The following is a 495512-nucleotide window of genomic DNA, read 5'->3' as shown; positions in this document are numbered from 1 at the left end:
ACAATTTGTCTGATATATATATATATATATATATATATATATATATATATATATATATATATATAAGTGCTTTTTCCGTTATTGTTACATGCTGGAATTCTATGCAATACAGATTTGATTAGATAAAAAAATGATGATGGACACATGACCCAGGTGATTCTTCCCCAAACTGTTGGAAATATACTAGTTATAGGATGATTTTATAAGCTAACTTTTTCCAGCATGACAGTGGCCCTGTGCACATTGTGACCACCATGGGTTGCCAGGGTTTAAGTGGAGAACTCTTGTGTCCTGCCAAGGCCCCTGACCTCAATACCTTTGGGATGAACTAGAAGACTGACAGGCCCCTTCACCCAACATCAGTGCCTGACCTCACTAATGCTCTTGTGACTAATTGAACACAAACCCCCCCAAGCTGTGCTCAGAAATCTAGAGCGACGCTTTCCCAGAAGAGTGGAGGATATTATAACAGCAAAAGGGGGATTCAGTCTGGAATGGGATGTTGGGATGTGTGATGACCAGGTGTCCACAAACTTTTGGCACACTACAACCAAGCAGAAGATCAACATGCGTCAGTATCAGGTTTTGTTGAATGATACTTAGGATTGAATTGATGGCAGTGTACACTCACTGGTCACTTTATTATCTGTACACCTTGTCATTCACAGAGTTAACCATTCAGCTAATCATCTGACAGAATTACAATGCATACAGTCATGCAGATACAGGTCAAGATGTTCATTTAATATTCACATTAAACATCAGGAATGGGGTAAAAATGTGATCTCATTGACTTGGTTTTGATGTCAAACAGTCTGCTTTGAGTATTTCAGAAACTGTTCATTCTTACATATAACATTCTCTGAAGTGTCTCACACGAAAGAATGGTGGAAAAAGCAAAAATGTGGGCTTTCAGTTCCAATGAGTGATCATTTTTTGGACCATAATTCAAATAACTCACCACTCACACACCCTGATCACATGCAAATGACCTTTTCTCCTCCCCAGTTACCAAATCTGGATCCAGTTGCACACGTTGGGATGTGGTAGAATGGCATGAATGTGTAGCTGACACATTTGCAGCATTTCTGATGCAATCATGCCAACATGGCTCAGAATCTTGTGGAACCCTTTTCACAGAGAACTCAGTCTTTTCTGAGTGCAAAGGGATGTCCTACCCAGTATGCAGTTCCTATTAAAATGGCTAGGGTAAGTATATATATATATATATATATATATATATATATATATATATATATATATATATATATATATCTTCATGAAATTGAATGTGATATATTTCTCTTTTTTCAAAAAATCTCACTTAATATATCTTCTCCCTTTTGAATGTTCCACTCAAACTTTAGTTTTCCCTGGAGCAGCGGCTATAAAAATATATATTAGAATTATATTCTGCACTTCTAGCTTATACTAGGTCCTATTGGCAAATATGACTATTTGGACCAAAGGAAATAATAATAAACTAATGTGACTGCTTATGGACACTTAAGGATATTTTTTTATATATATATATATATATATTTATTATTATTATTATATTAGCTTTATCCTTGGGCCTAAATAAGCTGCAAAATCGCTGACATGCTGATGTTTGGGTTATTATTCGAATGTTTATGAGGTAATCTTGTAAAATCTGTAGCATTCTGGGTGGCCTTCTGCCCTGCGAAAGCTGCCCTTTGAATATTTGGATTTTCGAATTTATTTATATGTATTTGGGATGAATATGCATAATGGAAAAGAGAAGTCCTCAGTTGCACATCCTACTAACAGCAGGTCGTTCATTCTCCAGAACTGTGGTTGGTCTTCTCAGACACTGGCTGGCATACTGTAAAGCGCCAGCAGCTCTCAATTTAGTGGACAAACATTTAGCCAGCTTACCAAGTACATAGTGATTCTATTTTAGTCTGTGGCACCGTGAAAAATTATACATTTATTACGGAGAAGTGGTTATATATTATGGCACTTGTCAATCTGTTTTAAATAGACAAACTTATTTACAAACCAGTTTTTTATTTATAGCTCAGGCCAGGTTTTAAAAGGATATGCTGTCATTAATGCAACCATGTACATAAATCATAGCTCATAGGTAGATTTAGAATCTCCTCTCCTGATGTGTCTTTTTATTCAACACATTTCTTTACCCATCTGGTAGACATTACTTGCCGACATGCTCTAGACTGCACAGGTTGACGTTCCGGGTTAAACAAATCCAACCTGTGCACAGGCCAGATCAGCCAAACATGGCTGTGTTCCTACTGGCTACTGTGCAAATACTATATTTCCTTCTTTTTTTTTCTTTTTCCTTTTGTATATTAAAATATTTAATTTTGGGTGCCCTGTGGTAGACTTCCATGGTGTCTTCTAACCAGAATAAAGTGGTTCCTGAAGATGAGTGAATAATTTCGCTCTGGTCTCATATTGACATATTTAAACTCTTCAGCACTGCAGGGGTTGTTAGTGTAACAGAAAATAATACGTTAGTTACTAAGAAAGCAGTGAAGACTGTCGTTAAGTAATAAGAATGATCTATTTGTGCTCAGGTAATAAAACATGTGAACATCTTTTTTTTTTGTTTGCAACTTGTTAGGGAAAGTTAGGAATGTGTCTTTATCTCTCATTTCTGCTTCCTTTCTGCCTTTATCACACGACAATTGGAAGTGACAGCACAATTACCATATCATACACAATTGATCCTCATCCATATGGGTCAATTCCAACACAAGTGGGAGGGGAAGAATAAATAAATGGGGAAAAAAAACACTTGGCGATGGTTCAGTCGCCTTGACAGTGAGACACGTATGGTTGAGGGGAGAGAGCCGTTTTGGAGATTGCATTGCGGGTGTTCCCTTGATGTACTCTGACAGGAACCAGATTGGGAGCCGAACGCCGGCGTCTCTGCTTTTTCCTTTTTATTCGTCTGGCTCCGGCGGCTTTTTCCTGGCCCCGTCAGACCACAGAGTCTTAGGCTACTTATGGTGCTTGGTAGATTCACTGAAAATAACAAATACTGAAAGGAAAACAAAACCTAACCAATTTTAAAGCAGATGAGTGCAGCTTTTCTTTCACATTGTATGACAGAGAGAAGAAAGCTAAACAAAGGGTGAATAGTTATTTTATTTATTTGTGAAAACTTTTGGCTTTCCATTAGTCAGAAATCATGTTAAATTATGCATCATTTTAATTTTTTTTAATCTTGTTTCCATTGCCTTTAGTCATTTTTTCATGAATGTCAATAAAAAAATGTGTTGAATAACTGAAATGAGCCATTTTCACTTTATTTGATTAAATATGAGGCATTCTTCAATAAATATGTCATCCTATGTGGAATGACATTCTATGTCTTCTAAATATGCTGATTGTTTTATTGGAAGGCAATCTGTTAATGCTGTTTAAAACCACTTTTATTTGTTAATTGGGTTTTAACCTCCCATTACAGAAGCTTTGCATATGCATGCATTAATTAGGTTAAGAGCACTGAACTACAGTCTGCTCAATAAACTCATGATATCATTGATTCCTTCCTAGCAGAGGAGGTTAGTGGTTTAAACACTAATCCTTACTGTATAAAGTCAATCCAAACTCCTACATAAGGGTGATGAAGAGGCTGGTATTAGCACCCACACCGAGCGCTGGTTTATGTGGTGGGAAACAGGGCTTGTTCTGTGCCTAATCAGCTCTGTTTCACACTGTTGTCAGAGAGCTCGGCGTGCTCAGCTGCAGAAAGAAAAACGCCCCGGTCGTGGGTGGTTTAGCAGGGGCAGCAGACTGACAGAGTGCGCATTTCATAAGAAAGCAGCCACTTAATTCCAAACCATTCGTCAGATTAACTGATTTACATGAGGACAGCTATCATTTTGTGCACACACTGACAGTGATAAATGAGGTGTTTCACTTAATAGGTAATAAAAACAAATGAGCAGCCTCGTGTGAGAGGATGTTCTGCATTGAGCTTCTGGTTTCTGTCTTTATTGGGGCTTATAGTGCTGACTTCCATATGATTGTTTTATTAAGTCCAAAAATGTATCAAGGCATAATACAAAGATTATTGCATCAATGATAAATAATAGAAATATAATGTAAAAGCAGAGAATCATAAGTATAATATAAATTAAAAGTAAAAGTAAAATATAATATGAAATATAAAATATGATCAAAATATCTGAATAAAATTAGTGCAAAAGTCATTTACCATGTCTTGGTTACTCTGACATTTTAGGGATTTATTAAAAAAATGAAGATTATAGAAAAGTGACAGCATTACTACATTATTTTAACTTGTGCTTTCCTTTCCTACGAGTGCAGAATGTCCTTATAAAGGGCGTCAATGTTATTTTAACTAGTTCAATTCACCCCTTAGTCTCTGTAAGTCCCAGAGAGCTTATAAGTTCCCTCGAATAGCACAAGCAGCGCATGAAAAGTTTCCTCCACTGATTTAACGCAACAGTACCAGAGAACAAGTCCTCTCGTATTCTGCTCTTCGGTGTAGCAGAAGAGTTCAGCTGAGAAAATGATCACAGAATTTCTTAGAAAGACTTCTTCTAAACCACCTGTGCTCAAAGCAAGCAATAAACAATTACAGATCTTTCCACTACAAGGCCGTGCATTTTCTTTATTTAAATAAGATCTTTTAAAACTCACACTCCTACTTGCATTCCCATCTACTACAATTAACATTACTTTTCCTTCTATGCAATTTATAAATATTATGTTTATGCAAGCTTATGTGAAAGAGGTTCCCTAAAAACAAAGAAATAAGTACAGTGCTTGAACAAGCATATGGCTTAAAGTTTGTAGAAAGTATGAATATTAATCTGCTTCTGCTTCAAAGAAATCATCAAGCTGTTTATTTGGAAATTCTTTTAACTTGAATGTATTAAATATATTTGTTTCCCTTTTATGCTGGAGTTACAACAAAGGGCTTTGTCCCACACTGTACTAATTATCTTCATGTGTGATTTCTAGAGAATCTCAAACAATATCAGTGGATCTTGTGTAGGCTTGTCCCTGAAAGATGCCGCCATGTATAATGAGCTCAGCCGGGGTAGGAACATTTTGGGTTTCACATCAGTCCTAATAGATATTACACTGTTTTCAATGATATCCTCAAACAAAATAAAGTCTTTATTACTGGATACAAAAAAGATAAAAAATGAGCAAGTGTCGGAGGAGTCGGTGTGACTAAAGGGTTTCATTAATTAACCATCCAGGGATGAGTGATAATAAATGGGTTAAGGTGGTGTTTAGAAAACTACTGGCCTTCAGTCTTTTCCTCAGGAGCCTTTGTGTCTGTGCAGATCCTCTACACCCCCCTCTCCAAGTTAGAAGTAGTGGGGATTTTTTTCATGGCGTCATCATTTGCACACTTCTAACAGCAGATCTCTGGAATCAGGTCACATTTCTAGTGGTGTAAACTTTTCCTTACTTGATTACACTGAGTCATTCCAAGTTTGCGAAAAGGCAAAGAATTTCTGGGCCTGGAGCATGTAAGCATATGTTACCACCCATGTTAAATGAAACATTTCTTGAGTGTTTCCGCTAATAAGACTCTATTAGACTTTCCAGAAATAAGCATAAATTATTGATTTTTTTTTTGCTGAGTATATAAATAGCTAAAAATATCTAAAAGCTGGTGAAATTGCATTTGTAAGATTCTGATGGATCAGTGGTAAAAGATTTGGAGGTTTTGGAAGAATGTTCACACTCTCCAGTTGCCCCTGTAACTATAAATTATCATTACATTTGAAAATGTGGACTAAACATAAAAGAAAGGAGGACTCATTTGTAAACTTGAACACTTCATGGAAGAATAAAAGGCTGTGTTTGATATCCTTTTAAAATTTTGATACCGTTCTATTTCTAAATAGAAATAGATCTTTTTAAAGAAAGTCACCTCAGACTATTGTCTTTAAGCTATTGGCAGTTACCAAGTTGAATCCTACAGATCTTGCAGGCATTTTATTGTATATATGACTCTTAAGATTGGCTAGATATTTCATTACAAACTTTCTAGCTGTAATGAAATACCCCTAAATATCATCTAAACCATAGAATCCCCCCAACAGTAAATATAATAACTTTTAAATATACACACTGTCAATCGGTTGAATTAGGTGCCAACTCATTCAAAGATCCTTTGGTTTGAACATGTAAAAGGCATAAATTGCAAGGTTGTAAGAAACACCAGATGAAGCATTTCCTCAAAAGCAGGATCTGGAAGCTAGAGTGGGAGTTTTAACAGCTTGCACAGACTTTGTCCAGGTGGAAACATGTAGACACGTTCACAGATGGGATACAGATGCTTGCCCGGGTGCTAGCAAATCAATCTGTTGTAACTTCCTCTCTGCTTACCTGTGCATACTCAGCAGTGCTGAAGGTCATGAACATCTGGCTTTACCAGGCTAAGTCAAACATATATTAATAATGTCTGGAAAATGGTTTTATACTTTGTTTAAATCCATTCATTCATTCATCTTCAGTAACTGCTTTTTCCTTGTCAGGGTCACAGTGGTTCTGGAGCCTATGCCAGGAACACTGGGTTCGAGGCAGGAAAACATTCTGGATGGATGACAGTCCATCGTAGGACACCATGCACACATGCATTCACACACTCATTCACGTCTAGAGGCAGTTTAGCGCAGCCAAAATAAAGCAAAAAAAAAGTTATGCTTTTTGGAGGTGGAAGGAAACCTGGAACCAAGAATGTGGCAATGTGGCCTTATGCACGACAGTACCTTTACTCTGAAATTGTTACTGCAAGAAGAAAAGGGAAGATTTGGAGAAAAGCTTTATAGCAGGTTGTTGCTTTTTCATCCAAATGAGTCTGTCTACACTTTAAGTAAAAAAAAACAAAAAACTATTAAACTATTAAAAACTATTAAATATAAAAAAAGAGTAATATCAAGCCCTTTCAGTAACTAACTACTTTAAAATAATAAAAAAGAATATTAGTTATACACCATTATTTATCCAATTAATCTCTTACTTTATAACATTTCCTCAGAAACGTTACAAATCAAGCTACAACTGTTAAACTGAGCAATGCAAAACAACAGTGATTTAATATTTAATTACAATTTTTATTAAAAGAACAATCTATTCCAGTGGATTAAGAATGAGCAAGGTGAAGACAATAGTGGTCTTGTTTTTTTAGAAGTAAACAAGTGAAGTTGTGACTTAGAAGCACACTCATATAAAGGCTCCTAAGTCGTGCAACAGAAAAGCATTCAGTGTATCATCAGCAGATTGTAGGTCTGAATCATGACAGCGGCCTGGAGCCAGAGGAGAAAAACAGGCAGTGTTCTGTGGGAGAGATGGACGATATACACTGTCAATCACAGCAACACTAGTCAATCTAGGGGGTCTGTGAACTGTTGCCTGTGGACGAGTGTAGCTGGGACGTTCTTCAGTGTGTGTTATGCTGATATGTGATGCAGCATGTGTTCACCAACTCACTTCCTGCCTGGTAGAAGTTGTGAAATACTGCGGTATCATATGATAGTGGGTGGGAATTGGCAGATTACAAAAAAAACTGGTACGCTTTCTAACAAATTTCAAGAGCTCAGTTTAATACTTCTTCACTATATAAATAATAATAATAATAATAATAATAATAATTATTATTATTATTATTATTATTATTATTATTATTATTATTATTATTATTATTATTATTATTTTATTATTATTAGTAGTAGTAGTAGTAGTAGTAGTAGTAGTGTGTTGGTACACAGTTATAACAATATAATGCAATAGAATAGGATTTACTCAATCAAGTGCTGTTTTTTATACAGCTGTGTAATGAGAGTGAAAGTCATGAAATAAAGCAAATTTGCAGTGAGTTAAAGGGATTTACATTGTGAAAATGACTTCATGCAGCATTATTTTTGGCTCCATGCTGCACTCTTATTAGCTTCTTATGAATCCTTGTCATCTTCCTAATTTATATATCATATTAGTTTTATTTATTTAGTTATTTAACATATTTAATTGTCTCTTGCATTTACCTTATGTCACATTATATTCAATAGCAAAAACAGTTTTCAGTCAGTTTTTTGTCCACTGATTTATTTGGGAGGCTAAAATGGCATGTGCTTGGGTTTAATGGTGGTGGTCTAGTCACTATCGAACACCCGAACCTGGACACCTGAATGGCACAAAGATCATTTTAATCCGAGTTTATTCATATACAGTCATATTATATCACCAAATTCATCAGACACTATATTGTATTTATATGCTTTATTTTTTAACATGTCCATTAATCTTTCCTCAGTTCTGTACAGTAAATTCAATTTTATTTTACTTTTAAATTCCATTTTGACATTTAATTTTATTTTTACTCTTACCTGACTTCTTATAAAATCTTTTAAACTTCAATCACCAACTCTAGTTACAACCCTCTGTGAATATAAATAATTATAGTCAACAGAAATAAACAATCGATATTTGACCAGGGTAAAAAGCTCACCAGATCACATTTCTCTCCAATTATTTCTGTGGTACTTTTGTTACAGTACCTCAGCAGATTACTTCATTATCCTGTGACTTTTATGGTGGCCAGGCTACCACTTTAGAATCTCATCTTCATCCATAAGGAGCTGAAATATGTAGGAGCACTCCAAGCTGGATGAATAATGAGACAGGGGGGGCAGATCGCTCTCAAGCTCACCGCAGCCTGGCTTGTGGAATAGCCAGAGTAGCTCTGGCCTCTGTGATCTGTGGATGAGCTTTCTCTGTCAGCGGCAAAACCTCTCTGTCCTCCGGCATCCCATCAATCACTGCTGCAGGACCTCTCAGATCTCTGTACTAACCTCTCATTTGCTTGCTGGCTCTGTGTGCATGCTCACATGGGAATGTTTAGAAAAAAGTAAATGGGCCTTCTGTATATGAGAAGGGGGCTGCTGCTTTCACTGTTACACACTTATGTTTATTTAGGGTTATATTTTTAATATGGCCTTTAAAAATGGCCCCCAATGTAGTTGTGATGAATATTCAGTTTTGGTTCCATCTGAAATTTTAAATGCATTCAGAGACAAACCTTAAAGTAGCATCTAATTGGATTATTATATGCTTTACATTAATAGACTATGGCAGGTTTCTATTTTCATTACAAAAAGCAGGAAAATGAAATGGTTCACATGCACAGAGGGTTTTTTTTTGTATTACCAACATTCCAAATTGCAAAACTACATATCCCAGTTCTGGAAACAACAACTATAATCAAGGCACAAGGAAAACGCTGAGTCAACTTGGTCATCTTAACGTCACATGTTCAAATCAGAAGGAAAAAAGGAGTCAGATGAAGATCTGTTGCTTTTACTGTGTGAACTGTTATAGCCAGAGCAATGCTGACCTCATAACTAGCGCCTGTTTACTGGAAGTGTTGCTCAGTCTAGACAATAAAAACCTAAGAGGCAGCCGCTGGCCTCAACTCCTGCTCTGACCTCCAGCTCCCACTCACAGTGACTAAGAAGGCAGAGGTCAGAGCTCAGCTGTGTACTTTACTGTTTCTGTAGAAAATGTGACAGCTGGATATGACTCCTACTTTTCATTTGACAACCATGTGACCAAATAATCTGATATGCTGCTGACATGGCGCAGGAGATCATCGAGCAAGGATGACGAGATTAAGTCTCCGTTTTATGCAGTGAAGACGTATAAATAGCTACAACAGAGGCTGCTTTTTTTCTCATGCTTGCTGCGCAAATATATATCAGGTCCTATTCATAAATGCACAGACATGCAAGACCTGAGCGCATAATTTCAGTGTGCTGATGCTGTCAGAGAGGTGCGTGTCTCATCAGCAGTCACTGTTTGTGTCTTTGTGTGTGGTGTATAAACATGCACATGCGTGAGGACAACAGAGCTGAGTTACGTGAGTGTGTTTTTATTAGTGTCGATATGTATTTTTTTGCCTCTTACAGTGTACAGAAGCTTGCGGAGTGGAGGCTCAAAGAAGCCTCCCACATCAAATAGAGCCATTCTGCCATGATGCCACAAGATGGCTGACCCCCTCCTCTCTACTCAGGGTGTAATGACAGAGCTATCAAACAGTATTTATAATCATGCAGCGGCCCAGTTTTAAAGTGGTCAACACTAAAAGTATTGGAATTGTTCTGAGCAATTTGTGGTTGCAGCTATTTCTTGTAAAAGAGCCATGTATACAGTCAAATTGTAACAATTTTAGTGTATTTGGAAATGCAGAAGACCTTGAGTTTCAGGAAAAGTTCAGATGAGAATCATTTACAAAGTCATAGGTTCGATTTTTAATCCACTATTTTTAAATTTATCTTTAGTATAAAAATGATGTTGGGTTAATATCATATGATATAATCTTATAATTATAATTATATATGTGACATGGACATCAATAAAATCAAAGTAGATACAGCTTTATATAGTTGTTTTTTTTGGTGGAAAACATATTTCTCTTATATTTATGTAGTGGCTTATAAATATCTTGTTTCTAACATTAAAGCTTTTCGCCAAGAAAAATCTTACAGAACATACAGTGGGGGCCAAAGAGTCTGAGACTAAAGAGAAAATCTGCTATATATATATATATTTTTTTTTTTTTAAATTGTAAATAAACAGAAAGTAAATATTAAATATTTTTAAAAAAAAAGAAAGTAAATGTTTAATATCTTCAGAGATTTTATATTTAATATTTAATATTTATATACAATTCTGCTTTATTTCTAGGTCCCTGTTTAAATACAAATCTAATCCCTTCTACTGAAGATTTCATCTAAAATGGATCATAAATTTATGCACAAACTGGTGGAGTCCATGCAGCTCGAGTCACACTGTCATTAAACCAAAAAATAAAAATTCTAAAAATTCTAAAATTCATGTAAAGATTTCAAACATTCTACTTTCCACTCAATAAAATCATTTTTAATTCATTTAATTTTGTAATAAATTAGGAAGGGATGAATAAAAAAAGCATTTTCACTCAGACTTTTGGACCTGACTTTATGTTCATATTCAAATCAAGGTTTCAAAAATATATATATTTCTCATGATTTATCACAATAAGATCTTTATAAAAACACATTCCGATTCCCTGTATAATTTTGGGTTGTTAGTGGTTTTTAGCTTCCTAAAAGGCTCAAACTTTAGACAGTAAACTTTGTCTCCTAAGTGTGTAACAGCTGGTTTTGTATAGAAATCGCAGGTAAAGTTAAATTATTGGAAGTCTTTGCATGCATCTCAAACTCATATTACTTTTCAGATGTAATCTGCTGAATGTAGAAAGTCTGTGGATTTGCTTTAACCTTTCAGCATCAGCTTCATTAGCATCATTAGGTAATGATGTTATAAAGACATAATGCATGCTTTTTCACCAGATAGGGTATGAGATATTGAAGTTAATATGATCTTTGCTTGCAGGAATATTCCCATCATTAAGGAGCAGACTAATTTTGTTTGCCTGTTAGGGCAACAGCCACTATGATCTTGCTGGCACCTGTAGAAGCTCTTTCTTTTCCCTTTAAGCTGTGTCTTGCAGCTGGGACTTCTTCATCCTGTCCTGGACTCTGAAATGGCTTCTGTGGTTTAGATCTGCATCAAATCAGCAATGTGTCATGTAATAGAAACGCAAAGGTAGCATAGAGTGCTTTTTCAGCTTGGTGCTGGTTAAAATAATGTTTATGTCTCGGTGCCAAATCACCTTTTCCTCATATTTTGTGTGTGTGTTTACCAGGTTGTGCTATAATAATAGTGCTAGACTTCCTCAGTATCATAATGACGTCATATTCATAAGCCACATCAGCAATAAAGCAAGATCTCTAAATCTTTTGCTTTTTACTCGTATAAAATTATTGCATTTGTCTTACACAGTGCTTTATATTTCTTTCTCTTTTTTTTTTTTTGCATATCTAACAGACCAAACCGTTCAGACTTTTTCAGGAGACATCTTGTTGGAGAAATAAACCAAAACACAGAATCCCAGTGGAAAATAATGGAACGGTCTGAATGTGTGTACAGGAAGGAAACTGTCCACACTATTACTTCCTGTTTAACATCCTTGAATTATAAACGAATAAAAGCAGACCTAAACACTGACTTCTTATTTATGTTTCTTGCCCTGCCCTGTACTGTAGGAAGCTGACCGCTGCCAGAACTCCTGTAGATATTTGTCTAGTGTGCTCAGGAGGATGTTATCAACATGCATATGATAAAGGATAAATGATGTCTCAGGAGGTTTGCCCGGCAAATCCCTCACATGTGTGCAACATGGCTAAAAAAATACAACACTCTGAATAGTGCTTCATAAATCATTCACACAACACACACCCACCCACACACACACACACACACACACACACGCTACTCAACTCTTGGCATGTAATCAGACAGTCCTCTGGTGACTACTCGGACCTGTCACTCTAGAGGAGCGGGTAGGCCAAAAGCTAATTAATGAAACCATCGGATTTCTCCCCATGTAATGAACACACAGTCTGTGTAGCTTAGCCTTTCAGGGATTATTTTTCTTGGTCGCTGTAAGGCAGCACTCTTATGTGCATGTTCAGATATTTTTAATTAAACGATCTGTAACAGAACAAATTAAAACTTAAACAAGCATCGTGGTGCATTAACAATCCCTGGAATGTTTACACCATGAAATTTGGGGTTTGATGTGTTACTACAGAGTCTGATTTGTTTAACTTAAATTAGAGCTAACAACGCTTCTGTGCTCCGTTATATAGAAACCCAGAAATAAATCAAATTGAATCCTATCCTCCGAATTGCTGAACACATCTAACTTATGTACACTTTACAAGCACTGGGTTCTTACCTATTCCACCAGTTCACGCTATTATACGCTGTTATACTGTAATTAGCTTAATAGCGTTGTTGTGAGAACATACTGAATATGTACAATATTTAAAAACGCATATACAGCTTGTCAAGAAATATACAACTTTCTTTGTAATTTTCTTTTCGACTCTTCCCTGTGATTACACAATAGCAAGACAAACATCCGTGCACGGCTTACGCTTTATCCACAAGGGACAGAAAACAATTTTGAATCCCAAGTTTAAGACTCTGTTCTTTACATGTGAGGCAGGTGTAAATAAAGCCTTTGTTACCCCAGTGAAACAAGAAGGCAGCTTCCCAGCATGATCTTTAGTGCAGCCGTAAAAACAAACAAGCTGGAATACTGTGCAGAAAAGAAACCCAGGTACTGTAGGCCTACACCAGTGTGCTCTAATCCTCCTAAGACCTGTCAGCGTAATATAAAGGAACATGAGCGCTTGTTTGTGTAATGTATGTGAGAGATATAGTGTGTGCACCAGGGGTGGCACACTCAAAACCATAATCATTTTGTCAATGCTGTTCGCTGTGGACTTGAAAGGAAGAAGCGTGTGTTTTGTCTACATTGAAAGCATAAATCTAGTGAAATGTCCTGATAATCACTGTAAACCAAAAATATCATTAACTGTATCTTTTTGGGATACCTGTGTTGCAACATGAAAAGCGATAATTTAAGTAAAAGTGCCATCTTCGGAGCTGAAATGGAGGAGCTGGCCTTATTTTCAGTGACCTCCCACTGAAACTGTCTCCTTCCTGCAAGTCAGCACAACCAGAGCCATTGCACACACACAGCACAGCAACAACGTGAGGGTTCGCTGCATCAACTGTGAATGACGGCCTCTCGTCAGCTAACACCCATGCCGGCGCCATGAGCATACGCCAAGCCCTGCTGGAAAAAAAATTCACTGCTCTCTGGAGGGTCCTCACTTTTGCCTGTTCGCTCTTTTTCTGTCTATCTTGGGCTCGGTAAGAGGTCTGTGTTTTTAGGAAAATTCCTCTGGCACGACCCCGAAGGCCTAGCGTCTTCCACACGATCATTAGAAGCAGACCCCCGTCTTGTGTTTGTCCTACGCAAACAGTTCAGTTGCCACTTCATCCATCTCATTAGCCTACCACACTGCCCTGTAACAGGTTTTTTTTTTTTTTTTTTTACTGATTTTTCCCCCCCATTGCAATCACGTGGGTTTTATTTTGTGCACATGGATACGCCTACTGCATCTTTCCGAGCTGTGAGCCCCACTGACGGCCCGCGGTGCTTCAAATATTTATCACAAAATGTCTCAAGTGTTTGTAAACTGCTGTCATGTGTGTATGTATTGTGCTGCTGCCCCAAGTCGGTATGTGCAGACACACTTGCTTCTCACATAACTCATCTCTAAATGACATGAAAGCAAGTCGGGAAAATTGAAGCTGTGGACAAGGAAGGTTAGAGAGATAGTGTCATGTCTGAGCAATGTTGCCATCTTCTGGTCAGTCCGAGTGATTATAGACCTCAGAGATATTGTGAATAATAATAATAAATCACGGTAAGTAGCACTTGATAAATAAATGTAAAATTTATATAGTTCTGCATATGAAAATGTCCATTATTAAAAGTAAATAATATTAAATTGATGAATATAATATGATGTTGCCTAAGTTGTGGTATAAATACAAATAAATACTAATGACAAGTCTTTTCTGCTGGACAGATATTTGTTTGCAGTCTTTCCAGAATAATCCTCATCTCTGTTTACTGCTAAAGAATATCATAAGGCCAGTGTAACACACTGATTGTCTGTTCTTCTGATACAAACGTTATGCAACAAGTCCAGCTGATCACCAGAAGACTGGACACCACCTCAGACAAATAAGACAAATAAGTGAGCATGCAACTGTATCTGAAGGGGCAGCTGATGCAGAATCTACTGCCACTGTGTGTGTTATTGGAAATTACTCAACCCCTACATTTCATCTATTTTACACTTATCTAGCCACAAGCCTCGGAATCTTGAGGGTAGCAATAGGACTGATACAATGCCATTAGTGTGGCCTCTTTCTATGAAAGTTCACAGTTCTGCCAAGAAAGTAACAGACTCTCTAGGCCAAGCTATGATCTGGCTGACAAAACTACAAACTAGCACCAGATTTTAATTTATGCTTGAGAAGTCTGAAAGGTTTTAAACACATGCAAATGATCTTACTGTACTTGGATGTGTGGATGAAGCGATGTGCCAATGTGATGATTTTTTTCAACACAGTATGAGTCACATAAGACATCACGCATATGTGAAATGTGCATTCAGCTTCCCAGTGATGACAGATCCTTTATGTTGCTCCTCAATGCGTAAAATGCGCTAAATCAGTGTAAGTCAGTTCAGTCCAACATGCGAGGCATTTGGATTTCATAAATCGTTTACCTTGTGCCATCACGCTTTGGCATGGAAAAAGAACTGACAGCTTCAACTTTCTTGTTATTGCCAACACAAGAGAGCTCAGTTCTCTCTCAGCTGTGGCACATTTGGAAGCCTTGGAAGAGCAGCGGCAAGAAAAAAGGGAGGGGCTGCTTTAAATCAGTTCCACTCTCCTGTAAATTACAACCCTGCATTTTTAATTTCCTTTCCACATACAATGTTATTCATTGGAGTCCAAGCCAAACATGGACCTACAGCCATTGCGACTCGCGAGAACAAACCGTCCTCTTTTGCGCAGTCCGGAGCTGTCAAAAACATGATTAAATGCACACATTCCTTGTGTCCTGCTGAAGACTTTAGGAACAGTTGAACATAAAACAAAAGGATCTGTGGCTACAGAAAGGGACGTCAGGGCTTGAATGACAGGAAACTACCTATTTCAGAAAAAATTATATATGTTCTTATTTTAGTAAAGTTCATTTAGGTAATCATTGCACATATTCCTGCTAGCATTTGATCTTTAAAGTACACTTGCAGTGTTTTATTCATAAGCTGTCATACAGTGCTTAAGGGAATCTAAATTCTGTATCTTAATTCAATCTGAAAACTAAAACGTGCTTCATTAAATTATCATGAAATATGCCACAATAAATTTTCAGAACTAGGCGTTTAAATGAAAAGTCTCAGTCAGCGTTGGTTGCCATTTTCCAAATTTAAAAAAAGAGGCATTAAAAAAACACTAGACCACATAGTAATCCAATTTTTCTTTGACAGGTATTTGGATCTGTGAAACCATCAAGACACAACATTTCTATTATTCTACTCTAAAACCAAAAATTTAAGCTGACACCGAAATAAAAGTGTTTCCAAAACTTGAAAAACAAACAGTTTAAACCAACCTGTAAACAATTTTGGATGTCAGCACATTCCAACTCTCTATCTTCACTGACAGAGAATTAATTACGCAGTGCTTAACCTTCTCAGATATCTACAAATTGGAAGCTGGTTTGAGCAAAATCATCTGTCAAAGAAATAAATGTAAATGTACAAATGATATTCACGTTTGAGAGACAGATTATGTTATACCTCTCTATAATAACAACCTCTTCTTGTTTTGATAAGTTGATTTAGCCTTGGACATACTTTCCATCACTATCAGCGAGAAATTTTATGACTGCCTATTCCTACAAGGTTAGCAGAGTGAGTAGCATAGCAGCTACAGGGTCCTGAATTACATCCTTAGCTCACGTTACTGTGTGTAAAATCACTCACTGCGATCCAAATACATGAAGGTCGGTGGAATGTTTGAACTTATTTGATTCTCTCTCTCTCTCTATATATATTCTATTCTATACTATATATCTGCAGGGGTTGGACAAGACTGGCCAATATAGTGTTGCAAGATTCATTCCCATATATGTGCAGCCTCTTTCACATTCTATAAGAGCAGAGTGTAAAGGTTGAATTAGCAGAGCAATAGCACAGCTGCACATAAAATATTGCAATCTACACAACATAATGGGAGACGTATCAGAGTTCAAAAGAGGGCAAATTGTTGGTGTGTGTATTACTGGTGCAGCTGTGACCAGGACAAGTCTTTGTGGTGTGTCAAGAGTCACAGTATCCAGGGTAACGTCGGCATACCACCATGAAGGCTGAACCACATCCAACAGGAGTAACCGTCAACAGAAGATCGGCATTCCTCTATATAGTTTGTATACCTTGGAATACATGTCATTTTTCCAGGACCACAATGCAATTCATAACAGTACACGTGTATACATAAATTGCACAGCACAACGAAGTGCATGACCATAAACACACGAAACAATAAGCACAGGACACCAAAACAGTTCTGTGCAGGAAAGATATTGCACAATAGTCTATAAAAGATGCATACCTCCAAGGTGAATTCTCTCTTACTAACATAAGCCTCTTAATACAGTGACCCTGACCTGAATAAAGCGGATATTGAAGATGAATAGATGAATACTTATAAATGTAAAAAATTACTTATGTGAAAACTTTAACCTTCAAATTGTATTAAATATTTTTATTGTAATTTCGTTCTGTTATTAAGAACATCTCACTTTCAGAATTCAGAGACTGAAATGTCCACCAAATACAAATGCATATAATTTATGACCTGATCTGACTCAGAAATTAAAATATTACATTGTTAATTAGGGGGAAAATTGTCTATTCTGTCGTCATGTTTGAAAAATGAAAAGCCTAAAATAGGCTACAGATCTCAAGATACAATCTGACCAGCGAATATATCTGTCCTTTCATACTGCAAAGCCAATATTCAGTCCTGCCCCTAACCTACAGCTGTTATTATAGTTATTACAGCTAGTTATATAACTTATTCCACTTCTGTGTCCATTAGATATTCTTCTCAAATCATTCCTCATTGTTTAGCTGGTGATGTTTCCTCCTAAAGTGTGTCAACCTTCAATATCAGCATTGATTGTAAAGATCTGAGACAAGGCATTAAACAGGCATTACAGGCTCTCAGTTTGACATTATTCAATATATGTCAGTGTTTCTAACTAATGTGTTTCTAACACACTCTCTAAAAAGAGTATTTTGATGGAATGTGTGTTGGAGAACTCTATGAGCAATTATGCTGCAGGACATTTGCTTGACAAGACCAGTCTGAAGCTGTGAGTGAGAGATGGAATGATACAGCCTCTTTTTCAATCCAGGCAAATGCTGTACAGAAGAAGCACTGCACAAGTCATGGCCAGATGTTCCAACTCAGGGTTCTGCTTTATTTTGGCTTTACATTTCTGAACCACTGAACTGGCACACCGGTTTGGCAGCGACAGAACAGCTGAACTTCAAGGAGCTTGCTTGTGTGTTTAGAGCAAAACATAAGCGAGATACGCTTTTGACCTTTGCGTCAAATGTTATTGTCGGAGAAATAAATAAATTCTTAGTCATGTTGATTCGTTTGGACACATTAAAACATATTGCATAATTTAAAAAAAAGAAATTACAGGTCATTTTATGGAGACACAGTAAATCCTGGATAATATTATAATCAAATGAGTTCAAGTAGATGAATCCAAAGCAATCTTCTTCTCAAAATCAAAATAAACGAGTGACCATATCCTGCTTAAATATCAAGGACATTACAGTGTGGTGTGCAGGACTTGGTCATCATATTTTGGCTCATCTACAAGCATCACAATTTCAATAATCAGGTATGCACCACTGCATTCATAAACAGTCTGACTTTCCTCAGAAGACAGACATGTGACGCCAGACAGACGCACTCGCTACAACAGTCAAGAAAGTTTTAATGACCTGGAATGACAATGATGGAATAAATGTGTCTTCCAGTCTTTTCCGTATCCCATCGATAACCAGAAAGATTAAGCGTTTGATTGGTTTCCCGGGATATAAGATTTCCAGCAATTGTGGTTTCTTTTCTGAACAAAGTAACAATATTTTTAATAATCTTAAAAACCTTTCAGCATCATGTTAAGCTTTACTCGTGTAGGAGTCTGCCAAGGTCCCTGTGTAAACATGCAGACGTTGAGATGGGAAGCGGGGATGCATTTATGTGTTTTTGGTTTCTTGATTCATTGGAATACTTTGTCTAAGAGGCATGATTTTGGAGATTATAGATAGCGCATTGACAGAACATAACCCCATTTTTAGTCATTTGAATGATGGGTGGCTGACTCCAGCATTCCTGAAGAGTTCTGACTGACCAAAAAAAATTTTACCAGTCATTTCTCTGAGCATCACAAAAGCCACACTTGCCACATGATTGCTTTAACTTGCCAAGAAGGCAGATAGAAATAGAAAGGGATTTCGGGATGTCCCACGTGTGAGCCAAAATACTTGTAACCTTTGGCGGGTGGCTGGAAATTTCCTACAGCAAATATAATGTTGCATGCTAAATTCATCCAAATATTTCCTATAACTGAAGGCGAGAAGAGGAAATCAATGTTTGGCTTGTAAGCATGTCACGACTCAAAGACAAACAGGAAATGCAATTGCTAGTCATTTGAATAAACACACCCAATTTCACAGTAATTTCTATAAACCACAGGTAGTAAGTAGCCTAAATAACCACTTTCATGTGTCTGGCATAGTGCGAAGAAGCTTCTATGGGTTCATTACCATGAAATATTTCTAATATTCACAGCCAGAGAAAGTCCAGAAGAAAAAAAAAGCTCGAGAAATATTTGTGAAATACTGTTGTCATGACAACAAAAAATTCGAGTCTTACTATATTATAGCTTTAGATTTCAGTTTCACTGGAATGCAGTTTAAAATCTTAATAAGTAATATGCAAAAAGATTGTTGCATGAAATGTGTGACACTGAAGCAAACTGTTATGTAATAAGTTTTATTATTACACTCAAACACAATCCGAGTATGGCGTATCATCTTCGGAATTGCTTCTGAAAATTTTGTATTAAAGGGAACATACTGTAGTACGCTGACAAAATCGCTGAGCAGCTTGAATTGTGATAGCTCATTCAATCACTTTACTACCTGAGGAAGGCTACTGGGTTTTTCGGTTTTCTTGCAAGACCACCCATAATGGAGGGAGGAAAAACTAACAAGGCTCTAAGCCACAGATTTAAGATAATTTCAGCCTTTCCTCAATAAAAAAAAAAAATTCTGAGAAAAGACCATGCCCCCTTGTTATGTCCAAGTGACCCAGAGAAACGCAGAGAATTTGAAAAGCGTTCAAGTTTCCAAGACCATGAAATTTTGGAGCTAGATTCACAGAATGGTGTGGTTGCCTATTTCTGTGTAAACACACACACACACACACACACTTTCTATCTAGTGTTATTTATCAGCACACAAGCTTTCCATAGCTAAAGGAAATCATTGTAATCTACAATAATCCTTGTTTCTGTTCTCATCAGTAGTTGACCTTCAAAGGTTACCTTGGATTTTTTTTTTTTGAGGTGAACAACACACATATACCCTCCATCAAAAAAATCTAAGAGGAAGCAGTCTATATCTATTGATGAAAAAGATGTTTGTCATCTCCTTACAAATAATTAAAATGAAATTACTAGTGGCACAATAGATAACTGGCACAGAATTTGCATTTTAATAACAGACATACACCATATTATCAACCTAGGGATCTGGCCTATGCTAATTCTGCATGCATAGAACCCTAATCATGAGGATAATAATTCCTGTAAGTAAAAGTTGCCTCTGTAGAGCGAGTAACTGACAGGGTATAATCATTTTGTCAGCTCTGATGCATTGATATTTTCCCTTAAAGGTCACTTCAAGGTGCATCACCTTTGTGTCCTTAAATGATATGTCTTAGTGAATAATGAACACGTGAAAATTGTTCATTACACACTAGCTTGTTTTGCAAGTGTTTTATGAAAATCTACATTTATTTAGGAAATTGGGTCTAAGAACTTCTTTGTTGACAAAGCCCAACTGGGTTTGTCAGAACGACCCAATACTTAAACAAAACAATGCATATTCCAGGAGGTTAATTCTAGCTGGCTCTAGAAGCATAAAGAAACTTAGATATATCAATATAAATCACATACACTGATAAAACAGGGTAATTTTAGTAATTTTACTAAATAAACACTAGGTTGTCCATTGCTCAAAAAACATTTAGCCCAAACAATAGTAAAGCATTTATTCCTTTTAGATTGTACAGATATACAAATACTGGAGCACATCATCAGCTGCTGCTTTAAAGTTAGTAGAATACTATTGTTAGTGCCGTGTTCAGGCAGTAAAGTAGGTATCTGGTACCATATCCAGTGACATTAATAACATCAGGCACCTCAGACCTACCAAAAAACTACTTCACATTTGTCAGGAAAGGAGAGCAAGCTCAGATCCAGAAACAGTCATGGTCAGGGATCTGTGTGACAGCCCATAACTAGGAGCTGAATGCTGATCTAGGAAAGCAGCTGAGATTTCCAGATGAAATTATAGAGAGTATTACCAGACATTGTCCTTTTGTCAGAATCAACCATTTCACAGAAACACCAAAGATTTAAGTAGAAAAACGTGAGTCCTATTAAACCCCTGGTCCAACTTTTATTCATAAACTGCTTGGCGTTTTTTAATTCACAAATACCTCCATGTACTAATCCTTTTCTAATTAAAAAAGGGATTAAGAAGAGAAGATATAAATTATGATCAACAACATATTAGAGATATTTTTAATCTGTTTTCATATAAACACTTCTCTGATGCAGACATTTTGCATAAAAATATTTCTATCGAGATCATTTCAAACACAAGATCCATATAGTACTGAGAACCTAATACTATGAGAACACATTGGTGCTTAAAGGAGTAGTTTTTAACTGGATATAGTTTGACCTTCCTCAAGGTAAATTTTGGCAATTTCTTTTCCTCCTTTGCAAGCAATTGCTATAGAGTACCTCAAGGATCAACACTAGGGCCTGCATTTTTTTTTTCTTGTAGTTTTGTACATGCATGATTACAAGCAATCAAGCAGACAATAGGCTTGGATTCACCATTAGAATAATTATGAGTGTGGCTTTGAAATGTTCTCCTAATGGAAGGGAAAGTGGTGCTTTTAAGCAGGTGCCTGCTCTTAGTACTCTGGAGACTGTGGCATGGATATGACTCATGTGACCATAATGTGGCAGGCTCTCCAGTTCTTTGTTGTTAGAAAATTGTCAGTGTCTGTGTTTGGAAAGATGGTAAACAAATGCAGAAGATTCTAGGCAATGCCATTTGTTTTAGGCTTTGTATGACATAACTGCATTGAACTGTAATGCATTGTATGTAGATGTATTGTAATAAGTAATTACAGAACAGATTTAATCTACCACCTCTTTCCATTAAAGGATGCAGGGGAAGATTTTGTTTGTTTATAGACCTCTCCATGGACTTGCAGCCCTGTACCTCATTGAGTTGCTCGAGTTGGCCCTGTGTTTCTGAGGTCCTCAGGACTGATGTTCTGCTGTACACTACTCTGGGAGACGAAGCTCAAGGATGAACTTGCCTTTGCATAACAACCGTAGTGCAATGGATATGTGATCAGCTTCCACTGTTTATCATTTGTAAAATAAGACAGATATATAAACAATATGTTTTAAATGTAATAAAACCCTTAATATAACATTCCTTATCAAAGCATGACTTTGAAATATTTTTAAATGGGAATATCAATGAGTATCCGTCAAGGCACTAATGTTGATCTTGTACAAGGCCACTGATTTGTTCTTTCAGCTGTCATTTTCTAATGCCCTTAACAGTGTCTCCCTTTTAAATAAATGATGGCTGCAGCACTCATTACAATCAACAATGGAATAATTCACAAGGCAGTAGACCACTGCTTGATGAGTCATTGACTGAAATCCTCTGTTCATATTAGGGCTCATTCATACATTCATACTTAGGGCTCATACATGTGATGAGTGACAAAGGAGAGCATTTTCATCATTAGATCCTCTAAATGGACACTAGGACATTATTTGAATAAAGTCGGAGCACTGAAAATGATCACAAGCTTCCTCAGAAAGAGGTAAAAGACATATTGCTTTAGGATCCAGCATTATTTTATTTTCAATTTAAAATTTTACATTTTTCCTAAAATCATAAAGATGTTATTGGTTTTATCTTTTTAAAGATACCATAGGTAATATTTAGTGTCATGTAAACAGTACAACAGTTTACAGATGTCATTTATTATCACCTGGAAGACAGAGGATCCATTAAAGAGCCCATAATATTTGATACAGTACTCATGCAATGGTGCTATATTCACCTTCTTGAATGCAGATTAAGTTGAGGACACACCTGAGATTAGTTTTGGTGCATATGCACACTTTTTAAGTTTTGTTAAATGTGCTGTGTGAACAAGAGGCAAGTGATATATAGCAATATTTACTGATATTGACATGTTCCTCAATGGTAATTCAAACTTGAGCAATTTATATGGCCTCTGTATTGCTGTGGTCATGGGTAGTGACTCCTGCATTATGTTCAGCTTGATGATCAAATCTGAGAGCATGTCTGGTTCAAGATTTAAAAACAGCCTTCAGTGCTGATTACTTTTATCTTTCTGTTTCATAAGTTCAAATAGCTTTACCTCTTTGTTGCCATACTGTAGTAGCCCAGGTGAGTGCTTTGTCCATCAGAAGGTTAATGAACTGAGCCACCTTGTTGAACTCAGCAGGCCTCTCTTGACTAGATAAGTACAGGGTGCATTGTAGCAGAAAGCCCTTGCACTTTACTGGGTCCCCAGTGTACCTTGAGAACTGGAGCATGATGTAGAGGAGTGGCAGGTGGGTTACACAGACACAGTAGCCAGTTAGTAAGCTGGCTTAGGGTTGCATTGATTATCACCAACTCCTGCTGTTTTTCTGTGACAAAGCGACATTGAGCCACTAAACCCTGCTGTAGTGCAGGTAGACCTGCAGCATTCATGATTGTTGAAGTACAGCTGTTAGATTATTTAGACCCATGTAAAAAAATCCAAAATACAAGTCTGATTACCAAACAGACTTAACTGAAGAAGGTAAGAATCAAAGTACAAAAAAAAGTTGAGAAAAATAACAGTAGCACAGAATCATTTGACACAGTCAAAAATCAATCAACACAATACTCTGCACACACAATAACCACACTCACTGTACATCTTTGTGTGCATCTTTGTGTGCATACTGCACCGTCACTTTACTCCCTGATATTCCTGTACAACTGGACATTTATATTTGCCATATATATATATATATATATATATATATATATATATATATATATATATATATATATATATATATATAATGTATGCACACTGTACATATTGTATTTATTTATTGTCATAACATTTATGTTTGTCTTTTATATCTACATATGTATATATTGTATTTTTCTATATATTATAGATGTTTATACATATTATATTATATTATATTATATATTACATTATTATTTATATTTATGTACACATATATTTGTATATGCATACCCAATAACTATTGGTATTTCATAATTTAACATGTCTTTGATTTTTAGGATTGTTTCAAAATAGCTCACAATGTACCATATACAATATACCACAGACTAAAACAATTATAGTGTCAAAAGCAATTTTTGTTTCAACCACTAGTAGTATTGGGAAGCCCATAAACCAGTATCTGCTTTTCTACTGCATTTTCTTCTGTAAATAAAGCTTGTGTTATTTAAAGATTAGCAGTGAAATGGCATTAAACATCACCCCATGGATCTGAACCCCCAAGAAGCATCTACACAAGCTTGATATAAAATCAATCATATTAATACACAACTATATAAAGATCTTTATGCCCTTGCACAAGCTTTGTATCTTGTGAAACACCCTTTACCCTTTAAATAGGCATTTCTAATAGGAATGTTTATCTATCTCATGTAGCACCCATAGCTTACATTGCTTTAGTGGTGATGTTACAGTGATACAGGGTCATGGATGTGATGCAAATGTATCCTACTGTATCTCTGACACAATCCTGTTTAAAATATAATATGATGGTGTTTGCCAACATACAGTATACGCAGTATCATAAATAATGAACAGGATGTGCAAGACCTCGTAAGACCTGCTAGTTATTTCAGAACCTCCCACTGATAAGTATTTGCATTTCAAAGGCTTTACTACATTTCATGGCTATCACTCTCAGGACCCCAACCTCTTGTTTAAATGAGGAGCTGCAGCATGAACCTGTCTACAGGAAAGGAAGACCATCTGTGAAAGTTTTAAAACTGCAAAGGTTCAGAAGAGTGGGAAAATGTCAGTCCATTCTGAACGCAAGTAATGACCAGATTGTATGTTGTTAGTGACAGAAGATATTTACAGAGTTGGCCTTTTAATATAAACAAGACCTATTTATATAAAGTATATTAGATATATGATTAAGGGAACCAAGTGTTTTCTCTTCACCCCTGAATTTTCTTTTTCCTCTCTCTTCACCCCTGAACTCCATTTCTTTTTTCTCAGTGTTTTCTCTTTTCTCCTGAACTCCATTTCTTTTCATCAGTGAATTATTATACTCTTTACTTCAGAATTATTTTTTTTCAGTGTTTTCTTTTTTACCCCTGAACTAATTCTTTTTCCTCAGTGTTTTCTCTTTACCCCACATTTATTTTCTTCTCTTTACCCCTGAATTCTTTTTCTTCTCTTTACCCCTGAATTCTTTTTCCTTTTCCCTCAGTGTTTTTTCTTTACCCCTGAATTATTTTTCATTTTTTTCAGTGTTCTCTCTTTACCCCTTAATTCTTTTTCTTCTCTTTACCCCTGAATTCCTTTTCTTTTTCCTCAGTGTTTTCTCTTTATCCCTGAACTCTTTTTCTTTTTTCTCTCAATGTTTTATCTTTACCCCTGAATTATTTTTCTTTTTCCTCAGTGTTTTCTCTTTACCCCTGAATTTTTTTCTTTCTACCCCTTTGCTGCTCTGTCACCTGTCACAGCCTCCTATCCATGCACAGAGTGAGGCTCCCTGAGGGCTTATAAAGAGGCGTGTTCAGGTACAGCATATTTAGGCTGATTACATGTTCGAAGGTGTTGCGTGGCTTCCGGTGCCGGTTCCGTTATAAAAGCCTGTGTGGGTGGCTGCTGATTTGAATGAGAGTGCACGTGCAGAATTACTATACATCTTTGATAAGTCAATTATTTCCCTCTAATTAATGAACTAAAATGAATAAATGAGCCTCTATCATTTACAACTATAAGCAATTTATAACATATCTTAACATGATCACTCATAATTGGGAGCATTTAGCCCACAACCTACCATTGATCCTGCAGTGAAGCACCGTTTGGTGATTTTAAAACAGAACTTAAATCTGACATTGAGAGCATAACAATGGGCAATTTAAATCAGACATACCTTTATGTACATCACCTGTGGTTCATTACTAGCCTGCTAAAGAAATTGAACCAATAGGAACACACTCAGTAATAACAAATATTAACTAAACTAACTAAATTTGGTTAAAATTTTGCAATGATGGTTTGGGATCCATCATTTTCCTAATTAATACTTTCATTAATTTAAATAGTTTCAATAATTTCCTTTGAAACATACAGAAATGGAGACCTGCCAGCAGGAAAGCTCTCAATATTGTTTAAAGCATCTGCACATTTATATATACACATGGACAAAATTGTTAGAACCCTTCCATTAAAGAAAGAAAAAAACACAATGGTCACTGAAATAATTTAGAACAAAAGTAATAATAAATTAAATAAACTAATGAAACTGGACTGGACAAAAATGATGGTACCCCTAGAAAAGATTGGAAATGATTTGACCATAGGGACATGTTAAACTAAAGTGTGTCCTGTAATTAGCATCACAGGTATCTTTAAACTCAAAATCAGTCTGTCTGCCTGCCTGTTTAAAGGGTTAAAAGTAGTCACTGTGCTTTTTGGTATCATGGTGTGCATCACACTGAACATGGACTACAGAAAGAAGAAAAACATATAGACAAGCATGTTTAAGGTAAAGGCTATAAGACCATCCCCAAGCAGCTTGATGTTTCTGTGACTACAGTTGCATATATTATTCAGAATTTTAAGGTCCACGGGACTGTAGCCAGCCTCCCTGGACGTGGCCACAAGAGGAAAATTGATGACAAATTGAAGAGACAGATAATACAAATAGTATTTGTAGAGCCTGAAGAGCCCAGAACAACTTCCAAAGAGATTAGAGGTAAACTCCAAGGTCAAGGTACATCAGTGTCAGAGCATACCTTCTGTCGCTGTTTGAGCCACTGTGGACTTAATATAAGACGACCGAGGAGGACTCCACTGTTGAAAGCAAATCATAAAAAAGCAAGACTGGAATTTGCCAAAATGCATATTGACAAATCACAAAGCTTCTGGGAGAATGTCATTTAGACAGATAAGACAAAACTAGAGCGTTTTGGCACGTCACATCAGCTGTATGTTCACAGACACAAAACGAAGCATACAAAGAAAAGAACACTGTACCTACTGTGAAAGATGAAGGAGGCTCGGTTATGTTCTGGGGCTGCTTTGCTGCATCTGGCACAGGGAGTCTTGAATCTGTGCAGAGTACAATGAAATGTCAAGACAAAGGCTTTCTGGAGCAAAATGTGCTGCCCAGTACCAGAAGCTTGGTCTTGGTTGCATGTCATGGGTCCTCCAACAGTATAATGGCCCAAAGCATTCAGATAAATACACCCTTCAACCTTCTGTTAAACCACAATTCAAAATCAATGTCTGATTTTTATTAGTCAATTTTCATCCATCTATCCATCCATTTTCTATACCCGCTTTATTCCTAATTAGGGTCATGGGGGTCTGCTGGAGCCTATCCCAGCACACATTGGGCGAAAGGCAGGGGTACACCCTGGACAGATCGCCAGTCCATCACAGGGCCTAGTCAATTTTCAGTAAATTTTTATTACTTTTTTCAGTTTCAACTTATTTTAGTGACCATTGTGGGTTTTTCTTTCTTTAATGGAAGGGTATCGAAAAGGTTGTCCATGTAGCACCTAGATATCACAGAATTTCAGAGTAATATTATATTATTATAATAACACCCATTTGTAGACCTACAGATGTTTACATGCATGATTCAAAAAGGTTCTACTACAGTATGTCATTTAAAGGTAACGTCAGTAATCTCTTAGCATATTTACACAGTTTACATCTAGCTTCAATAGTGTTTTTTTTTTTACTAAATGTTGCTTGGTTTTTCCACACAGTCTATAGATTCTCTTTCGAAGTGCAAATAAGGAAGATTAATACAAGGAAGACTTTAATACAAGTGTGAGAGTGGTCATTATCTACCTACACACAAAGATTGTCCAAAGCCACCCATTCACCCAGGATGCTTTTAATCTATGACTCGGAGCACATCCCTCTGAATAGTAGTTGAAAAGTAGTAATATGAGGTCTTTTAATTTGTATAAAACAGACAAATTTGTTAGTAGTTAACGAGTCAGTGCTATTCTTTGCCCTACTGTTGATGAAATTGTTTAATTTAAAAAATTGTTCAATTGATTATTATTTAATAATTACTTTTTTAAATTCGTTCATGGACAACATGTCTATATTATATATGTATAATTAACACTACATTAATATTGGGTAGGGCCTCCTCTTACTCTCAAAGCGATCAATACTGGATTCTGCAAGATGTTGGAAACATTCCTTTGAGTTTCTGGTCCATGTTAACATGATTGCATCATGCAATATTCTTGCAGATTTTTCAGGTGCACTTTTCATGCTGTGAATCTTTCATTCTACGTCCAAAAGTATTCTCCTGGATTCAGATCCAGTGATTAGGAAGATCCCTGAAGAATATTAAACTAATTATCATGTTTGTGAAACTTTTAGATGACTGATTTGTTACTAATTATGTGCATGTCACTGAAGACAGCTTTCTGTTCCTGGCTGACTCAAAGTGGTCTTCTGCTGTTGAAACCCATTCACCTCATGGTTCAACGCGTTGGGCATTCGGAGATGCTTTTCTGCTCATCGCAGTTGTACATCTGGCCATCTTCAGTTGACCTTTCATCAACTTCTGTCCACAGAACTGCTGCTCACTGGATGTTTTTTTTTCCCTTTATTGTACCATTCTGAGTAAATTCTAGAGACTATGCATGAAAATCTCAGGAGATCAGCAGTTATAGAAATACTCAAACCAGCATATCTGACAACAACAATCACGCTAATGGCAAAATCACTGAGATCGCTTTTTTTTTCACCATTCACCATGGCTGATGTGAACATAGTCCTTATCTAATAAGAACCGACTTTCCCAAAAGACTCCCAAAATTCAAAACCCGTTCTTTGTATGTCAGTTGTGCAACACAATCTTATTACAGCCTTGAATTAAAAATGTGCTAAGTATAAAATCTGTTAAAGTGAAAAATAAAACATGTAAAATGGCGCGTCAAATGCTTTCTCATGTGCAGTATTGTGCTGCTCTGTCTACGCGTAACACACGCACATTTTTTCTTATTTTTCAGTACATCTCATACATGCATTATTGCATCAAATCGCAGTACAATCGCCCTGTCAAGTGCACATACACACACACACACACACACACAAACACACGCGAGAGCGCACACGTAAGGGCGCACGCTCGTGCGCACGCACACAAGCGCGCTGTACCCAATAAATCTGGCTCTAAATCGATGGCAGCGCATCTGGTGAGAAGACTCACTGGAGAATGTCTTAGAGACATATAGAGAATCATTGAAGAGTCGGCTCTTAACCTTCACCTGAAAGAGAGTCGACCTGTTCGCGAATGACACTATACTGGATAATTACGCAAATCTGCTCCTTCACTCCGTTTTACACTCTCTGGGAAAGCAAAAAAATTAATAAATCCAATTTCTAATGGATATCTATTCTTCCAAACTTTCTCCAGCGGTGGATTATGGAGCCGGGGCCTTTCTGCTGTTCATAGGTAAAATTTAATTTTAATAATTAATTAAAGTGTATATTGAATACATTACTGTCTGTTTATTTTAGTTTATTTTATTGCTGGAAGAATGCATTTTATTTTAATCACTGCGCCAATAATTTTTTTTTTTCAATAACCTGCATACTTGTAAAAAGTCTAAAAATCCTATTTTTCTGGGTTGCATCTGTTGAAATAGTGTTGAATAAAAAAACAAAACAACAAATAAATAAATTAATTAATTCACTGAGCACTTTATTACAAACACCTGTATACCTATTCATTCATTCAGGCATTATTTAATCAGCCAATCATGTGGCAGCATTGCAATTTATAAAATGATCCAAATTGGATAAAATGTTCATGTGGGGAAAATATAGAATCTCACTGATTTTGATTGTGCCTTGATTGTTTGTGCCAGACTGGCTGGTCCGAGTATTTCTATAACTGCTGTTCTCTTAAGATTTTCATGCAAAACAGTCACTAGAGTTTACTGCACTAAAGAAAAGGGGCCAGTTAGTGGCACGTCTAGGTGGAGATACCTTGATGAGAGATGACAACAAAGAATGACCAGATTGTACAATTGTGGTGAGCAGAAAAGCATCTCAGAATGCACAGCATGACAAACATTGAGGCAGAAAGGCTACAACAGCAGAAAACCATGCCAGGTTTCACTTCTGTCAGCCAATAACAGAAAGCTGAGGCTGCAGTGGACCTGGTCTGATGAGTCCTGATTTCTGCTGAGACACACAGGTCAGAATTTGGCACCAGAAGCTTAACCTGCCTTGTATCAACAGTTCAGGCTGGTGGAGGTGGTGTGATGGAGTGGGGAAGGATTTCTTGGCACACTTTGGGCTTGTTAATGTCAAACACTCATCACTTCAATGTCATAGCCTATTTGAGTATTGCTGCTGACCATGCGCCTCCCTTTATGGCCACAATTTACCATCTTCTAATCAATAATTCAGAATGATAACGTACCATGTCACAAAAGCTGGTTTCATAAGCATGACAATCATTTCAGTGTCTTTTCCAGTCACCAGATGTAAATCCAATAAAACATATCTGGGATGTAATAGAACGAGAGTATAGTGTTCATAATGAATTGCTCAGTCAGTGTATATTAAAGTGCTGCTGTGATACACACAACCATTTCAATTTCAAGATATATTGTGGAGAATGGGAGAGGGAAGGGGTATTATGGGGTATATAATATCTGTACATCAGAAATAACTTGTGAAATACTTGTTTCCAATGCAAATTCAGAGAAAACGAAGAAAAAATGCCTCCCTAGACAGTATGATGGATGATTTCACTAGATAAAAACAGTACCCTATGGCTTGATTTTCTTTGAGGTTAGGTCCTTATGAATGTCGTTCTGCTTGAACAAAATTTAAAGAAGAAGAAATCCTGCTATTAATCAAAGAAAAATGTATACCTTTGATATTGAGAAGCTTCATTTCCTATTCAGAGAAGAATGAATTTCATAATCATTTCATTAATTCCTTTAACAAAGCACATCCTACTGACAAGTACAAATGTTTTAGCAAGGTGAAATTATCTGACTGCACACAGTAGCTCCATAGTATTAAAATAACGTGTAAGTAGGCTTTACATGTTAATCAGACTTGACTCAGGAAGTCATTTTCCTGGTTCACACATCATCTGACTTTAACGGTGCATAATGACAAGATAAATTAATAAGAAAAGCACTCCATGACCCTTACTTTATTTGAAAAACTTTGTCTCTCATTACATCAGCATGCGGCTTCCTGCTTTAAACGAAACTCATTTGCTGTAATTGGTCCTCACTATCAACACAAGGGGTTAGGCGTAAAAAGACTGCTGCTGATGCCACTACAGTGGTGGGTTCACCAAAGGGCACATACTATAGAGTGCCCTAAATACCCCCTAAATAAGAAATAGCCCCATAGATCTTGCAGGCACATGCAGATGAGGTTCTGATTTGTGGTCTGATTTATAGCTAGTTATGGAGTTTGTATGTCTCACACTAGCCAGGTGTTACTAGGGAAACCATTGCAATACCCATTTGCTCTGGTAAGCCTCCAGCAATGACCTTTCTGCCTTTATGCATATGTTGATAAGTTACAGATGAATGAGCAGCAGGTCTCCCTTTTGTTTTCTCGTTTCTTGTTGTTTTTTTTTTATTATTAATCTAGGGCAAGTCTTTTTCATAACAAAAAAACTAGACACTTCATATTTATTCATCCTGAGATTGTATAATTTGAGTATGAACAATTTTGCTGTGGAGAGTTTAAATAACAAATAAGCTTGTGATGTGTTCAGGATTTGAGTTAGGAATATTGAATACATAGGACTGAACTTAATGACTAGCTTGTGCTTGATATTGAGCGAAAGAATCTTGTGAAAATGTGAAACAGTGTTTAGAATTTTGAGAACAATGTTGCTGGCTGAGATTAGCATACTGTATGCTTTGCTAATAGAAGGGTTGATGACAGGACACAGAATTTTATGTCCAAATAAATTGTTTGGCTTTTTATTTAAAAAGGATTACAATGCATAATAAGACATCTATATCAAATATCTCTTGTGTAATATCTTCAGATCCAATTTTGTTCAATGTATTTGCATTGTATTTCCTAGCCCTAAAAGTTTGAAGTCTATTAAAAGCTAAACACCTTTACCTGTATATGATGTTAATAAAATGTTGACCTAATTGGTTGATTTCTGAATTTTCTTAATATGCATTAATGTGTCTTCTGCACACATAATACTGTAATGTGTGGTTTTTATGTTTCATTATGCCGTAATTGCTTTTTACTGGTCACATTTAAGATATATTTTAGTATATTCAGTATATTTTAAATGAACTTTGTTGTGATTGGCTGCAAGATGAAAAACTTTGTCACATCAACCTTAATGGGTGGTCTAAACCTCTACTGATTAAATAGCAGTCATATAGTAAATGGGACTGACTATTAAGAATAATTAAAGGGTTATTTTTCAACTTAGTTTACATACAGTCCATGTCCAGGTAATCAAAATGCAATCCTTATCTGTCAAAGACACAGAACCAGCTTAGTTTAGTGTGTAGGCAATCATGAAACATTGTAAGCCATGGCTGGCTGAACCTTTCCAAGAGAATGACTGGTCATGAAAAGACACATAGAAAAACAAACATAAAAAAGGACTGATAAGAGTATAATAGAAAAGGCTGGGTGAATTGAGAGTCTGATTGCTGTACAATACAGAATGTTCAAGGATACAGAGGAAGAGGAGAGGAGGATTTTTGAGCTAAAAATGAAATGAAAAGTTCACCAAGTTCAAGCTACACAAGGTCATGGGACAAAATCTGTCCATATATTGTGGATAGGATGGGGTCCAACAGACAACTAGAGGCCGTCTAAAGGCTGTTTCAATGTTTTAGTAACTATAAATGGTAACAAGATCTTTATATATGTGGTCTATTTTTCTGGACGGTTTTTGTAGCCAATTTTGCTGTAATAAATGGAACCTTTGCTCTTTCTTTCCTTTGTGTCATATTTAGCTATTTTGTCCATTGTGGGGAATCTCCTGGTCCTTTTAATGGCATACAAGAGATCATCTCAGATGAAGCCCCCAGAGCTCCTCAGCGTGAATCTGGCAGTGACAGATCTTGGTGCAGCAGTCTCAATGTACCCTCTTTCTGTAGCCTCATCATGGAATCATTCCTGGTTAGGGGGTGATGCCACCTGTATTTACTACGGCTGGATGGGGTTCTTCTTTGGTGTAGCCAGTGTGGCGACCCTGACAGTCATGGCTATAGTGCGCTTCACTGCATCCACGACCCTACAGTCTCACCGTGAGTACTGCAGGAATCTATTCTTAAACTGGACTATGCAACTTGGAAATTTAGCTACTTTTTAATCAAGTGTATGAAATGCTACAATAGCTGAGTAACCAATTTGCATATTTTACTCTGAAGTACCACAAAATGTTGCTTATGGTAGGAGAGAAAATGAGATACATTACAACTCAAAATATCAGCTTAATGTGTGTTTATTTACCATTTTCGATCAGCTACCTAAAGCCTGATTTTCCATAGTTGGAAGAGGCTCATAGGGAGATGCTAGCTTCTTCCCAATGTTACTGTAATTTTATCCTCCATTAGCTGTATATCCCAGTTTGAATTAATACCAATAAAGATTACAAAATCTCAAAATAGGGCAGAAATCCAAAAGTTCAATACTGTACTCATTACTGTACTGTAATTTCTTAATATAGGGCATTTTTATTCTATAAAAACTCAAATTTGTTCAATATCAATTCAATATCAATTTTCAAACAAGATTTGCTTTCTGAAGACCAAAAGAAATGAGGTTGTAAAGGAAAATAAAAAAGGGAAGAAATAGGTAGATACAGATATGTGAAAAAATTAAATGAAAAGTTAACAGAAAGTGTCTTACCTATAAGTTAAAGGACAACATTATAAAGCATTGTAAATGTCTGCAGCTGCTTTTGAGAGAATTGTTTAATAAATACAGTATGTAGGTCCAAAACTTTCATTCTTTGTTGGTTCAAGATCTGGTCACAAAGAGCCATAATTACATACATACATACACCGATCAGTTATAACATTATGACCACCTGCCTAATATTGTGTTTGTCCCCCTTTTGCTGCTAAAACAGCCCTGACCCCCGTCGAGGCATGGCCTCCACTAGATCCCTGAAGGTGTGCTGTGTTATCTGGCACCAAGATGTTAACATACACATGGATGGCAGGACCCAAGGATTCCTAGCAGAACATTGCCCAAAGCATGAAACTGCCTCCGCCGGCTTGCCTTCTTCCCATAGTGCATCCTGGTGCCGTGTGTTCCCCTGGTAGGCACACACACCCGGCCATCCACGTGATGTTAAAGAAAACGTGATTCATCAAACCAGGCCACCTTCTTCTATTGATCCCTGGTCTAGTTCTGATGCTCAGGGGTCCACTGTTGGCGCGGTGCACAAGAGTCAGGATGCCAAATAGGCAGCATGTCCAACTCACTCAAATCCTTTTGCTTGTCCATTTTTCCTGCTTCTAACACATCAACTTTGAGGGAAAAAATGTTCACTTGCTGCCTAATATATCCCACCCACTAACAGGTGACATGATGAGGAGATAATCAGTGTTATTCACTTTACCTCTCAGTGCTCATAATGTTATGCCTGATCAGTGTAAATATGTACATACATACATACAGAATTCATATGTATTAAAAAAAACAAGACGTAAATAGCCTAAGAACAAAAAGAAGTAATTCAGAAGGAAAGTGACTTTGTATTTTTGACTCTTCATTCATTAGTCTATATTTTTTGTGTTTGTGTGTTTAGCGGAGATAATTAATAAAAGGACGGTGCAGGTGTTGTTGGCAGGCACGTGGCTGTATGCATTCTTATGGGCAATGTTTCCTTTGATCGGCTGGGGCGCGTATGGCCCCGAGCCCTTCGGCCTGTCCTGCACTCTGGCCTGGGCAGAAATGAAAGAACACAGCCCATCCTTTGTTATCAGCATGTTTACCATGAACCTGGCCATCCCAGCCATCATCATCATTTGCTGCTACTTTGGCATCACCCTCCGACTCCATTTCTCCTACAAGTCTCTACAGAATGGCAACATCATCCAGAACAAAGTTAAAATGCAGCGCCGGCTCATGTTGGTAAGTTATAAAGACACGTAAATCAGATAACTTATTTATAATTATATCTACACTCACCATCCACCTGCACATTCATGGAGTTAACTAATCAGACAATCATGTAGCAGCAGAGTAATAGAAGAATGGTGAAGATACAGGTCTGAGCTTCAGTAACTAGACATTGGGCTGGTTTAAAGATTTCATAATTTCAGAAGATCAGCAGTTTATGAAATACTTAAACCAGCCCATTTGATACCAAAATCAATGCCATGATCATTTTTTATTGCATTCTGATGTCTGATGTGAATATAAAGCTATTGGACTGTATCTGTATAAATTTATGTTGTATATATTGTGCTGCTGTCATATGACTGGCTGATTAGACAAATACATGACTGTGCAAGTGTATAGGTGTTCCTAATAAAGTGGACAGTGAGTGTATATTAGTTGAATTGGTATCTCATTGAAATATTGGTTGTAGCATTATGTATATATATGTAAAATATATAATTAATACTCAGTGCTGAGATCTATAGGTCTTTTAACAAATAATACTGTCACCTAAGGCGTGATATACATAAATCTGAATCACCTTTCAATAAAATGTTTAAAATTGTAGGATATCTACCTTATTTATCACCCTTGGTCTGTGAATTAAAAGTACTGTCATGATAAATATACTTTATATAAAGTAAATAAAATACCCCTCTTTAATATCTTTCTTGTAGATTGCGATTCTAATCAGCGCTGGTTTCATCGGTTGTTGGACTCCCTATGGGATCGTGAGCTTATGGTCGATCTACTCAACTTCCTCCATCACTCCTTTTGTCAGTATGTTGCCCTGCCTCTTTGCCAAGACTTCCACTGTGTACAACCCGCTAATCTATTACACCTTCAGCAAGCCATTTAAACAGGAGGTAAATCAGTTTCTTCAGGCATGCAATACATCCCAGGCATGCCGTGGCTCTAAGCCAAATAACCTCCCTGAGAATACAATCTACATGGTGTGTGAAGGAACCACAGTCAGAGAAGAGCTACAGATGGAGCAGCTGGTTCGAAAGCACGGAGACATATGCTGATACACAATTTATGCCTATGGAATATCAATAACTCTGGGATTTCTTTTTATTCATGTCTGCTTGTTTAACTTTTGGTTATATGATGTAAAACCTAACAGGGTAAAAGTTAAAGTTAACCTGATGCTCAATTAGCCATGATAAGTTGGCATTATTGGGCACACTAATTTGAATTAGTAGTAATTATTAGAAATTTACTACTACTAAAAATAATACTAATATTTGGGAATATGGGAGTGAAATATTTTAAATATAATTTATTCTGTTTATTTTCAAGAAAGGTGTTTCAGTGATAAAATGTTTCTTCTCATTTTGCATGATTTTGGATAACCTTATTGTATATTGCTTGATGGTCAATGATTTTGTCTTAAGACTGGATCCAAAAAAAAAAAAAAAAAGGAATTATGTAGCAGATGTATTGTGAAGTACAGGAGAACAAACGGGTTGATCAAGTGATCTGATTATTGGGTTTGTGTCTTTACTATTGTGGCAGCGTTGGCTTTTCACTGAGAGATATGCAAATATTGTAATTTATTTATTAGCTTGAATGTTTTAAATGGATCGGTTGTACTTTGACCAAACTTGTCGTTTTGTAGTTCTTTTAATATGGTTTACTTTGATAGAGCAAGAAATAAGCGGTGTCATTCCACACACTGGTCTATGTGCACACATTATTGTTCTAGTGTTCACAATGGGAGAAGTCTTTCTTTAACTTACCTGTTAAGCGAATACAGCCACTTTGTTGTCGTCAGTATGCTCGCCTTTTTTTTATTTCATTAAATTGGATATGTTATGCAGGTTACATAAAAACATCTACTGTGTACATTAGAGAAATAACAAAACAATCAGCTAGGCATACAATATGTACAAAAATTGTGCTTAATATTGTGTTAAATTGTTCCTACATTGTCAGTACTGTGTGCAAATATTTTCAGGTCAAAAAATGGTTCATGGCTCGCTCTCATACTTCGTAAGAACAGTCTTGTCTAGATATATTTGCAACATACTGAACATATTCTGCTTGATGCATCACCAGGAACGCTATTTGATAAACAGTAATTACAGTGGCTGAAATAACAGGCTTTATAACATAATCACTGTGAACTACATAAGAATTTGGAGCAGCCATACAAATTGCTTCATGAATAACAATGATCACCCTCCAGTGGTGCAATAATTGCAAAATTATTATTGATTGCAAAAGAGAGCAGCACAGTGTTCCTCTAGTCTGTGTAAATACTTCATTTTAGACTGAGAGTGCAAAGGAGACCACGATGATTCGTTTCCTAATCTCAGCTAACCTTTTTATCTGTTGATCAGTATGTATATTCATTTTCTTTTTCGCTTATTTTAGTGTAAAATCTATCCATTAGATGAAATGTGGAAATGTAAGAATTATTCACAGCAACATGCACGTTTTCTAGAGAATTTCACACGGCCATCCTGGCATTACTAAAGCTATTACAGACATTATAATTTGCCAGTTAGATAAACCCACGCAGCATCACTGTATGAACCCACATTGCTTCTTTACGTTGCTAATAACAAGTATAATTCCCCTAATTGCTGTAAGCATTCTGTTCTTAATACCTGGCATCAACAGGCTATTCAGAACTGTCCGCATAATAGATTCACCTTTGAAATTGATTGCATCTGACCATACTGAAGGTTAAAGCAATTTTGCTAACCTTCATTTCAGCGTCCTGAAAAGAATGGCATTCAAACAGCCCTATTGACGATTCCTCCTTATGCAGCAACATGCCGCTTCTACTACACACATACTCAGCGTAATAATTACTTTTACTAAGACCTCTGTCTATTCAAAAGATGTTATCAATGATGGATCAATAGCAAGAGAAATCCAAATGAAAGGTCTTCATTTTAACGACTGTTTCGTGTGAAAGTGAGATTAGAGCTAAGACCCAACTCCTTTTAGGTGGCTTAAAAGCTTATGCTGTCATTTTACTGTGTATTATTGATCTTCATGGGGGTGCAGTGGGGAGCATTACCACCTAACAGTGTAGGTAGACTGTGCAACACCATGCTGTTATCATACATCAATCAGCAGGGGGGGGAAACATTGGTGAAAATGTTGAGATGGACAAACAAGCCCTGGACGTGGGCAGATGCTTTGTTAACGGAAAGTTTAATATCTATACATTTCCTCTTGGTTATTCTGATCAGGCATATTCTCTCTCTCAGTCTCCCATCAAGCCTTCATTTCCTCAGAATCTGTTATGCAGCAATTTGAAATGATGTGGTTGGCTCGCTTCACATGCCTTAGAGGAAACGCGTGTTAACCTCTGACCTCCCAGGTTAGTAGCTGTCTTGTGATGAGGGAGAGCTACCTGGTGGGTGGGAAATGGCCATGATATGTCTGCGACTAAATTAGGAAGAAAATTGAGAGAAAATCAATGGGGAAAAAATTGAAAGAAAATCAATGGGGAAAAAATCAGATACTACATGTAGTATCTCTTCAGTTGTGTTCAGCTCGAGTGCACAAAGCCGTTAAAAAAGGAACTACCAAATACTAAGAAATGCTCAAATGCATAGAAATATTTTTAAGATCCTACTGTACTTTTTGCTCAAGATGCTGCTGATAATATCAGCTGTAATGAAAGCTTTTGTGTTAAATTGAAAGAGAAGGCCAAACAGAAGCATTTGCAGTAGTTTCTATTTCTATTCTGTTGAACCAGCGTTAATCTATTCATTGACAGAGACTTTAAAGCACTTTTGTACGTCGCTCTGGATAAGAGCGTCTGCCAAATGCCAGAAATGTAAATGTAAATGATTTTACACACACACAAAAAAAAAAAAAATCACATACAGTAGTTCGGAAAAGGAAGCAGCTATGAAGTTTGAGTGCACTTCAACAAAGTGAACACAAACACATTTTACTTTATTACTGGGTTTATGAAAGGGAAGTCAGATCACTATCTAATACTAATAAAAAAGATCTTTATGTGCACATCCTTTTCAATTCCAGGCAGAGGCAGGACATGACTAAGCTCAAACTCAGCAGCATCCATAAGGCACAGTTAGAATACCCAACTAGAACAAAATAACACTTTAAAGCTGCATTATTATACAGAACTATTTAATAGGCTCATCTTGAATCATTGTTGTATGAAGAATTGTCATATATTCAACATCCTGTTGTAAAATAATGCCATTTAACACAGAGGGTGATGAAATGGTACAATCCAGTGCCAACTGAATCCATTCAATTCATCTAGGAGACATTACAGAAGTCATAAATGATGTTTATGACCAAATATACAATATGACAATTGAATGAATGATGGCTTTCATGATCACTTCTTAATGATTCTTCTAAAGCTGGAATCAAGGATATTTTACATAATCATACTGTTAGTGTTGATACATTTTTTATTGTAATCTCTCAAGTAAAGAAGTGCTGGAACATAAAACAGTGACAGAGTAATGCTTAATAACCACATTCTCATCTCAACTTGATTGACTCAACCACCACCATAATAAGTGCACAGGGTATTGTTCAGTTCCAGTTACATAGCTTGCCGATTTTTCTCCAGACTCTTCTCTATGTTGTCGATGACCTCCACTGCGGCTTGTGGGATTCTGGTCCCGGGACCAAAAATACAGCTAACTCCACTCTCGTACAAAAACTCGTAGTCCTGCATGACATATGATACAAATATGGAGTTATTCATTTGAAATTAAGCAGGATAAGTACTAAGTATTCAGTTACAGTAGAAACTAGACATTATGCAATTATGCGCTATTAAACTTATACATGCTGCCCTTTTTGTTACACAATCCCAGTCACAAAATAACAGTGTGTTGGTACTCCAAATCATAATGACAGAAATGAGTAGAACCTCAAAATAAAACCTATTAAGTAAGGCATTGTGATAGATGTTAAATGAACACAAACCCTGAAAAAAACTGATCAATATATACCACCTGATGTGTTTATTACTGGCAGTATAGACAGTCATGTTTTACCTGTGGGGGGATGACTCCACCGCAGATGACCAGGATATCCGGACGGTTTAGACTGCGCAGCTCCTTAATGAGCTCGGGAACGAGGGTCTTGTGTCCGGCTGCGAGTGTGCTGACACCTACACAATGCACGTCTGCATCGACAGCCTGCTGAGCCACCTCTCGAGGTGTCTGTCATAGTGAAAATGACAGAAGACAGTGAGACAGGACACAGGCATCACTGAGATTTTGACTGACCTTCATTCACACATAGACTGGAAGCTCGATTTCTGATGGCGCAGACGTTTCAGAAAAAACCTCTTTTGCTCCCTTTCTCTATAGGTATCAACCGAAAAGATAGATAGATAAATATACAGCTAGACTAAGCTTAGCTATCCAGTAAAACCTATATACTATACATAAAGTCACTATTTCTTTAAATTAGGCTGTCACTGCAGATTTATCACCAAGACAAGGGCAGAAATTGAACTTACAGACATACTGTTTTTTAATAGTTTTATTCACATAAAATTAAGAATGATTAGTTTTACATAAACCTAACGAATGGTTTTCTACCAAACACATCAGAGTTAAAAGTTCAACAAACAAGAAGGTGTTATAAAAAATAAAAAAAGGGAATAACCTTAAATAACCTCTGGAAAGTTGCTAGCTTTTTGACTTGGATCTCTAAAAGTAGTATTACAGAACAAAAAACACTGATGGGACTCACAGAGGGACGTGTCTAAAGCACAGGGCTACACACACACACACACACAAGTGAATAAAAACTTCCGTTTTGCAGCAGCGATATCACTTTAATGATCACTTTAGTCCTGACAGAATCAGCCATTAAAGGCTATCTGAATATAGCAGAGAGTTTGCTTAGAGTCTTAAAATCTTTCAATTCAGTTACAGTTCACATGATTATTTTATTTGGTAAAGATCTTGACATTAATCAAGCCTGTCCCGGTCCACATGTCTGACTCCATTGCACTAGTGTAGGCAGCATTCAGCCTTTCTGGCAAGCTAAGTTGAAATATTTATTACACCTCACGTAACATAAGCAGCATTTTATGATGAACAGCCTACTTTATTACACAGCCTGTTAAATTTATTGTTCAACATGCAGATGTATCAAATCATGAGCTATATATCAAACAATACTATATACCTTACTGTTAAATCCTAGTATCTTTTTATTAACCTGACCATAGGTTAGCTGTTAAATAAATGTTAACACGAGGACTATCTGAGCTGAAAGAATAGAATTAATTCCTGGGGAAAGTGCCAGCTTATGAGGCAACATGTGTTTTGATCCAAGCCACAATGCAAAAATGTTCTGACACACATAAGAAACAAATCTTGGAAAGACACGGTCTTTATTGCAATATTTATCACCAGGCAGATTGATCGATATTACATCACTGAGTCCCTGTACTGATTTATTTTGTTCTATCTTAACAGGGGATTTTTTATCTTTTACAAAGGACCCCAGTAGGAAAAGCGTCCAACAGAAGAAAAAAACAATGCAGCATTTTGTGCTCAGTGCTGTCACAAAGCATAAAGATCTCAAAAATAAACTTAAAATAAAAACCCTTTAATATTGTTCTTTGATTATTATATAAAAACAGTAAACAAGTTCATATCAGAAATTAAAGTGAAGATTACCACAGCTGTGAGTTGTAAGATGTACATCAATCAGTCATAACATTATGACCACCTGCCTAATATTGTGTTTGTCCCCCTTTTGCTGCTTCAGCCCTGACCTGTCGAGGCATGGACTCCACTAGATCCCTAAAGGTGTGCTGTGGTATCTGGCACCAAGATATTAGCAGCAGATCCTTTAAGTCCTGTAGGACTTGAACGATACTTACAGGACTTAAAGGATACTTTTAAAGAATATTGACCACTGCAGACCGGGAACACCCCACAAGAGCTGCGGTTATGGAGATGCTCTGATCCAGGCGTCTAGCCATCACAATTTGGTCCTTGTCAAACTCACTCAAATCCTTACGCTTGTCCATTTTTCCTGCTTCTAACACATCAACTTTGAGGACAAAATGCTCACTTGCTGCCTAATATATCCCACCCACTAACAGGTGCCCTGATGAGGAGATAAACAGTGTTATTCACTTCACGGTCATAATGTTATGGCTGATCATTGTTAAACATCTTTAACAGTTTATTAACTAGGTTTTGAAGATTTGTGACTCACCTGAAAAAGTGGTCCAATATCCACATCAAAGCCCAAATCGGCGAATCCCGTGGCGATGACCTTTGCACCTCTGTCATGTCCATCCTGTCCCATTTTGGCAACCAGCAGACGAGGATTTCTGCCTTCATGCTTCTTAAACTGCACGACCCTGAAACATAAAACACAGGAGGATGCAAGACATCTCTCTTTCACACAAACACACACACACATTCTGAGAGAGGATTAGGAAAAGATTTTTTTTTTACCCAAGTGGTCAAGCAGTGCTTTTATAGGCAAAGTTCAAAAAGACAGTCAAACCCATTAGACCTGAGATTAAGAACACTTTAAAGTTGCCTGACCTCGGAGGCAGACTGACCTATAAAAGCAGCACTCTCTAAAGAATGAAATGTTGAAAAGTGGGGAATTACATTAATATAAAAAAAATTTTTAATCATCTTACCGACCATAAGCGTGGGTGATCTCCTCATGTTCACCAAACTCACTGCGGTATGCTCCACTCACCATACGTGTGCTGGCCTTGTGCTCCCCGAAAACGGCTTTCATGGCGTCCGTGATCTCACCCACAGAACACCTGAATGGAAAATTCACACTTAATCATGTAGTCAGAAAGCTACAATTTAGTACTCTATGGTAGTCAATAAGCCCAGCATTATATCTTAAAAGTACACCTCAACATACTCTAAACCTACGAAATAAGGTTATGTAGGATGATCTTAGAAACCTTTACAACTTCCAATAAAGAAAAATGACATTTTGAGATTTAACTGATTTAACATCTGAGATGTTGAAGGTTCTAATATTCTACATATGCTGTATCTTCTTCATTAAACATTTGAAGGCTCTGGCATGAAGGAGTTAGTGTTAAATCTACAATGAATACAGATGTTCATGAGTTGCTCAGGAGCTCCGGGTTACTGACTCAATATGACTATAGAAAGGACATTATTTATAATCACACACTTCTGTGTTCATAATAATTTATCACCCAAATGAGGATGGGTTCCCTTTTGAGGCTGATTCCTCTCAAGGTTTCTTCCTCATACCACCTCAGGAAGTTTTTTCCTTGCCATAGCCGCTCATTAGGGATAAATACAAATAAATATAAATATAAGTCTAATTACAATTACTAATCAGCACTTCATTTGCTTTCTAACTCTTAACATGACAGTTCTCTGACTAAGTGTCATTTACCTCCTCTAATAATTGGTAAGTTTAGATGAAGTTTTGAAGCCATTAAGCTTGTTGTTGTTGTTCTTTCGGCTGCTCCCTGTTCGGGGTCGCCACAGCGGATCATTTGGTCTGCATGCTTTGATTTGGCACATGTTTTACAATGGATGGCCTTCCTGACACTGTCCCACTTTATCCAGGCTTGGGACCTGGCACTCTTCAGTGGCTGGGTCAGCACCCTGCCCGGGAATCGAACCCTGACCGTGGAAATGAGAGTGCAGGATCCTGGACCACCAGGAGGCTCTAAAGCCCTTAAGCTTACGTCCTGATATTGTACACGAAGCTCAAAGAGTCTATGTCATAAAAAACAATTAAAAAAACAGACTAAAAACCTAAGTATAGACACTCCCTGAAAGGGTTTATTGAGACACAGCAGTGTTCAGAAAGTCTCTGAAATTCAGCGTGAATGTTGTGTTTTTTGATTTCACGGATACTTTAAATGCATGATGTTAAGCGATGTGTAAAAACTATGCAAAACTACATTTAGAAAACTGCTTATTAGTTGTTTTTATATTCACATGCATTTAGAGCCGCTCAACATTAACTTCACATTCTTTTAACAAAAATCCTTTTTTCAAGTCAACTTGTATCTCCTCAAAGTTCGGTCCAGCATGAAACACAGTCTACAGTGGGCTATGGTGAAAGGTCTTTTATTATAAACATGGCTGCCCTACAGCATCACTTAATTGTTGTCAAGAAAAGCTTATTTAAAGAACCTGACTCACCTTGCCCTAGCAGCCTCCACAGCCAGCTGCAGCAGATTCCCATCCCTGGTTTGAGCGCATTGCTGTATAGCATCCAGGCACCTTTTCGCCGCCTCGCCATCTCGGCTCTCCCTCACCTTTAAAAGAAGCACACAGGATTCTCATCACAGCTAGTTATAACTTATAACCCTGTTCCCACTGTGCCTGCTGGCATTTAAACAGTACTCGAGTAACACATTTTGAAATGTCACTAAGAATATGTCACGCCTAATGGACAAAGGTGTAGAGAAATCTGTTCCAAATTTAACATGAAGTTCATGTTAGCTCACTTCATGACTCACTTCACTTTGTGCACAGGGACATTGTCATGCTGGATCATGTTTAGGCCTCTTAGTTCCAGTAAAGGGAAATCTTAATGACACTTCATACAAAGACATTGTATACAATTGTGTGCTTCCAACATTGAGGCAACAGTAGGGGGAAAAAACACATGGATGTCATGCACAGGTGTCCACATGGAGATCTGACCATGTCCTGATTCTCTTGTTCTTGTGGCTCTTTTTAATAAACATTTAAAGTATACTAAAAGCCAACATGCAATTCCGATTTATTTTTAGATCTGACACCAAGTGCAGCAATCAGACATTTCTTCTGGACAGTGTTTCAGCCCTGACAGATGCGAGTCCATGCATGCTGTACAGTGCTGTAAGCTCAGAATTTCAGCACCTCATAGTAATGTACCATGGGTCAGTTACATTTTAAGTTTTGGATTGTTTGTGCAGGACAAATGAAATGAGGCAGTGTTTGACCACTGAACCTTCAGTATGACATACAATGGGATCCAAAAGTCTGAGACCCTGGATAAAAATGCTTCTTTATCGTATTCATTTCTAATTTAGTTCAACAACTTTCAGTATAAATTATATTACTGACAACAACTTGAATGAAAAGTAAAATGTTTGAAATATTAACATGAATCCTAGAGTTTCTTTGAATTTGGTACGTTCCCCCTTTTTTCCCTTTAATGACAGTGTGCACTGGACCCCACAAAACCTTATGATCCATTTCAGATCAGATTCATCCAGTGTCACCTGAGCACATGCTTCAGTAAAAGAGATTAGATATGAGGAAAATCTGTACACATCATTTAACAATGGTTAATTTCACTAATTACTTAATTAATTAATTCCTTATAATTAAAAAGGGACCTAGAAATAGTGTAGAATCTTATTAAATATTTGGCATTAACTTTATTTGTTTTAAATATTTCGAAACACTAAAAGCTTATATATATATATATATATATATATATATAACATCATATAATAAGCCAAGTCATTATTATTCCAAGTACAAAAAAAAACAAAAGTAGTATTTATTTAAAGGCTAAACTACCAGTTTATACAGTATATACACAGTACTTATATTGTGCACAGTCATGTGCCCCTCACAATAAATGTGCAGACCAAAATTATTATTCAATTAAATTATTCACTATTTTGAAATGACTGTCTGTATTTAAAATTAAGTCTAATTTTCTCTAATGGCAAGCTGTTTCACCTTTCCTGGCTTCAGATTTTTTTTAAAGCCATATTAGTCAAAGTGAACCTCAAAATGGCTACTTAGCTACTCCTTTCAGAGTTTTTCATCCCTTTGAGCACATATTCTTCTATATTCATAATGCCCAAAGAAAGGGAACTAACCTTCTGGAGCTTCTCAATCTGTTTTTGTCGCACGACGGTGTTATCGATGGCCAGAACCTCCACCGACTCTTCGCTCTCAAGACGATACTTGTTGACCCCAACAATGACCTCAGAGCCTGAATGACGAATAAGCACAGATTAGCAAGGAGGTTAGCTATACATCCCAAGGGCAAGAACATCACATTAGACAAAAAAAGAAAAAAGCAACACAGCCACTTATTCCTTTTCCCCTCAGAATGTTTAGTAGCCTCAACAGTAGAGTTAGTAGCTCTAACAGCAGATCTGAACTACAGCACAAAACATCCGAGCACAAGAGACTTCCCCAAAATTTGTCTTAAAGTCCTAAGAAAAGAAGAGCCAGTCAATAATTTCAGGAAAGACACTCCTGAACATGTGAGTCCAGGATGTTTATCACCACATAGTTTCTAAACCTCTTCAGCACCAAAGACTGCAATATGCTTCTACATTAATCCACATACCTTTAACACAAGCTGTGCATAATCATAAAGTCTGCTCGGTTTTTTAATCTTACACATGCAAATGGAGCTTTTACTGGCTTTGGATAAGTAATTCACCAGGCAGTGTATGCGTTATGCATTGTGGATACTGAATACAGAATTTACTATGTGATAGAATCCCTTGTGTGTCAGGAATACAAATGCTTTATTTTATTATTTAGAAAAGCAAAATATGAGAGGAAAAAGTGGGAAATAATTATTTGCGATCACGTTATGATCATTTCAAATTTAATTTGGTATATAATTCATAACCTGAGTAATAATGAGTAATTCATTCTCCATGTAGAACTCATTTCAAGCTGCAGGGACTGAACTGAACCCATGCTGCTCTCACAGACTTGCCCGGAGGTAACACAAACCACTTATCAAAATTATTATCAAAATAAGGCAGCTGACAGCATGAGTGAACATGAAAGCACGAAGCACATGATGTCCTGGAAAACCATGACAGATAGAGAGTTTTAAGATCAAGGCTTGGGCAGGCTTACATCAGGCTTTACCCAAAAATCTTGTTGGATATACGGTAATGTTGGCAGTTTGCAATAAGAGTAGAAATTCTGTTTGCAGAGAAGCAGCAACTGACCAAAAATAAATAAAAACAACAGCACAACAGCACACGTTATTAAAGGAGCGAAATGATGAACAATTCTTTGTGCTGTTATTTCTCTTGATAACCGAAGCGACTAGACTTGGAAGGTTTATTAATAAATGTAGATTGATTATTAAACATTATCTATACATTCAGAAATAATCCATCCATCCATCCATCCATTGTCTATACCCGCGTATTCCTAATTAGGGACACGGGGGTCTAGTGGAGCCTATCCCAGCGCAGCGCACACAGGGCGAAATGCAGGGGTGGACAGGTCGCCAGTCATTCAGAAATAATTATTAATAAAAACAAAGCACAAGCAACATCAATTTTCATCACTAGATCAGGCAACATGCTAAAACATGCTAACGTTTTTCTTGGTTTTCACACAGACTTGTTTACAGTCAGGTCAGCAGGTGTGTGACTGTAGAACTGCTTACTACACAGCCACTGCATTCAAACAGCACAAAGGGTCTCTCTAACTGTACACTGTAGCTATTGTGCCCCCTTGTGGTATTATGTAAACACTAATCATTCATAAAATCCTTGGAAGAACATCAATAGAGCTTTTCAAGCTAATACAGGAAATAGAACATGATTACACAGAAGCTTTGTAAAATGAATGAATAAAATGCTCATATTTACTCAAGAAGATGAACAAATAAATATCAATCTGGTGTAAACAGAGGCTATAGAATCACAGCCCATGCACAAAATCTCTAAATTAGCTTAAAGAAACAAGCAGAAGCTAGAAATGTAAGTACCTAAAACATGTGCTTTCGAATACATAGCATATAAAGCACCTCTCTTCTCCATTCAGCTACTCTTAAATAAAAAGCAGTTATGTTTCGGCTTTCTCATTCGGCGCTTTTACATATCCTGACCTGCTTTTGTAAATTTGTATACGTTTTTACCTGAATCGATACGAGCTTGTCTGCGTGCAGCACACTCCTCGATCCGGAGCTTCGGGATTCCCTCGGCCACCGCTCGAGCCATTCCTCCCATCTCCTCGATTTCATTGATGAACTGAGCAAAAAGAAAAAAACCAGGTCCTCAAAAAACAAGCTAAAAGGCTGTACAGGCTGTACTGCATTGTTTTATTCAGTCTTTAGCTCAGAGCCTGAAAACTGAAATTTAATGTGCACAACTGCATCTATGTTCTTTTAACAGTAACATTTACAGCATTTACTGTGCGGGCCTCATATTGCATTTCATGGAATAAGTAACCCATTAAGCAGGTAAGAAGGAAAATGTTCACCAGCTCTGTCTGCAATAATCTAAAATAAAAGAGAAAGATTAACCCCTTAAAGTTAATGCATAAAAATGCCTGAAGAAGGTAAACATTAGACACGAAGAATCAAAGTTTCCACTCAACCAACTGGAGAACCAAGTGAACAATTACTCTTCCTCCACCTACAAAAAGAAATCTTAAACAAGCTTCTTTGTCCCCAAAATCCACACAGAAGTGTCTGTAGCATGAGTTTAAAAGGACAGTGCACACCTAAAAGTATAACAGAGGCTGAATTTCTATAGACAAGGACAGGAAAAAGCATGCGCTGTTATCTTCCCAAGGGAAGCCTTCACCAAATATTACTAATACTAGTGTAAGGGTGGAAAAATCATCCCTACCTGCCTATGCTGAAGATATCCCCCTTTACATATGTTATCTCTTTATATGAAGAGTGTCAATAATTTTGGAATTGACTGCATATTATCATGCTTTGTAACCTTTATTAAAAGTGCTTCTCTTTCTTTCTGACCTTGAGAGCTGCATTGTACACGTCATTTGTAAGCGTCTCCATCATGTAGGAGCCTCCCCAGGGGTCGGCCACTTTCGGGATGCCAGACTCCTCCTGGATGATGATCTGGGTGTTGCGGGCGATACGGGCGCTCTTGACCGTTGGCAATCCCAGCGCCTCATCAAAAGAGTTGGTGTGCAGAGATTGTGTACCTCCAAACACAGCAGCCATGGCCTCGATCACTGTACGGACCACGTTGTTGTAGGGGTCCTGTTGAAATCACATCAAACAGAGGAACTTTACCTGTGGTCTTTAACACAACTGTGAAGCCTGTGTACCTGACCTCTGGGTATTGATGCTTAATTTCTGAAGTGAAATCTGGGCTGTGATGACAAAATGATAAGATGCTACATATGGTGTTACTCCTGTTATCTTGGAAGATTCATCGATCCATGTTCTGAACCATTTATCCTACACAAGGTCAAGGGGAAGCTGGACTCTATCTCAGGGCAGCACAACTCATTACAGGAATCACAGGGTACAATCTCTCACACACACATTCACACACCCATTCACACACTACAGACAATTTAGAGATGCCAATCAAACTACAATGCCTTTGGAGAGAGGGAGGAAACCGAAGTACCCAGAGGAAACCCCTGAAACACAGGGAGCACACAGGGCACAGGCGGGACTCGGGAAACCCCTAAACCTTGCGGTTCGATGCAAACTTGCTAAACACTAAGTCACTGCCCCCCCGCCAGAGGGATATTCAGTGCTGTTTATTTTGACCAAAGCTGAAATCCTAGAGTATTGAGTTAATATATCTGTCAGAACAAATTACACAGTTTAAACATTATACTTTCATAACTTTTATAACATTTATGTACTCAAAGGCAAAACACATTCACATGATTAAGATCTTGTGCACTCCAGTGTTCGGGAACCTCTTCTGCAGAACACTATTGATGCTATACCCTACATAGTGAGCATATATAGTGAATAGGAATTCATTTGAGATTTGAGCTTTAATAAGAAATAAGAAATAATAATTACTGTATGAAGACAAGTTGAATATAGATTATGACATGGATTTCAGGTAACATAAGTATATGATAAAAGTATGATGTTCCTCCTCTGTGGCAGTATAACTCATATTCTAATGCTTTCAAATATGTCAATCATTCAAAGACGTGAAATGGACGACACAATATAATTTAACAGCCTCTCTGGTTACAGACCTGCTCAGTCAGAGACCATCCTGATGTCTGACAGTGTGTCCTTAACAGTAGAGATTTGGAGTTCTTGGGCTGGAAGTTTTCTTTAATCAGCGTAGCCCAGAGACGCCGTGCGGCTCTCATCTTGGCGATCTCCATATAAAAGTTCATACCAATACCCCAGAAGAAAGACAACCTGGAAGACATAACCAGTGAGGTCAAAACACTTGCTAACTAAATATTATTAAAGAAATTGAAACCCTGCTGATTATGAACAGTATCAAAACTGAGTAACGTTACGTATCATTTTATTAAAATCTGTATTTATATACGAAATAAACGCAGCTGACTTAATTATGGGGAAAATTCTAATAAAATGGTCATCCTACAAAGACTGTGGTGCCATCCGGTGGTGCCAGGGCTGCCCTACACAACCGTTAATAAATCTCTTCTTTGTAAAGTCTGAAAATATACCTTATTAATTCAATTCAATTCATTTTTCTTTGTATAGCATTTTTAATTGTCACAAAGCAGCTTAATACAAATATATAAATTCAGATTATAAATATTAAATTGATTAGTTAATCCTTATTGACTATGCCAGGTGTGAACGTGGCAAGAAAGAGACGATATGAAGGACGAAACCTTGAGAGGACTCAGAATGGAGCCAGATAGCGTCATTATAAATCGTTTCTATTCCATAATTATATAAGTGAATGCTCAAAATATGCAACTATGTAACCAGGAAATTCATTATTATTCAAACAGGAAGTTTGTTGGAGGCTTGTTGCCAATTCAGTAAAGTGAAACCACAATTGAGATTGATAAACACACACACTTTTAATATGTAAGCAGACTTGTCTTGGATATACAATGAAGCTATATGAATGTCTTGAATGATGCAGTGTGTAAATCAGAATTTCTAGTGCAATACTCCATATACACTGAGCCAGAAGTGACAGCTGACCTGGGGGCAAATTCGTCGATGGTGAGGCCTGCCTTTAGGCCAGTTCTGCAGTACTCCAGCCCATTAGCAATGGTGTAGGCCAGCTCCAGGACAGCATCAGCCCCAGCTTCTTGTAAATGGTAGCCACTGATTGAGATGGAGTTAAACTTGGGCATGTTCTGTGGGACAAAGAAACAGTCACCAAGGAAAAGTCAGAAAAGTCAGTATTATCTAATCAGGCAACATGAATTAATGATTATTTTTATTGTCTAAATGATGCTGTATACTGTATTTCTGTATGTAAATTTGATTTATATATAGAATACTTTTCGACGTAAACAAAAATGTTTATAATTACATACATTAATTAGATTAACCTTTCGAATAATACTATTAATTATTTATTAATTATTAAAATATTAATTTTTGAGTTTCTTTCCCCATTAGTGAGTCAGATAAACCTTTTGGAATAATCACAAATCATTTTAAATTCATTAACCCTATTTTAGTCATTTCTTTTAACTCTTAATTACTGAGTAAAATATGAGAATTTATTAAGAACGTACTACTGAATTTCTGGATCTATAAGGAGTTTCTGTCTAATAATTACAGGAGTGATCATAAATGCATTAACATGTTTCTAGTCACACCTTCGAAGTGTAGGCAAATATGTCCGCTATGGCGTGCATGGAGGGCTCTGGAGGAAAGATGTACGTATTTCGGACCATGAACTCTTTGAGGATGTCGTTCTGGATGGTGCCGGTGAGTTTGGCCTTGTCCATGCCCTGCTCCTCCCCCGTCACTACAAACATGGCCAGGATGGGAATCACAGCGCCGTTCATGGTCATGGACACGGACATCTTCTCCAGAGGAATTCCATCAAACAGCATCTTCATGTCCTCCACTGTGTCGATTGCCACGCCGGCCATGCCCACATCGCCGTGAACTCTGGGATTGTCTGAATCATAGCCTCTGTGTGTGGGAAGGTCAAAGGCCACGGACAGGCCTTGCTGGCCCGCTGCGAGACAGAGGCAAAGAGTGGAGATGAACCAGTAAATCTATTTAATGATGGTTTAATAATGATGGTTCAATGAGTACCACAGTGGTAAATAGATAAACCAGCACATACACGACCTAATTATTCACAAAAGCACCAGGCTAAAACTTTTAAATACATATCACTCTACATACATATCTATCTAGTGAATGTTTAAGTGTAGAGAACATCTAAAAAGGAACACAACAGTAATAAACCAGGTACTATATTATAAGTACTAAAGTTTGGGAGTATGGTGTGTAAGATGTCAGTTGAGTTAAATTAAAACCTTTATTTTTTATTTTATTTATTTTTTATTTTGCATTGTTTATTATCTCCATTTCACTGAATGTAATTGTTTAAGTGATGCTAAAGACTCCAATAAAAAACAACTTTCCATCATTTCTCACACATTTAATGTTTTCTTCTCACTCTCTTTTACTTCATGTTGAAGGTGTCTGCATATCTTCACCTTAAACACAATACCTCTCAATGCCACATTAAATACAATTCTAAAAAAGTTACTTAAATTAACTGAATTAGAGAAAGTAATTATAAATAATTTCTGTTATTATGACCCTGTGTGTTCTAGCGCTTTTATGTGAATATAAGAGTCATGGACATCCTGCATGCTATAACAGGCATAAAGTGCATCCTAACAATCCCCTTTTAGTATTCCCTCTATTCTGGAATAGAAATGTTAAGTGCTGTAGTTATATTTGATAAATATTGTCCATGGCAGCTGTCTGTATAATACTACATGTTCAAATATCTACAAATTTTTAGTGCTAAGCCTCTTTATATGCATTAGTAATTTTTTATACATTTATCTGGCCACAAAGTTTCACCATATTTAAATCTGTTTGTTCATATACACCAATCAGGCAAAGCATTATGACCACCTGCCTAATATTGTGTTGGTCCCCCTTTTGCTGTCAATACAGTCCTGACCTGTCAAGCCATGGACTCCACTAGATCCCTGAAGGTGTGCTGTGGTAAGATGTTAGTAGTGGATCCTTTGAGTCCTGTAACTTGTGAGGTGGGGCCTCCATACTTACAGGACTTAAAGGAGACTTGTAATAGATACTGACCACTGCAGACCGGGAACACCCCACAAGAGCTGCAGTTTTGGAGATGCTCTGATCCAGTGGTCTAGCCATCACAATTTGGCCCTTGTCAAACTCGCTCAAATCCTTACACTTGTCCATTTTTCCTGCTTCTAACACATCAACTTTGAGGACAAAATGTTCACTTGCTGCCTAATATATCCCACCCACTAACAGGTGCCATGATGAGGAGATCATCAGTCTTATTCACCTCACCTCTCAGTGGTCATAATGTTATGCCTGATTGGTGTACACTTCTGGACACTTGTTTCAGATGAGAAAAACCTTTTTATTATTGTGAACTTTACAAATTATTCCAGAGATTTAACTGAACCATTAGTGCATAAGCGAAGGATTTCTTGAGAGTTTGCTACAAGAAAAGTCTTCTGACGATTTTTTTCTTCCACGGCTTACAAGGAAGCGATTTGTGGTTTTATTTAAACATGAAAAAGTCTCTTTAGAGACTGTACAAATTCGGACTTGTGAGATTACTGTGTAAATGTGATCAAATTTGAGCATATCAAAGTGTACAGAAGTTTGTTAATGAAGTATGCTAGATTAGGGTTAAATAATCAAACAAATTTTATTAAGAGAAATGTCTACCTTTGATATTGTCTCTGTAAAACTTGTTGCTCTCCTCCACTGTGCTGAAGCCAGCATACTGTCTAATGGTCCAGGGTCTGTATGTGTACATGGTAGGGTAAGGCCCTCTGGAGTAGGGGAATACACCAGGAAGCTCATCTGGAACCGTCGCCGTGTCAGCCCGAGTGTACACGGGTTTGATGGAGATGCCCTCAGGAGTGTGCCAGATCAAATCTTCTGGGTTTTTCCCTTTCAGCTGTTTCTTGGCCAGAGAGGCCCAAGCCTCGTGAAGCTCAACATCACCTTTGTGTGATATGGATGTGTGAAAGAGTCTGGAGCGGCACGGCTGATCCAGCACTGCAGGCGCAGAGCCGGACACGGCCAGCAGACGCTTAGCCGCCAGAGAGGCGCATGCTTTTCCTGCTGTCAACATGCTGTGTCTATGGACGCTGGCTTAGTCACTCATGACACACCTGAGGATGACAGTCAAATTGTTAAAATGATTGGTTAAATGTTTATATTAAATATATGTGATGTTTTTAAGACAGTTTAGTGTTAATGGTGTGCTGAGAATGTATTTAGACATAGAGGTTACATCTAATTGTTTAATGTATTGTGAAAAGACCCAAGGCCTACACTTCTAACACTTCCTACACACTAACTGCAATCTCTGCTACTTAAAACATGCCACACAGGTGCACACTGGATGCATGCAATTACTGAATCTAGCACATCTGTCCAGTTCATTAATAGTGTTTTGGCAGATGTGTGCAGCAAACATATAACAGCCTACAAATACATGCAACAGTCCTGATCAAGAGATGATCAGGAGATGAGTTTACAAAGCAAACTGCCATAACCAAGTTTATATAAACAACAATATATGCAAGTGGACACACAGCATCAGTTGTATGACTGACAATCTATTAAACGTATCTACTGGCAACTTCAGTGGAAGTCAAGTGCCATTTGATTTCCACTGAAATCGCTCATATCACTCAGTTGGTATCATCATTGGTTAGTCTCACTGAGAAGAGATATAATTCGTATCACTTGGCCACAGGACTAAGTGGATAGATGTCCAGCAGCTGTGTGAGATGTCATTAAGAGTCTATACAGTAGTGAGACGTTTTATTAAGAGTCTATACAGTAGTGAGACGTCTTGTTAAGGGTCTATACAGTAGTGAGACGTCATTAAGAGTCTATACAGTAGTGAGACGTCTTGTTAAGGGTCTATACAGTAGTGAGACGTCATTAAGAATCTATACAGTAGTGAGACGTCTTATTAAGGGTCTATACAGTAGTGAGACGTCATTAAGAGTCTATACAGTAGTGAGACGTTTTATTAAGAGTCTATACAGTAGTGAGACGTCTTGTTAAGGGTCTATACAGTAGTGAGACGTCATTAAGAGTCTATACAGTAGTGAGACGTCTTGTTAAGGGTCTATACAGTAGTGAGACGTCATTAAGAATCTATACAGTAGTGAGACGTCTTATTAAGGGTCTATACAGTAGTGAGACGTCTTATTAAGCGTCTATACAGTAGTGAGACGTCATTAAGAGTCTATACAGTAGTGAGACGTCATTAAGAGTCTATACAGTAGTGAGACGTCTTATTAAGAGTCTCTACAGTAGTGAGACGTCATTAAGAGTCTATACAGTAGTGAGACGTCATTAAGAGTCTATACAGTAGTGAGACGTCTTATTAAGAGTCTATACAGTAGTGAGACGTCTTATTAAGAGTCTATACAGTAGTGAGACGTCTTATTAAGAGTCTATACAGTAGTGAGATGTCATTAAGAGTCTATACAGTAGTGAGACGTCTTATTAAGGGTCTATACAGTAGTGAGACGTCTTATTAAGGGTCTATACAGTAGTGAGACGTCTTATTAAGAGTCTATACAGTAGTGAGACGTCATTAAGAGTCTATACAGTAGTGAGACGTCATTAAGAGTCTATACAGTAGTGAGATGTCATTAAGAGTCTATACAGTAGTGAGATGTTATTAAGAGTCTATACAGTAGTGAGACGTCTTATTAAGAGTCTATACAGTAGTGAGACGTCATTAAGAGTCTATACAGTAGTGAGACGTCATTAAGAGTCTATACAGTAGTGAGACGTCATTAAGAGTCTATACAGTAGTGAGACGTCTTATTAAGAGTCTATACAGTAGTGAGACGTCATTAAGAGTCTATACAGTAGTGAGACGTCATTAAGAGTCTATACAGTAGTGAGACGTCATTAAGAGTCTATACAGTAGTGAGATGTCATTAAGAGTCTATACAGTAGTGAGATGTCATTAAGAGTCTATACAGTAGTGAGATGTCATTAAGAGTCTATACAGTAGTGAGATGTTATTAAGAGTCTATACAGTAGTGAGATGTTATTAAGAGTCTATACAGTAGTGAGACGTTTTATTAAGAGTCTATACAGTAGTGAGACGTCTTATTAAGAGTCTATACAGTAGTGAGACGTCTTATTAAGAGTCTATACAGTAGTGAGATGTCATTAAGAGTCTATACAGTAGTGAGATGTCATTAAGAGTCTATACAGTAGTGAGATGTTATTAAGAGTCTATACAGTAGTGAGACGTCTTATTAAGAGTCTATACAGTAGTGAGATGTCATTAAGAGTCTATACAGTAGTGAGATGTCATTAAGAGTCTATACAGTAGTGAGACGTCTTATTAAGAGTCTATACAGTAGTGAGATGTCATTAAGAGTCTATACAGTAGTGAGATGTCATTAAGAGTCTATACAGTAGTGAGACGTCTTATTAAGAGTCTATACAGTAGTGAGATGTCATTAAGAGTCTATACAGTAGTGAGACGTCTTATTAAGAGTCTATACAGTAGTGAGACGTCATTAAGAGTCTATACAGTAGTGAGACGTCTTATTAAGAGTCTATACAGTAGTGAGACGTCATTAAGAGTCTATACAGTAGTGAGACGTCTTATTAAGAGTCTATACAGTAGTGAGATGTCATTAAGAGTCTATACAGTAGTGAGACGTCTTATTAAGGGTCTATACAGTAGTGAGACGTCTTATTAAGAGTCTATACAGTAGTGAGACGTCTTATTAAGAGTCTATACAGTAGTGAGACGTCTTAAGAGTCTATACAGTAGTGAGACGTCATTAAGAGTCTATACAGTAGTGAGACGTCATTAAGAGTCTATACAGTAGTGAGACGTCATTAAGAGTCTATACAGTAGTGAGACGTCTTATTAAGAGTCTATACAGTAGTGAGACGTCATTAAGAGTCTATACAGTAGTGAGACGTCATTAAGAGTCTATACAGTAGTGAGACGTCTTATTAAGAGTCTATACAGTAGTGAGACGTCATTAAGAGTCTATACAGTAGTGAGACGTCATTAAGAGTCTATACAGTAGTGAGATGTCATTAAGAGTCTATACAGTAGTGAGATGTCATTAAGAGTCTATACAGTAGTGAGATGTCATTAAGAGTCTATACAGTAGTGAGATGTTATTAAGAGTCTATACAGTAGTGAGATGTTATTAAGAGTCTATACAGTAGTGAGACGTTTTATTAAGAGTCTATACAGTAGTGAGACGTCTTATTAAGAGTCTATACAGTAGTGAGACGTCTTATTAAGAGTCTATACAGTAGTGAGATGTCATTAAGAGTCTATACAGTAGTGAGATGTCATTAAGAGTCTATACAGTAGTGAGATGTCATTAAGAGTCTATACAGTAGTGAGATGTTATTAAGAGTCTATACAGTAGTGAGACGTCTTATTAAGAGTCTATACAGTAGTGAGATGTCATTAAGAGTCTATACAGTAGTGAGACGTCATTAAGAGTCTATACAGTAGTGAGACGTCTTATTAAGCGTTTATAAACAAACAGTTTCTAAAGTAAAGCAGTTGAGTCAGGTGATACAGGTAGCAGCTCACCAGCGAACTACACAGCTCAGACATCACCACGATAATGTTTTATTTATTATACCGGTTATACCACTGACTGTTTAACTCAAAGCAGACTGCTGAAGGTGTTAAAAGCAGATAATAATAATAATAATAATAATAATAATAATAATGACGATGTTAACTGACCTTGTGCACGTCTGTTACGTTCCAAGCAGGCAGGCGGGAGCAGAGCGGTTCAGCCAATCACATTGAGCAACAACTTAAAACCGACAAATCAGAAACGTCCCAACGAAACGGCCCTAAATTGATATCGCCCAATTAGAGACGAGTTACCAGAAACACTTACCCGGATGTGCAACACAAAATGACACCCGCGAGTTTGGTGCTGCTAAATTTACGTTCCGCTTTTATCAGTTCCGTAGGTTCACACAGCGCCACAAGGTGGCGATACATAGTACACTATATTGCCAAAAGTTTTGGGACACCCCTCCAAATCATTGAATTTTCAGAGGTCCCCTCTGGCCCCTTAGTTCCAGTGAAAGGAACTCTTAATGCTTCAGCATAACAAAACATTTTGGATAATTTCATGTTCCCAACTTTGTGGGGACAGTTTGGGGATGACCCCTTCCTGTTCCAACATGACTGCACACTAGTGAACAATGCAAGGTCCATGGATGAGTGAGTTTGGTGTGGAGGAACTTGACTGGCCTGCACAGAGTCCTGACCTCAACCCGATAGAACACCTTTGGGATGAATTAGAGCGGAGACTGAGAGCCAGGCCAAAACTGGGACGTCTGCGTTTACATGCACATGAATGTAATATGGAGTTGTCCCACCCTTAACAGCTATAACAGCTTCACCTTTTCTAGGAAGGCTTTCCACAAGGTTTAGGAGTGTGTTTATGGGAATTTTTGACCATTCCTCTTGAAGCTCATTTGTGAGGTCAGGCACCGATGTTGGACAAGAAAGTCCAGCTCACAGTCTCTGCTCTAATTCATCCTTAGAAATTGTCCAAACTGTCTTGATATGCTGAAGCATTAAGAGTTCCTTTCACTGAAACTAAGGGGCCAAGCCCAACCCCTGAAAAACAATAGATAGACAGACAGATTAGATAGATAGATAGATAGATAGATAGATAGATAGATAGATAGATAGATAGATAGATAGATAGATAGATAGATAGATAGATAGATAGATAGATAGATAGATAGATCTACTTTATTCATCTCAATGGGAAATTTACAAGTAAAAGTACAAGTACTCAGGAATTTGGATATATTCTGAATAGTAAAACATTAGTGCCCACTACACAAAATGTAACAAGACATTGTACACTCTTAAGAAAAAAAGACTTGCTTCAAAGAGTTCCAAATATTATTATATTTATTAAGAGTCAGTTGATAAAATATTCAAAGAAGCAAAGCACTCCATAGTACAGTGTTCAGTTGGTTCCAGGCATAGGCAAGGGTTTGTGAACTCCTTTTATACTTGCAGCAAATTTTATAAGGGATACATATATAAAATATCACTAAGTACAGCAACATGATTATTGTTTCATATGTATTTAGCTGGACATAGTTATATCAAAAGTGGCAATGCAGATAGTGGTGGTTAATGCCCCTTAATATACAGAAGAGCAGAGCTGTCACTTCTATTACACCATGCTTCTGCTTCAAACACAGTAAGGCAGTGGTTCCAATCCAAATCTGAAAGTAATGTTATACTGATTTATTAATTCTATGTAATGTTCAAAAGAAAAATGAATAGGACATTGCTTATAAGCGAACTAGGGTTGTAGTGTTTCACATGTTTAAAATGAGCTAGGTCAAATATGCAGCACATCGCAGGCGACGAAGACGAGGATATTCCGAGTGTGTAGTTTGAGACCCTAAGGAAGCATTTCCATGATGGGGCAGAGGGTTAGAGTTTCTTCCTTCTGAAGAGGAGGATTCACTCCAGCTTTAGCAGCTCCACATCAAATATGAGTGTGGCGTTAGGAGGGATGACCCCAGGGTGCCCTGTGGCTCCGTATGCCATATCTGGAGTGCAGGTGATCTTCGCCCGCTGGCCTAGGCTCATCTGAGAAAGAAGTCAGAGGTTAATACAGAACGTTGAACACTGTCTGTTTGATACGATCACTTCATTTATATGAATAGCAAGGTAATGAGATACACACACACACACACACACACACAGATATTTTGCATTACCTGTGCAACACCTTCCTCCCAGCCTTTGATGACTTCCTGCCGTCCGATTTTGAATTTGAAGGGCTTGTTTCTGTCTCGTGAGGAGTCGAACTTTTTACCGTTCTGCAACATTCCTGCAGATATGCAACAGAATACTTAGCGATAAATATCATACATCACCAAATATTCAATTCAATTTTATTTGTATGGCACTTTTAACAATGGACATTGTCTCAAAGCAGCTTTACAGAACATAAGAAACATAGTAAGCAACCCTGAGGTAACTGTGGCAAGAAAAAACTCCCTTAGACGGTAAGAGGAAGAAACCTTGAGAGGAACCAGACTCACAAGGGAACCCTTCCTCATTTGGGTGACAGCGGAGAGTGTGATTATAAATTATTATAAACACCAGAGGATGTGATTATGAACAATGTCCTTTCTACAGTCATGTACAGTCAGTTGTGGGATGTAGATAACAGCATATGTAGAATGTTTGTGTGTGTATTAGTTAGGAGGTTGCTGTCATCCTTAAAGTCCACATATGGACGGCATCTTTGATTTGAAAGATGTACAATGTGAATAGATCGTTGCTTTAAATACAACATAAATAGCATTCTGTATATTATTTACATAAAATATGACAGGTTATTTGTAAGAACACAAAAGAAAACACTTAATCTTAATCGTATAAACAAAGTTGGGGGATTTCACAAAAAATAAAGCTGAACTTTTAGCGTTCCTATTGTGATAGCAAACATTTCCTTTAATATTACGTGAAACCGCGGTTATTCATCATTGTTTGCTTAACATACATGTGCCCTAAGCTGTTTCTCTGTAACCTTAAGACAAAAACAGGTCACAGAAGTGCAGTATATAAAAAGAGCTGTTAAACAAAATCTTTTGTTTTGTACTGAGGAAGCTGTCTAAGTGTCTTTTGTTCTCTTAAGTGTCTTGCTTGGAAACAATGCTGGTTTGCTCATACGGCCAACATCCATTTATTTTTTTTAGGGGTGAAATAAGAAACACATTCCACCGTGGAATATTGCTTTTCTCAGTTGCTTTTACCCCCTAAGTAAAGTGCATGAAATAAACTGACTCAGTGCATTTATCAAAATGACTAAAATACAAAGAATGAGCCAATAACACCCGACTGGCTCCAAGAAACTAAACACTGTCCGCTTATCTAAATCTCCAGAGGCCTTGAATCGCTCATGATCCGAATGAAAAAAAAAAAGAAAAAGAATGTGGAATGTGAAACCATGGCCTAATTCAGGAGATTATTTTTATTGGTTTTATGTAGGCCACCTTGTACCAGCATTTATATTACAAGGAACAGAACAGAGAGGCTGGAAAGCACAGGCAAAATACTGTACACGGTTCACATCTTGGGGTTCTGCTTGGTTTCGGTGAGTAGAAGGAAACCAGAGAACCCAGAGGAAGCCATCACAATCACCCGAGCTCAGGACTGAAACCCCCAAATCACAGGGAGAACATATAAACTCCACTTTAGGATTGCAGTGGTTCGAAAAGGCTTTCGAAAAGGTTGCATGAAAGAAATTTGCAATCTCACCAGACGTTATAATAAAACCAGTTTGGTTATTTAAGGAGACTGCATACAAGAAAAAGCCCCCAAACCCACGGAGTATAGTGGTGGATGATGAATGCTAGACAGGCATAATATTAGGACAAATGGCTAGTCTGTCCTTTTCGGAGAGAGCGGATAATGGTGGCAATTTGAAGCACGCACTGGATAACCCAGTAAAGAGCTCCTGTAATATAACTAAACTGCAGCGACCCCAAAATCTATGCTGCGCTGGTTCACTTTGCTGTTCTGCAGAAACTTAGTGAAGCGCCTTGTACAGTACTGCGTCTACTCTTTCACTCTATACTTAGAAAGATCTAGTGCTTCTAGGAAGACCACTTTGCCAAGATAGCTTCATACAGTCTGAGCGACTGAATAAGTCAGCGCCTGATTATATAGGTGTTTACCATCTGTTCATCTCATTAAAAGAAATTACGCTAGAGTGTCCTACTCTTGAGCAGCAAGAGTACAGCAAGATACAGCTGATCCTCAGAAGCTGCTTGAGAACCACTTACAGGTTTAGTTACTGAAATCTTCATCACTCATGAGACTCGCAAGAAAAACTGCTTTGTGACCCGAAGCTACTCCACACTCCTACAATCAGAATGCACACTTTAAAGCTGGTCTTTCCTCACTGTAAAAAATGCGTGGCCTCTCTTTACGCTAAACCTACAGAGCCACTTGAGCTTTGAGAGATGTCAGTGGTAGGTGGGAGGTCCGTGTGCACTGTGGCGCTATTTTTATTCCTGTTTACAGTATCTGTCCAGCAGAGCCAGCAGCCGGTCTTCCCAAACCATGTAACCAGATCACAGCATAGGCAAAGCTGTAAGACTAAACATAACACTAAAACAGACCAAATTTGCCCAAAAATCCAGTCAAGAGCAAAGGCTGTATGTACGTTTTAGAAATAAAATGCAAAATATCAATTAAATTAGGACTGTACAGAGAATAAAGACATGAAAATGTACAATGGAAGAAATCAGTTGCAATCAATTAAATTATTATAAATATATTAATATTATAATAAATAAATAAATAAATAAATAAATACAATCAAATTATACCCAAAATAACTTTTTTAATTATTAAAAAAAATAATTACAATTAAATTATACCCAAAATCAGCTTTGTCTTTAAATATACTGATTATGTGTTTGGTTCCTACAGCACTAACAAAGTTTCCTTATAATACAACATAACCAGATACAGAGACATCATGCAAAAAAAAAGCCTGCATGGGGCCTGTGCATTCTTAGTAATAATATTAATAGAGCTGACAGAGCCACAAGAGCACTGATGATTTCCTGAGCTCCCAAAATAAAGCACAGCGAGAGTGGGCTAATTGATTTGTTCTGCCTGACCGGGTTAGGGAAATGGAGGCGTGCACTGGGGCTGTCGAGGCCAAGGACTAATTTAGGAAGTGGCTAAAGATAAAAAAAACATCCTGTTTTACTTGGCTCGGGAATATCTGGGGAGAAAAGTTCAATGCTAAAAAGCAAATTGATACTTCTTCACGTGATTCTTCATGAATTTTGACGTTATCTCCCAAGATTTAGAATTGTGTAGTGTAACATCGTTGTTTTCTAACACATCAGAGTCACAAACTCACTAGATCTGTAAGCAGAAATGTGCTATCTTGGAGTTCAGGAAACATAAACGGGACACTCCCTGAGAATTCTGTACTAATGCTCTCCATTTGCACGGAATTAATGCACTCAGCTGTCTATGACGCCAGAGAGCCATTAAGTGGACAGCAGATTATTTGAATTAGACTGTGATATTATCATTTATACATTCTGTGTCAGGTTTAAGACTTTAACAGGTTTTGATACTTTAACATTAGGAGGTTTAAAACACAGCACTATATAATGTGAAATTTGTTAGCTCAGTATTAGATAGAGACTTTTCAATTGGCTGGACACAAGAAAGCAGCAGATTGCAGCAAATCTAATCACATACAATTTCAGAATATGCTAAATATTAAAAATAAATAAATAAATAAATAAAGGACAGGTTTTCTTTAATAACAGTTCATGTCTGGAAATTGGGCCAGTAGCTGATGACAGCATGGTGCAGGAGCATCAGAAACGGAGATTTCAGTCTGGTTTCAGCTCTCACCCCTTTCAGTCTTAGCTCTCACAATAGGGTCACAGCTGCACTGCAGACATCAACAAGCCAAAGCTGCAGTCTCTAATATAGAACTACATGACTGCATCAAGGAGGCATGCCACAGTGATGTATAGAAATGCAGGCAGTTTCACTTTTTGACTGATGCTGGTTGCAAAATGCAGGCAAAAGGAAAAGAGAAGTTGCTCTGTTGCAAATAATTCATGTGATAACCGGAAAGCAATTTCTGCAGCTGAATTCTGGCTAAAACAAACAATAACGCACATTTGGGCTTTGACTACAATTGTGTTTTTGTGCCTATAATATGCTTTAGGGAAATATAAATCTATTGCCCCGAACAATACAGCCTGTTTAACTGTGAAAATGGCAGCAGGCTGTATGATGAAATACCAGTACTGAGAGATATAGACATACACTATGTTGCCAAAAGTATTTGCTCACCTGCCTTGACTCACATATCAACTTAAGTGACATCCCATTACTAATCCATAGGGTTCAATATGACATCGGTCCACCCTTTGCAGCTATAACAGCTTCAACTCTTCTGGGAAGACTGTCCACAAGGTTTAGGAGTGTGTTTATGGGAATTTTTGACCATTCTTCCAGAAGCGCATTTGTGAGGTCACACACTGATGTTGGACGAGAAGGCCTGGCTCTCAGTCTCCGCTCTAATTCATCCCAAAGGTGTTCTATCGGGTTGAGGTCAGGACTCTGTGCAGGCCAGTCAAGTTCATCCACACCAGACTCTGTCATCCATGTCTTTATGTGGTGCACAGTCATGTTGGAAGAAGAAGGGGCCAGCTCCAAACTGTTGGGAGCATGGAATTGTCCAAAATGTCTTGGTATGCTGAAGCATTCAGAGTTCCTTTCACTGGAACTAAGGGGCCAAGCCCAGCTCCTGAAAAACAACCCCACACCATAATCCCCCCTCCACCAAACTTTACACTTGGCACAATGCAGTCAGACAAGTACCGTTCTCCTGGCAACCGCCAAACCCAGACTCGTCCATCAGATTGCCAGATGGAGAAGCGCGATTCGTCACTCCAGAGAACGCGTCTCCACTGCTCTAGAGTCCAGTGGCGGCGTGCTTTACACCACTGCATCCGACGCTTTGCATTGCACTTGGTGATGTATGGCTTGGATGCAGCTGCTCGGCCATGGAAACCCATTCCATGAAGCTCTCTGCGCACTGTTCTTGAGCTAATCTGAAGGCCACATGAAGTTTGGAGGTCTGTAGCGATTGACTCTGCAGAAAGTTGGCGACCTCTTCGCACTATGCGCCTCAGCATCCGCTGACCAGTTTACGTGGTTTACCACTTCGTGGCTGAGTTGCTGTCGTTCCCAAACACTTCCACGTTCTTATAATACAGCTGACAGTTGACTGTGGAATATTTAGGAGCAAGGAAATTTCACGACTGGATTTGTTGCACAGGTGGCATCCTATCACAGTTCCACGCTGTAAAAACAGTCTGCATGCCTAGGTGCTTGATTTTATACACCTGTGGCCATGGAAGTGATTGGAACACCTGATTCTGATTATTTGGATGGGTGAGCGAATACTTTTGGCAATATAGTGTAGATTAATGGTCTTATTTATTTATTTAGCAGTTCCTCTGAGACAGTCAATGTGTTGATGTCTTTCAGTGCAATAGGAGTAGATAAAGTGAATCATTTTTTCTTCTGTCGGAGTAAACAGATTTTAATAATAAACTTCTATCTTTACTTGTGATTTATGTACACTGAACAGCCATAACATTATGAGCACTGACAGGTGAAGTAAATAACAGTGATGATCTCCTCATCATGGCACCTGTTAGTGGGTGGGATATATTAGGCAGCAAGTCAACATTTTGTCCTCAAAGTTGATGTGTTAGGAGCAGGAAAAATGGACAAGTGTAAGGATTTGAGCGAGTTTGACAAGGCCAAATTGTGATGGCTAGACCACTGGATCAGAGCATCTCCAAAACTGCAGCTCTTGTGGGGTGTTCCCGGTCTGCAGTGGTCAGTATCTATTAAAAGTGGCCCAAGGAAGGGACAGTGGTGAATCAGCGACAGGGTCATGGGCGGCCAAGGCTCATTGATGCAACTGGGGAGTGAAGGCTGGACTGTGTGGTCTTATCCATCAGATGAGCTACAGTTGCTCAAACTGCTGAACAAGTTAATGCCGGTTCTGACAGAGAGGTTTTAGAATATTCAGTGCATCACAGTTTGTTGCGTATGGAGCTGCATAGCCGCAGACCAGTCAAGACGCCCATGCTGACCCCTGTGCACCACAGAAAGCACCAACGATGGGCACATGAGCATCAGAACTGGACCACAGAGCAACGGAAGAAGGTGGCCTGGTCTGATGAATCACGTTTTCTTTTACATCACGTTGATGGCCGGGTGCGCGTGCGCCGTTTACCTGGGAAACACATGGCACCAGGATGCACTATGGGAAGAAGACAGGCCGGTTGAGGCAGTGTCATGCTTTGGGCAATGTTCTGCTGGGAAAGACCTTGGGTCCTGCCATCCATGTGTATGTTACTTTGACACATACCACCTACCTAAGCAATGTTACAGACCATGTACACCCTTTCATGGAAACGGTATTTCCTAACGGGTGTGGCCTCTTTCAGCAGGATAATGTGCCTTGCTGCAAAGCAAAAATGGTTCAGGAATGGTTTGATGAGCACAACAATGAGTTTAAGGTGTTGACTTGGCCTCCAAATTTCTCAGATCTCAATCCAATCGAGCATCTGTGGGATGTGCTGAACAAACAAGTTTGATCCATGGAGGCCCCACCTTGCAACTTAAACAATCTGCTGCTAAAATCTTTGTGCCAGATACCACAGCACACCTTCAGGGACCGAGTGGAGTCCATGCCTCGATGGCTCAGGGCTGTTTTGGCAGCAAAAGGGGGACCAACACAATATTAGCCAGGTGGTCATAATGTTATGGCTGATCAGTGTATGCGCAAAAGAGAAATGTATTTCTGTTCTGGAAAACCTTTAGAGCTCATAATTCATTCAGTAGATGTCAATGTGAAGGGTTTTTCCGTCCACCAGACAAACAGTATCAAGTAGCCGGTGCTTGTTGCCAGAGTTCCTTGCCCATCATTTGTTGCCAATTTCTGAGACTGTACAGTTTCCATCAAAAACAATATGAGTAAGCCTCCCAAGTGGCGCAACTGTGAAGCATTTACAGCCAGAGAACAAACTCTGAGTGGAAGGGATGGCATACTCTCTCCTCTCTCAATCACAGTGACACTAGCCCAGGGTGACTATGAGCTCATGCATGTGGAAATGGGAATGGATAGCGCTTTCCCTTTGAGTGTGTTAAAGTCAGAGTGTTATACATCCATCCCAAAAACATGGTAGCTGCCTGATGATTGGGACGCCTAACTGATGGGTGGGAAGTGGGAAAGTTTGTTTTTTTGTTTGGTTTATAAGAAATGTGAACTGGACACTGGGTAAAATGATGAATTTATTTCTGAATCACATTGTATTTTTTAATGAGTGGGTTATACTTTTATGAAATTAAAGTTTCCCTAAACATGGTCTGTGCAGAGTGCTCCCCAAGTCTGCTTGGGGTTCCTCCAGGAGTTTTTGGTTTTTCACAAAAACTGTCATGTAGGTAAACTGGCTAAGATAAAAAACGCCCCTATGTGTAAAGGTGTTTGTGAATGTGTGTGGATCTCTGAGAAAAGCCTCCTGGGTGAAGCTCCATCAGGGGCATTAATACTGTCCAGAAATGAAAATAGTTAATTCATTTAACACTTTTCTTGGTCACTATATAATCCATAATGAGGTTCACATCATTATTTATCGTTCATTATTATTATTCTAATGGAAATAGTTGCAGGCGTGTTCAAATTAAGTGTTAATGTTTGTGATCATCGGATTACTCAGTGCTTAAGGTTCTGTCGTGACTGTGGGGTTGTGAATTCAGATCTCAGAGAGCCACTGTGCTGAGCACACTTACACAAGTCCATCAACAACAATACACAATAAAAACCGCTCTTAAAGCATTCTAAGCTTCTGAACAAAAAAATCACAGCATCTGCTTTGCATTAAATTGTATTCAGGAAGCAATAAGCTGATATTGTGCGTTAAACGTGCCTGCCATTTTATACTTTCCCATGGTTCATGAAAAGATTCATCTTTCAGTACAAATTAATTACTGGCCAGATTGTTTGCTTTGGGGAAAGAAAAAAAAAACAATAGGGACTGAGGAAAAGCTTGGTAGTGTGCGATAACAAAGTAACTGCAGTTTATTGCAGAGTTATCAAACAAATGCATTTAGATACACAAGGGGGGAAAGACGTTAAGCAAACTGAGCCAAAAAGTTGTTATCAACATCCTGTTTCCTGTCTGTGTAACCTGGGTGTCTAGGAGTTAGGACTCAGAGAAACATGGAAATTCCGAAAGCAGTGAGGGAAATAATAATTACCTATATAATGCACTACACAGGTCTGTCCCTTCTTTGGAAAGGTTCTCCCTGTAGAGACAAAAAAAAAGTGAATGAAAGTGTGAGTAAATAGCGCAGGAAATGAATGACATGATTAAAATTACAGTCTCGTGCTTCCTGTAGATCAGTCAACTGAGACAAAGGCCATTTCATCAGCATAGCACAGTACAGTAATGATACGTATTACAGTCTGGACAAGTACACTTAAGTATGCATGCATATGGCTGGTAATATCAAATGTACTGCCACCTGGTTACTCTGTGGGACAGAGAGGCATTCATGCTGCATGACTGCAGGCTTCAGGGAGGAGGGGGGAGGATTCGTGAGATAAGATTTCAGTTCAGTCCAGACCACAGCATGCTGAAGCAACCAGCTTGAGAGTAAATGAGATATTACCCGCTACTTCATAGATTCTACACTACTGACGTGTAGGTCTTAATGTTTCATAGTTCTTTTATATCACTTTGCTATTTTTCTGTTATCATCCCTTGACTTAATGGAAATTTTCATGTTTTTGGCCCAGTGATATGATTAAAGAAATGAGTCCATTTATGGCCTTACCTTCATCGTCATTTTAGGAATGTTGTAGTATGTGAATGTGTGTGATTACCAATAACCCAAGTTGTTGGGACAGTGAATAAACAGTTATTCTAAACATATTTGTGATTTTTATTTTTTAGTCAGAGACAGTTGTATTGCCATTCCATGTTGCTTTAGCAACAGCACAAGTTTTTCGTTCTTTTCTGTGTCAAAATTGTTGCCTGTGGTAATCCCACATATAGTTCAAGTCAGAAGAAAGAAACAAAAAATATAATCTCTATTAACACTACTAAATATGGCCATCTGTGTGTTTAAAACCTGTGTTTAAAATATTACCTTTTAAGTACACAATGTCACATATTCAAAAAGCATACTGTTGAATATTGGATCATATGATTACCATCATATTTTCGAACCGTTCTACTGGTATCATCTGGTAGATACTGGTAGATCGAACCGCTCTATAGTGTGTATGCATATGCAAACAGTGCATGCAAGATAGTTTTCGTACCCCTTTACTTTATCCTCATTTTATAACATCACAGCTTTCCTTTAGAATGATTACATTTATGTTTTTCATCATCTGCAAAAAAAAATACTCATATACAGTCATATACAGTTTTTGTACATAAACCTAAAATGCTGAAATATTACATTTACATAAGTATTAAGACCCACTCGAAATTAACACTGAACTCAACACAGGTGCTTTCCGATTCTATTAATCATCCTTGAAATATGTGTACAACTTGAATAAAGCTAACTAAAGCCACACATCTAACAGTCCATATCAGAACAAAAAATAAACTGAATTAATTATTTGTAGACCTCCAAGGCTTTGAATTTTTTCAAAGCAGACTTTTCTGCAGCTTTGGTGGACTGGAAGAACAAAGTGGCTTAAATCATTCCTAATTTAAGGATACTTCCTAGTATTGAGCAAGCAGAGGAAGGAGGCTTTGTTCATGCAGGTGACCAAGATCCTGAAGGTGACTTTGATGGATCACCAGGTCCTGATTGGAGAAATATACAACCATCTCCGACCAGACAAAAATGACTCCTCAGTTAAAGGCATACAACGCCATGCCTCAACTTTACCAAAAGTCATCTAAAGTACTCTCAGACCATAAGAAACGAGACTGGCCATTGAGACTGACAAACAAGGAAACTAAGCAGCACACCGAGGTGCAGTGGCAGCTCCATATCAAAACTGACTGAGCTTCACAGGTTCTGTAGAGAATTGAATGGGAGAAGCTTCCCATTTCCTGGTGTAACATCATACCCAATAAGACTGTAAATGCTGCCAAAGTGGCTGTAAATACTTGAGAAAATGTTAATTTTGATGTAAAGAATATGCAATCAATTTTAGAACTTGGTTGTCATGTAATAAAATGAGGAGTATTTTCTATATACATTGTACACAATGAGGGGTGACAAATTTATGGAAGTCTTAGTAAGGTGTTTAGCCACCACAAGTCCCCAGAACAGGTTTAATGCATCTTGGTATTGAGATATTCCCTTAATTTGGTGTTTTCAAGGTAGTGTTGGAGGGTGCTTTGAAAAATGCTGGTCAACGATCTATCATAGGTCAACAAAGTTGAGATCTGTTGACTAAGGCCAGCATACACCATGTTACACCATGTTCAGACTCATTACAACATTCCTTTGTGCCCTGTGGATTGTCATCCTGATAAGAGGCCAGTCCCATCAGGACAAAAATATTTCATCAAAGGTAAAGATGATCAGTCAGAATAACTGTATTGAATTATAGTAACACTTCGCCTAACACTGCCCACTATATCTTAACAGAGTCATAGTATTTTTTTTCCTTTTGCTTATGTTAATAACAAATAATTGTGGTTTTATTTTGTATCCAATTTTCAGACCCAAGTTCTGACAGCTGATACCAGGCACTGATCGACAATCGACTGACTCTGTAAACCTATGTTTCAGACAATGTGAAAAATCAAGGTCATGATATTGATGTGATTTAAGTAAAAAGCTTTGTTATGTTCTACATCTGCATGGTGTCAGCAAACATCACATACATTTACATTTCTGGCATTTGGCAGACATCCTTATTCAGAGCGAATTACAATTGATGTCATTTTATAGACCTGAGCAAATTAGGGTTAAGGGCCTTGCTCAGGGGCCCAGCAGTAGCAGATTGGTTGTGGATCTAGGATTCAAACTCAAAACCTTTTGCTCACTTTAACCACTAAGCTACCACATCCCCTAGCCCCCACTTCAGAAACAGCTCAGTCTAACTGGCTACCAGCTGCCATGTTTTGTTAAACTGGTAGACTATGTTTGCCGTATGGTACATTATATAACTGGCTCTGCCTGCGTTCTGGCAGCTGGTGGCCAGTGAGACCAAGCACAAGTTTCAGCAGGGAAAATATCCCCTTCCTGGGTTAAAGTGGGTGTGTTAGATGAGCTAAAATACTGTGAGAAAAACTGTTCAGGACAGAGGGTACTGTTCCAGGACCAGGCTTGTGAACCTGTCCCACAGTGTCAGGTATCAGTTCAGTATATCACTGGTGTGTGTTAACCAGAGTCAAAGTATAGTGATGAAACTGAGAGCAACAAGTGGTGGATTTGGAAAGGCTGTAGTGTGTGTAGCTGTGTGAAGAGGATCCGTTACATTCACGCGTTACATTCACTAGCGTCCCGTTACATCAAACATATCATGCTTTATATTTCACACACACCACTCTGTACTAGATAAATAAATAAATAAATAAATAAATGAATAAAACACAGTCAGACTCTTGTGTAACTGCAGGGTTGCGGATTAGCCCTGCAAAGCCCTGCTGTCTAGACCCGACCAGCCGGAGCCATAACCCGACATTACGACAGCATCGTATTTCTGCTTCAGTTAACGATCCATCATAATCCTTACAATCAAGCCAAATCAGTAAGCAATGGGAGAACGGAAGCAGATAACAGGAGAGGAACAACAGCAGTCTCTGCTTTCTATTTATTGTTAATGTGCCTCGTTAATTCTCTGGCTAGACTGAGCAAAGAAAATATATCCTGCCTTGTAACCCAATCTGGCTGGATGAAATGACTTCAACCCGGCTGTTATAATAGTCATCATTCATTCATGCATTTATTCATTCATTCAGCTTAGATTTAACTGTAAGTGAGCTATAGAAGTGCTACATAAGCAAAAGAATGGGAATGTCTTGCTGAACCCGGCTGTTGCTGTGAGAGCCAGGGGTAAGGGGGTAAGGCTGTCTGCTCGCTGCAGGGCGTCCGAAAGGGTTCAATTAAATATTTTATATAGTTATTATAGAGTCACTTACCGTCGCCTGGAGATATCGTTTCAACTTCTACACCCATGTCGATATACTCTGTTGGTTTGAGTGTAAATGAACAGCAGAGGAGAGCAGGTATGCTGGCTGCTGCTGCTGCTGCTGCTGGTGGTGGTGATGATGATGATGAGGGACGCGGTGTGGAGCTGCACTCCGCCCACTGGGGGCCGCACCGCGGGGAGAAACCAGCCTGCTGTCTGCTCCAGATAATAATAATAATAATAATAATAATAATAATAATGAGAGAGAACCACTGTACAGCCTGCTGTCCCTCACCTATTGATCCAACACTGTTATTTAAACAATATACCTATATTCTTTAGATTTTATGTTTTGTGTGTGTGTGGGTGTGTGTGTGTGTGTGTGGTGGGGGTAAGTTAGGTTAGGATTTTGTGTTGAAAGTTTGTATACACCGATCAGGCATAACATTATGACCGCCTGTCTAATATTGTGTTGTTCCCCGTCATGTACTGTGTATCCTGACACCTTTCTATGAGAACCAACATTAACTTTTTCAGCAGTTTGAGTAACAGTAGCTCGTCTGTTGGATCAGATCACACGGGCCAGCCTTTACTCCCCACGTGCATCAATGAGCCTTGGTCGCCCATCACAATCTGGCCCTTGTCAAACTCGCTCAAATCCTTACACTTGCCCATTTTTCCTGCTTCTAACACATCAACTGTGAGGATAAAATGTTGACTTGCTGCCTAATATATCCCACCCACTAACAGGTGCCATGATGAGGAGATCATCAGTCTTATTGTCAGTGTTCCTAATGTTATGCCTGAACGGTGTATACACTAGAGATATGGTGCCAGGCTGAAGGCAAAAAGTCTTTACAGGAGGTTAAAGTTAAATTTATGCTAGGAGTTATAGTAATTGTCTCAAGTGCTCTGGGTTTGATTTATAACTTATATTTTAACATATATTTTTTACTGTCTATAAGTGTGGATAGTATGCATAAAAGGTTTAAGTAAAAACAAACAAACAAAAATCAACTGGCTGAACTTTACTGAACTCGTTTTATTTAAACTTTATTTTCTTTAAAAAGCCAATAAATGAGTAAACAAATGAGGAAGCTCACAACAACAACAACAGTTATTATTATTATTGTTGTTGTTGTTGTTGTTGTTATTATTATTATTATAAAAAGAAGAATAGCAGTAATTGTAGAATATTTTAAACTGAAATTTCTGTAATCATAAGCAATCATAATCAAATGTATACGGAACATTTAGCAGCTTGTTTACACAGTAATATGTAAACAGTCGTTTAAGTGGGAAAAACACCAATACCCATAATGCTTTGCTCTGACTTTCCGTTTGTCCAATCCCTTAAATATGTCCGGGTGGAAACATTACACGAGTATAATACTGCTGGTATTTAAGTTGTCTTTTCTTTCAGCATAATGATGGTATGTTTTACTTTTATTACACACAGCCAGTGTATTGTAGCCTGTATGTTTTATAATATTGGAATTTAAATCAGATATTTTATTTCTAATTTCTAACAGCGTTGTTGTTTACACACATGCTTGTTAGCAACGCACCAGAGTAACGGAGAGTAGCTGGCAGGCTGGATTCAGGGTTTAGAACTAATAACTAGTTCAGGGTTTAGAACTAATAACTAGTTCAGGGTTTAGAACTAATAACTAGTTCAGTGTTTAGTACTAATAACTAGTTCAGTCTTTAGAACTAATAACTAGTTCAGGGTTTAGAACTAATAACTAGTTCAGTGTTTAGTACTAATAACTAGTTCAGTCTTTAGAACTAATAACTAGTTCAGGGTTTAGAACTAATAACTAGTTCAGGGTTTAGAACTAATAACTAGTTCAGGGTTTAGAACTAATAACTAGTTCAGTGTTTAGTACTAATAACTAGTTCAGTCTTTAGAACTAATAACTAGTTCAGTGTTTAGTACTAATAACTAGTTCAGTCTTTAGAACTAATAACTAGTTCAGGGTTTAGAACTAATAACTAGTTCAGTGTTTAGTACTAATAACTAGTTCAGTCTTTAGAACTAATAACTAGTTCAGGGTTTAGAACTAATAACTAGTTCAGTGTTTAGTACTAATAACTAGTTCAGTCTTTAGAACTAATAACTAGTTCAGTGTTTAGTACTAATAACTAGTTCAGTCTTTATAACTAATAACTAGTTCAGGGTTTAGAACTAATAACTAGTTCAGTGTTTAGTACTAATAACTAGTTCAGTGTTTAGTACTAATAACTGGTTCAATGTATAGTACTAATAACTAGTTCAGGGTTTAGAACTAATAACTAGTTCAGGGTTTAGAACTAATAACTAGTTCAGGGTTTAGAACTAATAACTAGTTCAGTGTTTAGTACTAATAAGTAGTTCAGGGTTTAGAACCAATAACTAGTTCAGTGTTTAGTACTGATAACTAGTTCAGGGTTTAGAACTAATAACTAGTTCAGGGTTTAGAACTAATAACTAGTTCAGTGTTAGTACTAATAAGTAGTTCAGGGTTTAGAACCAATAACTAGTTCAGTGTTTAGTACTGATAACTAGTTCAGGGTTTAGAACTAATAACTATTTCAGTGTTTAGTACTAATAACTAGTTCAATGTATAGTACTAATAACTAGTTCAGTGTTTAATACTAATAACTAGTTCAGTGTTTAGTACTAATAACTAGTTCAGTGTTTAAAACTAGTAACTAGTTCAGTGTTTAGAACTAATAACTAGTTCAGTGTTTAGTACTAATAACTAGTTCAATGTATAGTACTAATAAGTAGTTCAGGGTTTAGAACTAGTAACTAGTGTTTGTGTATTAAACTTATGTTTTGTAGTTTCACGGCTAAACGTAAGTTGCCTAAAATAAGAAACACAAAATTGTAAATTTAGAGTAGGTTAATCTTTCTTGAAACTAGTAATCTTCGGGGTCATGTCAGATTAATCAGGTCATCCTTGAGCAGGATTAGGGATTTCACATTTCAGTAGCCTAGGGGAAGAGGCTTTAAGTGAGTGTGAGTGTACACCATGCACAACCTTGCTGAGATCTCCATCAGTACTGTCTTGAATAAGTGTACGTTTTGATACATCAGAACTTTTCGTTGATCTTATTTGATTACAATTCTGTTCATCTGACAGAGGCAACAAACATGGAATTAGGAAAAGCTAAACTTCTGAGGACTGGACTCAATACTTTGCACCAAGCCATTCATCCTGTCCATGGGATAGCCTGGACAGATGGGAGGCAGGTTTGCCTCACCTCATTCTACTATGTCGCTGGTGAGCCTAAATTCGGGGACACTAATGTAATTGGACAGTTTGAACATGTCTTTGGACTTATCTGGGGACCTCTGTGTTGTTCTGGTTCTCCTGCTCTGCTGGCGGTGCAGCACAAGAAGCATGTGACGGTGTGGCAGCTTCAGCTAAGTGCCCTCGAGCAGAACAAGCTGCTCTGCACGCAGACATGTGAAATGAGTGAACCTTTCCCATTGCTGTCTCAGGGCTGTGTGTGGCACCCCAGACAAGACATCCTGGCGGTTTTGACTAAGCAGGATGCCTCTGTGCTGTTCTCTGTGCGTGTGGATAACCGGCGCGTGAAGGCAGACATCCGTGGCAGTGGTGTGATCCACTGTGCATGCTGGACTAAAGACGGAACCAGGCTGGTGGTTGCCATTGGTAGCGCTCTTCACTCCTATATATGGAACGACATCCAGAAAAGTCTGGTTGCGTGTACATTTTGCCCTGTTTTTGATGTTGGTGGTTATATCTGTGCCATTGAGTCTATAGATGAGGCTCAAGTGGCTGTTACAACAGAACTGCCTCTAGATAAAATCTGTGGGCTTAATGCAGGTATTGCCTTTGACGTGCCAAATGAATCGAAGCCATCATCATCATCTCATCAGTCTTCTGCTGTCATGTCGGAAGAAGATGTTTGCTCAGAATCTAGGAGAAGGTCTTTTGACTCAGAGCGTTCGCTACCTTTGACCTTCATTTCATCCTCTGGCCCCACTGACCTAACGCACATTCTGGCAAAACACAGAAAGTCAGACCCTAGCCCTTTGATCCACTTGAGGCGGCGAGATCATTTGACAGGATCAGGTCAAGACTCATCACATTTGATTTTGGTCAAGTACGAGCGAAAAGTTACGACCACCAGGAAAGTAAGCATCCCTGGAATTCTAGTTCCTGACATCATGGCCTTTGACCCACAAGGAAACACAGTTGCAGTGGCATCCAATACCTGCAACGTGGTGTTGGTGTACTCCATCATGGCATCCTCCATGCCCAACGTTCAACAGATCCACCTACAGAAGAACGAAAAACCTAAAGGCTTATGCTTTCTCAGCAGCAAGCAAATCCTAGTCATGCTTGGTCGACAGAGGAGCAACGACCCAGCCTTCCTTTCGTCTTCCAACACGGACAAATACGTCCTCAGGCTCGTAGCCCAGGAGCTAGTGTTTGACGAGGACACGACGTCCCCAGTTGTCCAGAAGCCAGAGTCTCCGAATGATCTTCATGAGCTTAGGCGTCATTCAGAAGCCTACGCAAAAGATTTTGCTGTGAAGGACCTTGTTCTTCCAGGAGGATCAGTAATCCTGTCATCAAATATCAGGAAGAAGCTAATTGAGGAAGTGTCTACTTCAGATGTGAGCTCAGTGGACTTCTCAGACAGAGCCACTTCCAGCACGTCCTCCATCACTTTGGAAAACTACGATATGGATCATGTCAATCGCATGACCATACTAGCAGCAGCAAGCCATGAAGCCACTCGACCGACTTCACCTCGATATGCAGTATCGGAAAAGCTGCTGTCTGATTCTCCTCTGCCGAAGAACAGCTGTCATGGTAAAGAGAACAACTCCGATCAACTCGCGCACAACATGGAGAGGATATTAGGCCGCTTTGCCGAGATGCAGCAGTGCCTCTCAGAAATCAAAGACTTCACCAAGAATGGGAAAAAGCTCATGAGCAGCTACCCACCTGCATGTGAGCCACAGTATGTCCATGTTACATGTCAGGTATGACAACAATGCAGTTATTTAGATTTTTCTTTATTATGGTTGAAATTCGAGATACATTTATATCACACTAAGGTTCATTACAACCTACTCTTCTGAAATATTACTTTCATAACACAGACAACCGACACTGTTGCTTACTGTAACAAAAAGCTATTTTTCAACTTGTTCTTGTTTTTCCCTTAATTGAAATGTATAATTGTAGCCTTCGTCTAAGCTGCTTGTTTATGTGATAACGTCTTCAGATATCAGGATGTGATTTGGTCATATCAGACAACCTTACCTGAAAATGTTCTAGAAAACAAATAACACATATCAGAGGAGTTACTGCTCAGCTCTGCTCAGTTATTGATTTCACATTAATTGCTATTAATTCAAAGAGCAATTTTATATTTACGCACCATTAGCACGGCCCTGCAGTTCTTTATTGTCTAAACTCAAGTCATATTGATTTGTTGACCTTGAGAAGACTATTCTGAAATGGTCACTTGAACTTAATCTGCTCGAAGCTGTCGGTTTATTAGAAACAACAAGCTCTAATTACAAGAATTCATCGTTAGATTTCACAATACAGTGAGTACTAGTTAAGTCGAGTTGACTCATTTTGCTTAACACTGTCACTGATGTAGTATAATACACAGCAGTTTATCAGGAATAACACATGGTCTCTTTACTCTTAGGCATTTCTCACATCTTGTGCACATGCAGCATACGAATCTATAGTAAGAAATCAACACTGAAGCATTTCTATATCTCTGCCCTCAGACGCAGCTGTCGGAGAACGTGTACACAGATGAAAGGAGGCTGGTGCTGTTGTGTGAAGGAAGACTCTGTCTCCGAGTCCTGCAGGAGCTCTTCAACCTGACTGTTATGGAGATGATGCAGGGTATGTTCTTGTAATCTCAGATACAAAGTCTTTCCAAGAAAGATTTCTTTAGAATCCCTTCTGGACCCTTCTATGCATTGTATAAAAATGAAGCCAGGAAATATCAAATAATTGGCAGTTATTTACTTAGACTGGTTACATGAGTTTGAAAATAATAAATATATGTAGACTTCATTTACAAGTGCATCTATACACAATTCATACTGGGGAATATTATACTCTAGTGTCTCTTGTATACTGTTGCATTGCTGTCTCATAGCTGTGTGTGTGTGAGAGAGAGAGAGCGTTTGTGTGTGTGTGTGTGTGTGTGTGTGTGAGAGAGAGAGAGCGTTTGTGTGTGTGTGAGAGAGAGAGAGCGTTTGTGTGTGTGTGTGAGGATGCATATGTATGTGCGAGTGTGTGTGTGTGTGAGCGTGCGAGTTTGTGTATTTGTGTGAGAGAGAGAGAGCGTTTGTGTGTGTGTGTGAGGATGCATATGTATGTGCGAGTGTGTGTGTGTGTGAGCGTGCGAGTTTGTGTATTTGTGTGAGAGTTCTTGTGTGTGTGTGTGTGTGAGCATGCGAGTGTGTGTTTGAACTGTGCCCTGAGGTGGACTGGCATCTCAAGAGATCTCAGTAAACTCTCCTGCCATGCCCCCAGTGTTAGTGGGGTAGGCTCTGACCAGGATACCAGGAGTGTGAGAGTGTGAATAGGTTTCAGGTACTTAATTGGCTGTGACGAAAATAGATAAGAGATTATGGACTTTAATCCAATTTAAGGTTTATGTCCAGTTATAGCCTCCCTTGTGAAGTGTGCACTTGGTGGGCCATCCTGTCCATCTGACCTTCTGATCAATCTACTATTTGTGCTGTGACCTCAAGGTATAGTGTAGAATGTATACACTATTAGGTCATAGTGTAGAACTGATGCACTATTAGGTAGTCCATAGTGTAGAATTAGTACATTATTAAGTCACAGTGCAGAATTAATTAATAACTGTGATGAATTAGTGCATTATTAGGTTAAAGTGGAGAATTAGTTCATAGCAATGTTATAGTGTAGAATGAATTCATTATTAGGTTACAGTGTAGAATTAGTACATTATTAGGTTATGGTGTAAAATTAGTAAATAACTGTGTTATGAATTAGTGCATTATTAGGTTACAGTGTAGAATTAGTACATTTTTAGGTTATAGTGTAGAATTAGTGCATTATTATGGTTGTAGTGTAGAATTAGTTCATAACCATGTTATAGTGTAGAACTAGTACATTATTAGGTCATAGTGAAGAATTAGTTCATAACTGTGCTGTAGTGTAGAATTAGTGCATTATTAGGCTATACTGTAGAATTAGTTCATAACCACGTTAGAGTGTAGAATTAGTGCATTATGAGGTCACAGTGTAGAATTAATTCATTATTAGGTTATAGTGTAGAATTAGTTCATAACTGTGCTGTGGTGTCGAATTAGCACACCATTGTGTTGTAGCGTAGAATTAGTGCATTATTACGGTTGTAGTGTAGAATTAGTTCATAACCATGTTATAGTGTAGAACTAGTACATTATTAGGTCATAGTGAAGAATTAGTTCATAACTGTGTTATAGTGTAGAATTAGTGCATTATTAGGCTATACTGTAGAATTAGTTCATAACCACGTTAGAGTGTGGAATTAGTGCATTATGAGGTCACAGTGTAGAATTAATTCATTATTAGGTTATAGTGTAGAATTAGTTCATAACTGTGCTGTGGTGTCGAATTAGCACACCATTGTGTTGTAGCGTAGAATTAGTGCATTATTACGGTTGTAGTGTAGAATTAGTTCATAACCATGTTATAGTGTAGAACTAGTACATTATTAGGTCATAGTGAAGAATTAGTTCATAACTGTGTTATAGTGTAGAATTAGTGCATTATTAGGCTATACTGTAGAATTAGTTCATAACCACGTTAGAGTGTGGAATTAGTGCATTATGAGGTCACAGTGTAGAATTAATTCATTATTAGGTTATAGTGTAGAATTAGTTCATAACTGTGCTGTGGTGTAGAATTAGCACACCATTGTGTTGTAGCGTAGAATTAGTGCATTATTACGGTTGTAGTGTAGAATTAGTTCATAACCATGTTATAGTGTAGAACTAGTACATTATTAGGTCATAGTGAAGAATTAGTTCATAACCGTGTTATAGTGTAGAATTAGTACATTAGGTTATACTGTAGAATTAGTTCATAACTGTGCTGTAGTGTAGAATTAGTACACTATTAGGTTATAGTGTAGAATTAGTGCATTATTACGTTTGTAGTGTAGAATTAGTTCATAACCACATTAGAGTGTAGAATTAGTGCATTATTAGGCCACAGTGTAGAATTAAATTCATTATTAGGTTATAGTGTAGAATTAAATTCATTATTAGGTTATAGTGTAGAATTAGTTTATAACTGTGTTGTAGCATAGAATTAATTCATTATTAGGTTACAGTGTAGAATTATTATTATTATGTTATACTGTAGAATTAGTACATTATTACGGTTGTTGTGTAGAATTAGTTCATAACCGTGTTATAGTGTAGAATTAATACATTATTATGTTATAGTGTAGAATTAGTTCATAACTGTGTTGTAATGTAAAATTAGTACACTATTAGGTTAGAGTGTAGAATTAGTGCATTATTACGGTTGTAGTGTAGAATTAGTTCATAACTGTTATAGTGTAGAATTAGTTTATAACCGTGTTATAGTGTAGAATTAGTGCATTATTAGGTTATAGTGTAGAACTAGTTCATAACCATGTTAGAGTGTAGAATTAGTATATTATGTTATAGTGGAGAATTAGTTCATAACAATGTTATAGCCTAGAATTAATTCATTATTAGGTTACAGTGTAGAATTAGTATTATGTTATAGTGTAGAATTAGTACATTATTAGGTTATAGTGTACAATTAGTACATTATTATGGTTGTAGTGTAGAATTTGTTCATAATGTTATAGTGTAGAATTAGAACATTATTAGCTTATATTGAAGAAATAATTCATTATTAGGTTATAGTGTAGAATTAGTTCATAACTGTGTTGTAGTGTAGAATTAGTACATTATTAGGTTATAGTGTACAATTAGTAGAATTATTGGGTTAAAATGTAGAATTAGTGCATTATTAAGTTATAGTGTAGATTTTTTAGTTTATTGTACAAATGACTGAATCTGTGTGTGTGTGTGTGTGTGTGTGTGTGTGTTTAGGTTTATCTGTGTGTTCTATACAAATGCTTGCCAAATAGTGGCTCATGTAGAATATTTAGGTGGAATATTTGATGACCTGGCGTTTCTGTGTATCTGTGCAGGGCCACTGTGGATTGTGTTGGTGGCCGATGCAGACGGATTTGTACCTCTCACCTTCAAGCACCAGGAGGAGCTCACGGTACGGAGTGCAAAGAGGAAGTGTCTCTTCAAGTCTGCCAGCGGGAGTAACGAGCAACCTCTTGAAAAATCAGCAAATATAGAACAGTGATTTTGTGCATCGTACCCTTCCCGGTCCACACACTCCCCTCTGCTACTGAACATCACAATGAAAAGACAATGCCTCATCATGAATGTTTACAGGCCACTAATGGCTATGTTCTATATAAATGAAGACCAGTTCTATTTTTATACATCATAGTGCCTGCTTTTATGGATTATTGTTGGTGTAAAGAAATGTCATGCATCTCAGGACAAAATCGATTGTTAACGAAAAAACTTTTTAATTGTAATGAATTTTGTTCAAATGTAACATTTCATATGAATTCTAATGTAAGTAGTAAGAACTGTTCCTTTGCCCCTCACTATAAACATATCTTTTCAAATGAGATGAGATGTAATGAAGTGGAAGAGCATATTTGACTCTAAATTTTGAAATATCTAATAGTTTTGGTTCAGGTTACAATTACAGTTTATGTAAATGTTTACTTTTATTACTATAAGCTCTCAAATGTGTCCTGTGAACCTTGAGCAGCTTCCGGGAAAAGAACTGTGAATGAAATCTAAGGTCCTTTAAATCAGACTATTTATTATTTTATTATCTGAACTTGAGGTATATTGGACTAATAAAGGGTTTTATAATATAGTGTGACACTGACAAAGCACCAATATATTGCTTTCAATAAAACTTAATCCAAATAATTAAATAATATCCATCTCAAAACACATAACACAAGCTGGTTTAGCTTCCAAAAATGAAAGAAAGAAACATACATTCATTAATATAAATTAGGTATATACTGTATATATGCTGATTATAATATCATGTAAAAAATAAAGAAACAAAATGAACTATTTTATATTATACTGAACACAGTGTAATGTACACTAACACATCTCATCCCAGGGCCAAGCTGGAATCTGAATCTGTGATGTGTAAAGGATCTATACACTGTTCAAGTCTTCTCTGAAGCAGCTGCAATTTGTAGTCTGGTTTCTATCAAGAAAAGAAACAACAAAGAGTGAAGTGAGTTGGAGCAGGATATCAGATGGAGATATTTAATGAGGTCGTAATAAAAGGACAATGCAAGCACAAATCTGCATATAGTCACCTAAGATCCTCCAGAGCAAGTTTGTTTCTCTGTCTCACGTCTTCACTGATGGGGTACAGCAGGAGGATGACGAGGCCTGTGATGATAAACGCCACCGGGGCCATGCCAATCAGGAGTTTCAGAGTGTACACTACTGCACTGGGCTGCCTACATGCTCCTGTGTCATAGCCTGCAAATCTACAGCATGGACAAGACAATAATTACTCATTGGAACAAATAAGGGAAAGACATTAGGGCTAAAATTCTATTCTAATAGATGCAGCCACTTATAATAAGCTTATTGCATAATTACAGAGGAGACAAAGGTAAATTATATATGTGCCTTGACGAAACTCACTCTAAACAGAGCGTGGACACTCCCAGAGAGATCCCTGCCGCGAACTTGGTGAAGAAAACATAGAAGGAGTAGAAGATCGCCTCGTGGCCCTTCGAGTTGCGGTTTGCCAGTCTGAAGTCATCCACGACGTCTGGCAGCATTGACCTGAACACAAATCCTGGTCCATCAATTCACATGTAAGGCATGCAATGGCATCAGTAAAGCTCATTTCTTTTTATAAGGGATCTTTTAAAAAGATAAACACACATTGCTGGATGGTTGTTTAAGAGATTACTCATCAGCCGAAAAGGAAGCGCCTGAACCCAGAATAAAAATGTTCCAAACAGAACCGGTGATTAAGGTAACTGTAAAGTAATTATGATGGAGTAGTGGGAGCAGCGATGGATTAGATCGATGATCGGAAACAAGAGGGCTTTCGTTTTGCTGCGTCTCATTTTACAGCTGGAAGTATTGCCCCTTCATCCACATGACATCATACAGACACAGGAGGTTATTTGAACAAACTGTGAGAAAGCGTTACCCCTCAGCTTGATTTGACATATTTTACAGGCTGCAAGTTGTATACTGTATATAACAGTGTACAGGGCAACTGAAATCTTGAATATCAATTCTACTGCATCATTATTTATTTAATATACTTCCTCCTGGCAGTCAGAACAGAACAGAACAGAACAGAACAGTTTACGTATTAAGGTTCGATTTTCTGCAGCCAAATGTAAACTGTTCTTCATGAATAAATAACTGCAAATGAATATCTATCTGTCTGTCTATCTGTCTGTCAGTCAGTCAATCAGTCTATCTATCAATTTATCCATTCAATAGCCAAACAGGAAAAAAGGAAATAAGTTAACATTTTGTCTGTCTATCTGTCTGTTTGTCTGTTGACTAGTCCAATAGTCTACCTGTTTGTCTGTCTGTCTTTCTTTTGATCTGTCTGTCTGTCTGCTCAATAGTCTACCTGTCTGTATAGCTATTGACTAGCCCAGTAGTCTCTCTGTCGGTCTGTCTTTCTGTCTGTCTGTCTGTCTGTCTGCCTATCTATTAACTAGCCCAATAGTCTAGCTCTCTATCTATTGATTATCCCAATAGTCTCTCTGTCTGTCTGTCTGTCTGTCTGTCTGTCATTCTATTAACTAGCCCAACAGTCTGTCTGTCTGTCTATTAACTAGCCCAATAGCCTCTCCATCTGTCTGTCTGTCTGTCTGTCTGTCTGTCTAATAACTAGCCCAATAGTCTAGCTCTCTATCTATTGACTATCCCAATAGTCTCTCTGTCTGTCTGTCTGTCCGTCTATCTATTAACTAGCCCAATAGTGTACCAGTCTAGCTGTGGACTAGCAAAGAAGTCTCTTTCTCTGTCTGTCTGTATCTCTATCTATTAACTAGTCTCTCTGTCTGTGTGTCTGTGTGTCTGTCTGTCAGACTGAAAGTCTGAATAGATTAAAAAAACACTCACCAGGGTAAAAGTAGTGAAGCAGCTACACTCAGTCCAGAAGACACAGCCACCACATAAGCCACCATCAAGTTTGGAACGAAAGCCAGCATCACAGTGAAGGGCATGATCCACTGCACACAAACCCCATCAAACTGCATCACACTGCATTATAAACAGTGCTGAAGTAATACTTGAGTAACCGAAGTTTGTATCTCTACTTTTTGGTCTGAAGTTAGACAATAATAAAAATTAGAAAATAATAAAAGCTAAATTTAAGTTGCTTGATAATTTGGGGCAAAATTCTAGGTTTCTCTGAGTTCGTTTTCCTTATGACTGACTGCTTAGCAGACTAGCTAGTTCTACTTTTATTTAAGTACAGTACATTTTCCACCACTGACTATGCATATAACATAACCCCACAGTTACACCATTGTGAAATAATGTGCATTATTTAATAGTAGTACAGCTTTATGTACAGTATATAACATGGTGGTATGTGTTGATAAAAGACTTGCATGGTCTATAGGTTAAAGGAGGCGATAGAGTAGGACTTACCGTAATTCCACAGAACGCTGCTGTCTTCTTGCCAAACCTCTGTAGGAACCACTGCCAGAAAGGGATGCTCAAGGCTGCAGACATCTGCAAAGTGGGTGAAAGAGATTTCTTAAAACAATATATAAGAGCTGTTTGAAGTGAAGAGCATGAAAGCAAAAGCAACAAAACTTACACCACTGCAAAAAAATACATCTGAGCAAGACAAAACATCTCGAATATGGGCAAGTTTATTATCTCATTTGTTTTAGTATGAAGTTATTATAATAAGATGATTTGATTTGGGTTTTTTTTTAAGTTTTTCAAGCTTTATATTATATTATTCTTTTGGAAGAATTTTGCTGCTTTCTAGAAATAAATGCTTTAAGGGTTTAAACAGTATCTGACAACAGAACAACAATAAAGCATGTCTAGAAACATATGGTTTAATATAACCACATGATATTTAGTTTATAACAATGTCATAATAAAACATATTAGGAACATTTGTTCATATTTAAGATATTTAAACTTAATATTAATTTTAATGCTAAATATTATTTTTGCTGTGAAAATCTCTTACATCACTTATACTTCATAATTGTCATGCCTTTATATGAGAAGTTTACAAGCTTTTGATATGAATGCACTTTACACTGGGTGTCATGCACACTCACCAGAATTGTTAGAACTATATTTTGAAAGTGGTCCCGAAGATCTACAGCGTACGTGCAGAACAGCACAAAGTTGCTCTGGATCAGCTGCAGAATGACAAGTCGACAATATAAATACAAATACTCCGTTTTGTTCTACCCAAATGATTAGAAATCTGCTCTAGTAGTTGCTGTGTGATTAAGCTAATCTGCTGGAGCTATGACTTCATTTAATGCAATATTTCAGCCATGAGAAGAATGCATGAAGAATGAGTGGCTATCATATGTCTCGGGGCAACACTGCAAAGATTTCACCCCCAGGCACTCTCCCTCACTCTTTGCTGATTGAATAAATATTGAATGTAAGCTCTTTACCTGGATGGCCACAGATATGAAGAGGAAAGCTGCTGTGAGGGAGAGATATGGCCCATGTCTCATCACCAGCACAAAGCCCTTATGGAAGGGAATGGGTTTCTCTGTCTTTAGTGCATAAGGATCTAAAATGAGAAATAGTGAAGCAAAAGATTTTCACTGAAGCCATGAATGATACATTATACAGCCAAAAGTTTGTGGACACCTAACTGTCAGATCCATATGTGATTGTCGAACATTCCATTCCAGATTTATTCCCCCTCTGCTGTTATAAAACGCTACAACAACCTACAGGTGTCCCAAATCACATACTTATGCACTATTCTATGCCATTTTGTAGTATAAATTGTGTGAGTAGTGTGCTGACACAGAAAATTCCAACAAGTACCCCTGGATGACGCACTTATTCAAACAAAATAATTGTGTTATTCATTGTATTCTGCTAAAGATAATGGAGTCACTTTAAGTGACAACCTTTGCCTTTGTCTTGAAAATGGCTTATACACTTCTAAAATTCATACACTAGACATTTACATTTCTCGCATCTTATCCAGAGCGACTTACAATTTATTTTATTTTATACAACTGAGCAATTAAGGGTTAATGATAATCCAGACAGTTGTGTGCTTTCAACATTTTTTGGGGGAAAAACACATATGGGGATGATGGTCAGGTGTCCACAAACATGAAGATTCCAGTCGAATGTCCGTAGCATTTTTTCTACCCCAGCATTGTTGAAATCTTAAATCTGTTTGTAGATGTTGAATAATTTTCCACAGGTTTATATAAACGTGCTCATCCTAATTCACTACTATTTTATATAATATTTATAAGTTTTGTCTAACTCTCATTCACAGGGATTTGAATGGTGGCAGATGCTCAAAAAAAGATAAAGAAAACTGTATAATTGTTGATATAAAGGGTCCTGTTAGGAGATGTTCATGGAAGGAACTCGCTGTTTATAGGAAATAACTTGCAGATGTTCCACAAGATTGTAAATCTCTACAATTAAAAAGAACAATGTGATGTTTCTTAGTAGAATTGCAGGCAATTTGCTGTCGTATAAGAGGAATAAATAAAATAATAATCTTTGGAATGCAATAACACCAGCCCTGCACTGATTATTTTCCAATAACAGCACATATACAACGAAAACATTTATCATATTTATACAGTCTGTCACATGGTAGCACACATAGCATATAGCACATGATAGCACACATCAATACATCACAATAAGGTGGTTAAATACATGCAATGCCACCATAACTCCACACTCACCATCTCTCTCTTTAACTCCCAGGAACATCACTACTGTACAGATAAGAAAGAGTGCCCCGATCACCCCTGCAGCAATCATGTACACTTCCTTCTGCAAAAACAAAAAAATACAAACACAAAGAAATAAGTGGTTTATTTTGTCATTTTAGAGTCACAGTGGATCAGGAGCCTGTCTCATGAAGACAGAGCATGAGTTGGACATACACCCTGAATAGGACACAATAGGAGTTTCCTATACTTATTCACACTCAGCATAGGCAGTTCACCTAAAGAACCCCAGAGGAAACCCACTTGGACACATGGAGAACAGGCAAAACTCCACAGCGACAGTAACTCCAGCTCACGGATGAACTAGGGACGTTGAAGCTCTGAGGAGACAATGTGCCACTGTGGCACTTCTAAAATACTTCATGCTAAAAAAGCTAAGGAAATAATGGCAATAAAATTTGTCTGAATATTTTTTTAAATGCAAATTATATTAAAAGGCATTGCTATTTCTTTTTTTCCCCCTCAGCTTTTAAAATATTACTGAAAACACTCAGAGAAAATATTATAAACGTAGATCATTAGTGTTTATGTTATTAATCTTTTACAACAACAAAAAGGGATTTGTCGAAGCAACATGTGCAATCTCTTTCAGCTAACACACATGTGCATCCTTCAGAGGAAAACTCAGGCTGCAGATGTTATGGGAGATGACCCAGTAGTTAGAAGAGGAAGAAAATGGGGTTAAATACAGCAATAGCTAAAAGTCTAACATGCATTTTTCTTGTGTTTGACCTGAAAATGTGTTTAAGCTGACTGATTTTTCATGCTAAATATTTTTTTAAGGTAAATTGGATCGTTTTTCAAGCATATGCATTACTCTGAGGTTTAATTGAATGCTTTTAAAAGTGAGAAATTCAGTTTCAATTCTGTTTAAGGACCTGAGAAAGACAAATACTAGACATGACAGCATGTATCTGTATGGCCTGGTGAAATCAGCAGTAGCACCCAAAAAAAACTGTGTCTTCCCCTTAAACAGGAACTGTTCTGCCCTAAACAAATCTCGAACTTGTTTGCTCTTTTTCCAGGCATGGCAGCAAAGTGCTTCATTACCAATCCAGATCAAACAGTGGCCAGATTTGGAGGATTTTGGCGGACGCACCCAAACAGCACACCACCCTCAGCCTGAGGAATGTGCAGAAACACGGTACTACAGTGGCATTGTGGAAGCAGAACTAACCACCTTGGCAGCATTTTCCCAAAAGCCACTTCACCCAGACCTGCTTTGAATAGCTGTGGCTCTTCGTGATGATGCATGATGGGTTTTTATCCCTGAAACCAGAAGCGGTTTGCTGGCCCACACTCACTTCCAGTATGACTGACTCTGGCTATGGAAGTGGGTGATATTCTGCTGTAAATATACATCAGCCACTAACTCGTTCATGCTTGTTGGCTCTGGGGTCTCTGTTGAGCATCGTGTTCTCAGCTGCAAGCCTGTAATGAGTGTAGGTATATGACTAGACAGTGAGCCCTCCACAGTCATACACGCTAATTTTATGCACGCTCATTTCCTTCACTCTTACAGTAAAGGTATTTCCACCCTTAATAACCATCTTCCATAGAGTACCACTTATCCTTCAGAGTCATGTGGAACCTGGAGTCTTTCCCAGGGGACTCGGGGACACCCTGAACAGGGTTCCAACCCATCACAGGGCACACACTGCAGATGATTCAGAGATGCTAATCAGTCTTCAACACATGTTTTTGGAGTGGGGATGAAACTGGAGTACATTGATAAAACTAAAGCACAGGGAGAACATTCAGTTTCTGCACACATGTGGTAGAGGAGGGAATTGACCCCCCAACCCTGGGGTTGTAAGGCAAGCATGCTAACCACTTAAGCACCATGTCCCCCCTCATCTGTATAATCTTCTAAAACGGTTCTACGGTTCGTATAGTTGCAATGCACTCTGGAATTTGGAGTCCAGCTTTTGCAGCCTCTCCTATGCATCACTTTTAGGATCTGACATTTAAAACCTGACTGTTATCGTTTAAGCTTTATTCAATTTATTTAATTTATTCAATTATACAGCAGACAGGCGCTAAAATCTCAGGAGAATAAAAATACAGCACCAAACAACAAATTATCGTCCGAAATACTAATACACCACAAATATTTCAATTTAAACGTGTTAATGTGTTAAAGAGAATCTTTTCTTTTAACCTTTAACTTAGGGATCAATAAAATCCATCCATCCATCAACATTATACTATTCAAAAGCTACATAAGTAAAAATAGAATAATCTATAAATAAATCTTTTTTAAAAATACCATATATTTCACATTCCCACGAGAGTGTATTTAATGTTGTTATACTTACTGCATGTGACAAGAAGTCCTGGGACTGCACCATGCTGCGGATGACCTCAGTTCCACTGCTATTTAGGTGACTAGCTGACATGTTGTTTTGAGGGCAGTGCTTTAGAGTATGTGCTCTGGCTACAATCTGGCCCTGGATGGCTGCACCAACCAGCGTCCCCAACACCTCCATGGTCATACCTGCAGCAGGGACACATAGAGGGATTAGTCCAGCTCTTAAAAGCATACAGGAAAGGGTGGAAATGATCCAACATTTTTTTATCTATTATGGTTAGATTTATTTGCATCTAGTACTGACTGTTATATATGTGATCTATTCCGTACAACATTCAATAGCGTCTTATTGTTGGGAAATGCTCCGATTAATCAAGCTAAATACAATATAAATATATAAAATTTTATCAAACAAAACAAAAATGGTTTATGGTACATCATGCAGGTAATGTATTGAGACCAGTGTTTTTGCATCTGTGAGCAAAAGTGCTCTTGTTGCTTTATATTAAGACGCTTTACCCTTTGCTGTGTTTATCCACTCAAGGAAAATATGTCTGGATATTTTTTTTTTTATTGACTATAAAAAATTTACCTAATGTCCTGTAAAACTGACCAAATATAACTTGAGATGGTAAAAGATAAACTTACGGTATGCTGTAGCTGAGTCTCTTTCCTGCTGGTCTGTGCTCAGAAACATGGTCAGTGCTGAGTAAGGCACATGGAAACACTATAAAAACCAGAGAAACCAATAAGAGAGAAATTACTCGTTACTGAGCCATACTTGTTTAAAAAAAGGCTCTTAAAGTATTCACAGTGAGTTATGCAGTCTATGGTCAAAGGGTAGATCACTATGGAAATACCAAGGGATAAGAATAGTAGAAGAAGGAAAGATCTATGCCAAGATGAATGTATGACAAGATGAATTATTAATAACAGTGAAGTATATGAGTTAATGAGCATACAGTTTCATTACAGAAAGAGCACAATAAAGCTAAGAGAAGAAATTATTAATAATCACTGTTACATCAAGGCAAGTAAAAGAAAAATGTTTATAGTAAACATTAAACATTATTAAACTTTAGCTATTCAAATACTGGATATAGATCAACATTTACAAATCTAAATGAAAACCTAAAAACTGGCTGTTTTTTGTTGATTTTTCTTGTTGTACTACAGTCGGAAAACCCCAAAGGCAGAGAACTCTCGACACGGTGTGTGAACTCTCTCTCTCTCTCTCTCTCTCTCTCTCTCGCTCGCTCTCTCTCTCTCTCTCTCTCTCTCTCTCTCTCTGTCTCTTTCTCGCTTTGTTCATAACACTAGAAATGTGTGTGTTTTTAATCCCACTCTCGCATTGAACATCTTTCTTTGTACACATTTTGTAACACATTTCTTTTTCCTATAATATAAACTAATGACTAGCCTACTTTAAACCAGGCAGTTAATAAAGACCACCCTGATGGCCTTTGTTTGAGTTTCATACTTGTGTCATTCACACTTGGGTCCACATTGCATGAAAAGTAAAAACCACTCACATGACGTGTTTGATGCTTCCCACAGGAGCCCTTTCCAAACAAAATGAATAAAGCTGCTATTCTGAATTTGTATTAATGTAGAAATGACATCTAAATCTGTTGATATTTGGTTGCAGCCTTACTAAAAACAATAGCTGGATTCATTGATACAAAGAGTATAGATCTAATGATGCCCTAATACAAACAATATTTTATGTAGCTCTGTGCTTTATGTAGCACCAGGGTCCTGGAGAAACTGATGATGATGGGAAATGAAAATAAAAGCTTCTTGGCTTGTACATATATATATATATATATATATATATATATATATATATATATATATATATATATATATATATATATATATATATATATATATATATGAAATCCCTTACTTTGTAATTTGCATTAAAAAAATCAGCTCAGCGCTGTGGTGCACCAGTGGACCAAACATCTACTAAAATAAATCTCTCCAGAGAGCCAGCCCAGCCCAGTCTTTGTTCTATTACAGTAACCAATGTCATTTGGCTCGGAAACCACAAGGTTTTCCATTTAGAATGCTACTTTTGACACATTTGGAGATGTTGTTTGCTTCAAAAGCAAACAGTCTGATTAAAAATAATGGAGTAATTAAAGGTGGGTGTGTTCCAGCGACTGGGTTCACTGCCAGTGATAGTGGACACACCAGCTGGTTCTCAGCCTTGCTCTTAAAGACAATGGAACGCACTAAAAGAGGAAACCAGCGTTTACCCTCTCTGGTGGTTTCTGGCTGCCCCTACCATGTACTTATCAAGGAGTTAAAATGACTTGTCATTATAGCGTGGGTTTGTGTGCCTGGAGCGGCTTCCCCATGTCAGTATATGCCGGTGTAATTGACTGAAAGCAAATTTGGCGAAGGACACAAACAATAAATTACGGAAATAAAAACTACGAACATCAAAGGGACAGACCTAGAGAGCAGCACACCCACTCTAGTTTCATTAAGGACGGATTTGTGTTGACCCATGCAAGGAATTTCACAGAAAAATTCCCAATGATCATTATGCGTTCAAATATTTGGTGTCCAAAGAGCTACAGGGCTTTAAGCTTTATTGATAAGCTATGGAATCTTAATCTTAATCACTTCTAAAATAAAAGTCACATTTCTAAATTGACCCTGAAAGTGGAACTATATTATTGTCTGCATTAACTGTGTTAATAGCTCATCTTGTAAGACCAGTACAGAGCCTTCTAAGCCAGCATCACATAACTGTAATTACTATATACACAGAAAATTCTTTGAACTAAATCTCACAAACTTCTTCTAAATAATAATAATAATAATAATAATAATAATAATAATAATAATAATAATAATATCTAACTCTCCATCAACTTTGTACTTTATTATCAGGAATCAATGTCCACATCATCAAAGTCCAAAGCATCTTGATCTGGAATGTCCTGCCATTCTTAATTGCCAAATATATCTTACCAAAGTTAAAGCACATTAAACAAAGACAGAAAAAGTACTATAAATAAGTGCAATAATCATATTAACTATGCAGTATAATAATATTCATTGTGGGATGCTTTGTGGAGCTAACTGCAGTATGATTCTGAGTCATAGCAGGAGACCAAAACTTACTGTGATGAGAGTTTGGTAGAGGCAGTAGAAGCCCAGATACCAGATGTACCTTTGATTGGTGAAAGGAGGAACAAACCACAAGTAGAAGTAGGACACTATGGTAAATGGTGTGCAGGCCACCATCCTAAAGAAAAAAAAGGAAAACATTATTAAGGAATCAAGAAACAAGTTCTACTCCCATTGGGAATTATTAAGTGGAAATTTCATATCTGAGTTCTATGACGCAAAAAGAACATAAAATCCAAATATTTGTAATCCTCTAAATCCTTGAAGTTAGCATTTTGGTTATTGCGGATGTCCTGTACAGCGGCAGCATTTCTGCAAGTGAAGCGTTTATCATAACCGCTGATCTGTTTATGCGTGCAAGAAATTTAGATTGTGTGGTGTCTGTTAGGATTCTTCTGTACACTGAAGTAATCCTGTAAAGCCACAGCAACATAGCCACATGTGCATTTGTTCAGCACAGTTATCATTTTGGGCGACATGCATTCTGCTGCATTTCAGTCTTTTTATATCTTACCGAAAAGCAGAAGGCTCAGTCATCTCAGCACAATTTACGAACTAAGGGACTCAGTGATGTTTGTGCTTATTCATTTCCACATAATATGGAAAGCCTTTCACATTTTATAATCCCTGGTAATGAAAGACATTATACCCTGGTGGAGTTCATTGACCTCTGCCCCATATCTAGGTTATTTACTGATAAACTGTGGGCAGGAACTATAGCTAAACACAGAAAGACAGGGACAAAGAACTGTGTCTAATGTGGACGAAGAATAGCCAATTCTAGCATAGTCCAGACCTCTGATTTGCAGAGTGAGCTAGCACCCTTGCTCACTCAGTGATTGTTTTTTCCCCACAAAGGACCAACAGTACAGAGTCATGGAGGGGGATTGGGGGGACTGGATGGTTCTGAATGTTGTGCAAGATGGCTAATGATGGATTGGCCTAGAAATATCCACTGTAAGTGAAAAGACACACCTACAGTGACACTCACAAACACAAGCACACACACCAGTGACTCAAACACAAGGTATCTGCAAGCACAGCTAGAATGTGTTTCTAGAAATCAGTGTGTCTGCTACATTGTCTGATCATACTGGATTCCTTTTAGGTTAGAGGGTGGGTGGTTGCTAATGTTGTCATTTTTAATGAAAGACCTGCTGTGTAATTAAAAAGCTTGGCAGGCATGCTTGTTAAAATCGTTAAAGTTTTAAGAACATCATGAAGTATGAGATGAAATGACAGCCATGTGTAATAAAAGAGCTGTCTAGACATAGCCCATATGAAGACATATCTGTTTTCACTGAGGAATGATCAAGATTTCAAAGAAACCATCATGCTAACTGTGAAATAACGTAGCCTGTGATGAAAGAACTGGTTCAGTTTCATTTCTCAGGCTGAAACTCAAGTTGGCGTTTCCTTTGACTGCAGGTGTGCAGGATTTTTTTTATTGTATTCCCACCCACTGAGCAATTTTGAACAATCCTACCTATTTCTGCAGTTATTTCTATTTCAACCCATATTTCCAGCATTATATCATTTATATTCTATACCACAGTGACCCTGACCATTGGGTAAAACAGATACTAAAGACATATGTATAAATGCATCAAACATGTCACACAGACCCTCATGAGCATGTACCACTCTTAATACACTTTCATGTCAATCAGCATGGCCTTTCTTTTCCCATGAGCTTCATATGTGTCTGCCCATTCCTACCCTCATAGAATAAATACAGTCTACTCTGAAATGATTCCGTGTGCACCATGAAATCCCAGCCCCAACACATGACATGTACTTATCTGATTACCAGTAGTTGGTGCCTTAGAGCCGGATCCTTATAAAATCTGGGGTGTTATCTAAACATTAGAGAGTGAAACATGCAATGCGTTATCTGCTGAGAGGGTCTGAGGTCCCAGTTGGGCAAGGCTGCCACATTCCATCAATGGACACAACTTCCTTTCAGACACATTGATGCCATCTTAGTGATATGGTAATGATATGGGAACTTCCTTTCAGGAACAGCAATTGGGGCCAAGAGATCGGTGTCAAAGAATAAACCAGCAGGGGACAGATGTTTAGGAATCCTACATCCAGTGCACTTTTCATACTGATCTCTGTTAGTCAGTACAACAATCACGTGAGGACTGTTCTAGAAGATGGAATGATCTCCCAAGTCCTGTGCTAGCTTTATAAAACATAAACAGAGGACAAAATATTTTATCTGATCTTTCAGATAAACACAAAATGAAATACACAATATGACCAAAAGTATGTGGACACCAGATTTAATACCTGTATGTGTTTGTTGCACATTCCCCTCTTTGCTGTTATAACAGCCTCCAGGCTTCACTGAAAGATTTTAGACTAGATTCTGAAACATGACTGTGGGGATTTTTTTCCCGGATTCATTCACAAAAGCATTAGTGAGGTCAGGCATTGATGTTGGGGTGAAAAGGCTTAATGCACAGTCGGCATTCCAGTTCATCCCAAAAGCATGCAGTGGGGTTGAGGTCAGGATTCTGTCCAAGCCAACTGAGGTTTTCCACACGAACCATGGAGCTCACTTTGTGCACAGGGACATTGTCATGCTGGAACATGGTTGGAGCCTTAGTTTTGGTGAAGGAAAATCTTAATGCCACAGCAGTCAAAGACATTCCAGTCAACTGCGTGCTTCCAACAGTTTAGGGAAGAGCCACATATGGATGTGATATGTAAGTGCCCACATATTTCTGACTATAAAGTGTATACTCTGATCAGATCTTGAGAAAGAATCTTCTACGCACCATGGCATGAGTCGGCCAATTTTGGTCCATCTGCTTTTAATGATGAAGAATCCCACAAGAGGATCAGTAACAGCACCCCAAGCTTTCCCAATGAACAGCACCAGGGAGGCTTGAAATGGGTTTATCTGGGGAAAAGAAGGACACACTTATTTCTAAGTTCACAAGGCAACAGAAAAGTTCAGAACATATCAGAGTGCCATAAAATCGGTGCAGTAGCCGAGGCTGAAGCTGTTCTAGATATTTTTAGATTTTACATGATAGAAGCTTTAATCAAATCTGTTGCATTAGTTATAAGATCATTTGTTAGAGTCACTTCTTTTCTATAACGGTGGAACACATTAATGTATTCATGTACACGTTACCTGTGCGACGTCTAGCAGAAATATCTGTAAGAAGAAAGCCGTCGCACTTCCTGCAACTTGATTAGGTGCACCTCCAATAGCGAAACACAGCTTGTTGCACACAGAGAGTTTCTGCTCCAGATGAGTCTGTAAACACAAAAACAGCACAAGGTATAAAATCATTTATTCATAATTACACAAATATTATGCTTCACATACATGTTGCATATTATGTCATGCAGCATGTAAAATTTATGGATTTAATTGCTGGATCAGGATGATACAGGATGTAACATATTTTCTATACATAGATAGATAGATTGATGGACTATATGGCCAAAGGTTTGTGGACACATCACCATCGTGTTCCTTTGTGGTCCTTCTGCAAACTGTTCCCACAAATTTTGGGAAGAGTTTTTTTAGTATAGTAATTTTGGAAAACACAATTGTATAGAATGTCTTTGTATGCTGTAACATTACAGTTTCCCTTACAGTTTGCCAATACCAATGGACTGAAGAATATCTGTGGGATGAACGGGAACCCTGACTGTCCCCCAGACCTCCTCACCTCCTCACCATCATTGCCTGATCTCACTAATGCTCTTGTGGTTGAATGAACACAAGATCCCAAAGCCATGCTCCAAAATCTAACCTTCCAAAAAGGGTAGTGGTTATTATAAGAGCAAAAAAGGGAATACATCTGGAATAAGATGTTCAAAAACATATATGGGTGTAATTGTCTGGTGTCCACAAACTTTTGGCCATATATTGTAGATTAAAAAACATTGATCTTCTTGTCACAGTAACAGAAGAACGCTCAGAATGAACAGACAGTCCTGTAGCTGCAGAATATGCATCGGTTGTTTTTAATATCTTTCCACACCTCAATAATATTCACATGTGGGAATGATAAAACAGTCTGCTTATATCAGAGCCCCATCTGTTTATATTCTATAGTCTATTCTAGAGCTCGAAGTTGGCGGTGTGTGATTACTGAAGTTATTTGTTGAACTAGTCTTTACAGTGACTGAAGATCTGGTTAAAAGGTCAGAGACCCCACCAAAATGCATGCATCTCTGAAACTCATTACCAAAGCTCTTGGGTGATATATATATATAACATATGGCTCTTTAATGTGGTCACTACACACTCGATCCCACTACTCACATTTTTCCAGTTCATGTGTGGGATGGGGTAGCAACCTTCTCATGAGCCAAAATCCTTCATGATGGCAAGAGTTTAAAATACCTGTCAATCACAGAGTGCCACTTCCCTTAGTACAAAGCGCCTGGGGTTTGACTGTGTGTGTGTGTGTGTGTGTGTGATTTTCCCACTGGCATTCATTCTTACACCCTGTCTCTGAATATCTTTAGATGGAAAAAAAAGTGTGTTTATAAGGGTGCATATGTGTATGTGACTATTGGATGTGATCTCTTGTAACACATTACAGTGCCATTGGTTTGGTGCTAACCACAGCTGGGAGAACCTTATATTTATTACTGTCTCCTTCTGATCCTGGAGACAGTCAGACAGCACATGAGAGAGCTGAAAATACTCCAGCAGCCAAGGACATCCTAAACCCTGTATTTCCACGTTTCACCCAACTCCTTCATCTGCTCAGTCGAAGCCGCTTTTTGGCTGTCGCCGTGCACATTTTCTCTCTCCAGGGCTGTGCCTGAAACAGGCAACAACAAAACAACCACAGAGGCCAAAGCCAATAGGCCTTCAAAAGATACTATAATTAACTGGCTGATTTTTTTCACTTTTCCTCTCTAGCTTTCTCTATCTTGAAAAAGCACATTGGTTTAAGAAGCACAATTACCAGGAGGTTGCTATGTAATTATTCAAACATGAAAATCAAGGATCAAATCAAGTGACTTTAAACTTTAAGTCATTTCCCGAGTGCAGAGGTTACATCTCTGCTGTGAGTGCTGTTGTTACGCAAACTTCAGACTAAACGTTTCTTACATTTTTCCTCTCTGATACTTCCTGTATTTTGAATAAATAAGAGGCCACACAATTTTATAGTAATTAACTTAGTAAGTAATCTATTTTACAGGGGAAAAAATCTATTTAATGAATATGACGTGCACGTAAAACCAAACAGCTGCCTTCTACAGCATGGGGCAAACGTAGAACTTTCACACAGACATAAACAGGAAATCATTCCGTGTTTAGGCACAAAATATCTGATTTCCTCATAGATAGTACACACTCATGAGTACATGAACAAAGAGAAAGCCAAGTGCAAAATGTTTAGTTAAACAAGGTACACAGCACTGTAAAATCCTCAAGCATGATCGGTAAGAAGGTATTGATTAATACTACTACTACTACTATTAATAATAATAATGATAATAATAATAATAATAATAATCTTACTGGTAAGAAGGTATTGATTAATACTACTACTACTATTATTATTAATCATAATAATAATAATAATAATAATAATAATAATAATAATAATAATAGCATGGCTCTGACAATAGTGCAAGCTTCATTAGATCACACATTTTTCTTAATATGTTCAGTGTAGTATGTTATTGTTTCTATGGTAACAGCTATTTACAGGATTGTGTATGGCTGAGCACATAATCTAAGGCTAACAACAAACCAATTTTAAAAAATACTGTCATTCATCATATAAAATCGTGTAGTCATTGATATGATGAAGCCTTATGCAAGGAGACGTTGAATTAATTTATATCGACAGACTGTTCAGCGTATCTGTTTTTCCATAATAGGAGTCTTTCAGGATAGAGAGCTTTCTCTGCTCTTTCTGGTTTCTTGCTCCCAGTAACGTCAAGAGAAATTAAATTCCTGGTGTAGGAATTGTTGTTTTTAGCTTTTAATATAAGTTTGGAGCAATAACTAATTTTTCTCACAGACGTTCCAGAGCATTGAATGTAAATGGTTAAGAAAATGTAATCACTGGCAAATCACAGTATATAGTTGGGATCTTCAGTTATTGGATAATTATCAACCTCAGAGTGGACGATTTTTATTTTCCTATCACAGCTTGTTTTATTCCTTATGTAATTCATCCACCATCAGCATTAGTTTTTTTTTTTGTGGCTTGCCAGTTGCTTAATATTGGCCTGCTGCAGGTCACATAACTGTTTGCACCACAGGCTACATGGCTTGTCATGAAAACAACATCTGCTGTCTTTCTGACAAATACAGAGGGATATTTCTGCTGTTTGGTTTGACAGCCCTACATAACAGTTCATCTGTCCTCACATAGTCAAAGAGTTTAATATATTCATTTGCCTTGTTGTGGGTTTAATCTGTAAACAGAAAACCAGCTCTAAGAAATCAATTTAATTACACAGAATCCATTTTTACCCTTTGCTCTGCATCCCCCAGCTGAGTTGTAAGCAGATTGTGTGTGGCACACAGACTGAGATGACATAATACAAGGGTGAAGGATTTATAACTGCTGGGATTTAGTAGTTTGTTTGTTTTTTTCATCAGGGTACAAGCGGATTGAATTTTCCATGAATTATCACAGCACATCCCTGATGGCACACTGAATCAGAACACAACTTTTTTTTGTATATTCAATACCGAGCACTGGAGCATGAAGCAAAACGACACAAACAGATTGATTTAACAGCACTGTTATGGCAGATGGCCTCATACAGAATGCAAAAATATCTTCTAGATATAATTATTTATGTCTATCATGTAAATACCTTGATTCTTTAATACACCAACCTGAAGCACATGAACCTCAGGAGAGCCAGGCTCAATTGATTTGACAGTATTGCAATTCATTAACGCATCACTTACACCCCTGTTCACACACTTCCTTTGACATCAGTCCCAGAGATTTAAACTCTCAGCATAATTCAATATCTCAACTGTGTCCTCTATCACGCTAGTCTACGTTTGGTCTATATTTAAACACGAGGGGTCTCTGTGTCTCACGTGACAAGAGCTGTGAGAACAAGAGATGCATTAGGGCTTTTTTCCCCCATATATTATTGACACACACAACTAGCATTTCACTGTGGCTACTCAATAAGGTGGTCACTCAAAGGGACAGTAGCATAGAAATGTTGACTGCTATTTCACTTGGCAGCTTATGCAGCATCACACGGTTTAGCGGTTTTACTCCACATCTGACGCTGGGAGATCTTGCTGGTGCAATACGGTTGTGCGTTGCCTTTACTTCTAAAATAACACAAACGGTTCATTTGGATGTAAAATTACTATGTTGTATTTTTGGAGATCGCTGCTGTTACTTGCCATTTGAGCAGTTCCCATGGTAGAAATGGGGTTTTTTTTTTCTTGCCTGAGAGAAGAGTTTATAATCTGATAACACTTGCAATTTAGAAAGTTGACAGTCTATGGATTTGTAAAGAAGATTGCATTGTGATTTCACAATGTAGCATTCAGTATTATTATGAAAATCGGAGTAAATACATTATTTGCCAGAATAAACTTATCACATATCATGCATTTGTTCTCTGTATTTTTTTGGAAGCTATTAATTAGCACCTGACTGATATAATCTTGACGTTAAACACGACAAACATGCAATTTACACGTCGCCGACTGAACTCATACTTTGTGATACACTTAAAGATATTCTTTAAAACTAGATACTACTTGCTTAAGAATGTCGTTCGTCTTTTCTATGTAACCACAAAGCATCTCCTTTCAGCGTGAGGCCATGCTGTACTGAAAACACATCAATAAGCACTGCATGCATTCCTTTCACTCATTAAAACATATCATTCAGCAAGCCATTAAACCCACCTGAGCAGAAATATTCGGCTCTGTGTCCATGACATTAAAAAAAGCAATCATATCTTTAGAATCTTGACCTCATATCCTGACTGGAACTGAACAATGGCGCATATTTGAACCAGATAAAGTAACAAATGAATCAGTTCATCTGTAGAGCAGTTTAGTAGAAGTGACATCTTACCTGTACTGAGACCTTGGTGAAAACAGGCTTGAGATTATTCAGCATTGGCTTGTCACCTGAGCTGGCTGGTGTCTTCCTCCCTTTAGCCATGACTATGAGAGTGACAGGCTGAGAGACAACAGAGTGTCGTTGGCTGAATTTACATTTTGCTCCTGTGGCACAGAGAAGCAAAAACATTACCTTCATGCAGTCTATCTCAACATTTAAACCATAGATGTTATAGTTTTCTTAACTAACAAAGCTCAGGTTTTTCACATATTTTCAGAGATCAACATTCAAACAAATACATGCACAGAAACTACGTAAAGTGTGGATTTTAAGTCAAATCCATAACACCTAAATAATTTTAGATGAAAAATCATAATACTTATCATGTGTTACCTTATGAACTATCTACCTCAGTCCATACTGAAAGGAATAATTTATTCCTTTAATCTTTATTCTGCATCTCACCTGATTGATGGAGTGACTTCATTCCACAGAGAGATGAGGAGACTGAATGAGAGGCTCGGGAAGCTGGAGCAACTGATCAAAGCTCTGAGAGAAAAGCACGCCTCCCAGTGGACGGACACACACACACACACACACACACGCACACACTTTTCATAGGAATGGGAGTTGCTTTTTAGTCATCACCTAGCCCTTCTCTCTCGCAATTTTTCAATATATAATAAAACTTGTTCATACAGTAGATACACTGTACATTCTGTTACACATTTGTTTGCCTTAGCTATATTTCAGAGAAAATTATTGATTTTATTCCAGTTATTTGTTTTAAAACTACCTCTTGGTTGATAATGGCTTTTTTTCACCTGCAGCCTTTTTCCAGAACTAGCCAAAGTTGGCATTAAAATGCACCTCTTGAAACCGTGACATTTGGCCACTGACATATGGACTCATATGGACAGGAAGCACTGCACTGGCTCTGTCCAAGATCCCCAAAACATCCTCTTAGAAACACATTCAACTAAAAGCTGTAAAATCTGTATATGTCTTATATATGTATTAAAGAATAAACCAGTAAATATAACTAATACTTGGCATAAAGCAAGCAAGCCAGTATTATGATTGGCGGATATTGCTAATAAGTAATGACTGCATATCATTACTATCGTGAAAAGAAATATTCAGTTTCTCACTTGGGATATAGTTGTATGGATTACAGATATCCTCGGTCTGGGAATTTATGAATTATTTATTGCATTGTCTACAACTGTATACACAGTTTACATTGTGTATACAGCTTTACAGCATGAAAATTTAATAAAAATTTAAAAAATTTGCTGATATTTCAAAGGCTGAAAGACATCCATCCATCCATCCATCCATTGTCTATACCAGCTTATTCCTAATTAGGGTCACGGGGTTCTGCGAAAGGCAGGGGTACACCCTGGACAGGTCGCCAGTCCATCGCAGGGCCACATATAGACAGACAACCACACACACTCACACTCACTCCTATGGGCAATTTAGAATTACCAATCAACCTGATGTACATGTTTTTGGACTGTGGGAGAAAACCAGAGTACCCGGAGTAAACCCACGCAGGCATGGGGAGAACATGCAGGCTGAAAGACATTAAGACTATAATTCAGCATGGTCTTGACTTACAAAAGATTTTGCTCTGAATATTAGCTTCTTTAAAGAAAGATAGCTGGCACTTGTCAATAGCGTAGGCAATATTTACCACCTTCAAGGAATCTTTAAAATACTGACCTGTAGCTCATGTTAAATGGACAAAGACATTCCAGCTCATTCGTAATCAACAGACATGTTTTTTCTGGGAAAATTAAAGGAATAGTGCACTATAGGAAACAGGTAGGGCTCAGTTGTTTAATGGGTTTATTGCAAGCAAAGCTCCAGTACAAAAGAACTTTTCACTCAGTTTAAAGTGCATGTACATGTCATCCACTTGCAAATAAATTCTTATATTTCATATAACAGCAAACCAGCAAATATTTTACCACACAAAAATAATACTATCGTTGTAGTACGACGAGCCTCAGTCAAATCTGTGATACACACAGAGAAGTGCATTAAGTACTTATTTTTAATCAATCACAGCACAGTCTCAGTCACATACTTATTGAATATTGATATCGAAGACGTGGCATGTGTGTACTGCATTGCATCAGAGGTGATCAAGGCATCCAACAAAAGGGAAGAACGAAGAATGACTGTCATTTATTTCGAACTTTACCTACTTAAATTCCATATTTATTGTGTTTATACTATGTGCAGCATTTACACATGACTATTAGACTACCTATACATGATTATTGCACTCTGGTTGAAGATCGCAAGGTGACAGTGAGGAGATTTCTTCTTCTATTCTTCACGGTGGAATTCGCTGGATTAATGCAAAGAGGTCTGCAGTTGTATAGATTTTGAAGCAGCTTTGTAAGGATTAAATACTGCAAGCTTTTGTGTTCTAGAAAATGTTCATAAAACTGTTCTCTATATACTTTAAGGTAACCGGTTAAGGTGACTTCGATCAAGAGTGACCAAAGGGTGCTTGTGTGCTGAGAGGCCGCTGGACGATAACAGCATTGGTCAGGTCAGCCTCCTCCAGGCTCAGATTCCCTTGCGTCAGCTCCCGAAAAGGTAGAGATGTGGTCAAGATGAACGCTGAGCTTGTTGTCTGGGCTTTCTCTACAAAGCCCTGAACATCGCTGATTCTGCAAAAATACAGATATATTATTTAAAAGTGCGCTTAGCCCACCATCATAACGAAGATTAAAATCAACCACCACAAAATCCGTAAGCTGGTTAAATTTGCAAGAGAGATAATGCTCCATTTGAGGGTGATGCTAATATTACATAAACATGTTTATTTCTATGACAGAAGAGCGGATTGGTGTGGAATTCCTACAGCATGTGATTAGCAACACACTCTGTGCTAGTTGCACTCACCGATGAGAAAGGTTAAACCTCTGCACTAGCCGCCGGCCATCTGCTAGCCATATCTGGAGACAAGTGATGGGCAATGCTTCATCCAGCTCCACTGGAGGGACTGGAGGGCCAGAGCAGTCTTCATGGATTGAACGAGACCTGACCACAACTCTAGGTGCCACGCTAGCCGAGAGATAAATGTACAGAATTCATAATTACCAAGAGAAAATTATTTTCCAAGTTCAGTATATTGGACTATGATCATCAGGTCTGAAACATGCTGTACCATTTTATGATAAGATCAGGAGAGCAGAATGAGGAAGCCATCTAGTGGATTCCTCCTGCACTAATAATGTTGATATGTGCAAAATGTACTACTGTTTAAACTCTTTTGTTTAAATTTAATGTAAAAACATTAACATTCTTTAAATGATCTGAGCAGAAAGAATATTTCTCCAGGACACGGGAAGAAAGACCAAATTTTGGTAACAACAGATCTCATTTGTCAAGCTGGATTCGAACTAATAGAATTTAATCTGTTTGTATTTGATTCCTTAACATACTCGGCATGAGTGAAAATCCTGTTCGTTCTGAAAAATATGTAACAAAAATGAGTCAACATATCCAGAAATTAATACAAATAAGTCAGTTCTGTGCCTATGACTTATTATTTTAATGCTGTTAACACTTTTAAGCCAAAAATAAGTGACCAATCTAATATGTCTCAATAGGCAACATGCTGTATACCCCAAGTGTACACCATCATCAGCAACATAGAATCAGAATCTTTGAATATGTCCTCCTGATTTTCTAACATGGAGAGTGCATATGTTGGAGAAAAAGCCAAAAAAGCATGAGAGGTGGAGAACCTGAGAGACTCCATGCTGACACTCACCAAGACACTTATAATTAAACATGGCAGTTTCCCAGTGCAATGTCCTTGGTGTTCTTAAAATCCTTGATACAGTGTAGTCATCGAGTAGTGGATTCTGTAATTTCTCTTTAGATTTTGTGCTTTTTAATTGCTGTTGCGCTGTTTAATAATAATATTTTATTGGCATATACACTATATTGCCAAAGGTTTTGGACGTCTGCCTTTACATGCACGTGAATGTAATATGGAGTTGGCCCACCCTCTTCTAGGAAGGCTTTCCACAAGGTTTAGGAGTGTGTTTATGGGAATTTTTGACCATTCCTCTAGAAGTGCATTTGTACGGTCAGGCACTGATGTTGAATATGAAGGCCTGGCTCACAGTTTCTGCTCTAATGCATCCCAAAGGTGTTCTCTCAGGTTGAGGTCAGGACTCTGTGAAATTCCTCCACACCAAACTCACTCATCCATGTCTTTATGGACCTTGCTTTGTGCACTGGTGTGCAGTCATGTTGGAACAGGGAGGGGTCATCCTCAAACTGTTCCCACAAAGTTAGGAGCATGAAATTGTCCAAAATGTCTTGGTATGCTGAAGCATATCACTGGAACTAAGGGGCCAAGGCCAACCCCTGAAAAACAACACCTGAATTCAATGAATTGGAGGGGTGTCCCACCCCTTAATAACTTACAAATCTAACCCTTAAATTTCTTTTCTTTTTCTTCTTTGTTCTCAAAATGCACTTTAACGTACCGTGAGCTTTACCTTTTATGGAGTTTTGTCAAAGTCACAAAATGCAAAAGCTCTATGCCATGAATGTGCTCTACACTTAGCTTTGCTGTGCACATGAATAGGATGCTACTGAACCCTGTAATCTGGCAGATTCCACATCACTTTAGTACATAAATTGATAAATGTGGCCCATTGTTGGACTCACAATACAATAACCAAGAGCAAGCCAACTCATCAGCATCTCATCCTACGTGAGCAATTTGTTGTAACTGGTGGGACTGTGAAACATCTCAGTGTAGATTAACTGAGTTTCTGGTGCTGGAGTAAAAAATTGGCTTATATAATTATTTTCACGAAACTTACTTTATAATTCATGTGTTTTCAGTACATTTATCTCATTTTATACAACTGAGCAATTCAGGGTTAAGAGCCTTGCTCAATGGACTAGCAGTGGCCACTTAACCACTAAGCTACCACTCAATAGAAGATTTCACTATTGCCATCAGATCAATGTGACAAGTCACATTCCTATTCCCACACTCATTAGACTAGTTGAAGGGCTTTCCCTTACCTGCCTAGTCTGTAGCCTCTACCACTAAAAGGCAGGAAGGTCTTCTTCTTTGGGACATACATTTCATCCTTCATGTCCTCAACACTGACCTCCAGCTCCTCCTCATCTGCTCTTCCCTCCAATTCCAATGGTAACTCCCTGCAAACAAATGTTCTTACTGAGAAAACAGAGGAAGAAACTTCACCATGCCTATGCAGTCTTTGCAGTGTTCTAGGATACATTTATAATCATCACACACAGTAGCGACAATACCTTACCCTCGTTTAAGAGCTTCAAGGAACTCCTGATTCTCCTCTGAGGTGTAGCTGCGCAAATCCTCATCATTCACAGTAAATCCATCTTTCCACAGTCTAACCACAATCTCCACCTGCATTAACAAAGGCAGCTGAGCAAAGCAGCCTGAAAATGCAGACACTGTAGAATGTGGCTTTGTGTTGACAACTTAGTCTGAGACGCAGTCATCACTCTACCTTCTTGCCACATGTGGGTACACTGCTGATCTTCTCCACCTCATCTAGAAGGTCCTCCACAGAGAAACTCGACCTTATGGGGGTCTCTTCTTCATCATCGTGATCATTTTGAGCACCGTCACACCTGAGAGCTCATTACATAATAATGGTAATGAGGGTACAATAATAAAGAACATCTTAGATCTACAATTAAACATTTGGACGGCATTTAAATCTATGGAAATCAAGCATAATAAGGCTCACCATGGGCCATCTTTGACACCTTCTCTTGAATCAGTGTCTTTCATAACGTCTTCTCTCTTGCATCTTAGAATACAACGAGAAAAAATAACACAACATAAAGCAACATATTACACTGTAAAGCTGAATGTTGCATGTCCTAACAACTTAGCAGGAACTTAAAATTATGAGCCATAGTGAGTGTCACAGCCTGCAATTAGGCATGGTGTCAGGCCTTGTTTTGACAACTAAATATCTCTGCACCTATCAGGTTACTGTGCAGAGGTTCATGACTGGCCAGTATACACCCCTCTACCCCGACACTCCTACACTCCACCCCCTCCCCTAACCAGTTAACCAGTTAGTCTCTGCCATTTGAAAATCGCATAACAATCAAAGCAAAACGACCTAAAAGCATAGACACTGTTCACTATATGACTTTTGTTATTAATAAATATTAGATGACCGTGCCTGCTCCGTGCACGCGGTTCAAATAAACAGAAGCCACAATGTTCAACACACCCGAATATAAACGCAAAACATGTCATGTTACTTAATGTCCAAAGACAGTGCGACAAAATTACGTAAAGAGCGCGTGAGAGAGAGAGAGAGAGAGAGAGAGCTCGTGAAGCCCACGGGAACACCATTATGCGTAATTCAGACACCGATCGTTTACAAACATCGAGTAATGGAGCGATCACTCACAAATCCGCACAAAAATATTCCGAAAAAGCGTTTGTGTATTATTACCAGTTTGCCATTCCAGACGATCACACGGAGAGAGCCCGGGGTTGCAAGCTTCTTTCAACACACACACACACACACACACACACACACACACACACACACACACACACACACACACACACTAGAAGATGCAGCAGCCATTCATGTGACGTAATACCGCGCGCACTGCCTCGGTCTGACGTAACGCTTATAAACGACAGCACTACGCGGGGGTTTAATAGATCCGTCGTGTACGGATATCAGTGGATTGTGAACAAAAAATAGACAGATTTTAAGAAAAACTAGGGTAAAGCATTCGTAGTCTAAGAATATTAAAATAACAATAGAAATAAATTAATTGATGGGCAAATATTTCAACAAACTGCTCTGTAATGGACTGAGGCACTATACAGGACACTATACTATACATTACCTTTATTTATCTGTTCTTTTATTTCTGTAAGTATTCATTTGTGTTCATTTTTTTTACATGCTTGATAGAGATGGGACACAGTCTAAACCACTGGTCCTTAGTGATACTACTGGGGGCTCTTACCATGGTTATATTAATAATAACCAATGTTATTTGCAAAATGCAGATATTATAAATGTTTATCACTTCCTGTTACACTACATGAAGAAATGTAAACACCTGATCATCACACATACATGTGGGTTTTCCCCCAGACTGCTGAAAGCACTCAGCTGTCAATGAGTGAGTGAATGTGAGTGCATAATGCACTGAGATGGACTGACATCTCATCCGGTGTGTATTCCAGCCTAGTTCCCAGTGTCCGTCTGGATCCGTTACCCTGACCAGGATAAAGTGGTTACTGGAGATAAATGTATGAACAAAGCGAAATCTTTCAGTGGCTTTACTCACAAAAAATTCTAAACCAAACCATGTGCTTGGCTCTAAAGCAGTTGGTCTACGATGAGTTTTAATTGAAGACCTCTGATTTAAGCAATGTATAAAAATGGAATCACTTCATACACACACACACAAATATATATATTAAATAATATAGGTTTGCAGCAAACTGGAATCAGCTTCTGACACTATTAATTATACACACATAGTTATCCAGACATCCATTTTCTATTCCACTTATCCTACACACAGTCGCAGGGATCCCAGGGGACTTGGGGCACAAGGCAGGGGACAACCTGGACATGGTGTCAACTAATTGTGGGCACACTCACACACAACGTACAGATAAAGATTATTCTTGGACTAAGGGCAGGACTCCAGGGTACCTGAAGAAAACTCCTGGAGCATGAGGAGAACGTGAAAACACGGGGCTGAGATGGAAATAAACCCCAACCCCAAAGGTGTGAGTCAAATGTGCTAAACTACCATATACTAAGACTCTAAATAATAAATATTCTCTTTATCTATTACTTGTATTAATCTTTTGTACTTTATTCAAAGGTACGTTGGCACTAGGTTTCTAAAAGGGTAACCCTGTGCTTTAGGGTCCTCCATACAATCTTTAATGATTTCCTTTAATGATGGTAGCTTAGTGGGTAAGGTGTTGGACTACTGATTGGAAGCTTGAAACCCAGGTCCACCAAGCTGGGCCCCTGAGCAAGGCCTTTAACCCTCAGTTGTATAAAATAAGATGGCAAAAAAAATCGTTTTGAAAAAAGGCAAGAAAAGACAATTAGTGATCTGATTTCTTACTGAAACAGAAATGTGTGAGTGTGGGAGTTAATTTAGTTGGAGGACTGGTGGAGGCGGAAGTGGCGTGCTGGCGGTGTTCCCTGGCCAACAGCAGAGGGAGAGAGTGAGCGAGAGAAATGGCGCCTCGGCACTCTAGCTGAGAGATAGTCAATACAGAGGGAACTGACAGAACCGAGAGGAAACAATACGGTAAAGAAAAAAAGATGGTGAACACAAGAAAAGGCACGCAGGTCCAGCCATGCAGTCCTGTCATCTCCGGGCGGACGAGGTCGTCTCTTAGGAACAACCCAAACTTGGAAGAACACAACCATGTAAGAGCCGGCTCGCTTTTCCTCACTGCCCGGCTGGTTAAGCCAGTTTGCTTATAGCGAGCTATGCTATGCTATGCTATGCTATACTATGCTAAGCTAAGCTACCCAGTTTGGCCTGAAGATTGATGTCCCTCATTGATAGCCAGCTAGCTTACCTCTTTTGTTCACGAGTGACACAGTTTGTTTTAAAACATTCTAGATTTGTGAGCGACGCGACATGTATTATTGTTGCCGGACAATTTTTTTCCCCCCAGTTAGGAAAAAAAACAAGAATAGAGTAGCTTACTAGCTTTACTAGTTTATTGCACTCAGTGCCCCCAAGTTCTCCCTTTGTGTTGCTGTTGTGCCTGAGAGGAACTAACGTTAGCTAGCCGCGCTAGTTAGCAACTTGAGCTTTTGTCACGGACTGAGGCACCTGACAGCGTACACATAAACACAACACGGTTCTCCTGGTTTGTCCTCGCTGCTATTCTGAACTATTTAGAAGAACATTTTCACACAAGAAACGGTGGAAGGGGAGCACAGTGGAGCCAGACCCCTGCTGGCTTAAAGCGGGCACTGTCCTTTATTTAGGAAGTGAACTTCGACAAGTTGAGCGGTGTTTAGTCCTGTTGTGTTGTGAACTTTGTGCATGAAGGGCTATGTTGTGTGTTTTGTTGGGTTTTTCCTTGAGTACTATGAGGTTTCAGTGGCTTCCACAGTGTAGAATATCACAGCAACATCCCTATGCCTTATATATATTTATATTTGTATATATGTATTGTAGCAGTCGGTGTTTTTCTACAAACATTTCCACACCTCTCTCTCTCTCTCTCTCTCTCTCTCTCTCTCTCTCTCTCTGCATGAGTTAGCTCTTTTTTTAATCCTTGTTTTTGTGCTTTTTTTTTTTTTTTTTTAAAGTTTAATTTGGTCAATCTGCTCAAAATTCCCCATCCTGACACATTGCATTGTTGCGATGCAAAATAGAGCACACAACAGCGCATGCGCAGGCCAAGCTGTCCGTGCTACACAAAAACATGTAAAAGAAACAAACAAAACATTTATTGTGAAAATGAACAATTTATCAGCTGGGTTTTTTTTAAGCAGTGGCCATATGAGGATTTTGCCTTGTAGTTTTCTTCAGAGGATGGATCAGGTGAATTTCCTGAATTATGTTAAGTCTGCTAAGCATCTTCATATGCATCAAAAACACCCCAGTGTTTCTTGAACCTGTCCCCCCCCCACCATCATCTTCTTTTCTTTTCTAATTGTTCATGCTACAAATCATTTCTGGATTTTCCGGGCTGAAGTTCACTTAGATGAGGCTGCAGCATTTAATCGTGCTAATTTGTTAACTTTCTTTATGTTCTGTCTGTGAATAACATGAGGTATTCAAGTGATCCTACAGGGGGAAAATTGTGACTTAAGTTATGATGGTACTGATGTCTTTAAAAGCTGCTGTGTTAAATGAAAAGAAGAGTAGTGAGCCATGGAAGCTCACATGATCGATAGAGTTCTTGATCTGGCTACTGATTGGCATGTCTGTCAATTTTTGCGTTGCTTTATTGACTCCTTTATGACTATAGCTCTTTACTAATTGAATTTCTGTTTATTAAGTAAGAGTTTCACTACAGAAAATGCATTTTTGTTATTTGTCATATTTATGCATTTCAGAAGGACTCCATCAGTAATATCAGCCCTGGTAGCCCTCGCTTGTCCCCTCCACCTAAGCGAAAACGCAGACACACGACGCCTAGCTCCAGTGACACTTCCCCAAGTCCCCAGAGTAAAGCTCAGAGAGTGACATGGAGCACATCCAAACACTGTACCAGGTGAGCCTATAAACCATGAGGTATATAAAATAGGCTGGGATTATTGGTTTTACAAGCTTGGGACTATTGTTGTTGTTGTTTTGGCTGCTCCCTGTTCAGGGTCGCCACAATGGATCATTTGGTCCTAATGTTTTGATATGGCACAGGTTTTACGTCTGATGCCCTTCCTGACACAACCCTTCCATTTTATCCGGGCTTGGGACCGGCACTGAGAGTTAACTCTGTAGTGGCTGGGTTAGCTCCCTCCCCAGGAATCGAACTCGAGAGCATGGGATCCTGCCGCTGGACCACCAGGAGGCTTTTGGTTTTACAAGCTTGAGACTATTGTGGATCTATTTAATTTGTTAACCAATCATACTGTCTTTATACTATTGACCTCTGGAACATGTTTTATTATCTGAATTAATACCTCAGAAGCTCATATAGTATCTATGGGTTTAATTTCATCGGAGTGCCCAGGCTTATTCTAATGTAAAAGTCATATCTGGAGGAGCAACTGTAATGGTTACTGGATTTAATAACCATTATTTCAATAACCATTCAATTAATTTCTAAGGTAGCAGCTTGGGCACAGGGACTTGTATTGTGGATGATATACATTACTGAAGTTTTAAAGGGTCATACGATTGATATTATCGAAAAACATTATCATTGATATGGTGAAGTAAGGAGGGGTGTCATTTAACATATAACACAACACAGCACCTTTTTTTTATCTCCTAATTCACTAAAACATAAATGAGTGGAAACTTACAGTAACAACAGTTAACTGATTGAAAGAAACCTGTTTATGTATCAGATAACAGTTTCAGATTGTTAAAAATAATTGAAGCACTAATACCTACAATGATAGTGGAATATCAGCAACTTGTACACAAATTTGTTCACCCCAAACACAGACAGCTGATTATTAAATTATTGTAGTATTTCACAGTTTAAATTGCATGAATATGGTTTGTTGATGTGTTTCAGGTTATCCACCGGTGCTTTGCAAAATGGGCACGGTAAGACGAGATTTTCTTATATCTTTTACCCTGTTTTTGTGCCCTGTATGTAGTTTAGTGAAGCAGATGAATTCCTACAGATGACTAATTGACTCTGTGCTTTTTATTGTTTCTCATTAATGTTTTGCATGTGTGGTGCACAATGAATGCAGTTTTGTCAAATGCTTGTAGGCCGAAGAACCCTGCGGGTAGATGACAGCACAGATGGGGATGATGCTCGCTTGAATGGCCATGTTGAGCTGAAGAGGAGCTGTCGCTCTAGGAAGAGCCGCTTTCAGCACCTCAACCAGAGCCTGCTGTTTGACCAACTGGTCAACAGGTAACATTAGTTTGAGCTAGTTAACTAATAGTTTGCATCCTAATTGTGTATGTGTACAAATGTGTAGAGCTGTTTGCAATGCATTTTTTCCCACTTAGTATAATTTTATTTTGTATTTTTTGAATTTTGTCATTTTACGTTTTTATTTGTTCGTTCGGTGGCTTCAAAAAAAGCTTAAGTATAATTCATCAGGCTAATAATTCTGTTTGAGGAGTGAAGAGCTGGTTTCAGATCAGCATGAAAATGTGTAACAACTAACATTAGGCCTTCATGATCGTGGCTAAAATAATCATTTGTTTTCTCAGTATTTGATATTCAGTGACTCATGTAAAAACACTGAATAAGTTTGGACAAGGTAAAAAAAAATAAAACCCCATAATGGTGATATAATTACAGATCCAGTCTGTTTGTATGGTTGAGTTAGTATAGTGCTCGTTTAAAAAGACAGATGGCTAGTCTCTATTGGAGATCTACTAGAGTTGGAATTGATGCCTGAGCTTTTTGGACAGTAATTGGCGAAGCTTGTGCATTACTACCAGATATCTCTTTGCCGAGAAAGATACAGTTGTAAAACTAGTGAGCACAATAAATTTTATGATGTTAGTTTGTATTTTTTTGCTTGTACATTTTGTTTAAATTAGTCTATTGTGTTTGAGTTGTTTGGGTGCTTGTGATTGACCATCATGACTGCCTCTTGACCATCTTTTCCCCTGTCAGCACGGCAGAGGCGGTGCTTCAGGAGATGGACAACATCAGCAACATACGACAAAATCGGGAAGTGGAGCGGCTCCGGATGTGGACAGACACAGAACTGGTGAGTGCTGGTACCATGTAAGGTTCCTAGTTTAGTTCTTTAACAGAAGTATCCATCTTATATTGCAAGGTTTCCACCAGGTTAAATGTGGTGGTTTGGTGACTTGATGGTTCTGTAGAGAATTGTTTCTTTTGTAATGTTTCAATCCAGTCTGTTTCTATTTGCGTTTCATTTGTCTGCCTTGGCTGATAGGAAAACATGGACATGTATTCACGTGTGAAAAGGCGGAAATCGATGAGGAGGAATACATTTGCAATGCAGACACACCATAAAGTCATCAGCAAATCTGAAGCTCCAGAAGAAGAGGGAAGGGAGGAAGAAGAAACTGATGGTATGCTAGCCTTTGACCTTTATTTCATAAACGCCATAAATGTTATCGTCCCTGTGCATTAAGCCAGCTGAACGTAACCGAGCTCAAACTTATGCTAGTGTTTCACATTGACTGTAACTTCATAAAAATAACAAGCCTCATCCATGAAACATGCATGTATCTTGATTTTAGTAGGAGCATTCATTTTAAATGTTTGTCCATTATCAAACCATTTCATTGTGCTTGTACATTTTGAGTGGGGAAAAACTCCTGCAATTGTAGGATTGCAATTGTTGTTTGACTGCTTTATCTGTCTTGAGCACATGCAATATGTGTGATATGAAATTTCTGCTCTGGTCCTTGACTGGGCATTGGCATACTGCACCAACGACTTCAGAAGTAGTGCTACCTTATACCCAGAAATAGCAAACTGTGCACTCTGTTCACTATGTAAACAAGCCATTGCCTATAAAAATCCATGTTGCTGAAGTTTCATACCCAGAATAGATGTTTTGGATTTACTGCATAACTAGCCTTAACATTGGCCAGTTTCTGCATATTTACAAATTCCTAATTTAAGTATCAGTTTGAAACTTTTACTTTCAGACATGTAATCTGTGTTGCAGAGTATTCTTACGGTCATGGGTAAAAAGCCCACATTTTCATTCAGAGCTTGCTTTATGTTTCTCTCTTTTTACTGGATTGTCACTGATTTTTGCAGAATCCCACGAGGAAGGAGATGACGATGAAAGGGAAGATGATGAAGATGATGAAGGAGATGAAGCAGAGGAAGTAGGAGAGGAGAATGATAGACCTTACAACCTCAGGCAGCGTAAAACTGTGCAGCGTTATGAGGCACCACCCATTGGTACTCATAAATTATTTGCCACTGTAAATGTATTTTGGAGAACTACATTATCAGTTTCATTATTCCTAATCACATGTGTCCACTTGTAGTGCCAGTGAACAGAAAACAAAGCAAGAACACAGTGTTTGACACACACAGATCCCCTGCAAGGAGAAGCCATATCAGGTGTGTGATGACCTCAGCTGTTAGCTTTCTGTAGCTTTAACATGGGTGTTTTCCACTGTAGCAACTGGTAGACCATGCCATTATGATAGTAAACAGATTCAGTGTTGATGACAAGTGATCTGTACAGTCTAATCTAACTCTTTTCATCTCTGCATGCTACAGTTCCTACTAAAAACCTGCTTCTTAATCACGTTTACCTGCTCATTTTTTCTGTTTTTTTCCCCTCAGAATAAAGAAGCATGCCATCCACAGTAGTGATACAACGTCTTCATCGGATGAGGAACGTTTTGAACGTAGAAAAAGTAAAAGTATGACACGTGCTCGGAACAGGTGACCTTAAACCTTGTATCGCTTGTTTTTTTGTTTTTTGTTTTTTTTTCCCTCTTTTAACGCCACACTAGTCTCTAACAGAATGAATTTTTTGTGGCAGGTGTCTACCTATGAATTTGCGAGCAGAAGACCTGGCCAGTGGTGTGCTTCGCGATCGGGTGAAAGTTGGTGCTAGTCTAGCTGATGTGGACCCCATGAATCTGGATACCTCTGTAAGTATTTGCTAGGGATACCACAATACTCAATATAATATTGAACCTTTCGGTACGACCTCCACGGTTCAATACGCGTATGTGAACCACGGTTTTTCGTTTTTTTCCTTAAAACAAGAATAACCATGCGTTTTATTACTGTCTGAAGCTCCTGTTTGTGTTTGCCTCTACTGTACGTCTACGCGCTGAGACACAGTGAGCGCATCCAATCAGTGAGCGCTAAAGTTAGGGGCGGTAACCATGCTTGTGATGCTGGTGTCAGATTTCACTCTAACCCTGGAGAGCGGTGAAGTGAGACAGAAATACATGGAAGCATCGCTGTCTTTCAGATCTGTGGTGTGGGAACATTTCGGGTTTGTTGTTGACTATGATGCCGATTAAACAAAAATCCTAAACAAAAAATGACTGTGTTTAAGCACTGTTACACACGAGTTACCCACTGACATGGAAATACTTCCAACATGACCACACATCTGCAGCTCCATCACCCAGATATCAGATATCTGGAAGCAGGATGGTAGAGTAGGTAACACAGGCATCCAAAAAACAACAGTCCCCTAGCTGATTCCTCCCAGCACTCAGACACAACTGGTTCCAAGAGACACAAAAAATAATTATATTATAACAATTGTTTAAGATTTGCAGCTGTTTTCTGTGATGTGGGCTTTCGGCAACTTATAAAAAGTGCTTGAACCGCGTTACACACTACCGACACGTCCTTTTTTCCTGACCTCTACGAAAAGACTGCAAAAAAATCAAAAACGCTTTGGCTAAAGCACAAAGCCTTGCTCTAATAACAGATAGTTGGACCTCGGGGGTAACAGAGAGTTATCTCGCCCTTACTGTTCATTACATAGCGGATTGGGGAAAAAAGAGCGCTGTACTCCAAACCTTACATCCGCTGTCTCCTGTAATAGTCATACAAGAGCTAATTTTTATATCTCACTATTTTCAGTACACTATGAATGTGTACAAGTTGATTTTTGCATTTAAGTAAAATAAAGAGAATTGCAACTAAAACCAGTTTTTTTTTCTTCTTAACATACACTATATTGCCAAAAGTATTTGCTCACCCATCCAAATAATCAGAATCAGGTGTTCCAATCACTTCCATGGCCACAGGTGTATAAAATCAAGCACCTAGGCATGCAGACTGTTTTTACAAACATTTGTGAAAGAATGGGTCGCTCTCAGGAGCTCAGTGAATTCCAGCGTGGAACTGTGATAGGATGCCACCTGTGCAACAAATCCAGTCGTGAAATTTCCTCACTCCTAAATATTCCACAGTCAACTGTCAGCTGTATTATAAGAACGTGGAAGTGTTTGGGAACGACAGCAACTCAGCCACGAAGTGGTAGGCCACGTAAACTGACGGAGCGGGGTCAGCGGATGCTGAGGCGCATAGTGCGAAGAGGTCACTAACTTTCTGCAGAGTCAATCGCTACAGACCTCCAAACTTCATGTGGCCTTCAGATTAGCTCAAGAACAGTGCGCAGAGAGCTTCATGGAATGGGTTTCCATGGCCGAGCAGCTGCATCCAAGCCACACATCACCAAGTGCAATGCAAAGCGTCGGATGCAGTGGTGTAAAGCATGCCGCCACTGGACTCTAGAGCAGTGGAGACGCGTTCTCTGGAGTGACGAATCGCGCTTCTCCATCTGGCAATCTGATGGACGAGTCTGGGTTTGGCGGTTGCCAGGAGAACGGTACTTGTCTGACTGCATTGTGCCAAGTGTACAGTTTGGTGGAGGGGGGGATTATGGTGTGGGGTTGTTTTTCAGGAGCTGGGCTTGGGCCCCTTAGTTCCAGTGAAAGGAACTCTGTATGCTTCAGCATACCAAGACATTTTGGACAATTCCATGCTCCCAACTTTGTGGGAACAGTTTGGAGCTGGCCCCTTCCTCTTCCAACATGACTGTGCACCAGTGCACAAAGCAAGTCCATAAAGACATGGATGACAGAGTCTGGTGTGGATGAACTTGACTGGCCTGCACAGAGTCCTGACCTCAACCCGATAGAACACCTTTGGGATGAATTAGAGCGGAGACTGAGAGCCAGGCCTTCTCGTCCAACATCAGTGTGTGACCTCACAAATGCGCTTCTGGAAGAATGGTCAAAAATAAACACACTCCTAAACCTTGTGGACAGCCTTCCCAGAAGAGTTGAAGCTGTTATAGCTGCAAAGGGTGGACTGACATCATATTGAACCCTATGGATTAGGAATGGGATGTCACTTAAGTTCATATGCGAGTCAAGGCAGGTGAGCGAATACTTTTGGCAATATAGTGTACTTACTATTCTTGTCACCTAAGCAAAGAAAAATGGAAAAAACCTTTAATTTGCCGAACCAAAAACCGTGGTACGTATTGAACTGTGGGTTAATTGTATTGTTGCATCCCTAGTATTTGCCATGATTTTTGATACACAGAGCAAAGGCAAAAGTGAGCACTTGTTAATAAATACTGTAGCATAGCTCGTAAATATGTGGTGGGAAAAAATGGCTATTTTTTTTTTAGTTTTTGAAACATGAATCCAGATGTTTTGTCACTGCACGTACATTAATTTCAGTTGAATACCTCTACTATAGAATGGAATAAATGAATACAAATTCAATCATTTAATTATAATACATTGAAGTAAATATTCTAAGATTTATGCAGCTGACCAAACTAGAAACTTTCCATTGTTTGCTTGGATTAACTATATTTTTGGCCATCCCTTTATAGGTGAAATTTGACAGTGTAGGAGGGCTTACTTCTCACATTAAGTCTCTCAAGGAGATGGTGGTCTTTCCTCTTCTCTACCCTGAAGTGTTTGAGAAGTTTAAGATCCAGCCTCCAAGGTAAGACTCTGAGAACGTATTTATACCTGTATTATAACAGACTCACAGATTAGCTTTGCCCAGGTCATCATTCTGAGCATTTTGACTAACTTGTTTTCCTCTGCTGCTCTAGGGGTTGCCTGTTCTATGGGCCTCCAGGGACAGGGAAGACTTTGGTGGCTCGGGCGCTGGCTAACGAGTGCAGTCAGGGTGACAAGAAAGTTTCCTTTTTTATGCGAAAGGGAGCTGACTGCCTCAGCAAATGGGTGGGAGAATCAGAACGACAGCTCCGCCTTCTCTTTGACCAGGTTACTCTTTTCAGCTTGTTTTGTGTCACTTGGAAGTAAATCTCAATCAAACGTAATCAAATGTCTTTGTATGTGTTGTTTGGGTGGGGGAGATAAACCAGTTATACTAAATGTCTGGGGTTTTGTCTATATGAACAACTCATTCAAAACAGAATTGTTATTGTTTATTGTACCAATTTGGTAATATTCTCTACAACTACTTGTAGGCATACCTCATGAGACCATCTATCATCTTTTTTGATGAGATTGATGGCCTTGCACCTGTTCGTTCTAGCAGGCAGGATCAGATTCACAGGTAATTTTATTTCTAAATCACCGTAGAGCTTATCAAAGTTTGCCTGTTGTGTTTGTAATGTTTTTTTTTACTATGCAATTATTTTAGCTCCATAGTTTCCACATTACTGGCTTTAATGGATGGTTTGGACAGTCGAGGGGAGATAGTGGTCATTGGTGCTACAAACAGACTTGACTCTATCGACCCTGCACTCAGGAGGCCTGGTCGATTTGACCGGGAATTTCTGTTCAACCTGCCAGATAAACAGGTGAATAAATTATTCCAGTGTGATTGCTTTATACGGGTCTCAGCATGTTGTACATGTTCTACATAAAGGTAGAAATAAAAATAATACATATTAATGGTATATTCGTGTATATGCTATTAGAGTCTCATTGACTTTAAAGGTCACTGACTGCCAAAATATATGGCAAGTCTTATGTTCTAAAACATTTCTACTGTATCATGTTCTAGAATGCTTTTATTTCTATTCAGACGCTTACTGTGTGTTTTTATCTGCAGGCTCGAAAGCACATTTTAGAAATTCACACCAGGGATTGGAACCCAAAGCTGTCAGATTCCTTTATGGATGAGTTGGCAGAAAAATGTGTCGGTAAGTGAGACACTAGTTAGCCTTTTAAAGATAAATGTTACAGCTGTTTGTTTTTTTGCATAAATGTTAATTATTCACTTATTTAAAAAAATATATAATGATAAAAAGTGGCTGTTAGTGTAGACGTATATAAACCGTATATATAGAGTTAAGCAGCCTGTGACTGTTCATCTCATCAGGTTACTGTGGTGCCGACATCAAAGCACTTTGCACTGAGGCTTCACTGGCGGCATTGCGGCGGCGCTATCCTCAAATATACAGCAGCAGCCAGCGATACAAACTGGACGTGGGCTCTATCGTGTTGGGGCCGCAGGACTTTGGCCATGCTCTGCGCTCTATTGTTCCAGCTGCTCAGAGAGCTCTCGCACCACCAGGCCGGGCTTTGTCCTGCACACTGCAGCCTCTGCTGGAGAGATCACTGACCCACACACTCCACTGCCTGTTCCGAGTCTTCCCCCATGCAGATCTCCCACACAGGGAACAAACACATGGTACTGAGTCTATACCTGGGTGGGACAGTACTGTTTAATTTTTTTTAATTGAAATTATTTGATTGAATATTGTAATCTGTAATGTAATTTGGTATGCCTAATAATTGATCAATTATTATTCAGTATCAGCCATCCTATATGTACATGACAATTTTAAAAATTATTATTTTTTATTTATTTATTTTTTTTAACCAAAGGTTTGTCAGAGTGATGCAATTTTGAAAATGAAAATTTCTTAACAGTATGCCCAGGCATTTTTCTTTATGTGAATATCATACAGCAAGCCATGCCTTATTGGTACATCAGTCTATCTCTGTCCACTGAAAATTAATTTCCTCTAACTTCAATCCTCGGCATTAGTCAGCTCCAGTAGATTAGACAGAGAGTAATTTAATTTCTTCACCATATTTCAGCAGGGAACACATCTCTCGCTTTGTTAATGACTTCCAATTCGGTGGACTGCTTTCTCTCCATCCATAATAACTCAAAAACTGACTTACAGCTCTAATTAGTCAGGAGCGTTCCTCTAAACCCATTATTTCCATACATAAATGTAAATTTATAGAGGGAACTTATAAATAGCCTGTATGAAACTAATGAACATGGCATACATTGATTTAAAAAAAGAAAAAAAGCTCTAACATTATATTTTCCAATTAGACTAAAGTTTTCAATTTTCCCTCAGGCAGATTTGTTCTTCTGGACTTTTAATGGCAAAATTGATCTCTAAACTTTCCAGCACTTCTAGTATCTGCAGCATTAGAAGATATTTTTGAATGATGTTTGTTCATATCTTTGCACAGACTCTGACAATCAGCTGCTGGAGGAGGACTCTTATAGCGAGGGTGAAGATGGAGCTGGTGCTCAGTCCATTTACGATGTACAGCCAGGATCCCCAAAGATATCACACTCCTCCATAGTACACAAACCCTTCCTTCATTTTACTACGTAAGATATGCCCTTTATTCAACTGCAAATACTTGTCTATAAATAACTGGAGATCTGTATAGTAACTCGAATGGCTGAGAATATACAGATGCCTCCTGCTTGTTTTAGTGCTTATTGTATGACTGGTATGAATAAGAAGGTATTTATAAATGAAGGTACAAATGCCTAGAAAGAAATTACTCGCTTTAAATATTTAATGTAATTTATTCGTTTGATATAAAATAATCCTAATCACAGGAACACTGTAAATACACAAGCAAATGTCTGGTTTGTTCTGATTGAAAGCCTAGTTACCCCACAGGAATTATAATGATGACCTGTAGTAATGTATGGTGATGTTTGTGTCATGAATCTTTCATAGTCGTCTTATTTGAAAGCGCACAGTTTACACAGTGCAGCAGTATATTCTAGAAGAGACCAGTGATTTGTGCTGCTCTCTGTTGGTCTGCACTGGAGTAACAGTCATTTTGTTTTACAAGGCAGAGAGCAGATGTTCTTTTATTGTCATTTATATTAATTCGCTTTGCAACCAGCTTTTTGTCTGTTATATCCACTTATATAAGCAATATTTCAGTCATTAACTGGCATACACTGCAATTTCTTTGTTTTAATAAGATTTACTCAGTACAAATAACCTGCCTTATGTCATTTTATTAAAGCTGAAAATGTTCCTTTAACCTAATTCAGTTTTTTTTTTCTTACCTCTAAGAAGCGGTAAGGTTTTCTGTCAGCAGCATGATTATATAATACAGAGTACGTTCAGTCCTCTAGCATGTGTTTTGCTTGCTTTTTTTTATTTAAAGAAAGTCCTTTTTATGTGAAAGTGCATTAGAGACTTTCCCTCATGCATTTTTAAGTGTGTGTTTTTAAAAGATTTTTTTTTGAATTACTTCTAGAAATGAACTTTTTAATTCTGCTGCTTAGAAACAGTAATGTAAAGAGCTTTGCATCTGATTCAAGATGGGCTTCATGTTGAACTGGCTGCTCCTGCATGGATGAGAGTAATAAATAGCCTCGTGTGTGAGCATTAAAGCCTTTGCACCCTTTATTTTTCATTAAAATAAAACCAGACCTGAATTTCTTTTTCAGCACCATGACCACATGTGGAAGAAGGTCATAACAAATACCTGAGTATACAGGGTGTTGGAGTACCTGTGCATTACTGCTGTGCATAATTGCTTAGATATGTCATGGAGTAAACTGTGTGTATTGTTTCTTTCCATGTGAATCAGGTCTGCCTATCAGCAGCCAACCTCATACCGACCACGGCTTTTGCTAACAGGACCTCAGGGTTCGGGTCAGAGCACACACCTGGCCCCTGCTCTGCTGTATCACCTCAACAAGTTCACTGTGCACCGCCTCGACCTGCCCACTCTCTACTCTGTCAGTGCCAAGACCCCGGAGGAGTCCTGCGCTCAGGTTAGCACCCTCACAAATACACACTCTGCTGTGTTTCAGACAACATAATTAAAACGTGTCTTGTAAACAGCAGGTTCTTTCTATTTAGTTTTGTGAATCAAATTTGTAGAGCCTGGATCATGTATAAGCTACTTACGTGTACCAATGTTCAATATAAATAGGTCAGAAATGCGTGGTTTATAAGTCATTATTTCACATGAAATTTACTATGGGTCAATCAGGTTAGTTGTAACTAATAGAAGAGTCGATCATTTTTTTGGATGACCAAGATGTTTTGAAAGGTTTCTATGCAGTATTAATGAACTGTGGTCATTATGTGCCTCCAGCCTGTGCTTTTAATTTGAAGATGAACTTTTATGCAAATTAAATCCATGTAACATGTTTTGCTGTCATAAAAATGGCTTTGTGCATTTACTGTCCATTAGCGTTCGATGGAATCTTTTAGATTTCCAATACCACTGTGTGACAAATAGGGGTCTGGAGATAAGACTGGATCTTTATTTATTGAGCACTCAGAGTAGATCAATACAGCCTTATAGTCCGTCATCAGTCTGTATAGAGGGGAGGGTGATAAATTTGTTGTGCTGAGTGAATATCTTGCATTTAGGACACACAAACCTTGAGTCACTTGTTTTAATTGCTTTAACTTGTACAAAAATATATGATTAAATCACATACCTACTGAGCACCAAAGTCATTTTGACAATTATATGTAGTTGGTGTGATGGGATGCAACAGTGCGATTTAGTATTGTGGAACCAGAGACAATTAAAAAAATACACTGTCTTTGAGAAGTTGCTTGCCTTTTTTAGTGAAAACTCTATACTGCATGAGAGGGAATTGCACTGAGGGGAAGAATGTTTTCAAAATGTTTTTACCGATATACAAGAATGGACAAATCATCAAATTATGGGACAATTAGAAGCTCCAGTGTAACGTAACGTTGAAATAACATATGGAGGGCTAATTAAGTGAATTAAATCAGACGAAAAAGAGATCTTATATGATTTTAAGAAAAGTTTCAGATATAGCATATTGTGCTTGTGCAGTCAACAAAAAATCAGCGAGATATTGGCTGTGAGTTCTGAGTGCTGTTCTCTCCCTGCATATACACTGTATTAAATCAGCACAACTGTTCCCTGAAAATCATTACTCTGCTGTTATGAAAAGCCAAACAAACCCTAGCAGGGCTTTGAGAGGTTCTCAGTTGTATTTTTCGTTACCGAAAGTTATGTAAATGTGTCTTTGGTTCTAGGTGTTTCGAGAAGCACAGCGGAGTTTGCCAAGTGTGATCTACATGCCACATGTCAGTGATTGGTGGGAGGCCATAAGTGACACGGTGAAAAGTACGTTCCTCACACTGCTGCAGGATGTTCCCTCCTTCACTCCACTCCTCATCCTCGCAACGGCTGAGATTAGCTACCAGCAGCTTCCTGAAGAGGTGAGGACATCTATTGAACCTGCCTTTTTGCTTCTTTTGTTGGATTACTGTTTCACAGTGTTACCATTTTGCCAGCATTTTTAGGGAATGTTGTTATATACACCTTTGCAGATGTTTTTGAGGGTAAAAGTGTATTGTACACAGAGCTTTGGACACACTGTTCTAATCGCTGGTGCCGTTTACTTTCAAGATGGTTTTATTTAATACACTTTAAAATAATAGCATGCTTTATTTAAAATAATTGGGAGAACATTAGTTAGGTGTAATGTGCTTTTCTGAGTAGATGTTACAGTAAATGAAATATATATATATATATATATATATATATATATATATATATATATATATATATATATATATATATATATATATTCATTTACTGTAACATCTACTCAGAAAAGCACATTACACCTAACTAATATTATTTATATAATAATATAAATATATATATATAAATATATATATATATATATATATATATATATATATATATATATATATATATATATATATATATATATATACACACACACACACACACACACAATATGTTTGACTGTTATATATAAAACAGTTTATGGCTCATTAAGATGCATGTAATCTGGGATAATGTTAAACTTAAAATGATGCTGTCACAGAGAACCCCTGAGTGATTTTGTACTGTTACCGAGTGCTCCATCACTTTCAGTCCCTTTATTCCGCTGCATGACTCTGGCGGCTGTTGCACTTTGAACAGAGCAGTAAAAAATAAAACAGCAAAACTACTGTGCTGAGACTGTTAGTAATGCTGCCAAATGATGTACTTCTTCAGTTCTGGAACCAAATGGAGCTAAGTAAGATAAATGTTCAGGGCTGCTTTTCATTCAACTGCTTTATAATTTCAATAGATGGTGAATCAGCCTTTTCAGATATTTGATGAATGCTGCCTTCATGTTATTTAGAAACCAAATCTGTGCTAATGAAACAAAGGCAGGTGGGTTTATTTATTTATTTATTTTCTGTTGATTAAATAGAAATACAGACAGTTGCAGATCAGTGTAGCTTGATCTATAATGCTTTCAGTTAGGCTAGTGAATTTGTGTGAAATGAGAATTTCTTTCCTCCCAGCCAATATCCACTCCCCCACCACCCCTCAAAGAATGAATCCCATTTACCCAACTCCTACAGCAGAGGGGGACCTTGTACAAGTGAAGGCAGATATTCAGCTGGAAATGTCGATTAATAATCTACATTCTGTTTTGATGTACATGCTTCAGTCAGTACATGAATCATTCAAGGTTTTATCATCAGTATAGGTGAATGCAAACTGTACATATATGGTATCATCAAATTTTAATATCCTCACCAGGCAGCTTCTCGTCCAGATTATTAAGCAAATTGGAAACCACAAATTCTAATTAACAAGCTCTGTAAGTGTTATTAAACTCCTTTTATTTATATATATGTATATATATATACACTATATTGCCAAAAGTATTCGCTCACCTGCCTTGACTCGCATATGAACTTAAGTGACATCCCATTCCTAATCCATAGGGTTCAGTATGACGTTTGTTCACCCTTTGCAGCTATAACAGCTTCAACTCTTCTGGGAAGGCTGTCCACAAGGTTTAGGAGTGCGTTTATGGGAATTTTTGACCATTCTTCCAGAAGCGCATTTGTGAGGTCACACACTGATGTTGGACGAGAAGGCCTGGCTCTCAGTCTCCGCTCTAATTCATCCCAAAGGTGTTCTATCGGGTTGAGGTCAGGACTCTGTGCAGGCCAGTCAAGTTCATCCACACCAGACTCTGTCATGCATGTCTTTATGGACCTTGCTTTGGTCACTGGTGCACAGTCATGTTGGAAGAGGAAGGGGCCAGCTCCAAACTGTTCCCACAAAGTTGGGAGCATGGAATTGTCCAAAATGTCTTGGTATGCTGAAGCATTCAGAGTTCCTTTCACTGGAACTAAGGGGCCAAGCCCAGCTCCTGAAACACAACCCCACACCATAATCCCCCCTCCACCAAACTTTACACTTGGCATAATGCAGTCAGACAAGTACCGTTCTCCTGGCAACCGCCAAACCCAGACTCGTCCATCAGATTGCCAGATGGAGAAGCGCGATTCGTCACTCCAGAGAACGCGTCTCCACTGCTCTAGAGTCCAGTGGCGGCGTGCTTTACACCACTGCATCCGACGCTTTGCATTGCACTTGGTGATGTATGGTTTGGATGCAGCTGCTCGGCCATGGAAACCCATTCCATGAAGCTCTCTGCGCACTGTTCTTGAGCTAATCTGAAGGCCACATGAAGTTTGGAGGTCTGTAGCGATTGACTCTGCAGAAAGTTGGCGACCTCTTCGCACTATGCGCCTCAGCATCCACTGACCCCGCTCCGTCAGTTTACGTGGCCTACCACTTCGTGGCTGAGTTGCTGTCGTTCCCAAACACTTCCACGTTCTTATAATACAGCTGACAGTTGACTGTGGAATATTTAGGAGCGAGGAAATTTCACGACTGGATTTGTTGCACAGGTGGCATCCTATCACAGTTCCACGCTGGAATTCACTGAGCTCCTGAGAGCGACCCATTCTTTCACAAATGTTTGTAAAAACAGTCTGCATGCCTAGGTGCTTGATTTTATACACCTGTGGCCATGGAAGTGATTGGAACACCTGATTCTGATTATTTGGATGGGTGAGCAAATACTTTTGGCAATATAGTGTGTGTGTATATATATATATATATATATATAAAAAACTCTTTCTCCCAGCCTGTCGTTGCCCTGATGTACATTCCCCATTCATGCCCCCGACCCCTGGTTCTTTCTCTTTAACAGTTAATAGTCCTTGTTCCTCTTCCTCACACACTGACACACTTCCTTGACACGATTTCCTTTCACGTCTGTTGTTCTCTTGATCCCCCCCCCCTTGCCTTTGTTTTAGTCCGCTTTCCCTTTTGATATTCATCGTTTCTATTCTTCCACCAAAGACAATTCAGTCAACTCACTGCTTTGATAGCAAGAGAAGGGAGAGATGGATGGTGAACTTTCTATCAGCAGAAAAGCCAGTGATTATACCAGTGGGGAGCTGCTGTGGCAGGAACATGATTGTTACCTCACAGAGAGCCTTTAAGATCCCTGTGAAGCCCATACTGCAAACCTAGGCTACCTAGTGAGTTTTGCTGGGGGTTGTGATTGGCTGGTGGTGAAGCTCTTGATCAAGGTCTGTTAGAGGAAGCAGTGCCCACCAGGAGGGGACAATAATACTACTAGACAACAGACTGCTAATTTTATTGACAGAAGCTGCTTGTCTATACAAGCTGCATTCATTAAAGCCTGCTTTTCTCCCCAGAGGAGACAATGTTTTTATGAGATAGTAGATTGTCTTATAGTCTCTCAGTAACATTGGACGGTATCAGTATATTAAATTATTTAATCAGACTACCAGTTTGTCACCCTCAGAAGTCTACTGGAATAAATGTATTTTTTTTTAATATTATAAAAAATTCACAGCCTTTGATTATAACCTTTAGTTGAACAGTTGTGCCATTCATGCCGAAGCCTACATTGCTGTACTGACGGAATTTTACTTATAGGTTAATACCTTTTATTTGGTGTAGGTGATTTGCCCAAAAATATTCTTTATCAAGTTTTATTTGGATAATGTTTCAACAATTATAGTATCAAATTGGATATAGATATAAGCAAATTTGTTTGTAGCTCTAGATCATTGATAAACTAAAGGTGACTCTGACAAGAATGATAAATCTTAAGAGTAGCTGGACTCGTCAGGGAACTGTTCATCATCTTCTAAATGAAGCAGGAAAATGAAACCTTTATGCACAATTTATAGATTTGTGTTTACTAACAAAGCATCACATAAACCAATGATTGAAAAATGTGATGTAGTTTATCACAGTATTGAGTATACTGTCGTATTGCCAAAGCCTAGCTTTCATCACCTAATTCTCAACAGAAAAAAATAATCATTATATTCTATAACAACTGCTCTGTCTCTTTAACGCCTCTTTCATGAGCACTGCAGTGGCAGGGAACTGTGGAGTGCTGAAATTTGATCTTTTGAATTTTAAGTCAGTCCTGGCTTTGAAAGCCCTTTCAGAGCATCTTCGATGGAGCCTTAGAGTGACTCGCTGTGGTGTGAAAGCCCTGTCTTAATCGGGGCGAGGGCGCACCCCCTCACATACACTTCAGTATGGCATAACGTCCACTCGGAAGCTGGGAGGGTTGTGGGTTGGAGATGTTTTCAGTCAGTGACAGTCCATTGCTTCAGTAGGGAATCATAACGTGTGCTGAAGCTGTTAAAGCGGATGGTGAGCTTTTAGATTTCTAAGAGATCTATTAGTTCATGGAGCACAAAGATTGCCACAGGTTTAGTTGGCAACAGTTTGCAGGGTCACTTGGCTTCTGGCATATTCAGCATGACAGCTGTCCTCTCTGCAGTGATGCACCTCAGGGGTGAGTACTCATTCTGCCTTAGACAGGAATAATAAAAACCTCCGCTCTGTCAGCTCTTCCTGCTTCCTGTGTTGGAGAGACAAACCAAGTGCCAGTCATGTGCCTTATGTTTACATCTGTCGTGAAAGTAGGCAACAATGCAGTCAGGGTATACACACACCATGAGCACTTTATTAGGAACACTATAGTAATACTGGCTTGATTCTTCATGGCATGGATTCCACAAGATGACTGGTTCGCACAAGTTTTCCAGGTAATTTTTCAGGTGCATGTTCTACCACATCTTTATTTATGAAAACAGTTTGCAATGCCTTTTGCTTTGTGGCATGGGGAATTAACATCGTGGATTAGTCATTAGAAGATGGTAAAATGTGGCCATGAAGAGAGGCGCATGGTCAGCAACAATATTCAAATAGGCTATTGCATTCATGTTTATATTAACAGTATTTGGCAGACACCCTTATCCAGAGAGACTTACATGCCTCTCATTTATTTAAGCGCCCGGCAGTGGTAGCATCTTGGCAGCGGTGGGATTTGAGCACATAAATTTCCCATCAGTAGTCCAGCATCCTAACCACTGAGCTACCACCCCCCAAGCTAACCCCCTGGCTACCTCTCCCTCATATATTGATTGATTGGTATTGACAGGCCCAAAGTGTACCAAGAAAACATTCCCCACACCATTACACCACCTCCTCCAGCCTGAACTGTTGCATATAAGGTAGTTATCTGAGTTACTGTAGCCTTTCTGTCAGCTTGTACCAGTCAGGACATTCTCTGTTTACCTCTCCTTTCAACAAGGTGTTTCCATCAGCAGAAGTGCCGGCCACTGGAGGTCTTTGCATCATTCTGAGTAAACTCTAGAGTGTGTTGTGCATGAAAATTTCAGAAGATCAGCAGTTAAAGAAATACTCAAATTAGGCCGTCTGGCACCAGCATTCATGCCACAATTTTCTTGCTGGCCTGTATCTGTATGATTGCACTACTGTCATGTGATTGGTTGATTAGATGAAGGAGTAGGTGTACTGTGAGTGAGAATGTCAAAGGTAGAGGATAACTGTCTCCAAATGTGTTGCACAAAAACTGTAACTCCCTTTTTCCTTATTTTTTTTATTAGGATTTGCAGCTCTCAGACTTATTGCAGTATCTTGCCTGTTTTGCTATTGGCAAATTTTGGTTCATTAAGTGTTTCTGAAAGTTTAATCCCTTTAGTGCTTTTGAAGTTTGAAGATTGAAGTTGAAATTTGCCGCTGATTCTGCTGGGTGTTTCTCCGACTGTGTTTGCCTTTCAGCAGATGCAGGCATGTTTGTTTATTTTTTTTATTTGATTTGATTAATTTTTGGATTTCTTTTCTGCTGATTTGGTCTTGGTCAATTCCCACTCACCAGTTGTCTCTCCCTTATCATACAATACCTCCATTATCAAACAACATCTACCAACCAGATATCATCATCCGAGACCAGCCTGTTCTGTAAGTTTCATGTACCGGGTCTTTGGTTAGCCAGTCTCTCTAGTATTCCATCAACTGGGAGAGAAAATCTTTATCTGCTGTATAGAAGTGTTGCATACTTATTTTATTTCATGCAGAGTTTATACTATAGAGGAATGAAAACTGAGACAAACCTACCACTAGTGCAAAAAAAAAAAGTCAACCTGTCTGGAGAATTTTCAATATTTTTTAGGGAGTGGGTTTAAAGTACATAAAACATAGATATATGTGGAGAATGATGTCTGGGTAAATCCTGTCCCTCGGTAAAAAGAGCTAGTCTTTTTGGTGAAGATGTTGGCAAAAATGCCTGGCCTGTATATACACACACACACACACACACACACACACATAAAGAAATGAAGAAACTCCAGTTCTCTGGAACAAGTAGAGAGAGTGGGGGTTTGGCCTGGAGATTGAGAATAGGGCCTGAGATGAAGAGACAAAAAGCTCTCTCATTTTTAGTAGCCTGGTAGTATCTGAGTGGCTTTAGCTAAGTCAGCAAGCACTGGTAGCTAGCAGGTTGAGTGAAATAGAAATGTGTTTTAGCAACGAATTTAAAGGTGGAAATGCAGTCAACTGCCTGGTGTTGAGCTCATGAGAATTGAAAGCTTTCAGACAAACCATTCAGAGGTTTTCTTTGGCATTGGCACACACTCTGTCTGTCAAGCCAGACCTGAAATGTCATCATTTAATCAGTGTCTGGTACATGTTTCTCTCCCACAAATCTGCCAAAAGGACAGATATTTCTAGAAAGATTGTGGTGATGATCTTTTCTGTGTTCCTGTATCTGCAGGGGTTGACTTAATGCAGTACAGAACATGCTGCATCAGCAGAAGCCGTATATAGTTTTGGGGCACGGGGCAAATGAGTTTATTTTATACGGGAATGTGCAAAAGAACAATGCCACTCAGTCATGCTGTGGAGATAATGGAGTCTCAGTCTGTGTAGTGGAACACTGTTGTGATGCTGATGTAATGACAGGGGCAGGGAATGGGGCTTGGCATTATGAAGATGATGTCAGTATTGCGCTACATTTAGTCATAATGTTGTCTAAAATCAAATTTTAATTAGAGTTGTGTACTAATTGTTGGCCATGGTACATTTGATATCACTAACTTTTTGCTGTTTTTTAATCATTGAGATGGTACTTTGTTGGCAAACCAAAAAAATTAAAGAGTGCACGTTAAATATCATGATCAGCCGTGCGAAAATTACTGCCAGCCATGCTAGCCAGAGCGCTGCCTGTATCCTGTAGCAGCTGAGTCTGGTGAAATGCCTTGGTCTCTGCCAGATGTGAACATGTGGTATTTAGGATTTATGTGATATTTAGAGTTCATTACACCCAGATTATCACCACTAGCCTACAGTATTCACCCTAGATACTCTCTAGAAGGGACAGTTAGGACACCAGTGAAGCAGCACTCATTCACACATGGGCAGCCGAGGACAGATCTGCACAGTGGACTTTATTGACTGAATTAATATCATGTATCCAGCAATAACTGTAAAATGGGACTCGGGTCATAAAAGAAATGTTTCCTTCATGACCAAGCAGAAAGCAGAATCCACCAGCATCGGTGTCATTTATTGTCCAGTGCCCTTTACTTTTATAGGTGTTTTTGCTGATCGTTGCATTTTCTCATTCTCCAGGCCCATTTTCCCTTTTTTTTTCTTGAGCTTATTATAAGTAAATCCTCTTTGTAACCAGTCAGATTTGACACTGATACTTGTATCATTGAAAACAAAACTTCCAAGCATCAACTTCATCCAAAGTAAAGACAGAAATACGTACGGTACATTAACATCGCTTTTAGTCAAGCTGTACTTTCATACAGGTCAATATTCAGTATTCAGCATTCATTATTAGAAATGAAATACATACAAATGTTCTGCTTTTTGTACCTTTTGTTAAATACATTTTTTACTTATAGTTCATTACTGTTACTGCTCATAAATCATATCAATGTTTGCCTGAAATAGAATTAATGCACTGTACAGTTTCCCCTTCCTTACTACCACATACATTTGCTACCACACAATTAACAGAAAGTACTGAATGTCCATTTGATTGAAAATAAAAGGGTGATTTCTGACTCAAAGTGAGAGAATTTTCAAGAACCAGATACAAGACTCGACGTCAAATCAGACTTTTGCACAGGATTCTATACACAGGTTTACAGAGAGACCTTTTTTTTTAACTATAAGCTGAGCAGAATGCTGCTTTTCACACACAGAGAGAGAGAGAGAGAGAGAGAGAGAGAGAAGGAAAGGAAAGGACAGGACAGGACACTTGAACTACAATGGAAAAAGATGGTGCAAAAGGCAAGTGCACTATAGAAGGGACAATATGATTGTGCCGGTGTTTGGAGTGACTCAGTTTGCTCCACTTTTGTGCAGATTGTTGTTGCTTTTTATGAACCCATTGTAATTCTTTTTCTCCATCTGACATCCGATGAATTTTCTGATTTTCCAAAGCTTTCCTGATTCATCTTCAGGCACCGGCTAGACTGAACTGTCTTGTCTGCAGATTACATTTGTGAATGCAGATGTTTGAAATTTTTTTTTGAGTTTTGTCAATTTTACAGATGTGGTGGCAGGTGAAAAAAGGATATTTTACATTAATGTTTCTAATTCTGTTTGTTGCTACATGTCCAGCCCGCATGCTGTGATCCAACATGCACTAGTCTAGTGCACTACTTAACTCTGACCTTAAGGTGGCAACATTTCAATTCAAACATAAATGATTGTTTACGTTCTGTTCTATTGTTATTAATCATTCACGCATCCCATTAAAAACCTTGGGAAAGTGTAAGTAATCAGAATGACTGCTTTTACTGCTTATGTGTTTGCAAGTTGTATAAAACCACCTGAGAACAGCTTTATTAAGACTGTGGTGTGTGTGTGTGTGTGTAGGTAAAATGCATCTTCAATCGCTCCTACGGTGAGGTGGTGTGTTTAACTTCACCTGGAGAGGAGGACCGCAGAAAGTTCTTCAGTGATCTCATACTGGTGCAAGCAGCCAGGCCACCGCTCCGCCCGAGAAAAAAAGGTACGACACTGCCGTATGCAGCTGAGATGTCTGGGTAGAAGAGGTTTCTAAATCTCATCAAGTATACCGTCATCATTGCAAAATCGCCCCTTCTTCTCACTGCTCTGTATGTGTTTTTACCTTTGCTGACCACAGTGTGTGTTACCATAGCTATAAATTGGCTGATTGGATTTATGACCAGGTTGATTGGAGTATAAAAGTATTTCACATACCACACACTGTCCCTCCAGCTGCTCAGTTTGCTCTGAGCGTATGAGATGCTGAGAGCTGGTAAGGACCATTGAGGTCTTTGTATGAGAGACGGGCAGTACATGGGAATGTTCTGTAGTTAAAGTCTGAACAAATAGTCTAATTTTCTGTTTTACTGCTATTATTCTGTTAATTATAAATGATGGCATATGATTAGCCTTTAGATTAACACGCCTTATTTTAAATAAAAAGACAGTTACTCATTTAATGCTCTTCGCATTTCACACCTAACACCTGGAAAACAGCATGGTCTGTGTGTTTGTTCAAAGTGCAATGCTGAGGTAAACTTCTGGGCTGTGTGTGCTGTGAAAACAAACCTACAGACAACTTAAAGTGAAACAAAAAACAAATAAAAGCAGTCTTAACCAATTCTGAAACCTTGAGTGCATGTAGCATCTTAACAAGAAGTTGAGTATTAAAGCACATCAGTTTGCTTTGTAAATTTTTTACTAGAGCAATATAAACGGAGCTGAATTTTTTTTTTTTCTATTCATAGCCCGCTACCTAGCCTCTAGATCAATACATTTATGAGGCCTGATTTGCGCTGATCTCTCACAGGTGTCAAGTAGACAAGCATGTTTGCGTAAGATGAACCTCCACAAAGTCGTGTTTTGACAGTGTGGGAAAGAAATAAGCCCCAGATCTCAACTCATGTTCAAGGTCAACCCCCAAAAGTTTTGTAAAATACAGTAGTAACTGAACATTATTTTTGCTTTATGTCAGAGAGATCTAAAGTTTGCAGGAGCTGGAAGAGCCAGAAGCTGAAAGATTCCCCAAAGACTTTTTATCTTGTGTTGGAGGGACCTTTGGCTTCCAGATAAGTTAAGATGTTGATGGTCGGGGGAGTGCTGGATCAAAATATTATAGCGCGCAGAAGCTTCCATATATATTTTTACGCCAATACTAATAGTGTAAACGTGGTTTATTGAACGCGCACTCACACATGAGCAGCAAACTCTCATTCACTACAGTGTGTATAATGAGAGAGTGGGCTTTAAAATGGTAATGTAAGCATGAAGACTCACTAATGTTAGACAGAGTCCCCTACTTCCATTAGCACCCATCTTGCTGAGGTTAGAGAGACGCTGTGGCTTCAGTAATAATTACACATACTGTAATTAGCATGGCTTGCTATATAGTGTATCAACACAAATTACTGATGATGAGGCTAGTGAGCAGGCTTTTGACAAGACACTCTGCCCATGGCCTCCTGCTAGATATTTCCTCTGGCCGCAAGAACATTCCCAAGTTGAGCATCAGCAATTTTTTCCTTCCACTCATGTCCCGATCTCTGTGGAAAGTTGTCTGATTTTGGAAATCAAAGCTTAAAATCAGTTTCTGTCCACACCTGTAGGGATAAAAGTGTGTGGTTCAAGCTATTACAATCACAGTGTTCTTATTTATTGCTATATGGTTTCCCCCAGAGAAGCAGTGTGATTAGCACAGCTATTCTGCTTGTTTGGGTGAAGTTGCTGTCCTCTGGCAAAATATATACTGGAGATGCTGAGTATCTCAATTTCTGAGATTTGCAGTATGTTGCATCAGCAGTTATTGGGCTTAGGTGATATACTGGAAATATAGTAGATTGCTGATAGATTGTGAAAGATTGTAAAATGTGAAAATAACTAGCATTTCAAGTCGAATGCATCATAAAAACCTCATTTTTTCGACTTCTATACCTTAAGACTACTGACATGTGCCTCTTGAAATATGCCTGCCTCTTAGAAAGTAGAATTTTTCAAAGAGAAATGAACAATCAGGTTATATCCCATATCCTAGTATCGTGGAAATACTAGTTGTATACATTTCTATACTATTTGTGCCTAACAATTACAATTCAAATCAGACATTAAGGTCTCCTTACTCTCGAAGATCAAGGGTTTCCTGGCATTGTAATTGACTATCCAAATTCTAGCAGATTTCTTAATATGTCCTGATTTGCAATATTGTGCATATAGTGGAATTAAGTAGTGTGTGTGTTTTCAGAGTGTGATCTCGAGGTGCTTCCTCTGGTGGAAGACCCTGGCCCTCGGCAGCTCTCTCCAGAGGAGCAGAAGCGACTTGAGGAGCAGGAGGAGAACACCCTGCGCGAGCTCCGCCTCTTTCTCAGGGACGTCACCAGGCGGCTGGCCACCGACAAGCGCTTCCACATCTTTAGCAAGCCTGTAGATATCGAGGAGGTGAGCTTGTCATGATGCTCAGCTGAGATGCTACATACACTGTGTTTTTCCCACAGTTGAAGCATTAACTGTTGTTCTCAATTAATAAGGATATTCACTTTGACTAGGACAAATCTAGCATGACATCACTAGCAGGCACCCGAAAGCACCTGCTAGCACAAATACAGCACCCAATAACATAGATATTTTTCTGTGCACTTTTCTAGGTATCAGATTATCTTGAGGTCATCAGAGAGCCTATGGACTTGTCCACTATCATGACAAAGATTGACACTCACAAGTACACAATCGCAAAAGACTTTCTGAAGGACATTGACCTCATCTGCAGTAATGCGTTGGAGTACAATCCAGACAAAGATCCAGGAGGTAAGGATAAAAAGTGTATAGTTAGTTTTGTTTTGTTTTGTTTTTTTTAACTGATGGCTGGATTGTGTCTTTTATATCATGGATCCTTTTTAAAGGAACTTTGTAAATTATTCCAGATGATTTACTCATAATTGTTCTTGTGAGTTTAAGTCAAAATTTGAATACTAAAAAGGTACAGAATTTTAACATTTTATTATTTATTATACATTTTAGTATTTCAACAAAAAAAATCAGTGGATCTACAACAGTTCAGTCAAAACCTTTTTTTCAGTCCTTGTCTCTTGTTTTAGTAATAGCGTGTGTTTTATCGTTCTGTTACTACTACATTACTGCTCGTGTGCTAGTTCTTACCAATTAAGAAGTTCTCCATTATTTAAACCAAGCTCATAAATGTTTATATGAAATATATATCCAGTGTACACACACACCCTATGTCACCCCATGAATAATTTACATTGTTTGAAAGGCTGTGAATATTACAACTGCTAGTTCACAGCTTAAACACAATTGCTCTTAAACAGAATCAAATAGATTTTAATTGCGGCCATGCAGAATGTTCTGTTTTGCATGGCATTAAATATTTGTTTTATTGCTGACGTCTCTTTCCAGGAGTAATTGCTGGTATACTAAAGGTTCTTGGGTGAATGTGGACTGTGATCATGAATAAATCATGCCTCTCCATTTAGCAGGACATCATGGGTCATTTGTTTAAATGCAGTGTCCACAAAGTAGCAACGAAAAGGATAATGCAAAATGCAAATAGCCGATTTAATGTTGGGGCCACGAAGTCTCAGGGTGCATTTGGACCAAGAAGGCACTGTTATTTCATTTGTCAGTATTACTTTTCGATTCTGTGATGAGCCTTAAAACCAAAGTGCTCCTGTCTTCTATGTCCAGACAAACACTCTAGTACACTCTTGACTCTCGGTTATTTTATCATGTACTTTACAATCATTGCTCTCTCTGACGTTAATTTCAAGTATTTCTAGACTTTTCGAAAAACAATGGTCAGTGAAATGGAAAGGTTACAAAAGGACAAGTTAAGAATTAGTGAAGTTAAAATAGACTTAAATAACCAGATTGTATTAGGACATCATTTATAATTGAATACCCAGTTAGCCTTTAGAAGAATCAGTGTTCGAATTCTGAGTATTGTGTGTATTTGAACACGTCATCATGCTGAGCTGACAATCAGGCTGTGCTTTTAATATTTCTGTTCATGACTTCACTATATTACATCTACAAATATAGATATATGCACCACTGACAGCAGCAAAGTTTCATTTCCAAAGAAAAAAAGATATAATTGTACATATTCAATATTTTAGTTATTTTTTTCAACTCTAAATTAAACGGAAGACACTGTCTGACTTCCTACCATTTCAGGAAGTGTCCTCATAATTTAAGCTGGCATTCATACTGTTCACCTTTACTCAAGCTTCAGCATGCCAAGATATTTTTGGACAATTCCATGCTCCCAACTTTGTGTGAACAGTTTGGGGATGACCCCTTCCTGTACCAACATGTACACCAGTGCACAAAGCAAGGTCCATAAAGACATGGATGAGCGAGTTTGGTGTGGAGGAACTTGACTGGCCTGCACAGAGTCCTGACCTCAACCTGATAGAACACCTCTGGGATGAATTAGAGCAGAGACTGTGAGCCAGACCTTCTCATCCATCATAAGTGCCTGACCTCACAAATGCGCTTCTAGTAGAATGGTCAAAACACACTCCTAAACCTTGTGGAAAGCCGTCCCAGAAGAGTAGGAGCTGTTATAGCTGCAAAGAGTGGGCCAACTCCATATTACATTCATGTGCATGTAAAGGCAGACGTCCCACTTTTGGCCAGGCTCAGAAACTCTAATTCATCCCAAAGGTGTTCTGTCGGGTTGAGGTGCAGGCCAGTCAAGTTCCTCCACACTAAACTCGCTCATCTGTGTCTTTATGGACCTCGCTTTGTGCCCTGGTTCGCAGTCATGTTGGAAGAGGAAAGGGTCATCCCCAAATTGACCAATGTTCGACAAATGAAATTGTGCAAAATGTGTTGGGATGCTGAAACATTAAGAGTTCCTTTCACTGGAACAATAAGGGGCCAAGCCAAACCCCTGGAAAAAAAACTGAATTCAGTGATTTGGAGGGTTGTCCCCAAACCTTTGCCAATATAATGCAGATATCTGACTATTTACAGGAGGCACTACCCCTGCTATTACTAGGGAATTAGTTCAAATTAGTGTTTAATCTAAGAGAGAAAACTTAACCTACCAATGTTCACAGCAACCATCAGTGATTTTGACCATGGCATGATTGTTGACAGGTCGGTTTGAGTATTTCTATAACTGCTGATCTCCTGGGATTTCCACACATAACAGTCTCTAGAGTTTACTCAGAATGGTGCAATAAGAAAGAAAAAACATTTGCTGAGTGCAATTTCACTCACAAAAATTGAGCGGGGGAAAAGAAGGGTCTGACCGGTTCGAAGACTGGTTCGAGCTAACAGAAATGCTACTTTAACTCAGATAACCACTCTGTACAATTGTAGCAAGCAGAAAAGCATCTCAGAATGCACAACACGTCGAACCATGAGGTGGATGGACCACAGCAGCAGACGACCACGTCGGTTTCCACTTCTGTCAGTCAAGAACAGAGTGCTGCAGTGAGCACAGACTCACCGAAACTGGACTGTTGAAGAATGAAAAATGTATGGTCTTGTAAAATGCATGGTCTGATGAATCTCGAAGCACACAGATGATAAGGTCACAATTTATGCCACCCAAAACAGAAAGCCAGCATTCCAGGCTGGTGGAGGTGGTGTAAAGGTGTGGGGAATGTTTTCTTGGCACACTTTGCAGTTGTTGGGCCACACTTTATTTTCTAATGGATATTTCCAGCACCAAGTCAAGCAAAAGACAGTGAGTTCAGTGGCCTTCCCAGTCACCGGATCTAAATCCAGTAGAACAGCTCTGGGATGTAGTAGAACGAGAGTCAAAGTGTACCTGAAAGAAACCAGAATCTTAAAGGATTGTTTTCAACATCTTGAGTACTCCATGCCATAAAGTGCTGAGGCTGTACTGAGACCTAAGGGAAGCCCAATCCAATATTAGTGTACTGTTTCTAATGTGTTAAGAGAATCTGTATAAATCTGTATGAATAATCTTTTAATAATGTTTTTTTTTGTTCGTTTGTTTTTAGAATTATCTAAGAAAATATAGTAACAAATATATAGTTGTTTCACATTTCCTGAGCTAGACTGAGCTTTTGGAATCAGAGGACTGCAGGCTATAAGTTAAAAAACACTTTAAGTTTAGTTGAAAGGTTGGCATTTGTTAATGTAAGGGATTGTATCGACTCTGACTCACCGGTGATGAAAACCTGAGTTTAGCTGTAGATTTCAGCTCTTGACCATTGTTTTTTTTCCAGACGGCTTTCTTGTAAGCACAGTTTTAGGCTTAAACTAGATTGCATGAATTGCTTCTCGAAAGATGGTACAAACCTCCATGTTAACAGACATGCTAGTGCCTCTGTTCTAATGGAATGGTTATGTTTGTATTTAAGGACTAATGGCATGTTGAATTGTTTCGTCACAGATAAGATTATTCGGCATAGGGCTTGCAGTCTCAAGGACGCGGCCCATGCAATGATTGCCTCCGAGCTGGACCCAGAGTTCGATCGCACGTGTGAGGAGATTAAAGAGTCTCGAAGGAAAAGAGGTGAGTTACCAGGCTATGTTACAAAATCATCTGATAGCACCGTCTCCGATTTGAATTTTCCAGCTAAGTGTTTTGCGGTAGCTCGTATATATTTTATCGAAGTTGTTTCACCCTGCAGTTCAAGAGAAGTTTACACTGAATTTTCTGAAACCTGGTTGAGCTTGTTACAGTGTCAGTGTCATTATTCAGCACAATCAGGATGATCTATTTATTTTTTTGTTGCGACGTGATCAGATCATGAGGTCATAGCATGAGCAGCAGGCAGCTCTTTTCTCTTTAGCTCATTCATCACAAGGTGAGAAAACATTTAAGAAATCTGCTGTACAGCTTGAGGGCCAAGGTAATTGTAAGGTATTGCCTATAATCATGCAGCGTCTTCTCACTCATAATTCCGACTGCAAACCAAAACGCTTACCTAATAGTCTCCTCTAGGCCTCTTCAATTTCTTTTCATTTGCACTCTGAATGAATTTTGCAGGCTATAGAGTGAATTGTTCATGAACAGTGCTGGTGAATATTTTATGTGCTGCACTGGAGATGTTAAAGGTATCAGTTTTGTAGAATGAAGGTGGTGCTTCTCATTTGCATTTACAGTCTATTAGTTTTGTGTCGTATTAAAAGTAAGTAGGGCTCCTTCTATCAGCCAAAAGCATTAAGGCTCGAAAAAGTCAAGAAAGGACACGTCTTCTTAGTTACTTCCTGTCCCTTCTTATGCCAGTACTTTATATACTCACTAATTTGTAAACAAGCTTGCATCTTGCTGCCTTTCACTTCTCCTTGTCTGGTGTTTCTGTAGTAAATGCTGCTGTTTGACCCCCTTAGAGTTCCAGATGCCACAACAGCTAGCTGCCACTCCAACATCTGTATCAGGCAGGAGGCCGGTCGGTGGAGACGAGGCCACTGGCAGCACTTCTCAGACAGATGTGGTGGAAAAGCAACACAACAGTGAGTACATGTTGGGTATTACGGTCAATATGGCAGGCAGCCTATGTGGTGGATTTTTAACTTTAGTTTTAAAGACCAGAGATGTGATCGAACTCTAAGAAGCTTAAATATTCTCACCATTTTCAGTCACTTGTGATGTAATATTATTATACTTTAATAGTCTATTTGTTTTTTATTTATTTATTTGTTTTTTGAGTGACAGAGACCTGAGACGAAAAATAATAATCTCCTCATTACTTGTTTAGATTAATCAGAACAAACAGTTGGGTTTTAACATAATGTCTGGGCATAATCTTTAAACTAACATGAAATTTTATTTTCAATAATCCTTTTATATTGTGTAGAGTCTGTTTAGATGAATGTATTATGTTCTTATGATTATTAGCATTACTAGGTTTCTCAGGACACATTGTAAGGGCTGAAGATCTCCCTTGATTTAAGACAATAAGACCATTTTTTGGACTTGTGCCATTAGCCATCTGTATGGCACCATTCTGAAGCTCATCCTGCAGCCCCGGTGCTGAGGGCTAATCAGTCCTTATAAAAGGTCCCCTCCAGACAAGAAATGTGTCCATAAAAGTGCACAGCTGCTCAGAGCAGAAGCGCACGACCTCCTCATTACACACACTCACAGTCTCCCCTGTGGAGCAGAGTGGCACTCTGGCCATTTCCACACAGCCAGGACAGAGCTATCCTGAGGCATGAGGGGACTTGCAGGATGACACCACAGTGACAAGGATGTAAGAAGTAAACTTGGTATGCATTTGATTTAGGATGGAGTAGTCAGAATAAAGATTGAGTTTGAGAAGTCAGATTAAACTAGTAGTCAGAATAAAGATTGAGTTTGAGAAGTCAGATTAAAAATTGAGTTTGAGGAAAAGTCAGAATAAAGATCAGGTCTTATGTTTTAGGCATCACCGCACAAGTTCAGCTTATTAATGGAAGGGTTACAGGTGTTTTGGTTTTGCGAAAAGGCTCACATAAGAGCAGACTGAGCTGTAATGCTATGGCAAGCAGATTTGCGTTGTTTTTGGGTAACTTAACTATCTTTCATTTCTTAGCCAATAGGGGCTCATTAGATTGAAAAGATTTCAGATAGTGTAATTTGATAGTGGCATATGGGCTTCAGGACATCGATTAATAATTTTGCACTTGAAGTGAACCTCAGAAAAACTTGAAGCCTAGTAGTGCTAAAACATATGGCACCCGTCTTTTTTGGTCCTTATAATGTTTATAGTTTAGTTTTATTTTGCAGTAATTGTCAGGGGCAAACAAATGTGTTGTCCAGACTTCTGGGATAATCACTTTCCAATTTGGCAGTAAAAAAAAAAATAAAGAGCCGTTGCCCAGTGCAAAAAACAAAACAAAAAATGGGGCACCAGATCATTTTGACATCATTTTGATTAAGCTGGTTGCTCAGCACACACCTGTGTGAATTGGTCACACCTGCGTTGAGATTTTAATAGATTCAGACCTCACTGGACTGGACATATCATCATCTAACCATTATCTGCTGCTCACAATGACTGTCCAGCAGTCTGTGCATGTATTATTTTATTCGTAGCTTTAAAGTTTTTCTCTTTTAAACTAAAACTTGTTTATGCCAACCTTGGCCTTCTTCTCTGGCTCACATAGCTGTTTTGGTCAAAAAATGATTAATCAAAAGAATGTTGACAATCTGCTTAATTCAGTTAATGACAAATCCCTGCAGATTTATTAAAATAGTGTGGCTGTGGAAATCTGTGTTAACAATAATTTAGGAGTTTCCTTTGCTGCTTATTGTTGAAATGAGAAGGCATTATTCACAAGAACGAGAGAGAAGGAAATCTTACTACAGCAAGTCCACAACCTGCAGTAGAGAAGTAGTCAGAATTCCACAAATACAAGAAAATAGAAATAACTACATCGTTCTACATTTGACAGCCAATTTTTCATTTACTTTAGATGTTTCTGAAACAACTGTGATCTCATATGGGCTCAATAACCCATGCAATAGATTTGTTTTCTGTTATCTGTGAGCCAGAACCTGTGTTGTCTTGATATATTGGAGGAAGTTACACATTGTGCTTCCGTGTATTGATTCACATGCTCTAGTAATAAAGCACTGTTAATTCCAGGTTAAGATTGCACTGGATAGAGAAGACTGTTATGTTACACTTGTGTCAAATTAAGTCACCTTAATTGGGGGTTTCTTAGGAATCGTGTACTGGGTACTTTGACTGCCACAAGGTGGCGTATGTCCATCTGCAGATTGTAATTTAGTGTCCCTAATGCCGAGTCTGGAAACTATACCAGTTCATCTTGTTCCTGGGGGAAAAAAAAGGAAAGAGTTGTATCCCTCAGACATGAGAAAATGACTGCTAGCTGTAATAAATACTACAGGACTGGATGTGAAACTTTTTTCTGTAAGCCTCTCTAATACATCTTTTGGGAGCAACGATTATGGCATGTCCGACTTCAACTGTCTCCAGCTGCTTCATAGGCTCGGTTTTGGACATTGTAGCACAAAATACATTTTCTAGTCGAGGATGCTTTGTGATTTAAGACAGCTGTAAATATTTGGCACCTCACTCTGGATCACTGGATCAGGTGCATGTGTGTCCATTATATGTACATGCCACCCTTTATTGTTCATTATTAACCTTTCAAAAGAGTGTTTCTGGACAGTTGAAGCTTGATTTTATTTTCTTATTATTTACAGAAAGAGAAAAGGGAAGGGAAAGATAGAGGAATTAGTTTTTCCTCACTTAAAAAAAATAATAAATAAATAAATATGCACTCTAATTGTTCCCTATATGAATAATTACTGTATGGACTCCATGACACAGCCCTTTGAAACTGGAGTTATTAGGATTTTCTGTATTTATCCCTGGTATAATACAAATTGCTGTATGTTTTTAATAAAGGAGTGTAGTGTCTTTGTAATCACAGATGATTACACTTTTCATATTGCATATATTTGGCCTCATATCGGTCTTCTAGCATATGTTAAAGCGAACTCGTTCATCTCTTGTAGTAGCTAATTATGTGCCACCTATAAGAGACTTAACATTAGTGTTATTGATATCATGGATTCTTCTTATACAGTAATTCTCATCAGTTATTCATCCTAATGCATCAGTTATGCATCAATTATTCTCTTAATGCTCTCTCTGTCTTTGTCATAACTTGCCATATCTGTCTAAAGGATGTAGGCAGTCAGGCGCAGCAAACACCAGGCTCATTAACACGGAGTTATTTTATCACTTTTTCTGATCTAGGGCTTTTGTAAATATTCAGTTTAGATCTGGAGTTGGTTTGGTATTTTTTTGTTTTGTTGTTGGAAATTACAAGTTAACTTGTACAAGCAGCAGGCATAGGAAGTGGGAAAGTTTTTTTCACGTGGAAATGGTTAAATCGAAAGCTTTCTTAAATCTAAAATTTCAAGATAATCTTTATAGGAATGCTGAACACCGGAGCACCAGTCCAGTTTTACATACTTGACATGCAGTAATAATTTTAAACAATCAAAATAAGGTTATTTATTTTGTTAAAACATTACCATAGTTCTGACGTAAAGCTGCCAAATGATACTCGGCGCTAAAACCTGGAGGATTATTTAGAAAACTGGAAGGAAAAAGACCCCAGTATGTCTCTACATTTATGTTTTTGGGTTGTTTTGTGGGTCCATCTGAGATTCTCATTAGTGAGATATTTCAGGAGCGAGTGGTCGAATGTTTGTAGGTTTCGTATGAATTGGTCGCTTGAAATTGCCAGCAGTTGAACTAGTTAGAGTTGATCAGTTGCATCAAACAGCCTCAGTGTCACAGAAAGGTCAGACATCTGAGATACTGTCGGTGAGAGATTCTTTGTTAATGCAATATCTGTAATAAATGTAGTATTGTGTGGACTTGCACAGTTGTCTAACATTAAACACGTGTTCATTTGGAAAATATTGTGTAAGGCTCTTTTGTGATGAGTAGATGCTTGATTTGTGTGAGGACTGCTGTACTGTTGCTGCGCAGCAGTGGTCAAGGTGTCTAGTGTATAGAGTAAATAGTTTTCTCAGTGTGCCTAAGAAATCTAAATAAAAACACTGATGTGTTCCTATTCGTCTTGTACTATATCTGGTAATTGATACGTTTAACCAGTACATACTGAATTTAGACTCTGTCCTGTTGCAGCAAGCATGAAGGGGTTGTAGGGAGGCATGGGTGTAATTTGTCAAATTCAAACTAATACAACTGACCGCCCCATTTTAGACTGCCTCATTAGACTGGATCATTTCTGTTTTTGAGTTGACTAAAGTTACCAATGTCTCTTTCTTTTTAATAAAGAAGAAAACAGTTGATTTTCTACTAGAAATTGTAATTTCTCTTGCAATACCATTGCCTGTCCCACAGATGAGAGTTATGTGGAGTATTTTATAGGTGTTTTGATGCCGACTCGTTCTGAGCTTGGATTCGGGTGAGCTACAGTCCTGATGCAGATAAGAAACTTGGCCATGTTTCAGTGACAGAAGTTGTTTTTCAAATGGGATTTCATAAATAATAAGCGTTCTCGAAATGGCCCGTATCATAACGCTACAGGTTCATCACTCTGCATCTTTTCCTTAAAGTCTCTGTAAATGACAGAAGCTGAGCTTTAGGAGGAAAAATGGAAAACGGAGAAATGCATCTGTCCATTATGGATATTATGGCTGGGCTTTAAGATGCTCTCTGCTTATGGTGTGATCTTATGTGATAGATGCATTCAACGTAAGATAAAGTAGAGGAGTAATAAGAGTGAAGTTTTTAGACAATGGTGCCTCACTCGAGCCATATGGCCAGACAAGCCAAGATGGATAAAGCACAGCACACAGTGAGACCTGAGCTGTAAAGCTCTCGTCAAATCCCCATTTGTTCCAGGATATTAAACTCAATGCTTCCTACCCATGCCTCCTGCTAACATACGCTCTTTCTTTTCTCTTTTTTCCCCTCTTTTGCTTTTCTCCAAAATGTTTCCTGCAAGTCTTTTGAAAATGTCAGAAGCTCAGATTTTATTTAGATTTTAACTTAGATTTTTTGAAATGTTTCTTTTGGGATAAAACGTGCCTGCACATTTTCCTGGTCATTTAACATCTTTGCCAGATGTTTTGAAGGTTTCTGATTATTGCTCATGTGTTATTTTAAAATGTTTTACATCCCAGAGGCTGAGACAGTCAGTGAAGGCCACATTCTACACATATTGTGTAATACTGCAGCTTAAAAGTTTCCTACCTATATAAGCCACGTTCTCCTTCTGAGCCACGCACATTTATTTAATGGGCTTTCAGTGGGTTTCTCATTTCCATTTAGTGCCTCGTGCTTGTTACTCCTCGTGATTATTTGTTGCATCAGGTAGTGGTGTGTGTTGGTCTATGGTTATTGGTGGTGTAGTTCGTTGTTAACGGTGCTACTTTATTTGATCTAGATTGCGGAGGTACTAAACGTTTTCTCCAGACGATCGTTCGTTTTTTTTTTTTTTTTCAGAATGCAGTTCAAATAGTACAAACAGCTGTCCCAAACTTTCTTTTATTTAACGTTTTGACTCTTTTTTTTTTTTTTGTTGTTGTTATTCCTGGCTATGATCAGAGGCTGAGAGGTTTGACCACTGGGGCAGGTAAGGTATGCACCTCCAGTTTTGATTCACCAGCTGGGTGTAATTACATCTGACAAACTCCTGAACTAAATTAGAGACGGCGCTCATACAATTTTCAATTTTACCACCCTGTGTATATTTGTATTTCCTGCCTATTCTTTCCTTCTCCCTCAAGCCTTCCTTCTGGATAGTAAATGACTCACAGGTGCATCATATCGCCCGTCCCTCTCTGTCTGTCGCTCTCTCCCTGGGCTTTAGGTAATCACAATCCCAGCTTGGTGTTAATCCAAATTTCATGGCCTCCTAATGGTCTCCATTAAAAAGTATACTCTGTAGACAGCATGCCTCGTCTGTCATGTCATTCAGCACAAACGCTAGTGTGAAATGCACAGCAGTTGGCAGTGAAAGTCTCTGAGCCAGCCAAGTGATTGCAATATATCTGATATAGGAGCAGTGCTCCGTCGCCGTTTGCCAAAGAGTCTTCCTCCCGCCGTTATTGGCTCTTAACTGGAGATCTGACTTTGGTGAAAGTGACTTATTTTCTTATCATTTAAAAAGTGAAGGCCAGGGAAGTAGCAAAATCAGTGGTCGATTTTATACAATAATAGATCTAATCTTGTAACCACGGATTAAACACATTTTTTCAGGACAAAATAGAAATATAACATTTCCAGTCACAGCCAGTACAACTCTATTAAAAGCCTAAAACGACAATAGATGCAAATTAATGGAGCATGTTTTTCAAAATTTAGTCCATTTTACACTTTTATGCTTTTTGTTTACAACGGCCGCTTCTCTCGAACAGAGCATTCGTTTCTGTTTGCATTCACTGATTTAATAAATATAACACAGAAATCGAGAATGCGTGGTTAATTAGCTTGGGCTTGCTCTGAAAATATAAGAATTGAATATGTTTATAATTTTCTTTTCAAACGAACTGTGTTCAGCACATTGCTTCTGCATGCACCGGTGTTGTTCCTGCAGTCCTCAACAGCGCATGCTTCTCCAGACTGATCAGATCCCACAGCCACTTGAAGAGTACCTGGATTCTCTGGGGGAACCTTATAAAAGTCAAATATAGTTGGGAGCAGTTCCATTTTACTCAGAAAAGTTTTGATAAGGTTCTTACCAAATAAGATTTATGTCATTTTCAGTGTCATCATCTTATTTTTCACATCTTTGTGAATGATGCTAATATTTATTTCCAATTATTATAGATGATTAGAAACATTGCCATTGTGGTGATATAAATTTAAGATTGCTGAACATCCTGCAATCCCACAAGTCAGAATCCCCTCTCAGACACCAGGAAACCAACCCCCCCCCCCCCCCTTTAGTGTCTCAGTTACACAGTCAAACACATACGTGTGTGTGTGTGTGCATTCACCGACTGAAGGAACACTTGTTTGCAGTGGAAAATAATACTTGATTACTCAACATTTAAACACGGTTTTCCCCTTTCTCCTAGCGGTTAACCGAATATCCGTTCATTAACTTTTACAGATATCCGAATAATAAAATCAGACAGAAGGCTCATTCCTAATTAAAATACTGTTTAAACCCCAATCAGTAGGAGTTTCTATTTTTGGTAATGCTTTTTATCTAGCAAAACGTACTCTTTTGAGCGCTTTGAACAACAATTCGAATACACTGGCTATTAAAATGTAGCAACATGCATTAGGAAATCTTTAAACTCAAAGCATGTTTCTTTACTAACAGCTAATTGGCAAAGGGATCTTTGGCTTACAAACAAACATTTGAGAATCCCTTTGCTAAAGCCCTGATTCCTTTTAAGTGTGCCTTTCAGCAGCATAATGTTCATTTCTCCAGTCTTACTCGCTGGCTGACTCCCTACACACCCACACAAATAAATACACTCACAGTTTGAATGCCCTGCTGATTTATTTATTTTTTTCTCTCTTCTTCTTTTGAGCTGGTGGAACAGAAGTAGCACAGATACTGGTGAGATGCATTACCTCTGGGCATGCTAATGTACGCCTCGCTGCAGGAGGTGAGTGCAGCTTTTGACTGATTCGCTTCATTTCCAGAGGCATGGACTGAATCATCTATCGATCGAGATGCCTCATTAAGTGCCACTGCTATGTGATGCAGGGCAGAGTGACAAACAGTGTCCTCACTCAGGGATGACCTTTTCCCACTCACTTTCCCCCCTTATCTTATTTTACACTTTTTTTTTTTCCTTTGTCTTTTTTCCTTTGCCAAAATACTCTCATGGGCATGTTGTTGGAATTAATTCTTTTTCGCCTTTGTGTTATTGATCTGCATTCTGGATTTTATAACAGTTCCCTTGATATGAAACTCTCTTTATAATTTGAGCTTCTGAGCACAAAAAAACGTAGAGCATACTGTATACTGTATACGCATCATAGTTTGTTTGTTTTTTATATCGTACAGAAACATTAGATGTCACTGAACAGATATCACACTGTATACACTTGCATGTCGCCTTTTTCGTGAAAAATTGTCAGATTTCATTTTGAAGATTTGTTATAATACGAGATCTTGCAAGCCATTGTGTTGTTTTAAACGAAGCCAATCTGGCAACCCTGCCATAAGCGGTTGTGTCTGCTATTCTTCCATCATTGAAATTGTTCATAGTGTGAGCATGGGGCATGGATGTCCCTGCCCCTGTTGACCTTTAGTGCTTGTTGCAGCTCCTATTTATAACCACTAGGTGCAAAGGTAACTCTACAGAAGCTTGCTGCCTTCAATTATGGGACGTAGGTATATATCTGTCCATTAACAACATTGGTAACTCTAAATATAATGCAAGACTAAAATATTAGTATCAACATTAATTTTGGCAGCAGGTACTTCATGAATAATGTCTGGGCTTCCCCATTGACCCTACCGCTGTGGCCTCATCAGAGAGATCAATGTGTGATCAGAGCTTCATTAATCTGAGATCCTGCTGATGCTGAGTAATACTGAGTGTCTGAGAAGTCAGGAGCCAGTGGGAATATGGTGAGCAGAATTGTCTGTTTGAATATGTCGAGCGAAATGGTCAAAACATGACGGAGTAGCTGAGAACATGCAGAGAGCGTAAGGGGGACCGTGAAGAGCATATATTGTAAATAATACATACAAAATTATGCGTATGTAATTTTGCTCTCATTGGTCTCTGACTAGATTACGTTGATGGGGTTCTGCCAGAGTGTACTTTATGTAGGACTAGAAAGAGCATAGGAACGTATTCCAGACTTTTTCGGTCTTAACGAAGGTGCTATTGTACAGAAGACTAAGCTCATGTGGAATGTGGAGCTTTTCTTTCTGTGCCAGACCTCCTTCGATCCAGCCAGTACATTTAAAGCATATGGGCTTCACCCTGCTGTCTCTTTCTCACCCTCAAACACTTAATAACATTCACAGCATGTCACACCCACTGCTATGTGGACTTTTAAATTAGGCCTGGTATTAATGCGATTGCTGCGACACAGAAACAGATTTTTATCAGCTTGATAATAAAGTGTTGTGTAATGGAGTTGTCTGAACTGGGTGGCTGAATGTGTGGTTTGGCTCCTGTCAGATTTTCGAGCTTTGAATGTTGAACGCACAGACCGATGAAGTGATGGGAGAAAGTAGATAGAGTATACAAAAAGTTCATGAAATAACTGAAAATCCACTGACAGTGTGCAAGAATGGAAGTGTAAAGTAGCATACAACTAGCTTGGGTAATGTCTCTGTTAAATTCAGCATACTGGTGTAAGGACCAATAGTTGAAAATCGAAGCTTAATAGCAATAAATCTAATTAATTAAACCCTGTGGCCTAACAGTGACCTAAAAATTCTGAAAGTCAGACAAAACTGATCTTTATACTAGCACAGGCGTTTCTGGGGGTGTGTGGGGGGAAAGCCAAAACCTTTGAGCCATGTTCTGTGCGTTTCGTTTTTTTAGTGTGGTAACATTGCAGTTATTCTCCCAAACAGTTTCATAGGTTTATGGGTTGTCTTTTCTGAACAAGAATTTTAATGTCAGTTTGGACAGAATCACGAGCATGCGTGTCTGGAACAGTTACCCATTTCATATCCAGGCTATTTGTTTTATTTAAGCAACAATCCAATATATAAAAACTTTTATATACTTTTTTTTTTATGGACTTTCTATAGCAGATTTCTTTCTATAGCACTTTCTTCAGATTTCTGTCGCCTGACTGCACTGTATGCAGCTTTGCTCGGCAGATTAATTTCCATGCATGGGCTGACTTTACTAAAACGGCGATCGCTGCCAAGGAAACTATCGAGACTGCTTCCACTGCCAAGACCACCATTGTTAACATTGTTGCTCGCAATGAAGGTGAGTTTACTAACAATAGCAACTAGTCAGGGCTAACTACCAGCCTTCATTTCTCCAAAGCATCTACTGATTGCATTTCTTCTGGCAAACTCATATTTTTCTTAACGCCAGCTTGATTGCTGCACCGTATTCACATGCAGTACAGCTTGTGACAGCCTCGAAATGCATTTCAGTGAGTAGAATGTTAAAAAATTTTTTGTTAGTATGGTATGCCACAGTGTATCTACCCATCGACCTTTCAGTTTTTAATCGTCCGTGGCTCCAATTATTTGCTTATCCGGTTTCTGAGCAACTTAAACATTTATGATACGTTTTTATGCTCGAAAATATAGAAAGAGGGCAATTCAAGCCAAAAGATATTGATATAAATGCCTGTCAGGTAGGGTTTACTTATGTCCTTGTACATCTGTGGGTTATTAATTAAAGTTTATTTTACGTGTACTAAATGCAGTCCATTTGATTGCCTTCAGTCATTTATCATTTGTGGTTTAGCTGGTGTCCTTGAAATATGCATGTATATTTAGTATATATGTGTGGAGAATACTGGGTCTCTGAGCAGTAATGGGCCGTAGCTGAATGTAGAGAATTAATATCCAGCATGCAGCGGGAGGGACAGTGCCACACAGCTTCAAAGCTATTTCCAGGCATTATCTTCTGGAAGCATCTCACTATTGCCAAAATGTGTTAATAATAATTTCCACAAAATGTTTTCCCACTGTTTAATAAGTTTAAGTGCTGAAGTATTTTGGCAGGTACTGAATGGGAGGGGGAGGGGGGGGGTCAAGGCTAAATATTTCTGGTGCCGCATAAAATATTCATGCGGTGGCTCTTTTAATTATTACAAAGTGCTATGCTATTCCAGGCAAAGGATTCAGACACACACAGAGACTTGCACGCAAACTTTTTACATAAGCTGTCTGAGGCTATGTTCTTGTGGTCTCCACAATTACCATGCATTATTTAAGAGTGGGAGACAACTCATTTTCTTGCACAGTACTGGGCCCAATTGTCCTTGCTTATCCGGTAATGGCAGATGCAGAGACTGAGGCTTCCTCTTCACCTTTTGCGTCACCGAAACGCACAAACAACAGTGATGGTGTGTTCATGTTAACACACGTATACGTCTTGGTGCAGATTGACTTTCATTTATCCATTCTTTAAACCACTACTGTACATACACATTCGGGACTAGTGCAAGTATGCCTTAGTAATGAGCTGACTTGTTTATTCTAGCCTTCTTATGGAAACACTTCACGTCCTCCCCGAGCTCAAGTTTATGGAAATACAAAACATACAAATATTTTCATTTCCTCTGGAATAGCAGGGAAGCTTGCCCTATATACGGTCTGCCAAAGCCAGACATGACTAATTGCTGTGTTTAGGAAGGTGACATTTTATAAATGAAGCTTCAGTTCCGAAAAGCAAAATGCATACTGTTCATTACAAATGGCTGTGTTCGAAAACTGAAGGGATTATATTAAAATAACATCCAACCATTGCTATTAACCTGCGAACACATGCTATTACACACTGTGTGTCCTTGCTTTCACCTATTAATCTCATGTTCTTTCTGTATTCTCTTGATTACTCTCTGTGCCTTTTGAAAACAGCAGAAAAGCCATCCACACTGTGTTGCTCATTATGTCAGGTCTAAAGTCAGTAGAAAGTCTACTATCATCACGGCAATCTCACAGACCATTTAGTAAACATCGATCTCATTGCTGTACACTAACTTATTGACTTTCCTGTTTTCCTACGTGTTCATATAATTATTCAATCAGCAAATGCAGTGCATAAAATCATGCAGGTACAGGTCAAGAACATAAGTTAATGTTCTCAGACATTAGAAAGGGGAAACATTGTGATCTCACTGACTTTAAACTGTGGCATGGTGCTTGGTACCAGACAGGCTTGTTTGAATACTGCTTATCTCCTGAGATTTCACAACAGTCTCTAGAGTTTACCTAGAATAGTGTGGAAAAAAACATCCTGTGGTTGTTCTGCAGGTGGAAATGCCTTGTTGATGAGAGAGATCTAAGGAGAATGGCCAGACTGGTTTGAGTTGACTCTTCAGCAGAAAAGCATCTCAGGAGAAAACTTTCAGGAGAAAAGATTTTTTCCATTCATCCCCATTCCCTTTGTTGGGTTATTCATGTGTATACGGAAAGTCTAAATATAGACTTCGGCAAGTTAATACAGTCATCCCTCTGTAAAGCCACTCAAAAGCAGGGGTTTCTGTGTCTTTTTTTTGTAAATATTGCTCTTAATTTTCCACACATGCAGATGAATGCTAAGGAATGTAAACAGATGTTCATTCATCGTTCTATTTTCACCAAATTCATGTCATGACATGTATTAAGGTCTTTAGCATCCTCAAATCTGTTCTACTTTGCCTTTCTGCAGAAAATAGTTTCTTAATGTCTTTATAGCAACCGCCCTTCTACTCGCATTTAAAGGATATACTACAGTGCCAGATGACTCTGCCAGATGTTGTGCAGACATTTGGACCATCTTTTTTTTTTTTCTTTTGTCCCTGAAGGAAATGACCTTTAACTACTGGTTATCAAATGCATGTATGTGTGTGTGTGTGTGTGTGTGTGTGTGTGTACAGCTCTGGAAAAAAAAAATAAGACACCACTGCAAAATACGAGATTCTTATGTTTTATTTCTTACAGGTTCATGTATTGGTGAGACAAACAGTTTTGTTTCATTTTTTGTGAACTGCTGACGATATTTCTCCTAATTTCTAAAGTATTTGCAGAGCTTTAATAACTCAAATAAAACAAAATACAAATAATTTGTAAACAAATTGTGTTCATGCTTTGGCTAAATCACATTAAGAAATCAGTATTTGGTGGAATAACCCCGATCTGCATGTGTTTTGGCTCCATGATCTCCACCAGTTTTTCACATTGCTGTTGGGGAACTTTATACCACTCTTTTTGCAAATAAGCAAACAGGTCAGCTTTGCTTGATGGTTTGTGACCATCCATCTTCCTCTTGATGACATTCCAGAGGTTTTCAATAGGATTCAAATCTGGAGATTGGGCAGTGGTCTCTTTTTTTTCCAGAGCTGTATGTGTGTGTATATATATATATACACTAATACATACGAACACACACACTTTGGTACTAGATCACTAGGTAATGAATAAAGCGCAATTTTACAGGGATCACGTTTACATTCTTGCCTACCTGTCTCATGTACATAAGGAGGATTAAATGTGACCTCCACTAGATGGCACGTCAGAGCCAGAACATCCCTATCTATCCGATTTGTAAAATGTATTAATGGTTTCATGCACCGTTGACAAGTTGTTGTTGACAAGTTCTGTTTCTCTTTAAAACATTCCATATTTGTTGTGACTTCTCATGTGCTGCATCTCAAATGTAAAACTTTGTTCTTATGTTCAAAAATATTCACTAATGTGGAAAATGGTACGGTATGTTTGAAAGCTACACGAAAGGCTTTTAAAATTCTAACTAACTAGTTTTCTAGACATATTTAATGCTCATTACCTTAACTTAGTCCAGCGTGTCAGGATAGTGAGCGATCTAAAATAGCACATACACTTTTCATTTTAATGCGGTGAATGGATGTCTGGTTAGAATTCAACTCCCAGTCCACAGTAATATTTCACAATATCACAGAATCCATCTGTGTAGTTAGAGCAATATTTCATATATTAACTTGTGAAATAAATGAATAAAAGAAGAGATTGTAAATATTTTTTCCACATGCCCTCTTTTTTTTTTGTAAATAAAGCAACATCTAGTTTGGGAGCTCCCAGTCTCTGATGATAAATTTGTCAAGGCTGGGATTTTTTTATTCTGGGTATATTTGACTGGGTTTTCTGTTCCAACCCCAGTGGAGCATAATACCATGGTAATGATATGTTAAATTAATGTATTTTATTTATTTCTTGTGCATTACATATAAATAAACCTGACGTAACAGATTGTTTTTACCCTGAAATATTATTCGATGCCAAGAGTAAGCCTCAGCTTTCCTTTCAACTGAAAATTTCATTAAACTCATGTGCTCATTACATGCCGTCCCAGTTGCCACATTTATTCCCCCTTAATACATTCAAAGCATTCATGAAATGCCCTTTCCTCTAACCTCAATACACTGTGTGTCCTGCTAACCGTGATATATTTTTTTTTGTACAAATATGATTTTTACACTGATATAATCTGGCATTTATTAGTACCCCAATGAAGAGGGGTTTTATTTATTTATTTTTGTCAAGCTTTTCCCTCAGTGTAGCATATTCCAGTTGTTTTACTGCTTTGCTCTCGAGCAGGCCCATTCTTGTGGGTTGAATACACACAAAATGACTCTGCTTTTGTAGTATTAATTGCACCTTATTAGTGAATGATTTACTGCAGAGTGGTCTTTGTAGCCAGTTACCTTCGTTGTTGCCATGTCTCTAAAATGTCACATCAGATTATGCATGTGTGGTCACCTAACACCTCTAACAAAGAAGCAAATAGCCTCCCGTTTAATTGCTGCCTTTCTGTCTCAAGTCCCCTAGTTCAGCTTCAGTTCAGTCTTTGCTTGTTTGCTTCATTTGAAGTCCATCTCCATTCATGATCATTTATCAGGCATTTACGTTAGAGATTATTATGCTTGCGTCAGTGGATGTACTAGAAATGCTGATGTGTAGTGTACATATTGGTATTGGCTGCATGAATCATTAATGTACTTAATGCCTAGTTTCATCCGAGACAGACTGATGCACTCCGAAGCAATTCACTGCATGTTATGGGGCTAAAACGGCTTTGCCCTTTATAGAAGTAGGCCTAATGTCATTGTTGATGGAAATATCAACCTTTTTGTGAGACTATGTCTTGCAACTCAATATTAAATAGGATAGATATTTCATTGTAAACTTATCTGGAGGAATTACCGAAGAGTACGCACATTATGAAGTGCCCTGACTGTGTGCAAGAGTGTGGCTGATGCTCCTTTTTAAAGCATGGGGCATCTATATTGTTAAGGTTGTATTATACCTGGTTTTAACGATGTGTATGGATGCCGCTCGAATGTCTCAAATTGTTGTGTCTCAAATCACATGCTCTTGTACTGGTCTAGACTAGACTGCACAAACCCTAACTGGTTTTCTTATTGTGTTTCATGTTTGTAGGCAATGGGAGAGGTTTTGCAAGTCAAACATAAAGAGTAGTCTGTTTTGCATACCAAACTTCTGATCAGTAAACAGATTTTTATTTGAGATACAGCTTGTGAAAACAGCGGATGTTGCGTTTAATCCCCCAGAAGAATATGTTAACAATGGTGCTTGTGTTGCCCCTGCTTTTGCTTGCACAAGCAAAGATATGTATCTGATATAAACCATCCTTTAGTCAAACCTTTTGTCAGACTCGCCTCGACACAGTTATGGCTTTACAGATGGGCAGATAATTTTTCCTCACTTCTTGCTCTAATTTTCCACATTTATTGACAAATGTTGGTATTCGCATCTTCCGAGCAGCCGATTATCTCTCTTTACCACTGTCTTTCTATTTCCTCCAACTTCCATCTTCCCCTCACATACCTTTGATTACATCTGATGGGGGAATTAAGTGCTTCACATTCAACCTTTTAGAAAGAACAGATGTAAAATAAATTGAGTGGGGCTAGAAAATGTAGAATAAAATGAAGTGTGATCTGTCATTATTTGGAGTGCAGTGTGCTTTCAGTTACTCAAAGCCCACTAGGAAATGCTGGTGGCACAAAGAGGCAAATTAGCAAAGTCTTTGTGGGTGCTGATTTATGGAGTACATCTGGGCTTGTCTTCCAGTGTTTTCAATTAGAAGTTGAAACTGCCTCCTGTGGTAAGCAGTGCATTTCCACCAGATCCCTCTACTCTGACCAATTACACAGCAGACAGGTACCACATGGTTCTAACATATTGGTCCCTTCCCTCACAGCCCATTTTTCTCCCTTGTGTTTTGGAACATGGAGTGCAAGCTCTCCAGTGCTGCCTGACTCCACTGTCCCCTAAATCCCAATTTTTAAAATGATGCCAGACTAGAGCGACTGGTCACTCGTGTATAAGTGGTTTAATTTGACTTTCACTGTCTTGAATCAACAGAACATTTACTAAGTTATATAAGAGAAGTATGAAAATCAAACTTGGTAAAACATGGTTTTAGAAAATCTTTTTCTTGTCCACAGGTAGCATAAAGCGCAAGGCTCGCCGCCGGTCGATTTGGGAGAGGGGCATCATCAGGAAGAAGAAGAGCAGCAAGAAGGAAGAAGTAGAAGATGACGATGAGCCAGAGGAAGAGGAAGGTGTTGATGACTCAACCGTTGCTGGCCAGGGTAATGGCAGTCCAGCTCAGGACGAATCCTCCTCTGACGCCATGGAACCACAGACGGATAAACCGCTTCCCCAACCCAATGGATATGCTCTGAGCACTGAAGAGGAGAACTCCAGTGAAGCCACCACAACTCAAGATCCCCAAGGCCAAGATAAGGCCAATACATCTACCTTTAAGAGCCCTCCTTCTGGAGAGGAGAAAGAGGCATCAGTGCACCCAGAGCCCCAAGAGTGTGTAAATGGAGACGAGTCAATGGACAGTATAGACAGTGAAGCCAATGAAACTGAATCAGGGAGTAGTAAAAAGGAGGTCACAGCTTCTTTCACAGGTGGGGAACAGGCTGGATTGGAAGAAGTGTCACAAGAATGCAAGGCAAATGATTGCACACCAGTAGCAGATGGAGCTGCTAGTGATGCAGTTCATGAAAAAGAAGGTACTGTGCTTCTTTCTTTTCAGTATATGCAAGCATCAAATCAAGTGCCTGTTTCTCCTACCACTCATTAGTTTGTAAATATACTAAACCGAAGTACATAAGGCAGTGATTTGCAAGTATAGGGTTGTTTTACATGCATAGTATTTTATTTATTTATTTATTTACTTACTTACTTACTTACTTACTTACTGTCTTACCTGAAGTGCATTCATTCAGCAGAGAAACACCATGTCACAACTTTAATTACTGTTTTCTTCTGGCAGCTGACACATTGTTGTTGAAGCTTTGTCTGGTCAGGGTTACACCGTTAAAGCAAATCCTCATGGACATGTTCGCTGTTATAATAACATCAGGATATTTTGTCCTTGTCAGAGCAGGTTAGATACCAAATGTATCTCGGTGAATATCGGTGTAAGGTTATATCCGTTTTCCTTTTTTTTATAGGTGCCATGAAAGAGAAGGCATGTGGAAGAAGCCAGTCCGAACAGCAGAAAGAAGTTCTAGCAGAGAGGCCAGAGGACCCCCCTCAGCCTCCTCCTCCACCTGCTTTAGTTGTAGACCATCAGCGACTCAAGGTAAAACACCTAACGATGTCAGGAAAAAGGCCATAAAGCACTAGAAATATATGATATATGACCTTGATATGTTGGTACCTACGATAGTTTAATTTTCACTATTATTCCGGATCTGTTGAAACCAGCTTGTTGATCTCACGTGTGAGAATACATAGATCGTAATCCTTGAAATATAACCAAGACTGTAAACATTAACGCAACCTTGATTTAATGATTTGTACTGACAGAATTCCTCATACATCCGTCCTTGCAGTTTTACTGATTTTCTGGTTGAGAAGCATGTTTCTGATAGAACTCGGTTTTCTCCCAGCGAATCAACTGGGATTCGAGCTCGAATTTGCTTCTACTGCCTCTTTGCACGTAACCCATGCAGTCATTCTCCAGAGAATTTTACTGATTTCATTCGTCATGACGGGTAGATTAGTTGAATCTATATCTATTCTAATTTTATAGCAAGACCACAAATACTGGCGTTAATCTTTAATGGTAATCGTAGGTGCAGCGTTGCTGTTATTACACGTTTCTTTTATTATTCAGTGCTGTCACATAAGGCTCCTTTAACGGTCTCATTAAATATTATTGAGCTCAAGATGTATATATTCAGTAGTTTGAACATCTGTATCTCCAGCTTGTATGGAGACCATGTTAAGGTGTACTAATTTCTGAGATGGTGAAAACCAGCCATCATTACAGCAATCATTCAGGTAATGCTAGCAGAAACACTCATCAGCGCTGACAGTGTCATCATTTCCTCTTCACATAATTTTTTATTGTTTCTGCTCGCGAGCACTTTCTACTTTTATATTGTGCCATTTAAATCTTCCACTATGCAATTCTTTCCACTACGTGCAGCTTATTTTCATCATCGCTTTCCATTCAGTAATGCATATGATAGTAGGTGGATCATAGAAATGTACAGGAAAGGGCACAACCTGTAATATTTAACCCATGCTTTGTAAAATGCATATCATGTTCTTTAGCTGCAGGTTATCTAGTTGATTGGCACTGAGAGAAGAACGTTTGTTACCGTTTTGAACCCAGCAAGTGCGGTTACACAAGTGCCGTTTGGAGTGACCGCTTAAAGTTCTGCTCAGATTGTGTGCCACCCTGTCAAAACAGTGCTATGGAACAAAGAGGAAAGTGCAGTCAGCCAAATTTGTGCGCTACAGACCTCTGCACCGGTTATCGCATTCTTATTTTCCTGCACAACCGCTCTGAGGGTTTCCGTCAGGTCCACTGCTTCTTGCATGGATTGATGGTCCTCAACACTGCTGCATGCACCTTTTGCCCGGTGAGCTATGAGTGCTGAGGGATGTGAAGGCTTTTGGCACTGCTCGTGGAGTTTATTTATTTATTAAGGGGGAGGGGGGGGAGCAGATATCTTTAAGAAACAGATCGTGAAGTGACGGGGGATGTGAATAATTGCTTTTTCATTCCTGCCTTATGGAACAAATTGAATTTCCGGTGAAGTGGGATGAGAATTGCCGTTTAAACAGAATCTCCTACTGGTTGGTTTGGCAAACTGCCTGGCACATATTAAAGATGGAAACCAAGCTATTACCTTGCATTTAATTTATATTCATAAACCATATACAGATTGATTACTATTAACATTTTCGCTAAATAAGACTGGGGCAAGTGTTTGATGATCAAGACCTAATTTCCTCTAGGATATTTTTTTTTTTTTTGTATTCACTAATAACTCTACATTTGCATATATTTTAGAAAGCCTCGTAGATGTGCTGTTTTGCTCATTAGCAGAATATTAAAATGTAGGTTGTTCTGTGCCTGATTTTTTTTTTTTTTTTTTTTCTACAATTAATCCAGGGAAATGAACATTTTTTGAAAAGCTTAACCCCTTTTTTTTTTACATGCATAGTTTCAGATGATAAAAATGCATCTTTGTGATATTACACTAGAACACTGCCAGTGGTGTTTACTGAATTATATTATATTATCAGTCCAGCAAAGCTTTGTTCATTATTATGAAATAAAATTCATCACTGTATGTTTCAGCTAACTACAGATGATTATATATTTAGCATCAGCTAACTAGTTTTATTAATAATGATTTTGTTTGTAGCTGAAAGATTAAACTTTTTTTTTATCCATACAGATATGTAACAAGGTTTATAAATAATGTTAATGATAATAAGGATTATAAAAAGTTTAAATAAACAGTTGGGTAAATCCAAATCCACCCCAACCCACCCTCTCTCTCTCTGGTCATTAGTATCAACAGTGAAAGTCAGCCATGTAAACATTTTCACCACCAGTTTGTGAAAGGATTATGTAGATAATGTTCTCTTATGATTTTTTTTTACTGCACATTACTGCAGAATCTCCAAAACTCCAATGGATTGTCCACCTGAGCATTTGTTGCTGTCGGCAAGCTGTTCCCTACAACACAGCTGGTAATATTATTACACCATCGTACTCCCCTTAAACCGGAAATGGTGGAAACTCTCATATTGTTGTCTTTTTAGCTGTCTATTTTGGACAAGTACGTCATTGTGAGCCAGGAAAGATCGGTATCTCAGGGTTTTATTGATATGCATGCTGTAATGCTGCACTCTATCAGAAAGAGACTGTGTTTTGTTTTTATTATTTTTGCATAAATGTTTTGGGAATTAAGAACAGAAAAATCCTGATATAAGGATTAGCAAGACTCATTGTTGACTTGTTTCAATCCCTTTCTGTTTCTCTCATTATTAATGATGTAATGCTGAGGAATTTTGTTATTGTCTGAAGAGAATAGAAGCTTATATTGGCGGTCATGCTGTAAAGTGTATTTTTCATCTCTCGTACAAAGGAAAGTGCAGTATCCCTGGAGCAGTTGGTGGTTATTGGTGCAGCCACAAGAGGACAGGCACTAATCCAGCTGCAGGCTCATTCCCATCAACCCCTGCTTTTAACCCCTGGGATTTAAGCTCATGATCCCACAGGCACAGGTTCTTAATCATAGAGTTACACAATTATAAAATGCGCTTTTTCACTGGACATTGCCGTGCAGCACGGGGCAATAACAAATCAATAACTCACAGTGGGTTGGCAAGCCACAGGAACAGCAATTTAAAACAAAATAGCCAAACAAAACACAAGCTAGGTGCTGGAAGGTACAGCTCTGCAATCCTCACTGGTCATGTAGTAGCTGATAAAATTTCTTTTTTTTACAAGTGGCATTATCAGAATCGTTATAGTTATTTGGGAGAAAAAATCCGGTTCCCTAAATGTAGTTTCCCTAGATTAATCTATGTATTCTTGATGCTGACTTTTTCCTGATTTTGAATCCATGTACCTGAATCATAAATTAGCTTCCTATTCACCAGATTTTACTGAACTGTAAAACTCATGTTAAAGAATCCAGTTTTGGAATCTGAAGTTGTTTTTTCCTAAGCGTTCATACGTCACAAGCACAATTTTGAGAGAACAAATGTTGCTTTCACAGCTTCTGCTACTGGTGGTTATGTTTCTGGCTAGTCCTGAATTGTCATTAGAACACACCTAACTGTTTGTGGAAAACATGCTGTAAGAGAATAATTCCTGTGCTGGAGGATTGGAGTCCAGCAGTGCTGCTTGACTGCCCTGCTCAAACACACCTCTTTAACTGTATTTTGAGCTTTTAAGGACAGGACTCTTAGTTTCTTAAATAAGTACATTCCCATTCTTTCCTTTAATCAGCGACTAAGAATCCTGAGCAAATGATCCCATTTATGGCAGTGCAATAATTCATCATACACCAGTGTGAAGTGAAAGTTTAATATATGCATTACAGCATGCATACACTGTGTAAAATTTCACAATTGATATTAAGGAAGAAATAACGAAAACTTTGAGTGCGGATATATAAAGTACATCGTCTTTTTCCAAGTTATAATTGTATTACTTAATCTGGTATATGTGGTTATTTTAACTAGAACGCATGGCGTCACTGCCAGCTTAGGCACAGTTCACGCTCACGTCTTGGTTATTTGTTAGACTGTAGTCTCTTAATTAAAACAGGGTTGTTCTTCTCAGAAAATTTAATCACCTAAATCATTATAAACCAAGATTCATATACAGTAATACCTCACACATCCGTGAGGTTACGTTCCAGGACCCTTCGCGGATGTGCGGTGGAGTCACTAAAAATGCTAATTCTATACGTAAATGCAAACCCTAAGTATCCCCAATCATGCTCCCAGAACACTTTCATTTCATTTAAAAGTTAGCTTAATACATTGCCCTTAAAAAAAGAAATAAATGTTTGATGTAAAAATAGAGTACAGTATTGCCTGTATGAAAACCAAGGAAAAAATCACTGACATGACTTATTCACACTTACGGAATATACACGCGTGTTGAACCGAGTACAAGGAGATAAACCGCGATATCACGCATACAAAGCATCATAGCTACCAGCCAATCAGCAGCTAGGTAAAACTGTTAATGCTCTGTGATTGGCTATTTTCAACCCTTCCAGCCAATAGCGTATTGTAATGGCTGTACTGTACGTACTTGTTATCAGCGACGTTTGATGATATTTAAAATAACATTTATATTTTATTTATATTGATTTTACTTTTATATTCATATTACTAAATTAATAAACTAAATTCTTCTTAATATTTTCACATTAAAAAGCATGAAAATGTATAAATGGCCACGAAATAAGCCAGAAACACTTGCAGGATTTTGCGAGGATTTCGCGGGAGATCCGAATTAGTTAGGTTCCAAAGAAAATTTCGCGGATCAGTGAAGTTGTAAATCGCGGATCTGCGAGGTATTACTGTACTGACAAAAATGCTAGACTTTGCCAGGCCAATAAATAAATAAAAGCTTGTCTGTATGAAACACATTCTCAATATGAATTTGGCTGTTTAGAATATTTCAGTGTCATTTCAATGCAGCCGTTGATTATTAGGAAGTCTTTTCAACAAAATTCCTAACAAGTTGGTGTAAATATTGTTAAACCGTGAATCCTTTTACATTTTTGTTGATTATTTCAAGTGATTTCTTTCTTTACAGAATGAAAGCTTGTTCTTTATATTTGTACAATAGATGTTCCACCACGGTTATTTTAACCCGAGCGTTCTTCAGTGCATTTTAATTCAGCTCCTTGTTTGAAATATGAACAGCTGTACAGACTGTTGCATCACCTGTTCAATTTTTCTGCTTTGTCTTTTAAAATCCTAGTTGGTAATTTATTCATTAATGCATCTAATCTACTTCAGCTCAGGAGATTAAAATGAAAAATTCCTCGTACCGAGTGCTCGGTGTAAACCTTCAGCAGTCCACAACTTTTTCTCAATTATTTTTGGAGTATGTGTATTCATCATTTAACACCGGTTAAATTACTTGCTCTCTGGTAAAAACCCAAGTGGCTACTTAATGCAGTCTGCCTTTAAGCACCAGATATATGCAGTTGTATAGTTATTTTAAAGACCCGGGGGTTTGTATAGAGAGATTTGTTCTATAGGCTTCTCCTGGACCGGTCAGGTTATTACTCTGTAGCAACAGAAGAAGATAACCTTCAAAAGGGTTAGAGTTAAATAGAGTGTATCAGCAGATCTTTTAGAGCTGAGATTACTGTTGTGTTCAGAGGTAACAGGAGTGGGATCTGTTATCCATGATCACTTGGCCATGGTCTTTAACAATAGCACAAAACACAGGAATCAGTCCACACCTTATCCTTCTAATTGACAGGATTGTGAGCTGTATATTGTTAGTTGTCTTTCATGTCATGATGCATTGCTTTTGCATAAACAATCTTCTTCATAATAGCTTTTAACATTTCAAGTGTTTTATTATTGAATGTTGTCTTTTAATTCAGAAGCCGTGTTTCTTGTTCAACAAGAAGACAGGCTTTGATTTCTGAAGTGTGAATTTAACACAGCTGGATGTAAAATTTTGGAAGTCCGCCATTTTATCACTGAAGTATTTTTTAGTTCTTAGCATGCTAGGCAAAACCTGATGCACTATATATAGACACAGAGGTGTGTAGATGCTCAGATGGCTCTGTGTCCAAATATAACTGTTAAAAATATAGAAATACAAAATCATGAGAAAAGAAATACTGGGTAATGATACGAATGCCACAATGAGGAAAAATTTACTAGATATCTACCAAATTAGACCAAAATTAAATAAGGAAGGTCAGAAAGCTTTGTTTTATTGTCATCTTATTTATTTATTCACTCATTCATTCATTTATATTGCAGATAGCCCTGCCCTGTATACTTTAAAAGTACGGTTTTAAACATAAGTGATGGTTTTATTATTCCAGGAGCCGGCTACTCATGGAAGCGTTTGCTTTTCATCCAAATGTGCTTTGTTTTTTTTGTTTTTTTGGCTAGACCGTTATCAGTGGCTGACCTGAAGCTCTCATAGCTAGCCCAAATAACTTCTCTGTATGCATTCCGATGAGCCGCTGATTGTCCAAAGAATCACCATGATGAATGTGTCAATTGATAGGGCATCACAGGGAGTGAGGCATCTTAATTAAAGTCAGGGTGAAATGTAAACACCAGCATGCTGTAACTGTGTATGAATTGGAAGGTAATTATGATTTGCTTTAATTAGCTGTCACTGTGATCTTAATTGCTTTAGAAGGCTGCTGACCCCCTGTCCTGACTCTGCTGGTAGGTTTCAGGTAGTACAGGCTTTATGTGTGGGCTTTAACCTGCCTGGCTTTTTTTATTTTATTTTTTTTTACATTTCATTCTTTGAGGCTCTTTTTAACAGCCAAAGTGACTTGAGAGAAACCTGTTACAGTTCAAAATGCACTTATTTTATTGCCTTTGACACTAAGAACCCTGGAAAATTGTATTTACATTTGTAGAATTGGCAGAAAAAGCCTAAAAGCACCAAATCAAACCTAAATTTTATGATGCATGTACATTGTGATACACCCTCAACATCCACTTTTATAGGAACACTTGTACACCTTACTAATTTAAGCGGCACAGTGCTTAAATTTATGCAAATACAGGTCAAGAGCTTCAGATAATGTTCATATCAAACATCGGAATGAAGAAAAATGTGTGACTCTCTGTGACTATAACCTTGGCGTCTCTGAGACTTTAACCTTGGCATGGATGTCGGTACCAGACGGGCCGGATTAAGTCTTTCAGAAACTGCTGATCTCCTTGGATTTTCACACACAACAGTTTACCAAGAATGAAATCATGTCTTCTGCTGTTATCACCCACCCACTTCAGGGGCTGATATGGTGATATTCTGATTGATATTTGAGGTGCTTTTCTGCTCACAGCGTTTGTAAAGAGTGCTTCCTGTCAGCTTAGACTCATCTGCTCATTCCTGCTCATCCTCTACGCACAAGAGGTTTATTGTTTTTATCCATTCTGTGTAAACTTTAGAGACTTTGTTGTGCGTTAAATATCCCAGAAGCTCAAATACTCAAATCAGGCCATCTGGTACTAACATCCATGCCATGGTGAAGTCAGAGAGATCACATTTTTCCTATGCTGATGTTTGATGTAAAAATTAACTGAAGCTCTTGATCTGCATGAGTTTATATATTGTGTTGCTGCCACATGATTGGCTGTAGATAACTGCATAACTGAGCAGGTGTAAGGGGCTCCTTTTAAAGTGGATGGTGGGTTTTTGTTCAGTGCTAATGTGGTAGGATATTTTTTTTATACACTGACCAGGCTCAACATTATGAGCACTTACCTAATATTGCTGGTCCTCCTTTTGCTACCAAAACAGCCCTGACCCGTCATGCACTGTGTATTCTGACACCTTTCTATCAGAACCAGCATTAACTTCTTCAACAATTTGAGCAACAGTAGCTCGTCTGTTGGATCGGATCACACGGGCCAGCCTTCGCCCCCTATGTGCATCAGTGAGCCTTGCCCATCCATGACCCTGTCACCGGTTCATCACTGTTCCTTCCTTGGAGCACTTTTAATAGATACTGACCACTGCAGACCAGGAACACTCCACAAGAGCTGCAGTTTTGGAGATGCTCTGATCCAGTCGTCTAGCCATCACAATTTGTCCCTTGTCAAACTCGCTCAAATCCTAACGCTTTTTTCCCGCTTCTAACACATCAACTTTGAGGACAAAATGTTGACTTGCTGCCTAATATATCCCACCCACTAACAGGTGCCATGATGAGGAGATAATCAGTGTTATTCACTTCACCTCTCACTGCTCATAATGTTATGCCTGATCGGTATATATCTATTCAGCAATAGGTCCTTTGCATGTTGTGCACTTTGACATTGTTGAGTTGTGGATCTTCAGATATGTAAAAGTGAGTTTTTCAAGCTGTCATTAAAGATTTCTTCTTCTTCTTCTTCTTCTTTTTTTTTAATTTTTTTTTTTTTTATCAGTCAGTGATATTGGAGGAGAGTCACAAAATATGTAGGGATTTTATGACAAATGGAGGTCATTGTTGAACGTGATGACCAATAAAAAAATTGCAAAATATCATACTGGCAAATTTAATGTTGTACCATTAAAATCAGAATCAGTCGAGATGTATATAAAACATTGTGGGGTATAAATATAAATGACTTAATTTTCTTGTTTTAATAAATTTTTAAAACTTAGGGTTTTTTTAGTTTAGTAGTTGATTTTTTTTTATTATTTTTTTTTTAAGACAATTTAGTATGAAAGACTCCTCAGGCATCTTAAATGAATATCTTTTTCACCGTCTCTGGCTTTTTTTTTTTTTAAATCCTCCTTTGATGCAGGCTCCGCCACAGGGTGCTGTAAATGTGCCTACAGGGTGCTCATGCATACGATTTTGAAGCATAATATGTAAAATGGAAAGCTATAAGAGCCATAGGCAAAAGAATACTGTGAGTCCGCAAGTGTGCCGTATGGGGCAGGCCATAAATCTGGACACTTGGTGTGAAATTTTTCCTTTTGAAAATAGTTTGAGTCTAGCTTCTTTCTGAACAATTTGAGATAAAAGTTGAAGCCATTGCAGAGGATGCACAAATATATGCAAAATGTGATCTTTGCATGCATTGTCTTTCATCACCACAACCTGGTATTTGTATACTTCAGATAACTACAACCTTTAAAAGTGCCCTTGAAATCAAAATTGATGGTTCAGTGCTCGTCGTATCTGCCTCTCCTGTGTTATGAACACTAATATTTTACTATAGAAATGTTTTTGCTGATGTTTTTAATTACATTTTATATGTCACTTCTGTGAAAATGTTCAATGACTGCGATCCTGTGCTTATACTTCATCAGTAAAAGTAAGTAAAACAATCTCATTAATCTCTTCACTGCTTTCCATATTTAGGTAGGTTGCTAAGCTACTGTATGATTTGTGTAGACGCTGGTGTCATGTGGTGCATCTCAAACACAATTGGCTGTCAAATCAATCAAAGCAGTTCAACACATCATTCATATCATATATGAATATATGGTCACAAAGAATAGCCAGGAAGAAATTTCATGGGAACGTTGGATGGGATACTGTGTATGCTAGGATATGTTTAACAAGTATTCCTAGCTTTTTCCTGGTTGCTTAACGTCTCTGCTTTGCGTTTTTGTTTTCTGTGTGCAGGCCCTGCTAGATCAAGTTGTGATGAAGAGTAAGGGTTACAGTGTAGATCAACTGGAAAGACTTTTCTCAGTGCTCAGCCAGTGTATTTATCAATACCGCAGGGATTACGACAAGACCTGCCTAATCGAGGTGAGTAGCCCTCTGCACCTTCAAACCTCTTTAACATTGTGACATTATTCAGAGGCTCCTTTTGTGGTAAAGCAGGTGAATAAATAAGATACATTATACATTTTCTCTCACTCAGGTTCTTCAATTGTGTTCCTCTTTAGACATAATCCCATAACATAAGGCCATACTATTTCTGACAAACATTGTTAAAGCTTGTTGGGTGTAAGTCTTCTTTTTCCTGAAACTTCTTTAACATACAGACAATTTAGCCCAGTTATGATGTTTACTTCGCCTGAGAAACAAGTGCTCTAAGTACAGACGTTTCCTGTGGATAAAAGAGACATACAAAGATTAAGAACTGGCAGAAATTGAAATTATTCATTGTAATTCTCCAGTCCCTGTAGCTGCATTTAGTGTTTCTTATGTAGTTTACATGACACCACCACCAGTATATTCATGGATCCAGACCTAAAAATGAGTTTTTAAATATTTATGCTCTAAATTAGAACAAAAACTATCATTTTCTATTAATAAACGGAAGAATGTAGTGGACTTTAAAACTGGTACCTGAGCAGAGGACATAAATGAGCTTAGGTCTCTGTCGACCTCCAGGCCCCAGTGTGCCTCCACTCTCTTTCTGCTGGCCAGCAACCATTACCATTGTATTTGAGAACAGCAAACCTAATTTCCCCAGAGGATTGAGCACAGCTCACTGCTATCAACACGGTGCTCTAATTTCAACACTCAGCAGCTGTTCAGTGTGTCAGCATCCAGTCTGTGTGTATTCATCATTTGCTTACAGCTACACAGACATAATGAACTCATTTTCATTTCTTTCATTTTCTGACAAGTTGTTAGTTTTGAAATAGGACTGCGACAATGTGCTGCTGTAGTTTATTTTTTATTATTACTTAAGCTTAGAAATGGGTGATGTAATCGTGGCATGACAGTGTAGAGAACACCCACAAAGCCCTGAAAAATGCTAGTCATCTTATTTTTATTCTCTCAGCATGTTTGTCTGTTTTGTAATGACTCTACAGGACAAGTTACGGTCTCTGACGGTGTAGAATGAAATGGCCAATTTCCCTTATGTGAAATTTAGTTTTAAATGAAAATTTGTGGAAGTACTACAATAGAACACACAATCTCTCTAACACTCTGTGAAGGGAATTATACAGGATCTATATAAACAGCTCAAACGTCTTAAACAGCAGTCAGGAATCAGCAGGCATTCACATTTACGTTAAGCACAAGTAATGACCTGGAAAAAAATTTGGTCTAACTGTTGTTTAAGAATATGATTCATTGTGATGATCTTGCTCCTGCTTTGGTTCTTCCTGCACTTGTGACTCACCTTCTGCTGCTGTGGATGTTCTCACATGGATATCATAAATGTTTTACACGTCCCAAAACTGTCCAAAGTCTCAGACTTACTGCAGTGGATTGTCTCAGCTGGATACTGCACTTTGTGATATCTGCTGCTCCAATCTTAAAGCCTGTCCTGTGCTCACCCCAGGACCCTGGGGATCTAAATCTGCATCCAGAATTCCGTAGCCTGCTTTGCGATAACGTCTGTTATTAAAAGTGAAATTGAATTGAATAGATAGTCAGAGGAATGCATTGTGCAGTGAGGTATAAGAAGATAGAAAACTCAAGCAACAATCTCTTATCATGACTAGTGTCAAATTGAGATATAGGTCACAGACTGATCAGTTTAGATGGCTTTAATGTTTATTATATTCCATAGACCTGGCCAACATGGCGATCTAATATAGATACCGTGATGAATCATGCCAGTACACTTTTCTGGGAAATTATAGATGTCCTCATATTCTGTTATATTAATGTTTAATGATGCATTTTAGATAACAGTTGCAGACTCAGGAAGCAGATTTGATGCAGTCATTTTTGTGTGAAATAAGCATATAACAAATTGTTCTCTTTAAACACTACTGCATTGCTTAGCAGTATATATTGCAGATATGTTGTAATAATTTTCACGCATTATAGAAATGTTCGGACACCTTTTATTCAGTAAAATGGATGAACTTTGCTGCTTCACTGTTATCTCATCCTGTGATTTTTAATATGGCTCGCTTTTCCCATTTTTAGGAGATGGAAAGGCAAGTGCAGCATTTCAATACATTCCTGTAATGAAAAACAAGGCGATCATAATCAGAGACTCCTGTGATGCGAAAGGAGACCAACGTCAAGAACCAAGCTGCTACAGCGAGCCGAGCAGGTTTGGTATGAAATAGCAAAGGAGTTAAAGGAGACTTGCAAAGACTTTCAGTGGCAACCTTGGTGCTATCGTCTCAGGTACCTGGACAGAACTAGTCTACAGAACCAAACACAAGTCAAGACTCGTATAGGTTTCACAAATATATATGCCAATTTCTAATGGGCGTTCTTGGTGCTATTAGGTGCTATTGTTTATCCATTTGCTGCTCGTTGAGTTTCTTTTAAAATAAAAAAAGTGAGAAAAAGGGGAAAAAAAAATAATCATCATCATATTTAAAGGAAAAAAAAAAACAGAGATTGTGTGATGTCACTTAAACCCCTTGGTCTCATTTGTCAGGAAGAGACGGCACACACCACCACACAGGCACAGATTCTCACCAGCAGTAGTAAAACCCCACATGAATGCGGTGTAATGCCATGAGGTCATGCCAGTTTGTTATTGACTGTGGAAACGAATTACATCCGTCTCCCTCTATGAACACCCTCTTACTGCATTGTGTGACCTTCAACCAGTAGGCATTTAAATGTAAGCAGTGTGTGACTGCAGTGATGCTCCCTGCCCGTTTTTCTAACAGAATTGCAGCATTTTCTACCTGATGATTCTGCTGAAGCTCTCAAGCACCATCGTATAAAATCCCCCAGAATTGATAGCTACTTTTACACCACGATGCAGTAAACCCATTTGATTTTCTTTCTTATGTAAATTTTAATATAACTGGTAAGATAGTAGATCAGGGAAGTTTCCCAAAAGACTCTTAAAAGTTGATCTCTTCCTGGACAATGAGGTTTTTACAATTTGGTATTGTCATGGCCATGTGTATTTCTGTCTTTTGGGGAAAAAGATGGCTTTTGTCAACCCTTTTCACTTTAAGACTGTATAACAAATTACTAATTGAATCGTTTTTTTTTTCCTTTTATTATTATTATTTTTTTTTATTTATTTTCTCCCCTAACCAGTCAGTACGCCCACCCGATTTTTTTTTTACCCTCCAGACAGTTGTTCTGACACCAGTTGGTTACGCCATGACCTTAAGTTGTAATTTTTTTTTTTGTATCATTTACTTTATTACCTCTTAGTTTGAGTTATATGAATGCTAAGATTGTTTGCATTAATTAATGAATGATGAACAAGGCAATTTTTAGCCAGCGTGGTTTGTTCAGTATATGGAGCATTATTATTGTGTTAATTTTTTTTTTGTTGTTGTTTATGGTATTTTGGATTTCATTTTTTTCATTTTTGTATGATTTAGTTGTATTATGTAAATCTTTGGTAGCTACTTATTCTTTTAGTAGCTAGGTTCTAGTTGGGTTTTTTGGCCTAGTATGTTTAAATGCCTGGGCCTTTTCTCTGAAAGAATTGAACTGCTTCTTTCTTCAGTTTGCAGACAAATGTTTCTGAAGTTATAACTCATCTCAAGTTTCTATAAAGCTGAGTATACTTACAAACCATTGCAAACATGCAAAATGAGAAATTAGCTCTGGACTACTGCAGCGAGATGGAGAACCCTGGCTACCTCAGTTAATAAAAAAGAATTATTTAAAACAACATGTTTATCAAAGACGTACAGTATTTGTCAACATCTATAACATCGCTGCACATCGTACCGTTTGAAAGCCCAGGTACTGAGCAACACGTCCTGTGGCTGTCGCAGTAATCCATCCTTTTGCTTGGTCTTTGGTTCATAACTTTTTTTTGTTTGTTGTTCTTGGGTTTTGCAGATGAGCCAACACAAAAACAGCACATTTAATTTCACGATTTTGTATTTTATATATATATATATATTTTTTTTTTTTGTCTCCTGTCCTATGGACCTTGGTGATGGCAGCCATATTGTTTGTCCACTTCACTACAGTTTCTATTCATGTCTTGTCGTAATAGCAGCTCTCTCTTTTTTTTTTTTTTTTAAAGCTATTTATCTCCCACTGTACTTGTTTATTTATTAACATAAGTATTTGGTGTGTTTGACTGTCTGTTCATATTTTTTGTACACCATTGATTAAAAGGGGGCAAATTGGAAATTTGTTACAGTTTTTGAAGTTGGAGCCATGTCATGATGTAGCACATTTTTGTAGCAGGGTTGCGTAAGTGGAGAGGTTTACTGGTCTCAGGTCTCTGCTACATTCATGATCTATTTATTCCATTATGATGGTGGTGGTGCTTTTTAGGCCTTGTGGTAAAGGGACTGTCATACAACTAATGTTATTACACCTTTTACCCTGGATCTCCTGCTTGTTCTGTGTAATTCTGTAGGTACTACTGTGATGCTGACCACAGGGTCTGAGATCCTGACGTTTTAGTCTATTTCACAAATTCTGTAAGGATCGAAAGAATTGGAGGACAAACAAAAATAGTTGTTGGTTCACGTTTTGTCTTTTCAGTATTTATGGTGTGATACTGTACTCGTCCTAAACTGGGTCAACAAATGTATACATGATTTAATAGATGGATTTTAAGAAACACTTCAAGAATTGACATGAAATGTGAATTAAATTTACAGAAAGCCAGCAGTGATAGAGATTTGGACATAGTACAGAAGGGAAAAAAAATCACCTCACCCCACTTTTTCCTCTTGGTTTGGCCTGTGCTTGATATTGCAGACTGTCATTCTGATGCATACAGTTTTTTTTTTTTTTTTTTTTTTACAAAAGCCCAACAAATACACATGGCACTGTTTTTGAGTCTGTGAATGCTGTCCTAGAAAAACCTGTGATGCCATATGAGTTGGGTTTTAAAGCATTTGTCGAAAATCGGTACTGGTGATAAACTGGTGCTGAGTGTCACTTTCACATTAGCTCTGTTTTTCCACATTTGGTTTAAGTGTAGTCTAGTTACATCTTTGTTCAAGAAGAACAAAAATATATCCGTGCTGTTGTTGCTAGACCAAATACTGGCCTACTACAAAACTGCCTGAATACAGACACCTGACTGGAGCCTTAAACAAGTGTTACTGAATGAAAACTAGTGTATCTCATTCTGATCCTGCGTCATCCCCTGAAGAAGAGCCACATAACTGTGTCTGAGCTCATGCTTCGTAAGTCTTCTCCTTTTCTAGTTTTCCTGAGTAAAATTCATCCAGTTTGTTGAGAGGGTAGTTGAGGGATGCAGATTTCTTTTGTTTGTTTTTTTCTTAAATAAAATTCCTCTTTCGGTGATCTAATAATTGCCTCTAATATGTAGTCTGTTGTTTATTTATTGATCTAATTTTGGGGGTTTGTATTTCTGCTATTGCCAGGGTCTTTGCCCCATTTTCTCAAACTGGTAAAAGACTCATTTGAAACCTTGTTAATATCCAGCCAAGCATTCTTTTAGTGGAAATCCTGTTGAAATGAATACATTTACTGTAATTTCTTAAACTGCTGTGATTATACTTGAATAAAAGGTGCAAATTGTACTCTTGGGTGAACGCCGCCTTCATTTCTGTTTGTCTTTGTCCTTACGTTTCATGTTGATCTGGAGGCGTGAATATACACCGATCAGGCATAACATTATGACCACCTACCTAATATTGTGTTGGTCCCCCTTTTGCTGCCAAAACAGCCCTGACCCATTGAGGCATGGACTCCATTAGATCCCTGATTTGGGGGTGTGCTGTGGTGTCCAAAACCATGATGTTAGCAGCACGTCCTTTAACACCTGGAGGTTGTGAGGTGGAGTCTCCATGGACCGCACCTAGCAACTTACAGGACTTAATGGATACCTATGACCACTGCAGACCGGGAACACCCCACAAGAGCTGCAGTTTTGGAGATGCTCTGATCCAGACGTCTAGCCATCACAATTTGGCCCTTCGTCAAACTCGCTCTAATCCTTACGCTTGCCCATTTTTCCTGCTTCTAACACATCAACTTTGAGAACAAAATGTTGACTTGCTGCCTAATATATCCCACCCACTAACAGGTGCCATGATGAGGAGAATTCACTTCACCTGGCAGTGCTCATAATGTTATGCCTGATCGGTGTACATCAAAGTCCAGTCATTGAGCAAGTATGTTTTATTAAACTGTTTAGTATTTCATTTTCATTGGCCTTTTTTTTAAATTCACTTGTCTTCAACACAGTAATCCATATTTTTAAAATAAATAAATAAATAAAAAATTAACCTGACCAAGTGAAATAATAGAAAAAATATTTGAAAGCCTTTTCCAATGCTTGATTTTTTTTAATGTAAAAACAGGACACTATTGTTTTTTTTTTTTGTTTTTTTTTATCCATTTTGTTTCATCATTAACATGTAAATGGTCTTTTTTTGGGTACAGATTTACAGTCATTTTTTTCTGTTCACAACCTATCGAAGTTTCTTAAAACATTTATACAGAATTACCTTCAGTTTTAAAATATACATTTTCCTTCCCTATGATACAGGACCCTCAGCCCCCCCCAAACTCCTCCATCCACAGCCTGTTTCAGCTGGAGTCAGGTTACAATGGAGGAACAAAATATACAATGTCTTTGTCCAATAGATTGTGCTTTGGCTGTGTTCAGGAGAAAAAACAAATCTTACTGTTGGACACTTGGTGCTACCTTATACCCATGACTCTGTCTTGAGGAGAAGCGGGCTTCAGTGAAGAACCCTGAAGCCAAATTATTACATTACCTTATCCTGATATATCCTGGAATCTCATCCTCAGTTCCTCTGAATCGATGGAGTAACTCTTGTCCTTTGGACCTGATAAGCCAAGTAGCAGAAACGATGAACCGTGATTTTGATTTCAGCATCTCTTCATAAGCTCCATTTTCTCGTCGAAAATAAAACGACTCGGGGCTGTTATGAACAGGTAGTTACAGCAAGGGCGAAAAAACATCAAAGTAATATGCAAAAAAAAAATATATATATATATATATATCAACTACAAATGTCTGTCAAAGTAAACAAGTTTTTTGGAGTTAGTCAAAATGCTTGCTTATTATTCATATGGCACAGGAGCCGTGAAGGAGGGTTCGCTACTCTACACTTCCCCTTCCAGACTGTGGACTTGTCGAGCAGTGGAGCTCCACTCCGTTCCACCCAGGAGGAAGCCGCTGGAGTTTGGGGAGTAGTGCTTTGACTTGGATCCCTGCAGTGCATTGAGGAGTGTGTGTGTGTGTGTGTGTGTGTGTGCATGTGTGTGCGTTCGTGTCCGCTAGTTGTCAGCCGCTCTGGATGTACTTCTTGATCACAACACAGCCATGTCTGAAGAGCGGGCATGGCAGGTTCTGCAGAAGAGTCCATGTGTTAGTGCAAGGGTCAAAGGTCTCCATGTTGCCTAGCGCTGGTCCCTCGCTGCTCACGATGCCTCCTGTGGTGTATATTTTCCCGTCCAGGACGACAGCACTAAAAAAAAAATAAAATAAATTAAAAAAATGGAGCATTCAGTTCTGTTTTAACTCATAGACATGGAGAGTCCAGTGAAATGTATTCAAGCTATAAATATTGTGTTATTTCTAACAGTGTCCTGTCCTGGTGTTCTAGATAAGGAGGAGTTTGGACTCTGTTCAGTGAATGTGACGGGATTTGTCGGGTATGGAACATGTGAAACGGGTTTGTAAAGCACAGAAATATTTGTGCATCTCATTTTGTTTTTTTTTTTTTGTTTTTCAGCAGAAGCTGCACAAGAAGCTCCAGTTTTCACTGCTTACAATTACAATATCTCAATATTTTATGAATCGCTATTTATTTGTCTTGTCATCTTGTGTCCTTCTTGTTGAACTTATTTATGTGCGATTTATTATTAATTTTAAATAATAATAACGACATTCGACACAAATGTAAAATTTGTCGTTATTATTATTTCAAATTAATTCTAGTTGATTTAATTCATATAGTGCTATCAACTACGGACACTGTCACAAGGTAGCTTTACAGAATAAAATATGTTTAAAATTATAATTTATATTTATCCCTAATAAGTCAGCCAGAGGTGATGGTGGTGAGGAAGAAACCTTGAGAGGGAACACACTCAAAAGGGAAGCCATCTTCATCTGCATGACCCCTGGATACTGCAGTTAAGGAATAATTTCCTCTCTCTATAACTACTATATACAAGTGTAACCTGATCAACAGCATTTCAATATAGTTTTAACATAAAGATAAAACCCTGTTCGAATGTTTTACTAGTCATGTGAGTTTAATTCAAAGCTAGACAATCAGAAACAACCTAAAGCCTGACTACATGCTGATTAATGTGTTGCTGCGAAAGAATAAACAATTCCACCACAACGGATCGTTATCCGAATGAGGAAATATTGACTGCGCACAACAAGAGAAAGGTGAGCAGACCTGCAGAATTGCCTGGAATGGTTCATGTTGGGTCCAGCTTTGATGTTACCCTTGTCCGGGTCGTAGATGGTGGTAGCTCTGGCGTACGCTCCTCCGAGGATGAAGATGAAGCCGTTGAGGCTCACAGCAGGGGCGTACTTGTTATCTAAAGAAAGCCGAGAGAAGAGAGAGTGAGGCATACAGAACTGACCGTTTCGATGTAGAGGAATTACAATGGCATCATTTTCATTTGAATTTAATTCCAGCTATCTTCAGATACAAGAGATTTTTGTTTATGTGCACAGTTATATACAATATATAGCTGGGAAATGAAAACCTTGGACACTCCTCCTAGTCTGTGGATATAAATAAACTAAATTTAAAGAACTAAGCTAAAAGGATGAATAGAAATCGGATGAAGTAATAGAATGTGATGTTACATGTTACACAGAAGGAAAGTGTTATATCTAAGATGGAGCTGTTCGGGCTTCTGAGCTGGTGAAGAGTGAGGAGCTCTGCAGTATCGGAAAATAACCGGGTTCTATGACTTAATACTGAGATAATTGAATTTCTATCAAATGAAACTTATTACGCTTCCATGTTGCGTTCTCCCTGGATTTCACTGAATTGTCAGATAATTAATGAGCTGGATTACAGACTGCGGGACTTTGTTGTTTACATCCGCAGTGCCGCTTTGTTCAGATGGCTGCATATTTGTAGGCTGGAATAAAATTGATTTCTACATAAAAGACAGATTCTCCTACAACAGCGGCTAATATCCTAACACCACATCTAGCCTATAAATTCATATCTAAATATATTTCTTCTTCTTTTTTTTCTTCCATTTCTACCCTCGTATCCATTTTTTATAGTCCTTTCCATTTTCTCTTTATACCACTTTCTGCTCTATCTGGTTATTGCTCTTTCTGTAAAGCATGTGCACACAGGTACTTCCGAAAACAATAAGCTCAACTCTTCGATCTATTATTTTCTTTCCGAACATACAGATCCGAAAGTATATATATAAAAAAATGTTAATGCCTGGTCAGATGACCGACAGTCGAACACCCGTCCACACGGAGTAAACAAAAGGTTGTCCAGCAGTAGGACGTAGAACACGCTATCACCGAGCTTCGCCTTTCCGACAGCGAAATTGTCTCCCAAATGATTACAGCTGGGCCAATTTATCACACACATGAATAATTCACAGGACCATGGTCAAGTTTAACTATTTATTTATTTATTTATCTATTTATTTATTTTTCCCCTCCACCCACACCCAGTGCTTGAGAAGCCATGCACGGAAGGGATCTGTAAAGCTGCGACTGGGTTTAATGGTGGAAACATAAACGTGTCAGCTGGGCGCTGTGCTCCTCCGCCAGACTTCCTCAGTGCTGGCTGCCAGCTGCATCTCATTAAAAGCCCTGCCACTCCTACATGAGTGACGGGGGACATAACACACACTCTCTGTGGCACTACACAGACAGCACTGTGGAGCTGAAGTCACTGTAACTTGTCTCATAATGTCTACAGTTGTCATTCAGTGTCACTGCTGCATTGTGGGGCAATAGCGATTTTCCAGATGCTGAAACACGCCTTTCTGTTCTGTTCAGTTCTTCAATTCAAAACCCAATGAATACAGAGTTTGCCTCATTGCACACCTTACACTCTATAGGGTTATGTATGCCTCATTATCTCGTATACAGGTACCTGCGCTGCCATCCTGAGCAGCCGGGAGAATATGAAATAGTCTGTCCTTATCTCAATCCTCATAACCGGCTTCACCGTTTACGTGAGCGACGGTTTTCAAAAGCAGCTGTGATTCTATCGGCTGTGCTTGCTACAGACGCTCGCCTCTGTGTACTCCGGGCCCGAAAGCCTCCGCACAAAGGGATTACGGCTGCTTCTTTGATGGCGAGATTCTGCCTCTGGCGAGACAACTTAAGGTCTTTCAAACAAGAGGACTGTCAACACCAGCACTAACATGGAACATGTCTTTCAACCGGAGATAAAGACAGAAGTTTATAGTTCATGCCACCAATTTGTGGAATTTGTCTACCGTCATGCTCGCCGTGATAGGAAATGGACAACGACAGAGGAGGCTATTAAATACAAAACAAATGGCAGGCTGTAAAATGAGGATGGCAAGAAACTGACAGCTGTCGATTCTTGAAATTGAAAGATATGAAGTGGAAGCTTTAGTGCCTCCTATCTCAGGCTTGCATCTGTTTTCTTCCACACTGAAAGGAGAAAAAAAAAAACAATCGCTGCTCTCCACAAGGGTAATTTAGGGGTCTAGTGAATATTTTGATGCAGGGCAGCTACTGGAAGGATGACACCCAGCGATGAGTCTGAGATGGAGTGAAGATGCCGGAGTAGACGGCTACCTGAGTGGGCGTAACTCATCAGAATGTCTGGAGTGAGTCGGCGGAATCACTTCTCAAATGTGTGTGTCTCAGAAAAAGCACAGCAATTCGGTGTGATTGGAACGAGTAACTGTTTTCGACCAGTTGTTCCTGTGCCAGGCTTCCAGTAGCAACGTCTCCCCTGTGCTGCTCCGCGTGGCCATAGATGACAGCTTGTCTGTCAGCAGGGTGCATGCCTGCTAAATTAGTGTTCGAGGAAACTGTTCGCAGCGGGGCCATGTGTGTGCATATTGGTTTTACTGTGTCTGTGTGTGACATTCTGTTTGTGCGTATCATTTGATTAGCGAATCTATGATTAAAAAAATAAATAAATAACCATCTCAGGATTATGTGTGCGTCCTGGTTTCTGGAACAAAATCTATACATGTGCTTGTGGTGGTGGAGGAGCCGGTGAATATGCGCATGCATTTGCCAGTTAAGGACTGTTGAGAAGCCAATTCACTCCCGCTGCTGCAGGGGTTGGAATAAAGATATATTGAAAATCTTCCACCATCTCCGAGATGACTCCGGGCACAAAACTCTAAAATCTCTGCCTCTGCTGCCCTGCTTTCACACAATCCGGTTGTTAGGAAAAAGAGGAAGCGAGAGTGTGGGCGAGAGATGGAGCGATGGCTGAAAATCTGCAGGAACCACTAAAATCCCTCCATTACGCTCCTCTCTCTGGCTGCAACAGCCACGGACTCATTTTCACCAGACAAATCACTCACTCTGTCCAATCAGGCCAGCCTATAGCCATATGACAGACAGCTCACTCTGAGCAAAAGAGGACAGAGAGAGAGAGCGAGAGAGAGAGAGAAATAGGTGACTGATGATGCCTGAACAACTCTCCCACCCTCCACAACCCCTAACATTTTCTCTCCTCACACCTGAGCCACATATAATATCCACTAGTCTTCTTAGTTCTGATAATGAACCCCTGTCCCTACAGACTGAGACAGAGAGACGGAGTTAGAATTTTCTGAGAAGCGCTCAACACTACTCCAACCTCCAGCCTCCTACACTGTCTTTACAAAGCTCTCTCAAACGTTCTGCTGTAATGTTCTGAATTTTCCGTAGCTCATCTTCAACAACCAACACCTTCTATCTTTTTATTTTTAGTAACGGTTCTGTTGAGTTGAAGTGGATCCAAAGTGTTCCAATCCAGTGGACACATAATGGGAACACATTTACATTTCTGACATGCCACTTACAATTGATCTCATTTTATACAACTGAGCAAGTTAGGGGTCCCGCAGTGGCAGCTTCTTAGTGGACCAGGGATTGGAACTCACGACCAACACCTTAAACACTAAGCTACCACATCCCCATGGAGAACACCATGGATGGGGCTCAAGGATTCAACTACTAGCATGTTTTTACCATGTGGGAAGAAACCAGTGTAGAGGAAACCTCAGTGGAGAACAGGTACAATTCTAGTCAAGCATTGTGGACCAGTGAAGTTGCAACACTAACCTGGTGCACCTGAACCCCTTTGCTAGCAGCAGTATAGAAAGCATTTCAATAGATCTCTAAAGGTCAAGAGTTCTGTTGTCTTACCAATCATCGGGGACTCGATGAAGCTCCAGGTGTTGGTTTGGGGTACGTAGGACTGTAAGACCCCGGCTGACCTCCCGGCCTCGTTCACCCCTCCGAACACGTAGATCTTTCCTCCGCAAACTGTAGCTGCTGCTGAATGCACTGGTTTGGGCAGTGGAGCCACCGTCTCCCACTGGTTAGTGATGGTGTCATACCTGGAGAGGAAATCAAGGGCTAGTTATTTCTTAGGAGAGTCCAGGCTATGTTATTTTAAGGTCAAGGCTCAAGAAGCGGTCCCTGTCATCACACTGATCCCCACTATTAAGGAAATTAAGGTCAAGTGGTTTCACTGGAACACTGTAAGGAAATTTGCCTGACCCTGTTCTGCACAAAGTTCTTCACAATTCCTATGTGCTTTTACTGGAGAAATCTGTGCACTGCCCAGGACAGCACTCAGGGTCCGGGCTCATCCTGCCTGAGAGCACATCCTCATGGATAGTATTTTTGCTGTATCTGCAATCAGGGCTTCTGTGCATCAGTTCTGAAGTGCACCTAATGACGCCCGAAGACAGGAAATTACTCAAACCTATAGTCATTAGTCTGCTGGACAAATGTCACCGAGATCATTTAATGCCATTATAAGCTTCCATATTGTTCAATCAGGTTTGCATACTGAATAAGAATGTATGTTCTTATTGTAAGCCTATGAATAATTGCTCATGTGTATTTATCCTTGCCTTAATTACCCTAAGATAAATCCCCTTCCAGCGACTGAATCCCCTTTCAGTCTTTATAATCTCTGTACGCTTACTACAGGTGAACAGCATGCTGACGTTCATGAGACTATCTGAGCTCATTCATCTCCACCTGAGGAGGTCGCGCAAATGGCTCAGGCTGCGTTTGGGAATAATGTGCCCTTTAACTGCTGCTGAGAAGAATGTCAAAATAAACTCCAAGTTTTGCTTGGTTGCTAACAGGAGTTTTGGCTGCGCAGGCGGTGGTTTACATATTGAATAATGAACCAGATGAGCATCAAGCTCAATTATGAGGCAAATGTAATCAATTACACAGCACACACTTATTAGTTAGTAACTTCCCAAACGGTTGTGACAGTGTGGTGTCTTAATGGACTCCCCATTAATAGAAATTTGCAGGTGAAGATGAATGGGAGCCGGCTATGAAATAGGATCTGAGCAGGAAGCGCCAGGAGCTAGGAGAATATTAGCGAGCACATTTCTGTGTTTATGAACACATCAAGACGAAATGTAATCACTTTATAATATGAAACCACTGAAACAATAATGAGGAGTGATGCTGATTATGGTCTAACCACTATCTGCCAGGGATTCATTCAAGAGCAGTAATCTAGTTTCCGTCTGTCTCTTCATCCTAAAAGCTTTCATGGTTTAGGTTCTGTGCTTGGGACTGAAAGGTTGACAGATTAAGTCTACTGCCAGAGAGCCAGTGCCAAGAACCTTTACTTTTCAGTCTGCCAAAGGAAAAGGAGCATTTTATTTCCAAAATGAATTATATGGCAAATTCTTAGTTTGTGTTTTAAATGAACTGAATTAAATGCTTGAGCCACTACATAACCACAACATTATCACATGCTGTAAATCATTTCTTTACAGAAAATGTCTTTCTTTAAAAAGCAATGTAATTTTGGTGGAATTTGAGCACTACATCCAAAGGACTTCTTATCTTGCTAGCATGCTTTCTCCATCACCGAAAACAATTTCAGGTTTAGGCTGAAGGGTTATGGGATGATCCGGAGACGGTTTGAGCGCAAAAAAAGGTCTGGAAAGTCAAAGAAACCCCGGGTGGGTGATTTAAGGTATGTTCCATGTTTCTGCCTTATTAACTTTATTACTGAAACTATGGGAACAACTGTACATAAGTATATAACTCTACATAAACACAGACGTTTAAAAAGCAGTTGATTATTTTCCTATAACAGCATGCCCCCTTATTATCAGATATACTGCATTTTGGAAGGAAACAATAATTCCTGCATACTATCTGCAGCTCTTTATACCATACAACAAGAGATTCCTTCATAATGATGACGGAAACCCGGACTTGTGTGTGCAAATAAAATAGAAAGAGTTTGTAAGTATGATAGCTATATAGTGGGAAAGTGAAGGAAAAGGACAGGAAGAGTGAATCATATGATGGTATCAGTGCAGAGTGTGTATGGTGATGTTATCCTTCAGGGAAGTACAATATTCTAGTCAAGGATGAAAGCTATGCTCTCTGATGGTATCATCATGGTCGTGCTGTAATTATGACAGCTATTGCAATGTGGCTCAGACCCCCTTCCAGCTTCTAATCTCCATTGAGACCCAATTTAATCACACTCGGGGAGCCGGAGGGAAGCGTGTGATTGGCCACGGTGGTAACCCATGGGGCATTGGGAGATGATGATGAGCTCATGCAGAGGAGAAGTGCACACTATTCTGAATACCTATAGCAAGTCAATTCCAGTGGCACTTCTTCAGTCATGGGATTTGTTGCCATTTGCGTTTGCATTGAATGGCCTGATGTTTCTGGAAAGCTGCACACATGTTCAGCAAATTAGAAATGTCAGAAACTACCACTAGGTAAATGCCTGCTAGGTGTGATGTGTTTTTCGTCAGCCCCTGGGGAGGATCTGACGTGGTCGTGGAACGTTGCATAGAGCTGCCTCTGTGATGGACTACATACAGTATCTCAGCAGAAATAGAACATTTGATCCTGCTCGTTCTGCAGGTAAATGGAGCTCTGAGTCATTGAAATCTCATGGAGTGTGTGTGACTGCACTTCAGAGTTCCTCTCTGACCTTATCGCCACTTCCTGGGCCGCTGACATGCTGCCTTATCTCACCTAGCTCTCAGGTGCAGCCACACAACAGCCTATTGAGAGCCGAGAAGGTCACAGCGGACACTCCGCTCATGCCAAAGGCTCAACAAGCTAATAGTGTATTTTCATGCGCAGCGATGCCTGGAATCAATATGTTGATGGTGTGTGTGTGCATATGTGTGTGTATGTGTGAGTGTGATGGGGGCAGAGCCAGAGTCTGGCACGGTTTCTCTGCATAAATCTTTGGCTCAAGCTGCCAAGTCCACTCCATCAGCACTACAAGCTGGTCAAAGACTCTCTAGTGTAAGCTTATGTTAGCTTGGCACACCCCAGGCATCGCAGGATATGTGTGAGGTTTAGATAGAATCATTCTGCGTATTTAAAATGCAAGATAATCTCTCCCTAAACTGACAAGGGAGAGTTTAGTGAGAGAGCAGAAAGTTTAGAGAGAGAGCAGATCCAGACTACAGCACATTGCAGAGTCTAGCTTGATGTTTTTGCCTCATATATTTGCGTAGCTCAGAGAGCTGATGGCCAGGTCTGGACTGTCATCCTGTAGCTCCCTGCACAACTGACCTCTGAACCTGCTCACAGCTCAAAGTGCAGCCTCACAAAAAGTGAAACACGCCAACAAAAAAACCCTGTCAAAGAAAGCGGTGTTCCTCTGTAGTCTACATGTTGTCACTGAAGATATCCGGGATTGGGTAGGATTTCTTTATGCAGCATGGTGATAAAATGCTCCCGAATGATCTGTGTATTGTTATCCGGTGTGTGTTCTCAGTGTGCGTCTCCTAACTGTTGCCACTTAGAATTTTCTTTTTAAAGTCTTTTTAAAAACATGATACAATTGTGTTGCTCTGCATTTCAGATAGATAAAACTGTAGCTTAAACAGTATTTCTTGATAGAATAGAATACTTTTATCGTCATTTTACACCTGTACAACAAAATTTAGCTAGTGATCATTGGCTGAGACGACTTCTCCGAATGGTGCAAAAGTACATCAGTGTCTAGCCCTGTAAAGCTCTGACTCGGATTATTGACAATATTGAAGCTGCACTGTATTGGGTATTTTCTTCAGAGGTCCAGCACCAGGATTCCACTCTTATTGTCATGGCCAAGGTTTGATTCCTGGGAAGGAAATCAACCCAGTCAGTGAGGAGAAAACTAACACAGGGGCGGTGGTGGCAGCTCAAGTGGTTAAGTCTCTGGGTCGTTTACCGGGGGTTCAAGCCCCAGCACCGCCAAGTTGTCACTGTTGGGCCCTTGAGCAAGGTCCTTAACCCTCTCTGCTCCAGGGGCACTGTATCATGGCTGACCCTGCGCTCTGACCCTTACCTCCAAGGATGGGATATGCGAAGAAAGAATTTCACTGTGCTGTAATATATATGTGACAAATAAAGGCTATTTCTTTTCTGGTCTTAAACCAGGATAAAAGGGGAGGGTTGCATCAGGAAAGACATCCAGCGTAAAACCTGTGCCAAAAATCATATATTTGCGTCAGATAATCCGATGTTGCGACCTCGAACAGGGAGCTGCAAAGGACAAAAACTGACCTCTTGGAATTTTGGGCGTAAATGGATAACGTGTCAATGTTTGCTTAATTGGATAAACATGAAGTGTGTGTGAGTTCAGCAATATTATTTCCTGTCTAGAAAACAATCAGAGGTATAATCTTCAAAGGGAGGAGCCAAGAAAAAAAAAGAGATGCAAGGACAGAAAACAAGGACAGGAGGAATCAATAGCAAATGTATCTGTCAAGTGAAACGTCCTTGTTTACTAAAGGGCCACTTGAAATCAACTTCATTTATTGATTTTTGTTGCATAGCTGTATTGTGACCTGAATTGAGCCTCATTCACTATGCATAGCAAGGTGTGATTACAAACGGAAAGAAATTCAATTAAAACTGTATTGTTTCTTATAAAACGTGTGTTTTCACTGTATTATCGATAGGATTGTTTTTGTTTGGGTGTGCAGGAGCATATATATACAGCAGGCTTGTGTTTCTGTATTAATCTTATTTCTATTACAGTTGGATCTATGAGGAGAGAGGAAAAAAATCTAAGTGGTCTTATTGTATGATGAAATTGGTCATTACTCTGCTATTAAAAACTGCTCTGTTGGAATAGGTCTAGCTTAGCTGTGCCAATTTTCTCTTAATCTATGAGTAAGTGCGTTGCTTGATAACCTCCAGTTTGAACAAAGGCTGTTAGTAAGTGAAAAGCCTCAGTGGTGGGATGACACTGACACATCTTAATTATGACATGCTGCTTTCTGCCAAGCTAACAGCTTTATCACTGTCTAATAAAGCAATTCTTCCGAGTCTCACCCAGGTATCTGTGGAATCAGATGCTTGCTCGTTAGTGACATACACGGCTGTACATTCAGCTTTTTTCTATGAAATCAGAGCGCTAATGATATGAAATGTCTGAGGTAGAAATCTCAGAGGTGAAGTCCAACCCACATACATTAATGTTTTTGTTATGTCAGCTTGTGATCGTACATTTGTTGTCTAAATGCAGAATAGAAAGCTTTCCCGGATTACAAAAACTAAGTTAAGAATCACATAATCTTGGCTTCAGACGCTTCGTAAATGGCTGGCGGATGGTCAAATATATATATATATATATATATATATATATATATATATATATATTTCTGGCTGGATGGCTTAGAAATATGAAAGTTGCAGTCTGGCTCTCTGCAAAATTGTGACAGGAAAATTAATTCTGGTGACACAAGGTATTTTATATAAAGATGTAGAAGTCTTTCAAGATTAGTGGCTAGTAAATATTGATGGTCATTTATAATGTCAGTCCGTGATCTCTGTCTGAACATTAGGTGGTTCTTGGCCACATCAAGTAAATTACAGTGGAACCTCTGCATACGAATGCCCTCTCTTATGAATTTTCACCATAAGAATTGAAATTTTGCAAGCAATTTGCATCGGCATACGAACCACATTAAGCATTTTTGGCATACGAACGAATGCCAGCTAAGTTGCGTGTACATCTGGGAGGCGTTCAAAACTTGTTTGCGTCAGTGGAAAGCCAAGCGAAACAAGTTTACAAATTTTACGATTTTCTTTTTCAGTCAGTGAAAGCTGAAATCCTTGGCATGCGTTCAAAAGCTACTTGATTTTTCACTCGTTTTTTTGTTGACAGACTGGTGGCGTGGGTGGTCTGTTCTATTTTCAGCCCAAGCTTTGTGCACAACTTCCTGTGAGGACCCTTGATATGGAATGCTTGGCTTGGGTCAGTTCATTGTAAGTAGCTAAACAGTTTACATACGCTTGGTATTGAGAATAATTGTAATATTGGGTGGCTGGAACGGATTATCTGCATTTACATTATTTCCTATGGAAAAATTCGTTCTGCAATACAAACTTTCGCCTTTTAAACTATCGCAAATTAAAATTGTATGCTGAGGTTCCACTGTACTGAAGTTTTGGCACATCCATCAGCAGAAGCAAGTCCATCCACACTCAGGCTTTACCTTTGTCTAATCCCTGTGTCTATTACTGGGTGTGTTTCTGTACACATGTGGGGTCATGCAACCCAGCAGCTAAACAATCACAGCTTGCACCCTTCAGCCACCTTTACCTAATCTACTTCAGACAGTGGCTGTAAAAGCGATCCTCCCAGATAATCCTTGTGTATAAACTCATTTGTAATATGGTTTGCCACTCCAGCCTTTCGTGCACTACCATCACATACTCCATCACCGTGAAGGGCACCTTCAGCCTCCATCAGGAAGACTACACGCAACTCAGTGCTCTGGCTTAATTGGATTTGTGCATCACACACAAACAGCGACAGTACAACTCGACAGCCCAGTAGGTCATACACTAATTACTCAACCTCAGTCTGAGAAGGGCTACAGCCAGGAGGAACTGGACATAAGACTTTATCATCTGCCCGGCTCTTCCTTTTTCTTCAGGAGCAGAATAAAGGAGCTGAATGAAGATTGAGGGCTGTGTGTGTGTGTGGAGAGCGACACGTGAGGAATAGTGAATGGAGGTGTATTATTAACATATTGGAGCCTCACTACCACCCATGGTGGGCTTTTAAGAGATGTAGGTCAGCTATCTCGCAGCCGGGGTCCTCCTGCTGAGTCTCTTTCTATCTGCACTCATTTCAGAAAGGCCATGCTCGTGCTTTCTCGACATCTATCACAGGCAGGAGCTGATTATGAATCCTTACATATACCTAATATATAATTCCCCCTAAGCTCTTGTATCTCCTCTGCTTTTTGTTTATCATAAGTCCCACAGATGACCAGAGAGAAGAAAAAGAAAGAAGCTTACAAATCTCCAGATGCATCAGCTAGCCATTTATCTGACTGATTGCAGACAGCCTCCCTGCTACATCCATTACTGCCACAACGTAAAACCCTGCTCTGGCACTGCCAAGATCCATCCCTGTCAGATGGGCAACACTGACAGCAGAGCGAGTGTCACTTCCTTCAGTTTGGACTTATGACTATTTTAACATCAATTCATAAATCACAAACATAACTAAAGGTCAATGACTTGCCCGTGTTGAAACATGCAACATTCTGGTGAAAGAATTTTACCACGAAATGTATGTGAGTGGAAGGGGGTGTTTCAATAGTAAGAGCATAAACCATAAAACCAAAAAGCTGACCTTTGGCTGAACTGATGTTTAACTACAATCTGCAGACTTAAGCTGTGAGGATGAGTTTACTTTAGAAAACAGGATCAAAGAAACGAATCAGCAAAAGTGTATATCTAGTCCAAGTCAGATGCTGCACATAATAAATTGTGTTTGTTTTAATATTTTAGAAACTGCTGATCTCCTGGGATGTTTGTGCATAAGAGTTTACAAAGAATAGTGCAAAAACCCACAAATCATCCAGTGAGCTGCTGTTATGCAGGAGAAAAGGCATTGTTGATAAGAGGAGACAGGATGGCTACAGTAAACCAAGCATCCTTGACAAATGTGGTGAGCAGAAAAGAATCTCAGAACGTGCAACGTTCCAAACCTTGAGACAGATGAGCTACAGTGGCTGAAGAAGACCACATCATGTTTTACAAAACTTGGCAGACATCTTAAATGCATCTTATTTTTTACTGAGCAGTTAAAGCCTTGCTCAAGAGTCCAGTGGTAGCAGTTTGGCAGTGGTGGGTTGTCTAACACTGTCTAACCTCTGAGTTTCTGCTCCCCCCCTCAGGATCAGTGCACACAGGCTGACGGAAATTACGCAGGTGATGATCTGCATGATTTGATGCACTGCGCAGTTGCTGCTTGATTAACTGATTGTGTAACTGTACGAGTGAGCAGGTGTAAAGATGTTCCTTTTAAAGTGGCCAGTGAGTAACAACTTCAAGAACACTTCACCCTTTAATACTGAACAAACTGTCTGTCAATACAGATCTGCCAAAATACTCATAAAGACATAAAAAATCACATTTCATAGGGTATTTTGCATAGAGTAAACCGATTTGAATTGATCCCGCTCGGATCCAGACAGCGGTGATCTCTGTCATGTTGCACGGATCAACGTCGTTAGTTCTGGCAGATGTTAAAGCCACTGTCATGCTGGATTTTCACCATGTTATTTTCCTTGCCAGTGATCCAAAAACTCCAGCAATTACAGGCAGTTTGATGGTATTTGATTTTAAAGAGAATGCAGGTGTAACCTCGGCTAGCTTTTTTTCAGACACGTGTGCCAAGCATCAGGAAGAAAAGGCAGTGAGGCAGCGTCCAGTGTGAACTCGACTTAATAATAAGCAGCACACCAAGTGTTTAACTGACTAAACAGCCAACCGTGTAAGCCAGCAGAAGCCAAAGCATAGTTTTTGGATGTTTCCTCTATCGACATAGCAAAGAGTCAAAAAATGTTGAACCGTAGATGCTGGCAGCTCTGCTAAAGTTTGTGTGGAAAAATTGTATGCTGTGGCAGAATACCCGAAATACACCTTAGGATTTTGGATGGATTTTAGGACTCGTGCTTGGCAGTGTTTAGTTTGTGCAAAGCACATTTTTACTTTTTTTTTTTTTTTAAGTTAGGGCCTGGAAGACTTGGAGTTCAAATCCCATCACTGCCAAAGAGGCACTGTTGGGGCTCTTGAGAAAGACTGTACTGCTCAGATGTATTCGAACCGTAATGCTGACTGTGTTAAAAAGTGACTGCTATTCACAGCTATATCTCAATAAGCTCCCCACCAGGTCTAAATATGCCCATTATTGGAAAGGATGAGAAAAATGGAGCCTTCTCCTCCCCAGGCTTGGTGGAACGAGTGAGATAGAGCCAGCATTGAGAGATTGAGACAGCAGTGAGACAGCTTTGCTCTTAGCTGTGAATATACAGATGGCCTGGGGAGCAGAACAGAGGAAAGGCTGAAGGAAAGATCTAAAATTAGTGAGGGCTTTCACCGAGGGTCCGGCTCTTCATCATTCCAATTTTCCCTGCTGGTGGGAATGTGGGTGGAGAGGCAGGCTATGGGGGTTAAACAGCAGGAGACAGAGGAGAAGCACAGCGGGTGATAGAATTTTGAAGATCTGTTAATCCCGCCAAGTGCTGGATTAGCACAGCATGGTGCACAGGAGATCGCTTCTTCACGATGGTAACAGTGTCCACAGAGTGGTGACAGCACTAACCCAGCACTCCCCTTCTCCTCCACGCTTAAAGCACACACACACACACACACTCTAATGATGAAAATCTTCAGGGCTGGAAAAAAGGGTTTTCTTTAGTGGTCCATTGTCTTCAGGAAAGCAATAGTGAAGTGATGAGATTTAAGACAGGAGTGAGGTTTAGGTTCATTGTGACCATACTGCATTTGGGTGTCAGAAGATACCACCAGAAAGTGTGTGTGTGTGTGTGTGTGTGTCTCAGATGGGACCACTGACAGGTTTGACAGCTTTTTTGGGTTAGAGGACAATGCACTTAGGATTAGTGTCAAAACATTTCTTTCTAGGGAAACTAAACTCATGGCAGTGCAGATTCTGTTTTGCTAAAGGAAACAAGGGGGTGCTGGGTGTGGGGGGGGGCTCTCATTTTCCTGAAAGCACCATCTGAACCATCTGAACCCAGACCAGAGCAAGCAGAGTCTTTGAAGCCTTCCTGTGCCCGGTGCTAATTAGTCACACTACACTTGCGTCTAATAGACTTTAGCTTCACTGTATATTTGAGACACAAGTTCAATGGAGCCATGCTCGGAGTAAAGGACACCCTGAGAGACAATTATAATGCCTACCTGCTGGGATGGGTTTTCACCAAGCATTCTTTAAGAGTTCTCCCTTGAGTGTTGAAACATTTTCTCTCTCTCTCTCTCTCTCTTTCTTTCTTATCTTTTCTGGTGTCCTAAAAGTTCAGCTGCTGCAGGCATGTTTGAAACATTTCTGATAAAGTCAGCATATTTAAAGTAGGGTGAAACATTGTAGTGTTTGTCTTACACAGCCAGAAAAACCCACAAGACATTAAAAAAAAAGAAAGAAAATAAAACACATCAGCTCAACAGCAGGACAGCAAAGGTTCAGCAGCAAAAAAAATAATACTCAGAAGATAAAACTCTTTTCTGGGACCGGTCCAGACAAAAAAAAAAAAACCCTGAAACACTTCAAACTTTGGTATATACACAGCTCAGCTAACACGAAAGTCATTTCTTCAAGGATAGAAGATACGGATTTCTAGGATTCTTAAAGGGACGTATCCATCCTGAACAAGTGCATAATAATATTCATAATTAATGTGATCTTAAGTCATTATTATTTTGACTTTCTTCCCCATGTTAGACCACTTTGAACCCGTTTCCTACGTTACCCACAATGCAGTCTGACTGCCTGCTGATAGCGGTGCCAGTGGGATTTAGCACTTGCTCTGCTGAAAGAGAATGTTGTAGCGGTGCTTTAATACTTCAACTAGTCCAACTTTCTCACTTCCCCATCTCTACAATCTGCTCAACCAGATCAAGTTCACCTTTCATCCTAATTCAAGAGGCGGTGTGTTAGCGATGATCGTCTCATCGATTGCTAACTAGCTGAAACAGGTTTTTCCTGTACCTCAGTATGTCATATAGCTAGACTGCATTCTTTTGTTTGCTGTCTCCACCACTTACATGTTAGATTTGTTGGTAACATGAACATCACTGGAAGATGGCGAGTGAGAAAAGCAGTTCTTTCCATTTTAAAAGTTACAGCCCTTAGATCTTTGGCTCTAAGAATAGATTTTTCTCCTAAAAACTGCACTAGCGATGTCCTCCTGTGATTTCTGCAAGGCTCACAACCACTAACTTTGTACATGAATAATGAAAATACAGCACCAAGCAGTAAATTAGCACCAGAATGACTAAGCACATCACTGATACTTTAATGTATGAACATTTCAGGCTCCGAGGCTCAGGAACGCCGGAGCTTATCGCAGGGGATTCGGGGTACAAGGCGGGGGGACCCAGTTCAGGGGACACACACTTTCACACATTATAGAAAGTTTGGAGATTGTTTAAAAAATGTATTTTATAGGTAAGAACAAAAAAATTGTAAGTAGAATTAATTAAGCAAAATTTCCATCACTCCCCCTTTAAGCTGATCATTTCGACCCGTGAGATTTTAAGGAAATATTAGGGTTAGTAGATTATGAATAACTGATCCTGTTTGCATTTCATTTTCATGCAACTTATTTGTCTCATCAGCAAATAAGCCGATTCTAAACTGGAACACTTTTTGATGCACAGCAGAAGCTCTAAACAAATTATCCAGTTTATCCAGAGTCCAGACCCCCCGTGCACTCCCGGGGCATCTCCATTACAGTGCTGCGCTCCAGTCTCCTGCTGGGCAGAATGAAAGACAGTGTGCAGCAACTTTGTAAGAAGCCTTATTGAAGACATAACTCTAAGTGTGGGATATTTCATGGTTAGGAACATGAAAAAGCTGGAGAACAATGGATGACAGGTGACAAAATAGGCAGGTTAAGGGCTGAGGAGGGCAGAGAGAGCTAGACTTGGGTGCTGTAAACAAAGGGCTATAAACAAATTTTCCTTGGGCAGTGTCCATCACCTGGAGACTGGAGGAAAATCAAGCCATTATACCATTACAACAAGCAGAAATTTCCACAGGCCACAACACTATATTTAACCACAGCAGCATACAAAGCAGTCTAGACGATCTACTGCAACAAAAGTGCAAACAGTATTTCTTAGTAAGACTTGTTCTGACCGTCACTTCAGTCAAACAAAATAAGGGTTAGTCATATCTAAGCTGGAGCGTGCGCATGCATTAAATAGCATAATGATGGGAAGAATAAAAACAGCTGCGGCATTAAGAGCAAGGACGTACTGGAAAGGGGCAGTAACAAGGATTACTTACTGATACTAGACTACTTACCTCACTGAGAAAATACAATCAGCGTCACATGCACAGCGTAAAGCTGTAGGGTATGGCAAGCTAAACTCACTGGTTTTAAACTGCTGCTGTGTTACAAATAATACACGCCGATCCCTGTGCTACGTCACGAGCTTGATGGCTTTCAGCTGAACTTGCAGAAGCGTAAATAATCCGAATGTAATGGTGAGCGGGAACGTTATTAGATCCGTTTACCAGCACATCACAGACAGGTTGAGGCATTAAATAGGGGGCATTTGGTCAGCAATCTCTTGTAGCCTCTCATAAACCCCACAACTTGCAGAAGCTCCATCCTGTAAAGCACTTTTAAATATCCAACGTGACACTTTGCAAAAACACGGTGTGTTGGAGGTTTGCTAATTCTCGGATTCGGCGAGAGTTAGGTGTTACTATTACACGGCTGTTGGGGGGAAGGAAAGTATTCCATGATAATGCGCAGCATGGAGGCATTAAGGAAAAAATATCGAATTAGAGGTTTTCATTTTGAGCGACTTATGTGCTGAGAGGCACTCGCGAGCTCCATTCAATCCTGTAATGAGGCGCAGCAGCCTACTTTAATAAGAGCTGTAATGTTTTTTTGATTGCCCCGTTTAATCTCGCCCTTGTGGGCTGGCTGCCACTGGAGTATGCCGGACTTTTTCCATATACAGTCACTTCAATAACTTCCTGGTACCGGCTAGAGGTGTAATAAGTATAAAAAATATTCCGAGTAGGGTCACTTTTGTACGTCTACTAGTTCCATCCCTGTCATGTAAAATACTGCATTTAATTTCGGCAGATATTTCTGGGTTGTCAGGTGAATATTTTACGTGATGGTCGACTCCCGCCTATGTATTAAACAATTTTGTTGAATGTCACTCGCTGTCAGTGGCAAAATCAGAACCCAGTCAACAGAAATGATGAGGGAAGTTGTGTGTTTTTTAATAGCATGCCAACATGTTATTACCTTTCTACATGATCCAGGTTCCCAGCCATACCGAGTCCTCCGAGAGTGTAGAGCTTCCCGTCGTACACCAGGCTGTTGTGTCTGCATCGTGCCACAGTCATGCGTGACACCAGGTTCCAGTTGTCCAGTAGTGACATGTAGCACCACACATCTGCCACCGTCACCCCGGACTCCGTTCCACCTGATGAGAGGCAGCAGTGACATTCACACCTCACAACCGCAGTGCTTTAATTGCAATAGTCTTTCATTCATTGAACATGAGTCATGCTGCAGGTCTGAGAAGCTGTGCTTTTTGTATTGCTAAAAAAGCTCTCTGGAGGAAAAAAGTGCATCCGTCAACAGACCAATAATGGCCAATGTTTGTTTTGACAAATGATGTTGAATTTAAAAAGAAGGCCACTAGTGCAGGATAGTACCTGACAGATAAATGTTGTCCCCTGCTGAGATGACACTGAAGAACTCGCGGTCGTAGAAAGGCAGGCTAGCGAGCGGATACCACTTGCTGTTCTGTGGGTTGAAGCAGGTGACTGCGGTGAGAGAGCGCTGGCTCATGCCGATGGCCTGCCGCCCCCCGACCAGCACTATCACCTCTGCGACCCCTGCAGGTTAGAGACACAACACAGCATGCGATGGAGTTGAGCTCTGATAATGCTACGAGCGTGTCAGCAGCCCCTTTGGGTGGTAATGGTGAAGCTATTAAACATAGCTCTGAGACGTATACAGAGCATTAGGAGATAATGGTATACTGATGGAATGCACTGCTCCATTAGGTTCACTGATTAACCAGGCTGGATGGAGACGAAATCCAAGAATATCAACACAGCAGATGACATTAAATTACCTTGCGCAAACACACTCGGACATGGAGCCACTAAAACTGAAACTTGGGAGTAAACTTGCGGCCAAAGTATTCTGGCAAACATGAACGCGTTACATAAAGCCCTTTTTTCCTCCTTTCAAAGTAACCTACATGAGCAAGCCAGCTTGTGTGTAGAACTGAATTATCAGAGCTTAACTAAAGTCATAACCATCTGTTCAGCAGTATGCCCTCCAGTGATTCCAGGTTGGCCTGAATACCCTCAACATGTGGGGACTCTGCGTTTTGCCATCCCTCAATGTTCAGGTCAGCTATATTTTTAGTTGAGCTTGTTAAGAGGCACTTGCTCAACAAATGTTATAAATTAAAGATAGCCTACCTGAGAAATAGACCCAAATAATAAATTATGGATCGACAACAAAGAACCAATTTTCATCAGATAAAACAAAGAACAATGGCTTTAGCAGAAGAGCTTAACCTAGTATGGCAGCGAGATATCAATACTCATGGCATCCTGTCTGATACATGCTGTATATGCACTTGTATACGCTTGCCATCAAGGTGCCTAACAAAGCAGCCTTTTTTTAGGAGTAGAGAGAAAGACACAGTGAGAGAAAAAGAGAAAGAGAAAGGTTCAGACATTCCTAAGCTCCCTGTAACTGCTGGCTCATCTTTCAGAATCAATATTTCCCCGGCGCTATACTGACAACAGCAGCTCGGCTGATCCATGGGCTTCTCTGTCTTCCGGAATCGCTCTTATAAACACTGTCATCTTTTCCTCTCCAGCTCTTTCACTAAATCTCTCCAGGGCAGGTAAAAGCGTAACTGGGGTGAAAAACTAGAAGAGGTGGGGAAAAAAAAAAAAGGGAAAGAGAACCTTTTGTCTTTACCTGGATAGGAGCTAGAATTGGAAATGTTGAGAGGGATCATCTGCTCTGGTGCTGAAGCTGGAGATATGATGTAAAAATCTGTACTGTCTGTCACCAGAATGATTCATTCTTGGCTTAAGGAAACAGGTGGAGCAGATACTGCACACACAGGAATAGTTTATAGCTGTGGGCATGACGCATGAGCAAAACGTCTGTTCAGATTTATATCCCTTTTGAAGCATCCATATGTATTGCATATGGATGATTTGCATTGCATTGGATGTTGAATGTAGGCCAGCAATAGTGGCTATTTTGCTGGGTAAAATTCCTCAGTCAGGATTCTGTCTAGGATCGGAAGATTAGATTGAAATGGGGTTATGAAATTGTATAGGTTCAGGAAAGAGACCACACATGGAGCTCTACCTTCTGTGTAGTTAATTTTCTCCCTGTGACCGTGTTTCTATACTAAACACCTCCATACTCTACTCACGATAAAGCACAGGATCCAAGTTCTTACTACTTACAATTACAATTCCACAATCACTCATTGTGTCATTTTTACTGAAGACGTAGTGCACACTCACAAAATGGCAATTAATAATTATATAGTGTTTAGCCAAAAGTATCTGGACACCTGACACATAGATATGTCTATTTCAAAATCATAAGGATGGATTTGGTCACCTTTGCAGTTCTAATAAGCTCCATGCTTGCGAGAAGGCTTTACCACTAGAGTGTGGTTGTGAGGATTTGTGTTCATTCAGATACAGGTACTGATGTTGGGTGAGGAGGTCTGGTGTGCAGTCAGTGTTCCAGTTCATCCCAAAGGTTTTCAGTGGGGTCAAGGTGCAAGACACTCGAGTTCCTCCTCACCATACCATGTCTCCATGGAGCTCACTTTGTGCACAAAGGCATTGTGAAGCTGGAATATGTTTGGGCCTCTTAGTTCCAGTGAAGGGAAATCTTAATGCTACAGCATACAAAAACATTCTTGGCAGTTCTGGGCTTCCGAATTTGAGGCTACAGTTAGAGGAAGAACCACATATGTGCATGATGGTTGGGTGACTACACACATTTGGGTATATGCTGTGACTGTTCTTGTCAACATATTTAAAATCTGTAGTTTAAAAAGAACAAACAGATCTGAGTTACATGCTATATATTTACTGACACATTTACTGAAACGACAATTTTAAGCATATATATTGACAGAAAGAACAAAAGACACTAGACAGTAAGATAACTGTATGCATGATTTTGTCACCAGACACATACTATAAAATTATCCAGCTTTAAATAACTACAGTTTGAGCTTGATGACTTCCTCTACAGTGATGATGAACTGTAATTATATTTCTTTATAAAGTCTTTACATCGTTTAGGTTCAGGGTCGAATTTAACCCTGGAGTTAAAAATGACAGTTAAGAATGTGGCAGAGCGGGCATTCTCTCTCTCTCTCTCTCTCTCTCTCTCTCTCACACACACACACACACACTTGTATGAATGTGTGTGCAGTGATTCTCTCTCTCTCTCTCTCTCTCTCTCTCTCTCACACACACACACACACTTGTATGAATGTGTGTGCAGTGATTCTCTCTCTCTCTCTCTCTCTCTCTCTCTCACACACACACACTTGTATGAATGTGTGTGCAGTGATTCTCTCTCTCTCTCTCTCTCTCTCTCTCTCTCTCTCACACACACACACACACACTTGTATGAATGTGTGTGCAGTGATTCTCTCTCTCTCTCTCTCTCTCTCACACACACACACTTGTATGAATGTGTGTGCAGTGATTCTCTCTCTCTCTCTCTCTCTCTCTCTCTCTCTCACACACACACACACACTTGTATGAATGTGTGTGCAGTGATTCTCTCTCTCTCTCTCTCTCTCTCTCTCTCTCTCTCTCTCTCTCTCTCACACACACACACACACTTGTATGAATGTGTGTGCAGTGATTCTCTCTCTCTCTCTCTCTCTCTCACACACACACACTTGTATGAATATGTGTGCAGTGATTCTCTCTCTCTCTCTCTCTCTCTCTCTCACACACACACACTTGTATGAATGTGTGTGCAGTGATTCTCTCTCTCTCTCTCTCCCTCACACACACACACTTGTATGAATGTGTGTGCAGTGATTCTCTCTCTCTCTCTCTCTCTCTCTCTCTCCCTCACACACACACTTGTATGAATGTGTGTGCAGTGATTCTCTCTCTCTCTCTCTCTCTCTCTCACACACACACACACACTTGTATGAATGTGTGTGCAGTGATTCTCTCTCTCTCTCTCTCTCTCTCTCTCTCTCTCTCTCACACACACACACACACTTGTATGAATGTGTGTGCAGTGATTCTCTCTCTCTCTCTCTCTCTCTCTCTCCCTCACACACACACACTTGTATGAATGTATGAGCAGTGATTCTCTCTCTCCCAAAGACACTCTGTCTATGCAAACTTAATATTTCTCCACAATAAACTATACGATTTTATTCACACACCCACACACACACACACAGGCATGCTGTCCATAGGAATGAATATTTCTCGCAGGAACGTGTAAGAGGAGGGCTGAAACTGATATAAGGCCAGGGCAGTGCTCAGATTTCTCTCTGCATATTTCAATCTGCTGCCACTATAAAGGTTACAAAGAGGTTCAAAGTCTATGAAACCCATGATATCACCGAGCAAGATGATTTACAAGATGCTGTACTGATAGTGAGACAGAGGAAGAGGTATTTGAAACAGGGGACAGAGCTGAAATCAGTTCAGAGCATGTGGAATTATGCTCCGTATCCTGCTGAAATAGATACTTTAATTTTACATTTAATGCCCAAATAGCATGGTGCTTGTCAGAGGCAGAACGGCATGTGGCTCTTCCCCAAACTGCTGCCACAAAGTTGGAAACACACAATTGTTTGTAGCATACAAAGAATTACAATTTCCGTTTCCCCTACACTGGAACTAGAGGCCTAAATCTCTTGAAGCATGACAAAGCCCATGAAGTCCAGGAAGAGCCAAGTTTTGAGTGGAAGAACTTGAGTGTCCTGTACAGAGCCCTGATCTCAACCCTAATGAACACCTTTGGGATGAACTGGGATGTCGACTGCACCATAATGGCCTATCATAAGGTAAGTAAGGCAATTATGACAAATAATAGTTGACAAATAATTTGATCTGTAAGCTATTGATGGGTGAGTAGTTGTTAAAGTAAGGTCAAATGACATTTTAGAGTAAAATGTTTTCGGACTGTTCTGATGTGATACAAGGCTATTAGAAGGTGAAATCTGGACTGCAATCATCACTGATGTTGCTGATTTGTGAACATAACTGAAGACTTAAGTATGAATACACTGAATTGCTGTCCCTAAGGGATTTCATTAAAACGCCAATTGCCTCTAATACATATTTCCTGTACAACAACTATGTGCTAATGCTGACGTTCAACGCTGAAAAGGTTATTAGGCAATTCTGAAATTAGGCATATTAATTATTCTAATTAAGTCATTCATTTGCGCTACACTCTCCAATTGCCAGATATTTTTATAATGCTTGTTGCATTTTTGATTCTCCTCAGGGTGAATATCACTGTCTGCCTAACAGCACTGCATGCCCATGGCAAACACATACACAGGAATTAAGTGGAAAGGATCTAAGAGTGTGTCTCTCTTCACCACACTTGGGCACCTGTCAATTACATCTGTGATAAGGAGACAGGAAGTAGAATTCTATATTGACAGCACCACTACACACTTTCTCTCTCTCTTCCTGTTTATCTCTCTCTCTATTTCTGTCTCTTCATGTTGCTCCATAGGTAGCTCTTAGAGAGCTATGGGAGACAGCACCTTTGACAGTTGAGAATCTCCCCCCTTGGCACTTTCTCCCTCCTCCCTGCACCATGCAGCAATCACAGCATCTTCTTCCAGCTCGCTTCCTCCTAATGAGCCTATCCATGGCACTGGATCAGCACCTGCCACTGGTAAATAAAGCTCTCCCTACGGGAGACAGAGCCACCCAGGTAACTCTCACCTCTGAGCTAAAGAGCAGTAATGATAACATCTGGGGCAGAGAAGAGCAGTAAATCACTCTCTCCCTGACTGTCTCTCCTGCTCGCAGTCGGCCTCACTCACTCTGAATGTTCCCGTGAACCTGTCCTGTAGAGGGACCACAGCTCTCCCAGTAGGCCTTTAGCTTTGTTTTGTGTGGCACTTCAAGCCCCCTGTCATATCTCTCCTTACGGTTTTGGGCATCTCCAATTTCCATTAACTGCATTTGGCCTGGTAATTGGGGAACATGACTCTGTACCCGCCAGCGTTTTGGTGAAAATGGTCCAGGATAAGAAGAGAAATTGGTTTTGGATTTGCCTATTGGGAAAAAAAACTGCTTTAATACGCAAGCACCAAAGGATGGCTGATATAAGCTGAATTGTTTTTATCTTTGTGTCCTGTTTCTATTGTGAAACAAATAAGACTAAGCAAGCCCGGTTTTGAGAGATGGCAGTCTACCGATTGAACAATCAAGAAGCCCTTGAAGACCATAGCAAAGAACAGGAACTTAGGGCACATTAGAAATGCATTGCTTAGCCTCCCATTTTTCATATTCTGACAAATGTCTTGTGTTTTATGTCAAATATCTTTCATTTTTCCAATTGTCAGACAGCCTGTAAGGACTATAGAACAGAGCTATCATAGGATGATGGTGGGGAAAAAAGTACATCTCTACAAGCCTATTTACTCCTGCATGTTTCATGTGTCCTGGACTGTATCTGGACAAGAATTTATATACATAAAATTAGTATTTGTAGCCAGACACACAATAATAATAATGTTAATAACATAATAATGATAATAAAATAACAATAATGATAATAATAATACAAGTTAAAATATATAGAACAACTGTTTAAAAGAAAAGACATAGCAATCCTATTAGGAGTATAAAATTGGTGTGTACAATATGCAGATTACTGCCTTGATGCAAGAAAACATGTTTTGATGTTTTTAGAACATCCCAAAGGATGTAACCTTTTGCAGTTTGCAGTCTGTGTGAGGATAATCCCTATGCAGATTGAAGCATGAAATGTAAAACCTCATGAAATGACCAGGCATGTAAGGTCTGATAGCTTGCTGATCCATGTTTCTGGTGTGTATGGTAGAGATATCTGAAGCGAATGTGTCTGCACTGAAACGGGGTTTACTTCAGTCAGTCAGTGAGCAAAAACTCCTGCTCAACTCCCCTCAACATCTGACTTCAAGTGAGAAGAAGACAGTCTCCCTGTGGCTTAATGCTCAGCATGATTTCCCCCATAGTTCTCCCCCCTGCCCTGTCCCCATATGCCTGCAGAGGGTTAATGTGGCATGAAAAGGAGCACAGAGCTCCTGCTGGGCTCAGGGATGTTGTAGGGGCAGAAGACTGTGGTCAGTGCCAGAGGAACAACCAGTCTGTCTGTCTGTCTGTATCTCTCACACACACACCCACACACACCTGCAGGTCAGGCACAGGTCACAGTGAGCCCCAAAAAAGCCAACACAAAGAGAGGTGAACATCACTCACATTCACATTTACTCCTTTTAAAAAGAAACTGAAATGCCACCAAAAATAAGAGAGATAAGACTTCACACATGGCAGGAGATTGGCAAGACTTTCATCAATATGTATGAAAGTCAGGGTTTGCCAAAAAAACATGACATGCATCATGATGTTCAGTCTTATCAGAAATCCAGCCAGATTTTAAATATGGTTAAAAAAACACAACAACCAAAACAACAAAAAAACAGCAGATGTATTATAAAATCCATCGAATGCTGTTTTAGTGCAGTATTGCAGAGCATGCTAATGGAAAGCAATCAGCAGGTGAGCCACGCTGAGAGAATTGTCCAAATTAGTTCTGACAGCCCCCTCCAAAATGTGCTAATGTAACGAATAACATATGAAAAGAAAATTCAATTTCAGAAGTGAGTGAATAAACTGCCAGAGTTAACATACTAGCCAGAGAAGATGGGAAAACAGCATACGGATTGGCCTGTCCTGAGAGAGACTGAGAGTGAGAGGAGCTGACAGTTTTGTGTAAAATGCTCCTCATTACCTGTCATGCATGCAGCAGTCCCTGGCTGAATAATCTGCTAGGCTCTGATTCATAATGTGAACTACAGCAGCTACTGGCCATCGGCAGCTACTGGGATTCACCCGTCTATCAGAGAGTGACTAATTAAACAGAGCAGAATTAGTGCTGTAGGTGAGAATTAGAAACCAGTGATGTTTCCTTTAAACCTGCATGATATTACATTTCTAAATTAATTAAAAACAGGGCCATATTGTAAAATAATGCCCTCCATTCATTTTCCTGAAAAGACTACAAATAATGGAAAAGGCTGAAGAGTAGGAAACAATCCTAAATTTCCAATTTAACAGACTCGCAAAGTGTATCTGTGGTAAACTGGAATGGTTTGTACAGAAAAGGGGACAGATATGACCTCATATTCGTGATAATAGAGCGAGATAGTGTATACACTGTAAGGAAAAATAATATCTTTTTTTTTTCTGACTTCCTGGACACGCATGCAGTTTAGCCATGCACCATGGAAAGAAAAAGAAAAGTCTGTGGAGAATAACCATTATTGGATTAATTAAACCCAGTGAAAAATGTTTAATTGGAGTCTGAATTGTTAGTCGGAAAAAGCAGAATTCTCAGTTAAGCCACGGACAATGCTCAGTCTGTGGGCGAGAAACCAGCTCTACATTTACAGGAATCATTTAATTAGATATTTAAATACAAATAAATCATGACCTATTCATGGCCAGAGGTGAGGGGAGAGGAGAGGAGAAAGTCAAGAGATCAGAAATTCAGATTTATCTCTTGTGCTTCTTCATTATCATGCACTACCCATGTCCAAACTGCAGATCAGCCTTAAATAAAGGCATAGCAGAAAGCTTTTCCCCGGTTATGGAGTGATTGTATGAATACTGAAAATCCATCTACCACAAAATAAATCTACATGGATGTCAACCCAAAGGGTGAAAAACGACCAGTGCTTTCAAGACAGGAAATAAGACGTTATACCTACAGTAAGTTTGATAGTTTAAAAGAGGTTGGACTTGCTGTTACATAACTCATCTCACTGAAGATTTCAGTACATTCTGGCCAAACAGGAGCATGCGAGTCAAATCCGGCTTCCCATCCGAGCAGCGAGGAGCACGAAGTCAGATTTCACGACGTCTTGTAGCTACGTACATTTCCTATTTGTTTCACTGCAGTGCTGAATGAAAATGCTGTGTGATGAATAACAGAATAAACTGAGGCTACGATATGTTAATGAAGATTTCAGCATATGAATATCAAATAAACTTCAGGTAAACAAAACTTTCCGCACAAAAGGAAGCCATTACAGTTCTATGCACAGCCCTACTACAGAGCTCGAACTCTTATAAAAGCCTTTGTGGAAACTTATTAAAGGGCATAATATTTTATTGTGGACATGATGTATTCTGTATTATAAGTATGTATAGCCATGTCGTATTCCCATTGTATTAGTAAGGTAACAGAACAGAGGAGGAAGAGGAGAAGGCCTAGAAGAAAACAACAGTGCTGTTGCCCTGTTGAACTGTCACTCCAGGGGACGTCTGTACCGGCGTTGAGAGAAGAATGTTTCATGGATGACATAACAGCACTTTTTTCATACTTCACACTTATCTTTCTGGCTCAGGTGGTGTACACATCAAGCACACACACACACACACACACACACCTTACTCTGTCTGCAGAACTGTCCATCTGTGACAAAAAATATCCTAATGCTTTATGTTCCTCAACTTTCATCTCTCTTCCTACCTTTCAATCCTTCTCCACTCTCTCTCTCTCTCTCTCTCAGTATAACAATTTGACTGCCTAGGTACTTCTGTTTGCTGTCGACTGCTCTCTGAGCTCCATGCCGCATTATAAACAGGGCCGACAGGTGACGGGTTATCCCACTGTGTATCAGAGCCACACTGAGCCTTCCACAAGTACCAAAAGTTTTTTTTTGTACACACAACACAATACAATCGGTGAATGGAAACAACTAAGCAAAAAAAAAGAGAAGAAGTATAAACCCATAATGAGAAAACACAGAAATTAAACCCTTTTAAACCCAGTTACAGTTGGAGACTATCAGTGTTTTAACTCATAAACTGACCCCTGTATAAACTGCAATTAAGTGAAAAACCATGTTCGGTGTAGTAACGCTGTGCTTAAACCTAAACCCATAATACCTTTCAAAGTACAATTAAACACTGCCTTATTAAGGAAAGGTTCTGGCAGATGAGTAGGGAAAATTCTCAGACCCCCAGAAAGCAATTTTCTTAAATCTTAACGGAGGCTACTTATAAATATCTGAATTAATAGTGTAAATCAACACAGTATTCCAAAAGGCCAGAGATATTTACTAAGGCTTTAGAGATTTATTAAGAAAAGCTTTGGTGGCCAGCCTTGCATGCTTGCCACAAGAAAAAAAAAAAAAAAAAAAAAAGCAAAGTGGTGCCATATTTTGCTTGGCTTGCTTGGCCGTTATGCTTGACTGCTGCAATAAAAACCTTTCTCTAGCTCTTGCTCTCAATTGAGCCTTTACACGAGACATGAAATGACTTTGAAGACCCAGCACAAAAATATCACATGGTAAAATGTGAGAGGAGTGTGTACCATACCATTCCTCAGAGAGATCTGTCTCAGTGTATTCAGACAGCACTTCATTGCTCCTGTATTGCACCGGACTGAGATCAATAACAGTCAGGGTGGGAGAAAGGGCCACAGTACATAAGGACTAAATAAATCCATACACTGCTCACTGTGTCTGCTCTGATGAAGCTGAGGAATCCACAGAGACGAGCCAGGCTGAGATTGGGAATGACTTATCTATAGAAAAACCCGTGCCAGGGTTTAGGATGGCTACGTCATGTATAGATGTTTATGATTTGGGTTATGCGGTAAAAAAAAAAAAGAGAAGAAAAAGAACGAAATGAAATGAAAAGCTGGCTGTCAAAGATATTTTCTTAAAACGGTGTGATTTTAGTGTAGTTTTAAAACTAATTTTCTGCTAGACTTTTTTGTAGGCATCTTTGCCTTGAAGCAGACTTTTGCACCATGTGTGTATTATATAAGAAAAATCTTCTTGAATGAAGGAGCACTAGAAAAAATTATTATTATAGCAAGCATTTTACAGTATATGAAATATACTAAAAAAAAAAAAAACTATTACAGCTTTGTGTAGCAAATGTTGAAAAGACCGCTCTCAAGTGTTCATGTAAATTATTTAGTCGAAGGCAGTTCATTGAGAATGGAAAGATTTTTCACACTATTATAGAATTTCTTTTTTGTTCATTTAACATCTGTGACTGACAAACGAGGACAATAAAAGATGAATGGACAAAAGAAAAGGGATTATTCTCTGCTTCCTGTTTAAAATGGACATCTGGTGAGTCCATTACACTAGAAAAAACATAAAAAGCAGAATGAAAAACTGTCATTAACTAATCATTAATGCTTAAGCACTGGCTGGTAAATGATGTCACCGGTCAGTCATGTTAGACTGAGATGTTACTACAGCTGGACTTTACAGGAAGAACCTTTCAGTTCAGGATTGTGTACTTTAAACCGAATAAAAAGATCATAAAGACAACGTTCTCTGTTGCACAAACAGAAATAGATCAAAACAAAAGATTACATTTTTTGGCATTGCTTTAAAGAAGCTTGATTGTTAATTGAAAAAAATTATTTTTATTAAATTTTTTTTTTTTTTTTTTTAAATTAAAGGAGCAAAACACTCGCGTAGCATTTTGCTGCACGGGGTTTAACAGCACATGTTCTACAAAATGATGATGAATGATAATTGAGTTCTTAATTGTTAACAAAGTATTTTTGTTGTACTTTCCCCTCTCCTACGCTACATGATCATTATCCTTGGAAAAAAAAAAACCCCAGAAAATCAAAAGGTCCAGCAGCCATAGAATAGCCCATAGAAAATGGAAAAAACGAAGCAGAAAATCAGCACTTTTTATTCTAAGGTCCAGCAGCCCATAGAAAATGGAAAAAAAAAGAAGCAATTTAAAATGGGTTTAATTCTCTAGGTTAGGCATGAGAAATGAGCTGTACAGGTGAAAGTGAAGGCAGGAATGAGCTGGCTCGGGGCTGTACCTGCAGACAGTCTTGGCCGGGTGCGGGGTGTCTGCATCTCCTGGCGTGCATGAGGGAGCATGTGGTAGCGCTTAGCCTCGTTCACTAGGTCTCGGCAGGCCTCGGACGACTTGATCAGCTCCTCGTTGTCCACCACGTTTAGCAGGTAGCTCGGGTGGATAAACGGTAGTCGCACTACTGCCAGCAACTCTGATATGTGCTGCGAGAGAATCAAGACAGCAAAACGGCTAGATTAGAAATGATCGAGTCACAGATATTAATGTTCATGTTTTGTGTATGACTTAGAAATGTCCCATTTATTTATGCCTAATTTTCAGCATGAGATTTCAGTGTTTCACAAATGTCATTATCATAGCCATGAAAACATCTCCTGGTGTATGATAAGGTATTAAATTGTGCAAAAATCCAAACAGAGCGCTTCCTGTCATGTCTGCTTGATGTCTTACCCTGGCTTCTTCAGATCAGGTCTACAGAGGGTCATGAGTAAACTCTGATTCTTTCTTTTGAAGTCTATTCAAATCATGTTTTGTTGATTATTTTGGATTGGTGTGTGTGTGTGTGTGTGTGTGTGTGTGTGTGTTTTTCAGACCTGCATTTCATTTTCTTTTGCATTCATTAGAACAAGACTTTGACAATGCATGTTTGTTTTTTTTTGTTTTTTTTTTGTCTTTTTTAGATTGACTTTATTAATGAACTTGGTAAATAAAAAAAACTGAAATAAAAATAGATTAAAATAAACAAAACATTAAAACTGAAACTTGAAATGAACAGAATTATTTTTACAAAATCACAACTCGTTTTTTAAGATTTAAATGTGTGTGTGTGTGTGTGTGTGTGTGTGTGTGTGTTGACCAGGTGTCTGTGGGGACAAACAGGTTTGAAAGGAGTTGCTATGGTGAAGGCCACAGTGGGCTGATGACTCCTTGTTCACAGTGGGGATCTGCAGGATGTTTGCTTGCGTCCGTGTTCGATGCTGTAAACACAAGCTGAACAGGGACAGAAGTTCAGTGGACCTACTCACCCTGAGCTCTCACACACTGCCTCGAGTAAAGGCCTGTTCACACACATGTACTGTCATGACATCTGGGCCTGTGTTCTCTCATCAATCTATAGCGCGCGCGCTCTCTGACCGTGACATGATGGCCATGTTCACTTTAGGCACACTTGACATTTATACAGGCAACACTACTGACATTTCCCAACAGTGCTCACAATATAGCAACAACCTTCAACCATTTCTCTTTGTTGTTTCTTTTTCCACCTGAAAACCACTAAGAATTCTGTTGTACAAACAATCCACAGCTCGAGGCCAGGTCTATGAAACGTCTTGGAGCTATTTCACACAAACATGCCAAGTCTTGTCTGTACTTCAGTTCTTTGTATTATACACTAAAACACTTCCAAAAATTGCCCTTCTACTAAATGTTTATGGAGTAATTCTCTTAGAGTTGGCTTTTCTAGAAGTAAGTAAATAGCCTATCTGAACCCAAAGTGTGTGTGTGTGTGTGTGATATAATGTGTTAATGCAAAAACTGGCTAGTGGTTCCAGGGCACAGGAAATGTCCCCAGTGGGTGAACGATTTGGGATTAGGGTTGGTGGAAGCTCTGGCACAGGCATGCTGTTCTGAACACATTTCGCGTCTGTTCTAAAATAACGTCACAGCAATATGTCCATGTACCCACCAGAATGCTCCCTCTCTCCCCGCCTTCCTCTTCTTTTCCCTCTCCAGCCCTGCCAGTGCCGTGGCTGAGTCGTTCGAGCCAAACAGCTTTGGAATGGTTAGAGAAAATAATCATCTGCTCCCAAGCTGAGTCACCACAGGGGAGTAGGCAAGGGCTGTTACAGGCAGCGGGGGGATTTATACTCCCTCTCGTAAATTTGACTAAAATACGCTGATGTTTGTGTGCTCCTATCCTGTACCAGGCGATTATATGATTACACTAATATATGCAATCCCCAAGAAGGGGAGAGTAAACAAAGCAACAACGTTCTCTGAAGTGACCAGCTTCAGCCTGAAAGACAAGAAGTAACAACAGAGCAGGAAGGTAAATTCTGCATCTGATGAATTGTAGATCGGCCCATTTGGACCTCATAGAGATCCATCTGTGCGTTTATGACCCATGGAGTGACCAGGTTGCCTGCTTATGGTCAAATTGGGAAAATAAAGGAATAATGGAATGAGGTATTAAGGTTCAGAGTGTTGGCTAAGCAGGTAGAAGAAATCTGGAGTTTTTCTAGCTACCTCAGCAGAAATGGCATTTAACACCTAGTAAAACAATGAGCAATGTTTGTGGCAGGATGTGATAGTCAGGGATTAATACTGGTTTAAATTACTCCTGTCAAGCTGCAGAGCAGATTCTTAGGTGGTGTTTTGTGTCAACACAGCAGTACAGCTGTAACACTGATGTGACTGTGCTACATATTGCTTATAGATGTTTTTTTCTGTCCACAGGACCCTATTGACTATCTGGAAATGTTTTCTTGATAGATTTGGTGCTGATATGAGTCTATGAGAAATTGTTTAGATTGGATACTGCTGGATTGTGATGACAGACAGTCAACCCTGTCCTGTGGTCAGAAAAACACCTACAAGGTCAATAAGTATGGAAAGTACCACCATGTCAGTGTTAGTGCACTGTGGTACTGTACATATTTATTGCTGTACTCCTGTGCTGACCATAAAACACCACTCTGCATCCTGATATGGGTGAGTTGAACCAGTATTAATCCCTACACATCACATCCCTCCCCAAACTTCACTTTGTTTACAAGGTGTTAAATACCGTCCATCTGAAGCAGCTAGGAAAACTCAAGATTTCTTCTGTGTGCTTAGTGAACTTTATCTGAACTTCAGTACCTCTTTTCATTATGCCTTTCTCTTCCCAATTTTACCTTAAGCAGTCAACATGGTCGCTGCATGGGTCTTAACAGCACAGATGGTTCTGTAAGAGATCCACACACTGCCATATTTGTTTATTGCTATGTTGAGTGTGACTCACTAGCCAAATAATATCTGGTCAGTTTTGGTCCTCTGGTGGCTTGTATCTGTGATACAGATGAGATGATACAGAGCAGCAGTCTGTAACTGTATACAAATATTTACCTGATAAAATGGCCAGTATCTATAACTACAAGCTAAGTGTAAAATAAATGTGTAAAAATATGTCTTATTACACATTTAATTTAGATACTAATTTATTAGAACTGCAGTTCAGTCTGAAAAGGAGAAAAATGTATATTTCTGTAATTGGGAACTTTTAGCACCGCACATGTTTATGTTTCACAGTTAATATTAGCACTGCCTGTCTTTAATAAAGCACTCATTTACAGTCCCATTAGGATCTGTGAGTGACCAGTTAATATGTTCCACAAAGATTTGGCTTTCTTTATTTAATTGCCAGTTTGTAATGTTTCATTTGGCCTGTAGCAATAATAGTGATAAATCTGCAATTAAACCTAACAACCTCCAAAACTAGTAGTGTGGTTTTACTTAATCTAATAACTTCCAGTATATTATGTCTTTTTGGGGTTTAAACACCCACACATTGGACACTGGACACCCCTTTTATAAGAGTTTTATCTCTGAGGCTGAATTCCCATCTTGCACAAGGCTCCATTTACCAATGAACCTGACAGCATCATTAGATATGTCACTCACACACACATATACACAAACACACACTCAATTGAGAGCCTTCATGAAGCTATTCAGAACACGGTAATGTTTCTGTAGCTGTGAGCCACTGCTAATCCCAGCACTTCATACCAGCCATGCTGTCGGTGTACTATTCTTTCTCAGCTATAACAGCTCCAGGGTATTCATGCCCAGGCTTGCTTTTAGCACCTGCTGGGTAGCGTTCAGGACCACAGGGGGAGCAGCACTGTCTTTCAATCTGTAACATGACTGGAAGAGGTTGATCACTGAAATAGCAGGGAGAAACAGGAATGGGTATCCAGTTGGTGCATGCCTGGAGAGCAAGCACAATGTGTTGAGAATGCAAGAAAAGAATTCTGGGTTCACTAATCATAAAATAAGGCTTCGGGGTTATCACAGAATTGATAAAGAAAATGAGAAAGCGTTCCATCACAGCAGCTGATCCAGTTTGTCTGGCAAGGGGGGCCAGCCTCAGCGCAGCTGCATGACGGAGTGGTCACTTGGAGTGGAACATGAGGGCTGACCTCAATAGCCAGCTGAAGTTCCCGCAAGAGACCATCACAACCTCCTTGTAGCCAGACGCCATGCTCTGGTCTACCTCCACTAGGACGGTCATTATAGTCAAACTGACTGTGCCATGGGGAGAGGGAATGGAGGCTGCTTTCTAGAGAAAAGGAAACGTATGAAGCTGTCATTCAAGTAGTCAATTGTACAAGCTACAATGGAACATCCTAAAGTCACTCAGGATCACTGGAACCAGGATGAAGATGGCTCCTGGAAGATTTGCCTCAAACAAGGGAGTTTTTGGCTCTTGCTGTAAAGAAAGGCGAAGGCTTGAGGAAAGCAAGAATCCTAGGGCTGGCCACAATGGGGCGTTAAGGAGATGTCCCTTACCCATTAGATATTCTGGGATTAAAGGATCAAAATTCAATGAAGGGTGTCTCCTGGATGCCGGCACACTGGTAACACTGAAGGCCCATCGGGCAGATATGCCCACACACAGATATGGACACACCAGTGCTTATACCATGTAATGAGGAACACTGAAGGATGCATCCTCATGGGTTCTTTGGATAGTTAATGGCTTTTTTGTTTCCCTTGGAATTCTCTCTGATTGTAAAAAAATTCCCTCAGAATTCCTTTTTTGGCTTTAACAAATCAAATATAAAGCAGACCTACACAAAAAAGGCTCAGATTTTATCAGATTGCATTACAATCAAGAAGTCGTCCATATCACTATAGAAAACAGTGAACCATGAGGTGCATCAGAGACACTGCACTTGTTTCCATTTCCATTTTCGACTTACTTCTAGAGATATTCAGCTCCATACTATCTATCTTGTCAATGTAGTCCAAACTGCAGTGTCCTGGTCCACATTTTAGGTGTCATTGGCCACCTTGCGTACGGATATATCCTAAGAGACTTTTGCATATGTGTTTTTGAACAATGGATATCCATTCAGTGAGTGAAAACTTCTTGGCCAGCCTGCTTGATTTCACCAAAAGAAGCAAGTCTGCATAGTAAACTCATTCAATATGGAGAAGGTATTGACTTACCAGTGACAAAGGGCATGACTTTTCTATGTCTGTCTCCAACTCTGTCTCTTCCATCTAACTATAGATTCCAGCCTGTTCCAGTCATAGCTCCAGTTGCAACCCTAGCAAACTCCAGATGCTTATTTTGTTGGCTAGATGAAAGAAAGGGCTTTCTTCAGACATACTTTCCAAATAAATTTGTTGGAATGTCCAAGCTAATTAACCACAAAAGTACATCCTTTTTACAAAGGACGCCAATAATTGTGGAGCTGAAATCTATGCACACTCCCAACCATGAGTGCATTAAGTGTTTGCTGATTACAAACATAACATCCTACAGATAAGCTGTGTATATGTGTGTGCATCTCAAAAATAGAGGACAGGTGAAAACAAATGCCTCATTTGTTCCGCATCTAAGCACACATACTCACACAAGCCCAAACAAACACACAGGACATATTCACACTGAGGTAGAGAATAATCAGTCTGACAGCATGCTGAGCAGATATGACACGAGTCAAGTTGTGAGCATGCTGGGATGTGTCACACAGATGAAAAATGCCCACAGAGCATTTTCTATTTCGTGTTGTCAGTGGGCACCACAGTGTCATCTGGGCCCCCATGTTGCTGTGTATAAATATGACCTGCACACAGAGACATTATTTCCTTTTCTTTAACTAATCTCAGCAAGGAAAAATAAGGTAGCAAAACTTTCCCTCGCACCTCCTTCAAAGAGTTCATCTGGGGCTATTCCCTTTCTGGTGACAAAAGGAAACAGAGAGAAACTAAGACAGAGAAAAAAGGGACATGAGGAGCTGGGGTTCAGCTGGCCTGTAGCCTGCAGCTCTGCTTCTGAACCATATGAGTGTAAAAGAGAGAGAGCAATGAAGACATACAGCAATGGAGCTGGCGAGGGTCTGTACCCTGTCTCCTCTTTCTTTACTTCTCCCTCTCCACAGCAAAGCTGAGGAGCTGCACACCAGTATAGAAATAACTCACTTACCACATGCGAGTCTTCTTAGAAAACTGACCAAATAATATCCAAATCTGATCAAAGATTCAATATTTATTCAAGGACAATGAGCTCTGAAAAACTTCATAATCCTCCATAAGAAAAATAAATAAAAAAATCTAATGCAAATTCTGCAAATCTGAAAATGTCTCTGGTTTGACAATCTAATGTTAAACAGGTCTCCTACAGCTAATAAGTATCGTCTTGCTGGAACATGGAGCGCATATCAGTGGCGGCACATCCATTGTTATTTTACAGCTGCTGAATCAGATGGAAATTCATTTGCTGAATACTGATTCTTCATCCTGTACAAACCATCATTAGGCTCCCCTTTCAGTCGCATATTAGATCTTCCTTCAAAAGAGATGCTATTAATCAAATCCCTTTGTCCTGCAGCTTTAGCAAGTGATAAAATGTTGACTGAAATTGGCCGGGGCATGGCTTTAATGGGCCCACTGGCAGCGTGAGGGGCCGTTCTAATTGAGCACACATGGCCTGTGCTGTGGGCCTGGAGCGAGAAGTGAGGGGAAAGGCCAGAGTTTCGGCACTCGTCTCACTCTCTGCCTGATCTGCTTACATTATGCTACAGGACTGAGATTACTGCCCGGCTCTCCTAGCTGCACACCGGTGGGAGTTTAACTCTAGCAGCTGAGGCTGAATCACACTGAAGCTACAGTACTGTTCAGTGCTGAATTGATCTAAAATTTTTAATTAGGTTTATTTTATAAAAACTGAACAGCAGATAACTTTACTTAATTTCACAGATAGGGAAAAAAAACAGTATGTATCCACCTTTAAGCTTTAAGTTGTGTTGTGCAATTCATTTACTCATATCTATTAATCCAGTGTGAGAACAGCACTCCGTCATGAGCACTAAGGCAGGATCGATCATTAAGCTGGCATGTACAATTTTTATATGCCCCATGCCCTATGAGCTAGAGTATTTGCAGCAGCATTATTCTTCTTTTTGCGAGTCACTTGGGACCCATGTTACGACTACAGGAAAACTGTGTTGACTCACTGTGCTACACTAATGTAAATTAAAATAAGAGATGATGAACTACCCAACATGGATCCATACATCATCTCACACGGAGGCAATGCTTCAGATCGAGGCTGGAATTAAACTAAGTACTCAGGCTGCTCACAATCGAGTAGGTGCTAAATCAGAGGTAATTAGCTCTAAGCCATAAAATGACTCGCTTACCTAGAAGTATGGCAAAATGAGCTGTTTTTACTCCATTCCTGTCACCTGTGTTTGGCACAAATGTGTTTTGCTGCTCTCTCACTTCACAGGCATCACTTTTTCTTCACGTGTCTTCCTAGGCACTGATTCCCACAGTGAAAATGGTCTATTAACAACGGCTCACTCTGAGGAACAAGCCCTTATATTGCCCTTTATTTTTCTGTACACTGATGCGATAATTGGATTCAACATATCCTTGGGAAATTTCAGAAGGTTCAATCAAAACCCTTTCATCACAGTCTAGTCCAAGGAGGCAAACAAAAAAGAGAAAGGCCAAAAAAAAAAAAAATGTGTTCATGACCCAGTGTTTTGTTGTGTGTAAACTCCAGCACTGACCAGTGGGCTGGTTTCTCTTGTGTGAGAGAGTGTCCTCCAAGTGCGTGAGCTGCTTTTTAAACAGCAGCTCAACGCGACAGCTCTGTCACACATGGCTCTGGCGTTTCAGACAGCCACAGCGCTCCATCACGACTGCCAAGAGCCTGATGTCATGCTGCACAGCCCTTGAATATCTGATTCCACAAGCAGCTCTACTGTGCATTTATGTTAACTCTGAGCATCTTCAGTCTTCTGGAGAACTAAACAAATGAGGGCCAAGGCCCAAAAAAGTTTCTGAGGTTTTTTTGGCATCTCAGAGCCTGAACTTTCAGTTTGGAGGCAGATTTGACGAGGTCATGTGTCTGAACTACCTCGCGCACAGCTCTTTTGATCCTAGAAGAAAAGAGACACTTCGGGAGAGTTAGTGCTCCTGCTGTGTCCTACACTTACACTTTTTCAGAGAAACTCAATTCCAATACACTACAGTACCTGTAAAGCACTTCAGGCTTCACCTCTGCTTGGCTCATCTCCTTCACACAGCCTTTTGGGTTCTTCACTGAGTTGCCTTTCCTAACTTTCTTGTAACTGATAAACCATTAATTAAACCTCTTTTCTTACTATGTTCTGGTTTTTAGGTTGCTGTGGATGCTTTCTTGACCCAGGCTGTTACTTTATGATAAATAAAATGTATGTAAATGTTTTGTAAGTGCAAATAAAAGATGCTGGAATGAAACAGGGACTAACATCACCATTTTGTTTCATCTCCGGTCAAAATGAACAAAAGTGGACCAGATATCAATCTGTGTCTATCTGTCATATTACATATTATAAAAGGGTTTTAGGGCTACTATTTATATATATATTTATATATATACTGTTTATATATATATAAACAGGTGTTTATTTATATATATATATATTATATATATAAATATATATATATATATATATATATATATATATATATATATATATATATATATAAAGGTGTTATATTAAGGAAAAATTTATTTCATATTTTCCGATTTTACAAGAAATACGTAATATTTCAAAAATAAAGTCAAAATACTATGGAGAAATGGCAGATTTGAACTGCCAGTGCATCAGTCAGCTTTTGGCAGGAAAGGAAGGAATTAGTGTTAAGTCTTTAATGAACTCAGAAATCACGCTGACCTATTAGTTCCTCAGGACAGGTCACAATTCCATGTGACTTTGTAGAAGGGACATTATTTACATTTAAATCATTTACTGTCCAGTGTCACCCAAATAAGGATCACTTCTAAAGCTGGTTCCTCTCAAGGTTTCTTCCTCATATCACCTCAGGGAGTTTTTCCTTGCCACTGCCGCCTCAGGCTTGCCCATCGGGGATAAATATTTAATTAATTTTAAAATTTATCACTTTTATTCTATGTTTCTATACTTCTGTAAAGCTGCTTTGAGACAATGTCCATTGTTGAAAGCGCTATACAAATAAATGGAATTGAATAGAATAGATAACAAAGCAAAATTGTGAGGGACAGTGAGGATGTAGAGAAGTCATTGTCTCTTTTGCTGAAAGAGAAATTGCAGGCAGTGGCCAGTTGAAGCCTATCGATAGTTACATCTGTGTACCATTCAATGAGGATATGTAGTTTCACAGGAGACGATGGGAATGATAATGGAAATGATCGATCTTGAAGTGGTGGAACTCCTGAATGCCCAGTGTCGAGCTCAGTGTCGAGCCATTTTCCACAAGACATTGGGGACTACGTCAGTGTTATATCTATCTGTTCCTAAATAAATAGAATTTCCTGCACAGTCTTTTCAAAATAATAATCTTATATAACTTCACCAAATCCTTAACAGCCCTCATTCTAACACAATGCTGCTCTATTATACAGTTCTGTTGTAGTACTAGGACTCTATTCTGAAAATATTGTGACTCTCATGCAATATCAGTTATTAGGACTTTTTTCCTTCAAATATTTTTATTCAATGTTTGTTTTTATTATATAAATATAGATTTACATAAAATGATGAATGAATGAATTTGACATTTTTATTTTTTAGTAATTAACAGACAAAGATTTGCCCAAAATATTCATCCTTAATATAAAGACTGACCTGTACTCGGTTGGTTGGGTCCCTCTTGATCCATTTGATGACAGTCTCGTAGACGAGCTCCTCAGCCTTGGTGTTGAGACTGTCGTTGGACAGGTAGCTGACCAGGTCTTCTTTAGAGATGCTGAGGATCTCGTCCTGGCTAGCCACATCTGGGAAGTTCTGTAGGGCAAATGCCTTGGCCATGTTGTGTAGCTCCGTGCAGCACATCGCCTCAGCCATGGCCAGGACCCCCAGGCAGTTCCCTGCTGTCAGCTGCTTCTCTAAAGAGCACAGAGGGAAGAGAGACAGCGTCTAGTGCCCGCATCCATAAAAGATCACAAGGCTTTGGGGAGAAAAGCAGCAAAGCTATCTGAGCTGTGTATCTATGAAACTCAGAGGAGTGCTGAAGCTCAAAGCACTTCTGGGACAAACACTGGGGCAAATCGATTGAGTGCAGGGCACCCAGCAGGGGTGGCATCCCACAGATTAGCGCTGGCAGGTAAAGTACTTATTGGTGCCCTAAGGCCACAGAAGAGCCGAATAAGGGGTCAGCAAAGTGTCATAAGTGCCAGGCATCCTGAAATTGTGAAGTTTGTGACTGGAGAGAGATTGAACTAATAGCAATGTGGCAAGAACAAACTGCTGTCTGTCTAACCAAAGAGTGACACTGAATCGACTATTTTCAAATCATTTTTTTCCATCTCAGGCTGCTTTTATCATAAAAACACACTGACTTTTGTTGTTTGTGTATCGTAGGCATGTTTGCTCTGTTACAAAAAGTCAAAGGAAATGGAAGGAGAAAACTGCTAGTCTTCACTGTGGCAGATCTTCACAAAGACTTAAAAATAGAAGTCAATAAAACATGCATAATTATGTACAGGATTAAATGTAAAGAAAGGCAGTGTTATCTGTGCTAGCCTGCGAAGATTTTTTAAAATAATATTTATGAATTTCAATAAGCTCTATGCACATAGTGCTTCACATTAGCAAAACAAATTTTAGTATTTCATCATAGCTACTTGTAGACTTGTAATAACCTCCTTAAGGCTTAAAGTACACACACACTCACTGTGCCAAGTTGATGCTTGCTGTGAGCTGCTCTTATAGTTTTCGAGAGCTGGACTGCACAGCTCTGGCTGTTACCTGACAACTACAATTTATTTCTCCTCAGTCTCAGTGAAGAGCAGCATAAATGAGCCTGAAGCTACTTCTAGGCCAATCACTCCGTCTCTCCTACATTTGTGCAAAAGTTGAAATTGGGTGAGCGTATTTTTAATCAGACAACATGATATCACTGTCAAGCTTTGGTGCCTGATTCTTACTGCGTGTTTGAAAAATAATAAAATGCCTTTATGAATACTACTGAACCCAGAATCACACTAAATTTAATGTACAAATATGGCTACAATATGAAATTAAAATCCTGTAGATCCGACAGAACCTCTCAATGCTGTAGATCCTACAGAATATCTCAGTGATGTAGATCCTACAGAATATCTCAGTGATGTAGATCCTACAGAATCTCTAAATGTTTTAGATCCGACAGAACCTCTCAATGCTGTAGATCCAACAGAATCTCTCAGTGATGTAGATCCTACAGAATCTCTCAGCATTGTAGATCCTACAGAATCCCTCAATGCTGTAGATCCTACAGAATCTCTCAGTGATGTAGATCCTACAGAATCTCTCAATGTTGTAGATCTCAGAATCTCTCAGTGTTATAGAGCCAACAGAATCTCTCAGTGATGTAGATCCCACAAAATGTTTCAGTGCTGTAGTTTCTACAGAATCTCTCAGTGCTGTAGATCCTACAGAGTATCTCATTGTTGTAGATCCTACAGAATTTTTCAGTGCTGTAGATCCTACAGAATCTCTGAGTGTTGTAGAGCCTACCGAATCTTCCAATGTTATAGATCCTACAGAATCTCTCAATGTTGTAGATCTCAGAATCTCTCAATGTTATAGATCCAACAGAATCTCTCAGTGCTGTAGATCTTACAGAATCTCTCAGTGCTGTAGATCTTACAGAATCTCTCAGTGTTGTAGATCTTACAGAATCTCTCAGTGCTGTAGATCTTACAGAATCTCTCAGTGTTGTAGATCTTACAGAATCTCTCAGTGCTGTAGATCTTACAGAATCTCTCAGTGCTGTAGATCTTACAGAATCTCTGTGTTGTAGATCTTACAGAATCTCTCAGTGCTGTAGATCTTACAGAATCTCTCAGTGTTGTAGATCTTACAGAATCTCTCAGTGCTGTAGATCTTACAGAATCTCTCAGTGTTGTAGATCTTACAGAATCTCTCAGTGCTGTAGATCTTACAGAATCTCTCAGTGCTGTAGATCTTACAGAATCTCTGTGTTGTAGATCTTACAGAATCTCTCAGTGCTGTAGATCTTACAGAATCTCTCAGTGTTGTAGATCCTACAGAATCTCTCAATGTTGTAGATCTTACAGAATCTCTCAGTGCTGTAGATCCTACAGAATCTTCCAATGTTGTAGATCCTACAAAATCTCTAAATGTCTAAGATCCTACAAAATCTCTGAGTGTTGAAAGCAATAATTTCAATAATAAAATGCCATTTTTATTAATTTTTTAAAGTAAATTAAAGTAAGTAAGGCTTTCATTTATTCAAATCAAGCCGGCATCTCACAATAGCAGAGTTCAACAGCAGAAAGGCTTCATGCATGTGAACTATTATACAGAGCTCATTTTTCTGTTGTCAGCCTGAAAGCAGTACACAAAGCTCCAAGCTCAAAGAATGTTATTATTGTAGTCATCCCTGTATTAGAAAATGCAGACAACCTGCTTGGCAAAACATTCAACATAAAATGATCACAATTTTCACAATGTAAAAATACAAAAACATTTGGCTTGGACAGGATATAGAACAAGTAATGGTTTTTGTGACATGAAAACCAGTGTCAACGGGATGAAAACAGTTGAATGGAGAGTCATCAAGACCAACAGCCTTGGAGCTGATGGTGAACCAGACTTTTTTTTGAGAAGGCTATAAGTAAACACACGGTATCTTAGGAAAATTTTTTATTTTATTTTATTTTGGAATAAAATAATGGAATGTATTTGCCTAATATTATTACAAGTGTGTTTCTATGTAATCTATTTTATCACTGACTAATTAATAATGCCACTGTGCACTGGTTTCATCTCTGCACAAATTGTATGTAAAGAAATCCAAAATTTCTAAATTTGAAGAATACTGTATGTGGAGGCTTTGATAGATCCAACTAATGAAAGTCTATTTGCTTACTGAAGGCCAGGTGACTCGACAGATTTCCATGTTTTTGAGAGCAATAAAAAGTATGAGCAGTTTCAAACACATCTTTATGCAAAACACTCTAACCCTGCCACCATTCTAAATGGAGTCTAAATGGGATGTAAAATGAAGGTCCCTCACAATAGCCTTTCCTGAATAAAGGACCTGAAGTCTGGAAATAGATTACAAAATTTTTTTTAATGTCTAATAAATGTTTCATAAATGTCTTTTATTAACTGCTTCTACCAATTAGATGAAAACATCGGACTACTTTTTGTGAATTTAAAAGACGAAAACAACCACTATCTCTACTCCACCTAGCATGCTGACAAACGTGAAATAAAGGTGTTCATTTTCTGTGGTCACATCTGTAATATTACAAAAGCAGACCATGTGGTTTTTGGAAGAATATTCTGGATGAATCAACGTGACATAAGCTGTATAAACATAAAATATGTAGCCCATGTGAAGTCCACACAGACGCATTACTGCCCAACATGTGTCTGGTTGAGACAGATGTGCTTTTATTATGTCTGGAATGATGCAGAGTTGTAGCCTGCCATCTCCTATAAACCAGGTCAGATGTCTTCTCCCCTCACACCTTGAGAAAAGTGCATAATTTTTTCTTCTTCTGAAGTTTTCTGTCAGGGCCTATAAAGGACAAGCTGAAGACAACCGCATGGTGAGGTCCAGGCCTCATTCCATCCAGCACTGGCAACGGTAGGAACATTGACACACATTTACACATAGGTACACACACACACACACACACAAATCACATGAACCTGATTGTCATTACTAGCTTGAGGTAGCAGCACTGCAGCTGCACAGCCTTTTGAACATCTTGCTTCTCTGCAGGATTTCAATAAACACATGTAACTTTTTGCAGAATCTACAATGTCGTGCTTCTGGTAGCCTAAACCCAGCTGTGAGAAGTACAATTTTTTGACACCGTACACAATACCTTTCTTAATGGAATAAATGTTTTACGTTTTGCGTGCTATCACTGAATCGCCAAGTCTTACTGTCTGGATCAAATGTTTTGCATTTCACAGAAGCACGTTTCTTGTCAAAGCTGCGAACAACTTCCAACTTTTCTCTGTTGTGCACTAGATTTACCCTCATTTGATGCAGGGCTTTAGATAAATCTCCTGGTGTCTCTGCATGATGCCAAAACACATTTTTAGACTGAAAACAAGCAAAGCAAACAGATCAATAATAGATGCTGGTAATCCTTCACTTCCTGTCTGACTGTTCAGCTGACCTTTTGAACCAAAGTTTCGCTTTGTCTTTGTCTACACTCTCAAGTCAAATGTTAAAGGAGTCATAGAACTTCATAGCCTTGACTTTCCAGAAAGTCATCTCGGCTTTGCCCCCGAAATGTTTGTTTTGTGTTCAGATATCTCACACTTTCTCACTCAGCATTTTCTACCTTTTACAGGAAAACGGCCACCTCTGGCTTGGCTTATATTGATCTACCTGAACACAGCTGGATTATACACACATGCAGAGTGACGGTGCTTTTGACATTTCACCATTTCAGACGGTGAAAATCATATAACAGTTATGGAGGAGAGAGATGGAGTACTCTAGAGGGGTGGAGCAAAGGTGAGGAGGAGGATGATGAGATTTCCTACCTAAGAAAGACACGCAGACTTTGCAAAATGTGTTGAACTGGAATTTGTTGGCGGCCTCCAGCAGGGTTTTGGCATTGGCTGAGTCGATGACGAGTGATCCGGTATACACAAACTCCAGGAGCATGTCCAGCACGTCGGCACTGATGTTGGTCATCTGCAGCTCCAGCTTCTCTCCACTACCCGTCTCCCCGAGGGACCTGATGGCACCGACGTAGTGGTTAGAGAACCTTTCGCACATATAAATGATAATTTCTCACAAAACATAAAGAAAGCAGGTCTCATTTTTAATTCATTTTGTTTCCTGCAACTGAACAACACATTATTGCTGTGTTGCACTCACAGCATGCTTCTACACACATATGCATATACACACAAAGAGTCTAAGTGGACACTAATGGAGAACATAAAGGCAGGTGGACGACATGGGACAAAGGCAACACTACTCCATCAATGTTTCTTTGAGAAATAATATAAACAAGCACTAGCCTTGACCAAAGCTCCATTTATATGCCACACAATATGATTTATATCCCCTGTGTGATGATGTCATTCAGATCCAATTGCACTGATTAGTTTAAATGCAATAAGCCCCCAGGGTGTACAGCGGGGATCTGTGAATAATGGTGTGCATCAGGGTTTTATGCCCTGTGTGAAAGAATAATCCAGTCAAGGTCAAGGCCAAGAGGAGTGCAATTAATGGCCAGACAGCAGCTGATTCTGTTTCAGCGTCTGAGACATGCCAAAAACCCCTGTACACAGATACTGTATTACTGCAAGGATACTGGGAGCAAATAGGAGGAAAATGCTCTGAGTTAAAATATCACCTTAGCTTTGATTTGGCTTTTAGATCCAAATTTGCAATGTTTTTTATTTTATTTGACAGCACATTTATTAGCTACTGCCTTTTTTGATTTGCATATAGCATACATCTAGTATAGATAACAAGCAAAGCAATTTAGAAGTCATTTTTTAGGGTCATTAACGCACAGTGTCACATTTAGGCTAATTTTGCGAGCACTGCCAAAGAACAGAAATTAGAGAGAGTGCAATTAGCATTTCATTTAGCATATTCCCTTTAAAGAAAATTAACATGCACAGACAAACAAGCAGACAGACAGACAGACAGACAGACGGACGGACATACAGACAGACAGATGTATGGACGGACAGACAAACAGACAGACAGACAGACAGACAGAAGTGATAAGTGTGATGGACAGAGGGAGGAGGAGAGAGGGAAGGGCAGGTTAGTTGTGCCACAGTGTGCCAGCAGCCATTCTTCTGAGAGTGGGACGTGTTCCATGACTGGGCCTGGATCTTTTGAAATGAGAGAGCGGTTCCTGTTCCCTCCCTCCCAGCAGCCCTGAAACCCCCTGCACAAAACACCCTAATCAACATCGCGGCTGCCATTTTCACCATGGCCCCTGTGCATGAACATGTGAGTGTGGAGGACATTATTAGTCTTCATATGGAGCGGGGCTTGAAGGGGGGAGAAGGCCAACTCAAGAGGACAACGTGCAATTATGGCTCTGCAGATACAGCTGAAAAGACTGTCAATGTTACTGCCTCCTGAAAAGCAAAAAACGTCAGAGTTTGTTATTTTCGTTCCTCCCTAATTGTCACGGCGATGGGTTTTAAGATAATAGAAGGGGGTGTAATCCTGGGTTAAGTTATGGAGGAAGAGGAGGAAAAGACAGAAGGGGGGGGATAATAACAAAACAAGGAGATGGAAATAAAACAAGAGAATGTTCATCAGCCAGGTCAATTAGTGCAATGTGAATTGGCTCGGATAGCAATTTGCTTTGTCTGGCCACTTTTGTTATGGAAATCGCTTTCTAGCTTTGGAGAGAAGTGTGAATTTATGTGGCTTCTGACTGCAGGCTTTAGAGAAAGAGGAAGAGAGAGAGAGAGAGAGAGAGAGAGAGAGAGAGAGAGAAGGGGATGAGAAAGTATGTGTGGCATGTGTGTGAATGTGCATATATATATACACCATGTTGGTATAGGAAAAAAATGAAAGCAATAGAAAGACAAAGAGAAAACTGTAAGCATTTAGTTCCTCCACAGGAACATTTACACACACACACACACACACACACACACACGGTTTCCTAATAAGGCTAAACAATAGATTTATTCAAATTTTGGCCTCAATGAGGCTGCAGACTATTATAAAGATTTAGCTGTGGACATCCAGGAGTCACTGGCTATTGTTCCTTTAGAGACATATCCAAAACACACATACATTTTAGTAGAAAAACACACACACACGCGCACACTGAATTCGTTAATCCTGTCTTACAGTAGCAAAAAAAAAATGTTTAAACGTTAGATTGGACAGAGAAAGCCATGATTGAGGGTAATTCAGGGATTTTTGTTTGGATTTGGCATTTTGTTAGCAACACTAAATCAAAACCTGATGTTCAGGAGTATCGAAATATTCAATACTCTTTCTAGCTGAGGGACAATGAGGCTCTATTGTGTATTCATGACTGTGGTAGGAACGAAGAGTCTACAGCAGCATTGTGAGATGAAGCACTTATAGAAAGGAAAATACACTGCAGATGGTATTTAAAACAGAATCAGGGCGAGACCTGATGACGAGACATGGTTTTGTCACCGTGTGTGGTAGTGGCAGTAATATTTCTCAGCATCGTCGATGCAGGTGGAAACACGACACAGACCGGTATAATTATTAAAAGTGTTTGAGGTTGAAATAAGTGCATTAGGTCTGAGTAGACATGCTGCTGTAATATCTAATCAAATCAACGGCTCTCATTCCCTTTTAAACACACAATTGATTTTTCTTCACACTTTCCTAATAACACTACTACTTGATTTACACTCACAGATTTCACGTGAATAGTTAAAAGTTAAAAATAACATGTCTGGCTTGTATGACCTACAACAAACGTGTGTTTCTGAGCAGCGTGCGCCTGTGGGAAATCTTTATTCGATCATGTCTCCGTTATAGCAAGTCTCATAGTTAATTACTTTTATTAGACTATTGATTATGTTAATTACATAATGCTCTCTGCATAATGGCATGTCAAGTGCCTGGTGTACATTTAGTATCCGCATTTATTGAGTTATTTTTCTTGCTGAAAAAATGAATCAGTGTGTTGTATTTAAAGGCATACGCAGGCCATAGCTTATTTTATATGGCTAAGATAATTCATACATTCAAATCACATCCAATTCTGCACACAAACAAAGGAGCTGGATGAAAATTTTGGTTTACACCCAAACAAATGAGCAATTACACACTGAATTACACTTACATAAAAGTACCCTACAAACACAGTCTAAATACAAAGCACTGTTTTTGTTTTTCTTTTTTTTTCTGAAAAACTAAGCGCCAAATTATTTAGGCAGGTTTTAAAAATATGACAAAAATTTGGTCATATTCACAATCCAGTATAAATTTAATTTAAACAAAATGCCAAATCCAAACAAAAATCCCTGAATTACCCTCAATCATGGCTTTCTCTGTCCAATCTAACGTTTAAACATTTTTTTTTTGCTACTGTAAGACAGGATTAACGAATTCAGTGTGCGCGCGTGTGTGTGTGTGTTTTTCTACTAAAATGTATGTGTGTAAATGCGTAAATGTTTAACATGTTTGATATTTATAATATCTCTTTGTTAAGTGAAAGGCCGATAGCCAGTGACGATAGAGCTGAACTGTCTTGTTTTGACCTGAAGTCGTATTTGTTTTCCTGAGAGGTTTGAGTCTAAGAGGTTTGAGTGTAAGAGTTAATGGTTGTGACTCATTCGTGCCCATAATCTTAACTGGTATGAAGGTGTGTTAAGGAGATGATGACTAAAGGAACGATCCAAATAAATACATAAATAAACAAATAAATAATTTGTCTGTCATTACCTCTGGGGACTTGCACACTTACACTATCGGTTAAGATTGTCGGAGTGTTGTAGTGAGGCCCAGGCATTAGTCTGGTGGCCATTCAATCTAATGTGAAAAACAGAAAAGGCTGTAAATAAACAAGGAGGTTCATTGCTAGAAATATATCTTAGAGCGACCTATGAAATTCCGGAGAAAGAGGAAGCAGGGCCTCATTTTCCCCTTCCCACACTAAAGCATTAATGATAACAATCTCCCACTGTCTTGTTTCCTCTCTTGTGATGCCACAGCTCCAGTAAAACTAACACATTGCTTTCATATAAATAAATAAGAGCGGGGGTGTGAGATGCTCCCACAGCTTGCCACGTTTCAAATTACACACTGATGGGTAGGCGCAGAGGCACTGCCCATAAATTAAAGTGGCACCAAGCACACTTATTGAAAATCCAAAGGGGAAAATGGAATTACTGAGGGCAATCCATCTCTGTGTGCCGAGCAACAGATGCTAAAGGGGAGAGTAATAGTTTTTATTTATTTATTTATTTTTTTTTTGGCAGACAGGAGTGTGCATGCACATTTGGGAGTTGCATTACATCCTTCAGGTAGCATGCCTCACACTGCCCCCTCTGATTAACTTCATGCATGGCCGCAAGAGTAGAAAAACAGCACAACATCCCCAGGTGTAATGGACGGGAACAGAGGACAAGAGCGTCTCAGGTGTAAATGATGATAACTGGAATGGATTCAAAAATGCCCTCATATATAGCTTTTAAGCAGATGTATGAATAGATCTGAATGAGTATTTTATATAATCTTCATTGTTTAATAATTAATTAAGTCCCTATTGTCGGGTAAATAAAACAGGATCAGGGTTGGCATATGAGGAAATAATAATGAAAATCCTTCATGCTACACAATGGGAAATGCACAACAGTCACAAACAACAGGAAAGCGACATAGTTAAAGCATTTTTCAGACTTTATCTTCACATCGCCGCGTCTGTAGCGTATGTGTGATTATTAGAACTCAAGAGTGGACAAGTTTCCCTGCAGAAAATCTGTTTTCCTGGAGCTTTCATTCTTAAGGGAAAATTAAGGGGAACTCAATAACCGTTTATGTGAAACATTATCGGAAAATTTCACTCAAAGGTATTTGTAAATTTTGCTCTAAATCTAAAAATGAATCAATGAATCCTTTCAGAGTTGGGAATACTTTTTAGAGAGTAAAAAGTAACCAGAATGACATTTTCCTTTATTTCTCCTGTTTGGGAAATATCACTAAATCATCCCATTCTGCCATGGAGTACTGGAGTTTTCTGTTCATGTTACATGAAGATTTAAACAGACATTCATGTCCCAAAAGCTGCCCTTAGATATCTGCTGTAGGTATGTTTTAAATGTCTGTCTTTTTCCTTATTACAGAAAAACATGTCGAAAAATATTGCTCAATTTAATCACACATAAACTACAGTAGATGTAGATAGAGATTAGCTTGAAAAACACTGGAATCTTTGAGGATAGTGAAAGTTAAGGAGTTTAAGGAGCAGGATAATCAGTATAGTTCTGAAAGTATTTACTTTAACACACACACACCCTATATAGTGAGTGCAACCCAGCAGTGAGCTAAAAATAATCTACTTAGATTATTTAATACAAAGACACTTCCCACCTACACTGACCTCTTTAAGACAAAATATATTTTTTAATATTAAAATGAATAACAAACACACACACACACACAATGCAAAGCTTAGCAGCACGGCTAGAGATGATAGAGAAGGTCATAGATTCAATTCATTAGATTTGAAGTACGTCACTCTATACACAGTGCGGCCAGCACGGGATGTAATAAGGCCAGTATCCTTAAGGTGATTAAGTCTACCTACGATTCTGCAGCACAGTGTTGTCTGTTCGGATTTGGTGAAAGAGTGATTAAATTGATTAAAGGTAAAACTCTTCGTTGCAAGGTCACTGTCATAAAACCTTTGGCATGGGCACAAAGACATAAACAGTCCGGTTTGAGGAAGATATTAATTAATTGCTTGCTGCTCGCTGTGACAAGCGTGTGTGTGTCGACGCTTCTGATGAGGTTTCATTTCACTGACCTTCTTGCTTCGACAATGAGTTTCTATCCATTCATCCTTTACTAAACGCTGGTGCTTTTTAAAAAAACTCCACAGCGACTAGCTTTACATATAGAACAATTGTTAATCAAACTTTTGCTTCCAGGTAACCTATCCATCTAAATCTAGGTGCATTAAAACGAGAGCAGGTTCACGAGTCCACATTGTGATGTTAGTATTAAACACTTCTCTGTGCCAATCGTTTTTTATCCACAATGGGAAATGCACCGCGGTTACAAACTACTAGCTAGTCAATCTATCATACAGAGATAGCAAGCAGAAATATGTACAGGTAAGTGGAAAAAAACATAGTGTAAATGAATGCATGCATGCAAGCAAGCATGGCTAAACGAGTTCACACCCACTCACACACACACTGTTCCCACACACACAAACAAATGCCTCCCTTACTAGCCTGTTAACCTGCTTAATGTCAATAAACGCACTGCCAGGAATATAAAACGACTGAATAATCATAAAAACTCTGCGAGTTCGCAATGTGAGTAGACAAATGCAATATCGAGGAAGTAATATATAAAATTCTGCTCTTCAGCAGTAAGTACAGTAGATGGCTCTGACCTGTGAAGGTAATGATTCAGCAAAGTGCAGGAAAGGAGCTGCGTTCTTTCCTTTTGTTTGTAACTGAGTGCTTTTTCTACCATTCATTGGAGCATGAATATTTACCAGAAGAATGGGAATGCTTTTTCTTTATGCCCTATACACTGTATGTACTGATAAAATAGCTGACAAAGCTGGCGCCATAGCCACATGACAGACACCACACAGCTAGTGGAGGATAATATCAATATTCACAATAAGGTATTCTTTTAGAAAGGCCATTTTAGTTCATAAGAGATCCTTTTTACTAAGATCCAGCAGTCATGGAACACTTTGTTACTTGCTAATGCACTCTAAATTAGAGAGGAGGGAAAAAAAAAGGGAAAAGACAAAAGTTGACTTTTTTCCCCCCATTTTGAGATACATTCATTTGAGGGGGAGAAGGAATGGCTGCTGGCCCTGCGATAGTCTTCACACAACCTGCAAGAGAGAGAGGGGGAGGCAAGGAAAAAAAACCCACACAAATGTGCCCTATGAAAAGAATGCTTCGGATCGACGTCTGGTGAGAAGGGAAGAAAGGCAAACCTTTTCACCAGGTCCTTGAAATACAAGCTGCAGGAAGCTAGAACATTTTGGTGGACTTCAAACTCTTTGCCTTCAACTACAATTTTCAGGTCTGTAAATTCTTTCTCTCTGCGTTGCTGGTTCAGCTCCTTCAACATCTCTGTAGAACAAAGAAAAAAAAAAACAGACAATGCCAAATACTGTTTTAGAAATACATGTTTTATAATGAACAGAAAACACAGAGAGAACTGAAAAATAAAAAAACATGTGGCCAACAAATCGGCAAATTCTCTATAAGAGAAAAGGAGAAAAATGCACAGAACATTAGACAATAATATATAACAAACAGACACACATCAGAAATAATGCAACAACAGGCAACAATGAAACACAGCGTACATTGGCTAGCAGGAAAACAGTTCTTTAGAGGTTAAAAAACATCGTTGAATTACAGTATCACAGTGTATACAGATGACATTGAGACTTGGCACGAGACCCACAACTGGTTGACCTACATAGGCTATGAGCTGAATATTTTAAGCTTGACGAAAAAAACACTTCAATCAAACAGAAGGACACGAATCAACCAAACATTGTTCCTACAGAAATATAAATAATATAAGATACTGGACATGCTGGAGATGGATAAAGGCACAGATCAACCAGTGCACAATACACAAATTCAATTTCCTGATGTGCAAAAACACAATAGACTCAAGTGTTAAAGTCTGTCTCTCTCTCTCTCTCTCTCTCTCCTTTTATCTGTGTTTTATAAGCTGACATACTGAATGCAAAAGCTCATGTAGTCATCATCTGTAATAAATCTGAGGTAAGCTGGTAGAAAAGCAAACATGTTTGTGTTTGATTAAATGCTCAGTACGAGACACATAATCAATACACCATTACAATAGCGGTGCACCTCGAAAATTTCCAAACTGCAAGACCGGAAAGACATATTCCAATGTTCCAGTAGGAAAACGCCTTTATCTGAAGTATTAGCACCTTCAAAATATGATTTGTTCTTTCCTATTAAAATCAGCCCAGCAGGCTGAGGCAGATGCGCTCTAGCACAAAACAAACAAAGTAAACAATCCAGCAGACAGAACACACGATTTTACCATCTCTATTTTAACCCTAAAGTGTTCCTAGTGTCATTCTGATGCTTCGCTGTCTGCTCTTTATTGTTTTAACGAGGAAACTACACTAGAAGTGACTATGCAAAAGAACAGACAAAAGTATCCCACTGAAAAATGTGCAGTATAGATATGTAAATGAGCTAAATGATCAAAAAAAAAAAAAAAAAAAGCTGGAAAAGCTATGAGCCGAAGAGGAAGTGGCTCCAGTGTTTAATGAGGCTCTGTAAAGTGAACTTCCCCGTCAAAATTTAAAAGAGGGGCAGTGCAAGGTCAAGAGCTACTGACTGCAGAGCACACTCACTGTACCGAGGGAGGAACCTAGCATATTTCTCCTCTCAACACTTTGGCTCATGATATATCCCTGAGAACAAACAAGACTAATGATGTTCAGGTATACTGTATATTTACAGAAGCCTTATAGATGTCTGCTGGAAAGCTCAGAGTAACTGACATATACTATAATGATAATAAATAATAAATACAACAAAAATTATTACTAAAAATTATTTTAACCGTATTTATAATATTAGCAGCAAGAATAGTAATGTTGCTGCTATTGTATTTATTTATTTATTGGCCTTATTTATTATTATTATTATTGTTATGATTATGTTTATTATTATTATTATTATTATTATTTTTATTTATAGTAGGAGTAGCAAGAATAGAAATGTTGCTGCTGTTGTATTTATTTATTTACTGGCGTTATTTATTATTGTTATAATGATGTTTATTATTATTATTATTATTATTATTATTATTATTATTATTATTGTTATTTATAATAGGAGTAGCAAGAATAGTAATGTTGCTGCTGTTTTATTTATTTATTGATTATATATATATATATATATATATATATATATATATATATATATATATATATATATATATATATATATATATATATATATGTATATTGGCTGGCTTGTACAAAGCCAACATTCTGTTTTGCTATTAAAGCTTATTATTATTATTATTATTATTATTATTATTAGTAGTAGTAGTAGTATTAGTAGTAGTAGTAATAGTAGTATGAATAGTACTGCTGTTGTTATCGTTATTATAGCCCCCTGCAACGTTTTTTATCTGCTATTTTTTTTACAGCAGTTTAATCTACGAATCCAGAAACTCGTATATATGTGGCACATGATACTTTAATGCATTTGAAATGAAAGTCCATTTTGCATGATGAGCTTTAACAGCGCTGTTAAACTCTGCAGATTGTTACCTAATAAAACCCGCACAACCTACTTCCAGTAAAAAAGCCGCTTAAATCCGAGGTCTATTCCTGGACTATTTTCTCCACATGATTTTATTACTAATTAGCGATGAATAAAAAATACAACTCTGCTACAAAATGAAATGCACAACAAACTCGGCGGTCGAGTGCGTGCGGCGGTTGAAAGAGGTGAATTTGGCATTTCAAACTCCACCAAAGCCACTAAAGAAAATATGACAGAACGTTGGGTTTGTCAACACAGGCGAAATGCCAAACATAGCTTACAGGCATGAGGATAGATTGAACTGTGTTAAATGTACGAAGCTATTTCAAATTTGTCCAAGGATACCCACATAATAGGATTGTGTGGTATGGAGCGAGGAGATACACACACACTGGCAATGATAATGACAAGCTGAACCAAATGGCCACTTCACTAATAGAGAATGGATGATTGACTATTCCTGAATGCACCTGCAAAGAAAGTTGTCTAGCTCCAACTTCAATCCTATGTGTCTTGCACTACTCCATCTGCTATTGTTAGAAAGATTTTCAATCCTTGTGCTTTTGCAATACCTCTAGTAGCAATTAGGTAACAACTGACCTGTACATGCTACATTACCAGATATTCCAACATCGATAACAAGAAACTCGGAGTAGGCAGAAAGAGAGACAGGACAGAATTGTACCACAGGATGCTAAGCATATGTTAGGGTTTGAGGCACCAATTTCTTATGAGAGGAAAATGGTGATGCAAATTCAGGTGAAATCGCTGTTTAATAATAACAAAACTCCTATATTTTTATAATAAACCAAATAGCACTTGCAATACGTACATCTTGGTTTCTACCGGCTCATAAGATAAAGGTTTGCGAATTCACAGGTCAGATTTCACCTGGATTAAATCCGTAACCACACAAGTGTGTCTCTTCACATCCCTACATTCTTTTTTGCTTTAATTGGCTTTTCCACTGGTTGAATTTAAATGACATTCGGTCAGAGCTCTTCAAACAGCAGAAACTCATAGTCTTCAGTGTCTCGCATTAATACTATAGCTAAACCTTAGATGTTGGGACATCTGCATTAAACATCGGTGTGTATCAGTTATAACAACAACAGTAACAGGAATGCATGTCTGTTTCACCTTGATATCGCACACTTGATGGAAATAGTCATCCAGTTGAGTCTTTGTATTTATAAGATTTTCAATGTAACTGGAGCAGCCATTGTGCACATGTGTGTGTGTGTGTGTGGGTGTGTGACCGACATGGCTTTCACCTCCAATCTCATGTCGCAGAGAACACCCAATTCACTTGCAGACCGAATAAAAGAGAGGCAGTCACAGAGAAATGAGGGACTTTAGCTGCAGTTGAACAATGGTTCTCCCGCGAAGTTGGTGGACATGGCTGATAGAAAAGAAAATTGCGGTGTATAAGTGGAGGGTCAAGGCCCAGCGAGGAACAGAACATCATTAGTGCGGAGCATGAAACAGCCTGCGGCATATACACACACACACACTTATGCACTAAGATATGCGGGAAGTGCTGCTAGTATTCCACCTCCGCTGTTTAAATTAACACTTAGAGAAGAAAGTGAGGAAGGTGAGAGGAGTGAAAGTCTGATGAGCTGTTCTATGCTTTTAATGTAAATAAATGAGCGAGGGTTTGTACGTTTAACATATTATTGTACTTAAGATGCAAATCCGCATGATCTGTTACTGAATATATATTTATATATTTATACAATTCTTACTGTATTAGCAATTTCATTACATGAAATATATATATGGGGTCTTAAACTTTTGTTTTCTTTCCAGAAATGAATGAGAATGGTTAAAAATGTACTGAATGTTTTAACTTGATCATTTTTTAATGGACCGATGAACACAATCACACCTCAGAGAAGGAGCTAGAGTCTCCGCCTGAGTCTGGAGTGAGAAATCAATCCTACACAGAGGACATAGTTGTAAAATATTCAGTTCAAAATCCAGATCAATGGATAGCTATTATGGATTTTAATTAATCTGAAATAAGCATAGAAAGATATCATACAGCAAAACAGATGCTGGAATCTGTGCAGAGGTTTAAAATGATAACAAGAAGTCAGATTTTTTACAGCTAATAGGTCGTTAATGCAGCAGTTATTTGGCAACACTGACATGTTATCATTATTGCTTTATATACAGTAATATTCTCATATATTGTACTACCTTCTCCTTAACTGTTTCTGTACAGTATGATGTACAAGACTTGCTATAAAGCTATAAAGATGTCTTGAGAAATACTGAAGTGAAACATTTCTACATTCTACAATCTACTATAAAGAGCAGTCGTAATTAAACAGTAATAAACGTATTGAAAGTCAATATTCAGTGTTTTCGTGCTTTGCTCTCTCTCTCTCTCTCTCTCTTTAATTTTTTTTATAATCAGTAATCTGTATCAGGTACACTGTGCATTTTTATAAAGGAACTGGCTGGTAAGTTGTTCCTCAGAGTTCTTCAGGAGATAAACCTCGACAGCATTATGTTTTCAGTCTGAAATGATACTTAATGAATTTAATAAATATTTGTCTGTAACATTTCATTTTGTCGGTACAGCAATGTTTTGCTGTATTTCATTTAAAAATGTGTTTTACTGATCACAGAAGTCATCAAAGAAATATGTCTATGACAGAAATAGTATTAAAAATAATTAAGGTGCTTAAGATTTCACGCATTAGTGTGTGTGTGTGTGTGTGTGTGAGACTAGATGTAAAAACAGAAATCAATATTATTTAATTACTTGAGAAATGCTCATAAAGAAATAAATAAAAAAAACTAAATAGATAAATAATTAAGTAACTAGATAAACAAACAAATAAATAAAGTGTTTAAAAATATGTTTTTTTTCTCTCCTTCAGTAACCAAAATCTACATACATTTTCAGTGTAATTGAACTGTAGTGTCTGAAATATTATCTCATTATATGTCTTGTGTTGAGGCAGAGGATAAAAAGCACAATTAGAGGGTTATGTTATTAATTATTCATTAAGCTGCACATTTCAGAAAGGTGTAGGATATTAAGGAAGAATATGAGAGCACTGAAAAAAAAAGTGCACGTAAAAGCTGTTAATATGGAAAAAACAATTGGTTAAACAATAATTAAATAATTTTTAAAAATCTGCAATTACAAAAAAGTGAAACCTATAAATTCATGTATACTTATTTTTTTTTTTTTTAGAATTTATTTATAATATATATATATATATATATATATATATATATATATATATATATATATATATATATATATATATATATATATATAAATAAATCAGTAAATCAATAAATAAATAATAACAAATATATATTTAAAGGCTAATTGTATATCTAAATTTTATGTAAATATTGTTTAATTTTATTTATACAGAACATTTGTATATAAAGCTATTCCAAAATATTATTTTGGAAATAAGTGATTTTGTTTTTAACTATTTATTCAGTATTTATAGCAAATTAAATATTTCTAAATGTTAGATTGTAAATATTTTTGAAATATACACATTAAAAAAAATGTGAAATGTTGGCTGATAAAGGGGAAGCATACAGGGTTTGGGATGAGGACCTGAAAGAGAACAGGGACTTTTTCTGGAATTTTCCACTGCGCCAAGTCTGGAGTAAAAGCAATCAGATTTAACTGTAAGAAATCTTTGTGTCTGTTTACAATAATCTGACTTTAAAATTTAGAGCATATTTTTAGAGCTTGATTTTGTTGAACCATTTAGTATTATATTTCTTTATTAATTAGACATCCTGTCTGCAGTAAGCTATTTGTAATTATAGTTCGCTTTATTAGCCTGCTGAGAAGAAGCACATTAGCTAACATTATTTTAGGGGGAAAAATGGCTGATGGCTTCTTGAAATAATAATAAGAAAAAATAATAATAATAAAGACAAATTAGTATTTTTTTTTTGGTTCGAAATTTGTTAACGATTAGATTACTTTTGTACATAATTTAATTTATAGTTAAGGTTAATTTTGGTACATGTCTACTTAATTTATTTATATAGCTGGTTTAAAAAAAATACCTCCTGTAATATTATCTTGGCTTCTCGGCTAGGAGTGAAGTGAAGTATACGCTAATCCTGCCCTTGCTATTCTTCGCTGGTGATTACGCTGATATGATATCATGGTGTTTTAGTGGAGTAAGGCATTACGCTAGGTGTTATTGTCGAGAAATGGCGCTGCATGATGCTTCTTTTGTGCCGAAATAAAAAAAAAGAAGGAGCTCATACGACGCACACACTGTAACCATGACAACGTGGGTGTCTACAACTCAGAAATGTAGTTATTTTTACGCACAATTTGGATTCGAACCCAACCTCGCTGGATTAAAACACCCCATGCTGGATTAGTTCATATTAGACCCAGTTTCCAACTGACCCAAATCTGTTTATCTTTAACCCAGTGCAGTATCTTGAGGGTCAAATTATCATCAGAAAAATTATTAAAATTATTAAAAAAAAATATATATATATATATATATATATATAAACTGCAGATGCTGAGCTATCATGACACGTTTGTGTTAAAAACTGTCCTTGAAGGTTACTAGTTATACCTGATCACAAAAGCAGAGTTTATTTCTTGTATTGCAATATCACACAAAAGTCTTTAAACACCTCATTGACCAGATAAAAAGCCAGTTATAGTATGAATAGAGGAGCAGTTACGAAATTCATTCTCTGAGACAAGCTACCTGTAAGGTCAAGTACATAAGAGGATAACATACATAGACACACAATGGCTGATAGACTGTAAAGAAAAGAAGCGAGCTGTATATCAAAAGAAAGAGTGCTTGATACACTAGAGCTTTTTGTCTGAGAGATCGTGGATAAAAGCAGACAGATCCTGATCATCAGTCACAGAGTGAGAAAGTGGAATAAAATATCTACAGACAGTGGTTTTGCACATGTGTTAGCATAACCAACCTGATATTCCTCGCTCAAATTATTCTAATAGGCAGATGATAACTTAATAAGAAAGTGAGCCAAAGCAAGGAGACGATCCATGAGAGTCCAAATCAAATAACGCAGCAGTGCTAACAGCTACGCTTTCTGGAATATTCCATATTTACACGGTAGAGTCAGCAGCCAGGTTTCATCTTACACGGACATTCGTTATTATGTACTTTAATGCTGTATTTAACTTTCTGAAGCAGTTTACATTACCTTGTATGTGTAAGTGCTAAGTGATAAAGAGGCACTACGTTTCTGACTCCGTCCTCCGTCGTCCCATAGCTTGAGACGTTTTTCTGGGATTCTTCTGAAAACTTTTGGTCTCCATCACAGCGTTATAAAGCACTGGTGCTCAGCGTAATCCATAAAGAGCCCTTTCTCATATGTAGGTTGGGAAAGGGAGTGCTCTCTCAAGCCCTCTCTATAGAGAAAGTGTTCACACTGTGGGGGATTATTGCACAGATAAACCAAAGGCCTCGCCTTGTAAGGGAGAAGACGCCCTTCGGCCTTTGTGTTCTCGTCTCCAATGGAAACCCAAAGAGCGGTGTGGTATATATGCATTCTGAGGCCACCGGTCCCCACACACACACATACACACAAAAGGTACCTAGCAGGCTGCACAGAACAGGAGAAGTGCCAGCAGCCGTACGCGACGCCAGATCCATCAGGAGCGTGGCAGCAGCCGATCCGTCATTTTGATGTGCCTGAGCCACGAGCTGCTGTGATTCTTTCCCTCTAGGTTCACTCGGCTCCACTCTAATAGCTCTAGTTATTAATACTGCTGAGAGACAGTTTTGCCTTTCTAAAGTAACACTGGCAAAAAGCATCTAAACAACAGCACAGCGAGATGCATTAATGACATATAATAAAGCTATACTTCATCAGATAACACTACCGGCCAAATCTGCACAAAGCTGACCGATATGCTGATTAGCAGATTCCATCAGGGTGGTGCTATTACGTGCAGAAATAACTAAAACACTGCAAACATTTGTTTAATGAAATGTTTAAGCACTTTATTTCCAGGCCATCAAGAGAGGTTTCAGGGGATTCTGTGAGTTTTATAGAGATTTTCACACAACTTATTCAACTGCTTTAACTTCTATTACAGTTCATTTCATTTCTTATTGATGAGAAAAGCACTTTGTGGGACTAAAAAAAGGATTATTATATTATATTATATTATATTATATTATATTATATTATATTATATTATATTATATTATATTATATTATATTATATTATATTATATTATATTATATTATATTATATTATATTATATTATATTATATTATATTATAGTAGATATTGTTGAAGTAGCATATCATAATAGTAGTCAGAATATTTATTATTATAACTTTTTATAATAATATTTATTATTATTATTATTATTATTATTATTATTATTAAGTCATTTAAGGCAGCTATGATGCCAGGCAGTTTTTGCTTATGCATCTAAAAATTTGTTTTTTGCTGCTAAAAATGAATTAAACAAACGAAAGACATAATGGAGGAAAAGATACAGCACAAAGATTGTTTAAAGGAAAGCCCACAAAATGTAAATACAGGCATAACCCCAGATGAGTTCATCATGAGCGAAAGAGATGACTCTGTGTGTTTTAATTTCCTCTTTGTATGGAGTCTTTTGGGATAAATGTATTTATTTATTTGCTTTAATTTAAATGTTAAGATGTGTATGTGTCCAAACAACCCTTCAAAAATTCTAAACTTCACACGTGGATTTTTTATTTTTTGCATTTCTCCAGTGGTTTATATTTAATTTCATGTCTCAAGATATTGATTCGAAATATGATGATTGAACATCTCTTTCAAAGACGATATAAAAAAATTATACGGGTATGAAATTCAGTTTATTGATATATGAAAATTTTCCAGCCTAGACAGCTTTAATAAATATTTATTTATTGATTGATTGATTTATTTTTTTAGTTATTTTCTTTTTAAAAAATGAAGTGTTTACCAAAATTCTGAGTACATCAGCGATACTTATGATCACAACCGTAATGTCTGGACACCGCAAGACACTGATTAAAAATGGAGAGAGCTGTTATTACTCATGCCTTTATCTTTTCCTGTGCATCGATTTAGCCTGGCTACTGTCATTTACTCAAAATTATTAATGCAGGCACCACTACTGCACACACACACACATTAAGAATGATTAAACAGACACACTGACGCCTGCATAATGATAATAATAAAAACTAGAAGAAACCATCGGCTCATAAGTGACAGTGTTCTGCAGACCTCCAACTTGTGTGTACGTCTCATTACTGAACATGGCCTTGTGTTCTTTAATTAATTGTGAATGAAAACATGCTCGTCTTTGTGGCTGTCAACCGGTGATTAAACATTGGCCGATCTGTCAGTCTGGCTGCTAAACACGAGTAGATCATTCTAGCCGTGGCCAATAGGTGTATTTATACATTATACACGTCTAATAATTGACTGTGTCAGCTAGTAGAACAAACATCTTTATAGGCATCATGCTACTGCCATACTGCAGTCTACAGCCATAGCCAGTACACAGTATGCCACATTAACATTAATGAAATGGAAAAATAATCTGTCAACATCCCCTACAAGAAAAGGCAATGTATCCATGCATCCACCTGACATCATTTCCCTGCCTGATGAACACACCTTAACATTAAACAGCACGTCTATATGCTCAGCTCAGACTCCCCATTTAGCTTCACATCCAAACAGGACACTACTACGTCCCAGAATAATGAATAATGAGTGTAATGTGCACAGAGCTGAGACTGTGTCATTTACTTAATAATCATGATAATAATCAACCTTATTTTATATCAATGTTGCTGCAAGTGCTATAGCAGTAAACCTCAAATGATAAAAAAATGTAATAATTAAAAGAAATAGAAGAAAATGCGCCAGGATATAACGATCTATTACTTACCTTCACCTGCCACTTTATTAGGAATGCTCAGGTCATTCGTGCAATTATCTAAGCAGCCAATCAGGTGGCAGGTGAACAAAATGTGAAACGGCTGATTTTTGAAGGGTGCAAGAAACAAAAAACATTGACTGGGCAGCAGATCTGTCAGTGAAAGCGCCTTGTTGATGAGAGAGGTCAGAGCAGAACAGGCAGACTGCTTCAAGCTGACAGGAAGGTTAAGACAATTAATCACTCTACAACTGTCGCAAAGAAAAAAATACCTACTCCACATCGAACAGGCTTGATACTACAGGAAAAAAAGAGCACACTGGCTTCCACTCCTGACTGCCAACAACATCTGCATTTGCATCTGCATCTGCATGGTTTCAAGGTACTGTAAGATAAGGTACTCTATTGTCATTGTATACAATACAACAAAATTTAGTTGGCAACTCTCAGACACAAACAAAGGCATCTAAACATAAAACAATGGAGAAATATGCACTGTCTACTGCCACATGACTGGCTGATGATTTGTTATTATTATTATTAGTAGTAGTAGTAGTAGTAGTAGTACTGCAAAATCAGAGGAGTTCAATGCCATCATATTATATTAGCATTAGATAAAGCTTATTATGAAATACTAAACTCACACTACTCACCCCAAGACTCACCCCTCTAGCTAAATGGCATCCAGTCGTCGGCATAAACTGACTGAATCTCAACACATTGATGTATCAATACATAACAGGATTGGTGCTGATATTAATACATGTGGAAGGAAATATTATGAAATACTGTACATAACTGTCTTATTGTATTTTATTTTTATTCTATTAAACACCAAATATACGTGTATTTTAGAATCATGAACGTATGACAAAGCACACCGATTTTTTAACTCTGCGTTACTGAGCAATGATAAAACACGCTAAAAGTTACAGCCATGACGGCAAAACAATCGGAAAATAAACAGCTTGCACTGTGGATACTCCAAAACAAAGAACTTTTTACATAGAAATTTCACAGTTAAAGCTCTTCCTTGTTAACTTCAGCCAAACAATTAAAAACAGCTGACATAGTGGAAAGTGCAGGTTCACACTAAGTTAGTCTTCCTAATTCCATAAGAAAAAGTGTTTGTACTGAAAAAACCAGAGCGTGTTTCCTCTCTCGGCCGAGTTACGGTGGAGACTGCACTTTTTTTAGAATCATTTTGGAGTGAATTACTTTTCTGTTTGAGAACGAGATGCAAAACTATCAGGGTAAATGCTATCAGCACAGCTGGGAGATTTCATGATGACATTCATTGTGTCTTGCCATTTTCACTTGCATTACATTGCTATTTGTGTAACCTTGTTTCTCATTCTGTAATTGAACACATTCTCATTAGTAGAGAACAGCGCATACTTTTCAGGATCTGCTATTTGCATGGGAAACTTTAGAGATGAAACTGTACTGCCTATTTTAATCCCTGTGCACAATATTGCACGTCAACTTATGCCAATTAATCTTTTGGCACAGAGACGGTCTGCTTATAGAGCACAGGGAAATGGAGTCCTTTCCAGGTTGACTCCACTTAAACACACAAATCGATTTATGCTTGCAGCGTGTATGGAGCTGGAAATGATATGGTTCCAGGGCGCCACGCTGCCCTGAATATCGCCGGCCTGGTAATGAGCGCTAGAAAAGCATAGCAGATCTTCATAACCCTTTTCCTGTTGAGCTTCCACAACTGAGGCACCTGTGGGGGGGGAGTGTGCGCTTGGGGGGTTGGATGAGCTATGAGCTCACACTGTTTCCTCTTTACCGATAACACAGTAAGCTGCACTGCACCTAGAAGGCAATTGGAACGAGTATCCTAAACAGAAAACCTACACACACATTACTTATATATGAACTGTCTCCGGGAACTGATCTGGTGTCCATTTCCTCTGACCCCTACTCTCTGGTGCTGTGTTCATCATTCATCAGCCAACAAAAAAGAGGTTCTGCCACCAACAAGAGCCGAGGCTGCTCATTTTTTCTTCTGTGTGTGTGTGTGTGTTTTTATATCTGGGTCCACATGTCACAGGAAGCAAACAATCTGAACTTAAGACTCTTCTTTAACCCACGGTCTAATCCCTTCTGCCATCAAATTTCCCCTGTCGCTTCCCTAATCACTCTGGCTCCCTACTGAAAACAGGTCATTAAAGCTCTGACTTAGATGGCCTGTATTTGGAGAAACAGAAGGACAATTGCAAGGGAAAGGGAAAGGAAGAGAAATATAAGGGCAATCGTGAGAGAGAGAGAGAGAGAGAGAGAGAGAGAGAGGGAGGGGAAGTGTGCAGTAGGTGACAAGCCGTGGACATTCCAGGAACGCAGAGTGAATAAGAGAGAACTCAATGTTTTCCCGACTGCATCTCTGAGTGGACCTGTCTGGTGACGCGGCATGTTATCTTGAAAAGCGAGTGATTAATGGAAGCGGTGCAGGGTTCGGGTACGGCCCAGTCGGCTGGTGCATGATCAATCTTAATGAGCTCTCTCGCTAGCTGTGTATTATATTAACTGCAAGGGCTGGAACGTATGGGCTCACAGTGGGATTCTCCTTTCTAAAGCATGATAATGAGCACAGACTTCATCTCCTCTCCCACACCAAGCTTCACTCCAGCTCAGAATAATGTCTCAATGGAGGCACTCCGAATAATAATGCACAAGGGGCTGCCAGTGCTGTGGCAGCAGCAAAATCTATGCAGTGTGACACAGCCTGGGCTGCTGGGGTGTCTTTCTTCATAAGTGAGATGCTCAATCCACAATGATTACCTGATTGCACTGTGAATGTTTACATTAAATGCACTTTGATGAATTGATGGGTTTCTCTGTCTGTGCTGTTTTGCCTGTTTAAATAAAATATTCCTGAACAATATATTCAAGTTTAATACTTCACTTTGAGTACTATACTTGTTTTTTTTTTTTACTATTAAACCATGCTATCCAAGAAAACACACACACACACACCCAATGTGGCTGTAACTAAATTAAAGCTGGAAATCAGGTTTATCTACAGAGCTGATGCAAATTTGGGAAATCTTTAACACCTTTAACTTGTTCGGCAAAACAGCTTCCTCAGTAAACAACAAAAGCAACATTAACCCTGTCTATGCAACCCATATTCATAAATCATTAGAATCGTGCTAATAATTCAGTTTAGTTTGTATATGTTTTGAAGGTATTTTTTATAAGCGCTAGTAAAAGCTCTAATAATGTGCTGTATCTAATTCCTGAATAACTCACAATAATTTTCCAATAAAATTCATTGTGCCACGTAGTTTCCTTACAACCGTATTTGTAATGTTGTTGTTTGTTTTTATCAATCTAATAAATGATTTCTTTACAATTATGAAGCTGTTAATCATTACTGGTTAAGAACATTGTACAAGTACACCATATGCTATTATATTGATAAGCGATGCTTATTAGTTACATGATTATTAGTTACGAATAAATTACTGCTGTTAATAGAAACGTTAAAAATGCTTACAACCAACTTCCATAGAATTATAAGCACAGTTATAATGATTTCTAAATATATTATGTATATTAAACAGGAGAATAAAAAAACAATCCCAAAAGCAACGATTTGGCAGAAATGTATTTCTCTTTTAAATTCACATCAAATGGTTTGTACAGTTCATCTATACTGTATGATTAATCTGCTTTACTGTAGCGTTCGCAGGCAGAAGTCCAAAGCTTTGTTGGAATTTCTTACCAAGATCCAGAGAAGCCTAGCAGCTGTGAGCTAATCACAAAATGGAGGCTTCTCCCTTCATCATCATTATCATCATCATCATCACGACCTCGTGTAATTCAGCGGGTCGTACTTTTAAACCATCTCCTACTTTTACGGGGATTCTTCTTCACTGAGACGTAAACAGTAATCCAAATATTTGTCATTCAAATGCTGGGAATTGGACTCAATGTTATCGATGTTATCAAGTGTGTTGTTTTTTTCCTTTTGAATTACAAGATGGCAGAAAATGTCCGCAAAGCAATTTTTTCGGAAGAATTTCTGAAAAAGTGGTGAGTGAGAGAAAGTATCCAGGTTCCATGAATAGCAATAAATCATGTACCTATTCAGTTCAACTGTATGCCTGCCATTATGCTGTTGTGTCACAGGTTTAGAGGCGCGGGCAGCGACCGATTCAGACCACCGTGCGAGCGTAGAGCGTGCTCTCACACACCCGAAATATTTACCCATTTCAAATCATTCCAGTTGAAAAACTTTAATTTATATGTAAATGCAGATATATGCGTAAATCACCGCTCATCACTACTCCAAAGATGATAATATTTCTTTCCTGACCCACTAATGATAACTATATTGCTAGCGGAAATACAATTTCGGCATCAAGTCAACCATGTTCCTCATCTCGTACAGCTACAGGCGAAAAGGTGTCTAGATTAAAATTTGCATTAGCTCTCCAAAGATGCCGTTTTTAAAGAAACAAGGTGCATGTTTGAGGGTGACGCTTGTGTGTGAGTGTAAGTGACAGCATTATGAGCTCTAAGCCTCAGTTTGAGAGCAACACTCGCGAGGTGGCCTCTCGATCATGCTGATAACTACCTGTCCAAACTGATTAGTGATCTAATTGAGCCGTCTAGACGACCCGGGGGTTAGTGCGGAGGATTCAGGAAAGCAGAGCCAGGATTGAGGCGAAGCTTCGGCTACAAAATAACTGGAAGTGAGACACAAAATGATATAGTGAAAATTCAGCTAGGTGCATGACGGTGTCTTATTTTCCATCTCAATACTTCCACTGCGATAAGCAAAGAAACAATAATATAAAAAAAAAATGTATGTTGGCAGTCAACAGGGACCTTTTTCTCAAGCGCTGGCGTCTGATGTGGAGGATTTCAGACAGAATAGTGGCTCTGTTTCAAAAAAGGAACATCGTCTCATCCATCACTTCCTTATCCCTGTAGTGCCGTCAAATGACCCCGTTCCTCAGTTTCTCCTTATTAACATCCATTTACAAGGTGAACAGCAAGACAGAGTATATAAGACATGATCTATGGCCATCTTTTTCCTCTATATAATCCTCACGCTGCTGAGAAAGGTATGGTTATTCACTGTATGTCCTGAGGCTGTTCTGCCCTGCTGATGCAGAACCTGCTGGAAAAGCCTCTGCTCCTGTTTTAGTGTCAACAGCACACAATATACCTTCATCCTTCCACATACTCTGACCCGGTGCTGCATCGAGGTGACAGCTTGCGAAGTCGGACGCATAGCGCATGGAGCAACCGCCCCTCTGATGCTGCTGCTTCAAAGTCAGGCATCCTAGCATTCCTCAACTACAAACAAAGGCAGTGCTTGAAAGGTGGCTATGATTCATGGCGGACAATGCCTTTAAATACACACATGGAGACGTGCACACAAATCAGCACACTCGCCGGCACTTCCATAGTTCGTCCTTGTTCTTGCTCGGATGTTCATGTGGGCAGGTGATAAATTGCTCTCTTAAAAGCCACAGGGCAAATCAACTATGTACTCATGCCTGTGAGCGTTTCTCCTTTTATTTAAAAAAACATTATAACTGACAAATGCCTCCGGACTACGAAGGTCAAAGAAGAGTGAAAATACACACACAAACACACACACACACACACACACACACCCACACACACACACAGAATCCCTGCTTTATGCTGAGAAAGAGCTGTACCCGTGGTAAAATACCACACAGATGAAGGCCAGTTTGAAAGCTGCACATATGGTGTATGATATGTGCACCTTTGATCCTTTTGACCATATGATCCTTGTCAAGATGTCATCTGAGGAGGACCTGCCCTTCTCAAATTCAACCCCAGAGCCAAGGACATGCAGGGCTTCGCTTATTGCCGTGCCGCCTCACTCTCTCTGCGCTAACCCTTTCAGCATGTTGCGCTAAGGCATGACGAGGAAATATAACAGACTGAAGGGGAGCGCTTCTCACACCTGCACGAGTGTGTGCTGACTTATAGAGCCTCTCTCGATGGGGGACAAGGCTCTAAAAACCCCACAGCACTCACAACCTCTGATAGCTATGCTAGGAGGGCTCTCAGAAGTTCAAAGAGACCGCTAGGTAAAAAAGGACCGAATGATCCCAGGAATGTTTTTCTAAAGTAAAGCGTACCACACTCTGACAAGCAACTGAGAAAAAGCCTCCATTACAAGAAAATTCAACAAAAACCGGGAAGGTGCTGCTACATAAAAATCCTGGTGTAGAATAAGTGGCATGTCTGAATATTTACATCTGAAGTGGTTTGAAGTGGTAGTTTGGTTTGTACCGAAGCCTCACATTACCACTTTTCACAAAAGCCGCGGTCTCTGAACACGTGAGACGTTTGTTTTGAACTCGAAGGCTAGGATAAAGGCGGGCTTCTCTGTCTAATCATCTTTAAACATCTTTTTCAAGTCTTTTCTTGATGAGCTGCCTTCAAGTCAGTCATTTACATATATGTATTTGATTGCAAGATTCATTGCAAGATGGCTGCAAGAGAGGATCTGCTATAGATGTCACGCTGGTTCAAAAGCAAGTGTCACTTAACAAGGGTTATTTGTTCCCCAAATATTTCTGCTGCAGCATATTTTAAGCACTCAATTCGATCCATTGAAATATAATGCTGGGTTTGCATCCAGCCCGTGGCACTGGAGTTGACAAACCCTCCTCCCAGAAAATATTATATTTTACTTCTCAGTACAAAAATAATAAGAAACATCACTGATAAGTGAAGCTAAAAAAAATGATTGCATTCTTACTTGGATGTGGTATCATGGCTGATGGGATTCAGAAAAGCAGTGATAAGATGCAACAAATCGTGAAAAATAAACAGCAGGCCCTCGACATAAAGAGCTTGAATTGGATCTTTAATTTTTGTAGCTTAAAAGACAAAGCTGGATCAGTGTGGTAAGTAAATTGCTCAGGTTTTATAAAGCTCGTAAAAGAAAAAAAAAAGAACGAAAAAGAGCTTAAAAGCCAATCTAAACCTAGATTAAAAGGTTCATTAAATGCAAAAATTGCTCAGGGAATAGTGAACATCTGTTTCAGGCTGACATGGCCTAATCCAAGGTTATCTTGTGAAAACAACAATTTATTACCACAAAACTAGTTAAGTCTCCACAGAACATGACTCTCAGAAGGCAAGGCGTTTTCAGGGAAAGCAACACGTCCAAGTGGCATTTGTTACTGCTCAAATCCAAAACCTTGAAAGTGCTTTGATTGAACTGGTCCTGGGGTTTACTTTGAACAACCTCCCATCAGCATGGTTTTAGCATCTTTCATAGCCAACATTAAATGCAATTTCCTGGAAGAGATATTATATGACAACCCAAGGCAAGTTTGTTGTTTTTAAAAGGCCATGGTTCTGCTCTCTTACCTTTAGGATGCCCAGGATCTGTGAACTCGTACTTCCCCATGCCCACCGTACGTAGCATCTGCAGCCCGTTCGGGCCGTCCTGATTAGCTGAGACGGGTGAAAGCTGCCCGTTGGTCAGTGGCAGTGCAGAGGAAGGCAGGGCGGGCAGCTGCATGAGCGGGTGAGTCAGGTGCCCGTTGCCCACCACGCTGTGTCCTCCGGCCGGCATGGGTGAGGGCGTGATGGGCGGCTGGTTGGTGCTGTAAGGTGACTGGTTCTGCAGGCTGAGCACCAGGCTGCCCGGCGGCTGGGATGAGTGCGGAGGAACTTGGAAGTGTGCGGTCATGAGCGGGTGGTGAGGAGGAATCGGGGTCTGGATGGCAGGGGTTACGCCAATGACAGGTGACTGGACAGAAGCTCCCTGGCTGTATGCAGGAGGCTGAGGCAGCGCGTATGAGTGAGCTAAGAGACTCGGCTGACTCACTGCAACCACTGGAGGCACCCATGGAGGACCTGATGGAGGAGGAAAGAGATGCCATGAGGAAAGGTTACTTACAGATTATATGTATCATGCTTTTTCACAAACATCTCAAGCTACTTCAGATTATAAAATCACTGTTTTACGTTTTAACAGTTATAGTTAGCTAATTATTCTATTTTATCCTACATTATATAATATATATATAATTATATAAATACATGTTCTTTATATATAAGGTATTTATCTGTTTGTTTGTTATTTATAGTACTGTAGTAGTAGTAGTAATAGTGTTAATAACTGTAGCAGTATTAGTACTAGAGATGATATTATTATTATTATTATTAATTAATTAATTAACATTATTAATATTATGTAATAATATTGTAGTATCTGGTTCGAGTTTTGTTTTTGCCAGTGGAATATCTATGGAAGTAAAGTAAAGTACAAGTGCAATAACAACGCAAGGTCAATGTCTGACAGTATGTTTATGATACATATGGCATGTTTAGTGAAAAAAAAACAAAAATGTTCCCCTTATTTTAGTTATGGCAAATTCCCAGCCATTAGTCAGGTCTATCTTATCATACAACAACAACCATTTAGCAAGGTTGAAGGCTATCTCATGCTTCCTCTCAGGTGTGTGAAGCCATCTTTATTAAAGTTCTGCTTTCGCTGTGTCACAGGGCAGCAACATCAGCATACACTTGAAGGAAAGCACAGTCCGCCCTGTTTCCGCATGCATAAGCTCCCAGACGCCCACGATTGGCTAGTGTCGCTGTGGTTGGCAGGAGAGAGACAGTATGCCACCCCTCTCACCCAGAGAGCACAGCCAATTTTATTCTCTTGGAGTCCTGGCCACGGATAGCTGTGGTGCTGTCAGGAATTGAATTTGCAGGCAAATACCATATTTAAAACTAATTTTTCTGAAAATTTTAAATAGAATGTTTTAATTTCCAAGACCTTGACAGTCTGTGTGTTTGTCAGCTCGCATGTTCGCACACGTCGAGATTAAAAAGCCACTCATAACATGCTGCTCACATAATAAATCATTTTATAAATCTGGCCTTTAAGAACAATGCGTTTATCTTACGTAAGCGTTTTCCTTACTACAGCACATTTCTTTCCGTAGGTCTGAGACTGACTCTTCCCTAGAGAACCGTATCAACTAATGCATTCACTAATTAATTCATGTATCACAGAATCTCACCACTACGTATGGATTATATACCGTGTCACAAAGTTTCCTTTATATCCTGAGATATAAATACTGCGCATAATATAAGCTGATGAGGCCCGGTGCAGTCCGTGTGTCCTGGGTGCTACAGGTGCTACAGGTCTGAGAAACGGCTCATGGGAAAGCTTATCCACATCCACAACAGGCCCGATTAATCTCATGAATATGCAGCCATGTTGGACCTGTGCCCTGTCTCCTGTGGAAAAGGAACGAAAATAGCACAGAAGGCCTATGGGGTACTTTACACCAGGAGGGGAAAAAGGAAGATTTAAAAACATTATTCATGACACTGGCCCTGGTTGCACTGTAGAGTGGATAGAGGGAGAGATAGTAATGAGAATAGATGATCTAGTGCAGCATGTGTGAGCATGTTACCTGCATTATTCAGTAAAATCTTAAGGCTAATCATAACAGAAAGCACAGGATGCTCCTTTCCCATACTGCACCATGAGAAAACATTGAGTTGCGCTGAACGCGTATCGATTTACCGGGAATGTGTAAGTTAGATCACCCACCACTTCATTCTTTATCAAAGATATTAAAGAGTTCCTGTCAATTTCTTCACCATAATTATATTCATAAGCCTGCACTCATTAGCGCTGCCCAACATGCTCACAGTTTCTTCGGCTGCATAGTTAATAAAAGGTCTTTTTTTTTAGAAGGGAAAAGTGATTGTATTAACATGAAATAGATCCTGGACTTGATCGCTCGCTTGTCTTCTGTAATTAAAATGCGCTATGATGAAATCTCAGTTGTTCTATACATAATTCTTTGGCCTTTGAACGTTTACTTAAATTTATCACCTAATTAAAAATCTAAAAAAAAACATACATTTAAAAAAATAAATAAAAAAGTCTGAAGAAAAGTTTAATAGAAAAAGAAGTTCCAGAGCATTTCTTTTTTAGCTCGTTCATTAATTCCAGCCGAGCCGTTAGCAGGATCCGTGTAGTTCGCTTCAATTAAGTGGAGCTGGTTTCAGAGCTAATGGAGCTCAAGCAGGGTGCTGTAAGTGTGAGAGGGACTTAATGTGAACACTGCCTCCCTCTGGGAGCCCCTCAATCACACAATCACATCACGGCGTGAGGGGGGTCACGGACAGAGAGGGCCGGTCACTATGTCCAATCATCAAGGTCAAAAATAACGACTCTTCTCTCCACAGGCAGGTCTGTCCAGCCGGAGAAACACCTCGTCCTCATTAAAGCGCTTGAATTAGTGTGGGTCTACTCAGACTGAATGATAATCAACTCTTTTCAATTTTTCATTATTGCGCTTTACTGTGTAAAATGTAAAGTGCTAGCTGTGCTGATATCGCAGCGTTACATGCGTCCTGATTTGGTTACTCACTCGTGGAGTTCGAGTCCTCTTTCACCGCTTCGTGAATGATTTAGCATGCTAACATTAGAAGGCTGCCAGAGTAATGGGAGAAAATTGGCAGCTCTAAAGCAGCGAGTGTGAGTTCATCTCTGCAAGAGGATGTCAGAAGCCTCCAACCCTTTATCACTTAATCTCTTATATTCTTATTACAGATGTCACACTTATTTTTAAATCGAAAATCAGGTCAGGGTGTGTGCGTGTATAGAATCAGTAGAATTAGCCAACAGCTGCTAAGTCACTATACTGTCAGGTATAATGATAATACAGCTGCTGATGAGATTATTTCATTTCCATGGTTCGTTTTCAGTAGATATGTGTTGAAATTTTGGAAATAACAACTTTGCTTTTTTCCAGTAGCATCCAGGACTGACGGAGAGAAAGGTGAAAGAGGGCAGCATACCTGCCGTGTCGTTCTCTCTGTGCTGTTTGACTGGAGGCTCGTCCGTGTCCCATGGCGTGGACTGGTTGATGGGTGTTTGGCCCCACCTCAACCCCGGAGCCAGGAGCAGTGCAGGAGTCTGATTCTCACCAGGAGAAAGGCCTGCAGGCTGGAGAAATCAACACAGAGCAAACATGTTAGCTAGAACAATAACAGACTAGGAAGCAGCACTCTGAGTTTGTGATTTGAAAACCCACTGAGGACAAAACCTCCTCCTGGAGGTCTGTCTGCACAAACTCTTGATAATAAAAACATGTTCTTTGCAGTGAATAGTGAATAGTGGAGGAATTTGTGAGCCATTTAAACAAAATAAAAAAGTGCAAGCGTAAACAGCACAAATATTAGCAAAGTAAAGGACGTGAATTACAATAAAAATAAATAAAAGCAAATAAAAAAAAAGTGAAATAAAAGCAGACTAATTTTACACACGGACATGTTTCTCAGTTTATTATTGAACATGTAGTCCTTAGTAATGTCCACATTAAATATATTTAAAAGCAGACGTTAAAGGGCCAATACGTAATTATGGGGGATTTACAAATTTGGAGACCCCCATGGCAGGAATATGTTAATACAGTCAACACAGAGAAAGTGCTCTGTTTCTCATTTATTAAGATTCTTAACCGAACCTTTTCCTGTTTATTTCTATTCCCCTTGCATTAAAAAGTATTTAATGAGCTAATTCTTTATTTTTTTTAAAAAAAAAGAAGTAATTCTCTGTTAATCTCAATTTCACGGCTATTGTGTTGTCAGTTGATTTCATTAATAGGTCTTTAACCTGTTCTTTCAATCTGCTCAGATGTTAGATATTAAAATATTAATATTAAAATATCAAAAATATGAAATATATATATGTTATATCTATACTGTATCCAGTGAAAAATCAAGAATGAAGCTAAAATAATTTTAAATGCTCTCTCTTTCTCTCTTACACACACCCATACACAAACACACACACACTGACATGGATATACACACACAAACACAGACAGACATGACTACACTCACACCCACATGGACTCACACAGACACACACCCACACACATATACACTGATATGAACACAAACACACTCACATGAATACACACATACACACACACACACGCACATGAACACACACACTCGGGCCACTTTAATCAATCAATAATTACCCACCAATTATCAGGCAATCACGGGGCAGCAGAACATAATGCATTAAATCATTAAATCATACAGATTCGGGTCAAGAGCTTCAGGTCATTTACCATTCACATCAAACATGAGGGAAATGTGGAAAATATGATCTCATAGCCAAATGAGTTGTTTGAGGATATCAGAACCTGCCGATCTCCTGGCATGTTCACGCAGTCTAGAGGCACTAGAGTCTCACACAAGCAGTCTAGTGTTTACACAGAATGATAAGACAACTCCAGTGAGCAGCAGTACTGCAGGCTGTTGTGTAACCACGCTTTCAAGTGTGATGAGCAGAAAAGCATCTCGGAGCACACAACACGTTGAACCTCGAGGTGGACGAGTTGCTAGAGTGAGACTCTACACAACACCACAGCTGAAGAAACACAACCTGGGATTCTCCCAGCTTATACTCTGTTCACTATTTATCTGTCATGTGCAGGATTGTGTTAAACCTTAATTGACTACTCCTCATCTAAGTCTCAAATCCTGTGTGTATATCCTACCTGCCCACTCAGGAGGCAACACTAACACTGATCAATACCGCCGTGCTGCAGCATTCAATCAGTGGAACTTCATAGGAGTTATGCGAGATCACCAATAAATTATGCATGGACAGTGATTTGACAGAAAGCCAGTATAAATAAGAAAGTACGATTTAGTTCAGGCGCTTTCATAGTAGGTTATGCTGTGAATTTAGAGTACTGTTAAAAACCTGTAATAAGGATTAAATACCTAAGATGATCGTCAAACATTGTGCTCTTTCTCAGCTGTTAAACTCTTTCTTTATGGGCCACATTTAACTATCCAAGAGCCTCATTTGTTCCAGTTCATTCACTCTCTCACACCGGAGCTGAAACGAGGCACGTAGTATAGCTGACTTTATTCCGTAATAAAGACACCTCCTCAGATTCATCCGGCTACCCGACTACTTAAGACGACGTAACAATGACAAGTTCGATGGAATCGCTTAAAATGTCAAACGTGAAAAATGAGCGCTACGACAGTTTGGGAAGTTTGCTTTCTTAAACTGAGACTTGATGCTAAGCCAACAGTGAAACAGACGGATTACTGAACCCTATGTTACACAGGAAAGATTAAGAATGAGCGTTAACCTCGAGTCACACACTAACCCCGCACTGCACCCAGAGTTAATGGAAAAGACTCAGTAATCAACCCTTTGCTCTCGTCTGGAACCTTCCCTCCATTCCATTATCCCGGCTGACCCGGAGATCGCTTCATCAATTCATCCGACGCTGCCTTTAAAAGAAGAAAAATTAGTTTTGTTATGCCTTCGCGAAGGGAAATGTGATGTGATCGTTCAAGTGATGAGTTGAAGAAGACACGATTTTGAAATCGTCACTGAACGATGATGTTGTGCAGCAAAATCTGACTTCAGGACATTAAATCTCATCAGGATTTAACGTGATAGTTTGCCCAAAAACTAGCTGCTAAAATCTAATCAGCCAGAGACGCATCCATGAACCTGTTACTTCTTCATCCGTCTTAGAATTTATTGGGTCACAGTCCTAAATTTTGTCCTACTTTACAGACCCTGACACACTTGACAAACAGAATGAACGATCAGAGGCTCAGTAGAATTGTTTTCCGGCAATTCGACGGTGGGCCGCATCGATCTGTATTAAATACTGAAAGACCATAGCCTTATTCAAGGAACAGCATGCTCCTCTAGACATGCATGGCCCAATAATTCTCTGCTCTGAGCCCTGTCTCATAGCTTTATATCTTCCCCTGCTGCTTATCCCTGGCATCTTATTTTCTCTAATCCTCATGATAATGCAACATTTGAAATCTCCAGCGACAATAATCTTCTGTCTTCTTCATGTGCGCTTGACATTACAGAAATGGAGCTTTGCTTATTATAAACACATTTTTACAATTCTAACACAGATATGTACATATTCTACAGCTGGCACATGATATATGTGACAAAAACGCATATTAGGCGGTTATGTGTGCCTCTTGACATGACTGATGAAGTCGACAAGAACATAGCAAGGCTTACGTCTAGCCAAGCGGTGCCCATTTTCGTACTTTTTAATTCATCGTTACTCTTACCCTTACCCTGCTTCCCTTGTGACCCATTATCGCGGTGTGGCAGATGGCTTTCCTCTGACTCAACAGAAAACAGGCTGGAATTGTGTGCATGTGCGTGAGTGAGACACAGAAAGAGTAACGCAGGCAGCCAAGACAAACATTCTTCCCAAGCTTCTCAGTACAATGAATTTTGATGTTTATAGCTGGCATTGGTCTGGAATTCCCCCAGTGAAAACTCTCTCTCTCTCTCTCTCTCTCTCTTTTATTCCAGGCGGCATTGACTTTTCAGTCTCACAGGGAGACAAATTTGTTGATGGAGCCGGAAAAAAAACCCTCAAACACACAACAAACTGTAAGCACACAAAGCTAGACTCGCAGATATTTAGATTTAGAAATGTGTCATAAATTTGCACCTGAAGGGATGAGGAAGGAGCCTCGGGTCTTTGTGTCACATCACTCAGTGCTGATTTTGACATTTCAGAAAGCATCCTTTTTACCGAATATATCATACAGAGCTCTTAAATGTCAGAGCATTCCTACATGAGAATGATCAATTCGCCCAGTTCTGGACTCTTAGGACATTCTATAGACCTTTTATACATATGTGTGGGTGTGTGAGATACTTTTATCTGTCACATGAAGCCAGGCTAGAAAAAAAAAACTTGCCTTATCTGAGAGTGGCCTCAGCTAGCATGCTTACACAGGCTTGCAATGTGAACATAAGACGCATCAGCGTTCTCTAACATTTTATTGCATTAATTGCGTAATGCATTAGCTGACTGCTGTGCAGCCGTGTGTGCGTGCTGAAATACGACTGTAGAATGATCTCAACATGCCAAAGACACCATGGCGAGAGCGCAGGAGTCGAGAGCTATTTGTCTCTATGGGCCATATGTGTGTACGTCAGGAGGTGCGGCGCAAAACTCAACCTGATGCGGTTGCAAGAATGCGCTCGCAGTGCGTCTGAAATTAACATTGAACTTAGCAAGGCTGTAGCTCATCACTGCGCCTTATTAAAGTTCCTATTAAATAAGGACTTCCGTACACAGCGTGAAGGGAATTAATTCAGTTAAAATGCTATTTTATTACTAATTGCTTTTATTGAAAAGGCTGCTGTGTACAAAATAAGCTGCTTTGTAGAAATGTCTGCAATTAAATAGGAATCCAGCACTATGGTAAACTGGCAGTATCACAAAAGTCCTGTTTAATGTGTTGATGTCTTTGTTGTATGTGAAGAAGACTGGTTTTATGATGTATATGCTCTGTCTAGGGTTCCCAGATTTTTTTGTGACAAAAAGACTCCCAATTTCCCAGCGGCATTAAATGACCAAAAAACATCTCTTTCCCCCAAGATCACTGAAAAGTTTTTGTTACAAAAAAAGATATTATATATATATAATATATATATATATATATATATATAATATAAAAATAAAATAAAAATAAATAAAAAATATTTAAATAAAAATAAAAATATATAATTTTTTTTAAGTAAATCTGCATTAAAAAAGCATACTAGGCAACACTGACTATAAAGCTCAGGAATGTCATACCATGATTTTGCATAATTTGTTGAGTATTTATTTATTTTTTTGCTCGATTTTGCTCCTGTTTTTTAAATGCAACCTTCAGAGATTTTCATGCTATTATTTACTTATTTATTCATTGCAGAAAAGTACTTGAATTGGCGGAATTGCAAGCACATGATTCTTCGTTTAAACTCTTATCAGTGAAGACACATGTGTAATTACTTTCTTGATAGCTGTACTCATGTTTGCCACACGTGAACGGAAGAGGGCTTCAGCTGAATGTGTGTTGTGATGACACATCTTGGCCCAAATCTGCGGAAAATCTGAATATCGTGGCGTCTGCTTGATTATGTGTTAATTTCTGCGATTGCTAAAATCACGAAAAATCTTGGAGGGACTGTCAGGGGAACACGCACATTGTTAATTTAACCTGCTTTTGAGAGGCGTGCAAAATCATGTAAAAAAAAAACCTCATCATCACAGTTTAGTACTTCATCTGGATGTTGGTATTCTTCCTTACATCCATTTCTTTGCCCTGTAATTTCACTGATGTGCCAGATTTAATGCGATTCTCACTCAAATGAAAAAGTATTTGTGTTCAAGAAGTGCACTTTGCATGTTTGCTGCATGTACAGTGCTTGAAATGCACATTTAGGTTTTCCTTCATCTCTTCACACGCTGGGGTTTTTGTCCATAACTGTGCCTAGAATACATCTACAAAGCTTACACATCAGACCCTGTGTGTTCTTTTCACTATATAAAGTGCTGAGCAGTTGTGCTGCACATGCCAGACCTTCATACACTCACAGACAGCAATTATACCACACAGACAACAGAATGCAGCTTAACCACTACTGTTAATATCTCTAGCTAACAATAATGTACACTTATTATGAAGTAAAAGAGAAAGCCAAGTGAGTTGTATGTATAAACAGTGAATAGTGCAGCTCTTCTCTTGGATCTGATTGAAGCCAGTTCCTGTTTCCTGGTCTGGTGTGACTGGATATGCTTGTGTTCAATGCCAGGTGATATGCAGGATAAGATCAAGGAAAGTACTGAACACGTAGTCTGTCTAGTACAAATCCTCTGTGGACATGTTGAGTCCAGTGGAATTGTAGAGATGATCCTACAGAGCAGAGGTAGCTCTGTCCTACCCTCATCTTTACAGACCATACTAGCTGTGCCAGACTGCACATCAAAAAGACGAAGGGAGGGACACAAGACACTGGGCCTCTGTTTCACACGAGCCGCAGCGAACAAAGGCTCCACTGTAGTGGCACACTGAGAAGGGCTATTTTGGGGAGACTGCTGTTTGACTGTGTGTTTTTAGCTGAGGCGCTGTGGGGCTATTTTGAAGAAGCTGGACGGTTTAAAGACGTGCATTTCATTATGCTGTGAGTGGTCTCTGGTGATGTAGATTCTCTCTCTATATATATATGGTGGAGACAGACAGACAGACAGACAGAGAGTGAGACAGACAGATAGATAGCAAGAGACAGACACACAGAAAAACAGAGTGGCAGACAGCCGACAGATAGACAGAAAGAAAGGCAGACAGATAGAGAGACAGAGAGAGAGAGTCAGTCAGACAGCAGACAGACAGATAGACAGACAGACAGAGAGACAGTCAGTCAGACAACAGACAGACAGACAGACAGACAGATAGATAGATAGATAGATAGATAGATAGATAGATAGATAGATAGATAGATAGATAGACAGTCAGTCAGAAAACAGACAGACAGACAGACAGACAGACAGATAGATAGATAGATAGATAGATAGATAGATAGATAGATAGATAGATAGATAGATAGATAGATAGATAGATAGATAGATAGATAGATAGATATTATACAAATGAACTGCATGACTGCTGGATGTCTGCTCTAACACTGGAGGCATGCACACGCTCATACTATATATATCCTAGTCTGTATCTTTCAGTCAATCCTAGCATATCTGACTCCTCCATCCCTGGGAGCGTGACTGCACTTTCGATGAGAAAGGAGAAGAAACAGATGACTAGAACCCCTGAGATGTGTGTAGAGGCTTCATTAGCACAGCAGGCCAGACACGGCTGGGAATGCCAGACACCATCACGTTCTGTTAGCAGTCCTGCGCTCATCCAAAGCACAATCTTTAGAATTATGAAACAAAGGAAGAATGTGCTTGAGCTTGAGCTGGGAAGAAGGAATTCAAGAGTGTGCCTGGATGTGTAAGTGTGTGTTCCTGAGTATGAGAGAAGGAGGGGCAGAGGAAGCGAAGGATTCACGAATGCACCGAAAAGAGGTTGCCGGGGTCAGAAACAGTGCAGTAATTAAAGGTTAATCTCTGTCATTCTTTACTGTGTATAAAAGCTGCCACACTGCCACTGGGCTGCATTAGGAGCACCTCGAAAAAAGCAGAAGAACAGCAGGATCTCTAGAGCAGGCTGATGTCACATCTCAAGAAAGGTTTCCTACTGGGAGCAAAAGCAGGCTCTGAATATGCACAAGATTTACCGAACACTACACAATAACAAAACTGTGAACGGATACAACGTGATGGGCTACACAGGCCGACGTTCTATATTTATATCTGACAAATGTCAGTATCAATTCTGCCTGCTTTTCCTTTTTAAAGCATCGTTGTTAAGGGACACAGAGGGAGCCGCTGAAAACTGATGCAACCAGAACAAACCTCTCTGCAAATCACACAGCATGCATAGCCAGGTTGGGGGATCAACCAAGAAGTTGAAATTGGCCAGTTTATTTATTTAACACAAACATCCAAGGCTAGTCTATTTCTTCCTGATAAATATATATTAAGAGGCAAAGGAAGGCCTGCTCTAGTTTGCATGGCTCTGCATGGGCCATTATGGGCCAATTTGAATGCATCTAAGAGTCCAGGTCCTGTGCGACTGCCTCACAATCAGAGCTATCTCAGGGGACATCGGCTTATATAAATTGAATCCAAATCAAAATTTCACTAACAAAGCTGCTGATATGGTGTGCTGCAGACACTATTCCCGACTAATTCAGTGACTTTAACAAAAATCATATGGGAGCAGGAACCATGGGACCCGGCGAGCAAAAAAAAGCTAAAATGGGCTTCTTTTATTAGTTTCTTTCTCACCTCCATTTCTCGATTGGAAGTCCAGAGAGGGTAATACGGAGGTGTGGACGGTAGACGCAGTAGGCCGGTGGCAGTAGCATAGAGAGAAAGATCCATCCATCATCACACGTCACATCATTTTCTTTGACATGTCATTTTCACTTGGTCCTAGACAGGCTGTTCTGATTCATCGACTGTAACTACCACTTTGACCCAAAAGAGCCAGAAAAAAAAAAAAAAAAAAGCAACGCTTTAGGCAATTCTTTTCTTTCTTTCTCTTTTGTGTCCGTAACCTATACAGCTGTCTACCAAAGTAAACAACGAGATGCCAAAATGTGCTCGCAATTTGTTCTGGATTCAGAGTGCTTGACTTGAATGTTTGAATTGCGACGTGAAACACTGTCTATTGTAGTGGAAAATCCATTCAGTATAAAAAAAAAAGGGGGAGCAAAAGAATAGAAAATATGTCAGGCATTTAGACTTGGAATAGTCGTTGCTGCACTTCTTCCACTTTTAAAACACAGAAAAGTACTTTTAATATGCAAAACTTTCGAATTACCGGAGTGTTGTGCAGAATACCCAAGGACGTATCTCAAATCCGGTAGACAGATGTTCCTAATTAAATATAAATATCTAAGCTTTAACCTGAGCTCCCACTGCCAACCCTTTAGACATCAGAAAAAATACAAGTAAACAGCAGCCTTAAAAAGATAGGGGCAACTTTAAAAAGAAAAAAAAAATTAAAATAAAATTGTACAAGCATAGATAAAACCACAGGAGGAAGAGACAGTGAGACGTAGATTTTTGATATTTTATACTTTACATGGAAATATAATAATCTTCTTTCTCAGCCTCAGGATAGTAACAGAGCTTAGCTTCCACTTCAACACACAGCAGTGGAACCCTGGTACAACAACGTACCCGTATTAATACTGGCAGGTTTACACAACAGGTCCTAAACACTCATTAAATCCATGCATACTAACATTTCCACAGGCTACTTATTTCTTATTTACAAAGGCTTATTGAATTTATTCATAATACATGCAATTTCACATTGGGATCTGTGTGTAGTAAATCTGTTTTGTGGCACTTGCTATAAATGCCAGAAATATGCTTGACTAGCCAAGACGGAAACCCTACCTTGCAAAGCCTCCATGGTTATTGGATTTGCTATAAAAACTATAACTGATTTTAATTTGAGACTTACTATCCACATCCCATAGCGAGAGCAGCTCATGCTACTTTAATGCTGCAACGTGTCCAGATAACATGGGGCTTCAATTTGAAAAGGGCTGCAACGGCATGCCGAAAAGATTAGAAAAAATAAAAATAAAAATGATTAAAAACTCATCTGTCTTGGAAAACAGCCACCTAGACTTTCCTTCCTCTTTGGATTTACATTATTAGGAGATCATGTAAGTAGATATGTTCTGTAACCTTCAGAAATGCAATGCAAGCTTTATAGGATCTGTAGGTTGGAGAGTTAGCAAGCTAACCAACTGCATGTATGGTTTTCTTTTCCCCGTGTAGTGAGATTTTTGACACGTGCTAAGACAAATAGCTTGTGAAATCATTTCCAGAGTGATATCATGACATTTATGGGGGGAAACTTGCGAGCGAAGCTAAACAGACCTGCTTGAGTAATTATTTAAACACTGCCCCCGCCACCCCTCTTCCGAAAGGAAATGAGGAAGTATCAAGATTACTTGATGTTTAGCAGTACTAGAGAGTTAAATTAAGTATAGCAATTTGTGCTACAGTAGCTCTTCTGAGGGATCGGATCAGACTGGCTAGCCTTCACTCCTCATGCACATCAATAAGCCTTGGGTGGCCATGACCCTGTCACTGGTTCACCGGTTGTCCATCTTTGCACCGTTTTTGGTAGGTACTAATCACTGCATACCAGAAACACCCCACAAGAACTGACATTTTGGAGATGCCGTGACCCAGACGTCAAGCCTTCAACTTGGCCCTTGTCAAAGTCGCTCAGATCCTTACACATGCCCATTTCTCCTGCTTCGAGAACGAACTGTTTACCTGCTGCTTAATATATCCCACCTCTTGACAGGCACTATTGTTACAAGATAATGAATGTTATTCACGTCACCTGTCAGTGGTTTTAATAATATGGCTTATCTGTGTATATTCCACATGTGCAGGACTATATAAGTATTATTTCTGTCACTAATACAATGCTATTATTGCTGCCACCTAACAACTGAATTTCTATAGCATAACTGCTAGTTCCATAGTGGCCCTATTAGCTCATCTGTATTTGTTGCTCCCTAACACTGCTGACCCTGTTGAGGGACCAGTGGAAAGCCGTTTGAGTTGTTTTTCTGTTAGGTGACAGAAACATGAAGTCTGTACAGCATACAAAATGTGAAACAGCCTGAGACCACTTTGTTTTCATGATGCACAAATTAAACTGACCACAAAATGAACCCCAAACCCACTACAATCAGCTGAAGGTGGTCTGAGGATGGTTTGCTTGTGGGTCACTTTAAACAGGTCCATTTTGTTGCACAGAAAATGTCATGGATCATAGAGCACTTTGAAGCATTGAAAATAAAATAAAAACACTTACACTATATTGCCAAAAGTATTCGCTCACCCATCCAAATAATCAGAATCAGGTGTTCCAATCACTTCCATGGCCACAGGTGTATAAAATCAAGCACCTAGGCATGCAGACTGTTTTTACAAACATTTGTGAAAGAATGGGTCGCTCTCAGGAGCTCAGTGAATTCCAGCGTGGAACTGTGATAGGATGCCACCTGTGCAACAAATCCAGTCGTGAAATTTCCTCGCTCCTAAATATTCCACAGTCAACTGTCAGCTGTATTATAAGAACATGGAAGTGTTTGGGAACGACAGCAACTCAGCCACGAAGTGGTAGGCCACGTAAACTGACGGAGCGGGGTCAGTGGATGCTGAGGCGCATAGTGCGAAGAGGTCGCCAACTTTCTGCAGAGTCAATCGCTACAGACCTCCAAACTTCATGTGGCCTTCAGATTAGCTCAAGAACAGTGCGCAGAGAGCTTCATGGAATGTGTTTCCATGGCCGAGCAGCTGCATCCAAGCCATACATCACCAAGTGCAATGCAAAGCGTCGGATGCAGTGGTGTAAAGCACGCCGCCACTGGACTCTAGAGCAGTGGAGACGCGTTCTCTGGAGTGACGAATCGTGCTTCTCCATCTGGCAATCTGATGGACGAGTCTGGGTTTGGCGGTTGCCAGGAGAACGGTACTTGTCTGACTGCATTGTGCCAAGTGTAAAGTTTGGTGGAGGGGGGATTATGGTTGGTGTGGGGTTGTTCTTCAGGAGCTGGGCTTGGCCCCTTAGTTCCAGTGAAAGGAACTCTGAATGCTTCAGCATACCAAGACATTTTGGACAATTCCATGCTCCCAACTTTGTGGGAACAGTTTGGAGCTGGCCCCTTCCTCTTCCAACATGACTGTGCACCAGTGCACAAAGCAAGGTCCATAAAGACATGGATGACAGAGTCTGGTGTGGATGAACTTGACTGGCCTGCACAGAGTCCTGACCTCAACCCGATAGAACACCTTTGGGATGAATTAGAGCGGAGACTGAGAGCCAGGTCTTCTCGTCCAACATCAGTGTGTGACCTCACAAATGCGCTTCTGGAAGAATGGTCAAAAATTCCCATAAACACACTCCTAAACCTTGTGGACAGCCTTCCCAGAAGAGTTGAAGCTGTTATAGCTGCAAAGGGTGGACCGACGTCATATTGAACCCTATGGATTAGGAATGGGATGTCACTTAAGTTCATATGCGAGTCAAGGCAGGTGAGCGAATACTTTTGGCAACATAGTGTATAATTCAGGATAACTGCCAGTATACACCGATCAGGCCTTACATTATGCCTAATATTGTGTTCATTTTCCGTTTGCTGCCAAAACAGCCCCGACCCGTCATGTACTGTGTTTTCTGACACCTTTCTATCAGAACCAGCATTAACTTCTTCAGCTATTTGAACAACAGTAGCTAATTTGTTGGATCGGATCACACGGGTCCGCCTTCGCTACCCATGTGCATCAATGAGCCTTGGCCACCCATGACCCTGTCCCCGGTTCACCACTGTTCCTTCCGTGGACCACTTTTGATAGATACTGACCACTGCAGACCGGGAACACCCCACAAGAGCTGCAGTTTTGGAGATGCTCTGATCCAGTGGTCTAGCCATCACAATTTGGCCCTTGTCAAACTCACTCAAATCTTAACGCTTGTCCATTTTTCCTGAGGACAAAATGTTCGCTTGCTGCCTAATATATCCTACCCACTAACAGGTGCCATGATGAGGAGATAATCAGTCTTATTCACTTCACCTGTCAGTGCTCATAATGTTATGCCTGATCGGTGTATGCTGTACAATGATCTTACGTAGAGAATCAAACACTAAACCTGCTCATCAAGCTCTTATTCAGGTCATGTAAAATACTCTCTTCCTCCCACTGTGTAACTGGGTGGGATTTTCTCCATAAAAAGATGCATGAACCTCAGTGGGGAGTGGGGAAAGGTGCCTTCCAGCACAGCGACAGCATGGCGCTTTGTATACCGCAACACACTGCCGAGTGTTAACCACACACAGGCAAAATGTCTGCCGTCTGCCAGCCAAAAGGCTTCAGAGAATTGCATGAATGCAGGTGAGTCTGAAGCAGCATGTCAGCATGATGCTCTACAACACCATCTTAAATTATTTCACAAAAAGCTTCTTTAAAATCATCCACTTTCATTTATTCTGCATTTAACAGAGCTCAGGCTTTGTTTTGGGTGAACTCTAAGAGCAGCACATAGCATCTACTAACACACAGAAAGCTAAGGTTAGAAACAAAGTCTGCATTCGATCGATTGTGTGACTAATGCATCAGAAACCTACAATAACACCGGATAATCTGTCGTCTCAGAATGATGATGTCATTTCCCTAAGAAAATTCACTCCGAAAAGGTTTTTTTTTTATTTTATGTCCAATTACCGACAGGCAGAAATAGCCTCATTCTGTTCCTGTCCTAGGTTTGTCAATAGATGCACATCGGTAAAAAACAGGTCATTAAAATGAGAAAAATACACAGTCAAATGTCTCATATGAGCCTGAGCATGTTCCCTAAAGGCTCAATAAACACATCCACGTCATTCACTCTCAGTGAAACTTCACAGATAGAAAAAAACAGTGTCTGTTTGTGTGTGTGTGTGTGTTAAGCAAAGAAAAGACAGGAACAGACAAGATAAAGCTTCCTACCCCTTCAGTCTTTCTTTTCACTTCCTTTCATGCTCTTTTCTCTACAGTGCCCACTATTCATTTAGTCTCCTTTACCACAGGTTTAGATCATACTGCGGTCTCCAAACTGAACACACGGCTTCTAGTCCCGATCAGATAGTGTTCTAAATTTTACATTTTTTTTTTTTTTTTTATAAATGTGAAAGGATGATAGAATTTTTTAATAGAAACCGCAGACTAATGTCAGTCATCTGCACTCTCCACTATCATTGCTCCCGCTATCCTATCACACCGATCCTCCTCCCTCATCCCAATAAAGAGCGAATTAGTATGGCCGAGAGTTCCACGCAAGGACGCTAACAGAAAAGTCACCTTCATTACCCTAACAATCATACTGTGGAGGTGCAGCTTATGGCAGTGGAGTAAAAGTGAAAAAGTAAAAAAAAATAAATAAATAAATCCTGTGTGTCTCCCATTAGAGTATCCACAATGAGCTGGATTTTTCTCCCATCATGTTTGAGCTCTCAATCAATGCGCATGTTAATAAACCATATGTTCTGCCTTTCAATTAGTTCTCTTAAATTATATTGACGGATGGGAGGATAGAAATAGAATAAGAACTATATCTATTAAGAAATAAATCTATTTCTTATAACAAGCAGTGAACTGTACCACAATACTCTCCACTGCTACACAAAATTCTACTAACAAAAGAACAGACATGTGTCTAACGTTTGCACACTGACTCTTCTCGAACAAACGATGGAACAAGAATTTAACTTTTTGGCAATAATTCATTTCATCAAATGCAAAGATAAAGGAGGGTCATTCATATGACCCCTTGTACACCTGACCCACAGTGAAGCCGGAGTATGGGGGGGAATCATGTTATGGGGCTGTTTCTTCTATGCAAACAATAGTGGTGCATTTAAAGTGAAATTTACAAAATCTCATTGACGAGTAAACCGAAACTACGCAGAAGATGCAAGTTTCAACAAAACCTCAAACATACAGCCAAAATAACTCAAGAAAACCTAGCCTCCTATTTATCTCCGGAGTTTATTTAAGCACGATCTGGAAAATGTGAGTCCATCAAAGGGATCCTGGTAATCAAGGGGAATTGAGAATGAACTGTCCAGAGGAAAGGGTTAAAATTTGAAGCTCAATGCTGCAAAAACCTAACTTTTTATCACTTTATTTGCAGATATCAGCTTTGCAATAAAGAACTAATGTTGTTCATTTGCAGTGACTGAATATTTTTTTCCTACTGATTTCAATTTTTGAGCATTTCTTTGTTTATGTTAATAAATACGTACGTTTTTTTTTTTCAGGTTTATGAGTAAAGATTTTATGTGTGTAAATTTGAAGTGGATTTATACACTGGAGGTATATTAAATAACAAAACTGTCTGGATAAATATTTCCCCTCACTGTAGATGGACTCACATGTATAGCTAGACAGTCAGATAGACAGACAGTCAGACAAACAGACAGACACAATCAGTCAGGCAGTCAATCAGACAGAGAGACACCAGACACAAACAGAAAGGCATTCAGACAGACAGACAGACACAATCAGATAGGCAGTCAATCAGACAGACAGACACAGTCAGATAGGTAGTCAGACAGACACAATCAGATAGGCAGTCAATCAGACAGACAGACACAGTCAGATAGGTAGTCAGACAGACACAATCAGATAGGCAGTCAATCAGACAGACAGACACAATCAGATAGGTAGTCAGACAGACAGACACATTCAGACAGACAGACACAGACAGACAATCAGATAGGCAGTCAATCAGACAGACAGACACACAGACACAATCAGAAAGGCAGTCAGACAGACAGACAGACAGACACAATCAGATAGCTAGTGAGACAGACAGGCAGTCAATCAGAAAAAACAGACAGCCAGACACACAGGCAAACAAACAGAGAGACAGGCAATCAGACAGACAGACAAAGAGACAGACAGATAGGCAGACAAACAACAAATAATTCATGAACTCATGAGGTCAATAGTAAAATAACAGTTCTTGAGGACAGTTTTACATCAAAGATGCCCAGATCACTAATAAATGCTACCCATTAAAGGTCTGTGTATCCACGTTGTCCATGATTGCACGTAATCCAAGCTGAATTTCAGATACAGCAGAGAGATTTTAAACAGTAATGTGTCCTTCTTGGCACTTACTGATGTCCCTAATTTATGAGCAGTCAGGGTAAAATACAAGAAATGCGTCTACTGTTCCCATCACGCTAGTGAAGGTCTGGCAACCCCACAAACAATAACGTTAGATCATTATGGCAGCCTCATCGACTTCACCTTGATTTGTGAAATCAATAAACTTAAATATGCTTCATTTGGCTGGCGGGACATGCTTTAACTTTACCTCCAACCAGACTAATAAAGTCTGGAACAGTTTAATCAGGAACGGTGGCAAAGATAGTAATTAAATGACTTTGTAAAAAAAAAAAAAAAAAACATGGAAAAGGTCATGGAGAGATGAATATCACCGTGATCATTCACACAGAGGAACAGCAAGTCTCATTATTGACATAAATTGAGTGCGATCTTATCTGTGAAATTATACATCGCTAACCTCTTAGAATTCTGCATTTCGAACACAGCGGTGTGTTTCTTAGATTATTTATTTAATCAATGATGTGGTTCATTTACAGAATTGACAGGCAAAGTGGATGTATTTTTAGCATTATTAGCTTTGCAGTTTGCACTCCCACTGAGGTGTAAAAGTTTGTTTGCTTTTTTTTTTTTTTTTTAAACTAATAATTCCAAATCAAACAAACAGGGTTCATTATCATATCTGCTAGCAAGACTTCGGGGAGATGGAACTAACTCAGGCACAAATGAAACCATGCTTCTTGAAAATTGCATCTGGATCACAAGGACGCCATGTGAAACAGACAAACACGAAAATGTTAATGTGAATAAATGCTGCCGCGATGACGCCGCCGAAGTAATAGACCAAATGAATGGCCCCACCCAGCCATGGGGGTGGTGTTATCCCAGTCATTTGGTGCACAGTAATTAGTGCATGCCTGTGTTCTGCTGAGATTGCCATCTAATGGAGATGCAGTAGCCAGCCAGAGAGGATGAGCAGGACACTGCCTTCAAGAGCAGCCCATGAATCTGCTTCTCCGCCTGGACTTTTCCAAGAGTCATTAAGCGTCTTTAAATGAGGTCGTTAAAACTGATGAAATGAGGCGGTATATTCAAGTGCGGACGCGGCGACATGGCGACTGTTCCTCAATGTTACCAACTGGAGTGGGCCATCAATCTGAACACACAGGAGGCTAATGCCCCATGGCAGCAATGTACGGGGCAAGAGTCAAGAAAATAAAATGCCTATAAGCAGCCTCATTATCTTGCAATAACTTCAATGTAGAAATATTTGTTTCAAGACTGTAGATTGCGACACTGGACATGAAGTAGGTGAGAAAAGTCCACAGCAGATGTTCTTTCACGTGTGCTTATATTTCGCAAAAAAATGACAAGCTGCTGCCGCACCTGCTGTCTCTGCTGTAGCGAGAATCAGATATTACTCTGGGTGTGTGCTGAGTTCCCACTCTCCGACAGTAAGCCCGGTGTAGCTGGGTGATGCGACAGCCCTCGAGGTGTGGAGGATCGATAAAAGCCGTGACATGCCTGCTAGGGATCTGAGGGAGCAGCGAGAGTATGTGAGCTGAAAGACTCTGTGGACAAACTGAAGTCCTCCTACTATTCAGCATCATGACACAAACATCACTCCTTCACTTGCACCTGCAGGCCAACACTTTTATCTTCAGGAAAATTTCCAAATGGCAAGAGACGGACTACGCCATATCAAACACAGAGTGATCAAATGATACAGGTGCTAATAACGTTGTGTTTATAAACACTGACTTTTAAACTAGTGTTATGACAGATTAAGTAATAAGAGGGCTCTACACTCTTACAAAAAGCTTACTTAGTGTTGTATAGAGAACCCCAGGGTTCTGTACTTGGCTTTTCCCAAAACAAATGCTTCTTTGTAGAACCACTGGAGAGCAAGAAACATTTTATATTAAAACATTCAAAGAAAGCAGAAGGTGAAATCAGTGCCATTACGTTTCCACTGCAGGAAAATGGTTTGAAACATGCTGATGAATAACAAGTTTTAGAAAAGATTGACACTAAATAAGATGCTGTTATAAATACTATGAACAAATTCTTTATAACACATTTTTTGTTGAAATTTATGTGTTTGAATGTGCTGTATTTTCTTGTCTACATTTTTATATAATAATAATAATAATAAGAAGAAGAAGAAGTAGAAGAAGAAGAAGAAGACTCTTATTTTGTTAAACATTTATTCACAATATAAGCCAAACTTTGTCCATGTTTAACATTTGTGATGTCTCACACAGACAGATGCTGAATTTCTCCAAGCTTCAGCAGAACTAAACTCATGTTGTATAACACACTAAAATCCTGTGTATTTTGCAGACTGTGAAATACAGCAGTGAATCAATGATGCTTCTGAGCTGCTAGTCCAGGAGCTCTAATGAAAACTGACTGCATCATGATTTCTGCTAGGTATCAGAACATTTTAGTCTTACTTCTCTGGTGGTCCAGCGTCTGGGATCCTGCACTTTCCCTGCCGAATCGTGGGTTCAGTTCCCATGTAGCGAACCGACTGTAGCACTGGGGGTCAGTGCACTCTGACTGCTGGCTCCAAGCCTGGATAAACTGGGAGGGTTGCATCAGGAAGGGCATCTAGTGTGAAATCTGTGCCAAATCAAATATACGGAAGACCCGCTGTGGAGACTTCTAACAGGAGGAGACGAAGGAAAAACAACAACCAGAACATTTTAGCCCAAAACCTGGTTTGCCTCTGCCAAGAGGTTATGACCTGGCCCAATAACCCAAAACATACCTCCAAATCCACACTGAAATGGATGCAGAAACACCAAGCAATGTTTTGCCCTGGCTCTCTCTGTGGTCTGAATTAAAGAGGGCAGCCCACATGAACAGAACCAAGAAAGTGAACCCTGTACGTTATAATTGCCTCCAAACTTATTACACATTACAGCAAGAATCTCCGTGCTGTACTTTGTATCTATGTTTTAGATTAAAATTTCCCAAATATTACATGCGTGTGTTGTGTATTTTATATCGAATTTTGCTTATCTCATCCCAGAATGCCAATAACTCTTCAGCTGACTGCATAACAGCACAATATTCAATAAAATTTCCTTTCAGCAGATAATTTACATCAGGACAGTTTAGCTCATACAGACTTACATTTGACCCTGCTTGAAACAAACCTGAATGATTTAAATGAAAACAATCGTTTAAATGTTTTCTTCCTTGCTGTTACAGATTTATAAATATTAATGCGCTTTTCTTACAATGAATAAATCAAAATGCCAGCGCCTAAAGCAGGAAAGTATTATCTTGTAATGCTACCTCAGCCTCATTCCTGAAGGGCACAGAGTCAGACTCCTTCAAAGGCACAAAAAGGAAGAGAAAAATGAGCTTGACTGAGCTCCAGCAGGTCAGGCCAAAAGCAGTGACCACATGTTTAAGCTCTTAATACAGAGGCCTTGTGTTAAAAGAAATAATAATTGATAGGCACTAATCCAACCAAAAATCTCCAATTAAAGAGGGGTCAAAGGTTTGTCTATGGGGATAAATATATACTTCTAAATGATAATTACTACACGTAACTACATATTTCTGATCATTAATGAAATGTTGGCTTTTAAATACATAGTTAATTGCTCACTGCTAATTATTATATTGAGATTTAACCAGCATGGACAAGCTCGACATTCGCTTACCCAGAAAATATATAACAGCTCTAGAAACCAGGAGATCTGTTTTTATTCTCTGCACATATGGTTACCAAGCCCAGCCATCGAGACTGGAGACTTCCTTTCCATTAAACTTTTTCCGATCATACTTTTTTCCGCCCAGATGTTGGAAAATGTGCAAAGATTTGAAGTCAGCTGTGACCTTGTAAACTCTCTAGGTCTTCGTTCTTCAGACAAAGCCTTTATTTCTCACTATAGAGCACAATGTATATGAAAACCCCAACCTTGACCATTAGAACATTCCAGCCTATCTCGGAGAATAAAAAAAGGCTATATAAATACTGTAAAATGACCCATGACCTTTTTTTCTATGCACTCTCCATCCTTGCCATTTGGTAGCATGTAATAAAACTCACTTCACTGCTCAGCTCCTCTTTGCCTATGAGATGCTGCATTGTAAATCTTGCTAAATAATCTCATAAAGTTGCACTATAAAATCACAAGCCTGTAATTAAATGTATTAATTAAGTCCATTAATAATTGCCTCGGCACGATGGGCCGTGTTCCGAGTTGGGTTAAGCGTAGTGCATAGGGAGGAGTTCATAAAGGAATTGTGAAATTGTTAATCTGCCAACAAAGCTAGAACAAATCCTAGCATGTAACCCTTCATACTGATGAGTGCACTATTTCCGTTCTGTTGAACGATTTGTGTAGGTAGCCAGATACAGCTACAGTACTGTATGTATATATCCTGTATACTGGACAGAACACTGCCACAAGCAAACAGTCAAACAGTGATTTATCACCTGCTATTGTCAGAGAGTTGTGTGAGATTTATACGTGTGGGTTTGAGTTTGCCTAAAACACAGGCGCTTCTCAGTTCTGTACAGTTCTGCCGTGGGATATAAGGCCATTTTTCTTGCGTGTTAATCTTGCAGGACGAGCGAGGAGCAGTATTTAGTTCAGCACCACTGTCTAACAAATTGATATCGATGCGATATGTCATGCTGAAATTTGGGCTGTAAATACACTGAGAAACTTACAGAATCCTATTTGAGGCTAATATTAAATAGATAAAGAGGTACGAATAAATAATATCATCCTGTCAGATGAGAGAATCTGAATCAGATATCTGATCAGGAGGACCAGCTATCTATGAATGATAATAATATGGAGGAGGAAGTGCATTTATTCCAAATTAGCTGCGTGCACACCAGGTGAGGGCTCGGTCAGCTTTTCCTTCAAAACCGTGAGCACTTCTACTTTATAGGAGAGTGCATTTATTGGATTAGCCGTAACATCTGCATTATATAACTCAATATAGTGAATTAAAAGCATGGACTATACACAGGTAATCTGCATAATCTGAATGGGACGCCTGGATAATCGACTTAAGCACATGCAGCAGCCGTCTCTGAAGAGAAGCAAGTTTCACTGACATAAGCTTTGGACGATCCCAGAATAGAGTCTTATATCTAAGTGTGTGTGTGTGTGTGTGTGGGTATGAACATGCTTGCTGGTTTCTTGCAGCCTCTATAATGTGTCGTAGAGGATATAGTGAGAGAGAACTATAGCTGGAGGATGTGGAGAGCAATTTAAAGATCCCATGTGGATCTAAGCACTGAACTGTGAACTGACTGCTACATGGACATGCTGCTTTATGAGAAAGAAGCCAGCATGTTCGAGATACACTCATGAAAGGGAAGTAGGACAACACAAAGTGCTCATGAATTCCGTGTGTAGATGATCTGTTACATTTATGAACAACAGATTTTTGGAAAGAGAATAAAACACTAAGAATAAATCTCAGTGTGTGGACACGTCTTGGCTTGCGGTAAACAATCGGAGTGTGGGCTGCTGAGGTTTTGTTTCGAAGTAAAGTTTCAATAAATTCATAGAGTTTAAGTGCGTTCTGAGGAAGGATCGATTTGTCGTGGGGAGTTATCGATTCTTCCTGAGGTATTATCAGTCCGTCTTGAGCCACTGTTCGATTTCAAACAGAGCGAAAAACAACGTGAACAAGTGTGAGTGCAGAAATGATGTTAGTTCTTAGCATAGAGAAGTTTCTTGTGAGAAATAATGTTAGTATTTATCTGGTGTATTCATGCAGTGGGGATGTGATATGAAAGAAGGGCTCCTGTCAGTGATTCACCGCACTACAGCTCTCGTCAGCTACTGAATGTTTCTAACTTTTAATAAGCTCAGATGGTCCAGATTCCCAAAATACACAAGGCAGGTCTGTGGTCTAATATTGGTAGGCTTGTCGCTCCAGTTCTTGGGTTCAATCCTGAGCTGGAGCTGCTGGCTGTCTGGTGTTTCACATGTTCTGTCCATGTGGATTTGCTCCAGGTTCTCCAGTCTCCTCACACTCTGTAGGTGAACCTGACACACTAAAATTGCCCCAAGGTGAGAATATGTGAGTGTGTGTGTGCATATATATATATATATATATATATATATATATATATATATATATATATATATATATTTCTGTTTGTGTACGTGTGTGTGTATTTCTGTTTGTGTATGTGTGTGTCTGTATGAGTGTGTGTGTGTGTGTTTGTCTGTGAACGTGTGTGTGTGGGTGTGTATGCCTGTTTGTGTAGGTGTGTGTGTGTGAGTGTACATGTGTATTTGTATATGTGTCTGTGTGTGTATGCAGGTTTGTGTGTGTGTGTGTATGAGTGTGTGTGTTTGTGTGTATATGCCTGTTTGTGTACGTGGGTGTATGTGTGGGTGTGTATGTGTGTTTGTGTGTATATGCCTGTTTGTGTACGTGGGTGTATGTGTGCGTGTGTGTGTGTGTTTGTGTGTATATGCCTGTTTGTGTACATGGGTGTATGTGTGGGTGTGTATGTGTGTTTGTGTGTATATGCCTGTTTGTGTACGTGGGTGTATGTGTGCGTGTGTGTTTGTGTGTATATGCCTGTTTGTGTACGTGGGTGTATGTGTGCGTGTGTGTGTGTGTTTGTGTGTATATGCCTGTTTGTGTACGTGGGTGTATGTGTGGGTGTGTATGTGTGTTTGTGTGTATATGCCTGTTTGTGTACGTGGGTGTATGTGTGCGTGTGTGTTTGTGTGTATATGCCTGTTTGTGTACGTGGGTGTATGTGTGCGTGTGTGTGTGTGTTTGTGTGTATATGCCTGTTTGTGTACGTGGGTGTATGTGTGGGTGTGTATGTGTGTTTGTGTGTATATGCCTGTTTGTGTACATGGGTGTATGTGTGGGTGTGTATGTGTGTTTGTGTGTATATGCCTGTTTGTGTACATGGGTGTATGTGTGGGTGTGTATGTGTGTTTGTGTGTATATGCCTGTTTGTGTACGTGGGTGTATGTGTGCGTGTGTGTTTGTGTGTATATGCCTGTTTGTGTACGTGGGTGTATGTGTGCGTGTGTGTGTGTGTTTGTGTGTATATGCCTGTTTGTGTACGTGGGTGTATGTGTGCGTGTGTGTGTGTGTTTGTGTGTATATGCCTGTTTGTGTACGTGGGTGTATGTGTGCGTGTGTGTGTGTGTTTGTGTGTATATGCCTGTTTGTGTACGTGGGTGTATGTGTGCGTGTGTGTGTGTGTTTGTGTGTATATGCCTGTTTGTGTACGTGGGTGTATGTGCGCGTGTGTGTGTGTGTTTGTGTGTATATGCCTGTTTGTGTACGTGGGTGTATGTGTGCGTGTGTGTGTGTGTTTGTGTGTATATGCCTGTTTGTGTACGTGGGTGTATGTGTGCGTGTGTGTGTGTGTTTGTGTGTATATGCCTGTTTGTGTACATGGGTGTATGTGTGGGTGTTTGTGTGTATATGGCTGTTTGTGTACGTCTTTGTGTGTGTGTATGTGCTGTAGTTTTGTGTGTGTGTGTGTGTGTGTGTGTTTGTGGCGTCCCAGTGTTCCTGGGAAAGATGCCAGATTCCTGAACCTGACCAGGACAAAGCAGTTACTAAAGATGTGAGAGACAATAAGTAGAATCGGTGGTAGTCATTAAACAGCGGTCACACTGGTCATCTCTCTTTGTTCATTGTACCTCTCAAGAAAATATTACCGTGAATACACAGTTACAGAAGAAGAATAAAACCTCAGGGAGAATTCTGTCATTTTGTCTGATTAAAAAAAGCATCTTTTGTACAGCACTGAATGAAAGCCTGTATAAACCATACGATAACGCTAACTACACACAGACAAGGCATGAAACAGTGTTTCCACACAAACCACACAAAGTGGTGAGAAATCATATTTGTTTTGCTCACCTGCTACAAAGGGCATGATCAAATATGTCTGCACTGAGCTCAATTACATTATGACCTTGAAACACAGACTGCGTGATTCCTGCATACACACTGCTGAAACTGAGAAGTGCACCAGTTAGTGTCAGCGCATGAATACCCCATATACAAGCGTGAGCCGGCACACAAATAAGTCCCCCAGAGAGGCCACAAGCTGTTTGCTTTTCTGTTGCCACAAACTGAGATATGACTCATAAAATTGGCTGCTGTTATACTGTTATACTGTGGCCTATCTGCACCAGTAAGACCAAGAGGAAGTGATGTCGAGTGAATCTGAATGCATCTCCAGCGGCAGAAACGTGTAGATGTGGGTGTGTCGTGTATCTGGGTATCTGTGTCTTGATTATGTATTATTCTTCAGACCTCATGGCAACGAATCACAAATTCATGGCACTTGGAAAGCCTCCGCATGCAGCCTGAGGCAACGCTGGCAAAAAAAACACAGGCTTATCACTGCTATCCTTCTATTTAAGCACTCCTGTGTGTAAACCCATCATCCCACTTTATTGTCTATACAGATGGAGACACAACGACACACCGGTGAAAAGGACAGAAAAAGAAAAGATGTCTAGTGACGGATTCACGTGTGACACATACAGCATAGTTTTTTTTGCGCATTAAAGACAGTAACCTACTACAGAGCCTACAGTGTGAAACAGCCACGGCCCTGCCGCGAGGTGGAACTGGAAATCCAGGTCAATAATCGCTGAAGTTAAAGTGCGCACCTTCTATTAGAAGACCACAAATCCCCACGAGTACTCAGTGAAGCTGAGCAGCATTAATACTAAACACTCAAAAGGCAACTGCATTACCTCAACTACAACAAGACCGACGACAAGAGACAGAGAGTCAGTGCACAAAATTTCCAGCAATCTAAATAAATCTGTTCTGATCGTAGACGCCGGAATAAATATCGTACATTCACCTTAAATGGTACATTCACATGATTAAAATATTTACATGTGTTTAACATATCCAAAAATCAAACACTTGTTAGCATTGATTTTAAGTAGATGTTATTTATTAACAAATGCTTAATACATATAACCGACCCCAGGATTTTGTAATACGACAAAGCAAGCAAACAAAAAATATTAGCTGAAATTTATTATTTTTGTATAATCACACGGTCTGGAAAGTGTTGTTCTGCTTCTAACACAGCGCTTTGACAACAAAGTCTAATTTATTAATGAAGGAAATGGCACTGGTTTAGAAAAAGCCTTTTGCTTTGCCACGATCATGTAACACAATCTCAAGACAGATATTTCTGTGTAAGATTTCTTTGTCTTCTTGTTGTTTTCATAATCGTTTTGCATGAAGCCTCCAAATGCATAAAGCTAAAGCTAGCTAAGGGTCATAGGCATATTGCTTTGAATATTAAATATTCAGTGACGATCACTGTTATTGTATTCATTTAGTACAAAGAAGCAAAAACAATACTAGTCTCCTGAAATCTACTATTTCTGAAGAACAATAATAAAATATAATTCAAAAATAATCTGATATATCCTATATCTCGGCACACTCTGTCCTGGGCTGACCGCGAACCTTGGATGGGTGTGTGACACCATTTGTTTATGACCTTATCTGATTACCTTGATATCCTTTGTTTTGTCCTAGAAATTCTTTCTGTTCTGTTTCGAGAACATGTGCCGAACAAAGACAGTCCGTGACAGTTCAGTCTTCCATATCTTAGATAATCCTTTTTAATGATAAGCTCGCAAATCTTCCAGTGAACACGTCAACCACCACGTCTGTTTCTGCTGACGCCTTTTGTTTACCTATAGATAATGATGATTATACCTTTCTTCTGTATAAATACTCCCTATTCATCTCAGTATATTTCCAAGAGGTCTGCTATTCAATCACTCTCTCCGTGTGGTTCTTTAGCATCTCTTCCCTCAATTCAGCCCTGAAGGCAGTGGCAGCAGCGCGACTCAGCCTTCTTCTCCGGGTGAACCCGAAAACTCTAAAAAATATCCCATCGTGTTTTTTTTTTTCTTTAACATAAATTTCTTTAAACTTTAAAGTGTTCACCTGGAAATTCTTGTAAATTCTTGAAATCTTCTTTAAACTTTTTTTTTTTTTTTAAAAAAAAAAGAAATGCAGCTAAAATGATCAAGGCTTGTCATAGACACTTTCCTCTGCTGTACATTTCAGTCACCTTCACCATCTCACACTCCAGTGGTCATGAAGAGAGGGAGAGAGAGAGAGAGAGAGAGAGAGAGAGAGAAACTTTCCCATCTCTGAAACTCACTTCTTTCTGGTTAAATACGAGAATTGAAAGAAAAGTGCAAAAGAGTGAACATCTGAACAACTTTTCCGTCAACTAAAAGCTTAGTAGGAATTTCCGGAAGCACATTTAAGGCATCAGAAAACAAACACTCTCATGGTCTGCTTCTTCTGCTGAGGAGCACAGCTGCAACTTTGAATACTCAGAATTGATGCACAGAGTGTACTTAATGGAGTGTACACTACCATCGCCTGTCACAATATCTTACTGTATGAGAATGCTGAGATTATAATTATCTGTCTGTGTGTGTGTGTGTGTGTGTGTGTATTATATCCTACACAATACTGTGGGAAAGGTCGCTCACTTTATTAGATATATTTTGTCTTAAATATTTAGATCTCTGCCCTGTGCTTGACAGGCAGCCTACCCAGAATGCATTGCTGCCAGGCATCACTGTAACCCTGACCGAGATAAAGCAGTTACTGTAGATACATCAATGGAAAAGTTCAAACATCACATTTCCAAAGATTTTATAGGTCATCATTTAAAAATAAAATATTAAGTAGCTAAATACTACTTTAAAAAAAAAAAAAAAAATGTAAATAAAACCTAATGTGTGGGATGTGCAGAGATGAAAATCAAATAAGAGAGCAAAAGTGCTGCCAATTTCCCTGTGAAACATCTTGTCTTGCGATTGTTTTAACACATTTCGCGTCATGTTGTGTCAAATATGTGTTAATAGGAAGGGGGAAGTGCACCTGACAAGGACATCTCATCTGTTAAATCATTATTCATCTGTTAAATCGTTATTCAATCACATTACGGATTTTCTTTTTTCTTTTTCTTTTCTTCTTATTCACGTCTAACTTTCTGCCTGTTGATTTATTTTTTTGCATGAGACATGATATCGGTGCTACACTGCTAATAAAGTGTAATAGACGTTGTCTAGTGTGTATCTGCACCTCAATTCTTCTTCTTGGAGCAGCAACTTTAATAGTTTACATCTTACTGTGAATGAAGGATGAATATAAATATCATGAACTAATAGTAAGCCAAGTTTTACCACAGCACTGCTGGATGCTTGAATCTGAGGCTGTAGTTTATATTAACGTGCTTGTTGGATTGGAGTGTTTATAGCTCCATATATCTCTATATCTATCTATAAATAAAATTAATCTCAGGTATTAGAAGTATGCCATGCTGTTCTTAAATAAATCAATTGTTCTTGTTAGAAAACGATGTGGTGTAAAAATAAAAAAAATAATAAAAAAAAAGATAAACAATATACTGAATGAAGAATATACTGCATATAATTAACTTTGGGCTAACCTAGTCACTGATTGTTTTCCTATAACAGCATTTTAATCCATTTATATACCTATAAAAGCTAGCTTTAGCTAAGTGAAGCTGCTTATTATGTAACTAGGCAACAGCAAGAGCTAGGCTTTTGTACACTATTCTGGCAAAAGAAGAAGATTGTTTTGATTTGAATAACAATAAATCTATCGCTAACATTTGGTAATGCTATATCTAAGATGTATAACTTTTAATAAAGAGCAAACTATAAACAATAAACAGAAAGATACATCATATAAAATCATAGATATTATAATATATATATTAAACTCTGACAGCTTTAAACACAACATATTTGTGTTAATTATTTCTAAACATGACGGGACTGACTCGGTTAAAACCAACGCAAATTGTATTGTCTTTAGCTGAACATGCAAAAAAAAAAAGAGCTTAATTTCAACAAAAAAACCTTCTTAGCAAGTGAAAATATCTTGAGAATAGTTAGCATTTAATTCATATTTGATCATGAAATCAATATAAACCAAATATAAGATGATCCAGCTCGATGTTTCACGAATAAATCCATTACAGGCTTTATAGTAGTTTTTTTTTTTTATTCTAAATTTCTTTCTAGAAATGTTTACGACAAGCTTGAACTCAGCAAATAAATGTCTATTTATTTAAATAAGTTGAATATTGATATATTTTGTTTACTGCAATCTTATAATAAGAATTTGGTTTCATTAGCAGTACATCGACTTTGAAAGTGTTTTCGTCTTTAAAACAATAAATAAAAATGACCGTGTTAACACATGATTAGTGCTCTTAACGCTGAGAAATGCTAGATTCTTGAAAGCCCTTAACTTTCACTGAAGCAGATTAAAGACTATAAAATCATGGTCAATTGGATATCGATTCTAATCTGTAAACCGGCTCCAAACACACTTTAACAATCCGTCACTGATGCCAGAGGGAGCAACCACTTGAAATGTAGACAAATGAGCGCCGTGTCTCTCTAAAGCCCACCGTCGTCTGGCATTAGTCACCGTGCAACAGCATGAGGGTAGTTCAATCACTACGACTTGGCTTTCTAAACCAAATGGATGCTGTGTATGCAGGCGGCCCTTTGCCTCCGATTTGATATCATTTTTTACGAGTGAAGTAATTAACGAGCCCATTAATTTATAAATATATTGCCTTTCCGAGGCTTCGCTAAAGGCCTGAGAGAAGTAAAAAATGGCTTTGCTTTGTAGTGGGAACTTGAAACTGAGGCTGTGTGAGGTCAATTTACCCTCAGTGAAAGTTTCAGTGTGTGTGTGTGTGTTTCAGTGTATTATCCTTTGTGATTGAAGCATCATGGTCAAATCTACTGCAGCTGAAAAAGTATCTTAATGGTATTTGGGCAGGCACGTTTCAAGGCGGGCATACATGCATTTGTTATTGGCTTTTGGACAAAGTTAACCTTAAGGAAGCCAGTCCACTGAATGTCAAGTCTTTCGGCACAGACCTTTTTAAATGTCACTGCTATATATTTTGGCCTTATGTAATACAAAAGACAAGAGGGAGCAACTGGACAGATGGCGCTTCTTCAGCCAATGAACCAAATGACATAGCTCAGCATGGGTTCATTTGGGCTCCAGGGTTTCAGACTCCTGCTGTTCTTTTTAATGTAACACACACACACATCTAGTTTGTAAAGAGACTGGTCTAACACAATACATACAATCAAACACTTCATCATGAATGTGCAGTTAGGAAAGACAAATGAACATTACAGTAGAATAAAACAAGGGAGAGAAAATTGCACACAGGCAGTAACCCGAGCTCGGGATCAAGCACAGGAATGTTGAGCTGTGAGGCAACACCGCTACCTGTCAGACTGTACCACTATGCTGACCACCAGCTCAACCATATGGAAAATTGAGGGATCTTTTTCCTTCTATTGAATATGAAATGTCCAGACACGCCCACTTTGAATCATTTCACACACCACAAGTGTTGGCACAAAGCTCAAACTGACACATTAAATAAACCATGCCACTTTATTAGACTGATGCCTACATTGGACCATCAAAGCACATTCATAAGCACAGTGCATTATTCTTTTATGAAGCAATACATACGCCATGTCAAAACACATTAGATGACATTAATGTTTAATGTATTTGACTTTTCAAAATTAGCAGAAGGAAAAATATCCCTCAGTTTTCCATAAGGTTGAAATGCTGGCCAGCGAACATTCAATCCAGAGCTCGGGTTACTGCCTGTGTGAAATTTTTACAATTTTCTTCCCCTGTCCTTCAGAGTTTCCGCTATGTTCTGCAGGTTTTTCCCACCTCCTAAAAACATGCCAGGAGTTGAAGTGTTGACTCTAAATCACCCCTAGGTGTGAATGAATGTGTGAATGTGTGGGTTTGTAGCAATGGACAGGCGCTCCGTCCAGCGTGTATTCCTGCCTCGTGCCCAGGGTTCCAGAGAACAGGCTACGAATACTTCAACTCTGATCAGGATAAGAGGGTTATAAAGAGGAGATGGTTGTATCTGTTTGTTTTATTCTACTGTACTGTTAATTCACCTTTACTTACAGCACATCTATGATGAAGTGTATTTATACACTTATAACTGTTTTCTTGACTAATTATCATGAAGTGAATGTATGAAGTGTTTTAAAGCCCTCAAACTAATTTGGGACTGAATATTTTTTATAAGATAAGATAAGATAAGATAAGATAAGATAAGATAAGATAAGATAAGATAAGATAAGATAAGATAAGATAAGATAAGATAAGATAGAGCTTTATAGAATTTTAATCCAGAAGGAAAATCTTTTGCTAGAGATTGCTTCAGATTTCAAGAGAAATAAATATAAAAGAAAAATATATTTATTATATTTATTATTAAATATAAATAAAATTTTTATTTATTATATATATTTATATACTTATTCATAGTGTTTCTATGTGCAAATAAAAATAAATGAAATGCATTCAAAAATATAATTTAAATATAAATTTTAAAAAATGAAATATTCGTTATATATTTTAAAAAAAGGTGCTAGGGAACTAAGGACATATTACACGCAATATGATATTACACATGATGTGATACTGCACACGGTATTATATTAATGTACATTGTAATTATTGTCAAATTTTCATATTGTCAGTGTTCATTGGTTCAGCTCCGCTACCTACTGAAAGGGGAGGAGTTATAGAGATTGATGGCCGCCGGTAGGAAAGACCTCCTGTGGCGTTCTGTGGACTGAATATATAACACTGTTATAAAACATTAATGGCCACCTTGACCTAATTAGTACTCACCGACTAGGACTGGAATAGACGCCACAGTGAATATGTTTAATGAAGTCGGTAATGACAAATGAATAACTTTTGAACAGGTGACTGATAAAATCCTGCTCTCTCTTTTTGCATATATTGTAAAGTCAAATTCATTTATTGGATTTTTTTTGTGTGTGTGTACTGCCTGAATTATTTATTTTGAAACACACCAAAGATTCGAAGACTGGTTCTAATTCAGATGATGCCTAGTGTAGATGTGTACAATAGTATATAAAAAGAACTGATATTAACACTCCGAATGCGTTCCTATAAATGCTGCATTTTTCCTGGTACACCAATACGCTCTTCTTTTGTCCAAGGCATTCTGAAAAAATCTATAATATAAAATAAGTATGAAAAATTTTGCAAGACGTTTTGTTAAAAAGCGTTAATTTCTCCTATGTACAGAGACTCTGGAGGAAAGCCTGTATAATCGATATAATCCTTTTACAAATAGCTGGACTAATATCTTTCTTAGAAACCATGAATCGCTACAAAGCTGAATTTTCCTGCTGCTCAGACTGAATGTATCCGAGTGCTGACCGGTGCATCGTCTGGTTATAAGCACCATTAAAATCATTTCTAATGTGTTAGACACTTGGCACTTGAATATGCATATTTACTGCTACTCACTCTGCCTTTTCTAAACCAATTTCGACCAACATTCTTTCAGTGCTATCACTAATAAATATAATTAACTGGATGTTATGATATGTAAATGGGATACATCAATTATTTTATTTCACAGCGATGAGTTCTCCGTTTCCTTTGACAGAAAGTGAGTGCGCCATGTAAGCACATCTTTCGAGCAGAAAAATGAAGTCAAGCCATAGCGTTATTAATGTGAGATGGGGGAAGGGGACAGGGCTTCCAGGGGCGTCAGTTAATATCAAAGAGATCAGAATACCTACACAACTGTCAATCATTCCAGTCATACGTCAATTTGCTCATCCGCTGTTTTCATCCAGGAACAAAGCAGGTCGCTCTATTGCCGTATTTTGGTGTTCCGGAATACCGATCTGGACCGCCCTTAAATTCCTTCACACCCCACAGTTTGCTCTAGCGGGAATCCTAAACGTCTTCCTGTGGGCTGAGATGTAAATAGATTCTCATGTCATGCTCCGACTGTGAAAGCACTCAACGAATGACCCTTTGTTCACTTCCCTCCAGCATGCAGCGTTAAAAAACAAAGGTGTACCTGAATTTAATGGCCCAGTGAGCCATAATTTTATTGCCAGATGCCTGAAAGCCAACATCCAAGAGTGCTAATAAGACTTGTGCTTACATGAGGGTCACTGAACTGCCGGCAGTGAGGAGAAAATAGCTCTTGGCCCGTATCCAACAAGACAATATGGATGGCGCTTTTAGCTTAAGCCCGCCACCTCTTCATCACCACCTCCTGCTGAGAGAGCGCGGTCTTACACCTGAACACAAATTTCCCTTTGTGCCAGGGGTCACAACCTTTTACCTAACTCATTTAACCTCCTGCCCTACTGCACTTGGAGGAGTGGAGGCATTAGTCAAATGGCTCTGGAGATTCAGTGGATCTGTTCCTGATGTGCTGTGCGAAGCCTCGGCGCTATCAGGTATTACATCTCTGCCACTCAGAAACAACGGATGAGCAATCCAATTTCACACAGGCGTGAATACAGCCGGCCTGACGCCAGCTGTGGAAGCGCTGTCAATGTGGAGCCGCTCTTACCGCCAAGGATGAAAGAAATTTGAGAAAGGAGAAAAAGGGTGGAGAGAAGAGAGAGAGAGAGAGGGAGAGAAAGTGATGGGGAGAGAAAAAGGCAGACCGACAGACAGACATGCTGCCTATAAGGCACATCTCTTATTTCTACAGCTGTAAGGATTGTCAGGTCCACTACACAGCCAGGGGAGAGGAACAAGTGCTAGAAGTCTGTTCCTGGCACTCTGCTGAGACTTTTAGGACAACGTCTTTGTACTTCATTGAGCACTTGGCTAAGGCTTGTCTGTTTGTACAGTGTAATGCAAATAGCAATCTCTCTCAGTGTCATTCCCCTCGAGACCTCCTTAACCAACAAAAGTCCCAAGCAAGTTGGAGCCACAGCTATAGTCCTCCGCTTTCACATTACGAATTCTGCACAGTCACTGCGGCCACAGAAGCGTCTCTGTGTCTCACTAAGCAGCTTTTGTCTACTGTATTGTATTACTGACTAGCTGAAGAACAAGCTCCCAGATTCCTGTCTTTTTATTTTTTCCTTTTTTTTTTTCCCTTTTTACATGAAAGTAGCTTTGACGTGCATCATCAGTCGCCCACGCTGATCGGCTTGCCTTCAGTCTCTTGGCCCTTCCATGAAATCCTTGCTGTGCTCTTTATTAAGTGCAGAGGTTTGCATATTCAGATCCAACATTGCTGCATGGACGTGCGGTAGGGTATGCACTTCCCACGCACTCCCCCAAGGCTTTAACCTTCTGTTCAGAGCTACTGTCCAAATCAGTCCCATCATGTTTTATTAAAATTCACAAGAACAACCAAAACCCATGGCTGATGCTTCCAGCTTCCGTGAGTTTCGTTCTCTTTTTCTTAACTCACTCCATTTAAAAATGATCAACTCGCTGCATTCTATGTGCATCTTTCTGCTCTTGAATCTGTCCTCCCTGTTTAATAAAATACACCATAGAAATCACATACATTTGCCTGTAAATTACAGCTCGACTTATTGTCCTGTACGGAGCTAGAAGATAAAGCATGTGCAGGTTTGGGGGAAAAACTGAAAAGGCACTGAAAGTAGATTGATTTTTTTTTTTTTTTTTTAGAGAAGTTGTGCATCCACTCTGCTTTAAGTTCAAAATGAAAGCAGATCTGAAATTCCATATATCAAGCCTACAATTGCTGTTGACTTTAGCTATGTGATAAAATCCACCTAATCCCTCAAAGACTAACATTTATACAGAGCAAAGCAAGAAATGTTTGCCTTCAGATGTTCCCTGAGTAAAAGTAGCACTTTTAGAAATTGACTTATACAAAATGAAGAAAATATAAATCCACTCTATGAAGCCTAAACCCTCAATTATAGAAGCTGAAATTGTGAGAATCTTGACTTTTTTTTTTCCTTCTCATGTTTATTCTTCATTCTTTACGCTGAAGTGCACTCGATTCAGCTTTACCTCGATTCAACTTCAGCAGATACTAAGCAGTGTTAAATAGGAAAGACACATTTCTGACATGTAGCCAAGGATTTCAGCTCCCGGAGCCAATGAGCACTCTGCAAACACCGGACTGACTGGTGCTTGTTAAAACCAAGGGGGGAAAAAAAACAGAAAGTGTTTCTATGTGCAAAGCAGAAGACCTGGCTATAAGCAGTGGACTCGAGGTACTCACGCTGTGTTCAGTGCTCTTAAGATCTCCGGATCCAATCAAACACACGCAGTGCAATGGTAAAAGAAAAAAAAACCCTCCTAACCGAACACAGGTGACCTTTGTAAAGATTTCGTGACACAATTACCTTGGCAAATGAAGGATGGATTAACTGATATTACACAGACACAGTCCGCGGGGTAGGATCATCTTTAATCAGTGGAACATGACATGACAATCTGAAGAGAAAATGAGATTCTGTCAGAGCTGTTCAAACCTTATGACTGTTTTATTTTGGGGGGAGAAAATAGGGCTTATAATGATATATTAGAAAATGGGGGAAGGGGCTAATCTTGGATTTCACTTAAAATAGAATAATAGCACATTTATTAGCACAGGGTTACCTCGAGTGAAGTACAAACCTTAAAAAAAAAATTCCTGGTTCTAAACGTCTAGACATAGCCAAGGCTAATTACGGCACCTATTCACACAAGACACTTCACACTTAAATTCAGCTTCAGTTGTGGGACTCTAGCCCAGGAACACTGAGTGCAATAGACCCTGGATACTAGTCCATTGCACACTCAGACCTAGCGACAATTTAGCATAGTCAAGTTTTCATTCCTGAGAACAGTGAGGAACCCAAACAGACAAGGAACCGTGTGTAAAAGCCATGTGCACAGATAGTAACCCGATCTCAGGATCGAACCAGAGATCGAAGATCCGCCAGGCATCGACACTAGCAGCTGCACCACATTATCTAAGAGTAAATAATACACCTTTATAAAACAGAAAGATCTGAGCGCTATGCAGCAAACGGGCTGAGCCGTGTTCATGTTTCTCATAATCAACATATGAATAGTAAATTAAGCTTTAAGGTCAGCAGGATAAGATTTGGGAATAGGGTTTCTCTCCACATTAATATTTCATACTCATGGCTGTAGATCCGATGCCACACACGTGATTCGGCAAGATCTGAATGACATAAGGGGCTAACGACTCAGTCACTGTATTTCTATTTATTCTCTTCTCCTGTCAGGAAAAACATACAAGCAGTAAATCTGTATTAGTAGCAGATCTGTATTATGTGATCCGATATAATGGCAGAAGATCTGAAGACCCTGTGATTGTGTTAATGGGTTAATTAATGGGTTGTAGTAGTTTTAAGAGATCCCACTTCCTCCACTGTATCAATATAAGAGCGGCGAGTATTCGCCGATAGCTGGTACTGAGGTCATCCTGAACCGGCCCTTTGCACATTTCTGTCGCTGAAGATATTCAGATCATCACAGCGTGTAGTGACGTCACTAAGATGTCTGTCATCACAACATGTGAACACAACAAAAATCCAATTTCCAATCACATTTGAGCTTCTTTTATATACGGTCCTACATGAGGCAACTCTAATTATAATGCATGTGGCCATGCTTTAACATCACACGTCTCTTCACACGTGTCGATCAATGCTTTTATAAGCCGGCGACGGCGGCGAATCAGTAGCAGCTTTTCTCACCAATGTATTGGCAGTAATAGCTGCAAAAACAGCTAAAGCAATGCATCTGCCCTTTTTGCCCTAATCATGAAAACTGACAAGCTGTCAGAAAACTTCCAAACCATATAATCTCTGCAACAAAGCCTTCTGCTGTCATTTCCTTAAGGGAAGGAGTTTAGAACATTAAATAAATAAATAAAAAATATATGATTTTGGTTGCTGTTTATTTTGAGTGACAATCCTGCACCGTATTGATTTAAAAAAAAAAAAAAAAAAGAGTTCATGCCACGTCTCCAACAGTTTAAAGGTTGATTTTTAAAGAAAACTGGCTTTTTACTTTTGTATACTTTTTCCTGTATAGAAATTAACCATAAAAAAATGTGTGGCTGTTTTGTTGTGTCTGTGTTCAGCACTGAATTTCTTTGTAATGTCACACCCTGCAGTGGTGCTTAATGACTCATATGAAAGAAGACACTCAAGGATTTAAGGATTTGTAGTATTTCATTAGTATTTCTGTTTTTACCTAGACTATTAGGGACAATATTTTCCCTGGTGGTCCAGCAGCTCTGTCCTCTGCAGCCTGGGTTCCATTCCTGAGCAGGAAACCAACTGGGAGGGTTAACTCTCAGTGCCAATCCCAAGCCTGGTTATAATGGGGGGCTACCATCAGGAAGCACATTGGGGGGTAAAACCTGTACCAAAATCAGATATATACAGATTGGATAATCCAGTGTAGTGACCCTGAACTAGGTATAATAAAAGAAAAGTTCCAAAAATTTTGGAGTTGCAGAGCTAAAAATTAAGATGCTAATTTTTGTAGTTGCCTAAATATTCAGATAGAATTCAGAGCCAAAGCTACATCAAGTGTAATAACACACATGGTGTAGTAACGTAGTACGTAGCAGTTTTGGGACACAACCCGATTTATGTATATCAGTATAACTGTTGCAGTTACTGTGTAGCAGATAAAAGAGCAAAATCTCTAAACAAGGGCTTGGTTTTTGATCTTCAGCCAGTTAGCTCTCAGACGACATGTCCACTGCAGACTGAAATTTCCCTCTTGTTCTAATGGGGAGAAGCAACAACAAAAATGTGCGAGGGACTGTGGGAGAGCGAGGAGCGATAAAAGCTGAGCAGGTGGCAGCTTCATAAAAGCGGTGGCCAATCAGACTAAAGACGTCTTCCTACTTTCTGTATGCAATTGTGTCCCTTCACATCGCGCTGCCTTCATGTACTGTAGTTCCGTCTGGACGACTTTAATAGCCGTAGTGTCTGGCTGCTCTACGGAAAACAAAAATATTACAAATAAGACAAAAACACCGCATGACACATTGGAGAGGGAATGTGTATCAGTGAATGACACACAATAAAGAAGGAATATTTTAACTTCACAATCCGATCATATCAGGAAAAAAATGTCTTTTTTTTAAAGTGTACGAGAGCAGAATACAGGAACGAGTAGATTTATTTGAGCGCTGAGACACTGGTGTGGATAGAAGAAGGAGATATTTCTGTGATGTCCAGTAGATATATTTCTATACTAAGCTCTGGATGAAGGGAAAGGTTTGAGCCACCGCTGAAGACCAGACCACTGGGATAAATGAAAAGCCTTTGCCCACGTGGTCTGGATTACTAAGTGCAGCTAGCCCTAGCTCCAGCTAGCTAACTGAAATATAGTGAACTTAATGAACGTTATAAAGCATTAGCATTTTGGATTTGCTCTTATTTACCATGGATTTGTTTCTTCATCCTGTCAAAAAGCTTTTGAGCTAAAACCACAAGAAAGGATAAAATAACAAGGGTCAGGTAAGAGCTGGAATCACTGGACGCAGCAAAGTTTAAAGTACACATAAATGTAGTCACTAGAGGGCTATCATGACTTTTCTAGCTGAAGAACCGCTCATCAAGAAACTCTTCAACGAGGATGAATCTTCTGCCGATCGCTAGTTTACACCTCATGTATTCAACTAGGAAAAAGCTCCAACTCCATCAATCCTAAATCTTTTTTTTCTCTCTTGTAGTATTATATTAACCCCCCCCCCCCTCTCTCCCTCTCTCATGTGTTTACTGTCTCTCTGCCTCTTGTGTTTACTGTCTTTCTGTGTCTCTATGTCTCTCTCTCTCATGTGTTTACTGTCTTTCTGTGTCTCTATGTCTCTCAGTCTCCCTCTCATGTGTTTACTGTTTCTCTCTGTCTCTCTCTCTGTCATATATTGACGATCTCTCTCTGTCTCTCATGTGTTTATTCTCTCTCTCTCTCTCTCTCTCGCTCATGTGTTTACTGTCTCTCTCTGTCTCATGTGTTTACTGTCTCTGTGTGTCTCTCTCTCATGTGTTTACTGTCTCTCTGTGTCACTCTGTCTCTCTTTCATGTGTTTACTGTATCTTTCTGTCTCTCATGTGTTTATTGTCTCTCTCTGTCTCTCTCTCTCCTCTCTCACGTGTTTACATGATTTTCACACACCTTCTTCATAACATACACTACCTCGGTCTTACACACTGTAGCTTTAGCAGATAAAGAACAAATAAAGGTATATTCACATATTCACAATGAACCCAAACAGCAGTCCAAGAAGAAGCCACTTGGAAAACTTTTTCCTTAATACGTGTAATTGTCTGATGCACCTATTAAAGAGCCGAATTAATCATTTGTTTCTCTGAGGAGTTGTCATGTGGGTTTTTCCACTCATGCGGCACCACGCTGTGCGTGATACGAGTTTATCTTTACCACTGAGCGGTGCTATTATAGAGCAGTGGCAGGCATGACAGGAGAAACCTCGACACTCTGGATTCATCCAACCTTAGCTTTTTTTTTTTAAATAGCAGTTTTAAAATGGCTCAAAAACACAGCGCCACAAAGAGTAGCATGATTTTTTAAAAATATGTGTGTATACAGGTCTTTTTTATTAAACCCTCAGCAGACCTTGACAGGATGAAAATGCTCTGATTTGATCCTTCATTCACGGCTTTCTGAAGCTTCCTGCTCAGCAATCTTTCTTTCTTTTTTCTTTCTGGTCCGTCTTTGGAGATGCAGATTAGAGTTTACGATGCATTTTAAATGGCTGAATGATGACGCCGGTTTGGCAGCGCTATTGATATGAATTGCTCTCTGCCTCGTTCTCGGTAAATCTTCACTAAGATGTCATCAGGAGTGAGGAGTTTACTCATCCTGATCTGAACATCAGCTCTGAGCTGAATCGGGTCGGCGCTTTAATACAGTCACGAGCTGAAAGGCTGGCTAATGATTAGAAAACAGCCTTATCTTAAATGATTTTTAAATACATAAGTATGGCACTGAAATTGGATTCAGGCTGTGCTAATTAAAAAGTATTCATCTCAAATGATGCTGGGAATGATGATGGCCTTTCGCTTTATCTGCTTGCATTGGGAAATAGCATGTCAAAACGTGAGCAGATTTTGATTCACATGGCAGGAGTGAAGCAATCAAAATGGCTAAGAGTACAGAGGACTGGCTCGGAAACCAGATAAAATGGCGTAGCGATCGTACTGTAGCATGAGTAAGCAAATCAGCATGTCTATGAGAGACAGAAAAAAAAGGGCACACTTTTGGATGATTGCCTAAATACTCAATTTAAAAAAAAAAAAAAAAGAGTTTTCACTGCTTTCAGGAGTCATTTGTTTTTACTTCCTAAAAAAAATGCTGCCGTCTTCCTGAGTGAAAATGAGACTGCTCGCGTCCCTCAGTGCCAGATATCGCAATAAATCTAAATTGCTAGACATCACTATAAATCTAGTCAATCCAAAATCAACTAATCAGCTAGTTACAGCGCTGTGCCATGGATATCATTCTGGAAAATCACATAAAGCCTTTTTTCTCCCAACAGACCACATTCGTGTTTAAAAGGGCTAATTGTGTTACTGGATAAACAGTAGCAAAGCTACTCATTTTGCAGCCTCAATCGCAGCTAAAGACTGTGCCAAGCCATTTCACTGCACTGAAAATGCCACCAGACACCAATTCAGAACAGCAACAAACACTCAGTGGCAACAATTGTGTGAAACATGCATAGCTGAGACTACTTATAGCTCCAAAAGGTATAGACAGCCCAATAGGCAGTTATTCGAATCGAGAATGGCACAGTCACAAAATAAGACATAAAGAAAAATATGTGATTTTCTGGACAATAAAATGCTCTGCAGTGTAAGTAGAAGCGCTCGTATAGAACCCGGAAAACAGCCTGGAATAATAGAGCTAGGTTTTTCTGCAAGTATACATACATTGACATCTGCACTGCATCATAAATGAATAGTCGATAATAAGAAGCTTTTTTTATTAAAAAAAACGTCGTAACCTTGCTTTGGCTCTCAGCATGCAATGCTTAACAAAAAATTCAGCCAGAAGATGATTAAAATTTTGCTAGCTTACTGTGATTTCCAATCTGCTCCAAGGCACGCACAAATATATACATACATATATATATATAAACTTGCCGTCCACTTTATCAGGAACATCTGTACACCTTCTCATTTTTGCAATCAGCAGCACAAAGCAAAAAAAAAAAATCAGCTCAGGTCAGTTAATATTCACATCAAACATCAGAATGAAGAAAAGGTCTGAGCTCTGTGACTTTAGCCATAGCGTGGTTGTTGGTACCAGATGGGCCGTATGGGTTTGAGTATTTGAGAAACTGCTGATCTCCAGGGATTTTCACACAGAACAGTCTCTAGAGTTTACACAGAATGGTGTGAAAAACATAACACGCTGCATGAGCAACAGTTCTGTAGGGGAAATGCCTTGCTGATATGAGAGTTCCAAAGAAAAGAAAAATTCGGATTAGTTTGAGCTGCCAGGAAAAATATAGTAAGAAAATTAATCAGAAAAAGCATCTCAGCATGAAACATTGAATCTTGAGTAATAGCACAAGGCCACAGTGGATTAAGTTAAGTAGCCTTTATTGTCACATATACATTCGGACATTCGGACCGCAGGGTCAGCCATGATGCAGCACCCCTGGAGCAGGATGGTTGGGGGCCTTGCTCACTGGCCCAACCATGGCAGAATGGTGGTGCTGGGGCTTAAACCCTGTTCTTCCAATCAACAACCCTGAGCCTTAACCACTTGAGCTACCACTGCCTCATATTGGGGGTTAGCCAAGAAAAAGACTCTAATGCTCTCATGGACACAGATTCACCCAATTCGGAAAGTTAGATATTAGGGGGAAAAATCTGGTCTTTTTCCAGTCTTCAGCTGTCCCTTTTGGAGTCTGTGTCCATGAGAGTCTCAGCTGACGGGAGTGGAATCTGATGTGATCTTCTCCACCTCAGGGTTTGATGTGTTACGTTATGTGATGCTTTTCTGCTCACCACGGTTGTAAAGAGTGCCTATGTGACTTACTATATCCTTCTTGTCGGCTCAGACCAGTCTGCTCATTCTCCTCTGATCTCTTTCATCTACAAGATGTTTCAGCATGCAGACCCTCTGCTCACAGGATGTTTTTTTTTTTGCACCATGCTGTGTAAACTTTAGAGTCTGTCGGATTATTTTTTTCTCACATCCCTGAAGATCAGCACTTCCGAAAAGACTCAAAAAGCAATCTGATACCAACATCTATAATATATTTAAGTTATCCGAGATCATACTTTGCCCCATTCTGAGGTTTAATGTGAAGAACTGAAACTCTTGACCTGTATCTGCATGATTTTAAGCGTCGTGCTGCTGCGACATGATCGGCTGATTAGATAGCTGCATGAATGTCCTAATAAAGTGGACAGTAAATTTATAAAAGACATGCTTTAAGCTTACTCTAGGCAATAGTTTAGAGGCCCCTATGGGCGTGTAATTTAGTGTTATGTTCATTCTAGTATCATTCCCCAGGAGTCTTTATTTTAATCTGGTGTGTGTATTTAAGTGCATCCTTTTTTAGGCTCCATCCTTCTGACAACTTCAGTGCAAGTTACCACTTAAATATGAGTTTTATCCTAGTCGGAAGAGGAAAAAAAAAAAGTCTGCGTAAAATTTATTGCAGCCTTTCGTAAAAGCCACTTATTTGCAGATATCACAGAAAAGGGTTTGGTGAAGGAATACTATATCAATTGCAGTGACCTAAATAAATCTGTGCAAATAGCTTTTCCCAGGCACTGTGACTACGGTAATCACTATTCAGCCTACGTGCTCATCCACTATACATCAACAACTACTGAATTAATCCTCCTGGCTGCTGGAGAATTTATTGTTATGTGCAAGTGAACGAAAATAAATGTGTCATAAATAAAAACAGATGAAAAGGCGACGCGACTAAATGAGCGGCTGTACTTCTGCTTAAATTCAGAGTTGTTTGTTGATTTTGAGGTGCCTCGTTCGTCACGACAGACAACTAAAGCAGACGGGCCTCCTGTGGTCTTTACAGCAGTCTTGCTTCCTTAGTCATCATGGCAACACATGAGTATTTACACACACACACACACATACGCACGCTTTCCTTGCTACCCTTGTCAGGACCTTCCACTAACATCATGGTGAATGCACTACAGACAGGTTACTGATGCCAATCTGCCCAATACACATGTCTTTGAACTGAGGGAGGAATCTGGAGTACTGAGTACTGGAGGAAACCCCTGAAATACAGGAAAAGCATCCATACACACAGGCCAATTGTCCTATTCATGTCCTGTCAAAGATATAAAAACATATAACCACAAACACTGGCATTTATTCCATAGTCCTTTGCAAACACCCACTTATATGTGCACTGCATATGAGGAAAAGAGTTCAGTATACCAAGAAAGTTAAAATCCTGCTTTCTCTCACAGTCTATGGACCACAGAGAGAGAGAGAGTGATCGCAGATGACAAGAACAGTAGCTCTCCCCCGAGTGTCTCTCCTGTCTTGACACTAATGCATCTTTCGAAGCAATAATTAAGTGGGAAAAGACATAAAGACATAAGTCTGCTGTATTTCTACACATTGTCCTCTAATACCTAAATCACACAGAGTTCTTAAAGACAAGGTGGAGCAGAAGAGTAAAAGCCCTACTGACAGCATGAGATCCATTTAATACTCAAAGCCCACTGGCGTTCTTAAGTAGTGTATACGGAAGGTGGCTGATAGCGAGCAGGATGCTCAGACTTAGAAAAAAGACAAGAGCAGAGGGATGCCAAGTGTGTTAGGATCCCTCCCGTTTGAGCTCAGCAGAGATAAACCTGGCAGGCATGAGCGTTAGGAGACATGACTGAGCAGCACTTGAAACCAAACACTGATGGAGTTCGGAGAGTGACCATATTTAGATAGCTATCTCGGAGGCGCCTGTTCAGTCTTAATCACTCTGGAGACCATTGTGTTGGATCCACAGCAGACTATACTGTTCCTTTGGTATGAAGCGAGTAGAACACAAAGGCCTTGTTTAACATATGAACAATACGGTTTAGCACAGTACCCATGGCTGGGTGCTAACAACAGTGAATAATTTATCAGTGATAGGAGTAGAATAGCGTTTACAGTGTCTGGGCTGTAAAAGAGAACCAACACAGATCACGTCAGTCATGCCATTGTCTGAGACAGGTCTGAGTTACACGGCGTGTATAGTAGAACTAATGCCCCTTAAGCAAAAAAGAATCAAACTGAAGTGAAGGATAATGTGATATAACTGTGTGAACGGTGAAGCGCCAGCTAATGTGTGTTCATAAAAAACTAATCTTCCTGACTGTCACTCTGCTCTGCTCAAATGGCAGACACATGCTTTGTATTTCTTGCCCGAAACAGAGTTGAAAAACTCTGGGCTCGGACTTAATTGAGCCCAATTCCTCATTTACATAATGACAGACCAAATTAGAGAGGAGGAGAAAAGTGAGGAGAGATACAGTTTGGCAGAGAGAGACATGCAGAGGGACAGAAAAGGGAAGAGAGGAAGAGAAATGATGGAGCCTCTGTTCTCTGTGCCCACCTTCACTGTGGGAGCTGAAACCGGGGCCCCTGCACGTTTGGCAGCCAGCTCGTTACTGCTCGTCGTCACGGCAATGGTGACCGGAGTGGGCAGGAGGGAGGGGATAACAGGAAGAGGAAGGAGACCAGGCCGGTTGTTTCCATTAGCAAGTGTAGGGCCAGTGGGGGTGCAGGTGTTACTGGTCACTCCGTTGTGGAGGGGTGCAGGCCGTTCGCGACGCTCCCACGCGCCCCGGTAGTCCCTCTCGAACCGGTGGTGGTGACGCGACATCACTTCCTTTCAGAGCCAATGTGGCACTGTCTGAGAGATAGAGAGATCGAGAGACAGACAGACAGAGACAAAAAAAAAATCAGGTACTGTGAAAAACAAAAACAGAAATAGAACGCAGAGCAATGCATACCACGTGAAAAACAACCCATGCGCATGGAAAAAATTCTTAGTGCACACAGACTTATACACTGACATATGGACAGAGTCAACAGAGATGTGAGCAATGCAAACAGCTTTCCTGAGTCTCCAGCTGCAAACATGTTTGACAGATGCTTCTGCTCTCTGTTTGATTGACACACACTACAAATGCTCCATTTACTTATTTTAAAGCCATTCTGTCAGCCCAAACGGAGAGCAAAAATGAGCATTTACTCACAAGCACCAAGGAGAAAACTGCAGCACTTGCTGCTGGAGGGAAGTTTTGCTCTATTCCATATGGTTAAAGGATCTGTCCAGCTATACCAGGTTTCCTTAATGACTTTACTCATACAGCTCCCAAAGCTCATAACTCAAACCCATCCAGAGTCCTAATTAACTGGACAGCCCATTTCACAACTCACTTTATTGCTGATTGGTTCACAGGGAGCAGCCTGAGCAGACTACTAACCGCCTCTACTTCTCCCTCCTACTGTCAGAACAAAACATTTGTTTTATTTCTTTAGGTTACTGAGTGGGTAAACTTAATCTTGCATTATTTGCTGTGGCTTCTTTATCTAGCCAATCCTCTACAGGCCGTTGCACATAATAAGTCTAGAGACCCTGGGATGGGAATTGGCTTATTAGTTTCTCTCTTTGTACATGTGAGGGGAGATTAGGCTACTTAGCCAGTGAGGCAGTGCTAGCTATTCTGGTGCTATACAACAAAAATCAGGATTTATTGCATTATAGCCATTATATTACATTATACTACAAACTCCCTTGCATTGGTCTACATCATGAAATAACCAACTGTGGTTTTATTGTGTGCAGTTGTGTCTATTCTCCTGTCACATAAATGCCTTGGAATAGATAAGAAGCCATATGATTTTTTTTTTGTCTTGTTTTGTGTTTTAAATAAGCAAGGATGTTACTTGAAAATACAGTAAAAAGGCTTTTTTTTGTTGATGGAAAATAGATGCATTATTAACAGATGACTGGAACACCATCTCTTCTAATAAATCATTCAGAATTATCAAAGAGGAAAATAGGTAGATTTTCTGCCTGGAAAGAAAAGGGCCATTTTCATTAAGTGGACAACGAAAAAGGTTTCTGTCGGCCATGTCATATTTCTGACTAGATCCTCAAATTATTCCTCATAATAAGAATGACTTCCTGCTAATAATTACATTTCTTACTATAAAACTACTGATCAATTATTCATGAGTGCTACTGCATTGACCAGATTAATGTGTGGTGTTTTTTGCTCAGTTAAGGCAGAAGCTATTGCTCATAGGCTATTGTTCAGAATGGCTATATTATATATATATATATATATATATATATATATATATATATATATATATATATATATATATATGAAAAAAATAAAACACATCTGGCATCAACACGCAGTTTGATACTCATGTTTAATATAAACATTAGCTGGAGCTCTTGACCTGTATCTATACGCTGCCACATGATTGGCTGAGTGAATAACTGAATAATAAATAAATAAACAGATGAAGATGGCGTTCGTAATGAAGTAGATACGTATACACAATGAGGTTCGTGTTTAAATACTGATAGCAACTATTACCTTACTGGATGAGACCGAGACTGTTGTGGACGATGATGATAATCAAAGTGTGAAGTAGATTACTGCATTATAAATGTAGATGTAGGTAGGTCCTTTTTCACTTTTGGGGGGGTTATAACTTTACTCGTGATATACATGCAAAATGTCAGCTCAGGAAAGACAGGAAATGTTGCAAAATTTGTTAATAAAATATACTGTATGTATGATATCTAATGATATGATATGGGGAAAATAGTTCTAGGCTTTAGTGTAGGAGCTTGTTTTGAGTCACAGAACAAGACAGAAGCCATAGGTTGTTGTAATATCTAGTGAATGTAATATCAGCTAGGTTTCTAAGCTGAGAGAGAACACAGAAAGGGAGACAGCATGGAGCTGTCAATAACGCATTGACCAGCGCTTCACTCACCATAATGTAATGCTTTTTAACGAGGTGGTTGAGATGGAAGGAGTGTGTGTTTTTTCTGTTTCTGTTTTTTGTTATTGTTGTTTTTTTCTACCTTAACAGCTTTGCAGGTGTTTTTTAGCTGAGTGCTGGGAGCTGACACGACAGCTAAATGATTACAACCAATGTTCAGTGCAAATACAATCACACACACACACACACACACTCACACTCAAACACACTATACACACTCAGACACACTCAGACACTCAAAGACACTCAAAGACACGTACACTTACACACACTCAAACACACTATACACACTCACACTCAGACACAATCAGGCACACAAGCACACACATACACTTGCACACAATCAGACACACTAACACTCAAACACACTAACACTCAAACTCTATACACACTCAAGAGACAAATACAGAAAAATACTTAGGCTTGATTTACTAGTGAAAAATTCTCTCACTATCTCTCTCTCTCACACACACACACACACACACTATCTCTCTCTCACACACACACACACACACACACACACACTATCTTACTCTGTCTCCCTGTCTCTCTCTCTCTCTCTCTCTCACACACACACACACACACACCCACACACACACACCCTCTTGGGCCTGTCATGCACTCTAGGTGAAGAAAGTTAACAAAGAACTGAGGACAGCTGGAGAGAAGCACTGTGAGACACTGATGGACCGAGAGGCTCAGGAAGCTGCAGCAGCTCTCTCTATGTCCCCATGCCGCTACTGTTTGCTGTCATCCCTTTCTTTTTTTCATTCTTTCACCAGGGGGCTGTAACAAGTGATATATATATATATATATATATAGACACAAATGTGAGGTCCAAAATACTGAGAACATAATGAAAATCTATTTTACACTTAAACCTTGAAATAGCCAGAAGGATCTAAAGTACAATAGCCTGAATACTTAATATTCAAGAATCCGCACTATTTAAATGAGTGAAATTGACCATGTTAATAGCTTTGGACAAAAGGTCAGATTTTCCTCAAGTCTAATCTCTCCTGCTGAAGAACGTGTTCGGGTGACGCTCCGATGGATTTGACCTGAAACGGATCATAAGCACGATGGATATTCTGCATAAAAAAGGAACAAATACTAAGAAACTTTGACACTTCTGGAAATATTTATGATTTGTCAAGATGATGTTAATAATAGTGAAAATTACTGTATTAAATTAGAAAGGAGTGCGTGTTCAATAGTGCTCTCTGTCTACACAGCCCTATTAAACATAATAAAATAAATAAATAAAAATGAAGCCAAGATAAATCAGGTCAGAACCTTTTCCACCCTTGATGTGAAATTACATTGTGTAAACATTTAATAAAGAAAAAAACAATCCAAAACATTTAAGGGAAAATGAATGAGAAAATATGAAAAATAAAAACAAGTAATATCAGCCTAGTTGCAGAAGTGTACACACCTCTATACTAATACTTTGTTGAAGCACCTTTCACCACTCAGTGTTTTTTGGGGTAAGAATCTCTCAGTGTAGCACATCTTGGCAATATTTTCACACTCTTTCTTGCAAAAAAACATTCTAGACCCATCACATAGTAAGTACATCTCCTATACGCAGTTCCCATGGATGTTTTCTTTAGAAAAAAAAGGTTTTCCGTTTAGTCGTCCTACCCCGTAACCCAGACACATGCAGAATATCAGACTGTTGTCACATGCAGAGAGTAATCAGTACTTGTCAGATTTTCCTGCAGCTCCTTTAATGTTGTCGTAGGTCTCTTGCCAGCCTCCCTGGTACTGTAGGTTTTTGTCTTGTCCTTTTATAAAGTTTGGAGGGACGTCCTGTTCTTGGTGATGTTACCATGGTGCTCTGTTTTCTCTATTTGTTAATAGTGTTCCATGGTACACTTAATGTTGCTGGAAATTCTTTTATAGCTCTCTTGTGATGGATCATTTTCAATAAGTGAGAAAAACATGCATGCTTTGTAAGCTCATGGCTTTAAAACATGAGAATCATTCTCAACACTTATCTTGGTTTCCTTTTTTTTTCAGCTTTCACTAAAAAAAGTCCAAGAACATTCTGCTTACAAAGAAACAGCCTACTTAAGTGGCATTGACGTCAGGAGATCAGGTTTCTCACCAGAATTCCCCTTATAGCATGTAGGCATAGCAATCCAGAGAGCAAACTTCAAGATCCTGAAGATTGTGGTCAGTAAAGTGTACAAAAGATATCATTTGCATTGTAGCTCAAGGGCAAAGCATCTAAGGCTGAGCAGATTAGCTAAAGCCAGTGCCTCGAGCTGCACCCATTTGTGTTCAAGTTGTGGTCCATACCAGACCAGATTTCACCATAATATACGTCGACCCTTTCCTCTGAAACTAACAGGAAGCAGCACACAGACAGCAAGTGGTACGGTTAAGACATCACTACAGAAACTTAAATCCAAGTTCTCCTGAATGGACAGAAGATTTTACAGAACACATTACACTGAACAATGGTGCAGTCCTCCACTGCTATATGCAATAAAGCCTAGAGCACAGAGTTTACCACATGTCGAACAATAGAATCAAACCCAGTCATATTCACATCCATACCTTCATGCAAATCAAAAGATTCTCAAGTGAAGCTTCAGAAAATAGCCACAGACAGCAAAGTGAGATCTGCTGATAAAAGAGAGAAGGAGGAGGCAGAATACTGTGGTTGAAGCGTGGGCAATCAGTTGCACCTACACTGCAAATCTATAAGCTATTTTTAAAGGCTTCTCCAGGCAAAAGAACACGAAAAATCTCCGTAGAAAAATTTCCACTTTCCACTTTCGGATGTCCAGACAACAGACACTGACTTAAGTATAACCACCAACAGAGATTGTCCTGATGGCACAGCAGGGTCAGTTCAATCTAAATCCTTTATGGGAAGCACTACCTCGATTTATGTGCCTCAAACAGAGGACATTAGCGATAGTGCAACTCACAGAGGCCTTGCTGCTTTCTGCAAGCCAAGGCTGCTTTCATTTCCCAAATAAAACAAATGACCTCACTTAAACTCTTTATCTACTATCAGCGCTCCAAGGCTGTACAGATGAACAGCCTCGCCGATGACTTCATGTAACATGGTGATGTTTGACGCTACAAATACACAAACGTCCATGAAATAGCCTGCTCCTGCTGTCGCTGCTGATAAAAGTGACCACGACTAATAAAATTATTATCACTATAAGTTCAAAATATACATCTAAAAAAAAATGCCACATAAGATTTGGTCTGTCAACTTTTATAAATATTCTGATCCTTTTTTATAAATCCATCATTCTCTTCATAATAAAACATCACCTTACAGTGGAACTTCAATAAACACAATTATGATGTCGTAATGAGTTAGAACACAACCGCCTGCTTTCTCTCAAATGTCCTCTCTGAAAGGCATGGTTTAAGAGTTACAAGTCTTTAGTCCTGAAGATAAAGTCACGAAAGCGGTTCTTGGCTTAAATTTAAAAGCGCTGCCAACTATTGCCACATCGCATACGCTTAATTATCTGTTAATACGAAGAGCAGATGCGTAACAATGGTGCTGCTTTACTGCCTGGTGGCAGACTGAAAATAGAGTTGAAGTTATGAAACATTAATGTTTCAGGCTTCCAGCCAAAATTAAATAGAGGAGAAACACAAACAATGGCATTTGGTTTTTAACATCAGGCTGAAGCTGTGGACTTTATTTATTTATTTATTTATTTATTTATTTATTTATTTATTTATTCTATCCAAAATACGACTGTCTGCCATTGTTCACTTCAGTTAAATTAACAGCATCTATAAAACTTTCATAGCTAGTAATATACACCGAACTGCCAATTCTGACCTGGAAAAGTATCGCTGCAGCGGTTTCTGAAGAAATATAGGGATCGATCTAAGAGTCATGGATTACAAAAAAATAAAATAATTACATGAAATTGTGTGAATCTGTAAAACAATGGGAGACAGAGCGATGGTGTTGACAAGTAAACTTCTGGCCTCACACTTTGCTCGACAGCACATGCCATGCCTTATTAATATTTATATATTGTGTTGAAATTAGAGTGTGCTGATTAAATCACATTTCAGATGCGAAAGAAAAAACTTCATTATAATAAGCACACAGGGTGAGAGCCACAATACGCCGACCTCCCCTCCTCAATTCACCCCTTCATGCATACTAGACTGTTAATTAAGCCAGATTCAGTTTTATTTAATTATTTATTTATAGGTTTTTTTGGGGGCCTGAAACAGGGCATATCATCAATCCGATGACAGAACTGCATCACTAGTGAGGGCTTGTGGGAAAATTTCGGGGCAGGGACAGCAGTAGCAGTCTCACTAGGAAGTTATAACAATATGCAGGAAGAGGAAAAACAAGAACAAGAGGAAGGTTTCTAGAGAAGAGATGTAAGCGTAAGAAGGTCAGATGTCATGACTGAGTGAAAGATGGAAAGACTGAGACTGTGTGTCTGAGAGTTGAACAGAAGAAAGAGAAGAAAGGGAGAGATTAAAGCAGAGCAGCGTTTTGACCCCCCCAATCAAATGACTCCATTATCTTTCCAAGCAAACATTTGTGTTCGGATGAGGAGCAGCTTTGATGCTCGTCAACAAAAGACGAGAGCGAGGGGCACTTGAGCTCGGGACAGGTACAGACATCCTGGAACAAAGAGAGCAGAGTTTACGCAAGCTCAGATCCTGGCACAGCTCTCAGTATCTCTATTATAATCAGCCCTTCCCTGTGAATCAAGGCTTACAGTGACATGTGTCACGTTTAAAATGTACCGCTCTCGATAATAAACTATCGGCACGAGTCGCGCCTGAGCGGCTCGTACACATCCCTCATCGCTCTCTTCATCCTCTCATGGAGCCAAATTTCAAGCAATTGACATGTTGATGTTCAGGAAGTGAAACCTGCTTCGGTAGTGATGTTTGCCACTTACTTCATATTCACTCGTACACAAACACGAGGCTAAATAAGGCTCGTTCTGTACTTTTTAAATAAGCATAACAATCTCTGAAGCCTGGGAAGAAAGTACAGAATGTGTGAAGAGTTTATTTTTGCTGATGTATTCAGACTTGGTGTCAAAATGTACATCTGCAAACACACGGGGAAAGTTAAAAGAAGAAGAAGCCTTTATTATCATCACACGTACATTACAGCACAGTTTTCTTCGCATATCCCAGCTGAGGAAGTTGGGGTCAGAGCACAGGGGCAGTTATGATACAGCGCCCCTGGAGCAGAGAGGCTTGCTCAATTGCCCAACAGTGGCAGCTTAGCGGTGCTGGGGCTTGAACCCTGACCTTTCGATCAACAACCCAGAGACTTAACCTATGATTTTCTCAGTGGATTGTTTATTTTATTCTTATATCCACTTGACCAAATCTACCCCAAATCCAAACATCTTAACTCATCTCCCTGTCCTAGTGTAAAAGCTTATGCTCTAACACTGAAAAATATTTGTTTAAAAATAATTGTACAATTAGCATTATTACACACAGTTTCTGTAAATAGCTCTTGCACAGAGGTCCTAATGTGGGATTATCATAGATAATTAGCTTGTGAAAATGAGCAATTTAATTCCCTGAAGTTTTCTAACACTAATGTTGATAATAAGAGATCACCTCTCCTGCCATGGAGTGATGTCATGCATCAGATTTGTGCAAAATAGCTACAAAAACAGCCAGTGGTATAAAGCTCAAAACTCTCCCAGTCCTGTGATACAACTGGTGTAGCACTGCTTCTGGAAGGTTCTTCAGGTACATCGAGACAAACACCAAAAGCACTTAGCTTTAATCTCTACAGTGAATACTGACTGATAAAATAAAGTTTATGGATAAAACATGGCAGCAAACGCAATACGATGTGGCATAAAAACCTTTTAAAGATTCGTTCTAATCTTTTCACCTAAAAATAAATAGAAAAGTAACAAAGACTCAAACATACGGTATATTTGATCTTACTAGATGTAATATATTTAAAATAAATTAAGGTGGATTATTCTGAATAATCACATTAATTTCTGTAAATCTGTCTTCAGCTATAAACATCACAGCGCATCACCATGGCTACGTCATGCTGATGATAAATAAATAAATTTTCCTCATAATATATGAGACTAATAATAGTGGAGAAACAAGCCAAATTAACACCGTAGGTGTTTTTGCATTCAGTGTGATAATTTATCCTGTTATTTCATTTGTAATGCAGTATTTATATGTCTTTGTCTCTACCCTTAAACAGCATCGTGTTTCATTGCTTAAAGCATTAATTATAGTGTGAGTTATTGTGCTTCACAACAAATTTTGCAAGACGAGGCTTAAGTAGATGTCAAGAGAAAAATTAAAAAATAAATTAGATAAAATAAAATGAAATAAATTCGATTATTGGATGCCTTAGAGAGTTTTATACGTCTAGTAAAAATCCATATACAGGAAATTCAGCATTTGGAAGCTTGTCATCATGGATAGTGAGTCATATGACTGTTCATTTTTATGCTGAAAAATACACGAGTGAAAATTACTATATTGCCAAAAATCTATAAAAAACTGTGTTTTGGTTGTTAAACCTACATGCCCAGACACCCGGGCTAGCGCTTTATCCACCTCTATGGTTTCATATCCCATCTGTAAGACAATGTTTAAACAAACTGGAGGACAGATTTCTCTGGCTGGGTCACTGCACAAAGGAATAGGGGCCATTGAAATGTAAAAAGGAAAGAAGATCAGAGATGTTGTAATTAAATGTATGCACCGGTTTATTTTTCGGCGGCATAAAGATCATATATATGAATCAAAGTAAGATGTTCTCTTGTTCCCAATGGCTTTTTGTTGATGTAATGAAGTGAGTGCAGCTGCTGAACAAAGCCACGCACGATGAACTGAAGCATGTTTCAGACTCAGAGCTAGAGAGGGTGAGAGGCTCCATGTACGGCCTCCAGCTGTGCACCTATTCCCCCCCCACACACACAAACATAGACAAGCGCACAGGTTCTCAGTGAAGAGAGAAAAAAATAAATTAAATACAGTAGGTTAAGATGGATACTGCATCAAGCCCAAATCGACAGAGCATGAACAAGCCGAAGACGACTTGCGAGAAAAAACGCTAAATTAAGCAAAGAGAGACAAAGTGAAATGAGGCATGCAGTGCTACAAATACCCTGCACCTTCTTCACCAAAAAATGAAAAATGGTATTTTTTTTTACACAATGACCAGACTGGGGTTTGGTCTTTTGACAAACGTTCATCTTAATAGAAGCAGAAAAAAGAGCGGGCCAGCGAGCAGCCTGTTATGTGGCTCCTGTGGAGGTGCAGTGTGTAACCTGCTAAAAGCCCTAAATCATGCCCTGGCCTCGGCGACGGCCTGCAGTCCACTTCAATCATGTGTCGAATCGCATCCAGCTCCAATGCATCAAAGCCATGAGCAAGCTTTTCTCTTTGTAAAAGGGAGAAACAATCAAGCAGGGAGCTGAAATCCCATTTCAGAGGTCTACAGCCTCAGCACTGCCTCCTGTCCCACCCTTTATAGGCCATCGAGACGTAACCGCTGTCCCTTATATAACTCACTTTAATGTCGGGACAGGACTACCTCGTTCACAATGATTTGATGGAAGAGAAGGATTTATAGGTGATCCGAAAGATTCTTTATGTGAAGCCTTCACTCTTTTTTTTCATCCGCTCTCAGATGGTCCCACGTCTGACAGGAACTTGGCTAATTTACAGGTGCAGATAAAGCTCATGCCTCCTCTGGGAGGTTCTTTAGACGTGCCATTGTCTTGGTGAACAGAGTCATCATTAGACTATTTAACTTATTAATGGGAACATTGTGTTAATAGTCTGAAAGCTAAGCCTCTGTTAGAAGAAGACGTGCTATCAGAACGACAAATCTGACAAGGCTATTCTGAGAGATGATATCAGATCAGGGTAGATTGGCAGTTCTTTCAATAAAGACTTGGCTAAAGACTGACAACATGCAGCAAAACACTGTGTTAAATACGTATAGAACTAGCTTTTTAGCTGCATATCGGCTTTAATAAAGCCAATACACCGATCAAGCATAACATTATGAGCACTGAGAGGTCAAGTGAATAGTGATTATCTCCTCATCATGGCAACTGTTAGTGGGTGGGATATATTAGAGGCAGCAACTGAACATTTTGTCCTCATAAATGGGCAAGCGTAAGGATTTGAGCGAGTTTGACAAGGGCCAAATTGTGATGGCTAGATGACTGGATCAGAGCATCTCCAAAACTGCAGCTCTTGTGGAGTGTTCCCGGTCTGCAGTGGTCAGTATCTATCAAAAGTGGTCCAAGGAAGGAACAGTGGTGAACTGGAGACAGACTCATGGGCGGCCAAGGCTCATCGATGCACGTGGGTAGCTGAGGCTGGCCCATGTGGTCCGATCCAACAGACGAGCTACTGTAGCTCAAATTGCTGAAGAAGTTAATGCTGGTTCTGATAGAAAGGTGTCAGAATACACAGTGCATCGGGTCAGGGCTGTTTTGGCAGCAAAAACGGGGAACACCATAATATTAGGCAGGTGGTCATAATGTTATGCCTGATCGGTGTATATTGCTAAAAGCTTAATAAAAACTGTCTCTAAACTCTAACAAAGAATACCGTCCAAGAGTGTTTTGTGCTGGACAGGATAACTGATGTCTCAGAGGCATTGTGTATGTGTGTGAGTGTGTGTGTGTGTTCATAAATAAAAGAAAAGGAGGATGCCCTGGCATTAGATATGGCCTGCACAGAATATGAAATCAATGCTAATAGAAGAAGCAGGGCTTGAACGCAGCCCTGACCTTTCAACCCCACCCATTTCTTTCCATAAATATTGCAGAGCAGGCAAAGAACTTTGGGTAATACTTCTCTTTTATGAAATCAGTATACACATAAAAGTCATATTTATCAGTTCCTGCACTCTTTAAAAAATAGAAAGCTACAAAAGGCTTAATGGCATCTCTTAATGCTTTATCAATATGTATATGTTTAGCAGTATAGCAGATGTCCTTCTTGGATACTCCTTTGCACATGCTGGTGGTCTCTGGCAGGCTTTAAGCTCCGTGGCGCCTGGAGTTGGCCATGTTTGATAGCAGCCAGTAAATTATCCAACTGTAAAAACAGAGCCAGGGGAGACGCTCATAAAACCCTGATTCCAAAAGCGCTCTCCTGAGGCTCCAGAGGTTTTAATGTGGCACTAGTGGAACATTTGTCTTACAGGATACAAGGACATGGAGCGTCTTTATTGGAAATTTACCTTGATCATTGCTCATGACCTTAAGAGAAGCTACAGTAAAATGTACGCATCGATTAGTACGATTATTTTGCAGACCTGATTCATGCATATACTTTATAAAGTTTATGCCACTTCAAATACTTTCTGTTCGGCGTAAAAAACCATTAATTACACAAATACAACAAAGACTGACAACTGAAATATTTAGATGAATTAAAGAGATATTAAGCAAACAAACAGAATTTCAGAAATTATCACTATTTATTTGTTTATTTACTACAAATAAGCATTTGGCACATGTAAATTGTTGAGAATATTAAATACAAGTGTCAAATGATCATTTATAATAAATAGCTAAATACACAAACAAATAAATAGTTTTTTATTTTATTATGAACATTTATTTATTTATTTATATGTTTCTCTTTATTTATTTACTATAAATAAGCATTTGGCACATGCAAATTGTCGAGAATATTAAATGCAAGTGTCAAATGATCATTTATAAAAAATTGCTAAATAAACACACAAATAGTTGTTTTTACAAATGATTATTATTTAATAATTTTAAGTATTTAGTTTTTAATTTTTTTAATATTTAATTATTACACACAAATTATTATTTTATTATTTATAAGCTTTTTAATTTATTAATTTATTATAAATAAGCATCTGACACACGTATTTAATATTTTCTGGACCTTTTTAAAAACTTAAAAAGCTATTTAAAAAAAACTTAATTATATTTTTAATTCATTTATTTATTATAAATGCGCATTTGACACTTGAATCTTAAATTTCTACGACTATTAGCATGAATCACAAACATTTATTAATGAATCTAAAATTACAACTAGGAAAGGATTTCAGTAAACAGGATTTACTTATTTATGAATTTACTCAAAATCATTACTGAATTGCAAAAATACTACTAGCTTAATGTGTTTAAATGCCAGAAAATACTGTGTATTTACTTAATAAGTATTTACTAATGATATATTCTCACATCTCATTTATATGAGCTTTTTGTTCATTAATTGACTACATGAAACTACATTTAGTTGAACATCACTGCACACAGTGACCTTGAGCTCAGGCAGTTCAGTCAGGTAGATCAGTTTTACAAAACCATAATCAAAAGATACAGGATCTAAAACTATAACCGCGTCCTCAGACGGGCTTAAAGTCACCCACACATGCACTGTGCGACTCCACTGGTCTTTTATGATTATTACTTGTCCCTGTGTATGAGCTGGTCTCAGTACGACTTCAGTAACACGCTGTGCACTAACATGCTCTGTATTTCAGTTTAAACAATGAAGATAGCAACTCCGCTGTGTCATACTGAGTGCACTCTGACGCAGCACAGGTTTGTAGCTCTTCAACTATTGACAGAAAGCATCAAAATAGACGTCGTAATAGTAAATAAACTCTAAGAACTGAGCCTCCTCATTTCAATTCATCCTGTTTCTTTCCACACAGCTTTGTCCTGTCATGATGTAAGCGTGATGAGACTTTTATTTTATAAATTATTCGAGACAATATCAACTGTTCTGGTTTCATATTCTGTAGGTCTAGTGCGATTAATGTGTCTGTGGCTTTCCTGAGAGTTTTGGGTAATCTTATGCTGTCTTAATATTGGTAGATTTTAAGTGTCAAAGCAGCACTAACACTCAGAGTTTAAGTTTTGAAGCTGCCTGACGTTTGCCTAAGTCGGCACTAAATCGGCCAGAGGTGAGCATGTCACGTTATAACAATTCCCGACCATACACCATCCTTCACGATGCGCGATTGTGGGCTGTGTTTAAAGCTAGCTTCTTCCACTTCCACACAAAGGCTATGAAATATACCTCCTCTTACACACGGACATGTTTCTACTTCATATTAATGTTTATTCATAACTACAGTCTGCACCTGAAGTGTGTTACTGTTGACACGTTTCCCTGTGTGAGCGTTTAATTTGCTTCTTTTATCCTACACTGTACTTATGTAGCATTCAAAACAATTAAGATGAAGAGCTTTCACAGCTTTTTATCACTTAACCGACAGAATCCAGACAGAACTTATGAAAGGTCTCCATATAATACTATTATCCTGCTAAATCAGTTAAAAATATATTAAAGTCTGGTTTCTCAAGAGCACTGCACGGATAAGACCAAAATGATGTCTCACTTGCGCGTTATGGAACTCAGTTTGACAACCTTCAGCATATAATCAGGTTAAAAATAAGATACGTGAGCTCAAGTTACCGGGTTGCGCTAGAATTTTATATATATATATATATATATATACACACACACACAGCAGGACTATACATCAGTACAGTAGCTATTGAGCTAAAAAAGGTTTTGAGCCAAAGTAGTGCCCTTTTCTTTTCATTTTCACCTCTTAAAATGTGAGATTTCCAATTCTTGCATAATTACCCCTTCAGTTATTTTTCACCCTTGTTCCCTGCGCACAGAACATCCAGTGCTCGCATTAAACCGAGAACTAAAGCCGAGAATTTGCTTCTACACATGCAGCATTTTTTTTTTACCTGACAAGGTTATGTTGTCTTTGAGGAACGTTAGCTTCCCCTCTCGATTTCACCCATGCAATCTGGCAACCCGGTTCTCGCCGGTTGGCTTTGGCTTTGCTCGTGTGCTTTATGGAGCGTGACACGGCGTGCCGGATGACTAATCGTGGAGAGACAGCAGTGCATTTGGTAAACCATGGGCTGCCCGCTTTCATTGCGTCCCAAGTGACACCTGTATGGAGTCTCTTTATTAGATTGATCGCCGAGGACAATCACAGAACACACTTTGCTCCGTTCCTTTATACGAGGCTTTATTGGGCCTGAAAGGCGTGACCAGGGTCCTGCTGGCTTGCAACAATGCCGCTTTAAGACCATATTACAATTACAATCAGCCAGGAGAAGAGGAGAAGCAGCGAAGACGCAGCACAACACTCCAGGACAGTGATGGAGCCCTGAATGGGCTGAACATCACCAGCTCAGTGGCAGTCAATAGAGCTATACTGACACTCTGGTGCTGTCTCATCTCAGCTTATTGGACCAGAGACACAGGAAAGAAAAAGTACACTTAGTGGGATGGGTCAAAGGCTTAAAGAGGTCAAAAATAAAAGTAAACAGCATGTTGAGATACTCCTTTATACTATTTGATTATCATTTAAACATTTCATTTATTTCTCAGCTGAAAATATCTTAATAATCATTTTAAACACCTATGATTCATATTCCCCAGGATAAAGCGGTTATGGAAGGAAAATGAGTAAATAAATACAAATGAAATGAAAATTTTGGAAAGCATGTTCAAACACGAACATTGAAATTTTATTAAGTCAAAATAATGGCACCACCTTGGATGAGTGACAAAACATCTAAAACATGTCTATGAAGAGTAAAGGCTTTTGTGTAGGGGGATAAATATGTGTAAAGATATGCCCTGTAGAGTAGATTCTAAATGTGAAAACAAACAATATATCCATATGACTGGATTAATGATGTATTTGTTAAACAGAAATGTCTTTCATTCATTCATTTAGTTATTTTACATTGTCTTCTCCTGTAGGTTGCCTGCATGATTATCTAGAATTAAAATAATAATAATAATAAAATAAATAATAAAAATACATAGTTTACATACATATAATGTCCTCTTCAATTAAAGTTTAGCTACAATTCCAGGACATGTCTTCATTACGGCTAAGCCTTTTTACATGTTTGTGTTGTGATATACATGTGTTCTATGTTATAGTGTTATATATGGGTCAAGGACACGATGACTGCACTGGTTTTAATGCCTCAGTAAACAAAACATAACGTCCATCATGTGGACTAACTAGCAGCTTATTATTAACACACTCACCATCATCCAGATTACAGCTCCACAATTTAGACAAACTTGATAAATGCGGGAAGAAAATTGTGATAAATGTGGGGAAAACTTTGCAATGAACATGTGATATGCTGTGATAAATTAACACTAGAGTCTGACTGGATGCTCAGTCAGATGTAAGTAATTGGAATGAAAGGTGTGTTTTTGTGGTGCTATTTTTAGTCTTCTAGAACAATAGATCAAACTAGATCAAGTGCAAAATGCAATGTAAATGCAAATTCTGGATTATTAAATCCTTTAGATTATAAAATGATAAGCTAGTAAAAACGATATAAAATTAGTAGATTTTATTCATCATTTTATTTATTTATTTACTATATATATATATATATATATATATATATATATATATATATATATATATATATATATACACTATATTGCCAAAAGTATTCGCTCACCGGCTTTGACTCGCATATGAACTTAAGTGACATCGCATTCCTAATCCATAGGGTTCAATATGACATCGGTCCACCCTTTGCAGCTATAACAGCTTCAACTCTTCTGGGAAGGCTGTCCACAAGGTTTAGGAGTGTGTTTATGGGAATTTTTGACCATTCTTCCAGAAGCGCATTTGTGAGGTCACACACTGATGTTGGACAAGAAGGCCTGGCTCTCAGTCTCCGCTCTAATTCATCCCAAAGGTGTTCTGTCGGGTTGAGGTCAGGACTCTGTGCAGGCCAGTCAAGTTCATCCACACCAGACTCTGTCATCCATGTCTTTATGGACCTTGCTTTGTGCACTGGTGCACAGTCATGTTGGAAGAGGAAGGGGCCAGCTCCAAACTGTTCCCACAAAGTTGGGAGCATGGAATTGTCCAAAATGTCTTGGTATGCTGAAGCATTCAGAGTTCCTTTCACTGGAACTAAGGGGCCAAGCCCAACTCCTGAAAAACAACCCCACACCATAATCCCCCCCTCCACCAAACTTTACACTTGGCACAATGCAGTCAGACAAGTACCGTTCTCCTGGCAACCGCCAAACCCAGACTCGTCCATCAGATTGCCAGATGGAGAAGCACGATTCGTCACTCCAGAGAACACGTCTCCACTGCTCTAGAGTCCAGTGGCGGCGTGCTTTACACCACTGCATCCGACGCTTTGCATTGCACTTGGTGATGTATGGCTTGGATGCAGCTGCTCGGCCATGGAAACCCATTCCATGAAGCTCTCTGCGCACTGTTCTTGAGCTAATCTGAAGGCCACATGAAGTTTGGAGGTCTGTAGCGATTGACTCTGCAGAAAGTTGGTGACCTCTTTGCACTATGCGCCTCAGCATCCGCTGACCCCGCTCCGTCAGTTTACGTGGCCTACCACTTCGTGGCTGAGTTGCTGTCGTTCCCAAACACTTCCATGTTCTTATAATACAGCTGACAGTTGACTGTGGAATATTTAGGAGCGAGGAAATTTCACGACTGGATTTGTTGCACAGGTGGCATCCTATCACAGTTCCACGCTGGAATTCACTGAGCTCCTGAGAGCGACCCATTCTTTCACAAATGTTTGTAAAAACAGTCTGCATGCCTAGGTGCTTGATTTTATACACCTGTGGCCATGGAAGTGATTGGAACACCTGATTCTGATTATTTGGATGGGTGAGCGAATACTTTTGGCAATATAGTGTATATATATATATATATATATATATATATATATATATATATATATATATATATAAAGCAATATCGATCAGTCATAACATTATGAGGTGAAGTGAATAACACTGATGATCTCCTCATCATGGCACCTGTTAGTGGGTGGGATATATTAGGCAGCAAGTGAACATTTTGTCCTCAAAGTTGATGTGTTAGAAGCAGGAAAAATGGGCAAGCGTAAGGATTTGAGCGAGTTTGACCAAAGGGCTGAATTGTGATGGCTAGATGACTGGATCAGAGCATCTCCAAAACTGCAGCTCTTGTGGGGTGTTCCCGGTCTGCAGTGTTACAATATTAGGCAGGTGGTCATAATGTTATGCCTGATCGACGTATGTACATATATTGTTTTTTTTTTGTAACAACAAAGCCTATATTAATAATAATAATAATAATAATAATAATAATAATAATAATAATAATAATAATAATAATAATAATAATAATAATAAATAGCCTATTCACTAAATATGCACTAGGGGTGGTTTAAAATTCATCACACTCTAAACGTATCACAATTTATTTCATAGCATTAATGAACCATTTCCAAACACACAAACCACTGACGAAAATAAAAGGAAATATTTATTATAAAATCTCTGTTCAAAACCTGCTGTCTTTATTTCATCTGCACTTTAATCAGTACTAGACAGAAGAGAGCACTTCCTAGTGAGTGTCTTTATACTGATAGTCCTTGGACTAATGTAGAAGTGCAAATCGTCTTTTCCTACAGGATATAATGAGAATTATCAACATGTCACTTCAGACAGCGTGTCAGTGTCAGGATATATATTACCTCCAGTTGTTTCTGCTGGTCATTTTCATTCTACTGGTCAAAAAATATGATGTAATGTGTCCAGACACATCATGTGCAGAATATAAAAAATGACTGACATGAGCGTTTCGGGCAGAACTCAAATCTCTTACATCATCAGTGTTTATCACGCTGTCAGTAGAAAATGAAAGAGGGAGTGGCTTCAAGGAAATGTGGTGCTCCGAGCCAAAGAAGAAAACAACACACACACATACACACACACTCTCTCTATCTTTCTCACACACTTACACAAACACACAGAACCACACTCAGACACACAGAAACACACTCAGACACACACACACACACACTAGACACTAATGCATTTTTTTTAATAAAAGGTCAATAATAAGCCCTGACCAGAACATCCTTCTTCACATTACTTAAATAAATGTAAGAGTCAGAACGGCTCAACACAATCTACACAAAACTTGCTAATTGTCTCTTCTGCCAGACTGCAGATGTGCCTCTGGTTTTTAAGTGTCAACACTGTCATAACAGAGTCTGAAAATCTGTTTTTTTGGCTGTTGATCTGGAAAGTTTTCACTTTGCTATTATATATACAATGCAGATTAGGCAGTGCTCTGACATCCCTGCCCTTCACGATGTCTTGATCAAGGAAACACGTCGTGATGTATATGAAAATACGATAAATTGTGCAGCCCAAACCCCAAGCAATGCCAACGTTCACACTCGTTTTCAAAACATCTGTGATGCATGACTATGACAAATTCCCTCTAAGCTTGATTTATGGTAGGTGTCGCATCTGCAATTGTGGGCTTCAGCTTTCGTCATGGCTCCTGCGACCTTGCGCTATGGGAGAAACAGAAATCTACTTCTGTGGTGTCTCTGAGGAGGGTCTGTACACGCCTCCACATATCCCAAAACAAATTCCGATGCTTTCTAACGTTTAAACAACTTCGAACGCCGCGCATTGGCGGCAATTACGCTGGTGTGTTTAATATAATCATGATGCCGGATCTTGCTCTCTGTGGTTCTGATGAAACATATGTGTAATACTGATACAAGAATGAAGAACTACAACCAGGATTCTAATCAGATTTGTGATATTTTGATGCGCTTGCGGTGGCTTCATTTACACCCGTGTAGTTTTTGTTTCGTCTAGGTTTACTTTCTGTTCTGAACCCTGACCCTCATACCACCAGCACACAATAAAAATTTTTTTAAGATCGTCATCATTTCGACAGTTGCTAAAGTAGCAATGTTTACATTTTATTCCTGCAGGTAAAAGAACCATTCTAATGGTGTGAACATTATCAGTGTGGCTTTGAACCAGAATTCTTGTCATTTTAATAAAGCCTCATGCAGGAGAATAAAGTGAAATAATAAAGCAGTTACATTTACAAAGATGCTCTGTAGATATTTTCCGCAAGCTAAAATCCTAACTGCAAACACCGTGTGACCTTTATCATGCATGGTATGCCTTTCTGTCTGAAAGCGGCATGCTATAGATAACCAAAATAAAGCCCTTCCTTTTTCCCCGAGCTTTCATTTCATTAGAGAAATAATGTACAAAAAGAGCATTAATAAGGACGGACGAAAAAAATGTTATGCTAATGTACCCTCCACTCTCAGACGAGAAAGTGAAAAGGGTAAAGTACATTAAAAAGCAAGACGTGCCTCTCCTTTTGTGCTCAAAAAGTGCAGATGAAATTTGAAGTTTCTGCACCGATTCCATTACGAGCACGAGGAACGGGACGTGCGAGTCGATGCAAAGCGTGCGGCTCCTTTCAGCAGTTTATCAAACCGAAATATCAAATTAGGAAAACGAAGGTTACAAGATAAAGAAGTCAGTGGGAGTGATGAGAACGGTGAAGAGCACTGAAAGCATTGATTGAAAATGGAAACAGCAGGAAGCGAAGAGCGAGGAGGTTTCATGCAATCTTCATCTTCAATCTAGTAAAGTCATTAGTTTTATTAAGGGACAGCTGAGCTGAAGAGCAAACTGACTGTGTCCTCTTTTACTCTATGATTCAAGGCCCCACAATACACACACACACACACATATACATACATACAAAGTATTCATAACTACACTAGCCTATTACTAACAGTACAATGAGAGACTGATATAAAAAGTTTACCCACCCCTGTTAAAATTTTTAACAATTTTTAAGTTTTGGTGAAATTAAGATAAAATAAACCATTAGGGTCTTTTTCCAACCCTCAACGTGAAAAATATAAACAATAAATCTGAATAGAAATATAAATAGAAAAAAAACTGAAATGTTACAATAACCTTGTTGCATTGGTGCACACTCTTTTATACCAGGGGGCGTGGCTGTGTTCAGAAGGAACCAATCAGAGTAAAATCTTCAAAAGTAATTAGCATACAGCTGCCATCAATGAAATCGTTCTCATGAACAGCTGCTTCTGCAGGATTTTCCTCACATCTTCTTGGTTTCATCCAAAGTCATGGTCAGTATAGAGCTTATAAAGCATGTCTGATATCTCCCATCATTAACAAATAGAGAAAACAGAGCATTACGGTGACATCACCAAGCACAGGACGTCTCTCTAAAATGTTAAAAGGACAACAGACCTATGACAACATTAAAGGAACTGCAGAAAAGTCTGACCAGTACTGATTACTCTCTGCGTGTGACAGCAATCTGATATTCTGGGTTATGGGGTAGGAGGAGTAGATGGAAACCCTTTCTCACTAAAAAAAAATCCAATTTCACCTTAAACCATGTGGACAAATGTGTGGGAAAATCCTCCATAACTCCAAAAGTTATGATTTGTTGCAAAAAGTACACCATTTCCCATGGTGAAGCATGGTACTGGCAGCATCATGCTTTAGTGTTGCTTTTCTTCAGGCAGAACTGGGGCTTTTATGATGGCAGAAGGGATCATGTATAGCTACAAATGTCAGTTGATTTTAGTGCAAAATCTTCAAGGTGTCTGCTAGTAAGCTGAGATAAACAGGAATTTCAGCATGACGATGACCCCAAGAATACATCCAAATCAACAAACGAACGACTTAACCAAAAGAAGATCAACGTTTTTAGATGATCTAGCCAGACTCCAGACCTAAATCCTACTAAAAATCTGTTGGGTGACCTGCAGCAGGCTGTGCTCCTGAAGCACTGAGCCATTTTGATGTTTTGATGCTTTCTCAAAGAAAGAGTGTGAAAATATTGGCAAGACAAGATACACTGATAGACTTTTACCCGAAAGCTCAGTGTGGTGGAATAAAAATCAAAAGCTGCTTCAACAAAGTATTTAAGGGTGTGTACACTTCTGCAACTAGGTTAGTGTAACTTATTTATTTTTCATATTTTTTCTCTGAAATGTCTCTGACTCACACTGAAGGGTGGAAAAAAGTTCTGACATGATTTATCTCGGTTTCACAAAAAACCTGCCATTTTTTATCAGGGGGTGTGTAGACAGTTTATTTCCATTCCAAGCTCACTTTTTTACACAAAGGAAGCTCTAGCCATATATATTCTACCCTAAACCTTCAATGGCCCAAATCAACAAATCAATTACATCATTTTTTCCAATCCATCAGGCGCCAAGAGATGAACTAAAAGCATGGTGCAGACAGTGTTCCGACTCGAGGCTCTCTTTCTCTTCCATTTTTTCACAAACCCTTTCTCTTTGTCTGGTCTCTCTGTCTCTCTCTCTCTCTCTCTCTGTCTCTCTCTCTCTCAAACACACTCTCACACACACGGCAAAAAAAAAAAAACATGTTAAAGTGCTATGAAATCTTGTAATCTTGAGTTATTATCCTATTCGCCATAGTTCTTTCATTTCAACTGAATATTATTAGGACTAATTTATTGAATATTAACTTCTTAACAATTGTAAGCTAAATATTAATGAATATACTGTTTCCCAGACAAGTAGGTCAGTCATGGCTATGTAATGACTGGATCATACCTTTTACATTTATGGCATTTGGCAGAAGGCCTTATCCATAGTGACTTACATTTATCTCATTCATACAAGTGAGCAATTGAGGGTTAAGGGCCTTGCTCAGGGGTCCAGCAGTGGCAGCTTGGTGGACCTGGGATTGAAACTCACAACTAGTCCAACACCTTAACCACTAAGCTACCACATCCCCCATCCACATCTATATCTCAACTGAACTCCACTAAGGCAACATCTGTCTGACTCGCTCTCTACATGGAAAACAGCTTACAGTATAAATAAATATCACACCTCTCGACATGTGCCAATGTAACGAGATAATCAGAGTTATTCAACTCATCTGGCACTGGTTTTAATGTTCTGGCTGATCGGTGTATGACGAAACAAGAAGATAGCAAGTAAATAATGTATTTATAATTAGAAATAAGAAGGTAATAACTCTTTATTAAGATAAGACTTTATCATAATTTCCATTTATTAAGTAGAACTACATTTATAATGTCAAACGAACAAGATAGTAAGCCTGAATAATGACAATATGTTGAAATAATGAAATATTAAGTTGAAATAACAACACAGCAAAGTCTTGCAGCTCACACACACACACACACACACACACAAAATAGTTTCTTCTTGCACATAGAGTTAGTTATATACATCATGTATATTGCATGTATATACTACTGTGTATTTAGTCTTTCAGTTTAAAAAATAAAATAAATTTAAAATAAAAAAGATAAATGAAAAAGAGATTAGATTTTCAGGACTAGATAAGGTAAGTTACCTGGTTTGGGTGCTTTTTTTTTCTTGCATAGTGGGGCTGATTTGTTCCTGAGAATTCACACAGGCACACACAAGATGCCTACAGGACATGTTCCACTGAACTCCCAGTGACCTCACACACACCAGCTCTCAAACAAGGCATGCTACACTGTATTAATTCCCCTGGTGATGCCTTAGCTATGAAGAGGGTGAGGGAGGGGAGAAAAGATTTCCACAACCAGGCTTCTGGCACACAATCAGTGTACTGTCACAAAGCCAGGCTGACAGATGAAGTTGTGTTTTACAGTACCAGGCTCAGAGAGAATCCCAAAAATCTGCTAGATGGCTATCTTTCCAGAGCACATGTTTATACTTTTCACAAGGCACATAAAGATGCGGGTATCACTCAATCCAACAAACAGCTGGATGTCTGGGCTACAGATGAGCCAGTGCCCTGACTGGTCTGTCTATCCCATCTCTCTCTCTCTCTCTCTCTCTCTGCCCGAGTTGCATGAACTCATCATCATACAGAAATGCAAGGCAGGCCAATGTAGACGGATTCACTGCCCAAGGCTAAGGAAGTGCCAGGAATCACGGACCACCCCCATTTTCCCATGCACTACATATTCCAGGAATGCTTCAAGCATGCTTTAGAAATGATTCCTTTCATGGTTTCATGTTGAAGGTAAATAAAATCCGTAGAGTAAGCATTTTACAAGAGCAAAACACATTTTCTCACAAATCAGACCTCAGGGTTTTTATTTGTCCCCTCAGACTTGTTAGAATCAGCATTCGATGCTACAGAGAACACATTTGGGTCGACATTAAAAAAAATATGCTTAGAGGGCAGCCATAGTGAGAGCCATAGCAGTAATGCAGTCATTACATTAACCCATCAGTGGGACTAATAAAACCACCATGAGATATAAGATATGACATGCTGTGGAGTCAGCAGTCAATATTCCAGCAAGAGATATTTCTAAACAATTATGCCAGAAAAAACACCCAAATGTTATTAACTAGAGGTTCATAAAAAAATTAAAAAATAAACAAATTGAGACATGATTTGTGAAAATAACAACTACTTAGATGTGGATACAGGGCAGGTTTAACATGCAGTGGGTTGCACTCTCTAGTTTCCTTTAAGCTGAAAGGTCAGAATCACTTACTGCTCAATATAATGCCAAGCATCACTCTTTTCTTCTCCTTTATTTTCATTTCCTGCGTTTGTCCCACTCCATCCAATAAATAAACGCTTACTGGAAGAACAGGGTAAATACATTTACTGCTTCAGACTGCACATAACTGCCCAACAAATACAGCTAAAGAAATGATTAATAATGACACACAGTACATGTTTTAGAAATGATCTATATATATTTTTAAATACTGTGGAAAAGCAACAGAGACTTTTCTGTAGTGTAAAGAAAAGAAGTTGTTCTTTAAAATATCTCTCTACATGCATGTAAGAAAAACTGTAGGAAGAACTAAGTTTGATCTCTCACTACTAAGGAATCTATGGGAGAATAATGGCCATCGTTTTTTAATTAAGTAATATAAAGAGGAATAATAATAATGATGCGTTTAGAGAAAGACTGCAGCACAGCGTTCTTGTATTCTGGATTCTGACTGGTCAGAAGGAGATCCGACGGTTTTGTCGGCTACAAAAGTTCACAAGATTTATATTAATGTGTTCGTTTGAATGTGTTATCGTTTATATAGTAACAACTAAAACAGCGTCCTGTATGGTAGATGCTCCACATAAACTGAGGAGGATATGGTGATGTTTTCTGTACAGTGTCATTTATTTGAAAGGATTCTTCAGTGTCAGTTCTTTGTTTCATGACATGGGAAAGCCTAAGAATTGTGGCTCTTGGTATCATTCAAGAGAGAAAACAAACTGTTCTAACTAATTTGTTCATGTATGTATACACCGATCAGGCATAAAATTATGACCACCCACCTAATATTGTGTTGGTGTCCCTTTTTCCGTCACGCACTGTGTATTCTGACACCTTTCTATCAGAACCTGCATTAATTTCTTCAGCGATTTAAGCAACAGTAGCTCGTCTGTTCGATCGGATCACACGGTCCAGCCTCAGCTCCCCACATGCATCAATGAGCCTTGGCCGCCCATGACCCTGTCGCCGGTTCATCACTGTTCCTTCCTTGGAGCACTTTTGATAGATACTGACCACTGCATACCGGGAACACCCCACATGAGCTGTAGTTTTGGAGATGCTCTGATCCAGTCGTCTAGCCATCACAATTTGGCCCTTGTCAAACTCGCTGAAATCCTTACGCTTGTCCATGTTTCCTGCTTCTAACGCATCAACTTTGAGGACAAAATGTTGACTTGCTGCCTAATATATCCCACCCAGTAACAGATGCCATGATGAGGAGATAATCAGTCTTATTCACTTCACTTCTGAGTCATAATTTTATGCCTGATCAGTGAAACTATAAATTGATGAAAAGTATAATGTGTGAAAAGTGAATTGTTCTGATATAATGAGAATAAAACATGTTAACTGTAACCAAGTGTCTGAATCACATCAGAACACAAAATGCAACCTTGCTGGTGATTATTTTTGTATAACAGCATGCTTCGTAGTGTTTTATTCATTACATAAGACAAAATATTTATCATGTGCTACTCCACTTTACTCTCACAGTGGACGACCAACACGGTCACTACGGCCTCCCAGCGACCTCCAGCACTCCCACCTTCACAGTCACCAGAGTTTTAATGATGTGCACCTGTTTCTAATTAATTATGTTTGTTTTTCACCCTTTACATAACCCCCTTGGTTTCAGTTCCTTGCTGCGAGGTATGCGTTCTGATCCTTCGGTCCATAACATTACTAAGCTGTTTATTGTTATTTGTTTATTGTTGTTTTTCACGATTTCTGAATCTGTTATGCTCGGATGTTCCTGTTTTCACCTGTTCACCTTTGTCTGGTTTTTCTTTTGTGCTTCTGTCTTATGCACTGGATTTACCTGATCTGGCTGTTCCGATACTTTTGCCTATACCTACCTTTGAGCACTTTTTAGTTATTAAAGCCTGCATATGCATACAACCCCTTGAGTCTTCCTCATGACAAAATGAAAGGATACGTTTTCGCTTTTGCTCCGAAAAGTGTGTCAACTTTAATACTTTCCCTAACTAAGAAAAATTCAAACCTCAGGGAAAACACAGTACACACAGAGGAGAAAACTGAACTGAACCCATCTCCCTTTCATCCTTAAGCCAATATATAAGTAAGAGACGTCACCGAACCACTGTTCGTATCTACTGTAACAGAATTCCATATGCACAAGTGACATATATAACATAATGATCTTTAAAAACGTCCATAAAATTCGAAAGGGTAGCGTCTCCGCCATATCTCCTCAACTATAATGAATGAATCGTGTGTCACTGCTAACTTAAAGAGATTTAATAAGGGTCATTTGTTTCATTTACTTCCAGTTATTTCAGTCAGCAGGGTGGTAAATGCTTTGTATTATATAATTCATTTCTGAATAATATACAGTGCCTCCAGAAAGTATTCTCCACCACCCCTCAGTGCTTTTTTCCTCTCTTTTTTTTTACTGTAAATTAAAGATTACATTTTTTTCCCTGCTCCTTTCAAAGTGACTATAAATTAAATAAAGTATTTAAATGGCCTTGAATTTACTTGTAAAATGAAAAAAAAAAATCTGCTTAACTTATTTACACTTTTTCTTAAGAATTAGTATTTCATTTTCCTCAGCTCACACTAAATAACATGTTAAAACTCTGGTTCATTTAAAATCCACTTGATTCCAGTTGGAATTCTTGCACAATAAACATGTCTGACTTTGGGAGGTCTGACAGCTAAAACAGATCAGATCAGTCCTGCTGTCATGAAGAACAAGCAACGTCCTGTGCAGCTTTTTTAAGAGGAAAAAAAAGATCATCCTTCTTAAAAAAGTACTCATGCAATCCATTATAACAAAGTGGGGGGAAAAAATATGGCACTACTAAAGTACACTACTAAAATCAGGCCAAACCGAGTGCTTGAGCAACGAGAGAAATTGTGAGAGGAGTGTCCAAGAGTCCAGCGTACAACAGTGAAGGGGTTACAGAGCTGGCTGAAATAGGAGAACCTGTGCAAACCTGAACATCTGCAGCTCTTCACAGATCCAGCGTCTATGGGAGAGTGGCCAAAATAAAGGCAATTCTGAGAAAGGCTATGCTTGAAAATCTTGGAAATAGACTTTGTGGTCTGATTAGAATAAAGTTGATCCATTTGGTCTAAAGCCAAAGCTAAAAAACTAAAACTCAATTAAATAACAGCATTTCTGTGATGAAGCACGGTGGTGGTAGCATCATGTTCAAAGCAGGAGGAACTGGAAAGTTTATTGTCATCCCAGGCAACATGGTGAGGAGAAACCTGTTTCCAAACATCTGCATTTAAGGCAAAAAAAAAATAGATGTTCCAACAAAACAATGAGCCAAAGCACAGGATAAATACTACAAAGAAATGTCTGGAAAAGAAGCCCTGTGTTTTGTAACAGCGAGGCCAAAGCGCAGACTTTAGTGCAACTGAAAATCTGAGGCATGACCTGAAAATTCTCCAAATAATTTGGCAGAGTTGGAGAAAATCTGCATTGAGGAATGAAAAAGAAAATGTGCAGAGTTAAAAAAAAAAAAAAGGACAATTCACACTGAGGAGGTGAATACTTTATCAATGAACAATTAATCCATTTGTTTTCCAAATAATTTTGAGAACAATTTGATTTCAGTCAAGGATTGAGATGCATCATAAATTCGGCATGCACCAGTGAGAGCAGGTGATTTAACACGGCTTGTTACTGCGGCGCCTTTTAATTATTACTCCAGCAATCAATAATTGCAAACGCTGCATATTTCTCGTTTGGAGTAATTATCAATATAGTAGAGCTGTGATGATTAGTTAACAAATTGATTACGTCGATAATGAAGGTGCATCACTGTCAACTGTCAGGCCCCACACGTTGTTTACTTAAGGCATCATTTTTAGTAGATGATAAATGTTTTTTTTTTTATTATTGACGCCTTATTATAGAAAGCCAGTACAGAACGAAGATATTAATAAATGTACGTTTTATGTTGTTTTTACTAAAAAAACAATAAATAAATAAATAAATAAATAAATAAATAAATAAATAAATAAACTGATATTTTTCGTACAGCATTTTTCTTTTACAGTTCAAGTTTAATGTTAATTAATTCCCTTAACTATTAAAATATTTAAGGTCTGTTTGCAGCCATAAAATATAGTGAAGTCATTAGGCTACATCAAATAAATTACTGACACTCCAGTGGTATACACTGTGTGCAATAAAAATCTTGCTAAACTGAATGTTACATAATCACAAGTGTGCTTATAAAATATATATACTGTATATATATATATATATATATATATATATATATATATATATATATATATATATATATATACATATACCGATCAGGCATAACATTATGAGAAAGTGAATAACACTGATTTTCTCCTCATAATGGCACTAACAGACTAATTGGTCTTGGCATTTTGCAGGTCTATCAATTCAAATGTTACCCTCTTTGTGACACGTGAGAGTCAGAGGTCATGCTTAGCACTTTTTAAAATGGTTTCACTCAATGGCACCTGTTAGTGGGTGGGATATATTAGGCAGCAAGTAAACATTTTGTCCTCAAAGTTGATGTATTAGAAGCAGGAAAAATGGGCAAGTGTAAGGATTTAAGCAAGTTTGACAATTGCGAAATTGTGATGGCTAGACGACTGGATCAGAGCATCTCCAAAACTGCAGCTCTTGTGGGGTGTTCCCGGTCTGCAGTGGTCAGTATCTATCAAAAGTGGTCCAAGAAATGAACAGTGGTGAACCGCCGACAGGGTCATGGGCGGCTAAGGCATCATTGATGCATGTGGGGAGCGAAGGCGGGCCCGTGTGATCCGATCCAACAGACAAGCTACTGTTGCTCAAACTGCTGAAGAAGTTAATGCTGGTTCATAATGTTATGCCTGATCTCTCTCTCTCTCTCTGTATACATCTAAAATCCTCAGAGAGATGATAAGAGCTAAACAGTACAGAAATGTACATATCTACAGTAGGAGAACAAACAAACTGAGTGAAGATGTGAGGGTAAAGTGGATCAGTCTTTAAAAGCGATTCTTCTTGGAGCCTGTCTGAAATGGAAACCTACTGTTGTATGATTCCACACAGATAAAACCTCTGTTAGATTGTACTCTAAGAGACTACATTAAGATTTGTCGACTATATGAGACATACACTACATTTAAATGAGCAGCACTTAAAGGTTACCTGCTGGTAAATTTAACTAATCATGTCTGACTAATCGTCACATCTTACTGTTAACTGCACACGTCTTTTATCCTCTCCTGTCACTCACGTTGTGTTTTAGAAAGCTCTTGCATTAAAAGAAAAGAAAAGAAAAAATCGGGCTCAATTTATATTTACAGTGAATACACAAAGTTTACTGTATCCTGTTAGATCTTTCCCTACCTTTAATGTTATATTGCAAGTGAAAAACAAACAGAAACATTTTAGGCTGCAAAAAAACCCCATACTATAATCCAGTTGCGTACTAACCGAGTTTAAAATGCAGAACAATAAAATATTGGGCATGTCAGAAAAAGCACTTTACATTATTAAGTTTCTAGCACAGGTATAGCCTCTAGGCATGTAACCCTGATCAAACGCATGGCCACCAGCGCTCTTACAGTAAACCCCAATGTAATCAGTGTGCATTAACATGCGTATACGCTGTAAAGAGGTCAGCAGTGATGACCATGCATACATCTCGAAGACTCTCCCATCTCTCGTCATAATTACTACACACGTCCTCCGGCCACATTATTAACATACACGACATGCCCAGAAATGTAATCTGAATACCGCTAAGCAGGAGCTCTGTTACGAGCTCATTACACACTTATAGATGTGTGTGTGTTTTTCCCTTATTGGAAATTCTTCACATAGGGTCTCTCAGCGGGAAAAGTTCCATCGAGTCTGAATTTAATGTCCACTTCAGTCTAATCGCTAGCTTTTTGACCGGGACATGTTCTTGCCTTGACCTCAAAACGATCATTAAGAGCAGCTTTTATCAACCAAAATCATTCTCTCTGTTAAGCTTCCATAACAACCTTGAGAGAAAAATAGAGAATAACAAAAACATTTATTACATAAGGAAAAAAAAACCTTAAAAAATCAATGTGTGTGATTTATTACCACATCAAGTTCGATTATTTTTCCAACAAAAAATCCTGTAGTGTTTGGGGTTTTTTTTCCCTTTAATACAACAGCAATGTCTCAACAACTACAATTTTTATTCATTAAAGAACAACGGTGCTTTTTTTCATTTATCGTTTCGTGGAACATTCATCAATATGTTCGTTTTTATCATGCACAGTGTAACATCGATAAACAGTCCTCTCGGCCGCCTCTGTTTTTCTTCTCTCGAGAAGTTAATAAGACAAAAAAACATGCTCGATTGTCATGTTACCAAGAAACTGGAAAATACAAAGTATGAACACTTCATCATGTTGGAAAAGGAAAACAAATCTCTGACACTAGAGACTTGTGTCAATAATAAACATCTACAACAAATTATTGATGAATACACAAATATGATCCCTGTGTGAGTTGTTAATCTAGAAACTATAGTAGATTAGAATAAGTTGTACAGTTTTTTTTTAAAAGCAATTACTGATAACAGGAAAGTTCACACTGTGGTCAGGAATAGGTATTAGGTAACATCCTAAAACACATGAAAGAGAAACAAAATGTCAGCTGTGATAAAGGAGACACATAACTAATTTAAAGTTGAACATCTGTAGTAACAGACTAATTGGTCTTGGCATTTTGCAGGTCTATCAACTCAAATGTTTCCCTCGATGTGACACGTGAGAGTCAGAGGTCACACTGAGCACTTAGAGACTCTTTAAAATGGTTTCACTCAATGGCACCTGTTAGTGGGTGGGATATATTAGACAGCAAGTGAACATTTTGTCCTCAATGTTGATGTGTTAGAAGCAGGAAAAATGGGCAAGTGTAAGGATTTGAGCGAGTTTGACAAGGGTCAGATTGTGATGGCTAGATGTCTGGATCAGAGCATCTCCAAAACTGCAGCTCTTGTGGGGTGTTCCCGGTCTGCAGTGGTCAGTATCTATCAAAAGTGGTCCAAGAAATGAACAGCGGTGAACCGGCGACAGGGTCATGGGCAGACAAGGCTCACTGATGCACGAGGGGAGCGAAGGCTGGCTCGTGTGTTCCGATCCAACAGACGAGCTACTGTTACTCAAACTGCTGAAGAAGTTAATGCTGGTTCTGATACAAAGGTGTCAAAATACACAGTGCATGATGGGTCAGGGCTGTTTTGGCAGCAAAAGGGGGACCAACACAATATTAGGCAGGTGGTCATAATGTTATGCCTGTTCAGTGTGTATTTATATTTTACATATATATATATATATATATATATATATATATATATATATATATATATATATATATATATATATACATACACACATATATAGATTATTAGGAACACCTGAACATCTGCTCATTAATGCAGATATTCAGTCAGCCAATCATGTGACAGAGGCACAAGGCATACACTCATGCAGATTCAGGTCAAGCACTTCAGCTAATTTTCACATCAAACATCAGAATAGGGGAAAACTTTTTGTGATCTCTGTGACTTGGTTGTTTGTGCCAGATGGGGTGGGTTTTCATTTTTCAGAAACTGCTGGGATTTTCACGCAGTCTCCAGAGTTTACACAGAATGGTGTGAAAACAAAAGTTGTTCCTATTAAAGTGGACAGTGCGTGTGTGCGTGTATAAATATTCTGTCTACTAAAAGCACTTACATGCAGGAAGAAGTCCCAACAGACGCAAAGCTTTCTGTGCCATCATTAAAAAGTGATGCTGCTCCTGCAGCAGGTCATCCGCTGGTCACTGGACCAGTTCACCGCTGGAGCATGCCGTCCGCCAACAGAGTGGTATCGAGACTCAAGTGCCGTGTAACCACTGCCTGGCAGGTCCCAGAGGAAAGCGGTCACGTAACGGTCACTGAACAATGCTGCACACCGTCTAACACACAGTCTAGAGATAGGGCATAACACCAATCCCTGAAGAGGAAGCGAGTGATGCTGAGAAATCCTTGAAAAAGGTCGAGCAGAACACTGGTGTAAATCACACAGTTAATCGGTTTTCTTCTAACCAGTTGCCATCTCGTCTTCCTCATCTAAAAAGTGCGGCAGATTTATCTTTCTAAAATGTGTCTTCTGACGCGTTGTGATAATTATAAGTTGTGCACTATGCATAATTTATACTGGGAAGAAAGAAAAACTATGGAAAAACCTTATCCAGAATGCACACATTGCCTTATTTTTCTGAACGTAGAATCTCGGGAAAAGCTGCAGGGAGCAACAACTGTCATTATACAGTGCAGCAGTATTGAGTCTTTTTTTTTTTCTTGTCTGCTTATTGAAAGTTTGCAGATGGGGGAAATTTCTGGCACATTTACCTCGTCTGTAGTAGCTGGCAAATAACTCGGAGAACCTCGCAACCTAAATTTAACAGATGCATTCGCAAACATTCCAAAACCATGTGGAATCATTAGAGACTCGCGTGTAGAACACAGAGACAGAGGCAGCGTTTTTTTTTTTTTGCCTCTTTTTTGTCCATGTTTTCTTAGTATGCCAGTGTTGACTACTGATTCCTCAGCACTGTATCAATCCGGGTAAAGACTGAAGACGTGTGTTAGAAGACGTCCAATAATCATCAGCTTAAAGGACAAAAACAGATAAACGGCTAAATGCTGATCGAAGCCGAAAGGTTCAAAAGTAGTCGTTTTTTTTTTTTGCTGAACAAAAAGGTGATGATAAGACAAGCTTGAACTAAAACAAGAAAGGATCTTAACTGTAGTACTCCAAACTCCGGTAACCACTTTATCCTGTTCAGGGTTCTTGTGGATAAAGGAGTCGAGCCCTGGGACACTGGGTGTGAGGCGGGAATACACGCTTTACAAGTCATACTCTCACACACATACACATTCGTTCACACCTAGAGGCAATTTAGAGAATCCACCTTTCAATATGTTTTTGGGAGATGGGAGGAAAGCACAGGGAGATCATGCAAAACTCCACAGAGACAATACCCACAGCTCACTGCACCACCGTGCCTGACCATACAGCCTATATCCTGTGTATCATTCACCCACCTTCAAGAACAAGCCAGCCCAATATGTCCAACATAAAATATTTGTTCTTAAGTTGCATCCAGGTGAATTGAGAAAAACAGTGACCTCTGATTGCTCTGCCCCTTGACCTATCTAGAGCCTCCGTAATGACGGCAGAGGCAGCAGGGTTGCAATTCCCCGCTGTGAAAAAAATAAATATTTAAATGGCCGTTTCAGACTTGCTTGGCTTTACACATTTTGAGTAGAAGCTCCAGGTTTTAAAAAGAGAGCATAAATAATACACCAAAAGAGCAGTCTCTCTCCCCCCTCACCTTCACTCCCTAATAAACAGCAGATGAGTCAATCGACAGAGGAATATGGAGTGATTGACAGTCGTGCAGCTGTTTTGAGTTCTCTGCTTGAAAAGGTGAGCTGGTGTAGCGCTTTTCACTTTCTGTCATCGTAAACAGTTTATTACAGAGATGTTTATTTTTAGTTTATTACTGTGAAATAAAACCTATTCATGGATGTCTGACTTAACATTAAATAATTGTGTAATTAATGTCAGCTTAAATACAAAAAAATGCTGTATGAGAGAAAAGATTTTAATTTACAAATACAAAAAAAATATTTATTAGTAATTGTTAGAAATATTGTTATATAATTATTAGAAATATTGGTGTTTAAAAACACTGCTTTGTTTTCTTGAGAGTCAGGAAGCATTCATGGGTTAATGAGGGGTATTGGACATGGATGCCTGGGAGTCCAAGACAGCAAAATCGACCACTATCAATCACAATAACATCATGTCATCGTAGACGTCTATGAGCTCATGCATGAGGATGCATGTGTTACACCACTCAGTGATGCAGCATGGGCAGCAGTTGGAAATTATGTGGCTGGTTGGCTTCATATGTCCAGGAGGACGCTACGTGATAGCCTTTCCCCCCCTCCGGGTTTGGTAAGTTTTGTATGATAAAGGACGCCTAACTGGTAGGTGAAGAACAAAGATGAATTAGAAAGAAAATCAGACACAACTTTGTAAATAAATGAATGAATAACAAAGTCTGGATATATCTGAGTGTCACATCAGAAAGCTCTGAGACTACAGAAATAAATCCTGAATTAAAATTCCGCTGTACGTGATAACAAACAACCGAAGCTATTTTTACAGGTAGTCAAGGCGAGGTAATATATGTGAATAATATTTACAGTACACATTTTCAGTCTAAGGTCAGCTGCTTTGATTGAGCACAAATAAACATTCAGAATAATCCGGGTGACTGAAGGACTTTGCAGGCATTTGCTTCCAGAAGAACAGGCTTAAAGCAGAGTCTCAGTGCTGCGCTGATCCATCCAGAAAGCAGCTTTTAGACCCCCTCCAGCTACAGGAACAGTACGTTACAAACAAGAGAGAGCCAGGGATTTTTTTTTATTTTTTTTCTTTAGAGGAGTTGCACTGTAAGGCTTATTACAGTTGAAAAATGAGGAAAGGATACGTTTGTGACTTAGATGCACAGCTCTACTATTTATAGGTATATGGTTGCTGAAAATAAGCAACCAAATACTTTCTTTTGCATGGCCATTGGAGAACTCCTTCATTATTGATGCCGTGCAAAACACAGTAGACTGTATAATGAATTTATGCATTTAGGTGGATCTGTGTGTGCGGATCGGTCTCTACTCTTCCATATCTGCAGAAAATGCAAGACCAGTAGGTCCTGCTTCCTAGGACGTGATAGAAGAAACAAGAAACTATTAAAGGCTCGTTATTAAAACTGACATGGTGTGTAAGTGTGTGTTCCAGTACTGAGGATTACAAGGGAATACACTCGATTCTGTTCGATTCCTTCTACCGTCGGTATTCCCAGCACTCTGAGGTTACACACACACACACACACACACACTAATACATCCACCCCCCCACAAACAAATACTAATACATACACACACACTAATACACACACACACACTATGTAGATAAATGACTCTAGTGCATTTGAGCTTGATCCAAATGAAGCAATGATGTAGCTCAGTGGCCCGTGCCCTACATCTCAGCATGCTTGTGTGTGTGTGTGTGTGTGTGCAGAATAAGTGAGCTCACCAGTAAATGCCCAAAATGCTACTTTATTAAACAGAAATGCACTCATCTGAAACAGAATAGTCCACAATATACAAAAATACTCCAAAATCTGTTAACCAAAACTCACTTATAATAAGTCTGAGGGCAGAATATACGGGGTGTCAATAAAGCATTCTTGTGCAAATGCTTCTGTAACAACAACAGTAATAATAATAGTTATTATTATTATTTAGTTATTTTTTATTCTGTCCCAGACACTTTTTTGTACCACCTCATGAGTGATTTCCAAATGACTATATAAACATATAAATATTGCACTATATAAACCCTAAACATTACATCTAAGGCTTTAGCTGTTAGCCAGACTGAGGCGATGTAGCTCCAATCCGTTCTGTCAGCTTTAACCCACAGCGGCAGTGTAGCTCCTTTCCGACTTGAAAGTCACAGAATAGACCAATTGAAAAAAGTATTTATAAGCACTGGATTGGTGGTGAGGGTTGGGGTGGGGGTGTGAGGGTGTGGGGTGTGGAATTGAGAGTACAGAAGTAATCATAGTGCTGTATTTAGAAATGATGGCCATTATAGATCAGGCTGGGACACATGCAGCCCGACACAGGCGTGTAAAGTCAAGAGGCCCTGCCACACTTCCCTCCCCTTTACAAATAGGCCAATCAATAAGGCATCACTTAAGGCCCTGTTTCTCTTCACTGCTCCTGACTCAGCACACTAAAAGTGTGTGGGTGCTGTGTGTAAGATGATTGCTTTATGAGAGCAGCTACAGGCTGAGGCTGAGCATTCCCTACCCCCGAACTCTCTCTCCCTATCGCTCTTTGTCAGACACACACACACACACACTTTTTTCCTCAGCCTCATTATTCCCAGCGGACCGCTTTGACAGGTTCTCATTTACCTGGAACTCGGTTCAGGCCTAGGGCTGGGCTGGGTCTGTTTGAAAGCCCACGTGGCCATCGTCTACTTTATTAAAGTGGAAAATGAACTAATTACAAGCCACATAAGCGGGGATGAGGGGGGAGAGAAAGGAGTTTGTGCTCTCTGTGGAGTGTGTTGGGCCTGCAGAGAGAATGACAGAGAAAGAGAGAGCCCATAAAACAACAGTGTAGTGCATTGCTAAGAGCAACACCGCATTAACACATGATAAGTGCAGCTGAGAGCAGTGCAACCTTCACCCCACAGTGTTGTGTTGGACGTAGGTGGTACCGAGTAGCGGAATGAGAGAGAGAGAGAGAGAGAGAGAGAGAGAGAGAGAGAACAGGTTTCATGTGGGGGTGAGGGATAGTTTAAGGCAAACAACAAAACCACAAAGACAAAAAAAAAAAAAAGATTTTAAATCCAAAAGACGTTGTATTTTCAGACCATATTTACACACTTAAACATGCACAAACGTCAAAAACAGCAGGTGGGGTCATCTAAAACTATTACCAAGTTCCCCTGGTATTCATGATTAATGCCACTACTAATAAAACCTGCAAAAATTATTCATTAAAATTTCAAATTTATCCCAGTGAGACAAAGCATGCTGTAAAACAATGGCTCCTGTCATCACAGCCAGATGGGCCCAGTGAGGCGCACCCTGATGTAGCGCTGTCACTGTCACCATGACGATGCTCTGAGGTAGCAATACGCTAACCTGATCCTGTCTGACATGTCCCATCACTGTCCCAGTGAGCTGGGGTTTTTGATTCAATAATGAAAGTGAGACACACACACACACAGCACTAAGCATCTGAGAACTGTCTGATGTGACAAAAAGGCTGAAGCATTTAGACGGCAATAAAATTGCATGCGATGGGAGAAAGATTAGTCAGACAGCAGCCATGTGACTGGTCGACTTCATTATGAATAGAACGTGCAATAAAATATCGTCATGGAAATACAGCGCTGCTCCGCCATCAGTATCACATTAGTGTTCATTTGTTCGATGGGTGATCATCCTTTATGAACTGAGCACTGGTCCGTGTTCAATATTCCTCACACTAACACAAATCACTGATTTGATTAGGGAATAAATATAATAGGTCATTACAGCAAACAAATACGCATTAATGCACCAGCTTGCTGCGCTGAAATAACCGGCCAATCAGGAAAGTGCTGTGCTGATAGGATGGCCCCGGAGATCTCCATCCGCTTTGGGAGAAGGAAAAACGTAGCAACAGGCACAACATAAACCGGGCAAATGGGTCTTGCACATCTCCTAACTCCATTACACACAGCCTGTACATGTTTTATTTTCCAAAATATTCATTTAAATACTTTTTAAAAAGATTGCAACCATAACCCTAAATCTGATGAAGGTCAGAGCTGTAATAACTAATTGACAAAATAAATGTATGGTTATATTTATCCACTTTTCCTGCCGTAACACAGCATTATTATTATTATTATTATTATTATTATTATTATTATTATTTTGTTGTTATTATTTTGTTATTATTATTATTATTATTATTATTATTATTATTTTGTTAATATTATTATTAGTAGTAGTAGTAGTATTATTATAAGGCATTATATTATTATTCTACTCTGCCCACAAGGTCTTTACATTGAAATTACATTGAAATTGACAACAATTAAAAATGACTGAATCATCCAGTGAACGATTCGTCTACTTAATTACTAATTAACTAGATTAACGATTTTTATTTCACAACACAGCTCTTCACGAATCCTGTTCCTTTTTTTTATTCCTGCGCATCAAGTAACAAAGCTATTTGAATCAATTAGCCTGCAAGTAGTTAAAAACATATTGATAGATGACACATCAGCTCCTTAGCAAACACCTGATATATTTTTAATATATCTTGTGAGTCACGTCGACAAATCAGCATCATATTGAAGTCGATCCGAAGATCCAAAGAGTCGATTCACTGATTCAGACACTGACAACTGAGTCAACTGAAAAGCTTTGGAATTGATTCCACACACCAAAAATTACTCACCTTGGAAGGCTACAAAAAGGAATTTAACACCAGAGTGCTTCACTTAACGAGACAAGAAGCCGATATTTATTTTTGCCGTCCTTAGGAATTTATTCAAAATGGCTTGAAATGTGAAAATGAAATGAATGTACACCAATCAGACATAACATTATGACCACCTGCCTAATATTGTGTTGGTTTCCCATTTTGCTGCCGAAACAGCCCTGACCCGTCATGCACTGTGTATTCTGACACCTTTCTATCAGAACCAGCATTAACTTCTTCGCCAATTTGAGCAACAGTAGCTCGTCTGTTGGATTGGAGCACACGGTCCAGCCTTCACTCCCCACGTGTATCAATTGAGGCTTACCCGCCCATGTTCCTTCCTTGTAACACTTTTGATAGATACTGACCACTGCAGACCGGGAACACCCCACAAGAGCTGCGGTTTTGGAGATGCTCTGATCCAGTCGTCTAGCCATCACAATTTGGTCCTTGTCAAACTCGCTCAAATCCTTACGCTTGCCCATTTTTCCTGCTTCTAACACATCAACTGTGAGGACAAAATGTTTACTTGCTGCGTAATATATCCCACCCACTAACAGGTGCCATGATGAGGAGATCATCAGTCTTATTCACTTCACCTCTCAGTGGCCATAATGTTATGCCTGATCGGTATAATCACCTGGTGTTAGTCTGAGTGTCTCATTTAGCTGACTTATTAAGGTTTAAGCTATATCCTATATTCTCATGTTGTGATAATGTGATTATTTGATAAAGGTCAGTGATGTTTTGCAGTTATTTCTTAATTAACTAAGCCTAGTTAAGAGTTCTGTAGCACTAAGCAGCAAGTTGAGGAAATATCAAAGACAAAAAAATTCAATTCTTAGATGCATCATGAAAGCCACAAAACACATTAAATAAAGAAAAAGTAAATACTGTGGGTTTGATTACATAAAAAGACAAAGAGATCTGGAAAAGAGGCATGCCATGTGCCCAAAAAAAAAAAAAAAGAAAGAAAAAGAAGGTCAGTCATACCAAATTAAAGTATTTCAGGAATAAAACAACCATGTGAAAATTCACTGCATGTTTCCAATCGGAGTTCAACAGAGAGCCCTGGAGCAAGAGGCAAGTGTTCCACATGACTTGGAAAGAAGAAACTAAATTACCAGGTCAACTGCAAGGTTCAGAAGATTTACATCCATGTGCTGTTGTGGCAAACCTGAGCTTTTACACCACACTCCGGTGCCAAGGTACAGCATTTTATTTTAAGCTGTGATGTACAGAATGGTGATGCATCATGGCACTGTGACCTAAAAAAACATTACAAATGCCATTCTTTCTCTCTCCGTTTTTCCAGCCCCTTTTTCAACCATTGCTTTGTATTGCTCACTTATTTCTTATTCCAAGCCTCACTTTTGTACTTTTGCAGAATATATTGCTAGAATGAGTGCCTTAAAGGACACTTGAAAGGAAAGCAGAAAGACAAGGCTCTCTCGCAGCATGTGCACTCTTGCTTAGATGGCACAGGGGTTAAAATCCAGGCCTGGTGGTCTCTGTGATTCACAAGTGTACTGGGCTGTGTGTAATTGCTGAGTGGGTGGAACGGAGATCATCAGGAGGACGCCGGGTAAAACTGGAAGTGTGTAGGCAGACATTGAGTCGCTTGCAGACGAGGGGGGTCAAAGCTTCAGTTGAACAGATGGAGGAGGAGAAGGAGGAGGAAGAGGAGGCAAAGTTTTGGCACAGGAAAAACTGTAGTATTTTTTCTTGTCCTTATTATCCACGATGTGAGACTTTTTTTTTTCTGAGATTGAAGCCTGCTTAGAGTCCACTCTTGTCCAAGGCAGTGGATTTGAGCCGAACAATGATCTGCAGAGTAACACTTACAGTTATTCCAGAAAGCACCAAAGCAATCTGTCTTACATATTGCCTACATCTATGCGAATCTGGAGCGATGCGCCGCATGCAAACGTCAGCTACGAATAACCGAAGCGGCCTGCATTCTGACATACGTGGCGTGATGAGCTTTAAAAGCAGCTCACCTTTGCTCTCTATGATGCTACACTATCAACACATTTGCAGGCTATTGATTCCTGACAGCTTGTTTAAATCAGACAGCCATGTTACCATGTGCTCATCTCAGGCAGCAGGATCACTTGTGCACACATCAACACTTAGGAAACCAGCTGAGATTCTGAGTCCTGTGATAAAAATGTTCCCTATTATCACGTGTCAAGTCATATCCTCTACAGAATGCTAACGCTCAGAAATTATGCAAATCCACTCACAATCTTCACTAAAAAGAACAGCGGTAATCATATTATAGCGTGATCACAAGGCTGTGTTCTCAAAGCTTTTTTATTTTTTTTTTATTTTTACATGATGTACAGCATGTGAACATATTGAGAAAAGGCTTTTGAATGCAGCATCACACAAACATTTACATTTCTAATACACACTTTGTACATCTCATTAAAATCTAGCTTATAAGTTACACATAAGGCAGAACACCAGGCACTCATCTCCTAAGTCTTAGGTTAGAACAGCCTGAGAGAATTTCATAAGATGAGATTAAAAGAGGAAAACGTAGGTTAGGTATCACGTTGCACACGGGCTAAAATAAAAAAAAAAAAGCCACTTCCATTAATGTCAAGCAGCTATTCAGAAACCTCATATCATCGTGTCAAAGCATCTGCACAAAAGCCAGTATATGTATTAACAGCAAGATTATCACCTCTTCCAGCAGTTCCTGCAAATATATATAAATCCAGTGTGCCTATCAAATATAAAGTCAGTCCTAAATGATTTTAAAAATACAAAGCATGCCACAGATATCTGTGGCCACTTCAAGGTAAAATGGTATACTCCATCTCACCTGTCAACAATGAGGAAATAAAAAGTGGTCAGTCAGATTTACGATAAAAAAAATATACCTATATAGTTTACATGAAAATATTCTGTTTCTTAAGACAATGTGATTTTGTTGCTTACACTGAACATGATTTAAACATGTTATTAATTAATAAGTTAAATGATGTAGAATGAGTGTGATCAATATGCACAGTATTAGCGTAAAGTCTAATCAGGATGTTGGCACTGAACGGAACCTCGGCATACGAATGCCCTAACTTTTTACTTAATAATTTAAATTTTTGCAAGAAATTTGCATTGGAATCTGAAGCACTTTCAGCATACGAACGAACCGAACGCCGGCTAAGTTGTGCGTACATCCAGGAGCCGTTCAAAACTTGTCTGCGTCGATGAAAGTTCAAGCGAAGCCAACTGAAGCGAGTTTATGAATTTTATGGGGTTTCTTTCAGTCAGTGAAAGCTGTTCCGAAAGAGTCATCCCAAGATACCAACTTTTCTGTGCGTTTTTTTTTTTTGTGTGTACAGATTGGTGGTGTGGGTGGTCTGTTCTATTTTTAGCCACAAGCTTTGTGGCATGACTTCCTGTGAGGATCCTTTGACCCTTGGATATTGGTAATATTGGTAATATTTTTTGGGTGGCTGGAACGGATTATCTGCATTTACATTATTTCTTATAGGAAAATTCGCATACCGAGGTTCCACTGTATAATTCTAGTGTTCAATTTAGGCAATCAATACACACATAGTAGAATAGCACAAAAAAACACTTCCAGCATTTGGTTTGATTCTGAGCTCGGGTGCATGCTCTGTATTTGATTTTATACAAGGGTTTGAAAACGCACAATAAAATCATGTCAAATGTACAGAAACGAATTGTGTAAATGTTGCTCAATTCAATCACATGGAACAGATGTACACATTTTAATTAAACCAATTCAATGAGCTTTATTTGCAGTGTATGTATGTGGAAGAGGATAAACATCATCTTCCTCCCAGTGTGTTACGTTGCCCTGTGATGTAGCACGACTTCATTAAATCTGATTAGCTGGCCTCATGTGTCTGAAAGGAAGCATGTGCTAGTCTTTACACTCCCCAGGTGGTAGATGCTGTATAGTCACGGACAGCTGGCTGGTGGGTGGGAATTGGCAGGTGACTAAATTGGAGGAGGAAAATCACCTTTATTTCTGGTAAGAGGTAACGAAGACTATAAAAGGATACACACGAGTGTGCACTGAGCCTAATAGTTCAATAGATGGATTATATTTATGTAATAAATCCGTCCATGAACGTTTTTTTTTTTTACAGTTAAAGTTGGCTGAACTTTCAGAGCTGAAGAACGAAATGCAATCGAAGACGAACTACTGAAGTCATTCACCCAAGTGTGTAAAGTTAGATAAGAAATGTGAGAAGTGGTGACTGAGTGACTAAAGCTCTGAAATACTAACTATAAGACAAATCCCAGCATTGCCACAGGGCCACTTTTAGAGCCTTAAGCAAGGTTGCAAAGCATCAACAATTCATCTGCTCAGACTGTTATTGTAAGTTGCTTTAAATAAAATCATCTGCCAAATGCAATGCAATGCAAACGTGAACGTATTTTATAAACACAAGCGGTGCGCCGAACAGAGATGGCGAAGAACAAATAATAATAATAATGCATTTCTTGTACATGTTGGACGCAAGCACCTTCTTCAGATTCATTTAAGCTGGTTTAGCAATCGTACATAAGAATGCAATAACATGTAGTACACCACCATCACTCATCTCTCTGACAGGTCAGGTACAATTTAGGTGTGTGTATGCGTAATGACTGTTGGTTTTATGTTCTCGCAGTGTGAAGACATGCTGATGCATTCAAAATAAAGCCTAACAAAAATCGTCTCCACTACTGTCCTTGCTGCACAACTTGATACAGACTTCACTCGCAACTTCATGTGACTGCTAATACAGCTGTGATCAATAATGAGTCCCGACATGCTTCAACTGCATCTGCAAATGTCAGTACAGGCCCTGCATCAATAATTATAGCGCAGAGGGGGAGAAAATCTTCAGCGCTCCGTGTCCTGTGCTACAAGCTGCTTTAGTCACATTAATCGAGCTGCTGGAGAGGTTTGATCTCGATAAGAACGTGTCCCCCCCATGTTTCTATTAGCCAGCATGGCTCTGATCTTATCACATGGTTGCCCTGACTAATTTTGTGGAGATTATCGTGTTTTGAAACTACCAGTCAAGTTTTATATCGGGCACGGTCCTGTTGCTTTGAAACGGATATTTATTTATGGACATTCATTCTGGAAAAAGAGGTTAAAAAAAATACATCACTGCCTTCAGATTCACAGACTCGGAAAAACTTAAAGGGCCGACTGTATTTTACATTCAAAACGCGAGAATTCAATATATACTATAGAAGCAATGTCTGCTAATCCTCTGGAGAATAATTCAGTAGTTTTCCATATAGAGAAGAATAGAACAAAGCTATAAAAATCTATGCATAATGCTTTGTTTGAAATAATGCAAGAGAAAAAAAAAAGTCTCCCGTTTATACTGTAACCTTTATATCCTTAACCAAGTAAACCCTCAAACCATCTACGTGTCCTAAATACAAACATCATCCTGCAACTCAGTCACGTCCTCTGGTTCTGCCAAGGTTTATCTCGGTTTTTTAAATTAAGATTCTTACAGATGTAGAGAGCTTTTTCCTATGTACAAAATTCTGGATTTTTTCCACATCTGGGGCTGATACACAAATCACATCAGCCGTCATGTGATTTTATTCTAGTTTAAAGGTTATGGTTGATAGTCTGAAAGTCTGAAATCTTGGTTAACTGGATCTAAGATAAACCCTCATCTCTGCAGCCGTGGCATGAGAAAACTTTTAAAATACTTCAACTTGAAGGAATTAGTGCTGCTTTAATGGGGAGCAAAAATATCTCTCTTCTTACCTGGTTTATTAAGAGACATTCTGACGCAAGAGAAAGTAAGGAGGATTCTAGTGAAAAGCCTACCAGATTATTTGGACGATGATATTCAAATGCAAGCCTCATAGTGTGATATCCAGGGCAGGTGGTTGGAGCTATTTGTCTTTATTCTTCTACTGATGCCCATATACCCACATACCACCCCAACTCGGCACAAAAAACCACACATCTTTATATCCTGTTACAGTGATGTGTGTTGAACATATAATTAAACAAATTTACATTAAACTGGATGTCAGAATGTCTGCTTCACATTCCAGTATAGTGATTATTATATGGAAGCTTAGCCTCAAGTTAACTGTGTAGTTCCTCATGGTTATGTCACTACTGTGAACTCCCACATGGTCATTTGAGCAGCTGTCCAGGCTGTTTGCCCTGACCTGTAGTGTTAAAGAGAAAAGCAGATCAGAAGATGAGGGGGGAAAAAGCTGATAAACATTTTGCAGGTCCTGGCTTTCATTTTTAATTTAAATCATTTCAAAAAGACTGGCTAAAGTTCACTGACTACTACAACTTCTATGCTGTACACATTTCAGCCTTGACTGAAAAAAATGTGCAGGTCAATTCCTATATAATTAAACTGGGCCTGAGTAAAAGAATATTTCATTGCAGTCCAATCTTGTACCCGTGAACCACTATTCATTAATATGGGCACTGATTAGGAGACGGCTTTATCCGGATTAAGGATGCACTGCTTGGAAATGTTATATCTAGCTAATAGTTTGCTCTTTCAAAGCCTATTCACCTACTAAAGAATACATGTTTTTATATATATTCCCCATTTTCTCTTTGCACCAGTCAGGTCTCCCCTATCATATGACAGCTACCAACTGGCAGGGGTGAAGACTAAAACATGCTTCCTCAGATAGACGTGAAACCACCACGTTTTTTTTTAAATGCTGTGTCACAGGATAGCGTAACACACTCACACGAAAGTGCTATCTACACTCTTCCACATACACTAACTTACAGACATGATTGGTTATTATCCCTATTGTGCCATCCCTTGTATTGTAGCATGCCATCCCTATCAGCTTTCCCAAGCAACCCATGAAGCTATGAACAACCCTTCCTACTTACAGTGTATTAAAGGTACAGTAACAAAAAGCAGCCTGTTTAATTGTAATTGATAAAGAAAGATTGGAAATAGGTCAATGTGGAAATGAAAAATAAACAGCATGAGTCCTTTACCATTAAATGTCCCATCACATTTGTTGATCTTGAATATTTGTTTCATTAAACATTGGCATCAAACTTCTAGGTAATGCTCACGTCAATCAGTGCTATGCAGGAGATTTTTAATCCTCTCCACCGACTGTTTAAATTAGTACAGTATGACAGATCACCCAGCAAATAATCACAAGCCTCTTGGAAAGGTGAAAGACTAAGCCATCAAAGTCTGTCTTACAATCTGTTCATAAATGGACCCAAGTAAGAAATTTGACTTTCAAATCCAGCATTTGAGAGCACATGTCACCGCCATCTAAACTGATTGCTTGGCATTTGAGTGTGACTAGAATATGAAGTGCAACGAAAACATGCGGACTGTCCGGCACAGATGGTGCTCGGCGGCTGAGAGAGCCACTGAGCAACAGAGCCACGAGGCATGAGCCAGAAAAGAATCCTCCAAAGCAAGTGTTGAAGAAACAGAGAGTGGTGCGCCAAGAGATGAGTTTCAGCACAGAATCTTCATTTAACAGCACCATCGATAAACGGAGAGAGGCGTGGACGACTAGGGTCAGATCCCTGCTGTCTCCCTGTGTGTCCCAGAAGTCTCTCTAGCCTCATATAAAATGCCAGTGAGGCTGCCAACGAAAGCTTGCACTTGCAATCAACACACAAAAGTCAGACTGTACTATCTTTGGAATCCTGAGGCAATGAGGCCAAAAAACACAAGAAGAGGGGGAAATAAAAAGAGAAAGATCTGCTCTGTCTCTTGGTTAACTTACAGAATCTGTGTTCCTCGGGGCATGGGCCCTAAGTCTGTGAAAGTTACATTTGTCCTGTGTTTATAATGGAGCTTAAGTGATAAATCTGCATATGCCAGAGTGTCCTCGGCTTTAATATGAATCCAAGTGGTCCGGTGGGACAGGGCTGGAGGAATGAAGGCCTTTCAGTACCTGAACATGGTGTGGAGGAGGAATGCAGACCTGCAGGAAGACTTTACCTAATGCCTTCCCCAGCTGCCTGGCCCCGGTCATGGAGCTACACAATGCCCCTTCAGGCCCAGCGGGTACATTTTACACACCCACCGCTACAGCTCACGCTCCATTAACCTGTGGAAGGGAAAAACACAGGCCCCTGAGGCAAGGGGCCTCTGGCTTCATACACCCACACACAAACCTCCTCAGCCCACTTGCCCTCACTTTACTGTGCACAATGGCTGACTAAAGCCATAAATAAGCAGCAGACAGTAGAAGGGGAAGCTCATGATCTGAGCTTTAAAAGGCCTGAGAGCAAGCATTTGCTCAGATCTTGTCAGGAGAACAGGGAAGTCATTTGACAAAGAGATCAAACAAAGTCAAGTAAGGTTGAAAAAGCCTGAGAGTTATGAATACAATACTTAATATCTGTTAGGTTTTAGGAATACTGTAGGGAGGGAGTGAGGGAGGAAGGAAGGAAGGAAGGAAGGGAGAGAGAGAGAGAGAGAGAGAGAGAGAGAGAGAGAAAGAAAGAAAGAAAGAAAGAAAGAAAGAAAGAAAGAAAGAAAGAAAGAAAGAAAGAAAGAAAGAAAGAAAGAAAGAAAGAAAGAAAGGTACCTTTCCAGAACACAAGAGCTAACTGACCTACTTTGAGCTAAGAGCAATTAAGTGAAATGACAACCATCACCGACTCCTTAGCTGACAGAGATATTAAACTTGTTCATACTCCTGAGACACATTGATTTTCACAGCCAAAACAAAACATGCCCTCTTCAAAATGGTGAAAGACGTTTCAGGCTGAAAAATCCATGACTGTTAACAGCACATTGAAGATGAGAGTATTAACAAAGAATCCCTAGACTGATGGCTGTTTTAGAAATATCCACTTCAAATTTTCCTAGCCAGTTAGAGATTCTCTGAGATAAAATGGCAGTCTTTACATACAAGTGGCATAAACACAGACATTTCTGAAAGGCTTTTATCAGTGAGCATCAGGTGTCATAAAGACTGCAAACATAATGCTGTTGTTACAATGTAATGCATCTGTCATAAGTATTTTATAAGTGTTATAAGGAAATTTATAGCATAAATGACAATATAATTCCTTCATCAAATTTGGAAGCCAATTAGCTCAGATACAACCTAAATAATTCAGCAAAATCAGTTACTTTAAAAGCCTGCCATTACCTTGACAACTGAAGAGTTCATTAAAGTGAATACCTTTTAGAATCAGAATTTATGGATGTTCATGTACATATAAGTACATTATTATAAACACTGTAACACAAACACACTGCCAGGCTCCATAAACGTCCTGCATATCCTTAACTCAGACTCTACCAAGCTGGCAAATTGAAGCAATAAACAACAGATATTGTTTTGTATTCATATTGTATTATATACACTCACCTTCACTACCAGCTTCAATAGGAAAACCTGTACAACTGCTCATTCATGCAATTATCCAATCAGCCAATCATGTGGGAGTAGCGCAAGGCATAAAATCATGCAGATTCAGTTCAAGTGCTTCGGTTAACATTCATATCAAACATAAGAATGGAGAATAATGTGATCTTGGGCTGGTTTCAGCATTTCAGAAACTGCTGATCTGTAGAGATTACACAGAAAAAAACACCTACTGTTCTGCATGCAGAAGTGATGAGAGAGGTCAGGGGTTAGTGGACAGACTGGTTTGAGCTGACAGCAAGGCTTCCATAACTCAACAAACCTCACTTCCATCTGTGGTGAGCAGAATATCATCTCAGAATGCAGATCACGTTGAACCTTGAGGCAGATGGACTACACAAGCAAAAGACCAAATTGGGTTCCACTCCTGTCAGCCAAGAACAAGAATCCGAGGTCACGGGCTCACCGAAACTGAACAGCAGAAGACTGAAAAGACATCGCCTGGTCTTTTTCCAATCTTCAGCTGTCCAGTTTCATTGCATTCTGTGTAAACTCTAGAGAGTGTTGTGTGTGAAAGCCCCAGGAGATCAACCGCTTCTGAAATACTCAAACCAGCCGGTCTGGCACCAAAACTTATTCAACAAGATTATACATTTTTATACTTATTCGGATGTTTAATATAAAGCCCTTGACTTGTATCTGCATGTTTTTATGCACTGAGCTGTTACCACATTATTGGCTGACAGGATAATTGCATTTAGTCAAGTCAAGAAGCTTTTATTGTCATTTTGACCATTTGTAGCTGATGTAGTATAAAGTGAAATGAAATAACGTGACTCTAGGACCCTGGTGCTACATAAAGACACAGATATGCATTAGTCAACACAGAACTAAGGGCTAGTGGGCATGTGTGGAGGTGTACCTATTAAATTGACTGGTGGGTGAGTCTCCTACCTAAACTCCCTCTACATAACCCAATAATCAGTGCATCTTACAGAAATTCTTCGCATTGCTTGACATTTGTCTCATCTATTGTTGGTCACTATTGCTGCATTAGAGATTAGGAGAAGTGACTCAACAGCATCGCTCAAGCAATGAAAGCGCTGAATCGGGTTAAGAGAAATATATATTTTATGGCAGCTCTCAGGGTCAACCATCGTATATCTAAATGAGACGAAGGAGGATTTGTCAGAGATGATTTGGGCTGATTGAGCAGACGTCTCTGTAGCCCGTAAATACCCCACGTCCACTCCGTTTCCACAGTGCTCCAGTCCTCATCTAGTAAGGCACTGCAATTCCTCTAATGGCTTACACAGGAAATAAATTGAGGTCGGGTTTACTATCTTAACCTACAATATTGGATTAAATAAGGTCAGCTGCTGAATAGAGCCCTGAAGAGACAATGATGATAGACGTAAAGGGGTCATGCTTCGACATCTGACATGTGCTCACGGTTCCTCATGTAATACATTCACTAGGATAGCTTCCAGTGGTGCTCTTAAAAGCAATGAGTTTGTCCATGTCATGTACTTCTTACCCACTGAGGAAAAATCGAGACAAAGAATAAAAAACATTTCTGAAGTTAAAAAAAATCCGCAGGACCTTTCAACATATTTGAATCCACAGTCGGCGCAAAGGTACGACCGAAACATTTAACAGAATATTTTTCATAAGCCTGAAGACAGATTGGTTCAAAAGTTAAAAGTGATATATAATGAAACGCCGCACACCTCAGGAATGCATCCTTATAGGTCAACCACCTCTAATTTCCCGCTATACCATGTGTCTGACATCTGTACAGCACATGGAGTCAGTCTATAAATCTCCCTGGAATCCCTTTAGTGGAACTACAAACACCACTAATGGATGTCCTGCTGCTGTGGAGAAAAAAAAAATGAAAGCAAACTTTCAAAGCAAATATGATCGCTAACCTTAGCCTGGTTCACTGTGATGGCCCTGATGAACCAGTGATGGACCACGTCTCTGGATTATCATCAGATCGGCAGCTCAACACAGCATGAGTTTATAATATATCGGATGTAACGCAGTATGGCGGTGTAACATATTCGGTACATGGACTATTCATCCATTTTATAAAATGATCCTGTTTTTGAAAAATACAAAACCCTGGATTGGATCATTGGGGTCATTCCTCTTGATGATTGTATGCGTTATAGAGAAATCCAAGCCATTCGGCTGCTGTTTCCAGAAGTTTTGGTTGGACCCAATATTTCCAGTGTGGTTTTTGGAGATGGTTTGCCTGCTCATTTGCAGACGTTTTGCCCCAAAGCAAACCCAAACAAAGAATACGTTCCAAAACCACCAGTACAACCCATAAACACCACATCTGCAGCTGACAGGTAAGGCAACAAACTACCAGAGGCAGCCCGAGTGTGACCCATTCTTCTGCTTACAGCCCTCGATCCTAAATTAAACATACAGGAGCTCCAACTAAAACATATGAAACATTACACTTCAATGTAACATTTTTACTAATGTTTCTCTGGGACTGCCATTAAATCTCATTAAGACGTGGCCTTAAGACATATTGGCCCTTAGTCGTCAAATTAGAGCAGAAATGAGCACAGATTTGAGCACACGGAACGGTGTATCAATAAATCTGCAGCTGATGCATGAAATATGACACGAGATTTGACATCAAACCGAATGGTGTTTTCGAACGGTATTTGATGAATCGGCTTCAGCTGAGGGGACAAAAGTTCAAGCCCCGTACAAACACAACAACTTACCCTCACGGACATGTAATTTCCATTAAAAGACACCCAAATGTATGCAGCTGTTGAGACAGTGAGGCAATATGAATAAAGCATGCTACACTTTTTCAAGAGCTGAGGCAAGAAGTAAATGGAGAGGACAGTAAATTCATTTCAGTGAAGCTGAGAGGTGCTTGTGTCTGTGGCTGCTTCATATAGAAATGTTCTATTTGAAAGCCTCAAAAACAGCATATAAGGAGAGCACAAAATGAAATCTTGAAAGCAAATAAAATGAAATCAATACATTTGCAATTCATTTAAGCATATACAGCTAGTAATGGAAGTATGGTCTGGGTTTTTTTTTATAAAGCTGTTTAGAGCCAAGATGGTAAATTCAAAGAAAAGATATAACTGCAGTCAGGGTTTTTAAAGCTTTATTTATGAATATAGATGAGTAAAATTTCCATCCTTAACAAACAAGGGGGGGGACCCTTCTTTATAAATAAAACGGCTAAAATTAATCAATCACTGACAGCAAGCCAAAATGAATGAAATCATGTCTGGCGTGTTTCAGTGTAGAAAAGAAATTGTGTGGGTAGCACAGGGGATAAAGTGGTTACTGAAGATGAATGAAGTTTTCAGAATTACACACACTCCAACCAGACAGGAAGTTTGATCAGGAATCTCCATAAGCTTGTTTTACATACAGTTTAAGGTGAAATGGGCATGATGTAAACAATACCAGAGACATTTTTTTGCAAGGAAGGACATTGGCTGTCTGAAGGGCAAAGCAAGGAGACCTAACAGGAACTTCATCACAATCACCCTTCTGCCTTTCCCCGAGTCCAGCACTGTGTCTTTCTACAGGCCCACTAAAGTCAGGCCCACAAGTGGATCTCTATCGATGTGTCTGTTCAGCTGGGATTTGTTTTTCCAGAAATGATTTCCTTTAGGTCTCAGGGATCTAAAGGTCTAATTAGTAGTCTGTAGTCTATACTGTCATGAGGATAATTATAATATGTATAATTTGTATTTTACGAATGCAAACAGCCATTGCAGTGTGCTTCAGACTAACTCACTTTCAATTTAGTCTCCTAATTACTGGAAAATGTGTAGAACACAGCCAATGATTGAGGTCTCATTATTATTTATAGATCATTTCCAAACACCATGTCTTACATGTGACAGGTCTGTTTCTGCTGCGTTTGCTAAATTCTACACTTAATGCTAGACTGAGCGAGTAAACACTGAATTGGAGCTGAGCAACAGATGCAGGAAGGACGGGTACAGGGCCAGCTGATTGGCAGGCATAAGTTGGTGTAAGGGCTGTTTGAGATGTTAACTGTCAGCAGGCAATGTGAGACGAGGTGTCTCCTGAGACAGTGACAGGCCAGAGGTTTCCTATTCCTATTGGGTTGGGATGACAGGCTGGCTTGTTCTGTAAACCCGAGGCTGCTATGGAAGTACAGACTTTAACTCTACACTTATCTCTCTCTTCCTTTGTTTCTCTTTCTACGGTCACCTCAGGTACAAAGGAACACTTTGGCGGCCTTTTACATAACTACACCTGCTGATTGATGTGACAGAGACAGAGGTTCATTAGTAGACTTGTGCAAAAATGCAAAACAAACTGATGGTCTAGACATGTCATTAACCTGACCCTTTGAAGACGAAAACGATCCATTAGGCCTACAGATGCTCAGTATTGAGTTGCTAGAGGTATCTCTATCTGTGATAAAAGTAGAAGCTCAGAGGGATACTGTGTTCCACTAAAGCTAGTGATCTTTCATTTGGTCATCCATAAAACAGGAGATAGACCTTAAGTGATCGGTGTCAGTAAAGCTGACACTGTTTCTAAAGTTTCTGGATGCTGTGACATTTGGCAAAGGTAACATTCCCCTACAGCTCGTCTGAGTGTGAGTCTCTCAGTCTACACAAACTCCAAATCCCTGCAGCATGCATCCTGGCATTCACCAGAATAAACTCGGGCAAATGAGTCAAATTTCCTGAGCTGCAGGTTCGACTCCAGTTTTATCACTGTACAGATTTCCCCTGGAACTTTGTAGTAACCTGTCATTTGACAGAATGTACTGTATATTTTTTATTTGCAAAAATACAACCGGTCATCAGGAGACCAGGGGACGGTGTCTCAGACTCCCCACTCAGCCGATCTCTGCAGACTGATCCAATGCTGAGGTTTTATTACTGACAGATGAAAGTAATTTGGTGTAGAGAGGACAGGGTAGCAGACTCAGGGTTACATGTTCCAGTTCACATCGCTGGGGAATGCTTCTACATGTCTGAATTTTAAAAAGCTGTGAGATTACACCAGTCAGATATATTGTGAGTCATAAACATGCACATTTTTTATATCATGTAATAGTATTAAGTTATAAAAGTTCTTATGAAAGTTGATAAGGATGATCTGTAATATTTTATTTCATTTTAATTATTATGACCAAAAAAAGTACCCTATAATAAAATAAAGCTTGTGTCAGGAAAAAAAATACAGCCTATGCCAGTGTTCCATCTACATGGCACAGAGAAGTTTGGGAAGCAGTAGCTCAGTGGTTAAGTCATTGGTCTATTAAACAGAAGGTCAGGAGTTCAAATATCCTAGGCTGCCAAGCCATCACTGCTGGACCTTAACCCTCAACTGCTCTGCTGTATAAATTACTTTTAATAAAAAAATAACTCTAACTTTTACTTCTGTAACTCACTGTGGATAAGGGTGGCCTGCCAAATGCCATAAATATTTCATGAGCACGAAAATGATATAAATCATATGCTACGACCTTCAGTCACCAGAACACAACCCAATTAAAGATGTATGGGAGATTTTGGAGAGGTGTAGCAGTGGTCCCCACCACCATTATCAAAACATCATTTGAGTGCATATCATTTGGGAGAATGGTGTTCATTGCTCCAGTACACTGAAAGATTCACGTAGATTATGCAGAAATGCACATTATAGCTGCTCCAGCAACTTACAATGGCCATAGTAATATCTGTCTATGACACTTTATGTTTTTTCATTTAATTTGTCACCTGTCTAAACAAGCTAGCATTAGAAACATTTTGTCATATTATATATACATATATATATATCTTTGTTTTTCACAGGCAGAGAATAAAAACAGAGTGACTGGATCTGTATCAGAACCCATTGCTTGGTTGTAACTCTAGGACTGAATGTTTTCCTAGATATTTTTGAACTTCACTGAATTTTCTCAAATGGCACTATGCTGCATAACACTAAGTCTAATGGCCTTTAAACACGCTCATACGCTGTGCTTGATCATGATGGCCTGTGAATGCAGCTCATTCACTAACACGTATTAGGCTCAGTGGGTCTGATGTGATGGCATGGTGTGACCCCTACTGTGACAAAATGCCCCCAGGGGGCCAGTATTACACTGCACCGCCCACACGCACCCGGGCTTGACATGTCTTAATCACCATGTGTGCGTGTGTGTATATGTGTGTGTTGTAAGCACATTGGTCTAAGAATATGACAGCATTAAACCACGCCACAGAGTGTGGAAAAGAAATGAAATAATGATGTCTATGCAAATCCTGCCCATTATACCTGCAATTTTCAACCCAGGACATAGTGAACTATTAATAAAATACCTGTCTACACTTCTGATTTGCAGAGAATTTATGATCCATGTTTTAAGGGGTGGTGGTTGCTCAGCACCGTAAATCCCCTAGCATTAAAACTAGCATCATTCTGTCAATACTTTAAATAAATGTAGACTTCATAAACCTCAGAATATAGCCCACATATAATAATATGAGTTCTCCTGAACACTGGAGTTCATAAAAGCAGCTTTGGCTTTGTTGCTGGCTCTGTTGAGTATCGCTAGTAAACACCTCATTGGTCTTAGCAACAGACCAGTCAAGCCTCATTGACAGCACGTATGCCAGTGTGAGCTGTGAATTAGTATAAATGTGTTTTCTAAGCGCGTGCTATTCATCACTCATGCTTACATAAGCTAGAGTAAAAGAAATAGCAAGAATATAAAATCCAAACTGTCAAATCAATGCCACACTTGTGATTAATTCATAAACTATAGTTATTCTCTTCTAATTAGAGATTAGCAACAGACTTACATGACTATCATTCCTGTGTTCTTACTTAAATGTTGGATTTGATGCACAAGCACCAATATATGGCCAAAGGTTTTTGGATACCTGACCATTTTTTGAATAACAAATTCTAGATTCGGTCCCCTCTTTGCTATTATAATACTCTTCACACTTCTGGGAAAGCTTTCCAATAGAATTTGGAGCATTGGCTAAATTTTGGATTTGCTCATTCGGCCATATGAGCATTAGTGAGGTCAGGTACTAATGTTAGGTGAGGAGGCCTGGGGTGTAGTTGGCGTTCCAGTTCATCCCAAAGGTGTTCAGTGGGGTTGAAGCCAGGGCTCAGGCTGCTCGAGTTCTTCCACACCTACCTTGGAAAACTATGCTTTTATGAAGCTTGTTCCAGTGAAGGGAAAACTTAGCGCCATAGCAAACAAAAATATCCTACCGCCTTTGTTGGAAAGGTTTGGGGAAGACCCACATATGGATGTGATAGTCAGGAGTTTTTACGACTCCTAATTAAAAGTATTGGTATACAGCATTGGATTTTAATTTGGAGAAATGTAAAGCAAAGTCTAATGTCCGGAATTTTTTACATTTTGTTAAAGCCGTAGAAATTACAATCCAGAGTTATCACAGTTTAATATTGTTGTGTTTTTATAGAGTTTTTATGGGCGGTTTGACTGGTCAATTAAAGTTAAAGTCAGCATGGACCTTATGTGCTTTGCTAGTGGCAAGTTCCCAAATTAAAAAGCACCAATAAAGAGAGAATATTATTGTAGTCACCTGAAAAATTTGCAGAATATTTGAATAGTGCCTAAAATAAATCTGCACTATGGAGGTGCTTGGAAGCAAAAGAAACACTGGTTGCAAAATGTCTGAGAGTCACGGATATTACAGAACAATTTTCAAAAGGCTTACAAATCAAGGTTGTTTTCTTTTTCAGATTTATACTAAAAAAAAACACTGAGCAATAACACAAACCTTCAAACAAACACTTGAGCCATATTGAGCTAACTGTAAATCTGTAAATCTCAGAAATAAATAGCTTTGCATAGGCATCACAGTAGGATAACTCAGTTTAAATGAATTCTGTTTAATGGGCTCAGGAGCAAAGGTTCGGACATTCATGATGTTCTAAACATGACCTTTTAATGATGTTTGAGTAAAAAAACTGCAAACGTCATTTACTAGAATTTTCTACCCTGTGGATAGTTGGGCATTTCTTGGAAGACATGAAGACAAATCCTACCACGGGACAATGAAAACAGACTGGATTTCACAAAACCATAGTAAGCTATAAATCAAATCATTTATTTTCAAGTGTTTCGGGAAAGGGGGAAAAAAAGGAAATGAAGTTAGTATGCACAACAGCATGATGCAAAATGAAGAAAGAAAAAAAAAACCTGCAAAGAAAATAACACAAAATAGTAGCTACATAAAAAGTGACAAGAAATGAATAAGATCAGATAACAACAACGGAAGAAATAACATATCGTTTCTTTGTTGATGGATATTGATGGGAGAAAATAAAAAACAGATCTTTTCAGATAGTGAGGTACCTTGAGTCTGTGGAAGATGATGATGCTCATCACAGTCTAATGAGACCTTTTGAGTATAGCCAGGTGTTCCTGCAAAGCCAGAAATAACAGAATTATTACACGGATCTGAGGAAGCTGTAAGCAACAACCCTGCAAGTGTTTCTGTGTGGTATTAGACTGCTATTATTCTGTACTAGGCGATTCATTCATTTTCCTTACACTTCTGCGTGTGGAGGCTGCAGTGGTACTAGATGATTTCCAACCTTATACACACCCCAGGTAGGTCGTTTGTTCAAGAAATGAATTCTACTCTGTTCTGAAGACGTTCCTCTTGGTAGTACTCCTGCTGGGATAACGTCCTGTACAGAGGGGCGCCACATAAAAGAGCCCTCTTGTCCAAAGTAAACAGTGCTTCTCCTGTTATTCCACAAAGTGTGTGTGAATCAGTCACAGCACAGGCTTTGTGTAAAGCCACAGCATTGCACTCGTTGTGGTATACGGCCACAGCAACGAGGGGTCCTGCTTTTTCTCATCACTGCGAGAAGGACTTCCAAACTTTTTTCCAAGGACATTGAATAGAAGTCCTGGACATAAAACAAGTCACTGACAAGGAGAATCATGTAATCACTTTCCTAGAGCTACTTGTTAAAGGTTTATGCCGTGTGACCTGAATAATAGGTTTATGGAAGTGTGCAAACTGTATGCACTTCAGAAACCTGTGTTAAAAATTTATTCAGTGTGACCTCGCACAGTAAAAGCGCTCCTGTTGAATTCACAATGATGATTGAGTTAGATTTCGTAGAGATCCTCTGAGAACATTCAACAGGGATCTCCTATGCATACAAGACGAAACAGTAGGCTAATATAGCTGAAGTGCATACGTGCATATACATCATATACTCACTGTATCTGGATGTTTATTGTTTTCATTTTTCACTTATATTAAATCACATTATTCACAAAGAGGGAGAGGAAACAATTTGCTTTCTTTTTGTTGCTCGCTGAAAAATTTCAATTGGTTCCATCATTTTCTCCTGATATTGAGCGGAGACTGTCGAGAGCGTAAGAGCAAGATTTAGATTGGAAAAGTGTTACGCATAACAAAAAACAGGATTTTATATTGAAAGCTTTTTGATATAGCTCACAAATCCCGTGTTTACGTTAGAAGCTGTAGTGTGTGCATGCACAGGGTTTTACGGTAACCACTAGCTGCTGGGGGATGGGGATGGAGAAGAGGCTACTTGAGTGGTGGTTACTTTAAAACCTCATATTTATACACACTCCAGTTTCTTCCAGGCTTGACCACACTGTTTGAACGTGGCTTTGCTGACCAGCACACGAGGGTTTTTAATCACTTCCTAATCATCATAACCATTTAAATGACTTGTAAACAGATTTTTCACTTCATCGAAGGCCTGTTTATTTTTTTTACTGATGATAACTATATAGTGAATGAGTGTGTACCCTGCGATGGGTTGGCACTTCATCCAGGGTGTATCCTGCCTTGATGCCCAATGACGCCTGGGCTCCCTGTGACCCGAGGGTAGATCGGATAAGCGGTACAGACAATAAACTGAAATGAAAAATGTTAACTATATATTTCTCTAATACAAGTCAACATACACTGATTATTTACCCTGACCGAAAGAAAGAGTGCTTCCTCTTTCAGGTGAGGAAAATAGTGACAAGAGACTAATAATGTAATGTAATAAAATAAAGTGGGGCGGAGCTTCCAGGTTGTCAATTAATATCAGAAATTCAAAACATATGTGCAACTGTCAAACGCCTCGTCTTTCTTAAGGGTAAAAGGCAAAACTAGGTGTTATTATTAGGAGCTCCTTATGCAACATGCTGTAAATAATATCTTGGACCTATTATATTTATGATCAGAACTAATTAAACACGTTTAAATAATGTTCATGAAATAAATCTTTACTTGGGGGACAAAAGGTTAGAGAACACAAGCTCTAATAAAATGATAAAAACAAACTGTGTGGCCTTTAGTTTTTAGAGTTTTTCTACTTTTATCACAAGTTCTCAGGATTATTTCACCATGTATGTACTGTATACCCTGATCTCATTCAAGTGCTTTTGAGGGGAAAAAAAGCTATCATTGAAAATCAGTGCTAAACTACAATGATCAGGCATAACATTATGACCACCTGCCTAATTTTATGTTGGTCCCCCCTTTTGCTGCCAAAACAGCCCTGACCCGTCATGCACTGTGTATTCTGACACCTTTGTATCAGAACCACCTTTAACTACTTCAGCTATTTGAGCAACAGTAGCTCGTCTGTTGGATCGGATCACACGGTCCAGCCTTCGCTCCCCACGTACATCAATGAGCCATGGCCACCCACATCACCAAGTGGTGACCCTGTCGGCGGTTCACCACTGTTTATTTCACTGGACCATTTTGATAGATACTGACCACTGCAGACCGGGAACATCCAACAAGAGCTGCAGTTTTGGAGATGCTCTGATCCAGGCGTCTAGCCATCACAATTTGTCCCTTGTCAAACTCGCTGAAATCCTTACGCTTGTCCATTTTTCCTGCTTCTAACACATCAACATTGAGGACAAAATGTTCACTTGCTGCCTAATATATCCCACCCACTAACAGGTGCCATGATGAGGAGATCATCAGTGTTATTCACTTCACCTCTCACTGTTCATAATGTTATACCTGATCGGTATATATTCCATTTTACAAAGAAAATTCTTTTCCATAGAATTAATCGTCACAGGGTTGTCCTGGTGAAGAAATACATTAGGGAACATGAACAAATCACGCACTCAGCTTTATCCTTTAGCCTACTGGGAATTTAGAGTAGCCAGTCCACCTACTGGCATGTTTTTTGGAAGGTGGAAGGAAACCAGAGAAGCCAGAGTAAACCCACATGGAGAAGAAGGTGAAGTACAGAAACACAGAGAGTAACCTGAGCTCAGGACTGAAGCAGAGCTATGAGGCAGCTATGCTTTTATATGTTGTTAGCAATGTTACATACATAGTACCCTGTAATAAGTAACACACTGAGCTGATCTAGTGTGTAATAAAGTGCCAGCTGAGTGTATAAACATGTGTGGCTGTACCAGGAGGTGGTGGCATTCAGGACACAGTATGTCCATTACTCACTACTATAGAGGAAACTACTGCACTGGGAGCAACCAATTTGCAGAAATAAGTACGAAATAATTATGTATGTCATTATCTTTAATTCACAACATGTAGGGAAAATAAATTATAGTCAACATAGATGGAGAACAACAATATGTAACACAAATGCAATAATAATCCAAATGCAATCGCAGACTTTGTTGTGTTTCGAATCAAAAAAGGCTAGTGTTAATCTCCACGGGTTGAGTCTGACCACGATCCTTTCCCTTGCGCTCAGTTTGTTTGCTTATTTCACACATCACCTCTTTTCTACTTGCCCATACATGCTTTTCTCAGTTTCCAGACCACGCCACAAAAACAAAAAAAATAAAAAAATAAAAATCATGTTTACTTTGCCATAAAAATCAGCGATGCTTTCCTATTATTCCTCACAAAATCATTTTCTCCCTCATTGCTTCCTGTTTAGTTCGGATCCTTCCATCTTGCTCCTAGCATTAGTTTGTACATCAGTGGATGGGACTTTTTTATGTCAAACGAACTCGATAATGAAAAATGCGTGGTTGATTTTTAACAAACAGAAAAAAAAATGGACTTCTGATGTCATTTGAATACATCCCGAATTATGTTTTTTTGCATAAACCTTGATGCCGTGCAGCAAAACAGACTCGATAGATTTTCTTTGGACCCGTCACTTTTAATAGTGCGCCCGATTGCTTATCTAAAAGCTGCACTAGATTCTTCATTTAGTAATTATTTTCCTCTGTCAACACGACTCGGGCAATAAATCAATTTCGCAATTATCAATTAATTAGAAGCATTATCTGGTGGATAAACTGAACTGCAGACATAATACACACGATTTAATGGCATTTCTTAATCGCCATTCTTGGCAAACACCAGAGACCAATTACCAGCCATGAGATAAAGATGAACCATTAATAATGTTACTCTGTTTCACTTTCACTTCGGTTCCTCAAGCAGACCTTTCTCCCAAACATGCGTACAGATTTAAAAATGACCTTGACATTGAAAACACTGATAAAAAAATAAATTGACTGGCAAAATGAACAAAACCTGATATGCAGTGCTGCTGAGAGGTCCACTGTTCCCTGCTGCGCTTACAACAGGAGCGCAAAATACAATTAATTTATCAAACAAATAAAATAAATAAATAAATACATAAATAAAAAAAATCTTCTGAGCATTACGGTAAAAAAAAAAAAAGAAGACAAAAAGCCTGCGTTTAATTACATAATTAAGGTCATGGTATTTAATTATGCAAGACCAGATACTGGATTTATAAACAGCGACTGCAATTTATTTTCGAAGAAGAATAAAAAGTCTGATAAATGATTATTAGGCAGGGATGCAGGAGTATTAAACAGCACTGTGTTGTTAAGAAGCTGTGTTCTACACCTATGCTTTCTATTTCTCGGGGAGCAGATTTCAACAGTAATTACACTGCTTTCAGCTCGTCTCCGGCGTGTTACAGCGAGGTGTTAGGACGAGGTTCCATTTCGGCTGAGGTTACACTCAGCGTCGCACACTCTACTTCACACCACTTTCATTTCAGTGGCCTGCTTCCAGTATAGCGGTGGACATGGCTGGCTTTCTCCCACGTGCACGACGCTGCTGCTGCCAGTAGCACTTCTAAATAAAGGTGGCAACGTGCAATTTTCTGTACCGCATTATTTTAATTCAGCATGGCAGTGGTACCAGCAACCAGATGTGCTTCCTGTCTTCCCTATTTTCAGCAGGAGCAGCATTAGCCAGTGATTACTATGTTTAAATATATGCATACGCTTCCAGTCTAAAAAAATATATATATTGTGTTCTTCCTTTTTTGTCCCCCAAATAATAATCACATTATAATATATAGCAGCGGTCAAAGTGTTAAAGCTATCAATCAATTTATTTTCTTTTTTATATTATAGAAAGTGATCAATAGTTTTTATTCCCCCAAATAAGTCAGGTTCTTCTTCTTTCTCCTTAATTAAAAATTTCAATAAAACCTAAATATTGTGCAGTTCTCGTGTCCAAGCTTTTGAGAGCCAAAAAAAGAGAAAAGAAAACCACACATAGGCAGTTTATACATATTTTGAGAACGAACATTTTCACTATAATGATGAATCGAAAATGCCCACGAGCACAAACTAGTTTATATTTTTGTGGTAGACCTGCTACACCAGCAGTTACGCTAGCTTGACGGCCCATGCAGAAAATTAACACCATCCTGCTAACATAGCATTTAAAATCCCACATCCATGTTAGTGAAAATGAGCAAATCTACAGCAGCAGCAGTGTCCAGAAGGGGAAAAAAACGCTTATAAAAGTGAATTACAAGGTTTCGCTTTCAAACAATGCTGTGTAATGACTTCTTCACGAGGGTGCAGATATATATTTTTCAGGCCTAACAGAGACATTAAGCACTGCTGCTAGAAAATCCTGAGCCAAAATTAACCACCGCTTATAGAATTATGAATATTTTTTTCCTTCGAATGATGTGACCTTTAAAATAATTAGACGGTTAAAGCAGCACATATAGTATTACAATAATTCATGTATTAATAATACACTTTCTGTCCTGTATTTAAATCTATAAATAAATAGCAGTAATGTTGCACAGCTTTAAAAAGTTTAACATACAATACTACAAAACCTGTCTGGATATGCGTATAAATAATCCCTGTTATTACACATCCCATAATTATACAAAATAATAAATTTGTTGTTTCTGGTTAGATTGTGATGTAGAAATAATTTAATTACTACATTCACTGAATATTAAAACAAAATGTCCAAGGTCTCACTATTCAAAATGAAATGAAGAATTGCTTTCTGGAAATCAACATGAACACAAATACTAAAAATTCTTGCTTTCTGTTTGTTTATTTATTTATTTACGGTTAAGCTTTTGTTTCTGCACAAATCTGACACATTTTCACATCCTGTCCTAGAAATCAGTTCTTAAAGAACCATTAACAGAGATGAGTTAAGGCACATTAAGATGAAACCGTATTTAATTGGTAAGAGTGACCCCAGAAAGACAGTGCGCTGTGGCTAGCTTCCAGACCACGCCGTATTTGTCCTTAGAGGCCAAGCGCATAGCGGAAAACCATAAATCATCTGCGAGAGCTTCCACCTGAGCTCGCACTTTTGCCCTAGATGGAGCTGTTATCCTTGAGGCCTGATTCAATTATTTACTTGCCAAATAAATTATTACATAATGCCCCAGTGCATAACAGGCCTCAGCAACACTTCTTTTTCCAACTACATCTGACAGCCTGTTTCCATCTGAACTGTTCCCCGGGGGACTATAATGAGTGTCATGCAAAAAAGGGAAACTTTAAAATTATGGAAAAACTGAAGCATGTACATTCTTTTTAAAGCGAGAACCTGCCCGAGTCCCTAAACTCCTGATAAGCCATGATACCCGACACGCTGCTTCATTTTCTATGTGCAGGTGCAGGCTGTAATTCAAATCACAGGTTTATCTTAATGCACGTTGTTACCATGAGTCCATTCTCATGGAATAACAGAACAGCTCTCTCACCTGGACCGCACATAATCCAAGCCAGAGAATAATAAACAGATTTTTTTTTGCATCCTTTATTTACCAAAAAAATGCTTGAAGCTTTCTGTAAGGAGGCATTTAATTCACATTTATGGAAGAAGTCTCCTGTGTCAGCACTTTGTAACAGTCTGCACAGAAGAGTCTTCAGCAGCGCAGACGACTTTGCGGTTTTCTCGGCAATGTGACAAACTGTATCCTTTGTCTTATGGACTTCAGGAGAGAGAAAAAGACGAGCGAGACAGTGAGAGAATGACTGTTTTCTGTTTACAGCTGTGACACATGGACATTCCACAATATTTCCTTCTATTCTGTTCTCTATCACATTAAATTATTTCAATAATTATTATTATTTATTTATTATTTGAAATAATATTATTAATTATTTCATATAAGTGTGGAATAAAAGTCCCTATTAGTGCATACCCTGTTTTTGTTTTATTTATTACATATCCAAGTTGGAGAATAACACAATCACGGAGAATTCTCAGCATTTTACTCCACTTGCTTTTGTTTCGGGAAACAGCTGCATGAAGACGCTATCATTGGGCAGAACGTATGCTCTTGATATCTGGAAGGCAACAGCTGTTTGCAAAGCATCCGTAATTTGGACAAATTAGAAGTCAGCATTGCAGCATTGTAGGTATCCTTCTCGGCAAATCCAATTTGATAATTCGGTCCGCAGCGTGACGGTTCCGTCAGGGTTTGAAAAATGCGGCAGACAGAACTGTCACTCCAACCGCTGACTGAGGAATTTCTCTTAGCAAAGCATTTTTTTTTTTTAGTAAATATCTTGATCAAATTGTAAACTGTGAAAGGTCGTGCAATATCCCAATATGGGGAATTTAATATCGGTACATGTTTAATGCACTACGATGAGTCTCAGATGCAGGTGAACACGGCTTTCTGGTTTCACTGTGGACTCAGATCTCAATGCTATAACAGTATCCAGTAATAACATACACACTTTGCAATGAGCTGAATCAAGGCAGTTTAAAAATTAATGCTCTGTATGGAAATAAATGATAAGTGATAGTAGTTTTTTTTTTATATGTGAATGACCTGAATCATGATGACCTCCTCTCCTATTAAAATCCCTCATGTACATTGGAGCATGGCTGTGGCCATGTGCACTGTGTAGTGGGTGTTTCAGAGTGGAGGATCAGGCGCAGATTGCCTCTCATGCTTCACAGAGTCTCTTAAGCGTTTCAAAACGGTGCAGTTTGCTCATGGCCTTTTGCCCCTTCTACATTAGCAAGTATATTAGTCCTTTAGTTCTGGCCAGTGTGGATATTTTGCATATTAAATCTCAACATGTTCGCTGGCATTCAGCAAGTTTGGCTATCTGGCTTGAGCACACACGCTATGATCCAGAAATACAGTGGGTGTTATCTTGAAATGATCTGTTTCTCTACCGTCTAGATGCCATGTAAAGTAGGACTTTTATTTCCTCGCCGGTTTGATCAGCGAAGGTTGTTGCTTATGATGCGTCATTATAAGCACAGAAATCCAGCCTGCCATACGGATTTCTAATGCTCTTTCAAATTCCTTTTACAGCCCCCTCACATTACCAAGTAGAATTATTCATTACTTTATTCATTCTATTTTATGCCATAATTCTAATGGAAGGAGGCAGATGTCATCTTGCCACACTACATTATTGTAACAGAATTTGAAAAAAAAAAAAAAAAGCTCAAAACACGTCAAAAAATAGTTATGTGTCGCACCGTCTGCGAAGTCGATCACTAAAATCACTAGAAATCATCAACAAACCACAAACCCATCTGCTGAAACCACAAAAGCTTTATGACTACTCGGATTTATAGAAAAGCAGCGCGTCTCTGTTACACCTCGGAGGTCATTTCCTCACCAGAAAACAATAAATGAATTCAATAATTAAGATTAAGCAGATCCAGAACCTTGAGCATAACTCAAGATGCATCCAAAAATCAATCCATGCTTATCGGTTTTATCAAAAAAACATGAAGAGAGCATTAAAAAGTGGCCATGGCATTTAGGTTAAGGACATATTGCTTCTATCATATTGATCTGCAAATGCATCCAAGCTTCTTGTACAACATGGCTGATGTGAAAAACCAAGGTCCATCCTAGCTGGAAGATAATAGCTTAAAAGCTTGAATAGCTTAAAAATATTGACAAAAAAAAAGAGAAAATAATTTTAGGACAGTATTTTGTATATTCCACAGCTACACTGAGCTCTGAAGGTTTCACTTGTGCAGCACGACTATTATTCAACAATTATTCACAACTATTAACCAGTTATAACACACGTCTCTATATTTAGCTTGCTATTAGCATTGCGAGCTTTCCCGATCATGAATAAAAACACAATCGAATCCCAACACTGTATAAACAGAAGCAGTTTACTCCGTATTATTCTCTGTACATGGCGTCACCCATGCTTTAAACCTAAGAGGAATTTGAAATGACAATATATTAAAATAATCGTTTCATAATAATATATCAAAATAATAATCACAAACACGTGCCGCTTAGAAATGATTAGTGTTTGAATCACAATTAAGACCCAGATGAATTACAGAAAATACAGGGGATCGAACGGAGCACTCCATATCTACTCACTAATCAAAATAAACAGAAGGAAATAAAATGTGATAAAATGTCACACAATAAGAGCAAATCTGCCTCAGGCTATTATTATTTATTTTTTCAGTAGAAACCCTAATATGTTTTATAGGTAGTATATTTTATATGCAGTTTTCATTATTTAAATAGCATCTTTGAGTTATCTTCGAGAGATCATTATGATTAGGTTTCTTAGAAAATCGTTCTATTTCAGCTCTGAAACAGGAAACGCTCCTTGCAACCATGCAGATGGAATCACCACCAGAGTTCATAGAAATTCTCCCAATAATGGAGTATTAATAGAGCTGTGAGTGTGTCTGTGAGTGTGTGTGTTACAGGTGCATGTGCACAGACATGCCTGAGTTACCAGGTTCTGTGACTCTCACATTAACAGGTTCAGATCCACTGCCATGCTCAGAAATGCCCGTGCCAGAAGTCTTTATTCTTATGCGCACCCATGCTACCTGATAGATCTGCCAGTATTATAGTGCAGGTGTACGATCCCTCTGCCTGCTGCTGGAAGCTCAACCAACATGACAGCACTGTAATCCCACTGAGAGATGAGCTATACATCTGTACCTGGTCCTCTACGTGTGAAAGAACACGATAGTATGACATGATATAATACGACGTTACAGAGATTATTCCAGGCCTAACGCTCCGTCTTGTGCAAGACATTCTCTGTCCTTCATCTGGTACAGTACAGACGCTCTCATTACCAGCCATCTTGAGTTCCACATGCCCATCTGGATGCTATGCAACTTTTGCTGTGCAATTAAGTGCAGTGTATTTTACTAGTGAACGCCAGAAGGAAAAAGGCTTGAATGACAGCAGCAATGTACATCCTGATAATGCCTGCCATCAATTATGAAAATGAGCAGCGTTGAAACTAAAACTTACTACTGAATGAAGCGTTTAGGTTGTATTGGGGAATATAAACTGAAGTTTATGTCAATGGCAGTGCGTGTATGAAGTATTCGTTTATAAAGTTGGCAAGGATTTATGAGCTAGTGACAGAACAATAAAGAATAACAATAAATCATATTCATTTTCATGCCATCAAAATACACATGCAAAAGTTTTAAACAGAAGGCTTTAGGGATGTTCACAACCTGATGAGTATTTACATACTGTCTCGAATCAGGCATTTTCTTCAGATCTAATCTACTCTGTTTTATGCAGGGAACACATTGTACAAGACTCCAAAATAAAATACATAAAGTACACTGCTTGGCAAGAAAAGCTTGCAGAGAATCAATTGTTTTCATTATTAAGAAGATGTACCTGGTGTCAGTATCATCTGTACAGATGTTATGCAATGAGTGCATGCCATGTAGAGACCTTTACCTGCACCATGTAGGTCTACTTACCAAGTTTCACCCAAAATAAGGCTGCCTTCAATACCTCACACTGTGCATGGACTTATTTGCAGGCATATTCATTTATAACCTATCTATATGTTTTTATTGACATGTTACACGTGAATACATAAACAAAGAGACCGGCGTCTTGGTTTTCAAAATCACAACACCAAGTTTTCCTCCCTGCCGTCTGAGAGCTTGATGCGCATGCGCGCCGCACTAAAGCCGCACACCCCGCGCGATTATGATGACATCTGGGGAGGATGGCACGAGCACCGGTCCTCTGATTGAGCGCCGGACAATAACTGGTACTCCAAATTAAGCACACAGACCTTCAGCTAAAGCCTTGATGCACCTTCAGCCAAAACATAACCAAAAAACAAGCCTAAACTAACAGTTATTCAGGGATGTCGCCTTACCTCATGAAGTGCTCCCGAAGCCTCTGCGCTCGTCCTTGTTTTGCTCCGTCGCTCGGATGTGCGCGCGCTCTTCATTCAGTACCTTCTGCTGTTTAACTGCGCGTCACAAAGTACGCTAGCATGTTCTCCCGGGGTTAGTGTCTCCCGTCGCGGGTGGCTGGTGTCTGTCTCTCACGACGCCGTGCTGAAGTTGACAGTGCCTATGGTAAGAGATGCTGGATGCGAGCGGCGCTCCCAGCCCCGAAACCTGGAGATGCCCGGGCGAGAAAGCTTTGCTCCGTGTCTCTCACGCGCACCGTGCGCGGCTACTTTAACTCCGGCTCCGCTCCTCCCCTCTCCCTGTCCGCTCCGGGCTGCGCGCGCAGGCTGACGCCAGCGCCTCCTGCCGGCCGAAACCTGTAAGCGCAATTAATCGGCTCTTGCCAATTAGACCGAGGTTGTGCTAAGGGAACGAGAATTAGGCATACTTTCTCAAAGTTGGTTTGTGGAGAGAAACTTCAGAAGCACATTCCACTGATGTAAGACGCCTCCACACACAGGCGCCGCTAAGATTTTTGGCCAGCCTCCTACTCTGGACAATTTTAATTTGCCTGGACATTTTTTTTGTTCCCTAATGTCCCTTTGAGCCCTGTGTCTATGCAGAGGCTTTAACTATCCCTTTCTTCAGCCAGTGCCCCTGCTGCCGGAAATATTTATAATGATTAAATATTAATAATAATTCAGCTGGGGCTCTGAGACAAAATTGCTGCAGGTTACTGGGTTCGATCCTGAAATTTTCGATCCTAGTCCATGTGGGTTTCCTCTGGGTTCTCTTGTTTCCTCCCACTTTTCAAAAACATGCTGGTACATGGATTGCCTACTTTAAATTGTGTGTGTGTGTGTGGTGTCCTCCTATCCAGCATGTATTCCCTTCTTATACCATTGTTGATAGGACTAGCTCCAGATCCACAGCGACCCTGAAAATGAATTCATGAATAAATTAAATTGTTACTTCGTAGTCCTCTCACAATTATGAATTACTGAAAATTCAGTTGTCTTTACTGTTGTCTTTCTGATATGCTTTTAATATAAACATTATAGAAATGTAATAATGCACATTCATGAACAGCTACTTATGGACACTGAACATGTAAATTAATTAGACTTTTAGATCTGACTTTTAGTCATTAAAACAATCGCAATATGAGTATAATATAATATGAGTACAATATCTGTATTATCTAGTATTAATGGTATTAATGATAAATTCTTTAGTGTACTACCTACTGTACAACTTTACTAATTAAAGCCACAAATAGTCAATAGATCAAAGTTTCGGGCTGAGGAAAAATATTACATTCACATTTACATTTCTGGCATTTGGCAGACGCTCTTATCCAGAGCGACATTAACATTTTATGATGCAGTGATATACTGTAGATAAACCATGCGGTTGCCAATATTTTCTCCTTGACTGACTACATATATTTATACAAATACATGTGAATGTGGAATCTAACAGTTAATCTCAAGCCACTCAGACTCATAATAAGCTCAAACAATTATACAATTATTGTGATAGACCTACCTACTGGCCACATTCAATGAAGTCTTATTAGTAACTTATCCCTAAATATGGATGGGACATATATATAATACATCACAGAATGTAAAATATTGAAGGTGAATACTCATGAATTATTAAGCACAACTACTGTCAATTTTCCATCAGTGTCTAATTTACCACCTTGGGAGCCAATGTTTTATCACTGCCTTGTGTTTCAGGTGTATCCTTTAAATTTTATGTATATATATGCAGCTGAGCGAGGGCTGGACGGCTCCATGGGCATAGGGGATTATGTACACTGCATTCTGCTCGGCTTCAGCTGACCCGAACATGTTTTTTTTACACCTGACCCTGGCAGGTATTCTATGGCTTTACCATAGAGCAAGGTCTTGTCTGTGGTTGTGCATGCAGAGGGTGTGAGTTTCTCCTCTGCCTAAGGCACCAGACGGAAAACTTTTTAAGGGAAATTACGTTTTATTTCCAAATACATCCCATTAGGCAGCCTGTGTTTAGAACAACCTTAGAAAACCCTGTTCAGCTGGGAAAGGGATAGATCCAAACAACACCCGAATTGTTGACCCCCACATGAGCGCAGTCCATTCTACCATGTGGACAAACAGCTCTGGATAATTGGTCACTGGGGAAAGTTGAAGCTGAGCTGCTCACCTGCTCACGTGGCACTTTTCCCACACCGTAGTGCTGTGTATCAACAAGGGAGTTGCTTGCAGATACCTTTTAAAGGTATCCTCTCCCAAGCCCAGCACTCTACTGACTTTATAGATCTAATGTGCAGTTTTGAGCTTATTACATAGACAACATTCTGTGTCCTTGAGTCAAACCCTTCAGTTATGTCGAGTGCAACTAATTTTTTCATGACACATTCAACTCCATAAATGGATGGAAAAATATCCAAGTCACCTTGAATACATATTGGCAACTGAGTGATGAGGCAGAAGGAACACATTGCCAAGAAGCATAACATCCTTTGTTGTCTTTCAGACTCCTTGCTGTGAGCCTGGAAATTAGGCTTATCGGCATTCAGTAGCTGAGAGCAATGAGGCGTGCCGGTTCAGAAACAAAAATGAAGGCAGACTATTAATGACAGATAATGAATATTAGCTTAATGCATATTTACTTACTTTGTAGTGTATTTACTTACTTTGTATTTTGGGAACATGACTTCTTGATGAAGCAAAGCCTAACATCAGCATATTTATGACAACATACTTGCCATCAGCACTTTTACTGCACAAAGAATAGTGAGAGTGGGATCTTTGTGTTATAGTAAGTTTGCATTACATTGCAGCATTACATCCATCACAGAACGAAAAGCCTGGTGGCTCATTTGATGAAACCCTCATCACATATTTGCTAAAATTGGCAATCGGTGTTGTAAAGTAGCAGGCGGGGTTTGTATGAAGCACAGGGATGCTGAGAGACACAACAACCAACACCTTCCAATGAAACTGGCCAGTTGTGGCCTTCTGGGATTGAATCCTACAAACCTACCTCCGTACTGCTTTTCTAAAGCGTGCACAGAGGGAGTGAATTGCTCATTTAAAGTTAACCTCATGATTAAATCAAAGAGTCCTTCAGAGGAAGGCATTATTAGAGACCGTGCTATTATGGTGCTGAGCACTAGTAATCACTGAAATGGCTTCACAATCTAATTTCTAGAACTCTTGATTTGTTGGACACATTATAGTTCAAATGAATGCCTTAAGGTTTATTACAGTATGTGCTACATTAGGTGCATATGAAACTAAAGTGCTGAGGGAAACATCTTACTCTCATCATGATACACTTCAGAAAAACCCAAACAGAGGGAAAGCGAGGAATTATGGAATGTCCAGAACATGCAACTATATTGTGCAAGCGCAGAAAATATTAACCAGGCAACCTCTGAGCATAGGCTCAAGATTAAATGTGATTCTCAGTAGACCTGGACTAAAAAGCCGAGGAGTCCATCTGTCTAGCGCATAAGGCCCTCAGTGTGTTCCTTAAGGATGCATTCCAAAAAGCGTCGTGTGAATGCACACTAATGGAAAGTCTTTTGTGATGGTGATTGGAGAATGGACTAGACAACCCCTAATCCTCACCATGGCTCCAGGCAGCCTCTCCTGCGTAGGAGGAGCCTCTAATATATGATCAATACAGCAAGTGAGTAGTGTTAGCTGCAATTAGGAGACAATGCTCCATATTGCTATTTTCAGAATTCGCCATCAGTGGGAAGAGGCAACAGGGAGGATAATTGGGTATTGACAAAAGGGTGTGAGAGGGCTAAGACAGCGCACACACTCTCTCTCACCAATTTACTGTCATCATGAGGCCTCAATAATACTGTTCACTGACCATATAATTGACCACTTGAGAAGCAAAAACAAAGCCACAGCAGCCAAAATGTCTGCTGAAGATATGGTGAAGCAGTTAGTTAGCTTCACTCTATAGGAATACACTGAAAATACATTAGGGCTGCATTATACTGCAAGCCATAATTTCATTTCAGTGTAACACTAGGGTTTGTGGACTATAGTTAATATGTGAGTGTGTGTGTGTGTGTGTGAACATAAAGCACAGAAACATATAGAAATATAAGGAATATATGCAGTTGTAGGAACTGAGTGAACTCCATTTGTTCGATATGCAATTAAATACACATTTAAGTAATTCACTTTTTAATGTGTGTGTGTGTGTGTGGGACACTTAGTATTAAGCATTTAAATATTCGTTTTTCCATTTCCTTTTAAACGATTCGGTGTGCCATTTAATAAAGTCCAGCAAAAAGACAATTTGTCTAAAAGCCCGCTATGAACTTCTTTTAAAATGAAATCCCTTGAAATCACTGACTCCAGTAGATCCATTATGGTGCAACTTGAGTGTTATTTCTTTTATTAATATTTCTTTATGCCATCTACTGGTTACGACTGGAATGATTGTTCAAAAAGTATATGTCAAATGTATTTATCTCTATAACTGAGCAGAAAAGGCTGAGAAAATATGCGCTAGTTATTACTAGTTACTACACAGCTTAACTTGTTCAAGTGAGTGGTGGAATAAATACTGGTTAGAAATTCTTATTATAATTTGCACAAACAGTGACTATGAGGTTAAAGTGCATCCTAACAACAGATAAATGATTAAAAAAACAAAAATAATGAGACGATTGGCTCCTTTGTTGTTCGATATTCTGTGATGGTTGTATTGCTAGTGCAGGGTACGTGTCTGTCAAAATTAGCACAAAAGTAGAGGCCACTTCTCCACTCTCCAGCAGCAACCCTTCCATTATATTTTAACATACACTTGATCGCTTGCCCTCTCCAGCTCCGTCTCGGTTGCATCTTAAGAGCCTTTTCAATACCGTCTCAACTCAAGTCGGTTAGATGACCTCTTTAATGGGACCGACTCAACATACGCAGAATGCAAAGTGATCTTCAGCAAAGTGATGGATCAAGCCACACTTTATTTGGATCTGATATGGTACTAAATGAAAGGTCAGCACTCGCTGACATCCGGGATTCGGTTGGAACAGCTTTAGCTCTGGCACCAGGAAGGAGGTGAGTGGAAAAAAAAGAAAGATAAATAACCATGGAGAGACCCCAGCAGCAGGAAAGGATCATCATCGTGCCATAACCAGCAGTTATGGCCTGCTGTGCTCTTAGAGCCTCCAAATGGTTCTGAGCTCAGCAAACATCATTAACTGGTGTGAGCAAGGATTCATTCAGCCAATGCAGTGTCCACATTTTTGTGTTAAAATTAATTCTAATTCCATGCACTGCTATGGATTAACACTAATTCCGACTTTCTTCTATTGCATTCTAAAGGCTGTGTGAATTTTAAGAGCTCTCACAGCATAATGAATCATTGATATATTCCTCAATATTCCTGGTTTCTTTGCGGCATTTATAGCATGGCACTTTCAGTCTAATTTGCATACCATGAGAATGGACCATCACACACTACTGTACAGTGCAGTGGTCCTGAATTCCATATGGCCGTTGCATGTTGTTTGTGTAGCTGTCATATTTTTCATGTCAGTGTGTGCACCATACCCTACATACATTTGAGGCTTTCTCTAATTATACCCAGGGCAGGAAATCTACTCTACCTGTGCACATGTGTTCAGAAAGACTCTGTTTCGAGTGCCAGCAAATAAACGATAGTTGAGACTGATTAGTTGTAACCAGTAACCAATATTCCTGGTGATTTAGCCACCAGTTACACTCCACTTTATTTACTAGATTGGTTTTACTAGATAAGGGTACTTCAAAGCTTCCTTATGGTGTTTTTAGCTTTTTAAAAGGGTTTGTGTTTTGGAATACTTTCTGATCATAAAACACTATCCAATCAATTTTAACATCATTTAATATTGCTCCACTTTTAGTACAGGCCCAAGTGTTAAATATAACCTGCCTCCTTTCTCCTGGAAATCACTGTGTCTTAAGTCACTGTGTCACATTTTTAAGTAATTAATCCGTTTCACATTGCCCTATAATGAACAAACTTACAGGGTCACAGGGAACCTGGAGCCTATCCCAGGAGACATACGGCACAAGGCAGGGTTCACCCTGGACAGGATGACCACCACTATAACACACACACATATTCACACCCTACAAATAATTTGGATACCGGTCTGCCTGCAGTGCCTGTCTTTGGACTGAGGAGGAAACAAAACATTCAAACACCATACCCATGAGAGAGGCGGGAATCCTGGTAGTGACATGCTAACCACGAAGACACAATAGCCTCACTGAGCGTACCTATTTCCTGAGGTATTTACAATGTTAAAATGTAGGTAAAGTTTGCTGACAGTGTCTCAGCTGTCCTCCACAGCCGTCCTCTCAGCTGTCCTCAGGTTTCCCCTGATCACTATGCATTTCTGCTCTAGTTTTCACACACAAGCCTGAACACTAGAGGGCAGAATAACCATTATTATCCAAACCCATTTCTCACTAGTTGTAAGAAAAAAACAACCTTAAAATCTTTATATATGGTGCCAGTAATATTACTGATAACAATTACTAATATTTGGTACTACCTAGATACAAGTTGTGTATCAGAGAGATTTTTTTGTACCACATTTTGATCTTTGCACTAGAAAGTCTTACAAAAGAGGGCTCTTCGATGATCCTTTCAGTTTATTGAAAAAAATTAACAGTTCTTTCCCTCCTAAAAGCAGTTAGGGTTTCTGATAAAGGTTCACTTTCTAGGGTTCCCTTTCTGATAAGGAAACACTAGGTAGAACACAGAGCCTTTAAGGTTGTTTAGAGAACTCTAGAGGGCTCTACAAAAGCAAAAGTCCTTCTATGAGCTCTATATATTCCATGTGCCCTAGCAAATTGTGTGTCAGAATGTGTTGAAGCCTTAACAAGTTGATGTAGAATATATTATGCTTAAAAGAGAAGGCTATATTTTACAACCAATCAGAGCCCGGATAGCTCAGTCGGTAGAGCATCAGACTTTTAATCTGAGGGTCCAGGGTTCAAGTCCCTGTTCGGGCGAAACTGATCCTTTTTTTCTGAGCTCAGCTAGTACGACAAAAAAGATATAGTACGTTTTCACAAAAGTGCTGCTGGTGGAGCTAAAAAAAGTATCTTCTGATTTTCTGTAAATGTCTGGATACTATTATCATCTTCAGATGGTTGATAATAATAGTATCTGAGTGTCTGACATTAAATGTTAAACTTTTTAAACTAAGCCATTCCATGTAATTGGTTCCTTTCATCTCTAAATATGAAATAGATGTATTCAACATTGTGTGTGTGTGTGTGTGTGTGTGTGTGTGTTGTGGGGGGGACTTTAATGTTCGTGTTTTTGAAATCATATTTTTTTGAATGTTTAAAGGTTTTGGAGCACTAGCAGAAATGTAATCAATGTTCTTATAGATGTCCACGTGCTGGAGTTGGTGCTAGTATTTTAGTAACTTTTTAGTAATGTTTTAGACAAACATTTTTATGAATATGTAGCAACTAGAAATAAATTATATTTAAGTCTGTGAGGTCATATAGCGACCCCTAGCGACCATTCTCAAATATATCTTACATAAATTAAAGAAGAAGATCAAGGCTTGTGACAAACAATATCGTGAATATGCAGCAACTAAAATAAATATACAGTACCAGTCAAAAGTTTGGACACATCTTCTAATTCCATGGTCTTTCCTGATGTTTATTTGTTTCTACATTGCAAAACAATGCTGAAGGCTGAAATACACAATAATGTCATTTGAACAGTTGATATTGAGATACACTATATTGCCAAAAGTATTTGCTCACCCATCCAAATAATCAGAATCAGGTGTTCCAATCACTTCCATGGCCACAGGTGTATAAAATCAAGCACCTAGGCATGCAGACTGTTTTTACAAACATTTGTGAAAGAATGGGTCGCTCTCAGGAGCTCAGTGAATTCCAGCGTGGAACTGTGATAGGATGCCACCTGTGCAACAAATCCAGTCGTGAAATTTCCTCGCTCCTAAATATTCCACAGTCAACTGTCAGCTGTATTATAAGAACGTGGAAGTGTTTGGGAACGACAGCAACTCAGCCACGAAGTGGTAGGCCACGTAAACTGACGGAGCGGGGTCAGCGGATGCTGAGGCGCATAGTGCGAAGAGGTCACTAACTTTCTGCAGAGTCAATCGCTACAGACCTCCAAACTTCATGTGGCCTTCAGATTAGCTCAAGAACAGTGCGCAGAGAGCTTCATGGAATGGGTTTCCATGGCCGAGCAGCTGCATCCAAGCCATACATCACCAAGTGCAATGCAAAGCGTCGGATGCAGTGGTGTAAAGCACGCCGCCACTGGACTCTAGAGCAGTGGAGACACGTTCTCTGGAGTGACGAATCGCGCTTCTCCATCTGGCAATCTGATAGACGAGTCTGGGTTTGGCGGTTGCCAGGAGAACGGTACTTGTCTGACTGCATTGTGCCAAGTGTAAAGTTTGGTGGAGGGGGGATTATGGTGTGGGGTTGTTTTTCAGGAGCTGGGCTTGGCCCCTTAGTTCCAGTGAAAGGAACTCTGAATGCTTCAGCATACCAAGACATTTTGGACAATTCCATGCTCCCAACTTTGTGGGAACAGTTTGGAGCTGGCCCCTTCCTCTTCCAACATGACTGTGCACCAGTGCACAAAGCAAGTCCATAAAGACATGGATGACAGAGTCTGGTGTGGAGGAACTTGACTGGCCTGCACAGAGTCCTGACCTCAACCCTATAGAACACCTTTGGGATGAATTAGAGCGGAGACTGAGAGCCAGGCCTTCTCGTCCAACATCAGTGTGTGACCTCACAAATGCGCTTCTGGAAGAATGGTCAAAAATTCCCATAAACACACTCCTAAACCTTGTGGACAGCCTTCCCAGAAGAGTTGAAGCTGTTATAGCTGCAAAGGGTGGACCGACGTCATATTGAACCCTATGGATTAGGAATGGGATGTCACTTAAGTTCATATGCGAGTCAAGGCAGGTGAGCGAATACTTTTGGCAATATAGTGTATGTCTGCTACTGATGCTCTGTAAAGCCTTCATAACGGCTCTAATCTGAGGTGCTGTTAATTGGTGATTTCTGAGGCTGGTAACTCTAAATGAACTTCTCTTCATGTGAGCCAGTTTCATCATGGTGCTTGATGGGTTTTGCAAATGCACTTGACAATACTGTTCTTGCAAGAACTATTCCAGAACACCTGACCTTCGTGTCTTAAAATAACAACTGACTGTTTTTTGTTGTCATTACATATGGATTACTTAAGTCCATGTGTGTTATTTCATAGTTTTGAAATCTCCAGTATTGTTCTAGAATGTAGAAAATAAATCCCTAAACAAAAAACATTGGACAAGAAGGTCCGGCTCACAGTCTCCGCTCTAATTCATCCCAAAGAATAAAATATCTCCCAGTGAGTAAGTTTACATATGTGGTTAACAAAATATTCGACCAAAATTATTCCAGATAGAATTTGTGTATTATTAACAGACATCATAACAATAATGTGTTATAAAATGAGAGTAATTGATATTAACTGAAAATTATTTTTTGCTGTGTGTTAATTTTTAACATCCTGTAATGAGCTGTAATCAACGAACAAATGTACAAATAATTGTTTGTGGTGATTTTAGTGCATGAAATCTAGGGCATCTAAATGAAATCTAACAACTTAAAATGCACTTTCTCAAGTGAACAGCAGGGGGCAGTATTGGATGTGCGTGAAGCATTACCTTCATACACAATATGCTTCTTACCGCTGATAAAAAAGTGAAATAAACCAATTTGGGAATGTACAAAACATGTACACCCATTATGTTCACATTATTTATTGTATGTTTTACTGCCTTCACAAATGAAAAATTACTGATATAGTCCTAAAACTTGAAAGCAGGTGTGTGCGCATGCGTGAACATGATAGCTTCTTCACAGACTCATGGAATGAGTACAACACACGTGAGAAATTTTTCTGCATTGCATTCCCATGTTAATTTTGTGCATTTGGATATCTAAGTTATGTAAAGTTGCAAGGCCTAAATATAAGTCGTTATAATCATATAATTATTATAAGAGTGTACTCAGTATGTTTACTTAACTTTAATGTTACAGTTAGTAACGCTGAGGGTAATTCTGAGGCATCCTTTTGAGCTAATTATTATTATCAGTGCTGGTTATTATTATTATTATTATTATTATTATGGTGCTGGTCCTTTCAAAACATTTCTATTTTTCAAAACTCAGCCAAACTTTTGCCATGCTAGCTAAAGTTAGATAAATAACCTTTGCTAAACTACAAATTTTTTTACATAGTGCACTCTGCATTGTAACTGAGGGTTAAGGGACCCAGCACTATCAGCTTGGCATCTTGAGGACTTGAACTTGTAACCTTCCGCTCCGTAGTCCAACGCCTTAACCACTACACTACCACATTCCTGGAAACTCAAGGTTGCACAGGGGTGGGTGACAGTCATGAGGAACTGCATATGTATGTGCATGTAGATTCACACTGATTATCTTAGTCACATTCAGTTTCAAGGAAGTAGGAAAGTCTAAGTAAAGTCAAAGGTTAGTAAAACTGTAAACATAGATAAAAGTTGGTTTGCTTCTTCTTTGTTTTCACTTCCTTTACTTTAATATTCACTCTTCGACTTCTTAATCTACTAGCCCTCAGTCGGTCAGTAAACCTGTGACCCTGAATAGAGCTGGCATCCACACAGGTACACTGTCAGGGCAGGGAGTTGGGGAGCTGAGCACTAGGGCGCTGCTCGATATTGGCTCTGGAGTTGTGATGTAGGCAGGGCAGCTGTTCAGCTTGGTATAATAAACGGGCTAAGAGTCTGAGACAGATTCAACAGGCATTTAAGACAAACATAAATCTTTAGCTTAGAGACCAGTTCTTTTGTAAATATGTGTAGCTGCAAGCAGTGAGTACTGGGGTCCTATCACTTCTTTTTCTATAGTCATGGGTGAATTTTTTTTTAGCCAGTAGGCATGGATCATGTCAGTTGCAAGTTGCAACCCAGTTGTTGATGGTGAGGGCTCTGTCTGATTGAATTATTTCAGTTCTCTTAAGCAGTGAGCAAGCAGGTGATGCTACTATATTTTCTCTCATAGCTCTGTTGTTCTACTAATGTTGGTTTCAGTTCGTTTTAATGAAACAACCTTTCAACACGTAATGCAAGCTTCTCTGTTTCATATGATTTTCACATGCATCACATCTGGTGTTGAGAGATTGATGTTCCAGTTTTTTTTCCACCTGCAGATTACATAAAACCAGCCCAATATGTACACCTTAAATTCTTTATCTGCTGGAATATCTTCAGGCATGCCTAGCAGCAACCAGAGCAATGAGATAAACTACTGTTGGAACAGCAATCCTTCATGGTATGAATTTAAAGCAAAAGATTGTTTTGCATTACATTTTGTTTTGTGGCAACAGGCTTCGGAGTCCTTTGTCCTTTGACATAAAGCCGATACATGGCCATATCGCACATCAGAATGGGAAAACATAACGGGTAATCTCAGTTACTTCGACCATGGCATGGTTGTTGACTGGTCTGAGCTGACAGGAAGGCTACAGTAACTCAAATAACTTTGCTCAGCACGTGGTGAGCAGCAGAGCGTCTGAGAAAGCACACCACATCGAACCTTGAGGCAAATAGGATACAGCAGCAGATGATTATATTGGGTTTCACTCCAGTCAGTCAAAAAACAGGAATCTGATGCAACAGTGAGCACCGGAGCACCAAAAGTGGACAGCTGAGGAACTTAACAGAGGTCTTAACTCTTAATAGATACATGGCAGGCGTGTGGGATTCAATGGTCAAATAATATACTTTTCAGTGTGCAGGTCACATTTTATTTACTGAATAAATTTGGACAAAACACCAAAATCAGTTACATTACAATCAGAGCATCTGAGGCAGATATCCCACCATGCATGCCCCCCACCCCTTCAAAATAAAAATAAAATAAAAATAAAATAAAATCCTTCACTCAGCACCAACCAATGTGGGCAATTCATTCTACCTGAAAGCATATTTTTCAATAACAAAAAAAAATATACTTAGAAACCTAATGCTTTTACAGAGGCAACTTAAACTCCTAGCAGTTAAAAAATAGAATTTGCAAGGATTAACTTTATGAAACGAAAGTACAGAAAACAAAAAAAAAAAAAAAACTTTCCCCAGCCCTCCTGCTAGGCTATAGCATTCAAAAAGGGTACATGCCATTAACTAGAGATCACAATTTGAAGTAACATTGATATACCACAAAACATGTCCACATGTACCTATTTAGAACATGATCATTTCACAGAACCTAGGCAGGCAGTAGAAAAGTAACATGAGGTACTGGAGACAGTGTAGTCCTAGTAACATTACCGAGGTGTTAGAAGCTAAATCAAAAGTCAAAAGAGAAGAGATGTCATTCGGCATTGGTGGTGTGGGGCACAAATACTGGCACTTAAGTTAAGATGGTTTATTTCGAAAACCTTGGGACAGTCTTTAATGCCAACATGAAAAACTGTCCTGTGTCAAGAGTATTGCCTACGATATTTGTGGAAACGGAAACGAAGGTCGAAAAGAAAAATCCTGCAAATATATTTAAATATAGTAGTTGTTACTTTTTAAATTAAAAACTCTTTCATTTCAGCAGAAGAATGAAAATAAAATTAAATAGATGCTAGTCTACAGAGATGGAATGGACCATTCACTTGGCCTGAGCAGACCAAGCGCCCCTCACGTCTCAAGGCTCAAAGAGGTTCGGTTCAGGCTAGAGGAGAAATAAGCAGCAATAACAATTTAGAAGGAATAGCTTAATGCAACACACACAAAAAAAAGCTGAGTTAATGCAGTCTTACATAAATGAGAGAAACGCAAATACACAGTTGGAAAAGGGGGATCAAGCCTGAAGAGGAGAATTTGCGAACTTAAAACTGTAATTCTACTGATAGCCGTCCACGTTTTATAGTATTGGCCTAATAAGGCTATGAAAGAGCAGAATGGTGTAAGTAATATACTTTAAAAAAAAAAAACAAAACAAAACATGATGAATAAATATGCAAATGCAGCCAACAAAATGCTTTTAAAGTTCAACATGTTGTCTACTTTGATAAATCAGAACAGGAGTGGTTGCAGTTTGCTTGATGGTGTTGTTCTCCTTGGCTGAGGTCTCCTGTGCCATCTTGTTTTGTTGTTTTTTTTCTTCTTTTTTTTTGTAGCTTAATATGACTTGTACACCCCATGAGCACCACTTAAAATAAAAAAAAAAGAAAAGAAAAGAAAAAAAAAAAAACTCAACCTAAAGATAGTTAAAAGTCTTGCTACATTACTGAACATTAACATTTGCATTTGCCCAGAAGCTCTTGCTGAAGGTGTTCCACACCATCAAGCCAGACCTTCCCAGGTTTTCTCCATGGAATGGGAGATAAAGATAAACACCGCTGTATGAGTGCATTCTGTCATCTAAAACACGTGGCAAAATGTCTTGGGTTTTTTTTTTTGTGCTGCTCAGCTGAGGAACTGCTCCAGCTCTTCCTCCATGTTGGCCTCGGGCACCATCTGGTCTGTTTCACGTTCTCCTCTAACATTGGCAGTGCCAGCCTGGCCGGTAGCAGCCAGGAACCAGGGATGCTCCAGGATTTCACGTGAAGTCAGGCGTTCGGCTGGCTCCCGACGCAAGATGCTGCGGATCAAGCAGCGCGCCTTGGGCGTCAGCGTCTCGGGGATGCTGAAGTGGCCACGGCGGATCTTGGTGAAGAGTGAGCCGGGCTCTACATCATGGAAAGGGTAGCGGCCAACAAGGATGGTGTACAGCATGACGCCCAGACTCCACACGTCCGCCGCTTTGCCCGAGTAGCTGCCACTGGCGTTGAGGATCTCTGGGCTAACGTAAGCCGGACAGCCATGTTTGTCTGAGAGAGAGTCATCGCTTCCCTTCAGGAGGTATGTATCTTCTAAACTCTCCAACTTAACCAGGCTCCTGTCATACACCGAAAAAAAACAAAAAAAAAAAACACAATAGTGTTAAAAAAAAAAACTTTTCTTCCTCTGAGGAAAGGAAGATCCACTTTCACTGTTCCTTTAAATCTTACAATCATTGTTTGTAGTTTTGTAATGAAAGTACAGCATTTCATTATAAATCCACATGCTTGTACAAAGTAATGAAACAAATCACTGCCCCCTGGATGGGCTGGTTGGTGTGGGAGACGGATGAGACCGCTCTCAAGAACATAATCTTTCCATATAAATTTTCATTTAAGCACAAGATTTATGGGATTTCACGAATCACGCAAGTAAGCTTGACAAAGTAGAAAAACAATGGAAGAAGGAAACATGCATTCCTCATGAGGGTGAGTACATCCACATACATAAACAGGGAAATTGCGATCCAGAGGTATTTCCTCTGGAGTAATGATGCACAGGAAACAGAATCAAAATCATAAGTGAGCTTTTTTGTTCCATAACCACAAATTTAAAAAACGTATTCCGGTTGTCCTGCCGTCTTTGCGTCCCCAGGAACCTTAAACTACAGATCAGATGTCAAGGCTATCTGACCTTCAGCAAACCGCTGTACTGTAAAAGTGAACAGAGCATGCACCTTTTAACCTCTCGCTCTGTTTCTGTTTAGCTGCCTGCTCAAAATAACTCTCAAATAACATGCAGTGTACATGACTCACACCTCTGCTGCAGAATGGAAAAAACACACATGCTGAGTCTGAAAAAGACATGAACAACTGTTTCAAAAGTACTGGATTATACATAAACACAGGGGCAAGTTTTCCAGGCCCAGATTAAGCCTGCTTTTAAAAAAAAAAAAAGCAAAACAAAAAACAATGATTCACCACCGGCACTGCAATTTATTCCAAAACTAGACTTAATCCACTGGGAAACTTATGTGTAACAGCTAGAGGTTTCAAACGCCCACGAACACGGTCATGATCCTGGTCAGCAACCCAGCATTGCTCTGTGCCTAATCAAGTTCCCAGGCTTCTTGTGCCTATTCCCATCTGGGTGCATACATGGTGTTTCATTTCAGGCCAAGGTAAAAAACTCCTAGCTCCTCTGGTAAAATCTATCACTTTAGTATGCCATCAGTCATTAAGGAGGCATGGATGTAGCATCCCGGGCTAGAGTGCACAGGAATGTTAAGGTCACTGAGCTCACATTTAGAACCGTGTGGCCACAATGACTCGCTTTCCATGTGCTGAGCCACAGGAAAACTAGCTGAGCTGATTCATTTGGTTAAATGTGCTACTATCATAGCTTAAAACGGGAAGACTGCCCAAAGTCATACACAGTGCTATGACATCAAACTAATTTTAAGAGGTGAGGCACATGGTCCGGCTACATTGTACATTCCTAATTTGCCTTAGTGGCACTCTGGCTTCATTAACCGACATTCTTCATGCCTGTGCAATATCAGAGGAACACTCTACAGCATATTAGGACAGAAAGTACAGAAAAGAAAAAGTACAGAGAACAAGAAACTTAATCATTTCATGCTGGCGTTCATTTACTGCATATTAGTGATTAAGACTTAAAGCAGGATAGCATGCATTTCTTTCTTTTTAATCTCTGTCTCTCTCTCTTTTTTTTTTTTTTTTTACCTTTCCTCATTCTTAAAGACGAACTTCCTCAGCTTGAGGTCTCTGAGAACCAGGCCGTTGTCGTGGCAGTGTGCCACGGCGGACACTATCTGATAGAAGAGTCTGGCAGCCTCTTCCTCCTGCAACTTCTTGCATTTACGGACAAACGAGTGCATGTCTCCATGGCTCCTCTCGAAGAACACGTACGCCCGCGTGTCTCCAAGGAGAATCTCCACTATTTGGTTGATGTTCTGATGAGCACCCAATACAAAGTAGGCAGCTAATGATTCTTGATATCGGCTGATATCGAACACCTGGGAAAAAAAAGAGAAGGGAGCGGTTTGTATTCAATTAGACACGGCCATTGATTCCAAGGAAATTAGGTAGTTGCGCAAAGTTACTGTTCTTTGAGCCCTGTATACCCCCGGATTATTGGCCTTATAGATTTCTCCTGTTCTCCACTTCAAAAAAGCCTCCACTTTGTAAAACAATAGAGAGGGATCAGAGACAAAAGGACTGCAACCCATGCGCCATCGGAAGGCAAGGCATACACCTCTGCAGCAAATTTAAGACTCCAAAACAGACACTGATCTTTGATGTTGCTTAGTAACAGGCACATAAAAGGGAGGTGGGGTAAATATAGCACACTGATGGCGGCCATCGGAACCTTAAATCTTATCAAGGTATAAGCAGCGTCATCTGGCTTGTTGCCCATATGAATGAACCTTTGGTCCTCCCACACACATGCAAACCTCTCCTACTTAATGCACTTTTAACCTGTCGTGCCATCTACAAAAACTGAACATTTGCATGCCGGAATTTGTTCCTGATGCATCCACAGACACACGGTCATCGTAATGATCACAAACCCCTACAGTGCTGCTTGTCAGCAATTCCTCCTTATTAGAACTGGCTTTGTTGGGCACAGAGTGTACAAGCATGGCTGATCACAGGGCAGAACACCATGGTAACAGTCAGGTTTGCCCATTTGCCAACTGGACAGCGTTTCCTGCTCCTTTGTCACATCTGAAAGGTCTATAATACCTATGCTGTACATCATCTCGTGTGTATTAGGAACTTTAGATGAACTATGGAGGCAGGATCACATGAGCATTCAATTTGCAGCAGAAAAGTCAGATATTCTACAAACTGCTGCATGGTTTCAATGGATGCACTATGTTCATTCATTGATTGGGAAAATACTAAGCATTTACGTTTGGTGACCCTGCGTGGCCTTGTTCGACACAGACACTGCTCAATATGGATCCCCATAAAAGCAATCTATCCTTATGCTTTGACCCGGGCTATGTCCCAAATAGCGTGATTAAATCAGTGCTGTAGTGGTAGCATGCATGCTAATAATAAGCGCTATAGCGTTTTTATGAACAGTATGTACAGTCAGAGAGCAGGTTAGGACGTGGCACGAGCGCTTTTACCTTGCACACGAGCTCTTCCGCGCTGTGTAAGTGCACGGCCCGGAACACGCGGTCTCCCTCCAGCGGCTCCAGTAAGAGGTAATTCCCGATACAGGACACTCGGTGAGTGGAGTCCGGGCTCTCCGGAGGACTCGGGGAGCCTAGATTGGGACTAAAGCTCTGATTCGGCTCAGGAGTCCTCTGTTGTAGACAAGACAGCTCCTCCAATTCGTGCGCTTTGTGCCTCGCTCTCCCATACCGTGCGATGTTAATGGGATTGGAGCGCTGTATGTTCATGGGTGTTAGATGAGGTTTATCCTAAAGCAAGGTGTGCGAGTCTTGAGGTCTGGCTCGGAGGGATAAATTCTGGACAAGTATGTCTTGTCTTGTGGAAACACTAACTTGCAAAACACATAAAAAAAAAACAAAAAAAAAACCCTTTGATCTGACTCACTTGCTATAAGCTAACATCACCGCGCACCACATCCAGAGTACGTGCTGTCGATTAGCAGCTGCACAATGTCTGAATCAGCTCGTGCGATCAAAAAATAGTGCTGCAATAATAAAAGATTGGTCTTGCTTTGTGAATATTAATATAATATTCCGGGTGCAACAACGACACACACACAAAAAAGTTACCCTGTTCTATACGATTACTTCTACGCCTGAGCTCTGATACTGACTTCTGGATCAATTTTGTTGTTTTCGCCGCAGGAACCTTCACACAAGTGCAAAGATGGAGGAGAACGGTCCTGCTGAATTTTATCCCAAATTCAAGAGAGCAGTGTTTAAATGCCCAAAGTGCTGGCTAGCAAGTAATGCCTCGGCTAACGTGCTAACCGGTCAGTGGTGTCGGCTTTCCTGAGAAACGGCTCCGTTTCCATTCAGCGGCCTCCTTCTTGCACTGCTCATTTCCACGCAGCTCTGCTCGCCATCTGCTGCACACACACGCACACACACATACACACACACGCGCACACACACCGGATCCCCTCTATGTGTAAATTTTCTCTCTGTTTCTTCGTGATTCGGTGTCCTTCTGCGGCAGCAATTTTCTCTTTAAAAAATAATTCCTCGTGCGGAATGGACAGGATCTGGCGACGACTGAGATGCTGGAGAGGAAAAAGGGATGGCCGACTTTCCCAGGCCTATCCCTTATTTCAGCAAGGCATCATCTCCCGCGGTGTACTAACTACTTACGTGGCTGAGAATCCCAGTCCATTCAGTGCGAGCTCAGCCACACATACACACTCCCCCTATCCCTATCTCTCTCTCTCTCTCACTCACTCACTCACTCACTCGCGTTTCTCTCTCACACACACACACACACACAGAAGGTGACTGCTCTCGGGTTGCTCTGCACACAACCAGCGAGCTGCTTCCGAATCCGCCCCCTTTACGTCACACCGGGGGAGCGCTCTGATTGGGCTTCCTCTCGGAGGCCGAATCCCAAACGCATTCCTATTGGACATGACAGATCCTGAAGAAGCCATAACATGTGTCCTAGGTATTGCACTTATATAGGGAGTAGGGAGCCATCACATTGCATGCTGCAGTAGGCTTAATATAGGTGTGCAGACGTGTGAAATGATTCTAATCTCATATAGAACCGATGTTGTCTGTCTACACTGGGGAGGAAATGTGCATGTACTGGGAGAGAGACCCAGTCTGAAGCTCAGCACTTGTGTCAATGATTAATCCTGTACAGGCTGCTCACACATACAGTACAATTTATTTCATTGCCAGATGGTTGGCTACGTCTAACATTTTTGGGGGCACTGGGCATTTCCTATATGAACAATCAAATCCTCAGCAGTATGAATAAGAGATGGCAAGAATGCCTTTTTTCAGTCCATAAGAGAGGCATACATATTAAACATGATGAGACTGTATATGCGGGACAATTCTGGTTGCACTTGGGTTTTGTGCCCTACACTAGGGCTATTTGACCGTCCAGTTACATAACATTCCTTTGACGCAATCACATGGCTGGTAAGAACATTTTAATGCTAAATCATGAGTGATGAATTGATGTCTATAAATAAAGACAATTTGTTTCAAGCAATGCTTCATGTTACCACTTTTGACTAGCATCATACATGCAACAGATGAGACTGCTGTTTTGCTAAAATGAAAAATCCCACTGTTGATCTAACATATCTAGCACCGTAGCTAGTCTCTGGTTCAATGAGCTGCCTTCAGTTAAATGATTTACATAAAAGCTACAACAGAGGTTCTGCTACAGTAACCCCTGCTCCCATATAGTAGCTACACTGGGGCAATTGTGAGTGTATGTACAGTCCTAAAGCAGCATTGCATGCTATGTATTGCTTAAGCCAGATGTATTATGCAATTAATTTGGTTTCTGTTGGCGGTTTGTAATGACCTCTATTGTGTACTGTTTAACATTTCTGAGCATTTCTAAGAAGTGCAAGTGTGTGTGTGTCTTTACTTGTGTTTGTACAATAGAGGGTAGTGTGACCTGGGAAGCGCGTGAAGTGAGACTGTGGCCTGAGGAAGTGTGGTATGTTTGTGTATTTGGTCAATACACAGAGTCCTTCATAGTGTGTAGTAGAGCATGGAAAGCTGTGAGACATATTTATATACTCCATTAGACAATCAATAATGGCTCTTTATTCTGGTTGGATGTTTCCAGTGTAGTGTTTACACATTTGCCAGCTCTCTGCAGTACTGCAGTCTCACAGTGTGGTATGTATGTAATGATTTTTTTTTTTTAACCTGTCTTTTTTCCCCTTAAGAGTATACTATACCTGCAGATGTGTGATCCCCCAGCAGCTCTTGAACTGAATTGCGTCCCTGAGCAACAATCCAGGAGGAGGAGGAGGAAGGTGAAGGATTGAGCAATTGCTCTTCGGGAATGTGGGGTGTCGGACGGAATGCACACAGCTGGAAGAGAGACACAGGCGAGGCTGTTCATTCGGATCGGCTTCCTCCCCCGACAAGACATAGAACTTGCAGTGTTTCTCCTGGGATTCATGGCCTCATTGTACCCACGCTTTATGAAAATGTATCTGCTGCACAAAATGCTCTTTTTCTGTGCTCTGCTTTCATGAGCAGTTGTGGATCAAAACGCGCCCACATGCACCTCTCCCTTCCGCTACGTTTTCAAACTTGACCAGTTCCACCCTGAAATAGGTCAACACTTTCCAGGTCTGGTTTGACCCATTTCGAAGACCTGGATCCAAAATTATTCAGCTTTATAATAGCCCATAAAGTGGATGACAAACATCAGGATGACAGCTAATTATATTTTATACGTTACATATTATTGTGAAGATTTCTGTAAGACAGTGCACTACTGATTCAGTCAGTCGGTGCGTTAATTTAAAAAGGATAAAATGGAAATTTTGTTTACTGACAAGCCTTTGATCAAGTCAGAACAAGCAAATGTCCCTTCAGCTCACTTTTGAGCAATTTTCAACAGAGTCCTGATTATACAATTAAGAGGAACTCAAAAAGAACAGAGGGTGAAGACGAGTCTGAGCCAGATTACAGTGGCAGATTGCCTGAGAGCAGAGAGACTTTTATGCCAAAAGTCTTCAAAAGGGCAGTGTGGATGGCTAAAATCTTAATCAGCCCTTTCTGGCAATGTCACTCACCCCTCTCAGTGCTGCTGCCTGTGAGGAAATGGAAGAGATTTGTAGCCAAGATGAAAAACTGTTAGGTCAGGTGATGTGCAGTGACTTGCACCCAGATCTAAAGACCAGAGGAACATTACTCTTTCACTTAGGCTCCATGGCAGGAGTGTATTAATATATTCTAGCCATTTTCCTTAATAACCTTATGCAAATTTAACAGAGGTCAAATCCTCTGTGAATGAAACTGTGATGCTTGTCAAGGGCAGAGTTTTGCTGGAAGGCTGGATGACTGAAAGGGCAAACAGTGTTGAGCTTGTATTTGACAAAAACCCTTTCTTAAATTGCTCTCCAGGGATTGCAGATTACATGCAAGAACTGCTGATGAAATGCGATTCTGTAATATCTCTGTGTTAAGGTAGACACGATAGACATAAATCTGTATACGATGACTCGCTCCTATTCAAAGCCTTCAGGCTTCTTAGTATTTTCTGTTATGTCACATCAGTTTAAGGTGGCAAAGTTTAGCAGAATTGTGTTCAACTGTGTTTTGCTTAAGCTCTATCTTATTTGGCCATTGAATTACACATTCAACATCCACTGCTGCCAATACACATTTGCCAATACTGCTGCCATGGCAACATGCATCCATCCACTTGGTATAACTCCATGTACGGCCATAAACATAAGTCATGGCAAATATGCGTGCAGTTCTGGTCAAAGGTCTCCGTTTCTGTTTGGCGTGTTTCTGTTATGCAACGTACTGTCTTTCGACAGTAATATGTAAGCTGGAAATTATGGCTTCATGGCCAGAATGGATCCAGACAGACATAATATCACTTAACTTAAGGAAAACACCACAAATGAGTTTCTTGAGAATGCAGCCTGGCATATTCATGCTTCTTTTAATTACAGGTTTATTGCCAGCAGTGCATGCTGCAGCACTGTGAATAAAACAGTTAATTAGGCAGAGCAGACAACTCAGCTGCTCACTGTTTTATTGTGCCACTCTGGTTCTGCATCAGGCGTCAGTGATTTGTCTTTATCTGCCTTACAAGCAGCACAGGGAAACACATGCACTTTTATCACGCTTTATCTGTGTGAGTCTCACTCTTTTGAAGCCCTGCTGGTGTGGCATTTCCTGTGACAACACAGGTGGCAAACACCCACATCTGCACTGCAACCCACTGAGCACTCACTGCCATTGATCTTTGCCTCTTTTTATTATTTTTATTTACAGAATATTCTTCAAAGAAACCCCCTTTAGTCAAAATGAGCAACCGTCCTGAAATAGATCCTTTTAGAGATTGCTGACCACAATGTATTCAGTGGTACTTTTTTGCGATTCATAAACAGGACACGTAATGGAAATGAAACATGGCAGAGATTTACTTAGTAACTTGACCTTCTTGTGCTTCCACTCTGACTCAAAACTCACAGGTGTCCAGAATTAGATGATTTTCACTCTTTGTTTGCATCTAGATTGAAGAGTTGAACTGTCCGAATGTGGAGTGTCTGACCACAGAGAATTCAAGTCAGTGGTATTGTCCAGTGCCTATACTGAACATTTGATGGAAATAGGAGTCACTTTGTGGCTGCTCCCTCCCTCACTGTAGCAACCACAAAACGGCCCCTCCTGACTCTCATTCTGATGAGTAAATGTGAAGAAGAGTTCACCAAACCATCACCCTTATTGATCTGACATGCAGCCAGGATTGTATTGCCTGCCATTGGTGAACACAGTCGAGACTGTGAGGAAAGAGGAAAAGTGAGAGGCTTTCACATCAGAATTTATACTCAGACACCATAATGGTCATTACGGATGATGATACTAATTACAGTAATTAAAACAAAATGAAATTCTAACCAAAACACAATTGTGATGAAAGTTGCATGCCTCTAGTGTGCACATGCCTGTAATCTAACACCTTACGAAATTAACTATCTAGATGATGTGAGTAAGAATGACAGAAACAAAGAAGTGTTTTCCCTTCCATACCTAGGAACAACATAGCTTTTAGTTTCACTGTTATTTATCGTTACTGAATATGCTTTAACATGAATTTATGGACACCAAATTATCTAAAGCTAGTCTTATATGTATATTTCACGTAGGATTCAGTTTGTGTAGGATCTCGAAAAAGTTTCTTCTATGAAAGTGTGAATTGATTTCACAGGTACCCAGGCAGCAGAAGAAAAGAAACTAAAACACTGCATAACAACCAAGAACATACCAAAGAAGCACAAGTTCCCATGAGACAACCTACATAGACCGGGCAAGCATTTTACACATATTACACAACACTGTAACAATCTTTAACCAAGCCTGTAAAATAATAAATATCACAAGTAGATCCTTTATATATATATATATATATATAAATATATATATTTCCTAGTATAAGACGAAGCATTATTCGTCTTAATATGAAAAGCATTTCATTTGTTGATTAAATTTTTGTGCATGACATTGACTGAAAGCACCATGATAGTGTTTCTCTTCCACTACCTTTGAAGTGCTCCTTTATGCAGTTGTCATTCCATAGGAATTTCCCCTTTTCTTGCCAACAGAGGAAGCAGCGTAATACCTCCTCCACCAGACTAAACTCACAAGTTCCTGACACATTCTTCAGACCCACCTCACACCTGCTTACATTACACTGAGAAAATGTCTCACAGTCAAAATATAAGATCTTACTCCCAGGATGCTGTAAACAGTATATGTATATATACATATATATATATATATATAAGGCACATTCAAGAAAGAGTGGGCATGGTTCATAATCCAAAGCTGTAATGCAGTATTAGAAAAAGGGGTCGTGTATGCCATGTTTATGCGCTTTACATTTAGAAATGAAACAATGCCAAGCCTTTTACAAGCTTGAAAAAAATATATTCTTAAACACTGATGCATATTCCAAATGCTTCTACTTCTTTCGCCACACAAAGTATAGAAAGCTAAATGTGAGTAGCACGGTTCAGCAGTACAGTCAACCTGAAAGTGCAAGTAGGCTATTCTACAGGATGCTTTCTTGTAAAGATGTATACCCGTGTTCTGTTTTCTTAATTTTTTTTTTTATTATTAAAATGGGATCAACATATGTAGAACTATATGTTGGTGCTTAAAAATACACTTAAATTGCAGCACCTGGAAGGTTTTTTCAGCTGCGATGTTGCCATCTTTTGCCGTCGCCCACTTGCTATTTTTAAAAAGCACACAGTGATCCTAATGAGTAGGACATCAGGAACTAATGCCAATCTTTAATCTACTAGCTAGCCATTAATTGCTGATGGCACACCTGGGTCATTCAAGATCGCTGCTTAAGTGATTTAAGTGATGAAAAAACAAGCAAAAAAGAGATTTTAGAAATACTTTAGTTTAGCATGAATTGTTTTTGTTATTTAGAAAAGCTAATGAAAAGCCATGTACACAGACTGAAACGGTAAAGGTCACATGGGTCGTGTGTTAGTAGTTGGTGCAGGTTGCGCTAGAACAATTCGCTGTGTCTAGATATCGAGAAATACTAAATTGCTGCAATCAAAATCCTATAAAGCTCTGAGCTCACTTGACATTATTGCTCTGAGATGGTTGGTGTCACTGCACAAGGGAATAAAGCAAATGGATTCCAGGCATCCATCCAGGAACCTATCCATATTCTTTGGTCCTTAACCATGCCACATCCTAGTGTAATTATTATACCACTAGGATACTAAATAAGAACAATAGTAAAAGCAGGAGAATCACCAAGTTAACATAATTACAGAGGCGATTCTGGCTTCCTTTCTGGTTTTGAGTGTGACTAAGGCCTGAAATTACTACCAGGCAAACCAGCAGATATGTGCCTGCTGATTGTGGTTGGGATAAAGCTAACACGTTTTCAAAGGGAACTGCAGGTGAAAGAGCTTAATGTAGTTTTAATATAGTTCATTCTGGTGCATAAGATAAATACAGAACAAATACTTTTATTTCTCTTATACCACAGCAATTTCTAAGCAAATACATCTGACACAACAATACTCACTTTCTAGTTACATTCAGGGTTTTGGAATGTCAAAGAAACAAATTATGCTGCATTTGACTTACCTTGGAAGTGGGCATTTTGCACTTAACAAGGAAATATGTCTGCATGTTCACTGATCCAAAGCAAATATTTTGTATATTGCCAAATGTTTTGGGACGTCTGCCTTTACATGCACATGAAAGTAATATGAATTTGGCCCGCCTTTTACAGCTATAACAGCTTTCAACTCTTCTGGGAAGGCTTTTCACAAGGTTTAGGAGTGTGTTTATGGGAATTTTTGACCATTCCTCTAGAAGCGTATTTGTGAGGTCAGGCACTGATGTTGGACGAGAAGTCCTGGCTCACAATCTCTGCTCTAATTCATCCCAAAGGTGTTCTAGCCGGTTGTGGTCAGGACTCAGTCAAGTCTCTACACCAAACTCACTCCTCCACGTCTTTATGGACCTTACTTGGTGCACTGGTGTGCAGACATGTTGGAACAGGAAGGGGTCATCCCCAAACTGTTCCCACAAATTTGGGAGCATCAAATTGTCCAAAATGTCTTGGTATGCTGAAGCATTAAGTGTTCCTTTTACTGCAAATAAGCGGCCGGGCCCAACCCCTGAAAAACAACACCTGAATTCAATGATTTGGAGGGGTGTCCCAAAACTTTTGGCAATATAGTGTATATACAGCATAAGCCATTTAAAGACATGCTGCTTTAATTACTTTTGATGCTGTGTGCAGTCATGTTGATTTGATGTCAATCCATGAACCGAGAAGGAACTCATTGCTTTTTTTTTTTGGCATTTGCTGGTCAGAGTTTAAGAATTTCAAGTTACAACCTCTTGTTGAATACAGCATTAGTCCTGCAGCCCTGCTATCACTTACGTTACAGGAAATATAAACAATCAACTAATGAACTGCCTCCTTTTCCCCCCTCCAAATATTCCCAGCTTGACATGGTACAGAAAAAAGACTCTTCCATGGTGTAAAACTTTGTAACTGTTACAAAGCACTGGCTCCATAAACACCCTTAAAGAAAGCTTCACTATATCAATGATGCATATTTTTCTTTCTTAAATAACATCTCTTTAATTAAAAAAAAGGCTTTGAGAATGAGTGCATTAATATAAACCTGTGCTTTGCCTTGCTGAAAATTTTTCAAGTTGTGCAAGCACAAGTCAAATGGAAGATACAGATCATGTTACACCATTTAGTCACAGAATATGAGAATAAACATGGAGCGTATTTGAAATGAACGTCTGACTCACGACTTAACTATCTAATGAAATAGACCACCCAAATCTCCACAAGCTGAATAATATCTTTCATAGTTTTCACTGTACGTAATGGCTGCAGTGAAGGCTTGTGACACATCTGCAATAGGGAGTATGAGCATGTTTCTGCTGCTTTGAAAATGTCACTAATCTTTCAATGTCACTGTTTCAAATAAACGCAAAAAGACACACGGTCAGATTTCTTCCAGGATGCTGGGTGAGAATAGAATCCTGGTGGATCTTAGACAGGTAGAGACCGCTAGTGTGTGTGTGTGTGGCTAAGTGGGTTAGTGGGAGAGAAGGCTCTTCCCCTTTATGCCTGATGTGAAATTGATTGCTTAGCTCCTCATCAATGGGGATGATTCATCCCAGACGGCAGGCAGCTTCCATTCTCAAAACGCTCTACTGTAGATTCCGAGGGAGCCTGCTTTGCAAGAGTGTAATCCCTCTCTGATCGACTGAGGTAATACACTTTCCATGAAGTGCTTGGGAGTTAGGAATGCACACCCAGCCTTCTATATGTGAGGTCTACATGCACTCCAGGCTGCTAATCGTCAGCACTTTTGTCCACTCATTCATCCATCCATCCATTTTCTATACCCACATTATCCCTAATTAGGGTCACGGGGATCTGCTGGAGCCTATCCCAGCACACATTGGGCAATGTACACCCTGGACAGGTTGCCAGTCCATCACAGGGCTCTTGTCCACTCATGTACTGCACAAAATCCTTTTACTATGTTGATGGTAACGAAACCAGAAACTGCACCCGAAACTCTTTGCTACTCTTTGATTGCACTGGCAACAGGAATGAGTAAATGTTATCAGCAGGTGACCGTTTTAGGCCACATTATCATGTCTGTTGATTGAAAATGGCATTTGTATGTGGGGGATTATCAGCACAGGCTGGATGTTAAAACCTGCAACAGACTGGCTTATTCTCTTTTGACTACCAACAGTCAGATCTTATGCTCAATGTGTTTCCAGCTGCATATGACGTGCATTTTTTGCTTTGAATTTTATACGTTGGTTAAATATTTATTGGCTTTCCTATAAATATCAATTAAGAGTTATGTGGAAGAAAGCTTGTGCACTGGATTTACTGCCTGTATGCATTCTGTATGCACACTTCATAAATGATTTAACACTGCAGGATCCTATGTACTTATTGTTGGCATAAATAACCCAAAATTCTTATACTGTCATTTAATTTTTAATGATTATCCTTGATCATCGACGCAAGCACTGATATCCCTGGCAACAAAGAGCCAAGAAATAAAACATTTCCACTTCCTCTGTCGTCTTCACTGCCAAATCAAGCAGAGGCCTTCCATGTCTTATAATTGCATCATCACGCCCATATTGTTTAAGAGGACTGAAATGTCACGCACAGAGGCAGCAGAATCTGTCTCAAGAGTCTTGCACATATCTTTGAACTGCAGGAGCTCAGGCATGTAGGTCACATCTTATCGAAACACTGCCAACTGCACTCTTATTTCAAAACTCACAACAGGTCACTGTGACCTGTATTTCTGTTCCTTCCCAGAGTTTAAGTTCTTCACCTTGCATTGTAAAGGAGCTGTGTGTGTGTGTGTGTACCTCAGTGCAAGAGCACACTCTGGGGATTTGTAGATATGCATGAATATAGGTCTCATGCTTATTTCTACAATTGCAATGGAACTATTTTTAATGTTAACATCACAAGGAAAGCTGCATGATCTAAATATTTAAAACAAACAAACAAAAAAAAAAAGAGCACTGGTGTGAGAACATACAGACACCTTTGAAATGCCAGTAAGAAAATCCCGCATGTTTATTTTCAGCACTTCTCACCTCCCACCCACACATTTAGAGTGCACCCACATTCGCACTTCTCTCTCATTATAAAGCATTCACCATCCACCTACATCTGATTCAACGTCTACTTAGCACGAAACCACATTGGCTGACACCTATCAGCAATTAACCTTTGAAGGGTATGCATAGCTGTTCTAAGGTCAGCGAGTAAGAAAATTAGGTCATAGACAATCCTTCTGTAAAAACAACAGTGCTAAATTTACACAACACTGTTAAATTTATATGTAGGGCTGACCGAGAGCCATCCGAGGGAAACGGTGAGAACGAGAGAGTGCGTGAGAGTGTAAACAAACAAAAGAGGAGTGAAAGAGTCCCGGAATATTATCATCTATTAGAGGGAAGCAGATTCAGGCAGGCTAACATGTGTTTTCAGTAGTTTATGCATTAAAAAGGCAGCTTTATCGAGTAAGACATTTTCTCCTGGGTTAAAAAAAAAAAAGATTTATTCTCATAACACTTGTGTAAACCTGAGGGGACAACAACAACAACACTAGATCTTCAGTCACTGCTACTTGAAGCATATCCCAAACCATGTTCTGAGCTACTACTTAGTATGCTGGTAGTATGCAGAGCCCTGAAATCTCATGTGTTGCACTCGCAGCCATCAGATTAATCTGCACACTGGAAAAAAAAAAGGACACAGCAGCACACAGATTAAAAAATGTTCTTCCACATGTGGCTTGCAAAACGAGGACAAAATTCCATCATGCATCCTCTGCAGCTTTAAGCAGTCTGAAGCATAGATGTAGGGAGGACAGCCTGGACCTATATGGATGATTTTGAGAAAACACCTTCTGTACTGAGAACAACCTACATGCACATAGAAATGCAAACACACCTACCATCGATACCTAAATCTAAGCCTACAGGTTCTCACATAAGTACCAGGAATTGAAATGAAATTAATTGGAATTATTTCATAATGCTACACAAAATAGCCTGAAGTGAAAGATATATAGATATTAATACAGTAATTTACAAATAAAAAATTATTAAAAAGTATTCACCTGAAACTTTGTTAGATAACACATGTTCAAGAATGTTTTACAAAGACCATGGCCCAACTCGGATTCAAAGTTTCAGTGACCAGGTAAAGTAGGGCATTAATCAGAAAAGCAACCAAAAGTTCAAGGGGTGTGAAGTCCATTTTAGTTTCAGGTTGTCACACTAAAAGCGTGTAAAAGTCAAATGGGGTGAATACTTATGCAAGGCACGGTATGCTATGTGGGTTGGCTGGAAGAGAAACAAGCTCCCAGTCATCACAAGAAGAGATTAAAAGATTACTGCCTTTCAGTCACCACAAGACAAGTAAATGCATGGGACATGTATGTGGGTGTAGATGAACTGCTCAGGAAACATGATTGCCAGCTAACATGCAAAAAAAATCTTCTTACTCTGAGAGCTGTGAGATGTAAAAAAAAAAATCAATCTTCAAATCTATCACACAAACACAGGCTGAGAGAGAGAGAGATAGAGAGAGAGAGAGAGAGAGAGAGGAAGTCCTGTGGTGACTCAATGCTAAATTGATTTGGGATCAGAGTGGCAATGTGGAGCAGATGAGTCAGAGTTTCCACTGTGACCCTCTTTCTTTTTCTCTCTCTCTCTCTCTCTCTCTCGGTGGCTGAGTTTACAGGTTGCAGTAGAGGCCCACAGTACACATCAGGGCTTATTTTTACACTTAAACACAGCAGCCAGTCTACGACGTATGGGAATAGCACTGCAGGGTTTTGGTGTTCAGAGCCTGACATTTCTGTGTATGTTTTGAGTTTGGGTTTCAGGGTAGACAGTTCAGTTCATCCAACTTTTAATAAAAAGCCAAGACCTGTGATCACTTCATGCTATAGTCAATAAGACTATGTATGTATATACAGACTCATATATAACACCAATGTAGTATATCACCAGTGTCTGAACAACAGTAAAAAACATATCAAAAATAAAAATGTAGCTATGATAACAGTTCAAGATGGCAGGTTTTCTGTTCTGATACTGAGACTGAAACCTTGAGTATCAGCTGATATGGATTGGTTAAATTATTTTTCTATTATGTTATGGTTTTTTTTTTTTCATTTGGAAATTCAGAAAAAAAATGCAACTTACACAAAACCATACATTTCATACAGAAATATATACACATTCATACAGGATGGGACCCAATTTGTTCTTTTTCCGATCCACAATTTTGGCCTGACTAACAGATCTGTGCTATCTCTATTACTATTAATACTATTACAAACCAAAATTAGCAATAATATAAGAAGTGGTCATGATGATGAGAATTGTAAAAATACTAATAACAGGACCTACAATGATAGCAGCAATGATAACAACAGCAGAAACTCCAGTATTAACAGAATGGATTGGGGGCTGGATATATAACTTGGGGGTTGGGCAGTGACAGAGTAGATACCAATGGGTTAACATCTACTCTCTATGCGGCGAACGTTGCTGCAGAACCTTCACTGAGGAAGATCACTCACTCTGGATTGCAAGGTGTTTCAAAACTTGCCTTTTTTTGATGGTAAAACCATGCATTAATTGGTCTGCTACGCTGCAGATGCATAATATTGGTAGTGCTGGTCAGTGCATGTTTTGTGTTAGCACTTTTTAAAGGGTTAGTGAGCTTCTGAACCAGTTGACTAAAAGCATTGTGTTAAGGCTTCATCTTTTGGGTCTGTAGAGCTTTAAAGTGCACTTGCTTTGGGAATTGCCTTTGAGTGCATCCAGAAACCGAGAGCTTTTGAGTGCATATTTATGCACACTGGGAATCTGCCTAATTATGCACTGCATGTGTGTTTCTTTGGATTTAAAGAATCATTCTGCAGAATTTTGCATGCAGGGCTGTCGGATACCTGTCTTGCCTAGTGTAGCTATGGCGACTCCATACCTTACTTCTATGCAGTCCAATGGGCTGGATTACATTATCACAATAGTTTACACCAATTAGATATAGCAACATTTTATAAATAAATAAAACATGCTACAAGCATTAGCCTTATCTACATTAAATGTATTACTGTCTTGTGTACTATAAGCACTGCTATACATGATAAACCAGTGTCTGTACATCTAACAGTTTGGTTTAGTGGCAGAATCAGTGTTGCTGATATTTGTTGTCTTATGTAATAACATGTTTGGGACAATATGTCCATCTCTCTGAATCATGCTTTGTGAGTTTCCTCTCCCAACTCTTCCCTTCAACAACTCCTACCCAAGACTCTTAATTAAGTAGGCCTGGCTGTCTTGCACAAAGCAAAAGCTGGACAGAACTCCAGCCCGAGTATTTGGAGTTCTCCCCTATCACAGTTTCACAATCACTCTCCATATCAGTTGCTTGCAAGGTGCTTGCAAAAAAAACAAAACTAGTTTTGTACCAGTCATTTAATTTTTTCTTCTCATTTTCCTCACTATATACTTTTCATTTTGTGCTCTTGTATGCCAGCCACAGATGGCCATGGCTTTAAACTTGTAATCTCACAATGATGGGGCGAATGCTTTTGTGAAAAACTTGGATTTTTTTCATTATATGGTTCCAGTGTTTTGTTGTACTTTGTACACTGTGTATTGTGAAGATATCCTCAGTTATTGCATTATGGTATTTTTGCTTTATCACCCACCTCTAATCATTTGTGCAGTGATTCATAAGCAAGACAATCTATTTTTTTGTGATGAAAATAGCATTTCAAATGCAACCAACCCCCATTTCCAGATTACTTCTCACTTGACTGCCTTTGAATAACCTCTTATTGCAAAGAAAAACATGAAACCAGATTCGAGAGAATTTCGGTCTTTTGACATGAATCAGGCTAAGAAATGAATGTACTCACTACCTCTTTCAATCAATGTAAGGTGAACTCCAAAATGAGTCATTTTCACATTCTTTTATGAAGGTGTACACATGTACAATAGAGAGAGCTGCATCCCTCATAAAACAACCTCAAGAACCCTTCCTGAAGTGTTTCCAAACCACAAGAGAACATGAGCAGGACAGGAATTCCAGTGGCCCCACAATGGCCTGTGTTGCACAACGACAACATGAAGCAGATGATGGTATATAAGCCCAAGTTATTACAGACCTGACCACAGCACTTCATGCCAGCAGAAAAAGACCTCCAACACAGATCAGCACAAGCACAGTTGTGGAGTCCCTCAGCAGCCACTCTCTTCTTACTCATGCTGGAATAAATCACACAGGACAACTCATACTCCCTAGAGAAAGGAATAACCTAAGGGGAATATTTAACTCATTGCCTGCTCTTAAGACAAAAATCAAAATACTGGTGGTGACAGGGAATGTTTTCATGACTCAATACATCTTTTATAAGATTTATGTTGTGGTCTTCACAATTGTCATGCCAATACTGGAAAAAAATGTTTGGTTATCATGAATTACCGAGCCCATTATTAGCTTTAGCATCTCTTCACATCACAGTATCTGCAATCCTATCCCCCAAATACTCAATGGATTTAAGGCTCATATTTACCCAGTCTGTTGTGTCCCTTACAAAAAAATGTGAATCAACACAATTCATAGTGCTATAGCTGAGGATGTCATACTTTGAAGATGCATTCAGGCTGAAATTCACACCATGTCTCTTCCTTGTGTGCTGAAACTAATTTAAACTTATGTTTCTATACCATTACAGACTTTCACATCATCTCTCCAAAGGAGAGGGAGGCAGCTAAGCCATTAAAGGGAAGAAATATTGCTTTAAAAGTTCCACTAATGCTGGAGTAGGTTGCCACAACCAATCCTGTGTGTCTCTTATTTGTCTCGTTTATCTAGACATGATGCAACGCTTAGTTCAGAATGAGAAACCCAGCAATCGACCAAGTGTCTGCGAGGGGGTGGGGGTGGGTAGGTGGGGGGGGGGGGTTTGGGACGGTTGGTCGAGGGAGGAAAAAATGGCAAAGCTTTACCTCCTCAACTGCTGGCAATAAATCTGGCATCTTTCCTCAGGCGTGCTCTAGTCATGTAAAAGGCATTTTAATCACCATCCTTCCTGTCACATTACTCACCCTTGACTGCCGTTCGCTAAATTACATTTGGGCTAGAATTCCACCCTTCCACTCTGGACTGCTTAACGCATGAACAGGAATTGATCTGGTCTTTGACGCTGGCTCAGATTGATCCCTGCGACTTGCAGCCTAAGAAGAACCTTACAGAGGTGCAGAAAGAAGGGAGTCCAAGCACATTCCTTTAACCTAATTCAATTACAAAGAAGGGATTAAAGTGGGCATGTGATGCGCTCTGCCTCTGCACGCGTCCTATGAGATTTTGTGTCATCTCCAGCAATTGATCAGCGTTATGTCAAGGATTGGTGTGATGGGTCTATTAACTCCTCTCAGGGTGTGGGCAGAAGTCACATTCCAGTCCTGTCCTATGGGAAAATGCGACTAAGCCTTCACTCCTTTCTTTTAAAGTGATATTCTTTACTAGAGTATTCAGGCCAAACTGAATGTTTTCTTTATCTAGTGTGCATGTAGAGTTTTAAATTTCAGATGTCAGCTTACATAATGTTTTGATATGAATACAACCAAATTTGTCATTTTGCAGAACGGACACATTAAAGGTCAGTCAATGTCCTTTAAATTTTATTGACACTGAGCAGTGAAAACATGATCAATGATGTTAATGGATGAAAATCATATAAAGTCTGGAAGAAAAGTCTAAAATAAGATTCTTTATTCAGGCTAATGAATGAAATGTCCTTCCACAATGAAGCCACATTGCTGCAAGTGATCATGAAAGAGATACCTTTTATATCATGACCTTAGTGGGAAGGTAAATGCAGAATAATCCCAATTCACCTTGGCTAACCTTGTGGAGATGTGTAGCAGCAGTTCTCTGGAAATACAAATTGCTGTAAGCGAACATTTCTCAGTCGTTCACGATTACTGTTTTGGAAAAAAAAAGTATTTAGGTTAGAATGGCTTTATTACAGCTCGTGTTGTCCTTCGTCTGCTCCCTGTTCGGGGTCGCCACAGCGGATCAGCAGATCCGCAAATTTGATTTTGGCACAGGTTTTACACTGGATGCCCTTCCTGACGCAAGCCTCCCATTTTATCCTGGCTTGGGACCAGCACTGAGAGTTAACCCTTTAGTGGCTGGATCGAATCAGAGTCAGGCTGCAGAAAGCAACATCTCTACTTTAAGAAACTATGAATATAATTCTTAAAATTCAAATGAACATGTTCCCCAAACTTACATGGGTACAAACAGTGGTGTCTGCTTAAAGTCCAAAACCTAGCTAACTGTGAGTATTGGTTAAAATGCTGGATAGGTATGCACTGTAGTACTTTATTCCTTTACACTTTTGCAGATTACCAGGCTTTACATCTAACCAGACTTGACATTTAATTTAGTAACTCAATTAAATGTCCTTTACAACTACAGTAAACAGAAAAGTATATGAGAATGCCAGAATTCAACAACATCAACAGAATGCATTAGGTTCAACTTTCTGTAAACCAAGAACAGCAATGTAAAGCTACAGTGGGCACATGCTCACAGAAACTGGTCAGAGTGGAAATGGATCGGTTGATGAATGGACACAAGCATAAAGAGGACATGAATAAAGAATAAAGAGGAAGATTGGACCACGGCCTGAATATGACCAAGCAGTGGCACAGTTTTGTGATTGGGTTATTATTTATTATACTTATGACTAAGGCTTAGAAACGGGTATGAATCAGAGAGTTCAACATTTCTACTCTTATATTCCAACCCGACATAATGTCTCTAAACTAGTTAAAACAAAATGAGATAATATATTTTTTTTTTTATAGGCTGTAAGGCATAATGTAAGAAAATAATCAGTTTGGTAAGTTGTTAAACCTGACAGCTGTGTTAGTATTGATAAGGATATATTGTGCTCCAACATCTAGCTATGAGCATATTATTAAAATAAATCCATATGCTATTAATAGAGTAAGCAGTTTCCCCATTTAGAACTGCATGCTAGTAGAGATGCACAGAATTAAAAAATAACATTGAATAATCTCAGATTAACATTACTCTTCCTGAGCATTTAAGGATGAAGAGAACCTGATACTGAAACTGGGGCAGGCTCAGGCATGAGGTCTAATGCTGTGAGACACGCAGACAGCTGTTATGAGGTAAAGGTAAAGACTGAGTTAGAGTTATAGTACCCTATGCGTCAGAGCTAAATATAGGGTCAGGGTCATGTGCAAAAACAGAGGCTCAAGCAGGCAGTGCTAGGAATAGTAGCACAGACAGAAACATACTGGAGTCTGAAACTGGTAGAAGGAGAACTACAAGGTTTCCGGGCAAGTAACAAGCTTATGCAATGTCAGCAAAGACGACTGGGGAATCAGAGAAGACGCCTGCCAGCAGGTGGAAAAAGCAGACCAGTGGATCAGGTATATCTAAAACCAGCAGGTCTGAGAAGCAAACTGGTAGGTCTGTAGCCACTATTGTCTGAAGAAGACACCTATTCTATGAAACAACATTTAGTTTCCAGACTGGCATCATGCATTCATACAGGTAGGTACAGGGTGTTCAGATCAGGAAGAACCCTGTCCTAAATAGCACTCTTGTGGCCTTGCAGTCCTTGTTTGTTTGTACCTGATAGGTCCAAAAAGGCCGCAGAGTGTCCCATTTTCTCATTTTAGTTTTAAAATGATGCTCAGCAGCACCTTCTTCACACACTTACTGCACCTTGTGGTCAGCCGGCATCCAAGATATCACTTACCCAGAAACCTTTGTGATTATTGCTAGGATCAATCACAGAGGATGTATTTTATGTATTATGTATATATATATATATATATATATATATATATATATATATATATATATATATATATATATATATATATATATATATAAAATGTATTTTCTGGTTATAACCCACATGCCATTTTCCAATGATGTCAGCTGATTTCACAATGACTCATCATTTATCAGTCTGATCATATGTGTATATATTTTTGGTTGAACTAATGAAGTGATCATGAACGTCTTTGAATGAAAAATAAAGTTTAAAATGATGTTGGTCATCACATCATAACCACTAAATCGAGCATTTAAAGACCTCATTTTGACCAGAATGGTTACATGAAATAAGACCTTGCACATGCAGACAGATGCCACATGCAAATGGGAATATGGTTAACATACATTTGCACACAATGCCACTGCAATCTAACGACTCAAATGTGTTATGTTAATACTATGCTTCAAAATCTTCCTGTAAACTCCACATTAACAATCAGGCTGCAGTCCACTTCTCACGCTGTTGCTTTGTTAAGAACGGATAGGAGACACGACACACTCCGTGGTTACTTGGTAATAATCAGATCTCACTGTTGCTAAGAGTGGAGTTTCAGCTCACCTCACCCACTCAGTACCTCATGTCTACTGCTGCAGGGCTATCTCTGTCTCAGTCTGTCAGTCTGTCTCTAGCATGCACATGCTCTGGTGTCATACTAGTGTTTTTATATCATATATATATATTCTCAGTCAAGATATCTTGGCCAGTAGGTTCAATCATAAGTTGAGTTTGCTTGGGTAAGTCCATGAGTTTAGTCAGTTTACTACAGTCCTAATTCATGTCTACCATTTTTGCTAAACTCTTTGCTATAAAAGATTAGGAGCTAGCCTGAATGCTATCATATAGGTTCACAGATTTGCTTCGGATTTCAGATAAATTTCAGTAGAATATCAGAGAGCTAGATAAATCTGAAGCATGTGCCTATTCCCTGTGAATGAGCATGATGCCCCGGTACAACGCATAGCATTAATGTAATTAAACTCACATTGTGCATGTTGCTCTGACTCAGGCACTGTTTTCTTGCCTTGCTCGTGAAACACAAGAGAACAGAACAACTAGTCTGTCATTTAGGGATGAGTCATCAAGGAAGCCTCTCTCTCTCTCTTTCTCTCTCTCACACACACAAACACACACACATGCTGCCATGCTGCTCTCTCACTGATGCCAAGCCAAAAAACATGCAGTCAATCATATATTTTAATATGCAACAGCCCCGTTTACAGGAGGTATGATCAGGTGAGCACCGAGAGAGAAGCAGAAGCAGCACAAACAAGCTGAGAACAATCATTAACTTCTGTGGATAAGTGCTCGTTCATTGATTAATGACAATGAGTACCTGCTGAGGCTTTTGTCTACCATTTTAACTAAACACTTGGTGATTCTTTCTAATGATAAAGCAGAGGCATACAGGTTCATGATGTTCCTTTTCAGTACATCACTGACAATCCACCCAGTACTCTGCTGCAAGTTAAATATTATATGGAGCAAGGTGCTTTCAAATGTCTGTTGAATCCTGCTTTGCATCTCTATGTTGTGGGTTTTGCATACAGGTTGCATTACTGTCACCTCACTGAATTCACTTATTGTGATTACCTATATGGGATAAATAGAGCGTAAGAGGGATATTAGATAACTTTGCAGAGGCACTTTCTCTTACTATTGTGCAGCAATGTCCAGATATCCCCATTTTGTTTAATGTCACCTGTGCTAGGCAAACCCAAGCTCCTGGTATCTAGGGAGCCCAAACTCAGCATGTTTGTGTGCCTTTGTTCACGGGTGCTTCATGAAGCGGTGACAGGGAATGGACATCAGAGCGGAAGGAAACACATATGCCGTGGCAGATTGTTGCCATGGAGGCATCATTGCCCTAAAATTAGTGGCAGTTCTCCATCAGACAAGAAAGCAGTAGGAATTGCCAGCTCATTAGACCCTACAGATCAGCAACATTGTGGTGCTAGCATATACAACATACAGAGTATGTTCAATATGTACATCCAATATGGTTATAACCTGCTGTCCTTCTTTGAGAAATGCTGTTCATTTTTGTGCAGTGGTTCAGATGTCCATCAGAATACATTTCTAGTCTGATTTTAGGGAAGCAGTGCTACAGGCAATGGTCCAGGGATCAATACTCTGACATGAACCTGTCAAATGCAGAGAACTAAGCAAATGCAAAGACATTCAAATCAGCCATGGAAATGAATATACACAAGTTCAAACAAAAGCACTCGGTTTATACTTAGAAAGGACCAGTGAAACCGTACATGGTCAGGAAATTCTCAAAAGGAGTAGCTGACGCAGAGAAAGGTATCATTATGAGTCACGCTTACTTCAAGTTGTTGCAAAGGCAGTCAAGAGCCAGCTTCAAACAGACTTGAAAAAATGCTCTCTCTCTCTCTCTCTCTCTCTCTCTCTCTCTCTCTCTCTCTCTCTCCGAAGCTGCAGAGTCGCAGTAAACACTCTCAGCTTGGGTCATTGATGTTTAATTGACTTCGTAACATCTGCAATTCCATTTGGACGCTTAATTGTACACTGCCAATCTGTAAGCCACAGAGAAGAGCATGTTTACTTGCTGAAGGAAACTCTGATGTGAGCCAAGCCTGTAACCATTTAGAATTTACATGGCTTTTCTGAGTTATTGAAATGGCCTCTTAATTCTTCTTTCAGTACATTCTGTGCACACAACTGTAAGCTTGTCTTACCTCTTAACCATCATAACCATGCACAAGCCCTGTAATTTTCCAAGTGTATCCGATTGCAAAAGATGATTATTTTACCTCCCAATAATGTAAGAAGGAAAAGTAGGTCTTTCACTTGTACCTTGAGGTTCGGAATAATCTGCAATCACCCGTATTCTCCACCGAAGTTAGAGAACCATCTGAACTTGGAATATAGTGGAAAGAGCTGGCTAGCACACTTCCTGATATCCTGAGGTTGGCTGAGTAGAGAAAAATATGTGGTTGTTCCAGACAGGAGACATGATTTTTTGCCTGTCACTTAGAAGTTGCTGGGTGCCAATTAGACTACTCTCAATTTTATCCAACAGTGCAATCGTATACAGACAAATTTGAGGAAATAAGAACTGATGTGAGTCTAGGCTTGAGTCCTAAAAAGATTCTTTTAAATATTATGTTTCCATGATATGGCTATAGATCATAGTCAGTCGCTCGGTTATGCAGAGCCAGTAATTTTGTGCGCATAATGCTTTTCACCTGATTACTAAGAGATCACCCAGTGCTCTAAATTTAACTCAAAATGCAGCAATGTCTGCTTTTAAAAGCACCTAGCAAGTGACCTCATGGAAGCTGTATGTAGAGGCAGAAACCAAAAGTTTAGGTTGATCTTTGTCACAAAATAGAAAAAAACAGAAATGGATCAGACTGAAGCTGAGACTTGGTTCTACATTAAATATATTTTCATGTAGAGAGAGAGAGATGTTAAAACCAGGTTAAATCTAAAATAAAATGTACAGACTCCTTGTTTTCCTTGCACAATTAATTGCAAAGAGTGATGCAGCCAAACATTTAGTTGTGGCATCTTAAAGAAGAAGAAGAAGAAGACAAAGAAGAAGAAGAAGAAGAAATAACAATAATAAGATGGTGTAGTTCAAAAACTGTTGTTGAAAACTGTGTTGAAACATCTGCCTAATTCCATAAAATGCTTATCGTTATGGCCAGCATGTTAATTAAGTTTCTAATTTTTAATTAGAAAAATGCACTCTAATGTCAAAATAATTTTTGGCTACTCCTTGACATCCAGGAGCCTTTATTCTGAAAAATGAAAAGCAGCCTTCTCTTTCCTTCAGTGATAGCATATATAGCATCTACAGTAGAGTGGCATCTATAGGTGCACTTTGCAGGTATACGATTACTGACTGAAGCCCAACTACCTAATATGGAAAAGGTACTGGCACACCATAGGACCACCCCTGGGCAGATATTATTACTGTTCTCAGCACAGCAGTCACATTATCACAGTAGTAACATGGTAGTAACAAGTGTATTAGACATGGCAGCATTGTTGTGTGATTTAATCACCTCAGTGTCACTGCAGGGTTAAGAAATAATCCACTAAAAAAAAAAAAAACCCAGCCACTAGCAGCCCTGTGGTCAGAATCTGTCACTGATGAAGGGCAGGGGATGATTAACTGAAGCTGTACATTGAGAGCAATAATGAAATACTTTCAGTGAATTAAAAAAAAAAAGGAATGTTGAGTAAGAACAGCTGAAAACACACAGCTCCCTGTTTACTTTTTCAAAACATGAATGTGAAGCACGAACAATGGAGTGAGCATTGTGCGTGTATCAGCCTTTTTGATTGGTTATGTAAGACCGGAGGACTAAAAGGAAAGGGCCCCAGAGGCCGGTATTTGCATTTCCTGTAATCAGAGTATCCTTTCACTAAAGAATGATGTAACTGGATGCCAGCCTTCTGTAAGGCAGGCCTTGGTGTAGTGCAAACCTAAAATCATTCTGCGCTGAGAACATCCTGTTTGTGCATTTTCCGTAAGCTCGGTTTTTTTCAATACATAACAGCTTTCAGTCTATTAATACAAATGAAGGAAGCTGAATACTGTGCAAGCACTTAGACTGTAGGTTAGACGCATTTTAGAATATTTCAGTATGGAGACTTTCAACTGTGCACAGAGGATTGTCTTTCATTGCATCATCCTGTTTGGAGGACAGTGGCACAATGTCATCAAGATATGGTAAGCTGCCAATGCCTGGGACAAAAAAGTAGGTTACATCATTTACCTGAAACAAAAAGAAACCCTTCAAAAAACACCAAGCCTATAAAAAAATAAAAAATAAATAAATGCATGCTCTTCTTCAGCTGGACCCACTATGCAAATCTACCATTAAAGAAGGTACTTCCACACTAGCACTAAACCTAATTTGACATGTTGCTGGTATTTCAACATAACAAACATCTGGAATACTGAAAACAGATTTGTACCATTCCATAAACCCCAGAACAAGTAAAATCTTTAATACCAAACTGTCCACTCAGGTTGAAGGAGTGTCTAGCACAGAGCCTGCTACCTTGCCTCATTAAATTTGTGAAATGGATGACAGCCCTAATTCTACCAAGAACATTCTCTGATGGGGAAGACAATGTGGTTCCTGTATGGCAGGGTCTCCTGTGCTCTGGAGGCGAGCTGCTCGTTTTGCCCTTGAGTTAACATCACAGGGCTGCAGTGCCAAACCGCAGAATGAAGGGCTTCTGGCAGCCTAGTAAAAGACAACTTATTTAGTTGGAAGCACTTCAGCCCTTTCCAAACACTGAGGAATCGTGTCACTGGATGCGTGTGAGTATGAACACACAGCTCGACATATGCAAAAGTGCATATATGAATGGGCCTCTGGGATCATACAGCAGGAAAAAGCCAAGAAAATGTGAATGTGAAGGTTGGGAATGTTACTCCAGACACCCTAGTTGTACATTTACAACTTCCTGAACTGTTTTTCACATTTTTCTTGAATGATAATTGAAAATGTTGGGAGCTGAGCATGTACTGTATTCCCCTTAACCTTTTGATACTGTACATTTAGATAAATCTACAAGCATAGTATAATCAAATTAAAGCATAGTATAATCACTATTGTGTTACACTTTCCCCTCCTATAATTTAAACAGTGTGTAGTCAGAAGACTAAAAAGTTCATATGTGAATAAATGTATGCATTCAAGCAAAATATGAATACTTTGCATACCAAGACATTGATCTGAAGTGAATTGGTCGTTTGAAATCTAAGAATATTCAGTGCACTTACTTTAATACCAATATTAGCTTTTTGTCACTCATTATTGAACACAATTTAGTCAATCTCCTGTTTAGGCTGAAGAATCCAGTCCAGGGTGAAATGTGCAAAATCATTTTTCCATCATGGTGGAAATGGCTCTCGGTCTGCATCAGTAAGTGTGCTCCAACTGGCATGGATTTAAAATTAGAGCCTACAGTCTATGGAAAATAAAGCCTTCAAACACTAGCTAAGAACATTACTCAAAAAAGATAGTGACAGTGCAATTCTTCTTCTTCTTCTTCTTCTCCTTCTTCTTCTTCTTCTTCTTCTTCTTATTATTATTACATACAGTAGCATGTCTTCAAAATACCCAACAACTTCACTTAGCTCCTATGTGTACTGGTTTCCAGACTAGTTATAAATATCAGTAGTGAAAGATGAACTCCTGCAGAGTTAAATATACTCCTACAGAGCTGACACTCATTATTTAAGTGGTGTGGGACAGATTTTAGTCAGTGTGAGGTTCTCTAATGCATCCAAAATACCCCTCCCTATCTCCTCAGGTGATGTCAGCGGCTATATCACATGCATCTTTCCCATGCATCTGCCAAGGATTTCAGTTTGAAGAGGTGATATAGGTCATCGGCAGTGCAGCTCAGTGTACCAGTAACTCAGTGTGGCTCGGCATGAATCGCTTCGACCGTGACCCATTTGCAAAGAACACAGTGTTCCCCTGTCCCGGCAGTTGCCATGGCAACGGTGAGGGGCGAGACGCAAGCTGTGGACATCGTTTATGCTGCCAAGCAGAGATGAGAGATGAAAGAGGGAGGGAATGAGAGAGAGAGAGAGAGAGTGTGTGTGTAAGTAAGAGGGAGAGAGAGAAAGAGAGAGAGAGAGAGAGAGAGAGAGAGACCCCACTTCAGACAACACTGAATCATAATTCTCCATTTTGGGATAAAATGATGCACAAATGCAACAGAGGTGAAACAGAAAAGCCACGCACAAAGATTCTGTTAGTCTGTGTAAACTTTCATTTTTCATTTTTAGGAAAATGGTTCAAGGAGCAAAGTGTTGGTCAATTTAAATGATTCATGCATTAAAAAAAAATGGTTTGACTAAAACTGTCTAAATGAGAGAAAGCAGAGGCTAATGGAAATCTGAAAAACCCCATTTACACAGAGATCTGAAAGCTGCACATATGAGAATGTCTGACTGGTTCAGTAATCTGCATGACAGTATTACAGTAGGACAGGAGGACATAAGCCAAGCACTTCCTCTGACTCATTTAGTAAGGCTGATATCTCATCAGCGCCTAGTCTACAAACAGAAACTGTGACTTTTTTTATCCAAAGCACCTTATACCTTGTTCTGAGGGTTTCTTTTTATTAGAAAACACTTCACCCCTCACTATAAATAAATAAATAAATAAATAAATAAATAAATAAATAAATAAATAAATAAATAAATAAATAAATAAATAGCTAGCAAGCATTGGTTATGGACCACAGTGTAGTTCTGTATTCATCACAACTTTCATAATATAATGCACAACTTTCATAATATAATGCAATGTCTCTTGCTTCATATCTACACTAGAAAACTTTGTCCTGCACTGATGCTTGACCATAAAAGTGGCAGTTAATGGGTTTTTTTTAAATAGGGGAAGCACAGTACAGTTACTGAAGCATATACTGCAAGTATGAGCATTGAATGTCTTTTCCAAAATGAGGTCAACACAATGAGCAGTGTCTGCTATGTTACGTTAAGAAAAGCAGCTAAGCTGATACTTCACTAGATAAATGTCACTATAAATGCAACCATAAATAAACCAATAACTTCTGAAGGTTAGTATGTAATAAAAAGTGTATCAAGTAGTTTTTTTTTCAGTGATTGGCAGCTGGTTACGAGGTTCAGCCTCCCTTGAGAGATCTGTCAATCATCGTGTGTTCAGGCGGAACAAGAAAAGTGTGCACTATCTGATAAACTGTGAGATGTTCTTTTTCAATGCAAAATCCACCCACCCATTTACATTTATCGACTCCCAGTTAAGCCTTATGTCCGGGCTTTTAATAACATATTAAAAGCTTGTTGTCCAATGGGCATTAATCTTTGCTCCCATTAAAACACTGTGTACTTGAATCTGCCGTAGAAGCCTCAGTGTCAGTGGAGGTTTGTGTTGTTAGCGGTGACTCTATGGGCTTTAAAGGAGATTTTTATGCAGGCTGTACTGTCCACCAAATCCAGTTGAATGATTTAACAGTATATATATTGAAGGAAGATTTCTGATATTTTGATTAGCTAAAATATTGAATTTCATTGAATTTCAGTTTCATATTGAGTGATGAATAACACAGACATGTTTCTACATTTAATGGAGACACATTCAAGTGTTGCTTTTTAATGAAATTTTAGAGGAGGCCGTGCTTCCGATGCAGTGTAATCGGGCTGTAGACCAAAAGTTCTTGGAACAAAATGATCTCAGAATTGAGCCATTTCATAGAAAAGCCTTCTGCATCCTCAGTTTCAGTTCGATTATCATTTGGATACTGAACCCAAGTGTCACAGTTTCACATCCTACTGTGTGATTCAGTGCATTGACACACTCACTGTTTCATTCTTAAATATTATTATTCAGCAAGTTTTGATGAATTTTCTGTAATATCACAGCTCTGACACTACAGTATATTAATATTTATGTGCTTGTTCTTATGTACACATAAGGACATCAGTGGCAGATGCTCCACAAAATGTGAACATCGATGTAATTGTTGAAATGGTGGAAGTTTATTTAGTATTTACTGAAAGGAGATGGTGCTTTGTTTGTTTGTTTTTTTATCATGAGAAAAGATTCAAAGATCTGATCTAAGGACAGAGGATGTTGTGTTTTTAATTTTCTCAATGATTTGCTGTCATAGGAACATTTCCGACTTTGGGGTGGTTAACAATACGTCCGAGGTATATCACATATCAGATCACATCAAATCAGTGTGCTGCTGATTATTTTCCTACAACAGCACTTCCTGTCATGCCATAGTCAGATACACCGACTACATTTGAATGCAATCACTCTATATGCTGATCTCGGATTAAGTGTTAAGATGCTGATGCCATGTTCTCTGTTGGGGCTGGATGATTCTCTGGCTGAGAGTCTAGTCCCATTGGAATACAGATGAGCTCTAATGCAGCCGAAGTCCGTGCTGAGGCATCATGTTTGGGCAGGATTAGAGGAGTGATTATGCTCTGATGGAGGGATGAGTGAGTTTGCAAAGGGGTGGTGCCATCCAACATCAGTTCATTATGCTGTGTTTTCTATAGCTGAACTTGCCGGACTATTTGCAGCTAAGGTGTAATCCAGGCCTAAGGCACTGAATGCATGGCTTACTGACATGCCCTCGTCAAGGTTATGTGAGCGTCAGGGTCAGTGCATTTAATCATTCTTTTTAAAAATCATCTTCAGCCGCAGTTGGAGATGAGATTTCAGAAATAGAGATACTGGATGAAGTTGGAAAGTAAATTTTCATGTAAAGAAAAAAAAAAAGATCTTAAGTTAAGAGTGTAGGTGGTTGAGGCAACATACATCAGGGTGTTGGTCTCAAAATAGCAGCTAATCAGTGGCCAGTATGCAGCCAGATGGAAATAGCAGAAGATAAACGCACGGATATAAATAATACATAATGTTAGAACAGACAGCTCTCTTTAGAACTGGCTTGCTTACAAATTCTGTATATATTTTTTGCAGAATGTTACTGAATAGTACATGCACAGATACAACAAATTTCTCTCTCTCTCTCTCTCTCTCTCTCTCTCTCTCTCAGAAACGCAAATATCCATAGAAACATCAGAGGGTGAATCACCGCCGCACCCGTCCTTAGAGTCTCCTTGGGATGAGTCATCCCCATTAACAGTCGGCCCTCAAGGAATATCTGCGCAGCCGCAGATATATACTGCCGCATGTGCACGGGTGTGTGCTCTCTCTCTCTCTCTCTCTCTCTCTCTCTCTCACACACACACACACGCACGCTAAATCTCTGGCGGGAATCCCCTTTCTGCATGACATGCCTAGCATGCAGAGCCACAGAAGATGCCTTGAGCTGGAGAGAGATGGGCTCAGCTTTCCTGCCTGAGCAGTATGAGTCATCCAACAAAACCCCTTTCTCCCTCTCTCTCTCTCTCTCTCTCTCTCTCTCTCTCTCTCTCTGCCTCTCTCTCTGAGAGATACCTAATCACAATACAGAGCCATTAGCAGAAAAATATGATTACTACACAACGTCAGATGAGATCAGATATTTTGTTTCATTCTCACCAGGTGCTCAGTCAAAAATAACAAGGTTGCCTGGACAAGATCAGCTAACAATTCTTCACCATCTGCAACAATCTCCTTTTATTTATTACTACATTTAGTCTTCAGTGCGGCTTTCTGTATGCACCGTTGCAGTTTCTTGCGATTCCGGACATGCACTAAAATACATAATACACCTACATTTAAAATGCTGCTGCTGGTTGTGAGTACTGAAACTATTCACTCGTCACTTTTTCGCACCTTTATTCCTTTTCTTTTCATCCCACAGACCTCTTTTTATAGAGATTATATGATATATTCCATCAGAAGCATTTCTATATGTCTAGAATTTCCTATTATCTAAAAATCCTATTAACCCCTGCTATAATTTTCATCCCTCAGTCACACAGAAATCTAATGATATTGTATTGTTCATGCCAGAGCCTTTAAATCTGCTAACAATATTTACCTTTTGTCTGTATTAAAAAAAAGGAAAAAATAAAATCTCACACCAATTTCATATCAGTTTTTCCATTTCCATTCATTCCACTATTATGGCATGAAAGCAGTTGCACATCTTTTACTATCCATTTTACCTGCAATGGAAGCATTAGCTGCATATACATCATCTGTGTAGTCGATGACAGCCTTTGAGGATGTGGAACTGTCCGGGATGGACAGATAATTCTCAGCTTGGATTTACAAAGAGCTGTTGCAATTACTCGACACTGCTGACATTGAGATCATCCATGCTAACGCTTGCCAAGCTTCAGCAGGGGCTAAACCCTCACTGCCAAGAGCATGGCATACAATTTAAACTGGTGATGCTATCATGGGGTTTTGGTCGTTTTGTTTGTTAATGGCTTTGTTTTGTTGCTTTGATCGAGACTGATACATATTTAAATATATCACTCTCTATATCTATAGCTTCTGCAGAGGCAATAAGCTCGAAAATGGGTCCAGGTTATGAGATTCTTCATATTATATTGTCTATTTGTGTAATACTGGCTTTTTCTGCACGGTATCATTTAATACATTTTGGAAAGTTGGAAAGTCTGAAATTTGCATTGTGTAATGCCTATTAGGGTTTAAACAGGGATTCCCTTTTGCATCTACAGAGGTCAGGTATGTAAACATACTATAGCTTATATCTTTGTGTGTGTGTGTGTGTGTGTTCCCTCAGTTCTGATGCTGTTTGTCAGTCCAACTGTGTCCCATGTGCAGTGACTCATTCAGCTCTGTTGTTTGACAGAGTGACCCGCACTTTCACACCGAGATAGACTGAGACAGAAAAGATCCACGACAATGCAGGCATGTCACCATGGCAACCTGGCTCGACTGAGCCGAGGAGTCTCCCTAACGAGGGATACAGAGTGTTCCCTCTGCAATAAAATACCAACCATTCTGGTGATTAAGATGCTGCAGAAGGAAAGAGCTGATACTGTGACATGGCTGCTTGCCTCGCTTTGGATGAAACTGAATGTGCACACAAGTTTCACTTCTACGGGTTTTTTTTTTCCTCCTGAATTACAAACAAGCAGTTTTTGGCATTTTACACATACAAATTCTCCATGTCATCACATTGCTGGTATTACTATGAGAGCGTATGGGTCTATGGGTGAAATTACATTTTTACAGGTGAGAAAATATTGATGTAGTCCTGCCTAATTAGTTTAATTATCTCTATATTCGGTTATATGGATTAAAGAGGGGGAAAAATCCAGAATTTAAGACTGTCCCAGTGTTCTCCAAAACATTTGAGTTTATTTAGCACATACCTTTAAGCTTTGAAGACCACTGTGGCTCAGCATTAATGGTCCTAAAAAGGAGTGAGATTGCTATCTTTGGCCATTTAGGTTAGTGTGCACACAGCTTCAGCCAAGGAGAAGTCCCATTACAGGTATTACAGAGGCATTTAGTCCTTCTACTGGTAAGAGCACTGTGAAAAGCAAGGAAAAAAGGTCTTTTATTCGTCTGCACAAGCAACATCCAAGGCTACTGAAAAAGTGAAAAGGTACATTTTGTTGACAGACTCCATTAGACAACCTGTATTATTATTACTTAGAAAACAACCAGCACCTCCAGAAAACCATTATTTCATAATCTCCTCTTTGAAACTCACTCTAATAATAGTTTTCTCAGAAAATGCTACCTGTTTAGTGCCCTCTTACAGTGTTATGCAAAGGCTAATAGAAAACTATAAGGCGTCTACATTCTCTTCAACGTGTCACTGACATGCATACAAAGCTCCTTTGAGAATATATAGAGATGACAGAGGGATTATATAAATAATAATGGCGCTCGTGCTCACATCTTGATTTTGTAGTCTAATATAAAGTCAAAGGTTAATGGCATGGTAAGCAAAGCCTACAATTCCTAAGTCGCATACCTAATTCAGTGGTTTTCAAAAACACCTTTGGGCCACAGGCTTCAGTAAGCACTTTATCCAGGTCAGGGTTAATGGTAGACCTGATGCCTGTCCTGGGACCACTGGGTGCAAAGGCATGGCAGTATAACCTCGATGGGATGCTAGTCTGTTGATGGGAACCACACCAAAGTTCTTGTAGCCTGATGGACATCTTGGAAATGCTTCCAGACAGTTATTTTGAGTCACCCAGACTTTTCTTTATTTGTATGGGGAGAGACTCATATACTAGAAACAGAGACACAGGATGACGTCATGTACTTGAAATTAATGTGAAAATGTAACAAGATAAAGTCCAGTAACAGACAAACGGAATGTTTTTGTTCTGAAATTTCTTCGTAATTAACATTCAAAAGTAAGGTACCCTATAACCCTATATAAGGAATTTGATAAACCAGCCATTAAATGAAATCTTTACCAACAAGGCAGGCTTTTTATCTAGGGGTGGGGCCTATATAATACAGCTGCCATGTTGACACTTATACACTGCCACATTTATACTTTAAGCTGTTGACTGTCACACACACACACACACAAACATCTGGAAATAGGGACAAAAATGGAATTTCAGGAGGAAACCCATACAGATGCATGGAGAACATGTGAAAGGCCATACAGACTCGAGATCAAACCTCTGGTGTGGGAAACCAAAATATCTGCTGTGACACCCTGCTGTAAAATAAAAATAACACATTAAACCTCTGCTCTAAATAATTTCTGATAAGACGGAAAAGGACAGAGGGGGGTAAAGCAAGAGATAATCAAAATAGATGGCATGTTATCAGCACTTCCTCTAGATAGGCATAACAGCATTCCCGGATTTCACGGGGAAGGTCAATGACCTTGAACCATATATACTGGCTCATATGCACACACAAACAGAAGTATGAGAAATCCTCATGACAAGGTGCATGCAGTGTCCTAAAGGCAACTGCGTGCTTGGAACTGCTTCTTCACATGAGCTATTGTGTCAACAAAACACCCTGTCAGACTGAGAGGCTCTGCTTTAATTTCCTGTGTCCTCTTTTCAACAAGCTGAAGAGGAAGAACGGAAGAGTGAAAAACCCTAGTTAATTCACATGTTTCAGAACATTACGAAACAAGCTGAGGGCTGACCAAACCTGTCCATGGCATATTTTTTAAGCCTGTGTAAAACATACGCATCCTGTGAGACACTTGTCCAATAGTGCCTCATAAACCATGCCGGTGAAAGTGTGTTCAAGTTTGTTTGTGTGTGATTCAGTAGCCTAAGGGGTAAGCTCTGAGGTCTAAAAATTGCATTCAGTGTGAGAGTGGGAGCTGTACAGACTGCTGATCCCTGCATTGGTTTTATATGAATGTGGTGCTGGAAAGATCAGACCCAAACCATGGGATATTTTTGTGTGTGGGTCTGGGAGCTGTTGTAGGAAAGCAGCTGGACAGCTTCCAGCACCTCCCTTTGTTAACCAGGCATGAAATTCCTGCGGCAGCCTGAAAAGATACAGTGTATATGTTTGTGCGCGTGTGCTGTAATTATGTGAGCGCATATGATACAAGGAGAAATGCACAAAAGTAAATTCCGAGTTCCAATTACAATGTAGAATGCATGTCACCACAAGAGCAGGAAAACAAGAGGACCAGAGTGATGCAATCTGTGGAATGCCGAAAGACGACAGGAGGAAGGGAACAGGCAGAAGAGGAGGAGGAGGAGGAGGAGGAGGACCGCTGGGACTTCTTAATGACTTTTGCATTCTTTGGGAATGTGCTGATGATGCCCTATCTAATTTTCTCAGTGAGAGGCAGCCTTGGTGTTGGGCACAGTGATGTGTGGGACAACTCAGTGGAGCACAGTGTGTGTTCAATCTGCTTCCTTGATTCCATTCACTCCAAAGTCAAAAGCCATCTCACTCATAATGATCTCACACGTCCACTTCCGATTCATCTGACAGATGAGAACACCTACTCTCTGTCTTTCAGCTGCATTCATCTCCGGTTGGTGTCAGTATCATACTGATCAATATATAGCCAAAATAAGATTTTCTGCGTGATTCATGGGTAAAAATGGGAAAACAGATGCTCCCAGGACAAATCTCCCCTCCTGTACAGGCAACACGAGACGCGACTCGTCTGGCCAATTTGTGAGCGATATCTATTTCAGGCTGCTGACAGGCAGATCCACTGCAGCAGGTTTGTCGATGCTATACTTGTGTTCCATTCACAAAGACAGCGTGACTCATGTCAAGGCAATCCATTCACTTTGGTAGACTATTCATATCTCTGCTCATTCAGACAGCGACCTTCTCTCATCCTCAACAGATAATGTGAAGAGGGAAAGTAGAAAGAAGAGATTATATGACATTTGGGTAATTGCTGGGAGCCAACCATAGGCCAAAGTTAGCATCAACATTAATCCCTAGAGTGTGTAAGGTAGGTTCTGGGAATGTTAAGTGTGCTATACTGTTACAGCGTTGCATGTATCGCAATAACGGCTCAAGGAGACAACAGCACACTGAATGAGTCAGAGGCATGACCGAAGTCTGTTACTTCTCAATGTCAAAGAAATGAGACTAATGCACAGTCAATGACTATATATAGACCTCGCATTGTGTTGTTTCATTTGTGTGACTTTTAAAACTGTTTGCTTTTCATGTACAGACATGCAGAAATATATATACATATATGTATATAATATGATTGATATATATATATATATATACATATATGTATATAATATGATTGATATATATATATATATATATATATATATATATGTATATATCACATTTCTATAATTCTACCTGCAGTTTGTAAATTGCAAATCTACTAAAAGATCCATGGTACTGGACACAGAGAAGCAAAGCTGGGTTGCTATGGTGTACAGTGAGATGTCAGTTTCAGTGAGATGTACTGTGTTTACCTGCAGCAATGTAGTTCTGCCAGATGCAGAGTACACTAGCAGTGGAAAACTATGACACACTGTGCTGGGGCTTCAGTCAAGACATGACATAAACACCTTTAAATCTCTTCTTACATATTGCACTGTACCGGAGCTAGTGTGCTCTTCTGGACCTCTCTGTCAAAGCAAAACTTTACAAATGCCCTACATAATACGTGTATAAATTCAAAATGCCAAAAGCTGAGATATTTTAAATAAAGAGTATTTTTCCACTGCATACCTTTCACATAACAGCGGTGACTCATTGTGGGTTGAGTGTAGGGTTTCTAACAGGATAGCATTTTGAAATGGGAATAAAAAAATCCCACTGAAGCAGAACACTGGCTTGGACAGAGGCTTGATTGGAATACTATTAAGAATGTGGTTAAATTTGAGACCAAGCAGAGAAATGTTGTTTTGCATAGCAAGTCATCATAGTCTAAGGCTTGAACTGAATTCAAAACCAGTTTGGTCATTTGAGGACAAGGTCCCCAAGTACACTGAAATATAACCATTCTCTATAACTCATATTTATCACCAATCCATGCCTGCTTGTTTAGCTGCACTGCAGCATCTTATCAAAGCCTATGCAAATATTTCGTATGCATAGCACCTGGGGTTTTTCCATTTTTTCCCTGTTATATGAAAAATATGTCCGTAGTTCATATTTCTGGGTTTCTTGCCAAATTCCAGGTTTTTATAGACAGTTCTAAACCTTACATGCTGGAGTATTTGACTACTTCCTTAAAGGTTGCATCACACTAGCCTTCACTCTATCACCTCATCTGGCATGTAGATTTTAATAGTCCTCTGAGAAACAGCATAGCGGAGACTCCGTACTTAATCAGCCACAACTTCCGCCATCCAAAATCCTTCCCCCCTGATAGCTGGCTTAGTTTATTAGCTCTGGATTCAGTCACACTTAAACACATGCTGTGACCTTAGCATAGTTTATCATGAAGCAACACCTCCAGCCAAATAGTAACATAATGAATGTGAGCAGAAGGGGCTCTGTTGTTTTGAATAGGAGGACCGTTTCAATTCGCTGGCTGGCTCGAAGGCGTGCAGGGTTACAGGCGTGCAGACTTGCAGACACCATGGCTGGGGTCCAGTGGTAAATGGAAAACCACAGCCTCCGGTCCACACAAGTGCAGAATGAGTCACAGGAAGGAGCCGTGCACTTGCAGAACTCATTAAGCGAAATGTAAGGCGTATGGATTTCCTATGTCAATACAAAGAGCCTGGCAGCCTCAGCAGCCCCCCGGTGAATCCTGGAGTTGCACAGAGCAGAAAAACGGCACAGGGACAACAATGTAAACCCTAAACTTGTATCTGATTTGCAAAATCAAACATGGCCTACATTATTTAGTTTAAAAACACCTCGGTTTTCATCTCACAGATTGCCAGTAACAAATATAGAAGGTATAGATTGTGAATGAAGAGTCATAGTCAGAACTTCAGGACTTTGAAACTTTTCTAAACACTTTTTCAAACTAAATTCCCCCTGGCTGGTTATAGATTACAGATATAGTTAATGATTTGATCTTGATCTTCAGGTAGTTGTTATCTAACCACAAAAATGTTCAGTACAATATTACTAACTAACCTGTGACATAACATAAGCATAACACATACAACCATTCATCTTCACTGAACCTGTTTAGGTATCTAGCTGCATCTGGTTATCAAACTGTGTGCAATAGCGACCTCAAGTGGACATATTTATAGACAAGTCTTTCTCTGTTCATTTTTTTGTTGTTTGCTCAGGGGTGCAAATTTGGTCTAACAAGCTGGGTGATGAAGATCAGCATGCTATTGGTCTAACCATCATTTTGGCAATTATTATGGGACTGTTCCTCCATGAGGGTTAGTTCCATTTCTGCATGCTTCAATCTTAATCGCTGTATTGTTGTGGGCTTTTAGGATTAATGAAAGTAGAAGAGGTTGTACTAGAACAAACTGCAGAGAGATCAAGACAAGCAACGACATGGATTAAATTAGTTTTGCTACCTGCTTTTACATGTATAGATGTGTATAGAGATTTCTTCATAGTTGGTACATCGCTGTAATACCTGTATTTTAAAGCAATTAAACATTCAAGTTGTTCAAAGCCCACAAAGGGTTTACAAATGATGCTATCCAATCTAATCCAGCGTATGTCCCCCCTCAAACCCAGGTATAAAATTAGACACCCAAGACTCCCATCCATTAATGATAAATATCTATATCCTTATGAGAAACTTAACAGGTTTGATTATTATACACCATGTAACAAATGTATATGTATTACTTTTGTTCATGGGTAGTATGCTTTTTCTTCATTGCTTATGCCTTAACAGTATAGAAAATGGCACTCATTCCTCTTAAACTTTCCTTTATGTCCAAGACACCATTTCACTTTTGAAATGGACCTATTTTCTTTGAGAAAACCTGGGATGTTTGAGTCTTCTCATTCACATTAAGTCCCCCCAAAATAGGTATGTTGTCTTTTTCTAAACTCAAAGGGGATTACAACAGCATCAAGACATTTCTGGACACCTTGATGTATGATGATTATGGCTGGGACGTGATCAGAGACTTCAAAATGACGGCAATAAATATACTAAATGTTAAACCTCAGTATACTGTACACTAAAGAATTGCATACAGTACATTACTCGGCTAATAAAACAGCAATATACACTTGAAAATCTTACACTTCTGTTGATGCAATTTGTGTTGTAAATTTCCCATTGGTGTAAATTTCCCATTGGGATAAATAAAGTATCTATCTATCTATCTATCTATCTATCTATCTATCTATCTATCTATCTATCTATCTATCTATCTATCTATCTATCTATCTATCTATCTATCTATCTATCTATCTATCTATCTATCTATCTATCTATCTGTCTGTCTATCTTTCTGTCTGTCTGTATTTTCTGTTTCTGTGCAGATTCTCCATGTTCATGTGTGTTTCATCAGGGTTCTCCGGTTTCATCCCTCCTCCCCAACACGTTAGTAGGAGTAACAGCCCAGATAAATAGAATATAAGTGCGAACAAGTGTCTATGAAACTATGGAAAAGACGACTGTAAAAGATTAATAGTTTTCCTCTTCTTTTGAATGGGGGGTCGGGGGGGGGGGGGGTCGGGATGGGACTACAATTCCCGTGCTCCGTCTCCAACATGGCGGACTGAGAGCTGGGTGCGATTTCTACAGGAAATACTTTCTCATACACAGCGTATGTTTGTACAGGGCTGCCATTTTACCGAGCTTACGGTAAGACATTTCCAGTAACAGCTATGTAAACTCTCCATTCAGTGCTTTGCGCACTAAACAAGCCGAGCTCAGTGAAATCACTTTCTTGCAGCTAGCTGCCTCCTTTTTCATGTTTAGAGAGCTCGTGCTGTTAGCTACTTCCAAAACACGTAGATTGCTAAAGCTAAGCTAATAACTATTTGGCTCACCAGTTAGCTGATAATATTTGGTTAACGCTGGTTTTGTTATTTACGGCAAAGTGTGTAGCTAGCTTGTAGCACGAAATGCATTGTAGTTACAATTGTATATATTCGCCTAAAAGGGGCTACTTCTTAAAACATTTAATATCTGAAACAATGAAATACTACACGGTTTTACACAAGTGGGTCGAAATTAGCTGATAAGCTAGCATGTATGGCCTCAACCAACTAACTAACTAGCTGGCTAGTCATCGAGCTACAATTTATGGGTAGCAAGCTAACCTAGAGATTAGCAGCTACTAATAAAAATGATATAAAATTATGTAAAGCGTTATTCTTCAGAAAATTGCACCACTGAGTTAACGAGACATTTTAATCAAGGTACCTTAAAGGTATTAACCTGTCAAGATACGACATTAAATACTTTCCAGTAACGCACTAAAGGTTCATGATTGAAATGTGTACTTTGTATATTGCATTTAAAATAAAACCTGAAGAACATAAAGAAGTGAAGGAATGAAGTTGTATGTGTTCACTTGCAATGTGTACCGTTTCAGGAAAGCACAACACAGGAAAAATGAAAGATCAAGTGGTTCAGCTCATATCCAGCTCATACCATGAGCATTTACTTGGGGCAATGTGGAAATTAAGAGTCAAAGGGAACCTGTGTGATCTCACAGTGCAAGTGGATTTTCATGGGGAACTGGAAGAATTTACAGCCCATCAAATAGTCCTTGCCGCATCTAGTGGCTATTTTAAGACCCTCCTCTTAGCAGAGGAGCGAGTGGAAAAAATATTCTTAAATACCATTTCACCCGAGGTCTTTACCAAATTCTTAGAGTATGTGTATTCTGGAAAAATGGAAGTTGAGGAGAGCTGCCTCGACAACATATTAAAGATGGCGAAGCTTCTTGACTGCCAAGACCTTGTAGAAACTTGCAACACCAAACTTCTGGCTCATAATTCTGAAAGTGCCCTAGCTAGCAAAGGCAAATTACTGAAGGAGAGGTCAAAAAAGGCTGTAAAGAGAGCACTAGATAAAAGGAAAAAGCTCAAAATTACACTGAAAACCATAAGCACTGAAAGAGGGGACAAAATACTGCTACAGGGCAGGAGGAGCAGCAGGTTAGCCGGCCGACGAGTCGTTGTAGACTTCAACAAGAAGAAGCCGTACCAGAAAGCAGCATCTCCACCTGAGGCTTCTGATGCTTTTTTGCTTCAAGACAAATCAGAGGCAACAGAAGGTGCTTCACAAGTGGTCGGAGAAACAGAATCGGACGTTACCACTGAGCCAGTTTTACACCAGAAGGAGGCTGTCACTGACAGTGGCTCTGAATCACCATACACTTTCAACCGTGACGTGTCGGAAGAAGAGTTTCAAGAATCTGACGTACCACCTGCTGTCATCGAAGGAACCGAAGCAGCTGAAAAGGAATGCAAGCCAGTCGGCTCGAAATACAATTGTGACATGTGCTTCCGTTCATTTCGCTATGAGAAAAGCTACTTGAAGCATGTTAAGGTTAGTCATGGACTCCAAGCTGACACGACTTACCGCTGCAGCGTCTGTCAGCAGACCTTCGCCAACCGCTGCAACCTGAAGATTCACGAGCGGCACGTGCACAGTGACGAGCGTCTCTTTCTTTGCGGCATGTGTGGTAAGGCCTTCAAGCGCAAGAAGGATGTCACGAGGCACATGAGGCAGGTGCATGAGGGTGGAACCGAGCGACACCACTGCCCAATCTGTGGCAAATCTCTGAGTTCGAGGACGGCTCTCAACCTGCACGAGAGGACGCACACGGGGGACAAACCCTACAGCTGTGATGAGTGTGGAGCTCGCTTCTCCCAGAGCTCAGCACTCAAGACACATCAGAGGTAACTAAGCTATTTGAAGTGGCTTTGAATTTCCTTTTTGAGACACCTTTTTTGTGATGCTTTAACACCTTGTTTGATATTCTTCAGGATCCACACTGGTGAGAAGCCTTTTGCTTGTGACCTGTGTGATGCCAGGTTTACCCAGAACCACATGCTGGCTTATCATAAGCGATCCCATACAGGTGCTTGCATCACTGATCTGTGCTATTTTAAAGTATTCTGTCTTAGAGGCATGGTATTTTATGTATGATGTTTGTCTTTACAGGGGAGAAACCCTATATGTGTGAAAATTGTGGGAAAAGCTTTGCCTCTAAAGAATACCTGAAACACCATGCAAGAATCCATTCAGGCTTGAAGCCATATAAGTGCGAAAACTGTGGAAGAGCATTTGCACAGCGGAACTCTCTCCATCAGCATATGAAAATTCACACAGGTACTCCTTTATTTTAAAGGCAAATCCATCCTGAACAACTTCCACATTAATTTTCATTTGCATCAAAGATTTATTTTGTAATGCACGTCTGCTTAAATGTCTTTCATCAGTATGTTGGTCTGTATACACTTTTGTCAACTATGTCCTACATTACCCATAATGCTGTTTACCTACCTAATGATGCCTGCTAGAAATAGAAATAGATTTAGCCTGTCTCAGGCAAGACATTAGAAAGATTTTAATGAGTTTTCCTGATATGCTTTATTCAGGTGAGAGGCCTTACCACTGTAAAGACTGTGATAAGCAGTTCACTCAGCTCAATGCTCTTCAGAGGCATCAGAGGATCCACACGGGAGAGAAACCGTACATGTGCAGCATGTGTGGCCGAACATTTACAGACAAATCTACTGTCCGCCGACACACTTTGGTAAGCTGATGAAGTCCTTACTGTTGTGTATGGATTTAAAAAAAACTGTTCCTGTATGCTTAGAGCATCTACAAAACTGCAGCTCTTGTGGGGTTTTCCCAGTCTGCAGTGGTCAATATCTATCAAAGGTGGTCCAATAAAGGAACAGTGGTGAACTGGGGACAGGGTCATGGGCCAACAGATGAGCTACTGTTGCTCAGAATGCTGAAGTTAATGCTGGTTCTGATAGAAAGGTGTCAGAATACACAGTGCATGAGGGGTCAGGGCTGTTTTGGCAGCAAAAGGAGGACTAACAATGTTAGACAGGTGGTCATAATGTTATGCCTGATCGGTGTATATTATATAGCTATACCTTTATAAAAATGACCAAGGGATAATCAAACGACTTGTTTTGTTTGTTTACTAATTTTATCTTTTTTCTCCCTCCTTATATTGTGTGAAATGAAGACCCATGATAAAGATACACCTTGGAAGAATTACCTTGTTGTGTTGGAGGGTAATGTAGAGGAACGTGTTAAAAAGGCAAAAGGTTCATCTGTAAGGAAGGACAAGGCAGCAGTGAATGCAGATGAACATCAGGCAGCGGAGGATCAGACTGAGGTTAAAACACAGGAGACGGTGTCTATACCAGAGGAGCCAGTGACTATCTCTGGAGACTGGGCTGACCCTGGCACCATCGCTGTGGTTAGTCATGGAACACTGGCCAATCTGACTGTTATCCAGACAGAGGTGCCACCTGGTACACAGCTGCAGCCCATCGTCACTGGAAACGGAGCCAGCGTCATTTCACTAGAGAGTTCCACTGTTGGTATCCCTGTTGCTCTGCCCTTCTCCATTCCTATCTCTGTTGCACATTCCATCTCTGGCTCAGCCTCACTGACCGGCACAGTCGCTTTCAGTGAGGCAGCCACTGTTTCTGATGCCATCTTGGCTCCAGCAACCTCCGCAGCACCTGTAGCCACAGTCACAGAAGGCATTCTCTCTCCAGTTGAAGTCACTTTGTCTACAACTAGCGAATGTGTTACAACACAGTCAGAGGAGGAGCAGATTGAGGAGGCACAGCAGTCAGATTTACACCAGACTGAGCATGTGCAGAACACAGAAACAGTAGAGGCCATGGAGATCTCTACAGTAGAGTAGTTTTAAAGGCTTTTTAGTGGGTCTTGCTTATACACTGTATCAGTTGGGGATTCTTCTATTTAATGTGAATATAGCAATGGCTGTTGTATAAGAAACTATAAATAATATTACTCAGAGGAAAGATTCCATTTCTGTTCACAGGACCGCTGAGTGGTTTCTTTAGGGGATCAATGCTTAGAAAGTAGAACTATTTATATTGCACAATAAGAATGGGGATATTAAAACAAAATAATTGTTTGAGATTTGTGTTGTGTGGTTTAAAGATCTTGTTCTGGTAGGAAACATTACCATATTTTTTTTTTTTTTTTAAATGAAAAAATATACATATAGCAGTCAATCATGTTGTATAACCAGTGGACAAATATATTAATCATTTGGAAATTAGTAAGATTCTTTGTTTTTCTATATTTCACTTGGCCACAATGCTTCGCATAGTACAGTGTTTTAACAAACTTCTGGCAGGTCACATTTGTGTATAATATCGATCTTTTATTTCTGTACATTCAGAGAGCCATTCAGCAAGTGAAGCCACCAACAGCTCTGTCCCAAAGAACTTTGATAAGCATGTAGGCCGCTTCCGCTGATGGCTTGTTTGAAAAGTGTACACACAATGAGATACTGAACATCAACAACACTAATACACAGTGACATGCGCTGCTAAATACCTTTTTAGTATGGAGAGTGCACTAGCTGGAGTGCTGCATGAACTATGGGTGCACAACACGACACACAGAGCGGCACTGACAGGCTACAGGGATATCAAACTTTTCATAGTTTGAATACGCTAACAAACAAAAAGCAAAAATGTTTATGGGTTAAGTATAATACCCCACCCACTTACTGCAAAAAGAGATGACAGATCAAGAAAAATAAAACATGATGATGATAAGCAAGGATGTATATAAACCTGAAGGAAATTATTAAATGAATGAAGGTTGATGGTCCAAAAAAAAAAACCTGCTCCAATTTGTGGGGATTACTAATATTATCCAATCCAATCCAAGTCTCACTAAATGACAATAAAGACAGACAAATCAACTCCCAAAAGAAGAATAAGTCTTCTATTTATATTCAAGAGAATTGCATCTACGTGTCATGCAGCACTCGCCATCCAAACTCCAGCAGAGATCGAGTTCTCACATCCGTCTTTTATCCACGATGTTTCCTATACTCAACTACATACCCATAGTGTTATGAAAACATGATTCCTTAGATGCAGCCATCCAGACGGGTGAATATATTAAAAATAAGATTTATAACTTATAGGTTATACATAGGTTTGTACATTCTCTATAAATGGTGCAGCAATAAATTGAACATACTGTAGTCAGAAACCTGGTCTTGGCCATTGCACAAAAATGAAATGAAACGCATTGGGGCAGGGGTGGCATGCCTCAGATGGATTCCTCACACCTTCACCATTTCACTTCAAGTCCCCTTCATCACCCTGGATGGTTTTCTTGATGCGCAGAAGCATGGTGGTCAGCCACTGGTCCAGACGTGAAATGGAATCAAACTCTTTCACCTAGTAAAGGGAGGAGAAACAGTTGTACACTACATACACACTTGAGTTTTATTGGCTGACAACTTCACTGCAAATCAGGAGTGTATTAGCGAGTCCACCAAGCAAGTAAATGCTCCAGTGTGCTGCCTAGCTGTGTGTTTGTTTGCCTGGAAACCTACTACAATAGGCTAAGCCAACATGGTTTACGAGATAAATGCATTAATATAGACTATGGAGGAATGAATGTGCATGTGATCGATATCATCTTCCAATAAAATTTTAAATGTGTTCTGTCCTCACATCAGATGTAAAGATATTAATGAAGTCTAGCAAGGATTTTTCACCTGGTGGTTGTGTGTAGCAGGCAAAAGAGTTTCTCAAAAGACTCCACCATGAAACACACATTACGATTAAACAGTCCTCAAACCAAAAGACTCAAGAAGCATTTATTTCTTACTCTACTTGTCTGCTGGGCAAGCATGAATAGAAATCTAAAAGCCTGGACATGAAACTTGCTTCTTCCAGGCTATTGATTCTTTTCAGCCCTGCAGCATAACAGTGAGAGTTGAACTAGATCATTAACTATCCAGAAATATTGTCTAAATAATACAAGATCAACTTGTAGCTAAAAGTCAGTTTATTCAGACTGATTCGGAAAATAGAAGAAATCTTACCGCTTCTGTGAAAGCCTCTGCATTCTGCTCCTCATGGGCTTCCAGGAGTTTCTGTAAGGAAACATATGAGTTATGAGCAAAATGGCTTTATTGTTGAACCTTTTTAAATGTAAGGCTTACAGACCTTCAGAAGTTTGCACTCTCTTGAATCTGAGAACGCTGGGAACATTTCCTCGTACTTCTCAACAGCAAGCTATAGGTTTCAGGATATAGTGTAAAATAATCAAAATCAAGACAATACACACCCATATTTTAAAAGGTGTCTGAAGACTGACCTTCGCATTCAGCTCATCTACGATGAAGTGACATAATGAAGCTTTGAAGAAATACTCTTTGGCGCTGTATTTCAGTAAGGGGTTGTCCATGGTGTTTGTTCCAACCTAAAAACATTCAGGTAAAATCAAAGTCAATATTCTTTTATTTTATTTATTCATTTTAATTTTTTTTTTTTTTTTTTAAAAACACCCCAGCAGTCATAAAGGACCTGTTCATAGATCTCGATGGCCTTCTGATACTGTTCCAGCTGTGCACTGTATGAAGCAACCTTCAGGAGACACTTGTTTGCAGAGCTGCCAAATAAAACGACCATATCAAAATGATCACCAAGTAACATTTACTTTTAATGCAATCAAACATTTCTTCTTTAAAACATCAACAACTGACCTGTTCGACTCCTCGCCTTTGTAATAGTCTGCAGCTTGTTCATAATGGGCAATTGCCTAAAAGAAAAGCAAACAACTTTTATGTATTAAATGTAGAAGTGTTGCACTGCAGCTTTGTATCTAAAAGTAAATCTTGGCACGACAGAAAAGCATTTATTCTTTAAACCTTAGGTCGCAATTTTAAATCATGATGGAGGAGGAAAGATTTTGTATTTGCTCTAAACATCGCTGTCTTAAAAAATGTCAATGAGGTAGACAATAAACAATAAAACTTTTTTTATTTTATTTTTATTCTATTTTCTATTTTCATGATCACCAAATCCTTTGAATATGTTCTTAGCACAGTGCCATCATATAGTCTTGACACAAACTCAACTCTTCTCATCTGCAACAGCTTTCAGCTTTAAAATTCTGCCTTCAGACTTTAATACTGCTACCAACTGCTGCTATCATATGCGTACATATGTTTACAAACAAGCATTCTTTTTTTTTTGCACAATGGATCAGGTGCTGTGTTTTGTATCTGTCCTGTAATGTATTGTATTGTCTGTCTGCACTTGTCTTTTGTCTTGCACTGTTTGCACTAGGTTGCACACTATGCACTTTATGAGGCTAGGTTAACTTGCATTTTTCAGTCCTTAGCTCTGTGTTGTGTTATGCATTATGTGTTTTTATGTAGCACCAGGGTCCTTAAGGAACGTTGTTTCATTTCACAGCTTATATATGGTGGAAATAGCAATAAAAAGCTTCTTGACCCTTGACAGTGAAATAAACCTACTCAAGGACATTAATTCAGTGTATACACTGATCAGGCATAACATTATGACCACCTGCCTAATATTGTGTTGGTCCCCCTTTTGCTGCCAAAACAGCCCTGACCCATTGAGGCATGGACTCCACTAAATCCCTTAAAGTGTGCTTTTGTATCTGGCACCAAGATGTTAACAGCAGAAAGCAAGGTGGGGCCTGCAACTTACAGGACTTTAAGGACACTTTTGATAGATACTGACCACTGCAGACCGGGAACACCCCACAAGAGCTGCAGTTTTGGAGATGCTCTGATCCAGTCGTCTAGCCATCACAATTTGGCCCTTGTCAAACTCGCTCAAATCCTTACTCTTGTCCATTTTTCCTGCTTCTAACACATCAACTTTGAGGACAAAATGTTCATTTGCTGCTTAATATATCCCACCCACTAACAGGTTCCATGATGAGGAGATAATCAGTCTTATTTACTTCACCTGTCTGTGCTCATAATGTTATGCCTGATCAATGTATATTTATTCAGAGTATATATTTCAGAGTAATATATTTCAATGTTATAAACTGAATAGCCTTAATGATTTAATTATTGAAGATTTAATATCATTTACAAAGCAAATCTTTATATCTCTGTGTTCGGGAAGCTTCCATGACTTGAGAATTGCTTTACACTATTAGAACCAGGTTTTTACAGAGAAGACTACAGTAAAGCTCCAGTGCCAACACATCAACAGACACAAACACATCTTTCCTAATTAAAGATTAGATTAGATTTAACACTTAAATGCACTATTTGTTCCCTGTGCTTGTATAAAATGCCCTACCTTCTCAATGTCCACCAGCTCTGACTCGTACACCTCAGCAATTGTGATATGGTGTTTGGCTGCAATAGTGAATCGCCCCTGAGGAGGGAATAGAAAATCGCCAAGTCAGCAAACACCCAGTTCCTTTAGATCTATAGTTTATACCTATAAGGCTTCAAAATCCACCTTTCTACAGTGAAGAGTGCAGACTGAGGTAAATAAACACTGCCAGGGCTAATCGTACGCATTAACACAAAGAGCTATTAATCATTCATTATCACAGGCAAGTCTAACTTCACCTTACCATATCTGTGTAAATATCGATGGCTGCATTTAAGCAGTTGATAGCCTCTATCGAAGGCATTAAAGGAAAAAAGGGAAAAAGGATTTAGATGCAACAAACTTATGAGTTCACAGTGTGGAGCCACTATATAACACACACACACACATCAGGAATGTGTGTTTAAAAATAAAAATAATAAATAAAGCAAACATATATTTTGACAATTAACACCGTTCTGCATAATTATTCACCCCCCTTGAACTATTCACATTCTGGATATAGAACAAAACTGGGACTATAAATCATGCATCTACACAACATCATGGTGGGAATCAAGTTTAAACAAAATGTTATTAATTGCATAACTTATGAAAGGCCTAACTGTGGTTGTTATTTTACAAAATGTCTACAGACCTTATTAATATGATATAGATTATTTTTCAGTTGGAGACAGGACAATGAATGGGAAACATCTAAGGCTTATTTGAAGCAAACGTATAATGAAATTACGATGACAGACAGGTCGTCGGCCCTCACCCTGTGGATCAGCCTTCTTGAAAGCATTTCCGGCATCAACAAAGCTAGTGGCTGAATCGTGTTTGTTCTGGAGCTGCATGTGTAGTCTGGCTGCCTGGCAGAACGCGTTTCCTGCAGCTGCACACCAACAGAGAACATATTATGTCCAAGATCATATGTGAATGATGCTACAAAAACTCCATGCACCTAAAAACTTCTGAATGAATTACTGAATATTAACGTGTTGCTGTCTTGTGACTGTAATCCATAATAACTCTGTGTACAGTGAAGTGAGTTACCTACCGGTCCAGTTTTTTGCCATCTTGAACATGTTGGCTGCTCTGGCGTACATCTCACAAGCCTCCTCTAATTTGTGATTCCCTCTGGGAAGATATCATATGCAATAAATTCAACATGTTATTCTAACCAAATAAACACTAACATTTTATTCAATGGCACATCACATTTTTATGCAGGGAGGATAAATATTCTGGGGTTTTTGGATTAAGCGTGACTGTCAGGTGTCTGATACAAGGCCTGATTTAGTTTTGTAGTCTCCTGGGAAAACTCAAATAAGGCAATTTTCAAGGTCATCGCAAGCTTTTCTAATCAAACAGCTTTTCTCCATGTGCATTTGATACATGCTGTTTGTACACATTTAAATGCTTTACAGTCTATAATAATTAAATATCTCTAAAGTTAGTAGAAGCAGCAGTATGTAATACTGTCTCATCTATTAGACCTGGCTTTTCGATTCAGGCTTCTATTTACATTTACAGAGCGGTCAGGGAAGGCTCGGGGGACAAGTGGTCAATATTTACAACTGGTGTTGTAAGGTCTGTGGTTTCTGATTCCATACGTTGATTTTATGTCTGCAGGTTGGGGGTTGGATATTTTGAACAGATTAGAATTATTATATCTGTATCATTAAAAACAAATAAAATGATTTGCACATGATACAGTTCCTACAGCAACGTGCCCTAAAATTGTAAACACCTTGTCACGATTAGGCCTACACACATCATGCTCATTTTGTTGTTTCATTCTTAACAAAGACACAGTGACTGAATCTTGTTTTTCTGGAGTGGCGTGTGTAGTCTGGCTGTTTTGTTCGGCGTCGCAGAGACTCTATCATTTATTTGTGACAGTACATGTAATCATTTGAGACTACATTCTGCCTCACTGGTGCGCAGATTAATCTCAAGCTTCTGAACCACCGACTCCCTAACCAGGATAAAATGATAATAAAGAATGAATTAATGTATATGAATGAATATGTAATATGTATATGAGTACTTTAGAAAAATCATTTAGATTTTAGGTTTTTAAAATAGTATTGTTTGGCATAACTTGACATTACAGTAATACCCCAATAATGGATAATAATAATAATAATAATAATAATAATAATAATAATAATAATAATGGAAACCCAAAAGCGTTGCAGAGGAGGATGCTTAAAATAGTTATTGCAATATTAAACATCACTGTCTGGTTGCTTAAGGGTGTATTAGGTAAGATTAATCCTTTTTATTTATTTATTTTTCCCAACATTTTCCAGCAATTCAGTAGCAGTCGAGTGGGCGGGGTTTTCCCTCCTTGATCCTTCCCCCATATCCGCCATGTTTACCAAGCTCCACTCCCATCACCTACAATGTCCCGTACAGTATAGTGCGTATAAAATGATTGACAGGCAGTTTATCCAATCACAAACACGCAGTTTGGACCGGAACCGTTTTCCAAACGGGTTTGCAGAGGCCACGACTTAAAAAAACATTATTGTTTGGTTTCTTTGGTCTTTTTCTACACATCTTCTATGTTATTTTGGCACAAGTAAGGACGTAAAAACATCGAGTATTGTGTAACATTTTACATTTATTTTATTTGTTGTCCTGTGTGTGCATGCACAGTGTCAACATACACTAACAGCACAACTGCGTCAACACTGCGGAAACCGGAGACAGCGCGCGAGCGGAAAATAACGAGTGTCGCTAAGCAACCGGCTATAATAAAGTCAGATAAATTTGCAGACAACGCAGATCACTGAATTAAACTCTAATGCGTTAAAAGTGCGTGCAAGAAGTGCTGAGGAAATAATGCTGCTCTGTCAGATATGCGTCAATGATGAAGCATACTGGACTGAAACAAAACCTTTAACTTGTTATACTGTCGGCTTTGTTAGTTAAAAGAAAACACGGCTATGTATTTTTGGTCTCTGTCTGTCTCTCTGTCTATCACACACACACAATGAGCTAGCATCGCATAGCTAGTCACGTAGCCAGCTGTCACCAAAACACTGTAAACATACCCACCTGAATATATAGATTTCCAGATGTGACAATATATTCACATGATTATATATAAATATACAGTATATTGAGCATGTACACAAGACAGGTGACATATAAATGTTTTGTGCTTTAACCAGGTAACGCAGTGCAAATAATGAGCTCCGGTGTCGAAAGCTAACGTTAACGTTAATCTTACCCGAACATTCCTCCTAAAAAAGAGCCGGAGGACTTCACTTTCTTGTCAGCTTCAGCCATTAACTGGATTGCCTCTTTCTCCTTGCCTGAATTGTCCATTTTTGTATGAATAAATGAGGAGTATAACACTCTTTAAGTGTGTATATTTATATAATTTTTCTGCTACCCTTCTTAACCGAACCCACCATGTACCGCTACAGTAGAAAGGGATTACAGTTGAGGGTTTTTCTTTGCGTAGGCGTAAAACCTCAAACTGAAAGGCATCATGGGATATGTAGTTCTAAAATTGTCACGCGCCGTCCGTCTGCTAGTATTCCACGGAAGTAAACGAACTACAACTCCCATTTTCCATAGGAAAAGCTGTGATATTAGTTATTGTGGATATGAAAAGTTGGGTGTTTTATGCTGTTTTTGTGACAGTAATGTGTGATATATTTGATAGGGGCGCAGTTTGTTATTTAAATCATAAATGTAAGTTTACAGGACCAGAATAATTGTAATAAGAGCAAGCAAACGTTCAAATACCCTAGTTTTAGTCAAGGATATAATATTTAGTGTTAATTTAGGCACCTTTTTCCACATCATATAAAGGATGTATTCTTATTCTCCCATGTAGGGATTGCGTACACCGTACAGGAACTGGAATATGACCGTAATAAATAATACAGTAAATATGTAAACAAACAAACAAGGTGCACTGGCGTTGTTGCCAGCAGATGGCAATATACACTACATCGCCAAAAGTTTTGGGACACCCCTCTAAATCATTGAATCCAGGTGTTGTTTTTCGGGGGTTGGGCTCGGCCCCTTAGTTCCAGTGAAAGGAACTCTTAATGCTTCAGCATGCCAAGACATTTTGGACAATTTTATGCTCCCAACTTTGTGGGGACAGTTTGGGGATGACCCCTTCCTGTTCCAACATGACTGCACACTAGTGAACAATGCAAGGTCCATGAATGAGTGAGTTTGGTGTGGAGGAACGTCACAGAGTGCTGACCTCAACCTGAAAGAATATCTTTGGAATCATCACTAAATTAGAGCAGAGACTGCGAGCTGGACCTTCTCGTCCAACGTCCGCACCTGACCTCACAAATGCGCTTCTAGAGGAATGGTCAAAATTCCCATAAACACACTCCTAAACCTTGTGGAAAGCCTTCCCAGAAAAGTTGAAGCTGTTATAGCTGCAAAGGGTGGGCTAACTCCATATTACATTCATGTGCATGTAAAGGCAGATGTCCCAGTTTTAGCCTGTCTCACAGTCTCCGCTCTAATTCATCCCAAAGATGTTCTGTCAGGTTGAGGTCAGGACTCAAGTTCCTTCACACCAAACTTGCTCATCCATGTCTTTATAAACCTTGCTTTGTGCACTGGTGTGCAGTCTTGTTGAAACAGGAAGGAGCCATTCCCAAACTGTTCCCACAAATTTGAAAGCAGGAAATTGCCCAAAATGTCTTGGTATGAAGCTGAAGAGTTCTTTTCAAGCCCAACCCCTGAAAAACAACACTTAAATTCAATGATTTTAAAGGGTGTCCCAAAACCTTTGGCAATATAGTGTATATTGTTTCTCATGACAAGTCTGTTGCTAAGCTGGGCCTGAACTGCTGACTACAACTAATCTCAAACAAAATCATATCACGTAAACAAGGATACCCAGAAGTACAAAGCAATAATTAGGCCTCTGATGTTAGGGATTAATGCTGGAAATGAAAACAATCTAGAAAAAAGAGAGAGAGAACAATATGGTTGTTCCTGCAGATCAAACACAAACACACACAAAGGGATCTTATCATGTTCCTGAAACGCTTTTTGTTTTTCCCAACGCCCACACTCACTCCAGCAAATAAACAGTTGTTGGATAGGTTCTTTTTCACTTTGTGCACAAAGACCCTATGAAAACATCAACATACACACACACACACACTGCAGGAACTGTGGAGAGTTTTAAAGCAAAGTTATATTCTGTATGTGTAAAATACTTTGAAATTGGAAATTGTATAAACACAAACCCACAATTACAATTTGATGTATTTCTGTAGGTTTCTGTAGAATGTAAGTTAATCTTCTGAAGTACATGTGGAGAAGAAACTAAACTTGCACATTAGCAAACAAAAAAATAACTATAATGCCCCTACCAGTAAGACATTTCTATTGGCACTAAACACCACAAACACAAAGAAATCAGTTTACTTAAATAACTTTATTTTCAGTTGTTTCTGTATTAATTTCAAAGCTTCTGGGCCACGAAATGAATTATCCAATGCATTCATCCGAGTGAGCTCAGTGGTTTGCTCAGTGGAGCACATGGAGCACAGCCCCATCGCCATGCAAAGTGGGAGAAGTATTAAGGTCCCTACTTGAACAGAACACTTTCAACAGAGAGACACATCCATGCTAACATTCAGCAGACAGAAATTTACAGCAGCAGTGTTCAGGTGTATACGAATCACAGTACACAGCGCTTTATCAAATACTTCAAACTGTAGTGCAGCACAATGTTTACTTTTAGTTTAAGTGACTCTTAAACATAAGGTTACTTTACATCAGGCCATTTACATGTTTTGTGCATTAATATCTTCAGCATTCTTCAATATAGATTTTTACTTAGGTACTTTTCTGATCACAAATGTCTGATTAGGTTTATTCAATGTATTATGCTATATATTTAGCACATAATAATGTAGTTTAATAAAACAAAGTCTTCAATATGATAAAAGACAGAGTTTTAGTAAACTTTACGAGATTAAAAAGCGACACTCTGCAGGTTATGATTTGATGGTGTTGAAATACATACATGTTCCAGTAAACAATGTTTAATATTTAAAGTATAGTGAGGAATGGAATAGCTTAATGAGAATGAAACCACTAACTATGTAACCATTACAGAGATCATAAAAAAATTGTAGAACGATGCTTGATGCTACCATGAGTGTATGTGTATATATATGTATATATATATATATATATATATATATATATATATATATATATATATATATATATATATACACACATACACACACAAACACGTAAACATACATACATGTTTATATATACACATATATGTATATATGTATGTATATAAAATATAAAAGTATTAACATTTACAACACATTGAATACATCAGGAATGCCCATGAGGAGGCTTGAAGTATACTTTTCTTTAATATCATTACATTTTTATCTAGTGATCACGTATATACCATTTAAATCAGTCATCATTTGGCAAAAACATTGTGTAGGTGAAAACCACCCAAGGAGAAAGTCCATGTGTGTGTGATGTTTACTTTGCTATAAAAGGCTAGAGACTGGGGAGTTCAAGATTAGCTGAGGCCCGAGTCTGACTCGCCGCTACCGGCTCGAACCTCACCTGAGCACGACACAGCTGAGCAGGAAATACTATACGTGGAGCAGGCACAGCTCTTCAGCGTCTCCTCAGGAATCACCTCTTTTATAGACACTTTTTCTTCTACTTTAAAGATGTTGGGCTGCTCACTCTGGTCATCACAGATTCTGGGGAATAAAAGACAAGAAACAGTGCTATAAAACAAGGCTGTAAGAAGAACAGAATCATGTTAACTCTCCTTTCCTCATTTCTAATCATGACAACAAATCCAGCAGAATTGAGTGAAACATGTTATATAATAACAAATCATAATTATTACATTGTAAAGAACTCAAGCCCATGCTGAAATAAAAAATCACAATGCCTAAAGCTATGCTTCATATGGTAGTATGTATAAATGTGATGCTTATGTAAATAATCAGTGGTTTATAAGTAGTAGAAGTTGACAGAACACACCAAGCGGTATTATTAATGGCAGCAATACCACAGCGTGGTTGATTTCTCAAAACTGAATTGAAGAAATATGCGCATTACTTTTGCATAACAGGGTTTGCATAATAAAGTATTTCCTTCTATAACAGGAGTGACAGATTTATAATAATATGCACATTTAATATGTTACTATTTCTATAGAAACTGCTTATTCACAGGGACTTGTACACAGGACACTTCACATAATCTAATACTAATAATAAACAGATTTTTTTATTTTAAAGTGTCATTTAAAAATCATGCAAATGTTCATGTGGTGAAGTTTTTGTTAAGAGAAATTTACTGAACATTCAAGCATCAGTCGCTGGTTTCTTGGTACACGGGCAGGCTATTTTTTAGGGAGAGACAGAGAGCTAATTTGTCTTGTGGATGGTCCGCAGTATGAAATCTAACAATAAACCATTAAAATGTGTGACACATCGTTCATTTATACATTACATGTTGTAACAGCTGGCAAAATGCTGTGGTTTAAGTGGAATGACACACTCCACCCATGTGGTTATAGGTCAATAATGCAGTTCAAATACGTAACAGCCAAAAACGTAACAAATATGTAACAGCCCTCACAACAGATGTGGTGAGACACACCACATCACATCCACCCTTACATCGATTATTTTTGTATAATGGGCTGAAGTGCTAATTTATTCCAGAAGATCTTAGGCAAAGCAAGGCAGTTTTCATCAAGCTGAGGTCAAGTTCATACAAGTAACAAAGAGCTGTATAATGAACTCCACTGGGACGTAATCAGTTGTTATGCCTTTCTTACACAAGTTCGGAATGTGTTATAAACTTCATGTCAACTAAATGTGACACCTGACTTTACTTCATGTTGGGCTGTACCACATCAACACAAACAGAATCATTTCTGGATAACCACATAGTGTGTTGTGTGTTATTCCTTAAGTATTAATGGTAAGGCAACATTCATCTATAAGCTATTTTAATTAATAATACAGCTTATAGCTATACAAAGCAAGTCTCTATGCCATGCTGGACTGAGAGCCAAAGCAGCCATTCATTCCTAACAAAATCAGCTACTGAGGATACCGAGATTAGTGAACACATGCACTGAACATTTGGCCAAAACTGAAACCCACTGTGTATGGAAGAAATGCAATGCTTTTGTATTAAAACTTGTATAAAAGCACACAAAGTGACCTAAATAAAAAGTTAGGATACTTCTCAAAATGATGCAGAGGCAGCTGAACATGTAACGTAACCTCTAGCAATTTCACTATAGGCCTAATTAGTGACACAAACAGCCTCAGACATCACTGCCAGAAAATAGCACATCATGGCAACTGTGCTCTTCAATGAACAGTTTTTTTTTCCAGGCAGCAACCAGAAAGGCCAAAAACTAAACCAAACACAACCAAGACGCTGGTAGACATTACTGGCATCAGAGGAAGCTGAAACACTGATATTTGGCACCAAGCTTTCAGAAATTCTAAAAGACAAAGGAGAGATAATAGCACAGAGACTTTAAAAGGTTCAGAGAATAAGGCGATCAAGAGAAAATGAGAAAAACGTGCTAACAGGCTGGAGTAGTAATTGGACTAATTAGTAATAATATGAATATAAATTCAGTGCAGTGATCTGAACACCAGAAAGTGGAACTTAACTAAAAATTAAGCCATAGCACAATTACTATTATACGTGACCTGAAAGTCAGTATTAAGGAAAGGTAGAAAGGTTACCACATGCACATGACCTAATAATCGAATGAATCAGCAAATACTACAAATACATTTGTCAGCTGATATCTCAAATCTCTACATCAAATGTAGATAATGTTGTACTATAGATAATAATGTACAGATAGAACAGTGATTCTAAGAACCAGGGACAAGAGAAACAAGGAAGTGAAGCAGAAAATGCATACACATGGGATATTTCAAGTTAAGCAAGATTCGTCACTAGGACCTTTACAGAGTTGCCGGCAGAAATGCACACAGAAATGTACTCAGTGACCTCAACAAGCTGCAGTTCCTTAAATGATCATGATTATACAATGACAAAAAATATCATAAAACCTGTCATAAATGAGGCCATCAATGCCTTTCTCCCTGAGTATCCTCCTGTTCTCATGGTTATTGTTGTCATCTCCCCAGCAAAAGACCACCAGGCCTTTAGACTGGGCCTCTGTAATACAGTCCATGTTGCGCAGCAGATCCTCAGTGTGAGCACTGATACCCTATGAACCAGAACAAGGACAAGTTCCTTTTATACAAGAAAGTAATCTTACAAAACAGGCCACACGACAGCTCATATATATATTTGCAAATATATTTTGAGAATAAACTGCAATATGCACTGCAAATGGATAACAGAACATGTAGAAATGTGTTACAATACCAATGGCACAAAAGGTAAGACATCTTGCTGCACTCACCAGTATGTTCTCACTCTGAGCAAAGCTCATAGCAATCTGTGTGGTCTGACAGCGAATATCCATTAACTGAGGGTAGACCTCTGACACACCCTGTGTCAGAAACAGGATGGGATACTTGTTCTGCTTCCGGCGCACCCTAAAACACAACACGCAAGATGTTTCATTTGCATCAATTTAGTTTAATATGCACGGTTTTATTCATTATATTTTTACACAGTTGACTCAGATGTAGTTGCTCTACAATAAACACATACTTACATTGTTGCTTTTAATGAATGGTTACAGTCTTGGCGTCAAGACCAGAAATTACCCTTTGTTGATAACTGGTATGTTTTCTGGGAGCGTCCTAGGCTCTACTGTTCCGATGGCCTGCACCTAAGCAGAGTTGGAGCGGCAGTCCTCTCGGACAACATCTCCAGGACACTGCGCACCATCTGACTGGTAAGTCATACCTCAGATCACAATTATAATAGCTACTGTCCAACTTGCCAGACTAATACAAGTTCACACATAGCTCGTCCTATAGAAACTGTGTCTGTTCCCCAATTAGTGAGATCAAAGGATAAATTCGTTAATAGCTCCTGAAATAATCTAATCACAATTAAACCTGACAAAGGCCAAATAGGTAAAGAAAAACAATTTCTTAAGTTTGGGCTTCTCAACATCTCAACAAGATCCCTTGCACCGAAAACAATTATTGTCAATGAAATGATCTTAGATTATAGTTTCGACGCACTTTGTCTCACCGAAACCTGGATTAGACCAAATGAATACATTGGTCTGAATGAGTCTACTCCGTCAGGATATTCATATAAGCATGAGCCCCGTCAGACTGGTCGTGGTGGTGGTGTCGCAACCATCTGTAACAATTCTCTTACTGTTACTCAGAAAACAGGACCCAGGTTTAGCTCATTTGAAGTGCTTATCTTTAATGTTGCACTCACTGACATAAAAAATCCCTACTATATCTTGCTCTGGCCACCGTGTATAGACCCCCGGGGCCCTACACTGATTTTCTTAATGAGTTTGCACATTTACTCTCAGATCTTTTGATCAGTTTTGACAAAGTTTTAATTGTAGGAGACTTTAACATTCATGTAGACGATGCTAACATTGCGTTAGGACTCGCATTTATAGATTTACTAAATTCCTTTGGGGTTAAACAAAACATTAATAGACCAACTCATCGTTTTAATCATATAACTAAGTCTAGTGTATCATATGGGACTGATGTTACTGATATTGCGGTTCTACCTCGAGGCAATGATATCACAGACCATCACCTCTTAGTGTATACTCTACCTGTAGAACATATTAGACACGTCTCTCCACGTTATCAATTTGGTAGGACTATAACTCCGACCACTAAAGACAGATTTACAAGCAATCTGCCAGATCTGTCTCAACTTCTTACTAGACCCCTAAATGCAGATAATTTAGATGAAGTAACTAACAGCATAGGCACTATTTTCACCAGCATACTAGACACTGTTGCCCCCATCCGACTAAAAAAGGTCAGAGATAAAACACCTGCACCATGGTACGATAGTCATACTCACTCCCTCAAGAGAGCAACCCGTAACCTCGAGCGAAAGTGCAGAAAAACCAAATTAGAAGTTTTTAGGATTGCGACTAAAGACTAATTTACTAAAGACAGTTTCTCTAGCTATACACAGGCTCTAAAAGCTGATAGGGCTGAGCATCTGAGCAAACTGATAGAAATAAACCAAAACAATCCCAGATTCTTATTCAGTACAGTGGCTAGACTAACAAAACATCAGATTTCTGGAGAGAGTATTTCAGCACAGTTTAGTAGTGAGGACTTTATGAATTTCTTCACTGAAAAAATTGACAGTATTAGGAACAAAATAATGGATGTTCAACCTTTGACAGCATCCGGTGATCTAGACCAGCCTAAAGCTCCACATTTAAAGCTACAATGCTTTACAAGTATAGGGCAGGAAGAGCTATTTAAACTTAACACCACAGCTAAATCAACATGTTTGTTAGATCCAATTCCAACTAGCTTCTCAATATTATTAACTCCTCGTTATATCTAGGTCATGTCCCAAAATCTCTCAAGTTAGCAGTTATTAACCCTCTTCTTAAGAAACCGAAACTAGACCCTAATGAAATATCAAATTACAGACCTATTTCAAACCTTCCGTTTTAGCATTTAGAAGGATGTACTATTACTACTAGCTCAACAGTGAAAGACCTGGGCGTAATATTAGACAGCAACTTGTCCTTTAAAAATCATATTTCCAATATTACAAAAACAGCCTTCTTCCATCTTAGAAATATTGCCAAGCTTAGGAACATTTTATCTGTATCTGATGCAGAAAAGTTAGTTCATGCATTCATGACCTCCAGACTGGACTATTGTAATGCATTACTAGGTGGTTGTCCTGCATCTTCAATAAACAAGCTACAGTTAGTCCAGAATGCAGCCGCCAGAGTTCTTACCAGATCAAGAAAATATGATCATATAACCCCAATATTATCATCCCTGCACTGGCTACCTGTTAAACTTAGAATTGACTATAAATTAGCACTGCTACATTCAAGGCTCTAAATGGTTTAGCTCCCACATATCTAGCCAGTCTTCTAACATGTTACAATCCACCACCCTCTTTAAGATCACAAAACTCCAGACTTCTGGTAGTTCCCAGAATATCAAAGTCCACAAAAGGGGGTAGAGCGTTTTCGTATTTAGCTCCTAAACTTTGGAATAGTCTTTCTGACAGTGTTCGGGGCTCAGACACAGTCTCCCAGTTTAAACATAGACTAAAGACATATCTCTTTAGTCTGGCATACATTTAACACATCCCATAACCTTGTGCTCCAGTACATCTGATTAAATGCACATTATCATCTAGTGCTGCTAATATTATGAACAGCAGCTACACTAATTCTGTTTGCCTTCTTCTACCCATCCCAAGGCATACAGAGACTGTGCCGGCTCCAGTGGCATCCGGAGACGGACCAGCTCCAGCCGGGTTCTGCTTTGTGAGGATTGGGGTATTCAAAACAACGCTGTCAACCTTATGTGGACGACAACAACCTCCTTATTAATTTAATATTTAATTTTATATTTAACATAATATTCTACACATGCTGTATCGGCATCACACAATTGACTACACATAAATGCACAATATAATCACACTCTCCGCTGTCACCCAAATGAGGATGGGTTCCCTTTTGAGTTCCTCTCAAGGTTTCTTCCTCATACCATCTAAGGGAGTTTTTCCTTGCCACAGTCGCCTCAGTCACCGCAGGCTTGCTCACTTGGGATAACATCTAGGACTGTTTGTCTGTTTATATATTTGTTGTTTTCTTATGTTGTTTCTTATGTAAAAGCTGCTTTGAGACAATGCTCTTTGTTAAAAGTGCTATAAAAAAAAAAGTAAATAAATATATTACTGAATGTTCTTACATTGCACACACATCAGGGTCGAAACAAGAGAAGACAATTCTTCTCTTTCCAGCATTCTGGAGCACACAGGTGAGGATGATATCCAGGAACTGGTTCATGTTGAAGTAAGTGGACAAGTTTCCATCCCAGGAGCCATCCTAGTACCGGAAGGTATAAAATCAAGGAAATGATATGCATCATCCTTTAAATGATATTAACACACACACACACACACACACACACATGTGAATGCTAACCTTCATCTGGGATATCCACTTCAGCTCAATATTAAATCCTACATTTTCTGGAACAGTCTGGAAAATCTGCAGAGAAACATTGTTTAAAAGGTTTCATACAATGTTTCTGGGAAGGGAAAATCATGATCTTGATCATGTTTGTGTGAATACCTGAGAAAGTGAAGGAAATGGCTGGTGTTCATCTATATATTCCTCCTCATCCTGTAAATCTTAATAAGAATGGTCAAATTAGTCACATCTGCTTGGAGATTTCTCTTACATTGCTGGCAAAAACAAGGCAAATGTATTCAAGTTTAATACTTAAGGCGCAATAGTCAGGCATAGTTTATATTATTACATCTGCAAAAACGAGTGTGCCAGAAACAAGCAGTGGCACAGGTGTCTGCCATCATACATGCATGTAACATACACTACCGCTCAAAAGTTTGGGATCACTCAAAAATTGTATTGTTTTCCAAGGAAACACACACGAAATTAGTCTGAATAGAAAATATAGCAAAAGAACAGGACATGCCGATATGTCAGAGTTAGAAATAATGATTTTGATGGAAATTATGAATGTTTTCCTCAAACTTTGCCTTCATCAAAAAAACAAACAAAAAAACACCTTTTACAGCAATTACAGCCTGGGCATTCGAGCTATCAATTTTTCAAGATAATCTGATGAGATTTCACCCCATGCTTCCTGGAGCATCTCCGACAAAATGGATTGGCTGATTGAGTCTTCCTCCATAGCTGAAATCAAGCTGAAATATGCAAGTGATCCCAAACTTTTGAGCAGTAGTGTATAGGCATGCATAATAAGTATTATAAGTAGTGGATGCCGTAAAACTGTTCATAATATTAAATATTATATGCGATACCACTGTTAATGATATTTTATCAAAGGCTCCAGATAATATAATTGTTAATAATAAAAATATTATTATAGTGTAATAACAATATCATTATTACACTATAATAATATTATTATTATTAACAATTATATTATCTGGAGCCCTCGATAAACTTTCCAGGTACACAAGTGGACGCACTTCCCTGCCCCAACAGATCAGCATTCACTGAAAGCTGGTTTATGCTCAGACAACCAAACCAATAAATAAATAAATAAATAAATAAATAAATAAAATGCATGATAATAATAACAACAACAATAATAATAAAAACAGTATATTTAACCACTTTCTATTTTTAAAAAGTATTTGGAAAGTGATACTAAATCTGACATTTTGCCGCATTTAAATCTGGCATTCCTTATTTCATCTTGTCTACTGTTACATATGCTGCACATACAATGATGTATTTTATTTCACATTAATGAATTCAAAACATTCTTCATTTACCTTGAAAAAAATACTGAAAGAAAAATACAGCTCTTTTAACGCGTTTTCAAACATAACTTGATAATGTTATGTAGAGATGATAAAGCTGTTACATCGCACAAGCCTATTCAAAGAAGAAGTATTGCTCCGCCTTAAGGATGGGATATACCTTTGTGATCATGCGCCTTCATAGCTGTAGAGTGGGCAAGCTGTTAAAAAAAAACAAAAACAGAAAGAGCATTCAATATTATCTTCTGTGCATTATTCACAGAAGCAAAATACATACAAAGAGGTTTGGATTTTAATATGATATATATATATATGATATATGATATGAGATGACATTTAACATTATGGACAAAGAAATTCAGTTTTAAGGGAATATTTACTTTAAGAAGCTGAAGCTGGTCAAAGGTTAGATCTTTCACAGGTACTTCAAACAACACCATGGAATTTTTGTCATTTTTCTGTGGAAGAAATGTTTGAGCATGTCAGTGACTTGGTTTTAGTACACCGCAGTAGCTAGAAAAAGCAGTGCATCATGCAGAAAACACATGCAGATAAACTTAGGGTTAAAGGGTAGTTAACCTTCTGTCATTCTGTTAGTGAATGCAGTAAACAGAGATTAGATTATGGATGTTACGATTTGAACAAGGTCAAGTTTGTCACCTTCTTAGTGGAGATACAGCATGTAAGATCATGGTACACAATTGGAACCAAGTCCTTGGACAGATGCACATCAAACTCCACGTAGGCAGCACCCTACAAATGTAGACAATGATATTTTGAGAGTTATCTTAGAAGTAAACACCAATTAAATAAAATATGGTAATGGTCCCTTACATGATTAGCAGCACTTAGAAATGAGGCAATTGTGTTTTCCCTGATCTTGTGATGTCTGCAACGGAGATAGGAAATATAAAGTATATACAAACAAAAAACATCAAATGATAGTTCAGAACCACATTTCAGTTTGGATGGATGGTGGGTTACAACACAGGCATTAAGCAATAATAAAAAAGTACATTTTGTGAAATATGTTCACTGACAGACAAAAACCCTGTTGCTCAATCAACATTAGCTTCCATTAAAAACTGTCAGCTGCTAAAATCAAGCTTGAGTTTACAGAAAACACTCAGAACCAAGATAATAAAATAGAACATTTGTTCCATATAGACATATTACTGTGCTCCATGTTTTCCTGTCAATGACCCCTTGCTACAGGTTTAATCAACCTGATGCAAATGTAAGATACGTCTCTTTTCCTTGCTTCAAGAAACTAAATTTACTTGTATGAACTTGTATGTTCAATGTTCACTCGTGTGCACATAAAGAACAAGGAAAACTAAGGCTCCCTTGAGAATGCTCGGCTCAGAATGGGTTTCAGCCTGAGAACATGTTTGTGCTTACTTGGCAGCATGTGTGCTCCCTGCTCCTCTGTGGCCCACATCCAGAGCACTCCTCTTCCGCCAGTACTTAGTGTAGCAGTGGCTCATGTCACACTTAAAGTCTGCGATGGGCCGAATAACCAGGTAGTCCACTGGAAATCACACAACATGACCGAAGTTAAAACCTCCACTAGTCTTTCAAATGTAGCTACACCTAAACAGTGAGTTTCCATTTATGTGTACTGCCCATACCTTTACATATTTACATATCAGTACTTTACCATATTGACATAAACAAATGTCTCGGAAGGACAAAGTTGTAGTAAATTATATATAATAAATATGAGAGTCAACATATGACATATGATGGGAAAACAGACGAATGGAAGGGATCATCTCAAAAAAGGACAGTGCTTCTCAAGGTCATTGAAAAACACACACACACACACTTCTGTTCTATATGGCCTAGAACAATTAATTAATTAATTAATTAATGAACTAACTGCTATGATATGCAACAAAGACCAATAATATACCAAAATAGAGTAAATAATACACCCTAGATGACTGGCATATTAATTATTAAATTGTAATCTTTACATACATTTATGTTTAATGAAAATCTAAAGCATATAAAACAAACATAAATGAACTTCTGAACTGGCTTTTCTTTATTTTTTGTTCCATATACTGCTGTTTTCACTCTGGTTAACAGCTTCCTACATTACCCACAATGCCATTCTACAACCATCTGACAGCAGTGCCAGTAAGACCAGTGAGATTTATCGCCCATTTCATCTCTCCCTAAGAAGAGCGACACTTTGATTCTTTAGGCAGCACAGCTCTCTCACCTCCTCATCTATAAACTATGTTCAAACAGATCATGCTCCGAAGCTTCGTTTTATTCTAATACCATGCTAATGCCGTTATCATTTAAACGCATACCTCTGACTTTGCCAATAGTCTGCCTAGAACTTCTACTCATGATTGGGAGGGTAACCACTCCAATATCTTTGCCGCTTTCCAGAAAGGAAGAAGATAAGAGGCAAGCGGTGCCAACGTGTCCTGGGTGGACATCACCCTGAACGACTTTTTCACTTAGGTCCTCCTAAAGGATAAACATATGAGAAACACTGAATCATACAAGATCTGGAGCAATGCCACCACTCCTTGTTTTAAGTAAACAACTTATTAAATTGCTTCCCACAATATATGAGCTTTTTTTGATAAATTAATTTAAAAGATAATTATATATAAATAATTTTTCCAGATAATTCCATTCAAATGAACGAGACAGAAAGGAGAGATGCAGCTAAAAAAAAGGTGGAAGTAACAGTGGCTTTGAAAAGTTTATAAGTCAGGATTTATGAGAGGCCCATTAATCAATAAATCATACCTCAAAGAACTCGAACACAAGCTCCAGGTTATCAGGTTCCATAGTGTGAATACTGTACTCAGTCCACTTTGCTGGCTCCAGGGCGTAGCCACATTCAGGCTGGGAGTGACGAGATTTGTAGCCACCATCACTGATCATACCAATCTCTAGTGTGGTAGTCATCTTGTGCCAGGATGAAGGGCTCTCCTCATCCTCCTCCTCTTCAATACCTTCCAGCATCAATTTTAATCTAAAGCATAAAATAAACTTCAAGTTCTATAAAATTCTACCTCGATCAATCAATCAATAAATACTGTCTACAAGCAAACAGTACCTGAAGCGAGATGTCTTGTATTTCTTCTTAGTAATGGACACTGGTGGCTTAACAGAGTAATGGAGACGTAGACGGATTTCTGTCTGACATGTCAACCATCCAGAGTCTACACATTCAACACCATCTGCATGGTAACACCTCATTTTAGCACCATGCTGGAACAACCTCAGTCATGCAGCTTAGGGTATTCAAATTATATACAACTTACTATAGAATCCGAACTGGCCATCGTCATGTTCACTGTCCGATTCTGTAAAAACAAAACTGGTGTTGGTATAATCTACAACTGCCTTCACTGCACATCTACAAAAGAGGAATCTCTAGGGCAGAGCAATAGTACATACTGAAGACAATTTTTAATTTTAATGATTGTGAATTATTGTTTATTGATAAATTCAGTTTTTCAATTCAAATATAGCAATAAAATGATTTAAATGACTATAAAATCTGTAAACTCTGAGTAAACCTTGAATGCTCTGCACCAGAAATACCTCCAAATATTTGTAGTTGACTATTTTATATAAGCATGACATGAAATATAATCTAGTTTATTGTGTTAAGTGTTTATGCTGTAAGTACATGATGGGGAATTTACAAATTAATCTTCCTGTATGAAAAGAATTATCCTAAAGGCATGTTTCATAATGCTCTAAGGCAGAGTGTGTTAATAAACAGATCAAGGGAATTACAATGTGCGGGTCATTAGCACTGGACAACACCCCATGGCACAAACAATAAACAAGCCTTCTAAACCTTAAAGAACAACAGTATGAGCCTACCTAAGGTAGAATATTTTGTAAACAAAGAAAACACAGAGCAAAAAATAAGGCCTTATTAACTCTTATCAAAAAGAGAATTTTAGATGATAAACTGATAAAAAAAAAAACTAAAGATGTTGAATTGCTAAAGTTAATAGCCATGTAGTAACTAAAGAGGGGTTGACAAGTGATGTGAAGCCATTAGGTCAGTGTGTTTTGAAAATGTGCTGTAAGTTGGCCAGTAAAATAGGGACCCTGCAAATTACTGAAACACTGAACCAAACCGTGCACTATTCTGGATTTATATACCTGAGGAACTCAATGAACGAGGCAGCTGATGGGTCTCCCAATTATTGACTATGACTTGACATGGACCACCTGCATTCTGTAATTCCAATGTTTAACATGGTGTTAAGAATGTTGGGGGGAAAAATTAAAATTCAAGCAGACTTGGGTCTCAACCAAAGTCATGCTCTAAAACAAATAACTTGAGCTGGTATAGTCACCACTTTCTCAGCCACCCAGCCACAGTTGGTTGACATCTGAAAAGTGGATTCATTAGTCAAAAGAAATACATGGCATTACAAGGCTACACAAGTGATTTGACATTTCTCAATTAGACTGTTTCCTTAGTGAAGAAATCTACACGCTATAATACTTACCATTCTGAAATAAAAAAAAACTGCTCTGACTGCTAGAATGGAAAGATTATTTAAGACAGATCCAACATTTAAAGCTAGGATTTCTTACATCGAAATAAAAACAATAGCATTTTTGAATCGGGGAGATTGTCTTGAGCTTCTATAATTTGCCATGGGACTCCTATAATACAGACTAAGAGGAATTCAGAGCGGTCAAATTTGATTCGTGAGAAATTTCGAACACACACTACCAGTCAAAAGTTCCGGTTCCATGGTCTTTCCTGATGTTTATTTCTTTCTACCTTGTAAAACAATGCTGAAGGCGGCTGAAATACACAATAATGTCCTTTGAACAGTTGATATTGAGATATGTCTGCTACTGATGCTCTGTAAAGCCTTCATAACGGCTCTAATCTGAGGTGCTGTTAATTGGTGATTTCTGAGGCTGGTGACTCTAAATGAACTTCTCCTCTGCAGCAGAGGTAAGTTTTGGTCTTGCTTTCCTGGGATGGTCTTCATGTGAGCCAGTTTCATCATGGTGCTTGATGGGTTTTGCAAATGCACTTGACAATACTGTTCTTGCAAGAACTATTCCAGAACACCTGACCTTCGTGTCTTAAAATAACAACTGACTGTTTTTTGTTGTCATTACATATGGATTACATAAGTCCATGTGTGTTATTTCACAGTTTTGAAATCTCCAGTATTGTTCTAGAATGTAGAAAATAAATCCCTAAACAAAAAACATTGAAATAAAATGTGTCCAAACGTTTGACTGGTAGTGTACATTGTTCACCTGCTCAAAGTATACCCTAATGAATCATGTCTGAAAGAAGACCACCAAATGTCCAGTATGACTTGAAGCAGAGAAGTCTTTCCTTTTTAACTATATGGAGTTAGGTATCTCACAATGACAATAAGACAGCGCTAGATGGACATGCATGTACAGTGCACTGACAGATCATACCTCCTTCACACCAGACCTTGTCTTTCATGAGTGTTGGCCAGCACGCTTTATGCTGTACAGTAATCTTAAAGTAATATGTTTGGACCATGGCACTAGGTCTGGGATTCTCAAACATAGAACTGCCAATGTTATTGAGCTAGCTCACTAATGTTAGTATGCTAGCTAAAAGACAAGCTTTGTTAAGGGAAAGAGGTTGTACTTTTAGATACTACTCTGTTATGGTACATTTTGCAAGTTTTTATTTTCACAACACTTGGTCAAAACGATAATGTCAGATAATTCATGTTACAGATTGGATTACATCTCAAACCACTAACAACCAAGTACAATGTTACTATACCAAAAACCTCTAGATTAGGTAAATCTGTATTATCTGCCTGTCACAGTCTTTAGATTCTTCCCATGTTACGAAAGTCTTCCTCAAGTAGCTTAAAATTTCATTATTCTAGCAGAAAGGGTGAAATTACCAAATCTTACATCCTGTAGCTTTAACCTTGCCTAGAAATCCCCACAAGCAACATTTTGGTGAAAAGCTAACACTTCTACGTTAGGATTATTACCTTTACTAACTGGGAATTCAGTGCAGAATATGACTGAAAAGTTTATTATATAGCTGGCAGCAATCCAGAGGCTGCAAGAATAATCATGCATAATTATCAATTCTGACATGTATAACAAAAATAAAAAGACTGAATTTCATGCATGTGTATGTCGGAGGCATGAACAAACTGTTCTGCCTCTAAAAGCCAAAATGAAACTCATGCAACCCTTTTCAATAAAAGCAAACTATAAAGAGCCTATTATCGCCTCCCCGAAAGTAAATACGCATGAGGAAACCTGGTAACACCACTCCTCCTACCAAGACTGATATGTTTTGCTTATGAAAGATTACTGTTGAATCATACAAAAAAAATGACATTCACAGAGAAAAATTATAATCAAAACTATCAATATATTTAGTTTACACTAAAATGCTTAAGTAAACAGCTCTCTTGTAAAATGAAAACGCTTAACATTTGTTGAAATCTAAAATACAGGTCTAGCAATGAGTATTTCAACTGCTCAAATGTGGTTTAGAAAAATTTCTCACCTTTGATTCTAGGAAGAACCCCTTAAAATAGCGATACTTGATTTCTACTCCCTTTGGAACTGTGATGGTCTTTTTCCAAAGATTGCTGAGGAAAAGACATACAGTGACATGGTAGGTATAATGCTGGATCATAATCTTGGAGAGAAAAAAACAACAACAACAAAACATACCCATCCTCCTCTGTGTGTTGTAGAGGCAGTGCTTTCTGATAACACCAACAGCCCAGAGTCTCACAGCTTCCAACTACTGCTATCACTTCACCTGGTACAAAAACAATCAGTAATCTTTACAGAACTGAAACTGGAATTGTGGCATTCTTAAAGAACAGAAAGACACAGAATGAGCTGCAGATTATATTATTAGAACTGATGGAATTTAACATGGTTTTCAATGGCCTTTAAGATTTTTCTTTATACGCATTATGTGCTGTAAATACAACATGCACATACTTTTCTATATACACTAACTAACATAGCCGTATTTATTGATGTACATATATTTACATATTTACCTGCACTTTGCAATGACAAGTTTTATCTATCTATCTATGATTTATGTTCTTAAGAAATGTGAAAATATATATACTACTATTATTTATCTTTTCAGATTAGACACCATTTATCAACATATTTTACTTTGGTTATAATTTTCCTACATTACCCACAGTGCTGTCTGACTACTGACAGTAGTGCCAGCGGTCATAAAGTTCCAAAGCTTCAACTTTCATCTTAATATGGTTGTAAATACCATTGTGCTTGTCAGATCACTATCTAGACTCTGCGGCATCCTGCACCTTTGCCCTTGCCCAAAGTCTTTCTGTCTCCACTAAATCTATGCAGGTTTCCTCAATATTTAACACTGCTGGATGACTGTTAGTGAGAAAAGAAGCTCTTTTGTATGGTTGTTCTCTCTTATGTCTGACAATGCTCTCCTATTTAATCGATTTTTCTCATTTTAAGTGTAACTGTGCTAGCAATACTACACTGTAACAACAGCATTAGCCATGGCAACACATCTAACCTCAGGAAGCACCTAATCAAACGCAATGTATTTAAAAGCTCAAGAGTGTGCTGTATTTGGCAGCTTGATCTCCAGTAGCAAAATAGCAAAAGTAGCTGCAGCTAACACACCTGCCGAAGTTGAACCCCTGGTAATTCAGGTAATTAATTATCCTAGCTAATTTGATAAGTTGTTGTTGGAGAAAATGACATTTTCACTGTGATGGTTGCCATTAACATTTTTCTAGCATCAGTTAACACTCTGAGTTAACGGATCGAAATTTCGTACCGTGCTATTTATTTTAAACAAATTGTAACATTAACGTTATGTGAGATGTCCAAAACCTTAGTATGAAACCACTAGTAGTAGCCTACTAGTTATGGGTAAATATTACAGTATACAAACATCACATAGATTGTGAAGTATCGAAAAATATACCATTGGGTACTGGTACCAAATTTTTTTATTTGATTTGATTGATTTTTTTAATGCCATGTTAGCTTCAATGGCTATATTATGGCAAAAGTTTGAATGTAGTTAAAACATAGTGTGATATTCGATAGATAGGGTTACACTGATACACTATATTGCCAAAAGTATTCGCTCACCTGCCTTGACTCACATATGAACTTAAGTGACATCCCATTCCTAATCCATAGGGTTCAATATGACGTCGGTCCACCCTTTGCAGCTATAACAGCTTCAACTCTTCTGGGAAGGCTGTCCACAAGGTTTAGGAGTGTGTTTATGGGAATTTTTGACCATTCTTCCAGAAGCGCATTTGTGAGGTCACACACTGATGTTGGACGAGAAGGCCTGGCTCTCAGTCTCCGCTCTAATTCATCCCAAAGGTGTTCTATCGGGTTGAGGTCAGGACTCTGTGCAGGCCAGTCAAGTTCATCCACACCAGACTCTGTCATCCATGTCTTTATGGACCTTGCTTTGTGCACTGGTGCACAGTCATGTTGGAAGAGGAAGGGGCCAGCTCTAAACTGTTCCCACAAAGTTGGGAGCATGGAATTGTCCAAAATGTCTTGGTATGCTGAAGCATTCAGAGTTCCTTTCACTGGAACTAAGGGGCCAAGCCCAGCTCCTGAAGAACAACCCCACACCATAATCCCCCCTCCACCAAACTTTACACTTGGCACAATGCAGTCAGACAAGTACCGTTCTCCTGGCAACCGCCAAACCCAGACTCGTCCATCAGATTGCCAGATGGAGAAGCACGATTCGTCACTCCAGAGAACGCGTCTCCACTGCTCTAGAGTCCAGTGGCGGCGTGCTTTACACCACTGCATTCGACGTTTTGCATTGCACTTAGTGATGTGTGGCTTGGATGCAGCTGCTCGGCCATGGAAACCCATTCCATGAAGCTCTCTGCGCACTGTTCTTGAGCTAATCTGAAGGCCACATGAAGTTTGGAGGTCTGTAGCGATTGACTCTGCAGAAAGTTGGCGACCTCTTCGCACTATGCGCCTCAGCATCCGCTGACCCCGCTCCGTCAGTTTACGTGGCCTACCACTTCGTGGCTGAGTTGCTGTCGTTCCCAAACACTTCCACGTTCTTATAATACAGCTGACAGTTGACTGTGGAATATTTAGGAGCGAGGAAATTTCACGACTGGATTTGTTGCACAGGTGGCATCCTATCACAGTTCCACGCTGGAATTCACTGAGCTCCTGAGAGCGACCCATTCTTTCACAAATGTTTGTAAAAACAGTCTGCATGCCTAGGTGCTTGATTTTATACACCTGTGGCCATGGAAGTGATTGGAACACCTGATTCTGATTATTTGGATGGGTGAGCGAATACTTTTGGCAATATAGTGTATGTAAGATGGCAAGAACAGTTTATATAAGTTTTTTGAGGTTTACGCTTGTTAAGAAGTTCAGAATCTTGTACGGTGGAACTGGTACCAAATTACAGTACCAGTAAAAATGTGAACGGTATCCAACCCTAATCAGCATGACACACAACTGCTACCTATTCCTTTAAGTTAAATATATAGGACATAAATCTCTTTGACTCCCACTGAATTTGCTATATCTTAATGCAGGCTAAACAACTTTCTGCCACATGTACTCTAGTGTGAGTATAAACACACAGCTTCTAACCTGAGGCTCTGTACTATTATTCATTCCACCGTACAGGCTCAGAGCTCTTACAAGGTCATCTGTTGAACATAACTGGTGTTAAATAAGTTATATAAACAGAACTAAAAATAGTAGGAAGGTTACTTCACTACCAGATTAAACTATGAACATCTACGGATAGATTTACGCCAATCACAATTTTTTCCAGGTTCGTCGATAGACTACTGATGACGGTCTGACACGGGCATCCTGTCAGTAACAGAAAACGATCAGCTGCCAGCCGGAATCCATTGCAAGGGGTCCATCTATGACTGTACATCATATAGCTGGCACCTGACACCCACTGTATTTGACCCCTTTGCTCACAGTGATCCCATAAACGGTTCCACGTCACTATTTTTAGGTGAAATCCTGGTAAGGTGAGTCATGATAACCCTAATCCAGCCTCTTGTACTCATCATGGGTTTTCATCCCTTAGGTGAAATCTGATCTAATACATATCCAATTTTTCATGCCAGTATCATCTCAGCTGAGTTTTTTTTTTTTTTTTTTTTAAGTGTTGCAACTACTTAGTTCTATTGAAAAAGACTTAGGATTTGGATGAGGTCAATGTCATCAAGGAGAGCTAATAAATGATTTTTGCTCCCTTCACAACGGAGGTCATATTAATTCCGATTGTGTGCAGAAAAAGATTTTATGACTTCATTACTACCATGATTTCTTGGGATCTCACTTACCAAACGATGTAGTTCCCCTAACAGTAAGCGTCACTTGAATAGAGTCCATGGCTGCTGCTGAGGTTCGAACAGAAACACCTGCAAATTAAACAACACACAAACACACAGAGCCTGAAGTGTGTGTGCGCGTGCAGTTTATTTAATGTGTACACATGTGTACACTGATTTTGACAGACGCGTACACACCACGCCGGCTAAAAGTCTGTAACACATTCTGTGTCTAATCTGATGTGTTTTAATGTATAATATAAAATAAACTTCCAGTTTAAAAAAAAAAAGATAAGTTTATAACCCAGACAAGAGCTAGATGCCGGAAAGGTCAACACTGCGGAGCTCAGACAGCAGTGCTACTAAGTTAGCGCTGAATAATGTTTTTTTATTCCTAATGATTAAAATCTAAATAATAACAATACCAAAATATCTCAGCGCTAATATTTTCAATTAGGTGTCGATTTTAGGTTACACTGAACGCGTGTGTAAAGAACAGAAAACTACACGTACTAGCTCGTATCCCACTAGTCGGTTATCTAAACCGGTCCCAGCCGGTTCTATGCTGATGAAGGCATCAGCGCGGCTAGCGAGGAACAAGCTCTGAAACCGGCACTCAAAGCTAACATTCTGAAATCAGCAAGCCTCCTATAATAGACACAGAATTCTCAAAATAATAAAGACAAGGTACCTTATGCGTAAAATCAGGTATTCACAGCCAGGCTGTAGGAAGTCGGCATCAGTCGGATGCTAACTGAACACAGACCTCTCCATGTTTTTGTGATAAAGACTGCAGCGTGCTGCACTGTCTACCAAGCCACGCCTCAGTGCGCGCGCCGGCGAGCGATTAGATCCTTTCATTTAACAGTAGAGAACTAATATTAAAATATTCGTTTAATATGTTAATGTGTTTAATCTAGTCAAGTAGTTAACTAGCCTATATAATGGTCTTTAATTCAGAAAAACATTAAAATAGTAATGGGTAAGTTAGCTCCTCCTACACATCCACAAAGGGAAGTCACGATGGTAAACAAAATGCTGCGTCTCCAGCGTGCGTCCATGCTACGTCATCACGCTGGCCAAGTTCAGTCCGTTCAAGACCCTGGGTTCACCCTGGACAGAGGTACACACGTGCCCTCTATCGAAGGCTAGGGCTAATACACACGGAGGGAGTGAATCTATTGTTCACATGAAAGAGAAAGGACAAGGAGCAGTACAAGTTGATCTTGATATTTTCCTGATTTATATGTGATGACAAGTAAAGGGTGTAGTTGTTGATGTATTATTATAGTAGTGTAGTTGTTGACAGTAGTATAGTTGATAGTTTGGGTTGGGTTATGAAACACACCCACACATACACACACACACACACACACACAGACCTAAAGCTCTTACTAATATTAAAACTCAGCAAGCCTCATGAAACTTTAAAATGTTGCACGAAAGATTTAGTTAGGACAGTTTTGACAGTTGACAGCTTTGACTGAAGCACAAGCATGACTTGTTTTGCTGTAAACTGTTGACACAGAACCTCAGTGGGGAGTTTTTCTGGTACCTCCATTTGGTGTTTGGATGAAAATGGATGGGCTGTGCCTTGAAGGGCATCTGGTGTAAAAACCTGGACGAAATCAAACATAGATCAGATAATCTGCTGTGGCGACCCCAAATGGTAGCCAATAGTTTTATTGTTTTGTCTTTATTTTGGTCAGGCTTGTGGGGAATCCAAAGCTTATCCTAGGAACACCTCATATGAGGTACGAATATATGTTGGACAAGATGCCGGCCTATTGCAGAGCACCATGATTTTGGGGTTTAGCAATTTGGGAGGTGGAAGTAAATCAGAGAATCCTCGTTCATCTTTAATTTATTCTCCAGAACCTATTCTAGGAGGACTGTGTGCAATACTCTTGATAGGATGATGCCATGCATACACACACTCTTACATAACCATTCACACCTAGGGTTAGTTTTATCATATGCACTCTACCTCCAGGGAACCCGCAGGAAATCCACAAGGACATGGGGAGAACACACACAGACAGCAGTGCTGAGCTCAGGACTGAACCAGGGACTCTGGATCTGGATCTCTGAGGCAATTTAGTGCTGTTCCAAAATATTTTTCACTTGAAACATTCAACCTACACCAAATTTAAGTTTGTTGCTCCTGATATATTTCAAAGTCCTTTTATCAACCCAACAAAGTAGATTCTGCACTGACTCTCAAATGAGACATCGGCTACTGTATGTGACTACGAACAGTCTGATCAATCAGCTCCCACCTTGGGAGACTTTTACTGCATACAAATGCAACTGCAGTTGAATCCTCACCTATAGAGCAAATAATAAATATATATAAATATAATAAATAATGGTTGATTATGCTCATAGGTAACTCTATAAATTCTCTGCAGGCAGCACTAGTGATGAGTAGAAGAATATTTATGGGTCCATCAGAATGCCGCAGGCCGCAACCCACTCTGAAGTCTGCTGCTCTGAAGCTGCTAGCAGACACATTGAATTCTGAGCTTACAGCATAAATTTAAAACCCTTCTCTGTACTACACTTGTTAATACATCTGATAAATACGACAAGATACTGTGATGATTAATTTAACACGGTAGCTTCCATGGGTTCTTTTGCTTAGTTAGGGTTTGTCTCGAACCCACCATGTATTGATATTAGAAGAAGGGTTTGAAAGGTTACAAAATGAGTCTTACATTGGGTAAACAAATAATGATTACTTGTTTATGTGTATTTTGCTCAAATACTGGGCCTCAAAAACATTTCCCCATTTCCATATGCAAAATAATATATTTCTAAATCTGTGGATCTGCACCACTGGTCAAATTTGGCTTACAATAAAATAATTCATTTCCCTTCCAGATCATTCATAAGTCATGCTCACAGAACCTAAATAAATCAGCTGTATTTTAAGATGTGCATATTGCAGGTTGCTTAAAGTTTAGTATTGAAATGTACAAATCTATAGTTTCTGTATAATAACTAATGTGTAATGCTTGTAGGTGCTGCACAATAGTATATAGTAACTGTAACTATGGGTTCTGTACAAATAGTGTAGTAAATAGTGACTGTATCTATAGTTTCAGTCCAATAACAAATGCAACAGTGAATATGAAGGACAGTATGGATATGTTTACGTTTATAAGAACCAACTTGTTTACAGTTCTTCTATTTTGCACATTTTTCGGCGCTATTCTGTCTATATTGTGTATTTTGTGTAAGTGTCCTGTCCTGTTTTGTGTTGTTTTGTATTGTCTATTTGCACTGTCTTTTGTCTTGCTCTGTTTGCACCAGGTTGCACACGTTGCACTTTAGGTGGCTAGGACCACTACTGTCTGTCCTTAGCTCTGTGTAGTTGTTTTGTTCTGTAGCTATATGTTGTTATGTTGTTTTATATAGCATCAGAAATGTTGTCTCATTTCACTGTGTACTGCGTCAGCTATATATGGTTGAAATAACAATAAAAGTTACTTGACTTGACTTGACTTGATATCAGTGCAGTACTTACTACAGGTGTCATTAAAGGATTTTGCTTAATCTGGTGTACTGTAAGTGTCCAGAACTGGGCACACGAACTGTACAAATTGCACACATCATCACACTATATGAGAGTCTTTTAAATACTCTCAATGAACAACCCTAGTTGATAAAATTATATGGTCTATATTATAATATAGTGCTATAATGTTCTGGTGACACTTGTGGTTATGAAGTTGGGGTTTTGTGCCTCTTTTGTTCAGTAGAGGTGTGTGTTGAGGGGCAGGAGAGTATTGAGGAGGCTGACTGCCTGGGGGAAAAAGCTGTTTTGGTCATGTAGGAATGCTCTAATAACTTGCCAGATGGTCTGTGGTAGGAGTCATTCATAGAGCTGGAGGCTTTATGGATGCAGCATTTTTAAATGTAAAAATGATCAGTGAATGGAAAAGAGACAATAATCTTAGTTGTTTTCAATACTTGCTGTAGTCCTGTAATCTGAGATGCTGGAATTCCTGCACCAGGTTGTAATTTCACATGAAGAAATTCGTCTCCCATTAGCTTTTGATCTGAATTATTCTGCATAACAGCATTTTTAAGTGTTCCCTTTTAGGTTATAATTTTTCATCATTCATAGTAACATACATTACAGTTCTCTTTGGTTTTCTTTATCACTAACAGAGCAGAATCTTAATGGTTAACCACTGATTTATTATTACACTGACCTGCTGTTTGTGCCTTGTAATCTAATTTCTAGACTGATGAAGCAATAAGATCTCTCACTATTGCACCAGTCCCCACACTGGAGTTCGCTGCTCTGCTCTTTCAGAAACACTAATGAGCAAATTCATTGCTCTCATTGCAAACCAATGAACCCCTGCAGGTTCAAGTAGGATGTATGAGTCTGAATGAGTTTGAATCACATTAACATTTCTCTGTGGCCTCTATCTTCAGCAGTGCTTCCTTAAATTAACAAATCATCTGGACTTAAGTAGCTCTGTCAAGCAGTTTCAAGTCTTATAATGCGTTCAGAATATGCTTGTCTTATGGTAATATCTAATGGTGCATAGAGTGATTTGTTAAAAGTGTCTATCAGCACAAAGAAAGCAGCTGTATGTCTCTGCAATTTTGTGTTTCTGGCTGTCTTTGCAATTTCTTGATTATTTCTGATAATTAAAAATGAAGAAAAATACAAATACATATTACGATATATTTAATAAACCATGTCATGGAATTTTCTAGACTTGTGACATTCACAGGCTTTCACAGGATTAAAAATGACCCACCTGACATCTTTGAGGTTCAGGAAATAAAGCTTTTTAATGTAGCTTGATCTCAAAATCAAACTGTGTCACACAACTAAATTAATTAAACTTATGAAATCTTGTCAACAACAAATATTTTCTTGCCTTTCAGTAAAGATTGTAATGTGTATGATGTTGCTTGCAATAAACATAAACTCAAATCCAAGCCAGATTTGAGAAATTTGAGAAAGACAGAGGTTCTCGTGCGGACCAGATGACTGTTAAAGTAGTCCACACTTATTCAGAGCTCTCATTAATAATTTGCATTTGAAAATGCCTCCATTTGACTATGCATGAGTAATTTCCACATCAAGAGCTGTACCGTGATGATCAGGCTTATTTGTGAAACCTTATTATTTTAATGAGTTTGAACAGAACAACAGAGGAGAGGTTTTTGAGCTTCTAGAAAACATGGCACATGCACACAAACACATACACACACACACACACACACACACACAGAGTTCATGTGTATTTAATACAATGATATGAGGAATCATATCATAATTTAAAGAAATTATAATTTCAAGTATCCAAATTTGTTAAGAATGACCAATATTTTTACAGCGCATTTTGTTAATAATTTTTTTTAACTGTATTAAGTTTTCAGTGCAGGAAAATGAAGGCTCATTCTTGTCAATATTTTTATTGATTGATCCCCAATATATTGTTCTTCACCTGTCTGATAAACCTGTACAACACATCTACCGTCAGTGAGCAGTGACTGAAGTGTGATTGACAGATGCACTATAAAACAGGATGGACATTCACTGGAATCCTGAATGAAGCTAGTCAGTTGAGACAGTAATGAACAACTGAACATGATAACCCTCAAGGGCAGGCAACGTCTCTGGCTGAGGAAAACAAATGTCTGTTCCAATCTGTCAGTCCAGGATTAAACAGAAACTGCTCAAGGCATGGCGGTACGGAAGCATGACATAAAGCTTGGGAGTAAGTTCAAAGATGACAAGGAGGGCTGCATCTTTTACTTGAGCAGAACAGTGAGTTTTGATCATTTGCATTAAAATTATGTAATTGTGTTTGTACCTAAAAATGCAAATGTTCTAGGGTACACATGGCTGTGTCTGTGCAAATTTTGCACCTGCACTGCTATTTACTCAGTTGCAAAGGCACTTTGGGAGCAGATGTGTGCACGAATTAGGACAACTAGAAGGCAAATATTACATTTCCACTAACTGTAGACAAATACTATTAATGTAAGTTTATGTTAATTGTGCTTTAATGTCGCATAATGATCAAAATGTGTCTTAAATGATTTATTACTGCCACTAAAAAGTTGGTTAATAGTTCTGTTCTGTTCCCTAATCCACATGTGAGCACACAATAGCATATTAACTAACTAACTAACTAACTAACTAACTAACTAACTAACTAACTAACTAACTAACTAACTAACTAAATAACTAACTAACATCTACAGCAGCTATTTTGCCATTGTGCTTTTTTGCCATCGTGCATTTTTGCCACTGTATATTTCTTCCTGAACTGGTGCAGAATACCTGAGGTGATAACTTTATATCTTTAAGGCAATATGCAGCCGGTTGAGTCCACCAGTCAAGTGACTAAAGTGAATTCATTCATTAAAAATCCACTAACTCTTTATATCACACTGTGACTGGTTAGGAATGCACCCTATATAGACATTGATCTACTTAACCAATTATAAAATCAAATTGAAATCTAATGAGACAAAGGTCAGTTAAAGAGGTCAATATTGTTTAATGAATTCTTTGCATTAGGATTCATTATTTGTCAGCAAAATACCAGCTTACATCAAGCAAAGATGTGTTGAGCAAACATGCGTTCATTATCAATAGGGGTTAAATAGATACCTGCAAGATCCAATTTATCACCCTTTCCCCAGATTAGATTAAGAAGGGAAAGGGCACAAGGCTCTGACGACTGCACATTTGAGGCTGTCAATCTGATCTGCCTCTTTTTAGCAGTAATCAGACTTGAAAATCAAACATGATGCATGAACCATTCAGAGTTGACTCGTTTTATGGATTTAAAGACGCACTAGATTTTCAGGACTCAAACACTGACTATAGACTTCTAACATAAAGTATGCATTCCTGTCTTTCCTTGCATGGCTACAAAGATGCCACGAGTATTTTGTTTTATTTCCTTGTTTATCTCTATTAGCCTGAAGTTAAACAAATGGAGTATTGGGTGTCTCCTTTTGTTCTAATAAACATTATAGTGATAAACCCTGTCACAATATCTAAATGAAACTACTTAGTAATTCTGTATTCTAGACATTGTTTTCAACTCAATTCAAATTGATTACATTACATTTACCAGCATTATAAAAATGTATGAATTCAGGATGTAAGTGATGAATTTTGAATCTATCCCTCGAGTTTACTGTTGAATTAAGAAAGCTTTGCAGTATGTCTGCAGTCTGACGTAAAAAAGTAAAAGAGAAACGCTGTACAGTCAAATTATCTTAAAGCTGCAGGATGTAAGATAAAGTCAGTACACATTCAGAGCTGTAGTTAACCAATGCTAATTTATGTGTGTTGTAGTCAGAGATTAAGGTTAACATTTAAAGAAATATGGGTTTTAGTTAAGGGAGCCTCAAAAGTCTTCATGCACAGGGGAAATTAGCACTTTTTATTTATTTATTTATTTATTTATTTATAGAAAAATTAGCTTTATTTAAACATTCTCCACGAGTGGTATATCTTTGTAAACCTGCATGGAGTCGTCTCTTCCAACTTCCCAGTGGCAGCAGTGTTGTGTGTGATGTGCTTGTAATGTTTCCTGTTAAGGCCCATCACAACCTTGTGACTGCTGCCTCCATTTGAATGATTAAAAGTATTCTATCTATCTATCTATCTATCTATCTATCTATCTATCTATCTATCTATCTATCTATCTATCTATCTATCTATCTATCTATCTATCTATCTATCTATCATATTTATATAGGACACCTTGTAGTTGCAGTATATGAATTTTTCCCACAATTTCATTTTTTCATATTCAGTTATGTACATTACTTTTACTGATGGACACACCATGACTGTTAGATTGCCCATGCAAATTGGCAGTACAGGAGACATTAATTGTTCATCACTGTCTTGACAAATGTATGACAGCACCAAGCCGGCAAATTATGACAAACAAGTACATAGTGACTCTTGTCACTCTAACTCTAGTTTATGTTAATGCCTTTGACAGTTCTTTAATGTTTGATCATTTTCCTTCACAGAAAGCAAGAGATGCTAGCTTCTGTGTAAAAGACATCACCATAAAGGGAAAAAAACAGACAACCACTTCTTCCGGCTCATATATAGGGACATAGTGTGACATCTTCTGTGGCAGCAGCTTGTCTAAGCGACTTAGATGTATTATTAAAAACTTTGCACCTCAGAATAAAGAGAATATCTGCTCATGGTGTGTCGAAACGACTTCTTCTTTTTATCTATCTAATAATGAAAGCTCTAGAGGAGGCTTTCATAGAATTTCAGTGCTCGTAAAAAAGCTTGGTTCATGGATTATTTATCTTACACTGGACTTATTGGGTATAAATGCATACATTTGCAGCCACAGAAACCTCAGTATTTTTGTCCATGTCAATTTCCTATTATTATAGATGTTTGGGCTGCGATGCTTTTAGTCTATTTTTTGTTGTAAGGTGTAAGTAAAATACACTATATTGCCAAAAGTTTTGGGACACCCCTCCAAATTGTTGTTGTTGTTTTTCAGGGTTTGAGCTTGGCCCCTGTGAAAGGAACTCTTAATGCTTACCAAGCTTACCAAGACATTTTGGCTCAAAGTCTCTAATTTATCCCAAAGGTGTTCTCGCAGGTTGAGGTCAGGACTCTGTGAAGTTCCTCCACACCAAACTCGCTCATCCATGTCTTTATGGACCTTGCTTTGTGCACTGGTGTGCAGTCATGTTGGAACAGGAAGGGGTCATCCCCAAACTGTTCCCACAATGTTGGGAGCATGAAATTGTCCAAAATATCTTGGTATGCTGAAGCATTAAGAGTTCCTTACACTGGAACTAAAGGGCCCAAGCCCAACTCCTGAAAAACAACACCTGAATTCAATGATTTGGAGGGGTGTCCCAAAACTTTTGGCAATATAGTGTATTTCAGTACCACTAATTTGTAAATCCCATTTAAACAGTGTTTTACCTTAATGTTATTCTTAGACCCTAATATAAGAATTTATATAAAGTATTTTTGTAAGTCACTCTGGATAAAAGCATCTACTAAATGTTGTAGAGGTAATCATCCTCTAATTGTGGGAGATATGAGACAAAGGCAGGAACTGTATGGTACAATGCAGGCCCATCACAGTAAAAAAAACAACAACAAAAAACAACAGCTAGACACATTGTGCTCTGGCCTTTCCTAACCCTGAATGCATAAGTTAGCAGAGTGCTTTCATTGCACACCTGGAAAAGTGTCTGTGAGCATTAGAATAGACAGTACCCACCTCCCTGTGTTGTCTTCAATCAAAAGAGCCTTCTGCACAAAGAGAAAATGAAAAAGCACAGCACAAACTCAAATTACAATTTCCATAAAAAACAAGTACAAGAACCAAAATTAACTCATGTATAGAACTAACAAAAAATGATGGGGGGGGGGTTGCTTTAGTATAGTGAGCTGTCAGAAACCCTAAATATTCTTATGTGATTTATAATAAGGAAAAAGTTAGCAGTTAGAATAACTGTGACATAAAGAGAGAAGATCATATCATGACTTCAAAGCAACCATGGCAACAACAACTAGCTTGTACATAAACCCTTTAAATAGAATGTTCATTCGATGAATAAATTCTTCTCCCCAAGAATGAATGAGAAAGTAAACCCATTTATTTAAATAATTATATTAACAAGCGTGTAAAGGGTGTGTGTAACATATTTCACTATAACAAATAAAGTTTCACTGCACATCAAGAAAAGCAAGTTCATTATTAGTACTGTTTTCTGATATATCCAAGACTAAAAGATATCTTCTTTCCATGCACTTTGCATTAAACACATCCGTGCACTGCATGCAATTTTGTTTGTTTCATGTAACTGGTTTTGTAAATACAGCTGACTTCTCATTCACACACTGATATTGTCTATTAAATCTCCAAAATTTATGGCTGCATTAAATATTGACAGCATAACAGAAACGATGACTGTGTAGTTCTTCACATTGCAGCTGTTAAGAACATGAAATTGTAAAGCAGCCTGCATAGGGGTACATAAAGCCTGCATAGAGCGCTGAGTATACAAGCCATGCTTCACCATGAGAGAACAGAAGAAGCAAGGGTCAGTTCATTTCTAATCAACGATACAAACATTACACTGCATTGCTTTTTATGTTTTTATGTACATTAGCATGCCTTATTCACCCCTTTCTTCTGTCCAGTCTCGTTCAGTACCAATGGTCTAAATCATTGGTTCTCAACTCAAACCTTAGGGGGACTTTTTTTTTTTTTTTTGAGACACTCATCAGCTAATTATCAAGTGCTTTGTGAGCTCAACCAGGCTTGCTGGTAGAAGAAAAAAAATCACTAAAGACAGAGCTAATTGGTATAAAAAAAATATTTTTTTTTTTATAGTTTTTGAATGAAAAACAAAAATATAATCCATAATTAAACCAACGTGCAAACCGTACACCCTAGACACAGTTTTCAGCTCTGAACCTGATGTAGCAATGAACTGTAAGTGTTTCAGAAGTGTACCAGTTCATACCATCATTCTATATTAGTCCCAATGGTTCCTCTGCCATAATCCTGCAGGAATTAAATACTTACTGCCATTTGAAGCATTGAATTGCTTCCTAATCATAATCATAATTAAGCAGGCCTCTGGCTGATACATTCATGAGATTCATTTCTGATTGCCATTGTTTATGAGTGTCTGGTCATTTTTGTGTCTTCAAGCAATTATGCAAGTGGAATTAATTAGGCACCATAGTCTGCATCAGGAGCAGTTACAACTCAAATGAATATTAGCTGCACAGTAGGCTATGCATCACAGATATTTACAGATCACGACAAGGAACACTAGTGACAATGTGCGCCAGGCTAAACAACACCGCATTCTGTAGGCTTCTAGCTCAAAACATTTCAGTTTCCCTCTGGAGATGATGCAATGTGACTGTCACAGAATGTTTCCCATATGAACATCAAGATATTTCAATAAGTAACTCTTTCCTCAAAAAGGAAATTGCTTCTGTGCCATGAGATTCATTATTCACAGGTACATGTGGGGTGGATGATTTGGATCTTATACAGCTGTATTGGGAAATAAGACCGTACATTAAATGAGCTATGCTTGACTTCACACATATCTGCTCTGCCTAAATATACGCATTACCCTATTTGAAACACATGCATCACATCATCTGCAAACAGAAACTGAAGTTTGTAGGGCTGTACAAAATGCACCGTTTCATTTCTGGTATTCCTTGTGAAGCCTTTCACAGGGGAAACATTCTTATATAACTGACTACCAGAGAATTCTACAGCATTTTTTAAGGGTGATACTGCAGAGTTTGGCAGAGGAAAAGATATAAGACACACTTACACAGTTTATTAGCCGTTATGATAAAGGCTGTGTGGAACAAAGTACTGTTGTTAATACATTAACTAATATGCACAATATCAATTGCAATATCTGAATTATTCATAAACTGTGTTCAGAGTTTCTTTAAGCCAGGTTTATGACCTGAGGTTGGCAAGGGGTGGCAAGTGCACACTAACTGGTGGTACCACTTAATTATGTAAAGGGTGAGATTCAAATGCAGAAATTATACTTGCTCTAATGACACCACTGTATTGGCTTCCTAAGGATGCGATGAACTCCACCGGGATTATTTCAATCAACAAGTAATAAGCAACCTTCCAGATACACTATAAGGCCAAAAGTATATGGACACCTGACCATCGCAGCCATGTGTGCTTGATGTCCAGATTTACTCCCATTTTTGCTGTTATACACTCATCTGATAAAGCGTTTTATTAGACTTTCGAGGGTGACTGTAGAGATTTGTGCTCATTCAGTCACAAAAGCATTAGTGAGGTGCAGTCAGTGGTTTTGAGGTCAGGACTCCGTGCAGGAGTTCTTCTTCCATTCCAAACTTGGCAAACTTTGTTTTCATGCACATGGCTTTGTGTACTGGGGCATTATCATGCTGAAACAGGTTTGGGCCTTTTAGTTGCAGTGAAGGGAATCTTAATGCTACAGCAGACAAAGGCATTCTAGACAACAGTGTGCTTCCAAAGAGGTGACAACAGTTTGGGATGGAACACATGTGGGTGTGATGTGATGTGCAGGCATAAACAAATGTTTGGCCAAAAAGTGTAGGTGATATGAGATAAAAGTTGGGGTGGCATTTAGAACAATAAAGCTTTTTTTTTTGAGCATCAGCTGCCACCCACACTTCTAGCCTCAACATATTCAACACAAAAATGCTCAGTTACCATTATTTTCAACAAGGCTTCGTTTTATTTCAAGGATCGAATGAGCTCATGAATATTACATGTCTGCGTGTTTTGACCGCTTCTTACAGATATAAAACGGGCTCCCGCGAGCCCTCATCACCGGGCCGTGACGCAGGTTTTGGAGACTCCGCCCACTCGCGCGGAGACCTGATCGTTCCTGCGCTGTTCGAACATAACGAGTCTCGCGCGCTCTGTGGTGCAGGCAGGAGCTTTGGCTTTTTGGTTTTTGATATTTCAGATCCGGGCTTTTGTTAACATTGCAGAATTTTTTTTATCATGAAGCTTCTGTTTCTCTTTGTCGTGACTTTGTCCCTCTTGGCAGGTAAGTCATACCGATTTTTCTTTCTTTCACAAATAATTTCACTGCAGTAAGTGTAATACCGCATGTACACATTTCAGCACCACGGTCAGCGTCACAGCAAGACAGAGGTGTATAAAACTCTTGTTTGTATTGCATAAGATAGAACTAAGTGTGAAGACTGGAAAATTCTTTATTACCACTGGCTGTTGGTTCTTAAATCCAGAATTTAAATCTTAAATTCATCACCTACATCTCTGCTGCTTCCAAGTACATTTTCTGAGAGGTTCATCTCTCACCTCTTCAGCACTGCAGCTGCTACTTTCTTATTCCGAAATACACGATCATCAAAATGACCATCAACGTAAACATTTATTTACTTTCTAATCAAAGAAATGTACAAAAATATTATGCTTTAAACCCACAGAAAGCAAGTCTTCACCTCTAGAACCAGATGACAAGAAGAACAAACTGGTATGCCACATTTGGTCTTTGTTAACACTGTTAAAATCTCCTGTACAATTAAAAATATCTTTATTTTTTTCACTTAAGATCATTCCGTGTATGATGGAGGTCTTGCTTAAGGCAATATCCAAATCAGAGGACACGTCTCTGCAACCAGAATGTAAAGACATTCTTCAAAATCAAGGCAAGTATCATACTCTATAATGTCGTGACAACCTGATGCATTCATCTTGAAATACTAACCTGGTGTTATGGTTGATTTAATTAGTTGATGGATGTATAAGTTAATCCCAGTACATCACCTATGATGCAAATACCATTCATGTTTATATCTACATCCTAATGTAGATCTCAGCCATGCTCAGCTTATGAGAAAGAATGAAGAAGTAATTCCCCCAGAGCAGGATGAGAAAAGTCAAGAAAGGGAGTCGAATGCCAGGGTACAAGAAATCGTTAACGAAATTCTCAAGACAAATCAGGAAAAGCGTGAAGAAATCGATGAAGAACGGAGCCAGGAAGAATTTCCAAATTATTACAAAAGACACTATATATTAACAAGCAAAGAAAAACGTGAAGACCCAGACTATGAAAGGAGCCAAGAGGAATTCCCTCAAAAAAGATACAGTTTATTTTCCACAAAAGATAAACGTGAGTATCAGGACAATGAGCGAAGCCAAGAAGAATTTCCAACTTATGACCACAAAAGGCACCTCTTCTTGACCAGTAAGGAAAGGCGTGATGATCCTGACTATGATCGAAGCCAAGAAGACTTCCCAAGCTATGTTTATAAAAGGTACCATGATGAAGACAGGGGGACAGAGAAGCAACTTTGGAAACCTCACAAAAACCATTACAAAGGGTATGATGCCACATCAAATGAAGATTTTGCACAACTTAACTCTCAAGAGAAGAGGTTCGAAGAAGAGGAGAATGCTAAACAATACTGGAATCCAATCCAACAATACTACCACAAGAAACACCACAAACATGATGGTGATTCCTCTAATGAAGAAATGGACAGTGAGGGGAACAACAAAAGGGTCTCATGGACCAGAGGGTTAGAGGAGGGGTCAGAGGAGAGTGAAGAGAGGGAGAAAAGAGTATGGAAGCCTAGCTATAAGGGCCAGAACATGAAGTTCTTTCACAAGCAAGGTAAATTTGAGAATGAAAATGATGCAAACCTCCACCACTCACTGGAGCCTTCCAAGCGCCGTTCACCTGAGGAAGAAGAGGAAGAGCTAATCGCCCAAGAGCTAAATGAAAACAAGCATCCTTATGACACCCAAGAGGAGCAGAAAAGGCACCATAATGATGCTGAGGAAAAGAAGCAGGAGAAAGAGGCAGAGCTGAGATACCTGACCAAGAAAGGAAATGAACGTCTACTGAAAGACGGTGAGGTTTATGACAAGCGCAATCCCTGGATTTACAGAGGATACTATCATCCAGCCTGGTATAAGCGGAGTGCTGAGGAAAATGAGGGTCCCTCAGAGAAACTGAAGGAGCTTGCCAATGCTCTCCGATACAAGATGGATCTACTGTCTGAAAAGGAGTCAAATGAAGGGGAAAAGGCTTACCTCCACCAGAGGGCTCTTACTTCAGAAGAGGTAAATTAAGCAGTCCAAAATGAAACAAATTCAATGAGAGAATGTGAGAACACTTATTAGACATTTACTCTATTAGCCGTGTTTTCATTGCAGTGTTGGAATACATATAAAAATTAACTTTTATCTAGAAAAGAATACAATATACGGTTCTTTTTGCAAAAGGACATTGCATTCCATGGCTTAAAGTGAGAATTAAAACTGTACAAGCAGAATCTCTGATCAATATAAGGAAGTGTTTGGGAGCATAGTGCAAAACCTTTCTCTTAGTGCTTTTGGTGTTGACTGTACCAAATACAATAATTACCACATAGCTTCAATGACTCCCTTGTAACCACTTGTGTCAACCCAGACGCGCTAATAAAATAACACTAGAATCATCATCCCTACTGGTGCCAACACTAGATCATACAGAGTGGTCACTTGTTCTTCATTTCAACAAGACAGGTGGCTACTATTCTACAGCAGGCTTAGAGTATCATTTATCATGCTGACAGACACTTTTTCACCACATGGGAGCTTTGCAGAAAAATTTTACTGAACAGCGAGGAAACACAAAGGGAGCAATCAAACTGTGATATAAACTACAATCAGCAACAAACCGTTCCATCTCATTAACTCCCTAGTAAAAATGTGTATTCTCTCTCCTGTCTCCTCAGCTAAAAGAACTGGAGAAACTCGCCTCTGTGGAGCAACGAGCACAAATGAACTAGTCTTGGTTGAAGCGAGAAGTAAACCAACCATACAAGAAACATCTGACACCCCCTTATTATGACTTTCCAGAGGCTTTGTGTGATGCTGCTTTGGGCTGCTTTTGGATTAATTAACGCACACTTAACTCATAACTGTGTTTGTTTGTAATACTTTTTTAATGTGAAGTGACAGTATAGGCCTTATAATAGATGCCTGCTTAAACAATATACAGCCTAAATATGTATTAGATTCAGCTTTATCTGTAAGAAAGAAACAGCTAAAGAAAAAGCACAAAAAAATGAATGATGATTATTGTTTATCTTGTGTATTTGTGAACTTTGTTAAAAACCAAAAGCATGCCATGTGATACTTGTAATACTTGTCTCCAAGTCTGTTTGCTGTGTAAATTCCTGTTTGCTATGGTTGTATGCATCAAATAAACAGTGGGACCAAAAACAGTTAACCACATTTTAATCTCATCAGAAGTTATGGCTTAATATTGAAGAAAAGGGCAATGCTATATTTCCATTAATGTCACATTTTATTGATTATCGCACTACTATAATGGATGGTGAGAATGCAAGCATTCACATTTATAGTGCTTAAATAAAAGATGTTAAATAGCTCCGTGATGAAATACTGGCTCTTAGAAGAATGAAAGCGTAGATAATAAACAAAACTATCAAATTAAACAGCCATGTAACATTGGATTTCTCCTTGAAGAGGGAGCAATTTGGTTTGTTCTCATTAAAATAATTTAGACCAATAAAAAAAAAAAGGCTATGCAGAACTGTTACTCAAGCTGCTAATCTCATCTAGCTTGATCCTTTTTGCAGCTGGCTCGCCAGTTTTTCGTGGAGCTCCTGATGTGGCGACATCTGTAGAGACTGTGATTCCAGAGAGTAGATATCCTCCACCTCCACTCATCAGCAGCACTGGATGAGTTCTATTTGGCAAAACCTGGAGCAAAGTTACAGACTTTAGAGTAATGATACTGATTAAGCATTACATTTCAACCAATAAGTTATTTATGCACATAGTCACAAATAAAAAACTGTAAAAAGGAATGATCAGTAGCCCATCTGTGGATAAGGATATTTATTTCAGCTTTCTTCTGTTCTGCCAATCAATGGAAAGTTGACCAGATACTACTTGGGATTATTAAGTCCTTCTTAATATGATCTGTCCAATCAGCCATCACCGTGTCATAGAATTCTACAATATAGCCAAAAGTATGAGGGCATCTGACCATCAAATCCATAAGGTTCATTCCAAAACTATTGCCAGAAAACTGGAAGATGTCTCTGTATGCTGTAGTTTTAATATTTTCCATCAGTGGAATTAAGGGACCCAAACCTGTTCCAGCACAACACTGTTCTTTTGGCTGAAAGGGCAAAAAATCTAGTAGAAAGCCTTTTCCAAACAGTGGAGGATGTTGTAGCAGTAAAGGGTGATCAATTCCATATGATGGCTGTCTATCTATCCATAGGGCTCATCCTACACAGTGATGCAAAATGCCTAGAGCCTCTCCTAGGTGTCCTATGTCATGAGTCCACATATTTCTGGTCACGTACTGTATACTTTTGAACGATGAGAACCCCATATACCAGATATGGACAGACGATATAATATTACAAACATCATAAATTAAAAATTCAAATCACCTGGTAATGCCTGAGCCAAGAATCCGTCAATTTGAGATTAATGGCTCCACCCTGCTCCCTGAGCTTTGTGTAACATTCAATTAATGGCTGTTAAAAAAAAGCAAAAAGAATTAAATATTACAGCGCAATCATCACGGTTTGAAATGCAAAAAGCAATAAGCAAATCATTACCTCTCTGTACTGGCAAAACACTACAAATGGTCTGGATGGTGCCACAAATCTGAGTAATCCCAGCAGCACGGGACAGGGGTGGAAGCGGCTGGCGATCACTAACCTGAAGTGAAAAATTCATTCAACACTTAGACCATGCAAATTCAGCAATTCAACACAACTCATTTTCTGAAGTACATAAAGAATATGGCTGGATGAATGAAGGACAGTAAAACAACTTTACAGGCATGAAATCAATGCAATATGAGATTAGGCTCAATGACACATGATCAAAGGCAGCAATATATCACCACTGGATCGTTAGATTCTTTGGAGCGGAGAAGTACTACAGTATGTTAGGGTATTTTCACAACTTGAACAGGGGTTGCGTTAACCGAGAACCTCCTGTCTTTTCCTCAATTTTAAACGCATTGATGCAAAATCGTGAAGGCCGCGTGTCATTTTGACAAATACGAAATAAGCTATTCAGTCTAGCCATGCACAGTATTCATGTTCCACCACAGACATGGAACAAGAGAAATGCTTTACTGGCAGAAAATCCATCCTTAGGCACCAGCGCAGTGTGGAAATACACTGACCTTTCTTACAACAATGTCATCCCATCTGGTAATGAGTAATGAGTCTTCGGGTTCCTGCTTATAACGCTGTCTCTCACTGGCACCGAGATGCGTGACCGTGAATCCGAAAATTCTGGATGAATGTATGGAGTAAACAGCTAGCTAGATTTTCAAACATGGCTAGCTAGCTAGTTTGTTGAAATTAAAGTGCCTGCCTGCCACAATGGCTCTTGAATACAGCATCAATAAACTAGCAAAAACTAGCATTAAAAAAGATACCCCCCAAAAAAGTGAGGAAAAACACTTCCATTAATTTGTAACATGCATGTCAGGTTATTTAGATACAAAGTTGGATCTACACAGCAGGTTATGCTGACACATAAGAGCACTTTTAATTTCCTGACTCCACATGGCTATAACACTGTGGACTCACCCGTCTGCGTTTCGTCCCTCCAGCAATGCAACAGCAGCAGCCAGCCTCTTCCTCTTCTCCTCCGTCCTTATCCTCTTCTCTTGTGCCTGGTAAATCATAATTATTATTAAGCTTAGTGACAGTGCTTTCTGTTACAAACACAGACTTTCCTTGATGATGATGTGATTACAATCTGAAAAACCTGCGTTTTAACGTTTCTAATACTATTTAATGATTTAATAAAAGTGAAACTATAGCTGTAAAATTATGATGTCACTACCAGTGATTACTACTAAAAACTCCATTCCAAAAGCAACCTAATTCACCTGTTCATGACCATCATCCCTAACTCACCTGTTCATGACCATCATCCCTAACTCACCTGTTCATCATGACCATCATCCCTAACTCACCTGTTCATGACCATCATCCCTAACTCACCTGTTCATGACCATCATCCCTAACTCACCTGTTCATGACCATCATCCCTAACTCACCTGTTCATCATGACCATCATCCCTAACTCACCTGTTCATCATGACCATCATCCCTAACTCACCTGTTCATCATGACCATCATCCCTAACTCACCTGTTCATCATGACCATCATCCCTAACTCACCTGTTCATCATGACCATCATCCCTAACACACCTGTTCATCATGACCATCATCCCTAACTCACCTGTTCATCATGACCATCATCCCTAACTCACCTGTTCATCATGACCATCATCCCTAACTCACCTGTTCATCATGACCATCATCCCTAACTCACCTGTTCATGACTAGCATCGTTGATTCATCTCTTCATCATGACCATCATCCCTAACTCACCTGTTCATGACTAGCATCGTTGATTCATCTCTTCATCATGACCATCATCCCTAACTCACCTGTTCATGACCATCATCCCTAACACACCTGTTCATCATGACCATCATCCCTAACTCACCTGTTCATCATGACCATCATCCCTAACTCACCTGTTCATGACTAGCATCGTTGATTCATCTCTTCATCATGACCATCATCCCTAACTCACCTGTTCATCATGACCATCATCCCTAACTCACCTGTTCATGACTAGCATCGTTGATTCATCTCTTCATCATGACCATCATCCCTAACTCACCTGTTCATCACGACCATCATCCCTAACACACCTGTTCATCACGACTCTCATCCCTAACTCACCTGTTCATCACGACTCTCATCCCTAACTCACCTGTTCAGCAAAACTCTCATCCCTAACTCACCTGTTCACCACGACTATCATCCATAACTCACCTGTTCATCACGACCATCATCCCTAACTCACATGTTCATCACGACTATCGTCCCTAACTCACCTGTTCATCATGACTGACATCCCTAACTCACCTGTTCATCATGACTGACATCGCTAACTCACCTGTTCGGCAAAACTCTCATCCCTAACTCACCTGTTCATAATCCTGACTTGCTCTCCTTATTCTCATCTTCACCCTGTCTATGGTCCCTGATTCCCTAGTCTATCCTGACTAGCATCACTTAGTCACCTGTTCATCATTTCAATTATTATTGGAAAATGAGCTCCATTTGACTGGCTTAGTATTGCAAAACTTATAAGCTATATAACAACTATAACTACTTACACTTATACACACTGCAGGAATCTTGTTGGAATGCAGTGCATCCATATAAAGTTAAACAGCCAGAACCGGTTTGATATATGTACATGTACACCAGCATTACTTGACAAAAAAATTTAAATATCATTATGTACATCACATGTATGTAGAAAATTTGCAGTTTGGGTTATGTGGGTATTTTGATACTCTTTTTATAAAATATTACAAATAGCATAACTGTAATCTAACAATAAATCAGTAGAGGAACATTTTTTAGACTTTTCAGAAACAACCACAGTGTCTGATTGAGAGGGTTACATCAAAGACAGTGTAAAGGATGGGATAGTCGTTTGGCCGAGTTGTAGCAAGAGGATGAGGAGGTGCAATCACGGATTGAAAGACTGCCATTACTTTTTCAATATGGCAGAATCAGACCTAGGGTTGCATTTGCATTTTAATTTGGTCACCCACACTGCTGTGCACAGAAATGCAAATGATGTGAATCATCTCAAAGTATGCATGCGCCTGATTTTCACAACAGTTTGAATGAGCGTTTTCTCATCAGCATTTGAAAGTCCGGAAAATGCTGCTATAGGATAAGGATGATTAAAAGAAAGGAATACAAAATAAGTATATTTTTTAAAAAGTGTATTGCGTCATCATGGTTATTTGTGAAATAAATCCACTGTATAATCTCTGTGACATTATAGAAGTGTATGACCACCTTGTAAATTCCTCATACACAGTGCAGGAGACTCTGCTCCGACTCACCTTTTGCTCACGCAGCTTCTCTCTCTCCTCCATCTTCTTGGCCTCAGCAGGGTCTACGCTCACTTCCATACTCTGTGACTCAGAGCTGCCTGAGGACGGTGCAGCAGGCTGTTCTTCGGACTGTCCGTTATTCGCCGGGTCTGTTTCTTTCTCGTCGGTGTTCAGTGTTCCTGACAGCAGCGCGTTCACCTTACATAAGGGAAACTCGTGTAGTGTTTCATGGAAGTGTGAAGGGAAGCCGAAACTCTCCATGCCTGCCCTGACCGGTCCACCACCTGGATACATCTGGATCACTGAGCCATGTCCTTGAAAAGAGAACACAAATGAGAGAGATGGAGGGGCAATTATTCCAGGTTTAAAAGACAGATTTGATATACAGCCTGCTGATTTCCTTTAAATAAGGTTTTCTGCATATATCCCATGTTACTGACTGATTTCAGGTTATTAAAGGCTGTCGCTTTATTATTCATAAACAAATAATTCATCGCAGCTGCTTACATAAAATTAACAGATGCTATTTTTGTTAGCTTATTACTTTGATTAGTGTCATGTTTTCCCCTGAAATACCCTTAGAGACTTATGATTAAATTTAAAACGAGTGTTTTTCTAAATAACATCTTTTCTGTCAGTTGCCATTATGTACAGTTAAGGTACATAAGTCTGCTCTTACCTCCCATTCTCTCCATAACGGAACCGAGGACCAGTCCAGCACATGTCTCAAACACGATGATCTTACTTCCTGCATGAATGTTCCCCAGAGTCAACATCTGAGCCAGAGTGTCATATCTCAGGTGACTGCAGAGGAAAGAAAATGACTATTAAGAGAAAGTTACAAGCCACACAATATACAAATTATGGATTAGCTTGAGCTGAAAAGTTTAGTCTGAAGACATACCATACTTTTCCAGGTTCTCTGCCATGGTACATCATTGCCAGGATACGGGAGGTCGGCTTCAGTACTGTGATATTGCTCTCATACCTGGAGACATTTCATGGAGATTAGAAGAACATCAAACAGGAAACGATACTGTCTGTCTATCAACCAGACGGCTATTCCTATTTACTTACTTCTTCTTTTTCTTCTTGATGTATTTTTCCTGAGCAAATTCAGTTTTATCCCTGAATGTTGTACTGTTGTTTATGAGCTGCTGAATTATTTCCTGTAAAACAAACAAAAAACTTCATGCATAGTTTACATATCTCAGGATCAAACCAGAGACAATGTGACCTAAACAGTCTTGCCACCATATATACAAGTAAAGAAAAGTCAAAAGACATGCAAGAATTTCCTTTTGTGTATTTTTATTTTTTGCAGACTGCTGAAACTGATTTCATATGCACAAACTATTCAAATAGAACACAAACCTGGCCCTTCATCCCCTGTTCTTTGAGAGACTCAATATCATCTCTGGTCAGTTTCTGTGATTTGCCATCATCTACGATGTGTCTGTTATCTTGGCCGGCTTCTTTGGCCTCTGTGAAGAGAGAATGACTTAATAAAACACAGCAAGGCGCTTTCTAACACATTTATCACAAAAACGAGACTGATATCGTGCAATCACCTGCAGAGTCGTCGCCAGTGCTTTTTGGCCTTTGTAGACCGAGGTGTCCTCCTGGGTCCACGTCAAACGTCGAGCCGTACAGTTGCCCAATGGCAGCATCCAAAAACATCCATTGTTTTTCGAAAATGATCTTCCTGAGAAACAAAAGTAGGAGGTGTAAATAGTACAGTGAACTCCTTACTTTCATGATGTCTCACTACAGACCACAAATATAAGAAAATACAAACAAATACAGCATATAAAACAGTGAAGCAGTGTTCCCAAACTAATGAGTTTTTTGCTATTCAAGCCTTTTAGAATACAATGATCACTAATAAGCAACCAGCGGCTTAATCAACCACATACATAACAAAATTTTGACTGGTCAAAACTGGGAAAGCGTTTAGTGTTAAACTAGCGTTTAGTATGCATAAGTGTGTAAGCCTGATGTAATCATCACTACAGCAGTGCTCTCCATCAAAATGACAAGCGAATGAGTATGGGGACTTTTCCCCTCACTGCTGGAATGTAAATTAAACCATGACAGCCAGTGTTGCCAAGGTTGGAAAGCAAGCTATCGAATATATGATTCAGGGCACAGGAATAACAGACACATAACCGCGGGGTTTGGCACAACTCAAAGTTTCTACCCAGTTCACCCAGATCCCAGATCTTTCCTTTAGTAAGGTTTCGAGTCACACTGTATGAAATATTCTCAGTAAATCGTGGCAGAATTCCATAAGACATCTATATGATAAAGCATGTTCTTCGTGTCAGATTATGTGCTTCAGATACCACACCAATGATTAACGAAAATTACTAGACTTTGCCATATCTGCAGCAATGTAATGCTCTGTGAATGACAAGCATTTAGTAGTTTCACTTTATCATATCATCAAATAAACTCAATGAACAGAGTACTAATCAGCTAACCAGACACCTGGAAGCTAAAAAACCATCCTCTAGTTCTTTGTTAGAAACAAAAAGTCTATGTTTTGTTTTTTATGTTCTGTCATTACCACTACTGCATTTTTAGTAATAGTTTTATGCCATCCTCTTATTAGTGACTTTTAGATGAGTGTTTTAGCTGTGCTCACACCCTGAGGTTTAATCAACGTTTTCAGAAGCTGTCAGAGTTTTGTTGTTGGATGTCTAAGGTCACAGTGGCACTAATTGAGTAAACAGGTCACGTAATGACCAATGACGGTTCTTTACAATGTGCGACTGTGCTTGCAGCAGCAAAATCAGGCCTTTACATCAGTGAATCTGCCCCTGCATCCCAATCTTCCTTCTATCTGTCCTAATTAGTATCTGAAATCAGAATTAGTGTGTCCCAAATTGTAGTTTAATAAAATGAGTATACCAAAGATACCCAAATGGTTTAGTATTTCTGATTTTTCAAGCGTGCTTCTTCAGCTAATATTGCCCACAACTCATGGCTTGAGGGAGAAGGAGGAAGAGGGCTTTGGTTCAGTGCATTTTATACACATTTCAGAGATACACTATATTGCCAAAAGTATTTGCTCACCCATCCAGATAATCAGAATGAGGTGTTCCAATCACTTCCATGGCCACAGGTGTATAAAATCAAGCACCTAGGCATGCAGACTGTTTTTACAAACATTTGTGAAAGAATGGGTCGCTCTCAGGAGCTCAATGAATTCCAGCGTGGAACTGTGATAGGATGCCACCTGTGCAACAAATTCAGTCGTGAAATCAGTCCTAAATATTCCACAGTCAACTGTCAGCTGTATTATAAGAACGTGGAAGTGTTTGGTAACGACAGCAACTCAGCCATGAAGTGGTAGGCCACGTAAACTGACGGAGCGGGGTCAGCGGATGCTGAGGCGCATAGTGCGAAGAGGTCGCCAACTTTCTGCAGAGTCAATCGCTACAGACCTCCAAACTTCATGTGGCCTTCAGATTAGCTCAAGAACAGTGCGCAGAGAGCTTCATGGAATGGGTTTCCATGGCCGAGCAGCTGCATCCAAGCCATACATCACCAAGTGCAATGCAAAGCGTCGGATGCAGTGGTGTAAAGCACGCCGCCACTGGACTCTAGAGCAGTGGAGACGCGTTCTCTGGAGTGACGAATCGCGCTTCTCCATCTGGCAATCTGATGGACGAGTCTGGGTTTGGCGGTTGCCAGGAGAACGGTACTTGTCTGACTGCATTGTGCCAAGTGTAAAGTTTGGTGGAGGGGGGATTATGGTGTGGGGTTGTTTTTCAGGAGCTGGGCTTGGCCCCTTAGTTCCAGTGAAAGGAACTCTGAATGCTTCAGCATACCAAGACATTTTGGACAATTCCATGCTCCCAACTTTGTGGGAACAGTTTGGAGCTGGCCCCTTCCTCTTCCAACATGACTGTGCACCAGTGCACAAAGCAAGGTCCATAAAGACATGGATGACAGAGTCTGGTGTGGATGAACTTGACTGGCCTGCACAGAGTCCTGACCTCAACCCGATAGAACACCTTTGGGATGAATTAGAGTGGAGACTGAGAGCCAGGCCTTCTCGTCCAACATCAGTGTGTGACCTCACAAATGTGCTTCTGGAAGAATGGTCAAAAATTCCCATAAACACACTCCTAAACCTTGTGGACAGCCTTCCCAGAAGAGTTGAAGCTGTTATAGCTGCAAAGGGTGGACCGACGTCATATTGAACCCTATGGATTAGGAATGGGATGTCACTTAAGTTCATATGCGAGTCAAGGCAGGTGAGCGAATACTTTTGGCAATATAGTGTATGTCCATGAAATGTGGAAAAATAAATCAAATGAATGGCAAATTATGTAACATAGTATAATTTATATAAGGAATAATGAATGAAGAGAAGCTGAAAGGCAACAAGGAGTATTAGTATGTCCCAGTACTTGCATAATTGTTTGCTTCACAATCAAAAATAGGTACATTTTTTCAACAAAATAGTATGTACTCTTTGTGCACAGTATAAATAAGCGAATTGGGATGGAGTATGGTGGCTGAGAAGTGCAAAACAAAATAACAAATCAGAAAACAAAATAACAACTCCAAAAACACAACGACAACATAGACAAACCAGAAAAGGTAGGTATATTTATATATGAATGGAATTCTTACCGCTGATTGGACAAGACATCTGTCACTCAAGATATACAAGAAGTAGGAAATTGTGTATCTAACTTCATTTCTTGTACATGTGTGGAGTTTTGCGTTCACTTTAAATCATTTTTTTTTATCAATAGTCCAACTTTAAATCTTTTAAAGAAAATAACAAACATATATTTCATTTCATTGTCTGTACTGCTTATCCGATCTATTCTTGGGAGTCATCGGGCATCAAGGCAGGATACACCCTGGAGGGAGTGCCAACCCATCGCAGGGCACACACACACACTCATTCACTCACACAATCACACACTACGGGCAATTTAGAGACTCCAATCAGCCTAGTGGCATGTCTTTGGACTGTGGGAGGAAACCAGAGCACCTGGAGGAAACCCACCAAGCACGGGGAGAACATGCAAACACCACACACACACACACAATGAGCTGGAGCGAGACTCGAACCCAGGTGAACGTGCTAACCACCAATATATATATATATATATATATTTATCTTAATAAGAAAAAGGCTAATTTGAGGAAGGACGTTCATATGCCGTGATTTTGGATATACTGATAGCGTTTCATGGCATAAAGCTTAGTCTGCAATCCTTAAAAAAAATTGTAGGTACGTTTCAAAGACCAAACTATTTCAGATTAAACGATGTAAGGAGCGTTATAGAGCAGAGCTGCGTTCATACACACGTTAATATCACTTTCTACTGCCGCAGCCAGCTGTACTTCCGTGTATCATAAGTGACAGATGTCTCGTCCAATCAGCGGTAAGAATTTGCAAACTATACCCACCTTTTCCATTTGTCTAAACTGTCGTCGTGTTTTGGGATTTGTTATTTTGTTTCTGGATTTATTAGTTTGTTTTGCACTTCTCAGCCGCCGCAATACAGCATGTCTCTTACCTCATATAATATGTAAATGTAAATGACGTATCAGAAATACGTAGTATGCAAATTAGGCTATGACGTCATTTGGCGACTTAAAGCGACTTCTTGACCATAGAGTAGATACTTTTACCTTAAAAGAGCTGGCAACACTGCAGTAAACACTGACACCTCAATCGACAACACACCGTTATGTACATAGACTATATTTAAGGGTTGCAGTAATATTAACGAAGACATTATAATGGAATGGCGAAAACAAACATTAGCAGTTCGCCTGCTTTACTGAGACTCCAGTTCAGTCTCTCTGTGGCTAGCCAAACTAGCTGAGAAATAAACAATATACCATAGCTAGCGTGAACCTCGTTATAAAGTAAATTCATAGTTTGATCGCTCGTTCATGTTCTTCATAGCACCTCTATAACACTACTCACTTTTTCCTCTCCACCTGCACGGATTTGTAGACATCTCCTCTTTTCAAAACCACGTAGTCTCCTTCACTTATTCTGCACTCTACATCGCTGTCCACCACTGCGTCCGCCATTTACACACTCTGACTGACCAGCTGAGTCACTAATATTACAAAATGAAAAACATTCAGTGAAGATCGTTAACAAGAAAAAAACATCAAGCATCAAAACCTAACAAATAAGCAGTCAGGGTACGCGGTTTACGCGAGACCTTATCCACGTGCACACTGCCGCTTCCTGGAGCGCAGGCTGATTAATCGATAGCACAGGAATGCTCAGGCAGGAACGCAAGCTGATCGCAGATAAACTGCTCCTCCTAAGCCTGAGAGCGTTATAACGCTTCTTAACTTTGCAAGAGCTTTATTGTCGAAAGCACAGTGCATTTCTGCTGCAATGGCATTCTTGCGCTGTGCATTATTTACACGCTCTAACGATTTATTCAATTAGATTAGTAAAATAATTAAAATGAATTAAGGGAGGGAGAGGAATGCTTAACCATCTACCATCTACCACTGACTCCTTTATCTATCTATCTATCTATCTATCTATCTATCTATCTATCTATCTATCTATCTATCTATCTATCTATCTATCTATCTATTAATTTTCACACACAATGTATGGCCAAGGAACACTACCATTTCAGCCAAAGAACTAAATAAATATAATAAAATTAAATTGGAAAAAGAAATTAATTAACTATTGATTAATTAATTAAAGTATCAATAAAGTGTTAATTAATTGGTGAATTATTTAATTAATTATTATTATTTTTTCAATTGTATTTTTATTTAATTTATTGTTTTTTTTTGGCTGAAATGGCAGTGTTGTTCCTTGGCCATACACTGTGTGTGAAAATGGCTGATTGTGTAGTATATTGGAAAAAGTTCATGTAAGTAAATCATGTGGGTTTCCTCTCAGTTCTCTAAATTACTCCCACCTCTCAAAAACATGCTGGTAAGTGGTAGGCCACGTAAACTGACGGAGCGGGGTCAGTGGATGCTGAGGCGCGTAGTGCGAAGAGGTCGCCAACTTTCTGCAGAGTCAATCGCTACAGACCTTCAAACTTCATGTGGCCTTCAGATTAGCTCAAGAACAGTGCGCAGAGAGCTTCATGGAATGGGTTTCCATGGCCGAGCAGCTGCATCCAAGCCATACATCACCAAGTGCAATGCAAAGCGTCGGATGCAGTGGTGTAAAGCACGCCGCCACTGGACTCTAGAGCAGTGGAGACGCGTTCTCTGGAGTGACGCATCTGGCAATCTGATGGACGAGTCTGGGTTTGGCGGTTGCCAGGAGAACGGTACTTGTCTGACTGCATTGTGCCAAGTGTAAAGTTTGGTGGAGGGGGGGATTATGGTGTGGGGTTGTTTTTCAGGAGCTGGGCTTGGCCCCTTAGTTCCAGTGAAAGGAACTCTGAATGCTTCAGCATACCAAGACATTTTGGACAATTCCATGCTCCCAACTTTGTGGGAACAGTTTGGAGCTGGCCCCTTCCTCTTCCAACATGACTGCGCACCAGTGCACAAAGCAAGGTCCATAAAGACATGCATGACAGAGTCTGGTGTGGATGAACTTGACTGGCCTGCACAGAGTCCTGACCTCAACCCGATAGAACACCTTTGGGATGAATTAGAGCGGAGACTGAGAGCCAGGCCTTCTCGTCCAACATCAGTGTGTGACCTCACAAATGCGCTTCTGGAAGAATGGTCAAAAATTCCCATAAACACACTCCTAAACCTTGTGGACAGCCTTCCCAGAAGAGTTGAAGCTGTTATAGCTGCAAAGGGTGGACCGACGTCATATTGAACCCTATGGATTAGGAATGGGATGTCACTTAAGTTCATATGCGAGTCAAGGCAGGTGAGCGAATACTTTTGGCAATATAGTGTATGTGTGCATGGTGTCCTGTGTTCAGGGAGTAATTATAAAGTTACTGAAGATGCATAAATGAATGAATATACCATATGTGGGAAGTTTTAATTAAAAAATATTGCTTTGGTTTAATTACATTTTTAGTGGCTCTATATCTTAAAGATTTGCCAGGATAAGCTTTATAATACGAAGGACTTAAATACTAAACCATGCAAAACTCTCTTAGATGTAAATGTAAACAGAATTTTATTTATACATGGAAGGTGTCATATTTATTTCACTAACATTATACTAGTCATAATTTTGATCTTTTGGGTTTCAAAAAAATGTTAAAATTTAGTTTTATTTAATTTTAACTTTTTTGTTAGCATGTTTTATTTCTTGTGAACATACAGAACAATTAAAACAAAGATAATAAAGATAAAAAAATCCACCTAAAAAACAACAACAAACAAACAGAATAATGTCATGACAATAAAGCATGCACTGCACCATATCACCTCTCTTCATGTCAAACAGGAGCTTTCAGAAACAAATTAAGTGTAATTAACATGAGATCAGGATGAAACCTGGTGTGTAGCTGGATAAGTCTGCCAAAATGTGCACAAACAATGAACAAAACTATAATGAAAAATACATTTAAGCTCTTGTTCAGCTGAAACCTCCAGGTCTATCTGAAAATCTCAGTGGTTTTCAAAGTCAGTCTTGCCCTCCTGTAAGTTTGTGGAAAAGTTCTTCATCTAGTGTTTCATTTTGATCTTTGGATCGTGTTGAGAGGAAAATATAGCCTCCGATGAACTCATGAACCACTCTGCAGTCACAGCTCTGACAGGTGAAAGCTACAGTAACACCCTGGTCAAAATCAATAGTCACCTGAAAGAGAAACCACCAGTTAGACACCACATTCATAAACACAACATTTCTGTAGATCCACTGAGAATAATATAGATAAAATATTTTCAAACTCATTTCCGAAACCAACATTTAGTCATGTTTCTTGTTCAATATACCTAATAATTTTTGTTCAGTTTATCTTATAAAAAACTGGGCGGTTAAAAATGGGGGAAAAAAAACATGCGATGTTTGTGTCATCTCCTCAAAATTCATGTGTCTTCTGCAGCCTCATGGATTAAAGTGTTGTCTGCTTTTTACTGTAGACATCCTTTGAGCTTGAACAAGTCTGGCCATTATCCTCTGACCTCTCTCATCAACACGGCATTGGGACAGAACTGCAGCTCACTGGAGCTTTTTTTTTTGTGTAAACTCTACAGAACATTGTCTTTCAGCAGTTTCTGAAATATTCAAAGCAGCTTATCTAGCACACACACTCAAGCCATGGTCAAAGTCACAGACATCACATTTATTACATTTTACTGTTACCTTCATCTGCAAGATTTTTTTGCTGCTACTCAAGTGGGCTGATAATTGCATGAATGATCAGGGGTTCCTTTTAAAAAATTTTTCCAACAGAATCACAGTGTAAGTTAACGATAACAGCTTTTGCTGTAGAAATCTCCTCCATTAGCTCTTCTCACCTGTCTGATCTCCCAGTTCACATTCCACTGTTTCATATTGTTGAATCTCCACGTGGTCACTGGCTGGCGTGTGGTCATGTCAAATCGGATCATCCGGTTGTACGAGATGCCTAGTATTTCATCCTTCCTACTTCCTTTGAATCTATGTGTAAAAAGGAATCAGAGTGATACATTTTAATATACAGTCAGTTGTACAAATAACAAACTTTAGATACAATATCTTGGTAGTATGAGACACTGGTGTTAAAGGTCCAGCTGCATAACCACAAAGTATTTTTTCATGAGTGTAAGTGGAATTCATAAAAGAATATCGCAATACCTGACTATGTAGTACTTGATGCCGAACTCTGGTAAAGACTGCCATGCTTGGATGAAACGCATTTTAGCCTCCATGAGTGAAAGCTGGGAAACGTTCTGATGCGCCTCCAAAATCCGTGTGGTCAGCTGAACGTCAACAGATGTACAGAAATATCAGGAAACCCAGTCAATGCAGAATACATTTACACAAAAAGTCACATATACTATTAATGAAGTTATTTAGTTATTTCTCAGGGATAATAGCCTGTTACACTGTGTACAAAACTATTTTACACCTAGAGTCATTCTTAATTTATTACACCTGAAGCATTTGATCTCTTTTAGTTGAGATGTATTATAACGTGTTTTAATGCATTATAACCAAAAAAAATTACCAATATTATTCTGTGAAATTACTGCATTCCATAATATAATAAACCATACATTTTGCCTTTTATTTCTGTTTTATTTGATTTTTATATTATCTGGATTTTTGACAACAGGGTTTTTTCCTGTAGTCCCTCTGAACCCTATAAAAAGTGTCTGTCTATCAGAAAGGGCTCTGAAATAAAATCTCATTTCATGAAAGTGACCCAGGGTTAAAGCCTTCTTTACTTGTTTGGCCTTGTATTTTTTGGCGTATCGTGGAGAAACAAAGCATTCTGCGTTCATTTCCATAGAGTCCACATCAGGAACAGCTTGGCCAGGTGGGGGCGCTAAACTCTTCATCTGGAGGAAGGACTGGATGTTATTCACCTCAGTGCGGTATGAGCTGTATGCCATTGTCTTGCCTTTAGATGCCAGAACGCAGGCAGCTTTCCACTTGGCATACTGTGTCTCCTTTAACAGAGTTAACATGCAAAAATAAGGCAAAGGGAAACAGACTTATTTGGTATTTGCTTATTAAATTGTGGTGTATACTGAATAGGAAGCTAAAACTTGAATCAACTCACATTGTCACAGCGAATATAAACCTCATTCATTCCATCTGCAACCGGCAGCAAAAGTTTGATGCCAAACTTCTTTTCAGTTACGTTGACATCTGGAACAACTTCACAGCCTACACAATCAATTGTGGATTAAACAAACACACATTGATAGTTTAACCACGGAGGAAATCTTTTAGACATTTTCACACAAACCAGCTATGATGCTGTTACCTCGCAGATGCAGCTGTTCAATTGGTTCCCCATTGGCTGACTCTTTGTTTTTGTAATAGGAAATGCTGGTGTCTCTGAACACAAACCAGTACTCTTTAAAAGTCCGCAGTAGTCGTTTAGGCCTGCGGAGTAAAAAGGCACAATGAGGCATGAGTGTATACTGGGGTCTGGGGACAGTAATGAGATTCCGAATAAAGGGATAATTAGACACCAATAATAAAATTAAAACAACTACCACAGTGAGAAGTTGTCCTTAAATAACCTTAGATTACCTAAATAGTTTCAGAGTGTCTTCCAACTTGGGAACATCTGTGATGTCTCCCTAAAGACAGAAATACAATACAATTACAATAAAATGACAAAAAGACATAAGGAGTGCCTCAGAAACACTAGATGCGATTTTAAAACCTCATGCATACCAGAATCTTGTCTGTGCTTCGGCCTTCAAGAGCTGTCTCTAAATGTGAGAGGGCTGCCTCCACTTCATCAATCTCAGGCTCGTCAGAAAGGTCCAGAGGTTTGGCTGACATGGTCAGTTTGCATATGTGATACTAAAAGAAGTGAATATTTCAAATACGAGACAGTTATTGTCACTAACACTACAGTGTTATTGAATTCTTGATTCTGATTGGACAGAAGTGTATTCTAATACATTATCATTTCTGTGGTAATAATATCATTGTTACTATGGTGTGGTTTTCTGTAAACAGATGGGAGGAGTCTCCAGTGACAATGGCTAGGCTGTAATTTAAAGTTTTCTGACATGGAAGTGTCTGCACTTTCTGGCTTCTCGGTAACGCAACAAACTAATTTTTGACTGATAAAAGAATGGGAAAACAAGAGAGGCTTGTGACAAAATGACTCATGGCTGTTATAATGTAGGTGGCATCAAAAACAGACTTTCACAACAACTATAACCAAGTGTACAATAACTGTGATAAAAGAAAAAATGTGCAATGTGTTGTTCTTTGGGTAATAACAAATAACTATTGATTCTTTAGAATGGGAATGTATTACATTTACATCACACTGTTATAGTGGCTTTTAAAATACATAGAAAGATGAATTTATTATTGCATTATTAAATGAATATTCAAAAGTTGTGCTGCTATTTTTGTCAGAAACAAACAGTAAAAAAAAATGTACAGTTCTCTAAAATGGTAGCAACCTATAGCTCATCTCTTATCATTTCTTAAAATAATGCTTTAACAATGATCTTTAGACCCTCTTTAGGTCCGTGTTTCTAGCCCTAACCCTACTTTATATGTATTTGTGTGTGCTTGCTAAGCCAGTCCTTAAAAATCCTGCTGTATTTGGCTTGGGGGAATCCCTCTCACCGCACTCTGCTCATTCTCTTTGTTCTGACACGCTTCATCACATTCCACACATAAAGCTTGTCTATTCAACCCTGTGAAAATCCTACGCCTAAAGCCACACAAAGGCGTGTATGCCTCGTCTCAGTCCAACTTTTAAAGCGAAGGAGATGCAGTGCAATACAGGATTAATTCAGCCACACACTGCAAGCATGGAACCTCATTTTCATATAGGCTACATGGAAAGCAAATAAATCTCTAGTGCTTGATCAAATATCAGTGTTAGTCTTAAGAATAAACCTTTATAGTGTGTAATGCCACATTTTCAGAGGACCTCAAACTGTATCATGCTGAGTGTGTATATGAGTGCGGCACCTGCAGAGAGGCAAACATCAGCATCTCCTCCTCAGTGCACTCGATCTCCTCTAGCAGAATGGCCCAGCGTGCCTGTTCATACAGCTGCGTAATCCTTACTGCATCATACTGGGTAGAGGATAGAAACAATGACTTTAATTAGACTTGTTGCACTCTTTTGTATCAGAATCCTGTTCAGTCACATCATTTAAAGAAATATGCCTGTAGCATATGAGAGATAACCATTATGAGAGATTATCATTTTTATCCTATGTTCTTAATACCATAATAGTTGCAATTTAGAATTAATATATGTGTGAGTTTTGTCTTTGCCCTTGGATTTCCAGGTTTTCCAGTCTCTTCTCATCCAACAAAAATATGCTAAATAGGTAATATATGTAACATATGTAATATGTTCAACCAAAACATGTTATATTTGTGGCTCATAGTGTTTGAAGAGCTGGAGAACTAAAGAGTAAAAGAGATCATGATAAATGTTAACTGGATTCTTACCTTTGGATTAAGGTCAAAGAAACAATGATACTTGAAGCGCAGTAAGAGTCTGTCTTTGTCTTGGATGCCCTGCTCCATTAAAGAACTTGAAGAATCCAGCCACCTGCCAAAACACCCACATGTTTATAGAAATACATTTTTCAGTAAAAACTAAATCACGATTATTAAAGAACTATCATGTGTTTATAGTATTTTTCTTTTTGGTCCCGTTATCATTCCACACATTCTTATCTTCAGCCCTCTGTGAGGCCTGGAAAGAATATTTGTGCAACGGCATGCTTACAAAATATCAATAAACAGAAATATTTTAATGCTAAAACCTTGCAGCAGGGCAGCGGTCAAGCCAGTGGCAGTGAACAGGAGTGAGAACGAGTGTGTAATGAATGAACGCATACACCTGCATATGATTAACACTGGTTTATTTATAAACTCTGTGTCTTGCAATACGTTGCTGAAAGCATGAGAACAGAGCATGAGAATCTATCCAACAGCGTCCTGCTGTGTCTATGTGAGAAGAGTACGTTACCATGAACAGTTTGTTTTCATTTTTCATTTTATGAGAATTCCCATGCTGAAAAGTTCTGAGGTTTCAGCCATAAACATAACCCAGCTGTCTCTAACGCCAGGCTCCTATGCCCTCATTCTCATCACACCCACTGATTTTAAGTTGTTACTTATGTTGTTATTTATCTGATCACTACAATAATGCTCATCAGCTATTGGATTAGTACAGTGTTTAGTGTTTTCCATGCTAATTTTATATGTATATATATATATACTGAAATGGACACTAAAAATACAAACAAAGCAAGTAGTAGACATCTGTATAACATATTGATCATTTTTATATTATGATCTAACAATAGGGGGGTTCCATTAATCCATTTTCTGTGCTTCCTATCCTACAACAGGTCACAAGGAGCCTGGAGCCTATTCCAGAGGACTCAGGGCACAAAGTGGGGGACAACTCATCGCAGGACACAATCACACATACACTCACTCCAGTCAGCCTACAATCTTTAGACTGGGAGAGGAAACCAGAGAGAACATGCAAACTCACAGGATATTGCGGCAAATGTTATAACCACTAAGCCACCATGCCCTCCCAATAAGATTGACTAGTTTAAGGTAAATATTTAAATTAATGATGATAATATCTTGCAATGCCAACTGAGTCTTATTCATAAGAGTGTTTATTGTTGATGTAATTTACTTTCTATGTGTAATCTTTGACGTTACTGACTAAAAACCTTAACCAGTGGTCAAGCATCCATAATTGGTGGAGTGCCGTGACTACCAGCAAATTAATAATGTCACTTTCAGTTTAAGTCACAACACATAACTCTTACTCTATCACCGTATCTAAATCAGTTTGTTTTGGACTAACTCTTACCCTGCATTGATGGCAGCTTTGTCCTCCATACTGAGAGGCTGATACAGCTTGGCCAGCTCATCTGGAGGCATGTTAGGCTGGCTTGAACTGAAAGAGTTTTCTCCAAACCACAGGCTTGTGGAAGTCATTGGTGTCCCATTATCAGGGTCATAGGTTGCAGTCATGGTCTTACTGTACTGGCCTGTTCCAACTGCACAAGTTAAAATGAGTTACTAAAAGAGCTTCCATCATTCATCATTAATGACATACAAAAATGAGTACAGTATATTTATATATGTTGAAGATTTCACTGCATTGTGTGCATGGCATATGCATTTTAGAGCCAGTGGCATCAGGTGGATTGCAAAGTAGTCGAAAATATAGTTGCTGAAATTCTCACTCTATCCAAGAGCTAGCCTAGATTGATGATTTTGCCCTTTGAGAATCATAATAAATGAATCAGCCTGGAGTAACAGACAGAGAGCTAATCTGACATATTTGTTGTTTGGCTCCGTACTAAATGACATTTTGGACATTTTGACATTTAGACATCTGGAATCCATTGTGGTATTCCCTCAAGTGCAGGAAAATATTAGAAAACCACATCATGTATGATGAAACTAAAGGTATTAGTTATTTGTTTGTCACAAGATGAATTTTCAGTTATTCAGAAAAACCCAACGAATGGCCTAAAAACATTTTAAAAAGCATACCACTTTGATGGGCCATGTCAATCAACTGACCTAAAATGCAGTGAGTCTCATTAACTGAAGGGAAGAAAAAAACCCCACCAAAACAAGCTGCTGCATTAAAACCCTGGATTGAATGTTTACAAGCATGAATTTTTAATTTATATATTCATTTCTCTATTAATGCCGGTCCTCTAAAATCAGGTGGTGTATATATAAAGGGCATATTTAATGAATACCTAATGAATATTTAAAGCAATTGTTGTGATTTTTATGTCATTCATAACCTTGAAAAGGCAAAGAAAGTGTAACCTCCTGGATATCTTACCTGTTCCCCCAATAACGTCCAGGTCTATGATGTCATCATCTATCTCCTTAGCCTTGTCTTTCTTCTTTTTCTTTTTTGGATCATCCGGTGGTTTCAGAAGGGACAACTCCTCAGATCTTCTTATATCTTAGATGAATGTATAAGTTAATAACTAGGAAATCTAATTATACTATATAATTATATTTCTACACTTACTGAGTGTTCTGCAGATTTCTGCTACAGCTTTGAAGACCACTGATGAGAAGCTGACTGTCAGTTTCACAGTCTTCATATTGGGTAGCTGCAGACACACAGCTTTGTGTTGAGGGGTGAAGCGGAGGTCAGCGTCTGCCTGCACACCATATTTATCCAGAGTCCAGTGGGTTTTTAGTAGCCAGCAGTTCTTCTTTTCCCACCACAGAGCATGATCTGACCAGTCCTGCGGAGCCCCTGCCACAAAACACAAAGCACTTTAGCTCCTTAACTCCCAGAAACCTATTTTTCAGTTATTTATCTTACAATCTAAATTCACTAATATGTGTGTATTAAGACAGGGGTGTCCAATCTTATCCGCAAAAGTGCAGGTTTTTATACCAATCAAGCAGGAGACATAACTGATTCCACCTGTTTAATCAGTTAATCTTGGCTTCCAATAGACTCAGGTGTAGTTTCCTGCTTGGTTGGAATGAAAACCTGCACCCAAGCTGGCCCTTTCCTGGATAAGATTGAACACCTCTCCCTAAGAGGTTAATTTGTGTTCCATTTAAACACTTTGTACCTGAATATCACACAAAACATTTAATTTAATGCTTGGATAGATGAATCAGTGTTGAGTAGTTAGGTATTACACAATTCGCAAAAAACACAGACAGAATATCAGCACTCTGGCATAAACATGGCGTGCGGCAAACAGGAAATTACAGGATGCGTCAAGGTGATGACTTCTAATGATGTCACTAAATCATATGATCCAGACCATGACTTAGAACCCAAGTGGATGAGTCAGTCACAGTGATCAACTTTCCTAAAGGCAGCACCACCTGATGAGTCAGAAGAGTCAACTTTGAGCGGAACAATATTGAACGCTAATGAAATTCATTTTACACTCAAATAAAAACTGTTTAGTTTTAAAGTACAGTCAGATGTTACTGTCACTTTACCAGTGTAAAGGTACTGCTACTTTAGTAATAATTCACTAATAAATCCACTAAGATGTGTAAAGTAAAAGGAATGACCAAGGAAATCATCTTGAAAGTATGTCTACAGACAAGTCTAATCCAAAAATATTCTATAGCTGAATGTATTTTTGAACAATTTCTAACAACGTTACTAAAAAAGTTTCCTAACCAACAGAGTTATTCCGATATGAACACCATCATGATTATCAATAGTGTTATAGCATACTGTTAGCCGGCATGTTGCCAAATGCTGTTAGGGTTCACAGTAATCTGCTAGGTTTATGAGCTATTGTTTATGTTGCTTGTGTGATTCATGTTTCAATTATATTCATGTGTCTAGCTACATAGTTAGCTATTTGGCAAAGTTGCTCTTTGGACGTTATTTTTAGCATTGCTTATATATTAAGACAGGCAACTGAGCTATCATGTTGTTAACATCTAGATCTGGCCAGCTAGTCTAACTCACTTAGCTAGCTAACGGCTTACAGTACATGTACAGGCTGGATTTTTGACACGATTCCTTCGAAGCATATAAAACTAAAAATATCTGATAAATTTGGCCTTGTTGCTCATCTGTCTCCTCTGTCTTAGACATTGCTGCTACCTCTGAACAAAGCAAAGTCCAGACTTTGAGCAACAAAAGCTGGTATCCAAATTTTGCACATACTGACTTTTAAATGGCTTACAGTTTTCTGGGATGATCATTTTTACTCAGTAATACTGTCCAAAAAGAAATTGTTGCAAAGATAAATAAAAAAAAACAAGTAAAATGACCATTCCTGTGAACCATGTACTCTTGTACTGCACACAGGTACTGCAGTTTCTTGTTTGCTCCTTTGCACCCCTGCACTGTGTATTAAGATAATACATAGGTTCTAGGTGTCTGTTGAAATATCCGGTAGGTTTATTCTCTCAGATTGGTTGGTGTGGTGAACTTCAGACCTTACACCTGCAAATAATACCACTGGTGGCAGGACAATGGCAAGAAGCCAGGGGCAATTGAAAGGAATGCAAAGTAAACAAGGACGCACCCAAAGGTTTAAATAAGGAGTTAGTACTGCTCCAGATACTGCTCTACCTGTGTGCATATTAGTTATTTACTATATATAAAACTAACTAGCCAATACTGTGCAAATTTTCTCCAGTTCTTGCTGTGAGATGATGGCACTGTAGCTGTTGAACAAGACCTACAGACTAGGAAGGAGGAGCTTTGAGAACTATTTAGAAAACAAAAGGGCACTCACTTATCTTCTCCACAAGTTTGAGCATAAGTCCTCCAATGTGAAGGTCTCCTTTGACCCGAACTTTAAACCTCATAATCTCGTCTCCTTCCCGCTGTTCCACTTGGACTGACAGCTCCCAAGTGTTTTGTGTATTCTCAGAAGCAGACTCCATAGCTTCACCTACAAAAAACAATAAAAAGACAACTTGCTATTTGTTGTCTGAGATTTCTCAGATCGTAAAGACAAAGCAACACTAACTCTAATATTATGTGTTTATGAGGTACACCTACCTAAATTTGCACAGTGCAGATATACAAATACTTTCTGCCACAAATACCGGCCCAAATGTTTGCTATGCACAATATGTCAGACAAAATCTACTCCATCTGCAAGTGGAAAATGCCTGCATTATTACCATCACTGAACACACGGTTTTGGCTGTTGGGCCATTCTCAGCATGCAGTGACACACATTTGGTAGTGGCTTGTTAGTAGCTGTTGTGATTGTATTAATGCATCATGTAGCAACAACTCAAGCACAAAGTGTAGATATTTTCAATGTCTTGCAGCATGGTGTACAAGTCTACTCCTGTAGTGTGACTAAATTCTTAACCTTTTGTGAAAATAATCCAAAGGCAGCTTAGGAAGCATGAAAACACTGAACACCACACAACACCAACTGCAAATTGGTATACAAATATACTTTCACACCAAGCTGCATTGGACTGTGTTTCCCAAACACAGATTGTGGAGCTTGCACAGTTTTAAGGTTTTCTCTGCCCTAATACACAATTCGAAAAGCATGTACTAATCATCCATATCCGTCATGACCTAAATCTGGCATGTTGGAACAGGGAAACTACACAGTGCAGGGCAGAGATTAGGAAACATCGACTAAGAAAGATTCATTAATTAGAAAACTGTATGAGAAGTACGGTCACAGAGGAAGACAGAAAGACAGAAAGAAAGAATGAAAGACTTTGTTGTCTGAGTTGTGGTGAAAAGCTGTGGTCATCAAAGAAGGAGAGCAGACCTCCATCACCAACATTCCTAACAAGCAGAGACATGACCAAGAACAGAAAAGCCCAGAATTGCTTCATTTCTAATACAGGACAGAGCAGTTAGCACAACCTTTACTGTTATGGACTATTCCTTAGGCCTGTTAACACTTGTATTTTCCTTCAATCCTACTGTTGTTTATGTTTACTAGAACATGTTATATTCGAATAGTCATGGGTAAAAGAAACTGCAAAGGCTGGATTTGTTTTAGGTTGCAAAGTTTCTCATATGAGTTTGGTACAGATTACATATAAATTGATGGTTTTCTGCAATCTGTGGTAATGAATCCTTATGTGAGAGTAGTGTAATTAAATATTCTCCTATACTGAAGGGCACAAGTCTCAACGTTTTATATGCCTGGAGGCACAAATGAAAAGGAACTCAGCCTTGGACCTTCATCCTCAGCAAACAGTTGATAAAATTGAAGTTGAAGGCATGAAAACATTTCGATTATTAAACACAATGAAGAATCACCCATCGCACAATCAGTGAAGCGATTAAATGATGTGAAGACAAACGAAAACCTAATGGAAACGATCAAATCCAGTGTATTTACAATACATCACCTCTCCTCGCGCGTAACCTACACAGCCTTTAATCTATATAACGAAATACTTCAATAAAATAATAATAATAATAATAATAATAATAATAATAATAATAATAATAATAATCTGGATAAAATATAGTACATCTATATAAACTACATGTGTTTTCCATTCACTGGAAAATAAAAAAATACACACTCACCAAGAAGAAAATGTCCTAAATATTGCTCACAATAGTTCCCAGGTCCAGTGCGGAGTGGGACAGAGGCGCTTTCCAGGTGAGCAGGCGAGAAAAGACCCCTCCCTTCAGGTGTGCTAGGCTAAGGAAGTGACTACTACCAGAAAAGTTTATTACAAATAGTGGACCAGCGTAACATTTACTTTACAAAATAATTAAATAAATATATATATAGAAAAAAATCAACTCCGCCACAGTCCCTTTTAACCCTGTTTGTGCCGTACTGTTTTGTAGGGTAGCATGCGGTTTTGGCAGAAGCCCAAAGTATTGAGGAACTAGCGGAACTGTGTCACAGCTGTAAAGCGGATTCCTGTGGTTATATTTACATCTTGTGTTAATTGTGGTTTGGTGCCTTAGGTAAAATACGACACGGTCTAAGTTCTCAAACTTTTGTTAGTTAGGTACCAAATATCCAAATATTAAGTATTCAATATCGAGTATTCAAATATTAGGCTCATTATACCAAAGGCTACACCATTATCTAGGCTAATTATTGGAGCCATAGAACCTTTTGTTCCTGGAATGTCCACTGAGAAAAGTCAAACCAACCTTTATTTACAGGCCATATTAAAAAACAATAGACCAGAAGAATAGAAGCACTTTACAGATCCAACTAATTAACAATGATAAATATGTACATACATACATACACGGATCAGCCATAACATTATGAGCAGTAAGAGGTGAAGTGAATAACACTGATGATCTCCTCATCATGGCACCTGTTAGTGGGTGGGATATATTAGGCAGCAAGTCAACATTTTGTCCTCAGAGTTGATGTGTTAGAAGCAGGAAAAATGGGCAAGTGTAAGGATTTGAGCGAGTTTGACAAGGGCCAAATTGTGATGGCTAGACGACTGGATCAGAGCATCTCCAAAACTGCAGCTCTTATGGGGTGTTCCCGGTCTGCAGTGGTCAGTATCTATCAAAAGTGGTGCAAGGAAGGAACAGTGGTGAACCAGCGACAGGGTCATGGGCGGCCAAGACTCATTTGATTGCACGTGGGGAATGAAGACTGGACCGTGTGATCCGATCCAACAGACAAGCTACTGTTGCTCAGATTGCTGAAGAAGTTAATGCTGGTTCTGGTAGAAAGGTGTCAGAATACACAGTACATGATGGGTCAGGACTGTAAAAGCTGTTTGGCAGCAAAAGGGGACCAATAGGCAAGGTGGTCATAATGTTAGGCCTGGTCAGTATATATAAAATAAAGTGTAAAAAGTCTAATTATATAAAAAAGTCCCCTCTGCACCCTTGAAGTTGACACTGGCATAGCTTTAGTTGCACTAAGCTGTGCTGTGCTTTGTGTTACGTAGGCTGGAGACTAAATTATAAATTTCTCCTCTGATTTTGATGTTGATCGAAGGTCTTCCAGTTCTTTTTCTTTTTCTTTTTCAGTTTCTAAATGCCTCTGAATAGTGTATGCTACAGTACTCACTGGTATTTTGAGTTTCTGGGCAATTTTTCTGCAGGAAATGCCTTCATTCTTCAGTGTAACAATAGTTTGCCTATTCTCTCTTGTTAGTTCATGTTTGCCTCCCATGGTTGCCACTGAATGTTATAAAAACATGCAAAGATGATCCTAACCTGGGGTTAAACAGACCCACTATTTGACACACCATTAAACCCTTTCATAAGTACTGCAGTCATTTACAAACAAACTTTTGGCCATCATTGGAAAAGTTCAAGAATTATGCTGTTCATGTTATTTCATTTCAAATAGCTGTAGTAAAATATATTACTTATTTTCAGTAGAATATTTGCAAAATTTCATAATATATATGAAAAACATGGGGTGTCCAAAAACTTTTGGCTGGTAGTGTGTATATATATATATATATATATAGTACAAGACAGTGGTGGATATATAAGGACATATATGGATGTAATAAATGAGTTTTGAGGATGCAGAAGATAGGGATAGGTGGAGAGAGATGATTTGCTGTGGCAACCTCTGAAGGGAAAAACCAAAAGAAGAAGAAGATATATATACACATTTTCATAAATACAATATGCAATGTATATAATAATATGTATATAAATACATTTTCAAAAACTGGAAGTGACTATTGAAGAAGCTGAACTTACATGGAAAGGGAGACCGCTTAACACAGGAAAGGCATGATCACCTTTAGTTCTATTGCCATAACAACAAACCCTCAAAAGAAGTTGATGAGATTATCTGAGGACTCTGGTGAGGGAGTAAGTGACGAGAAGATCACTGATACAATGGGGAGTGCAAGCAGAATGAGCAGAGTGCAAGCAGCCTTGTTAACTTAAAGCAGAATTTTAAAATCAACCTGAATTCAACCTGAAGCTTTTATTCCAAACTATGTGTTGTAGATACTGTGGTCCACTAGATGGTAGTGTAATTATATTGAGCAGAAAAGAAGGCCTTGTACAGCAGAATAAAAATGTATTATAGGCCAACTGTACATTTAAATTTTACATTTAACGTCAAATTCCAGTCGCTGAAGTGTAATTCAGGACCAGAGATAATTTATCTTACCCTTAGTCCCCCAAACTTTATAAACACTCATGGCAAAACCATTCACCAAACAAAGGACATAGTTGTCTAAATAACTGCATGTTATATGCATAAATGTTCTGATGCAGTTACCATACGTATGTATGTTGACTTCAAATCAAAATATAAGACATACAGCTCTGGCCCACAAAGACAAACCACAGAAACCATGCTGTTTGTGAAAGAACGATGCAAAATAGATACTTTTCAATATGTTGTTTGGATTTAACTGATAGCCATGTAAGTCATCTGACCACTAAGGCCAAAATGCAGACCACTTTGCCTTTATATTTCTTTAAACAGCAGTGTGGACAAAGAAATAGCCTTTATTTGTCACATATACATTACAACACAGTGAAATTCTTTCTTCACATATCCCAGCCTTGGAGGTTGGGATCAGACATGATACAGCACCCCTGGAGCAGAGAGAGTTAAGACCCAGAGCCTTAACCACAGAGCCACCACTGCCCCTAAACCAAAAAGTGAAGTTAACTACAATCAATTATATTCAAACATTTCCATTTTTAAACAGTTGAAACAGGTGAAAAATTGAGATGATACAGAAAGTGCCAAACTTAAATGTTTACCAAATAAAATCTTGAACATATTTTCTCTGGTAATGCAGAGAAAAATTGTATGGTAGTAAAATTTCATTACTTAGGAATAGGGTGTAATATTATATCTAGGAGGTTGGAGATCCCAGTAAACACTGTTGGACCGGTAAAAGCTGCATAACACCCAAGTTCTACAGAAATAAGACAGAGACTGATGAGGGAAGCCATAGTGAAGCCAACATTCACACTGAAAGTGTTACAGAGTATAGTGGTGTGAAGGTGCACCGGACAACCATTTCAAGAGCTGAGAGACTGTATAGGATGAATGCAAGAAAAATAATCCATTGCTCAAGAGGAGATTTGGGCGATATTCAAATTGCTATGCAGGCCGCATCTATAATAATCTCTATAATGAAATATGGTGGTGACCGCATCATGCCCTGGGAATGCTTTTCATCTTCAGAAACTGGGCTTCTTGTCAAAATTGAAGTGAAAATAGATGGAGCGAATTTCAGGTAGATATTTTAAGAGAACCTGCTGTAGACTGCAGGACAATGGTTCCAAACACAAGGCCAAAGCAATGCAGTAGTTAAAAACTAAACCGTATTGCAGGCAACAAACAACATCCAATGAAACTGAGAACCCCAGAGTAATTCTGCTACGAAGAATGTGCAAAGGTTATACTGCAAGTAAGGGTAAGCAATTAACCTGACAAAACTTCCAGATTCAGTAATCACATTGTGGAATAAAGGTTTATTACAAGATAGACAAGAGTAACTTGAATGCTAGATTCTGACTGGTCTAAAGGTGTTGAATAATATACTATAACAGCACAGATCAGAACATTTACCAGGTCTGCATTAAAGAGCTCATTCTATTTTGTTATATTTTTTAGTACTGTGATTTCTCAAAACTATCCGCAACTATCTTTTAGTAAAAAATTGGCTGGTGAGGTAACAGCTTTTTATGTCTATTATAGGTGATCATGGTAACTAAACCTGAATAAATTTACCTGTACATTGATTCATTTCCTATAACAGCACACCTGTTGTGTTTTAATCCTTACTTGGTATGTGTGGTGTGCTGAGGTTTTATTAAAATGTTTAATATTTGAACCTGGTTATTTATTTACAAGATAAAACAGGTGTCTTTCAACCCAAACTACATTTTAACATTACATTTAATTGCATGTCTTTAATCATGACATAAAAGCTGACTGATATTAGAAATTTAAAAAAAAAAATCATGTATGTACAGGTATAAGCCAGTGAATATGGAAGGTCAATCTATTTTTTTTTTCCTTCAGTTTATTCAGATGTGTACCTGTTAGGGTTTAAAGTGTGCAGTGGATACACGCCATGTTGTGGATCATAAAACAGAAAGCCAGTAGCCAGTGTCAGCACTGGAAAAAGCTTTTTGGAAGAAGTCTAGTTTACTTTGTTTACTTAGTTCTGTTTTTGCAACATTTTCATGCACAGATTCTGCAGCTGTTGTTTTAATGCATTTGGCACTAGATGGGGCTAGTGCTGTAGAAGAGAGCTGCCCGAACTCCACTCAAAGACTCTCACATAGGCTGAAGTCCCTTAAGAAATCATTTTACACTTTGGTAAACGTAACATGGAATGTGGACTTGACCAAAATTTTAAGTGTCAAGGTTCTGTCAAAAGATCCTAAATATGCCTCATTAAACTAGCCCCCATGGGAGATGTGTTCCAGTAAATTTATGCTTATTCAGACCAGGTGCTTATCCATGGCCATATTCATTTTCTCTGCTTGAGCACAAATTCTGCATGGTCAACCCAACCAGGTACAGAACGGACACTTTTTCTGTGATTCCAACACCAGTGCCAGTGACTGTAACTGTGAAATCTCATATACAGCCTTGGAAAATGGAAAGCAGCATTGAATTTATGACCCTGAACTTAACTAATTCTTATGTTTGTTATAGTTTAGTCAGCCAATCACTGGAATCCTGTTGGAAAATAGAGGCTCTATTGTGTGGACTATTGGATTCTTCCATAGCTGGTGCAGAAACTGCGGTCAAGCCCGATTGCGATCTAAAACCTAAATCCCTGTTTGAAATCCTCGTGCAGAGGCCAGAAGGCTCAGACTGGGCCTGCAGTGTGGCCGTTCCTTAAGTGGATCAGTCCATTAAGAAAAAAGAAAAGAAAACTTGGTTGTTTACATCCTCCACATGACCTCACTTCACCTCTTCTTGCTGGCATTCCTGTCATAGTTTTGACATTTAAGCACAAGTACAAGAGTTGGACAGGGAAAACATTGCCTAATCACCCCCAAAGGGCATGGGAGATAACAATACCACCTCTTAACCTGAAAAGTTCATGAACTGATTAATGCCAAGCCAGCTGTATATTAGGGCTTTGATTTCCTCCTTACTAGATATTTAAAGGTACATTTAAGCACGGGGAATTTAATCCTTTTTTTGTCTTTTAAAATCTAAAAAGCTTCAATTCATCTCTAAATTGCAAAAAAATGAACAATCTAACAAAGTGCTTTGTTTATCTACATTGTGTTAACACAATGCGCTCAGAATCATCACATAATTGTAAGATACAATCTGTATAAGGTTATTATAGTGGACATGTACACACTCACTGCCAGAAAAATAAACAATTAAGTGGCATATGATATTTTTAATAAATAAATCACCAGAATGGACAAGATGCTCCTAACAGTGAAAAAGAAAAAGATGCTGATGCTGTGGGAAAGATGCATTTATCTTTTTTGGTCATTTTATTGGCATACATAAGAATATACATTTACAAACCAAATCCATGTTTTTGGTTATTTCTGTTTTGAAAATGTAATCCTCCCCCAAAAAACATACTTTTGCTCATATAATCAACATCTTATGATCACTCAAGAAAGCAAGAATAAATCTGAAATCCAATTCTCCACTCTTGTCAACATCACTTAGGCAAGAGTTGAGATCATCTGTGTGTGCCTATCAGGCTTGGCTAAGTCAATAGTCTCGGTGTGGGTGAAAACAAAGCACAGCTCAGACTAAAAACAACTACCAAGCATTGGCTATAAAATATTAATGTTAATATTCACCTACCCCCTAAAACACACACACACACACACACACACACACACACACCTGCATACCATTTGGATTACCTGAGTGACATACCAGATTACAAATACATGTATCACTGAGGTACAATGCTGTAATTTTAATGCAGTATTTAGGTTCAGCCATGTAAACTTAATCTTCTGGCTGGTGAGCTCCTTTAACGAAATTTTTGCTGATGATGTCTTTATGTAATAGTTGTGTAAAGTTCTCAGCAGCACTATATCATGGTGTGTCTGGATGTGTGTATACAAGCACCTGTGTTTGTAGAAAACTGTTATCATCATATGCATAATGTTTGTTTAGCTTACCAGCTGCGAACTTTGCCTTTAGAGGAGTGGACGAAAGGGTGATATGTGTGACAGCCTTGTTTGGAGAACTGTCTTCCCACTTGGACTCTACGTGGGATCATATTCGTACAAAGTAAAGCAGACATTCAGCACTTCACCACAGACTTCTGCTGATAGAACATGTTCCTGAGACCTTCTGAAATGAAAGCCAATAGGGGGTAGTATGCAATGATTCTCCACCATATGCCCTGTCCACTTAAATTAGCAGGGTCTTGCATCCAACAGCATCTGTTTTCAATAAGGAGCACAAGACGGAAGGGTGGGTGCTTGGCTTTTCAGCGGAAAATACAGCCTACTGTACTTTTAAATAGCCCACGGGAGACGCAGGACGGATGTGGGCCATATCGACTTATCCCCATATCTGGACTGCCACTTCTTCCTCTTTTGTACGTCAAATGTACAATTATGAAGGAATGTGTGTAACACTCTTTCTCAACATGGTGGCACCATGTGAAGCATCCATTTAGTGTGCTGCCCACAAGCCAAGTTGACGCAGTTTCTGTTACAGCATATGCTGTGTATGTTTGCAAATCGTCCATTTTTTTGTGTCTTAAATAGATTGCTGTCTTTCCTGCTTCGAGAAACACTCATCCCTATGACTAACTGCTATGGAACAAAGTCGGAGAAATAACTCCCTGCAGATAAGAAGCACCATAGCTCCCCCATAATTCAAAGCTTTGCCATAATTCACACTGCACTGCTTTAACTAAAGGGACTGTCTGTTACTGAGGCCAATTGTATGTTTGTCCTCCAAATTGTTGGTGCAGTAGTGAGACCAAGAAGAAGACAAGAAAGAGCAGGCTAACAAACATGATGACGACCTGCTAACAGATTGAAATATAGATATAGAGCAGTTTTATACTTCTCATATATACATATATATATATTTATTGCTGCTTGATTACACTCAAATGCACAGATGCAGGGCAGGACACGAACACACTCACAAAGTCTTAGACTGGAGCCTCATGCTGAAGTCTATTTAAACATGTAATTTGCTCAGAGAAAAGAGGAAACAGGGAGAGTCTGTCTTCTTGTCCCAAACCAAGTCCAAGGCCTTATTGAGAGGACGTGCAGGAACGTGATATTAAGTTGAATCTAATGTTCAACATTTAATACCATGCACTATCACACACATTTGACCACTAATCTCAGATTTCAGAACTGAACAGGAAGAAGGTGTAATTTAATCGTTTTTAATGGAAACCCCATGGACTTTAATTATACGCCCATTTGGAATACCACACTAATCCTTGGGTTCGAAGAAGTACTGGCACTTGACTAACTTCGAGTAACCTATACACTTGTTTACTCAGTTAGCACATAAATACACAAGTGGTGGGTTAGTTGTAACAAAAGCTCTTTACATTTAAAAAAAATGATTTGTTATCTTATGCATCTCAGGGGGACTCTGTGAACAGAATGGCCATATTGAGGCATGATCATAAATGCAGTGCTGAAACAGCACTGTGAGGTGGTGTGTGAAACCATCTGGAAGAGATCTGGCATTTTTCAGAATCCATTTTTGTTTAGCCAGCGTCAAAGACACACATACAGCTAGCTGCCATGCACCCTCCAAGCTGAATGAATTCCATTTTTCCATTCACGCCAAGAAAAGAGATACTGCGCAAGGCAAAGCAGAATCTGATAAGGCCGATGACAACCCGAGGGGATTGTTGACAGGCTCCTGACGTTTTTGGCACTACTTCCTTGACCCCTTCAGTGTGCTGAAATGTGGATCACTTGAACAGACTCCTCTTAGCTCTGAGATACCGGAGAAATGTGCTAAAGATAATGTTTTAACAGCCAGTGCCATGCTCACCTTGTTCTGGCCAGAGTTGCTTGTTAAAAGGTGTTCACGAACATTTTACTGCGGATCTGATTTCAGCAGGGATTAGATGTACATGCAATGTACACTAGTAACTCTTTTTCAGTGTCAAGCCACAACAGTGTGTATATTTATATTTTTACTGCAGTTCCACAAGCCTGTTTCTTCCCGTCTACGGCCATGGTTACAGCCCGCTAATCCGAATAAACTTGTTACAGTTTCAAGTTCATGGTGAGGAAGCCTGGTTTCTTACACATGGAAAAGGAATTCAGACTATCGAAAAATCCTTGGCTGCCCTTGTTTTGAGATGAAATATTTAGATATATATTCAAGTGCGCTCCACATGCTTGGTGCAGGCCTATAGCAAGGCTCCCCACATGCTCTTGCTGGCTGGCATGCCAAAGCCATTTGTGGTCATTTTCAAACAAACGAGCCCCTTTGGCACACCACTTGTGTTTCATTGCATTATTTAAAAAAAATCCTAAAATGTTCGGTTATTTGCTTTTTAACCATCATTATTAGGAAAGTTGTTAGTTCAAATTTCACCCTCTATGTTACATCTAGTAGTCGAAGGTCAAGAGGATCTGTCAGCAGTGACATGAGGATTATCCCATTGACATTCCATTTCCAAGCTTTCTTTGCTCTGCCTCCATGTAGCAGGGTCTTGCTGTGTACTGGCAGGCCAGGCACTGAGGAGCAATTACTGTCGCATTAGTGATGATCAAGCCATGTTGCTCAAGTGCACAGAGAAGCTACTGTTTTCTTCTCATTCTTTTTAGCTCTCATCCATCAGACAGTAGAGCTTACACTGCCTTAAGAACGCCGTATGAACTGTTAAGAACAAAGGTGCAGGTGTCCTCTAGCTGAACCGATCATAAACGATTTAGCACCTCTTACCATCACAAGAAATATGGCTAAAGTATATTCTGTTGTTGGGATGTTATCTTTGGCTTGTCACAAGGAAATGACTTAATCTTCCATGTCCATACTGAGTCAGAAGATTCACTGCAGCACTTGGTTAATGAATGCTGTTAACTTACACTGAATCATGAAGGCATGTCATACTCTTGTTAAATCAAACATATAACTACTTATTCAGTAAATAGTATATGTCATGCAGAATTACATCAAATCCAGATGGAAAACGATAGTTTTTACGTCTCTTTTGGTACTGAAAGAGCAGAATTCTTCACATTCCTCCTAGAGCCAGAACAGGTAATGGATCTTAAGTGGGCAGATCTGCTTTGTAGCTGCTTTACTGGGATGGCCTGGAGTAGCTCTCGGCTTACAGGAACCTCTCTGAGAATGGCCTCAGGTGAAGGGATTACTGCTCTCCTGCATGCGGAACAAAGACAGCCTGAGTTCTCTCTCAGCATTTACTGCCTCACCTGAAACCCTATAGTGGGAGTTTACACTGCTGCCACACGAAGGAGCTGATGTTTCTATAAGCAACATAAAAAAGAAGCCTGACCTTACACCTTTTGGCTGTTGTGCACTGGGTAACTCTCATTTTGTGGTTTCATATCTAATGATGGATGGCTTGATGTTGTCTTGATGATGTATCAGTGAAATCTGTCTTGCATTTCTTTCTTTTTTTTGTAATAAAGGAAACAGACACATCAGAGCCTTTCAGTTTCTAGGGGTTTGTTCTGTAACTGGGAAAGTAATTCTTAAACTGTGATGTTGGCTATACAGAATGTGTTAATCGGGCATTTGATTAATGCTTTTGGTCTTTGTGGTTACACTGGGTGTGTGACTTTATGGCCAAGACTCTTGAAACCATTTCCCTTCACACATGGCACCAAGAGTGTCTTTGGTAACAATTAAGCTTTTAAAGATTACTGGGCAATCTACGAACACAAATTAAAGCCCATCGCTCATATACACCAACCAAGCCACAGTGTTTGGAGCTGGAGACCCTCTCTCAAGCCTTTCATCTCAATTGCTCATCACGGTGGAAATTGATTAAAGGCCCTTTAGATTACTTCCTCTTTCACACAAACCTCAGATTTGGGACTAGCTAACTTTTGAATCCCCCCCTCTTATTTGTGTTTTTTTGTTAGGAGCAAATGAAGCAGCTTCCCTGTTTGTCTTGTTCGTCATCAGCCTCCAATACTGGAGCTGCTTGTGTAACATTAGACTCTTCATAAGGCACAGCACACCAGACCTGTCACAGCTCTGAGTGAAGCCAGTCACCGTCCAGACTCTCACACAAAGAGCTTGGGTCACAAAAGGTTCTCTGGACGTCTACTGTTGTATTTAAATGCTTTTGAAGTCAAAACAAGAGGGCTCAGCAAGATAATGGCGCCCCCTCATGACTTTGACCTCTTGGTGACATGATTCCTCTGGTGACTGTAGGGCTCCTTCTCACCATCTGCTCATCACTCAAGAGTCATGCTATCCTTTCCGGAGATTATGAGCAAGGTCAGCGGGGGTTAAATGATCAATGCAATTTTTCAGCAATGGATTCTCCAATACCATTGGAAGATAAAAGACATGGAAGTGAGATAGACATCTATACATGCCACTTGACTAGCGTTGCCGCAAAGCCAACTCAGACCCCTGATATCTAAAGATTAAAGAAGTCAACAGCATTATAATGTTATACTAATGCTTCAATTCCTGGCACACATTGTCAAAGAGAGGCGAAATATTCTGTGTTTAGAACTTCGATTTGTCATGGTGCAAGATATGAGTTGAAAGCGCAATGGAGCTAGAAAAACAGCTGGCAGACACAAAGCATGAAGGTGAAGAAATGAAAAGATAAGAGATGAGACACTTTGATTTTGAGAAGAACACAGGGAAGGTGCTGAGTCTTTGAGTCTGCCGTCTGCAAACAGGATGTTTCATACAGTACCTTCAAATACAGCAGTTATCCAAAACACTCAAAACACCTGCTTTATCTGCTTGTAGTATCAGTGCAGGAGCATATTTTCCATTCTTAATCATTTGTGTAAAGCCACCTCAGTCCATTCATGTTCCAGCACATGA

The 495512-nt window shown here is 39.0% G+C and overlaps 15 protein-coding genes and 1 non-coding gene across 25 annotated transcripts; 6 read left to right on the top strand and 10 right to left on the bottom strand.

Moving 5' to 3' along the window:
- The first annotated feature begins 29316 nt into the window (after positions 1-29316).
- LOC131346141 (opsin-5-like) lies at positions 29317-39296 on the top strand. The gene is made up of 4 exons (XM_058379507.1): positions 29317-29656; positions 33180-33473; positions 34985-35310; positions 36018-39296. The coding sequence occupies exons 1-4, from the start codon at positions 29587-29589 to the stop codon at positions 36366-36368; spliced, it is 1041 nt and encodes a 346-aa protein (XP_058235490.1). The 5' UTR covers positions 29317-29586; the 3' UTR covers positions 36369-39296.
- A 149-nt stretch (positions 39297-39445) lies between these two features.
- mmut (methylmalonyl CoA mutase) lies at positions 39446-58137 on the bottom strand. Its single transcript, XM_058379506.1, has 13 exons — positions 57986-58137; positions 53935-54386; positions 51840-52207; positions 51211-51368; positions 50268-50439; positions 49048-49296; positions 48202-48313; positions 46178-46293; positions 44496-44611; positions 42983-43114; positions 42544-42691; positions 40353-40520; positions 39446-40021 (listed from the first exon to the last, which is right to left on the bottom strand). The coding sequence occupies exons 2-13, from the start codon at positions 54344-54346 to the stop codon at positions 39893-39895; spliced, it is 2280 nt and encodes a 759-aa protein (XP_058235489.1). The 5' UTR covers positions 54347-54386; positions 57986-58137; the 3' UTR covers positions 39446-39892.
- Positions 58138-59164: 1027 nt separating this feature from the next.
- On the bottom strand, positions 59165-72146 carry fkbp1b (FKBP prolyl isomerase 1B). The gene is made up of 4 exons (XM_058379779.1): positions 71992-72146; positions 68129-68176; positions 60010-60122; positions 59165-59878 (listed from the first exon to the last, which is right to left on the bottom strand). The coding sequence occupies exons 1-4, from the start codon at positions 72026-72028 to the stop codon at positions 59750-59752; spliced, it is 327 nt and encodes a 108-aa protein (XP_058235762.1). The 5' UTR covers positions 72029-72146; the 3' UTR covers positions 59165-59749.
- Positions 72147-73333: 1187 nt separating this feature from the next.
- wdcp (WD repeat and coiled coil containing) lies at positions 73334-81652 on the top strand. 2 transcript variants are annotated; one of them, XM_058379767.1, is made up of 4 exons: positions 73334-73414; positions 75110-76989; positions 77755-77875; positions 81189-81652. In XM_058379767.1, the coding sequence occupies exons 2-4, from the start codon at positions 75121-75123 to the stop codon at positions 81353-81355; spliced, it is 2157 nt and encodes a 718-aa protein (XP_058235750.1). In that variant the 5' UTR covers positions 73334-73414; positions 75110-75120; the 3' UTR covers positions 81356-81652. The 2 variants fall into 2 exon arrangements, with proteins under 2 accessions (XP_058235750.1, XP_058235749.1); XM_058379766.1 differs by lacking the exon at positions 73334-73414 and adding an exon at positions 74515-74985.
- A 413-nt stretch (positions 81653-82065) lies between these two features.
- Positions 82066-101153, bottom strand: mfsd2b (MFSD2 lysolipid transporter B, sphingolipid). Its single transcript, XM_058379769.1, has 15 exons — positions 101049-101153; positions 100596-100747; positions 95678-95803; positions 95316-95440; positions 92524-92647; positions 90031-90109; positions 89390-89568; positions 87024-87114; positions 85746-85867; positions 85395-85478; positions 84742-84825; positions 84208-84317; positions 82753-82896; positions 82416-82592; positions 82066-82300 (listed from the first exon to the last, which is right to left on the bottom strand). The coding sequence occupies exons 1-15, from the start codon at positions 101068-101070 to the stop codon at positions 82249-82251; spliced, it is 1671 nt and encodes a 556-aa protein (XP_058235752.1). The 5' UTR covers positions 101071-101153; the 3' UTR covers positions 82066-82248.
- A 1267-nt stretch (positions 101154-102420) lies between these two features.
- Positions 102421-107231, bottom strand: ubxn2a (UBX domain protein 2A). Of its 2 annotated transcripts, none has more exons than XM_058378624.1 (7): positions 107099-107231; positions 106373-106435; positions 106130-106253; positions 105917-106026; positions 105660-105797; positions 103509-103670; positions 102421-103273 (listed from the first exon to the last, which is right to left on the bottom strand). In XM_058378624.1, exons 2-7 carry the CDS (start codon positions 106414-106416, stop codon positions 103090-103092), a joined length of 762 nt encoding a protein of 253 aa, XP_058234607.1. In that variant the 5' UTR covers positions 106417-106435; positions 107099-107231; the 3' UTR covers positions 102421-103089. The 2 variants fall into 2 exon arrangements, with proteins under 2 accessions (XP_058234607.1, XP_058234608.1); XM_058378625.1 differs by having other exon boundaries at positions 106130-106260; positions 107099-107190.
- A 1626-nt stretch (positions 107232-108857) lies between these two features.
- Positions 108858-171429, top strand: atad2b (ATPase family AAA domain containing 2B). Of its 4 annotated transcripts, none has more exons than XM_058378618.1 (29): positions 108858-109069; positions 110726-110880; positions 111853-111884; positions 112056-112203; positions 112921-113017; positions 113210-113348; positions 114049-114195; positions 114285-114360; positions 114589-114690; positions 114791-114902; positions 117629-117744; positions 117857-118031; positions 118238-118326; positions 118414-118573; positions 118828-118918; positions 119098-119409; positions 120213-120357; positions 121590-121776; positions 123032-123217; positions 132078-132213; positions 134449-134642; positions 134849-135008; positions 138595-138717; positions 139539-139661; positions 147193-147270; positions 155756-156334; positions 156779-156909; positions 166442-166570; positions 168662-171429. In XM_058378618.1, the coding sequence occupies exons 1-29, from the start codon at positions 108962-108964 to the stop codon at positions 168701-168703; spliced, it is 4272 nt and encodes a 1423-aa protein (XP_058234601.1). In that variant the 5' UTR covers positions 108858-108961; the 3' UTR covers positions 168704-171429. The 4 variants fall into 4 exon arrangements, with proteins under 4 accessions (XP_058234601.1, XP_058234600.1, XP_058234602.1 ...); XM_058378617.1 differs by having other exon boundaries at positions 110723-110880; XM_058378619.1 differs by lacking the exon at positions 147193-147270 and having other exon boundaries at positions 110723-110880.
- A 2199-nt stretch (positions 171430-173628) lies between these two features.
- LOC131345641 (kelch-like protein 29) lies at positions 173629-356783 on the bottom strand. Of its 2 annotated transcripts, XM_058378623.1 has the most exons (15): positions 356474-356783; positions 345419-345487; positions 313583-313672; positions 289757-290056; positions 246962-247109; positions 243494-243985; positions 225848-225986; positions 218724-218920; positions 213831-214090; positions 203969-204161; positions 192532-192720; positions 192116-192296; positions 178989-179182; positions 175048-175192; positions 173629-174102 (listed from the first exon to the last, which is right to left on the bottom strand). In XM_058378623.1, the coding sequence occupies exons 4-15, from the start codon at positions 290024-290026 to the stop codon at positions 173919-173921; spliced, it is 2592 nt and encodes an 863-aa protein (XP_058234606.1). In that variant the 5' UTR covers positions 290027-290056; positions 313583-313672; positions 345419-345487; positions 356474-356783; the 3' UTR covers positions 173629-173918. The 2 variants fall into 2 exon arrangements, with proteins under 2 accessions (XP_058234606.1, XP_058234605.1); XM_058378622.1 differs by lacking the exon at positions 313583-313672.
- Positions 356784-363447: 6664 nt separating this feature from the next.
- On the top strand, positions 363448-363520 carry trnak-uuu (transfer RNA lysine (anticodon UUU)). Its single transcript has one exon. It is a non-coding gene; the product is annotated as a tRNA-Lys (tRNA).
- A 6163-nt stretch (positions 363521-369683) lies between these two features.
- On the bottom strand, positions 369684-374834 carry trib2 (tribbles pseudokinase 2). Its single transcript, XM_058379512.1, has 3 exons — positions 373523-374834; positions 372108-372400; positions 369684-370480 (listed from the first exon to the last, which is right to left on the bottom strand). The coding sequence occupies exons 1-3, from the start codon at positions 373796-373798 to the stop codon at positions 370009-370011; spliced, it is 1041 nt and encodes a 346-aa protein (XP_058235495.1). The 5' UTR covers positions 373799-374834; the 3' UTR covers positions 369684-370008.
- A 35696-nt stretch (positions 374835-410530) lies between these two features.
- Positions 410531-415093, top strand: gzf1 (GDNF-inducible zinc finger protein 1). Its single transcript, XM_058379315.1, has 6 exons — positions 410531-410658; positions 411395-412709; positions 412797-412891; positions 412975-413142; positions 413412-413569; positions 414017-415093. The coding sequence occupies exons 2-6, from the start codon at positions 411415-411417 to the stop codon at positions 414707-414709; spliced, it is 2409 nt and encodes an 802-aa protein (XP_058235298.1). The 5' UTR covers positions 410531-410658; positions 411395-411414; the 3' UTR covers positions 414710-415093.
- Positions 415094-415177: 84 nt separating this feature from the next.
- Positions 415178-422637, bottom strand: napbb (N-ethylmaleimide-sensitive factor attachment protein, beta b). Its single transcript, XM_058379316.1, has 11 exons — positions 422401-422637; positions 420217-420296; positions 419935-420051; positions 419419-419465; positions 419136-419213; positions 417551-417606; positions 417372-417456; positions 417163-417267; positions 417012-417080; positions 416888-416938; positions 415178-416234 (listed from the first exon to the last, which is right to left on the bottom strand). The coding sequence occupies exons 1-11, from the start codon at positions 422496-422498 to the stop codon at positions 416133-416135; spliced, it is 888 nt and encodes a 295-aa protein (XP_058235299.1). The 5' UTR covers positions 422499-422637; the 3' UTR covers positions 415178-416132.
- A 1940-nt stretch (positions 422638-424577) lies between these two features.
- On the bottom strand, positions 424578-445001 carry gpcpd1 (glycerophosphocholine phosphodiesterase 1). Of its 3 annotated transcripts, XM_058378714.1 has the most exons (21): positions 444687-444994; positions 444008-444085; positions 440349-440439; positions 440179-440263; positions 437987-438022; positions 437790-437865; positions 436931-436972; positions 436723-436846; positions 436410-436638; positions 435959-436121; positions 435036-435165; positions 434469-434523; positions 434295-434387; positions 434015-434092; positions 433795-433834; positions 432454-432512; positions 432304-432369; positions 432068-432204; positions 428629-428764; positions 428270-428430; positions 424578-425908 (listed from the first exon to the last, which is right to left on the bottom strand). In XM_058378714.1, exons 2-21 carry the CDS (start codon positions 444054-444056, stop codon positions 425719-425721), a joined length of 2040 nt encoding a protein of 679 aa, XP_058234697.1. In that variant the 5' UTR covers positions 444057-444085; positions 444687-444994; the 3' UTR covers positions 424578-425718. The 3 variants fall into 3 exon arrangements, with proteins under 3 accessions (XP_058234697.1, XP_058234698.1, XP_058234699.1); XM_058378715.1 differs by lacking the exon at positions 437987-438022 and having other exon boundaries at positions 444687-444993; XM_058378716.1 differs by lacking the exons at positions 424578-425908; positions 428270-428430; positions 428629-428764 and adding an exon at positions 428894-429066 and having other exon boundaries at positions 444687-445001.
- An 11378-nt stretch (positions 445002-456379) lies between these two features.
- chgb (chromogranin B) lies at positions 456380-459798 on the top strand. The gene is made up of 5 exons (XM_058379724.1): positions 456380-456595; positions 456999-457045; positions 457124-457220; positions 457385-458640; positions 459297-459798. The coding sequence occupies exons 1-5, from the start codon at positions 456550-456552 to the stop codon at positions 459348-459350; spliced, it is 1500 nt and encodes a 499-aa protein (XP_058235707.1). The 5' UTR covers positions 456380-456549; the 3' UTR covers positions 459351-459798.
- Positions 459785-470761, bottom strand: trmt6 (tRNA methyltransferase 6 non-catalytic subunit). The gene is made up of 11 exons (XM_058379725.1): positions 470473-470761; positions 466079-466212; positions 465882-465991; positions 465585-465676; positions 465412-465495; positions 465187-465311; positions 464517-464821; positions 462156-462241; positions 461166-461268; positions 460995-461081; positions 459785-460290 (listed from the first exon to the last, which is right to left on the bottom strand). The coding sequence occupies exons 1-11, from the start codon at positions 470580-470582 to the stop codon at positions 460111-460113; spliced, it is 1416 nt and encodes a 471-aa protein (XP_058235708.1). The 5' UTR covers positions 470583-470761; the 3' UTR covers positions 459785-460110.
- Positions 470762-472648: 1887 nt separating this feature from the next.
- fermt1 (FERM domain containing kindlin 1) lies at positions 472649-484365 on the bottom strand. Of its 2 annotated transcripts, XM_058379782.1 has the most exons (16): positions 484133-484365; positions 482615-482710; positions 482346-482504; positions 480140-480373; positions 479945-480070; positions 478949-479138; positions 477556-477658; positions 477064-477171; positions 475795-475926; positions 475648-475697; positions 475376-475497; positions 475169-475275; positions 474831-475055; positions 474238-474362; positions 473919-474060; positions 472649-473256 (listed from the first exon to the last, which is right to left on the bottom strand). In XM_058379782.1, exons 3-16 carry the CDS (start codon positions 482494-482496, stop codon positions 473083-473085), a joined length of 1989 nt encoding a protein of 662 aa, XP_058235765.1. In that variant the 5' UTR covers positions 482497-482504; positions 482615-482710; positions 484133-484365; the 3' UTR covers positions 472649-473082. The 2 variants fall into 2 exon arrangements, with proteins under 2 accessions (XP_058235765.1, XP_058235764.1); XM_058379781.1 differs by lacking the exon at positions 482615-482710 and having other exon boundaries at positions 484133-484364.
- Between the last annotated feature and the right edge of the window lie 11147 nt (positions 484366-495512).

This window comes from Hemibagrus wyckioides, linkage group LG25, assembly GCF_019097595.1.
Source record: "Hemibagrus wyckioides isolate EC202008001 linkage group LG25, SWU_Hwy_1.0, whole genome shotgun sequence".
In the NCBI taxonomy this organism is placed as follows: domain Eukaryota; kingdom Metazoa; phylum Chordata; class Actinopteri; order Siluriformes; family Bagridae; genus Hemibagrus; species Hemibagrus wyckioides.
This window is presented reverse-complemented; position numbering and strand designations above follow the sequence as displayed.

Bases quoted from the DNA above. Each gene is read 5' to 3' on its own strand.
- LOC131346141 (XM_058379507.1), top strand. From the start codon at position 29,587: ATGGATATCTATTCTTCCAAACTTTCTCCAGCGGTGGATTATGGAGCC. The intron at 29,657-33,179 runs GTAAAATTTAAT...TGTCATATTTAG, and splicing joins GGCCTTTCTGCTGTTCATAG to CTATTTTGTCCATTGTGGGG. The intron at 35,311-36,017 runs GTAAGTTATAAA...TCTTTCTTGTAG, and splicing joins TGCAGCGCCGGCTCATGTTG to ATTGCGATTCTAATCAGCGC.
- mmut (XM_058379506.1), bottom strand. From the start codon at position 54,346: ATGTTGACAGCAGGAAAAGCATGCGCCTCTCTGGCGGCTAAGCGTCTG. The intron at 50,440-51,210 runs GTCAGCTGTCAC...TATGTCTTCCAG, and splicing joins ATCGACGAATTTGCCCCCAG to GTTGTCTTTCTTCTGGGGTA. The intron at 40,521-42,543 runs GTGAGTCACAAA...TCACTATGACAG, and splicing joins ATATTGGACCACTTTTTCAG to ACACCTCGAGAGGTGGCTCA.
- fkbp1b (XM_058379779.1), bottom strand. From the start codon at position 72,028: ATGGGTGTAGAAGTTGAAACGATATCTCCAGGCGACG. The intron at 68,177-71,991 runs GTAAGTGACTCT...TTGTCTCTACAG, and splicing joins AACGATATCTCCAGGCGACG to GGAGAACCTTTCCAAAGAAG. The intron at 60,123-68,128 runs GTAATTATTATT...GCATATCTGCAG, and splicing joins CTGTGTAGTGCATTATATAG to GAATGTTGCAGAACGGTAAA.
- wdcp (XM_058379767.1), top strand. From the start codon at position 75,121: ATGGAATTAGGAAAAGCTAAACTTCTGAGGACTGGACTCAATACTTTG. The intron at 76,990-77,754 runs GTATGACAACAA...CTCTGCCCTCAG, and splicing joins ATGTCCATGTTACATGTCAG to ACGCAGCTGTCGGAGAACGT. The intron at 77,876-81,188 runs GTATGTTCTTGT...GTATCTGTGCAG, and splicing joins TGTTATGGAGATGATGCAGG to GGCCACTGTGGATTGTGTTG.
- mfsd2b (XM_058379769.1), bottom strand. From the start codon at position 101,070: ATGAAGTCACTCCATCAATCAG. The intron at 95,441-95,677 runs GTAACGTGTACA...TCTTTTCCCCAG, and splicing joins TTCTGCTAGACGTCGCACAG to ATAAACCCATTTCAAGCCTC. The intron at 82,593-82,752 runs GTGAGTTTCGTC...TCCATGCTGTAG, and splicing joins GTGTCCACGCTCTGTTTAGA to ATTTGCAGGCTATGACACAG.
- ubxn2a (XM_058378624.1), bottom strand. From the start codon at position 106,416: ATGAAAGACACTGATTCAAGAGAAGGTGTCAAAGATGGCCCATG. The intron at 105,798-105,916 runs GTAAGGTATTGT...ATTTGTTTGCAG, and splicing joins CTTGAAGCTCTTAAACGAGG to GGAGTTACCATTGGAATTGG. The intron at 103,274-103,508 runs GTGAGTGCAACT...GTATTTTTGCAG, and splicing joins AGGTTTAACCTTTCTCATCG to AATCAGCGATGTTCAGGGCT.
- atad2b (XM_058378617.1), top strand. From the start codon at position 108,962: ATGGTGAACACAAGAAAAGGCACGCAGGTCCAGCCATGCAGTCCTGTC. The intron at 120,358-121,589 runs GTAAGATATGCC...CATGTGAATCAG, and splicing joins CCCTTCCTTCATTTTACTAC to GTCTGCCTATCAGCAGCCAA. The intron at 166,571-168,661 runs GTGAGTAGCCCT...TCCCATTTTTAG, and splicing joins ACAAGACCTGCCTAATCGAG to GAGATGGAAAGGCAAGTGCA.
- LOC131345641 (XM_058378623.1), bottom strand. From the start codon at position 290,026: ATGTCGCGTCACCACCACCGGTTCGAGAGGGACTACCGGGGCGCGTGG. The intron at 179,183-192,115 runs GTAATAACATGT...TTTCCTCTCCAG, and splicing joins AACCTGGATCATGTAGAAAG to GTATGACACCATCACTAACC. The intron at 174,103-175,047 runs GTCTGCTCACCT...TTTTTTTTTTAG, and splicing joins CATTCCAGGCAATTCTGCAG to TGCTGTCGTCCTGGACGGGA.
- trib2 (XM_058379512.1), bottom strand. From the start codon at position 373,798: ATGAACATACAGCGCTCCAATCCCATTAACATCGCACGGTATGGGAGA. The intron at 372,401-373,522 runs GTAAAAGCGCTC...TTTTTTTCCCAG, and splicing joins CGGAAGAGCTCGTGTGCAAG to GTGTTCGATATCAGCCGATA. The intron at 370,481-372,107 runs GTAAAAAAAAAA...GGTGTATGACAG, and splicing joins GTCTTTAAGAATGAGGAAAG to GAGCCTGGTTAAGTTGGAGA.
- gzf1 (XM_058379315.1), top strand. From the start codon at position 411,415: ATGAAAGATCAAGTGGTTCAGCTCATATCCAGCTCATACCATGAGCAT. The intron at 413,143-413,411 runs GTACTCCTTTAT...TGCTTTATTCAG, and splicing joins GCATATGAAAATTCACACAG to GTGAGAGGCCTTACCACTGT. The intron at 413,570-414,016 runs GTAAGCTGATGA...TGTGAAATGAAG, and splicing joins CTGTCCGCCGACACACTTTG to ACCCATGATAAAGATACACC.
- napbb (XM_058379316.1), bottom strand. From the start codon at position 422,498: ATGGACAATTCAGGCAAGGAGAAAGAGGCAATCCAGTTAATGGCTGAA. The intron at 420,297-422,400 runs GTAAGATTAACG...ATATCTTCCCAG, and splicing joins TTTTTAGGAGGAATGTTCGG to AGGGAATCACAAATTAGAGG. The intron at 417,607-419,135 runs GTAGGGCATTTT...CTTTTCTTTTAG, and splicing joins AGCTGGTGGACATTGAGAAG to GCAATTGCCCATTATGAACA.
- gpcpd1 (XM_058378714.1), bottom strand. From the start codon at position 444,056: ATGGACTCTATTCAAGTGACGCTTACTGTTAGGGGAACTACATCGTTT. The intron at 432,370-432,453 runs GTATTCACACAA...GTTTCTCTGCAG, and splicing joins CATTTCCTTCACTTTCTCAG to ATTTTCCAGACTGTTCCAGA. The intron at 428,431-428,628 runs GTGAGTGCAGCA...TCTGGTTCATAG, and splicing joins CTCAGAGTGAGAACATACTG to GGTATCAGTGCTCACACTGA.
- chgb (XM_058379724.1), top strand. From the start codon at position 456,550: ATGAAGCTTCTGTTTCTCTTTGTCGTGACTTTGTCCCTCTTGGCAG. The intron at 456,596-456,998 runs GTAAGTCATACC...TTAAACCCACAG, and splicing joins GACTTTGTCCCTCTTGGCAG to AAAGCAAGTCTTCACCTCTA. The intron at 457,046-457,123 runs GTATGCCACATT...TTTTCACTTAAG, and splicing joins ATGACAAGAAGAACAAACTG to ATCATTCCGTGTATGATGGA.
- trmt6 (XM_058379725.1), bottom strand. From the start codon at position 470,582: ATGGCGGACGCAGTGGTGGACAGCGATGTAGAGTGCAGAATAAGTGAA. The intron at 466,213-470,472 runs GTGAGTAGTGTT...TTTGTTTCTCAG, and splicing joins GTGCAGGTGGAGAGGAAAAA to GAAGATCATTTTCGAAAAAC. The intron at 465,312-465,411 runs GTATGTCTTCAG...TTTCCTCTGCAG, and splicing joins AGAGAACCTGGAAAAGTATG to TCACCTGAGATATGACACTC.
- fermt1 (XM_058379782.1), bottom strand. From the start codon at position 482,496: ATGGAGTCTGCTTCTGAGAATACACAAAACACTTGGGAGCTGTCAGTC. The intron at 480,374-482,345 runs GTGAGTGCCCTT...GTTTTGTGGCAG, and splicing joins CAAACTTGTGGAGAAGATAA to GGGCTCCGCAGGACTGGTCA. The intron at 473,257-473,918 runs GTGAGAAGAGCT...TTTCTCTTTCAG, and splicing joins TGAACTGGGAGATCAGACAG to GTGACTATTGATTTTGACCA.